Source organism: Canis lupus, chromosome 3 (genome assembly GCF_048164855.1).
Source record: "Canis lupus baileyi chromosome 3, mCanLup2.hap1, whole genome shotgun sequence".
NCBI lineage: Eukaryota > Metazoa > Chordata > Mammalia > Carnivora > Canidae > Canis > Canis lupus.
This window is the reverse complement of record NC_132840.1, coordinates 24183702-24728527: the sequence shown is the minus strand read 5'-3', so window position 1 is coordinate 24728527 and position 544826 is coordinate 24183702. Positions and strand designations below refer to the sequence as shown.

Genomic DNA, 544826 nt, shown 5'->3' with positions numbered 1-544826 from the left:
TTATCACAGTAACCCATCTTTTTAAGATTTATTTGAGAAAGTGACCCCGATGTGGGGCTTCATCCAGGACCCCAGGATTACGACCTGAGCCGAAGGCAGACACTTCACCAACTGAAAACCCCCTAGACATCCCCACGGAAACAAATCTTTTAAGTCCCACTTTATTTTTTTTTTAGATATTTTATTTATTCATGAGAGACACAGAGGTACAAACACAGGCAGAGGGAGAAGCAGGCTCCATGCAGGGAGCCCGACATGGGACTCCATCCCAGGACCCCAGGATCAGGCCGTGGGCTGAAGGTGGCACTAAACCGCTGAGCCACCCAGGCTGCTCCAAGTCCCACTTCTTTTTCTTTTCTTTCTTTTTTTTTTTTTTTTTTAATTTTTTATTTATCTACGATAGTCACAGAGAGAGAGAGAGGCAGAGACACAGGCAGAGGGAGAAGCAGGCTCCATGCACCGGGAGCCCGACGTGGGATTCAACCCCGGGTCTCCAGGATCACGCCCTGGGCCAAAGGCAGGCGCTAAACCGCTGCGCCACCCAGGGATCTCCCCCACTTCTTTTTCAAGCAACAAACTAACCTGCATTCATCTGCATGGAGTCGGCATCGCCAACCTTAGGCCCCCACAGCAAAGTCCTGAACTTGCCACCTGTGTGCTGGGAGAGGGGGGTGTGGATGGCTCGGGGACCCCCCTCCTCTCAACTGTGTGGTACAGAAGTTGGCCCTGCAGGCAGTAAGCCCACCGCTTACACCACAAAGCTTGAGCATGTCTACACCACATTGTTGCCATGAGGCCCCATTTTGGGGTCTGTCTACACTGGGGGTGCTGCGTATCATACAGCCTGCTGCACATGCACAGGACACAGATGCTCTCATCTATACTGCGGGTGTGGAGGTGCTGACCCCCACCCCCCACCCAAAAACACTCCTGAGTGAACTCTTTAAGAACAAAGGCATTCCATGGTTGTTCCCAGGGTCTCCTCTCTGGATTGCAAGGAGCCAGTGCACATATTTCTAGAACTGCATGTAGTCTGGAGACTCTGCCCCTGAGGCCCACAGCTGCAGGTGTTAGCAGCTATAGGTGTTAGCCGAGGAAGGTAGTAGGAAGGCAACTCTGTCCCAGGCTACAGTGTCCTGCCCTCGACTCCCTACTCCACGCCTCCACGTGGGCACTACCTGACTACTGCCCAGGCTCTGGGCTCTAGCACAGAGGGATGCTGACCTCGCAACTGTGAGAAGGCCTCTGCGGACACCTCCTGACCTGTGTCCTCCAGAGGCTCTCAGAACCTAATGAGCATCAAAACGAGGTGAACAGCCAGCCCCCAGGGGCCGTGGGCCACAGGCCTGCGCAGGCACACAGTCCTGCTGGGTGAGTACCTTGCCAAAGGTTGCCCCTGGTTTAGATGGAATAAAAGAAATCTAAGCCTTTTTCCAGCCCTGAGAAGAGACACAGAACAGCAGATTCTGCAACACAGAAGCAGCTGAGAGGCTTTGGTGAAATGCCATGAGCAGCTCTCCTCTTTTCCTGGGAAAGCAGCTGAGGATAGGCATTCCGGAGGTATGGAAGCCTGCAGGTAGGCCTGACCAGGTGACCCTGCAGTGTCCAGGGCCAGCGCAAGATGGCAGGACAGGGTCTCCAGGAAGGGGCCAGGTGCCCACAGAGCGGCTGGACACTTGAGGTCAGGTGACAACTGGTGACCTTGGCAGGAAGAAAGCCAGCACACAGGCTCCTGTGCCATGTAGGCGGCCAACAGCTTGCTTGAATCCTCCCCCAAATAGAGCAAGGAGGGACAGGGACCTGTTTTCTTCATCTTCAGGGACTTAATGACAGGCACACAAGACAACGCAAAGAACAGGCTAAGGTTCCCATTTTTTAGGAAACTGAAATAGGCCAGAGGGGGAGCTCTACATGTGATGAGGGATAGCAGGTGCTCAGGGCGTCCACATCACATGCCACAGCTGGGGCTTCAAGCTACTTGCTCTTCGGGTGGGGAGTAAACTGGCACTGACCCAACAAACGCACTCGGCACAGAACCAAGAGAAACCCACCCCTACAGGTACCACATAACTTAGAAACATAAACGCACCTGAATTATTTGCAATAGTAAAAAGAAAAAGGATAATAAATTGCTGTATATACAGCAATGCTTCTCAACCTTGGTACTACTTGTATTTGGCCAGTGAGTCGGTTTTGTATTTTCCTATACATTGCAGGTGTTCAGCAGCACGTGTGACCTCTACCTACTAGGGCCAGGAGCACTCCACCAAGCTGTGACAACCTACAGCTCTAAGCATTGCCAAATGTTCTGGGGGTTGGGAAAAATCACCCCCACTGAGAGCTGTTTACATAAAACAATGAAGATGAACAAAATCCAGCTACACACAGAGTTTGTATTATATGGCTCTGTTTATATAAAATGCAAAAAACAAAAGACTGCCACGTGAGTGGTCACTTTGTGACCACATGGATTCCAGGAGCTGCTAGTGATACTCTATTTCTTGACCTTTGTATTGACTATATGGGTTAGGCCTTATCATAACTTAATGGGTTGTAAAGATGTTTTGGCATCTTTTTGTTATATTTCACAACTTTAAAAAATGTAAACAGAAGACTTTTCTACATTTCCCTGTGGAAGCCAGGATGATATTCAAGGACATATTTTAGAAAATAGGATGCCAGATGCCAAGTTAAGACAATAATCTGAGCTCTCTCCCTCCCAATCCAAATCACTCAGAAAAGGTAGAGAACTACAAATTCAAAGTAGTCCTGTAAAGAGACTGTTTCTATCACAGATGAGAACCTCGGAGAAATGGAAAAGATAAGTAGGTGAGGGATCCCTGGGTGGCGCAGCGGTTTAGCGCCTGTCTTTGGCCCAGGGCGCGATCCTGGAGACCCGGGATCGAATCCCACGTCAGGCTCCCGGTGCATGGAACCTGCTTCTCCCTCTGCCTGTGTCTCTGCCTCTCTCTCTCTCTGTGTGACGATCATAAATAAATAAAAATTAAAAAAAAAAAGTTTAAAAAAAAAAAAAGATAAGTAGGTGAAATCATTTGCTGGAAAATGAAGCAGGACTTAGAGCATAGCAAAGTGTAAAGATCTTTAAAAATCTCCATAACAGCAATGAGAACATTGGAGGGTGGGGGGGAACCTTAAAAACTTCATTTTCAGAACTTTGGACATTAACCAAGGCTTGCTACAATCCAAGGAGTGATTTTTCCAGAAAAACGGCTGAATCTCTGTAGTAAGCTGTATGTTAAGTTTACATATTTCCATTCTTCTCTCTCTAGTTCCATGTTAGTCTTGAAAACCAGCAGCCATCAGAAGGGTCAGACTGAATGCGAGCCTCTTCAGGTGTCCTCCCATCTCTAGGGCACTATCACCATTTGACTTGTCTGGCAGCTCCCTGGAAAAGCCCCATTCCTAGGACTTGTTATTTGACCTGACTTGGAGTTCATTCAGTGGGTAAAGCCCTTTACCCCAAAGGGTTTGTCAAAAACAACCAATGACAACTGTTTAACACCACAGCTGCCTGAGGTGCTGTACCAGTAAGAGCAAACAACGGCCTGGCCACAAAACTTAAAAGGAAGATCTGGGGAATGAAATGTCCATGAGTACACTTTTAAATGCTCTGATATACTCCTAAGGATATCGATGGCCATGTGCATGTTCAGGTCTGTGTGCATGCTGAGAAAATAATCTAGAACATCTTATTTTCTCACTTAGCCTTGTGGAAACAGGAAATGAAGGCTAATGTAGAGCTGTGACCTGCCAGAGTACTGAAGAGCCTGTGGGCAAATGTGGAAGACTTATTGGATCAAGACTTTTAAGGAAATCTCTATTCAATCATTAGCTTAGCAGCAAGCTAACACACAAAGATGTCATGGCCCACACACAACAGAGAATTTAGACTTCATAGGATTAGTTCAGGAAAGTCACTAAACACAGCAGCAGCTGCAACCAACAAAAAAAATAAATAAATCTGGAAAATGGGGAACTGATTTCCAGAATCACCTTGTTATATTATTTAAAATGTTTACTTTTAAACAGAAAATTAGGAGACATGCAAAGAAACAAAGTGTGACCCACCAACAGGAAAAAATAAACAACAATAGATGTTGTCTTTGAGGAAACCCAGATGTTAAACCTAATACTTAAAGTCCACTTTGGGGCAGCCCTTGGTGGCTCAGTGGTTTAGCACCGCCTTCAGCCCAGGGTGTGATCCTGGAGACCCTGGATCGGGTCCCACGTCGGGCTCCCTGCATGGAGCCTGCTTCTCCCTCTGCCTGTGTCTCTGCCTCCAATCTCTCTCTCTCTCTCTCTCTCTCTCGTGAATAAATAAATAAAATCTTAAAAAAAAATAAAGTCCACTTTGATCAATTATTTTCAAAGAACTAGATGAAATTATGTCTGAAGAATTAATATGACAGTAAAAGAATGACAGCTCACCAAATAAAGGATATTACTAAATAGAGAAATTACTCTGAAGAGAAAATGGAAATTGTGCCATCAAAAGTGCAGTGGTGGAGATCCCTGGGTGGCGCAGCGGTTTGGTGCCTGCCTTTGGCCCAGGGCGCGATCCTGGAGACCCGGGATCGAATCCCACATCGGGCTCCCAGTGCATGGAGCCTGCTTCTCCCTCTGCCTGTGTCTCTGCCTCTCTCTCTCTCTCTGTGGCTATCATAAATAAATAAAAAATTTAAAAAAAAGTGCAGTGGTGGAATCTGAGTGGGCAGAAGCAGACCTGAAGATTGAGGAACAACAACAAAAAAATAATGAAAAATGGACAGAGTTTCAGAGACACGTTGGATGTGACCAAATGTACCAACATACACATAAAGTGAGTCACAGAAGGAAAGAGAGAAAGGGGAAGAAAGATGGACAATTTTATGTGTCAACTGGATGGGCCATGATACCCAGAAATTTAGTCAAGGGCTATTCCAAACATTTCTGTGAGGGTATTACTTAGATGAGATCAAAATTTAAATGACTAGAATCTGAGTAAAGCAGGTGACTCTCCATGATGTGGATGAGCCTCGTCCAATCAGCTGAAAGCCTCAAGAGAAAACGTCCCCAGTGAGGAGGTAACTCTGTTAGCCTTCAGACTCTGAATGCAGCTAATATCTTCCCTGGGTCTCCTACTGGCCTCCCCTGCAGATTCTGGACTTACCAGTTTCCACAATCATGGAAACCAGTTCCGTAAAAGCCATCTATGCATCCAGTTATCCTCTATTGGTTCTATTTTCTTGAAGAACCTTAATGCATTAGACAAAGAATTAAAATCCAACTTTTTATAAATTATGTTCAAATAACTAAAGGAAATTATGTCTAAAGAACTAAATATGACAGTAAGAGAATGCTACTCATCAAATAAAGAATACCAATAAAGGGGCAGCCAGGGTGGCTCCGCGGTTTAGCACCACCTTCAGCCCAGGGCCTGATCCTGGAGACCTGGGATCCAGTCCTGCATCGGGCTCCCTGCATGGAGCCTGCTTCTCCCTCTGCCTGTGTCTCTGCCTCTCTGTGTGTCTCTCATGAATAAATAAAGTCTTAAAAAAAAAAAAAAGAATACCAACAAAGATTTTTTTTTTAAGAGTGAACATTCTGCAGTTGAAAAAGCGAAACAATTGAATTTGAGTTGGGAAAAGAATCTGCAACCCTAAAGAAAGTGCAAGCAGAATAAAGTGAAAGAAATCCACACTTAGGGGATCCCTGGGTGGCTCAGCGATTTAGCGCCTGCCTTTGGCCCAGGGTGTGATCCTGGAGTCCCAGGATCGAGTCCTGCGTCGGGCTCCCTGCATGGGGACTGCTTCTCCCTCTGCCTGTGTCTCTGCCTCTCTCTCCCTCTCTCTGTGTATCTCATGAATAAATAAATAAAATCTTAAAAAAAAAAAAGAAATCCACACTTAGATGCATCATAATCTGTCAAAAGTGAAAGATCAAGAATCTTGCAAGGAGCAGAACCTCAGGCCAGCACATGGGAGGGACCCTCCGCGGGATCTAACAGGTGGCATGCGGGACCCCGGTGGGCAGCAGGACAACATGTTCAAACTGCTCACAGGAGAAGACTGTTTGCCGGGAAATCTGTAAGTGGTGAAGACGCCTTCCAGAAAATTGATAAATTAGGACATTTCCAGATGAACAAAAGCAGAATTTGTTGGTAACATATCTGCCCTTCCGAAACCATAAAAAGTATTCTTCAGGCTCAATTAACAAACACTAAGTAGTAACTTGAATCCACGTGAAGAAATAAAAACACTGCTTTTCATCAGTAACTATATAAACAGAAAACACAGCGTAAATGCATTTTTTAAATTTCTGACCCTTCTGTCTTACTTTAAAGACAACTACATAAAGCAGGAATTACAAACTGTGCCGACAGGCTTATGACATAGACGTAATTTATCTGTAATGTGTAGCACGACGGAAGGGGCAGCGAGGGAGGCTTCAGGGAACCAATGAAGCTTCCTCACTGTTCACCCAAACTCAGTTGTCTTAGTTCCTATGCTTACTGTAATCCCTGCATCAACCTTTTTTTTAGTAACTTAAAAATGTCGTCAAAGAAGCAGTAGTTTAAACGGGATACTAGAAAATACCTAAAACAAAGGCAAGCAGTACTGGCAGAGCCGAGAAACCCAACAGATTGATGACCTCGAAACAGCAAAAATGTCAGACATTTTATCAATAATTTAAGTGTAATCGGACTAGACCCGCCCATTAAAAGGGAGGGGCAGAATTCAGTTTTTTAAATGCTGATTCACTGTACGCTGCCTCTAGAGACGAAGCAAAACCCGGCAGCGTGCAAAGGAGGAGCAGACCACGCGCGGCCGGGACCGCAGACGCCAAGGCTCTCCCTCAGCTGAGGGCCGCGGGGACACGGGAGATGTGGCCCCACTGCACCGAGGCGACCCGCACAGCTCCCGCCGGCAGCCCCGCGCCAGGACCCACGCCTCCTGGCTTCCAGGAGGCGCCCACAGGCCAGGCCCGAAACGCGCCTCAGTAGATGTACAAAGGATGAAATCATACCAAGTGTGTCCTCTGACCACGATGCAGTGAACTCAGAAACCAGTAACAGGGAATCTGGAAAATTCAAACATATGGGGAAATTAAGCACCACACTCCTCAACAGTCAAAGAAGAAACTACAAGGGAAATGAGAAAATACTGTGAGGGGCGCCTGGGGGGCTCTGTGGGTAACGCCTGCCTTCAGCTCAGGTCCTGATCCCAGCGTCCACGGATGGAGCCCAGCATCGGAGCCTCTTCTCCCTCTGCCCCCACCCCCGCTTGTGCTCTCTCGCTCTCAATAAATATTTAAAAAAAGAAGAAGAAAGAAAATTGAGGTAATTCAATAGAAAAAAAAATTAAGATTTTAAAAAATTTATTTATTCATGAGAGACAGAGAGAGAGAGAGAGACAGAGACACAAGGAGAAGCAGGCTCCATGCAGGGAGCCCGATGTGGGACTCGATCCCAGAACTCCAGAATCATGCCCTGGGCTGAAGGCAGGTGCTAAACCACTGAGCCACCCAGGGATCCTCTCAACAGAAAAAAATTTGAGCTTAACCAAAGTGTGTGGGAGGGCTGCCCACTGAGACAGAGTGGTTTGCCGGCCCTGCAAAGCCCTGAGCTCAGGCACCTGGAGCACAGCAGGGGCCGCCGCCCAGGCTCCCAGTCTGCAGCTGATGTGTGGCTCACCCAGCAGACGAGGGTCCAGCTCCAGACCCTGCGGGGTAAACACCCCCACCTGCCTCTGCTCAGACCAACAGTTGGTGGAAACACCAGGATGGGGAAGCTCCCAGGTCTCAAGAACTGTGGGGCCAGCACAGGGCTCCCCACTTTCTTGTCTTCCAGGATCATCCAGCCTGAAGTTAACACAGCCGAAGCAGGAGAAAGGGGGAGAGAAGGAGGGAGAGGAAGGAGAAAACTATCACTGCCGGCAGGAGAAATGAAGGAGATTCCTCAGAGTGAAGGTGGAAACCCCTGGGTTTCTTCCCCCACCCCCCCATTCCCTCCCTCCCTGGGTCCAGGCAACTCTGGCACTGCCAGCAGTGGATGCAGGAGCTGGGGGCGGCTTGTGGTCAATATTCCCAGCAAGGCAAACTTCCTCTGCTCAGAATAGCAGTGAGACCAAGAGCATAGGGCCTTTTCCCCTGTTCTCCGCGACATGGGCCTGAATCTGGGCCCCACCAGCCAACTGGCCCATGGTAGAGCAGGGTAAGCAGAGGCCAGCTTCTGAGGGATCAGGAAGGGGGTGGAGTGGGGGAAGCGGAGAGATAAGGTACCAGGGCTCTGCACCACCCAGAGTCGAGGGATCTGATCCCGATCAGCACACCACAAACCCAGGGCACAGACCATGCCCACTCAGATTGCAGGCAGCCACTGGGGACATCAGAGGAGCACCATGAAGGCTTTGAAAGTTGCACTGACTTTGGAACAGAGCCCACAGAAGGCAGGTGCATCTGTCCAGGTGGACTGCCCGATAAAATCAAACTAACAACCTTCATAGTTTGGAAACAAGACCCAGAATCTCCTGAGTCCGTGGTACGATAAAAATGTCTTCAGCGTATGAAAACCAAAAAAATTTCAATTCACAAAGCAGAAGACAATCACAGATGCCAATGCCAACATGGCACAGATGTTGGAAATATCTGATATGTTAAAGTAGTTATTAGGCAAATACTCCCAAAAAGCAATCACTAGCATTCTTTATACAACCCTTAAAACAGAACTTGACATAGAAGAAATACAAAATTTAAAGAAAACCCAAGTTGAAATCTGAGAACTGAAAACACTTTACTGTATAGACTTAATAGCAGAAAGGGAAGAGTCAGTGATCTTGAAGAGAGATCCAGAGAACTTATTCAATCTTAATTACAAAGTGAAAAACACTTTTTTTTTTTTTAACAGATCTTAAGTGCCTGGGGGACACCGGCAAAAGATCTGACATTCAGGTCACTTGAGTCCCAGGAGAACAGAAAAAGCAGAGTGCTGAAAAAATCTGAGGAAAGAAAAGGCTGAAAAATGTCCCAAGTCAGACAGATATAAACCTACAATTCAAGAAGCAAAGTAAATCCTAAAGAGAATAAACCCAAACAAATCCTAATCAAACTACTGAAAAGTAAAGAAAAAGAAACAAACATCTGAAAATGGGATCACAAAACCAATCTCATTTCCAAAGCTTCACAGAGAATAAAATACTGAGGAATTGGGATCCCTGGGTGGCGCAGCGGTTTGGCGCCTGCCTTTGGCCCAGGGCGCGATCCTGGAGACCCGGGATCGAATCCCACGTCGGGCTCCCGGTGCATGGAGCCTGCTTCTCCCTCTGCCTGTGTCTCTGCCTCTCTCTCTCTCTGTGACTATCATAAATAAATAAAAATTTAAAAAAAATACTGAGGAATTAACCAAGAAGGTAAAAGACATACAGAGTGAAAACCACAAAATGTTGTGGAAAGAAATATGGAAGCATATCCCACATTCATGGATCAGGAGACTTAATATTGTTAAATGTCAGTACTGCCCAAAGTGATCTACAGAATCAATGCAATCTCTATCAAGATCCCAAAGACAATTTTTTTGCAGAAAAAGAAAAATTCTTGGGCAGCCTGGGTGGCTCAGCGGTTTAGCGCCACCTTCAGCCCTGGGCCTGATCCTGGAGACCCGGGATCTCCTCTCCTGTATGGAGCCTGCTTCTCCCTCTGCCTGTGTCTCTGCCTCTCTCTCCCTGTGTCTCTCATGAATAAATAAATAAAATCTTAAAAAAAAAAGATCCATCCCAAAATTCATATAAAAGCCCAAAAGACCCTGTAGAGCCAAACAATCTTCGAAAAGAACAAAGCAGGAGAACCCATACTTCCTGATTTCAAAACTTACTCCACAGGGCACCTGGCTGGCTCAGTTGAAAGAGCACGTAACTCCTGATCTAAGGTCATGAGTTCAGCCCCATGTTGAGTGTAGAGTTTACTTAAAGAAAAAAAAAAAGGTTAAAAAAAACCTTACTCCAAAAGTACAGTGATCAAAACAATGTGCTATGGCCATGAAGACAGACACATAGACCAGTGGGATAGAGAATCCAGGAAAATCCCCACACATGTGTGGTCAAATAATTTTGGCAAAGGATGCCAAGACCATTCAAGGGGAAAAGAACCGTCTTTTCAGCAAATGGTGCTGGAAGAGCTGGACGTCCATGTGGCAAATGGGGCTGGACCCCAACCTCACACCATATACACAAGTTACCTCAAAGTAGGTCAAAGACCAAAATGTAAGACCTAAAACTATAAAACTTTTGGAAGAAAACACGGCAAATGTTTCACAACACTGGATTCGGTAATGATTTCCAGATACGACACCAAAGGTACGGGCCCCCAAAATGACACACTGGACTCATGAATGTTTTCTTTTTTTTTTTTTTTAAGATTTATTTATTTATTCAGAGGGGGGGGGGCAGAGACACAGACAGAGGGAGAAGCAGGCTCCATTCAGGGAGCCCGACATGGGACTCGATCCCAGGTCTCCAGGATCATGCCCTGGGCTGCAGGCGGCGCTAAACTGCTGCGCCACCGGGGCTGCCCTCATGAATGTTTTCAAATGCTGTGCAGAAGAGACACCCCCGACCAGGTAAAAAAAGCAAACCACAAAATGGGAGAAAATATTTGCAAATCACGTATCTGTGAAGGGATATCCAGGGTGTACAGGGAACCCATAAAACTCAACAACAACAAAACACCAAATGTCACCATTCAAAAAAAAAAAAAGGGCAAAGGACTTGAATGCATGTTTCTCCAAAGAGAATGGAGAATTCCTGTTTAGTGGGGACAGAGTTCCAGCTTTACAAGATGAAAAGAGCTAGGGGGATAGGTAGTCGGGATGGGTGTGTTATGAAATGTATTCAATACCAAACTGAAAAGTCTTTAAGATGATAAATTTTAGGATATGTGTATTTTAACATAATTAAATGAGAAAAACTTACATGAAATGAAAACATTTATGTAATGTAAAAGTACAAATGATTCATCTCAAGCAAACCCATGTTATAAGATGTGTTAAAAGTTCTGTAGGTAGAATGAAAATGGTATTAGATAGAATTCTGCATCTACATAGAGAAATGATCTCTAGAACATAAACTACATGGTTAAGTAGATAACCTCTATTTCATGATCTCCTTAAAACATAGTTACCTGTTTAAAAAAATAAAAATGTGGGGCACCTGGGTCGTGATCCCAGGGCCCTGGGATCGAGTCCTGTATCAGGCTCCCCAGAGGGAGCCTGCTTCTCCCTCGGCCTGTGTCTCTGTCTCTCTCTCTCCCTCATGAATAATAAAATCTTTATTTTTTAAAAAGATTTTATTTATTTATTTATTCATGAGAGAGAGAGAGGCACAGACACAGGCAGAAGCAGACTCCATGCAAGGAGCCTGACATGGTACTTGATCCCGGGTCTCCAGGATCATTCCCTGGGCTGGAGGCGGTGCTAAACCGCTGAGCCACCCGGGCTGCCCTAAATAAAATCTTTTAAAAAATAAAAATAAAAATGCAGTAAGTGGATTATAGTACATATAAAATATAATGTCTAACAACGGCAGTAGAGAGAAAAGCAGGGGAGGAAGGGAAGCACACGCTGTAAGGTGCTCCTCTGTGAAATGGCATCCTGTCATTGAGGGGATGCTGTCCCACATTTTCATATATATGTTTTTAAGCATAGATTAATAACCCTAAAGTAAAGAACAGAAAAACAAAAGTTAAAGCTAACATGACAACAATAGAAATAAAACGAAATCATAAAAGTCCAAAAGCAGAAATAGAGGGAAAAAACAAAATAGAGATGGGACAAGTAGAAAGCAAATAGCAAGGTGACAGACTCAAACCCTAACTGTATAAAAAAAAAGTCACATGAAATGTCAATGTTCTGAACATCCCAGCTAAAGGCAGTGATGGTGACATAGGATTGAAAATCAAGACTCAACTATATGCTGCCTATAAGAAATAGAACACAGGGGATCCCTGGGTGGCTCAGCGGTTTAGCGCCCGCCTTTGGCCCAGGCGTGGTCTTGGAGTCCCAGGATTGAGTCCCGCATCCGGCTCCCGGAATGGAGCCTGCCTCTGCCTCTCTCTCTCTCTCTCTATGTCTATCATGAATAAAATTTTTAAAAAAAGAAATATAACACAAACATGTTAAAAGTAAAAAATGGGAAAAAATATACTATTCAAAAAAAAAAGCTAGAGATGCGGTATAGAGTTGACAGATCCATTTTCCAAAGTCAAAGGCATAAAGCTTTAAAATTCAAAATTTCCGGAACGCCTGGGTGGCTCAGTGGTTGAGCGTCTGCCTTTGGCTCAGGGTGTGATCCTCGGGTCCCGGGATCGAGTTCTGCATCAGGTTCCCTGCAAGGAGTCTGCTTCTCCCTCTGTCTCTGTCTCTGTCTCTCTCTGTGTGTCTCTCATGAATAAATAAATTTAACTAAAAAAATAAAATGCAAAATTTCCTTTCATGAACCCAACGTATATATACCACATTTCTCCTCTGAACAATCCACAAAATAAGGAGTACTTACAAAGGAAGGAAGCAGGCAAGGTAGAATGGCTGTCTTATCTTTTCAAGATCTTCTCTCTTTCTTTGAGAGAGAGAGAGAGAATGAACCCACAGGGGCGGAGGGCAGAGGAAAAATTCCCAGCAGACTCTGTGTGGAGCTTGAAGCAGGGCTCCATCCCATGGCCCTGAGATCAAGACCTGAGCCAGGGCAGCCCTGGTGGCTCAGCAGTTTAGCGTCACCTTCGGCCCAGGGTGTGATCCTGGAAACCCGGGATCAAGTCCCACATCGGGCTCCCTGCATGGAGCCTGCTTCTCCTTCTGCCTGTGCCCCTCTCTCTCTGCCCCTCTCTCTGCCCCCCTCTCTCTCTCTCTCTGTGTGTGTGTCTCATGAATAAATAAATAAAATCTTAAAAAAAAAAAAGACCTGAGCCAAAACCAAGAGTCCGACGTTTAGAAGACCGAGCCCCCCAGGCACCTCCAAGTGTCTACAGTGATATCAGACCAGATAGATTTAAGAAAGACTATTACTAAAGATAAGGGAAATCATTTCTTAATGAGAATATAACCATTATTGTTTCTACGCAGCAAAAACTGATAAAATTGGGATCCCTGGGTGGCGCAGCGGTTTGGCGCCTGCCTTTGGCCCAGGGCGCGATCCTGGAGACCCGGGATCGAATCCCACGTCGGGCTCCCGGTGCATGGAGCCTGCTTCTCCCTCTGCCTGTGTCTCTGCCTCTCTCTCTCTCTCTCACTGTGTGCCTATCATGAATAAATAAAAATTTAGAAAAAAAAACTGATAAAATTGCAAAGAAAAATAGATAAATCCATAATTTTAAAGATTTTTAACACTTCTCTCATTAACAGAGTAATAGAAAATCAGCAAGGACACAGTAAATGTGAACAATGCTATCGACCAAACCAACCAAATTAACACTACAGAACACTTCACACAACAGAAGCTCCATAGGCATCATCCTCAAGTACAGAAGGTATTTACAGGGGATCCCCGGGTGGCTCAGGAGTTTAGTGCCTGTCTTTGGCCCAGGGCTGGATCCTAGAGCCCCAGGATCGAGTCCCACATCGGGCTCCTGGCATGGAGCCTGTCTCTCCCTCTGCCTCTCTATCTATGTCTATCATAAATAAATAAAATATTTTTTAAAAAAAGAAGGTATTTACCAAGATATATGATACTTTGGTCATAAAAGAATCTCAGCAAATTCAGAGGATTCAAATCACACAATGTTATAATTTGTAACTGAATTAAATTATAAATCTGTAACAGAAAGATCCTTTAAAAATCTCTGAATATTTGGGAACTAAATAATATGTTTCTTCAAAAACCTTTGGATCAAGGAATGAATCAAATAGGAAATCTAAAGCCTGGTCTCTTGCTAAGGGGAATAAAATCAATAAATCACTAGCCAGACTATTTAGAAAAAAAGAGTAAAGATGCAAGTTGCCAATATCAGGAATAAGAGATGTGACATCACTAAAGGTTTTCCAGATATTAAAGGAATAATGAAGACATTTTAGTAACAATTTTTATATCAGTAAATTCAGCAACGTAGATGGACTGGACAGATATGTTGAGAGATGCAAATTAGCAAAGCTCATTAATGAATAAATACACAATCTATATTTACCCAAAGAAAATATAAACACTAATTTGAAGATATCTGCACCCGTATACTGCACCATTATTTACAACAGCCAAGACATGGAAGCAGCCCAAGTGTCCAGGAAATATCACTCAGCCATAAAAAGAATGAAATCTTACCCTTCGTAACAATGTGGATGGAGCTAAAATGTATTATGCTAAGTGAAATAAATCAGTCAGAGAAAGACAAATACAGGATTTCCTTCTGAATCTAAGAAAGAAAACAGATGAACAAACAACGAGAGTCAAAAAAAAAAAAGAGAGAGAGAGAGAGACTCTTCAGAGAACGAGCTGGTGACAGCCAGCAGGTGTGTGTGTGACATAAACGGAGTCAAGAGCACACCTGTCTCATCTGACTCTTAATTTCAGCTCAGGTCGTGATCTTGGGGTCCTGAGATCGAGTCCCACATCCCCTGAGCATGGAGCCTGCTTGGGACTCTCTTTTCCCCTCTGCCCCTCCCTGCAATTTGTAAACATGCGTGCTCTATATAAATAAATAGAATCTTAAAAAAAAAAAGAGCACACTTATCTCAGTGAGCACAAAGTAATGTATAGAACTGTTGAATCAATACGTTGTACATCTGAAACTAACATAACACTGTATGTTAGTTACACTTAATTTTTAAAAACACACAACCTGAATAGTTCTGTATCTATTAAAGATGGCAAGTGTGCAGTTTTAAATATTTCTATTAAAAAACCCTCCAGTTCCTTTACTGTTGAATTCCACCGAACACTTAAGAAATATATGAAACAACTTCGATGTAAAATCTTCCCAAAAAATTGAAAAGGGAAGAATATTTTCCAATTCACTCCAGGAAGCCAGCATTACCATATTTGGATATGGTATTGTTAAAATTCAATTTTAACAACCTGTTAAAAGGATAACACACCATTCCAAAATAGGCTTTATTCCAGGAATAGAGTTGGTTTAACAATCTAAGTCAATCCATGTAATTCACCATATTAACAGAGCGGAGAAAAAAGTGACAACCACATTAACAAAGTAAAAAAGACAATCTATACACACTCAGGAAAAAAAGCTTCTTACAAAATCCAACATCCCACTTCTTTTTAAGTTCATTTATTTAAATAACCTCTGCCCCCAATGTGGGGCTCGAACCCACAACCACGAGATCAAGAGTTGCATATCCACCCCTCTGAGCCAGCCACATCTACTTCTGATTTAAAAATAAACAAACCTGGGTGCACCTGGGTGGCTAAGTGGTTGAGCATCTGACTCTTGGTTTTGGGTCAGGTCATGATCTCTGGGTTGGGAGATCAGAGCCCACCCCGCTTAGTGGGGAGTCTGCTTTTCCCTTTCTCTCTCCCCCACCCAAAATGAATCTTTTTAAAAGAAGATTAAAAAATAAATTAAACTCTCAGCAAACTAGAATTAAAAAGGAATTTACTTACCCCCCAAAAACAGCATCTATGAAAAACCTAAAGCTAATACCATACTTAATAGTGAAAGGGTGAGTGTTTTGTCCCTAAGATCAGGATATTCATTCTCACCGCTTCCGTTCAGCACTATACTGGTCAATCCAGCCCTTACAATAAGGCAAGTAAAATAAATAGAGGTAACCAGATTATTAAGGAAGAAGCATAATGGTCGGTATTTCTAGGCAACATCTTTGCCTACTGAAAAACAATGCAATCTTTTAAAAAATGCTACTAGATACAAGACCAATATACAAATACCTAGTGTACACTACAGCAGCACGTACCACTGAACAAGCAAACTGGAATGAACATGAGCTACTACTTCACCTTGAGTAGAATGCCTGAAAGGAGGAGTCTACATATACACTGACCAAACCTAGTATCAGTAAGGGTTCTGGAAGAGCTGCCGTTCTGGTGTACCTATGGTGGAAATGTAAAATGCTACAACTACTTGGAAAACAATTTTCTTAAAAAAATACCCAGAAATGACATCACAAAATATGGTGGAGTAAACATTCCCAAACCCCATCACTCCATTGAAGCAACAGTGAAGCTAACCAAGACAGAATCAACCTTTTTTGGAACTCCAGAAACTAACTTAAACTTTTGTAACCACCAGAATGCTTAACAATGAAACAAGCCGCTAAATTTTGGTAAAACAGTGTATGGAGGGGCAGCCCGGGTGGCTCAGCGGTTTAACGCCACCTTCGGCTCAGAGCGTGATCCTGGAGACCCGGGATCGAGTCCCACGTCGGGCTCCCTGCGTGGAGCCTGCTTCTCCTTCTGCCTGTGTCTCTGCCTCTCCCTCTCTCTCTCTGTCTCTCTCTCTCTCTGTGTCTCTCATGAATAAATAAATACAATCTAAAAAAAAAAGTGTATGGAAGATATCACAGAAGATCCAACAGGAGGCTCCGGGAATCCTTCCCTCCTTCTAAGTACCTCCTGACTTGGCAGAAACTGTCTATTGTAGAAGTCCGGAGTCAGGAGAGTAAATTCACAGCAGATCTTGATGAAGAGGCTGGTGAATCTGGGTGAACTCAGCCTCTGTGCAGCAGCACCTACCGCCTCCCATCAGCGCCATGGGGGCAGCAGCCTGCACCCCTATGGGGGCTTGCTGGACAAGAGGGTGCACCAAGGACCCTTATCTCTGAATCCAGGGGTCCTGTGTTCAGATTGCTAGTCACTATTTTTGATCACTAAAGGGCCAGAAAAAAGGATAGCAGTCATGTTTTAACACTCCATGGGCTGAGGTGGCTTTCTGGAGATTTAAAGAGGTAGCATTTGTTTTCTATTGGTGGTAGTCTCCCCCCCACCCCCCCTTTTGGGGAGCCGGACGATGAAGGGGACCTTTGTCAGGTCACTGGCTGACTGCAGAGGTAATAGCAACTGTAGCGGCTACACAAAAACAAGGAATACATACACACTTGGCAGAAATCACAAATGAGTAAATCCAGCTTTCAAGATTTAACAGTCCTTAAGGACTCCTGGGAGGCTCCGTCGGTGAAGCATCGACTCTTGATTTTGGCTCAGGTCATGATCTCAGGGTCGTGGGATCAAGCCTCATGTCAGACTCCACAGTGGGCGTGGAGCTGCCTAAGACCTCTCTCCCTCTCCCTCTGCCCCTCCTTCCCCTATGCTCCCTCTTAAAAAAAAAAAAAAAAAGCAATCCTTCAAAAATAAGTAAATATGATTTCCAGAGTTCCACTTCTCAACAAACAAAATTATAAAACAGCAAGAAATAGGAAAATACATCTCATTAAGGGGAAATTTTGGGATGCTTGGGTGGCTCAGCAGTTGGGCATCTGCCTTTGGCTCCAGGCGTGATCCCAATTCCAGGATCGAATCCCCCATCAGGCTCCCTGAGGGGAGCCTGCTTCTCCCTCTGTGTCTCTGCCTCTCTCTCTCTCTCTATGTCTCTCATGAATAAATAAACAAATCTTTTTAAAAAGGGTGAAATTTTATCTATCTATCTATCTATCTATTTGAGATGGAAAGAGGGGTCAGCTAGAGGGAGACAGAATCCCAGCCAGGCTCCTCTGCCCAACTCGGGGCTCAATCCCACAACCCTGAGATCATGATCTGAGTTGAAATTAAGAGTCAGACACTTAAGTAACTGAGCCACCCAGGCACGTCTATTCTGTGTGGTCTTAACTCTTCTTTTCCTACAGTATCTCATAAGTAAATGTATGAAATCATTACAAATCTATGTTAAGACCACACAAGATACAGACATACACTGTACGATAATATAAAGGAGACACAGACGCATGTAGGACAAGTGCTTGTATACTTTGGAACCTCATGGATATTATTCATACTAGTGTGTTCTATGTCCAGCCTCGGTCATCATAAGATGTTAACTGCAATCCCTGAGGTAACCACAAACAAGTAACCAAAAACACAGAGAAATAGAAATAAGAAGGGAATTAAGAGAGTATATATTTTTAAAGATTTTGTTTATTTGAGTGAGCAAGCATGAGTGGTGAGGAAGGGCAGAGTGAGAGGGAGGAGCAGGTTTCCCGCTGAGCAGGGAGCCCCACAAGGAGCTCGATCCCAGGACCCCAGGATGATGACCTGAGCCCAAGGCAGACACTTCGCCGACTAGACCACCCAGGCACCTCAAGATAAAATATTTTAAAAGACAGACAGTAATGGAGGAGCTGAGGAACAAGAACAAACATCTGGGACTGAAAATAAGCAGCAGAAGTAAATCCAAAAGAGAACCAGGGTGCTTATACAAGCATCAGACAAAATAGAATATAATTTAAAAACTGTCACAAGAATCAAAGGAAGACATTTATATTAATCTTAAAAGGTCAGCCCATCAAGGAGATATAACAATTATAAATATATAAACACCAAACAGCAGAACCCCCAAAATAGATGAACCAAAACCCAACAGAACGGGAGAAGCAGGCAGTTCAACAACAGTGGCGGGGAATTCTGCTTCCCCGTTTCCATAATGGGTTGAGCAACTAGATAGAAATTCGTTAAGGACGTAAAGGGCTAGAATGCCATAAGCTAACCAGCTCTCACAGACATCTACAGAACATCTCACCCAACAGCAGCAGAATTCACATCTTCTCAAGTGCACGGGGAACATTCTCAAGGACAGACCACGTGTCAGGCCACACGACAAGCCCCCATAAGTTTAAGACTGAAATAATATAAATCTTCTCTGACCGCAATGAAATGAAGCTAGAAATAGTAACAGGAAGCAAAGTGGAAAATCCAAACACGCGCATGTGACAGAGGACACTTTTAAATAACCAGTGAGCCAAAAAAATAAATCACAAGATACATTTTTAAAATACTTGAAGACTGTAGAAAAACAGTTACAGGATGCAACAAATGCAGCGTGAGGGAAATTTATAGCTATAATTGCCTACTGCATAAAACAAATCAACAACCTCACTTTACACCTTAAGGAACAAGAAAAGAAGAGCCAACTAACTAACCCCAAAGCCAGTAGATGTGAAGAAATAAAGATTTGACGGCTGTGGGAATTAATAAAAGGAAACCCTAGTCTACAGTGGAGTCTGCCGGCAGGGGGCGCTCTCAACACCCAGCAGGACACTCGCGCCTTGCCTGTGGCTCCCACTTTACTACCCTAACTGGAGGAAGGAGGCTTCCCCCTCCTCCAGCAACAGCTCAGCCAATGAGAAGCCACGACACTTCTACCTCCCATTTTCCTCCAATGGACTGTCAGTTTACAACAGCTCCTCCAATCCTTTCCTCAAGGAAGAGCCTCCAATGCTCTGTTCCCAGATCTGGGGAAGGCTTTGCCCTAGCTTGCTTGTCTTGGATTGCAAGTCTCTCCTACTCCAGAATAAAGCCATCTTTGCTGGTAAAATAACGGGCAGTTTTACTTTTAAGGTTGAAAGAGGAGAGAAATGAAATAAAAAAAAAAATAGAGAATCAACAAAACAAGCTGGTTGGACAATTCTTTATATAGGCTACAAAAAAAAAGAAGATTCATATTACTAAAATTGGATATGAATAGAAACATTACTGGATTTTACAGAAATAAAAAATAAGACATTACTGTGAACAATTAAATGCAAACATACTAGAAATCCTACAAAATGGACAAAGTCCTAGAAACATACAATTACTGAAACTGACCCAAGAAGAAATAGAAAATCTAAACATACCCTATAATAAGAGATTGAGTCAGTAATAAACAATATCAACATCCCACAAAAGGAAAGCCCAGGACCAGATGTCTTTGTAGATAAATTCTACCAAATATTAAAGAACTAGCATCAATCCATCCCAAACTCTCCCACATGACAGGAAAGAACACCCTGTAATTCATTCTGTGAGGCCAGCATAATCCCAATAACAAAGTCAGACAAAGACATCACAAGAAAAAAAAAAAAAAAGATAAACTAGTATCTTAAAAATATAGATGCAAATATTCTCAAGAAAATATTAACAAATACAATCCAGCAACATATTAAAATGATTAGACATCATGATCATGTGGGATTTAACCCAGGAATACAAGGATGGTTCAATATACAAAAATTAACGTAATATGCCACATTACTAGAAGAAAGGAAAAAATTCAACATCATTTCATTTCATGATAAAAACACCGAAACTAAAAATGGAAAGAAAATATCTCAAAATAATAAAGGTCACTTTGGAAAAACCCAAAGCTAATATCATCCTCAGTAGTGAAAGAACGCTCTCCTAAAATCAGAAAAAGACAAGGATGCTCATTTTCACCACCTCTGTTCAATATTATACCAGAAGTGCTGGCTGGAGCAATAGGAAGAAAAAGAAATAAAAGTATCTTAATTGTAGGTAACACTTATATGTAGAAAATCCTTTAAAAATCCACAAACACAACATCAGTGCTAATAAAGAAATTCAGGGGCGCCTGGGTGGTCAGTTGGTTAAACATCTGACTCTTGATTTCTGCTCAGGTCATGATCTCAGGGTCCAGAGTTCAGGCCCCTTGTTGGGCTTCATGCTGGCATGAAGGGAGGAAAGGAAGGAAGGGAGGAAGGGAGGAAGAGAGGAAGGAAGGGAGGGAGGGAGGAAGGGAGAAATTCGGCACAATTGTAGCATATAACATCAGTATTCTAAAAATCACTTGTATTTCTACACACTAGCAGTGAACAATCTGAAAAGGAAACATAAAATAATTTCATGTACAATAGTATCAAAAAGAATAAAATACTTTAGAAATAAATATACTCAGGGAACTACAAGGCTTGTATGCCCAAAACCACAGAACACTTCTGAGAGAAATTAAAGATGACCTCAATAAATGGAAAGACAGGGATCCCTGGGTGGCGCAGTGGTTTGGCGCCTGCCTTTGGCCCAGGGCGCGATCCTGGAGACCTGGGATCGAATCCCACGTCGGGCTCCCGGTACATGGAGCCTGCTTCTCCCTCTGCCTGTGTCTCTCTCTCTCTCCCTCTGTCTCTCTCTGTGACTATCATAAAAAAATAAAAAAAATAAAATAAAATAAATGGAAAGACATTTGGTGTTCAAGGAAGAGGAGACTGAATATTGCTAAGATGGCAGTATTTCCAAATATCCCCAAAGCATTCTATAGATTCAATGCAAAACGCTACCAATATCCCATGACCTTTTGGACAAAAACAGAAAAAGTGATTGTAAAATTCATATGGAATTGCTAGTTTTCCCAAATAAAACAATCATGAAAAGAAACAGAGTTGGAGGACTCACACTGTACATATTACAAAGCTACAGTTATCAAGAGAGTGAGGCACTGGCATGAGGACAAACAAACAGACCTATGAATAGGATGGGGAGTCCAGACAATAACCATACAAGTGGTGTCTTCAAGGATGCCCACACAGTTCAGTAGGGAAAGAACAAGCGTTCCAACCAATGATGCTGGGCAAGCTAAGTGTCCACATGCAAAACAATGAGGCTGGACTCTCATCTAACACCACAGGCAGGGATGTCTGGGTGGCTCAGCAGTTGAGTGTCTACCTTCTGCTCAGGACATGATCCTGGGGTCCCAGGATCGAGTCCCACATCAGGCTCCCTGCATGGAGCCTGTTTCTCTCTGTCTCTGCCTGTGTCTCTGCCACCCCCCCCCCGTCTCTCATGAATAAATAAATATAATCTTTCAAAAAACACCATAGACAAAAATTAAATTGGATCAAAACTCTAAATCTAAGAACTGAAATTGTAAAATGCTTAGAAGACAGAAGCAAATATTCATAATCTTGATTTTAGTAATAGTTTCTTACATGACGCCAAAAGTATGAGCATGAAGAAAAAATTGAACTTCACTTTTTTTTTTTTTTTTGCATCAAAGGACGCAATAAGAAAGTAAAATGGCAACGTACAGGATTAAAGGAAATATTTAAATATTTGTAAATCCTATATCCGATAAAAATCCTAAATCTGATAAAACCGATAAATCCGATATATCCGATAAAACAGAATATGTATAGAATACTTTAAAAATCAGCAACAAAAAAGGCAAGCAACGCAGGTAAAAGTAGGTATGGGATCTGCAGCATCATTTCTCCAAAGAGGGATCCGGGGCCAGTAAGCACAGGAGATGGTCCATAGCAGCCGCCGCTGGGGAGCCGCAGATGGAGAACACAGGGGGACGCCTCACCCGAAACCCGGAGGGCTGTAGCCCCGCGATAGGCGGCGTCGAGAATGCAAATAACTCCTGGAGGAGTCACTCTGGCCGGCACACCTGCACCGACGGGCACACCTGCAGGGGGCGGGGCACACCAGAAGGCGGTGCCAGGAGCGCTGAAACGAGCGCACGCGGCAGCGACGGGTGCACCTGCACCAAGTGGAGCACACCTGCACCGGGCTGGGAGCACCTGCAGGGGTGACGCACGCGGCACTCCCTGCCCCCGACCAGGGCCGGAGTCCCAGCCCGAGGGCCCGCTCTGCAGGCGCCCCTGAGGGGCAGACGGGGACTTGTCCCCCGCGGCAACCAGAACACTGTGAGCTTCGCATCACCAGGAACGTCTGTAGAGCCAGGGACGCTCCGACACACGGAACGGTGCCCCGAAGGGTGTCTTCGCAAAACTCAGAAATGGGCCGGGGAACCCCGGCGTCCCGTGAACGTCACCTGTCCCCCAGCCACACCCAGACGCGAAGGTCAACGCCCCTTTCCTGGAGTCTGCATAGGAGAACCCCGCCGCCACCAGAGCCTCCCGAGCCAGCCCACACCTTCCCCACAGCACACTCCGCCCCCGCGACCCCCGGCCCTCGCCCGGCAGCACACCTGAGCGCCCAGCCGGCCGCGCCCCGGCCACGCCCCCCGCACGAGGACGCCCCCCCGGCCGCGACCCGGCCACGCCCCCCGCACGAGGACGCCCCGGCCACGCCCCCGCACGAGGGCCCCGCCCCTTCTGCCCCAAGCCCCGCCCCCGCCCCGGCCCCCGCACGGAGAAGCCCCGCCGGCCACGCCCCAGGGCCACTCCCGGCGTCCACCTGGCCGCGCTGGACGCCGCCTCCGCCACCCCCGCCACCCCCGCGGCCTGGACGAGGGCGCCGTGGGCCTCCTCCGGCCCGCCCCGCCCCTACCCTGCCTCCCAGGCCCCGCCCCCGCGCCCTTCCCACGCTGACCCAGGTCGGCCGAGCGCACGGACGCCCGTGGAGCGGGAGCCCCTGGTGTGCGCGCTCCGGCCGGGCCCGGCGTGTGCTGGCCGCCGCCTCGTGGCTGCCGTGCGTGGCCCTGGGGCTGGCGCTGGGCTCGGAGCCGCTGCTCACCGCGCCGCCCGCCCACCACTGCCGGCCGGACCTCGCGCTGCTGCCCCCCGCGCTGCGCGCCCTCCGCGGACCCGCGCTGCTGGCCGCCAGTGTCCCCCGCCTGGGCCCCTCGGGCGCCCTGAGCCCCTGCCTGCTGCTGCGCTACCCCAACGGGACCCGGCCCTGCACGCGCGGCTGGCACTACGCGCTGCCCGCCGCCGGCCTACTGCGGAGCCCCGTGACCCAGGTGCAACCCCGACGCGCGAGCGCGCCCCTCCCCCGCCCCCCTGTTTCTGTCCCCCTGCTCCCCTGCGCTGGGGCTGGGGGCTCTCTGCTGGGCTCGTGCTTGGGGGTCAGAGGATGTGGCAAAGGCCCAGGTAGGGCGGCCCCAGGCCTAAGGGCAGAGCCTACTGCCCGAGGACTGCCAGGGCGGGCAGGAAGAGGAGTTCCGCGGAAGGTATGAGCCGATAGGGCCACCACTTCAGTGCCGCCGACCTCTTGAGTAAGCTCTGGCTTTGGGCTATGTAGGTGTCGGGGTGGCTCCTGAGACAGGGCTTTGAGGCAAGGTAGCCAGTAGAGATCCATTTGGGAAAAGCAGACCTTCCACCTGAGGGGTAACCGAGGGGCACGCAGGGGTCTGGGCGGGAAGAGATGGGGAGGGGGCCGTTGGAACCTCGCAGGCCCCTCTCCCTCTCATTGTGCCCTTGGGCTGGACCTGCCGGCTCTGCCCCTTCCTGGCCTCTGCCCCACAGCCTGACTGACCCAGGGTGCACAGGGTTGCTGCATCCCTGCCCAGAGCCCTGAAACTGGTTGGGGTGCTTTTCCTCCATCCCATTGTCTCTGCACCTGCCCTCTTGTTGGAGGACTGATTGGTCAGCATGCCACCAGCTTTCACGAGCATTCGGTTTTTAACGTAAACATACTCTGACCTAGTAGCGTTTAAGACAATATGTTAGATTTGGGGAGAAGGCGCAGAAACCAGGAAGGGAGGATGGGGAAGTGCACAACTGAGATCAGGCGCCTCAGGAAAAGCAGGTGAGCACAGCCCTGCAGCTTCCTCTGGGAGTCATTCTTGAAGGAGTGAGGTGGGGGGCAAGGCCGGGAGGCCCTGGGCACAGCTTAGACCACTCAGGTGTCACCTGTGCGGAAGTGGGACCCTATGCAGAGAAATAGCAGACTTGGGTCTCCATGGGGTGTCCTGAGACCCCTGTCACCCCCTCTGGGGGCTCAGACCAGCACTTGTTCACATCGCAGCATCAGAAGAATATGCCATGTGACCTTGAGCAAGTCCTTCCCCCATGCCTCAGTTCCCCCGTCTCCAGAGAGGACTTGACCTATCCAGCCCTGGTAGCCTGACATTCTGGGAACTGCAGCAAGGGGAGGGTGGTCCTCCTCAGCCAACAGGTGACTGGCGTCCCCCACAGTGGAACCTCGTGTGTGAGGATGGCTGGAAGGTACCCCTGGAGCAGATGAGCCACCTCCTAGGCTGGCTGCTGGGCTGCGTCCTGCTGGGCACGGGCTGTGACTGGTGAGTCCTGCCCAGCCGCGCTCCTGTCAAGGCTCCAGGGTCTGGGTAGATCCCCGAGCTGTCCTGACCTCATCCGCACGTGTCCCCTGCTGCCCCAGGTTTGGACGTCGGCCTGTGTTCGTGGCCTCCCTGGTGCTGGCCACGGGCCTGGGGGTCAGTGAGGCCCTGGCTGCCAGCTTTCCTGCCCTGCTGGCTCTGAGGCTGCTGCACGGGGGGGCCTTGGCAGGCTTTTCCCTTGCCCTCTACGTGGCTCGTGAGTACCACAGGGTGCTTCTGGGGCCAGCTCCTCGGGCCAGGCCTCCTCCTCAGCACAGCTGCAGGGCCAGTCAGGTGGTGTGGGAGGCCCCTCTGGCACTCACTGAGGGCCCTTCTTGAGAGGGCGGGAGGGGCACTCTGTTCTGGGAGCTCTGCTGTCGACCGGGATTTCCGGTCACTGGAGGAGGCAGTACCTGGGGTTGGCCTCAGACACCATAGGTTAGGGACTAGTCCCCCACAGCCCTGGACAGGGCGGCTCTCCCGAGGGGCCTCGGTCTCAGGCTGTTTCTGCCCAGGCTTGGAGCTGTGTGACCCCCCCCAACCGCCTGGTATTCTCCGCGGCAGCTGGCCTCTTCTCGGTGCTGGGCACTCTGCTGCTGCCGGGCCTAGCCCTGCTCGCACAGGACTGGCGCCTTCTGCAGGGGCTGAGCGCCCTGGTAACAGGACTCTTGCTGCTCTTTTGGGGGTGAGTATGGTGGTAGGTAGTTCAGTAACACTTCCCCGTGCAACTTTGTACAGCACCGGCATGTGGGTATGGGGCAGGAGAGCCATGGCTTGTCCTCACCCCCTGGGTCCTGGGAGGGGGCACTGACCCCTGGCCCCTGCCGTCCTTGCACAGAGGACCCATGAGCATCTTCACCCCACACTTGCAGGTTCCCAGCCCTGTTCCCTGAGTCTCCCTGCTGGCTGCTGGCCACAGGACAGCCAGCCCGAGCCAGGAGGATCCTGTGGCATTTGGCAGAAGCTGGGGGTGAGGACCCCGAGGACAGCCCGGAGGAGGAGAGCTCCCTGGCTACAGGTAAGGCTCCAGCCAGGAGAGGGGAGACCTGGGTCCTGGAGGAGGGTCAGCCCCTCATATGAGCTCCCTCCTGTCCCCGGAGCCACAGAACTGGACATGCTGGGTGCAGGGAGCCCTCAGCCCCAGTACCACTCCATCCTGGAGCTCTGGCACACCTGTGTCGCCTGGAGAGATGGACTCATCCTGGGCTTCAGTTCGTGAGGACGGGAGGGCATGGGTGGGTGGGCTGACGGTGTCTGAGCCTTCCTTCCAGGGTGGGTCTTTGGTCTCTGGAGTCCCCTGTCCTGGTTGGGCCATCACTCTGCCCTCCCTCCCCCTCCCTCTCAGGCTGATCTGTGGGGGCATCAGAGCCAGCTTCCTGCACAGCCTGACCCCGAGGGAGCCCGCCTTCTACCAGCCCTACTTCCTGGGCGCTGGCCTGGAGGCTGTAGCCACCTTGTTGCTGCTGCTCATGGGGGACCGCTGGGGGCGACGCCCGGTCCTATTGCTGGGCACCCTGGTCATGGGCCTGGCATCCCTGCTGCTCCTTGCTGGGACCCAGTGTGAGTGTGGGGCCCTGCAGGCTGCGGAGGTCTGACTGGTGGGGGCGGGGGACGGGTCCTGGGATCGGCCCCTTCCTGGGCCCCCAAGAGAGGCACAGAGTGCTGGGATAAAACTGTGCTTCTTACCCCATTCATGTCCCCACTGTGAAGCTGGAGAAACTGACACCCAAAGAGTTAAAGTGCCCAGAGGCTCCTCCGGAAGGGGCTCCATATAAGGGTCTGGTTCAAGTCGGTGGCAGCTGAATGCCTGACCCCTGTCCCCCCAGCACAGGGTGCAGTGTAGGGCTGGGAGACTAGGCCCCTGGGCAGTGTGGGAGCCTTCTCCTTGTCCCCAGACTTGCCAGGCTGGACTGTGGTGTCCCTCTCTGTCCTGGGCCTCCTGGCCTCCCAGGCCATGTCTGCACTCAGTAGCCTCTTAGCGGCAGAGGTGCTCCCCACCGTCATCAGGTAAGCTGCTGGCTGCCGGGCCAGCCCCCTTCCCAGCTTGGCCCAGCACACCCAGGTGGCCTGGGGGACAGTAGTCACAGAGGGGAGCAGGGGAGCAGAGGAGCAGAGTTCCCAGGGAAAAGCAGGTTTCTGATTTCCAGGTGGGGGAGGAGAACTTTTTTCCACACACACTTTAAAGTTTGGTCTTCCTGGAGCCCCCAGCCTTGCCCCCCTGTCCCGGGGCATCCCTGGCAAGCCCCCCATGGCACCCTCTCCCATAGGGGGGCCGGGCTGGGCCTCGTGCTGGGGGCTGGCTTCCTGGGCCAGGCAGCTGCCCCCCTGGCCGACCTGCACGGCCGGCACGGCTTCTTCCTGCACCACGTAGTCTCTGCGTCCTTTGCCGTCCTCGCCCTGCTGTGCATCCTGCTGCTGCCTGAGAGCCAGGGCCACCCACTGCCTGCGTCACTGCAGGACGCTGACCGCCTGTCCCTGCTCCACGGGGGCCACCCCTGCCGGGCCCCCCTGGACCACCTGCCACTGCTGCCAGCCTCCCACCAGCTGGCAGGGACGCCACAGGACCAGGAGGGCTGACCGGGAGCCAGGGCCATGGAGGGGGCTCCCCCACCCCTGCTGGCTGCCGCTGCTCCTCAGGGAGCACCCACCACCCACTGTGGAGGATAAAAGCATCCATGGAACTTGGTATCCTCACTGCTGCTTCCCTCAGGCTGCACCCCCGGGGCCCACCCCCAGCCAGGGCATCCACAGCCTGGCCACCATCCCCAGCCCATGGGGTCGGGCCACCACTGCAGACAGTAGTGGAAGGAGCTGGGCTCTGCAGGTCACCACCACCCACACTGGAGAGAAGAGCAGGTTTTTAATGCTGGTGAGGAAGGGCCGATTCCTTTCACAGGAAGGTGAGGTCGGTGTGAGCGGGAGGCAGCAGAGAGCTGGGTCATCTGGTTCTCCCGTCTGCTCCTGCCCTCCAGGCTGTGAGGCCCTGCCTGGACTCCGTCCTCCCCCACAGAAGCGGGCTGCCTGGACGGGGCCCTCGGGCCGCCTCTGCCAAGTCAGCTGGGCCTCACGGCTGCCGCCCAGGAAATGACGGCTGCCCTGTGTGTCCAGGGCTGTGCCCTCAGCAAGTAGGGGAGGCGCAGATCTGCAGCAGAAAGGCCCCCTGCTTCCGTGGCCCTCAGTCCAGCCCTCATGGGGGCCCGTACAGGTCAGCCAGCCGGGCGAAGCGGGGACCCCAGTCCCAGAGGCAGCTGTAGTCTTGATCCTCATCCCCCAGGCTGGACAGGATGGAGCTCAGTGTTCCTGCCACAGAACCGTCCCCCTCATAGTCATAGATGAGAGCGGTGTCATAGGGTGGAACGCTGGGGTCACTGTCTGCCACCTCCAAGCCCTGTGGAGAGGCCCGGGGAGCTCAGACCCCTGCACACACCCCCTGGGTACCCTCCACCTCTCAGGTTATAACACAGGTCAAGCTCAGCCCCAGGCACGGATACGGACCCTAAAAATGGAGGGGCCCTCGGATAGGCAGAGGAGGGCTGAGGGCTGACCAGGAGGAGACCCTGCCCAGGGTGTGGATTTGAAGAGAAATTTTCCTCTGGGTGGCTCTCCTGCCTTAGGGCTGGGACACCAAGACCCCCAGCATTCCATCTGTGTGAGACTACCTGCTTTTTCCCGTTTCAAGATTTGGTCAATGGTTCTGTCCCCACCCTCTCTGCACTGTCCCTCACAGGGTCACACATGCTCCTGCGCTGACCTGCATCTGGGCTTGCCACAGTCCAGGCATCTCTCTCTGAACCACTGCACCCACTCTGCCAGCGAGTGTGGCAGGTGATATAGTGACAGGTGCCCATGTGTTCTCCTACAGCCCACCCAATTGGGTTTCATGTGTTCTGGGCATCTCGTGTTGAGTGCAGGAACTCCTCGATGCTGAGTCCTGACAAACCATGGGGTGCCTAGATTCGACAGGCAGCAGCACCCCCAGCCCCAGGGTACCTCAGCTCAACCAGGCCCAGCACAATCTGCTGCAGGGATAGGCAGCTTCCTCTTCTCCCAGGGCTTTGTGTCTGTGGTCTCCTCACCTCCCCAGCCTCACTCAGCCCTCAGATCCTCCCGAGCCCCACAGCAGCTCAGCCAGGGTCCCCAGCACTGGACCCGCTCTCCATCAATGGTGCATGTCCCGAGGGTCCAGTGAGGTGTGCACACAGGTGGTACCTACCACATGCACAACAAGGGCTACAGCATGTCCCCCTGCCGCCACCCCTCTCTGTGCACCCCAGGAGCACCTACATCATTGATGAAGTCAGCAATATTAGCAGGGCTGCTGGGCAGCACGCGGGCGGCCTGGGGGCACCCTCGGCTGAACGGGGCATCTCGGCGCACTGGTGGCCGGCACAGAGCTGCCAGCTCTGTCGGGTGGCGCAGCTGGTTGATGTCATAGGCATCCTGGAGACGAAGGAGGTGGCATTCAGCTCCAATCAGTCACCAGGTGGGTGGGGGGTGCCTGGCAGGGAGGACCTAGGAGGACCTGCAGGCCAGCGGGGGCCCTGCCCCTCCTCCTGGAGCACGGCCCACAGGCTGGGATCCTTGGGGACCCTCCCGACCACCTCCCCCCACACCCTCCCTTCACCTGGTCCTCCTCTCCGCCCCCTTGCTCATCGTAGTTGAGGATGTTGTCCCGCAGATCATCCTGCAGCCCATGCAGAAATCCCTTGTCGCCAGACTGCTGCCGGGACCTTGCAACGAGGGCCACTGGCAGGGCCAGCACTGAGGGGGGGAGGGGGTGGACAGGAGGAGGTGGGTGCTTGGCCATTGAGCTGAGGCTGGACTCGGGGCTGGGGGTGGGGCGGGGCGGCGAGGGGCGAGGCCAGAGCCCAGCAGGTGTCTGCACGCAGGCACTCACGGAGGAGCAGGATGACACTGGCCAGCACGATGACCAGGGCACCTAGGCTGATGCCCGCGCCCCCTGCCCGCCGGGCAGTGGCCCCTGGCAGACAGGCACCATCCTTGCCACAGCGGCACACCGTCACGTTCAGGGGCTGCTCACGCTGCTGGGGCGGCTGCCCTGAGTCTCGGAGCAACAGGCTGAGGCGGTGCAGACCCTCCCGGACCTGGTGTCGCAGCCGCAGCTGCGCGTGGCTCACTGCAGAGGGCGCTCGAGGTCAGCAGGGGGCTCTGGGGCCTCAGTCTCCCCATCTGCTCACTGAGAGTACAAATTCCCACCCTGCCAGAGAATGCCCTGCAGTGGGAACCAGCAGGACCACAGTGTTGAGTCGCTGCCCCCCCGCCCCATCTCAGGTCTGGGCCCTCAGGAGTGTGGTTGGGGGAACTCACCATTAATCTGGCTGAGGCTCCAGTTCTGGGTAAGCTCTGGGACTCGGGGACTCAGCTGAAAGTGGAAGGGGGCCCCGTGGGGGGGCAGGTCCTCATCTGTGGCCCCCAGGAGAAGGCCAGAGCCCTGACCTGGCTCGCTGCACACGCTACCAGATCGGAGGGACAGCTCAGGGGCATGGTCATTGACCTCCAGGATCTCAACGGACAGGGTCCCAGTGGCCGTCCGGGGTGGGGAGGCTGCGGGCAGGACAGGCCTGGTGGACTCCTTGCTCTGCGAGAGCAGACCGCCCACCCTAGATGTCCGCCCCTGGGAGCGCATAGCTCTCAGCCCTGGGCATTGACAGGGGTGCCCAGCCTGAGCCAGGGAGCCCGGGAGCCCGGGCACAGGCTTGGCCCTCACCATCGTCGCAAGCCAGGATAATGGCCCTGTACCAGCCATCCTTGAGGAAAGGTGATGCTGGGCTGAGCACTCGCTGGGTCTGGACCCGACCCGTGGCTCTGTCCACTTGCAGCCAGTCCTCTGGGTCGTAGTCCTTGGAGTAGCTATTGGCCAAGGAGGGGACAGAGTGGCCCTGAGCTTACACAGGACCCCTGAGGGTGTGGGCACACTTACACATGTGAGCATACCCATGGACACATATAGTACACTCACACACATTCCTCACACTTGCATATACAATGCACACACATACGTCCTCCACATGCATTTACACACACATCCCACACATATGCATGCACACCTGTGCACCTCTGACACTAGTGTCCCAACTGCCTTGAGCTGGTGTTTTCTGTCTCAATTGACAGATAAAGAGACTGAGGCCTGGGGCCAGGACCTCAGGACCCCATGGTCACTCAGTGCCACAGCACAACCTTTCAACACATGGACACCATGGAGACAGACACGGGTGCACAAGGGCAGGGCCAGGGGGTGAAATCCGAACTGTGAACAGCTAGCCCCATGGGATCATCAGCTCAGCAGGATGGGCAGAGCTGGGTACTCAGAGGCTAGCTAGGACAGATGGGTGTCATGAGCATGTGCCAGCTAGAGCCTAGCCCTGCTGTGTGGCACAAGTTCACCCCAACATGCACACATGCATGGACCCTCAGGGGTGCACACAGGCAGATGAGCCCTCTGCCCACTGGCCAGAGTACTGATGGGAACCCCCAACTGTGCTCCTGGATCTGGCTGGGAAATAGACAAATGGGCCTGTAGCTCCCTCCCTCCTACCCCTGGGGCCCCCAACCCCGAGGGTCCCCCACCTGAGCCTCTGCAGCTGCTCTGTGTCAGGGTCTTGGGCAGAGAAGGTGGCCACGGGGGTTCCGGGGAGCACCCCCTCTGGCAGGCTGGTCCGCAATGGGTTCTCCTGGAACACGGGAGCCTCGTTGACATCCTGCACCCGTACGCTGACCCTGGCCTGGCCCCGCTCAGCCCTGGGGGCAGCTGCCTGTAAGGGGGCCTCGTTCTGCACTGCCACTCTGAGGTCGTACTGCTCACAACTCTCGTAGTCCAGGGGCTGGAGAGGGAGAAGCAGAGGGGGAAGTCCTCAGGACTAGGACCCCCAGAGGCAGCCACGGGGCAAGGTGAGGCCCCCACAAGAGTACACTACCCCTGTGTCTCTTCTTTCCATTCTACTTTTCAGCTCTGGAAAATAAAAATGATTCAGGACCAAAAGGCACAAAAAATTATGTAAAAACGATAAATACTCATCATTCAAACTGAGTTTGTTAGGTATTGCATCATCAACTCTATGTGTCACTTGGTCAGGTGGTCCTCCCAGTGACTCGAGCAGCGCTTATCCGGGTGTTGTGGAGAAGGTGTTTGATAGTGGGGTTAAATTAGCCTCTATAATCAGCTGACTTTAAATAAAGATTATCCCAGCTGACCCCAGTGAGTCCCGTGCGTAGCCCAAAGTCACCGAGCAGACCTGAAACTTCCTGAGGACAGAGGACTTTGCAGACTGCTGGCCAGCCCTGCAATAAAGCTCTTCATGCTTCAGTATCTGAATATACCTGTGTCCCTGTGCATGTGCAGGTTCCTCCCCCAGGCTGACACAGGTGTGCTCTGTATCTACACACATCGCCACCCGAAGAGGCACAGCTCCACAAACAACACACAGGCTATGGGGGTGCCAGGGGTCCGTGTGGCCTGAGCCTAGAGCCCCAGCACTGCCGGCTCCCCCAGCATCCAGTTCTTTCCAAGGATGCCCCACACGGGGTCCCCCACTCACCTTCACCACTGACAGCACGCCCTCATTGGTCTTAGGGTCCGTGCGGATAGTGAACTGTCCATTGGGATCGCCCTCTAGGATGGTGAACCTGGCTGCCCAGTTGGGGGATCCTGGCAGGTCCCTGTCCTGCACCTCGAGCCGCCCCACGTCCACTCCGCTGACAGCTTCGGTGACCTCCATGAAGAACTGTGGGAGCCCAGACCTCATTACTGCCGGGGCTGTCGGGGGCAGGGAGACAGTCCCGCGAGGAGATGCCCTCCCTCGCCCTGTCTCACCCACTGGGAGCCTCCTGGCCTTGTCTCCTGGTGAGTCACAGCCCCCTCTGTGGGCTCAGCTGAATGCCAGGCACCCTGTGTACTGCCTTTGGGAGGGGAGGGCCGACTGCTCCCTCCCACATGGCAGGGGTGCAGGGAAGACTCCCTCTTGCTGCCCAAGGGCCACAGAGGGGTCCCCCGGGGCTGATCTCCCAGCTTCTCGTGCTGTTTATGTGCTCACGAGCAACTACTCTAACTTGGGCTCCTTCTGCAAAACTCCTAACCTCCCACCCCTCCACAAAGTCCCTTGTCCCTGCCAGGAATCTGAGGAAGGGCGGGCAGTCCCCAGCAGGGGCCAGCAGGGCTGTGCATGGTGGCAGCACCTCATCCTGGGTGAACCCGGGTGCATTATCATTGACATCCTCCAGAGTGATGATGGCCGAGGCCGTGGCAGTGAGGCCGTCTCCAGACATGTCCGCTACCTGCAGGGTCAGATTATACACGGCGACCACCTGGGGGCACAGCAACATGCAGTCAGGGAACCGGGGCACCTGAGGGCCTGGGGAGGGCAAGGAGACACCACCTTTGGGCGCAGCCCTCCCAGGCTCTCTGGGTCTAACGACACCACCACTAACCCCAGGCTCTGCTCCAGCCCAAAGTGGGTAAGAGGTCAGTGACGAGGGTGGACAGGATTCATGCAGCACTTCCTGCATGCTTATCCGGGTGCTGGACACTGAGGGGCACTGACAAGCTGGGTCCCTGCCCTGTGGAGCCATACCCAGTGGCAGAGAGGGAGGCAGACCAATGAAGACCACCCAATGCAGCAAGTGACCAGACAGAGCCATGGAGGGGGCCACAGGGAAACCAAGGAGGGATTCCCTGAGGTGCTGCAGCTGCACAAAAGCCTGGCAGTGAGGGGCAGCAGGGGTCCCGACAGAGGAAGACTGCAGAAGGGTGGCCATTACCGCAGAACATAACTGGTCACTATGGAGCCACTCACATAGCCCGACCCAAGGCCAAGAAGCCCAAAGGGGTTGGCATCACAGGGATGGCCCTTCAGTGCCTCCCTGGACCTCACCACACAGCCAGCCATGAGGCAGAGCGGTGCCAGGCTGGGTATGTGCCCAAAGCCATCATGTGTGTCTATAGCAAGGGGGGGTGCCCTTGACTTCGGAGGCCGGGCGGAGCCTGGGAAGAGGGTCCCAACTGGAGATGAGCTGCCCCCATTGGGGCCTAGGGGACTAACAAGGGCAGAGACAGGCCGATGTGACAGTGGCTGCCCTGGCCCCCAGCACGTGTGCCAGCGTATTGGCAGCCTAACCTCCCGGTCCAGGCCCACTTGCACGGTGCGTATGTCCCCTGTGTGCTCATCGATGCTAAACAGCTGGGGACTGCCCTGCTCCAAGATGGAGTACCGCAGCGCTGCGTTGTCTGTTTCCGGGTCATCAGCATCTGTGGCTTCAGCCCTGGTCACGTAGGTGCCTGGTGAGGACAGGGACAAGCAGGGATGGTGCACACGGGTGCCAGCCCCCTCAGATGTGTCTCACAGCTCCCCCATGCAGCCTGTACAGCCTTGAACCTTTTGCCTCATGCTATGTGGAGGAGGCAGGGGTGCCTGACAGATGTGTAATCGAGAGCTAACACCTGTGCCCCCAGACGTGGAGACAGCCTGGTGGGCTGGGAGCCCAATGTGGGGCTCAATCCTATGACCCTGAGATCATGACCTAAGCCGAAATCAAGAGCTGGATGCCTGACTGAGCTGCCCAGAGACCCCAGGAGACTTAATATTGTTAAATGTCAGCACCACCCAAAGTGATCTACAGAATCAATGTAATCTCTATCAAGATCCCAAGGACATTTCTTTTGCATAAGTAGAAAAATCATTCTAAAATTCACATAGAATCTCAAGGAAACCCAAATAAAACAATCTTGAGAAAGAACAAAACTAGAAGACTCATACTTTCTGATTTCAAACCTCACTCCAAATGTACAGTGATCAAAACAATGTGCTGTGGCTATGAAGACAGACACACAGACCAGTGGGATAGAGAATCTGGGGAAAAGCCCACACACGTGTGGTCAAATAATTTTTGGCAAAGGGTGCCAAGACCATTCAAGGGTGATAGGACCGTCTTTTCAATAAATGGTGCCGGAAGACGGGCAGCCCCAGTGGTACAGGAGTTTAGCGCCACCTGCAGCTTGTGATCCTGGAGACCCGGGATGGAGTCCCACATCAGGCTTCCTGTATGGAGCCTGCTTCTCCCTCTGCCTGTGTCTCTGCCCCTCTCTCTCTGTCTCTATGAATAAATAAAATCTTAAAAAAAAAAAAAAAAACAAATGGTGCTGGAAGAGCTGGATGTCCATGTGGCAAAGAATGAGGCTGGACCCCAACCTCACACCATATACACAAATTACCTCAAAGTAGGTCAAAGACCTAAATGCAAGACCTAAAACTGTAAAACTCTTGGAAGAAAACAGGGCAAATGTTTCACAACACTGGATTCGGTAATGGATTTTCGGATATGACACTCAAGGTATGGGCCCCCAAAATGACACACTGGCCTCATGAATGTTTTCAAATGCTGTGCAGCAGAGACACCCCTGACCAGGTAAAAAGGCAAACCAGAATGGGAGAAAATATCTGCAAATCATGTATCTGTGAAGGAATATCCAGGGTGTCCAGAGAACCCATAAAAACAACAAAAACACGACACAATTTTAAAATGGGCAAAGGCCCTAAAGAGACATTTCTCCAAATAAAATATACAAATGGCCAACAAGAACGTGAAGAGATGCTCCATATCAGTCATCCTGAGGGAAACGCAAACCAAAACAACAAGAAGACATCAGCTCACGGCTGTTACGATGACTACTATAAAAAAAATCCAGAAAATCAACATTGGCAAGGATGTGGAGAGGCCAGGACCCTGTGCATCACTGGTTGCATGTGAGATGGTGCAGCTGGCGTGGAGACAGTGCGGCCGTCACTCACAGAATCACCGTATGACCCAGCAGCTCCTCTCTGGGTGTATCTCACTCACATTCATAACATTATTCATGTGAAAGCAAAGTATCCGCCTACAAGGTAGGTTAAATGTGGTCCCTCCACATAATGGAATATCATTCAGCTTTAAGAAGGAAGGACATCCTCACATGTACTACCCCATGGACAGACCTGGAGGACACTCATGACCAGTGAAGTCAGACCAGTCACAGAAGGACAAATGCTCCACGATTCCATTGATGAGGTCCTGAGACAGATTTACAGAGGTGGAAAGTAGATGGGAGAAGCCAGGGGCTGGGGAAGGGGAGGGAGCGTTGGGATTTAATGGGACGGGGTTTCTATTTGGAAAGAAGGAGAGCTATGGGGATGGGTAGTGGGGACGGCTACACAACATTAGGAATGTATTTAATATCCCGAACTGTCTCCTTAAAGATGGTTGGGATGGTTTGTACGTATGTTAGCAAAACAAAATTTTGTTGAAAACAAAATATCAGCGTCCTAAATGCCTAATAGGTAAGTGCCCACTGCAGATGGAGGGGAATGCAATGGTGCGGGGGCTTCGGAGGTGGACAAGGAACATAGTCCCGACCTCATGATGGGAACGAGCGGGTGGTGCACAATATCATGCTTATTCTGAGCTTGTCATATTGGCAAGGGCACAGGGTAACCCAATAAACTGAAATCCAGGATGTGTCCAGTCCCTAAGGAGAGGCGGCCATAAAGAGGCTTCAGCTTTTGGTGGAGTGGAGCAGGCAGACAGCAGGTGGAATCGGGTCAGATGGTCTAAGGCTGAGTGTGGACAAGCCTGACAGCTCACGGTCCCAGGAGCCCCCACAGAGGGGCTATGCCTGTGCTCAGCTCTTCCCCACCAGCCCCGAAGCACTCACATACAGGCTGGGGCAGGAGGACCAGACCCCACAGATGCTCCGGGCGATGGTGGGGGCTGGGAGAGGAGGGTAGGGCGCTGCTCCAAGTTGGAGGGACAGAACCCTGATGCAGCCGCACTGAAAAGGCTCAGGTGCTTGGGAGGTCCTACACCCAGGAGCCCATGCTCCGACCACACGGCAGTGGCCACGCCAGGAGGGGGCATGGCTACTTGGTTACTCGGGTGGCAGTACCAACAGGCCCCAGGCGGCTGCACTAATGCAGCAGCAGAGGCCAGGCCAGCCCAGCTGCAGACTAGACCACTTCCAGCACCCGCCAGCCAGCACTCCCAGACGTTTACCACGTCCCTCCCTCTCTCCTGTGCTATCACACACAGAAGATGGGGAGGAAAGGAATCCATCCTCAACGATCCAGTGGCCAAGAAACCAGGTCTGCGGCCAGTCAGATGCTGGGGCCACCACCTATCAGCATGCTGAAAGAACGGGTCAGGGTGTGGGGGCCTCTCCTGAGATGGTGGATGACGCTCGGGAAAGATGGGGACTCAAGAAGGGAGACCTGAGAGGAGTATGAAGGCAGCGCTCTAACTGGTAGCACGTGTCCACAATAACTTCCTGACTGACGGTTACACCATGTCCAAGTTCTTAGGGCCCATTCTGAGAGCGTAGGGTGTGCAACCTGCACTCCAGAAAGGAAAGAGGCCGGAAGGAAGGAGAAAAAAGTTTAAAGCAAACATGATAAACCTCACATCTCTGTTGCAATTCTTTGCAGCTTTTTTGCAAGTCTCAAATAATGTCAAAATAAAAAGTAGTAGAGTGCCTGGGTGGCGCAGTCGGTGAAGCGCCCGACTCCTGGTTCCAGTTCAGGTGGCAATTTCGATCGAGGTCCCAGGATCCAGTCTGAGTGGGCTCAGCCCAGAGTCTTAGGACAGCCTCTTCCTCACCCTCTCCCTCTCCCTCTCCGCCTCGTGCTCGCACACACTCTCTCTTTAAAATAAGTCTTGGGCAGCCTGGGTGGCTCAGTGGTTTAGCGCTGCCTTCAGCCCAGGGTGTGATCCTGGAGCCCCGGGATCGAGTCCCACGTCGTCGGGCTCCCTGCATGGAGCCTGCTTCTCCCTCTGCCTGTGTCTCTGCCCCTCCCTCTCTCTCTCTGTCTCTCATGAATAAATAAATAAAATCTTTTTTAAAAAGTCTTTTAAAAAAAAGAAGTTAAAAAAATAAGATTGTCACTTTAAATCTCAAAACACGAAAAATGAGGTGAAATAAAAGATATCCAGGCAGCCAAGCAGGAGCCCACCTCCCCGAGTCCAAGCTCCAAGCCTCAGGTGTGCAGCTTGCCTGGGACTTGACCAGACGGGAGTAGGAAGGAAAGAGGGAGGAAACCACCAGGTAGAAGGAGGTCAGACCAGCAAGGCCATCCTGTGAAGACCCATGAAAGAGGGAAGGTTGTGTGTTCTTTGCAATCAAGATGTAGGACTGAGAAGCAAGGAGCGGGGTGACTGCTAAGGGGGTGCATTTCCCTTTGAAGGGACAAAGTGCCCTGGAACCCAACAGAGGGGCTGGCTAGAGCACCATGCATGCGCCAAATCCACGGAGCAGTTCCTTTCCTGTGGTGCTTTCACCTCCGTGCGAGCAGCAGCATCTGCGCCCCAGCTCTGCCATCCCCCCATCCTCTCACTGCGATTTGGAAGACACTGGGGTTTAAAATCCATAGTGAAACGGGAAGTGACTCGAGTTGACTCTTGTGCAAAGTCCCTTCTCCCGGAGTCTGTTTGCTTATTTTCAGAGTATTTGAAGGATTACAGAGAAGTCTTGAAGGGAACCCTGGACCCTCTGACCAACTCAGAGCCCCTCTGCTAAGGCCCCCCCGCCCCCCAGCCTGTGGGCGCTGGCAGTCCAGCTCTGCCTCACCTGGCACGGCACCTTCCAGCACCCGGCCCATGAATGCCTCCTGCCGGAAGACAGGCCGGTTGTCATTCTGATCCACAACCACGATCTCCAGGTCCGTGGGCTCCTCTAGGGTGGCTCCTCCGAGGTCCAGAGCAAAGGCCCTTAACTAGCCAAGCAGAGAGCAAGGGCTGGTGCTGTGCTCCCCAGATCCTGGTGGCTCCCCTGGGCTATGCACAGGGACAGTGCAGACTTGGTGTCCCGCTGGGAAAACCCACTTAAACCGGGAGAAACGGCATGTGGATGGCAGATGAGACCTCCCGGAATACAGCCTGCTTCCCACAGCGGGCGGCGGGCAGCCACCCGCCTCCCCTCTTGCCTCGGTGGGCAGCTCACAGCAGTGCCTTATGAGAGGGGAAAGGCACTCTCACTGGCGCTCCTGCTCCCTCCCTTCTGCTAATTGGTTTAGGCTCCTCTGGAAACTTAATACATGAAACTTAAAATTAAACCACTTCCCACCCTCTTGGAGAGCGGGTGCAGTGTCATTTCCAGGTAAAATCATGATCTCTGCTAACTCTGCGTAAGATTGTTCTGCAGGAAGATTTAGAGCACAGGAGAAGCAAAGTCTGAAGCCCCCTCCCCCAGGACTAGGTGGAAGCAGTTCCCGAGAGGCTGTTGGGGAGGGTGGATTACTCTCAGGGGAACTCACGGGAGTCCACTGCCCTCCGCAGCCTCTCCAGCAGCCTGGGTCTTAATCTCCCTCCCCACCAGCCTTGTTTCACACCTCACAGGCCTACAAGGGGCGGGTCCTCTGCCACCTTCCCCTGAGAATCCAGGGACAGCTGCCACTGAGAGTGGCCATCCGGTGGGATCCTCCACAACACCCCATTCCCACCCAATGCAGCCAGGCAGGTAGAACTGGTGGAGGCAGTGAAGACCTCACCATTGTCTGTAGGCTGCCCCATCTGGCCTCCTCTGGCAAGACCAAGCCCCATCTCCTTGTGGCCTCAGCTTGTTCACACTCATCTGTTAAATGGGTATGTAACTCTGAACACCTTTGGGCTGCAGGTCCTGTCCCAAATCCCCGTGCCTACCTCCCAAAGGACACGTGGCCCAATGCCCCAACCCTAGGATAGGAGCCTGGGAGAAGGAGGCTCCCAGCTTCCTGCACCCCTCCCTCCAGTGGGCCCCACCCTGAAGCGGTCTGTCTTCTCCCGATCCAGCATGGCGTTCAGGAACACCTTCCCGGTGAACTTGTCAATGGAGAACACGCCCTGGGGCTCCTCATCCACGCCGGGCCCCTGGATGCTGTAGATGACACTGCCCAGTGGCTGCTTGTCCGATTTGATCTGTGAGGGCAGGAAGCAGGCTAGGGGAGGTGCCCCCAAAGGCCAGGGCCCCTCTCCTCTTCCTGGCCTCCCCTCCCCCAGCTGGGGTGGGGGCAGCCAGACCCTCAGCCCAGACAGTGTGCCTGTTCTACAGCCCACACCTCCGGGAACCCAGTGGGGACAGCCCAGCCGCTGCTGTGCCTGTGAAGCCCCGCGGCCCCTCACCTGCACCAGGGGATACGGGAGGCGCTTGTGGTTCTCGGATACGCTGATGGGGGGGATGACCCAGGCTCTCCGCACACGGCCGGACACCACTGCCCGGTGCCAGGGGTATAGGGTACTGAGCCTCCTCCGCCCAGGGACCCCTAGTGAAGGGCCCAGGCTCTACAACAAAGGCAGAGACAGCTGTCAGTCACACAGCATGCAACCCCGTGTGCCAGGCCTCAGAGGAGCCAACCACCTGGACCTTGGCCCCATGGGCGCCCTGAGCTCACTCACAGTCATGGGAGCCCCCAATACCTTGGGTCTGTCTCCTGTCCCCTGCTGGGAGATGCCTCAGGCCCGTGAATGTTTGCTGATGGGCTGGGAGGAACGCAGCACCCCTCTCCTCAGGTGGCCCACGGGAGGCTACACCAGGGCTTGGGGAGCACACAGTGCTCAGGAGCAGAGGGAAGCAGAGTGACAAGCAAGGCAGCCACTGGGAACAGGAGCAGGGGAAAGGGAGCTCCTGGGTCCGGAGGCTGGGGGGGGGGCTCCCTTCCCCTTCCTCATCTGGACCTGGGTGGGTGGGGAAGGGGAAGTGACAAGCAGCCACAGAGACCCCCTCATGGCTTCCATTCCCAAGGGCTGGTCAAGGCAACCAGGCCAAGGTTTTTGTCTGCAGAGAGGGGACGGGCCACCTGTGCGGGAGGGTGTGGGGTTCACACTGTGAAGCTTCCAGGAGGCAGGCATTTCTGGAGGATCTACAGGGGTCCCCAGGGGCAGTCCCCACATGGCTTCCCCCACCCCCCACTGTTCCATGGGAATGAAGACTCAGCTCTGATGTCCAGGGGGTCAGCAACAGGCAGAGTTCTCAGGACGGCTTATGACACGGGGACTGGACAATAAAGCCAGGGACTACCCCCCCCCCCCGCTATTCTCTGACCCATGGAGCAATACTCTGGCTCCTGAACCCCAGAAACCTCAGGCCCCAGGCTTGCTCCTCCCTCCTCTCCACTCGCCCAGGGAACTGAGCTGCCCTGCTTGATGCAGTCTGCCCAAGTAGTGGTGCCTGGGGGGCATGCTGCAGCAGCTCTCTTCTCTACCCTGGGGGCAGGGTGGGGGGCTTGCAGACACTCCCTGGCCCTTCCCTGGGCCAGGCTGTGGGCTCAGAACCAGGGCCATTGAGGAGCATGACAGGAGGAGGGCACCTCCTTGAGACCCACTGCCTTATGAGGGTCCCTGTGGTGACGACAGATAGTACCACCCTCACAGCTCAGATGGAAGACCGAGGCCTGGAAAAAGCACCCAACCCACCCCTCAATTAAGGGCAGAGCTGGCAGCAGCCCCTCAAGCACATCCCCAGTTTCCTGGGATGGCCTTGGTTTAAACATGGGGTCTCTGTACCAGGATCCTCAACAGGGTGCTGGCAGGTCTGAGTGGGCTTGGGGTAGGGTCTGGGGGAGGGTGCTTGGTCACCTGCTGGACCCAGCTGGCTCTGGCTGCAGGAGAATGTGAGCAATGCTCCCTCCAAGGCTGCTCATGCCCACCCCCACAACACTGCATTTGCAGCTGCCCCCGCCCTGCCCCTCCCCAAGCCCAAGCACGGGCAGGCCAGCTGGCAGCAGGCAGAGGGGACACCACCCCAGACACCCGCCCTTGGTACTCTGATGGCCATAGAAGCTCTCTGGCCCCACACAGGGTCTCCAGGCCCCTGGGCCCTTCTGGAGGGGGGGCTCCCTCCTAGCTAAGGTGGAGAGGGTGGCTCCCAGGGCACCTCTGAGCGGGGCATGCTCCCTGGCTGCCCTTTCAATGTCCTGAGCTCACCCCCAGCCGCTTCCCTAAGCCACACAGTCCACAGAGCGATGAGCAGGGATGGGGTGGCCTAGTGGCCAGAGGCGGCAGCATCAGCGACTAGTGAAGGGGGTGCTTTGGGGTGGGATGGGCAGGGGCAGGGAGGAGGTGCCTGTGTGTGCCCCACTGCCTGCACTCTTCTCCCCAGCCTCCCAGCACCCAGTCGGCTTTGTGCTCCATGCCCAAGGCTGGTGTACTTTGTGGACACAACAGCAAGAACGTGCAAGTGACCACTGCTCTTTCCTTCTAGTCTCAGGCCATCTTCTCCCTCCTGGAATCCTCCTCTGCCTTCTCATCTGAAATCCCAGGGGCATTTACCTCACAGGGGCCTGGGATCCAGGTAGCTGTGAACTGAACTTGGTTTACAAAAAGGACAGAGGTCCTGGCCGGGCCCCCAGGCCATGCACAGCCTGACAGATGGCAGCGCTGGTCCCAAGCCTGCCTCGGGCAGTAGGGGCTTCTTGCCAAAATCATGGAGTACAAACCACTTCCAGGTCAGCATGGTGTTCCCACCAGATGGAGACCTGCTGGCCTTGGTCTTCATGCTATTGCTTCCTGAGTACCCTGAGGACAGCATGGAGCCTGTATCCTTTCTGGTCCCCTCCCCTGGCCCTCAGCCCTCAAGCCCCTAGGAATGGGAGGTGGCACTCATTTCAGTTCCCCAGAGCAGGGCTCAGAGAGGCCGAGCCATTCTACTCAAGCCCATACAGCCAGAGAGCACAGGAGCCGGGGCCACAGGGAACCAGCATCTGAACCTCTATTGCTCTTAAGGAAGCGCAGCCGCAGCGTGGAGGAGATGGGAATGCAGAGAACTGGGGCAGGTGGGCAGAGGACAGTCTGCAGACAGCCCTTGATCTCAGACCCTTGGGGGAACAGAAAGGGACACTCTCCCCCCTGTCCAGCCCACTATAGAGCCTCTGGCTGCCTCCCACCCTGGCCTCAGCCAATAGCCTTGGCTGACATTCCAGGATGCCCGCCAGTGTGGTGTGGGGCCAGTGTGGTCGTGGCAGAGCCTGGGAGTCCCGGGTCCCAGTCTGTCCACGGCCCAAGTTCAGGAGGTCAGCAGAAGCCACAGAGCCTTGGCAGTGGCCCCCCGCCCAGATCAGAGGCTGCGGTGGGTGGGGTGGTTGGGCTGGGCCGCAGCCCACTTCCGGCTGTCCAGGGTATTGCTCAGCTAGTCTCTGCCCTCCTACCATCCCCTTCCCAGAAGACGTGGCTGGCTGGGGGAGGCCTGGAGCCGCCTGGGGGATCATGGGACATCTGGTTCCAGGACAAAGCCAGCTCACACAGACCCCTGGGATATGGGCAACGAAATCCATCAAGGAAAACACCATGGAGTGGACCTGGGCTCACCTGTGCCGCCCACCCTTGCTGTACCTCAAGTTGGGCCAGAACCCATGGACATCATGGGCACACTTTCCCCAAACAATGCCCAATGACACCCCCATGCTCATCCTCGGCCTTCCTCTTAACCACGAACCCGAGAAGGTAGTGTGCAAGCCCTAGAAATGCTGGGGCCACCGTCCCCTCACTGGGGCCCGCCCCAGCCCCAACACCCAACCCCAATGGCTCCTGAGCAATAAAGATCCCACCCCCTCCGCAGGAACCTGTTCTGCTTGTGTGCGGCCAACACAGCTCTCTGCTTCTCTCCACCAGCCCCTGGCGGGTTCAGAAAAAGGAATTAGAAGGGACAGCCTAGTCTCCCACGAGCCAGGAAGAAGGTGGGATGCTCACCTGCCCTGGGTGGCCACCCCGGGTACAGAAGCTGCCGACTGGGGAGGCTGGGTATAAACCGAGGAGCTCCTGCTCTATCTCCTGGCACTGCCGGCCCCTGCGGCTCTTTAGCACCGCCGGGATGCAGACGGCAGCCCAAAGCCTGAGCTTGGGTGGACATTCATGTCTGTAGCCCCAGCTGCTGCTGTGTCATGACTGAAGGCGAGGAAGGGAACATTTTCTATCGCCCTGTCGGGGGTAGCTGGCAAATCTTACAAAATACAGCTGCAGAAAGGGGTTCGAGGGACACGTTCTTGGGTTAATTCTACACTGCGTGTGCAGAGGCCCATCCAACACAGCTTCCGGCTCTGGGTTTCTGGGGTTCTAGGAACCAGGTGGGAGGCCTGTAGCCCGGTGGAACACCGTGGGTGGGGTCTGCACTCCCCACCAGCTTCCCAGGCCGGAGCCCCTTCCCCCCAGGCTGGAATCCGGACCACCCCGTTCCTGGACGGCCTGGCAGGCATCAGGCATGCCAGGAACGGACCCAGCTGTTCCCCTGGTCCCCGGTGGCCCCAGCATCCCCCTGCAGCTGCTGTTCCCAAGGAGGGGGGTGTGGGGCGAAGCAACGGGGCAAGTGGAAGGAGCAGCTGTGTGGCCAGTCTGCTCCCCCCGCTGCAGGGGCTCAGCACAGTGGTCCAGGAGCCACTGCCCTCTGCTGCTTGGGTTACCATCACACTACCATGGGGACCGTGACCCCTCTCAGTACTGGCAGACGTGGCCTCAGCCTCCGTCTGCTGCTGATTTCCTGTTCTAGGTCCTGTCCCAATCGCCCTGAGGGGTCTCCACACTTGGCAGAGTTGGGGGGGGGTGGGGAACAGCTACTGCTTCATCTTCCTTCCAGGCTTGGATCCCCTCCCATAGGGCATGGGCTTGCCCTGAATCATCCCTGCTCCCCCATCCCTCTACCACTCTCAGGTGGGGTGGGGGCCCAGGGGGTAGGCCTGGCTGGCTGCAGGGACACTGTGGGCCTGGGGAGGGAGCCACCAGAGACCAGCCACCAGAGACCAGCTCTGAAAGGACACACTCAACTCATGGGTTGAGATTTTAAGGGGACACAGGCAAAGCCACCCGAAGCAACAGATCAATGCAGGGTCCTGGCCCTGGCCCCCAACCAGGGCAGAGACAGCTCTGCCATGCCCAGGCTGGCCTGCCTTGGGGGCTCACAGAGGTGGAGGAAGGGGTATCCAAGAGCAGCCATCAGCGGCCATGTGACTTGACTGGAGAGGACAAAAGTGTGAAAGCTGAGCCGGGTGGGGGAGGGGTGGGCAGGGTCCTGACACACACCTATTTCAGGGGTCTGGAGAAGCTCTCCTTGTACTGGCGCTAATCTGAGCCACACAGAGTGCAAGACCCCAGGGGCCAAGCCCCATTAGCCAATCCCCCCAATTCCATAAAGCCTGTGTATGTCCCTGTGTGTGTGGTCACTCTTTAATAGCCCCAAGGAAGGGAGAGGAATCTGGGAGGGGGCTCCTCTCTCCCTGCAGCAGAGCTCTCCTGGGACCTGGTGAAAGGTGAACACCCCAAACCCAAAGAGGCAGCTCTCCAGGAGCAGGATGGGGGTGGACTGCTGCTCCTACACTAAGTGGGGAGGGGGCATGAGAGGTGTGCAGCCTTCTGGAATGGTCCCCAATGTGTGTGGGGGGGCATAGGGCCCTGTGCGGGGGGAGGCCAGAAGACCCCTGTACGGTGTGGCCTCCAGTAGAGAGCTGGAGGAGTGCAGGCTGGGGCAGCCAGGCTGTGCTAAGCCAGCTGGACATGGGCAGCCCAGGCCCAGGCAGGCCACTGTGGGAGGGCAGGGGAGGCTGAAGGCAGGGGTGGAGGTGACTGGAGCTGTGGGCAGGGGTTCCAGCTGGCTTCCAGCCATAGCTTTTTGAGAGTCGGGGGCAGGGTGTCAAGAAGCCCCCAGAGTGGGCGCCGGGAAACTTGGTTCTCCTTGCCAGTGTCTGGCACTGTAGGAGCCATCACCTGGGGGCATGCACAGGCTCAGCCCTCACGCTCATTACCCGCCAAGCGTGGGAGAACTAAGCTCCTGTGTTCTGCACAGTGGCCCCTGGCCTATGACCCTGACTCAGCCCTGTCTCCGAAGGCACAGCCTAGTGCTTGGTCCAAAGGGCCACCTTGGCCCAGAGTGTAAGACATGCCCCCCCCCCCAGGGGGTGCCCATGGTGGGGAGGAGGGCAGCTGCCTGGGCTTCCTCCTACCCACCCACTCCCACATCAGAAGGACCAGGGAACCGGGCACAGGCCAGGATTGTGGGGGTGGCAGGCAGTAAGTGCCAGGGGCCTGGCTCCAGAGCACCCCCAAGGGACAGAGGGTTCCAGCGCTGCCGCTGCTGGCGGGCACAGGGTGGGGTGTCTCAGTTCTGCCAAGGCTGACCAGGGTCATATGCCAGCTCAACAGGGGTGTCCCTAGAGAAAGCGGTCTGCAGGCTCCTGGCGGGGGGTTGGGGGGTGCTCCTGTTGCTCCCCTCTCCCTGGCAGGGTGGACAGCCGCTCCTCGGGGAAAGGGTCGGCTGGTGGGCTCCCCATGCAGTCCAGGCGGGGCGGCCGCGGGACCCAAAGCGCCCTGCAAAGAGCTGCCCACCGGGCACCACCTATGGCTACTCCGCGCACGGGGCTCCCGGAGCGTCCCGCTGGAAGACACCGACCCGACGGGGCAGGGGGCAGGCGACCCGCGGCCAGACGCCTTACCTGGGCCAGCAGCCCGAGGGCGAGCAGGAGCGCGACGTCCATGGGCGAGCGGAGCAGAACCGAGTGTCCGGCGGGCGGCCTCCTGCTCGGACACAACCCGGGCTGAGTGACAGCACAAGTGTGCGGGCGGCGGGGGGTGGGGGGAGCAAGTGAGTGACAGCACGTGTGCTCCGGGGGCGGGGCCTGGGCTGAGCGGCAGCTCGGGGGCGCGTTGGGGGCGGGGCCTGGGCTGAGCGGCAGCTCGGGGGCGCGTTGGGGGCGGGGCCTGAGGCTGAGCGACAGCTCGGGGGCGCGTTGGGGGCGGGGCCTGGGCTGAGCGACAGCTCGGGGCGCGTTGGGGGCGGGGCCTGAGGCTGAGCGACAGCTCGGGGGCGCGTTGGGGGCGGGGCCTGGGCTGAGCGACAGCTCGGGGGCGCGTTGGGGGCGGGGCCTGGGCTGAGCGGCAGCTCGGGGACGCGTTGGGGGCGGGGCCTGAGGCTGAGCGACAGCTCGGGGGCGCGTTGGGGGCGGGGCCTGGGCTGAGCGACAGCTCGGGGGCGCGTTGGGGGCGGGCCCTGAGGCTGAGCGACAGCTCGGGGGCGCGTTGGGGGCGGGGCCTGAGGCTGAGCGACAGCTCGGGGGCGCGTTGGGGGCGGGGCCTGGGCTGAGCGACAGCACGGATACAGCGGGGCAGGCGGGGCGAAGGGCGGGGCCTGGGCCGAGCGGCAGCACGTGTGCGGGGGTGGAGCAGGGGCGAGGGGCGGGGCCCGTGGTTGAGTGACAGCACTGCGTGGGGGAGTAGGAGGCGGAGTCAAGGGCGGGGCCTGGGCCACGGAATGGGGGGTGCCAAGGGCGGGACCTGGGATGAGCGACAGCATGTGTGCCCCGAGGGCGGGGCGGACCTGGCCAGATACTGGAGGGCCGCGGGTAGAGGTCAGGCCGCTGTCCTGGGGTGCAGAGCTCCCCAGTGCAGCGGCGAGAAAAGGAGGCCTGCCAGAAAAGAGGGCGGTGGGCGGGGTGTGGGCTGCGGGCGGGCCGGAGTGCGTCCGGATTCATCTTGCTGCTCGGGATTCACCAGGCGCACTCCTGTCCCTGGGCCTTTGCACTGGCTCTTCGCGCTACCCGCAGTGCTCTTTCCCTGCTATCCCTCCTGCCGCCAAAGCCATGTTGCTGGCCACCTTGAGGGCTTTGTCTAACAGTCACCCTGGCCACCCTGTTAGACACTGCCCCCCACCCGGCAGAGCCCGTGGCATCTTCTGGCAGTGGGAGGGGGTAGCATGGAGGACGCCAGGCACAGACCGAGCCTGGAGTTAGTCGGCCTTCCTCCCCTGGTTTCCGGGGCGGCCTCCTGTTAGGTGGGCAGTTCTTGGGTTAGTGTCCTCCCACTCTCCTCTTGAAGCCCCTGAACTCCTGAGTGCCTGGGTCTGTAGCTCACAGACCCAGCTTGCAGTCATGCAGGGTGGAGAGCAAAGCACCAAGAAAGGACCCTGTGGGCCAACAGGCTTTCTTCTGACCAGGAGTGGAGTGTCGGGGAAGCAGGCCCCGGGCCTCTGCTCTCCGGTCCAGATTGTGGGGCGGTGGAACAGGTGCGGTACCATCTGTACCCTTGGCCTGCTTGGAAGGAGGCCAGACTGCCTGCAGGAGGCTCTGGCAGTGACGGTGTTCCTGGCACGTACTCCTCCAGGTGGGGAGGTGGCGGGAAGCTCCTTCTATCCCCAGCTCTGTGGCCCCAGGCCTGGGGAGTGGCCCCCAAGGGCCACCGTCCTGCCCTTGAGGTTAGGGACCCTAAACACCTGTAGGCCAGCCCCCTGAATGCTTTGAGTTTCTGCCCCCTGGGACTAGTGTAGGGGGAGGTGGAAGGGAGCAGGTGGCTGGCCTCTGTGCCCCCTGATTAACCTCAGCACACTAACCAGGGGTGAAGGACATGGCCCTGTGAGGCCCTCTCCTCTCTCTGCCCATCCTTCATCCATGCTGTTTTGGGGCATTTATTTGTCTCCCATCCAACAATCTCTGGTGGTGGGGGGCTTCCGAGGGGAGGGCAAGCTGGGTCTGATCATGGGTGAGCCCCAGATACAGGGGAGGGCTGCTGGGAAGAGGTGTGGTCCCCAGGCTGTGAAGAAGCCTTCCTGCAGGGGCAGGGAGGGGCTACCCTCCTCCTGGGTTCCAGTCCTAGCTCAGGGCTTTCTGTAGCACTCTCGGTTTCCCCAAGTGTCCAAGGGAGGGCATTGGGTTCCTCAAGCGTGGAGTTCTCATCCAGGGCTGGTCCGCTCTAGGCCAAAGGGAGACTGGCCCCTCCAGAGGAGCGTTCTCGTTTTCCCACGGGCTGGGGGTATCTGGGCCCCTGGAGTCTGTCTTCTGCACCCCAGCTGTGTGGCTCTGACCCTCAACTCTGGGTCGCTCTCCCCACCCCTGTAGCCTCTGGCAGACTCCACCCTCCGCCCCCCATGCAGCTCCACAGCTCACACTCCCCCAGGCCGATGTGGGGGTGCCTCCCCCGCCTCTGGCGGCCAACCCCATGCCTTTGGTTTTCTGTTCTGTGACCAGGAGTAGAACACTCTGTGGAGCCAATCTCTGACGCCTGACCTCATATCCCAGTTGCTAGGTGTGCTAGGGGTAGGACATTGATAGGCCAGGTGCACGGGGGCTGAGTGACTTGCCAGCGCCAGCTGGTATTCACTGAGCGTCTGCTTTGCTTCCTGCATGGGACCCCTGCCATGTCCACACCGCCTGCAGCCTGAACACAGCTCCTGGGGCTGCCTGGAGGGGAACCTGCCCAGTGGGGATGGACACGGAGGCCAGAGGTCTGTAGGGGACCTGATACCAGCTGTTGGCCTGGGCAGAGGGCAGCTTGCTCATGGACATCCCCTGGGATGCCTGTGGTCATCCATGTGGAGATGCCCAGGGGCAGCTGCATAGGATGACAGCACCCTTCTCACCCCTGCATGGCTGATCTCTAGGCAGGAGCCAGAAACAACTGGTGAAGCAGGTGTGGGGTGCCGGGGTGGTATGAGACGGCTCTTGGGGCACATGTACCAAGAACAGACAAGAACAGGGAGTCTGGCGGACGCTCAGGCCAACCCTTCAGTGATGGGCCTGACCTGGAGGTCAGGAAAGGGGCTCGGTGGAGGGCCCTTCAGTTCCCACACTCCAGGCTCTTGGGCTTTAGCGTGGAGAAAGTCCTGGGGGGCTGCTGTCCCAGGGGCGTCAGAAAGAACCAAATCCTAAGGTTGTGAAACAGCTTCAGGGGGGTGCTCTAGGGAGCCCGACAAATGCTGGCCGGTAGGTGTAGAGTATGGGGGGCCCCTGTGGCCTGGATGGGGCCTTGGGGTCCTGCGGGGGCTTTCCATCCCTTGGAGGGTTGCGGGTGTCGGAGGGGACAGATGGGGTGGGGGTGGGGTGCCTGGGGGCGGGCAGGCTGGGCTGGCCTGGGGACACATGATGTCATGCCCCGGCCCGGGCCGTGCTTGCCCTCTGGCGGCCACAGGATGCGGTGCCGGTGAGGCCATCAGGTTTGGCGGGGGCTTGTCTGTTCAGCCCAGTGAGGGTCCCCAAACACACACTGAGTAGCCATTCCCAAACTGTTTTAAAGTCTCAGATGCTCAAACATTGAGGCAGAGTGTCTCAGGCAGCAGACAGGAGACGGACTGGGTGGGGGCCTGGGGTGCCCCACTGGTTCTGCATCCTGGCCTCCCTCCAGAGCTGTGCCTGAGCCCCAAGCCCCCAGCTGCTGGGGCTGGGGTCCTGTCTTGCCCAGTGGCCACCTGCCCTGCAGCTGATACGGTCACCTGGGGTCCAACCAGGGAGGGGCTCCGGACCCACTGGGGCTGCATTCCTGGGTCCCCTAGGTGATAATTAACCCCAGGGGCCTGGGAGGGGGCCAGGTCATCTGGTGAGGGAGGCAGGGTGTCCTAGGAGCTCCTGCCAAACATGAGGGCACCAGCAGGGGGCAGTGTGGCTCTAGGGAAGCCTGGGCAGAGGGGGCAGGAGAGCCGGGCTGGTCCTCCCAATTCTGGCCCAGGTGTCCCAGCTCTGCACTTAGGGGCGGGGCGGGGGTGGGGGTGATGGTCAGCTCAGACGTACCTGTCCCATCCTCAGGCTTCTCTGGGAATGGAGCCCCACGGGGACGCTGCATCCCCTCACTCTTCCCAGGACAGAGGGACAGCGGCATAGACTCCTCGACTTCTTGCTCTCCCAGGAGGGATGAGGGGACGCTGGCCTTGGAGTCAGCACAGATTCCTGCCCATGTCCACCCCTGGCTGGGCCGGGAGCAGCTTGCCTGAGAGTTTGCCCTGGTGTTGGCAGCAGCCTGGATGCCCTGGGGGTGGCCCGGTCAGCAAGGGCTCTGGGTCACAGCCTCTGCCAAGGGGCACTCTTGTTGGCTGAGCTAGGTCACCCCCATCAGAGCCCCAAGATCCTGAGGTCAGCCTGGGAGTGCTCAGGAACCTGGAGTTTGCGGGAACACCTTGGTCATACTGATGGGGCACACGCAGGGCTAAGTGGAGGGCAGGCCAGAGAATAGGTCACCGGGCGCACGTGGTCGTGTTTTACAGGAATTTGTAAGCTGTCTGCAGAAGGTTGGTTTTGATGGAAGAACTCACTCCAGTAAAAACTCTCAGAAGACAGGCCGGGGGGACCCATGCACCCCAAGACCCTAGGACAGGTGTGTAGGTGCCCCCATCCTGCTCCTTCAGTTTCAGGGTGCTGAGGACCTAGGACAGGGATGGTGTGGGCAGCTGCCCGCTGAGCTGGGCAGGAAGGGGTGGAAGGCAGGAGCCAGAAACAACTGGTGAAGCAGGTGTGGGGTGCCGGGGTGATATGAGACGGCTCTTGGGGCACATGTACCACATGTGCAGTCCCGGCTGGCCTGGCTGGTGGTCTGTGCCCAGTGGGCGCTGGCAGCAAGCAGACACAGATGGAGCATCCTCAAGAAGGGGCAAGAGGGTGCACCCCTTTGGGGTCCTATGGAGCCTGAGATGAAGCCCCCTTTCTTCAGCACGGCCCCAGTGAGTCTGTGTCCTGGCTGTGACACAGGCCAGTTCTCCAGGTCCTGGAGTGCAGCTGGGTCACACTCCCACACCCTGGGTGCATGGCCCCGGGCTGGAGAGTGTCAGGCCTGGAAGAAGCTGGACCGATGGGCTCCAGGCAAAGGAGGCCACCTAGTGGCTGGTCCTTCCCAACCTGGGAGGAGGGGACGCCATGCCCAAGGCCCCCGTGCCCTCATCTGTCTCACCCTTCTTTCGATGTGGCCCAGAGAAGCTGCCAGCAAAGCTGTGCGTTGGCAGCACCTCATTCCGAGTGGGAGAGGGTTGGGGTGGGTAGTCCGCGCCGTCAGCACCTCTCCACCCCGCCCCCGCCCACTCGACTCAGCCAGCACTGCCACCACTGTCCTCAGATCAATATCAAGTGGACTGGTGACAAATGTGGGAGTAGAGAATCCCAAACAACTGTATAAATCACGTTAACGATCATTCTGACGAAATCCACTGCCGTAACAGGATCCCTGCAGTCTGCTGGCATATTTCACCGGTCATGCTGGGGCCGCTGGTGCTGGCGGCTCTTCCAGGCAGTGCAGCCTTTGTCAGCAGGGTGTTGCCGACAGGCGGGGTCGCTGTGGGACCTGCTGTGTGTCCCACCCTGTGACAGGCCCACGGCCCTTCTCCACACAGATGGACCCGGGGCAGGGGTGCCAGGTTGGTGCAAGAACTGGCACACGGCCCAGAAGCCACCCGGTGCACCCAGGATTGCAGGCTGCCAAGCAAGGTGCCCAGGCCACACTGGGCAACACCGGTGAACGGCCTCCTTGCCTCCTGGGAGAGAATCAGCATGGTTCAGACATTCTCCTTGGTCCGGCTGCTCCCTGCTTTCTCTTTTTTTTTTTTTTTAAATTTTATTTATTTATGATAGTCACAGAGAGAGAGAGAGAGAGGCAGAGACATAGGCAGAGGGAGAAGCAGGCTCCATGCACCGGGAGCCCGATGTGGGATTCGATCCCGGGTCTCCAGGATCGCGCCCTGGCCAAAGGCAGGCGCCAAACCGCTGCGCCACCCAGGGATCCCTCCCTGCTTTCTCCCAAATGTTGGGAGCATGTATGAATCTCTGTAGGGACCCCGCCCCCCACCTCCTCTCTGGTGGACGTCCAGGCCCAGTGCTGTCAGTTCACGCTGAGCGTGTGCACCACCCTGCTTCCTCCCCCTGTACCCTAATTCAGGCTGCTGAGCCGGAATCCCCAGAACATTCCAGACTCCTCCTCCCCAGCTCCCATACTCAGCATATCTGAGCTAGCTTGTACCTCCTGTCAGGCAGCTGCCCTCTCAAGTCCTTTGACCCCTTTGGATGCTGCTCTGATCCTGTCCCTGCCCAAGCCCTTGGGTTTCTGAACTGGGTACCTGGCACCTTCTTCGGGTACAGAGAGGCCCCAATTTCATTTCAGGGCACCACCTGTGCCCCATTGCCAGTGTCTTGCCCTCCTCAGCCAAGGATGCATGTGGCCAGCCAGCGTCCAGCACCTTGTCCCCCTGAGTGAGGCTTCATGGGGCAGCACCATACCATACCCAGTTAATCTGAAGTTTAACGAATAATAGCATCTGACAGACATACTGTGGCTCCAGGTGCATACGGGAGGGGACATCCACAGATTCAGGATTAGGCCTTGGCAGAAATGCCTGTCTGAGCCTCCTGTGTGGCTCTTCCCTTTGATGGCATAGTGTGGGTGGATGGCCTGTTGGCAGACACGTCTTCACCTGGAGGACAGATACTGGCCGGCCCCTGGCCAGTGGTTCTGTTCCTGCCTGGAATGCAGTCCCAGATGGTGGCCCACATCTGTGGCTGTTGAAAGAAGCAAGATTCAGAACTCTCTGGAGAGCCTGTCCCACTAGCTGCTCCAAGAGAAACCGAACTAAGGGGTATGGAGAGACCGAGGTTTCTGCTGGGCTCTGGGCATGTCAGCTAGGGTCCCAAAGGTCTGGCTGGGCTGCTTTGGCATGGAAGTGGGCTTGAGCAGGTGAGCTGAGTGGGTCAGGGCCAAGGCCAAGGGTACTCCATGTAGGTCTCTACCCAGAGAGGAGCATGCTCGTTGTCCAGAGAGCTCTCAGGCAACGGGGAGGACGTACAAACCAGCGCTGCCTATCTGAGCGAGGCTCACCCTCGCTGGTGGTGTTCATTGTGTACGTACACTGTTATGTCAAGGACAGAGAAAACCTTAACAGCACCAGGAAAAAAGGCCCGTGAACTTGGAAGACATGAAGGCCAAAGGAGGCAGGAGCAGACGTGCAGAGAGGTGGCTCCTTGTACCCAGGTAGCCCGTCGTTTAAAAGTGAGGACAAAACAGACTCAGATATGCGAAGGCTAAGCGAGTTGGCCACTCAAGAGATGCTTACAAAGACAACAACCACAGAGCATCCTTTACTACAAGGAAATCCACTGAGCCAAGAAATTGAGAAAATGTCACTAAGTTTATCCACTGACTGTAAAAACAAAGACTATTAATTTTTGTTTCTAAAACAAGACTGAAACTCTAGAGAAGCCTATCAGAATCGTACAGGCCAGGGTGGAAGTTCGCATCTGGCCGCAGTGTCCACATACTGTATAACCATCAACTTATTTGGAAAAAGAGCTGTAACTAAGAGTGTTATTGTGTGCATTTAAAAATATTAAGGGTACTCAACAGAAATTCAATATATATTTATTATTTTTTTAAAGTCATCTCCACACCCAACATGGGGCTTGGACTCACAACCCCGAGATCAAGAGTGGCACGCTCCACCGACTGAGCCAGCCAGGCACCCCAGAAATTTAATTTATAATGTCCAAATAAGCAAAGAAGAAAAAGTACGGAAGGTCATTAATAAAACAAAGAAGAAGGCAAAACAAACCAAAAATCTGTAAGGTGGTGGGCATAAAATACAAACTAAGATTGCAGAAATAAGTCCAAGTACACGAACCATCACAATAAATGGAGTAAATTCAGTAACTAAGCAATGGATTATCCACCGTAGTTACAGATGTGAGCTCTGCTGCTCACAGTAGACTCATCCCAAACTACACGTGAAGAAATGGCACCAGGATGCACGGTCTGAACACATGCGCCCCACAAGAGAAGAGCAAGATTTCTCAGAAAAAGAAAACTTAAGGAAAAAACATGAATAGAGATTGAAACGCTAACAATTCACCAAAAATATATAATAATCATAAACAGATGGGCCAAAGAACATAGTGTTGAGACACAGAAAGGAGAGATGCTCAAGCCCACCATGCAGAGATTTCAAAGGGACGCTTCCTGGGGGATGAGGGTGACTTCAAGGTGACCCCAAGGTGACCACAGTGTCACGTGTTCAATCAGTGGGCTCTGAAACAAACCTGGCTGCTTAGGGGACGCAAAAAGCGCCTTGGGTTTCTAGGACCTGCGGCCACAGGCCTGTGCACTCGGGATGACAGGCAAGCAGTAGGAACGTGGTGGGTGACAGGTGCTCCTGAGAAGCGTGGAATAAGAGATTAAATGAAAGTAGGTATGACCACAGTTTGGAACCAGAAGCGCCATATAGCAAAGCGTGATGGCAATCGAGCGGCACCTAAGCACTGGGATGTATTTACCAGAACAAGCCTGATGGCACCAGTCAGGGCCCAAGCTGCCAGGGGAAGGTGTCAGGAGGCAGGAGAGGAAGGTAATGGTGGAAGGTAATGCAAAAGAAACCAAGATGAGCAAACAGAAGGAAAAGCTAAACAGACAAACTCCAGCAATGTCAACCAAGGAGGTGCATGGTGAGGGACAGGGCAGGACTGGCACCATCAGAACAAGGTTTAAGTGTCAGAGAAGACAGTGGACATCACGCCAATCAATCTGAAAGCTGGACAGCGGGCATGTTCTCACAGAAGATGCAGGGAATCACCTGGATTCTTGAAGAAGTAACAACTGTGGACAAACCAGTAATCATTAAGGAGATGAAATCAGTGATAAAGACGCCCCCAACCCTGTGCCGGAAAAAACCGCAGGCCCAGCAGGTCTCAAGCCATTTTTACCACCCTTCAAAATCCTAAATCAAATGCAGGCCTAAGTCCTGCATGCAAAGCCCTGGGTAAGAAATGTGTTAGGATTCACAATTTTTTGGATGTTTGAAAGGCACACGTGCCACATCACACACTGCTCCATTTGGGTCTTGGGTGGCAGCAAGCAACCAGTGAGGTCCAGAAAGACCTGTCCATTTGGGCAGCTGCAAGGAAGCAACAACAAACCGATTGCTCCCAGGTCCGGAGGCTGGGAGTCCAAGGTACTCCAGCACATTCCGTGTCTGGTGAGAGCTTCTGGCTCACAGGGTGTCTCCACGAGGTGGGAGCGGCCAGGGTGCTCCTTGGGGTCTGCTTTAAGGGCATGAATCCCACCGTGAGGCTCCACCTCATGACCTCACCACCTCCCACGGCCCTGCCTTCTGATACCATCATGCTGGGAGGTCTGGTTCAACGTGTGAATTTGGGAGAGGCCACGGATGTTTAGATACAGCATCTGCCAAATCAGTTTACCACTAACATAAAAACAAACAAAATGGGCAGCCCCGGTGGCGCAGCGGTTTGGCGCCGCCTGCAGCCCAGGGCATGATCCTGGAGACCCTGGATCGAGTCCCACATCAGGCTCTCTGTATGATGCCTGCTTCTCCCTCTGCCTGTGTCTCTGCCTCTCTATCTCTCTCTCTCATGAATGAATAAAAAAATCTTTAAAAAAAACAAAAAACAAAATAAGCAACTTTGATTTTCAAAGCTTTTGGGTTTTGGAATTGTAGATAAGAAATCCTAGTGCTCAATACTCACATGACTCAGACACTGCCTTGGGCCCCTGCCCCCCTCCGCACACGTGTCCACACGGGGTCGTCCCAGGGACACTGCAGCACTTTGTGTCAGAACGCCGTCAGTAGGTCCATGGGAACAGCCGAAGATGGGAGGGATGGACCGTTTAACAGAGAAGAAAGCTCTCAATGAACTTTCATGCTTGTGCCCAGAGCTTCTCAGCTGTACGTGAGCTGATCTGTGCCAGGCACCCGCGGAGCTGGACAGTGGCTCTGGGGCACCCCCACCCTTCCTGGTTTTCATTTCACTGCATGTCTCAGCAGGGCCATGAGAGGAGGCGCGGGGAGGCAAAGGACGAGATGGGACTTGCTAGCGGGCAGGTGCTGATGGCCCACAGAAGGAACGCACAAAGAACCGGGCGATGCTCCGGGTGGAAACCCAATACACACACCGTTTCAGGGACTGATGAAATCATGGAGCAGGATTCAAGCAAAACCAAAGGAGGATCAGTGACCGACCGTCTCTGGAGACGGGCACAAGTACTACTAAGAGGACTATATGCACGCAGAGCCAGGCCGTGTCTGTGGACCAGAGGGCGCGGTTTTGTGAAGATGTCAAATGTCACCAAATTAACTTGTAAATTCCATCAGCTCCAATAAGGTTTTATTTATTTGAGAGAGAACGCAAGAGCGCACGCACACACACATGCACGCACGAGTGGGGGGCAGAGAGGCAGCAAATCTCTGGCAGACTCCTGCTGAGCTCGGAGCCTGATATGGACCCTGAGATCATGACCTGCACTGAAATCAAGAGTCGGATGCTTCACTGACGGAGCCACCCAGGCGCCCTTGCAATAAGGTTTTTTAAAAAAGCGACTTGAAGCTGCTCTTAAAATTCAGATGGAAGAGCAGAGGGTCAAGAACAGCCAAGACACTGTGCAGAAGGACATGGGAGCAGAGCCTTGTCCTAACGACAGAGTGGCATGGCACGCCTGGGCACAACACACCTGGGCATGAGGCCAGGCACCTGGGGGTAAGGCTGGGATACCTGGGTGTGCAGCACACCTGGGCATGAGGCCGGCACCCCTGGGCATGAGGCCGGGCACCTGGGTGTGAGGCTGGGCAGAAGCCACACACAGCTCAGGGGACAGGTGGAAACACCAGCCCCTCCACCCAGGAAACATCAGGGCCTTTCACACCACGCCTGAAGATAAATTCCCAAGGAACTAAGGGCTTACGCCAGCAAAGCAAAGCTTTATAGCTTTTATTTATTAATTATTATTATTATTAAGATTTTATTTATTCATGAGAGACAGAGACACAGGCAGAGGGAGAAGCAGGCTCCATGCAGGGAGCCCGACGTGGGACCCAATCCCGGGTCTCCAGGATCAGGCCCTGGGCTGGAGGCAGCACTAAACCACTGAGCCACCCAGGCTGCCCCACTTTATAGCTTTTAGACAAATATATGCGAAGATGTATTTAAGAACTTAGGGACAGGAAAGGACTTTTTAGACAAAAAAAAAAAAAACACAAATCATAAGATGAATGCATTTGAACACATGAAAATTTAAAAATTCTTCATATTAATTGATACCATTAAACAAAATAAAAGGCAAGCCACATAACCAATGCATAATCCAGAAAATTACCAACCAAATAGAAAATGGGCAGAGAACCTGAACAGGGAATTCACAGAACAAAACCTCAAATGGCTGGGAAATGTATCCAAAATATTCCTCCTCAGAACGAACTAGGGGAGAGCACACAGAGCTCCTGCTTCACACGCAATACCCAGCACTGCGGCAAAGATGATGTCTGTCCGTCCATGTTGCATGGAGGAGAGATATGGTGTCTCGTCTGCTGGAGGCAGTGTCCACGGCACAGCCTTTTCAGGAAGAGAGGCGTGCTGATGACGATGCCGTCCACGAAGGTGACACACGGGAGTGGGCGGGCCTGTGTGTGGCAACGTGGAGCTCAGGTGGGTGCACATGGCAGATCTGGGGCAGCTCTGAACCCACACGGCAGCTCCTGTGATGGGGACGCTGGGACTGCTATTGTCACTTCTTGAACAGGACAGGAGGCCAGTCCTGCATGAGGCCCAGACCCGCTGAGCTGGATGGACAGAGCATGGGCCCGTTCTGTGGGAGACTCACAATCTGGGGTGGGAGAAGCTGGGGTCCACGTGCCCCCTGCGGCTGGCTCCCAGCACATCTCGGAGCTACCCCGGATCCTGCTCTGGCCCTCATTGGCCGCCGGAGGCCCAGAGGCAGCCGACACCTCGCAGGGGACTTCAGGGTCCAGACCATGTCTATGTGTATGTGCTCAGGCGTGTACATCTGTCCATTCACACACATGCAGTGTGTACTTGCGTGTGTGCAGGAGGCAGTCCATCGGCTGCTGCAGCCTGACATCATCTTCTTTCTAAGCAGCGGCTCTTCCCCACTGAGGCAGGTGCCAACGGGAACATCACGGGGGCACCAGGGATGCGGCTGCTTGTTGTATTGCTGTTTTAGTGGTTCGACAGCGAGCTGGTGGGGGAGAGGGCTGGCAACCTGGAATGAAGCCGACCGATGGCTTAATGGCCTGTAGCCGCTACAGAGTAATTGAATGGCTGTGCGTCTGCGACCGACTGTTAGCGGACGACGTGCCCTGCAAGCCGATGACGAGAGACGCTGCCTGGGTGGGACTGGCTCCCGCTTGGAGGGCCGCAGAGGGCCAGGGCCACCACGTGGAGGGGCGTGCAGTCCTCACACAGGCAGGTCACACCCAGAAGTGGACATGCAAGCCCACAGATACAGTTCCCTGTATGTACACATTCACAGACGACCAGCCCCACACACGCTTGTGCTCAGCCCCTTACACGCACGTGTGCACATTGCACACACCCGCAGCAAACGCTATGCACCAGCACAAACATAGGGATGGAACCACCTGCCCCAGCTCTACCCCTCCCATGCAGCTTGGGCCCCCAGGCTCCCCACCATCCCGAGCCCTGTTCCTGCACACCCAGGTTCTGGGGCCCCTGAATGGAGGGTCTGGAAGATCCACCTGTTAGGGGTTGAGGGCCATGTAGGGGCTTCCACGCCCATGACCTGGGCCAGGCACAGGGAGGGACCCTCAGGAATGTGATTTCCACCAAATCCTCTGTCCCCAGGTGTGGGTGCCCTTGTCCTTGTCTTCCTGATGAAACAGGCTCTGAGAGACACGCAGGGTGGGTCCTTAGGCCCTGGCCACCCACCCCACTGCTTTCCAAACCGTGGAAATGTCCCCAATTCAGGAACTGGAGGAGGGAAAGGAAAGCAAGGTTGCTGGGAGGTATTGGCAAGGATTAAATTGGGGTCTCCTGCCCCGGCTGAGTGATGGCATCTGCAAGGATGAGCCAGCCCTCCACACGCCGCCTGGAGACCTCTGCCCCACACCCCTCTATTCCCATGCCAGACCCACTTCCATGTATCTCTCATGGTCACGGCGAAGGGTGTGAAGGGGGCCAAGTTCTCAGGATGCTGGCTGTGAGAGGAGAATGCAGAGGCTCCCGGACGGGGTTCTAGAGCACCTCTAGTGGCCCCTTTCTTCCTCTTAGAACGCCAGTGGAGAGGAGACGGGGTTGGGTGCGGACACAGGCTGGTCCTCTCAGGCCAGGGGTAGGAAGTCCAGCCGGGGCCTCATGTGTTAACATCTTGCTGTCACAGGGCCAGTTCCTCCTGGAATCTCCAGGGGAGAATCTTTCCCCATCTTTCCTGGCTTCTAGAAGCCTCTGTGGCCCCCACCTCTCATCGTCCAGGCCAGCACCAGCCAATCCAGTGTCACCTGGTCCCTCTGGCTCTGGCTCCCCAGGGACAGTCCTGCTGCTGCAGCTCCAGGGTGTGGCCAGGACTGAGGTGACCTTCTGGCCTGCAGAGACCGAGCCAAAACCCCTCTCCTTGGCACACGCTGTACCGGCCTCCTACCCCTGCTGCCAAAGCACATCCCAGACTGCTCCTGAGAACACTGCCTGGCCCTCCTGCCCCGACCACTGCCCGTGCCCTTTGTCACACGGCCCCACTCAGTTTGTTGTGTATCTGACCGCCCCCCTCAGCCACAGTGTGGTTTTCACCTGCTCTCCCTCTTCCTGGGACTCTGGACAGCCGCTCAGCACATGGCCACAGCTTGCCAGGCTGCATGACAGGCTGGGCACACCCCCTGGGAGTCCGTCTGCGAGCCTGGCTCCAGGAACACAGCCAGTCAGGTTTGCTGCACACAGTGGGGATCTGAGTGGGGCTGCTGCCCTCCTCTCGCTCCTACTCAGGGGGTGCAAACCCCCCAACCTCATGGCAGAGGGTCCCAGGTAGTTGTCCCACACTGTGGCCGTCCATCTACCAGTTTTACTAATGTCCAGGTCTTCCCCAGAGACATGTCCCCATGTATGTGGATGTGTCACAGATGTGGGTGTGATAATCTGATGCTGATCTATTTGGTGAGCCCAGAATTTACTTATTGGTCATGTTTTAAAGGAGTATACGCTGTGCCCTGCAGGCCACAGGCTGGGGTGGGGAACATGGGCCCAGAGGGCACACTAGGGTTGGGCGCAGGGATCCCAGTGTGTTGCTTGGGCTCTGGAGGTTCCAGAAGGGCCACCGAGCAGCCACGGCAATGCACACAGGACCACAATGATGAAGGTGACCCTGAGCAACTGACCAGAGAAGCAGAGTCCTCAAGTAGAAAGACGGGCCCCACTGCAGCTGCTGAGGACACAGGATGGGAGATGCAAGCCAAGTGTCCAGCGGCCCAGGGCAGGGGAGGCACAGACAGGCCCAGGAAGGGAAGGGGCAGCAGGGAGAAGTGGGCAGGGGACAGCACGGTCACCTGGGGGGCCAGGGCGAGGGCCCCAGTGGCGAGGTCACACACAGGCCATGGCTGCTTTAAGAACTGGAGCCACAGTTTCCAAATTTATTGTTTATAATATAGTGCTTGAATCTTCTTCAAGAACATTTTTATTTTTTATTGTTTTTAAAATTCATTTATTTATTCATGAGAGACGCAGAGAGAGGCAGAGACACAAGCAGAGGGAGAAGCAGGCTCCACGCAGGGAGCCTGACGTGGGACTCGATCCCGGGTCTCCAGGATCATGCCCTGGGCTGAAGGCGGCGCTAAACCGCTGAGCCACCTGGGCCGCCCAAGAACATTTTCATGTAGAAACTCAACAGAAAAGGAGTGGGAGTTTTTGAGCATAAGCTGGTTCCAGCAGTTCTTGGAGGACTTTACGATCTGGCTGCTCAGCCAGGGGCTGGGGCGTGTTGCAGGGCAGGGGTGCGTGTCTCCCACGTGGGGTTTGCTTCCATCCATCAGGCACTGCTCTGTTTTACACGGAGATGTTAACCTCCCGAAGCGGAGCAGAGCCTGTCTCCTACACCCTTCCCCAGGCAGGAATGTCAGGCTTAGTGCACCAGGACCTGACTCCTGGGGTCGCCCTGCCTCAGCTGGCCTGGAGTGCTGGCACCACCCCCTCCCTCAGGGGCGCCTGGCCCCTGCCCTGGGCTGCAGGGGCAGCGGGGGGCGGGGGGCGGGTGGCAAGTGGCTCTGCCCATGGATACACCTGGAGAGTCCAATCCCTTGTAGGGACTCACACCCCACCCCCACCCAAGAGACAGGGGCATCTGTCCTGACCCCGAGGGCTCAGCACTGAGGACTTCTGACTGGGATTGGAGTGCAGGATGGGGGTGTTGTCCAGCCAAGGCCGTGCCCTCAGGAAGCAGGCACACATGTTTGTGTGTGTGGGAGGCCATTCCAGCCAAGGGGGAACCTTCTGGAAGCCTCAGGACGCTTGGTCACATTGACACAGCAAGTGGGGCAGAGCACTTGGTGTTCTTAGACGCGCGCATTCCAAAGACAAGTCAACATCCTTCTGTGGTCTTGTCAGTTGAGGACGATTATTTTTTGAAAGTATTTCATACAGATCATAGCATAGACCAAATAATTACATAAACTTTTTCAGAAATCAAAATGTCCAGTAGTATGAGATACAGTGGAAACCAGTGAGACTCAGTGAAGACTTGCAGTGCTCGATTGGAGTGTCTCCAGTGGCATGTGGCTCCCTAGTCACCACAAGGGAAGACCTCGGACAGCCAGAAGCCTGGTCACGCAGTGTTGGATGTGATGCCAACGGCCGTCCCCCTGAGAAGAGCTGGATGGCAGGCAGGCAGCTGAGCTGGCCTTGGGTAGCCAGCCTGCTCAGTAGGTGGTGACCACTGTGTGTGCCCCGGCCTCAGGCAGGAGCGTGGGCTGATCACCGGAGCAAACCTGGCCCCTGGGAGGCTGGGAGGAGAGTTAGGCTGCATGGCGTAGGGGTGGGGGGTGGTCATGCCGGCGTCTATGGCCTTTCTATGGTCACCTCCCCCTGCCCAGGACCAGTGGCCCCCCCACTTGGTTTTGCTGCTCTTTTTAGACACATGTTCTGGGTACAGAACATTCTGGAAAAGCTCGACTGCAGCTGTGCTGTGAGTGCCACTCCCCAGCAGCCTTGGGCAGAGTACTGTGATCTTGCTTCTGTCTGGGTTAGGGGGCTCTAGGTAAAGGGGAATCCGGCTCACTGGCGCCTGGTCTCAGGTCACCCTGGTTGCTCGGATAGAACTGCCGGAGGAGATCTCTCTTGTTGATCTTCCCCATCTGGTTCCGCGGGATCTCATCCACCAGCAGGAGCTCCGAAGGCACAGCATATGGGGCCAGGAAGCCCCTGCAGAGACAAGTAGGGTCTGAGTGGCAGGCATACCATGGGACAGGCAGCCTGGCAAGGGGGGCAGATGTCCCATGGGGCCCCGAAGCCCAACCATACCCGTGCCTGCCCCAGGAGGGCATCTCTGCTGCAGAATGCTAACACGGAGAGGATGTGGGCAGAGGACGAGCCCTCCTTGGGGCCAGGCCTCCCAGAGCCGGGAAGAGCAGGCCCCACTCTCAGCTGGCTGTCATGACAGCAGGCCTTGGCCACATGGGTGGAGCAGGCAGGTGGGCAGGGCCAGTGGATGCCTGCAGACCCCTGGGTGCTGTGGCCTTGTGGACTGGTGCTATCCTTCCTGCAGAGCCTTGGGATGAGCAGTGGGAGGGACTGGCCTGTTGGTCTCAGCTGCCCTGCATCCTGTACTCTCAGGAGGGTCCCCCCATTACACGGTGCATTCTCCTGTGAGTGGCCACGTGGTGGGATCTTGTCACCTCCAGGCTCTACTCTGAGAAACTACTCCTTCGGCTGCTGGCACCGGTTCTCTCCTGAGACCCCGTCTCAGCCATCTACCCCTTGCCCTCCAACAGCTGCACATGGGGGCCACATGCCCCAAGGTAAGGAAAGCACAAGATGCTGCCAGGCAGTGGGGGTCTCAGCCACTGGGGAGGTATCATGGTGAGCTCATGATGTGTGGTAGCAGAGAACCCCCAAATCTCAGCCTTAGCAGCTGGGTGCTCGTGAATAACACATGATAATTGACTTTGTGGGCAGGGTCCAAGTGCTCACAGGTGCCAAGTATCACCAATACCCCAGTGATGCATGGTTACCTTGGGGTGGTTCGTGCTGAATGCACCAGCTGCAGGCCAGCGGGGAGTTTGGGGTGCAGGTGTGGGCTCATGCCTGAGAGGGTGCCTCCACCTATGGTCCTGGCAGCTGTCCACAAGGGCCCAGAGGACACATGCAGCTGGCTGGACTTTGCTGCAACAAGCTACCAGGACTGCCCGAGTGACTCTCGCAGCATGGCAGGCCGCACCCCTGCAGCCCCATCACAGAACATAGCCCTTCCCGCGCCCCAGCCCCACTGCCCAAACCTGGGTACTCCAGTTAGGGCGGCTCTCCCCACGCCTGCTTCTCTGTCTTCCCTGTTGGTGGCCCAGCATCCAGCTGGGGCCAGGGCCCAGAGAGGGAGGGCAGAGGCAGTTCTGGGTGCCACCCGAGGCACAGCGATCCCCATGATGGATGGCCAGGTGAGCAGGCTGTGGGGCATGGGTTCCCGTCAATCCACAGACAGAACTTGGGAATGAAGGCCACATTAAAGGTGTTTTCAGACAGAGACGCTGCCAAGTCCCCAGGCAGCTGCTGAGGCCCTTGGGCCTGGGGGCCAGGCTGGGACACACATGGCATTTCCTGGTGACTAAATCCTCTCCCAGAGACAACGCTTGAACAGAAACACAGCTGACCCTTGAACAACACTGGCTTGAGTTGCATGAATCCACTCATATGTGGATTTTTCAATAGAGAAGAGAACTGAAAATGTGTTTTGTCCCTCTTGTGATTTTCTTCCTCCTTCTGCAGCTTATGTGCCGTGAGGACACGGTACATGCTATACACAACACAACATACAACACACATGAGGGTCGACTGTTCTCAGCGGGGCTTCTGCTCAACAGTTGGCCTTTTGCAGCTGAGTCTGTTGGAGCATCAGTAGTAGTAGGGTGCAGAGCCAGAGCGGCAGAAGTGCTGCTGGTGCATGAAGGGGGGGAAGGACATCATGGGAGGGGGCGATAGAGCCGGGCCTTATGAACCCTAACGTAGCAGCCACTTTAGAAGAAAGGAATGAGAGTGGCCCCAGTGGCTTAGCGGTTTGGTGCCACCTTCAGCCTGGGGTGTGATCCTGGAGACCCGGGATCGAGTCCCGCGTTGGGCTCCCTGCATGGAGCCTGCTTCTCCCTCTGCCTGTCTCTGCCTCTCTCTCTCTCTTTGTGTCTCTCACGAATAGATAAATAAAGTCTTTAAAAAAAAAAAAAAAGGAACGAAAGCCATAAAAGCTAGGAAATGACGTGGAAGTGTTCTGAAGGGCACCTGTGGGCCTGGCATTTCTGAGGACAGCAGGCCTTCACCCCTGGGGACTGAGGGCTCTTCCTGGGAACATGGGCCACCCCTGGACATGTGCAAAGGGCCACAGCTTAGCAACGGGTTCAACAGGAAATGAGATGCGCATCAAGGCAGACTGGAGTTATTTGTGAACAGCAGGCTTCCCCAGGGACACATGCATGAGGACCACGGACATGTTCTCCAGGGAGAAGGTGTGGCAGGCGCAAAGCAGGGTGCCCACCACTCCTTCGTGGTCTCATCAGACATCACTTGTGGTTCAAGATCACAGAGCCTAGATTCCTTCCAGGTGTGGAAATCCCACATCCCTTTCTGACTTGGAATCTGGGGGGATGGAAGTGGTAGCAGGTGGTCCCAGACCCCGCTCCAGGCCATGCTCACCCTTGCAAGGGGATGTGCAGCCTGAACCCCCGACTCCAGCTTGGGGCACAGAACAGGGAAGAAGGGTCAGGCCCTTCCTGGAGGGTAGAGATGGAGCATGGAATCTCCACAAAGAAAAAAAACGGGAGCACAGAAGAAAATGTTATTTAAAGGAACCTCTAAAAAGACCCCTAAATGGCTGTGGACATGACCTAGAGAGAGAGTGCATCTTCCTCAAGAGCCCCATTGGGAGAGGTGGAGCCACATTGGACCTGCTCTCCACAGGCTAAGTGGCCTCCACGTCACCGCCTAGTGACTGCAGGGCTTGAGGACACAGAGGCCTGGATGCCGGCCTCACTGAGGGACAGTCCTGGAGATGGTGGATAGACTGTCTGCCCTGACCTCCCGGGGGGCGGCCCCCCCACCCCAAGCACACACAGTGGCCATGGCCACAAGCCAGACAGGTGTGCACGCACCGAAGGGGGTAAGTGTGAACATGGGGTATGGGGGCTTCTGGCTGGGGACAGCCATGGGTTACCCTGACACTGGACCTGACCCTCTCTGGTGGAGAGCTTGGCAGAGGGCGACTAGAAGCTTCTCCTTTGTTAAACAGCTCACTGTAAGCATGATTCTGTAAATCCAGGGGAAGTAAATCGCCCAGCTGTGCTGTCCCCTCATGAAACAAGGGCTCCTGCTGTTGTGAAATCATGTTGGACGAGCCAAAAATATCTCTAGCGCTGAGGAGCGGGAGGCAAGTTGGGAAGGAAGGGGGTGCAGGGAGAGGGCAGAGGAAGGAGAAACTTCTCAGGTTCGAAATAAAGACTGGGGGTATCATGACAAGCTTCCTTTCTGAACTCGGCGCTACTGCTCTTCTTGCTGCCTATCCCATTGGCCTTTGGTGGGACAGACTGCAGGGTGCTGCAGGCATAGGGGAGGGGGCCTGTGAGTGTCAGCATGCAGAGAAAGCCCCAGAGCCATGGCACATGGCACGAAGCTCTGGAGACGGTCTACAGTAAGGTGAAAGTGAGCCCATGGAATGCAGAGCTGTGGCCCCAGCACCCCAGGCTACATGCAAATCCTTGTCTTGTTCAGCACAGGTGGGTGGGTGATCTGCCCAGGAGAGGGTTGGGAGGGGACGTACCGCTCACTACAGCTCGCCAGCTACCATCACGGAGCTTCCCTGCAGCCTCAGGAATGTAACATGTCATCTGGCCTTCCTGGCTCCCCTGCCGTCCCTGCAAGACTTAGGACCCCGCTGCCCACCCCGCCCTCGACCCCAGGACAGTCCATCCCGTGCCTGCCCCTACCTTGCCCACTCTTTGAGCTCTCTGTGGGACAGCGAGTGTCCCTCTTGCAGGGTCACCACTGCGGTGACCCGTTGGCCCCATGTCATGTCTGGAACTCCAATCACAGCTACATCTGTGAACAGAAGAAATGCTATGTTGACTGCTGCCAGCTGGGGAGCATGGGGTCAACATGGGGGTCATGTAGGGGACACTGTGTTTTGGGTGGAGCCCAGAGTGGGGGCTGGCTTTCCCATCTCTGCCCTCCACCCCCCTGCACTGCCCTAGGGCAGGATCACTGGTAGGAGGGCTGGGGATGATAACAAATGGGTCCTGTCGGGGAGCCTCTGCCATCCCCATGGTCCTCACAGCCTGTGACCTGAGGTAGGAGCAGGTCTGGGCAGTGCCCACATTTCCCGGACCAGCAACCACCAGTGCATGGGGGCAGCACGAGGACCACCCCCCACCACAGCTCTCCTGAGCAAGCCAGGGCTCCTGAGCATATGGGCTGTGCAGACCAGTGCAACCTGCTCAGGCCTGGACGCTAGCCATGGCGCAGAGGCAGGGCGTATGGACGTGCCAGGGGTGGGGAGGTCCCTAACTGTGCCCCAAGGGTAAGTAACCTGGTCTGGCTCTATCTACAATGAAATACACATGGAAGCATGTTCAGAATGTTTCCAAGACAGCCGGGTCTGGACCCAGCTCGCCGTGGGAAGTCCCTGCCATGGGGCTGGGTGCCACGTACCGGTGATGCTGGGGTGTGTCAGCAGGAGCCGCTCCACCTCCAGGGCGCTGATCTTGTAGCCACCGCTCTTAATGATGTCTACGGATGTTCGGCCCCGGATCCAGTACATGCCGTCCTTAAACACGGCCGTGTCACCTGAGGAAAGGGGGTCTGGTCACAAAGAGGTGCACTCCAGGGCCCAGCAGTTTTCGAGGGGCACATGCATGCTGCATGCCTGTGTCAGGGAGCATAGGTCCCCTACCCCGGGACCCGCGGGGTGATGGGGGTGCATGTGGGGTGTTTCAGGACAAGGGGGCAAGCATGGAACTCAAGGACTGTGATCTCAGCCTGTGGCCTGACCCCAGACGGCCCTCTGCACACAGCAGTGTCTCAGAGCAGAGATCAGGGCTCAGAGGCAGGACAGCTAGCGCTGTCAGCACTCAGCAACACTGCTTCCTGCTCTTTCTCAGGCCTGAGCAGAGAGAACAAGAATTTCAGTCTCCTGCCATCCCATCGGGGTGGGGGTCCCAGTCACAGCAGGGTCCCAGTGGAGTCGGGCATCACTGCAGCCCGCTTTCACTCGTGGGGTCTCCTGGGCTGCAAGTAGTCACCCAGGTCTCTGAAGGAGGAGAACGCCCTCCTGCCCCTCCACACTGACTGTGTGGTTTCCTGCCATGCTTCCCTCACATGCCAGGCCCCCGGAGGTCCACCTGGTCCTCTCTCGGGCAGCACTGGGCCACGTGATGCTCACCAGGCATCCTAGCACAGGCAGGTGGCAGGGGGGGACAGTGAGTGCCAGACCAGAACAGGGAGGGTGCAGGGGAGGCGGGCTCAAGTATGTGTGTGGATGCATGTCCATACGTGTGGCATGTGTAAGTGCTCCCATGGGGCACACACATGTGAGCGTGTGCCTGTGGGGATGCCCCTACCCGGCCCTCTGGGAACAGCACTGGTGCCTCCCTACCTACGCTCACACACCCTGAGACCCATGCTGGGTCATTAGCTGGAATAAATCATCAATGTTTCATGACGAGTCACGCCTCCCACGCAGGAAGGCACCATCCATCATTTGCCGCTGCCTGACCTGCCGCGGCCTAGGGCATGATCCGGTCTACTGAACACGACAGATGCTGGTGCAGGGATGGGTGACTGGCTTACATATGGCGGCGCGGGAAGGCCAGGCTCCAAGAGCACAGGGCCAGGAGTGTGGTGGGTTCTCTCCCACTGACAGAGGCACTGCAAGTGTACCTTTGGAAACGGTGACTGGGTGGCGGCTGGCTGGTGGGAAGGGACGTGGGTGTGGCTGCGGGGATGACTGGGGTGGACACACCTGACCTGGGTCCTGCAAACCCACTGAGCCCCCTATTTCTGGGGTGCAGGCCCAGCTTTGGCTGGACAGCTGTGTGTTCCCCCAAGAGCTTCCTGACCCCCAGCTACCTATTCCCTAAATGTACCAATGGGTGTCTGAGAAGGTGCTGGCAGGCTGTGTAGGCTCCGTGTGGCCAGGTGGTGTCCTGCCATTCATGGCAAGAAGAAACACTAATGTGCCTCCAGGAAGCAGGTGGCACAATGACAACACCTACCCGCCTGGCATGCTCATGCTCGGTGGAGGCTGAGATACTCTGTGGTGAGCTCCCCATCCCTGTGCTCCCATGGGGAGCCCAAGGCCTCGCTCTGGTGCCACGTGACACACCTCAGGCCCCACCTCACCTTGGACACCAAGCAGCAGCTCTGCAGCTGTGTCCAGCCCTACCTCCAGGGAGATGTGGGCTGAGCCTGGTCAGGTGCACACAAGGGCCCTGTGTTCAGGCACTGGTACCTGGCATGTGCCAGCTCATGCCTGCTCCACACCACGGGCTGCACCTCCTCCAGAGGAGATCCTTCCATGCTTTCCCTGAGTGTCTGTCTCCTGCAGGGTTAGGTGTGGAGCTGGAAGCCTCGCCAGGGATGCAGATTCAAAGAATTATGCTGAGGAGAAAAGGCCGGTCTCCAGAGGTGGCACCTGTAGGGTCTGTGTCTCTTCCTTGAACAAGTGACAGGGCGGCTGGGGTGAGGGTAGTGGGGGTAGATGGCTGCGGTGAGGGGTGGGGGTAGATGGGAATAGACAGGCTGCACAGCAGACATGAGGGCAGTGAGCAGAGGACACACATGCATGTGCACACACGTGTGTAGGGCTGGCGGGCCTTGGAAAGCCCAGGGACAGGCCCTGCTGTCACGCTGGTGACGAGGATGTGGACATGGGGATGGGGAGAGGGTGTAAGGGGCCACCCTGCACGCCACCTGCATCTTCCCATGAATCTGTATCCATCTCAAATAGAGAGGGTTAAGAAACCACTATTTGCTTTGTGGAGAAGTTCCCAGCTGACCGTGGGGGACTCACCCCCAAGTTATGTCCCATGTCTGCAACTCGCTGTGATCAAGCAATCACTTATTAGGTAAAGAATTGGTATTAACTAAGCTCCCGACTGAGAGGCAAGCACAGGAAACTGCTCACTGTGATACTAATGAATGTGTCCAATGAAGTCATCTGTCCCTTAGGTATCAGCATCCCCCCTGCTGGGAAAGACCTGTTCTGCTCTCGGGGGTGGGGGCTGCCCAGGGTTGGGGCGGGTGCACAAGGGGGCTGCACAGGGGGTGTGCACTGGGTGGGCAGGGAAGCAGCTGAGAACTCAGCCATCTTTTCTGTGCCTGGCACCTGTTAGACACTGTTGGACTCCAGCACGGGCTATTCCTGGCATCACCCCAAGCTGGGGCTGGAGTGGGGGGACTTCCTCCCACCTGCCCTTCCTGCTCTCAGCCCCCAGGTGCCGGCCAGGTTCTGGAGGGAAGACAATCAGCTGAAAGGCTCCCACAATCACAGGACGTGGTGTCCAGAATGTGAGCACGAGGAAGGAAGTCAAGTCAGAGCACCCAAGGCACTCGACTTGTCGGATGTTAGGAATCTGGGATGGAGAAGATTCTCTGGGACTCCAAAGAGGGGGAAGGTCATACAGTGCCCAGCAGGAAGCGGCTGTAGCTGACAGCAAGCATGGTGAAGCTAGAAACCAATAAATATGATCTCTAACCCCCCTGAGCTCTATCTGGCCTGCCCTAGTGAAGACACTGTTAGACACCCCTCCCCACCAAAATGCACAGCTGACACTGCACCGCCAGGAGGCTCACTCCTGGAGAACGCAGCTCTCCCAACTACAGAGCAGCAGGGAAGGAGGAAGGGGGGCCTATGTAGGGCAGCAGGCCCCGGAGTCCTCCCCAAGCAGGAATGGTGGCACCAGGGCGCCTCACTCAGGGAGCGAGAGGACAAAAGGACCAGGGTCCCCATGAGGCTCAAGCGAGTGCTGCATCCACTGCCTCATGGCACAGACAGTGCTGCAGCCACTGAATGTGCTGCTTCCAGGGGGAGGACAGGTATAGAGATGGAATCAGCTCAGGTGCAAATGGCTACTGTTCTCACACTGGTAAAGCTAGTGGAGTCTTCAAGCCATCTGTGTATAACTGTGATAAAAACTGAAGACTTACAGACACTCATCCTCTGCCCAGGGGTCTGGACTGACTAGTGGCCCCAGAAGACAGCCCGCGTGCAGCAGGTGCTCAACATCCAACAGAGGAGACAGAAGACGGTCTCATGTCGCCACTGGGTCACTGTGTCATGGTTCACGAAAACATGTTCCAGGGGGTCTGGGACTTAACTTTATGAACGCAAAGCCTGGCAAGCGGCAGAAGAGACACAGGAGAGCACCCCTGCGAACCCTGGGAAACAAAGGATTCTTAAGCAAGATAAAAAAATAAGACACAACACATCCAAACTTTCCATGCACAGAAGGAGTCGCCAGCACAGGGCTTGGGCCAGTTGCAGACTGCACGGCTGGTCCACCCAGCATCCCAGAGGGGCCCTGTCATCTGGCATAGCCTTCATGGTGACCCTGCCTCCCTCTCAGTGAAACGCACAGGTCAGGGGCAGCCATCCCCTCCACGTACCCATACCCGCTAACATGTAGCACTTGGCCTAGCTCCTAACTGGGACTTACAGGTCAAGATTAAGATCTCCTTGTTGGAGAGGTAACCCAGAACTCCCAACAGTGGCAAGGCAGGAGATGACCAGAACAGATTGTGCCTGAGTGCCATTCTGATGCCTTCTCCATTGCAGAGGTGTGAAACGTGAGCAAAGCGTGTACCAAGTGTGTCCCTGAGAGCAGTGAAGCTCAGCGAGGGAGCACTGGAGACCAGAGATACAAGGATGGAAGGAGCCCTCCTGTAAGTGATGGTGGCCAGCAGCCATGCTTGGCTCACAGGAGCCCAGCGGCTGACAGATGCGCAGATGCCCACACCCAACACACAGGTCATCAGGTCATGTCATTGCTCTTCAGAGCACAAGGTCTAAAGGCCTCCTGAGACCCACTGTTGGACACATCTGAACACAGCTTCTAGCCTTGTGTTTTAGAAATAATGCCGCCGCAGATGCCTGTGCACCTGGCTCTGCCTGCTTCTCGTCACCCTTGATGAACATGTTCCCAGAAACACTCTGGACACAGTGTCACCTGTTGGAGGGAAAGCACCCGCCTCACGGCAGCGAGGCCCAGCTTTGTCAGAATTTCACATTTGGTGACAGGAGTCAATCACTGTTTCTGCATTTCTCTTGTTCACCACGAGGAAGTGAGACGGTATCTTGTATATTTTTAGGCCCAGAGCTCTGCTCTTCTGTGATGTGCCCATCACCTGCGCCTGTTCCCCCTAGGGCGGCCTGAGCTCTGTGAGCAGTGGTTTGGAGAGCAGCCCTACATGGGTGCCGAGGCCCGTGAGGGCTCCGCTGTCGCTCTGCTGGTGCTGTGATGTCTGTCTCCAGGAATAACGTCATGTCTGCCATGGAGGGAGGCAAGAACCCGCTGATGTTCTGGTGGATTTTCCCAGAACCCTGAACTATCTTTGACTGACACGCTGATGTGGAAGTGATGCGTGTTTACTAGGTCACTTAACACTAAACAGTGCATGGTGAAGTATTTTTACAGTAAGTCAGAGAGGCTGTTTGTTTCCTTATGCTCAGTTAGCAGTGTCTCCAACACAGATCTGCTTAGCAGGAAGCGTCAAAGGTAGTAGGAACTGTGACATCTGCTCAGCTCTGTCCCCATGTCCATCCTATGTCCTTACCTCTGTCCTGTGTCTTCATCTCCATCCCATGTCCTCATCTCCATCCCGTGTCACCTCCATGTCCTCATCCCTGTCCCATGTCCTCATCTCCATTCCATGCCCTCATCTCCATCCTATGTCATCTCCAAGCCTTTGTCCCTGTCCCATGTCCTCATCTCCATCCTGTGTCACCTCCATGTCCTCGTCCCCATCCCATGTCACCTCTGTGTCCTCTGCTTCATCATAAAGGCCTGAGGATGCCTGGCTCCTGGAATCAGCTGTCCCCCTACCCTGGGCTAGCACTGGTGCCATGTGCATGTCCAATAGCTTCTCTCTGGCTGTGGTGGTGCTCAAGTGAACAAAAGTTGGGAGGAGTCACCGTGGCTGTCAGCAGAGTTTCTCGGGGGAGACCTTGGGTCTCCTCTGTAGGGGGAGTCCACGATGCCTGAGGGCTTGCTGAGAGCCCCCTGCATATCTGGGGAAGGAGGTGGACATGGGCGACTGGGGGGCAGTAGGACTGGCTGGTGATCTCTCCCCTCATCCAGACATGGACTCAGCCCTTCCTCATGGCCCACCAGCAGTGGCTCTCTAGCTCCCGCCAGAATTCTGTGGCAGGAGGAGCTGGCCAGGGAAAGGGTTAAGTTTAATTTATCCTGATTTCTATTTAATATCATGCTCTCCCCGCAGGAGCCAGCAGCTGCGAGCTGATTGCACCCGCTCATTATGCAGCCTGTATCGCTAATGGCCTGTGACAAAGGCACACGGCTTCCAGGCCTCACCCCCGAGAGCCAATTAAACACACACACTCCCTTCCTGTTTGCAGCGCATTACAATGAAATTAAACTGAGTTTCAAAATCATTTTCTCCTAAAGACATCTCTTTATAATAATTAATGCATGCTATTCCTTTTCAACTCAAATATTCATCAGCAGCAGTGGCTGAACGTTTTAACGCTGACTGCCCCACATTTTGCATTGCCGCCGCCCGGCGCTCAGGGAGCTGCTACCCACAAAATCCACAGGGCTTGGGTTCCTGTGCTTTTAAAGAAAAATAAAAAACCCTGAAGCTTTTATCTGAATTTAAAAATAAAAGAAGATAGCCACAAAGCAAGTCAGGTTTCCACACTGGGACCACACAGAGGAGGGATATACACAGAAGCGAGGTTAGCTCAAACACCTCACGTGAAGGACAGTGATGGGGAGAGGTCTGCTGCTCTCAGGCTGGCTTGTGTGAATGCAATGCTCACAAAGAGAATCCAGGCAGTCTAAGTTACGGAACTAGGAGGCCCTGGAACAGGTGACCGGGGCTCCTGGGACTCGACCACTGAGCCCTCTGCTCACCTGTCAGGGCTCTCGACCAGGTTCTCACTGGTCTTGCTCTGAAGGCTGAGAGATGTCCCCTCTCCAAACCCTCATAACCACCCATGCTTGCTTCCTCTGCTCCTCAGGCAGGGACAGGGGAGGCTGGACACCTCCAACCCAGCTGCCTGGGTGTCCTTCTCCCTCATGAGGTTTGCAGGCATGAGGGAGAAGCATAGACAGCTGCAGGACTTACAGTGTGGACATGGGACTGGCTGGGACCAGCAAATCAGGACCCACGTGCTGCCTAACAGTGGGACAAGAAGGGGGCCCCCCGACACGTACCTCCTCAGGAAGACTCTGTCTGCCCCTTCATGCCAAGCCCTCACCCGACAGGTCCACATGGCACCCCGAGACTGCTGGGGTCTATGAGGGTCCCCACTCTACCACTTGGTGACCTCAGGTCTAACAGCAGCAGATCAGAGGACATGCCATCCCGCCCCACATAGAGCCATGCCGACCTGAGCCCAGGGAGGTGCCTGAGCGAATGCCAGGCATGAGCTGCACATGCTGTGTGGCCACCATCCTTCTCCTAGGGCACACGGTAGCCCCGTGGTTTCCGCTTTGCCCATTTTCTGCCTTTTTCTTCACCTCTGCTTCCCACAGAACAGGAGATGAGGCAGATTTGTGATTATGGGGCCATGTGTGGTGATGTGTGAAAACAGGCCTTTCTTTTTGGAAAACATTGTCTTAAGACTATTATGAAATGATGCATTGTCGCAGAGAAGTTTTAGACATACAGATGGGCAGAAAGAAGAGGAGGAACCACCTGGAACTCAGAACCCAACCACCTATAGGCCAGGGCTGGTGTTCTGGGATACCAGTGAATCTATATGTTGCAAACCTAATATTCACAGTGTCTGCTATAAAGTCCACATTTCAGGACCACTGTGGCCAAGTGAGGCATGCAGGGGGATCCCAGGAAGGCTCTGTGTCCTGCGGGGATGGTGCCAACTGCACACCAAGGCAGGGCCCAGGCATAGCATGGAGAATGTGAAATGACCCAAATGGAAAAGGAACCCCAGAACAACTTGGATCCTGGCAGGGGGAGAAGACTTCTAAAGCAGGGGCCTTGGGGTGAGGGAGGGGCAAGGAGGGTCTGACATCCAGGGGCTCCTGACCATGATGACAGAGTACACCCCCTATTTCTGTCCTGGACAGAAGATTCTGGGGTGTCCAGGCCTCCCTCCTACCTGTCTTGAACCAGCCATCCCAGGTGAAGGCTTGTCTCGTCTCTTCTGGTTTGTCCCAGTATTCTCGGAACACAGATGGTCCCCTGACCAAGAGCTCCCCTTCCTTTTCCTTGAACCCTGGGGTCACCTGTCAGCAAGGGAGAGAGCACACACCTCTCAAGATGGGGGCTTCATCTGCCTTTTTCGTGACCCCTCCCCCAGTTGATCATACTCGCTTCTGAAATTAGACACTTTGTTGGAAATGATTGAAAAATGCATCTTTCAACATTGGAACTCCATCAGACGACACGGTGCAGTGCTGGCCCACTAGGGTGGGGAGCTGTGTGTCACCACATTCATCCTAAAAAGCCCCGTGCTCTAGACTCGAAGACATGAGTCACTGACCCATGTCATAATCAGGGCCTGGCAGGGTTCAAGGTTCAAGCTGCCCGTCCTCTTCTAAAACTGTGCTCCCGACACTCCATGAAACTCTGTCTTCAGGGTGTTCCTGCACAAACCATGGCACACAGGAGCCTCAGGGAGGCATGGGCAGCCACCACACCCACCGGGGCTGCAGCAGCTGGGCTTCGGAGGCTCCCGTGGGGCCTTCTGGAGTCGGTCTCTTTCCTTGGTGAGGAGGAGGCGGAGCACAACTGAGAGGACGGCTCTGTGGGTAAGACCCAGGTACCCAGGACACAGTGGCACCCAGATTATGTGGTCCCGGGAAGGAGGGGATTCATCTCTCGTGGTGACCACAGTACAGGGCAGGAGGGAGGCTGGGTTTTATAAGAACCTGAGTAGGGCTTCAGTGAAATCAGAAAAACAATGTGTAGAGGCCTGTGCATGTCAGGCCCTGTGTGAAGCCATCACTGGACAGAGAAAAGGTGAGTGAAAGGGGCCAGGGATGCTCTGTTCTTACTCATCAACTCCTACCTGGAATGAACTCATTCTGGGGAAGAACCAGCCCCCTCTATTTTTTTAAAAAAATAAAAATCAGAGACCCTTTTTTTTTTTTTTTTTTTTTTTTTTAGAGACCCTTTTAAAGAGGCTGTAAAACCATCTCATTTGTCTGAGGCCTGGACACAATCCACATTTCCAAGGCCGATGCGGCAGGCAGGCAGCCAGAGCCTGTCCCGCATCAGCAGCTCTCCACTGACTCTGTAGCCCACTTCCTACTGACACAGGTGCCCCTGTCCTAAGGGGACTGGGCTCCACATTTGGGGCCCAGCCGGGCACCCGTCAACCAGCCTGCTTAGAGGAGGTCTGTGTTTGTTTTCCAGCCAAACCACACACTTCATTTGAACCCCACCCATCTTCCCACCTCTGCCCTTTATCTGATTCCACTGCTCAGGTCAGAGTGGTCACAGGACAGCAAACCTGTGGGGTAAAGGCCTTGAAACAAGTGTGCATGGCTGCCAACCCCCAAGAAGGCAGGCTGAAACCTGTGGGCTGAAGCCAATGGGATGAAATAAAACAACACAGAAGCCAGCCTCCTCCAACGGACAGAAATGAGATCCAGAGTCTTACAATGTAATATTGAAATTTCCTGGACACAAGATTACTCAGCATGTGAAGAGCCATCAAAATGTCAACTCTTAACAAAAAAAGGCCATCGGTGCAGGACACTGCAGGGCGGCACCGATGTTTAGGCATACCTGACAAAGAATTTAAACCATGTACTACAAATGTGCTCCAAAAGGAAGACCAAACACCCAAGAAGTAAATGAAAAATTGAAAGTCTCAGGAGAGAAATAAAAGTTATAAAGCAAAATCAAATGGAAATTTTAGAACTGAAAAATACAATGACAGAAGTAGGAAACATTCCCGGGATTGACTTCATAGCAGAAGGTCACAAAGCAGAGTCCTGAACTGGAAGATCGGTCAATAGGATTTGCCCTCCTAACTCGAGCAACAGGAAAACATGCTCACTCGTCCTCCTCACTACCATGCACACTAACATTGCTGCTGCCAGATTCCCAGCAGAGGAGATGCCAGGAGCAGCGAGAAACTGGATAAAATTTGGCTGAAAACTCTCAAGTATGGTGAAATACATAAACCTATAGATTCAAGAAGCTCCAGGAACACCCCCAAAAGGGCAAACCCAAAGAAACACAGGCTCAGACACATCATAATCCAATCACTGAAGACCAAGGATAAAGGAAAAGTCTGGCAGTGGCCAGAGAGGAGCCATGCTTCTGACGACGCCTGCCTTTTGGGCAGAAACCATACAGGCCAGAGAAGGGGGACCCACTCCCAAGCCTCAGCCCCAAATCCCAGATCCAGTGAAAGTAACGCTCCGGTTTGGAAGAAAAGACAAAGATGTTCTTAGATAAACTGAAAACAAGAGAACTTGTGGCCAGCAGATCTGATCTGAAAGAATTACCAGAAAATGTTCTTCAGACAGAAGGGAAATGATTCCAGGGGGAAATATGGAAACTCAGAAGTGATATAAAAGCAAACGAATCAGTAAATACCTGGGTGAACAAAACTGACCATTTTGTTCCTCATGAGTTCTTTAAAACCATCCTGAAGGCTGAAAGCAAACACTGTAGCACTGTCTGATGGAGTTTATAACATATGCAGATGTTACACACAATGCTAAATGGGGAAAAGGCAAAGTGACCATACGGTGGCGACAAAGACTCTTTGCCTGACCAGACTGCAGTCAGGCTCCTGAACCTTCTCCTAGGCCCATCTGTGCCCTTCCTGTGAAATCCAGTTCTAGCAAGAACTCTGCTCTATTCCTTTAGCAAGAGACCCCCATCCTGATACCTGGTCACCCTCAAATGTGCTACCACCCCCAAGTGACACCTGATCACCCTGGCATGCCCTCACCAGAGATCTGGGCAGGTAGTTTAGCCAGATTCACAACCTGCCCCCCCTCCCCGTGTTTCCCTCAGCAAGTCTATCCACAGACCCCAGTGGCTACACGTAGGACATTTCCCCTGGCCCACACTGCATTCAGAGCTAAGCCCAACTCTCGCCTGTACTGTAAAACCCCACGGCACTGGGCCCTCACTCACCCCAATGCTCCTGAATAAAGTCTGCCTCGCCATCTTTAACAAGCATTACTGAATGTTTTTCTCTTTGACTGGAGGAATTCCATGTTCTTCTGGGAGTGTTAAGTGCTGAGTCTAAGTAGGTTTCAAAAAGTGAAGTGTATTTATTGTAGTCCTTAGAACTACTAAAAAACTGTACAAAAGCATATGTTCAAAAACTCATCAGGTAAATTAAAATGGAATGCTAAAAATAAGTCCAAAGAGGGACGAGACACCAAGGGAACAACAGTGAGCAGATAACAAATGGCGGCAGGCATACGTTCAAGTGTTTCAATAATTAAGTCAAGTGTAAATGCTCTAAACACACCAATTAAAAGATTGCCAGACTGGATTGAAAAACCATACATGATTCGACCATCTACTCTCTTTAAGAAACTCACTTCTGGTACGGTTACACAGGCAGGTTAGAAGCAAGGGGATGGGACCCTACACACCATGAAACACCCTCCAAACAAACTACATTGACTCTGGAATATTAATGCCAGACCAAACAAACTTAACAGCAAAGATCATTACCAGCAGGTCTGCCTGACGACAGAATGGTTAAGTCACTGAGAAACCGTAACAATTAAAAATGTGTATTCACCAAGTAACAGACTTTCAAAATATATCAGCAAAAACCCAAAAGCAGAAACAGACAATTACAATGGAGGAGACACACCCCTCCTCTGTGACAGAACTGGTTACTTGGCATGGATGTGCGGCACAGAGCATCACCAACCACGTGCCCCGGACTGCCATTTGCATAGCATCCCAAACCAGCAGAATGCATGTTCACCAAGAAGGCCGCATTCCGGGGTGCACACATGCCTTCACAAAACAACTGGAATCGTACCCAGTATGCTCTCTGATTATAACAGAACAAAACTAAAAATGAGTAACAGGAAGATAACTCTCCAAACACTTGGAAAATAAAGACACTTCTAAAAAATCCATGAGTCAAATAAGTCTTAAGGAAAATAAAATCAGAAAATATTTTGAATTGAATGAAAATGAAAACATATCAAAATTCGCAGGGAGAGGGCAAGCCCCTGGGTGCTGCAAGGAGATCTGTGCTGGTAAATGCATGAATTGGAAAAAGGAAAAGTAAAGAGAAAACCCCAGGAATCAAAAAACAAGTTCTTTGAAGAAGGTTCAATAAAAGGATAATCTTGTAGCAAGAACAACAAAGGAAAAAGCAGAAGTCTCAAACTATCCATAAGAGGAATGAGAAGGGCATTACCTCAGATTATACAGACATGAAAAGATGAATAAGGGGACATTGTGAGAAATCCTACATGCATCAATTCAACAACTTAAAGGGACCAATTCCTCAAAAACCACAATCTACCAAAATTCACCCAAGATGCATTAGATGATCCGAATAGTCCTATAATCATTAAAGAAAATGAGTTAATAGTTGAAATCTTCCAAAAAAGAAGACTCTAGGCCCAGATAGTTTCACTGGTAAATTCTATCCAACATCTCAATAAGTATATGATACCAATTATATGTAGCTTCCTCCAGAGAGCAGGAGAGGAGGGCATAATCCCCAACTCATTTGATGATGCTAGCATTACCTTGACACCCAAACAAGACAAAAAAGCACAACAAAAGGAAACCTCGATGTAAACGTCCTCAGCAAAAGGCTAGCAGATCCAATCTAGCACAATATAAAATAAACAATACGCCACAAGTGAGTGTGGTTTGTCTTAGGAGCACAAGGCTGATTCAACACTAGGAAATCCACCAATGTGATCCACTATATTAGCAGCCTAGTGAGGAAAAAGCAGTTGATGTAAAAAAAAAAAAAAAAAAAAAAAAGCACTTGAAAATATTTTATCCAGGGGTGCCCAGGTGGCTCAGTGGGTTAAGCATCCAGCTCTTGGTTTTGGCTCAGGTTATGATCTCAGGGTCATGAATTCAAGCTCTGTGTCAGGCTCTGTGCTCAGTGAGGAGTCTGCTGGAGATTCTCTCTCTCCTTCTGCCCCTCCCCATCCTCTCAAAAAAAAAGTGAAAATATCTCATCCATTCATGCTAAGAACTCAGCATATCATAAGTAGGATGGAATCTACAAAAAGCCTTTAGCTAATGTGAGGCTTAATAATTAAAGACCAATCCTTCTCCATAAGATCAAAGACAAGGTAAGGGTGTCTCCCCCCTTTTTTTTTTTTTTTCCATTTGACATCACACTGGAAATCCTCCTCAGGGCATTTAAGGAAAGGAGAAGAAATGGAAACACACAGATTGCAAAGGAGGAAGTAAAACTGTTCCTACTTGCAGAAAACATGGTTGTTGATATTTTAAAAATCCCAGAAAACCTACAAAAATACCTTCTAAAACTAAAAAGTGAATTTAACAAGGTTACTAAAGGTTATGAAGCCAATACACTCAAATCAATGTATTTCTATATGCCTGCAATGAACAGTTCAAAAAACAGAAAACCCCACACCTACAATAACTGGAAAAGAAGGAAAGGAGGAGGACGGAGGAAAGGAGGAGAGAAGAGAGGAGGGATACCTGGTTATTTATCTAGTGGGGCATGAAACACACACACTAAAACAGACCTAAGTGAGTACAGAGGCATACCATGTTCATGGATTAGACTTGGCAGAGTGAAGATGTTAATTCTCCCTAAACTGATCTACAGATTTAATGCAATTTAGACAAAGATTTATTTATTTGAGAAAGTGAGAATGTGAATGAGGAGAGGGGCAAGTGGGAGGAGGAGAGAGAGAATCTGAAGGAGACTCCATGCTGAGCTAAGAGCCCGATGTGGGGCTCAATCTCATGACCTTGAGATCACAACCTGAGTCGAAACCAAGAGTTGGACTCTTAACTGAACCATCTGGGCACCCCAGATTTAATGCAGTTTTCATCAAGATCCCAAGAAGATTTTTGTATAGATATAAACAAGCTATTTTAAAAATTGCCATGGCAGGCAAAATAATTAGAATAGCTAGACAACTCTGAATGAGAAGAATAAAGTCGGTGACATAATGCCATCATTCTGAGACTCACCATAACACAGCAGTAGTTAAGACTGGTGTGAGCAGAGAAACAGATACACAGGTCAATAGAGAACATATAACCATGTACTCTATATAACATATAACCATTTGACTCTGCTCAAATACGTGGTACCCATCACAGGTTCAATACCATAAAGACAGAATTTGTATCAATCCTAATTTTTGCACAGATTTGTCAGGGAGTCTCAGTTGTAGGGAAAGCAAGTATCAAGTAACTAAGATATGTCATCATTTTCTTTATGCAAAAAAAAAAAAAAAAACATTTTTCCTTTCTTTAGGGAGAGAGAAAAGTGAAGCAGCAATATGAAGCTCTAAGTACACATTCATCCATCACACAGTAGCTTGTGTTACTGACTCAGACCCTACAAAAATAAAGACAGATTAATCTTGGTCATTGACATTGTAAATTTTAGAGACAAGGGTGTGAGGTGTTATCAAGAGTGAAGATAAACCAGGAGAAGAGAGGAACAGTCTGAGGAGAACAGTATCATAGAGAAATAATCTAAGATGATGCATAACAATAAACATTCACTTAGACTAAAACCCATGGCCTAGATCACCAGGTCCCCGCAGAGCTGGAGCTGTGCAGCTCACACCCCACCTGTGCTGGGAAGAGCATAGGGCGGGGCAGGGGCAGGCTGGATGGGGCACACAGATCTGGGAGCCCTGCAGTCACACACAACACTGCTTCACACACTGCAGCCAAAGCCTGGGCTGTTTCTACAGGGGGTTCCTGTGTTCTGGCATGTAGGGTACCACGTGCCCCAGGGCATGTGCATCAATGTACGAGTGCCACCCCATTTTACTGTGACCAGGACCATGGTAGAGAACCTCCAGCTCCCTCATCTGCAAGCAGCCTGAATGTCTTTTCCTCTATGAGCAGATGTTGCTGGAAAGCCGCCAGGTAGAACCCCTGACACCTGCCCAAGCTCACACTAAGGAATGGGGGAAATCGTGGTGGAGGAAGGTGCAGGAATGCAGGTGGGCAACTTATGGGCCACGGAGGCTGGTGAGGAGGGGCAGGACCCACAGCAGAGCTCTTGACCCTGAAGTCCCCTGGGTCCCTCCTTGGCCGTGGGCTTCTGGTGTCCTGATGAACGGCTGTCTCACTCAATGCTGCCCACTTGTCAGGCCTCGGGACATGGGCTGGACACACATGCAAGGATGAGGCCCATGGCAGGAAGGAGGTGTGGGTCCTTATCATCCCCTGCTCGAGCACACCTCTCAGGGTATCTGGGGGCAGGCTCTGGTTATTGGGGACAGAGAAACACAGGGCGGCTAAGAGCTTGCACACACATAGGTCTGGCACATGAGTGCCACTTGCCTGCCTTTTCCTTGCAAAGATCCCCCATTTGGGGCAGTGCCGCCTCCTACCTGGTCCTTGTAGGGAGATGGTACACCCACCTCACCCCAAGAGGCAAGGAACACATGGCTGATGACAGTCTGTTTGTCCAGGTGCGTGCTTCTGTGGGGATAGTATGGTCTCCACACCCCACCCATGGCAGGGCCAGAGGGTGTCCAAACCCTGTGGCACCCTGTCCCCAGGCCATGCCCCACTGTGTGTCGCGTGCAGCAGTTGGCGGCACGCAGCAGCAACAGATGGCAGCAACAGGCAGGGGCAGGAGAAGATGCAGGAGGGGAACCCAGGAGATGCTGGTGGCCGTCGGGAGGAAAGGTAACCAAGCAGGCTGCTGTCCAGAGTGACAGCTTGCATGCAGATAAACAACAAGATAATTAATTTTTAAGGGGAAAAAAAGGGAAGGAGGGCTCGCTGTCGCTGCCTGCTTCAGCCTGAGCTTGTGGTCATTGAAGCCCCAGCAAGAGAAGATACTTCTGTGTACAGGCTGGGGCTTCATTCAGCTTTGAAGTCATTTGTCTGCTGAGAGACCCGCTGCTGCTGGCTGGTGCTTGGCTCTCCTGACAGGGAACACTTTGAAGGTAAATAGACAGAGACACAGAGACAATGTGTGGCATGCTCACAGGGGTTAAAGGAGAAGCCAGCTGGGGGGCCACGGCATGTGAAAGAGGCACTATGGTAAACAAAGTCACTGGGTCCTCTGGGCAGGTGTGGCCTGACCACGGCCCAGCAGGGAGACAAGACAGCAGTCAGACAAATGGAGCCAGAGAACTGTCCAGGTCGGGGAGAGGAGGGAGCCTACTCTTCCAGCACCTAAAGTCCTGCCAGACAGAGCGGCAAGGCTCAGGAAGCACCAGCACAGGGCTGTGGATGGCAGGGAAGGCAGCCATGTCACCAACCAGCCACAGCCAGGGCAACCACACGATGGGGACACGGATAAGACATGATAGGTTCACTACATGAGAGTGCACAGGTATGTCCCACCACATGCCCTGTGAGCCCCCTTCCTGAGTTGTCAGGGCCTTTCTCAGACTCCGGTACTGCCCCACTGCCATGGCCACTGGGCGCCACAGGCATGAATGCCTCTCCCCCCTGCTCTGGGCCTGTGAGCAAACGTGAATTCTCCCTGCTGTCTGGAAAGTACCACTTGGCCTAGCCGCCCTTCTGCTCCCACCCTCCCCAGGGTCTCCTCTTTGTAGGGCAGAGACCCCAGAGCCCCCAGCCTGCAGGACACCATGCCCTGCACTGCCTCTGGGTGCCATCACGGCTGACACCCATCTCTGACCCTGCTGGCTCCATGGGACACTGCACCCAGCCCAGAGTGAGAGGGCAGGGCGTGCAGACAACAGGTGGGTTTGTGTGAGGGCACACACAAGGCTGGATGTTCCTCATACTCATTTTTGCAACTTTTCTGAAAGCTTGAGATTATTTCCAACTAAAACTTAAAAAACATTGAGAAGCTGTCTTCAGCTGTCCTGACTTCTGAAACATTAAACACATCAGTCCTCACCAGTTTGGAGTGTACTCAGAATTTACGTGTCATGGGAGGACTGGAAAGCTTTGTTTGGCAAATCCGTTTTCAGAGAGGGCATCTGCACTTCAAGCAACATGTTGCAAGTCCTTGTAAACACAGTAGATCCTGGCTTTGGAGGAATCATGCTTCCAGGCCATGTCCCCATGCATGGCTCACCTAGGTCCCTGATGAGATAACAGGTTAGCTCGTTTCCACTGTAATGCATCATGAAAATGACGCTTCCTTCAGGATGACCTGAGCCTCCCCAGGGTTCATGCACATGTCATAGTGCCAATGGGTTCCTGGGAAAGATGTGGGTTATAACTGGCCCTCATGGTGTGGGGAGCCAGACAGAAGCTGCACAAGGTCCTGGGGGGACAGTGACAACAGTCTGAGTCCCCACTTTGAAAGGACAGAGGGAGATGCAGAGTGAGGCATGGCCCTTTTGGGTAACATGCACAAGGCCTAAAGTCCCACAGTCTGGAGGTGGGGTCGGTAACTCAGGCCACAGCTGGGGGTTCCTGCGAGCAGGACCATGGGGGAGAGGGCAGCCTCCCAGGTCACAGCGCCCCACAGTGGGCCATGCATACTGAGGCCTGTGTGTGGGATGCACAGTGGCCTTGAGCATGCACATGGTCATCGAGGCAGCTCTGTTCTAGATGGTTATACTGATTTCTTGACCAAGCTGAGAATGTTCTAGAACATGCCATCAAGAGCACTGAATCCCCAGTCTTCACATTTAGAAGGTCGTAGGTGCGTGTGTGCTTGGCTCACACGTGGGGAAGTGGGACTCTGGCTCCCTCAGCCTCTCCCATCCCCATGACCCCCAGGCCCCGGCAGTGGTATTGGTCTGCCCAGGGCCACCCTTGGAACACATGTTTCCTTCTGATGGACAAGGGCCGGGCTGCCAGAGCTCTCTGTACATGGAGGCAAGTAAAGACAGTTGAGGAGCACTGGCAGGTGGGTGGGCTGGGCTGCCTGCCTTCCAGGTGAAGCAGTGGATTTTATTGTAATTTTAGGGGGAGATGGTCCCCAGGTATGTATGGAGGCCAAGTCATCAGGTGGATGGCACCTGGAGGATGCAGTAGTGGGTGATGCTGTCTGTGCTGCTGGCATGTGACTGACCTACACGCCCTGAAGGGCCAGGGTCCCTTAACCCACACCCAGCCATCCCTGACCCAGCAAACAGGCTGCATGTCCAGAGGGGGAGGCAGCCCATCATTGTAGGGAGGGCTGGACCACCGGATGCTGGCGCAGGTTATTGGAGCATGAGCAGGCTCACGAGGAGGCGAAGGGGCTGCAGGGCGCAGGCTGTGAGCCAGAAGAAGACCTCAAGGTCTTCTTGATCTTTCAGCTGAGGCTGAAGGTCCGGGCCAGCCATTATTGAGGTAAGAGCCCAGGCAGAGGGTGGTCAGGGAGTGATGGAATGTGCCTCAGGACCTCAAGGCTGTCCTGAAGAGGGCAGCATGGAACCTGCCCACACACACGGAGAGTAGGGTCTGGAGGCCAAGGGAACCGGGGGAGGAGCCACGGGCTGACCTCCACTCGGGCGACCTGGTGAGGGGTTTTCTTGGGTGGACATTTTCGTAAGATTACACCTAAAACCACCCAGTTCTACCCATTTGTTCGACCATCTCCTCAAGCATCTCCTTCAGACATGGACACTGAGACCCCAGGGGAGGCCAGTGTAGAGCGGGAGAGAAGCTGACACCCAGACCCACTACTGCTGACATCTCTTAAGTCTAGTCTGCGTGTCGGCTATAGACGAAGTTATCTCCTCTTAAACCAAACTTCCAGTTCCCACCAATCCTTGTCTATGATTCCCATTCACTTATGATCACCAGATCTGTCACTATTACTTGGTATGGCTGTGTGATGCGTGCACCGCCAGCAGAGCACAGAGCAGCCCACCTGCGTCTCCTTTTCATTTCCTTCTGCATGGAGCACATAGGGACAGCCCTCCTTCTTCGGGTTTTCTGAGACAATGCGCACCTCAACGCCTGGCAGCGGGGTCCCCACGGAACCTGCAGAAGAGAAAGGAGAGGGCTGCAGGGCCAGCAGAAGAGCCTGGGACAAGGATACAGGGCTCCACGTGGTGTGTGCAGGTGGCCGCTAAGACTCACAGCTGCCCACAGTCTGTGAGACTGGCTCTGGATGTTCATGGGGGAGACTCCTGGTGCCCAGGCTTGAGGCTGAGGCTGCTGCCACCTCCAGAAAGGCCCTGGTAATGGTGGACTGTCTCCAGGGGCCATTGGAAAGCACTGGTACACAGATGGCCCAAGAGGGACTGAGCTGGCAGGCAGAGGATTCCATTAGCATTCTGGTTCATTTATTAGGCACTCAGGGTTTGCTCAGTGTGTTCATCCCCACCAAAGCACCCAGTGTGGCAGCCTGTCCTGCCCTGAGGCAGCCACAGCAAGGCCCCGCAGCCATAATACAAAGGACCAATGTGGACAGAGGTCCCCACACCAAATGCTCGGTATCTGTGAAGACTCACATCAAGGCTTCAGGCTCTTTATTTTAATCATTAAAATCAGTGAGGATTTGTCACGGGACACATGCCCGGCAGGCTGACTCTAAAAGTCTACATACGATCAGGATTCTGGGATGCAAACTCCCAGGAGGGTCAGTTAAACAGGACCTTGGTTTGCTAGCATGGTGCCATACTATCCTTGTGGCCTGTCTTCTGTATCTGAGGTCCTCCCTACAGTGCCATCACAGAGGGCTGTTGGCTGTCTCATATCCTGGTGGCCTCATGCCTCACTCTGGTCAGGAGCCCGTGTCCCTGCCTGGTGGAAAGCACAAAACCAGCTCCCTCCTGTCCCTTTGTCTTCTTGTTTTGCTTCCAAAGATTTTTAAAAAGTTAAATCTAGAGGAGATACAATTAATCATCACAAAGCACACAACTCTGGCATTTTGCACATTCATGATGCTAGGCAACTGTCACAGCCATCTAGTTCCAGAACCTTCCATCACCCCGAAGGAAACCTGAGCTGTCAGCAGTCATGCTGATAGTCTGCCTATGTGGGTCTGCCCACTCCAGACAATCCCCACAGAGTCTCAGACATGGGATCCCCCTGGTCCTCTGGAGATGTATCTGTTCTCAGCATGTGGCCGCACAGGCACCAGGACACTTGAGATGCCAGCCAGGAAGAGAGGGAGTTTCATCCCCAGTGTGCAAATGAGACATGGGCCAGAGGCAAAAACTGGCCTGTGAACCTGCCCCTCACACCCCACTTCTGGCCTGGCTCAGCACACCCATGGCCATAGCAAAGACCAGATGCCACCGGACCAGTGGTCTAGACACGCCTTCCAGGTGACCTCGAGGTCCTTTCCCTTTCTAGAGTTGATAAATGGTCCCTTTCCTTGTGGATGCTTTTCAGCAACAAACTTAACTCCTCTGCCACAGATGCTGCTCCTCCCTAGGCCTCAGGCCTATGCTAACCGGGACGCAGCTCAGTGACGGCCGGTGCCAGAGCTCTGCCTGCTGGGAGACCACTTCCCACTCCTGGTACGTTATGGCCAAAGTGGGTGGACGGAGGCAGTGGAGGAAAGCTGATGTGGGACAGGGCCAGCCAGGAGGATGCTTAGACAGGCCGCCCTGCCCAGCCCTCCCCCACTGGCTGCCCAGTGCTGCTGCAGGCCCTGGAGTACTCACAACGCTCCCGTGTCCCCCGACAGGACAAGTTTATTGTGGCTGCACCAGGTCAGCAGCCTCCATGCTGAGGCTGAGTACGGTCATTTGCTGATTTACCACCTCCTAAGCAGGTCAGATACTTCTTCAGGTACCTGCCAGAGGTAATGGTCCCATGAATACTCAGCCAGCCGTCAGGAAGAATGATGACATCATCAGCTTCACTACAGGATCTTAAGCAGGACCCATAGCCTCACTCAGAAACAAAAACTGGCTCTTCCTCCCCTTTCCTTCTTTCCCTGGGACCACAGAGGAGGTGTGTTGACAGGGCAGTTGGCCTCTGGGCAGGGGAGGTGTATGGCCCCTGCTGTGTCTGACGACTTGCAGCAGCTGTTAGAGGTCAAGAGCTCAACCCAAACATTGTGCTGCCTCAGAGCTAGTTATAGTGCTGTGTCCCAGATGACCCACAACTGTCTGGCCCGGCTACATATGACAGGTTCCCACGACCCCCTCTCCTTAGGCTCAATAATTTGCTAGAACGACTCACAGAATGCAGCACTAGATTTACCACCACCATGAAGGATGGGACTTAGGAAAAGCAGATGGAAGACATGCCCAGGAAGGGGGTCCCTGAGCTCCCATGACCTCCAGGGCACCCCCTCCAGCACCTCCTCTGGTTTCTCTGGGGGTCCACAACTGAGGAAGCCACTGGGTACCAACTCAGGACACCCTCTTCCCTGCCCAGAGGGTCTACCCCACCTTCAGCGGCTTTCCCAGTCATCTCAGCACAGACTCCACTGTTGGGGACGGGGTTTCTGAGAATCACTAAGACCCCTTGGCGGCTCCAGCACCCAAGCAATTCCAAGAGTGGCAAAGACCAAATACAGATTTCTCTTAAGAAGGAGGTCCTCTAACCATCCTCCTCAACTCAAAAACGCCAGCCTCTTCACCCCACCCACCATTCTCTCCTTCTTTCAATCCACTGGTTTCTCCTTGGAATATTTTTCACAAAGGAAAAACCCTCTTCTCAGGCTCCTCCTGCCCCTCTCTGGTCTTCTCTCCATCTCGAGTGAACTAAGATCTGTAATGGAAGTGCTAACAGAATCTTAATTAATTACAGCATCATACACAACAGTGTGACTGAAATCTCCAGGCAGAGAGACAATGACTCTAGTTTCATGGCTGGAGGTACTGGAGGGTGAGGTCCAAGCAAAGAAGATGCTGCAGTCTGCGTGGGGCAGCCATGGAGCCCACGACTACCCTGCCCTAGCTGGCCGGGAAGACCAAGGTCCACCAGCAGTGCCCTCTCCCCCACACCCACGGGGACAGCCTCTCTCCTAATGTCCACACAGGGTCAGTGCTGGCCACAGTCAGGAGTGCATGTCGTTCTTCTGCATCTAAGACAGTTGTCGGCTTGTCCTAGATATCTGTGATTGGCCTGTGGCTCTGTCCAGCAACTAGGGAAGGAGGCAGCTCTGCAGCTGGTCCCCAGAGAACGGAAACAGGCTGATAAGGTCCTGGCGCTCCTGTCAGCGCTCCACGGAGCCAGCGGCAGGAGCCATTAGCGCCTCTGATCTCCACCTCCAATTAGAGCGTGATTAGGCCCAGCAGCGCCAGGCCATGAATTATTCATCTCCCTTCACAGTAACCACCAGGGACACAGAGAAGGAATAATCAGAAGATCGACCGGCAGCAAACGACCCTCCTTGTATGGCAGGTCTCTCTTTCAAGGCTCGCCTGGCCCATGTGCCCCCATCAGGTTCTGAGAGCCTTTAAAAACAAATCCTGGTCGTCACTGCAGTGACCCTGAGAGCAACACTCAGAGGCCATGTAGGCAGTGGGAAGGAAGAGGCTGCAAGCAGGTGTGACATGGGCCTGAGGCTGGTCGGCTGTGTCCCAAGTGCAACAGAAGCCCAGCCTGGGCATCGAAGCACACGGATAAGACCTGAAGGGGCCAAGGAAACCCCTCAACTGAGCTTCTCCAGAAATGACTCTACTTTTTTCCAAACCAAAGAAACAGTCTTGCACTTAACTGCCAGCAGCCTGCATTACAGAAATGGTCATGGGTATTTGATCCCGAGGTAGGGAGAGAGATGGTGGCTGTGCCCTCCTGTTCCTCACGATGGCCCCAAGGGCTGGGTGAGAGCTGCAGCAATCACCCAAGATTCAAGAACTTTCTGCCCAATAAGCCTTGAGGTCTAGAGCCTAGGTTCTGCCTTCCTCAGACAGGGCTGGAGAAGGCCAGGCTAGCCGGAGACCCTGCGTGACCTCTGTCCAGGGTGGCTGCTTGCCCCACTCACCTGGGGATTCTGCCTCCACCACCTGGGGTGAGCACCCAGCTCCCTGTGCCCTCCATCTTGTCCTGGCTCCTAGTCTTGGCTCTCAGCCTTATGTTTGCTTCTATAATAATTAGGGCCCAGAAGGGTCCCCACGCATCTCTGTGCCCTCTCTCTTCCCTGAAACTGTGCCATGCTGCTGTGCTCTTGGCAAAGCGGGTGTCCCAGTGTAATAGTATGTATGTCCACCCAGTCACACATCAGCTATGTGGCCCCGGACAGCTTGGGTACCTGCCTTAGTGTCCTCGTCTATCACCTGGGCAAGATCACCTCTGCATCAGGAGCTGCTATGGACACACTGTGGCAGCTTCTTGGGAAGACAGGTGCTCATTTACCTTCTGACCACCAACTCCACTCTGGGTACCGACTCATGAGAAATAGAGGCACATGTTCACAGAGAACCTGCACTCAGACCTTTACAGCAGCTCTACTGGCAACCATCCCAAACCAGACACGATCCAGTGTCCTTCGGCAGAGGAGCAGGCCAAGAACATTGGCCTGTCCACACTGTGGAATCCCACTCAGCAAGGGAAAGGAACTCGCATCCACATGGATGAATCTCAGACATGTCCCACTAAGCGACCCATTAGGCCTTGTTCCCATTGACTGACATTCCAGAAAAGGTGCTAGAAGAGAAACAGGTACCTGCTTGCCTGGCCTGGGGTGGGGAGGTGCTGAGTATGCCAGGGGAGGGACTGAGCTGCCAGACACTCCATGTCCCAAGAGTGTGGTTGGCTATGTGTTTTGCAAACCTCATAGGACTGCACACTGGAAGGGGAATTTTACTGTGTGTGCACGATAAATGGACGCACGGACAGAATCACAGAGTTGTTTTTCTCTTGCCTCCAATTGGGATCTCTCTTGTTTTGGACACCCTGGAGGAGGTGCCTCATGAAGACAGGGAGAGCACTGAGAACAGCACACCACACATTCACACCTTAGGCCTGTGCTCTGCTGGCGGATTCCCTGCTGAGGACCCAGGATGTGAAAATCTGAGTTAAAGTCAGAGCGGAACATCTTACAGAAGGCTGTATGGTAGGCCCAGGGCAGGAAGCCCTGTCGGCAGCCCACATCATCCAGATAGATGGAGGGCTCCCTCACCTGCTGTCCCTACGCCCTGCGTGACCCCGGGGGCCTGGATGGGAGGGAGGCTCTGGCCGATGGCCCCTTGGTCTACACGGAAGCAGTGCCTACCCCAGGAGGCACTCTGCTGAGCACATGGGTCCTGGTCATTCCCATTCTTCCCACTGGTCACCAGGGAAGGACACTGTATAAGGAACACCCTTCTCTCCTGTCCCCGACTGGCCACTTGGGAGAAATGTGAGTGCCCACAGGGGGATAGGCCACAGCCACCTGGCTAGCACCCCAAGGTAGTTCTCTGGCCCAGTAGGACTGGCCCACCTAGGAGCTCGGGGCAGAGAGGAGGACACAGCAGGCAGGTGCTGCTCATACCTGGCACGCGCACTGTGGTCAGAGGGTTGGACAGCGCCATGCCGATCTCCGTCATCCCGTACCGTTCCAGCAAAGTGTGGCCTGTGATGCTTTGCCACTTCTCTAGCACAGGCAGAGGCAGGGCAGCTGAGCCTGAAACCATCAACCTGCCAGCACAACAGAGGCAGCCTTAGCTTCTTGGGGGTGGCCCTCGCCAGGACAACAAAAACCTGTTGTGCACAGCGCTCTTCATTCAACTCCAGTATCCTCAAGTTCATGACAAACAAGGTATCGGGGGCCAAAGTTTACCTCTGTTCTTTTAAAATAATTTGTTGGGTGCATCTTACAGTATAAACAGGTCTTCAAAAGGAACAGGTAATCAAGGTAAAAAAAAGTTTTCAAGTCTTTGGAGGCATTCTTTGCACACGACTATGCACTGTCTATAAACAATCCTAAATCACAGCAATAATAAGAATTTGGTTTGTGTATAAACTGCTTCCAGGCCTGAGGAGCAGGAGGGGCAGATGAAAGGAGAGAGCCCACAGCTGAGTGATGCTGCAGTGGATGAGCTCGCGGGCGTGACACACACCACGCAGCGTCTGAGAGCTCCTACTTACATCACTCCAGCACCACATACACCCCACCACATTCAGAACTTCCAGTTCACGCTGGCCAGGCAGCTCGCTCTGAGCTGGTAAAAGGCTATGCTCGCCTCAGACAGCATTTCACGTCTCTCTGGTCCCATGAAAACTCACCACGCCAGCTCGGGTGGGCACTCTTAAGTGACTCAAGCTTGGGTGAAAATCGGGGAGAAGCATACTGGGTCTGCAGGTTTGTAAGGTAAAGCAGAACAAGCCTCACGCTACTGAAGGACCCGCAAGATCCAGCGCCTCTATCAGGAAGGGTACTTGTGAACAGATCTGGGAGGCACAGGACAGGGTGGGGGTGCTCCACAGGGGGTGGCTCAAGGGCCAGAGACTGAGGTGGAGGGAGATGAAGCGAGGTCAGACAGGTCAGAACGGGTGAGAGCGGGCCCTTGTCCTTCAGATTGGACCATAGGACAGAAGGACACAGAGAGACAGGTGTATCTGGACAGACTCAGAGAGAGAGAGAGAGAGAGAGAGATGGAATACGGACAGACATGCAGAAAACAGCTCGCTGTACACTTTAAAGGGAGTGGAATACACTGCTTTCTAAAACTTAGGACTGTTTTACTAAACATATGTGATGTTAGTTGATCTTTAAGGCTTTCTGGGCCAGAGAATGGACTATTTCCATTTACCTAATCCTCTCTTCACAAACCGCACGGACAAAATCCTGGACGTGAGGCTGGGTGAAATGTCTGTCATAATAATCCATCAGCTTGGCATAGATTGTAGGCACTGCCATAAATACGTTAATCCGTGGAGTTTCACAGCCCAAGAGCTTTTCCCAAACCTAGAAAGGAAAAAAACAGGAAAGAGCAAAACGTGAGAAAACATGCACACACTCCGACGCAGGCAGGCTCATCCAGCTCCAGCACATCTTAATGGAGACACCCTCTTCCTTCTCTTTAAAGATCCATAAGTGGCTCCCAATACAAGGCCTCTCACTTGGCTGATATAGCCTCTGGCTATTGCCGTGGGAGTCCCCTTTGCCAGGAGATACTGGTGTCAGGCCACAGGGTAACCATGACAAGAGCAGAGGCACAGCCCTGGCGTTGGATCTTGTCAGGAGAGATGGGGCACCTCATGCTCTTCCAAGGGGCACCTGTGAGCCTTGGGTCAGCATAAGGCCCGGCACCAGCAGCTGCTCAAAGATGGTGAACATATGACTGTCTGGTTATATTAGAAAAAGTCACATGAATTTTGTATTTCACTTGGTAACAGATGCTTTCTTTTCTTTTTCTTTCTTTTCTCTTCTTTTTTTCTTTTCTTTCTTCTTTTCTTTTCTTTTCTTTTCTTTTCTTTTCTTTTCTTTTCTTTTCTTTTCTTTCTGATTTTATTTATTTGACAGAGAGAGTAAGCAAGCACAGGCAGAGGGAGCAGCAGGAGATGTAGAAGTAGACTCCCCCACTGAGCAGGGAGCCCGATGCAAGACTTGATCCCAGGACCCCAGGATCATGACTGGAGCCGAAGGCAGATGCTTCACTGACTGAGCCACCCAGGCACCCTGCTTCCTGTTTTAATATAAAGATGTTCTATGTGCCTCACTGGTTAAAGAGCTTGGGTGTGACCCCCCAGTGTTCAAGAAAAGCTGACACAGCCCCCTCATTCTGTGGCTCTCTTCACCCCAGTGTTGCCGCGTAAGCCTCTGGCCAGGATGAGCACAGGAGGCTCACAGGACCCCAAACATATACAGACCTTGCCCTGTGACATTCGAGGGGCCAATCCCAAACACTCTGACCCCTACATGGACAGGCTGTGTGGAGGGTAGGTGTGTCTCTGACGGGAAATAGTATCATTCTTTTAAAGACAATGATTAGGGATCCCTGGGTGGCGCAGCGGTTTGGCGCCTGCCTTTGGCCCAGGGCGCGATCCTGGAGACCCGGGATCGAATCCCACGTCGGGCTCCCGGTGCATGGAGCCTGCTTCTCCCTCTGCCTGTGTCTCTCTGCCTCTCTCTCTCTCTGAGACTATCATGAATAAATAAATAAAATCTTAAAGACAATGATTAGTGCCCCTTATATTGCAAAGCATGTAGAGAAACAGGAATATGTGAGCCATAATTAGGGAAAAAAGTCAACAGAAGCAGACCCTCAGAAGATGCTGGAATTATCAGACAAGGAATTGTTTTTTTTTTTTTTAAGATTTTATTTATTTATTCATGAGACACAGAGAGAGAGAGAGAGAGAGAGAGAGAGAGAGAGGCAGAGACACGGGCAGAGGAAGAAGCAGGTTCCATGCAGGGAGCCCAGTGTGGGACTCGATCCCGGGACTCCAGGATCATGGCCCAAGCCAAAGGCAGACACCTAACTGCTGAGCCATCCAGGCATCCCCAGACAAGGAATTCAGATAATTACAGGCCTGTGAAATTTAGAAGGAAAGATGAACAAAACGAGGGAAAATCAAGGATTTCATTGGAGAAGTAGAAACATAAAACAGAACCATTATTAAACTCGGAGACAAGTCATCTGAAGCCACAAATTCACTGGACAGACTCAGGCATGGATGAGACCATGCAGAAGAAAGGATAGAAGCCGCAAGACATGGGCTCATGGAAAAGATCTGCACCAAAGCAAGGCAGGACAGACAGGAGACAGGGTAGTGGGAAAGACACGTCAGCGCAGCACACCTGGGGGCTTGGCAGAGACTCCCCATGTCCATGGGCAGGCAGCCTCAACATGGATGAGATGGCAAGTCTCCCCACCCAAGCCACAGTATCAACGTGCTCCCCCCAACAAACTCTGGTTCCAACAACCAACAAGCTGACTCTACCACTCTCATGGAACGGTAGAGACTCAAAAGAGCCAAAACAAGTGTGAAAAAGGAGAGAATAAGTGTGGAGGGCTCATTCTTCTCGACTCTTAAACTTGCTCTAATGCAAGAGTGACCAGTGCAGCGTGGTGCTGGTGGAAGATCAGACCTCCAGATGAATGACCAACCAGAGCCCACAAATAAACCAATACATGTGTGGCCAATTGTTTGTTTTAAAAACTTACTGATTGGGCAGCCCTGGTGGCGCAGTGGTTTAGCGCCGCCTACAGCCCAGGGTGTGATCCTGGAGATCTGGGATGGGGTCCCACATCCGGCTCCCTGCATGGAGCCTGCTTCTCCCTCTGCCTGTTTCTCTGCCTCTCTCTCTCTGTGTCTCTCATGAATAAATAAATAAAATCTTTAAAAAAAAAAAAAGCCTGGTTTCCTTTAAAAAAATAAAAATAAAAACTTACTGATTTATTGATTTATTCATTTGAGAGAGAGAGAGAGCACACCTGCATGCGCAAGCAAGTGCGGGGGAGGGGCAGAGGAGGAGGGAGAGGGAGAAGCAAACTCCCCCCCTGAGCACAGAGCCTGACAGAGGCTCGATCTCACAACCCTCAGATCATGACCTGAGCTGAAACCAAGAGTCAGATGCTCAACTGACCATACCACCCAGGTGCCCCATGGCCAACTGGTGTTTTTTTTTTTTTTTTTTAAGATTATTTATTTACTTATTCACGAGAGATACAGAGAGAAAGGCAAAGACACAGGCAGAGGGAGAAGCAGGCTCCATGCAGGCAGCCTGATGTGGGACTCGATCCTGGTATTCCAGGATCACGCCCTGAGCCAAAGGCAGACGCTCAACCATTGAGCCACCCAGGCGTCCCCCAACTGGTTTTTGACAAAGGAGCCCTCATTTCAAATGGGTAAAGAATAATTTTTTTAACAGTGTCAGATCAACTGAACACCACATACAAAAAGATGAATTTTAGACCTTTGTCACATACAAAAATTAATCCAAACTGAATCAGAGACCTAAATGCATAAGCTCAAACTATAAAACTTCTAGGAAAAAATCTTCATGATCTTGTTTGAGCAAAGATTTCTCAGATATGACACCAAAAGCATGATCTAGGAAATTAATTGATACAATGGACTTCATCAAACTAAAAACGTGTTTCAGAAGATACCATTAAGAAAATGAAGAGATAGGGCACCTGGGTGGCTCAGTGGTTGAGCGTCTACCTTCAACTCAGGTCATGATCCCAGGGTTCTGGGATGGAGACCCACACTGGGCTCCCCATAGGGAGCCTGCTTCTACCTCTGCCTATGTCTCTGCCTCTGTGCTTCTCATGAAAAAATAAATAAAATCTAAAAAAATAAAAAAATAAAAAATGAAGAGACAAGCCAGACTGGGAGAAAATATTTGCAAACCATCTGACAAAAGACATATCCAGAATATACAAATAATCACTAATCAATAAGATAAATAACGAGTATAAAAATGGGCAAAAGGTCTAAACAGTTCACCCAGGAAGATATAAGGATGCAAGCAAGACCATGAAAAAAATGCTCAACATCATTAGTCATTAAGGAAATGCAAACTGAGGGGGCACAGCTCAGTTGGTTAAGTGTCTGAGTCTTGATTTCAGCTCAGGTCATGATCTCAGGGTTGTGGGATTGAGCCCCATATTGGGCTCTGTACTCAGTGTTGAGTCTGTTGCAGATTCTCTCTCCCTCTGTCCCTCCTTGCTCATATTCTCTCTCTCAAATGATCTTAAAATTGAAAAGGAAATGCAAATGGAAACCATAGTAGATCTCACTTTATATGTACTAGAATAACTCTAACAATAACTTAAACAACAAGAAGGGCTGGCACTGATGTGGCAAGACTAGGGTCCTTGCACACTGCTAGTGAGAATGTAATCAAGAGCCAATGTGGGAAATAGTTGGGCAGTTTCCTGAAATACAAAACATAAACTTGCCCTACAATCCGATAATCTATTCCCGCATATCTCTATAAGGTACGTGAAAACATGACCACACAGGGATTTGGGTGCAAATGTTCACAGCAGCGTTATTCCTAATGGACAAAAACTGGAAGCAACCCAAAGCCCATTGGATGGTTCACAGGCGAAGAGAGCATGTGAAGCGACACAATGGGGTGCTCTTCAGAAACAAAAAGAGCAACCACTGGCCCACGTGCTACAACATGAGTGAGACTCAGAGATGTTTTGCACAAAGAAGGAAGCAGACATAAGACCCTGCAAGCCATAGGACTTGGTGTCATGCAGTGTCCAGGGAAGGAAACATGCAGAGACAGGCAGACAGGGCTGCATGGGAGTAGGGAGTGAGACAATGGCTGGGCAACTCTAGGTTTATGAAAAATCACTTAATCATGTACAATAGTGACTTTCACAGTATGAGAAATACATCTCGGCAGAGGTGTGAGAAAGATACAACATGAACACTTCAGGGAAACAAGCTTGGAGACTCATGAACCTGAAAGAGCATGGGGGAGGGCCACAAAAGGAAAGGCCTGGTAATCACCATAGAAGTTATAGACTCCTGACGACTTAAAGTAACAATGATGATGTGTCATGAAGACGAAGTCAGGAAGGAATAAAGAACAAGAGGTCGAAGGCACAGAAATCACGGGTGCATTAGAGAAAAACTGTGACACAAGAGTGAGCACAGTAATGGGAGGAAAACATAAACCACCTGTATCAGTGCTAATGGAGGCATCACCACAGATCCCAGGGACACAGAAGAGAAACTATGAACTACCATGAATTTCACAGTTTTGATGAAATGGACAATTTCCTTTAAAAACAAAAACTTACTAAAACTGACATAAGAAACAAAATAGGAAATATTAGAAGTCTTACATATGTTAAAGAAACTGAACCCTTAATTAAAAGCCCTTCTGGAGAGAGGTCTGGCCCACATGGCTTCCAGGGTGACCTCAGTACACACTCAAGGGAAGAGCAGTGTCAGCCTTACACCAACCTGCCCAGGGAGGAAAAGCCCTGAAAAGGGAAGCACTGCCTCAACACAGAAGCCCAGCAAGGAGGTCATGAGACGGCTACAGACCCGTATTCCTTCTAAACATAGATGCAAAAGCTTAAGCAAAATATCAGCAAATCAGATCTAGCAACACATAAAAGGACAATTCATCCCACCCTTAGGAAGTCTGCTCGCAGGGCTGCAAGGTTAGGAAGCTAGAAACACGACAGACTTTAATCAGTGTAAGTAACTGCATTAGCAGACTAAAGGGGGAAATAGATAATAAGTAAATAAAGGGGCAGATGCCATGTGATCATCACAGTAGATAAGGCCGTAAGTAATACTCTACCCCTCTAAGATAAGAGCTCTCAGCAGACAAGGAGGAGCTAGTCCATCCTTGAGCTCATATACAGCAACTATAAAACCAATAGCTAGCAATCAATTGTGCAATGTTAATGCTTTCTCCAAAAACTGTGAATAAGTCAATGATATCCACACCATGACCACTTCCAAATCAGAGTTACAAAAGTAAAAATTCTCTGTATCACAAGACACTTAAAAAAGACATTGGTTTGTGAAACCAAAACCAGACTGGAGAAGATTCACAATATGTTATTCTGACAAAGGCCTTTTATCCAGAATATATAAAGAACACCTACAGACCAATAACAAAAAGCTCAATTTGAAAATATTTTTGAATGACCAACAAGCACATGAGAAAGTACTCAAAAGAAATGCAAATTTTATAACAAAAATGATGTAGCAGGGCACATGCAGGAGGGTGGACGAAATGCAAAAAGCCTAGCAGGGGTGGAGCTCTGCCACCCTTGTCACTGCTGACAGAAGCAGAAAACAGAAACCACATTTTGGCAGTTTCTCATAAAGTCAAACTACATGACTCCACAACCCAGTAATCCTACCCCTGTGTATTTACCCCAAAGAAATGAAAATATACATCTGTAGAAAAACTTCAATGGAATGTTCCTGGCTGTTTTACTCATAAAGCCAAAATGGACACCACCCCAATGTCTACCAACAGGAAAATGGATGAGCAGCAGTGGGACCCCTGCTGATGAGGAGGCATTAACTGTTGTCAGGTGGATGTGGATAAATCTCAAAGATGTCATGGTGACAGCAATGAGATACAGGACTATGGTCACTGTGAGCCCAGCACGTGTAAGGTTCAGGAACAGATCAGTGGTGTCATGGTAATAAAATGCGATGAGGTGGCTGGAAGGAGGCACAACAGATCTCCCGGCAGGATGGGAACATTTTAGATCCCGAGCCCAGAGGGCCCACACACATTCACCACAACATAGTGAACTATGTATATTGAGATCCCACGGTGTGTGCACCACATCTCAACAAAAGGAAGCGGAAATGCACACATACTCGACACCCACTGAAATGGCTGGAAGTCACATGACTATCAATGTCAAGTGTTGGTGAGAACATGGAGCCACTCTCACCCATTGCTTGTGGGGGATTAAACATACAGCTGTCCTGGAGAACTCTTCCACAGTTTCACCAAAATTAAAGATGTGTCCGGCCTGGTGGGCGTCCAGCAGAGACCCAAGAGAGGTGTCCACAAAAAGATCCTTATGAGAATGTCCATTGCAGCTTTATTCATAATGTCCCTCAGACTGGAAACAACCCAACGTCCTTCAGGGGCAGCATGGACAAGCAAGAGGACAAAACATAGCAACACAAAAGACCAAGTGACAAGTGATGCAGTGTGAGAATACATCTCAGTACCATGCGATGAGCTAAAGAGCACAAAGGAGCATGCCCTGTAAAGCTCATGCCCACAAGAGCATGTGGAAGGCGTCCACAGTTCAGGAGTTGGGCCAGCATTAGCTCTGGTGGGTTTGGGGAGGGCACTGAGGCAGGAGGAGACCTTCTGGGGTGAAGAGAATGTCCACTGTCTTCATCCGGGTGTGGATGGCTGCACAGGTGTGTCACAGACATAAAGACAGATGCTGCACACCTAATGTACATACAATTTAGTTTACATACGTAAACTGTTATCAATGAAAGTAAATGCAGCCATGACAACATGCCCCTGCAGGCAGACATTCACCATCCTAAAGTCTCCCCACCATCACCACAGCAACACAGAAACCCAGAATCTCATCACCAATTCTCAGGAAATACAGGGGACAGGGAAACACGTTTAATGACGCTATCGGAATGCAATCTGCATAAAACAGACTTTGCCAAATCTACAGGACCCACAGCCTGATTTCTTAAACAAACTCAACATGCCAGGAAAACAGAGAGGAACCTGCAGGGGAAGCCACAGGTGGTGTCTGCACGAGGCAGGCATCATTTAGATCTAATCCCAACACAATGGAGACTGAGGTGGTCCTGGCAGTGAGGGTACTGCTGGTGACACGTGACAGCAGAGACTCTTGTTCTTTACTCCCTGTGATGACAGTGCTGTCACAACTCTAAGAAAAAGCATCCTTAGCTTTTAGAGATGCAGAAATCATCTGATAGCTGGCATTCCTTTCAAACTAACCTTGACACGGGAGAAGGTGTTTCCAGCTCAAACAAGAATGACCCTGAGTCAGGAGCAGCCGAGGCTGGGCAAAGGCACATGGGCATTCCTCTCTCTTGTAGATGTCTGAAACATTACCTACTTTAACAAGTTTTAAGATTATGATAAAAGGGTTTAGATTAAATTATCTCTCTAAAGACCTCTAAAACTGATAATGTACAATTCTTTACAGGCAATGAACTGAATACTTATTAGTCAGAAAATACTAAGAATAGATGTTCAACCAAACATTTGGCATGACTGAGGAAGTTCACTTAGGTGGACATGACCCCACTTTATTACTGAGCAGAGAAACGAGAAGTGAAGATAAAACATGGCAAGCTTCCTGCAATCCACACTTCCTCCTGCTGAGTAGAGAGGGGACAGACCTAATAGATCAAAACCAGGGGGTACCAAGCAGCAAGCCCAGCAAGGACAGGAAATCCATGTGGATGGGACAGCTGCCTGACAGGGTCCTCACAGCCCTGGCGTGGCCATGACCATGACCTGGGCCTGCAATTCCATCTCTGCCCCCCACCATGGCACTGATCCAACTACACCTAAGGTCCTTTCCAAGCTCTGGAATGCAGACTTGTTGGAAATCCCATGTGGAGCAGAAGCGTGGGTCTGTCAAAACAGTGCCGTCCTGGGCAGCACCCTCATGGTCACCTGTCACTGGGGAAGGTGCGGCTTTGGGAGGACTGAGGTCGAAATGAGTGTGGATGTCCTGATCTGGCTGAGGAGGAACTGCCTGATGCCACATAGCATTTAAATGCATGGCTGACCTGTTGCAGACCCCGTCACCTCCCGGCCTGATGAGTCCTGACAACACCCTGAACTTGGCCAGATCTTACCCTGCCCACCCAGGGCCTGCCTGTTACCAGCAATACGTGGACCAGAGTGCACATGACGGGACAGACTTCCACTGTACCACTTCCCAGGGAGGCACCGTGAGGGGGTTCATCCCTCACCTGCTGCCCTGGCATGAGAGGAGGGAGGGCAGGGCTCATGAGCTGTCCATCCATTCCGGGGTCCCATGGTCCTGGCCAGGCCTTCTCTACTGGCTGTACACGTGGTCCCCAGGCTTCCCACATGAGGCTAAAGGAAGGATGGAGCACATGGTCAGCCAAATGAAGGGTGCTGACCAGTCCTACAGACCTTCATGCTGGCATGTGACCCCAGCACACAGAGAACATCTACCAGATGCTGCCTCCTAAGGACGCCTGTCTTGGAATTTACCCAAGTCAGCAGAGGCAGTAGCTGCTGTCCTGAAGCATGACATTTATAGCAGCAGTGTCTCCTCCATGTTGTCCCAACTCATCCATAAACTAAAAACTGCACATTTGGGGAATTCCTTGCGGAAAACAAGCCTCCTCGGCCCTCCCTTTTATTCACAAAAGCATTTCTGAGGCAGAGAGACCACTGGGCCCTGCTCTGCCGTGAGATGTCACAGCACAGATCAGACAGCATTTCCCAAATCAGGCTGCACCCAGGAACCCCTGGGAGCTTTAAAATTTAACGAGTTGGGGCCCCAGACCCCCTGGCTGCAGCAGTGTGAGGGCCACTCACCCTTTCCCCACATGGCCTGCTGTGTGGCCAGGACTGGAAAGCTGGGGTTAGGTCCTGGCCCTGGAGGGCTGCTAGGCAGGTTGGGCACTCCAGGCAAGGCTGAATCAGCCTAAAGCAATGACCCCAAGGATCAAACCACTACTCATTCTTTTTTGTAATTCTTAACAACACAGAAGGAGGTTCTTATGAAGCTACTCTGGCCAAAAGTGGGCACTGAGGACACCCCACAACCAGAGAGCAGAGGCAGGAAAACAGCTGCTGTCGGGTCCTGCGGTTCCCGTGCACGCCCTGCCCCTGAGACCCCCATTTGAGGCCTACATGACTGTAGGCACCCTGACACACACACTGCCTGGAAGTACCTCCCACCCTCCACCTCTCACCAAGATGCCCGTTTTCCAGATCCCAGAATGAATCTGTTCTGGGGCCACTGGTCTCCCAGGGCAGCATGTTTAACCAAGGGAAACGGTGTCCTGGGCAGGGGGTGACCTGGCAGCCTGCATGGCTGAGCCCCTGGGAGCAGTGGTCTCAGTGCTCAGAGCCCTGACCTCACATGACTGGGGTTCTTGGGGCATCCTCCTACCTCATCTGTCTGGCACAGCCTCTGCCCAGCAGGCAGGTCCCTAGCTGGTCCCACGGCCCTGATTTAGTGCCTTTGGTGGAAATAGCACCCTCTATGACGTGCGGTGACCCTGGGGAGTCAGCCCCCAGGAATCCATACAGATGCAGGAGAGACTCAGCCTAATCAACAGCCATACTTTGTCCCTCAGGTGGTGACAGCAGGCTGTCAACCCACCCACCTTCCTGCCTGTCTTCACATCACTGCCATCTCACCAGACCACATCACAGGGCATGGAGAGCCACACTGGGCTCAGTGGGGTGACCTATAGAGCCCAGGACCCCAGGCCGTCTAATACCATTACAGAAACCTGGCCACAGCTCTAGATGAGTTCCTTAATAGAGGCCTAGACTAAGCCCAGTGTCTGAAAGTGCAGCACCTATGAAAACCATCCTGAGCCGAAATCCTGTAAAGCAAAGCAGTGACCACTGTTAATTTCTACAGACAAAATGTCTGGCATTTCCAGGCCCCAAAAATAATCTGAGGCTTTTCTGATACCTTAGAATACATCTTGCTAATGGATGCAAAAAATAAATAAAGGACAGACACTCACAGACAAACATGTACGTACAAGCCCAGAGCTCTACAGGAAGTGACGAGGCTTAAGCCCCTGACCCCTGCCCTGTTCCAGGAGACAGGAAGGTGGATACTGCTGAATGCTGGAGACCAGGGACTCTGGCTTCCCAGGGCCCCTTTGTGAGGAAAGTAGCAGGTGACCAAAATGCAAGCTCCGAGCTGCTGGGCAGAGAATCAGACAGACCCTCCAAGGGGCAGAGAGCCTTCAAACAGCTGGAGTAGGGATCCCTGGGTGGCGCAGCGGTTTGGCGCCTGCCTTTGGCCCAGGGCGCGATCCTGGAGACTCGGGATCGAGTCCCATGTCGGGCTCCCGTGCATGGAGCCTGCTTCTCCCTCTGCTTATGTCTCTGCCTCTCTCTCTCTCTCTCTGTGTGACTATCATAAATAAATAAAAATAAAAAACAAAAAACAAAAACAAAAACAGCTGGAGTGCTAGGTGAGCGCCGGCTGCAGCGTGTGCTCGGTCCCTGGTCCCTGCCTGCTGGGGGTGGTCTACCCTGCTGGGGACAGTCCACTCTGTGGGGATGGTCCACCCTGCTGGATGGCCCCTGCACAGCCACCAACTCATGCAGCCTGTGCACACTAGGGGCCCGGGCCTGTGGTTTCCTGTACTCTCTGCTTTGGCAATCTGGCCATTTTGTGATTTGAGAACTAGTATGGAGACCTGAACACAAAGGTGTTTTTCCACATCCTCCTTTTCAACCTTTCACCTGTGAATAAAAGTTCTATTCACCATGTAAGTTATAGTGAAAATCAACAAAAATCTCAGGTCTTTTTCAAAGCACTGTGCTTCACGGCCTCCCTGCAGAGTGGCTCCTCCCAGGACACGTGCGTGCAGACCTCAGCAAGGGCACTCTGTGCAGAGCCCAGCCTTGACCACGACAGAGGTGACATAGGCTCACAGAGTATCCAGCGGCAGGTCGGCATCTGACCCAGGTCTCTCCTCCCTGCACAGTGGCACCCTAATCACTGCATGCTGCTTAGCCCGGCTGGGGGGGGTGGGGTGGGGACAATGTGCTGGGGGGCATACCAGAAGAGCAAGAGAGCCCCCGGCTGGACCTCCTGCTCCAGGACAAAGGAAAGCTGGTGTGCTTGGCTGAGCAATGGACCCAATGCCCCACCTAGTCCACATGGACATGTCACCTCATGTGGCAAAAGGGACTCTCCAGATATGGTTTAAGGTAAGGCTTCTGAGAAAGGAGGGTCCCCTGGACATGCAGGTGGGTCTGCACAAAAGGGCGCTACCACAAAAGGGCGCAGTGGTGTCAGAGGCTGGAGGCAGCAAGGAAAGGCCTCTCCAGGCGCAAGCAGCCCTGCCCACACCCCAACTTTCATGCCACGAGACCATGGAATTGACTTTAGAACTGAGAGGATCAACGTGTGTTGTTTTAAGCTCTTCTAGTTTGGGATAATTTGTTCCAGCAGTAACAGGGGACTGGCACAGCTGGCAAAGTCTATACTGCAGAGTGGGGCATCTAGTCCAACTTACCAGCTGAGCATTGAACTCAGGGAGCATCACACAGGTGGCCCCCACCCAAAGGGGACAGAGCAGCTTGTTTACCACGCCGTGTACATGGTGCAGCGGGAGGACATGCAGGATCACATCGTGTTTACTCCACGCCCACTTGTGGACCAGCCCCGTCACCTGTGGGATGACAGCACAACCTCAGACAGGAGGGAAGGAAGGAAGCCAGCAGGCCGGTGAGGAAGAGGAGTGGGGAGGCTCACATTCTGGTGCCCTGCCCTTCTCAGCCTCTGAGGGTGACAGTGGTCATGTGACCATGGGCTTACTTTCAGACTCCCACATCCAAGAACACCGCTGGACATGGTCAGGGCTTAGATGGGAGGGGGGTGTCCCAAGTCCTCCACGTATCTTGCTGGCTCTACCGCCAGGCAGTCAGAGGTGCTCCAGCCCGCCCGTGGGATCCTAGGCCCTAGCAGAGTCCACACTTGAACCCAATCACCCACCCTGCACCGCCTGTCTGGTTCTGGTGCCTCCCTCATCCCAGCTGAATGGTCACAGAACCCAGAGTTGGGTTTCTACCATATGCTTAGCTATTACTGAGGAGCAGCGTGAAATGTGACCAGTGGAACCTTCTGCAAAGTACCAGTGAGGACGGCACCCCGCATGCCTCAGTGACTACTGTGGCAAACACATGTGACATACTTACCCCTTGCAGAGACCAATCAGCAGATGGTCTCTCTGGACAAGTGTGTCTTCTTTGTCTCCTGACAGAGCAGACCTATCAGTGGTGCCTTGCCTGCAGCCTGGACTCAGTTTACCCCAATGGAGGGGACCGAACTAGCCTGAGACCCAAGGGCACTGACCTCATACCTGATCTTTGTGGTTCTGAGACTCTATTTTACTGCTCCAAGCATACAAGAGTCTTGCTCGCACATACTCATATTTTTTGGAAGGAGGAAGGATATAAGTTATAGGTGAATAAGGCAGCTGGGGAGCTTGGCTGAGACACCGAGGCCACGGAACAAGATCCTTGAGTCCTGTGTGGGGGTTTCCCAGGTCAGGCCTATTTCGGTGCTGTCTCTGGAACCCTCACCATTGTGCACCGGCCACAGTGCCATCCACTTGCTGCATAGCCCTGAGGATGCCTTGGTGGGCCCATGGGTCCCAGGGCTGCGGTCACTTCTGGCAGCACACGTCAGGGAGGGTCGGCAGAACAGTGGCAGCTATGGCACCACAGAGGAAAGGAAAGGCAAGCAGACCACCACCCCGGAGGCCCCAGCATGAGGCGCGCGAGCACTCACCATGGCCCTGATGTTGTGGTGAGTGCTCAGGACTCCCTTGGGCCTCCCCGTGGTCCCACTGGTGTAGATGATCATGGCACCACGGTCCCTCCAGTTCTGCTCCCAAACCTTCCCCTCCCCAGGCTCCTCGGCCGCCGCACCATAAACTGTGGACGAGAGAGGCAGCAGTGGGACCCCCAGCTTCTTGACCACTGGGCGCAGGAGCTCCACGTACTCCTGGCCCGCAAGGACCACAGAGCTCCGGGAGTCCCGGATGAAATACTCCAGCTCGGCTGGGGGATGCTTCTTGTAGAGGGGGACAGCAATGCCTCCGCTCATCCATGAGGCCCACTGTGCAACCACATAGGAGACGTCGTTGGAGCACAGGAAAGAGACCCTCTCCTCCTGGAGGTCCCCGCCAGTGCACTCGCGGAGCCTGCACACCTCCTGGGACAGGCGGAGGCTGTGGTAGTAAAGGTCCTTGTATGTGTGGTGGCCATACTGGTCGACGAGAGCAATCCTGTCTCCAAAGGCCAGGGCGCGGGTAAACACAGGGGCGCTCTTGTCAGGACAGGCGGCTGGGGCCGTGTGCAGGGGGCTGCTTCCTCCGCGTCTCAAAGGAGTCGGCCAGCGGGAGGCCACAGCACAGCGCAGGCGCCAGAAGGACATGGCCAGGTGGCCCAGCGTCACACCTATAGACATCCACTTGGGTACCTGGAGTGGGGCCGAAGAGAGAGGAGCAGTGCAGGTTACTGCCACCAGACCTGTTCCACCGCAGAGCAGTGTGTGGGACACCTGGCCAGATGGAGTCTGCCTGGCTTCATCCACCAGGGGCCGTCCTGAAACAGGAGATGCAACACACAATGCGGCACCTTCAGGGTTTACTGTCCAATGTTCCAGGGCTTTATTTACTCTCATTAAAGAATTTGCAAAATATATGAGATTCTAAAACAACTAAATTTGGTAAAACCAAGGAAAGCAAATTCAATGCCCTTAAAGTAAATTCTGAATAAAATCTGAGCTGGGAAATCACGTGCAAAGAGGATAAGTCCCGAGGGCCGCCAAGCACCCATTCTCTGTCCACCAGCAGGCAAAGCCTGGAGCCTCTGGCACACAGAGCTCAGATTTGCGGCTCGCTTCTGCTCTGCATGCTTCCCACAGGGAGGGCATTTGGCAATGAGGTGGCCTGAAGAGTCTCAAATAAAGTGAACATATGTGTCCCAAGAGTGTCAGCTTGGGTTTAGGCTAAGACATGATTCCTCCCTCTCCCTCGGCTAACATGATGATAAAATAACAGCCCAGTGTGGCCAGAGAGATGGGAGAGCCTGCTGGGAGAGGCTGTGGCTAGCCAGCCACCTACTGGAATGTCCTGAGCGCCGAGAGAAGGGAGAGCCAGGCAGCTTCCTGTGGTCTGTCTGAAGCTCTGGCCTTTGAGGGCCATTCTGGCTCTGTGCCCATGTCCTACTCTGGGACATGGCTTCACAGGGACATGACACGAATGGGTGTACACTGTCCACATGGCTTCTGCAAGGATGGCAGTTTATAACCGAAGTTCAGCCCCATTCCAGAGGTCAGGAGCCTGCCAGCTACCCTGGACTCTGCCTCCTGTGTATCCAGAGCCAGGGTAGCCTGGGAGGTCAGCCACAGCCATTCACCCTGGCTTGAAATCCCCACCTGCACAGCTCCTTCAGGGGTTACCGTGCCTCTCTCCCTGGGCAAGTGCCCTGCCCCTTTCTGGGCCCCATGACCTGAAGCACATGAGTGGACACACTTGCTCCTCAGGCATGTCTCATGAGTACCACTCGACACTGACAGTGAGAAGGCACCTCTCAAACTACGAGTCTGGGCCTCATGACCTCACCTTCTACCACCCTCTTAGCAAACAAAGAGATCACCTTTGACCCCATGTCATGCACAAAAAATTCATAGCTGCTTAGCCTCCAGGTCAGGGACAGAGCTCAACCTGCACCATCCCTCCTGCAGCGAAGCACACATCAGCTCAGGACCACACACCCACCATTCCCGTGGGCAGAGGGCATTCCCGGGCCAGAGGGCACCTCTGAGTGCTACGGGCTAGTGGGATGCCTGGTGGCCCACAACACTGTCAAACAGAAGCCGTACATCTTGTGCTCCTCCTGCAGGCCCAGCAGAACAAAGACGCTAAGGAAGGACCCCAGCAGGGTCCCTAGGTGCCCCCGATGCCTCCCTCCTGCTCCGTCTCCCCTGCCTTCCACCCCCCACCCCAGGGACACACGGCGAGGCCCCTTTCCCATCAGCAGGCTCACTCCCTGACAGATCCACACTTCTCTCTCTCTCAGTAACTTGCTACAGGGGGAAACTAATGTGTTATTGTTTGTTATGTGCACCAAACAGTTTTGTTCTCTGTTCTTAATTTAAAAACAGATTACACACAACACTTCATAATTACCTAACAAAACAAACAAGCTCCACGGCAATAAGAATTGCCAGAACGGGGGGTTATGCTTTGAACGCGAGCCCCTCAGTGAGCTGGTTCTGGTGCCACTTATTTTTTAAAACTGGAGATGCTTCTGCTTCAGCATTAGTATTTTCTTCTACACACAAAAGACAAAAAACAAAATTTTCTGGATGGTGGATCTACAGGGTGTTTGTAACTATCTATAGCTCTGATTTCTCAAGCGATAGGAGCAAACAGCCAGCAGTGAATGGCATTCTTCTATTCATTAGAACTACTGGTTCCTAAACAGTTTGTGTCGACAGTGACATCAGCCCTGCTGCCTGGACACTGCGCACCCGCAGAGAAAGCCAATTTGGGAAGGAAGGGCCGCCAGGTGCCAGCACCTGAACTCACAGCGGGTAGTTCCAGGAATAGATTCCCAGAGGAGGCCCTCTCAATGCTCCCCCAGAGGTGCTCGCCTGGAAGTGCTTGCCAGGTGGTGCTCGCCAGGAGGTGCTTTGGGAGGGAGACCACAGTCTACCCTGAACAGATTGATGTTTTGGCTTGCCTAAGGCAGGGCCCAAATCCCCTGACCTTGAGGACTTTAGCTTTGTTCTGTTAATGAGCAAGTGATTTGGGGGTCACATATCTGAGAGACTCACAAGCCGCTCTGAAGGGATGGCCCCATCCTCCCACACATTCTGCGGGAGAATAAGCAGCGCAACCTCTCTGGAGGGGACTGTGGTGATATTTACCCAAATTAAAAGTTACTTTAGTTGTGAGGTACCCCCAGGTCCAGAATGCCCAGGAAGAAACCCCACCTTCCGACCACGGGGCCTCATTTGGTCACAGGGCTGACTCCCCATCTCCCCTAGCAGCACAGCCTAGAGCGACACAGCTACCAAGGACATGCAGTGAGGCCATGGGGCTTTCTGTCTCAATGGCCCAACTTCACAAAACTGGTCTCCGCACATGGGCCAGCCAGGGAGAAGCAGCGTCACTGTGCAGCATTGCAAGAGAACCTCAGCCAACAGCACAGAAACCTGCATTTTGGGAAACAGAGCGTCCCCTCCTCCCCCCGGGGACACTCTCAGATTGCCCCAGCTGCAGGTGTCCAGCCAGAGGCATGGCAGAGACCATTGTTACCTTAACTGTGACATTCCAGGGCAGACCACCAGCACACGCGGGCCTCTCGGAAGCCTTGCCCAACACGCAGCGCTGCACCTGTGGTCTCCCTCAACACACATCTGGGCGTCTGCCCCGTTCCTCCTGGTTTCTTCACGTGTGGAAGCCTTCACGTCCCCATGTAATAACAAGACTGTGGCACAGCCAGTGCAGGGACCGTCGGCACGCAAGGGGGACCAACGGCTGCAGCACTGTTAGCCTGGTGCTCGCCAGGGAGCCCCGCGACAAAGATCACTTCATAAATGATACTTGCATTCAAACGAAGGTGGCTGGTTTCAAAATGAATAAAATGGCACCTGATGGGCCGACGCCAGCCTGCCCCACGCCCCCCAGAGCCTGAACATAAAGTGGAGCCCAGCACTTTCTGTCGTCTGCTGCCTCAGTGGCCTGGGTGCGAGTGGACCGCATTCTCCTGGCGGCGGAAGGCATTCATTTCAACACCACGCCTGCGGGTTTCGGGGGCTGTTTTCAAGGTTATGTTTTTAAGTGACAGACTTAAAACATTCTCGCTGCATTCATGAACACTACATTCAAATCAAAACACTGAAAGGGAAAGACACATGCTTAAACCCATATCCGTATTAGGAAGTCAAAAGCCGTCTCAAAAATGCCATAACAAACCATGAGAGACACCTAACTCTGGGAAACGAACAAGGGGTGGTGGAAAGGGAGGTGGGTGGGGGATAGGGTGACTGGGTAACGGGCACTGAGGGGGGCACTTGGCGGGATGAGCACTGGGTGTTATGCTATATGTTGGCAAATCGAACTCCAATAAAAAATAAAAAGAAAAAAAAGAAGAAAAATTATCAAAAAAAAAAAAAAAAGCCATCTGGAGGGATAAGGCTTGTAATCCCAAGTCTGGCGTCCACTCCAACGACTGAGTCGGCCTCGACAAGGGTAGGTGCCGGGGCATGGGCCCTCTGGTCCGGGTGGTCACCTCCCGCCACTCCCCCCATGCTCCCACCTGGGCCCCTGGCGCAACATCTCCCCACATGAGGGCTCTAACTCCTCACCCCTTCTCTTCCCAGCAAAGTCTTCAGTCTGGATCACAGTCTCCCCGGCCTCCCAGAAGGGGGCTGCTCCCAGGGCCTTCCAAGCACCTGGCCCCCCGCGGTTACTGCCCATAACCAGAGCCCCTGGCCCACACACGGGGGCCAGCCCTCCAGGTGTGCAGGTGCACCCCCACACCCGGCTGGCCCTCCCCTGTCACACCCGGCCCTGGCCCCCAGGCATGCAGGTGCACCCCCACACCTGGCTGGCCCTCCCCTGTCACACCCGGTCCCTAGGTGTACAGGTGCACCCCCACACCCGGCTGGCCCTCCCCTGTCATGCCCGTCCCGCCCCGGCCCCCAGGTGTGCAGGTGCACCCCCACACCTGGCTGGCCCTCCTCCGTCATGCCCGCCCCGGCCCCCAGGTGTACAGGTGCACCCCCCCACCAGGCTGGCCCCCCCCCGTCATGCCCGCCCTGGCCCCCAGGTGTGCAGGTGCACCCCACACCCGGCTGGCCCTCCTCCGTCATGCCCGCCCCGGCCCCCAGGTGTGCAGGTGCACCCCACACCCGGCTGGTCCTCCCGTCATGCCCGCCTTGGCCCCCAGGTGTGCAAGTGCACCCCACACCCGGCTGGCCCCCCGTCACGCCTGCCCCGCCCTGGTCCCCAGGTGTACAGGTGCACCCCCACACCTGGCTGGCCCTCCTCTGTCACACCTGCCCCGGTCCCCAGGTGTGCAGGTGCACCCCACACCAGGCTGGCCCCGCCCCCCCGTCACGCCCGCCCCGGTCCCCAGGTGTGCAGGTGCACCCCCCACCAGGCTGCCCCCCCCCCGTCACGTCCGCCCCGGCCCCCAGGTGTGCAGGTGCACCCCACACCAGGCTGGCCCCCCCCCGTCACGCCCGCCCCGGTCCCCAGGTGTGCAGGTGCACCCCACACCAGGCTGCCCCCCCCCCCCGTCACGCCCGCCCCGGCCCCCAGGTGTGCAGGTGCACCCCACACCAGGCTGGCCCCCCCCCCGTCACGCCCGCCCCGGTCCCCAGGTGTGCAGGTGCACCCCACACCAGGCTGCCCCCCCCCGTCACGCCCGCCCCGGCCCCCAGGTGTGCAGGTGCACCCCACACCAGGCTGGCCCCCCCCTCCCGTCACGCCCGCCCCGGCCCCCAGGTGTGCAGGTGCACCCCACACCAGGCTGCCCCCCCCGTCACGCCCGCCCCGGCCCCCAGGTGTGCAGGTGCACCCCACACCAGGCTGGCCCCCCCCCCCCCCGTCACGCCCGCCCCGGTCCCCAGGTGTGCAGGTGCACCCCACACCAGGCTGCCCCCCCCCCCCCCCGTCACGCCCGCCCCGGCCCCCAGGTGTGCAGGTGCACCCCACACCAGGCTGGCCCCCCCCCCCGTCACGCCCGCCCCGGTCCCCAGGTGTGCAGGTGCACCCCACACCAGGCTGCCCCCCCCCGTCACGCCCGCCCCGGCCCCCAGGTGTGCAGGTGCACCCCACACCAGGCTGGCCCCCCCCTCCCGTCACGCCCGCCCCGGCCCCCAGGTGTGCAGGTGCACCCCACACCAGGCTGCCCCCCCCCGTCACGCCCGCCCCGGCCCCCAGGTGTGCAGGTGCACCCCACACCAGGCTGGCCCCCCCCCCCCCCCCCGTCACGCCCGCCCCGGTCCCCAGGTGTGCAGGTGCACCCCACACCAGGCTGCCCCCCCCCCCCCGTCACGCCCGCCCCGGCCCCCAGGTGTGCAGGTGCACCCCACACCAGGCTGGCCCCCCCCCCCCCCCCCGTCACGCCCGCCCCGGTCCCCAGGTGTGCAGGTGCACCCCACACCAGGCTGCCCCCCCCCCCCGTCACGCCCGCCCCGGCCCCCAGGTGTGCAGGTGCACCCCACACCAGGCTGGCCCCCCCCCCCCCGTCACGCCCGCCCCGGTCCCCAGGTGTGCAGGTGCACCCCACACCAGGCTGCCCCCCCCCCCCGTCACGCCCGCCCCGGCCCCCAGGTGTGCAGGTGCACCCCACACCAGGCTGGCCCCCCCCCCCCATCATGCCCGCCCCGGTCCCCAGGTGTGCAGGTGCACCCCACACCAGGCTGCCCCCCCCCCGTCACGCCCGCCCCGGCCCCCAGGTGTGCAGGTGCACCCCACACTGGGCGCAGGGTGGGGAGCGGGGAGCGGCCTGAGCGGCACAGGAGCGGCGGCCCGGGCCGGGGTCCCTGCACGCGACCCCGGCCACCTGCGGGGGTGGGGGTGGCGCGGGGCGGAGGGCGCCCTACCTGGCCGGAGGGACGCCCGCTCCTCCTCTCCCCGCGGCTCCTCGGGGCCGGAACCGGAACCGCGGCTGCGTCCCTCCCCAGCGGGTCCTCCGGGAGCGGCGGCGGCGGAGGCGGCAGTTCCGGCGGCGGTTCGGGCCCCCGGCTCCCCCGCCCCGCCCCGCCCCGCCCCGCCCCGCGCTCGTGCCCTGCGGCCGCGCAGCCTGCGGGCCCGGAGCCCGACCGTCCCGGACAGGCAGCCGGACCCGAGACCGGTGGGCCCGTGGCGCTGGAGAGAGCGGCCCCGGAGCGGAGGGGAAGCGACCGGCAGAGAAGCTGCAGGGCCGCGGCGGGCTTCTGCTGGGGCGGGGCGGGGGCGCCTGGGGCGGGGCGGGCGCCGGCCCACGGGAGGGGCAGCTTCGCTGTTCTGCAGGGAACGTGGGACTCTAGAATTCTTAGGCCGAGTCCTAGGCGCCCCCACCCTGAGACGCTACCAGCAGGCCGACCCCAGGAGGTGCCTGGTCATGGGGACCCCCCTGCCTCGACAGCAGAGGCCCCGGGGCCCCTTGCCCTTCGGGGGCACACACAGACCTTGAACCGGGAAGCGGGTCCTCAGCGGAGTCCGCTGGTGCCCTGGTCTCCAGCTTCCATCTGGGGGACTGTCCGCAGCAGCGGTCGGGGCTCCCCACCTCGCCTCTGTGCCCGGTCGGGCAGACTCACCCTTCCTTTCCCCGACACGTCCAGTCCTGCTTGGTTCTCCTTCGAACCCCTCTGGGGCCGGGCAGGCCTGACTTCACTCCCGGGCACTGAGGCGGCAATAGACGGGCCCAGGGGAATTCTGAGTCCCGTCCCCACTGCCCCCCGGGGAACCTCCACCTGACGGCATCCCCAGGAACATGGAAGCGGTGGACTGTCTGCTGCCTTGGCTCCTTTGGGAGGGGATGTGAATAATCCAGGGAAAGTCTGGGCATCCAAGAGGGACGGTCACATACGAAAGGATCAAGGGAAAGGGGGGTGACTCCCTCAAAGACCATGGGAGGACGCGTGGCCATGGCAGAGCAGACATCCTAGGAGGCTGTTCCCTGTAGCATTTACAGATCACAGCAGCACAAACCTGTATAAGGTGCTTACGCACCTTGGCCTACCCGTGTCTATGCTGACTCTTGGAGGGATGGGGTGCAGGAAGGGTGTAGGGGGAGGGCTGAGTGTCCACCATGGGAGCACTCAGTGACAGGGGTGGCTGTGGAGACCATGCAGGCAGATGGAGGTAAGTTGTGTCGCCTCTGTGGGCAGAAAGGGGACAGTGGTCCCTCAAACTCTGTGGAACTGTGATAAACAGACTACAAAATAATTCTTAAAGGGGGTGGGGACAAGGACTTCATGTAAACTTCATGACTCCTCAGACCTCGGGATCACCTGCCCAGCACAGCCACCATGGCTGTATTCTCACCTCTGGCTCCTACACACCAAAAGGACCCCCAAGGGTGGGCTCTCCAGCAGGCCCGCTGGGCAAGGACGTGGGTCACCATCCACACGGAAATTGTCATGGCCCCAGCCTCCTCTGACCAGCACAGGGCCTTCAGTGTCTCCATGGGCCCCTGGCCTCCTAGAGGTTCATGAGATGGGTGGGTGGGTGTTGCAGGCACTCGTGTATCCCCAGCTGTGTTGCAGACACAGGGATGTAGGCACTCCCGTGGCTCATGGGCTGCGGGGGTGGGGGTGACGGTGAGTAGGTGGGCAGGTTGTATGCCGTCTGTGGTTGTGGCCTCAACGTGGCCCCCCCGCCAGAGTTCACATATTGAAACTCTGCCTCTTATGTGAAGAAGTGGGGTCTTTGCGAGGCAATTAGGACAGACGAAGGCGTGAGGCAGAGCCCCATGATGAGTCCCAGAGAGCTTGCCTCCTGTATGCTTTCCGCTGTGTGAGGACACAAGCAGGCGACAGGCCCTGGCCAGGAAGCCGGCGCCCAACCGTTGGCCTTCTATCCCCCAGGACTTTGGCCGGACTGTGGGAAGTCAAAGTCTGTGGCACTTTGTCAGGGCTGCCCATGCTGGCTGAGGCTGACAGTAAGTGCTCCCTAGAATCAAGCCCGGCAAGGTGACCACGATGGCTTTCAAACATGGAGGAGACTCTGGGGCCCCTCTGAGCAGGTGCTTCCAAGCAGGGGTCCAGGTAGTGAGGCAAGGAGCTGTGTGACTGTCAGGCAAAGGGCTGCCTTGCACCTGTCCCCACACACGAACAGGGAAGTCCTGTCACCTGTCCCTGCTCACATGCCTACCGCTTGATGGAGCTGGGATTTCGAACACAGAACCCAGTCCTGTCCCTCTGCTGCACTCCTCCCACCTTCTCATGGCTGTGAGGCTGGGTGAGCCACCAGACATGTGTGTCCCTTGGCTTAAACTGAGACTCTACCCCACACAATGCCAGACCAACCACTTCCATAAGAAGTCCTCTCCATGAGGTGTGCCCTCAGAGATATTCATGGCCTGGCGAACACTGGGCTGCCATGAAAGGAGAAGAGGGAAGCCACACAGAACCCTAGAACTGCTTATGACCACCTATGTTCTAAAAAAAATAGCATAAAGTACTTTCTCAGGGCACCTGGAGGGCTCAGTCCGTGAAGCGTTTGCCTTCAGCTTAGGTCATGACCCTGGGGTCCTGGGGTTGAGCCCTATATCAGGCTCCCTGCTCAACGGGGCCTGCTTCTCCCTCTCCTCTGCCCTAACCCTGCTTGTGCTCACTCTCTAATACATAAAAAAAAAAAAAATTTAAAGTACTTTCTGGGGCACCCAAGTGGCTCAGTCAGTTAAGCATCTGACTCTTGATTTCAGCTCAGGTCATGGCCTCAAGGTCATGAAATCAAGCCCCATGGGGGGCACTGTGCTCAGTGCAGAATCCACTCGACATTCTCTCTCCTCCTCCTCCGCCCCTCGCCCCACTTGTACATGCGCTCTCTCAAATAAGTAAATAAATCTTTTTTAAAAATAAAGAAGTACTTTTAAAAATCCTAACATTCAAAAATTAGAACACAAAATTGCATGTGTGGTAGGGTTTCCCACTGCATGTGGGCAAAGCAGCATGAGAAGTGGAAGCAGGCGTGTTCTGAAGGGATGAGCTCCTGCATGGCCCCCCAGCACCACTCTGAGAGCCACACATGCTCCTCGAACCTGTGAATTGGTGGGGGAGCTGAATCCTACAGCTGGCAGGCCCATGTCAGCCAGGGGCAGGTGAGCTCCTCACCTCCCCTGGAGACCCCCAGAGTCTCCCAGAGGGAGACTCCTACCTGTTCCAAACCTACGTTGCCCGTGGATCTGACCCTGGGAAGTGGGGTGCCATTGGGAGGGAGTTGGGGTGCAGGGCTTCCATGGGGCTGTGTGGCCCTGGCCACCCAGACTGCTCCTGGTTCCAAGCAGAGCCCCAGAGCGTAAGGGGATGTGGCCTGATGCCCCTCATCCACAGAACAGTAGGGGCAGCCCCACCTCCGTTCCTGGCATCCTCCAGCTAGGAGGACAGCGGGGCCAGGATGCTCCCAGCTGTTCTCAGACACTAACCACTGTTGCTGGTCAGCAGCCCCTCCACAGAGGCCTTAGAGTGGGTGCTCAGGATGCTGAAATTAGAGGATTAGGGTGGCTCCTTCAGAAGGCAGATGGCGGGGCAAGTGGTACCCCAACAATGCGGGCAGAATCAGGTGCAGTCCAGCCTCACCCTGAGGCCCCCAGTCTACTCCCAACCCCTAGCACTCTCCAGAGGAAACCAGAGCATCCTGGGAATGTGCGGAGAGGCTGGGTAGGAATCATGGCCCCCTCCCCATAAGTTTGTTCACACCCCCAGCTTAATGATCCCAAACTGCTGGGGGCACCTGGGTCGCACTTTTTCACTTGATTAAAGCAAAGCACAGATCTGGCTGGCAGCAGCTTCCACAGACAGGGAAACTTGGTGATGTCTGAACACATTCCCTTCCTGCCATAGGCTGGCGCACTGTGGCATGGGGAGCGGGTATCGGGCCCTGGATGCACATATGGGGGTGGGCTAGCCTGCAGCGCCTGGGGGACCTGTTCTGATCCCATCCACACTGTCAGCCTCCCACCGCCTGTGCCCATGCACGTCGCCTCCCATGACTGGGCTGGCCTGTGTCAACACCAGGTTTGGAACGGCAGTGTGTGACTCCTGGGCGAGGTCATCCAAAGCATTAAGATTCCATCCTGCTCCTGGTTAGCTGCCCACTTGGGGGCCACTGGCAGCCACGTTGCAGGACACTGAGCACGTGAGGCCTCCTTCCCACAGCCACACGGGCAGTCCCGCTCAGGCCTCCAGATGAGCCAGTAGCCCCTGCCGACCTTCCAGAGCAACATCCAGGGAGGCCCTGCACCAGCCCGCCCCACTGAACCTCTCTTCTGGATTCCTGACCCCAGAAACTGTGTGAGACCATAAACACTTGTGAACTAGGTTCCAGGGTGATCTGAATACAGCAATAAAGGATGAACACCCTGGTCCAATCCGTTACAGCTGTGTGACATCTGACAGATTAACTTCTCTGGGTCTGTTCCTACCTGAGGTGAGGTGCCTACTTCAAAAGGATATTGTAACAGTTAAGGAATATTTTCCATGTAAAGCTCTCAGCACCGCCCACGATATGGCCAAGGCTGAACAAGTAGTTTCTCTCATCGTTACACAACGTCTACATAAACATGTGCTTCTTGGAGTAGGGCGGGAACAGGAGAACCTCCATTCAGACAGGTGGGTTCAAGGCAGGTGTTCTGGGAGCAACATCTGAACGGGTGCTGGAAGGACAAGCAGGACAAGACATGGGGAGGAGGAGGAGGAGGGCAGGCAGGGCCCGCTGGGAGCAGTCCTCGCTCAGTGGAAACTGGACCCAAGCAGATGGTGGAGGGCAGCTGGGGTTGCATTGGCACTGGCCGGAAAGAATCTGGAAGTTACATTGTGGGGGCAGAGGCTGGAAGGAACCGCACCATGTGGCACTTCGAGGCCAGGCCACGTCTGGTTCCTGGGGTGTGCCCGCGTGAGGAAGGTGCTCAGAAGACAAGGATGAGCAAATGGAGCCCTCCTGACTCTTACATCTGGTCACCCCAAAGCACGAGCTGCTGATTATTAAGGAGGGTGACTGGTATTGGTAGGAACTGCCATCAAGACCACTGCCACCAAGTCAGTGATTGACATCACAAAACCCAGGAAACCACCCTGGCAGATTCTGTTGATAACCACTGGACGAACATTAGCCAGTCTACCTTCCTTCCCTCTTTCCTCTGGATCCTGTGTTCATGTTCCCACCATCCCTGAGTCAAGTGCTTCAAGGAAGGGGGGTCCCGGATGCCCAGCCCTGGAGGGCAAATCATCACTGACCCAAGCCAGTCACAATGGGCTCATTCTCCTTGTGGAGACTCTGGTCATGAGATGAGAGGGCAAGCCTGGGAATGTTGTTCTCACCGGTGAAAGCCAGATGCATGGGAAGAAGCAGCCCCCACCCATCCATGGTGGATGCTGTGTCTGTGATGTCTGGAGCCACTACAGCCGTCTTGTAACCGTGAGAAGCACCATCTGGAGAGGGAGCTAACAGAAGAGGCAGACAGAGCCTGAGTCCTGGGCCATATGCAGAGCCAGTGCACTTATCAGGGACTGTCCTGCCTCTGGACCGGTGCTGAGGCGAGCTAAGTAGCTTTAGCCACTTTTTTTTTTTTTAATTTTTATTTATTTATGATAGTTACAGAGAAAGAGAGGCAGAGACACAGGCAGAGGGAGAAGCAGGCTCCATGCACCGGGAGCCCGATGTGGGATTCGATCCCGGGTCTCCAGAATCGCGCCCTGGGCCAAAGGCAGGCGCCAAACCGCTGCGCCACCCAGGGATCCCAGCTTTAGCCACTTTGAATTTGGTTTTCTGTTATTTACAGTTAAGTTCCCTGAAGGTGGCAGTGGGAGGAAGGACAGGCTCATCCTTCCTCAATGCACAGGGACCAGGGGGGAAGAAATGAGGAGAGGCCACACCGCGGGGGTTCAAACCCTACAACACAGCCCAGAGCTGCAAGTATGGACTGTGATCCCCACTCCCAGAAGCAGGGTTTGGAGGCTGGGGAGTCTCTCGGCTGTGGCAGGTGGACCTTTTGTTCAGATGGGGAAGCCCTCAGATCAAGTCCAGAGGCCAGGGACGGGCAGAAATTCATCCCCTCAGCGCCTGTGTGTGGCTCCTGGGCAGGCACTCCACGTGGGCACCGCTGTGGTGCCCGCCACGCATCCTGTGCTCTGCAAGATCACAACCACCTGCGTAAGAACATACCATTGTTTTGCCTTTTCCAGAGTTGGCCTTGCCCTGCAGCGCTGTGAGGGGCTGAGCCAGAGCCCGATGGAGGCCACAGCGCCAAGACCTTGGCAGCTCACACACACAGTCAAGGAGACCCAGCTTCCCCTGAGACGGTCCTTCATGAGGCAGCAACAATGACTGTTCATACTGAATCATCTTCTAGTATCTTCTGTGACAAAACAGGAAGTACACAGGGACCACTTCTCTAGCTCTGGCAGTTAACTCCCTGGTCAGGCTGCCTGCACTCAGGAACGTGCAGGTGGGCTATGTCTGCAAATGTGTTTCTGGAAGGGCTGGCCTTTGCGCCGGTACCTGTGCATGGGCCTTGTCCAGTCCCCCAAGGGCCTGAGTGGAACGAGGTGGAGGGAGGTGAATTTGCTGTCTGCGTGGGCTGTGACATGCACCTGCTCCTGCCCTCAGACGGCGAGTCTCTGGTTCTCTGCCTCTGCATGTGGCTGGATCAGAGCACCGCAGGCGCTCTAGCTCATGCACAACAGACCGAGGGACGTCCTGGCCTCCATGAAGGCTGAGGTGGTTCCAGCAACAGGTCTCCTGGTGCACACGTGCCTCCTGCTGCTTGTTTCCCGGAGAACCTGCATGATGCACCTGCACACTGTAGGAAGGTGGGTGTCGTGGGATGAGCACATGGGCCAGGGGGGCAGGAGGGGCCATGCGGTCATCCCCAGGCCCGCTGACAGGCCCTTCGAAGGGAAGGGAGGCGAGGCCAGGGGGCACTGGGAGGGGGCTCAGAAACAGACGCAGACATGGTGTGGGACAAGATGGGGGTGTCCGCAGAGCGAGCCACTGGCTGGATTCATGTTCACTGAGGTCTCCTACCTGCAGAGCCTGCTGGCCCCCTCCCCCCTGCTCTCTCACTAGGGCCATGCTGATGCCTCCCCATGGGCCTCTGCACCACACAGAGGGGTGAGCCAGGAGTCAGGGGACCACGGGACTGAGCTTACTGGAAACAGAGCTGGGGTGCACAGGGGCATTGTTCCTTATGTCTTTCCTCCTACTTTACTGGGCTTCTGAGGACAGGGCGCAAAGGAGTAGTCACCTCACCTGGATCATTCTTAGGTCCTGCTTCTTAACAGTAGATGTCCTAATTCCCCCATTTTTTTTTTCAGGAAGACTCACCCTGAGATCAGATCAGAGAGGGTATGTGAACTGTCAGGATGCACAGTACATGGCCTGTCGTCCAGCAAGACACAGAGCAGGACCAGCGGTGTGCAGCATAGGCCCCAGAGGAACAGAGGGGGCTGCTGTCAGTGAGGTGAGTGCTGCAGGGAGCTCTTGGACACGGACTGGGAGCAGCTGAGCCACACAAGACACCTGGATACCTGGACACCTGCATGGCCTTTTTCCTGCTGTCAAACGTGAGCTGAGAGCTCCAGAGGGGACAATAGCCCATGGTCTCACTCAAGATGCCACAGCTCTTGGGTTCAGGAGGGTCTCGGGCTGCCCAGAACAGAGCTGTGGGGCTGAAGGGTGGGGAGATGGTGTGGGCTTCAGAGTACGTTTACTGTCAGGAAACAAGAGGCCCAGGAGAGCTTCCCAGCAGTTCCAGAGCCCAGCTCTGCCCAGGCTCATACCCACCCCCGGGTTCAGCACGGTCCTGGGGCTGGAGGGGGACCGAACACAGTGCTGGCCCCTGGGGGAGCCCAGAGCCGCTCCTGGGCCGGGGGGTGCCTGACCTCACACCCTCCTTTCCAAGGCCTGGCCTTGGCTGCTGGTTGTCTCTCTATTCTCTGCTGGAATGATTGTGGAATTCAGGTCACTCTGGGCTCCACATCCCCTTTCCAGACCCACAGCAAGTCCATGTCAGCCATGTTCCCTCTAGGTTTACCTTGGGTGGTCTCGGGGGAGCAAAGTGGCCCTGGGCCCCATCCTAGCACCTGCCTAGCTCCTGGCCTCCCAGCAGGGAGGCTAACAGCGTGGGCTATTGTCAGAGGCTAGAAGAAGTTGTCAAAGGCTGGTGGGTGGAAGGGCCACCCCTCACTGGGCTACTGGCCATCAGCAAGGAGCCTGGGGCTTCCATAGTCTTCTCCACCCTTCTGGGGTCCCCACAAAGCCCCTTCCTGGGAACACTTCTCCCATGCTCATGATTTTCGTTTCAATACTCCTGGAACATATGTACACTGGCAGTAGGGGCATCTGATTTCATAAAACGAACACCTGAGCAGTCTCAGTCCTGAGCCCAGCCCATTCCAGAGTGGGCTCCATGCCAGCCAGTCCATGGCACAAATGCCCTGTGTTTGTACTCTCCCTGCTGCCCACTGGCCCCTCTGTGCCTCAGTCCTCCTTCCCCATGAGCAAGAGGTGGGACCAGACGGTCCTGTGCCCTCCCAGGGCCTTTCTGTGCAAGACTCTATCCCATCCCTCTGGAATCTCTGCGCCCTGATCCCTACACTGGGGAGGGAGTATAGGGGCCAGCTATCCCCTGGCATCCTTGGTTGCCATAGCCGCAAAGGAAGACCAGTCCTTGGCCCAACATAATGGCATCCACAGAGGCTGCATGCAGAGACAGCCGGGCCTTTGGTGGACTGGACAAGGCACAGGCAGGACAGTGACAACAGTGACATGGGTAGTATACTGAACCTTCACCCTGGGTCAGCAGGGGCCAAGGGACTCCATAGAATCATCCCATATGGACTTCTCAAGCTCACAGAAAGGCCACAATCTCCTGCCTTTAACAGTCAAGGAGAGTGGGGCAGGGACACTTGGAGTGGGCAGCAGGCTTGTGGGGGAGACTCACAGGCACCATTACATTAAACTAGTCAGGCATCTGATGCTCTGAGTCCCTGCTCTGCCACTGGCTGGCTGTGCAGCTTCAAGCAAGTTATTTATTCTCTCATGACTCACTGTCCTCATCTATAATTGGAGATAATCAGTGGCTAATTGTGAGAGTTAAATGAGTTAAGCTGTATAAACTGCTGCCAGCCGTGGATTAGTGCTGTATGCTAGATATCACCACTACCACCATCACCACCACCATCATCACTGTCACTGCTACCGTCACCATCATTACCATCACCACCACCATTATCACTGCCATCACCATCACCACCACTACCACCATCACCACCACCATCATCACTGTCACTACTACCATCACCATCATTACCATCACCACCATCATTATCCCTGCCATCACCATGACCACCATGACCACCATCATTGTATCAGCTGACTGTCAGCTTTCTTCCATACTAGTTGCATGGTCTCAGGTGAACTGCTGACCCTCTCAGTGCCTCAGCTTCCTCTCCTATAAGTTGAGGTAACAACATCTCAGCTCCCAGAGGATTAATCCTCCTCCCTGTGAGGATTAAAGTACTAACCTGTGCCCATGACATGACAGTGCACATTGGGTTGGTGCCCTCTCTTGCTAGGAACGGAAATAATCTGTCCTCATTTGATCTCAGGGACCTAGGAGGCACCTACTTTACAGATGGAAAAACTAAATTGGGGAGCACAGGTTCTGGCCAAGGCCTTAGGATCAGTAGGTGGTGGAGCTGGGAGAGCAACCTGGGATTTACTGGAGGTGGACTCTGTTCACATCCCTTCCCTGATCTTCTCCTGAATCATACCCTGTGAGCTTGCCAACAACGAGTGTGCTGGCAGGGCTGGTCTGGCTGGTGCCTGGGCATCAAGACTACTCCAGGCTTCTCAGGGCTTCTCCATGCAGCAGCCAGGGCAGAGAGCCTTTGCATGAGCTCAACATTGGCAGTGGGATCACCCAAACCCCACTCTGGGTCTCCCATGGAGCCTGGCACTCAGTAATCACCTGTGATTGGCTGGCACTTTGGGTGGTGTGGTGGCTGGCAATTCCTGTGTGGGTGGTATTCGGCAGAGCCAGCATGGGAAGAGGGGTAAGGGCCACAGCGCTTGGCCTCGGGCTCTGGGTGGGGAAGTAAGGGGCAGGGCTGCCACAGTGAGGCCCGTTTCCTCTGGCCAACACACTTGGCAAACAAGAACCTCAGCTGTGAGGCAGTGCTGGGCACATGCGTTCAGTGCCAGGCTGCCTGTCCCATGTTTGCCTGTTGCTTGGCCACACACAGCCCCACCAGGAACGATGGCACTGGAGACGCACACCAGGGTGATGGCTCTCCACAGTGGCTGCAGCTCTAGGGCCTGGTGCTGTTGCAGCATTACTGCCAATGTTTGGTTAGTCCCTGGGGATCCCCCCAGAGGCTGTCCCCTCCCTAACCCCTCATCTTATTTTAGCCACAAGGATCATGGGGACACCCTCCTCCCAAACAACAGACAAAATTCTGCCCCCAGGGCAGGTTTGGTCTCTGCTCCTGGTGTGTCTGTCTAGAACATGCTGCCCTGTAAGTATCTGCCAAAGCTGGTGGTGTGTGGGTGGGTGGGGTACCTATCTGCATCTGCAATGGAGGGAGGTCCTCCACAGCCAGGGCCCATCAAACCCAGCCGTAAGTGCAATTCTCTTGACCAGCACAATGATCACATTCTTAAATTTGATTCTTGGAACGCCTGGGTGGCTCAGTGGTTGAGCATCTGCCTTTGGCTCAGGGCGTGATCCCAGGTCTGGGGATGGAGTCCCATATTGGGCTCCCTGCGAGGAACCCGTTTCTCCCTCTGCCTATGTCTCTGCTTCTTTTTCTGTGTCTGTCATGAATAAATAAATAAAATCTTTTTAAAAAACTTTGCTTCTCTTTGGGTGAGCTGTGACCTCCCACCCCCCCACCCCCGCCCCGCCACTTCTCTCCTTCCCAGTCACTGCTCCTTGCCCGTGGCTGGCAGGTATCAACTGGCCACTCACACCTCCCCCACCAGACAATCCCGTAGCATGACAAGCTTCTCAAGATGCAGCGACACAGTCCCACAAACAGGACACGAGTGGTCACTCATACAGTTGTGTAAGTGCCACAGTGGAGAGCAGTGTGAGGGGCTCCCCAAGTCAGGGGTTGTGGCTGTGAGATGCAGGTTAATTCCTAGAGCAGTTCAGACCAGTGAGGCCATCCCCACAGGACCCTGACTTGGGGGACCGGCCCCAAGTCCATCCAGCCAAGCTCTTTGCAACGATGGGGTGACCCACAACCACTGGCCAGGTAGGGGCCTGCATTCTGAGTTGGCTACACAGCATCCCAGAAGCTCACATATGCTCTTGGGACCTCAGTTTCCCTTATGTTGAAATATAGGGTTGGATGAAATCCAAGGTTTACAGTTTTAACACATGTATCTCCTGGAACCATCCTTCTTCCCCAAGAAATTTTTTTTAAAGATTTTATTTATTTATTCATGAGAGACAGAGAGAGAGAGAGAGAGAGAGAGAGGCAGAGACACAGGCAGAGGGAGAAGCAGGCTCCACACAGGGAGCCCAACGTGTGACTCGATCCCGGGTCAGGCCCTGGGCTGAAGGTAGGTGCCAAACCGCTGAGCCACCCGGGCTGCCCCCAAAGAAATTTTTTTATGTGAAAGCCTAACATTGACTTACTCTAAACAATACTCCCCAAGAATATGTAAACTGGACGGACGGCCAGAGTTGCTGGGAGTAGGGGCAGAACTTGGGAGGTTTGCTGTGCCACCCCCTAGGCAGCCTCTAAGAGGCCCCTGGAACCCTGGTCCTCTCGGAAACCTAGTTTGAGAATGCCTGGATTGGGTGGCACAGCAGACCTTCCCAGCCTGGCCCGGGAATGAGCGGTGGCCCGAGTTCCTCCTGGGGGCTGCGGGCTGAACAGAGCAAGCACTGATTGCTCAGCAAGGCCCCTAGGGGTCTGTACTTGGTCAAGGCTCCTGTGAACATGCTCATTCCTCCCCCACCTCCCACCCAGAGAGTGTGGCTAGTTCTGGCTCTGAGCCTGCTTCCCCCTTTGAAGAAGAAAAGGACAAGGTGGACAGGGATGACGACAAGGTCTGGGGGCAGGTGTCTCTCCACATGGGCCCTCCTGCAGCTGCCCACGTAGGATCCTGGGACATGGAAGCCGTGTGCACAGGCACCCTGGTGTTCCGGCTACAGAGTCGCCTCCTCCGGAAACCGGTGGCTGGTGGCGTGTGGGTGGGACAGGGCTCTTTCTCACACCCCCGGGGGCCCAGCCCTTCAAAACCAACTGCTGAGGACACCAGAGTCTACCCAGGTGCCTGGGCAAGAGACTAGCATCCGAGCCACCCTGAAAAACCCACCTGGTGGCCCCTGCTGCCTGCACACCCAGCAATTTCACTTCCCAGTGCTGGGTGGGTGAGGGACAGATCATCCCTGCGCCCACGCACTGTATGCATCGGCTCAGGTGCAGATGCCGGATGGCATCACTGCCAGCCCATGCCGGCTGGGACCACCCCCCAGGCTACAGCCAGAGCAGACGGTTGCCTCCCAGGGCAAGGATGGGCTACAGAGCCACTACAGCAACATAAGGGACATGCTGGGGGAGGGGTTGGCCAGGGACTCCAAACCAGGACCTGGGTCTGGGACACTACCATCCACCTCCCCGGCACGTGGCAGGGTCAATGTGTGATTGCAAAGAAAGTGGCTCACATGATCATGCCTTCGAGTTCATAGAAATTTCTAGAAGCAGGGCAAAGCGACCTAGCCTGAGGCCGGGATGTGGCCCTAGCCATCTTCAGGGCAATTCCTGCAAACTCCTGCAGCCTCCAGGCCTTCCTGGGCTTTGGAAGGAGGGATGCATTGGCCAGAGGGAAAACCCTTCTGTGGGATGCAAGGCCTGGTCCTGGTCAGGTGTGGCCACGGATTTGCTGGGGGACCATGAACAAGCCTTCACCCTCTCTTCTAGGGGTGCTTCTGGCTCGGGACAATGCATGGAGGGCTGGCAGGGGTCTGGCTCTGAGGAGGCAGTCTCCAGGAGCAGTGGTGGGACCTCCTATATTCCCACAGGCTCAGGGACTCCCAGAGCTGAGCATCCACCCAGAGTCAAGGTGCCCACATCTTGGAACCCTAGCCCTGCTGAGGGGTGGGACTGAGCCTTGGGCCCCCACGGTCGGGGCATCTTGGATTTGCTCTACAGGCAAAACGGCGTGTCTCCACTGGCTTTGAATGGCCATCTGTTTTAGGATTAGCAGTTGGGATGCTCATACTAGAAGCATGGTGCTCAAGGTAGGAGGTTTTTTTGTGCTTTTTTTAAGGATTTTATTTATTTATTTGAGACACACACAGAGAGAGAGAGGCAGAGACACAGGCAGGGGAGAAGCAGGCTCCATGCAGGGAGCCCGACGTGGGACTCCATCCCGGGTCTCCAGAATCAGCCCCTGGGCGTGAAGGCCGGTGCTAAACCGCTGAGCCACCCAGGGATCCCAAGATAGGAGGTTTGCAAAGCTTTCAAGGTCACACGTACTAGGCACAGAGAAGACATTCATCTGATAAACATCTTCTTGGATCACCACGTGGCCTCCCCAAAGGGAGTTCACTTGTGGAGAAGAGAAGGGAGGACTTCCCTAGCCCTAAGCGTACAGGGCAGGAAGTAACGGGAAGGCGGTCGGGCTCCATCTCAGATGTGCCAGCTGTGGTAGGGACCTCTGTTCCCGGCCTGGGGATGGGGAGACCAAGGTTCAGAGAGAAACAGATGCAGCAGTGGTTAGCCGGTCATGAGCTCCAACTAGCACCAGTCCCGCTGACTCCACCTGCCCAGGGCCCAATTAGAGGCCCGAGGGGCCCTGCCTTTCTGTCGCTGGTTGTTTCCCACCCCACCCCCACCCCCACCCCCACAGGCTGCAGAGTGGACAGGGCTGAGCTGTGGTCACTTGCAGAGCTCAGGGCCGGGCACAGCCAGGAACAAGGCTCCTAGGGCTTCTGGCACAGCAGCAGAAGGGCCCGCACCCCAAGGGAGGCCTCATGCTGAGAAGATGGGGCACCCTGGGTCAGAGCCAGAGCTTCTAGGTGACCTCCCTTCCTGGTGGGCCATGGGTGCCCCCAGGTAACACATGACCCCAGGCTGCGGACAGCTGTCCGCTGTCTCGTGATCTAGGATAGGTGGGCCTGGGTGAGTCATGAGCTCAGCCTGCTTGAGGGTTAGCCCCCGCTTCCGGGGCCTCACTGGGTGTCTAACAGGGGAAAATCCCACAAGCCAAGCCTCCCCATGGCCAGTCTCCCTTCCTCTTTCCTCTGGCCTGGGCTTGCGCTGGCTGGACCACACCTGCGGCCACGATGCTGACACCTCCCCATTCTTAGCCTCTTCCCACTCTGTGGACACCTCAGCATCCTGAGGGCCAGAAGTCTCCTCCCTCAAGGGGGTACTTGGGGTGAGGATCTCTCAGAGACCCTGTACTCTTCATGGAGCAGAAGGGAAAACTGAGGCCCAGAGGCCATTGCCTTCAGTCTCATGGCCATAACGAACCATCTTAAGACGGTGCTGGGCCTTCAGGACCCATGAGGTGTGAGGAGCTGACCCTTTACACCAGGTGTCCTTTCTCTGTCCTTGGGTCAACACATAGCTGCTAGAGACACTATTACTCAAAGATGATGTCAGGCTCAGGAACCCCACATCCTCCAGGACAGGCCTGGCCCCCAGCCACATCCCTACTCAGAAACACTCGTCTCCACCCTGCACTGAGCACAGTCTTCTATGTGGCTTCAGATGACCTCAGAGCAGAAAGCTGCACTCCCTTTCCCAGGGCCTTGCCTCTCAGGGGATCTGCAGGCCAGCATGTCACAGCTTCTCTCCAGGGCATGGGAGTCCCTATAAATGTCCCAGGTCCTCATGCCTGGATGCTTTCCAGACCCTCCCTCTGCCTCCTGCCGAGCACATCCTCCCCGGACCCATAGCAGACCAGCTCCAGCCACAACATGCCCAGAGCTGCTCTGTTATGGTCACACAGACAGGGCACTTTCATCCTTCTGATCCCACCCATCTGCATCCACGGCACTCCCTGTCATGCCTTCCTTGGGGGCTGTCCTGGTGCCCTTCCTATCCCAATCACCCACTGGTCACAGGTCACCCAGGCTCTGTGCCTGCCGCTGGGTAGGAAACTGTGGGAGGGAGGGGTTGCAAAAGGCGATGTGTCCAGTATCTTGGTTGTGGTTTCTGAATGCATATGTTAAAACTTACACCCTACATCTAAAATATACATACTTAATCATATGTCAATTATGTCACAATAGGGACGCCTGGGTGGCTCAGTGGTTGAGCATCTGCCTTCGGCTCAGGGCCTGATCCTGGGGTTTCAGGATCCAGTCCCACATTGGGCTCACTGTGGGGGGCCTGCTTCTCCCTCTGCCTGTGTCTCTGCGTCTCTCTGTCTCTATTATGAATAAATAAGTCTTTAGAAAAAAATTATGTCACAATAAAGCTGTTTAAAAAAATGGTGTTAGCACCCAGGATAGCAGACATGCAGGAGTCACCCCAGAAATCCAAGAGAAGACAGAACATGGGCAGGCAGTGGGCCGGCCCTGTGCAGGTGGCAGACATCCCCCCCAAACAGCCAAGAATGGGCAGGACAGAGCAACAATCTATGATATGAAGGAGATGCTTCTCATCTAAGGATGAAACGACTCAACGAAAGAAGAAAACCCTTAGATGATTATCAGAGGAAAAAGCATTCTAGGTGTTGAGGGTAAAGAAATAAATCTATTAAACCTCTAGACAGAGAAAAAAATTAAATATTACATTAAATTTGTCACAACCTTAAAATAATATGTTCTAAAAATCATAAGGCAGTATTCAGAGTTTTGAGAGAGAATGATTTTGATCCAAGATTTTATATACAGCTGCGAAACTCAGATATTATGCCAAGGGCAAGCTGCAACCTAATAGGAGAGGAATCGGGGGAAATCTCATCAGAATCAGGACATGGTGCTACTGAAGACTAACTGAGAGCAAAAATTTAAACACAGAAGCAAATCCAAATGACCAGTATGATGTGGTTAAATAACAGGATATACCAATGCCATCAACAATTTTTCAAAGATTTTATTTTTAAGTCATCTCTACACCCAAATGTGGGGCTCAAACTTACAATCCTGAGATCAAGAGTCATACATTCCACTGACTGAGCCAGCTCAGCACCTACCTCTCAAGGCCATAGGTGATTTTACTTTTATTTTTAAAAAGACTTTATTTATTTATTTGGGAGAGAGAGAGAAAGAGAGCGTGTGTGCATGAGGGGGAAGCAGACTCCCTACCAAGCAGGGCACCCGACAGAGGACTCAAACCCAGGCCCCTGATCTCCTGACCTGAGCTGAAGGCAGATGCTTACCTGATGGAGCACCCCTCCTCCACTGGCACCCCGCCATAAAAGAATTTCAAAGAAAATGTAATATGCTAAAACAACACCAAGCAAGTCTTCCTTTTCCTAAGATCCCTCCACAATCCAGGAGGGTAGAGTCAGGCAAGGCGACCAAGCAGGAGCCCGCGGGGGTGGACGGGCTTCCCACAGTGGCTGACGCAGCTAGTTAGAGACAGGAAGGCAGGTTCACCCCTAAGTAAGGTGAGTACAAGGAGATGAAAAACAGGAAGAGCACCTGCGAAGGCCCAGTGGCAGGGACAGCAAACACGCAGGGCAAGCATGGGACACAAGAGGGACAGAGCACTCATCACTGCCGTTGTGACAATAACTACAAATACATCTGACTCCATTTTCAAAGACAAAGGCTCTCAGATTTGGCAAAAAGTCAACAGTGAACTGAAATATGTAAGAAATATGTAAAAGGAGCCAGTCAGAAAGGTTGACATTGAAGTTGGATGAGACAGGCCAGGAAATCGAAACCAAAGGAAATAGAGGTTTTGGGATTGGAAGTGGAATTCCACACACAAAGGTTCAGACGAGACGAAAGAGACCAGTTCTTCTGGGGAGGCCAGTCGTCCCTGGAGCCCTTCACAGCTCCAGCCTCACACCCCAGGTGAGTGTGGGGAGCAAGCCCAGCACCTGCGCACAGTCAGAGGCTTTCTGCCCAGCAGCCAGGTCAGCATGGATGCACGTGGAGACCCCGGGGGTCCTTGTCCCCGACGAGCTGCAGAGCAGCATCCCCCCAGTGCTACCCTCTGGCCTCCCTCCCACTGCCGTCTTCTCCGCAGCCCCTGACCACTCCCGGCCGGCGTTCCATTTCTGCGGGTCTGTCACCTCGAGAACGATGCACAAATGGGCTCACGACGCATGTCACCTTCTGGGACTGGCTCCCTCCGGTTCAGCACAGGCCCTTGGCAATCCGGGATGTGCACGAGGCACTGCTCCCCGCAGCACCGAGGCATGCCCCTGGTGTGGACGCAGTGCAACGGGGCTGACCATCCACCTGCTGCAGGGCAACTGGGTGCCCCCCTGGTGTTTCATGGAGCTGCCAGGAATATCCATGTACAGGTTCTAGCGTGAACACAGGTGTCCACTCCTCTGGGACATACACCCCGGGGAGCCTGTTCTGCCTCATGAGGCTGCCCCACAGTCAGGGAGGCTGTGCTCAGGGCACTTAGCAGCCGCGTCGGAGAGCCCGGCCCGTCTATGCTCTGGCCAGCCTGGGGTGAGGTGCCCCCCTCTGTTCTCGCCAGCCTGTTACATGAACAGTGATGTGTGATGGCAGCCCCATTTTTCATCTCCCTGAGGCAAATGGCCTTGGATGTCCTTTCTGGGGCTCCTGTGCTGTGACCTCTCCAGTGAGGTTTCTGCTCCTACCTTTCCTGTACTCTCCCTGGCCCATCTCTACAGCATGGGGCTACGGGGTTCTCCATATACCCCACATTCCAGCCCTCTGCCTCGTGCTTGCTTGGCAAATACTCCACCCAGCATGCAGCTGGTCTCCCCATCCTCTCAACAAGATAATCTGCAGAGAAAAGGCTTTTAATTTTGATGAGGTTCGGTTTATCAGTTTTTCCCATTTATGGATCGTGCTTCGCTGTCAATTCTGAGAACAAAAACTTTCACGTAGCCCTAAGAAATCTTGTGTGCTTTTTTCTAAAGCTGTTACAGTTTTACGTTTTGGATTTAAGACTGTGATCTGTTTTGAGTTCACTTTTTTTTATTCTAGTAAAACACACATAACACAAAATTTACCATTTTAAAGGGTACAATTCAGAGGCGCTAAGTACATTCACAACGTTGTGCAGCCATCACCACCATCCAGCTCTGGTATTTTCCTATCACCCCAAACGTACACCTGGTGCCCAGCCCCTGCCCCAGGCCCTGGCAGCCACACATCCAACTTGTCTCTACAGATTTGCAGATTCTAACTGTATTTAGAGTTAATGTTTGCATGTGGATGTCCACTTGCTCCAGCTCCAAGTGGTAAAAAGGCTGTTCCTTCATCCACTGAATTGTTTTCATATCTTTGTCAGAAGCCGTCCGGGCATGTCTTCGTGGGTCTTTTCTGTTCTATCCACCCGGGATCTGTCCCTATACCAGTATCATACAATCTTGACTCTGCAGTGGTGGTACAATTTTAGATGTACTTTCTTCTTTTTTTCAGGACGACCTAGGTCCTCTGCCTTTCTGTGTACATTTTAGAGTAATTTTGTCTATCTACATCTATAAAACACCTTGGAGTTTTAATATGAATCATGCTAAATCTACAGCTCAATATGAGATGGGATTGATATGTTTATTTGTTGGATCTTCCAATCTGTAAGCATGAAATGTCCCTCCATTTACTTGGTTCTTTCAGCAGCATTCTGGAAGATGCAGCTTATAGATCTTGCACATATTTTGTTAAGCTTACATTTAAGCATTTCATCTTTTGGAGTGATTATGAATACTATAGGATTTTATTTTTTATTTTTTGTTTAATTTTTTGAGGGAGAAAGAGGGTGAGCAGGGGCAGAGGCAGAGGGAGAGAGAATCTCAAACAGACTCCATGCCAAGTGCAGAGCTGGATGCAGGATTCGATCTCCGAGCCCTGAGATCACGATCCAAGCTGAAATCAAGAGTTGGACACTTAACTGACTGCGCCGTCCAGCTGCCCCAATACTGTGGGATTTTAAATTTCAGTTTCCACATACTTGTTTATAATATATATAATATTCACAATATGTATTATAAGTATACGTGTAACGTACAGGTGTGTACATGTGTGGGTGTATACATATAGACACATATGTAAATGTGACGGATTTTGTGTGTTGACCTTGCATCCTGAAATCTTGCTGAATCATTTATTAGTTCCAATTATATTTTGTAGAATTCTTGAGATTTTTTAACATAATCATGACATCTGTAAGTAAACGCAATTTTTGTTTTTGTATAAAAGATTTTATTTATTTGAGAGAGAGAGAGCCAAGCATGAGTAGAGAGAGGGAGGGGCAGAGGGAGAAGGAGAAGCAGGCTCCCCATGGGGAGCCTGATGTGGGGCTCAATCCCAGGACCCTGGGATCATGACCTGAGCCAAAGGCAGATGATTCACCAACTGAGCTGCCAGGCACCTGATTCCTTGATAAGCTCTGGAGCGGCTTCAGGGCATGTGGCCCCCTGGTTCGTCCTGGTGTTGATATTTCAATCTTCTTTCATTCTAATTTGGTCAGTCTTGCTAAAGGCTTATCAATTTCACAATAATGAACTTTCACATGAACAAGAACAGTACTGAAGTGTGTAAGGCAAACTGGGGTGAAAATATATGGAAAAACTGACAGATACAGTAGCAGTGGCCACACTTTAACACACTTCCCTCAGTTTTTGACTAATCAAATTAGCAAAAAAAAAAATAGATATAGAGGAACTGAGAAATATTATTAATTAAATTAATTAAGTAGGTCTAAATTTAAACTCTGTGACCTATACTCAGGAAACACATTCTTGCCAAGTTCCCTTGTAGCAAGTACTAAGACAAGTCACACTTTAGGTGACCAAGAAAGCCAGGGTGGCCAGGGTGGCCAGCTTGTCCTGGTCTGCCTGGCACCACAGGTACGTGTCCTGGGCAGTCCCCCCAGTCCCAGGACGGCCAGGACAGCTGGACGCCTCAGACGTCACCCAGGCAGGACTCATAAACTACAGTATGTCGAAGCTAATAATTATCAGTTGAGGGTTTGCTACAATTCCCAGCTGTAATTAATTAATTAATTAAAAAGATTTTATTTATTTATTCATGAGAGACACACAGAGAGGCAGAGGGAGAAGCAGGTTCCCTGTGGGGATCCTGATGTGAAATTTGATCCCAGGACTGCGAGCTGAAGGCAGATGCTCAACCACTGAGCCACCCAGGCAACCCCCTACTCCAGCTGGAATTTAAAATATAACTTGATTAAAGGAAACCAAAATTGTCAGTACAAAATATCAAAAAAATAACAGTGAAGTTTCTAGATGTTGACACAGTGGAGGCCATCAGTGACCACGGGGTAAAGGGTGTCCGGATCAAAGGTCAGAATAAAAACCCGTCGTGATGAGCCTTGGGTGTTTGTGAGTGCTGGGTCGCTGAGTCACGTGCCCAGAACTCCTAACACACTGTACGTTGACTAACTGGAATTTAAGTGAAAACTAAAAAAGAAAAGAAAAGAAAAAATAACCCAAAGAAAGTACACAAAAGGGATCCCTGGGTGGCGCAGCGGTTTGGTGCCTGCCTTTGGCCCAGGGCACGATCCTGGAGACCCGGGATTGAATCCCACATCGGGCTCCCGGTGCATGGAGCCTGCTTCTCCCTCTGCCTGTGTCTCTGCCTCTCTCTCTCTCTCTCTCTCTCTGTGACTATCATAAATAAATAAAAATTTAAAAATATATATATAAAAAAAGAAAGTACACAAAATAAGTAAATAAAGCAGAAACAATAAATTAGGAGGCAGAGAAAATAGTATTGACAGATGTAGCTGAGAGATATTTCTTTACTAAAAAAGCAAACAAACAACAAGGTAGTACAGCTTCTATGTAATCTAACCCAGAAGTATGAGGCTGGGGCGCGGAGCGATGAGGAACGTGTAACCACCTGGCACAGGAGACTAGACTACAGGCTGACAGAACTCACATGGTTCTACCCCGCATTACTCACTTTCTGAAAACATACAGGTTATCAGAACAGACCTAAGAAGGCAGAAAATCCAGACAATAATCACAACCAAGGAAGAAACTGAAAACATAATCCAGAAGTTACTCCCCAGAGGGCAGTCGGCTCAGAAGGCCTTGCCGGCAAGCGCTTGTCCGCAGACGAGGAAAGTCAATTCCCAACTGAGTTTACAAAGATCGCTTAACCCTGGTATCAAAACCAAGCGAAGACAGCCCAAAAGGACAGGGAGCCAGATGGCTCCCACAGTGGCCACGACAGTGCAGCTGGAAGGAAATGCCAGAGACCAGGCGGGCTGTGCACTGGCCCCCACCACCACGTGCGCAGTGGCCATTGCACAAGCTGGGGCACAAGAACGTGCAGGCAGGTACGCACAGCCAGGGGAGCCAGTGCCGCTCACCTTATTCTCAGGGACCTTACGCTTGTGGCCTGCCACCTGCCACCAGGGAGGACTTAACACAGCTGCTAAGCAGGGTCTTGGGGTGTTTTGGAGGCCGTGCTTGCCAGCGTGCTGCTGCAGAACAGCCCACATGTGGACGGCTGTCACCATCAGGCTCCTTGTCTCTAAGCAGCAGCATTCCAGCTGGTGGACAGTGTGGCCACAGGGGCACCTCACGGAGATGTTGGGAGAACTGGCTACAGGTAAGGCCCACCTGGTGGGGACCTGACACACCGCGAGTGTCCCACAGATGAACAGCCGTCGTTCATTTCATTCTGAGGGGATGTTCTGGAGACTTCTGCTCTTCAGTTCTCCATGGACTACACCCTCCAGGGAAGGGCACAGAGACATCACTACACCTGCCACAATCCCGGCTCCCACAGCCACACCTGGATTGCAGGTGTCACCTGGCTGGGCAGTGTGGCAGTTGCTATGGTGGCCACACACCTCAGGTCTCACCGCCTCAGGGGTCACATCATGGGCAGGAGGGGAAACGTGGCCAATGGCAGGGCCTGCTGGGTGATGGGGTGCACCCTTACCCACAGGGGTCTTACAGAGGGATACCCACCTCGCCCAGCGTGGTCAGCACGGATGGAGCCTGGGGCCAGGCACCCCCCTTCTCCCACCCTCGCCCCACACAGGCTCTGGCAGGCCCTGTGCTGGCCGCTAAGCCTGGTGGCCCATGAGCAAGGGGAAGATGGAGGTGGCCCCCCGTGCGGCCAGCTGGTGGCATCCACCACCCCCTCTCCACTGGAGGTCGGCCCGACACTACCACATGCCTTCCACGGTGGCCCTGGGTGGCCCGGCTGCCCGCCACACTGGCAGCTGCAGGAGGCCAGGCCCCAGCCATCCAGTGGGCAGTGGTGCTCCACCAGAAGCGCCCCTCTGGGAAGGGCCAGGGCCGGATGCGGCCGCCGGCGGGTGGCGGGCAGCGAGGGGCACCCAATCAGAAGGCTCCCGAGTGCGACTTGAGTCCCGCTGGCTGCGTGGGAGGGAGGCGGCGAGGAGAGGAAGGCTCTCGCGGCCGCCCGCCCGCTGCCGGGCTTTCTTGGCTGGGGCTGCTCCTGACAGAAGGGATGCGTGTCGCCAGGGCGGGGGGCTTGGCGTGCGTGCGTGTGCGTGTGCGAGAGAGTGCGTGTGTGTTTCAAATACAAAAAAAGCAGCAGTGGCGGCGTGGCTACGCTCAGCTGCGGGAGGCTGGCCGGCTCCGTCCGTGCCAGTTCCCTCCGCGCTGGCACCCGGCCGGAGAGGGCGAGGTGCGGGGCGGCTGTGCGGGGAGATGGACGCTTGCCACGCGGGGGCCAGGCTCGCAAACAAAACCCAGCGCCGCTTGCTGGCAGCCGGCGTGGGAAGGCGGCAGCCGCCGGGCGAAGGAGCGGTGGAGGAGCGGCCGGGCGCAGGCGACGCGGGCAGCGGCACAGGTAACGGGCGCGGCGGCTCGGCCTGGGCGGGGGTGCGAGGCGGGCGGCTTGCAGCGGCGGCTGCACCCAGGGGGCTCTGGGCTGTCCGGAGTCCAGGCCAGCATAAGGGGGACCCTTTCAAGCCCACTTCCCTGAGCACTGTCCAGGGCGCAGGAGACGGTCCTCCACCCTGGGGGCCTGTTGGTTCAGGTGCAGTGGCCAGGAGTCGTCGGGGCGGAGGGGGACTCTCCCTGCACACGGGAATAAGGCCCGGCAGGCTGGGCTGTGCAGCGCGAGGGCGCGAGGGGACAGCCCAGGTCCTCAGCCTGGCAGCGCTGCTGGCTCTGGCGCTCGGGCCCCTCCCTCTGGGGTCCTGGGTGCGCCACCTCCACCTGATGCCCCGCTGGCTCACAGGGCCAGCTCCACCCTGTCCCCAGGGTGTCCCCAAATGTCCTTGTATGTCTGCTATTTCTTCTCAAAGGTCAACCCAGGGACCCAGTGGGGGTTGGGAGGACAGGTTTGGGGACATGGCTGGAGGGGCTGAAAGGCCTCAAGACAAGCATCTCCACTTCCCTCCCTTTCAGCTGCCCAGAGCCCCACAGACTGGCTCGGCACCACGGTGTCTGTGCGCAGGCAGTGGGACTGCAGCCAAGCGTGCCCATCAGCAGGAGCTTGGACGGTGGTGCCAAGGAGCCCAGCTGCCAAGGGCACAGGGGCAAGCTGTCCAATGGGGAGCAGCCGTGCTTGAGCAGAAAGGGCCAGGGCAGCAGGAGGTAGAAGAGGGTGTGTGTGCAGTGGGCAGGTGTCTGGCCACCCCCTCTGGGCGGGTGGGAGGGAGCCAGGGTATCTTCCCCTTTTCTAAGCACATGTGCCAAAGTGACACATGCCTCAGGCTGGGGCACAGGAGCAGGTGGGACAGCACCAGGGGCTCTGCACTGGGTCCTGTCCTGTGTGATGCTCTGAGCTGCTGGTGTGGACACAGAATGAAGGTGCCACACAAGAAGGCCTGGGGCATGTGGCAGGCAAGGCAAAGGTGGAGATTGCTGACTCAGGAGCTAAGGCTGCGGGAGTGTGAAGAGCTGAGTGTGGAGCCTGGCTGGGGCCAGAGCAGCCTCACCCTGGGGGATAGCTAGGGGTCTGGGCTGAGATACAGGGACTGGGGGGTGGGGGGGGCACAGCTGGTGCAGGAGCCCGGGGGACAAGGTATCTGGCATCAGGGGAGATGGAATGCTTGAGGCAGGGCTCAGACCCCTGAAGAGGCCCATTCACGAAGATGCTCAGGCAGAGGGAAGGGGCTCTGATGGACACACCATCCACTTGGCTGGATGGGCAGTGGGGGTAAGGGGCTCCCAGAACCAGGGCTGGCTGTGTGAACCTCACCTCTCAGAGTACCGGGTGAGCAGCTTCTCTGGAGCTCCCAGGAGTAGGCTCCATGGCACTGGGCACTGGCGGGTATTGTCTGGGGTGTGCCACTTGGCGGGGGGTGGCCCATGGTCTCCATGCTTCAGTGTGGGTGGCCATGAGGTGGGCAGGCATCCCCCAGAGGACAGGCAGGTGTGGACCAAAAAAATCCTGTGGAGAGAGCTTTCCCAGGTCTTCTGGGACCACGCCCTGCGCTAGCACATGTTTGCCCAGGACTTTGGAGGCTGGATGTAGGGGGGTCATTCTGTCCCCAGACCCCAGGACTTTCTAATAATAGCCCTGACACTCCCACCAGCAGGGCAGGCACTGGCCTGGCCCAGGTGATCCCTGGTCTGAGTACCCAGCAGGGAATACCAGGAACCAAGGAGTTCCAGGTTGCTGTGACCGTCCCCTCTGCCCCTGGCCAATCACAGCCTGTTCTAGTGGCCATGGACCTGGGACAGGTGGAGCTGGTAGTGGGAGCTATGCTGTGGAGGCTACAGAGAAGGCTGGTCAGGATGTTCGCCCTCACACGGGCACATCTTTATCTCTGGAAACAGGGTGGGTGGCAGGGAGAACCAGAGGGACCACAGGGTGGCTGGACTCAAGTCACCCTCAGCAGCAGAGGCCAGTGCCTCTGCTCACTGCTCTTGGCCCCTCTGCTGCCAAATTTCACAGTCCTGCTTCCTGCATGGGCTCCCAGCTCCCGGGAGACTCCCGCCAGATGTTCCTCACGGACACCACATTGCATCTGTAATGAAATATTCATGGAGCCTTTCTGCCTCTTGACAGAAGAGCTTCTGTAGCTCCCCACAGCATGGAGGGTCAGCCCAGGCACCCAGCCTTGCAGACGGTCCCAGGAATAGCAGGCGCCTGCAAGCGTGCCCACCCAACCCCTGCTCTAAACGCTAGCCACCTCTCAGGAGCACCGGCTGCCCCTCATGGGACCGGCCATTCTGCTCTGTGGCTCCCTTCCATCATTTGCTCTCGTGTCCCAGGGCCCCTGCCCCCTGGCAATGAGGCCTGACCCATAGCCCACCGAAGGCCCTGCCACAGTGTGGCGGCAACCACAGGCAGTTCTTCCTGGCACTTCAGTTACCCGCTGTCCATCTGTCTGTCTTATTATCAACTGAAAATCTACTATCCGCTGGGTTCTAGACACAGAGACAGAGTCAAGGTTCATAATGTTGAGCAGAACAGACTCAACCCTGTGCTCTGGGCCAGACATCCTCCACATGCTGGTCATGCAGGGCAGCCCCCAGGCCCTTACAGGGCCCTTGGAGAACCACAACTACTATCTGCAGCCCCTGCGGGGCCAGCCTTGTGCCCTCACTGACCTCCTCACCAGGTCTCTGAAATGCAATGGACAGGACCCCAGTCACTGTGCCCCTTCCCAGCTGGAGCAGACCTGGCACTGGGGCCAGCTGGCTGAGCAGCCCCTGCAGGGGTCGCTTCCCCAGTCCCCCAGTCCCATGCAAGCTGTTCACACCAGTGGGAAGGTGCTCCACAGGCACACATCCTGGCCTGGAATGAAGTGGGCTGCTGCACCGGCTCCTGGACCCCAGCCCCCACCATAGCGTTCCATGAAACAAGACAGTTGTCTGGAGGCCGGGGTTCCAGGCCCAAGGTGCCTCTGGGTGGCTGCCCCTGATGGCTCCAAGGCTGGCTGTCTGCTCCCTCCCGTCTGGCCCGGGCCCTCAGCACCTCTGCTCCGGTGCTGCCCACACTTGGGCAGCCCCACCCTCCTCTCCCCAAATCTGACTAGGCTCTAGGCATTACAGTGTGCTTTACAGACCGGTGGTGGGTGTCCTCAGGGCTAGGATGCTGGTGGGGGCTTGGGGGCCCAGACCAGCTCCACATGGTTGGGAGGGGGGCAGAGAGGTGCTTGTTGCATGATCTGTCCCATTTCCACCTTCTCGTCTGTAAAAGCCACACCCCAGATCACAGAAGCATGGTGCTTGGTGTAGAGCCTGGCCTGCATCAACCCTGGAAATGCTAGCGGGTAGTGACTAGGCTTCACTCAGCCCAGGCTGGCAACTGCCACTGGCCACCCATGGTCTAGACAACCCCTCTGCTGCCTCTTCCCCAGGGCCACCCCAGCCCCAATGGAGCCTCCCCATCCGGCTGCCTTTATGTTCATCTGTGAGCAGGGAAAGGGGCTTAGGACCCTGGTTGGGATCCAGGTGTGCTGTGCAAGCCGCCCAAGCATTGCCCCACTCTGTACCCCACTCCTGCAGGTGCAGAACACATCCCTCCAACATAGGAGGCTCAGGGATGAGGGGACAGGTCAGCAGGCGGGTCTTGCCTAGAGGTGTCCTTGTGTCCCTGGTCTTAGGAGAAGTCAGCATATGGCAGGTTTTTAGCAAAATCCTCTGCCTTCTTGCCTTCTGCGCAGCCAGGGCCTCCCTGGTCCCAAGGGAGGGCTGCTCCTGAGATGCCCACAGGGTGCGGGGAAGCACTGTTGTGTGAGGGCTCTGCAGGCAGAGCTACGGAGGGGCTGTGCCTACCAGGGCCTGAATCCTGCCCCCCTTGGGCAATACCTGTCCCTCACACTTGCAGGGTCCCAACTTGGAGACACTGCCCAGGATCACCCGACCAAACTCCACTCTGTCCACCTGCAAGGAAGGCTCCAGCCTGGGAGGGGGTCCCCGACTCTCCATCAGGGCCTTACCCACCTGCCCTGGCCTCCGGATCGAATCTTTGTGGCTAACTGCTTGCTCAGACATTGAGAACAATCACCTGCAGTGACCAGGTAAAAACCTGGTAACGGTACCATGAACCCAGCCAAGCCTGAGCTCTGCCCAAGGAGGTCTAACTATTGGGGAGGCAGGCACAGGAACTCAGAGGTCAGATCGTCTCCCCAAGGCAGGGAGCTAGATGGTGCAGGAACAGACTGCCCAGGAATGTCAAACCTGGACCCCTGGTCATTGTCACCAGGATGGGCAGATGGGAACCAGGACCCTCCCCCAGGAGTGATGTGGCCCTCCAAGGTCATAGTCCATGAGTCCAGTGCTGGCGGAGGGCCTGGGGGTTCAGAAGAGCCAGAAGGGCCACATCCCCCTCTGCTCCCCAGCCGACTGCCTCTCTCCCCGCGCTGCCGGCGAGGTAATAAGCTATGCGTGTAGTGTAGGAATAAAACACATTCGGCAGAACAAATGGTGTTAATTTGTAGTGCGCTCCGCAGCCTGGCGTTACGGAGCGCCTGGAGGGCGGGGGCAGCAGCTGCGCCAGAATTAACAGCCGTGTGCAGAGAATTAGTGGGGCCATGCATCACCGTCAGAGGACAAAGCACCCCAAACCCGACTAGGGCAGCCTTGCATCTCCTGGGAGGGGGCTGCTGCCAGAAAGCAAGAGGAACAGCTTTCTGGCCCTTTTCCCCTCCCAGAGACCCCAGCCTAGAGTGTCCAATGCCCATCGCTAGGCCTGCCTGATGGTGCTGCTTGGGTCAGGTGTGGGGTCAGGTGTGCAAGGCCTGCCTCCCCTCCCCAGAAGCACAGGTCACACTTGGTGGGGTAGGTGGGCTCTGTCCTGTTGTCTACATTGCCTCATCCACTGGGCCCCCCACCCCTGGAGGCCTCCATGGACACCCTACCTCCCACCTCCTTCTCACCCCAGGCTTGTGCTCCTGGCCCCTCTTGAAGACCCTCCCCACGCCAGGCCTCATTAATCCGCTTGTCCACTTGCTCCCATTTATTACTCGCTATCGGCTGCTCAGAGCTGCGGGTCCCTATTGATCATAGCCACGTCGGCGGCTCTGAGATGCACCGCTTCTCCCAGGTGATTTGTCTTCCTCTGCCGCCCCTGTCCATCCAGCTGGCAAGTGCCTGCCCAAGGTGCTGAGGAGAGCTGTGATCACATCCTCCATCAATCCTGTCACTGCTGCTGGGGACCATGCTCTCTTGCTCACCTTCTTGATCCTTCTGGCTCTGGGAAGCTGGGCTGTTCTCCAGATGGGCAGGGAGGCTGGGGTGGCAGGGAACCAGGGACTTGTGTGCCCTGCTGGTCCTCACCAGCCCTCGCCGGCTTCCAGAGCCCCTGGCCCTATCTTCCCTCCCAGTTTTCTATGTAGCCCCTGCTTCCCTTTCCTCTTTGGGGAGCAGGATTGTTCTGGGCTTTCTACTAAGATCAGTGCTGCGCTCTGGGGCCTTCAGGGAATGTCCAAGTTCATGGCATGACCCAAGCCATCACCTGGACCTAGGAGCCACACTGTGCATGCCAGTGTCCTCCGAAGCCTGGTCCACACTTCTGCTTCCAGGTGAGGGAACACGGGGGGGGGGGGGGGAAGAGGGAGGGGTTCTGCTCTCCTCTCTGACCTCGGCTTGCTATGGGCTCAGGGCCGCCTGTCTGCCTGGCTCCACTGTAAGTCGTCAGGCTGGGTCACCACCTACCCATCAGCCCACTTCAGTGTCCTTACAGCCTCCTGGGAGAGGTAAGGGTTTCTAGTCACTGGAGTCCCTCACCGAGGGGCTCCTGCTACCCTGTGGCTCCTCATCAGCTCACCTTCCAGGCCACACATCTTAAGACCAGCACATGGCACTGTCCCACCAGGTCCCCTCCCAGACTCTGGGAAAACCAACCCCATACCCAACAAAAATAAACACAGCACCAGGAGAAGTGCCCCCAGGAGTGCAGGGAAGGGACAGGAGCCCCAGGGGCCCATGGAGCAAACCAAAGCTGGAGGGGCAGTGGGTCCCAGGGCTGCCCACAGGACGTGTGAGGAGGTGCAAGGATGAGTTGGGCCCCGCAGGAGGGGAAAGAACCAGCCCCCTGAGAAGGGGTCAGGGGGTCTGGCTCTGTCTACCACCTGCTGACACTGATCCCCCCTGGTGCCCAGGCAGCCTCTTGTCTCCCGCTGTTCAAATTCCCACTCTGCAGAAAAACATCTTTCTGGGATGAAATTAACCCACAACCACGATGAGTAGAACAGTTTGTGGCTGGAGGTGAGGCTCCCGCGTAAGCCCCGGCCCGCCCTGCAGGGAAGCCTCTGGGTGCAGCTCCAGGGCTTGTCCCCTGTCTCCCACCCAGCCTGACAGGACCCATGCTCTGCCCGGCTCTGACCGCTGGACAGCAGCCGTCACCCCCCTGCTCGCAGTCCTGACCGCGGGATCAGGGGGCTCCTGTCTGCAGGGTGGGATGTGGGCTGGCGGGTGGGGACAAGGGACAGCGTGCAGGGTCTCCCTTCTGCACTCCCCTTCCCCACCGCCTGCGACCAGGGGAGTGTGTGCAGAGAGTGTCCATCTCCGCACCTCTGCCTAAGCCTGGGTGGTCGCGGTCACTGCCAGGTCACATCTGCGGGCCACAGGAGGGCGGCTCCAGATGTAGCAGGAGGGCCGCACGCGCACACACATCAGTTTCCTCCGGCGCCCTCTTGGCGCCAGAAGCCGCCTGTTCGTTTGAATGTATAATTAGCCGGAGCATTCTACCTCGCTAATTTCGAGGCAGGGGAAGGGAGTGGAGGGGTGCAGGAATTTGCATATTAATTTAGCCGAGGGAGAGAAAATTGTTTACCACTTCCTTCTTGCAGAGGACTTAACTCTTTCCTGTTTGCTGTGTGGAGCCCGGGGGAGGCCCTGCGTGGGGCACAGCCAGCCCACCAAGGCCCTGGGCTCCCACACGTGCCCGGACAGGCTGGGCCCCATTCTCTGCTGGGCCCATACGGGGACCTCGGAGGCCCAGCAGTCCAGGGATTGGTGCTGCTGGGAGTCTGCTCACGACCCCCACCTACAATTGTCAGGAACTGGAGACACCTGGGCCCTTCAGCCATCCCTCATCTTCATCCATGTCCTTACTTACCCTACCGCCTCTACAGGACACCAAATCCCATCTTGGTACAGTGCTGGGGCCCGTGGTGGGTACAAGGGCTGCCCCCCACCCCCCGACCAGGGTGAGAGGCCAGCACTCACAGAAGGTGGTAGAGGACACACTGCAGAGAGTCCTCCAATTTCAGAGGGAAAATGAGCTTCCACTGGAGCAGTCAAGGCAGGCTCCTGGAAGAAGTGGCATTTGCCCTGGGTCCTGCAGGAGAAGGCTTTTCACAGACAGAGGAGGATGTTCCTCCAAGTGATGGAGCTTGTGATAGTACAGGCCTAAGGGGCAGGAGGCATATCAGAGACATCTGGTCAGATTCAGGGCTTGTGAGGTCTCAGAAAGATCCTGATGAGGGCACAGGGAGGCCAGTGCCCTGGACTTAGCCACTTTTCTCTGAGCCTCTCTCTAGTTGTGAGGAGGGCACTTAGGACTGCAGGATTTGGTGCAGGCTGAAGTGAGATGCTGAGGATGTCCACGGACTGCATCTTCAGGCCACACTGCCACATGCTATGGCTGAGAGTCCCACTCAGAGGACAGTAGCATGTCCACCTGGAAAAGTCTGGAGCATCAAAGTGACCAGGCAGCTCTGGTTCCCCCAGAGCCCATGTTTAATGGGTGAGACTTCTAGCTGAGGGCCTTATCTCCAGCACGGCAGAGACACCAGCACACAGCCGATCTCTGTCCCCCTGCCTAGAGGACCAGACGAGGCAGTGTGCAAAGCGCAGCCACGCTGGGCCCATGCCAGCAAACACCAGTGAGACCATCCCATTGTCATGCCCAGCAGCAGTAAGGGACACAGCTGCACTTGGGCAAAGCATGGCATTTCTTAGAGTCCACAGACTCCACCTGAACCACAGCTTTGGAATCAGGATGGGGGCCCCACATCAGGAAGCAGCCAGCTACTATGGGCACCCTGAGAGCCCATGGGGATCATGGGCATGGACCACCAGACATGGGAGGCCTGGCAGACGGCTGCTTGAACAGATAACACTGGCGTCTGCAGGGGAATCCAGGCCAGGCCACTTTCCCTCTTGGAGACTCAGTTTCTCAGCATCATGAGAGGCCTGTTCTCATCGTGAGTTTATCAGTCACAGAGCCCTGTCCCACAGCCCATGGGACTTGCAGGGGGCCACTCTGTGCCAGTCATTTGCCACCTGGAACAGATGGGCTCTAAGGTGCCCCCTCCCATGGCTAGTTGACATCCCACATGCACGCCATCAAGCCGCAGTGTTGCTGCCAGCATAGAAGAGACCTGGGCCACAGACCCAGGAACATCCTGCTCTCACCAAGTGTTCTCATGGCCACAAATCCCACTGCTGGCGAGTGCTGCACCCCCTGGGCTGCAAGCTGGACTGCTGGCCACCCACACCAATGGGAGACTGCCCAGCACACTGCCTCCTTCCCACCTCAGCAGCGCACCCTGACCAAGGACACAGGCCTTGGGGTCACACAGAGCTGGGTTCTGGAAGGCCCGAGCTCTGCTGTGGACTATGCCATGGCCTAGAGGGGACGCCTCCAATGGGGCCATGGACCACACCTGGCACACGGCACATGTGCAATGGAGTCAGTGCCAATGGGTATTAACACGCACACTCAACCACAGAAGCCTACAGTGACAAGAGCTTCAGAGCCGCGGACAGTGACTACAATCACAGGAGTATGTAGCTCCCAGCACAGGCGCCACAGGACACAGGGTGTGGCGAGGTTAGGGAGGGGAACCAGTCTACAAAAGCACAGGCCAGTGGCCAGCTGGGTGCCTGGGAGCCGCAAGGCGGAAGGATGGCAGTGGTATCAGAGACCCAAGACATCCAAAACCAGACCCTCTGGCTGTAGCAAGAGAAGGGCTGCCAGAGGAGGACCGCCCCGGAACACCCCAGAGCCAGTATGGCTGGGTCAGGGCCTAGACAAGTGGCTGGGCCCCTCACCACGGACCCCCCACTGCAGGGAGGATGGGGAGAACCCCTACATCACTCAGCCAAGCAGCCAGGTCGTGGCTGTGACACTGGAGGAACAGACACAGGGGCTGGAAAACCTGCCTAATGCCACGACCAGCACAGAGCAGCTCAGCTGTCAGGGGACAGCTGTGGGGACTCAGCCTGGCAGCAAGGGAGACAGACTTGCTGGCCTCCCACTGGGGCCGGAGAACATCACACCAGGGAATTGGGGGTACAATAAGAGGAAAGAAGCTGCACTGCTATACCCCTTTTTGCCTCTACCATTCCTCCTCCCAGGGAATTAGGAATAGGGGGCCATGTGGCTGTGGACCGGGAGAGGACTCTCTATGTCAGGACGAGGCCCGAGGACACCAGTTGTGCAGCCCACAGGGTAGTCCTAAGGCACCTGCTAAGAATGCAGATTCCTGGGCCCATCAGGCTCCCTCAGGGAGCCTGGGAGATGGAGCACCAACACACTCGGGACCTGAGCCATGGCAGGGCTGGGGATGTTGAAGGGGAGGGAGGGCCAGGGCCACGCTGCCTCGGCCCCCAAGGGACTGAGCTCAGTCAGTGGCCTCTGGGCAGTGGGGGTGCTCGGGCAGGGCAGAAACAGCCTCCCTGGACCCTTGCTGTCTCGGCTCGCCCCAGTGAGCCAGGATAGCTTCTTTGTTCGAATCTGCGGGCATCGCGGGCTGGGTCTGGCGGTAATCGCCTCCCTCCCGCAGCTGGCTGTCAGCTCACATCTGTGATCCAGCTTCATTTTCAGTGTCATTAAAAATCCCAGGTCTGACAGGTAGGGAAAATCTGACGTAAAAATAAGCACCCAGGGACCAACCACAGCTCAAGTGGGGGCCCAGCTTCCGTCCCAGGGGCAGGGTCCTCGGGGAGATGGGATGGGGAGCCCACCCTGTCCCCCCTAGTTCTGGGGTGTGCTAGGCTGAGCTGAACAGGTGCTGGCCTAGCCACCAGCAAGGCAGGACCAGAGAAGAGACACCAAAGCACAAGAGGAAGGGAAGTGCGGGAGTGGGGTGCGGGCCCCGCCGTGGGCTGCAGTGGCACATCTCACAGGATGCTGGATGCCTCGGTGAGGGGCCCCACACAGCCAGCCCCGCTGACAGAGGAGGGAGAGATGCCACGCATGACATACAGTGGGAACATGACACTTGTCTCTGGCCTCCAGCTGGAGACCCTGCCTGCTGCCCTGGGTGGGGGCATGTCGCACAGGCACTCAGGCAGGTCCCGGGGATGGAGGCCAGCCTGACTCCTTGAGAGGTCTCCATCGCTCAGACGTGCCACTTGCTCCTCCTGAACTTCCAGGACAAGTATAAATGGCAGTAAGTGGATGGACGCGCCTGGGGCAGGGCACGTGGAGCAACCCTGGGCCTGGCCGGTTTGGTATGACCTGCAGGTTGCCCAGGCTCTCCCACGGCTCTGCCTCCCAGGGGTGGCGCACCAGAAACCAACCCTCAGCACCCAGCACCCAGAGACCCTCCTCCAGCGGGTTGGGCATGGCAGGCCTCAGGGATTCCCCACCGCCGGGCCTGGCCTGGGCTGGGCTGCTGCAGGCCTGGCTGAGCCCAGCTGGCCCGGGCCCTGGCTGGAGCCTGAGGTGCGCTCAGGGCCTGGGGCTCTCCCTCAGGCACCAGCGCTCACGTGGCTGTTGACATCCAGAAAAGGCTCACAGGAGGCTCAGGAGGGACGAGTCAGGCCAGGGTGGCCTGCCCCCACTCGGGGATGGGGCAACTTCTCCACCCCCCAGAGCCATGCAGCACAAGCACGAGGGCCGGCGCGTGCAGGGTTAAGCGCTGATTATAGCTTTGTCTCTGCGTTGGGTGCATAATGTGCTCATTTGCATACTGCAGTGTGCGCTCAATTAAAATGAACTTTTAATTTCTTCTAAGTAAATTACTTCTTGCCAGTACGTGACGCGCACAAATGTCAGAATAATGGGAGAGCCTTAATGAGCTGGGGAGTGGAGCGGGGTGGGGGGCCTCTGGGAATAACCCCATGAACACGCATGACCACATGCTACACAGACACACACAGGGCTGGAGGCACAGACCCATGACCCACCCTGCACACTCCCCCGCCACACGCAGCCCCACTCTGTGTGCCTTCAAGCGTGGGCACACCCATTTACACACGAGATTCACAGGGACAGGGACCCAGCCTCCCTTCTTGCTGATTGTTTATGCTGCAAGGAAGTGAATGTGGATGAGTTGAAACAAAGAAACAGAATCCAGGGGTACAAAGAAGGCTGACCTTCCTCAGGGTGGTGGGGAGGGAGCCCTGGGGCCTCCGTGAGGGGGGCAGTTCTATGGCTGTTGCCCAAGTGAGAAACATCAGCCTCCTGCCTGGCTGTTTGGAACCTAGACCCTCATCTACACCACCCCACTTGTCCCAGCATCTCAGAGGGACCGTAGCAGCCCCCCCTCACCTCTACCAGCCTGGGACCTCTTCTACACCACCCTGCCTTGTCCCAGCATCTCAGAGGGACTGTGGCATCCCCCCTCACTCACCTCCTCCACCAGCCTTGGACCTCATCTACACCACCCCGCCTTGTCCCAGCGTCTCAGAGGGACCGTGGCTTCCCCCCCTCACCTCTACCAGCCTGGGACTTCATCTACACTACCCTGCCTCGTCCTAGCATCTCAGAGGGACCATGGCATCCTCCACCCCTACCCCCAGCCTGGGCAGCAGGAGAAACAGGTTGGAGGGGTAATGCACTCTGGCCTGCAACGCAGCACGGGGACTGGTCTGTCTGCCCCCAGAGACTGAAGAATGAGGAGAGGCCAGCCTCCTGCTGGCGGTGCAGGGAGACAGTGTCAGGGGCAGGAAGCTGACATGCTTTCACCCCAGCTGTGGCCCAGCCTGGGCCTGTTCCATCACTCAGAGAGGGCTGGAAGCCAGCCTGAGCTTACCCACAGGACCGGGGCAACCATGAGTGTCTCAGGAGAGTCTTGCACAAGTTCTGTCCCTGTCCAGAGGAGGCAGCTGGCACAGGGTACTGAGCCCACAGGGACACGGAGAAAGCACTGGCTCCAGCCCTCATGGGCCCAATGGCCCTACACAAAATCCTGACTCTTGGCCATCCAGCTGTCTCCTCTGAACCTGCCTGCACTGGGGGCTACCTGCCCAGGGCCTTGACCAGCCACACCGTGAAACCAGAGCCGCTGCTGGACACCTGCAGAACTGCCACCCAGATGCCCTGAGGGCAAGCACCCCACCAACCGCAATGCCTGAGTCTTGGAGAGCCAATCCTCTCCTCGTGTCCCAGGAGAAGAACATGACGTAGATAATGAATCTCAGCATGTCGATGTGGCTTCCTGAGAAGATGGAAAACAACCAGGAGACTGTGGGTACCTGCTCAAGGCTGCGGTGCCTCTCACAGTGTTTGAAGAGGCCTGTGGTCCTGCAGGGAGGGGCAGAGACATCACTGACAACTCGAGAGAAGTGCCTGCCCTTTAGTGGGTGGTCAGGGAGGGCTTCCTGGAGGAGGAAGGCCTGAGCTGGGTGCATAAGGATGAGGACTCCTCAGGGGAACAGGGGCCAGTAGAGAGCTTTCATCCAGCGTGTTGGAGGATGAGGAAGAAAGTGGTGAATAGGAGTTCCCAGCAGGCTGGAACAGCTCATAGTGGGCACAGGGCACAGGTGTCTGGGCTCGGGGGCACACATCAGAGCCCCTGGAAGGGACGTGGGGAAATCACCAAGCGAGAAAGGTGATGGGAAGGCTCAGCATCCACAGAAGGTGGAGGTGGAGGTCCTGGGGGTCCGAGGCTCAGGTCAGAGTCCCCAAGTTGGGCTGTGGGTGATTCCTCGGCACGCAGGGCACACTGAGAAGGCAGTGGGTACTGCATTCACCACAAGCTCGTCACTGTTCACAGGTGAAGGGAGGCCCCGTGGCAGCCAGTGGGAAGCCAGGGGCTTCCAGGGACACCTCCTTCTCGGACATATCCCAGGGCACCCAGGGAAGCCCTCAGTGAGCAGACAGTGAAATAGGCCAAGGGGTCACTGAGTCAGCCCAGTCTGGTAGGGGGCAGGATGAGGGGGCTGCCGGCTGAAGCCCCAGTGTGGTGGGAGAGGGCACCTCTGCTGCGTCCACCTGTCCCGGGGGGCCTTGCAAGGGGCAGCTGCCTGGTTCAGAAGTCCCAGCAACGCTGACACGCAGGAGAGTGAAGGTGAGGGACCAGAGCCAGGAGGTTCAGCGAGGAGCTGCCTAATGCCCCTGCCCTGCCCAGGAACTCCCCATGGCTCCCCAGTGCTGCCCAGACACTGCCTGGCCTGGGCACCCCCCCTCAGTATACCTCGTACCAGCCAGAGTGACAACATGCCATCACCAAACCTGTGCCGCCGCCTCCTGCCTTTGCTCACAGTCCGTGCACCTGGACTGCTCCCACCCCGGCTACAGACTGAACCCCTGAACCAGCTGAACTGCTGCTTCCCGGGAGCTTGCCCTGGCAGTGGGAGGGCGGGCTGCACACAGTGGGGGAGTGGGGATGCCCAGAGCCCAGCAGTGTGTACATCTACCCTAAGCAGAGGGCAGAGGTGCCCTCATGGGGGAGGGGCACACTCCTGCGGCCCCTGGAGTGGCTGTGCCTTTAAGAGGACGCATCCCACCCTCGGTCCCCTTCCTCTCTGTTTTTCATGCCAGTCTCTCCCCCTGGATAGGTTCTGACAATTACCACTTCCCTGGCAGCTGGGCTATGCGTGCATGTGTGTGTGTGCGTGTGTGTGTGCGTGTGCGTGTCTATCTGTGCACACGAGGTGACTGGAGCCCAGCGCTGAAATTTACATTGAACCACAAATTAATTTCATAATTTTTTCCTCTCTAATTATGCCAACATCTGCTGCAAAGCCAAGCTGTGCACATGCATTTTAATATCCTCCCCCTTCTCCCTCCTCATAGCATCACTGTCTGTCTCTGCACTGAACTTTTCAATAATTATCACCAAGAGAAGATCTCGACTTCATTTCTCCTGCCTTTCAAGATGGGGAGAGAGGGCAGGAGGGAAGAGGGGGGAGGAGTCTGCATCAGTGTCTCTGAGCAGGTGGGGTGGGGCCGGGTGGCTGACAGTGACTTCTTTGTTGCTGCAGGAGGAGAGGGGGTCTGAGGGGAGAGAGAAGAGACCAGGAGGAATCGAGGGGGACAGAGAATGGGGGGCTAGGAGGGGTGCGTAGTCACAGCCCCCTGGAGCCAGGGATGCGCTGAGGGGGACACAGACTCCTCTGGCCCCTCTCTTCCTGACAAGCCACCTGGCCTCTTTTCCCAAAAACCTAGCAGCAAAGAGTATAATCAAAACAGTAGGAAGCAGGGCCAGATGAGGTGGTGGGGACCCACCTGCTCTTACCAACTTTCCTGAGAGGGCTGACTACCCTCAGGTAGGGCACACTTGGCCCAGAACCTCCCCTGGGAGATGTCCTGCCCGGGTCCCCAACAGGAGAGCTGGCCTGGCCCACACATGTGGGCGCCCATGCCAGGCTGGCTAAGGCCCCTCTAGGCTTATATTCCAGGGTCCCTTGATGGACATCACTTATTCCCTTATTTCTCCCCATTCACTCCAGTCTCAAGGCTCTGTGAAGACAAGGAATTTTATCTCTAGCCCCAAAGCCTGTTCGATGAATTTGGTTAAATAATGAGTAGATGACTGACATAATTGAAGTGCATCAGCAAACTTCCCACATACAGAGAACAAAGGGGTTAGATCTCCTCTGGTCCGGTATGCTCACGGTTTATCGAAGCTACAATGTGTCAGGCACCATATAGGTTTTCACAGAGCACAGGACAGAGCCTGTGACCTTCGATTTGCTCAATGTCCAGAAGAAAATGCCATGAGAACATGATAAAGCTCAGCATGGGGACAGCTCCATCCCAAAGGGACAAGTGAAAAGGTTACTGATGACGCAACCTCTGAAATGGGTCCAGAGGACTGAGTTGGGCTTTGATGGGACTGGGGCTGTTCTTCAGAAGGGCACAAGAAAAGCAAGGCAGCAGGTGCAAAGTTAGAGTGGACACTGCTTTTGACTACGATACATAGACTGGGCATCGGACTTACTCTCCTGCTATAAACAACTACTAAGGTGGGTCAAACGTGTGCATGACGGACAACACCCCAGCTTCCTGAGCAGAGCCATTCTCAAACCTGCACAGGTAAGAAGAGCTCCAGCACAGCGCAGTGGTCCCAAGAGGTGGAGGAAACAGAGACTGAAGGTGGACTGCTGAGGTGTCTGTGAGCACAGAGGGGAGGATGCAGCACAAAGAAGGAAGCCCAGAAATCTGCACAGCCTTCCTCCGAAGCTGTGAACAGTAAGCCATACACATCCAGGATGGGATGTGACAAGACCTGGCTGAGAACCCCTAAGGGCTGTGAGCTGACAAGAATCAGGAGTTGGCACAGTGCTGGGAGACTCCAGTCTGCTGGAGAGGAGAGACCACACCAAACACCCCAGACAGAGTGTCTCAAAAGCAGAACCAGTCAACCCCTACTTGAGATCCTGCCCTCACATGGTCCAACCAAGCTTGGACATATTAATCCAAGTTGCCTGTAAACTAACTCTGCCACAACAACACTTAACACTCTTTGCAAAACCCAACATGTCTCAGATCATCAACAATCCAGGATTTACAAAGTCCAGCATACAATACAAAATTACTAGACATGCAAAATTATTGATAGGTATTTCTTTTACTAGGAAAACATAAAATAAAAACCAGTCATTAGAGCAGACCCAGAAATGACACAGATGTTGGAAATACAACAGAAATATTTAAAACAAAAGACATGAATGAAGAGATGGAGACTCTCAACAGAGTGGAAACTATAAGGAGAAAAATCTGATGGACAATGTAGAACTGAAAAATACAAATCTGAAATAAATTCATAGGATGAGTCTAAGAGCAGATTAGACTATAGAAGAAATGACTGAAGGTTTTCAAAATAAAAATGTTCCTTAGAAACAATCTAAATTTAAGAATAGAAAGGGGAAAGGGGAAGCCTTCAAAACAGCAATGATAACAATAAAGACCCTAATGACCCATGGGACAGTGCCAAGGAGTCTAATATACTAATATACTATATAGTATATACTAATATATTATCTAATGCAAGGACTGTGGGGCTAAAAAATACATTTGAAGAAATAATAACAGAGATTTTCCCAAATTTGATGAAAAACATCAACCCATAAATCAATAAAATCTAAGCAGCATAAACACTTAAAAAATACCTAAAAATATACTAAAATCAAAGATAAAAAAAAAAAAAGATAAAGAAGCCAGCTTAAAAGCAGCCAGAGAGAGGCGCCTGGGTGGCTCAGGTGGTTGAGCTCCAACTCTTGGTTTCAGCTCAGGTCATGATCCTGGGGTCATGATCTCGGGATTGCGAGATTGACTCCTGCATCAGGCTCTGTGCTGAGCATGGAATCTGCTTAGGTTTCTTTCTCTCTCTGTCTCCACCTCACTCAAATAAGTAAATATTTTTTTTTTAAAGCAGCCAGGGATCCCTGGGTGGCGCAGGGGTTTAGCGCCTGCCTTTGGCCCAGGGCGCGATCCTGAAGACCCAGGATCGAATCCCACGTCAGGCTCCCGGTGCATGGAGCCTGCTTCTCCCTCTGCCTGTGTCTCTGCCTCTCTCTCTCTCTCTGTGTGTGTGACTCATAAATAAATAAAAATTAAAAAAAAATATTAAAAAAGCAGCCAGAGGAAAATCACTGGCACATTATATACAAGAGATAAAGATACACAGTTGACCTCTCACGAGAGACACTACAAGCCACAATATCACAGAATGGCATCTTTAAAGTATTTAAATAAAGCTGTGAGCCTAAAAGTCTATATCATGACCAAAAAAAGTCCTTCAAAACATAAGTGGAATATAGGTATTTTCAATTCACTGGGAAGGCATAACAATCATAAATGAGTGTGCATAATAAGAGCTTCAAAATAGGTGCAGCAAAAACTAACAAATATAAATGGAGACAAAGAGAAATCCACAATCATAGTTGGAGTTTTTCATACTCTCTTCTCAGTAATTGATTGAATATGTAGAGAAAAAAATCTGTGAGGATATAAAGACTTAACACTATTAACCAACATGACCTAATTTTATAGTATATTCCACCCAACAAGAGTAGAATACACACTTTTTTACTCAGCTACACATGGCTTATTTACCAAAACACATCTGAATAAATATGAAAGAATTAAAATCATACAAAATAGATTGGACTGTAGCAAAGTTGGAAATTGACTGCATTATGGTATCTGTAAAATTCCCTCAATTATTTGGAAATTAAACAATAAATTTCTAAATAACCTATGAATATAACAAATCATGAAGAAAATAAAAAATATTTTGAGCTAAATAATAATGAAAACACGATACCAACATTTGCAGACTATCACCCAAATAGTGCTTAAAGTGAACATCGTAGCTTTAAGTGCTCATGATAGAAAATACATGATTTAAAGAAATTACCCAAGCTTTTACATGAAAAAGTGGGAAAAAAAGAGGAAATTAAGCTTGAGAAACTGGAAGTAAGCATACAATAAAAAGCAGAAATCAGTAAAATATAAATTAAACAATATAGAAAAACTTTAAAAACCCTAAAGCTAATTCTTTGAAAAGATTAATAAAAATTGATAAACTCCTAGTTAGATTACTCAGGAAAAAAGAGACACAGAAAACAAAATTTTGTTTTTATTCCGACATCAGGAATGAAAGCTAGCATAGCACATCACCAGGACCCCAGAGACATCAAACGGGAAACAAGAGAACACTATGGACCACTTTATGCCAATAATTTGACAATTAGCAGAAAAAAGCAAACTCCCTGAAAGACACAAATTACCAAAACTGACACAAGAAGAAACAGAAACTCTGAGAAGTCATATATCAGCTAACAAAAGGAATTCATAATTAAAACCTTGCCCACACAGAAAAAGGTGGCAGCTGTCTGGCTCCAGGCAGGGTGAAGCATGGAACCGGTTCCCGCACACAGCAATGTGCGGAGAATCACAAAGCTGCCTGTGCCTTCCCCTGTGTCTGCTGCAGGCACCATGAGCTGCCTAGCAATTTGTCCAACCATTTCCTCTCCTCCAACAACCTTACTTTACAGATAAGAAGAGCCTCACAGAGATTCTGTTTCTTGCCCAGGTCACACAGGCAGTGACAGAGCTCTCTCCCAGTGCCCATGGTGAAGAGGGTTCTTGGAACTGCCCAGAGCTTGCCTCCTGCATTTCCTTTTCCTTCCCACCCCTGAGCCTTTGAAACAAGGGACAAAAGCCCCCACGAGCTGGAGAATCAACCTACATCTTCAGAAGTGACATCTTGCAAACATCCCCTCTTGTTCCCTGGACTTAGTATCTTGTTAACTCTTTCTTAACATACACCTCTGGAGATCACAGACTTCTTTAATACATTAGTAAGAGCAATAAATAGAAATACATATACACACGTGTATATGGTGACCTATGATTTATCCCCAAGCCAAGCTGCTTGGAGAGTGAAGGGGATGGCCCAGTCAGGAAGACAGGCAGACCAGCACTGACCTGGGAACTGTAGTGGTCTACCTGAATGGGAGGTGTGACCACAATCCTTGCTGTCCAGAAGCTTCCTGGATTACAATAAGCATCCTACATACAGCATAGTCATGGTCTGCACAGTGCTCTCAGGCTTGCCCACTGTCCTGGGGGAGTGGAGAGAACCAGGTAGACACTGGTTCATTATTATTATTATTATTATTATTATTATTATTATTATTATTATCATTATTCCTGCTTCAGGCAGGTCGATTGATTTTCTGGAGGCCAGAGTGGGGATCCATTCCACACCTACCATGGCTTTCCCTTGAAAGTGCCGTCCTCTCCTATAATTTCCTGAAAAATCTGAACATACAAATATAAATCTATAGTTGACAAATCCTTCTGGCTTCCCTTTTTGCCTTAGGTGCCAGGAAGTTCAGAATAAAACTTACGGCTGATTTGGAGTTTAATAATCTATGAATCAGCCTGCCATTTCTATTTACACAGTTCTGTTGTTTCTTGCATTTCCCAAGCCCCCTTTGGAAGCAGATGGGGATCAAGTTATAAATAGCATCTTTAAAGGAACCAATCTGTGTGCACAGGTGGACCTCACAAAGCACCAGCCAGTCCTGCCCAACACTGAGTGTCCTGGAAAGTGCCTTCCTGGGGGGGTCCACACTGCTGGAGTGCCTCTCCTGAGTCAACTCCATCGTCTGCTTCCTTTGTGGAGAGCTGGTGGGTGCATCTGGTGTGGTGAACGGAGCACTGTTCGGAGCCAAGCAAGTCACCTGGCAGCTCCAGCCTTGCAGGGCTGAGACTCAGAACCCTCCTGGGACTGCCACCCTTCTGCAGAGCCCAGGCTCCATGAGCAAAAAAAAAGGTCTGTGGCACCAAGGCCATGAGCCTATTTTGGGACACTACATAATCTGCAGATCTTCCCAGTCCCAGTTCTGGGCCCCTTTTGCTGGGAATGCCTCTGCCCACACCCCCTCTGTGGAAAGTGAAGACAATGCCCACAGCAAATCCAGGACCCCTTCCTCCCCACTCCCAAAGCATACTGCATGTGGACCTCAATCACAGCCTACATGTCATTCTGCCTAGACCTCGGTGAGTTACGAACGTGCTCATGCCCTAGATGGAGCCTTCTGGAGCCCAGGCCTTCTTACTTGTGGAGTGAGGCTGCTTGTGGCCTGCCTCTCCCACAGGGAAGGACACGAATGCACCTGAAGACAGAGGCCACCATCCCAGTGGGAGGAATGGCAAGGGCTGGTCATGTAGTGCCTGGACTGGTCGGTGACAGCCAGGACCTGCAGGCTATTTTAGGGGGCTCCCCATCCCGCAGCTCACCTCTTCACACCCCACCCCTTGGATATTTACTATTTTGTTATTGTTGTTAATTCCTCACCAGGTGGAAACCCGCACTGTGGGGCTTAATTAAGCTCAGCCAGCTGTTGCCGAACATGGGGAGTGTGATGCATGGCAGAGCCAGCCTCAAGTAGTGGAGGAGGGAGGATGAGAGGTGAGGAGGAACGGGTGTCTTAGAGGCTGTGGGAGGCCAGGAGCCCCAGGCCCAGATGGAAGGGGGCCTGAGGTTGGGGGACAGGAAGCCAGGCTAACAGAGGGGACCTTTCAGGTAGGTCCAAAGGTGTGCGGCACTCTCCATCCCCTGCTGATGCAGACCCCAGCTCCTAAGAATTGAGAGCCTGTGGAGCAGAGGAAGACTTTGCAGGGGGGAGAGTCACCAAGGCTAGTGCTAAGAATGTGCTACCCAGGCCCTGAACAGCAGCCCCCAGGGAACACAAGGTGTGTGCATGTGTGGTGCACATGAACACATATACATGTATGTAGGGCATGTGTGGTGTGTGCATATGCGTGGTGGGTGTGATGTCTATATGTGTGTGATGTATATGTATGTGTGTGGTGTGCGTGCATGGTGTATGTATGCATATGTGTGGTGTGATACGTGTATAAGCATGTATATATGTGTGTGGTACATGTGCACGTACATATAAATACATGTGTGGCATGTGGATGAGCATGTGGATGTATGTGTGGCATCTATGTGTCTCCACGGTGAGTGTGTGTTTAAAACTCTGCATCCACAATGCCTTAGCTCTGGATCAGGATTAGACTGGGCAGCACACTCTACTCTTGTCTCAGAACACGCCTCGCAACTTCCACAGGACATTCACAGAAACTCCTAAAACCAGGATCAGCTGAGTGTGCAGGTACTGTGTCAAACAAAAGGGAACTGCTCTGTTTCCTGCAGGACACCTCAAGCCACTCGTGTGTGTGTTTCTCTGGGAAGTGCTGGGCTGGGAGAGGGGAGTGGGCTCAGGGTGCCGGGAAGGGCTACACAAGGCTGGGCACAGGCAGGCCCCGGTGCTGCACGCGGGCCCCGGCAAGGCAGGAGTGTCACCCCCCACCCTAGTCACCACCACATGTCAGACCATGCCCCGCAAACACATAAAGAACTCCTACCAATCAGGAAGTAAAACGAGCAAGTGATTTTGATCTTTCACAAAAGAAGATACCCAAAAGCCCATAGACATAGGAAAAGTTCAACCTTCGTTGAGACTCCACTCTTCACCCACCAGAGAGGCTGCAGTTAAAAGACCAATGAAGCAAGTCCTGGTGAGGATGTGGGGCAGCTCACCTGCTCACCAGTGACCTGTAAAATTGCTGGCATTGCCCGCTGACAGGGAACATAGACACACCCATGGATGGCCTTCTTCTCTCCCCATCCTGCGCGGTCAGTTCCTTGAGGTGGCTGATCTCTCACAGCCCAGGGGGCTGCAAGTCCAGGCCCAGGGTGCTGCCAATCTCGTGTCTGGGGAGGACCCACTTCCTAATTCACATACGGTACTCGCTTACTGTGTACTCACAGGGCAGGCAGGGCATGGGCACAACCCCTGGGGGCTCTGCCGTTAGGACTCTAATCCCATCATGAGGCTCCCACCCACCCCTCCTGATGCCATCACACTGGGTGCTTGGTCCAACTTAGGAACTTGGAGGACACAACGTTCCGTCTGCAGCCCCCCACCTGGCAGAGCATTAAGTTCCTCCACCTACTCTGCCTCCAAGTTTCAGTGCCCTCAACGTTTGGCTAGGTCGTGGCCTTTCCCACACAAGTTCAACCAGAGTTGCTGGGGGTGGGGGGCAGTGCCCTCCTTCCTACACCTGCCCTTACTTCAGCTGCTGTAACAAAGACCCAGGAAACCAGTTCAAGTCCCCATCTCCAACCAGGGGTGAAGTGGAAGAGTGGAGATAATCGTGTCTTCCCACCAACATGTTCTGGCTTTCTCAACACTTGCCTACAGAACCTCACTTGGCTCTTACCACACCCCAGCAAGACAAGCACAGGGTTTTAATTACCGCCTTAGACCACACGGTTAACAGCGGTAAGACCAAAAAAAAAAAACAAAAAAAAAAAAAAAAAAAAGGACCAAAAAAAAAAACAAAACAAAAAACAAAAAAAAAGCAGCAGTAAGACCAAGTAAAGCCTGTTGGAGCAGATGGCAGTTGCTTCTGGTGCTTTAGGCGGCACCCCACAAGCATACAGTGTAAGGAAACATTACCTATCCAAACATGGTTCAGAAATGGGCAGGATCCCACTGGGGCTGACTCAGCAGCTTCATAATGTCATCAGAGACCCAGATTCCTTCACATGGTCACCCAGCCACTGCCTCCCTGGGTCTGTCACAGTTCTGCACACCTTGCAGGGTGGGGCACTGACAACTCTGGGTCCCAACCATATTATCGAGGATGCCTGGTTAGCAAACAGCCTTGGCACAGGCAATCTTCCCTCCAAAGTCAAGAGCAAAGTTGTTCGTTTCCTGGAGGAAAAGTCAGGCAAGCTAGGTCACTAAGTCTAGCTCAGCACACCATTCCTCAGACTCCCTGCACGCACAGCATCCATCTGGATCACACCCATGGGACTCAGGCAGAAGGGAAGCCCCCAAAGCCAGAACACAAGCTTCTGCCTGCACCACGACCAAGAAAGCTCCCTGGCTCTGATCAGAAGTCTCATGTCCTCTGCCAGCATCCTCGAAAGCAGGGAAGCCTAACTTCTTAACCTCAGACATGCCACAGTCCAAGATGAGGCTGGTACCAAGATGACTCTGTGATCCCAAACCTCACACCCACACATGGGTAACTAGCATAGAGAACAGTGGTTTGTCTTCCTACAGATCTCCCATAAGAGCTAGAAAGATGGTCTCCTGAAGTCTCCCTCATCTTGGGTCACATGCTCATCTCTGAACCAACCGCTGAAGGGTAAGTTGAAAGAAGGGCAGGGGGTGGGCTGCTGTTAGGGTCCCCCGCCCAGAGGTGGGCAGAGCCATGGGCAAGGCAGCAGCTGACACCGCATCCTTGTCCTCCCGCCTCATTCTCAAAGCAGGTCTGTGCAGCAGGCATGGCCCCCATACCAGAGGAAGTGCTGACGCAGCTCAGGAAAGGTCAGAAAGCCGGCTGGCCGCAGAGCTGGGACCGAAACAGAGCTCAAGTGGCCCCCCACATCTGGTTCCTCCCTGCTGGAGACAAAAGGCCACAGTGTCTTCAACAGGCCAGCCACCACTGCCTTAGGGAGAGGAAAGGTCTGGCAGCAGGCATGAGGCCCGCCACCCAGGGGGCTCCTAGGAAGGTGTCTCAGCTACAGTCACATCCTCCTCCCGGCCCACTAGCTCATCTGATCTCTGCTGACCTCACCTGTCCTTCCCGTGCTCCCATGGGCAGCCCCTGGGATCCCTGGGCCAGTGGAGGAGCAGGCTGCAGCCCTCTCAGGCAGCCGCCACCCCCAGCCATGGCCTGCAACCCCCCCCCCAAGCCGTGGCTTGCTCACACACACACACCCCAAGCAGTGGCCTGCAGCCCCGCCTAGCCCTGAACAGCTCAGGTGTTCCAGCCGGGTGAGCGGAGGGATACTGGCTCCAGACCCCAGCCCCTCCTGGAGCCCACCTGAGACAGGAGGAGAGGCTGAAGAATCAGCCCCCACCCCCACCCCCTGGGACCTGACCTGCGGAAGCCAGTGCTCCTGGCACCCCCCAGGCTCCGGCCCGGCCTCACCCGCAGCCCCTTACCCCTCAGGCTCCTTGGCCACTGCCCCCACCACCGGATGCTGTAAGCTCCTCCCCACCTGGAGTGTTGGACACATGCTGCGCCCAATGGGCGTCCGGCCGCGAGCTCCGGGAGGCACCGTGGGCAAGGGAGCCGCCCCACGGGGCACCTGAAGGCGCTGCAGCAGGTGGAGGACGAAGGCTGGGGCCCGGTGATGCCTGCGCCCACCCTGGAGGCCGGCCTGTCCGCAAGGCTCTGCCCTTACAGTGAGCTACCGGGGAGTGGGGCGCGGAGGGAAGGGCTGGAAGAGGGCCCGGGAAGGCAGGAGGCCGGTGCCCCCTGCAGCTCCATCCCTGGAGGGGGGCTGCCTGGCAGGGAGAGGGGCCAGGCGCCCATGACCCCTGGCCCCGGGCCGCCCAGGGACACCCTCTCCACGGAGAAGCTGGGCATGGGGAGACCCAGGGTGCAGGCCCCCGTGCACCAGCCTTGGGGTGTGAGCTGCCTGCAGAGCGGTGCACAAAGGTCGGGCAGCCTTCTGGCACCTGGCAGGAGTACCGTGGAGGTCAGTGCCCCCACGCCCTGCCGCTCCCATCCTGGCCTCGGGCTGGACAGACAGGTGGTGAGCAGCAAAAGCCTGCTGAGCCCTGCACCTCAGTGACGATGCTCCCAGGGCTACCGCCATCCCCGCCTCCCCCTCGGGAGCGCCCCTCTTCCATCCCCCAGGACCTGGGGCTTTGGCCTCCAGCCTCCCCTCTGTCCTGAGTCCCAGAGCTTCCAGGGCCTGCAAAGAGTGAGGCTGCACAGATGGGCCCGAGCTGCAGTCTGTCCACCCAGTGTGCATGCCCTAGATGGATTGCCGGCCTCCTCATCACCCTAAAGGGAAGCCTAGCCCCTACCGAAGCCATGTGCCCGGTGCATGCCTGCCTGCCTGCCACCGGTGTGGAGACTGCCCTCCAGCCTGCGGTGGGCCAGGGCCACATGGCTAGCTCTCCAGGGTTTGCTGATGGGTGGGACTATGTTCCCCGCTGTGTGAGGCTCTCACTCCCTGGTGGCATTTAGAGGGCTAGATTCCAGATTGTGCAGCAACACCTCCCATCAGCTCAGTCCCTCCTCTGTTCTCTCTGAGGACAGGGAAACTACAACCATGTAGGTCCTCATGCTAAGGACAATGTTGACCAGTCCTGGTGCTCATCCTCCAGAAGACTGTGTTTTCCATACCACCTCACTGTTTAGGGGGCTGGCCAAGCTCCGGATGGTGGGCTGCAGGCCACTTCTAGGCCTGCCCCATAAAACCTGGAGCTAGAGATAATTGTGGCTTGTGATTTCACCAGGACCTGTCCACTTTCTCTGAAAATAGCTAGTTGGTGGGGCCTCCCCTGCATCCAGAACACGAGCCTCAGGAGAGTCCAGGATTGGCCATCAGCGTTCAGCCTCTGCAAGTGGAAAGAGGGTGGGAGGCAGGTGGAGAGAGCATATCTAAGATGCTTGCCCCATCCACCCTGTGACTGCTTCGTAGCCACATGCATCCTTCCCTTCAGCTTTGAAAAGGTAAATAACCACGCTAGTAACCCAGCCTGCTCCCACCTAGCCCAGTGTGGCTTCCCTGCCTGCAAGCTGGAAGACCCCCGCCCTCTCCCCACTGTGCAGGACTTCACTGAGCGTCCTGTGACTCACCCAGTCTGCCCCAGGAATTCACCCCTGATACGCTAGCTTGGGGCATGTGGTGTTTTTCCTGTCCAGACGTGTCAAAGGAAAAGCAGCAAGGCTTTCCACTGGGTTCTACCACAGGATATTCAGCACTGGTTGAATATTAAAATCCTCAGAATAAAATTATATATGGAATGACAGCTGCCCAGGTACCTCCTAAGATGGGCTCAGGATCTCTAGGGTGGAGCCATGCTTCTTTCTCTGGGTGATTGCAATGCCAGCAACAGTTGGAACTCACTGTCCTGCCATGTGCTGCCATTCAGGTGGGGACAGGATGGACGATGCAGACGTGCTCATGGGCTGGTGGCTCGCATATGCGCACACACATGGATATTATGTGACCACGCAGTCACGCAGGTGCTTGCCTCTGCACAGCTGTCCTGGAAGGATGTGGGGACACTGAGGCCCTGGAGGTGAGAAACAGAAGGGACGTTTTGATGGCTTTCTTTTTCCTTTTTTTTTTTTTTTTTGATGGCTTTCTTGTACTGCAGCTTGTAGGCTCTTAATCTCCATTTAACACTATTTTTTGTGTGTATAATAAAAAGAGTGCCTTCTCCAGACACTGCCCTCCCTCTAAGAAGGAGATTTCTGGCCATTGATGACTTTGGAGCATTATCTGGAGGCAGACAGGCACCCTAGAGGGGCTCTCTACCTGAGCCCCTGAAACCAGGTGCTCGTCATGCAAAGAGCAAGGTGCTGCTCCTTGACAGAGTGCAGATGACCCTGGCAGAGCTGGCCCCCACAAGGTCCATTCTGCTGATATGGTCCTGAGCAGCTCAGTCTCACAGACACGCACCTACACAGCGCTGGACCCTGGGGAGACAGCCTCAGGAGACTCTCAGCCCAGGACTCAGCCCTCACCTGGCAAATAGTTGTGGCCACATGTGATAGTGGATGAGTCAGGGGAGGAACCCCATTCCAGCAGGCTTGTTCCCATCTCCTTCACCGTACCCCACATTCTGGCCAGAGAACCTTCCACCAAGCTCCATCCCACTGCCCCAGGCTCCCTGTGCAGCATTGGGCCACACTTCCTCTCTAGGCCATAGATTATTTCTCAAGGAGGGCACTGGACCACAGCTTCTAGTTGCCAGAATCACCTGGGGCTTACCATAAATTCAGAGTCCAGAGGTCCACCATCCCAGATAGGATGGAACTGGCAAATCTGCCAGGCAAGCACCTGGGTGGCATGGATGGCAGCCCTAAGTGAATGAATTTCAGATGCTTTTTTTGGCATTTGGCAAGAGTAAGACTACTAGGCATCCCAAAGGATGAAGGGACAGGCTTGGGGGGAGCTTCAGGGGTAGGAAAGGATGGATGGGTCCAAGGCAAGCAGTGTCTGAGCCCTGAGGGTGTTGGGGGTGCCTGGCCTTCCTCATTCCACCTTAAACATCCGACTCATGAACACTGGGAAGGCTGCCAACACAGGATGGAGACAGCCTGAGCTTTCACATGGAGGCCCCCAGAACTCCCCCATGGTTCATTTTTAATTGGATTTAATTATTTTCTATTTAATTGCATTTTTAAAAGCTCTCCCTAGTGGCTTCTTGATCTGAGGATCTCTCCTCTTCTCTCTCTTCTCCGGGCTGGAGGCTTGGCCTGGGTAGGGATGAAGAGACAGAGCCGGGGTGGCTGTGGGGCCATAGTCCCGCTGAAGGTCCCTTGGGACCTGGGAAAAGGCTCCTGGCAGGGGCACTACAGATAGGAAGTGGATGGGAGGCCAGAGCTGAGGGTGCCCCGAGTGCCTCGCTGGGCCATGCAGATGGATGCCCAGTCCCACCACCTTCTGCACAGCTTTCTCCTCGTCCTCACTGTCTTCCTAACTCCCTGCAGGGTCAGGCTCCCCCATCACTCACCTGGCTTGCTCCTAACAGTCCTCTTCCCCTTCTCTGCCCTTCTGGAGCCTTTCCCCATCCCTGTCACCCTCAGAATCAGATCCAGAGTCTTCTCGCTCCTCAAGCCCACCCCCATCCTCTTGTTGCAACTGCACAGAGCCCCTGCACTTCCCATCCATGTGTCCTGCTCTTTCATCTGTCTGCACCCATGAAGATGCCTGCCTCTTGCCTCTGTTCTTCCTGAAGCCCTCCACAGCCAGGTGTTCAGTAAGCACACGTGAGCACTCCACAGACACTGCCCCAATGCTGGGATGCCCATCATCCATCAAATGTGACTGCAAAGGATTTGTGGGCTCCCTCCATGAAGAGGTGGAGTGGGTCCCACCCTCAAGCCCACATGGGCTTCTGACTTGGTTTAGCCAACAGGATGCGGCTGAAGTGATGTTTGAATCTGGAGTCTGGTGCAGCCACCACTTCACCCTCTTGGAACATCACCCTGAGAACACCAGGGAAGGAGGCTGGTCTAGCTCATGGAGGCCTTGGGGCATGTCCGGCTCCATCTCTCAGGCCTGTGAGTGAGGCCTCTGTGACCTGTCCAGTCCACAGACTCGTTGGTGTAAGCAGAAGCAGGTGTAAACCTAGGCCGAAACAGTCAATTTGAAGTCATGAGAAATAAATCACTATTGTTTCTGACCACTGAGATTCGGGGTGTTTGTTATTCACTGAAAGCCTGACACATGGCCACCATGGGCAGCCTCTGTCTCCTGTTCTTCAGTGGATGCCTGCCCTGCCCCAGATGCCAGCTTCCCCTCCCCCGGCCCCTCAGAACTGTGTACATGGTCCTAGGGGAGATCTGGTTCCCTCATCCTCCTTCAGCAGCTCCTATCACCCACCAGGGTGGAGCTAAAGCTAACCCACATCAAAGGCTGCACCTATCTTGCCCCTCCCCACCCCTCCTGCTACATCCCTGCCCCAACACTCAGTGCACTCAGTGGCCTGGGCCTGGGCACTGTGTTCTCCAGTCCTGCCAAGTGCCAGTTCACCACCCTGTCCCACTCTGCCCAAGACCCAAATGAATCCTTACCTCCCCAAGAAGACCTCCTAGGTCTAAACACCCTGTATCCTGCAGCTGAGCTGTTCTTGGAGGCCCCTTCACTCCTTCAGCTGGATTGCCACCCAGTTCTTCTTCAGAGCTGAACCTCCCAATCACTCCCTTGATCACAGCCCCTGGCAGAAGGATATGTTGAGCACTGCTTTATGCACTGTAAAAGAGATACATGGCAGGAGTCATTTAAATAAGAGATGGGGGGTGGGCAGCCCTGGTGGTTCAGTGGCTCAGCGCTGCCTTCAGTCCAGGGCATGATCCTGGAGTCCTGGGATCGAGTCCCACTTTGGGTTCCCAGCATGGAGCCTGCTTCTCCCTCTGCCTGTCTCTGCCTCTCTCTCTCTTTGTTTCTCTTATGAATAAATAAAATAAAATCATAAATAAATAAATAAATAAATAAATAAATAAATAAATAATAAGAGATGGGGAAAATGCACATAAACAGAGGGACTGTTTCCTTCTTGCACCCCAGGGGATTACTTATGTAGTCCCCAGGATGAGTGCACCCTTGCCTGGAACCTTACATTGGATCAGAAGCTCAAGGATAGGGTCTTGTTCATTGTTGTAGTTCCCATAGACTGGCACAGTGCCTGGTCATACAGCACAAACTCTGCGGACATGTGGTTGGGGAGGGAAAGGAGGGATGGGAGGATGGATGGATGGATAGATGGGTAGGTGAATGAATGAGAAAGTGGTGATGGTAGATGAGTGAGTGAGTGAATACTGTGTGTCCATGAGAACAAAGTAGAGGCTTATCTTCCTAGATTGGTAAGCTTTCTACACAAAATTCCGGCACCTAGTTTTAGACAGAGTGATCTTAGTCGTGTGTGTGCCTAAGACACAACAGAGATGAGCTAAAACCACAGTTGTGCAAATCTCTCTTCTTCTTGATGCAGGAACAGAAACTTAGTCCTCGTTCCCTACTTGGGTTTAGGACCTACACTGGACCACTCTGGGCCAACCCCTTTCCCCAGGGACAGCCTCTCTGTCTGATTCTTCCAGTGCCTTTTCTGGGCATTCCTGCCATGAATACTTCTGGGAATAGCTGAGCCATTCGATGGAGTTAAGCCCGGGGTGGGGGTTGGGCAATTAAAGGTCCAGTAAGCCGCTTAGTCTCAGGGAAATCGGGAATGTTGAGGGCAAGGTCTCAGTAGAAGCGGGGGGTCACTGCAGGAGTCTGTTTGCACTTTGTCTCCACCAGCCTTGCAGGAGGACTAGGCTACTGCAAGGATCACAGAACCAGTGAGGACACAAACCCCAGACATCCACCCTCCCTGTGTCTAGCTCACTTGAATACACTGTGATGTCTTGGACAGAATCCAAATTAGGAGAGAACGGCCAATTTCTGGTCTCATTCCTGCAGACAACTTGTTCCAAAACCTTGCACAAGCCACTGCAACTTTCTGGACCTCAGCTTCCCATAAAGTATCCATACCTGGCACCCCTCAACCCAAAATTTCCTAGTACTGTGACTACGGCAGACAAAACTGTTTTCTTTCTTTCTTTCTTTTTTTTAAAGGATTTTACTTATTTATTCATGAGAGAGAGAGAGAGAGAGAGAGAGAGAGGCAGAGACATAGGTAGAGACAGAAGCAGGCTGCATGCAGGGAGCCTGATGTGGGACTCAATCCCAGGACTCCAGGATTATGCCCTGGGCTGAAGTCAGACGCTCAACCGCTGAGCTGCCCAGGCGTCCCTGATCCCAGTTTTCTTTGCAGATAGTCTGAAACATGGCATCAGAACCTTTCTGGACACGGCATTCTGGACAGGGACCATGAGTACACTGGTGTGGGGGACGACCCGCGTTGGCCACACTGGATTTTCAAGGCACCACCTGGCTGTGAGGACCATGTGTGATATCCTACCGGCTGCGTCCGTCTTTCTCTCAACACATGGGCCTTACGCTCTGGACTGTTCCTTCATCTCTGCATTTCCCTGGCACACAGTGGGCCCCAGATGCTGGTGGAGAAAATGAACAAGTTACCGTTTATAATTCTAAGTCCTTTTGCCTCGGGCCTGGGGAGGACATTTGCTGGGGTTCATCCCAGCACGCATACCTGTGTGGGTCCTCGGCACACAGGCTCTGTCCTTACTGGCATCAGGAGAAACCAGCAGAAGGCTTCCCACATGAACAGATGAGCAAGAAGAAGCAAAGCTCCACTCACAATGGGCCCCGGAGGCAGGTGGCCTCCCCTCATGGAGCTGGGGCTGCCAGGATCAGCAGATGTAGGGGGCTCAGCAGATGGGGGATAGCCAGGCCTGGTGTCAGCCCTCCAAGGGGCATAGTCAGCCACACAGGTTGGCAGTTCCCACCCCAAGGACCAGTAGCCAAGATACAAGTCAGATGCCCAGGTGAGAGGCCTGCTCTGACCCTAGAGGAGCTGACCGCAAACCACAGGTGGCCTGCCAGGCCTTGGCTGTCACCTCCTCACAATGGCAGCTTTGTCACAAGTCAGCCTGCCAAGCCTGGCTGCATTTCCCCAAATACCCTGTGGGTTTTAGATGTAGTGGGCCCAGAGTGAGAGTCTCTCAGGGGATTTGGAGGGGAAGCTACCTCTTGTCCCTGATCTGTAGAGTCACCTGTGGCATGTGGCCAGGCCTGCCACTGAGCCACTATCCCCTACCCTTCTTCACCAACTCTGATCTGTTAGATGGGGCAGTGTAGCCCAGCACCTGCTGGACACCCTAGGTCATAGGCACAACCACTGGCCGCACTAGGGTATCTGTGGGGCTCTGGCTCAATTTGGGGAGCAGCTTGCCCTCTTTCCCCATTTCACATCACTAAGCCTTCTAACATCAGACAGCAGCCCCACAAAGCTGTTTAATCAGGTGCCAGACTGCCTGTGGTCAGATCGCTGCAATGCATCCACATGTATCTGGTGTAGACCACATATATCCCCCACACATATATCCATATATCACACATAAGCGCACACACACACACACACACACACATACACTCGGTGAGTCTGCTTCTCTGGCTCTGCTCTGGTGGACACTTGCACAAACCTGCTCAGGGACCCACAGCTGGAGCAGGTAGGAAGGAGAATGGTGGCAAATAACAGTGTGATAAATACCCTCCTGAGAAACCAGGACTGTTAAAAACTGCCTTGAAAACTAAAGTTCCTCTTCTCTCCTGGTGAAGTGTCAGTGGAAGTGCCCCCAGGTCCCATTATTACCCCCCAGCCTGTCTCCCTGTCACCTGGCTCTGACCGCTGGGAGGCGGTAGGCAGGGTACCTGGGTTCAGCACCACGGACAGAGGAGCCATGCAAGAGGGACCTCTGCCCCCAGATTTTACAGCCTCATGGGACCCCGTCACCACTGCCCAGGACTCTGTTCATTCATTTGTTCATCACCCAGTACAATGGGGCTGTGGCCACAGCAGCAACAGGCGTGTGACATGTGTGTGTCTGGCTTGCTGCAGGCACAGGTATTAGCTCACTCAGGCCTCATGATGTCCTATGAGCTCAGCACTATTGTGCCCACTTTGCAGATGAGAACACTGAGGTTTGGAGCAAGGAGTGCCCTGCCCAGGGTCCCACGGCTGGAACAAGGAGGAGCCAGGAGCCAAACCTACACAAATCCCTCCTCCCCCCGCCACTCCCTGCCTCCTCCATGCAAGGAAGAGAGGGAATGTTGACCAGTTTTGGATACCACTCCCCCACCACCTGACTTTATACTTGGGAACACTGGGGCTACCTATCCATCAGAATTACACATTTGTTGGGGAGCTGGGTCTGTCCCAGAACCACCGTGAACTATCTCAAGTACCCTGAACTAACCCACAGCTGGCCTGCATGCAAGAGCCAAATCCTGTGGTCAGGAAGAGGGAAAGGCAGGGGGATCAGCCAAGGGTCCTTGTGTCCTGTTGGATACCTGCTCTCCAGAAAATCTTCCTCCCATAATTTGCATGTATTTATAATTTTCATTAATGATTATTAATGATTGCTGATATTTGCACAGAGCTTTCCTGCTGACTAGGAGCTCTGGACTGGGTGACTTGACATTTGCTTATGGGTGAAGCCAGATGCAGAAGCAGCCTGGCCTTGAGGGAGGGAAGCTCATGGCATGGGTAGTCTGTGAGATGAAGAGCAGCCACAAGGACAGATGCTGTGAGAGACTGGCCACTGCTGGCCGGAAGGCCACTGCCCTAATGTGCAGCATCTGTCTGGCGCTTACAGAAGACTTTGGGAGGTTCTTCTAAACTCAAATGTGTACCTCGAGAATTAGAAGTAGGACTTTGGCTGCTCTTATGCCCCTTGTTCTTTGTCAGGTCTCCCCTGTGTTCTGTATGTCTCCCTCAATTGTGCTTGCCTGTGTTTGGCTCAGCCAGGAGGAGACAAGGCCTCACCCCATCTGTTTCTGGGCCAGAGGAGGCCAGGGGAGCAGGCACATGCTGCATGGGGGTCTGACAGCAGCACCCATCTCCTGAGTTCTGTGTCCTGCTTGCACCTCACAGCATCCTTGTTGGGAAGTCTCCAGCATTATGTCTATATTTACAGATGAGGAAATGGAGACTCAGAGAGGAGAGGGGACTCCTCTGAGTACATCCAACCGGGGGCATATGCACCTGGCCTGAAGCTCCAAAGTCCAAGGTCTGTTTGCTGAGCTGTGGGATGGAGAAGACAAGAGTGCCCACCTCACAGGATCACTGGGCACGTGAACGTGTGTAAAGCAAGAGAAGAGTGCAGGCTGGACTGTGAGTGGTACCAGCCATCTGTACACTCTTATATACATCCCCAAACCCAAATGCCATTTCACAAACAGCGTTTATCTTTTCCATCTGCAATGCCTCCTAATAGGTTTTTAAATATTTAAATATTGGTCTTAACCCAGAAAGGTAATCTCTCAGACAACGGTTCTAAAAAGTCCTGGTGCTGACAGGAAGAACCACACCTGGAAGAAGAGCACCCAGGGACCAGGGCCTGGAGCGAACCAGCCTCCCTCCAATGTCCTGTCTGTCTGGTGGGGGGACTTAGTATCTTCTTTTGGGAAAAGGGATGTTCCGTCTCCCCTTGGCCCATCCACAGGAACCTGGCTTAGATAAGACTTGACAGGAGAGTCCCGGAGATTGTAACATGGAGAGAAGCGTGAGCAAGGAAAGGGGTGATGGGGCAGGGCAGCAGTCACAGGGTGGGGAGCAGCCTTGGGGAAGCCTGCAGTTGCTCCAGTGTCTGCTTTCAGAGGTCTTTTGCTTAGGTCCCAGTTAGTAGGGCCATGCTGTCCATGCAAGCTGTCACTGGGATTGGGATGCAACCAGCATGTACTGGTGTGGAGGTATGAGAGCACTCTGCCCTTGCTTTTTCCATGCATGACACCTGGGAACCTGCCCATCTCATCGTCTCCTGGCTGCTCACCTAGGAGCCCAACTGGGAGCCCACCTGGGAGCATGCTTCTTTCTTTCTTTCTTTCTTTCTTTTTTTTTTTTTTTTTTAAGGGAGCATGCTTCTTGGGCAGTTTCTCTGTGCATGAGCCGTGTGTGTGGGTTCTGTGTGCCGGGGTGCAGTTAGTCTAACCCCAGGTCCCTTGACATCACCCCACCAATTGTCACCCCAGCACCTCGCTGAGGTGCCTCCATGACGGCCTCTCTCCTTCAGCAGTGAGTAGTGAGTATGTACTGGGCACCTATGTGCCAGGCACTGTTCTAAGCTCTGAGTTTCCAGCAGTGGGTAAAGTGGATGCAGACACCTGTTCCTATGCTGCGTGAGTGTGGTGGGGACGGGGACCACACGTGAAAGGGATTAAGGAGGTGAGGGTGTGGTTAAGAAAGGCCTCTCAGGGCGCCTGGGCAGCTCAGTTGGTTAAGTGTCTGACTCTTGGTTTCAGCTTAGGTCATGATCTCAGGGTTGTGAGATCAAGCCCCAGGAAGGGCTCTGTGCTCAGCAGGGAATCCGCATGAGAGTCTCTCTCTGCCTTTGCCTGCTATCCCCATCCTCAAAAGAAAGGCCTCTCTGTGGAGGTGACATCTGGCAAAGACTTGAAGGAGGCAAGGCAGGCAACAACTGGAGGAAAGGGCCCCTGGGAGGCAGCCCAACACATGCAAAGGCCCTGTGCAGAGCAAGCCTGGCATTAAAAAGAAACAAGCACACCAAAGATGAGGAAAGAAGTCTGGGACCTCTGGGGCCCTTGAGATTTTTCACTTAGAGGGTGGGAGCCATGAGGAGTCTGAGCGGGAGAGGGGTGTGGACAGCTTCCCTTCCCACCCCCGCCTCTCCACCCATGTCACATCCCTTACCGTGCCTTTCCCGTAATTGTAAATCTGTTTGTATGATTGTGTGTTCAGCTTTTGTGTCTGCCAGCAGGCTGTCGGCTCAGGAGGAAAAGGCTGCACCCCGTCCCTGACACACCCAGAAGAGTGAGCCCCCCCTCCCCCCCGCCCAGCCCCCCTGCCCTGCCCTGCTGTGGCCTGCGCACAGTGGAGCCCGGGTACCAATGTCCAGCCAGTTCCTCCCAGAGTCAATGTGGCCCCTAAAGCCCTGAACACCCCTGACTGGGGCTGTTGCCTGCCTGCTTCCCCAGCAGGTGCGACCTCTGCAGGCCCCTCCCTCCTGCAGGGGCGGGGGAGGTGGCCTGGACCTGTCCCCACCCCCGCCTGCATCTGAAAACTTCACTTCCAGAGGGAGACAATGGCCAGGGAGAGGGGCCGGCGGGAGCGAAAGTGATGAAGTGTCAAGCTCTTGACGGCTGCTCTAAACTCCGCGTTTTCCGCGGCATTTAAATGCCCGCGAGCAGATTAATAAGGTCTCGGCAGCACAGCGCAGTCTGCGCATCTTCTATCTGGAGCCCGTCGTGGGCCGAGTGAATATTGATGGCCAGGCCGGCTGGAGGCGGCCGCGTAGCTTTATCTCGCGGGCCCAGGCTGCTGGCCCTTATCAGGCCGGCCGGCTGTGCAGCTGCTTCTGTGGGGCGCCCGCCCCCCCACCCCCGCCGCCTGCTTTGTAATCAGAAGAGAAGTTGCTGTCTTGATATTTCCATTTTTATCTCTTTTATTGACTTCATTTTCATGTCTTTCAGGGAGCATTTTCTTTGGTTGCCTCCATCTTTCTGCCTCCCTTGTCCCTTGGCAGGGCTGGGGAGGAGGGGGTGGTGAGGTGAGGAAGGGGGTCAGGGGTTCCATCCCCCATGCCCCCTCGTGCACCCCATCTTCTCCCTAATCCCGCTCCCACCCCGTCCTTCCCCGAGGGTGGCGTACCCTGGGCTCAGGTCCTCCCAGTCTGGCCCTGATGAGCCTCCACTGGCACCCCTGGGGCCCCCGGGGGAGTGGGAGCCAGGCCCTCTCGGGAGAGGAACCCGTCACAGGTGGGGAACAGCCACGGCAAGCCTCCTTCTCCTGGGCCATCTCCACTGATCCGGGGGAGAAGTGATTATCTCCCCTTCCCAGGCGAGGAAACCCAGCTTCCAAGAGGTTATCAGCCGCTGTCACCTTGGTCTGTGCTGGTGACTCGTGACAGAGAGGGATTGCCAAGTGGCCCGGTCTTTGCAGATGCATCTGTGTCCGGGACGGAGCTCGCTCCAAGGAATGCACCAACAGTTGCCCGCCTCGCTGACTCCTTCCCTCCTCTGCAGGGCAGGGGAGGTCAGAGCTTCATTGCAGCAATTAGCCAGGGCAGTGTGTGTGACGCAGGAGGGCACCAGGGCCAAGCCCCACCCCCCCGGACCCCCACCCAATGCCTGGTTTAATGTCATTCATGCCTCTGAACTGGGTTGAATAGGGTGTCCCCCAAAACATGTCTGCATCCTGACTCCAAAACCTGTAAATGTGACCTTGTTTAAAAAGTGGGGTCTTTGCAGATGTGATCAAGTGCTGAGTCTCAAGACTCAAGATGACACCATCCTAAATTGGGGTGGCCTAAATCCAATGACTGAAGTCTCTATAAGAGATTCAGACACATGGGAGAGGCCACGTGAGGACAGGGGTGGAAGGGTGCAGCCCCAAACCCAAGGACACCTGCCTGGCCGCCGGGAACTGGATGAGGCAGGAAGGACCCTCCCCTGGAGCCTCCAAGAGGGTGTGTGTCCCTGCCTGGATCTCAGACTCCAGCCTCCAAGTCTGGGGTGGGCAGAGGGGAGGAGAGGTTCTGGTTGTCTAAGCCCCAGTCTGGGGCCATTAGTTTGGGCTGTTCTGGGCACTCACACCACCCCCACCTAGCTGACACCCCCTCCAGGTTCAGTGCAGATCCACAGCAGCGAGCCTGGCACCTGCTACCATACAGGTGCTCTGCAAACATTAGTTGCATGAGCAAATGAACCCAAGTGGAAGACTTGGGGTGTGTGGGTGTGCAGGAACCTGGGCGCAGAAGTCTTCCTGGGTGCTGGGCTCAGGACCCAAAGCAACTGGACAGCTGTACAACCCTTGAGCCCCATGCACCCCTATGTTCCCCAGCCCCTGTGGCTAGGGGGGCGCATGCTACCTGGAGCTGCATCTCCTCCCTGGAGATGCTGAGACAACGGCTTCAGGAGATCCGAGCAGCCTTGTGGGGACTCCACTGACAACCAAGTTCGCCTGAGTGGGGGAAAGTTACTCCAGCCACAAGCCTGGCCCCCCACCCTGACTAACATGGTGGTCTCCTCCGTGGGCCTAGGGACTCAGGAGGCCCATGTTTGCCGGATGCAACGCAAGCTAGTGCTCATCTACGGTGTGGTCAGCAGAGGCCATTGCAGGGGGGCTTGGGATTGATGTGGCTTTGGTTGTTCCAGAAAGAGGAAATCAGAGGATCTATGTGCCGTGGTGATATGCCCTGTGATCCCTGGGAGCCAGACTCCAGCTAGAGTCTGTCCAAACTGTGCTTACAGCTCCGCCAGCCTCAGAACAGCCCATCTTCCTTCCTGCCCCACCCCCACCCCGTGCCTAGGACCCACCCCCAGCCCAGGACGCACACCCCACCCAGAATGCTGAGCAGAAGCGGGCAGGGCAGGCTTCCCCTCCGTCCCAGCCAGGGGCCAGCCTCCAGCCCTGGTGAATCTCACGGGCCTTGGTCTGTTCTGTTCCAGAGAAATGTTAGTTAGCCTCCTGGGAGCCCCAGCCCAGCCCTGCCGTCCTAGTGTCCCCCTGAGCCCACACACCTACAGGGCTCTGGCCAGCCATGCTGCTCTTGCCCCTCACCTGGTTTCACCTAGGAACCTCCCTGGCTAACACCTTTGGTACTCTGCCCTCTCTGCCCCCAATCCCAGCAACCAAACCACACATCCAGATGTTTCCAACTTCCCTCCCGCCCTGGGCTGTGAGACACGGCCACACACCCCAACACCCCCAGCTGCAGTTTTGCCCTGGGGTCAACAAACCTGATGATTCCCCCTGCAAACACCCTTCGGCTCAGCCCTAGTGCTCTGTCTCCTGGGTCGGAGCCCAGACCAGATCCCCAAACCTGCTCACCTGGTCCACCACAGTCCTTCCACCTATGGAGACATGGGAGAAGACACATCTGCCGTTTCAGGCTGCAGCCTATGGGCCTCAGGACTCTTGTCCGGGGGGTGGGGGGCAACATGGCACCGACCCCGGGGCCGAACAGCCCTGTCAGCACAGCAGACTTGGACTCCCGGGCCCAGACCTGGCTGTGACGAGGAAGGCCTCGGGCCTCGGGCAAGGCAGGTGGCTCTCCTGGGAGCCCCATAGGGCAGGAAGTGGGTCCTGGGCCAGTTTGTACGAGCAAACCAGACATCTGGGAGGGAATGGGAGAAACGTCTCCCAGCAAGATTCCTTCCTTAGGACACAGAAAGCATTTGCTACACAAGAAAAAAATAATACGATTTCATCAAAATGAAAGCCTTGTGCTCATCAAAGTCACCATTAAGAAAACGGAAAGGCGAATCGCAGAGGAAATAAACAGTACATATATATGACAATCTGTATTGATAATTTATAAAGAATTCTTATAGATTCTTTTTTTCTTTTTTAAAGATTTTATTTATTTATTCATTAGAAACACAGAAAGACAGAGAGAGGCAGAGACACAGGCAGAAGCATGCAGGAAGCCTGATGTGGGACTCGATCCCAGATCTCCAGGATTAGGCCCTGGCCTGAAGGCGGCGCTAATCCGCTGAGCCACCTGGGCTGCCCCATTATAGATTCTTTTTTTTTTTTTTTTTAAGATTTTATTTATTTATTCTTGAGAGACAGAACGAGAGAGAGAGAGAGAGGCAGAGACACAGGCAGAGGGAGGAGCAGGCCCATGCAGGGAGCCCGATGTGGGACTTGATCCCAGGTCTCCAGGAGTACGCCCTCAGCCAAAGGCAGGCACTAAACCGCTGAGCCAACCCAGGCGTCCCAACCCATTATATATTCTTAATAAGAATACAAACACCCAATAAGATGTGGCCCAAATGTGTATAGACACTGGTGTAAAAGGTACTGATGGCCAACAAGCACATGAGAAGATGCTCAACATCACTGGTCGTCAGAGAAATGCCAGTTAAAACTCCCAACTGGCTGTCATTGCACATCAGCTAAAAAGATTACAATTTAAAACAGAAAACACAAAACCTGACCATATCCGATGTCAGCAAGGAAGGGGAACCAGTGGAACCCTCGACGTGCCAGTGGGAACATGAAACTAGGCCAACTACTTGAGAAACCAGTTTGGAAATTCCTTACAAAAGTAAATATACTGTGTATGTAACCAGCAGTTTTACTCACAGGGGAATTTCCAGAAGGGAAGCCATGTGCTCACAAAGGGTCTCGTACACCAGATTTCACAGCAGCCGTACTTGTCGTCATAAAATGTGCACACAGTAAAAAAAAAAAAAAAAAAAAAAAAAAAAAAAAAAAAAAAAAAAAATAAAATGTGCACACAACCCAGAGTGCGTTCATATGGGAAGGGTGTCTGCATCCTGAGATGTGGTGACTCACAACACACACACTTCCCAAGAACACCATGACAAGCCACGACACTGAGCACAGAAAGCATGTACCCCATGGTCCTGTTACTGCAACAGTCCAGTTGCCCCATTAGGAGAGAAATCAGGGGGTGATTGAACTGGGGTAGGGGAATTGATTTTAAGGAGGTACCAAGTGACGGGCATGTTCTATCTTGCCTGGAGAGAGGAGAGTATGGGCTCACACGGCGGCGCACTCTCATTGGCCTACATAGGTAAGACCCGTGCATTTACTATTTACTGTCTGGAGAGCTGATGTTAACAAGGGTCTGTGCAAAAACAAAACAAAACAAAAACAAAAACAAAAACAAAAAAAAACAAGGGTCTGTGCAGCGGGCGGGAAGCTGATGCTGTCTGGTGTGCTGGTCAGCTCTGTGACAGTAACCAACAACCCCGACCCTGGGGCTTCTAACCAAGTTTACTTCTTGCTCACAGTACTAGTTGGCAGGGACAGGCTGGCTGTGGCACTTCTCATCCTGGGACACAGAATGAGCCCCCCCTCAGGCACCAATGATGCTGCTCAACAGAGCAAACCTCAGTCGCCACACCTTGCACTGGGCCAAGATGCTACGTGGCCCCACCTGACACAGACAGAGCAGGGGTGAGGTGTCATTGTGCTGCACGAAAGGTTGGAGAGTGAATCACAGAGATGCATCACCTGCCCCTGGGGATGCACCCGAAGGCCACCTGGGAGGCCAGGTGAGGAGGTGATACCAGCGTGCAGGTGGAGGAAAGGTCCCCGAGCAAAGCTGAGAGGATGAAAGCCAATGAGGATCACCACACCCACTGAGCTTGACCTACCCCAGCCACATAAGGCCTTTGGCGTATTTTCACCCTTGAGATCCTTGCATGGCCCCACGGAATGAGCACTGTCTGGAGGAGGAGTGGGAAGCATGGACAGATCACAGGACCTGCCCAAAGGTGTGCCGGGGTTGGAAAGACCGGTGTGGGGCCAGGCGACCAGGCAGTGAGGCTCACGCCACACAGCTGGCTCTTGGGGCATGCACAGTAGAGGTGAGGCAGGGGCTCCCTGGGGGCGGTCTGCCAAGTTGCCAGCCTGCTTTCTCCTGGGGATGTGCCAGGATGCACCAGGCCTCTGCCAGCTGAGAGAACTGCCAGGCCAGACGGCTGTGTGCCAGGACGCTGGCAGCCAGGGGGACGGGGGCACCGCTTCCCACCTGTCTCCTCCCCCACATGGCACCTATTTTTAGAGCCAAATCTTCACAGTCAGGATGCAAGGTTTCAGAGCTGTGGGATGGGCTCGGGCTCAGGTACAGGAAGCCTTGGCAGGTGGGGAACCTACCTCTGCAGGGAGCCCAGCTTGGTCGAGAGGCCAGCAGGCTGGCAAGCATGCACTGCCAGGCCCCACGTCCCTTCTGCTCCCCACCACCTGCCTTCCCTGCTGCCCCATTCACTCCCTGAAGCCCTCTTCTGCCCCCAAAACTTTGGAAGGTCCAGGACTTGGTCTCTGGGTCTCTTCCCACTCATCTGCATCTGCTCCCTTGGCAGCTTCTGATACGTCTCCCCTCTGGCCACCAGCTCAGAGCTTTGCAGGGCAGATCCATCTCACATCCATCTCCAACCAAACTGGAAGATGCAGAGTGAGCTAACTCTAACCCTCACCCTCCACACACCTCCCATCTGTTGCTCTACCTTGACAGACTCCTGCCAGCCTTCCCCCTGCCCAGTACCACTAGGCCCAGGCCCCCACCAGCTCTCCCGGATGCTCCCCCACTGCTGCCTGGTCCCAGCTTCACCAGCCAGTGACCCCACTCAAGCCAGGGCCTCACCCTCACAAGGCCCCGGGGCCCTGCATGACCTCTGCCACCACCTCCCACCCCCCTGCTCCCTGCACTCCAGCCACACTGGCACCTCACCCTGTCCCTGGCTATGATTTCCTCTGTGAATGTGTCACCAACGGGCATAGCGCAGATTTCGTGGGCTCACTTTGCTTATCTTCTGTCTCCCCTCTTGAGGATTTGTGTCCATTTTGCTCATGTTGTATCTCCAGTGCCTAAAACAGCACCCGACACTTGGTAGGTGCTCAGTGAACATTTGTTGAGTGGGTTACTCACAGCGAGGCATGCCAAGAGGAGACAGATGCACAGAAAGACCATTTCTGCACTGTGCAAGGTGGTGAGGGAAGAAGCCTGAGAGGAGGAGGCCAGGCTCCGCGAGGGCACTGGGTGCCAAGGCGCTGGGTACGAGGGCACTGAGTGCCAGGGTGTTGGGTGTGAGGGCAGTGGGTATGAAGGTGCTGGGTCCAGGACACTGGGTGCCAGGACGCTGGGTGCCAGGATGCTGGGTGTCAGGGGGCTGGGTGCGAGGGCGTTGGGTTCAAGGGCAGCAGGTGCAAGGGTGCTGGGTTCAACACAGTGGAGCTGAGCCAGTGGGGTGTGGGGGCAGAGGCTCAGGGGCAGGCACTGGGGAGCAGCCACCCTCCTTCCAGTAAGTGATGCTCCTCTGCCCAGTTTCCAAAGCTGAGCCTCTTCTCAGACCTTCCAGCCACTGCAGGGGGTGGCGGCTGTGCCCAACAGGGCGGGAGCCCCTGGGAGCCCGACACTCCTGCCCCCAGGCTGCCCCCGCCCAGCAACCAGCAGAGGTGGAGAGGGGCGCCCGATCTGAGCGCCACTGGATGGGAAAAGGAAGGAGCTTACCTTACTCTTGTTGCTTCTGTGCTGCCTCCTGGTCTCCCGGTGAAGCCAAGCTCTGGCCCGAGGACGTCGTCCAGCGCTGCCTACGAGGCCGGCCCTGGGCTGCATGCTCTCCATCGTGGCTTGAAGGAGGCGGTGCCTCCTCCACCTTGGACGGTAGTTTCAGTGACTTCTGGGAGGGTGGTTTTGTGTATTTCTCACTGTTTTCCTGGTGCGGCTCTGGACAGGACACGATGTCCATCCACAGCGGGGAAGACTTCCCTCCAGCTCCTCTCAGGACTCTGGGTTTGTTTTCTGTTCTCTGCACTTGAATGTCCAGGGTCTGCATGGGGGGGTTTCAGGGTCATCGTCTCTATCCCTCTGGGTCTTCTTGGAGCTGCTCGGGTCTATGGTGTGTCTCTGCCACTAGCTGTGCAGAGGTCTCGGCTGCAATCCCTTCCAAAGCTTCTTCTGCTCTGTCCTCTGCTTTTCCTTCCATGTGTGCTGTGCCTTTGAGGCTGCTCTGGGCTCCCAGATGCTGTCTCCCTCGTGGTTGGAGCTGGGAACTGTCGACCTAGCTTCCCACGGGCTGGGTCTCCTCCACCCAGAGAGTCCTGCCAGGAGCCCGACAGCGCTCCCACCTCTGTCCTGGAGCGGATTGCTTACCTCTCTGTGTCCCCGTAAGAGTCCCACCCCTGTGCCCGCACCATCCGTCTGCTCTCTCCTGGAATCCACTGGCCCTACTGGATCCCTTGGCGTGTTCATCTTAGCTCCCACTTGAGAGCCTGGCATGTGTGTCACACCTGAGTCTGTGTGTTCTCGCCTCCTAGAATGCCTTGTCATTGTTTCATTGTTGGAAGTCAAACAGGCTAGACCAATGATGGTCCCAGAACTTTTGGTGGGAGTCTGATGGGAGCACCAGAAGATGGGGTGCTGGGAAGCATCCCTTTGCCCCAGAGGCTCACCAGGTGCCTCGGGGGCTCCAGGGCCTGGTTTCCATGGAGATGTGACAGCAGCCTCACCCATGAAGGGCCTGGCAACCAGGGGCTCAGTCCCCTGGGTGGCATGAGGCAGGATGGGGACAGCCTGGCAAGTCCTGGCCCGTGGCAGGCAGCGGCCCCACTGTGCACCCCAGAAGGCCATGGGGTCGGTCCCAGGTGGCAGAGAGGACATTCCCTCCCACGCTTCCCCCGGCCGGATCCCACTGGGTGCTGAGAGCATTTCCCAAGCTCCAGAAGGAGACTTGGATCCTCCTGCCACGTGTCGGCTGGAGCTGGCAACCTCCAGGAATAGCTGGGCCCATCAGGGGTCATGTGCACCTGATGGCCCAGATTAGGGACCTATTAGGGCACTGGCAGGTTGTATTCAATCGATGCTGCTTTTGACTCAGTCTCAAAACTGATATAGTTGGCCAAGTGCAGTGTGACCAGCTCCTTTAGGGTCTGTCCAGGCCGCTCGAGTGAGACCAACGCCACAGGCTGTGAAGCAGGTGGCCAGCAGAGTGGTGCCAGGGCCGCAGTGGGTCGGTCACACCTGCGCCCAGCTCATGCACGCAGGCCCGCCCACCAGGAGCCTGCACTCCCGGTTAGATCCAACCCTGTCCATATCGCGCTTTCGTCCCGGGAAGCCAGGGGTGAGGCCAGTGCAGGGGTGAGGTTCAGGATAGTTAACTGTTACGGGCTGAACCGAGCCCCTGTAAATCCACATTCAGGTCCTGACCTCCCGTACTGTGTAACTGATCTACTTGGAAATAGTGTCATTGCAGGTGCAATTCGTTAAAATGACATCGTCAGGGTGGGGTGCCAACCCAGGATGACTGGTGTCCTCACAAGAAGGGGACGTTTGGACACAGAGACCGACACACACAGGAAGAAGCCCAGTGGGATGGAGGCAGGGATGGGCGGTGAGTCTATCGTCCAAGGAACGTCGAGGACGCTGGCAAACCAGCAGGAGCTGGGGGGAGGCCCTGGATGGAAACAGCCCCACAGGCACCTTGGGCTCGTGCTTCTGGCCTCCAGACTGTAGCAGGACAGGTTTCTGTGGTTCCAGCTGCCCGGCATGTGGGACGTTGTTACAGCAGCCTCGGGACACTTGTACTCACCATCAGAGCAGCCTGGCCATCAGTGTGGGGCTGGAGCAGGTGCCCCCAGACCTGGTGGCACTCCTGTAAATCCTAGATGGAGGAGGTCTTGGGGGGCTGGCACAACAGCATCTGGGTCCAGAACTTTTCATCATCCCAAGAGGAAACCCCACACTCAGGACTACTCACTCCCCATTTCCCTAAAGCCCTCATTCCAGCCCCCAAAAACCATGAATTTGTTTCCTGTCTCTGGATTTGCCTGTTCTGCACGTTTCGCAGACATGGACTTACACATGTGGCTTTCTGTGACTGGCTTCTTTCCCTTGGCATATGCTTTATGACCAGAATTTTTATTTTTTTATTATTTTTTAAAGATTTTATTTATTCATGACAGAGAGAGGCAGAGGGAGAAGCAGGCTCTGTGCAGGGAGCCCGACGCGGGACTTGATCCCAGGTCTCCAGGATCACACCCTGGGCTGAAGGCAGCACTAAACTCCCCGGGGCTGCCCCATGACCAGCATTTTTAAATGAAATAGAATAAAATGGAAAATACGTGAGTTAGGAACTGCAAACCTCCCTCCCCCCATGTCCTTCCCCAGCACAGAGCCCGGGGAACTAACTCACCAAGGCCTGGAACACGCAGGCACCTGCCCATGATGGTGACAACCGGACGGCCCAGGGGACGGGGAGACCGAGGTGGGGGCATCTCATAAAGGCATGTCAGGCAGGAAGGAGCATGTGGACTTAGCGGGCACTCTCAACACGGGACACAGAAGGTGAGGGAAGGGAACAGAAGCTGCACCCCCTCCCAGCCGCGGAGCCGCAGAACAGCCCTGCTTTCAGGCAGGAGCCAAAGATGGCACAGTGTGAGAGGAGAGACGACCGGGCCTCGGGGGGCCTTGAGGGGCTGCGGGTGGGGGCGGTGCACAGGCAGCGCCAGGGGCTTGTTTCCCTGTAAAAAGGGTAAGAAACAATGAGATGCAGGAAAGCACCACTGTCCTGTCAGGGCGAGGACCCTGGCACAGAGTGTGTGTGTGCATACGTATACACTCGTGTGGGGATAACAGGCATGGTATTCTGGAAGCCATGAGAGCATGTAAACATGGGGCAGGATCTAAAGTGTGCTCCACGCTGTAGATCACCTTCCACAAGGCTTGAAAGCCACAGGTCAGAACACAAGGACACTGGTTGATCTGATTCCTGCCTGACAGATGAGGACCCAGCTCCCCGCCGCTCCTCGGAGTCTGTAGGGTGCCCGCCGCCCAGGGGCCCTGGTCCCACATCTCAACCCTCCGGCCGGAAGCCTCAGATGCCTAGGATGCCCGAACCCAGGAGGTGCCAGGCTTGAGGGAGCAGCGTTTGGGGACCCTGGCCTCAGGGAGGGAAAGAAGTGCCTCAGAGGACCCTGCTTCCAACCTGCCACAGCTCCCACGGCCACTACCGGGGGCCCAGGCGCACCTGCGTCCAGTGAAAACCCCGGGTGGGGGCCGAGGACAGCCACAAGGCCCCTCTGTGCCCTCCCCTGCCTGGACACCAGCCCTCTGCCCTCTGCTGCTTGCGACAGCTGGTCTCCCTCTGGGCGGGCCCCAATTCCCATCCAGCCATCCACACCCTGCGACGGGACCAGCGCTCGCTCAGCTGTCCCTGGAACCACATAGGTGGTAACCTTAGGGCTGAAAGGAGGACGGAGGAAGGAGGCAGGGCCGTGGCCTCTGAGGCCCCTCTCTGTTCACATCTGCCAGGCGGCCCTGTTGTCTCTTCCTCCGGGTACAGATTCAGCTCCTCCGTCCACCTTCACCACTGCCTCCTGCTCCGGCCCTGGCCTCGGACTCCCGAATCTCTGCTGGCTGCTCTTGCAGCTTCTGCCTCGTCCTCGAGGGAGGGGCAGATGAGGATGGAGGGAACATCAGCCTTTTTTTTCCCCTCTCTTGAAATAAGGCCAGAAAAAGTGTTCATTACATAACTTCTTCGTGTGAATCCCAACACAAGATAAAAATGGTGGTATTTATTCAGTCCCAACCTCGTCTGAGGGGAGGTCTGAAGTGCGTAGGGAGCAGACAATGTGGCCCCGGGGAAGAGTGTTCTGGGCAGAGGCAGCTGCAGACGCAAAGGCCCTGAGGTGGCCATGCCTGGCTCCCAGCTGCTGTACCGCTGAGAAAAGCTTGGCTGTCAAGGCTTACAGTGGGGTCTCAGGGCAAAGGGCCCGGGAGACCTGGGGTCCCCACCTCCCAGCTGGCAGGGAAGGCTCTTTGTGGGTCCTGCCCCATGATGCTCCCTAGTTGGTGGGGGGAGGAGTTAGCCCCTTCCGGAGGAAGAGTTGTTTTGGCCGCGAGGCTCCTGGGGCTGGGGGGGTGGTGCAAAAGCGGGGGAAGCGGGCAGCAGGTGCCGCTTCTAACAGCTTTGACTGGCTGGCAGTTGCCTCTGAAATCCAGAGCACATCTGTGTTCATCAGTTGGCCAACAGATGGGCCTGGTTTAATATTTTTGGATTCAGTTAGACTCGGGGCTGATGTGAACCCATACGGAGCACAGGTGTGAGCAAAACAGCATCCTGCAGCAGGCGGGTGGGAGGGGATTGTTACAGTGGAGTGGAGGCAGGGCATGGGGCCTGCCTGGGGCTGGAGACCCTCCAGGTGCCCCTGGGGAAGGATGCTCCCCTGTCCCTCGGGTTTGGCTGCAGATTTTGATAGAAGTTTCTTGCGAAGCTCTGGATGCCGTAATCTCGCAGTCTGTCCTGGGGGTGATAACAGGCTGGCCAGCAGGGCTGGGCCCTCAGAGATAATTTGGAAGGAGGTGGAGCAGGGCCTGGGCAGAGCCAGATGGCCAGTGTCGCGGCTCATTTTCCCACCAGCAACTGCTTTTGTTACTTAATCGCGTCACAGGCAGGAAAGCCCCCGCCCTGTGCCCAGTATCTCCAGGGCCACCTTCTCGGCTGGCCGGGGGAAGTTCCCAGGACCACGATAACGCTGCCGGATGTGGCCTGGACTTCGCAGCTCCAACCAGGATCCTGCAGACAGCGCCCCCACCCCCCAGCAACTGTTTGAGATGGGAGCCGGGAGCAGTGTGACCTCTGAGGTGCCTCGGGGGCCCGGCCAGGAGGGTGTCCTGTGGCTGCCGTCCAGCTGGTCAGCAGCAGCCCCAGCCAGGGCTCTTCCTGCACTCAGGGTTCTGCAGAGAACAGCCTGCTTATTCCAGCCGATGATGGCAAAGCGGAGGCCCCGGGCTGTATCTGTGAGTCAGGGCCACAGGCACCGTGGCCTGAGCATGCGGCCATGGCTTCACCAGACGCCAACCCTGTTGCTCCCTGAGACCCACCACGTTTTGTGGATGTCCGTGGTTCTCCAAGGCTGAGGCAGCCCGTCGTGTCAGGCCCCCACGACTAGATGATTGCTGCTAGGCATGAGAGTCCTACATGAGGGGCCCCGCTCCCCTGCCCCCGGTAAACACACACGCACATACGTATACACGCATGCGCATACGCATGCAGGGGGCACAGCAGGTCACACCTGCTTCCTGGGCTGAGCATTCACTCATTCAACAGATATTCATCAGCACCTGCTGCGTGTCGGCCACGGCTTCAGGTGCTGAGGATGCGGCAGAGAAGAGACAGGCAGGTGCCTGCCCTCTGCAAATATAAATAGCAATATTTGGTGAATGGATGGAAAGTTAAAGAAATTAAGATGCTTCATTTTAGAAGTAAGAATTGAGATTTCCAGTGCGAGCAATGAAGGCTAGCCTCTTCTGGGCTCCTGGCACGTGCTAGGCCACAGACACAAGTGTCCATGAATCTCCACAAGCCCCATGGCCACCCTGGCAGGAAGACACGGCTGACAGTCCCATGACCTTAGGAGGGGACACCGGTGTGGTGGTGCAGTGATGGGTGCAGCCGCCCTCTGGGAGGGGATGCCGACCCCCACGGCACACATCCCTAATCAGCAGCAGCCCGGTTGGGTGGGAGGGGTCAACTTGGGTGGAGGGAAATGCAGCTGCTGCTCCCACAGAGCCCCCCGGAGTGGAGAGTTTACACTTCCCGACCCCCGCCCAGGAAGGGAGGGGAGACAGCTCATCCCCTCCCAAAGGCAAGGACCATAAGGGATGTGCCCTTCTAGCTAGGAGGTTCCTAGGACCCTTCAGTCAATGAGCGGGAAGGGGAGACCCACCTGGAAGTTCTAGGAAAGATCCCACCCCAGGTTCCTTTTCTTCCTTCCTTGAATGTCATGGTCAGGAGCTGTGGGCGCCAGAGTCATGGCAGGCATGTTAGAAGCGTGAGACCAGCAGCCCGCACACGGGGGAGGGCAGAGCAAGGCTGGAAAGAGCCTAGGAGCCCGATGACATCACCAGCTGGCTGCTCCTCATCCCAGGGCACCTTCCTCCAGGTAGTCCCAGAACTGTCTGTGTTTGCTGGACCACTGCTGGCTGGCTGATCTGTTCCTTGCTGCTGACAGCGTCCCCACAGAAACACACAGCGTTGTGCCTGTGAGCCCCTGGGCTTGATGGTGACAGTCCTTGAGGGGAGACATTCTGCCAGTAGGTACTGACCTGCCCCCACCCCCCAGGGCTGCCAGGTGGGGGAAGGAGGCAGGAGTTCTGAGGTTTGCAGTGTAGCCAGGGGAGACATCTGAGCCCTCCTTCTTCCCTGAGAAGACAGTCCTGCATCAGGCCACCTGGTTTGTCCCTGGGGCTTCAGGCAACACCTGGCTCTTCCCCAGCCTGGGTGGGAGCCAAGAGTAAGATGGAGAGAAATAACAGTGCTGCTGAGGTGCTGGGGTCCCCAGGCATGTGCACCAGCCACCTGCCCTGCTGCCCCGTCAGTACCCGCTTGGCAGGCAGGGAGAGTCTTGGGAGAGAACCTGGCAGCCAGCGAGGGGCAGGGCTAGGCCAGGTCCGTCAGAGCCCAGACCCCACCCCCCCCCCAGGGGCTGCTAACCCCCAGCAGGTGGAGACACAGGCTGGCCCGCCACGAGGAAGGGAGGCAGCTGGAAGAGGAGCCATATGGCCCAGATTCCCAGCTTCCAGGCGCTGAGCAGGACCTCACCTCCCAGCTACTCTCGTGGCTGAAAATATTTACATCCAAATACGTCCTGATATGCCATATTTTTGCCTCAAGGCAGCCTGGGAGTCTGTCCTCACCACCTGGGAGGGAGTTGTGCCTGGTTAGGGAGGGTTTGCCTTCCAGGAACTGACAGCAATGCTGCAAGAAGCCCCTGACAAAGCAGCCCCACGGGCAGGTGGGTGGGCGTAACCCCCCCACCCCCCACCCCAGTCTGTGGGATCTGAGACAGGACCATGAGGCTGAGCCCCACCTGCTGGGCACTTGCGGCTCCAGGCCTTGCCTGTGCTGCCCTCTCTGCTCAGAGCTGCACCCCACAGGGAGGCATCGTCTCACCCCAGCTCAGGAGAAGCCCCCTCAGAGCCGGAGGCACACCTTACCGGGCATGCGGCCTGAGCCTATCCTGTTCCTCATTCTGCTGTCTTGCCATTCCTTGTTGTGTCAGACCTGGGAGGCAGGACTCGGCCCTGCTCACGGAGTTGCCCCTCGCAGAGGACAGCTCATCCCATTCAGCACAAGAACAAGTGACATGTGGAAGGAGAGTGCATGGGGGGGGGGGGTCAGGAGTGGAGTGGGTCGCCCAGGTCCCCATAGAAATGCTATGGGCTGGGACGTGTCCCCACAGAATTCCTATGTTGAAGCCCTGACCCCCAGGATCTCAGAATGTGACTATATTTGGAGATACGGTCTTTACAGTGGTGATTAAATTAAAATGAAGCTGTTGGGGCAGCCTGACCCCTCTGACTGGTGTCCCATGAGAAGAGGAGGTTTGGACGCATAGGGAAGCAGCAGGACTCGGGCACACGGTCCTGCTCGGGGTGTTTACATTGGCTTTATTCATGATTGCCAAAACCTGGGAGCAGCCCAAGGGTCCCCTGAGTAGGCGATGGGTAAATAAACTGCGGCCCACCCACACAATGGAAGAGTATTCGGCCCCTAAGAGAAGGAGCTGGCAAGCCACAGACAGGCACAGAGGAGCCCACAGGAGACGCTGCGCGCAGTGTGACCCCAACCACGTGACACCTGGAAAAGAAGTACCATGGGGCAGTCAGGAGGTCCAGGGACCAGGTCCAGGTGGAAGGCAGGGACCAGCAGGAGGGGCCCGGGGACAGTGAATATACTGGTTGGTGTAACGATGGACACACGTCTTTACACAGGTGTCCAACACCTAGCATGACCCTGAGCTGGACCATGGATTCTGGGTGGTGGCAGGTGAGGAGCTGCTGCGGGATGTGGATGTGAGGGAAGCTGCGTGTGGGCGGAGGGCACTTCCTCCCAGTGTCACTGTGAACCTAAAACCGCCCTAAAAAGTAGTCTATTTAAAACAAACAAACAAATGAAAATCCAGCCCCATGGAGCTGATCTCCTAGTGAAGGGACAGGTAATACACAAAATAAATACATAAACTGTTTATCGCATCAGAAAGTGACACCTGGCATTTGAGAAAAAGTGAGGAGGAGGAGGGGTCATGGGTGGCAGGACAGGAAAGGGTGGGGGATGCGCTGAGCTAGGTCTGTGTGGGAGGAGCTCTCCGGGTGGAGACAGTGGTCATGCCAAAGCCCTGGGGCACTGAGCCCGGCCTGTGCATGGACCCATAACTAGACCAGAGTGAGTAGGTGCAGTGTGGCAGCTGAGGAGGTTGGAGACCCCCCCTTAGATTCCTGGTCCCTCCCTTCTCCCTGCAGGAGCCCCTGCAGACCCCAGGGGACAGAGTTTATTGGGGCACCTGCAGCCTTCCTGTGGTTTCTGGGTGCCCCAGGACCCTCAGATTCCCTACCATGGATCTCAAGACCCTTTCCCCAAACTTCCTGGGGACTGGGTGAGCTTGGAGAAGCCGGAGAGGGGCTGGAGGGGGTTCCTGGACATGGGAAGGAGTCAGCTGGAAGGACAGTGAAGGCCAGAGCCAGCTTCCAGATAGCCAAACGACAAATCTGTCACATTCTGTGAAAATGTGGAGACAGGGAATAAGATTGGTCCTCCACACAGGGACCTCTCCCCTGTGATCTTCCAGTTTTCCCCTGAGAAGACCCTGTCCCACCCCAAGCGGAGCACCCAGGTGTGCTCTGAACTTCGTACCACCTGCCTCAGGGAGGGGGCCCCAGGGACCCCTGAGGGTATAAAGTGGGATGGGGGGTCTTGTTCTCAGACCTCCATCTTAGCAAGGAGGTCCCCAGAGTCTCAGGGAAGCCCCCATCCCTGCAGGGATGACTGACAATGTCAGAGTCCTGGTGCTGACCTCATATGACCCCCTGCACAGGCCTAGGCCACTTTGACCCTACAGGAGTGGCCGCCTCCCTCTACAGGTGCATCAGGCATGTCGAGGATAGATGTGCTCTGCTGGCCTCAACTCCTGTGTCCCAGAGTGGACAGGAAATGTGGCAAAATTGGAGCAAGGTTAAACAGGCCTGGTGACGTCCACAGAACCTCTGAGAAGTGGCCAGGTCACAGAAATAAAGAGATACATGAATAGATGCTTGTCACTGTGGTAGGGGACCTGTCCGTCAGGACTGCCTGAATTGCCACGTTCAGAACATAACTCAAGCTAGCTCAACCACAGCAAAGTTTTAGTGCTTGTAACACTGACATGCATGAAGGTTTCAGGCATGGCTGTATCCAGGGGCTCAACAATGTTATCTCATCTGGTGCTCGAGCTTCTGCTCTGCTGGTTTCTGCCTTCCAGGCACAACGTCCAGTGCAGCTTCAAAGTCAGCCCATCACAAACCTCAACCACATCTGTGGATCCATCCCAGGGAAGACTCCCACAGGCTGCCCTGGGTCATGGGCCATCTCCTTTGATGGTGGGAGTGGGTTGCATGACTGTATCTCCCTGGGGGAGGAATTCCCCAGAAGAATCAGAAATGGGTGGGAAGAGGGCCAGCCCCAGGTGTGTGATGCAGCTGGTCCCAAGGGACTGAGAATTTCTGACGTGTTACCAGGGGAGGCTGACGCTGCAGACTGGCACCACGCTGGGAGAAGCCCTCTCTTCTGCTCTATACCCTGGGATATTGAGGGTCTGGAATGAACAAGTGCAGAGCAGGGGGTGGTGATCTGGGGCCACGGGAACCTCAGGAGCAGAGGCACAGAGGTGGCCTGGGCCCAGCATCCCCAAGGCGGGGCAGCCAGGAGCCAGAGAAGTCACATGAGCCTGCACGTGAGCCTCGGCAGACTGCTGGCCGCGCCCCACAGTCCAGGGAGCTGCTGCCTGCCGAAAGGCTGCTGTAGGAATTTGAATTTTAGCAAGTGAAAGTTGGGGATTTGAGGCATCATGCAAGTGACAGCAGAGGTGGAGGGGGCCCTGCTCTGGTCACAGTGAACTAGGGCCTCATGGGCAACATGGTGAACCTCCAAACAATGAACCTCCAAACGGCAAGAGAAGCACACAGGAGGGGGCATAATTAGTCCAAAGTCACTGTTGCCAACACCCAGGGGGCATGAGGAGCATCCCCTGGATATGCTAGATGCAGGACACACTGCCTTCAGTGGGATGGGTGAGCTCCCTTCTGCTGTGAAGTTTTATTCCTTAAAATGAGAAGATCTGACATCTAAAATGTTGCAGTCTAAGTGAGGTTGGAGGGTGGTGCACATGTGCAGTATGGTCTCTAAACTAGTATGTGATGGAAAAAATGTTAATGTGAACTTAAATTTATTTATTTGTTTGTTTGTCTATTTGACAGAGAGAACAGAGCAGGGGAGGGTCAGAAGGAGAGGGAGGGGGCAATGGGTGGCTCAGTGGTTGGGCGTCTGCCTTTGACTCAGGGCTTGATCCCGGGTCCTGGGATCGAGTCCCACATCAGGCTTCCTACAGGGAGCCTGCTTCTCCCTCTGCCTGTGTCTTTGCCTCTCTGTGTGTCTCTCATGAATAAATAAATAAAATCTTAAAAAAAAAAATAAAAGAGGGAGAGGGAAAAGCAGGCTCCCCGCCAAGCAGGAAGCTTGATATGGGGCTCAATCCCAGGACCCCGAGACCATGACCTGAGCCAAAGGCAGATGCTTCACCAACTGAGCCACCCAGGCACCCTATGAACTTAAATTTTTTTAAAGCAGAGAAATTTTAAAATATACAAAGATTCTCTCCTGATGGACACAGGCCAATTTCTACTACAATCCAAGGAAAGATCATTTCCTTGTGATAGGACCACAGTGATGTGCACAGAGATGTGGTTGGGATCATGTGGCTTCTTCAAAACAACCAACATCTGCAACGTGGCACTTTGGGGAAGGTCAGGCCTGGATGCTTCTCATCCCCAGGATTCCGGGCCCCTGGAATGGCCTTGTTGCCTCTGGCCAGGCCTGAGGAGTAGCCCAGCAGCGAGGACCCTTCCCTCGGGATCCCCTGCGAAGCCTTACTCCAGTCTCGGGGCTGTCCCTATGAAGGCACGCAGAATGCCCCTCAGCTCGGAGGGCCTGGCCAGCGCGCGTACTCGTTTCCACCTGACCCCACCATCACATATCACTGACCAGTTTGTTTAGCTCGCGTTGATGCTCATCTTTGTAGTTCCCAGGCTTCGAGCTGTGTGAGTAGAATGTTCTGGAAGACTCTAGAAGGTCGGTGCACTGAAGCCAATCTCCCCTTTTAAGCTGTTGCCAACCACAAGGCTGGATGGAGAGGAGAAAGAAGGGCCAACAGGAAGGGTGGCGTCCATGCCCAGAAGAGGGGTTTTCTCCCAGGATTGGGGTAAGCTAAGCCTGGCCCTGTGGCCCCAAAGGCTCATTGAGAGCCTGCTGCTAAAGTCGGGGGCCGGATGATGCGGGCTGCTCTGCAGGCAGGGCGTTCAGCCCGGAGAGTCAGAAAGAAACCAGGACCCAGGACCGGGGCCAGGGAGCTGACTCAGCCCACCCCACCCTCCACCTGGGGCACCTCAAAGGGAAAGTGGCCTCAGGGAAGGGGCTTTCCCCATTTGCAGCATGGCTGCTCAAGGGAGCAGGGGGGCAGCACCCCAGGACCCCAAGGATGCCACTGTGCAGGCGGGTGGCAGCAGGCAAGGATCCATCCCCTAGGAGTGCCAGGTCCTGCAGTGGGGAGAGTCTCCCATGTGTGGCCAGCTTCCCCCTGCTCCAGCCTCTGTTCCCTATTCTGTGGAACGGGCAGCCTTGCATGGGCTTGATGCTGCAGGAAAGACTGGGGGCGGGCGAGGAGCAGAGAGGCCCAGGCCAAGGGGCAGTGGGGGCCTCATTGCAGCAGGACCCTCTACTCTGCCTCCTGTGGTCCTCTGGGCCTCCCCCAGATGCAGCCTGGATCCCAACCCCCAGCCCCCTCGCTGTGCCCCAGCAGGCAGCTTGGCGGCTCTGCTCAGAGCCTCATGGCAGGATGTGATCCTCTCCAGCCTCATCAAGGCAGCCGGGGCGGCGGCGGGGGGGGGGGGGGGGGGCGTTGGGGGGGGCAATGGGAATCTGCTGTCATTCTGTCGCATTAGCATTGCATCCTTCCCTAGATGCTGCCCTTGCTGGGGCTCAGCCCCGAAGCCCCTGTTTTGCTCACTGAGCACGTGGGAGAAGGCTTGCCCACTTGACACAGCAAGCCAGCCAGGTCGACTGTCCCTGCTCCACGCCCACTGCCAGCCTCGGGCAGCCCATGTCATCCTGGCACAGGCCACTGAGCCAGGCCTCCCCAACTCTGGGGACACCCTACACCTTCACCCAGGCTCCAAGGCCCACCCTGAGCAGCTGGGCCCAGAGCACCCCAGCCTTAGCACCCATGGTCTTCAGAGACAACCCCCCGGGGGCCCGGGCCCAGGGATCCACTTCCCTGGAACCAGCCAGAGAGCTGGGAATTGGGGGGTTGAGGAGAGCTGGCCATTCCCTCTGTTTCCCCTGGAGCAGGAGAAGATGGGATTAGTGGGACTGATACCAGGAAGGTCACAGATGAGGGCAGACACCGGCTTGTGTACTCACTCAACCACACAGGAGGCTTGGCTGGACCCAGCTGTCCTCCAGAGGAGTGAGTCCCATCCCGGGGCTGCTTTCCCATTGGTGCTGGGAGACAGGCCCGCAGTGCCCACAACCCACGGTGCTAATGTGGCATGGGGCATCCAGGGGCTGTGGGAGCACTGGAGGGTTCTCCCTGAGGGCTCCAAGGAACTTGTGGGAGATGAGGTGAGGCAAGGTTCTGTGGGTGGGGTTGGGGAAAGCCTGGGGGTGATAGAAGCGCCATGGGGGGAAATGCTCTCATGGGGGAAAGGGGCAGAGCATGGAGGACTCGTGGCTCACCTCTGAAGTCCGGCTGGATCATGGGGCCAAGGGCAGTGGCTGAAGGTTTAGGAGGAGGAGTGGGGTGACCACAGTGTGGTTGGGGCAGATCTTTCTACTGTTGTGTGGGAGGGCTGGGGGGAGGACCAGGCTGCTACAGACACCTGGGCCAAGGTTGACAGGAGCTGTAGGCAGTGGAGAGAAAGTCCCTCTCTCCCAGAGGGCTGTCCAGCATGGGGGCTTTGGCTCACCATGCAGGACCACCAGAGGGATCGACTAGGCTTGGTTTAGGAAGAGCTTTCTAGAGCTAACATCCCCTGCTGGGGGTGGGCATGACCAGACAGTGGGGGCGGGCACTCAAGCCTTCCCAGTGTGAGGGTCTCAGGAGGACCATTGGCAACCTTGACGGAGCAAGGGTCTCTATGCGAATTGTTTCATGGACTCCTCACCACACCCTGCGAGGTAGATACCATGGTCCTCTTATTTTCCAGTTGGGGAAACTGAGCCCCAGGAGCACCCAGCAAAGATGGGTAATGTGGGGGTGGCCCTCGAGATCCTTGACTCCAGAAGCCTCAGAGTAGCAGGTTCACTAAGGCGGGAGGGCCCTGGCTGAGGCAGTGCACGGGAGGGGTCTTCAAGATGAGCTAGAATAGCAGTTCTTTACTTAGAATTCAGGGGGGTCCGTGAACTTAATTAGGAAAATAATTGCGTCTGTAGTCCACTAGCCTCTAACCAAAACCTAGCATGTCCTTTAACCGTGAACGTAGGCGTGCCACATGCCCGGGACTTCAGCAGCAGCAGAGCCAGGTGCACCTGCTGTGTTTGTAGGCCATGGCCGCCTGTAGCGGGGATTTCAGGGGGTTCAGCCTGACATGTCCTATCACATTTCACAATGCAGTTAACGCTCATCACAACTTCAAACTCATGGTTGAATAAAGAAGCACATGTATTAGAAGGGTGTTTTGTTTTTTTTTTTAACATTTTGGCAACTATATTTGAATATAATTGGTTTCCTTTGTATTCTATGAGAGCATTTGAGTTCTTGAAAACATTTTGAGAAAAGGCCCATGGGTTTCACCACTAAAGGGGCCAGCCCCAGGAGGGCTGAGACTGGTGGTTTAGGATCAGCCTTCTCCTGGGCCGTTTCCAGGGCGGGCTCCAGCAGAGCTGCCCTCCCCGCCGCCAGGAGGTGTGCCGTAACTAACTGCAGCCGGAGATCCCTGGAGCCCTGCCCGTAAGTGCAGTTTCCACGTTTATGCCCAGCCAAGCACATGGTTCCTTCCCTGGGGCTCTGGGTTTACTCAGCGGCACCCTGAGCTGGGCGGTGGTGGGTGGGGCATTTACTCTCGGGCCAGCCTCATCTGTTCTGCCCTGAGTAAGCACATGGGGGCAGGATTTTTGCTGTCCCATCCCTGTTGTCTACTACCATTTGGCCACATCTCACCCAGGACCTGAAAGCAGAGGTTGACAGTCTTCTCAACTCTGGGCTAGAGAGTGCAGACCCATCTTGGTTGGAGCTGCTTACACCCCCATCTCACCTATTCTGGGGCTTCTATCCTCTTGTGACTTGTATCTCTTTTGGGGGCTTTGTGACTGCGGACCTCACTTTGTGGGCCTGGTCCCTCTTCTGTAAAGCAGGCTGGCATGAGATTTGTATAGAATCGTGTTTCCACTGATCCACCCATCCATCCACCCATCCACTCAAACATTCACTCATCCACTCACCCACCCACCCATCCATCCACTCATCCATCCACCTATCCATTCATCTACCCATCCACTCAAACATCCACTTATCCACCCGTCCATCCATCCATCCACCCATCCATCCATCCATCCATCCATCCATCCATCCATCATCCATCCATTCATCCACCCACCCACCTATCCATCCATCTACTCATCCATCTATCCATCCAACCACCTAACCATCCACCCATCCACCCACCCTCCATCCATTCACATATCCATCCATCCAACCACCTATCCATCCACCCATCCACCCATCCATCCACTCACCCATCTATCCACTCATCCATCCATTCATCTACCCACCCATCCATCCACGCATCTATCCATCTACCCATCCATCCATCCACTCATCCATCTATCCATTCAGCCATCTGTCATCCATCCATCATCTATTCATCCACCCATCCATCCACCCACCCAGCAGTCATGTAGGCTCCTATATGCTAGAAAAGGAGGCAGAAATAAGACACTCAGACTATCAGGCTTCCCTGTCCACCTCTATCCAGTCTCATCTCTCACAGTCTCCCATTGGCCTCCCTCTAGCTCTCTGGCCATCTGCAGATTCTGAAAGCCAGGGAGAAAGACCCCCTTGGCGCCCCTCTACATGGAATTCTCTCCCCCAACATACCCAGGGGGAGCTCCTAATTGACCCCTCAGACATAGCTTCCCAATCACCTCCCTGACTGTCCCATAGGCCACATCTATTGAGAGCTTATTGATTGAATGTTTGTCTCCCCTAGGTTCTCAGGACACAGGACAGCTGTGTAATGCCCACATGGCCCCATAGGTGTTTGTAACGGAGGGCAAGAGGAGGACAGGTCAGACAGTAGTGGTCTCTGGAGGGAACAGCACCGGGCCAGCATGGGCAGGCATGGCACCCTACCCCCTCCCTCCTGCACCCCCTCCTGCTGCAGCCACTTCCTCCTTGGCTCCTTATCTCCCAGCTCTGAAAGCCACAGCCAACGTCTGCTTCCCCACAAGCACCAACTGCCTGGTCAGGGAGGGGCAGGCAGGGAGTGGGCAGGTGCCCCCAAGGTGGTCACCAAGGGTCAGGGCCGTCCCCACTCCCCTCTCAGGGGCAACTCTCTACTCCTTCCAGCCAATCCCCCATGGGCCCTGCTGAGTAGAAAAGCAGGCCAGACAGGAGGCCTCTTCCCGAAAGTGGAAGTGTCCCATCTGTGGGGGGTGCTCCCTGCAGGTGTGAGCCTTGAACATCTGCCCGGCCTGGGGGTGGGGGCTGCCCCACCCGGGTGCTGACCTGCAGCCTCCACAAGCGTCTGTGCCCCCAAGTCTTTCTCCCTGGTGGCACTGAGGGGCCTCACCATGAACAGCCTAGAAAGCAGCTGCAAGGACAAGGCGCCAACACGCATGCTGACCGTGGGCCGGGCCATATGCACGGCTGTCCCCTGCAGACAGTCCAGGACCCAGGGGACCTGCCCACCCTGCTGCACACCAAGGAGAGGCAGCCAGCTTGGCCCTTGGACCATCAGTCCTGCTCTGAGAGCACAGGTGGGCAGGGAGGAGGGGCTATGAGGACCAAGTTGAGGCATAGGGACCAGCCTCTGGCTCACAGGACCCTCCCTTCCACCTGACCTCTGGGGGCAGGGGGCAGGCTGGGGAGGGCATGCACATTGAAGCCCCTTCCAGGAACAAGCAGGGTCTTATCCCTGTGCCAGCTTCAGAAGGACCCCCACAGAAGCCACCGTGACAAGGCGGTGGGGAGGGTCTCCCTCAGTGCTCTATCTCTTCTGCGCTCCTTCAAGTACTCACCACGTGCACACATCCCTGAGAAAGTCAATGCAATCAAATCAAAATAGCACAGAATCCTGTGTGCCAGCTCCGGGCCTGCAGGCCATGGCTCTAGCCTCCTTAAGGCCTCTGAGCCCACCGCTGTGGATGTGGGGCCCGCTGTCTCCCCAGAAGCCCCTTGCTCTCTTGCCTTCCATATGTGCCCTTCTCAGTATCTACGAGGTACTTGGCACTGCCTTTGCTGAGTGCCCAGTGGGGAGGGTGGTCCGGGACACAGAGGCTCTGACATGGTTTCTGGAATCCCTCAGGCAGGGGGATCAACTCCATTTCCCTCAGCAGATCCCAACCACACTGGTCACTCTTCTCCCAAGGCACCCATTGGGAAGTGGGGAAAGGTCTCCAAGGAGCCCCAAGCCAGGAGGCCAAGCACAGAGAGGAGTGTCTTTGCCGGGCCGACAGTGGTCCTTCTAGGGTGGGTGGGGGCCAGGAGGCCCCGGGCAGCCTAGGGGGATCCCAAGGGGGCCAGGGGTAGGTGCTGGTCAGGGCGCACCCCCAAGCCTGACTCCAGGGCAGGGCAATGCTCACAGAAGCGGCCCCAGAAAGGTGGGCTCTGGGGAGAGTCTACCTGAGGGCAGGGGAGGGTGGAGGGGGTGAAGCACCCCAGGCTGCAGGTAGGGCTGGGTGCGAGCTTCGGGGTGGGGGAGCATGTTGGGTCGGGGGCTCCGTCGGCCTGAACACTGTCCCCCAGCCCTGGTCGAGGAAACATGCCCGGCGATTCAGGCCATCCAGGCTGCAGGTGGGTGGGGTGTCACCAGGCCGCGGGAGGAGGAAGTTGTTGGAAAGTCAGACCGGAATGGCCGTGAGGGAAGGCCGGGCAGGGCCGGGCCCAGATGGTTCCTGCTGAGGAAGCGGTGGGCACAGCTGCAGGCTGCTTCCCCGGCCCCAGCCGTACTATCACGGTGACACAGCTGGCTGCCTCGCCTGCTGGCTGCGGGGAGACCTCCCCCACCGGCGCCTCCCCAGGCCCGCCCTGCATCACATGAGCCCCTGCGGCCGCCCGCCCCTTCCCCAGGCTGGCGGGCAGCGCGAGGAGGCCCGGAGCTGTCTGGGGCCGGAGGCCTCCGCTGTGAGAAGGCCAGGCTGGCTGTGGCCTCCCATCCGTTCCCCACGCGGTCGGGAAAGGCGCTCCAGCAGCTCTGGGGCGCTGGCCTCGTGTCGGCCCCAGAAGGCTGCCCACCACTCGCCCGGCACCAGGACTGTCTCCCAGACCCACCTCTGGACCCATGTCCCGGGCATCCCCCTTGCTGGACAGCAGGCTCCCGGCGTCCACCAGCGGCTCAGTGCCCCGGGGTCCCAGGAAGGGCGGCCCAGGTAAGGGGATGACAGGGGTGGGAGGGGCGGGGGGCAGCTGGAGCAGGTGGCTGGAGTGTGACATCTCCAAGCTGCTGCCTGCCCGGCTCTGTTGACAGCACGAGTCAGCCGTGTTGACTCACCTCAAACACCAACACAGCCTCCCCCAGGGCTCGGTCCCACACAGCTGGGACAGGTGGCCCCAGGATGACCTGGCAGGTGCCAGGCTGGGTGTGGCTGCCCCACCCCGAGGCAGATGCTGGAGGTGGGCCTGCTCAGTCCCACCTAGGAGGGAGTGGGCTGTCTTCCTGCGTGGGCAGGGTCCCAGGAGTCGGTGAGGAAGGTGGTGGGTGCCCAGAGCCCTCCTCCTAGGAGGACAGCAGGACTTAAGGTTTGATGAAGACACCGAGGCCACAGGGAAGGAGTGCTGGCCCAGGGTCCCAGGATCAAGTCATGGTCCGGGACTCAACCCCAGTACCCCTCGATGAGCAATCTCTGCCAAGACTCTTGCCCTTTGGAGCCGTGTCAGAGGGAGGTGGGGGGCAGGGAGGACCCAGGCTGTTCCCCTTCCCCATGGGCTGCTGACTCTGGAGGAGGCCGCCCTGACTCCCCCTGACCCCTGCAAAGTCCCTGCAAGCCTTGTAGGATGTCACCCCAAGACCTGGGAGGCCGGCATAGCTGCAAGCAGGCGGCCGCTCTCCCCAGCCCACACCCTGTGGCCATGTACAGAGGAGACTTTGGAACCTTCCAGAGCTCACACCCCCAAATCCCACTGATGCAGCCACATCCAGAGTCCAAGTGGACCCCTGACACTCATGTCCAGCAGGCCGACCCAGGGGTATCTGTCACCTGCTGCTGTCCAGGGGCCCCAGGGCCAGCCCCCGACACTGGCTCCATCAGTCACCTGATACATCCAGACTAGCACGCCAGGTGGGCACAGGGCCACCCTGACACACAATAATGGATGTGCCATTGACTTCTACTAAGTGTGGGTGATTCAGATACCTCCAGGGAGGTACCAGGTCGCTGGCCCGGGGCGCAGTCCCCCACCCCTCGGGCTGGCCAGAGGCTCTGGTCCCATCAAGTTCCTGGTGGGTACCACAGCCCCCTCCCTTCCTGGGGCAGCCCCCGCTGTCCTGGAACTAGCAGCCTGGTTCTGCTACCCACCACTGTGCCCTCGGGCCAACCCGTCCTCACCTGGGCCTCAGTTTCCTCGTGTGTCACATCCTGTCCTCTCACTCCCTGATGGAGTGTAGGAACGGCTTCTCAAAGACTGAGGAGGAAAGGGCAGATGGGGGGGCGTCGTGCAGGAGAGTTGCTGGTTGCTATTTTGTTTGGATGGGGTGGGGGGTTAGCCCATGGGAGGAATTTGAGGCCAGGAGGTGTCAGTGAACACGGCTGTGCTCACAAGGTCCCCATGGCGTCGGCTGGTCTTCAGGCACCCAGAGCAGATTGTCTGGGTGGACCTCTGGTGCAGAATCCCAGCCACCGATCGATTGGCCCTGGGTCGGCGCTTGCTTGGGGGGCTCACAGAGCAGTGGGTTTTGGGCTGGTGTGCCAGACTGGGGACTTCTGTGGGCACAAGAGTCCTGAGATGCTCTTACACCCTGTCTTCACGCTGGGAGCCATCCTGCCCCAAGGCTGCCCGAAGGAAGGCACCACGGAAGGAAGCAGGGGGTGGGGCCCAGCTGGGGGAGCCTTGGGAGGTCTGGGGTCTTGGGGGCCAGGACAGGCCTGTGGGAAGCACGGCTCTACCTTGCAGTTTCTGGGGCCCACAGGCACCCCGAGAGTCCATGAAAACCTTTGAGACCCCAAAACATGTAAAATGGCTCTGAACTATGAACAGGACAATGGAAAGTGACGTCTTTGAAGGGGGGTATGCAACCTTTCTGTCTGAGGGCAAGTGTCTCTGAACGCCACTCTGGCTGCCCTCCTGCCTGGTAGGATGTGGGCACTGGGGACAGGGCACACAACCTTGCCACTCTGGCCATCGGAGTGCCGCAGAGCACTGGGCAAGCCCTGAGCAGCCTCGTTGGGGACCTGGGGACTCACCAGCCCTGTTTGTGGCAGAGGTCCAGGATTGCTCAGGACCCCATGCCTGGTGGACCCGCTCGGGGAGGGAGTGGGGGCTTGACTGCAGAGTGAGAAGGAGTGGCTCCCTTCAGAGGAGTGATTACTTCACACGGATTGATTAGGCGCCTATTGTATGCATCAGGAGCTGTGCAGACACTTGTTCCCATTTTGCAGATGAGGACATTGACAATCAGGCTGCTGTGGCCCCCCGCAGGACAGGGGGAGGGGAGCCAGGATACCTGGGAAGGGGTCAGGACGGAAGTACTGGAAGCCCTCCAATGTAGCCTGAAGCAGAGGAGGCTGGAGGCAGACTACTATGATCACCCTAGGAGAGAAACTGAGTCAGGGCTCTTTGGTGCCACCAGAGAGGGACAAGGTGGGGTCCAGACTGCAGCTGACATGTGACCAGGGGGATAATGAGCATCCCATCCCTGGAAAAGTCCGAGTAAATGCAGACTAGGACGTTGGTAGGTGTGGGCGATATCCCACAGAAGGTCCCATCCTGACCCTGGAGGAGCCCAGCCTTGGGCCACCACAGTCACCAAGTGGCTTATCCACCCCAGGGCACTTCCAGCGCCATCCTCACCAGCCTCCTCTCGCTTTGCTGGACCCCAGGCTCTTCTCTGGCACGTTCTCCGCCAGGCAGGCCTTTCCCGCCATATCGACTTCCTGGGACCTCTGTGACAATTACCAGACACCAGGTGGCTTAGGAAAGAACTCTATTCCCTCCCAGTTCTGGGAGAGCCCAGGACAGGACAATCAAGGTGTGAGCCCCAGAGGGGGCTCCCGGGACTCCTGCTGTGGCCACGTCCCTCCAGTCTCTGCCCCTGTCTACACACATCTCCTCCTCTGTGTCCCTGTGTCCTCTCCCCTTCCTATAGGGACACTTACCATTGGATTTGGGCCCCCCCAATCCAGGTGAGCAGATCTCCAGCCGTCCCATGTGCATCAACGCATCAGGCTTGGGGGACAGTGCCCAGAGCCTATGGTCCTCTTCTGTCATGGCCATGGTCAGGGCATGGGCACGTGGCCACCAGCTGCCAGGGAGGCCCAGGACCTCCAAAGGGCAAGGCCATCCCTGCCCCGACGCCCCCACCCTCATCCACTCAGCCACAGCCCTGGGCCATGCTTGTAGGGACTGGCAAGACACTGGTATATTCACAGAGCGAAGGTCCAGGGCCTCTGGGGTTGGAGCGCATAAAGCCCCTGTCTGCCCACCACCCCGTGACTACCTGACCTGTGACATGGTCCGTGACCATCCACCCGCGTCTGTGTACAAAGTATTGTTAGTTAGCGAGTTTGTTGTTGGAGTTTGTGTGTGCCGTCGCCATGTGAGGGATGGCCCTCCCGTCCCTGCTCTGTTCCCACCTCCCACCTCCGCGTGCACTTCCCCTTCACTTAGGCCCCACCCAGACCCGAGGTGACAGACCTCACCCCTACCTCCTGCTCCCCTCTCAGACATGGTGCTGGGGGCTCCTAGGTCAGGATGGTGCCAAGCCCGCATGCCACAGAGAAGGATCCCAAGGTTCCCAGGGGCACACAGCAGGCAAGAGCAGAGGTGCAAGGAGCCCCTGCAGATGGAACCAGGAGGAGAAAAGCCTCCGAAGAGCCACTGCCAGATGAGCTGGTCCTGGCAGGAATCTAGCAGCACCCTGGCAGGGATGGGGAGCAGTAAAGGTCAAAGGTTAAACAGGTCTGGAGGCTGATCTCCTGCCTGAGGTGTGAAGGGGGGGAGGTGGGGTGCTGGGAGAGCCCAGGACAGGGACAGGAGTGGGGCTGTTGGAAGCCCCCAGCATCCCCCAAGGTCCCCAGATGGTCCCCCAGGGCACAGAGGTCCCCCAGGACAGACAGGAGCAGGGCACACAGCTCTGGACTAACAGGAGCTCTGGCCTCAGTCAAGAAGCTTGATTTCAGGTGCCAAACCCCCCAACCCCCGAGGCTCATGTCCTGACAAACAGGAAGTCCGACTCTGCTTCCCTGGGGAAAGCAGGGCTCCCTTCATCCTGCGGGAAATGTCGAGTGCTTTCCCCAGGGCCAGCACTTTCTGCTGGAACATGCCTGTCCCTTTCCCATGCCATCGCCACGCCATCAGCTTCCTGGGCCTGGCCCACGGGAGGATGCTCACCAGCCACCCCACCCATCCAACCCTGAATTTGAGCCCAAGAAGCTGGAGCTGCAGGGTGGGTGTGATCCAGGATGGCTTTCTGGAGGAAGCGGCCCCAGGAGCAGCTGCAGGAGGCAAAGAAGGCTTTCACTTCTCAAGGTATCTTGAGTGAAAAGAGACGCCCCCATGTTAACTTGGCTCAGCACCGGGCCACGTGGGGCTTTCTCACCCACTTTCACTTCCGTGACTATGGTTGAGCAGGGTAGGCGCAGCCAGAGGAGTGGCCCCGGGAGAGGCCAGAGCTGCCTACAGCTAAGCCAGGACTCTTCATCCAGTGCTCCTTCCCAGAGACAACTGCTCTGGATGAGGCCTCAGTAGCTGTTAGCCAAGGGAGGGGAGAGGATGGCGGGGGTAGCTCCTGGGGAGCAAGGAGCTCCCTGGGAGTTCCACCCACCCTCCGAGGGAGCGCCAGGCTGGCAGAGGTGCCCCTGGACTCCATGTCTTTCATATCACTTGTTACAGAGCCCGAGGTCAGGCTGCAGTGGGTACTGGTGAAACTCTTGTCATTAGAACACCGCATGCATGTCCCACTGGCACAGCTGCGGCAGGAAACTGCGCCTGGGGTGACCCTCAGATGGCTGCCCAGGATGGAGGTGGGCACCAGTGGGGATGCTTCTCGTGGCACTTTGCTGAGCTGCGTTGTCATTAGTCATTTTTTGGTCTTGTCTTCGGTCTTTGTCATGTGCAAGAGTGAGCCTATGAAAAATTCAGCTGGATCACATCGCACCTGCATGCCTGCCCTCTCTGCCTGGCTTCCCTCCCTCAGTCTTGTCCTTCCAGCCCCCGGGCCTTAGCACATGCCGTTCCCTCCTTGAGACCCTTTCCCTCAGGCATCTGCCCTGCTCCCTCCCAACCTCCACTTTTCCGCTGCATTTTCCCCCTTCCACTTATTCCAGCCAACAAACCAGGCATTTCCTGGGTCTCCTATTTATCTATCATCTGTCTCCCGATCGCACTGGTGTGCTGGCTCCGCGGTCTGCTCGCCGACCCCCGATGCCCATAGCAGTGCTGGCCCTCAGGGTGCTCAGCACCTGATGTGAGTGAATGCAGCCAGTACCCAGAGGAGAGTTGACCACCACACACACAACAGTGCCTGCTGATGCCACGGCAGGGACCATGTGGGACACCTGCATTGCTCTCCAGGTTCTGAATCTGTCGTGACGGCCACTGTCAGACAAAGAATGGAGGGTGACTTGCTGGAGTCACACAGCAGAAGTGTCAGGGCCCAGAGCTAGACCTGGGGGTTTCAGCCCCCAGGGGGAAGTGTTCAGAGATGCACCTGGAGGGCACCCATACTTGCAGTGGGGAGCCCTGTGGCCAGTTACTGGGGGGATCTGGCCCTCCTGGAGATGGTGGGATCTGGATAGGTCACTTGGCACCACCGAGTGACTCTGGGTGAGACTCTCCCCTTCCCCCTGCCATCATGGCCAGAGGGGGATCTGAACCAGAGGTCAGCCTGAGGCCTCGTCCACAGAGAGGGCTGCTTTGGCTGAGGCTGTGGAGGGCTTCTGAGGCCCACCTGAACCCCCTTCGGCTGTGTCTACCTCCAGCCCCCAACCCGGCTAGATGGATCCCTACAGGTGTGGAGACCCACTCAGAACCTAGAGTCAGACATGGGGCCAGGTAGGGCTAGCAACAGAGCCTCCTGAGAGCATGTCCGCATGGAACCCAGCTTCCTCCCAGGCAATGGGGACCAGGACGTGGTGACCTTGGCACGTCTTCCAGCTGGAGGGTGCCCCTGGGGGCTCTGCAGGTCCGATCCCTTGCAGCCTGAAGACAGTGCCAGACAGCAGGGACCAGAGCAGGGGAGCAACAGCTCCCTCTGTCCTGCCCTCTTGTCCTGGTGCCCACTGGCTGCAGGTCCCAGAGCCCTGGTCAGAGGCAGACTGACTCTCCCGAGCTGCAGAGCTGGTGGGTCAGGAGGAATCAGGTGCAGCACTCTGTTGTTGGAGGGAGGGCCTGGGCGGCACTGCTGGGGGCTCTGCAATCCTCCTGTGAGGGGAGGGTTGTGCGCCAGGAGGCCTGACACTTTCCCCAGAACGTGGTGCTCGGGGCATCGCCCTGACAACAGGGGCACGGGTGCTGGTCCCACTGTTCCTTGGGCTGCAGGAAAGGACAAGGTAGTTGAGGCAGGACCGGGAAATCCACTGCAGACTCCTCCCTGGGCTTGGGTGCACTTCCCCCCAGTTGCCCTTCAAGGCGTCATAAGCCTGATTGTAAGATGAGGACACAAATCAGAAAGGCCAGGAAACCTGCCCAAGGTCACACAGCACGACCTTGCAGGGCTGAGGGCCTCCCTGTCCGGCGAGTGCCCTCCCCAAGGTGGGCCCTCAGAAAATGGATCCCTGTTGCTTCCACCACTCCAGACATGAAAGCTTTGCTGGGCATCGCAGCCACTGACTGGACCGTTTCCGTACCTGCGGTGGGATCTGCTCGCTTCACCTGAGGGGGCCAAGGGCAGGTGCAGCTGACACCTGGACCACACACAGCCCATGATGCTGGTGGAGTGCCTGCCCGGCCCTGGGCCCCTCCAGCCAAGCCCCCTCTGCTGGCTGCCGCAGCAGCCCCAGGTTTATCATTGTCCACTGGCTTATCCCCAGTGGTTTTGAGCACCACTCCCTGCAGCTGAAGGCTCGGGAAGGGTGAGGCCCTCTGGTGTGGCTCTCGGAGGGGCGGGTGTGGTGAGGGGTCCCTTTCTGAGAGGAAGCAGTGTGGGCCACATGCCCATAGGGACTTGCACCTGGAGGGGATGCTGGACAAAGGTACAGCTGGGCCTGCAGGTCTGACACATGGGGCCAACGGTGGGGAGGCAGCCGCAGCACTGCCCTTGAAGCCAGGGCCATCTCCCATCCCTGGCCTGATGACGTGGCCTTGTGTGTGGCACCCTCGGCCAGGGTCCAGTCCTCGTGCTACTGGTGACCATCCCCCGGGCCCGCAGAGCCCCACAGACCTCCTGATGAGAGTCGGATGGTAGGGGGTAAGGCGGCCCAGGAAGGGACAGAGCTGTTCAGAGGAGGCTGAGCTGAGGATGCGGCCAGGGTTGTGGTCTGTGCTCTGCTCTGCATGGCCTCTCTGCCTCTGTCTCTCAGCCGTGAGGCAACATTGGACCAGATCATGGCCAAGCTGGGAGGGCTGGTGGCAACCCCGTAACCCCGCAGGCCTGTCTCCATCTGTGATGCAGGGACAACAGCCAGCTCCCAGAGAGGGATGATGAGGGACGGCTCCGGCACAGCGCCCACCTCTGGCCCCAGACCTCCAGACCCTCTAGGGCCCCACACTCACTGCCCCTAGGAGCTTGCCCGTGACCCCTGCAGGCCCTCCACTCACAGGCCACTCGGGGCAGCTGAGAGCGTCCAGTGGAGAAGGAACTGCAGAACTTACCCCGCCCTGTGGCTCCCAGAGCTTCCTCCTTCCCTCCCAAGTTGGGGTGCATTTTGAGTGTTGTGGAAAGCCCCAACCTCACAGACCCTATGAGGGGGAGCAGAGTGAGAGGAAGGCCAGTGGGAGGGCAGGAGGGACCTCTGCCCATGGTCCCCCTGGCCATGCTCTTTGCTGCCAGCTGCATCAGCCTCAGATCTCAGCCTGGGGGGGGGGGGGGCAGCTGGATTTAGCCTTGAACACCCTGTGCCAGATTTGGGGCTTCCTCAGAGATGGGCCCCTCAGCCCCAGGTCCGGGTGCAAGGCTCTCCTAACAGTCGGGCTCCCTTCCTAAGAGACAAGACCTCAAGACCCCAGCCCCATGTCACCACCTGGCCATGCAGCTCAGAGTCAGTCGCGGAGTCTCCTCACCACTGCATACTGCATGGCCACCTGCCACCAGGCCTGCCTTCAGGGGCCCCTTGTCTGTGCCACGCACTTCCCAGGGCCCTCCATGGAGGGCACCGTTGTGATGTCCCACAGGGTTAGGGGTAGTTCCCTGCTCCTCTACCACCACAACATTCTCTACATCAAGGATGGGACCTCAAGTCCTAAAAGCAGGTGACAGTCAGGTGATGAGCAATGCAAGTCAGAGCCCCTCCTGCCTTCATGCCCACCCCCCCGCACCGAGCATCATACTCCCAAGGGCTGGGAGGCCCGGAGGCCTCGAGGGGCTCTGCTCGGCCGTGGCTCCTCAGCCAGGCTTCCTTGTCTCGGCCAGAGGGGCTGTCCCCACCTGGGGGCTCTCCGGGCGGGGCTGCCACCCAGAGCTTCGGCCGAGGCTGCAGCTGGGGCGAGTGAGATAGGAGCAGCAGCTTCCTGTCGGAAACTGAAACTGCCAGGTGCTTCCCTTCCTCCTGGGGGCCGCCCAGAGACAGCTGGACCCACAGTCCTGAGGCCCAGTCCTCCGCCCGAGGCTGGGGAGAGCAGAGCCTCACCTCTCACCCTTCTGAGCCTCAGTGCATCCCAGTCCCACCTGAGCCACCCCAGGGAGGGATCTCAAAGTCTTTGTGCACAATACCTTAATAACCTTTAACTTGGATACCTGTGAAAATGATCAGATTTAGCAAGACACAGCATGAGAGCCGACTGCACTGGTTTCTCTCTCCGTTACTCTGACCGCCAGAATATGGAACATTCTTCATGGCCCCTGGCCCCGGGGAGGCTACTCCAAGGCCGTGGCCCCCAGGGAGAGCAGGGACCGATCTGATCCAGTCCCCACACCCGGGCCTCCAACACGCTCCTTGCTTGTCTCATCCCTCTGTCTCCTTGGCTCCTCTTTAGTGTAAACTATGAAATAATCGACACGCACTAAAAAAGCCCCGTCACCAAGAACAAGTGCGGCCAGCTTCACCTGGCAGCAGAGCCTGAGCTCCCCATCCCCCACCACTCCTCCTCCTCCGTAAACATGAATTATTGCAGAGCTGTGCCCGCCCTCCCACATCCCCCTCCTGAGGCTGCCCCGGCCACCAGCTGCCTCCAGCCAGGCTGCAGGGGCAGGACCCTGCTCAGCCACCCTGGGGCTGGACCAAGCTGCTGGATCCCTGCTGCTGCCCCACATCCTTCTTGGTAACATGGGGCAAGAACACACGGACAGTTAGTGCCTCCAGGGCCCGTGTTTATCTGTGTGTGTCCTGCCCAGATACACTGTGATTTTCCATATTTTAAATTGTTATATAAAAGTATCGTGTTCTATATATTCTTTTCCAATTTTCTCTGCACGATAATGTGACACGAGGGCAGGCGGCTGGCAGAGCTATCTCAGGCTGCAGGAGCCCAGGCAGGGCTTCAGGGTGGAGCTACGGGGAGACTCCCTCCCAAGCTCCAGCTGATAAAGGCCTTTCATACAGTCAATGTCCAGCCATGGCGTGGATGTTTCTAGAGGTTGTGGGTGGCTGCAGCTCCTGGGGGTTTCTGGTTTGTGGAAATGAGCACCAGCCAGAGAAGCGAGGCAGGAGGCAGAGCGCGGGGTCAGGTGCCTCAGCCAATCTAGTCCAATCCTTTCTAGACACAGGCCTAGCAGTTGCCCCAGATGAGGCTGTGGAGCACGTCCAGCTGCAAGCAGAGAGGCCAGGAAGGCTGCTCTCATGCTGGCACCTCCCACCTGCAGCCCCCCTTCTGCTCCTGCCAAAGACACAGGTGGGCCTGGGTACCCTAGGCCACAAGTCTCAGGACACCTTTGATGGGATGGTCAGCTGGCAGAAGCCCCCACATCGTGTAGGGGTTGGATGGTGTAACCTTGGGAGCACGAGTGCTCCAGGCCAGCTGGGAAAGCCTGCTCTGAGGGGTTGGGGTAAGGGGTGCCTTGGAGCCTCTGAGACACTGGCAGGAGAGGCTTACAGGGCTTCTGCACTGTCTGTTTGCAGCCAAGCCCCCGTGACATCCCCCCTATATCAGCCCACTGCACTGAAGAGGGGGCCATGGCTGGCTGAGAGAGTCAGAGACTAAATTGTGGTGTGGATACCCCATCGAGCCCACGATGAGGCTGCGGTGGGGGGACCACAGCGGCACAGCCTGCGGAGCCGGAAAGGCTGCCTGGGGCAGACCTGGCCACAGTGGGCAGGCCTGGGGCCGGGCACTGGAGCAGCTGAAAAAGGCTACCAGGAACTCTGAGGCAGGGGGCATCCTGATAGATGGTGGCGGTGATTGTCACAGTGGTTCTGGGTGCCAAGCTCCTAGGGAAGTGATTTCCACAGAGGAGGCGTGTTAGTATCTCCACTGAATTGGTGAGGCCCAGAGACAGCGCGGCATCCCTCAGTAATGAAGGGACCTGTCCTACACAGCACACCAGGGACTATTCTCGAACAAGAGTCCAGTGTCTCCGTGGTTTTGTCCTTCTTTTTGCCTGCACACCCCCTAAAGTTGCTTTGAAAAAACCAACTCCCCATGAAGGTCATATTTCTCAGAAATCGGAGGGACCCGGCTCCGTCGCACCCGACCCTTGGGCTGCTTATTTTTGGTGGATAACGGTGATCTCATGGCCACTAGAGAGATTTGCAAAGGTGATGGTTAGCTCCATCCCACAACCTGGCGACAGGGTTGTGAGAAGGGTAGGTCTTAACACCCACTCCCCAACCTCATGCAGACACGTGTGAGACATGCACTAGTGAGCAGCACACAGAGGGCACACTCCTTCTTTTTTTTTTAATTTATTTTTTATTGGTGTTCAATTTACTAACATACAGAATAACCCCCAGTGCCCGTCACCCATTCACTCCCACCCCCCGCCCTCCTCCCCTTCTACCACCCCTAGTTCGTTTCCCAGAGTTAGCAGTCTTTACGTTCTGTCTCCCTTTCTGATATTTCCCACACATTTCTTCTCTCTTCCCTTATATTCCCTTTCACTATTATTTATATTCCCCAAATGAATGAGAACATATAATGTTTGTCCTTCTCCGACTGACTTACTTCACTCAGCATAATACCCTCCAGTTCCATCCACGTTGAAGCAAATGGTGGGTATTTGTCATTTCTAATAGCTGAGTAATATTCCATTGTATGCATAGACCACATCTTCTTTATCCATTCATCTTTCGTTGGACACCGAGGCTCCTTCCACAGTTTGGCTATCGTGGCCATTGCTGCTATAAACATCGGGGTGCAGGTGTCCTGGCGTTTCATTGCATTTGTATCTTTGGGGTAAATCCCCAACAGTGCAATTGCTGGGTCGTAGGGCAGGTATATTTTTAACTGTTTGAGGAACCTCCACACAGTTTTCCAGAGTGGCTGCACCAGTTCACATTCCCACCAACAGTGTATGAGGGTTCCAGAGGGCACACTCCTGTCCCATGAGCTCTCTGCTCTGCAAGCCTACAGCCCGTTTGGTACAAAACATAACAAGGTGGTAGAGGCAAGACTGGGGCCTGGGGGCAGACATGGCACCAAGAACACAATTCTAAACCAATGACCGACACAAGACCCTTGACAATAGTGTCAGCGTGCCAGTTCCCAACATCTAAACATCGTTGTTTAAACAGTTCAAGGTCACAAATGTCCAGATTATGGTATATTTTATACTGAACACATGCTTGGAAACTATTTTCATGAAAACTTTGAAGCTGCAAGTTTTTCACATTTAATTAGTCACCACAAAACCAAATTGGCAGGACTGGTCTTCACTGGAGGCCATTCTACCCAGGCTACTGTCAGCTTCCAATTCAAATAAGTTATTAAATAACCCAACTGACTTACTTTGTAATTCCAATTCTGGGATGAATGGATGTATGGATGGATGGATGGATGGATGGATTAGTGGGTGGATGAAAGATGGATAGATGGATGGGTGAATAGATGGTGGGTGTATGGATGGATGGGTGATGAATGGATAAGTGGCGGATGGACTGATGGTGAATGCATGGATGATGGATGAACAGATGGGTTAGTGGGTAGATGGATGGATAGATGTATAGATGGGTGGATGGATGGGTGGATGGAGAGGTAGATGGATGGGTGGGTGGACAGATGGATATATGGTGAATGGATGAATGGATGGTGGAGGGATGAATGGATAGATGGATGGTGGAGGGGTGGGTAGACAGGTGGGTAGGTGGATGGGTAGATGGATGAACAAATGGTGGATGGATGGATGGTAGATGAATGGGTGGACGGATAGGTGGATGGGTGGATGGATGGATGGTGGATGGATGGATGGGTAGATGAGTAGGTAGGTGGATGAACAGATGCGTTGACAGGTAGAAGAGGAAGAAAGTAGGAAGGAAGGAAGGAAAACACAAAGTATACCTTTCAAAACTTTAAAAACACAACTCTTATATGAACATATAGAAGCATGTGTCAAAGATGTGTATCCCTCCTTGATGAGAAACCAGCAGGATGGCAAACGTGACTCAAGAGAGGACATGGGCAGTTTTAAATCCCATGAAACAGAATGCCACCTGAGATATGACAACAGAGTCAACAAAGCACAGCCTTTTCTACTGAACAAAAATAGTCTGCAACTTGTCAATTTCCTATAAATTAACACCTTAGAGTCTGGGACCCAATGGACATAAATAGAAAGACCACAAGGGCACAGCCCCCAAGGGCCACTGACCCCTGGCTTCTGGCTCAGCAGCAAGAGGAATGAGGCCAACCTGGTGTCTTCTCACCTGTCTGGGACAACTGTTTCGGGCAGAGGTAGGTGGGGAGGCAGGGAGCCTTGTTGAGTTTTATGCCCAGAGAAAAAGGCCTGTGATCAAACCCCCCGGCAGAGGACGTGTGAGGTGTGACTCTCCAGTCAGGAGAGGTGAGGTGATCCAGGACACGTACAGACTAGAACAGCGTGGCAATTGAGGGCCTCATGGATTCCTTAGGCTGTCTTGCCCACATACCTGGAGAATCTCATCATGTGCACGTGGGCTTTGAAGACCCTGCCTGCATACCTGTTGCAGGATCAGGGCCTGGGGGGCTGGAAGGTTCTCCATGTCTTTTCCCTGGAAGGTGGACCCGTCTTGCTTCTGAGGAGACCCCTGTAGGCCAGCAACCCACCACCCACAGCGTCCCCTCCGAAGAGACAGGAGATCAGTGAGATGAGGAGCCTCACAACCTCTGTGGCTAGACCAGGCTGCGACCCCGGCGTCAGGCTGAGCGGCGACCATCTGGGATCGGCAGGAGGTAATCTCACCAGGGTGTGAAGTCTGGCAGCCATCGCCCCCTGGGACAGTGCCCTCAAGAAGCATCAGAGAGAGTGGCTCCGGAAGGCGAGGCAGGGTGGACCCCAGAACTGTGAGGCTGGTAACGAGAAGCCGGGCACAAAAGCGTCCTGCCATGTGGTCTTGGTCCCAGGCCGTCAGAAGTGGGGACACCCACAGATGGGAAGTGGGTCCCTTCTGTGGGGACCAACATGTTCTGGAGTCCGACAGGGCCAGTGGCCGCGCGGTGGCATCAGGATCCTTGCCGCCACTGAATCGTTCACCTCCAAATGATGAAAGTGGGCAATTTTCCGTGCTGTGTCTTTTACCATGAGAAAAATAATTTTCTTAAGAAAAAAAGTAACGTCATCCAAAGGACGAGCACATATTCTGGGCCCTGAGGCTCCTGCTGACCTCTCCAGTGAGTGTTCTGTGGGCCGTGGCTGTGGCCTGGGAACCCTTATTTCCCTCTTGCCAGGGTCTCTGCCTAGGGCAGCCCAGCTGCCTTCGCCTGGGGGGATGATGAGGAGGGGCGTGCAGGCCTCCCCTCTCCCAGCCTCTGCAGACCACGTGGGAGCAGATGTGGGATGCGGGCAGTGTGCCCCAGAGTTCACCTTCAGAAAGAGCCAAAGCAAGCCACGTCTGTGCAGGCAGTGGGCAGAGGGTCAGTGCTGTGGCCCCCACTGTAGAGCCCTCGGGACATCCTCCCTTTGTAATGCCAGGCTCCCGTGCTGGGCGTGTGTTAAGCACACCCGGGGCCAGGGGAGACATGAGTGCGAAGGATCTCCACGGGACTCAGCGAGTGCCTCTCTTGGAAATGTGGCTCCCAAGAACCTGGACGTCCATCCAGTCCTTTCAAGTGAACCTCTGGCCCCACTGGCCGGCCTGGGCTGCAGGCCACTGCTGGGGACCTGGGTGTTTCTTTGAGTGCTTATCACGGGCACTGCCATGCCTCACCACGCCTCTGTGCTGCATGTGGACAAGGCCTCCGCATCTGTCACATCACGGCTCCTCTGACCGCTGCAGGCAGACACAAGCAACCTCAAAAGCCGCTTGCCTGCAAGTCCTGGTCAGCAGTCACACCCTGTCCCTGGGGGACAACTGACCCCTGCAATCAGCGGACAACTGATACTTGTGTCAAATGCGACGAAAATGTCCAAGTAGAACATCCCACCCCTTGCTCTCCCTCTCAGCACGTCTCTTGTCCTGGACCCTGAGTTGTGTGGCTCTTCCAGGTCTTTATTGGACATCCCATTACAGCAGGTTTAACAAAGTGCTGGGGACACCAGACCAAGATGAAAATGAGGGCAGCCCCAGAGCAAAGCGGACGTGGTCTGCACCTGCTCCCAGCACCCCCTCACAATGAGACCTCAAACAGCTCATGCAACCCCTCAGCTCCCATTACTCCATTCACGAGCAGAGCTGTGATTCTTGGAAAACTTCAGATAAACAGTTGAGTATAAGCACGTCCTAGACACTGGCTGGGACCCATTTATACTAAAAATTATTCATTGTTAATCTGAAATCCAGATTTAACTGAACATCCCATGTTTTTATTTCCTAAATCTGGCAACTTTGCCCATAAAGGATCTGAAGCCTGTGCCCAGTAGGATTATGCACAGCTGCAGGTAGCAGAAAACCTGACAGCAGTATAGTCCAGGCTGCTTGGCTTTGTCCACAATACGTGTGACATGGGCAGTGCAGCAGTGCCACCATCTGGGACGCAGGCTTTTCTGTTCTACCATCCTCTTCCTCGGGGCTTCCTGACTGCAAAGTGGCTGCGCCACCCCCAAGCATCACATCTGTCTTCTGAGTGGAAAGAAAGAGGAAGAGAGAAGGTACAGAGGACAAACCCTGAGCCGGCCCTTTTCTGAAGGAAAAGCAAGACTTCTGCAGAAGCCTCACTCTGCAGGCTACTGTTCCACCCTGATGGGGCTCTTGTCCTGGCCCCGAGCTCCTTCCCAGACCAGAACGGTTTGGCCTCCAATTTCATATCTTCTCTGCTGTCTTCTGCAGCCTCTGTGCCCATGGCCCCATCGACCTGGCACCGGCCTCGCAAGGTCAGTGGAGTGGGTGATGGCACAACCGTCCCACCGGCAGCCATCCTTATTGGCCATGGAGGATGAGGGAGGACACACTGGCCTTGGCCTCTGCTGAGACATCGCTGTAATACTGCCTGTGTCTTAAGGGCCTCCTGAGGGGAGGGTGGTGGAAGCAGTGACCTGGGGTCCTGGGCTTGTCTTTGGAGGGTCTTACTCCCTGGTTTCTACTGAGCAGCATCCGAGAACAACAGATCCAGCCTCCTGGGAACTTGTAAACAAGGAGCTGGCCTCTCCTCCTGGGGCCTGGGCACCAGCATTTCCCTTCGTCATATTTGCAAGCTTCCCTGGGACCCTCCTCCCCTGACTCACTCTCCTTCACCCAGTTTCCCTCCATCTTGCTCCCCACGTGGCCTCTCTGACAATCATGGATTCCTGCTAATTTACTTCTAGAACACTCTCTCCTGTGCCTGAACTTCATGGGAACAGTGCCCATGCCACCTCCCGCTTCTGTCCTCACCTCCCATCCAAGACCACCAGGCCCCGGTGATGCCGCTAAGCCCCCTCTCAGGCCCCGGGCACCCACACTCATCCTCCACCAGCCCACCATCATCTGCCAGGGGCTCTAACCCGTGTGCCCACAGTGGAGAGGTGTCCCCATTCACCAAAGCCAGTCAGTGGTCACAGTGGCTATCTGTGTGCCCGTCCAGTCACTTCGGTCAGAGCAGGGCTAAGTCGGTCCCACTGGTCAATGCCCCTGCACTGAGCACAGAGTGGGAGTGGCTTCAAGTGACCCAACCCTTTTATCCATGGAAAACCAGGTGGGCCTGCTCAGGTCAGTTGGATTATAACGCCACCAGGATGGCTTTCCACTCTGTGTACCCGAACCCCCCACTCCACGCATGGTGCCCAGCACAGCATAGGCCGCCCAGCTCGGGACGGTGAGCAGATGAGCACTGGCAGGGCTCAGAGGGGACCCACACGGTGGGCCTGCAGCCTGTGGTGGGGGCCGGTGGAGCTGTGAAGCTCACATAGCTTCCAAAAGAGCAGCAGCCCAGCCCTGGTCTCCCCATCTGGAGAACAGGGAGTCCTCCCTCCACGATCAGACGACATCTGTAAACCAAAGTGTTTCTGCGTGGGCATCCTTCCCTCCGCCAGCACTGCCACTGTCCCCTGCTCAGTTTCCCCCAACCCCCTCGAGATAAAACTTCTCCTTCCCTGCACGAGGAGTTCCCCATTCGTGGTGACCACACCACCCCCCACTTCTCCCAGAGTTTCAGGTTCTGAGAATTATTTTGGGTTTTCTTCTCCACGCTGCCTGCGCTGGGGCCTTCCGTCCCAACGGGTTCCCTGCACCCCAGGCCGTCCTGCAGGGGCCTCAAGGCTACACTGTGGCCTGCACCCCAGCCCCTCCCCAAGCCCCTCTCCTCAGGCAGGCGGTCGTGCTGAACTCAGAAGGTGTGTCTGCGTCTGCTATGGTTTTAAAACAGCTTTCTGGAGATCACTCACTGAGTGTGCAGTTTGCCCAGTGAACACATACAAGCCAGTGGTTTTCAGCCGAGCTGTGTGGCCAGCACTGCCGCTAACTTTAGAACATTTCCATCCCCCAGTAGACACGTGACACCCCTGGGCAGCCCACCATCCTCCTACCCCCGCCCGTCCACCTTGGCTCTGTGGGTTTGCTTCCTCTGGACATTGCACATAAGCAGCAGCACACGATACGCAGTCCCATGTCCAGCTTCTCACACCCAGCACCAGGTGTTCCAGGTTCACGGCGTCGTAGCATGAACGGGAACCGTGTTCCTTTTTCTGGCTGAATCGTATTCCACTGTTTGTACTGTGTCATCTTCTGAGTTAACTCTGCTCTACTGGGAGAGCAGGAGCACCTGGGTGGGAGCCTAGCCCATGGCCTACACGCTGTGTGTCTTAGGTGGACAGCCACCCCTCTCTGCGCCCTTGCTCATAAGCTGTCCAACGGGGCCAATGAGATTGGCCACACAGTCCCAGGGTGCAGATCTGATGGGGGACGCCAGGGGAGGGCCCTTCACAGGGAGGCAGTGTGACTGCCAGGCTGTTGTCCTTGACACGTGCCAGCCTCGACAGCTGTTGGAGGACACAGCCCAGGAAGGCCATGTTGTCAGCCCAGGGTGCCCCAGCTATGCAGGCAGAGGTGTTTTGGGAGCAGACAATGGTGGCTATTCTGACAGGGTGTCTCCAGGGAGCAGGCTGGGTTTCTGGACTTGTGAGCTTCCAGAATCTTCCCGAGCACTTGATGAGAGCAAGGAGTCCCAGGCTCCTTCCACACATCTGTCCTCAGGAGGTCTGGCCCCCAGCTGCCCCGGGGCATGGCCAGGGGGGCTGAAGTCCAAGGGTCCGCTCTGAAAGAACACTGCAGTGTGCGGGGTCACACACTGAGGCTGGGAGTCTTCCCGCCTCCTCCCCTTGACAATTATAGGGCCAGCTGCGCAGGTCTAGCCCCGAGACCCCCAGGGAGAAGCGAGGTCTGTGGTGCCCATGCGGCTGGGAGGTGGGTAAAGGCCTTCTGTCCGTCGAGGTCGGAGGCAAGAGCAGTCTGACCGCCCTCAGTCTCCTCGTGGTGCCTTTACTGGACTTTCCAATGTGACTCTGTGCTCAGTCTTTTTGTACAGATAGGAAGGCTCTGCACCCCCTGTCCCCAGAGTCCAGACCCCCACCTCCACCCCGCTTCCTGCCCTGAGCTGCTGTAGGCTCCTGGGACCTGAGTCCAGGTGGCAGGAGCGGCAATAACCCAGGCAGCTGTCCTCTCCAACCCTCTAGGCCACGTGGCTGATGCCCCAGGGTCCCCTCCCCAAGGTTCTGAGGGGCCAACCAGCCAGGGCAGAGGGGCTGGGTTGTGAGGTGAACCTCGGCTGTGGTGCCGTTTCAAACAAGGGCCCCACTGTGGTTGGTGACACTATAAGTGGGCATGTCTTGTGTGGAGCACATCATGCATAAGAGTCGGGAAGGAACAAGACCTAATGGCATCGGAGAAGAGAGGGTGGCTTGTCACGGGGACAGAGGTGAGCCAGAGTGTGTGGGACAGGCATCTATCCCGCCTCCTTGTCTCTGGGTCTGTGGTCAGTTCACCTGTGGGCTCAGCTCCACAGACCAGGACTGACGCCCCCGGCTCAGCAACACCGCAGAAGGGGGCTTCCTGTACGCAGCATTTCCCCCAGGAAGGTTCTGGTGTGTTGTCCGGGGGCGCTGCCTGGTCAGAGGCCCACCCTGTTGCCAGAGCACACTGCGCAATCTGGGTGGCCCCGACCAACACGTCTGCCCTCCTGGTGGCATTGACATGCTGTTAGGAAGCAGGTTGGGGTGTGCCTGTCTCCCCGCATGACACACAGTGAGACCGAGGCTCAGACGTGTTGTGGGTCCTGCTCTGAGGCCAGAGCCAGGAGGGGAGCCCATCCCTGTGAGGGAAACCCAGAGACTTCATGCTGTTAGGATTCATGGGACATAGTCACAGCAAACAATCCCGAATGTTAATTTTCCCGGGAGTAAATTACGACTTCAACAGGCAGAAATTACAGACCCTGGCCACAAAGACCAAAGAAATCTCACCCTGTCTGTGCCACTGCCCCCGATCCCCAGAGAAGCCCCCGCCGCCGGCCCCAGGAGCCCCCAGCCCGCCTGGTGCAGACCTGCCCAGCTCCTCCCATTGCACCCGCCTCACCAAATCTGAGGCCCCAAAGGTGAGAGACCTCAGGCTGCTCTAGAATTCTGGGTCTCCAGGAATGGGAGGACGCTGAGGGCTGCGGACTGGCTCCTCAGGCCTGTGTTCCCCGCATCCGTCCTCCAACGCTGGCAGGTACCCACGGAAGCAAGGGTACGGGAGTAAACCCCTTGGGAGTGGGCGGCCAAACCAGGGTCCTGCCTCTTACAGGACAGGGCAGGTGGAGCTGGACTGGGGACCCAAGCACTTGCTTCCAGGCCTTTGCACCAGCCTTCGTCTCACGGGGGCCCAGGCAGGGCAGGGAGGGGGCAGTGGGGGCTCTCTCCACCCCCACCGCTGGTCCTTCTGTTGGGGAGCACAGCTCTCCCCGCAGCTCCTGTCCCGGAGGCCTCAGAGCTGCTCGCTGGACCAGTCCCTACTGGCAGGCGGGAAGGCCAGGACAGGCAGGCTCCCACTTCTCACTGACCAGAAAAGACCCTCGGGGCTCGCGTTCCCCTCTGGACCCTGCGGCGACCCTCATCCTAGACCTGACAGCCGGCCCCAGTGGATGAGCAGAGAGGCCTGGGCGTGGTGCTGCCCCCTCAGTGGCTGTCTCCCCGGGTGTGAAATCAGGGGTCGGGGGCAGTGACATCTGTGCACCGTGCCGTTGAAGGTCACAGATGGAGGAAGCCAGGGTGCCCTCGGACAACTGTGGACAGACAGGGACGAGGAGAGCGAAGGTGGAACCCAGGGAGCCCTAGAAAGGTGAACCCAGCCCAGGCACCCCCACCTGCCCTGGTGCCTCATCCTCTGTTAGGGCTCCTGGGGGCACAGTGGTGTTTGAGAGGGAGAGTTAATGGGCAAACGGAGGACAGGTGGGTTTTCTTTGTGGGAGAGGACGGCCATTTATTTTGTCAGCTGCTCGCTCAGTAGCACGTACAGTAAAGCCATCCTGATAGATGCCTTACATCCTGTGTGCAGGGGCTGGAAACTGCATGCCCCACAGGGCCAAGGGTTCCCCCAGCGTCTGGGAGAGGCCACGAGCGCTGTAGTTGGGCTGTCATGGGAGTCTGGGCAGATGGCTCCCCCAGACTCTAGGAGGGCAGGACAGGGAGGTGGGGGGAGCTTACTGGCACAATGTTTCAGGTAGGGGCTGCTGGGTGTGCGCCTGCAGAGGGGAGTGGCAGGACCACATTCGTCTTGCAGAAAGCTGTCCCGGGGTCCAAGGGGAGGAGGCTCCCAGAATGATGATACTGGTCCCACCCCATTATCAGAACCAGAGATGCATGTGGGCTTGAAGACCCTCTAACCTGGGCCTGCGACCCTCTCAAGCTGGTCCCTGGGCCTGCCCACCCTGGCACTGCAGCGGGCTGGTCCATTCGCGTGGCTCACGGAGCTCAGCCCCCAGCCAAGCTGTCAGTGCAGAGGCCACAAACCCACCTCCCCTCAGGGACCGTGGGGGGAGGCTGTGTGTCAGCCAGGGTGCCACGGTTGCAAATGGCAGGAGTCCTGCTGGGGAGCTCAGACAGGAGAGGGCACGTGCTGGCTCAGGTGACAGGCCACAGGAAGGGATGGAGCACAGCGGCCACCAGACAGATGGGCCGGCCCGTGTGGCAGGCACAATGAGGGGAGTGGGGTCCCCGGGCAGGCCTCTGAGGTGCAGCCAAAGGACAGAGCCATGGGCCAGTGCAGAGGCCCCAGAGGGCCAGCAGGTGGCTTCCTGAGGGCACGTCTGACTCCCTCAGGGGGAAGTTTTCGAGGGAAACCCTTAAAGTGAGGGAGTTGACTGTCTCTTTTGTATTTTTCCTGTGGAATGTACCTATTCATATGCTCTGCCCATTTTTATTCTGTATGCAGGGCCACTAGTCCTTTGTCACTCTTGCTCTCTGCTCTCTAACCTCTTCCAGACTTCCCTTCCCTCCCGGCTGGTGCTCAACTATGAGTGCTCAGGTAGCTAAGTGTGTCCATCTATTTCTTCTGGGCTTCTGGGTTTCCTTCATTGTAACAAATACCACATGGACACCTGGTCTCCTCTCCTGATACTAGCCTTTTTGTGTCTCACATTTTATTCCGTAATACACATGGAATTTCTTTTTCAAAGTGAAGTGAGGAATATGTAAAATGTTCCCCCAGAATGGGAAGGCAGTTGGCCTGACACCAACTTCTGGGGAGTGAAGGCTTCCTGGGGATTTAAATGCCCCTCATCCCATGGACGTTGCCTGTGAGTGTACATAGTGGCCACACTTCTGGTAGCATGTGTCTACCGCTCACCTGATTCTCATCTGAAACTGAACAAAGACACTGTCCCCATGATGTGGACCAGGATGAGGCTCGGGGTGTTGGGGACTTGCTCTCAGTTAGGGCTGCAGAGGGACCCAGGGATGAGGCCGCATGCACCAGAAGCATCAGAAAATTAGAGAAGTGGAAAGTGGGGTCATACCAGCCTGGCAGCCCTGACACCTTCTGGGCTCCTTCCAGCACCTTCCCAGGAGCCCCAGCTCACTGACTGAGTCTGTCCTGCTCCCCTGACTTCCACTTGCTCCTTTGCTGAGGAAGGGGTGAGGGCGTAGTGTCTATGCAGCCACGGTGGTCAGCAGATGTTCCACTATTACACGCCGCTATCTCCATGAGGAACATCCTCATCTGAGTCTGGAAGCTGCTGAATTGACTTCAAGCTCTGGAAAACTATTGCCAGATCCCCCTCTACCTGCACCAGCCCTTGCTGGACATTTTCAATTTCAAAACTTGACCTTTTTTGTCAGTGAGACACCATACCTGATTGCTTACCCACGGGTCTTTCATCACCAGCGGGGCTGCCTGGTAATGTGGGGCCCACCGCAGATGAGCGCCAGTCGTGGAAAGCTTCCTCTGGGGCTTCCTCTGGAGAGGAGGGTGGGGAGTGACACAAGGACACCAAAGGCTGAAGACTGAGTGTCTGGTCCCTGCATCTGCTGCTAGGCCAGCGGGCAGCTCCAGGGATCCCTGAAGGGCGATCGTCTGGTGCCCAGGCTGCCCCCCACAGCAGCTCCGTAGCAGCACCTGGCCCCTCTGACAGCTGCCTCCTCTTTGGGCAGCTCTGTCTTGGTTCCTGCCTGTGATCTGGAAGGGAGACGGGCCACCCTTCTGTGGTATCCTTCCATGTGACCGTCAACCCTGGTGCGGACAGGCCAACAGACAAGAGGGCAAGGGGTGGCAGGGTGTACTGGCCAAATAACAGGGCATAAGTGAGCAGGGGAGGCTGGTCAGCACAGCAGAGACAGACAGGGGCTGGGGCACTGGGCAGAGACACCTCTCACCCCACTCACCCCCGCGCCACCGAAGCCCTTGGTTCCCCCTCTGGACCCCCACCCCATGAACCCTTGCCCCCACACGAGTCCTTGGACCAGCCCCCTGGGCCTCTCATCCCACACACCCCCACTCCACTTGAGTCTTTGGTCCTGCCCAGGCCCCCACTCCACCCACCCCCCGCCCCACATGAGTCCTTGCCCCCCACCGCCATCCCGGTTTCCTCATCTGCAGAAACTTGGAACATAAACTTCCACAGGGCTTATTCCAAGGTTTGGATGAGAGGGAGTTTGAAAAGCATCCATGGGAGAGGACAGGTGGGAGAGGGCAGGTGGCGCCGTCCCCAGGAGAGCTCCGTTCACTGAGGCCACCGCTGGAGGCTGCACTGGGCCCAGCCTGGGATTTTAGCTGCCTGGCTTTGCACACACGATAATTAGTGATTTCACTGGAGAGCTTGTCTTCTCTCAATGTGACTGTCACCCCGAGTCTATCTGGTGTTCCTAACTAAAGCTTCAACACAGATTAAAACAACAAATGACCGGGAATAAAACAATGGGAACAGCCAGAAGAATCTGCCAGGACTCAGGGACTCTGAGGTGCCCTAAGCTGGGCCGGGGGGTGGGGAGCCCCAGGGAGGAATCAGAGCCAGGCCTGGAAGGGTCTGTCCAGGCACAGCCTGTGCCAGCCTCGCCTGCACCTCGCCCACACCCCTCGCCTGCCCTCATCCCTCGTCCCCCTTATGCACATGTCCCCTGGCCCTGGGCCACCAGCCCCCACCACACCCATCTACGGCCCTCCTTGGCCGCTGCACAGGAGGACACAGGTGGGCGGTGAGAATCCCTGGCCTCTCAGCAGGATGGCTCTGAGGGGTCTCCTGCAGATCTCCCGGGGTGCCCAGAAGACAAAGCTTCCATGGCCCTGGGGGGATGGGCTGTTTCTCTGAGTTCCTTCCATTTCCTGCCCAGGACCTCCTGGCAGCGCCTCTCAGCCATCTGCCGGCCTCATCGGTATCCTCTTCTGGGGGAGCCAAGGAAGACCGTGCCAGCCACATGTGCAGCCCCTGCCCCTCGACCAGGCATTTCATCCCCAGAGCCTGTGTCCTATTCTCAGAATCCAGGTGAAGGGTTAGCTTGCCCACCTGCCCACCTGCCCCCTCGGCAGGGCTGGTCTGAGCACAGAGGGGAACCTGCAGGAACCTGTCTGTGAATGGCTCCTGACACGCCCTTGGGTCCCTCTTTCCCCAGCTGTGGCCTTACATCACCCAGAATCACCAAGGGGAAAAGGTTCCGGTGCTTGCATAATGCAGGATCCTGGGCTGGCCTGTCCTTCCAATCCCATCTCAGGGGAAGGAGCAGGGCAGCGCCCGGCTGAGCCATGTGGGAGCCTCACCCCAAAGGGAGAAAACGGTGGCAGGAATCCTGTCTTTATTTAAAGTTTCGGTATTTTGCTCACTGTGGATGTTTTCTGTCAGTGGTTGTAATATCGTTAAATATTGGGTTTAAATGTGATTTATCTCTAACACTGAGTTTTTTGGTGCCGTCTTAAATTTTCCGCCTGAGCATTTGCCACCCTAGGCCCAACCCCACTCATACAACTGCTTGAAGTGACCCATGAGCCACCATGGCCCTTAGAATACCAAGATGAAGACCTTCCAGAAAGGAAGGCAAATAATCAGCCCGCCTTTAGTTGCAAGAAACCGAAACTTTGGCTACAACCGGCCTGAATGATAAGGAAATGTATTGTTGAAATAGCAAGTGCAGAAGTAGGTGGGTTTCAGGGTTGGCTGAGCAGCCAGACAGTCCCTTCTGTTCATGCAGCACCACCCTCAAGGTGGTAGCCACGGGCAGTGGCAGGTCCAGGCCACCTGGAGACCCTATGGGCTGGGAGAGGAGACAGCAGTTTCTTACGCGGGAGCCAGAGTTTGGGATTACACATTCATGTCAGAGCCACTCACCTCTTTGGGTGTCATGTTTGAGCCTCTGCAGGTGTGCAGAGGACTGGCCAAGCAGGGTCCAGGGCTGGGCAGGGGCTGGGAGAGGCTGCAGCAGGGAGGGATGGATCCCGGCCCCCCGTGGAGGAGGTGCTTGTGAGTAAGGATAATGGTGGCAGGGGCAGTGGGCCGCAGGCCCAGGCAGGCAGGGTTCCCCATGAGGCCCCAAGAAGTCATTCCCAAGGTGGGCCCTGGGTACACAGAGGGAGGCGCCCTCGCTCCCTGAGCCCTGGCGCACTGTGCTCCCAGCCCAGCAAGGCGCGGCAGCCCTGATGCCAGGTGGATAGGATGACCCCACAGCCCATGCCTCTGCCTTGTTGGGGTGTCTCTGCCTGGGGCTCTGAGCAGGGCTTCCCCTGGCAGGATGGGCGGTTCCTGGGTGGGAGCTAGTCTTGGGTGAGGGGCCAGGGGAGGAAGCCAAGAGATGCTCCAGGGGGAGGGAAGCTCCCAAGCTAGAGCCCCAACTCTGTCTGCCTCATGCTTCACTCCCTGTGTGGAAAACGTAAAACCCCAGGACCTGGAGCCCAGCTGATGGGCTGGGGCTCAGAGTCAACCTGGTCCCCAGCTTCCTGTGAGTGGCCACTACCTCTCACTTCCCAAAAAAGGCCCACATGTCCCTGCCTGGGCCCGGCCTTGATAACCGACCTGTACCTTCTCGCTTCAGAAAACACATCTTTCTGCAGTCTGGCAGTTTTCAATCTTTGCATGCCACAAGACTGAAGAAGGCTGTGGCCTGGTCAGCTGAGTCACCCTGTGGCTCAGGCATCAACTGTGTGAAGGCCAGAGTGGCGTCTCGGGGCCACAGATCCCTTTGTCCCAATCTGTTTACTGATGTGACTGGGGTTTCTCAGGCTTTCACGGGAGAACTCAAGACAGGAATGGGATGAATGTCTAATCCTGCCTTCTCCTGACAATGAGCGGTATGCATGCACCAGCACACAAACCACTCAAAAACCCTGCCTCATCCCTCTTTTTTATAACCTGTGTTTCCAATCAGAATTTGTTTTTTTCATTTACTCATTCTCCAAATGTGTGATGAATTCATATGGTTTGTATTCGTGGCATATTGCTAATCATGATGATGACAATCCAATCCAGGAGACACACGATGTTTAACACAAGAAAATATTTAAATCTCGATATTCCATTTACCTAGTTCCGTATGATAGCAAAGTAAAAGATTTTTAGACTGAGGGCAGCCCCAGTGGCTCAGCGGTTTAGTGCCGCCTCCAGTCCTGGAGATCCGGGATCGAGTCCCATGTCGGGCTCCCTGCGTGGGGCCTGCTTCTCCCTCTGCCTGTGTCTCTGTGCCTCTCTCTCTGTCTCTCATGAATAAATAAATAAATAAAACCTTTAAAAAAAAAAAGATTTTTAGACCGAAATAATATTAGGAGAGAATTGTGTCAGGTGTGACAGGTACATATAAACCAAGGAAGCTGTGTGACCATCCAGGTGGTGCAGAAGGGGCTGCTGGTGGGATCCTACTGCGCACACCCTTCCTTACAAGCACATGATGTCTGAAGTATCTCTGACCTCTCTTTTCTCTGTCCACCTATTAGGGGTTTTCTTTTTTAAATGAATACTATTTATTTTTTATTTTTAGATTTTATTTATTTATTCATTAGAGACACAGAGAGAGAGGCAGAGACATAGACAGAGGGAGAAGCAGGTTCCCTGCAGGGATCCTGATGGGGGACTCAATCCCCAGACCCCAGGATTACAACCTGAACCAAAGGGAGGTGCTCCACCACTGAGCCAGCCACCCAGCCAGGTGCCCCAGATACAATTTATTTTTTAGAGCGGTTTCAGGTTTGCAGAAAAGAGCAGGAATCATGAGAGCTCCCAAATACTGTTCCCCACCCGAGGGCTCTCCTGTGATGAACATCTTGCACTGGGTGATGCCCTTGTTACAATTACTGAGCCAATATCGATACGCTCTTTGCAACCAAAGCCCGGAGTTTATCTTTGGCTCCCCTCTCGGTGAGGATCTTCTATGGGTTTGGACACAGGGACAATGCCATGTATCCCTAGACCCCTCAGTGCTCTGCACCTCGGCAACCACTGATCGTGTTACTGGCTCAATAGTCTGGCCTTTCCAGAGGTCAGATGGCCAGAATCACAGCACACGCAGCCTTCACAGGTGGCTTCTTTCACTTAGTGATGTGCATTTAAGGCCTTTCCATGGCGTGACAGCCCACTTCTGTTTAGCGCTAACACCCGTTGTTTGGACGAACCACAGTGTGTCTGTTCATCTGCTAAAGGACGATTTCATTTCTTCCAAGTTGTGACAATTTTGAACAAAGCTGCTATAAACATCCGTGTGCAGGCTTCTGTGTGGACGGAAGCCTCTAACACGTTTGGGGAAATACCGAGGAGCATGAATATTGGAACGTATGGTAAGAACATGTTTCATGTCGTAGGAAACTGCCAAGCTGCCCTCCTAAGGGTCTGCACCGTCCTGCCTGCCCCTGGTCAGTCCCAGGGGTGCCCCACGCCCTCGGCTCTGGCCAGTCCAGCGGTATCCCACTGGTGCTTGAATTGTGTTTCCCTAGTAACGTCTGATGTGCAGCATCCGTCCACATGCTTGTCATCTGTATTTCTCCTTTGGTGAGGTATCTGTTCGGGTATTTTGCCCATGTTTTCATTGGGCTGTTTGTTTCTTCTTCTTGAGTTTTAAGCTCTTTGCACATGTTGGATGCCAGTCCTTTATCATGTTTATGCAACTATTTTCTCCCAGTCCATGGCTTGTCTTCTCATCCTTTTGACAGTGCCTTTCACAGAGCAAACACCTTTCATTTTGATGAAGTCCCGCTTGTCAAATTTTTCCTTCATGGATCGGCTTTTGGTGTTGTGTTTAAAAGTTCTTTGTTTCAGCTAGGGAGCTGTGTGAGAATTCAGATGCTAAGGAAGAGTTTGTGTTCTTTAAATGGGTAAAGGTGGCTATCCAACTGACACAGTGTCTAGTCCATCTGCTGCACTTTTATTTTAAAAAATAAATTTAAAAGAGCATCTTTATTTTAAAAAATTTACAGTATGTCAGATTTTATACTCTTGGCAGCTATTTAAATTTCAGTTCGATTTTTAGATATAACAGAAGCACACTTAAGGTAGTCCAGGGTCACTCAGAATTATTTTTAAAGATTGGTGGGGTTTGCAGTGGCTGTTGGGCCGGACTCCCTGGTGGGACCCTAGCTCTGCCAAAGACATCCAAGAACCCCAGCTTACTAGGCCCCCGGTATCTCCTTCAGGTGACTGGTGCTGGCTCCTAGGTGGTGGTGAGGGCCACAAGGACCCGGCGGGTGAAGCTTGGGTACCTGGCCAGAGCTTTGTATGGCAGCTCCCCTTTGGTGTGAGAGTGAAGGGGTCTATTGCAGCAGAGTGAACACAGCTCAGGGGGGCCTTTGGCAAGTCCAGGTGACCTGGAACCACATAGCTTTGAAATGCAAAGGTCCACTTACACACAGATTTATGTTTGATAAATACAATATAGTTCTGTAAATGTATTTTCTCTTCCTTTTTATGTTCTCAATAACATTTTCTTTCCTCCAGCTGACTCTACTATAAGAGCATGGCAGACAATGCCATGTAGCATACAGAATATGTGTTCACCAACTGCTTATGTTATCAGTAAGGCTCTGGTCAGCAGTGCACTATTAGCGAAGCTTTTGGAAAGTCAAAAATTATTCGTGGATTTTCAACTGCATGGGGAGGGGGTTGGCGACCCTGACCCCCACATTGTTCAAGGGTCAACCGTACTTAGGAGTTGTATCTTTATCAAAGCCCTGAGCCAGAGGCTGTGGAGTTGAGTGAGGACTCGCACGTGGATGCTGTTCGGTGGGGGCAGCCGTCATAGAAGTGCTGGAAACAGCAGGTGGAGAGGATTGGACGTGCTAGGGTTGTTTTCCTAAGAGGCAGCAAGGACAAGGACTCAAAGAGAACACCTAACCACAAAGCAGAAAATTTGGGCACTGGCCCTAGCTTTGCTGCCATGAGCCCTTAGGCAGAGTACTGTCCCTCTCTGCGGGTGTGCGCCCGGAAATAAGATGCTAGTGGGGAGGTGGCTCCTCCTCTGTGAGCTGGACTCCTGCTCTTGCAGATGCTGGCATGTTGGAGGCTGCCCAGGGGCACCCTGACCCCCACCCCACTCTCCCTGCAACTCACCCTCCTGCTCGGCACCCGTTGGCCCAGCACTTTCAGTGGGGTGCCCTCTCTTGGCTGACTTGCCGGTGATCTGGGCTCCTGGGAGGTGAGTTTGGCCTTGCAGGCCAGATTGCACACACCTTTTGGGCAGGGATGGGATTTATTTTCTTAAATATCACCTCCCATTGTCCACAAGTTCTGCCTGAGCCATTTCCAATGTGAAAAACCAGTCCATGGAGGGAACATGAGACCAGGTGGTTGAGAGGCAGGGTGGGCGTTCAACTTCCAGCAGTGTGGGACTGTGTGGCCACAGACGAGTCAGGCAATCTGTCAGAGCCTCATTCCCTCTGCCTGTAGAGTGGGGGTCCAGTAGCACCTGCCTGGCAGATGGGTGGGAATTAACTGGGGAAACATGGAGATGGACCTCAGCCCAGGACCTGCCCCTGGCAAACCCCCTGAAGAGTCCACAGCTGTGTTCATGACTCACCATGGCCATGATGGGCCCTTGTCTGACCTGGCCGCATCCCTGGCAGAAGCCCTGCCTTTGAGGCTCCTTCCCTCCCTCCAGCCACAGTTGTCTCAGGCCAGGAGGAGGGTATCTTTGGGATAGACTCGAGGACTTGGAGCTTGGTCTCCAAGGACTGCAGCTTCATTCTCAGGGTTTGGGACCTCTTGAGTCTCCAATGCTTTCTAGCACCTGCTTCACTCAGTGATGCTGTGATCAGTAACTTAACACACATTTGTAGGGGGTCTAGTTGCAGAGCACCCAGGGCCCAGGCTGAGTCCACGTTCTGCTAGTGGTCTACGTGAGTGCTCTGTTGTTTGGGGCAGCTCTGGCCTCCCTGCCGGGGTGACGACTCCTCAACTCCCTGAAGCTGGCTGCTGGGCATCTGTTTGCTGCCCACCTGGGCCCCTTTTTCACATGTTCATATCTCTGAAATCTAGAGGCATTTTAGGATTATAATGGGGAGCTGTTCTGCTTTCTTAGTGACACATAGAGTGACGGTGCATCTTAAAATCAGTGCTATCTCAGGGTCCGTGAAGTAAAGGAGCCACTTTTGGTACATGCTGGTGCGTGAAGTCTGGGACTTTCAGGAGCATGCCTGATGCTTTTAGATCCACATTCTCCTATGAACTGGGTTCAGGACCCTCTGCTCTCCCCACGCTGGACGGAGTCCACATTTAAGCACATCCTGAAAACAAGGGGAGCATAGAGACCAGACGTTCACGTTGTAATTAAATCATTTACCACACCTCCTTCTTATTGCTACGAGGACAAAGCCCCAGGAGGCAGGGGCAGTCCTCCTCCTCCTCCTCCTCAGGCCCCCCCGTCCAGGTCTGCAGGGCTCCCTCAGCTAGCTCAGCTCAGGTGGGCAGTGGCCAGTCAAGGAGAGGTCAAGGGCTGCGGAGAAACAGGCCCATGGAGGAAACCCAAGGAGGAGAAAGACATTTTTTGGCACATCACTGAATTTTTATACTCGGAATCAGGGACCTTGGACCTTCACATGCAGATTTATGCCAAATAAGATGCAAATCAGGGTGCTGCTCTTCTAAGTTCTGGGGCCTCTGTCTGCTAAGACTGTGACCCCAGGACCCCAGCTTGTCTCTGAGAAATAAAGTATGTGTGGGCTCAGGAAGGAAGCAAAGAAAAAGGCACCGATTGACTACAATGTACTCTCCAGGTAAATGTATCAGATCTGCCACAAAGCGCTTTAAGGAAAGAGGTAAACGGGGGCGGGGGGCAGGGAGCTAGGGCGGGGGCTGCAGCCTGAGGAGAGAGGTGGGTGCAGACTGGCCAGGACTGCAGCTTGGGGCATCTCTTCAGACATTAAAAGAATGACATGCAAATAAATGCAAAGCACATGCAAATGTCCCAGGCCGCGCGGCCCGGGAGCTAGGGACCCGCGCCCCCCGCGTCTTCGGCGGGGCTCGTGCGGGGAGGGGGCCCGCGGGGCTCACGGGGGCTCACTGCCCGGAGCGCGGCGGGGGGAGGGCGCCCCCTGCCGGCCGAGCGCGGAGGCGGCCCCGGACCCCTTCCCGCCCCGCGCGACAGGCAGGAGGGGAGGTGCGGCGCCGGAGGAGGGGCGCCTGCCGCTCGCCTCCCGCCTGGACGCCAGACGCGCGTCTCCTAAAACTGCGAGGCCGGCGGCCGCCGACCGGGGCGAGGTGGGTGTGCGCGGCGGCGCGCTCGGCTCCAGGCCCCCGCCCGCCCAGGGCGCGGCCCGCGGAGCCGGCGAGGGTGGGCTCCCTGCAGACCGCCCGGCCTCCGCACCGCCACCCCGGGGCGCCCCGCGCTCCCGCCTCGGCCAGCACGCGCCCCGGCCAGGAGCGCGCCCCCCGGGCCCCCCAGCGCCCCGCAGCGCCCCCCAGCGCGCCCCGCGCCCCCGCACCCTCGCCCGCTCGCACTCGCACCCGTGCCGCCCGCCGAGTTCGCGGGGCGCGGGCACCCCCGTGGCCGGGCCCCTCTCCCGCCGGCCCCGCACCGAGCCCGGCCCCTCGCCCCCTCGCCCCCTCGCCCCCTCGCCCCCTCGCCCGCCGCGGGAGCCCCGGGGCGGAGCCGGGCGCGTCGGGCGCCGGGCGGGAGGCAGGTGGCGCAGCGGCGGCGGCGGGGGGCAGGCGGCGGGGGCGGAGCGCGCGGGGCGGGGGCCGCGGGGCCCCGGGAGACGCTCGGGCGAGCGCGCGGCAGCCGGAGTCGGAGGCGGCGGGACCCGCGCGGCCGCGGAGGCCGGAGACCGCCCGGGGCGGCGAGCGCGCTTTGTTCCCGCGCGGGCGGGCGGGCGGGCGGGCGGAGCGGCGGGAGCGCAGCCGGGCAGGACCCAGGCGGCCGCCCCCCGGCCCGGCCCGGCCCCGGCCCCGGCCCCGGCCCCGGCCCCGCCGCGCGCGTCGCCCCCGAGTTACGGAGGCGGGGACCGAGTTCCAAGGAGGAGCCGCTTCGGGAGCGCGGCCGCCTGCCCCCGCCGGACCTGCGGACCGTAAGTGCCCCGTGCGCCCCGCGCCCGCCGTCTGGGGCCTCGGCAGCCGCGCAGCGAGCCCGCGGCCCGCCGACCACTCCCCACTTTGGAAAGTTGGAGCCCGGGGCGGGGTGGGCCGGCCGCTCGGTGCCCACCCACTTTGGTCCCTCCCCCCCTCCCCCTGAGCGGAGCGCGACCTGCCGGGGGTGTGGTCAGCCCGAACGTGGGAACTGCACGCCAAAGGTGGGGCGGGAGTCCCGCAGGCTCCCGGTCTGCGCCTGGGCTCCTGACAAAAGGCCCCGGTCCAGGGGACAGGGGGCGGGAGGGGGCTCCGAGAGCGGCCCTGGGCGGGATGGGGGTGCAGAGCCCCCTCCGCGCCTCCGTTAGGCTCCAGCTCTGCCCCCCAGGCCGGGGGCCGCAGGTTAGCGGTCAGCGCGGTTAAGCCGTGTTGGGGTGAAGTCTGCCCAGAGACTGGACCAGGGGCTTCCGTGACCCTCATTGGGGTCCTAACAGCCCGCTGTGCCTGGGGCGCAGCCCCACGGCAGTGATCATGCTCACACCCGCTGGGAAGCGTCCATCTGCATGTTGGGCAGGCCTGGAGCCAGGCTGTGGGACGGCTCCGAGGGAGGTGTGAGCCGACGGGGAGGGACAGATGGCTGGAAATTCAGCCCTAGATGGGCTTACATGGAGCAGAAGGAGCGGGGCTGGTGGCAAGCCACAGTGGAGCTGCTGGGTTCTGCACACACGGCCGGCCCCAGGCTGGCCCTCCTTCCGGCCCCCGGGAGTGTGTGCAGGGCGCGGCAGCCACAGAGGAGTGGGCAGGCGCCTGTAACTGTGGACACACACCTCCCCCCGAAAAAAAAAAAACACACCCAAACCTGCCTTCCCCACCATTTGGACCTTGGCTGGCTGACCATAGGCATGTTCCAGAGACCAGGGAGAAAAATGCTTCCTCTGAGAATAGAGAGGAGCCGGCACTCCTGTGTGAGGGGTCTGCAGAGCCATCAGGCCCGGCCCGTGGCCAGGATGCTGCCTCATGTCCACCTCGCATGAGTTTCGTCTCCTGGCCCCAGAAATAGGTTCCCAGGGCCACCCGTCAGAGTACAAGGGGCCGGCGGTGGACGGCAGGGCAGGCTCTCAGTGCCCTCACCTTGCTCTTGCAAGTTGCCGGAGGTTTGAGAAACTTCCTGGGGTTGGAACCCCAAGGGGAGGGGTGGGCCTGGCTGAGGGAACCAGAGGTGGCTCCCGGCAAGGGCAGGTGCGGAGGGCCCTGGCCACAGTTCTCCCAGGGCATGATCGTAGAGAGCTGGCACCATGACACGCAGTTGCGACCCCCTCTGTCCTCCGGCTGGAGGTGGGAGGCCACAGGACTCCGCGGGCCAGGGGTGACAGAGGGTCCTGCTCGGCAGCTAGCGAGACCGCGCCCAGGGAACCCCGCCGTCGGACTGAGGGGCCCCACCACTCTCAGCACTGAAGGGGAAGGGGAAGCAGGAAGCCTTGAGCAGTAGGAACAGATGTGGTGCTCCGTGCTCCCCGACAGCAAGACAGACGCAGGGTGGGAGGAGGTCAGGGTAGGACCCATTTTCTGGTGGAATCTGACTTTCTCTAGAGGTGCCTTGATCTGTAGGCAACAAGGGAGAGGGGACGGTCATGAGGTGGTACCTGGCTGTTCACAAGCCCAGCAGGGCTGGCGAGCTGGGGGGTATTGCCTGGATGTGTCCCTGCAGGATGCTCCGGGGCTGCCCAGGGCCACCCCCACCCCCTTCGGACCCCAGAGCGCCTCCTCTGTCACCCGGTTATCCACGTAATTGAGTTACCACCTCCAGGAAGTCTCTCTGATTTGGCTCCACATATTTTCATTTCTGCATGACTGGAAGAAATTAATTTTCCTTCCTACGCGAGGATCTGGAGACACCGGCAGGCTGGGCTGCTAATCCACAAGCTCCAAGCCAGCACGGGAGGCCAGCTGCTCGAGCCACGGGTGGGGTCTGGGCGCGGCCTTTCCCTGCCACCTTCTGGAGCCGTCCCGGGGCCGTCGGCTGGCTTTCCCCCCCGCCCTGCTGCACCATCAGTGGGCTGTGTTTGGGGTTGTCTGATTCATCCTCAGCCTCCCACGGTGCCAGGGTGTGCAGGATGGTGGATGAATTCAGAGAATCCCACTTCCTTTTCTGAGTCATTGCATGTCTGTGTGCACACACACGTGTGTTCGGAATCCAAAACAGGGGAGAGGCTCTGCGACCCCTGTCCCCAAGAAATGGCAAAGAGCTGGCAGGTAGTAGGTGCTCACTTAGTGCCGCCTTCGAGGAAGGGACGGCGTTTCTGTGGGGCGGCTCCGTCCTGCCCAGTGCACACCTGCCACCTGCTGCACTGCTCTTACCTGTGAGGGTAACTGCTCCTCGCTGGCGGCAGCCCCGGAGCGCCTCACCAAGGGGCTACACTTGCTGAGTCCGTGTGACAACCCGCAGGGGTTATAGAACTCTGTTCCGCTCATCCCCAGAGAGGCGCAGGCCTGTCCAGCTCAGGGGGGAGCCCTGTCCGCCTGTGGGCCCCACTCCTTCCCTGCACGCGGTCTCCAGCAGATGGCAGCTCCCTGACTTTGTGCCCCCCACACCGTGAGCTGGCCTCCCTGGCCTGACTGCCCGCTGCCTGTGTTCCCCCTACATCTGCAGGGTTCTGACAAGTGGCAAATGCCTCTGATGTTAGACCCTCGCCTGGACACGGCCTCGGGTGCATGGGGCAAAGCGGTGATGGGCAGGGCCGTGCCTCCTGGGGCCAGAGGCTCCTCAGTGTCAGGGACGGGGATGGGGAACACCTCTACTCCATCTGAATCATGGAAGCCCAGGGGCAGCATGGGGACCTGGGGAAGGACACACACCTGGGGACCCTGGGGAAGGACAGAAGCTGGGAGGGGCACTGTCATCTGACATCTGTCAGAAGCCACTGGACATTGTGTGTCTGCTCGTCTAGGAGGGTATGCAAACACACCATTGTGTAACTCCTGTCACCTCCCAGCCTGGGGTGGGGTGGGGGTGTGCTGGACCCTGTGACTTGTAAATGCAAGAATGCAATCCTGCTGTGATTGCACGTAAGTGGGTAGAACTGGCCCTGGAAAGCGTCTGTCATCCACTGCCCACTCACCGGGCAGGTCATGGAGGAACAGCCGTGCCGTCCAGGGAGGAGTGTAATGGTAACCAAGTGGTAACAGCCGAAGCACACACTTCAGGCATGGAGGCTGTGCTGTGCTGTGCTTTCCCTTGAGTGACCTCATGACAGCCCTGATGGTCGGCAACCTCACTGCCCTATTTTCCAGGCAGGGACACCAAGGCCCAGAGAGGTTCACCGAGGCAGGCGGGCAGGTTCCACACTGTGCTGCTCCTTGATTGAAGGTGGACAGGCCCCTGGAGCTTTTCGGAGTTATGGGTTCGGTGTCGCTTCCCTTTCCCTCCACACAGTGGGGCTGCCCAGGATACAGAGTGGGGCCTGCAGGTGTGTGATCCTGACGTGTTCCTGGAGCCACTGAGTCTGAAGGGGCAGGAGGAGGCTGGAAGCTCGTGATTGGTGGGTGTCCACCCAGGATGCAGCCTTTGGAGCCGGGGCTCATTGGGGGCAGTCCACAGACTTGGCTGAGGCTCCTTTTCCAGACCATGTGACAGTGTTGGGAGACCGGGTGTCCAGCCGGACAAGGCAGGCACCAGGCTGTGTGCTTCAAGCAACCAGTTGCTAGATGGATTGTCTTTTGTCCTTGCAGCTCTGGGTCTCCCCAAGAGGACTGTTTGAGCTGCAAAGACACAGCTCCAAATGCCTTCCTGGGGTCATGACCCAGACTTCTGGGCAGCACAAGCAGGTCTGGTTCTCTCTCCACGGTTCCCCCAGGCCAGGACCCCATTTCCGTGGGGCGCGGGTGGGGCAGTGCAAAGGGCAGGGGCTGCAGGAGGTGGTCGGGCCCTCAAGTGCTTTTGAGGACTGCCCTTAGCCAAGAACATGAATGCAAGCAAGGGCTTCACTGTCTGGAAACAAATTCCTAGAGTAGAAACCGCCCTTATAGCATCAGTGGAAAGACCCAGGCAGAGGCCTGGCATGCGGGATGGAAACTCATGATGTAAAAGTGATAAATAATCGGTTCCCAGTTCCCACTTCTGAGCGCATAGCTCGACCTGGGGCGGGAGGCAGGCGGCTGAGCTGGAGCCTCAGACGTGCGAGAAGACGTTTCCCACTCGCGCTGTCTGCAGCAGTTTCCTGCAGCACGAAAACAGAAGTGAAGACTTCTGCTTTTTGTAATTCCTAGGACCTCACGGTGAGCCAGATGTCACCGGGAAGGAAAACAAAGATGCATTGGGCCGCAATCAGGAAGATGTGTTTTCCTGCTCTGCTGCTCCCCCACACGCTCTCAGCGGCCACGTCGAGTGCACACCCCGTTCCCAGGGTGCACACAGTGAGGCTGTGCACCGCCAGGACCCTGGGGTGCCTCTGAGCCCTGGAGCCTGGCGGCCGTTTGGGGAGGGTTCCAGGCACAGGCGCATTCGAGTCTGTTTACTGGGGCAGAGAAAAGTCTGGCATGGGCAGAGCAGAAGGAGACCGGGGCTGGCAGGGAGGGTGCTTTGTGAGCCCCCTGGCCCTGAATCCGACTCAGGGGAATCCCTGCTGTTTGGTCCTAACCTGGGAGTACCCAGGAAAGCCAGGGTGAGGCAGTGGGGAGGCCTGGGCAGCACGCTGGCCTCTCTAGGTTCCACTGCTTGGACTGGAATCCCAGCTCCCCTCCCAGTGGCTGCGTGACATCAGCAAATCTCTCACCCTCTCTGTGTCTCCAGTTTCAAATGCAAAATGTAGCCACGCATCCTCCTCCCTCTTCAAATTGTGCCAAGGTGTGTCTGACAGGTGGTCTGTCCCAAGTACTGGCTCATGGACGTGGCTGTCACGTTCACCCTCTGAGGGGTACCATTGCGGTCCTGGTGTTCGCTGGTGAGTGTGGGAATCAGGTGGCTCTGCAGAGGGAGAACCTTGTTTCTCTCCTCTCCCTGCATCTGTGTCCTGCAGCCCAGCACAGGCCCTATGCCTGTTGACCCTCTTCCCCACCTATGGGGACACGAGCCCTGTCCCTCCTTCCATTTCATGGCAGGGACACGGAAGCTGAGGTCATCGTGTTCCATGGCTGCCTGGTGGCAGAGGTGGGATTCCAACTCAGGAACCCAGGTCACCTGCCTCTGGAGCCTCTATGTTTCTGCCGCTCCAGGGTCCCCAGACAGCTGGGGGCGGGGACTCCCTCAGCAGGCCCCCACACCTTCCTTGGGCTGCCCCCTGCAGCCCGCCACAGCCTCACTTACCCAGCCTGGGCTGGAGAGTCTCGTAAGTGTGGGGACCCTTTCCCGCTGCCCTCCCCTGCGTCTGAGAAGTCCGGACAGCCCCTGGCCTCCCCTGGGCAGAGGCCACTGCTCCGCGTTGGAGTTTGGCTGTGACAGGGGTGGAAGGACAAGGAGGCTGTGCTGCTAGTAGAATGCATGTCCACGCGGGCGCAGCCACGGTCAGCAGGGTGGCCCTTCTGCTGCCTTAGAGAACATGTCCTGAGCATCTGGGGTTGTAGAGAAAGCGGCCGGGCCGTGGTCAGCAGGCAAGGGGCAGGATGGCTACGTGGTGTGGACCCCACTGACCACGCCCCCCCGAGCCCTGTGTCCTGTGGGTCGCACACCTGTGAGCTGCAGGGACCGCTGCAGATGCAGGAGCTCCTGCCTTTTACACAGGAAGTGCGCCCTCTTGTGGCAGCTCGGGGCGGGGGTGGGAGGTCTGGGCTGAGACCCTCTCCATCTGCTTGGTCGGATTGGGTACAGTGTCCCTGTCGCCAAGATGTGGCCTCTCTGTGGGCCTCACGGGAGTTTGGAGTTTCATTTGCTTATTCTGGGTGATGGAGTTAGAGTTAGAGCTGATTCTCTGGGCCCCTGAGGCCGCGTCCTAGAGGAGGTGTTCTGGGGCGGCTCCTTTCAGGAAGCCCTGGCTCCCACCAGGCGGCTCGGAGCTACGCCCGGCACCACGCACAAGGCCCATGGCCACGACAGGAGGTTTAGATTGTGGCTGTGTTAAAAAAGGAGAAAGAAAGCTGCCCAACTTCAGTAATATGTTTTATTTAACCTAATGTATCCAAAATATGTCTTTTCACTCTGCAGTGGGTTTTTTAAATTATTGAGAGCTTTTTGTTTTTTTAGAGACTTTGAGGTTCTGTATGTGTTTTGCACACTAGGCTTTTGGATTCTGACCAGCCACATTGGCCAGCTCGTGGCTGCCGTGTCAGACAGAAGAGGGCAGGGTGCCCAGGGAATTCCCAGTGACCAACAGATGAGGATCCCTGGGGTGGGGCTGGTGATGCAGGCGTCGGGCACTGTGAAGTGACGTTGGGGACAGCCCCATGGAAGCAGGCAACGGGGGGCGGGTGCTCCAGGCAGGGGGAGCCCAGGTGGTGAACCTGATGGCAGGACTGTGGCACAGTGGGCACAGAAAGGACTCTGGCTTTTGTCCCTGGAGGACAGAAGGGACTCTGGCTTTCGTGCCTGGCTCAAAGGGGTAGGGGCTGGTCAGAGTTGCACTTTGAGAAGGCCATCGAGGGCAGAACATGGGGAGACAGAGGGAGGCAATGTCCAGACACAGGGTGGGGGGGTTGCTGGTCAAGGTCAGACCACTAAGGGAAGTGTCCAGGGCGACCTTTAGTCCTGGTCAGTCTCCAGACAGTGTATGTGTCCAGGAGGAGCTGCACCTGCTACTCTGTGCCCTGCGCATCCCACCTGAGCTCCCAGCGTCAGCCCAGAGGCCCCCTCCTGGCCCCTCGTCAGCATGTCAGGGGGAACCATGGCAGCCTGGGGTGCTTCTTTCCTAGGAAGGCACAGTTCTCAACCACCTGTACCTTTCTCTTTGCCTGATGAGGAGGGGGCATCCCTGCACAGGTAGGGGGGTGTCCAGCCAGAAGCAGGGTAGCTCAGCCCGTGGACTGTGGCTGAACTCTCCCTCTGCCTAAGGAGTCCTCGTGCGTGAGTGGGCACACAAAAGTATGTGAATGAGAGTGTATAATGTGTGGGTGCAGGAGGTGTGAAAACCAGACCAGAAGGAAGCGTGACCTCTGACCTGGCTGTCCAGAGGGAGGCTGCCCTGGGGCACTCATGGGGAGCCCAGGGCCTGGCCTATGTGTCCAAAATAGTGACCACTGCAGCAGCGTGTGGCAGCATCCAGCAGCCAGCTGGCCTTTCCGGCCTGACTGCACTGCAGCTCCTGGGAACTGTGTATAAAGTGTCTCCAGACTCAGCTGGGGACCGACTCAAGTCTGAATAGGTCAGCCCCACTTAGGGCCCCACAAACCAGAGATCGAAGTCAGTATCCCCTGAGAGGACTAGCAGGGGACTCAGAGATGGGACTTTATCCCCAGGATACCTGTCACTACACACCTGCATGGACCATTTCAGGACACCTGTCACTATAGTATTACAGTGGACTACATAGACTGTGCCAGGACACTTGTCATTAGCATCCATATGGACTGTCCCAGGACACCTGTCATTACGTACCTAACATAGACCATTTCAGGATATCTGCTACTATATATCCAGTGGAGTGACCCAGGAGTCTGTCACTACCATCTGCATGGACTGTCCCAGGACACGTGTCACTATACATCTGCATGAACTGTCCCAGGACACCTGCCACTACCACCTAATGGACTGTCCTATGATGCCTGTCACTACCATCTACATGGACTTTCTCAGGACACCTGCCACTATACATCTACATGGACTGTCCCAGGAAGCCTGTCCCTACTATCTACGTGGACTCTCCTAGGAAGCCTGTCACTACACATCTAATGGATGTCTTGGGGCGCCTGTCACTACCACATGCATGGACTATCCCAGGACACCTGTCACTACCATCTACATGGATTGTTACAGGACATGTGTCACTATTATCTGCATGGATTATCCCAGGACACGTGTCACTGCATATCTAATGGACTGTCCCAGGACGCCTGTCACTACCATCTACATGGACTGTCCCAGGACACCTGTCACTACCATCTACATGGACTGTCCCAGGACATCTGTCACTACCATCTACATAGACTGTCCCAGGACACCGGTCACTGCATATCTAATGGACTGTCCCAGGATGCCTGTCACTACCATCTACATGGACTGCCCAATGATGCCTGCCACTATACATCTAATGGACTGTCCCAGAACACCTGCCATTACACATCTACATGGATTATCCCAGGACACATGTCACTATCATCTGCATGGACTGTCCCAGGACACCTGTCACTACCATCTACATGGACTGTCCCAGGACACCTGTCACTACCATCTACATGGACTGTCCCAGGACACCTGTCACTACCATCTACATGGACTGTCCCAGGACACCTGTCACTGCACATCTAATGGACTGTCCCAGGACACCTACCACTACCATCTATATGGATTGTCCCAGGATACCTGCCATTACCTATCTAAATGGACTGTCTCAGGACACCTGTTACTGCGCATCTAATGAACTGTCCCAGGACACTTGCCTCTACCATATACATGGACTGTCCCAGCACACCTGTCACTACTAACTATATGGACTGTCCCAGGACACCTGTCACTGCACGTCTGTATGGACTGTCCCACAACACCTGTCATTGCACATCTACATGGATTGTCCCAGGGCATTTGTCACTACCATCAAAAGCGACTGTCCCAGGACATTTGCCACTACCAACTATGTGGACTGTCCCAGGACACCTGTCACTGCACATCTGTATGGACTGTCCCATGACACCTGTCACTGCACATCTGTATGGACTGTCCCAGGACATCTGTCACTACCATCAATAGTGACTGTCCCAGGATACCTGTCACTGCACATCTAATGGACTGGTCCCAGGACGTCTGTCACTGCACATCTGTATGGACTGTCCCACAATACCTGTCACTGTAATACATCTACAAGGACTGTGCCAGGACATTTGTCATTAGCATCTATATGGACTATCCCAGGACACCTGTCACTGCACATCTGTATGGACTGTCCCATGACACCTGTCACCACACTGCCAACATGCTAGTCCCCAGTCAGTATATTTTGTGGCCTGGCCCCTCAGGCTCTTCTCTATCCATGGAAAACCTCCTTTTCCATATTTCAGCAATCCTGATAAATACCTGGGTGAGGGACCCAGCACAACATCTGGCACTATGGTCAGAGTTGGCACAGATTCTCTTTCCAAGTCAAGGTCATAGCTTGTACAGTGTCTGGGGGCTTTGAGGTTGAGGATGCAGGTCAGGGGGTGGCTGTGAAGTCCTGGAGTTGACCGGCACTGACGTGTGTTTGGAGGGCTTTTTAGCTGATTCTCAAAGGGGCTGAGGGTCGCTACCTGGATGCCTTCCCTTCTGGTAACCCCCACCTGACAAAGGCCTCCAGCCCATTAGACCCCCTGGTTTGTGAGGTCATTTGGGAAGACCTTTCATTAGGGTCCTTCCTGGCCACTGGGGTGTGCCTACATATATGGGGTGTAGAGAACATAGAGGTAGAGGCCTCCATGTGACCAGCTGACCCAGGCCTGGCTTCTACCCTCCTTTTCCCCAATACCCACAGCTCCAGGGGAGAGCCAGAGTTGGGGTCAGCGAGGTCCCACCCTACCTTCTTATTCATAGGGATGAGTACCCCAGGTCACCAAGGGCACAGAGCCTGGGAAGGGGGAGGCTGTGGTCCTTCCACATTCATGCCGCTGGCAGGTCAGGCCGTGGCCACTAAGGAAGGAAAGAAGGTCCACCTGGCCCCTGTCACACAGCCATGACCCTCATGCTGAGCTTGGGCTCCTGACCCTGAGCTACCAGCAGTGTAGACAGGCTGTGGGAAGGAGGAAGAGGGGAAGTCACATCCCCTCTAAGTTTTTTTTAATTGTGGCAAAATACACAGGGCATGAAACTGACCATCTTAACCATTTCTGAGTGTCAGTTCAGGAGCGTTAGGTACGTACATGTTGTTGTGCTGCCACCACAGCCTCCAGTTCCAGAACATTCTCATCTTTCCTAACTGGAGCTCCACCCATCCCCAGAGGCGCCCCCCCCCCCCAATCTATTTCTGTCTCTGGATCTGACTCTTCTGGGGACCTTGTGCAAGAGGGAATCTTCTGGTGTTTGTCTTTTGAGACAAGCTGACCTCACTCAGGATGTTGTCCTCCTGTCCATGCTGTGGCAGGGCTCAGAACAGCCCTCCTTTTGATGGCTGAGTAATACTCCACTGTGGGGATGGACCACATATTTTTACCCTCTTTCTGCCGATGGACGATCAAGGTGCTTCCAGCCTTTAGTTGTTGTCGTGCTGATGTGACCCTGGGGGGTCGTGGCCACCCCCTCCTTCTAGCCCTGACAACCACCAATCCGCTCCCATCCCAGCAGACTGGATCGTGCACCCTGTGGCCTCTGTGGCTGGCGGCTGTCACTCACCCACTGTGTTTGGGGTTTGTACCTGCTGTCCCCTCTGCCACACATCACCTCTCATGGAACAGACAATACCAACTGTCAGGTAGACATGCCCCGCGTGCCAGTCACTATCCGCGGACCTCCAGGCACTCTCTACCTCTCACTGCACTGCCATTGTGTGCTGTGAACATTAGTGTGATATTTGTGGGCGTGTTTTCAGTTCTCTTGGATGCACACTGTGGCCAGCTAGGGTTAACCCGTCCACTGGGCTTTGAGGGACGAATTGATACAAAGCGCCGCTTGCTGATGGGCCCAGGCTTCCCTGTGCTGTGTCACGAGATCCTGCTACAATCCAGAGATGGCAGCGCCTGGTGACCACACCATGGTGTGGTTCCTCACGCGGTCATTGCATCCCCAGCACCTGCAGCAAACAGCTCTGCCCCCAGCCTCCTTGGAAGGCAGCTCAGGGTCCCCTTAAAAGCCAGGCAGTTGCAGCCACTACACAGCCACACCCCCTGAATTGTTCCTTCTGCTCCCCCTTCCTCACTGTTTCCCAACCACACTGAGTGTGCACTCACCCAGGGCCTCTGCCCCACACCTGCATGGCTCTCACTTTCCCCTTCTGCAGGTCAGCCTCAGTTCTCTCCTGGGTGAGTGCCCCCCCCTGCCCTGTTCCCCACGGTGCCCTGCTCCCCCCACCCCTCCGTGGGCTCTGTTCTGCGGGGGGGGGGGCAGGATCCTGTACCCCTTCCTGCCGCCCCAGAGCCCAGACAAGCACCCAGTACAGTAGAGGCCCTGGAGACCTGGGGACCATCTGCCCTGTACCAGCCGTCCCCCTTGCTGACCCCAGGGTCATGGCTGGTCAGGACACCCTTGGTGGGCTGGGGAGGGGGCTGTTTGAACAGGGTGGCCTCTTGGCCCGCACACTGTCACCGCCATATCTGCCTCCACCGTTTCCTCAACCCCAGATCTCTGCTTTCCAGTTGGGACTAGGGCTGTGAGGCCGCAGAGGGAGGTGGCTAGGGGTCAGCCCCGGGCATGTGTCCTCACTGAACCCCCCCACGGTGCTAGTACTCAGGGCTCACTCATGCCATCCTTGCACTGGAGCAGCAAGCAGCTCAGAAGCAGGAGAAGGCACATCCCTGCCACCAGGTGATGGATGGATGGAGCAGGGGCTGGGAGCTCACACAGGAGCTCGCAGAGAAGTTATCCAACGCCGATTGGTGCAAACAGACTGTTCCAAACTCAGGGCAGCAGAACACCCACCTGTGTGCTCTGGGGCCCTTGGGTCAGGAGTCTGGACAGGGCCTGGGAAAGATGCTGTGTTTCTGCCTTGTGGCACCCAAGGCCTTGGCCAGTGGCCTTGGCAGTTGGGGCTCTCCACATAGAAGGCCTGGCCAGGGGGTTGTGCTAGGAGCACCTCCCTGGAGCCCCTCCATCTGATCACCCAGGACTGATGCACAAGGAGCCCATGTGGTGTGGGCAGAGGGGACTGGGGCTGGGGAGGATGGGGTAAAGGCAGCGGATGTCACTCCTGGCTCCCTGTGCTCCCAGCCTCCCCAGCTGAGACCCTCCCCCTGGGAGACCCCGAGAGAAGGTACTTCTCTTCTCAGCCTTCCATGGAGCCCAGGTCTTTGGGCAGCTGCTGTCCCCATGCAGGGCAGGAGGCAGGTGGGGAGGTCCCTGCAGAAGCACTGGCGGACCCTCAGCTCACCCAGCCCATGTGGAAACAGAGCAGAATGTGAACACCCAGGTCCTGGCCAGAGTGCACAGTTAACTCCTCCCCTTTTCTCCAAATCGGAAGACAGGGAGCTCTCCTATGCCACAGAAATCCTCCTCCCCCCTTCCTGCCCTGACCTCCCACCACAGGCTTGGCATGCTGGTTCCAGGGGCCCCCAGTCATGCATACCCAGGAAACTGACCACAGTGGTCACGGCTGCCTGGCAGCATGGAGCCAAGTGGTAGAGCTGGGATGCATCATCAGTCAGAGCGTCAGGGTCAGGTGGTGCTTGTTCGTTCTTTTGATGAGTAACGATTGAGCGCCTACTGTGTGTTGGGCACTGGTCCCGAGTCAGGCAGAGAGACACTGCCCTTGCAGGGCTGCTGGTTTCTGGAGAGAGACAGACAAGAAATGAAGGAGATGACAGATGTTCTCTCCTCCAGGGGTCCCAGGGAGGGCCTTGGGCTGGATGGAGATGCTGTCCAGGTCAGGCCAGGCTTCTCTGGTCAGGGGGCATTCAGCTGTGGCCAGCAAGGGGACTGACCTAGGACACAGCCACACAAAGGCCCTGTAGCAGGAGCATGCCCAGCACACGTGAGGACCAGCCCTGGGGGACCTGTGGGTGGGGCTGTGCGAGGGAGGGGGACAGGGAGAGCATGGGAGCCACCCTGGGGTCATGGAGAGCTTTGGCCATTCTGAGGTGGCATTGATATCGTAGCGTGAGAACAAGCATGTTTCCTGTGAGCATGCACATGCCTGAGCTGGCCTCGAGGTCCCATGGCCTCGGTGCCCACCCTCGTGGCCACGCCACAGCAGTCACCTTGCTCCCGAAGAAGATCCCCACAGGGAGCTGTACTTACCAGGCCTGCAGGCCTCCTGCCTCAGCTGCAGGGCCCAGCGGGACCTTCAGGTCAAACCAGAGCCCTCTGTGAGGCAGCTGTGGGGAGGCCCCACAGGGCACCCGGGACCAGGCCCACCAGTCCTACCTAAAGAAAGCCTTTGGCTGACCACAGGCCACCCGTCCTGTCGTGATGCACAGTGAGCCTCTGCCTCAAGACACTTCTCAGGGCTTGGCCCAGTGCCCGCGCGCAGCTGGAAGATGCACAGGGCAGGTGGCTTGTCCCTGAACTGATGTCCTGAGAGCCAGCAGACCTGCAGGGCTGGTGGAGGGAGGAGTCAGTCTGGCTCCATGTCAGAGGGGAGTCTGTGTGAGCCTGAATAACCCTGAGCCGAGTGGTCACTCATGCCCGTGGGTTGGGGCTTCAGGTCGGCTCTAGCTGAGCAGCCCTCACAGCAGCCTGCCAGCACAGTGATGATTCCCATTCCACAGAAGGGGTGGGGGTCCAATCGACACTGGGGACCGTCCCCCAGCCCCTGAGGGTGGGGCAGTGGGCCTTCTGGAGGCCGGGACCCTGGTCTAGTTAAGGGAAGTGGCCGTGGACATTGTCATGCTACCACAAGTGTGTGCTTCGGCCTGGCTGGCGGAGGGCTCACAGAGACAAGGTGCGGTGGCCCCAGGACTCCAAGCCAGCTCCGACTCCCACTGACGGATGTGCCGCCGGACAGTGCATGTGCCACGGGGGAGCTCCACGGGCCCCGCCCAGCGCATAGGCCTGAGGGGAGCCTCTGAGTCCCTAGTGCAGCCTCGAGTGTGTCCCCAGCTTCCCCAGGAGCCTGGTACCCCCGCAGCCGCAGAAGCCACCCCTGCAGAAAATCCCCCGAGGTCTGCTTTGACTCAGCAGGAACCTACTCCAGATCCCCTCAAGGTTCTGTGACACCATTTGGTGGAATGAGAGTCAAAACATCCAGAAGGTTCCCACTTGGGAGGGAGGTGGGGGCGGCTCCTGTCTCACCTCCCCCGCACAGCCGCCAGCTCGGCTGCAGCAGCACCAGCCCATCTGCCCGCCTGGCGCCTTCCCAAGGCTGCAGGAGGGCCCCGGGCCGGAAACAGACCCTGTGCCCACGGTGGACACGGCCTGACAGCCAGAGGACTGTGAACCCTGCTCCTGGCTCCTGCCCTCTTGGTGGCCCTTGGCAGTGGCCCGGCACTTCCACTGGGGTGCCAGTGAGGGCACGGACGCCGAACCCATGGTTTGGCCACAGTGAGTGTCCACCGACCGTGGCTTGCAGTTTTCCCAGACTGTCCCTCTGTAAGGAGCATGCACCCGCTGCCTGTGTGACTCGTGGGATATGGACAGTGCGATTCTGTGCTTGGGACAGGATTGTGTCATGGGGCCAGAGAAGCCCCTCCTTTAGGTTTGAGGAGGGCCAGCCTCCCCGAATGCATTCTTCCACACAGGCTAAGTCTCAGCCTGGAGATCCTGCAGTTAAACCCTGGGCATGACCATACGGCCTCTCAGGGGTCCCTGCACCTGTACCCCTACATCACCCCTTTGTCCTCAGACCCTGGTGTGGGCATGCTGCCAGAACCGAGGGTCTCTTCCTGAGGCCGTCTCCATGTGAAGCCACAACTAGTGGGTCTCTGGGCTCATCCCCACGAGGGGCTAAGGACACCGCGTCTGGACCACCTGCAAGGGACAGGCCTCAGAGATGGACCCTGCTTCCTGGCTGCCCCTCAGAGAGCCACGGGGCGTGGAGACAGGCTCAGGCTTCATGCAAGTGAGCAGGCCTCTGTGCTTGAAAGTGGGACTCCCCTTGTTGGGACCCAGTGGCCGCCCCACAAGCTAGAGGGAGCCCCCTGCCCCCACATGACTTCACCACTACCAGAGGCACTTTATTGCTCCCATTGCTTAGAAGGCCCCAGAGCAACAGCCCAGATCCTTAGGATGACTGGCGGGTATGAGAAGGAAATGCCTGTGGCAGGATATCTGAAGGAGACCTTCACCCCGGGCCGAAGTCTGAGGGTGCAAATACCCCAGACAGCATGCTGAGCGGGTCCTGAGAAATGGGGTCTCGGCCCTCAGTGGCTCAGGAAACCACAAGACAACACACAAGAAGTCAGCCTGGTGGCCTGCCTGGAAGGGGAGGCAGGCAGGAAGCAATAGACATGTAAGAGAGTCCAGCATCCTCAAGCCCATGCTGCGAAGCAGAGGCAGGCACCCTCTACTTCTCAGGAAATGCTGAAGCTGTGCCCAGCCAAGGGACGTGTGCACAGCCGAGGCCAGGAGGTGGGCACACCCTGGACTTCAGACCCACCCCCTCCCCAGCTGCTGCGAGTCCAGGGCGTGCTGTAAGGCTCCTGTAGGCCTCCCCACCATGTTGGTCAAGCTGCTGAGACCTGGGATTTTTGGAGGAATCAGGTGGGGGCTGTAACCCCAGCTCTGTCCTTCTTAGCTGTGTGCTTTGGGCAGTTACTTAACTTCTCTGTGCTCTAGAAAGAGAAACACGTTTTAAGTTTTCTTTATGTTTATTAAATAACAGAACAACCCCACAGGCTGTGGGAAGGATTTCACTTAGCACTGGCTGTTCCTTGTCCTCTCCCCGCGGCTGGACAGGATTCCAGGCAGTGGCTTGTCGCCAGTGTCTGAGGGCTGCAAGCTGGGACCCAGCTCTGGAAGGAATTTGCCTGGGGAGGGCATCGAGAAGGCTCTGGCCTGCCCATTTGTGTATTGCTGACCCCCCCAGAGATTGCCCCCAGTGCAGGCAGCTCCCTGAGTAGAAACCCACACATAATAGGGTAGGGAGAATGTTCTAGAACACTGAGCATCAGACTTCTCACCTGTGGCATGAGGGGTAGACTGGACCCTCATGTGCCAATACACAGAGCGCTGACCCACGCTGGCCATACCAATGTCCAGGGCAGACCTGACTAATCAATCCCTGTCCACGCTGATGCCCAGGGAGACATGGCTAATGGATCGCAGCCCTCCTCTCTTTGAGTTGACCAAGCTGACAGCCTCTTTCTCCTTCTCGTGAGCGGCCCTGGTGCCCAGCACCTGGCTGGACATGGCAGACAGGTGGAGACCTATGGGCCCCTCAGCCTGGATGGGCTCCGAGAGCCAGCCAGCTCTGACCACATCGCATCTACAAACCAGAAAATCTGGGGAAAGGGTGGGGCCAACGATCGACACCCACAGGCATCTATGGGGGTGGGGTGTACTGTCTGGGTGGAAGGGGACCCTGGGATGCCCCAGGAGGGAGAGAGCAGAGTGTGGCTGCTGGGACATAGGCCGCAGTGCAGTCCTAGGTCTAAATCCTCCCCACAAGTGCGAGCCACAGGACCTTGCATGTGCCCTCCTGAGTCTCTGCTATGTCATGTGTCTTCAGCGTGTGTCCCTGAGCACCTCCTGTACACACTGGGCTGAACAATGGTGCAGGTGGAAGTGGCTGGGTGGTTGCAAACTGCAGTGGAGGCTGTGGAGGAGGGTGGGTAGGAAGAGCCGGCAAGGGTCGGGGCGGTGCTCCCCAAGAGGCAGCTGAGCAAGCTCCAGGCGCCGGGCTCCGGTCCAGCAAGGCAGGCAGAAGACAAGTTGTCCTTAAGCAGCAGCTAGTTCCGTATCATTTCCTAGCAGTGCCTGCCTGCCGGGGGACTCCGATCCCCCAGACAGGCCTTCCTGGGGCAGATCCAGGCCTCCATCCCTCTGGCTGCCTCCCTCCTCCGCAACATGGGGCCGAGATGGGAGGAGGCGGCAGGAAGACCCCTCCTTCCTCTCCAGTGACGGGGCAGAGTCACGGGGCTGCAGAGGGCAGGAGGGCATGCAGGAGGGGACTCCACCTTCCTTGCTGTGGCCCAGGGGGCCCTGGGAAGAGGTGTCCACTCAGCAGCCCGAGATCGGGGAATCCCTGCTGGCGCCGTGCCAGCACCTCCCTGCCACCCTCATCCACCAGGAGCCAGACACATTCCGGATCCTTGCCAAGCTGGGGGAGGGACCGCACTCGGCTTCCCCTACTCCCAGCCGTCCTTTCTGCTGCCTGCGTGTAATTAACAGAGTAATTAAAAACAGGATGAGTTAATTGGTATTCATTTATGTGGCAGATGTTTTTAATTGAGGCAGGAAACAATTTACCTGTTTACATAAACAATGGCAAAGCCAGGCTTGTAAAACACATTTTTAAAAATATTTTCCTCCCCCTTCCTAAAAAGAATTGAAATCACTTGGCCTCCCCTGTGCCTCGGTGTGAGAGCTGAGCAGGCCCCGCCTCCCGGGAGGCCTGGCGGGGGAGGCACAGGAGGCCTGCCAAGAGGAAACATCTGTTTAAAAGGTTTGCTTCCAGAGGAGGCTGTTTTCTTTAAATTCAGAGAAAGGAGGTGTTGTTCCCAGGTCATAGGGACCCCAGTCCAGTGGCGCCTCCCTAGGTGGCCCTGGGGAGCAGGGGACCCCATCCGGGCACAAGGTGGGCAGGCAGGTGTGGCACCCTCTGGGTAGGGAGAGGAGGGCCTCTCTTTGCACCTGTGGTTTGGCTGCCGGGCGGTGCGTTGTGCCGTGCACCACGCTGAGTAACACGAAGTGAAAGCACAGATTCGGCTCCTGGTTACGTGGCCACCTTGCTCACAATGGCCATCATGCACACACAGCTCTAGAACCTTCCATAGTCACAGGAGCTCTCAGTGAAGAAGGGAATGCGTCATGGGCTCCACATGTGCTGGGGTGGGGGCGGGGAACAGCGGCCCAGGGCCTGACCTGCCCAGTCCTCCTGCTCTCAGGATCGGGGGCATGACAGATGAGCCAGTGCACATGGAGAGCTCCAAAGGAGCGCCTTCAAGGGAGCAAGTGTTCAGGGAGTTGCCTGTGGATAGGTTGGTCCTAAGTTGGCACTTACTGTATGCCTGTTGGCTATGGCAAACTTGGTGCTTGTTTTTGCTTGGATCCTCTGTTACCTCCCCGCGGAAGAGTTAATTATCCCCAGGGTGCAGGTGTCCAGGTGAGCAGGCCGAGGCCCTGCAGACTGAATGCAGCCTCCGGCTCGTCACTGGAAAAGATGTGAGACCCCAGCTGAGAAAACCTGGTGGTGGAACAGTAGGACTTGTGGGTGCCCAGGTTTGCATTCCACGTTTACACGAAAATATCTGGAGGAATCCACAAGGACTGTCCGCAGAGGCTGCTGGTTGGCCAGGAGGGGAGGAGAGAGGTGGGGAGGGGTGGGCATGGGTCCTTGCTGGTGGAGCATTGTGGGGGAAAAGGGTCTCCCTACCTGCCCACAACAGCCCATCTGACACCCGGTGCAGGTGTACCCAGGCACGAGGCTGACTCCTCTGCAAGTAGTGTGGACAGTGGGGTCTTGTGAGCAGGTGGGAAAGCCGGGCCTCAGGTTGGCCACAAACACACTGGAAACAGGACTTGCAAACAGACTCCCTGAGCCTGTCGGCCCCACCTGCATTGAGGGAGGCTGAGCTGTGCCTTCCAGGTGACCTAGGACTGGAATCTGTGGGACATTTTGACAGTTCCTACAGCAAGAAGATGGAATGTTCCAGAGTCTACCAAGAAGAAGGCCCTGGAAAGACAAAGTCCCAGAGCTCCCAGCTCAAGGTGCCCAAAGAGTATGACCAGCAACCACCCCAAGACAGGCAGGGGTTCCCTCCCTCCTGGAGGTGGTATGAGGCCACCCTGCCTCTAGGCCTCTCCTGCATGATGAGGGTTAAATCATAAAATCAACCACAGCTTGGAGATCTGAGGAGGTGAGCAGGGAACTCAAGCCCTGCTCCAGCGTTGTGTGACCTGGGGTGAGGACCTGACCCTTTCAGAGCATCTGGGAAGTGAAGGCAGTGAGGCCCCAGGCCCTGTGAGCTGTGATGCGTCCCCTGCAGGGCTGTGTCCTGCCTTCCCAAGTGCTCTGCCAGGGGAGGTATGAACTCTGCCAGCAGCCCCCAGGCTCCCATGAAGGCCAGAGGACCAGCCTGTGACATCAGGGGTAGGACGCCCTGTAGCCCTGGGGCTGCTGCCCCCGGGGTGGTGTGTCTTGAGGGCCCTGGATGTGCACATGCCTCTGGGTGGGGCTGAGAAGCCTCAGGTCTGCCCCCTCCTAGGTCCTGCACAAACAGGGGCTCCCTGCAGTGGGCATCAAGGCAACCCCGTGACAGCAGACTCTTAGCACTGCTCGGACGCAGCTGCTGGCAGGTCTTCCTTGCGCCAGGAGGGAGGGAACATCGGAGCCAACCTGGAGAATGGCTGGCCCGCTTGCCTCCTCACTCCCTGTCCCGACCTGGGCAGTTCTTTCTGACGCCTTTTCGAGGGTTTGCTTGCACGGTGTCTCCCGGGGCCCCTCGGGTGCTATCGGTGGGGAATTGTATCTGTGCCCCCCTCAGGGGAGAATATGGGGTTCAGAGAGGTCGCCGTGATCTGGGTGCCTCACCCCCGTCCGCATCTGTGTCTCTCATGTGCATGTGGCAGGTCCATGTAGGTCGTACATGAACGAGGGTGGCTGTTCTGTGGCTGGGGGCTAGATACAGTGCCAGGCCCTAATTACTATTTATCATTCATATGGGCAGCATTATTATTTTAAATTTTTGGCAGGTTTCCTCTGAAGACTTCAAGGTGATATGCAGCCAATTTGCACATTTTTTAAACAACGAAAATGCTTTGGGGATCAACTAAGCCTTCCAGGTGCCTCATGGCCCACAAAGGAGAATCCTCACTGCTTGGCTGGGTTTTCCAGACCCTCCGCAGACTGGCTAGACCTTCTGTTCCGCCTTCCCGCCCACTCCCCACGTGGACACAGGCGCAGCGCTTGGTGGCCGCTTGTGCAGCTGCCCTTCCTTCCGTCCCTGCGCCTTTCTCCAGGTGTGCAGATCCTATAGCCATCACCTCTGCCTAGAAGCTGCCCTGACACTGGACACCCCAGCCCTGGATGTCCCCAGGGCTGTTGGTGGCACTACCCACCTGATCCGTCACCTCCAGGGCAGCCTGGACCCATGAATTCCCTGGATTTCATCAATCCTTCCTCCTCAATAAGTAATCTATAGTAATGCTGCGTATTAACTTACGTGATGGGTTGTGATTATGTTCCTGTTCCTCATCATCACTGTCTCCTTCATGGTGGGAGGGGTAGTGCTGGTGGGTAGCAGGCAGTGGAAAAATAAATCGAGGGCACAGTTTAAAGGGGTGGTGGCTAGCACAGAAGGAAAGCTTGCCCCCCCTCTCCCCAGGGCACTTTCTGATTGCTTTTAGAGATCTTTTGAGTATATGTTAGATTACCCTTAAAATATGCCAGGTGTGCTTTGCAATTTTTCTTGGGGTCACATCCCACAGACTGCCTATACTGGCACCCTGCCAAGTGCTCTGTCTCAGCCCTTCCTGGGATAAAAACCTAGTACTGGACTCTCCTGTTCATATCTCAGGCTTCACTGACTTTCCCACTCCTGGGGTCCCCAGTCCCCTCCCCATTCTGTCCTAGCCAGGTGTGTGTGTCTGAGTGGAGCAGCTGTGGGGCACTCACTTAATGGGCACTTGTTTAATGGTCAGAACATTGCCCCCTCTCCCCCGCCCCAGAGCATGGATGAGGAGGCTGAAGCTCAGAGAGTGAGGAGGCTTGAAGGCCACCCAAGGGATGAGGCCCTGAGCCGAACTCCACCTGTCCAACCCCAGAGCTGGGCTCTTCCCACTACTGCACAGATCTGTGTGTGACTGTCCCACTATCTGTGAATGTCCTGGAAAGGGATCATCTCCATCACACTGAAGTCACAGCACCATCTCTACCCACCCATGCATGTACTCACCCATCCATCCACCCATCCATCTACTTGTCCACCCACCCATCCATCCATCAACCTGTCCATCTACCCATCCACCCATCCATCTACCTGTCCATCCACCTGCCCATCTACCCATCCATCCATCCATCCATTTACCTGTCTGCCCATCCATCCACCTCCCACTCACTCACTCTTTCTATATATACTCTTTTACTCCAGCAGCCATGCTACCACATTCATTGTCATAGTCCAGTCACATTCAGTATGCAGATGGGCCACTTCCCCTTGGTGGCAGCGTGCATGGGGGGATGGGAGGGGACTCCCAGAGCTTCAGGACTAGTGCTGGGCAAGGAGGGCACCCCTTCCTTCTCTGCCTCTCCCCCCTGCAGGCGGCCAGATGGCAGGGTGCCTCCCCCTCAGCTCTTAGGGAACCGCTCTTGGCGACACAGCCCCAGCAGCTGGGCGAGGAATGTGCTTCCTTTGTGCGCCAGCGGCAGGCAGGGCGAGCAGGCCCGGCATCTGGATCGTGTTTGCAGCCCTTTGGAGAGCATGGAAGGTTTTCATTCCAGCAGCTTTGAGCTCTCCACCCTCCCCTGCCTTTTAACCATTTGCTTAACGCTGGGATGCTGTGAAGACTGGGTTACAGACTGTCAGCGGAACTTGGGTCCGAGACAGTCTCACCTATTCCACTTGTTTGGGGCATCTGCAGTCGGTGGGAGCTGTGGGCTGTGTGGTGCAACCGAAATCCCAGACTCTTCTTGAGAACAGAGGCCAGGAACATGCTGGTTCTGAGCCGCTTTCCACCCAGGAGCCAGTTACTTCCGTGTCTGGTCATTTTTCTGTGCATGAGTTTGCTTTCAAGATAGAATTGCATGTGCTTATCACCTCTTGATCTGTGTGGATCGCTTTTCCATATCACTAGATAGTGTTCCAGGGCCCCATTTTTGCTAGCCAGTGGGCACGTAAGTACCACACATGGAAATCCACAGCTTGAACTCTCACAGCATGCCGGATAACAAACGTTGGCTGACCTGCCCCTGGTCCTGGGCCCCAGGCCCTGGGCCCCACTTGGTCACTCCTGACTCAGTATGAGTCTAGCACCACCTGGCCTGTTTCTGCACTTTGTAGAAGTGGAATTGCGTGGCATGTGCTGCTTGGGGTCTGGCGTCATCGGCTCAGCTGTACACATGTGAGGTTTGTCTGTGTTGGTGCACGTGGCTGTATGTGGTGGTTTTTTCCCTTGCTGTATCGGATCCCACAAGCCATTTCCCCCTTCAATTCTTGATGGATGTTTGGACGGCTTCCAATTTGGGCCTTTGACAAAATGGCGGATGAATATTCCTGCTCCTTGCTGCTGATGCACCCATGTGTGCACCCAGCAGAGAGATTGCTGTGTGGTGGGGTGTGTGATGCAAGCTGGTAGATGCTGAAAAACAGTTGCTAAAGCAGACATACCTATAGCATGATTCCTAAGGCTGCATAGTATTTTTGTGTCAACCGGAGAATATCCTTAGCCAGCCTTCAACTGGGGTCATCTTACTTGTCTCCTGTTTTCACTCTTATAAACAACACAGTGATGTACATTCTAATAGATAACTGTGTGCGTCTCTGACAGTTTCCTTAGAGCACAGGTAGGGGTGCCTGTCCAGGCAGAGAAGCTGCCACAGGAGGAGTGAGGAGCAGAGGCAGGAGTCTCAGACTCAACTGACATTTGCCATCTGTGTGATCTGATCGACTAACCCCTGAGGTCCCTTCCAGCTCCCGTGTGTTGTGGTTCTAAATACCCACGTGTATCAGCTAGTTATTATTGTGTAATAAACCACCCCAAAACCTCACTGCTAAAGTAACCACCATTATTTGGCTCAGAGTTCTGTAGGTGGGCAGTTCTGGTCCCACTGGGCTTGCTTTTGGGTCTGTGGTCAGCAGCTCTGCTGAATGTGGCTGGGCCTCTGGTGTGTTTGGAGACTCGGCTGGGCCCACTCTGCCCGCACATTCCCATCCTCCAGCAGGCTGGCTGAGCAGGAGAATAAGTGCAGCTGATGCTTCTCGTATCCAGGCTCAGAGTTGGCTGACATCGCTTCCACCGCATCCAGAGTGAGTCCCAGGGTCAGCCTGGAGGCAGGGCGGGGATATCTACTCCATGTTGAGTAGATGGGAAGAGCTGCTGTCACCCTGCAAGGGGTGTGGGCCAGGGAGGGTAAAGCATTGAGGCCCTTTTGTGAAGCGTCCACCTCACAGGTGGAGGGGGTCTCAGATACCACAACTGTGCTTCTTGCTGCGGGATGGGCTCCAAACAGCCCCCTGTCGTCAGATTCTTCCCATGGACATACAGGGAGCCGCAGGGTAAGACCCCTCCAGGCCCTGCCCAGGTGCTGTCCTGCCGCAGGGAGCTGAGCTTGCACACATGAAGAGGATGGGACCCAGGGCAGCAGGAGAGCAGGTGGGGATGCCAGCATTTTCTCACGGGCCAGTCGGCAAACCTTCAGAGGTCTGCTGCAGACCTGCCCAGTGTCTGGCATTGTGCTGGGCTCTGTCTGGGGATTAGCAGTGCACCGAAAGACAAGACCCGTGTCATCGGGGAGACAGACCATGAACATGAGAACCAGCACAGGTGGTGATTGCAGGTGCAGACAAGTGCTCCAAGGACAATAATGTAGGGTGAGGTAGCGGACAGCGCAGGGTGGGGCAGATCTGGCTTAAGTGTCAGGAAGGCTTCTTTGACAAGGGACATCTGAAACCAACCTGACTAATAAGAAGGAGACAGTCCTGGGAAGTTCTGGGGGAGCGTTCTATCAGGTGCAAAGGCCCTGCAGCACGACAGGCATGCTGGACAGGAGGGAGGAAGCAGGGTGGAGCCAGAGTGTGGGAGGCACCAGGGGAGGCCCCATCTGCCTGCCCCCCTCCATCAGGGCCTGGAATAAGAAGAGGACAGTTGTCTGTCTCCCCAGTTCTTGAGCCCAAGGTCATCTGTAGTGTAAATATGCTATGCTTTCCAGAGTGGCTGGCAGGCAACAGGCAGGCCAGGTGTGTCTGGGATGAGGCCCACTGTCACCCCTGTGTGATGGGTGATGGCTGTGTGACCTAGAGCAAGCGACATTGTCCCTCATGGCTTTCGCAGGAGGAGTTGAATGACAGAGGGTTTCAGAGCCTGGAGCGTAAACAGCTCTTGGCAGAAGGGAGGCAGCTTGAAATCAAGGCTGTGCAGGTGTGTGATGTTGCAGGACAGGCCCCTCCTCCGGGGCCCCGTGTGTCCATCTTCAGCAGGACACTGCTTGCCAAGCACAGGCCACATTCGTGGGTGCTGGGAGGTCTCTGTGGGTGCTGGCTCTGCCCTCCCTGCCTCCCAGGGCCCAGGTTAGAGAAGCCACAGATATTCCCACCAGGAGACAGGAGTAGGGGGCCAAGCAGGGCCCCACCCTGGGGCAGCAGGAGCCACAGCGGGCTAGCCACTGTGTGTGAAGCCCACCCCCACCCCAGAAGCGGGCGCTCCGGGCCCCATTTTACCAAGGGGTAAGCCAAGGCTCAGAGGTGTACTGGGTGGTTTTCCCGAGCTCACACTTGTTTGCAGAGCGGGATGAGAAACCCCGTGTACTGACTCCCAGCCCAGCTTTATTGCTGTGGGGACCTGTGACTTTGGCCACCAGCCCCACAAGCCGGGGTCAGGGGGTCACGGGGCCCCTGGAACAGGCAGTTGAGGAGCTCAGCACTGAGAAGGGAAGGGTGGTGGTGGAGGGTGGGGTTCACGGCCAGAGCCAAGGCCCAGAGGGTGGGCGGGAAGCCCTGGATGGATGCGGCGGGAGCACTCTCGGGGGTGGGCGGCCCAGCCGACCAACGGAGGGAAAGCAGTAATCCTTGTACTTTTATATTATTACGGGGCGGCGCAGGCTGTGATGAGAAACACATGTGGGAAGCGCCTGGGACTCATTAGGGCCGAAAACCTGTGTCGCTTTGCTGGGGATCAAAGACAAGCCTTCCCTCTGACATTGGCCTTAGGAGGGGACTCAGCCTCCTGGTCAGACCCACCCGTCTGGGCACCAAGGGTCACCCATGGTTCTGAGTCCACCCAGAATGCAGGCAGTCCCCCAAGCCCCTTTATCTCTTCCCCAGCCTGCTGACCCATGTCTGTTGTGGGTCGCAGACCCTCTGAATGCATCTCTTCTTAGGGACTTACGCCTCATTTTTCCTGTTTATCCCACACATGCCAGTGGGAGGCTGCAGAAGAGCCCCAGCCCCCAGCCACCCCAGGAAGTGTGCTCCCAGTCAGGGAGGCCTCTGAGAGCGCTCCAGGGCCAGGCTAGGCCCTCGTGGGGTGGATATGGGGAGGAGGGGTGCAGCGGGACAGGATTGCAGAGGCCTGGGGGCCCCTCCTCTCTGCACCCCACACCTGGGCACTTTGCCTGTGGATCTCCCTTGGCCCAGGCCCTGCACCCAGCTCAGTGGCCTCCAGGGGGGTGTCTCTGAGTCTGTGGTGGGGACCTTCTGTGTGGGGACCATCCCAGGCAGCCCTGCAGTCCCTGCCTCTCCCTCCCTGCAAATCTCTTTCTTTCGCAGATACAGAGCCCGGGGGGGGGGGGGGGGGGGCGCTGAGCACTCAGGAGGGTGCTCACACACCAAGCGTCGCTGCTCTGACCTTACAGAGGTCCACAGAGGACGCCACAGGCCTGGTGGCCATCCCCTGGCCAGCGTCCTGTGCTCAGATGTGGTGGATGGGCATCCCCGTCTGTCTCCAGGGCGCCCTTCGGTGGGTCCTGCCTTTGAGGGGTGCCTGCAGCACCCGTTGCCTCACCATATGCCTCCACATGGTTTCCCCATCATGTGCATCCCATCCCAGTGGTTTAGCTCCTGTGTGAGTCTGGTTTAGCTCCTCTCAGGGCCTGTCACAGTGTGGTCTTAAGGGGGCAGGAGGGTCCGAGCTCTGTAGCCTCATTGAGTCTTTTCAGTGAGCAGCAGTGAGCAGCGCTGCCCATCTGGACCAGAGGAGATGCCTGGGAAGGGGTGGTGGGGACTGGGAGGACGGGGCCGAGGCTATGCAGGCAGAGTGGACAGGACTGTGGGTCACCCCCCATGTCACCCAGCAGTTTGGGCCCAAAGGGGAAGGAAGAAGGGAGTAGAAGCCATGTTAGGCTGGACCCTGGAGGTCCCCAGGGGCATCTCCCTCCTGTGTGACTCAGTCTCCATGTCCTCGTGAGCAAAGCAAGATGACAGTGGCGTCTCCATCAAGGGCTGGTGTGTGGGGAGGTTCAGGATGCTGGAAGACCCAGCAACCCTGGACGGACGGAGGAGATGCTTCCAACAGGTGCATATGCCTCTGCCTCAGGGTTGGGCTGCCCCAGTGGGTGGCCAGGCAGGTCTGCAGGGGACAGCTCACTGCTCTTCCTTCTGGAGCTGTCCAGCCTGAGCAGGATGTTTCGTGTCAGGGCCCGGCAGCTGTGTGCTCCCCTCAGGCACCCACGGGCTATTCCTGACACCAGCCAGCTGCTGCCCTGCCCAGACCTTCCAGCGGGGAGGAGTCCTCTCCCATCTCTGGCCAACCACATTGGGGCAGGTGCGGCAGAGGTCAGGACTCACATCCACTGAAAGGGACCCCATAACCCTAGGGAGGCTGCTGTCAGTGAACAATGCCTCCTTGGTTGTAATTGAGCACCTCCTGTGTGCCCAGCAGTGTTTCAGGCACTCAGTCTCACCAAGAGAAAAAGTTGCCTCTGAGTAAATATGCAGAGGATGTGAGCAGACCATAATGAAATCTGGGGGAAGGAATCCCTGGCAGAGGGAACAGCCAGTGCAAAGGCCCTGAGGCAAGGTACAGCTGAGGAGACTTGCATAAGGGAGGGAGTGTGGGAGATGGGACAGGAGAAGGGATAGGTCAGGCACAGGGGACCCCAGGAGTGCTCTCAGGGTCCTGGCTCAGGATCAGGGAGCCATTTGGTACCAGTCTTAGGAAATGTCTTAGAAGGGCCGGCTTGCCCCTTGGGTTCCTAGGAGAGCCAAGTGCATGAGTTTACCTTGCCTGGAGTTTTATAATATTGGCCCACCGCCTGGCCACAGGCAAAAGCTGGGACATCAGGGACGGGCCCAGCTCCCACACTGCACCTTACCCTGTGTGGAGCCCTCAGCTCCCGGGAGACAGTGGAGACGGGCTCCCCATCTGGCCAGTGGTGGAACCCACTGTGATGCTGGTCTGGGCGAGATGACCTTGAAGGGGTGGTCCGTCCTCCTCCTGCTCGTCTGCACCCTCCCTGTAAGGAAGGTGCCCCATCCGTGTGAGGGACAGGAGCAGGTCAGGCTCCACCACGGATGTAGGTCTCCTCCTGGCCTGGCACCCCCAGAGCTGTGAGCTCGCCATGCACACTCAGCACTCAGTGCATTTCTCAGCACACAGATGCACACCCTGAGACTGGGGTGGCGTGCCCAAGGTCCTCCTACGTCCCACCCTGACAGAGGCGCAGGCCCTGCATGGCATTCCTGGAGCCCTGGCCCTGGCAGCCCAGCTCCCCTGCTCCTGAGGCTGGCCTTTCCATCGTCCCGGGAACCCGTGCCTGTGCATCACTCCAGGACAGGGGTCTGGCTGGGGCCACATCCATCCCGGGACAGCAGGCCCAGGAGCAGAGAGGGCCTTGCCCAGTCTCAATGACTAACAGAGTGGCCTCTGGGGCCAGATGGCCTGTGTTTAAGGCCACTTTCCTCATCTGCCCAGCTCATGGGCTTGTTGTGGGGTGGAGCTGAGGTGGTTCGTGTGAAGGGCTCAGGTCAAGGATTGGCAGGTGATCAGGACTCAGTCATGGCTCTGGCTCTGTTACCTATGGGCAGTACCTGCCTATGCCCATGCCAAGGGCCTGGGGCATCTAACCTTTTTACTTTCCTACGGCCTCTGTGAGGGTCATATGTGCTATAAGCAGAAATCAGACCCTAATGATCAAAGCAGCGGCTTGTTATTTCCAGCAGTATTGCAGACTTGAGACAAGCAGAAGGTTCTAGAACCCCAGGGCTGGAAGCTCTGGGCTTTGGCCAGTTCTCAGCCAGGCAGGGCGGGCTGGGAACCACAGGCAGACAGGGACAGTGATGGATGGGGTGGCTTGTTCCGGCACATTCCATGTTCTTTCCCACCGGCTCCGCCCGGCCTTGGAGAGCTGCTTCCTCTGTGGACGGATTAGGGACATTCAGCTGGGGACTGGCTACACTGTATGGGAAAGATGCAGGGTCTCCCATGGGCCTGTGGCCTGCAGACCAGGGTCTGGGAATGTTCTCAAGGGTGGGAGGCAAGGCTGGGTGTGGAGGACCTGGTGCCTCTGCTCACCCTTTGGCTCTTGTGCTTGCTAGGATGCCGAGATGTGATTGACCCCACCTGCCCAGCCCCACAGCAGGCCCCCAGCCCTCTGGGAGGTGGGGGTTGGAGGGCATACCAAAGGAAGCCTCTGCAAGGTGGTGTGCAGACAAGCAGAAGAGGGTGGGTGGGAGACATGCCCAGGTCATGTCCAGCATCCAGCCCCGTACTTAGTTGTGTGAGCGGGGCAGGTCGCTTGGCCTCTGTGCCTCAGTTTCCATCTGAAAGAAGAGAAGTGCACCATCGGCCTCCAAGGGTTGTGGGAAGGTCACACAAGCCAGTGGTCTGGGCCCTTCCTATAAGGAATGTTCTCTTCCACGTATGTCAGAGCCCCCTCTGAGCCAGGGCCCCGGGATGGGGGCCCAGCCCTTCCCTGCGGGTGTCCCTGCCTGCGTCAGCACCAGGCAGTTGCTCTGACCGGAATGCTGCTCCAGGCTCCAGGTTGGCTGCTGGGCTCCATGTCCCTGGTCCAGACTCCATGCTCCCTTGCTTCTACTCCTGTCGCTGGCCCCTCACCTCCCTAGGGCAGGGTTCTGTACTCACCCAGCGGCCCCTGATGGGCTGCTTGGGAAGAACCGGGGTGCCTTGCCCCTCTTTGCTGACAGGACTGGCGGGGAGGGCATGGGATGCTGGTGGCTGGCTCTCGTTCCTTTTTGGATGCTCCAGGGTCAGAAGGAGTTCCATGCAGATGGGAGATGGTCCTCACACGTGCCTGCCCCTGTTGGGACAGCCCAGGGCATCCACCCTGACTCAGAATGAGGAGCCTCTGATCCCATGTGGCATTCCCAGGGCAGCTCCAGCTCTGAATTTCCTCTGCCTGGCAGGCTCTGGGCTTCCGGCTCTGAGGCCTGAGCAAGTCACCTACCCTCCCTGAGCCGCTGCTTCACCATCTGAGTGAGCGCAGTATGAGTCTATAGTGTGCAACTCCTGTAAAGATCAGTCCTTGGGGTCTCTTTGCTTTTCCTGACCTGAGGGTAGATGAGCTGATGTGTGGGGAGCGGGTGTTAAGCCCTACCTAGGGGCAGTGGATACTCCTCTTATATGTTAAAATCGTGAGAAAATTTGACCAGATCTGCCTAATTGGAGCCCCCTAAGATGGAGCTTGTCCAGGGGAGCCCCTGCCGTCAGCTGGACAATCAATGAGACTCAGCCTCAGAGGACCCCAGAATCAGGAGTGCGGGAGACAGAGGCCGAGGTGGTGTTCAGTGGACAGGTCAGGCCGCGTCTACTGTTCCCAGGCCGGGTGACCCTGGCAGTCATGACATGTGGGGCCCTGGCTGCGTTGTGGGGGTTCTACCCAATGCTGTATGCAGAGCATGGGCATGAGGACACTGGGTGGGGATGCTTGACCTGAGAAGGGAGAGCGGGGAAGAGCAGCCTCATGGGGCCCACCGGGGTTTCCAGCCGGGGTCAGGACGCCGCCAGGGAGCTGAGCCAGCCCTCCCTGGCAGCCTTAACACAAAGCGGGACTGTCCCCCTCACTGGCTCCTGGCACCAAGCATCCAATGCAGGGCCTTCCCACTGCACCCCACACCCTGAGCTGAGGCCAGCTCCTGTGTATGCTGCCTCATGGGCGCAGGATCCCGCCAAGACAGCCCCCAACCAGTGAGAGCCATGGGAGTCTGAGCCTCGCTGCAAGTCTCGGGGGCCCAGGGAGCAGCCCTTGGCTTGGCACGGGGGTCTGGAGAGGGGGCAGGGTGGGGAGCCAGAGCCGGAAGAACAAGGCAGCCCCTGTCCCGCAGCTCCTTACTGTTTGCACACAGGCTGTGGCTGGTCAGGCGGAGCTGCTACAGGCTGGCCGGGGCTCCCCCACAGCCTGGGGTTCCGGGAGGGGGAGGAGATGATAGGTCACAGCAGCAGCAATAGCCCCCACCACCTGTTATGTGACTGTGCTGGGTGCCAGCCCCCTGCTAAGAGCATCTCTCCCTGTCTCCTTCCATCCGTCCTGCACCCCAAGGTGGTGGCCAGTTTGTGGGCCTGCTTTTGAGGCAGTGAGTTGTCCTGGGAGGGCGGCATCCAGCTCCCTCCAAGCCTGGGCCCTGGGTGGACCCACCCCCACTGTCCCTGCCCAGCGGCACCTCCACCTCAACCCTCCCCCTCCAACCCCTCTGCATGGAGAGACCTTCAGGTCTCCATCCACCCTGCATCCTGCCCTTGTGCCCATGTGTGCAAAGTCCAGCCTTCCGGAAGTCTCCACACACACACACCCCCCCCACAGGAACCTGACCGTGTGGAACGGGAAGCAAGGTCATCCCAGAGTCGGGTGATGATCCCGAGGGTGAAGGGCTGACGTGGGGGTGCATCTCTCCCCAGGAAGTGAGACCAGAGCTGAGCCACCGGGAGGCAGGAGCATTCTGGGTGGGGGGCTGCTCTAGGGGCCCAGGAGGGGTGAGAGGGGTGGCCTGGATCAGACAGGAAGGCCCATGTACAGTGGAAGCTGCTGAAGGGTGTCAGCAGAGCCTTCAGTGGCTCCTCCCTCTGTCTGCACAAAGTCAGCCCACATGCACCTGCCACCACTCAGGCTTCTCACCCAGACTCCCTGAACACTCTTGCCTCTGTGCTCTCTGCTCCGTCACCACACATGCTGTTCCTCGGCATCACTGTACCACCTCTGCTCCTCCCCGAGGGTGGGGTCTGTGCTGAGGTCCCAGCACACAAGTTGTTCTATAAACCTCCGCTGAATTTTACCGAGCACTTGTGCACAGATGGCCACCCCTCGATAGGGACATAAGGAGACTCAGAGAGGTGAAGGGACTGACCGTGGGTCACACAGCCAGAAAGCAGTAGAGCCGGAACTCACGGCTCAGGGGACTCCTGTGGTCCCGTACTGTGCACCTGGGCTTACATCCCCACCTTCACCCAGCAGCCTCAGTCTGAATCCCAGACCTGCCACCTGTTCTGGAAGAACAATGTGCACTGAGAACACGCAGGGTTCAAAACCCTGCAAACCCACACTGGCCGGCAGAGGCACACCTGCTTTTGCTGTGTGGCCTTGGCACCTCTGTGCCTATGAATCGGGGCTAGCAGGGCCCCCCTACCCCTGCCAGGGCTGCAGTGAGAATGAGGAGTCATGACTGTCATGTGCGCAGAGCAAGCCATGAGCACTTGCCATGGGCGCTTCCCTTTCTGCCAGGGGAGGTCGTGGGGCGTGGGCAGGGCGCTGCCTGTTCCCCGCTTAGGGCCTGGCGGGTGTCCCAGGGCTGAGTGTGTCCATGAGCCAGATTCTCAAAGGTGGTGGGGGCGCTGCACGACCTGGTGCTTAGATCCCTGGTGCCTGTGCTCGCCCTCAGTGGCCCTTCCCTGTCACACAAGCACCAGGGGAGGAGGTGTACGGGCTCGGCAGGCTCCCTCCGCCCTGTGCGGTAGGCTTGGTCCTTGGTGGTGCGGCAGAAACAAAGCCCCCAGTGTGGAAAGGCTTTGGAAAGTTGGAACTGGCGTGTGTTTGCAACACCCCCCACCCCAGGCCTGCCGTGGGACCCCGGTGGCCGGGTAAGACTCAGGGGTGGCCCACGGTGGCTGGCCACATTTGCCTTCTTTGGTTGTCACCAGGCACTGGCTGTCGGCCCCACAGCCAGGCACGGTGTTGATGGGCCCCCACAGCTGTAGCACACGTGTGCCCAGCCATCAGCTTCCTGACAGGCGGGCTGCAGGGGGGCAGGGCGCCCAGCGGGCCAGAGGCCAGTGGCTGCAGCTGAGTGGACAGCAGGTGCAGCGTGGCCTGGGTGGCTGCTAATTACCGGCTGCTTCCCTGTTCCAGGGGGCCCGGCAGGGAGGGGTCTTCTTCACTGTCAGCCCCCAGGCCCTGCGGTGCAGAGGGCTGTCAGAGCCCCACCAGGCACCATGGACGATGGGCATATCTGCTCTGTAAGGGGGTGAGAGGGGAGTGGCTGCAGTGGATCGGGCCCGAGGTAACAGTAAATGCCATCTGTCAGCGTTATTCATCACCACCCACAGAGGCCGGCTGCCCTGGACGCACATATGTGTCCATGTCTGTCCTGGTTCTGCGGGGCCCTGGGGGAGAGGCAGAAGACACATGACATGTAGCCACAGGGGACAGCTCACAGGTGTGCAGCCCCAGCCATGGCTCCGGCCCCTGGGGGAGGCCCCATCGACATTGGCAGGGTACCTCAGGGCAGTGGCTCTGTTGCAGGGAGAGGACACTCACCTTGACCTCCTTGAGCAGCTGGGCACCCCAAATCCCGCCTCTGTGATGTCTCGGCCCGCCTGGGCGCTGGCTGTCATAGAGAAGGAGGAGGAGGGCAGGGTTCGCCATCCTCCAGCTGTGAAAATGGCCAGCTGCTGGCTCAGGGTTTGCGTGGCTGGTCAGATTCACCCAGAGGCCTTTCCCTCTGGGCCCTGACCCTTAGCAGAGCACCAGGGACCACATGGGAATCTTGACAGTGTCTAGGGGCACACCACCCACTGGTCCATGGACCACATATGGAGTGGCCAGGCCTAGAGTAGCATGAAGCTGACTGCATCCTCTGCCTGGCTGGGCCAGCAGATGGTTAGGGATTTGCTATCCCAGAGGGTCTGCCTCCCACGCCTTTCTGGGAAGATCTCCCCCTAGGTGAGCCTGTTGACATCTGTGAGCTCCCAGGGTCCTGGGAACCATGGTTTCTCTAGGGGCAACCCCAACTACCTGCATTTATACCCTTACCAGTGCAAATGCTTGGGCCTTCCCCAGATCTCCTGCATCAGAAGTGGGGGTGAGGAGGCTGGCATCTCTGCACCCACTCTCCAGGGGATGCTGACAGAGGCAGTGTTTGCAAGCCACTGCCTGGGGGGGCATGTAGCCCCCTGTCCTACAGGGGGTAAACCCAAGCTCCCCCAGTGAGGACCCCAGCCCCATCTCTCTGACCCAGGACTCTCCCAGCTCCACCCTCCAGTGCACCTGAAATGGGCTGACCCACACCTGCCCTCTGATCCCAGGTGGGTGGGATGTCAGCCACCTGGGCACACAGCTGAGGTTTATCTGGGGGCACATGGGGCCCTGGATTGGGCCTGGCTGGGCGCAGAGCCAGGAGCCCCTGGGGCGCCAGCTGTGCAGGTCCACCCCCAGCCGGGGCCTTCTCTTCTTCTCAGCCTGCGTCACCAGGCCTATCTCTCTCTCCTCTCCCCTGGGGCTCCTGTGGCCACCCGCAGTGGACAGGACGGACAAGACAGCGACGATGCCCGACTCACCTGCAGAAGTGAAGACGCAGCCCCGCTCCACACCCCCCGGCATGCCGCCCCCACCACCTGCCGCATCGCAGGGGGCCACCCGACTCCCCTCCTTCACGCCACACACAAGTGAGTAACCCCAGGGCTGGGGCAGTGAGTGGGCAGGGCCAATGTCCCCCAGAGCTGTTTGAGGCTCAAGCTACTGTGAGTCAGGCCAGTGCTGGGGGCCCTCTGCCCTGAACCCATAAACGTTGGGCCCTTGAGACGGGTCTCGTCCTGGCTCAGAGCCTGAGTCTGGTGGTTCAAATCCTAAGTCTTCTACTTTTCGGCTCTGTGGTCTTGGGCAAGCAATTTAACCTCTCTGGACTTGGCGTCCCTCATCCATAAAGCAGGGTTCGCCATAGTCCCTGCCTCACGGAGCTGCTGTGAGGACAAGTAAGTTAATACAGTTTCTTACCCAGCAGCCAGCACATTGTGAGTGTTTTATCAGAGTTAGCTGTTATGCTTGCTGTTCAGAGGGGGACAGGGGGATCCCTGCCAGCACACAGCAGCTTACTTGAGGGCTGGACAGCCTGTCAGAGGCGGCCCTGGGCTCCAAGGAGCTCTGCACCGGGCTCCGATGCCCAGGGCTCTGCAGCCAGAGATGTGACGGTCCGACTGGACCTTCAGGCAGTGTCTCCCTGGCTGTGACTGATGCAGTTGAGTGTCTCAGCACACACGGCATCTCTGGGTGGACTTCCACAGTCCAGAAACACAACTGGAGACTGTTCTTTGAGTCAGAAAAATTGGTGACTCAGTGAGTCTGGGGTCCTGAGCATTTGGGAGGGAGATGCCAGGCTTGGGCCAGTGGAGGTCCAGTATTCCGTGCCCCCCAAGACTAGGGGCTTAGTGGTGTGTCCTAAGCATTTCTGGTGGGTGATGGAGAGCATCCACATGCCACCTTCTCCCTGCATATCCAGAGGCCAGAAAGCCCCACACCCAGGGGAGCCTTCCCCAGGTTTAAAACCCAAGCAAAGTGGGTGTGTCTAGGAAAGGAGCCTCATGTGCCTCAGTGTGGTGGTAAGACACCCTTCCACCCACCCAGAGCCCAGGTGAGACCACCAGGCCCAGCTCCCTTCATCCCTGCACATGAAGGGTACCGGTGCTGACATTCAAGGCAAGGCAGCCCAGGTTCACTGGGGCTTGGCTGTGACCCAGCCTACATCTGGAGGAAGGTGCTGGCTATACAGTCGGGCAACCCAAGTCCCAACCAGACTTGTAGGATGTTGGCTTTGAGCCGACCTCCTGACCTCTCCAAGCCATGGTCCAGCAAGTGGAACCATACCACCTGCTCCCACGTGCCCTATACACACAGGAGCTTCGTAGCCAAGACCCCACCCTGTGTAGAAGTTTCCAGCTTCTCTTCCTATGGGGCCGGTCTGAGCCAGGGTAAACATGTGTAATGGGGACCGAGATGAATGCCTGGCCCTGCCTCCTCCCCCAGGAGAGCAGGGGCTCTGTACTCTGGTGATCCTCGGTGCCCAGGCCGGGGTCGCATTAGCCACTGTTGGGGGTGGTGGTGGGCAGGGGCTGGCTGGGCTTCCTGTCACACAGCTACTGGCCAGTAGGGTCACCTCTGCCTGTTTTGTGAGGCCTTAGCCCTCCAGGGCTGAACCCTAGGCGGGCTCCATCCACCAGGCAGTTGTCTACCCAACCCCCTTTGGCCTCGGGGGGAGGCTTCTGCTGATTTAATGGCACTGCTAGCAGCTCCCAAGAAACGAGGCCATGGGCCCCACCTAAAATGCCAACCCCACCATCCAGTGCCTAGTTCCCAGGCAGGGAGGTCAGCAGGCTGTTTGGCTGGTCTGACCGAGGGCTAAGAGCCGGTTCCTGCCTGTGAAGGGCACGTCACCCTCGGCCTACTTTCTTTGTTGGTACAGGACCCACGTTCCTGAAATCACCAGGCCAGGAACCAGATGTTCCAGGTGGGGTATAGGGATGGGGCCTGTGTGCGGTACAGAGTCCCCCTCATGGCCTTCTTGCCCCACATGTGCCCCTGCTGCCCCATGCACTCCTATTTCTGGGGTGGAGGTCCTGGCTCTACGTAGAAATTGGTCACAAGAGACCAGTGGTTCTTTCTTCTCTAAGCTGGTACTTTCATGTCAGTGGGCTTCTGGGGTGTCCATCTGGGTCTCTTACTGCCCCCAAGGGGGCCTCAGAGTTGTCCCTGCACCTGAGGAATTCCCTGACCACGGTGGTTGACTGCGTCTGTCCCCTGGCTGCTGGGGTTGAAGCCTCTGTGCTCAGCTGTGGATTTCTGCCCAGAGCCTCCCCAGCTTCCCCAGGACCAGCCTGGGAGCCAAGCTGGCCAGAGACTGACCTTGAGGCACGACTTGAGGGCTGTGGTTTTCCTTGCCTGATGACCGCCCCTGGCACAAATTCATCCTGCAGCAAAGCTGCGTATGGCTGAGGTGGTGGTCAGGCCAGCTGAGGTGGCTCGGGATGTTGGGGCTGCTCTTCACAGAGACGCCCTCAAAGGCCCATCCTGCCCTTGATAACCCCCTGTGACAGGGGGCTCACTGTCTCCCTGCAGCGATCCAGCCCTCTTCCCACGGCCCCCACCTACTCACTCTAGCTCATCAGACAAATCGCATCTGTATCTGCTCAGTGCTTCTCCCTGTCACGGTGGCTCAGTCCTGGGCTCTGTTTCTAAACCACCATTGGCTTGTCTGTCAGTCAGCTTCAAGCCCTGTCGGCCTGGGTTCCAGGTCCCTTGAGGTTGGTGCCAAGGGGTTACCGGGCACCTTCCAGGAGGAAAGATCTTTAGGAACCCAGGTGTCCCACCCATGCTGACACAGATGCTGCATTGCTTGTCGAGCTCTGGAAGGTCCTCCCAGAAGTGGCCCTAAGAGCCCCCCATACAACCCCATGATTTTACAGCAGAGGGTCTGAGGCCCAAAGGAGGGGATGGACTGGCCCAAGGAGGTGAGTCCCAACCCCCAGAACTGCTGTCCAGAGGCAGAGGGGCGGGGCTTATGGGGGGCGCCCTTGGGGCAGCCCTGCCCACCCGCCTGGCTTTCCTGACAGCGTGTTTTTCTTATTTTGCTTACAGATGGAGAGGACGGACCCACGATGTCCCTGCCCCATGGCCGTTTTCATGGCTGCTTAAAATGGTCTATGGTCTGTCTTTGTAAGTAAAATAACAAAAACCGCGGCCTCCTAGGAGGTCCCTGCCCCAGCATCCTCTGCCCTGAGAAGGCCACTCAGTGCACCCCGTGGCCTGCACACCCTGATATTGCCTCTGCTGCATCTGTTAGTACTGCCCTCAGAGAGAAGAGGGCCAGGGGGCAGGGCCCTGAGTCACAGACCTGAGGTCACACTAGCCCTGCACCCATGAACTGTGTGGCATTGGGCAGGCGGGTGGCCTCTCTGAGCATCCTTTCTCCAACCACAGGACAGAGTAAATAAGGCAGACCCAGATCCGAGAGTTGGGAGGTCAAATTTCAGCAGAGGGTCTGTCACTTGGTGGGCTAGAGGGCAGGCCCCAGCCTGGCTCGGGCCCCCACTCCTACCCCTCTTGGCAGGGTGACTTGGGCACATACCACACCTGTGCCTCAGTTTCTCCACCTGTAAAATGGTAGTCACCCAGCACCTAGTGCCAAGGGCAGTGACCAGGAGCCGTGAGATGCTGCTGGTCCCCCATGAGGCCCAGAACACACTGGATGCTTGGTCGCCAGCAGACATGTCTGTCTCGAAGTCTCGGGCATCACAGCTGATGCCTATAACAGGAAGAGCTCAAGGCCACATTCATAGCTTGTTAGCTAGCGAGTATGGCCAGGTCAGTCCCAACACTGCACCAGTGGCTGCACGGCCTGGTGTGGCCCCGCAGAGCCCCCAGACCCCTAGATAGAGGTAATGCAATGGGTGTGCGTTATTTATGCCCCAAGATGCTTTGTCGCCCAGCTATCGTGTGACATGCCTGACCTGGCTGCGGTGCCCTGCAGGTCCCCCGAGCTACAGCACTGTCAGGACAGTGAGCTTCACATTGACTGGGTGAGGGGCTGGCAGGAGGGGCTGCTTGTCAGGTCTCATGTCCCAGCACGACCCCCGCCCAGGCCCTGGGGCTCAGGGAGCCACGGGGTGCTAGTGTGTGCCCCCAAACCTCGGCCGAGGACACGTGTGCGGTCTAACTTAGTAACACACCTGTTGTGGGAATGAAAGCACTTGTGGCTGGGAGTTATTTTCGGCGTCTCTTTAGCAAGTTGCTGAGACCGTCCAGCAGTCCTCGGGAGGGAACACGGGCAAGCGAGGGCAGGCAGGCCACCGGGAGGACCCAGGCACCGAGGGCAAGCTGGTAAGAGCGCTGCAGGGAGGTCAGGCCTGGGCTGGGGCGGCAGCCACCGGGTGGGGGCTCCGGGGGTCTACACAGCCGCAAGGCTTAGAAGTGTCTTGAAGGTCCAGACCCTGGGTGAAGGCCCAGCTCGGCCGCGAGCAGTGAGCCCCTGCTGTGGCGAGGTCTCCCATGGCAGCAGACCATCTCCTAGCCTGGTTACAGTGATGGCCAGTGGCTGTCATCACCCTTGACCAGGGCGTGTGTGTGTCAGTGTCCACTGGGGGGTCGCCTAGAGCTCCCCAGTGAGAGAGAAAAAGGCAGCACAGTGGGGTCTCCTGGTCTATCTGGGGGTCCTCTGGACACCTTGGCGAGGGTGAGGGACGGGGATGCTTAGAGTCCCCTCTTTGACGTTTGCTCTCCATCGCAGAGTGAGGGAAGCCCCCAAATGCAGTGACACTGCAGAGCTGGCGTGTCACTTCCAGGCCCTGGAAGGTGCTTACAAGACCATTCAGACCAGGGGGCAAATGGGCTCCGACTGTGGTGTGTCCTGCAAAGGGGGCAGAGTGCTGAGCCCGTCCCTGCAGAGGACACAGCACATTGTGATGGTGACAGCCCTGGCCTGCAATTGGTGGTTGCAGACTTCTGCTGAGTAGTGGCCAGTTATTGATGAGTGATCCCCCAACATGTAAAAGCAATCAGGGTCGAGCATTTCCAGCTCCTCCTGGTAGAAGGAGGAGAGCCCAGATTCTATTATCCAGGGAAGCGTGGAGCAGAAGGGGGCCAGGCACGAGCTTTGGGTCAGGCCAAGGGCCATTTGCAAGCAAAGTAACTGAGGCCAGGCCCCCATTCTCACCTAGCTGGGCCAGTCCAGGCAGGTGTGAGGGCTCAGGCAGGACATCCATTCCCAACCTGGGTGGCTTCACATGCCTGTGAGGGCAGAGCTGTGTCTGTCTGCTGCCGAGGGCCTGCTGTGTGCCAGGGTTAACCTGCAGGATGAAGGGAGCCTAGGGAAGTGTATGGAGTGTGTGTGACCATAGTACGCCTAGCCACCTGTGGATTGGGTGCCTGGCTCTTGGCCAGCAGTGCAGCTCAGTGAATCGGGGAAGAGTGTTTGCAGGTGTCGCTGGCAAGCAGGTCAGCACAGAGGAGCCAGTCATCGCAGCAGGAGGTGTGGGCAGTGTCTGGGGAAGGCAAAGCCAGAGAGCAGAGTCAGGGTTCACAGAGGGCATTCATTGGAAGGCTCTGGGGGCAGGGGTGGGCTGGTTCCAGAGCCCACGGGGCACAGTGAAGCCCCAGGGCTGGACCCAGCGGGAGCCATGTGCCCTGGGCCTGCAGGGGGTGGTGGGTGTGACAAGGCCCCAAGCTGGCCGAAGCTCAGGGAAGGGTGCTGGCATGTGGGCCTGCCCCCCACCGCCCCAGGCTGAGTGAGGCCACACGGGTCTGCAGATCGGGATGGGCAGGGCAGGCTTGGTCTGGAGTGGCAAAGTAGTACCCCCAGCATCCAAAGCAAGTTGAGTAAACAGCAGACATTTCTGGCTGTTCGGGAGGAGCCACTTCACAGAGCTGACTGTGGCAGCAACCCATTTCCATCCCCAGTAAAGGAGCTCCCACTCCCCATCTCCACACGCCACAGGCTGCCAGGTCTCAGCTGTGGATCTGTGGACAGGGCTGGAGCCTCGGAGAAGTTCCGTCCTAAGGGAGCAGAGTCCTGAGCTGCCTGCCCTCCCAGATTCCCCAGCATGACCTCTGTGCATAGACCCAGCTGGACAAGGTGGGAGGGGCAAGGCATGGGCCTCAGAGCCCAGCCAAGCGGGTGAGGTGTGTGTGAACATGTGTTTGCCAGTGTGCGTGTGCATACGTGTGCATACGTGCATGTGCATGTGGGTTTGAGGGTACATGGATATGTCTGCATGTGGGGTGCATGTGCACACATGTGTAAGCATGAATGTGTATGACGTGTGCCTGTGGGAGTGTGTGTAAGGATGCTGAGGCAGGGGGTAGCCACGGGGAATGGAAGGCGTGTGTCAGGGCACAGGGTTCAGACTCTCATGTAGGGAGCGTGTTCAGGTGCAGGAGGAGGGGCAGGCTGGTGAGCGTGCAAGGGGCTGAGCATGTGAACACGAGGAGCTGCCAGAGCAGGTGCCTAGCCAGCTGGCTGAGAAGGCAAGGTGTGAGTGGCCGCTGGGTGTCTCAGACAAGCCTCAGGACTCCCAGAAATGCCAGCCACCCTTCCTACATCTGGACCCCCTCCACTGTCACCAAGGGCCCTGGCAGCTCACGATCCCTGACTTCTCTGCAGACCTAGTCATTGAGGCTTGGGATCCTGAGGCCAGGGAAGTGGGATGCAAGCCGGGGACAGGAGGGCTTCCCTGACCTCTGGGTGCAGGCTCAGCCTTTCCCTCTTGTCACTTGAAGCTAAGTGGTAAGGTCTTGTCCTGCAACATTGCACGGTGTCCATCAGCCCAGGGACACTGACCCTACTGTTGGGGCCCCAGTGACCAACAGTGCTGCTCCTGTGACCCCTGCAGTGCTCATTTCTGTGGCCTTAGGTCCCCTGCCCATCCTCCACACGTAGCCCAGGGCTCATGTGCACTCACCCCCGTGCATATGGCAGCCCCAGACAGCAGCCCACCGGAGCCTCCCCTGCCGGGATCCAACCCCACTTGTCTCAGGGGTCCAGGTCCCTCTGCCGCACCCCAAGCCCTATCAGCCCAGGTGACAGAGCCCATGTAGGCAGTGGGGCATCACTTGGGACCATCATGGTAGAGGTGAGCGTCCTGGCTTTTCAGGAAGGATGGGCCACCTATCCGCAGATAAGGGGATGTAGGCCAGCAGATCCCTAATGGTGGAGAAGCCCCTCTGCCCATTCACACGGACGCCTGAGTAGCCTGACGGGAAGCAGGCCTCTGCCAGGCAGCGTGGGGGTCCAGTGTGGTGTCCCCCTGTCTGTAGAGGGCATGACCGTGCAGCCCAGAACAAGGCTGGAGGGGTGGTGCTAAGCGAGGGCTGCCCCTGGATCGAGGCCATGTTCCAGCCAGCCCCACCCACTGCCGACCTGGAGCCCCAGTCTACATGTCCGTGAAGGGTGTCTGGTGCCCCCATGGCACCGCTGCGGGCTCCAGCATGCACCCGCGCTCTCGGCTCTGGTCCTCAGCCTACCTCTCCTCCCACAGTGATGAACGGTAGCCACTCTCCGACAGCCGTCAACGGTGCCCCATCCATGCCCAGTGGCTTCAGCAATGGCCCAGCCACCTCGTCCACAGCCTCGCTGTCCACACAGCACCTGCCCCCTGCCTGTGGGGCACGGCAACTCAGCAAGCTCAAGCGATTTCTCACCACCCTGCAGCAGTTTGGCAGCGACATCTCCCCAGAGATCGGGGAGCGTGTGCGCACACTGGTGCTGGGGCTCGTGGTAAGTGGGGCCGTGCAGTGTGCTGAGGGGCGTGCTGCGACCCTAGGGCGGGGCAACTGGACTCAGGCCAACGTGAGGTGTATTTCCTCCCTCAGAACTCCACGCTGACCATTGAGGAGTTCCATTCTAAGCTCCAAGAGGCCACCAACTTCCCTCTGCGTCCATTCGTCATTCCCTTCCTGAAGGTAAGGACACATCCATCCCCTCTGGTAGCAGGGCCCACCACGAAGCCCCAGATCTGTGATTGGGCACCACCCTCAGCCCTCACGGGACCCTGGAGAGAACTGTGGGAGCAGTGCTGATCTGTTGCACGCCAGCTGCCAGACCAGATCCGTCAGCCCCAGACCCCATGCTCGCAGGGCACCCTGGGCACCCCTACATCATTGGTTAAACACGCTCATCCACTCTGCAGCTGTGATTTGAGCACCTACTATGTGCCTGGTACTGCAGCAAGAGGCATGGGGACATGGTGGTGAGCACAGCAGGCAGAGTCACTCCTGAAACCGAGGCTCCGGTGGGAGGGCACTTGGTCAACATATGATGGCTACAGACTGGTGGAGACGAGAGGGATTGGGTATGGGCTGAGGAGGGTGAGGGAGGGAAGCAGGTGGGTAGCAGGAACAGAGCCTCCCAAGCATCAGGGACATGGTGCACAAAGGCCCGAGGTAGGAGAGTGCCTGCTGTGCTTGAGGAGCAGGGAGGGCGTGTGGCTGCAGTACAGGGAGGGAGAGGGTCGGGACAGATGGAGGGACAGGTGGTGGGGGTCCTGTGGGTGGGCAGACAGAGCCATGCATGGGTGTCAGAGAGAACAGGGTCCTGTGGTCAAATGTGGAAGACAAATAGTGGACCCTCCATGCAGGAAGAGGTGGTGGCAGGCCCGTGGCAACGGCTGCGCCAGGGCTTGTGAGCAATGCAGGTTCCTGGGCCCCAGCCCAGAGCCCCCAGATCAGAATCTGTGTTTTGACAAATGCTGGGTGGTTTGTGTGTGTACAGAGATGAGACAAGCGTAGTTCCAGAACCCCTGGACCCGCTTCTGTGTTGTGGTACTTCTCCAGGCCTTGGCTCCACAAGGGAAATCACATGTCTCCCAGGGAGGGTAATGGTGAAACACTTCCCAAAGAGATGTGACCATGTGGCCCTTCTGGGCACAGCGCACCTGCGTGACTCGGCCTGGTTGGGGCTGCCTTCCGGGGGGTCCCAAGCTCCTGGGTTTGAGCCCTGCCACCAGGCTGCTGTCAGCCTGGGCCCAGCTAGCTCCCCCTCTGACTCAGCTTCTGCACACGTGCAACAGAAGTCATCCTCAGGCCACTGGGAGGGGTACGCGAGGTGACGTGTGAACAGGGCACATGCTCACTTCAGGTCGCGTGTCCCCACCTGAGCATTTAAAACCGCCACAGACGAGGCACGCTCTGCAAACTCTTCTGCAGCTGCCCCTGTGGGCACCTGCAACCGTGAGAGCAGGGGGCACATCCATCGGACTCCAAGCCCCTGGCCTCTGCTGGGTGTGCCCTGGGCCACCCGGCTGCCCTGCCTGTCCCTGACCTGGGGACCTTAGTCCGCCCTACATCCGTCCTCCATTCCCTCCTTCCTGCCCTCCCGCCCACACCCTGCTGTGCTCACACCCTGAGCTGGGACGACAGCCGCCAGCAGAGCCGGGGCTTGGGCCCATCTGGCAGTCATTCGCAATTCATCAGGAGCCCTGCCCTTCCCTCCCTCCTCCGTCCGCTGACTGCTGACTCCACGGTCCCCATCTTTGGGGACACAGCGAGCCTGCTCATTCTGTCAGGTCAAATATTTACAGCAGATGTCCCCGCCCGCTCAGCTGCCCATGTTTATCGGAGGAGCAGGGAACATCCGGCGTCCCCGGCTCTGGCCCCAGGCAGGCCTGCAGCCCCCCACCCACCGCACACCACAGCCCCTGTCTGCCCAGACGCAGCCCAATGTGGTGTCAGGCAGGACAGGCTGGGCCTAATGCGGCTGGTGAGACATCTCCCTGGCCTTGTTTCCCCTCTGCCTACAGTGTCCCCAAGGGCTCCTCGGGGGCGTTCATGCCTCAGTAGCTCTCATGGTGATCGGGGCCAGCTGGACTAAGGGGCCTGCCAGCCATGCTCTGTGCCTGTGACCCCACCGGGGCTCTGGGCCAGCAGACTGTCAAGGACAAGGAGTCCATCTCCTTGATATGGAGCTTCTGGGGTGCAGCCAGTTCTGTCTGCAGGCCTTGGTGATGAGGTGCCGGCCAGAGCCCTGGCCTGGAGGTCCTGCCCGGGGAGCCCCCCTCCCATGGCAGGAGCCCCGGCCACTTAAGAACACAGGCTGCAGGGGAGCACAGCGGGAGTGCCCCCGGCCTGGCCGCGGCTGGACCCTGGTCTCCCTCCAGTCTGTGACCTGGGCTGAGCAGACGGGTAGCACCGCCCACCATGTGCTGTGCCCATATGGGAACCCTTGGAACTGTGGCCAGCCTGGCTCAGACTCCAGCGTGGGGCTAGGGTCTCGGGCCTCTCTTGCGTCGCCAGGGATGCAGCGACCCCCCTCTCAGGGGCAAGAGACAGCTTCGCATGGCCCCACGCACAGAGGAGGGAGAAGTGAAGAAGTAAAGTGGCCAGCCCGGGATTACAGGCCAGAGCCAGGATGGGCTGACCATGGGCCCACAGCACACAGGCTTTGTGGGCATCAGGCAAGGAGCTCAACAAAGCAGCAGCAACACCATAAGTCCTCATTATGTGGGTCACCAGCTCAACTAGCCCCGTGATCATAATCGGGGTGCAAACACTGATTCCCCTGTGGCCTGAGTGCCCATCTGTGAAGGAGGTCATTCCGGGCCTTTCTGCAGTGTCCATGCTCGCAGGGCTCCTGTGATCAGCCCAGAGGAACCTGTGACACCAAGGCGCCTGTTAGCTGGGGGCGGTTCTTCTGGTCTGGGGTTCCCTCTCCTCCCCACCCCCACCAAGGGCCCCAGGGACCCCTGAACCCTCTTCCCAGCCTGACACCGTGCATGGCTACATGGTGCAGCTTTCCAGAAGCTGGGAGACGCTGCCCCACCCGGCCGGCCCTCCGCCCTCTGCCCTGGCTCCCAGCTGGCCCCGGCCGGCCGGGAATCCAGATGTTTCCACTGCCCTAACAGCAACCAGCCGGTGCCCGTTTGGTCCCCACCCTGCTGAGCCAGCCAAGGGGAGGCCATTCGGGAGGGGCGGCCAGCAAGGGAGAGGGAGGATGTTTGGCGTCTTCAGACCTCCCGGGACCTCCTTTCCCAGCTCTTGCTCGTAACGTGTTCGACAGATGGCGGGCTGGCGCCCGTTCAGCTATCCAAATAGAAAAACAGGCCTAGCAGCCGGCACTGCTTGACAAAAATGCATCGGCTGCTTGGTCAGGTCCGGGTGGATGCGCTAACAGAGGCGGGAGAGCAGAGGCAGGAGGCGGCAGCAGCTCTGAAACACCATGAGAAAGTTGGGGAACTGTATTTATTTACAAATACTCAGAACGGCTGGCTCTCCCAAGCTGCCTGCCGTGGGCCCCCGTCCAGCTTGTCCCCCTGCTGGGCCATGGGCCTCTGGGAAGACTGTGGGACAGCAGGATTTCCAGCCTGCACTTTGGGGTCCAGAACAGACTTGCCACATGCGGCTCCCAGCTCCCCCCTTTACAGTTAGCTGGCACGGTGCTCCCCACTCCTCCCTCTACAGTTAGCTGGCGCTGTGCTCCCCACTCCTCCCTCTACAGTTAGCTGGGGTGCTGCTCCCAGCTCCTCCCTCTACAGTTAGCTGGGGTGCTGCTCTAAGCTCCCCTCTCCACAGTTTGCTGGGGTGCTGCTCCCAGTTCCTCCCTTTACAGTTAGCTAGGAGGGTGCCTGCTTCCCCTCTCTCAGCCTCACTTCTCCTTCCCACACAGCAGGTAATTGGGTGTCTGCTCCCAGGGCTGATGGCATGGAGTCCTGGTTATGATCCCCTGCTTGCCTTCTCCAGATGCCACCAGTGCAGGAAGCTTGATGAAGTGGATAAACCCCAGTCTGGGGGGCCAGGATCTGAACTCAGGGTTCCATTGAACCTCAAGGCACTGCGTGCCCTGGGGGGTACAGTTCCACCCGCATTCCCCTTTTAGTGAAGGAGCACAAGGCCCAGAGAGGTCATGCAACTTGCCCAAGGTCACAAAACAAGGCTGGCCATTGGCCTCCCTGCCTCGCATCAGAGTGCACCTGTGTCTTGGGCCCTGCCCGCAGTGAGTGCAGGCCACCTCTCCCCTGCCACAGGCAAACCTGCCCTTGCTGCAGAGGGAACTCCTGCACTGCGCCCGCCTGGCCAAGCAGACCCCTGCCCAGTACCTGGCCCAGCACGAGCAGCTCCTGCTGGATGCCAACGCCTCCTCCCCCATCGACTCCTCGGAGCTCCTCCTGGAAGTCAACGAGAACGGCAAAAGGAGGACACCTGACAGGTAAGGGGGCTTCCTGTGGCTGCAGAGCAGGCAGCAGGGCTGGCTCCTGCCCTGCCTGGCTCTCCTGAGCTGCCTCTGGTAGCCCGGCTCGGCAGCTGCCTGGTACCAGGCCAACATGGTGCTGCATTCCGTGGCCTGCAGCTAGTGGGCTGAGACCGTGGGCCAAGCCCTCAAGGCCACCGCACAGGGCCGGGTGTGGTGTCCTGAGGACTCAGATGGCCCCCCCAGGAGAACAAGGGAGGGGTCGGGAGGGAGCCTCTGCAGCAGAAAGCTGCCTGGCTCTCATCTTTGGGCTGGATATGGACCCAAGTGTCCAGGCACCTGGGCTGGCCCTCGTGCCCAGCTCCTCACTCCCTCAACAGAGGCTCGGGCTTCCTTGACCACTGGCCCCAGGAGCCCAGACACCAGCAATGGGGTGGAGGCTGGCGCAAGCCCCAGAGGAGGAGGGACAGCGGGGTGCTGGCTGGGCCTCATGTCTCTTGTTGTGCATCTGTCTCTGTCCTCTGGCTCTTTCTCTTCCTCTGCCCTCACCTCTCTTCCTTATCCCTCCCGCCTGGCCTTCTGTCCATGGTTCATGGTCTGTGACCACCGCCCCCCCCCCCGACCTACCCTTTGGGTCAGGACCAAAGAGAACGGGTCAGACCGTGACCCACTGCACCCCGACCACCTCAGCAAACGGCCCTGTACCCTGAGCCCCGCGCAGCGCTACAGCCCCAGCAATGGGCTGCCCCACCCCACGCCACCGCCACACTACCGGCTGGAAGACATAGCCATGGCCCACCACCTCCGTGACACCTATCGCCACTCTGACCCCCGGGAGCTGCGGGAGCGCCATCGGCACCTTGGTGAGCAGTGCGCTGTGCGCCAGGGAGTGGGGTTGGGGGGGTCTCACACGTGTGCCTGCATGTGGCGGCAGTGAAGCACATCCTCATCCACACAGCCTCATCTGCTGAGCAACAGATGTGGGGAGAGGATGTGAGTGGGGTAGGGCCCTGGGGCCTTTGCCTTAGGAAGGGCCGGGTCAGGGGTCGGAGGGGGGCAGGCACTGTGGCTGCAGAGGTGCCTGTCCAGGGCCTGTGGGGCACTGGCTGCTGGCCACACGTATGCACACACACACGCACACACACACACAGGGTATGCAGCTGGGGCAGTGGGGGTGGTCAGGGCCAGCCAGGAGGAGACTCATGCCTAGCCAGAGTGGGGGTGCCTGTGAGGAGGCTCCCAGGTCCCATAGCTCCTGCCTCCAGGGCACTCCCATGCTCTGGGCCTGGGCACCCCAAGACTCATGAGCCCCAGTGAGCACCACTGACCGCACACTCCCCCTCTCACCATGGGATGGAAGGGAGCCCCACAACACCAGGCCTGTGAGTGCCTCACCGAGGGTGAGCTGTGCTGGGGAGGAAGAGGAGGAGCAGGCCGCCTGTCCTCTGACCTCCACCAGTTCCCCACATGTGTCCTTGAGGCTGCATCATGTGACCTCCGGGCCTCAGTGTCTCTCCAGTCAGCTGACCTGATGGGTCCTGCTCCTCAGGGTGGTGTGAGGCTAGTGTCCACACACGGCCTGGCCCAGAGGCAGGGCTGGTATCATTGGGAGCATTGTATCCTTTACCCTATCATGGGGGCAGCACACCCTGGTGCTTACGGCATGTATGTGACCCATCAACAAGCCCATGTCACACAGAAGAAGGCCCAGAAAGCCCAGTGCATGTGCCCAAACCCTCTGGCCACATCACCTTGACCTTCTGACCCACCTCTGTGTCAGAGACTGAGATGAGTAGGACTGGCCCACATAGGGGCCCCCGTGTCCTGGGAGGACAGCCTGCAAACAGCTGCCCCTGAGTGTCCCAGGCCACCCATGGGGGGCCCAGAGGCAGGGTCAGCAGAGGCCTCACCCTGTACAAGGCCATGTCCCGCCCCCACCCTACGGAAGCTTCCAGGGCCTGGGCCCAGGCAGCAGGTGACAGCGTCTGGCTCCCTGCAGCCGGGTCGGGCAGGTGCTAATTCCCTCCCGCTTCTGCTAATGCAAAAATAAACGCCAGCTGTCAGGCAGATCTCAGCCACTATTTTGGTTGGGGCGTTGGCACAGGCCCTGGTTCTGCGGGTGGCAGGGCGGTGGACAGCAGGCCGTGGCTGCTGCCTCTTACTCCTACAGTTTGAGGAGTGGAGCTAGGAGACCCTCATGGGTTGGAAGAGCCAAAATAGACCCTTGCCCAGGAAGCACCGGCCAGCTCTAGGTCACCCAGCATAGGCTTGGGGCACCACGGCCAGACATCCAACCAGTGTGGGGGCTGAGAGCACTTGATATGTGAGGACAGGCAGACATGGTTGGAACAGTGTGAATTCCTCAGTTCAGGGTTGTGTTGTTTCTCATTAGCAGGCCAGGGATGGGGGGGCACACCCCATTGTTTCAGTCTCGAGCTGCACCAGCCAGTAGCTAAAGGCACAGTTGAGGCATGGGCTGACCTTGGGTGACCTCGGGCAAACAGGTCCCCTTAGCCACTCTTGGTGGTCTCATCTGTAGGATAGGAGTGACAGTAGAGCCGCCCTTGGAGGTTGGCCCAGGGACTGAGCACAGAGCCCTGCTTGGCACCTGGGGCCCTCCCCTCCTGTGCACCTGCCGAAAGCCTTCCCTACCCCCCACGCCCAGACCCCAGACGGTAGGCAGGATAGGGAGTGATGAGTGAGGGGCCTGCGGTCTTGTGGGGAGCAAGGGTTGGGGTTTCTGGTTTCCCCAGACCCCAGGGACCACCCTGGGACCCAGCAGATGAGCCAGAACACAGCCTCTCGCCTAGCTGGACTTCGGCCCAGGAGACACAGCAGCCCTGCCCTGGGGACAGAATAAACAAGGAAGCGGCCAGGACTGTTTAACAAGGGGATCTGCCTGGGGCTGAATGAATTCTGAAGGGCTCAGGGCTGCTGGGGAGAGGGCTTGGGACCTGGGCTTTGAGGGTGTATAGGAGTCCCCCTGGCTGAGAGGAAGTAGTAGAGCATGGGCTGGAGCCAGGCAGCCACCAGTGAGCCCGAGGGCTTCTGAGGAGAGCTAAGGCCATCAAAGTGAGGCCCGAGGCAGGAAAACTGAGATATGGTGGATTTGGAGACAGGAAGGTAGGGGAGAGGTAGCCAAGTGTAGAACAAGGGATGGGGACCCATCTCTTCCTCCCAAACACTGAGTAGAGGCCAGGCCTGTTCTTGACCTCCTGGAAGGGCAGTGGGCAGTGTCTGTCCAGGGACCCCTCCTCACCTGCTCCCTCAGGCAGGCAAAGCCCAAGGACCTGGGGGCCCAGGGCGGGACCTGGAGGGCCTGGGGCCGGGCCTGGGGGTGAAACAGGAAAGGGCAGTGCCTGGAGCACCAGCAAGCCTGGGGTGAGGGGCGGGGCCTCTATGAGGGGTGGGACCTGGGGCAGGGCTTGGGTTAGAGGCGGGGCCTGGAGGCATGGGGGTGGCGTGGGCACAAAAATGAACTGTGCCTGGGGTGAGGGGCGGGGCCAGGGGGACACAGGAAAGGGCAGTGCCTGGAGCACGGGACAGGCCTGGGGTCAAGAGGGGCCTAGGGGGCAGGGGGGCCTGGGACATGGGGCCTGAGCGTGCACACACCCCTGCAGCGGTGCACGGGTCCCGGCAGGAGGAAGTGATCGACCACAGGCTCACGGAGCGGGAGTGGGCCGAGGAGTGGAAGCATCTCAACAACGTGAGTGTCCAGGCTGGGGCCATGGTGCTGCCACGACCCCGGGGGTGCGCCCAGACCGTGGGGCCCTGGGGCAGCCTGGGAGCAGGCTCCTGTGGGCCCCACTTTGCCATGCCCCTGCTGCCTCAGTGGCCTTCTGCTTGGACCCAGCCCCCAGAACCTTCCCAGCTCTGCCTGCAGAGCATCTTTCTCTGGGAGAAAGGTGGTTTGGTGGTGTGGGGACCCCTTCCAGCTGCTTCTGGTCATCCCTCCCCAGCTTCCCTTGTGGGAAGGGAGCCCAGGCAGGGTGGTCCCCACGGCAGTACTGGTCCATCCACTCTCCCCAGGGCTGAGCACAACCTGCAGAGTTGAGACGAGAGCCCTGGACTCAGTCTGCTCTCTACCCCCACCCCCATGCTCCAAGCAGGGGTCCCTTTCCAGGCAGGGGAGGCGATTTTCACACTGTTGCTCTGAGCCCACTGTGGCCAGCCACATGGACAGTGGGCTGGCCCAGGCCCAGAGTATAGGAAAAGCTCCCTGGGCGTCCCCCACGCGGAGCAGCCACACCAGGCCGCACATGCTCACAGCCACCACCTGCCCACCCACAGCTCCTGAACTGCATCATGGACATGGCTGAGAAGACACGGCGGTCACTCACGGTTCTGCGCCAGTGCCAGGAGGCCGACCGTGAGGAGCTCAACCACTGGATCCGGCGCTACAGTGACACGGAGGATGCCAAGAAGGGCCCCGTACCTGCCACTGCCCGGCCCCTGAACAGCTCCGTGGGTGCAGAGGGCTCTCAGCTAGGTACGTTCTGAGGGGCATCATGGGGGCAGAGGGGGCATTGCAGGGGTGCCAAAGACCAAGACCAACACCCCCATTATGGCACTACAGTAAAATACAACCGAAGAGTTTCCCTTGAAAAGGAGCTGCCTTTTTTGCTTTGCATAAATGTACAGCCTGACCCACTGGAAGCACAGACTTGGGATGCTGACTGTAGAAACCAGGAGAGGTCCAGGACAGGCCCAGGTCCCAGCAGGGTCCTAGGTGCTCCAGAGCATCCCTCTTCCTGATATTGCCTGGCCCCGCACCAGCAGCTGATAACAGGATTTCCACCTGTGGACACCTCAGGGGACCCCACCCCCAAGGACACACACTGTGTCCCCATTACCCCACTGGGTATGGCCCCTTTCTGTGCATGACGCTGGCACCCCTGTGTTTCAGACGCCCACCGGGATTTCATGCCTAGGACCCTCTCCGGCTACATGCCTGAGGAGATATGGAGGAAGGCTGGTGAGTGCAGTTGGCCTGGGGGTGGAGGGATGCCCTTCTTATCTGCAAGGAGCTTCCACCTGCATGGGGTGCTCTGCTGGCAAAGCTCACAGGGCTCTGCAGACCCTGCAGGAGGGTTGGAGTGCACTTAGTATTCAGGGTAGGACAGCTGCCACCTGACATCTACAGGTGAACCAGTGGTGTGTCATTCAGCAGAATAGAGCAGGTCCTTGGGTTCTGCACATACACGCATGTACCTGGACACAAGTGTGAGAAGTGCTAAGAGCTAGAGAGCCTGTGGCCTTCTAGGTGTGGCATGGAGCACCATGTGGGGAAGTGCTGTGGGGATGCTCATTGTGTCATGGGGACAGACTCTGGGGCAGGGGGCAGACGGAGGAGCCAGTAGGTAGCTTTTTTTTTTTTTTTTTTTTTTTTAGCTTTTTTCTTTTTAAGAATTTTATTTATTGGGGCAGCCTGGGTGGCTTAGCGGTTGAGCACTGCCTTTGGCCCAGGGCGTGATCCTGGAGACCCGGGATCGAGTCCCACGTCGGGCTCCCTGCATGAAGCCTGCTTCTCCCTCTGCCTGTGTCTCTGCCTCTCTCTCTCTGTGTGTCTCTCATGAATAAATAAATAAAATCTTTAAAAAAAAAGAATTTATTTATTCATGAGAGACACACACACAGAGAGAGGCAGAGACACAGGCAGAGGGAGAAGCAGGCTCCCTGCAGGGAGCCCCATGTGGGACTCGATCCCGGGACCCCAGGATCACTCCCTGGGCCAAAAGCAAGTGCTCAACCACTGAGCCACCCAGGCATCCCCAGTAGGTAGCTTGAGAAAGAAAGGGAGGGGGGCAGGTGCTCAGCTGAGGTGGTGCCAGTGGGGAGAAGCAGCAGGGCCCCAGAGATGCTCTGATTAGTGGGTGGAATCAACATGAAGTATAAGGAAGAGGAGGACCCTCTGAGGATCTTGAGAGCAGAGACAGTAGAGCATCCCAAGCCAGAGTCAGAGGCCAAGGGGCCATAGACAAGCAGCAGCTGCCTGGAGCAAGGTGGGCAAGGCCCAGGCCTGGACAGGAGGGTGGGGTTCTCATTTCTCTTGGCCTGTCTCCTCTGCTTCCATCTGGCCCATGATGGACCCTTGGCAAGAGCTGGATGGAGCTCTGGTGCTGACATGGGGGGCAAGCAGCTCTCGCTGGCACTGCCAGCAGCTCAGACACACCCAGTGTGCAAATGCTATCATATAAGTCTCCTTCATGGGAGCTTAATCTCCTCCCAGCCCCCTCACACACCAGTGCAAGAAGCGCACTGCCAGGTAAACTGAGGCAGGCCATAAAGGCTGTGGATGGTTGTCAGTGTTGGAGAACATCATGCCACCAGAACAGAACAGATGCTCTGGCCTTAGCCAGACAGCTTAGAGTACAACAGCAACACCAGGGACAGCATGCTCATCTTCAGACATGAGCAGGCCAGAGGTGGCAAGTGTGGGTGACAGAGGGCTTGGGAGCGATAAAATGCAGAGCCCTAGACGGGGCATCCCCTGGACTGCTTCGAGATTGGCCACAGGGGGCAGAAGACTATAGCTCTGGTCCTCTGCCCGTGGGTGCCACCAGCCCCAGTGCTGACACCAACAGCTTCAGCATCACTTGGAACTGTTAGGATTACAGATTTTTGGGCCTTCCCTGTGGAACCTGAGTCAGGGTGGGCTTGGCCACGCCGTCCAGGACAGTGCCACTGCACACTAAAGTATGGGAACACTCAGGCAGGGCCCGGGCTTGGGAGATGTCCCCAAAACTGTTCTTGCACTTGCATGACCGGTCACTGGTGCACAGGCCCCGCCCACAATGCCAGGAGGCCCAGCTGGGCCAGGCCATGGGACAATAGCCCGTGTGTCCTTTGCAGAAGAGGCGGTGAATGAGGTGAAGCGGCAGGCGATGTCTGAGCTGCAAAAAGCCGTGTCAGATGCCGAGCGAAAAGCCCACGAGCTCATCAGCACAGAACGTGCCAAGATGGAGCGGGCCTTGGCTGAAGCCCGGCGGCAGGCCTCAGAGGACGCTCTGACTGTCATCAACCAGCAGGAGGACTCCAGCGAGGTAGGGGCCCCCACCCACCCCCAACCCTGTCCCCAGCCTGCAGATCAGGCCCCAAACCCTCACTCTGTGGCCTCCCAGCATCCCACCCATGGGCAGCTGGCAAAGTGGGTCCTGATGCTGGGGTACGTGGCTGGCTCTAGACAGTGCCTGAGGAAGACATGACCATCGTTCAGAGCTAGGCTGGCATGCGCTGCAGCCCGTGTTCTCGCTAACCCGTGGGTGGCACAAGGCGTGAGGAGACCCCAGGTGGCATTTAAAGTGCCGCCTTGGCTCTGGCACACACGTGCACAGCAGGGCATGAGCGTTGTGGTCGTGCTGGTACCTGGGCATCTGGAGGCCAGGGATGTCCAGCCCAGCGAGGCAGCTGGTTCCTTTCCTCCTCATCCAAAGAGGACTCACATGTCAGAGGAGTCAGGGAGAGGGAGAGAGCTTTTCCGCAGGGCTCCTAGAAGTGTCCTTTGGAAAGGGTCACGTCTCCAAAACCCCTGGTTTGTGTGTGCCTGGCCCCCCCCGATGGTCCACTCGTGCGTCTGCACCAGCTGCTTCAGCAGACACAGCTCCAGAGAAGCGGGCAGGTCAGAGCAAGCAGACCTCACAGAGGCAGGTGCCAGGGCAGGTGCCAGAGCAGGACGAGTGAGCCAGGCAGAATCTGGGGGAGCTGTGTCACTGCAAGAAGGGAGCGGCCAGGATGGAGCACCCCTGGCAGAGTGAGGACCACAGGGAGGCCAGGGTGGCCGAGCAGAGTGAGCCAGGAGGCCCAGGAGGCTTTGGGGGCCGCCTAGACAAGGGGCCTTCCTCCCGGGGAGGGCGTGGGCTCCCTGTCCCTCAGCCTGGCTGCCAGCTCGGGTCTCCCCCTGTATCCCTGCTCACCCTGTGCTCCCATGGGTGGCCGATGTTACCACTCGTTCCACAGAAAGGGGGCAGAGGCCTGATGGCGGGGACAGAGGGTGCCTGCAGCAGGCCTGGCTGTGTCCCCCACGTGGGAGCCTGGCAGTCTTTATCAGGCTAGGGCCACCATGTTCTGAGGTTGGAGCCCAGGTGAGCCGGGAGGGCTTCCCGGAAGAGAGGAGGGGGCTGGGCCGTGGCTGCCTTCCCTCCTGGGGACCCCACAGTGCTGTCCGGTGTCTGTGGCCACAGAGAGCCGCCCACGAGCTGTGGCGAGTCAGGGCCATTCTCTGCTTGCTCCGTGACGCCGTGGCCGAGCAGAGCGGGTATGTCTGCGGCCAGGCCAGGCACCTGGGGGACGAGGCCCAGCATCTGCCCCGTGGCCCCCCGCACCCCCTGACCGTGTCCCCTTCCCCCAGAGCTGCTGGAACTGCGGGCGCAAGGCCAGTGAGACGTGCAGCGGCTGCAACGCGGCGCGCTACTGCGGCTCCTTCTGCCAGCACCGGGACTGGGAGAAGCACCACCATGTGTGTGGCCAGAGCCTGCAGGGCCCCGCGGCCGCCGTGGCCGACCCGGGGCCTGCACAGCCCGACGCCACGGCCAGCCTGGGCCCCTGCCTGCCCGCAGGAGCCGCCAGCCCCAGCGAGGCCAGCTCCGCGGGCCCGTCCCGCCCCGGCTCCCCCGGCCCACCTGGGCCCCTGGACGCCGCGCCCCGCTGACCCCCCACCGCCCCGGCCCATGGAGGCCACACCCTCTGGCCCCTCTGGCCCCCCCAGCCTGCCGGACGCTGCCCCGGCTCTGGGAGCCACTGCTGCTACTGCTTCTCTCCAAAAGTAAACAGAACCAACAAAAACTGCATCAACGCAACTTCCTCAGCTACCTGACGGTCTCACGCCGTGACCGCTCCAAGCGTCCTCAGAGCCCCCCACTGAGCTTTAGCCGAAGGAGCAGTGGCCTGAGCGTGACCGGCCTGTCCCTCCTCCGCCTGGCCCCTTCCCACTCACGCTCCCGTTTTTCTGTCTTTCTGACTCTCGTATACTTTCTCTTTACTGAAAAAATCTGTTTGGTGGCTTATATTCTCAGTGAAACATTTTGGGGGGTTTTGTGGAACAGACATACTCAGAAGTGGACAAGGAAAGGGGGGTTTTGTCCCCTTCCTGATGAAAAAGGGAAACGGAAATTCACATCTTAACTGCTGGAGGTCTGAGCCGCTGTGGCCCAGCGCCACCCCAGGGGCATGTGGCCAACGCAGTGAAGATGGTAAGAAAGACTTCAATTTCCAACTCAAGAAACATTTTCCAGATTTTTTTTCCTTTAGTGTCAAACTCTTTGGCTTTAAGTAGAAATCCAAAAAGTTTTTTTTTTTTTTTTTTAAAAAAAAAAAAGAAAGAAAGCATACCTGTAAACTACCTTGCCAGCTAGCCAGCCAAGGACGCCGGACACACCTCTGCTCCAAAGGAAATCCAAAAAGCAAACACAAGAAGTCAAAATCCAAAATGGTTTTGTCACTGCCAAAGTATCTCGTCCACGGTTTTCCTCCCTTCTTGGATCTGTTCAGGTGTTGTCCTGCTCTCTTGCTTTGATCTGTGTTTGGGGTGTGGGGACTTTGGGGTTGGGGGGGTTTCACTCAACGAGAAGGAACGTGTGTTTCTCTGCCATGACTGCTGGCGCAAGGGAGGGTGCCCTGCCCATGTGCGTGCGCATCCTGTGTCCCTGTGTGCAGGGGGCTGCCCCGTCTGTCCTCACACCTCCATGAACTGTCACCACGTCGCGTGTTTGCCACTTGTGACAAAGCGCTAATGTGTCCTGCCCGGGAGAGAATCTCTCTGGAACAAAACTGTGACAATCTTTCGGGTTGTTCTTGACTGCTTCTCAGAGCTCCAGGAGACAGCAGCCAGGCCATGTAGGTGCTATGGCTCTGTGCCTCCTCCTCTACCTCTCCTCCCACCCTCGGGGCCGCACGCTGCCCACCCCCCCCACCCCCCTGCATCTGTCCCCTCGCTCCTCCCTCCACCGGGTGCAGAAACAGCAGGAAAGCTTCCAGCAGAAGTGATCTGCCCTTACCAGCCTTGGTGGACGAACTCAGCCAGCTATGGCAGGGAGGCCCGCGGTTCCTGCCAGCTGCTCCTGGGGGACTCAGGCTCTCGGACCACCCCCCCACCCCCCAGCCCTGTACCCTCACCTCACCTGGAGGAAATGAAGGAGTAAGGAAGCCCTGGCGTGTGCCCTGTGGGAGGATCCACAGCAGACGCGGCCCCTCGCCCTAGCATTTCCCCACATTGCTGTGAGGGATTACCAGGGCAGCCGTGCAATACGGGGAGTGATCAGCTACTGAAACCGGGGCTCCTGGGGGCCCCGCTGAGAGGAAGAGGTCAATAGTATATGCTAATGTGAATGTACATAGTCCTTGCAGAGGTCCAAATAATGATATTCATGGTGATGATAATAAAGAAGGGATGTTTGCCAAATAAAAAAAGAGAGAAACCGCGAAAGTATATAAAGCTTAGGAAGTAGATTTTCAAAGAAATCTGAACTGTGGTCCCGCAGGGAGCAGTGGGTTTGTATGATTGCTGTAATTTTTCCAGAACTGTAGGAATTCCTTGTTGGGTCCTGAGAGGAAGGATTCTAACTGGCACTGCAGACTGGGCGCCGTTCCGAATCCTGCCTCGAGGTGGAACCCGATCCTGAAAGTCCAGACAGACCTATGTTATCCTCCAGAAACACCCACCAGCTCCAGTCCCAGGGCTGTGCTCCCCACAGAGGTTTGCTTTGTGGGTTTCAGAAAAGCAAGGACCAGTTTGGGATTTGGGCTCCCAACCGGACACTGGAAGCCCACCCGCCTGTCGTGTCTCTCAGGCTGCTCTTTGTCTCATGCTCTCAGTGAACCTGCAAAAACAGTTTGGAACGCGCATCTTAGAGGCGGGTGCCCTTGGACTGTCTCCTCCAAGGTTGTGCTGGTGAATGGCGGTGTCCAAAGGGTGCCTGTCCTGGGTATACCGCGGATCTGGGTGAGCAGGTCCAAGGCCCCGATGACTCGTGTCCCTGGCGTCAGGACCGGGCCGAGGCATGGAGGAGCCTTCAGCTGGAACCCGCTGCTGTGCCCTGCCAGCCTGTCTCCCTGCCATACCCCAGGCTAACAGTCCAGCCCAGGGCTGCCCCTCCCACCCTCGCTGTTAGAAACAGGTCACCCTCAGGGCAGCTACAAAAGGCCATTTTTTCCAGTGTGGTTCCCACATCCATGCCCAGGGGGCTGCAGCAGCCTGGCACAAAGAGCTGCCCACAGGCTGATGGATGGAGCCCCTGCCGGCAGGCAGAGAGCGTGGCAGGGTCGGGGTATGGCAGCCAGGTCGGGTGGAGGGCTTGCAGTGCTGAAGCAGAGAAGCAGAGGACTGAGCCAGCAGGAGGGGGATGTCCTGGGAAGTGCTGTGTCCACAAGTGCCCGGCAGCTCCTCTCACCCAGGGAAGCCTGAGGAGGGCGTGGGAGCTTGTCTGGGTTTGGGGAGCCGGTGTTCCTGTCCATCACCATGCTCAGGCCCCATTCGGCCAAAGACCTCACAGCAGAACCAATAGCCTTGGGGAAGGGCTGAGGGCGAGTTTCTGCGTCAGGAGATAGGCTGGTGGCATAAATGTGGAGTATACACCTGCTTTTCTCACACAGAGGGGATCCCCAGAAGGGGGGCCTAGCCTCCTGCTCTCTGCTACCTTCCAGAGCTTGTGAACCATTGGCCAGCAGTGCAGTGTGCAAGGCTCTCCCTCCCGCTGGCCACCACCAGGTTAGACACACAAGTGACCCAAATGCTCAGGGAAAGGCGGCTGCTCATAGAGCCTCCCTCCCTGTAAATCAAACCAAAAGGGCTCTTTTCCCATCCTTAGACCAAAGCTACTGCAGGAAGGCAGAGCTCCCTGGTCCAGAGCCAAGTCACGTATGGTGCACAGTCGGGGGAATAACGAGAAGGGTGCTGGCACCCTAGGCTCTCCCAACCCCCAGCGTGTGACCCCTCAACCTTTCCCACACCCTCCTCTATCTTCTTGCTTCCCATCCTGCCCTGGACCCAGGTAGCCTTTCCTTTAGGACAGGTCACCATCCCCAGGTTGTGTCTGCAGAGTGTTCTCTACAAAGACCACCGCCTCCTTCCACACGTGAACAGGCTGACACACCCCAAACGCCATCTGAATAGGGGGTCCTCATTCCCACAGCTCACTGGGACCAAAGGGAAGACGTGGGTGTTACCAGGGACAAAGAGGAAAGATGGAGATAGCCTTGGGGTCCAGGAGGGTCAGGCCAGGATGAGAGGAGCCAAGTGCTCTGACAAGAGACTGCCCCATGGGCTCCACAGGTGGGGCCACTCATCCAGGCCTCTAGAGGTTCAGCAGCAGGGGAGAGGCTGGGAAATACTGGTTTTGGTTTCATCTTAATGACATGGTACAAAGGGATCAGGACAGGCCCTGACTTTCTCCTTTTGCCAACTTTCCCAAATATATCTTCAAAATGACACCAAAGCCCCTTCACTGTCATCCACTCATCCTGCCTTCCACCTTAGTCTAGCCAGCATGTCTGGTTGTTATTCTGCATATCCCCCCCCACCCGCCGCCAACCTATAATTGTTTTTCCATTCTTTTATTTCATCAGCTCACCCTTCTGACCAATCCATCATCTGTCTGGCCATCCATCAATCCATCCATCCATTCACCCACCCATCCACATATCTACCCATCCATCCACCCATCCTTCCATCCATCCAACCACCCACTCGTCTATCTATGCACCGATCCATCTGTCCACCTATCCATCGGTCCATCCATCCATCCACCCATCCACCTATCCATCCATTTATCCACCCTCCCATCCATCCATCCATCCATCCATCCATCCACCCGTCTTCCACCCATCAACCTACCCACTCATCCACCCACCCACCCATCCATCCACCTATCCATCGACCCATCCCTCCACCCTCCCATCTATCCACAAATCTACCCATCCAACTGTGCATCCATCTGTTCATCCATATATCCACTCATCTATCCACCCACCCATCAATTCACTCATTCAGCCAAACACCCACCCATCTATCTGCCAACCATTATTCTATCCCAGCTATCACTTGATTCCACCCTCCCCCATTCAAACTTTCACCTAATCACCCGTCTCTCCACCATCTACCTCCAAACACAGCATGCGTGGATCTGTCCATCTGTTCTCCAGTCTCACACAGCCATGTTCAGTCTGTCCATCCTACCCGCCTCCCCATCCACTGAGCCCAGAGTAGCATCACCAAGTCCTCCAGTGTTCCAAAGCTACAATAGCATCTTGGGTCTTCCCATGACCTTAACTGCCCTGAAGGAATCTGCCTGTGGGCTTAGCCGGCCTCCTCCCATGCCTCAACCATTGGTCCAGGCCTGCTCCAGGAACAGATAAAGCTCTGCTGCAGGCATTGTGAGTCAATTGGACCGATGTCCTAGCAACAGCTTTGGCCAGTCTGGGTTCGCCTGGCAAGTGTGGTGGCCATGGGCCAGGAGTGCTCATTGGGAGATGGCCCACACACCTGCTCAGGGGCCCTGTGACCAGGGCCACCAGTCAGGGTGAGCACATTCCCTGGCAAGACCCCAACATTGTGGGTGTCCTGTCCTTGTCTCCAGGGGTCATTGCCCGGAGGAGGTGTCTTCAGGAAAGGATGGGGAGAAGGGAGAAAGAACCCAGTGCTCCTGGAACTCTTCTTCCCAGGGGGTTCACGACTTGCTCCCATCATCCATCCTGGGCTATCAGTCTCTGGAAATCAGCCCTTTAGAGCTCTGGATAGCTGTAGGAACAGCTATCCCGTGCAAGCTGAATTTGGTTGATGGCAGGAGCTGTTCTTTGGACACTAGAGGATTTCCCAGCACTTCCTAGCCTCAGGCTCCCTGCCACATGTTATCTTCCAAAATGGGGCTGGGAGCAAAGCCCCCAGATGATGGTCCTGCTAGCAGGACTGGAGGAGAAAGCAGAACACGAGCTAGATTGGGAGGGGAGGCACATCAGCTTTTCTCGTCCATCCACCTCTTGGGTAAGGCCCAGGGAGCCCAGCGCCTGCAACAGTGCGTATCTGGTCTCCACAGTTCTGGGAAACTCCATCTTGCAGGTTTCTATTGCTTTTGTTTCAATTCAGCTGGCTCCTGGAGTGCCGCCCCAGAGACCCCTTCTAGCAGTCATACAACATCTGGACTCAAATTAGAGCCTGTTTTTTAAATATTAGAATGGGGGCAGTGGTCACCCTTGTTGTCCAGCGGGATGAGGGAGCCCAGCCAGGCTGGCCTTCCAGGGAATAGGCCCAGGGCTCGGCCATGCATGGCCTCGTGGGGATTGGATGGATTTTTCCTCCTCTTCTCTTTTTATACCTCCCCAAAGGGAGCTGGAGCGAGTATTGGTTTGTTTTCCTGTGACGGGTTTTCCTTAGCACTGGGGCACCCATGGCATGCCGTCCCTGTTGCGTGTCCCCCTTTGACCTGGGTGCTGTAAGACGTCATGATTCAGGTCACGTCTATTATCTGTGTTGTGTAATAAAGCCAACGTTTGCCATCATGGGGCTGTGCCTCTCCTTGGTTCCACGTGACCGCAGCAAAGCCGCATCTCATGTGGTCATTCACCGTATATGTGGGGCTTTCTCGGGGCCATGCAAGAGAGACAAGGCCCTGCCCCATGGGAGGGCGGTGAACAAATGGGTGACCTGAGTTGGGGTGTGAGTGGAAATTTCACCCACAGCCTCCTATGTTCTTGGCAAGTAGGGTGGACTTTCAAAGGCTGTGTCTCCAAGGTGACCTGGATGACCCTGAGCCCCAGGTGACACCCATGGCTTCCAGGACGTCAAGGCCTACTGCCTGTGGCAGGGCCAGGTACCTCCCACAAGACCCTAAGGAAGGACACTCAGGGAAGGGACACCTTGATCCCTAGGAGCCAGGGTGTCGCAGCCGTGGTGTCCTGGCTCCCAGAGCAGGTCCTCGCCAGATTCAGATGCCCAGGACTTGGCGCCCCTGCTTTGCTGGCAGCCCCTGGGAGGAAGGGGTATTATTAATACTTGGGCCCAGGCTTGGAACATGATGTATTCTGAACGGCGTCATTGGAAAGGCCAGCATGGGGGCAGGTCTGTCCTCAAGCCAGGCGGCTGGCCTGGTGTGTCAGCACTCTCAGCAGAGAGCAGGGTGACAGCGTTTTTCCATTGCAGAGGCCTGAGCTCAGAGGGAGGCTGGCAGGGGGCCCGGCCTGAGTCCAGCCGGCTCTTGGCTTGGCCGCAGCCACCGTGGTGTTCTGCCTCCCACATGGAATGGAGGGAAGGGCCCAGGCCAGAGGCCCTCCCTGGGGCCTCAGACCCGCAGGAGGCAAAGGACCTGACCCCCTCGTGCCACAGGGACTATAGGCAGAGGCCGCACTGCCCTTCTCACCCAGCCCACATGGGGCCGAGGTCCTGTCCTCCGTGCAGACATGCTCGCTGCCCTTGAGGCACTGTGACCTGCCAGGGTAGACCGGGGGGAAGCCTGGTGCTGTGGCCCTAAGAGGAAGGAGGAGCAATGAGGAGGCTTCCTGGAAACAGCAGTAGCAATAGGGCCCCCTGGAGTCACGCCCATGTAAGTGCATGGGGCTGTGAGGACACGGGTGCAGAGTGGGTGTGGTGGGCAAGAAGCGTGGTGCCGGAGGAGCAGCAGCCTCGAGGGGCAAGTCTCCCAGTTCCAGGACCAGAGACTCCACCGGGAGGGGGGTAGGGAGCACAGCTTCCGAGGCCAGAGCAGCAGCCACAAATGCTCCCTTGTCCTGCCCCAGTGGGAAGAGAGACTGTCCCAGGCCCAGGGCTCAGCGGCCAGCTCCTTGTAAGATGCGGCTCATCGCCCATCCAAATCCCCAGGGAAGAGACCCCAACGGGCCCAGCGTGGACCTCCCCAGCTGTGGCCTAGAGGGGGGGCAGCATGCCCAGAGGACCTCTCCATAAACATGAAGCAACAGCCCCAAAGCTGAACCAGGCTGAGGCCAGCCAGAGCGGCTGCTCCCACTCCAATGGAGACAGATGGTAACAAGGCCACGCGGGGACACAGGCCCACAGCTGCCCTCCCGGGGCAGAGGTGAGGAGCAGACACTGGCATGGAAGCGGGGGACTTTGTAAGTGGCCTTCAGGCCTCCCGTGTCCATTATAGATCTGCACCTGACTCGACCTTTATGACCCGTAGTCAGAGCAGGGCCCCGGCTTCATAAGTGGTTCCCACCTACCATCTGGTCCAGAACGAGGGTACGAGAGGCAATTCCTGGGGAATCAATGAAGGGGTGTCAAGAAGAGGGATGGACCCTATCCTACCCAGACCACGGGCTCCTGTCTGTGGCACACACCCTTACCCCTCCAGGTCTTCACTCATGCTCCTCCCGCAGCCCACATCATCCTCTGCCCCTGCCCTGCCTGGCCAGTCCCTCTAGGGTAGCCCAAACGCCACCTCCTCCAGGAGGTCTGCCCTGATCCCAGGTGCCATATCTCCTGCCTCTGCACACTTGTTTCATTCACTTATGCCCATGTCATCCTATCCATGGCCTGCCATCCTATCCTACCTGTGACTCTGTGACTGGACACTGAGCAGGGGGCACTGTGAGCGAGGCACTCATGCAGGTGGAGGGCCGGCGGGATCTGCCTCAGCTCACTCCTCTCTCCTCAAGTGTCCTGGGGGTGTCTGCCTGGGTGAGGAAACAGGGCCAGGGCCTGGAAGTCAGCCCAGCGGGAAGCCTTTTAAGCGCTCTAGTGGGAGCAGCTGGACTGCAGAGGAGCTTAAAACCCCCGGGGGAGGGCAGGGGAAGGCAGGTGTCGGAGTGGAGGTGAGCGAGGCAGGTCCAGATCTGCTCATGTGGCCCTTCCTCAGCCATGCTCTCTCTTCCCACCCTTGACTGAGGCCTGGCTGCAGAGTTTCCACGGACCCTGAAGCCCAGGGCTGAGGGGCCTGGAGCCAAGTGGAGAAGACCCCTCTGGCACCAGGGGGCGGGGACAGGAAGGAGAAGAAGCCATGGAAAGCTGAGGAAGACCTGGAAGATGCAAGCTTCCCCCTGTCTCTGTTGGAGGGGAAGGACTTGGCTGAGCAACAGGTGCCTGAGCAGGTAACGCCCTCTTGAAGCCCAGAGGAGGCTGGCCAGGGACCTCAGACACTCGGGCACAGATTCAGAGGGGCCGGTGGCCACTGTCCCTGCGGTATGCCCACCCCTGCAGGCTGGGGAGGATGGCCAGAGTCCACGGGCCTTCCCTGCCCCTGCAGCAGGTCCCCATGGGGCCGGTGACACTGAGCACAGACAGGGTCAGGCCTGGTTCCCTCTCCCCTCCCTCGAAAGGTGCCTGGGGGCTGTCCTGCCTCTAGGCTCAATGTGGGGTCGTGCTGGCAGGAGCTGGAAGCCATCAGACTGAAGCTGTGGGCCATGGAGCAGGCCCACAGGCTGGAGACACCTGGGGCGCAGGGCCAGGCAGGGGAGGAGGAGGGTGCAGAGGGCGCAGGGGCCACACTGGCCAGGCTGCTGCTGAGCCCCGAGGCAGGCAGGAGCCGGCAGGCCAGGCCGACCCTTCCCTGGTGGGGAGGCCATGAGTCCCCAGGCACACAGCTCTGAGTCCCCTTGCTCTTCACTAGCCTGTCGGGAGACCTCTTGTCCTGAGCACCCCCCTCCCCCATAGGTAGCCCCTGCCCAAGGACCCCCACGGGGAAGGTGGAGTCGGACCACAGATCCATCTACGTGGGCAATTAAGTCAGGGAGGAGACCAAATGGGGACCTACCACCCCCTCTCAGCCTTGAGGATTAAAGAAAGGGACACAGCTTCAGGAGGGAGGAGCCAGACGGCAGGGGACCTGGCTGGGGGAGGGCTGCCCCAAGACAGACCAAGGGCCCCATGTCCTCCAGCACTGGACTTTCTCAGCATGAGCTGGGATTCGGGATTTCCACGTGGAATCTCCACTTGGCCACTCTGGAAACACGTTCTCTGGACAGAACAGACCTATGTAGAGGGGCGTCTGACACAGGAAGAATGCGGTCTCTGTCCCTAGCCCACACCCAGCAGGGGTGAGGGGGCCAGGCCTCCACAGGAGCCCCCCAACATCAGGGCCATATCTGTGGCAGGTGGATTACGGGAGCACAGCTGAGGAGCTGGAAGCCTACTTCAACCCCTGTGGGGAGGTGCACCGGGTCACCATCCTATGCGACAAGTTCTCCGGACACCCCCAAGGGGTCAGTGCCAGCCAGGCAGCAGGGTGGGGAGGCTGGGTGCCCTGGGGTGGCCCTCACCGGCCCTGCCCAACCACCCCAGCTACGCCTACATAGAGTTTGCGGCCAAGAGCTCAGCCCAGGCTGCAGTGGAGCTGGACCAGAGCATCTTCCGAGGCCGAGTCATCAAGGTGTGTGCTCTGACCACCTCCACATTAACCCATTCATCCCTGAGGAGCTGGGACACACAGGTGGAGGGAACCTGAGACTCTTCTCCACCCCCCACCAAGTGGAGGTGCACTGGGCACATCCTTGGGGCAGCGGGGGCAGGGTGGTGGTGCCTCAGGGCCCAGCGAGTTTCAACTGGATATGGCACTGGGGAGAGGCTCTCCTCCCCAGCTGGACCCCTGGGGCATGTTGGGTTGGCAGGGGCACGTCGCCTGACTATGCCTGTGGCTGGACAGTTCAGGTCTGAGTGAGAATTTTGAGAAGGTTGAGAACAGGTCAGGGGCCGACGCCCAGGAGCTTCGGGTTGTAATTACTGCTGCAAGGGCTGATGGGCACTGGGGCCTGTGCACACCTGCCTGTGAGCCTCCAGGAGGCAGTGTTAGCCCTGTGCGCCCAGGAGAACAGGTGTCTTAGACGGACTCAGCCTTCGGCTCCAGGTGCTGCCCAAAGGACCAACTTGCCAGGGATCAGCTCCACCGACCGTGGAGGCTTGCGAGGCCAGCCCCACGCCAGAGGACAACCATTGCCCCTCAGCAGCCTCCAGAGCGGGGCCCGCTTCAAACGACAGGGGCGGAGCCGGTGGGCGGGGCCTCGGGAGGGCGGGGCCGGGAAGGCGCCTTGGGGGCGGAGCAGGCATCCACTCAGGTGCGCGGCCCCGCGTCCAGACCCCCGGGCTCGGGCTCACGTTCCCCTCTCCCCCTCAACCCTGCAGGGGCCGTGGCAGGTTCTCTCCGTGGTATTCGCCGTATTGAAGGGAGGATGCGATCTCCAGAGTTGGGCCGGGTTGGAGCCACACGTCCCCCAAGAAGCGGGGCACCCTGGGGGCAGGGACGGGGTGAGGCGGGGCAGGAGGTCGGCCCGCACTCCTGTGCCACTCGGGGCTCTCCAAGTCTTTTAAAGAAAAGGAGAAATGTGTCTTAATGGTAAAGCATAAGTTAAATTTGAACCAATTTTACAAGCACACAACAGGCCTCCCCTTTATTCACCTCTATCTCGGGTGCAAGCCTGACAGTGAACGGCCCATCCCGGGTCTCAGACCCCAGCCCCAGGCCGGCCCCGGTTTTCAGCCAGTAGCCACCTTCCCACTCCACGAGGCGCTATAGCAAAACTGCGTTTGCCAACCAGGTCTGGTGGCCCTCCGGGGTATGGCTGCCCCCACAGTGAGTGACACACACACCAGTGAGGCACCATGGGAGAGCATGCACCTTGAGCGCCTAGCCCTTGACAGAAGTCCAGCAGGCAGTCCCTCTGAGGCAGACACCCCACACCCCACATCCTCGCTGGACCTGTAGTATGCTCTCCTTCCCAGCACAGAGCTGGTTTTCTCAGGCTTTAAATGGGGGGATGCTACCTAAGGATGTCAAAACTCCTGAACATAGAGCACATTTAAGGGTGGTCTAGCTGCACCTACAGAAAAACCCAAATGACGGCTTCAACAAGTCAGCAGTTTATTTTCCTCTACAAAGTGCTGACTGTAAGGAGTCCAGAGCTATGTCAGCAAAACTCATGTTTCTTCTGGCTTTCTCCTCCCCATCCTTGGGGGGATAAAGCTTTTCTTCATGCTCTCAAGAGGGCTGCCTTAGCTCTAGCCATCACATCCAAGACCCAGGCAGGAAGAAAGGAAAAGATGAAGGAAGGATACTCCAACTGCTAACTGAATCCCCCTTCAAAGTATCTTCCCCGCAAATTCCACTCAACACCATCCACTTACATGCCATAACTACCTACCATTCTGTGCTACCGGAGAGTGGGAAACATCTTCTGTCTAGTCAATTGTACCTAATAACACTGTGGCTTTGTCAGTAAGGAAGCAAGTCAGCAACTTGCAGGCACTACCACAGCCACTACTCAGGCAGGAGCATTCACTGCCAAAGGCTCAACCAGAAGTGTGCAGGTGGCATCAGAACCAGTGCCTGTGTGCAGGTGTTTCTCAGTCCTGCTCTAGGCAGTCTTCCAATTTGCCTGCTGTGGGAGATGGGGTGCTGGGACTTGTGTCAATACCCACTCCTGACTGATTTTCTCCTTCTACTTATGAATTTCAAAAACGAATCCCACGTTCCTTAGACAGGAAGGGAAGGGAAAGTGATGCAAAGGTACACAGCTTCCATCCTGGTTCCGCAGGGGGTCCCAGATGCCCTCCCCTTGTCAGGCTCAGAGGTGCCCGAGAAGGGAAAGAAGGGATTCGCAGCTGTGTTGCGGCACAGTACTCGAAGCCAGTGTGCTAAGGACACCACAGAGCAGACCGCGTGGTGGGGCTCAGACCTGCTGGTGGCCTCTCCCACTTCACTGGCCATGTTGCCAAATAACAAAAGCTACTCGAGCCTGGGCCACCCAATCCCAGAAGACAGTCACCTGGACTTAGCTGAGCAGGCCTCTGGGGAAGCAGAATGCAGAAATCTAATCCTATCAGCTCCCCCATGTAACCCCTCCATCCCAGCTTGCTCGGGGACCTGAAGAGGAAGCAGGTAAGCAGAGGGCCTCCTCACAACTGCTGTGCACTAACCAGTGACGGAGGTAGAAGGCTCTGGGGCTTGCTCACTCCATCCTCAGAAAGCAAGAGGCAATAAACACGCGGAGTCACAGCTCCCTGGCTCTGGGAGGTGTCCTCTGGAGGCCAGACCAAGACTGGAAACATGAAGGCCCCTCCCTGCAGGGGGAGGTGTGGGCTGTGCTGAGGGGCTGGGGGTATCGAGATCTGGCTCTGGCCTCAGGGAGGCCTGACACACCACCCTGCCAGGGCAGAGGCCAGAGTACAGAGTCCCTCTGTACCTCCCTCTGTGTTCCCCCCCACCCACTCCCCATCCTGCAGCGGTAGCCTCTTTAGGGCCCGGAGCTCTGTGGGCTCTCTCACCTACCCCCCTGCTCCTTCATGCCTTGTGGGGACAACAGCTCCCCGCTCTGTCCAGCCTCCAACCTGTGCACCATCCTGGAGCGTCCCACACTACACTCTCCTCATTCAGACCCTCTGCAGACACAGGGAAAAGACCAAATCCAATCTCAGAAGACCTTTAGTCTGCACGCACTGTGCCTGAGGCTTTGCCCCCAGCAGCACGTCTGTGACACTTGAGAATAGGCAAGTGATAATAAATATCTGTATCAACAATACGGTTATGTCAACAGCACTTCTCCTCCAGCACCGGCAGCACAGCTCATGCTCAGCACACCTGGATCATCATGGATGTCACCATGCTGTCGAAGGCCCTGCAGAGAGAAACCGAGCCATCGGAGAAGCAGCACTGCCGGCAGTGCCAGGCTCCGTAGCACCATCCACGTCCCGGGACTGGGACTTTCCACAGTCATGTACACTCATCATGAGGCCAGCGCCCTGCCACCCCGGCAGTGAGAATCTAACTCTCGTGCCTCCTCATGGCCTGTGTGAAGATCCCAGCTGGATCTCCAGCTGATCTCCAGAGAAGGGTAGAGAGGCTGTGGCTGGTGGCTGTCCCTGTCCTGCACAGCCTGGGAGACATAGGATTCACCATACCAGCACCTGCTTCTCTCATATGGTGCCCAGGATGAAATGAGACACAGCGTCATGACAGAGGAAAGGTGCCATGGGAAAGGCCTGGCTTGGGTCACTGCAGGGCCCCACATCGAGGAATATAGGGAATTCCCAGGAGATTTGGAACATGTGCTCATGAACACTTGTTATAAAGGATCTTTGTGAGATCCCAATATCACATCTGTATCTATCAGAGGAGAACTGTGTGGGTGGGATTTCCTGACCATCCAAGGATTTCCTGACCATCCAAGATCAATGTCAAAAACAAAGTGGACAGCAATAGGAGGACGTTTTCTCACAAAGGTTCTGCAACATGCCTGGGCCTTTGCTGGGTTCTGTGGAGGCCCTAGAGCTTACAGGGCATACCTGGGAAATCGAGAGAGCACAGTGTGTGTCCTCTGTCTGTTTCATATGTTGGACATCCACACAAGAATTCATTAGGAAAATGAGGTTCTGCTGCTTCAGTATTACTCCTTAGAGAAACAATGTCTGTCACCTGAACAGACCTTCCCTCCCTCACGTTCAGAACCATGGCTCTCAGCAAGGCAGGGTCCATACACAGCAGTCAACTCACCTAGAATGAATGCGGTCCCCAGGATTGTAGAAGGGGTTGCACATCACATCTGTGTAGGAATTGTGCAGCTTCCGGAACATCTGAGACAAGAGCCAGTGGTGTCAGTCCACGGGTACACACGCCTACTGCCCAATTTTTGACTTCTCAGCATTTGAAAACAATGTGAAAAAGAGAATACACACAGGCCCAGGCAGAGCCCACAGACCCCTTGTGCTTACACTGCGGATCTCGTTGTCTCGAAGCGCCGTGTTGGAGGAATCTACCACCATGACAAACTTCACCTTGGAGTTGGTCACGTAGCCATACCTGCAGAGCTGGTTAGGGAATGTGCTTTCAACACAGGGACTCTGTGACAGCACAAAAATGGCATCACCATGGAGGGGGTGTGAGTAGAGGGCCATCTGTGCATGCCCCCCACCCCAGCCCCAGGCTGGACCTGTCCCACAACACCAGGAGGACCTCACGGGCCACACCAGATGGATTGTACACTTCCTTGTTTTTGTTCACATGAGGATCAGAGGGCAGGCAGCTAAACCTTGTTCTGACTTAAGCTCTGGGGCCCACCTGCCCAGACCCTGGGGCACCCCAGCTTCCTGGCCCAGCAGTTCTAACTGCAAAACCAGAGTCCCAAGCATCAGGCAGTCGCTGCCTAAGACACCCAAGCCATGAAAGTCCACTTTATCTGGAAGAACAGTGGTTCCCAAGCAGGTGACATAACTACTCGTGGAGCTGTCTTCAAACTCCATGGGTTTCATGCCATTTGTCTCAAAAGACCGGTCAAGTTTTTACGGTGGCCTGTGGGGCTGGGCCTGGGACAGAACCAGAACGGCTGCCCTTGCTCAGAGGCAGTGGCCCTGCTGACAGAGTACGGAAAGCAATCCACACAAGGGACAGGTGCAGACTGCCACATGTCTCCAGGGAATTCATGCCCCCGCTTTCCTCAGTGTTCCCCCCACCCTCCTAATTAAAGGAAAAAAGGATGTGAAGTCTTAATTAGTCTCAAGCTGCCATAATTCCGTTAGCTGAAAGTTCTGTCTTTCCAGGTCACCTGATCCTACAGTACACCTAGAAGCTGGAGGTGGAATCTCCAGTATGAAAGCCCGCAGATAGAGACCACCCACTGGCAGGCCCCCACCTGGTGTGAAGGATACACCTTGTAGTCCTCTGTGGGGTACAGCAGGCCCAGGTACAGCTCCCTCTGGTCCACCAAGGCCTTCCCCATGGCAGAGATCTTCTCGTCCACCACATCCAGGGACGTGTGCACCATGTAGTGGAATTTCAGTTCATTCTCCGTGGGGATGCTGCGGATGTAAAGAGGATAATTCTGCAAGAAAGGATGCCGAATTGAAGCGCCAAGAACCCATCCTGGGTGCACAGGCCACGAGGATGAGGCTCCAGAGCACTCAGGCCGGAGGACTGGCCAAGAGCCAATTAGCCACAGGAACACACTCTCATTCTCTTAAACCCACTGCCTATCCTCCAGAGTGGAACATCTTCCACAAGGACCGCCTCCTGAGCCTCATGCTACACAAGACACAGAAGGACACGGTCGCTTCGGGCACAAGGAAACCGTGTGGACGGTGCTCGGCTGTCTTAGGAATCAGAAACAGTTTTCTGGGGGAAATGACATCTAGAGGGGCCAGCGCAAGAGGAGGCAGCGGGGAAGAGAGGGAGGGGGCTTCCCGGCGCAAAGGCCCAGGCGTCAGGGGAGCTAGGTAACTCCGAGGGGATGGGGCCCCTAAGTTACTCTGCCATTGCCCTAAGGCGAGGAGAAGCCACCGGAGATTGGGGCCGGCGCGGGCCACGTCCTGCTCAGGTGTCCGCACCGGGGCTGCCGGAGCGGGGAGGAGGGGGAGACGGACGCTGGCCGCCGGGCGGTCGTGCGCAGGGAGCCAGGACGTTGTGCGAGCGGCCAGCGAGGCTCGGGGCCCGCGGACCCCCGGGGACAGGCCAGCGGGGACCCGGGGCCGACGCTCCAGCAGCCGCATACACGGCCCCCCGCCGCCGCCTCCCTCCGCCCCGCCCCCGGCCACCTCGGCGCCGCGAGCCCCCCAAGCCGGTTCCGGCGGAGCCCGCAGGGCAGGGCGGGGGGCGGAGGCGGGAGCGAGGGGCGCCTGGGCAGGGGTCCCGCAGCCCCCCGCCCGCCCGCCCGCGGACGCACCTCCTTGGCGATCACCGCCACGCACACCGCCATCTTGAAGGCCCGGCCGGCCGCGTCACGTGACCCCGCCGCCAGTCACGTGGCCGCCCCGCCCCGCCCCGCCCCGCCAGGCCCCGCAGGAGCAGCCGCCGCGCGCCCGCCGGTTCCCGCCGCCTGCCGGGGCTTCGGGGCTCCGCGCGCGGTTGCTATGGCGCCGGTTGCCGCGGCGACCAGATGGCGGCTGCTGCTGGTGCTGAGCGCCGCGGGGCTCGGGGCTGCGGGCGCCCCCCAGCCTCCCAACATCCTGCTCCTGCTTATGGACGACGTGAGTGCAGCCGCCGGTCGGGGTCCCGGGGCGGGCCGAGGGGGGCGGGCGGGGGCCTAGCCGTGGGGTGGTGAGGGGCGTGGGGTCAGCCTGTGGGGAAGGCCGTGAGTGGGGGAGGGTCGTAGGTGGGGGCTGGAGTAGGGCCTCAGGGGAGGACTCGAGGGAGCCCGCCGGGTGACCGTAGAACCTGGCCCTGCCATCGGCACCTTCCTCAGGCCAACTAGGGTGGTCAGGTCAGCCGCCCAGGGAGTGACACCTGTCTGTTCTGTGTCTGGCACCCTGAAAGGACAGAGGGGTGGCCCAGACCAGTTCCCCAGCACCCTTGGTCACCTTGCCGTGCCCCCTCCGGCACTGCCCCCGGTAAGCGGGGCGGGAAGGGGTGCAGAGTGACCAGGACCCTGGCCCGCTTGCCCTGAAGTCATCGTTCTCTGCTTTTAGCCTCCAGGACTGCCTTGCCTGGGGCTGTTCCTGTCTGCCTGGTCAGGCTGCTCAGGCTGGCTAATTCTGGCCATAGATCAGAGTTTTTTTAGTCTGGGAAGAATCGAACTAGAAGGAGTGTTGGCTGCGGGGTGAGCGTGCAGCCCCAGGCGTGTGGTCACACTGGTCACACTGGTGGATCGGCCCTGCCAGGTCAACAGGATGCCTGGCGGGGGACTGAGCTGTTCATTTGTCTCCTTGTGACTTTGTCACCTGTGCTCTTTATCCACATGGTGAGGGGAACAGAGGACTAGCTGAGGACAATGCACATTGACAAGTGCTCGAAACAGGCAGAGTGATATTCCTCTACAGACTCAACTGCCTCGATGTTCATATTTTGCCTCGATGGTCACCGTGGGCAGAAGGCAATCTTAGCCCAATCCCCAGGAGCCTGTAAATCTACTTTAACATAAAAATTCCTTTAGAAATTTCCTTTATCTCTAAACCCCCAACATATGTGTTGGCAATCATCCTCCGAGGACATAGCCCACTGATATACATCTGAAGGGTCTTATGACTAAGGTTTTATTAGACAGTAATAAGTGACCTTTTCCCAACAATAGCTATCTCCCTCGAGGTCCTGGAAACCTTGCTTCCAAAATTCCTTAGACGGTACACTATCCTCAAACTCCTCCCAACTCCCAGGTATATAATCAGCCTCCCCTCACAGGCCCAGGGCAGCAGCTCTTCCTGCCCACGGGTCCTGTCCCCATGCTTTAATAAATTTTTTTTATTTATTTATGATAGTTACAGAGAGAGAGAGAGAGAGGCAGAGACACAGGCAGAGGGAGAAGCAGGCTCCATGCATTGGGAGCCCGATGTGGGATTCGATCCCAGGTCTCCAGGATCGCGCCCTGGGCCAAAGGCATGCGCCAAACCGCTGCGCCACCCCGGGATCCCCCCATGCTTTAATAAAACCACCATTTTACACCAAGGACATCTCAAGAATTCTTTCTTGGTCGTCGGCTCCAGACCTCACCCCACCAAACCTCACCTAGATTCCAGAACTTCTATCACACAGAAGCTGGGAGTGAAGTTAGTATAAGGTGTCAGGGTAAAGCAGAGCACAGAGGGCAGGCCTGGACACCTCTCAGGTCCTCTCACCTGTCTGGGTACATGCTCCTCAAACCCACGGAAGGACCCATGGTGATGACAGTGCTTGGGTGTGACTCGGCTGGTAGCTGAGCCCCTTGGGTATTTCAGGACAGGTCAGTAGAGAGGCTGGGGCATGGTTAGAGAGTTTCCAGCATGGCCCTGCCCTCCAGGGAAGGCCAAGGGGCTGGAATTTGAGTCCATCACCAATGGCCAGTGATTTAATCAGTCCTGTATCTGTCTTGAAACCTCCACGAAACCCAGATTGGTCAACTCACAGAGGTGCTGGGGATACTTCCCCCAGCCACACATCACCCTGGGCATCTGTTCAGTCTGCTGTTCCTGAGTCACGTCCTTTCTGACAAGTTGGTAATAGGAAATACGGCACATTCCTGGGTTCTGGGAGCCGTCACAGTAAATTGTGGAGCTCCATCAGAAGTACAGAGGCCGGGGGATCCCTGGGTGGCGCAGCGGTTTGGCGCCTGCCTTTGGCCCAGGGCGTGATCCTGGAGACCCGGGATCGAATCCCACGTCGGGCTCCCGGTGCATGGAGCCTGCTTCTCCCTCTGCCTGTGTCTCTGCCTCTCTCTCTCTCTCTGTGTGTGTGTGTGACTATCATAAATAAATAAATAAATATTTAAAAAAAAAAAAAAAAAAAGAAGTACAGAGGCCGGGTATGCCTGGGTGGGTCAGCAGTTGGGCATCTGCCTTTGGCTCAGGGCGTGATCCTGCGGTCCTGGGATTGAGTCCTGCATTGGGTTCTCTGTAGGGAGCCTGCTTCTCCCTCTGCCTGTGTCTCTTCTTTTCTGTCTGTATCTCTCATGAATAAATAAATAAAATCTTTTTAAAAATAAAAGGAAGAAGTACAGAGGTGGGATGGGGTGCCTGGGGAGCTCAGTCAGTTGAGCGTCTGACTCTTGATCTCAGTTCAGGTCTTCATCACAGGGTCATGAATTCAAACTCTGCACTGGGTTCCATTGGAAGAATTATAGAGTCACAGGACTTGGGGCTGGCGTCTGCAGAGAGCCAGTGTTTGGCACCGAAACCTGACCTCTGCGTTCTCATGCCAGCTCCTGGTGGATGGGGTGGTGGTGGACTGGATTGTGAGAAGATGAAGAAGCAGTTGGTGTGGACACCCCCACAGTGTCAGAGGTGTTTCCCCAAAAAGGCCAGTGAAGAGCCTCATGGGAGCCCTTGCACCCAGACCACAAGCCTCACATGGTTGCTAGCCAGTCTTGGCTGGTCAGCACAGAGGAGTGCTGCATGTGAGACACTCAGGTTTCAAAGACTTAGTTCAAGAAAATGTAAGATTTCTCACTTTGTAACTTCATCAGTAAAATAACAATTTCTTGTTATGTATGGGGTTCTCGGGTGATCCTGAAAGATCCAGAAATCTACCGTGGTTCCACTGGGTGGGGATGACACTGACCATACTTCTCTTTCATCTTACATGCTTGCTCATAGAGGGACTGCTTGTGAAGCAGGTGTGCCTCCTTAGGAGATCCCGTCCCCACAGCTGCCAGGGAAGCTTTGCATCACGTCCTGGACGCATATGCCTATGTCACTATGTGGGCTTCTCAAAGCCTTTCAGATCCCTGCTCTCCCCCCACAACACTCCCCCCCCATGACAGCAGAGAGCACAACCAGCTAGCTCCCAGCTTCCTTCCCAGTGTCGAGAGTGTTTCCCGTGGAAGTTGTGTTGAGATGATCATATTTTGGGTAGACTGGGTTAGAGTACATGAACTTTCCTACTATTTCTTTCTGCCTTTTGGTTGGGGCCCCTGGAAGATGCAGGTGTATACAGGTGACAGTACTTCTGTTGAAGGTGTTGGTTCAGGCCACGGGATCCTGAGGAGTGGTGCATGACCAGCATGGGGAGTGTCTTTCTCAAGGGAAGTTTTGTGGGGGGCCCCCACCCCCTCCCGGGCGCCCCACGTGAGGCAGCAAGAAACCGGAACAGCCAACGGGGAAGTTCCCCCTTGTGGTTATGGGGTTGATGACAGCTGAAATGCAAACCAGTCCACAGGACCTCTGTCCTGGTCCGCAGACACAGGTCAGTTAGGACTTTAGGGAGACAGACGATGAAAACACACTCAAAACACACTCGGGCAAAAATAGAAGCCCTGGCTCTCCTGAGTAAACAGGCCAGGGCCCAGCAGAGGCCCCCGCACCCACCCACACCCTCCAGGCTCAGACACAGGGTGACTCCCTTGATGGCGTGGTTGCCCCCCTGAGCCGGGCTCATGGGGGCAAGTCAGGGGCCTGCATGACAGGGCTTTCCCAGCTGGCACCCACTATCCCACCGTTCCTGGGTGTGTGCTCAGGACCACACAGGACCCCACACATGTGTGCTGAATAAGGTTCGCAGATACTCAGAACAGTCTCCTTGGTGGAGACTGCCTTTCTCCACAGCCAACGGGGCTGAGCAGAGGATAGAAGCCCACTTCCCAGAGCCTAGGCGCCGGGGCCCTTAGCAGTGCAGCACAAGTGGGGAATAGCACCCTCACAATGTTGGGGTGGGAGGAGTGGGAATTTGGGCTGCACAGAAGCGGCTCCTGCGGGGACCCCAGCCTAAGCTGCCAGAGCCAGTGCCTGTCCTTGGTGTTGTGGATGGTGTTGTAGATGGTGTTGTGGATCAGCACTGAGCCTGAGGCCTGTGATCACCCCTCACAGCCAGTGGCCCCTGCAGTGCTCAATAAGCCTCAAAGTTCTAGGGAAGAAAGGCAGAGCCCAGGAAGGGAAGTGAGTCCCCTGTGCCCACTGCCTGCACTGGGGGCTGCTGGGTCCGTGGGTGCACCCTGTGAGCCCTGTCCCAGAATATGCAACTTTGTGTGAGGCCTCAGCACACTCCTGATGTCCCTGTTCTGCCCCTGGGCTCAGCCGCTGTTCTCCTGTGGCCACATCTCTCCCGGGGGCTTATTCCATTCTAGCTCCTGTGGCTGCCAAACAGAAAAACCATTTCAGTGACTTCAGAATAAACCATGTTGAAAGGAATCCAGAAAAAAAAAAAAAAAAGAAAGAAAGGAATCCAGAACTGAAAGGCCAAAGGGACCTCTTGCTGGCTAATTTACCAGGACTCAGTGGGTCAGAAGAGCCGGCGGGGGCCTGCAGGGGCTGGTACTTCTCTGACAGCAGTGTGGGGACATGGCCACTATGTAGGTGGTTCGCTGGCTCAGATGAGCAGGTCCTGGTGTCCTGTGGGCCCTGCGCACTGTGCAGCCACACACAGTCCCCTGCAGGTTGTATCCAGCAGCCCCAGAAGAAGCTGCTTCCCACGATGTACCTCCTGACCCTCTGGACCTGCCTGCTGTGGCCCTTTGTGCAAACGGAACCCCACAGCGCCGGCTTCCTGGGCTTCCTGGTGTGTAGGTGCTTCACTGCTTCCCCAGTAGAGCCGCATTCCCGTGTGCTCCAGTGCACTCCCATGTGTGTGTGTGGGTCCTGAGGCATCACCACTCACCATCCATAGGAGTCTTTCCTCCCCAGCTCTGGAGCTATGTCTGAAGTCAGGGTGACAGCAGAGCTGGTTCCCCCTGAGGCTCAGGAGGTGGGTACTGCCTGCCACCTCCAGCCCCGCTGGCTCCTAGTGTGCTCTGGGTGCCCCCGACCACTCTGCCCTCCCACGGCTACCCTGCATCTGCGTCCTGGCCTCTCCGTGTTATCAGCGCACAGCAGTTGTTGGCTTTGGGGCTTGTCTTTATCCAGCGAGTCTTCGTTTAGCTGATGGCACGGCAGTTCCTTTTGTTTTTTCTTTATTTTTTTAAAAGATTTTATTTATTTATTCATGAGAAACAGAGGCAGAGGGAGAAACAGGCTCCATACAGGGAGCCCAGTGTGGACCCAACCCCAGGACCGCAGGATCAAGCCCTGAGCCAAAGGCAGGTGCCCAGCTGCTGAGACACCCAGGCATCCCTCCTTTTGTTTTCTTTTTTTTAAAGTAGGCTCCACCAGCTTAGAGCCCAACAGAGGACTTGAACCCACAACCCTGAGATCAAGACCTGAACTGAGATTAACAGTCAGACGTGTAACTGACTGAGCCAGCCAGATGCCCCTGCACCTGTGTTTCCAAATACAAGGCCCTGCACGGGTTCTGAGTGGATGCTCTGCCATACTGCGTGGGTAGATCACAACCTGCGTCTGCCGAGCAGTTGACGGACACTCGGTGCATTTCCTCTGGGCCGTCAGTCATGCCACCATGGACGCTCATGGAGTTCGTGCGTTGCTCATGGTGCTCGTTTCCTTTTCTCATGGGTAGAACAGGGAGTGGAACGGCCCAGTTGTGGAATAACGCTATGTGTAGCTCGGTGGGGAGTGTTACCGCGTGTTTTCAAATCTCAGTTTACCAATAGACATAAGAGGTCTTGCTTCTGTATATGGTCTGTGGGTTCGTATTCTGAGTTGCCAATTCTCCGGGAGCCTGAGGCAGTGGCATCCAGGGCTGAGGCCAAGCTGGCTAACAGTGCTCCACGTGCCCATGCCAAGTCCTGGGGTATTCTGGGACCTCTGCACTCATGGGGCTTTTCTCTCACATCTCCCCCAAGATGGAAGGACATTAGTTCCACCTCTCCGTGCTCTCTTCTGCAGATGGGGTGGGGCGATCTGGGGATATATGGAGAACCTTCTAGAGAGACCCCGAATTTGGACCGGATGGCTGCAGAAGGGATGCTTTTTCCAAGCTTCTACTCAGCCAACCCCCTGTGCTCGCCATGTAAGTTGGGGCTGGCCCGTGAGCATAAGGAGTGGGAACCAGGACTCGGCCTCCACCTGTCTTTCTTCTAAGCAGAGCACCCAGAAAGGCTGCCGGGCAGGAATGGGGGGCCCTAACCCTTTCCCACTGGGGCCCCAGCGCTTGGGAGCACCTGGGCTCCGTGTGTCACAAGCTGCCAGGGGCATGGAGCCCATAAAGGGCTTGGAGGTAGAAGTCATGTCTGTGGTGCCTCCTTTCCTAGAGAGGAATGGCTGTGGGTGGTTCAGGGCAAACGCCCCCTCCTCTAGGACAAACACTTCTGCTGGGGAGACGACTTCTGTGCACCCCACCCCAAAGAGAAGGAAGGCTGGGGCGGGGGCTGCGCATGGGAGCTGCTGTGCCAGATGCTCTGCCTGCCAGGCTCTCACTCTGGAGAAGCCAGCAGGAGTAGGAGCGTTGCAGAGCTGGCCAAGAGTCTAGCGTGGGACGTTTCTGTTTCCTCCATGCAGCACGGGCAGCTCTGCTCACTGGACGCCTACCCATCCGCAATGGCTTCTACACCACCAACAGGCACGCCAGAAATGGTACACAGTCCACACAGGCAGTGCCTGTGGCACGGGAGGCCAGGGAGGGAGGGGTGTCTGTCACCATTCTCACATGTGACCTTGCTTCTGCAGGCCAACTCAGTGAGGGCCAAGTCATTACCTGGGGTCAAAGGCTCTGTTTGGGTTGTAGCTTGTCATTTAGAACAGATCATAGGACTTCCATCAAAAACAGTGAATTGTAAGTGAATAGAGAGGATGGCAGGGTTAGTGCTGGACTCAGTACAGAACCCAATGTCCTCCCTGGATGCTGCTGTGACAAGGACAGCCTGGACGAGCAGCACTCGCTGCTCCTTCCCTGCTGCCATCCTGTCCCCAGGACGGTTCTGCTCCAGGAATTTCAGGTAGCCCTTGAAGAGAAGAGTAGGGAGCAGAGGGCCCCAGTCCGTGTGTGCGTGTGGCACATGTGCCACATTGCTCTTGCAGCCTACACACCGCAGGAGATCGTGGGTGGCATCCCAGACCAGGAGCACGTGCTGCCTGAGCTGCTGAAGGAGGCCGGCTATGTCAGCAAGATTGTGGGCAAATGGTGAGTCCCAATGTGCCCCCACGGGGATAGTGGCTCCACACTTGCAGACGGGGCTATGTGCTGGGAACACGAGTCTGCATTCCAGGCCCGTGGAGAGGTCTCAAGCGCTCCTTTAAGAGCTGCCATGGCCATGCTGTTGGAACTGCCTGTTGCCGGCCTGGGACATCTGTGGCAAACCCGCTGTCCTGTTCACCCAGCACCTAGCCCTGCTCTGCGCCCGCCCTGTGCTGCCTGCTGCCATGGTGTCACCAGTCTCCGTGATTGCACATCCGTCATGGAGGAGGGCACAGCTTGTCAGCACACACAGTGCTTGGGTGGGGAAGTGAAGAAGCAGCCAGGAGGTGAGGGACAGGCCCTCGGTGCAGGATCACCAGGACCCTGTGGTCTGTCGTGACCACAGAAGCTCACAGTGTGTGTATGCTGTGAATGCCGTCATGAGAGGTCCAACAGTGTCTCTCTTACTGCCCAAGGGATCTCCAGGGGTGCATCCCCAGAGGACAGATGTGAAGGACACACATTCTCCCCTCCCTTTTCCAAGTGTTGGGGCTCTTGGAAGAGCGCATGCCCGCCCTCAACAGGGAGCCTTTCCTGATGTCCCACACTCCTTGCCTGTCCTTCACTGCACCGTGGGCCCTCTACACCTTGCTGGCACCACTTTCTCAAGGTTGAGGGCTTTGGTTGTGCCGCTTGCATGACACACTCATCACCGCAATGGGAGAACCACAGAAACCAGAAGACTAATCGTCAGAAGATTTTCATGATCTAGGAGCTGCCTAATGAATGCTTTCTCACTCCTGAGTCTCCTCAGGAGCTGTCCTGCTGAGCAGTGCTTGGAGGAGAGGAGGTGGCCGCAGAGCAAAGCTGATGAGATGCTTGCTGCCTGCGCAGCCTGGGGAGATGCTGAGGCCCGGCACAAGGCCTGCCAGGGCATGTCTGGCTGCAGCCCACAGAAGGGAAGGGTCCTGTGATGCCTGGCATGTCAGCTCTGCCCTGTATCCGAAGGCTTTCTGGGTGGGGGTCCCATCACAGGGATGTGGACTTGCCTGACCTTCTTCCTCCCAGCCCAGCACTGCAGGTCCAGACCGCCTTGGTTGAGCAAGTTTTGGGGTGGGTGGAGGCTGGATCCGAGTGAGAGGCTGCTCTGGCTGCCCCAGGCCCACGGGACTGCAGCCTGCAGCCTGCTCCAGCTGACCTGCGCATACTGCTGGCCTTGCTGTGGTTTTAGGGTAAACATTTTGAATTGACAGCTTAACATAAGCAGAACTTGGGTCGGCTATTTCTGTTAAGCAGGCCCATTTGAGCTGGTGGATGTGGGTGTGTGGGAATGTTGCACACAGCCAGGGCAACCTCCTCCCAGTCAGTGCTGGAGTGGGGTGTAGAGAAATGACAGGGCATGGTAGCAGCAGGCCCAGAAGGACATCAGACACAAAGAGGAAGCACACAGCGCAGAGTTGGCAGTTAGGTTTCTGCAAAGAGAGAGGTCACCGCAGAGCTGACATCCTGCAGCTGGCAGAGAGGTCTGAGGTTGGCGCCAGCAGCATGGCAGTCAGGATGCAGAGTGTTTCAGAACCAGCCATGGGAGCTGAGGCCACAAGAGACACACCTTCTGGCCTCTCGTCCCGGTTCTGCCCCATGCAGCCTAGCTCTCCCCTGCCACACCAAGTCATACCTTCCTTGATCTAGTGGCCAAGCAGTGTATTGCCTTACAGTTCCTGGGGGTCTGTGTGAACCACTGGAGCCCCTCTGAACAGGGCCTCCCCAGGGGCAGCAGAGGATGGAATCTCTGCTCTGGGGACACTGCTTTCAAGCTTGTATCGCTATAAGAGGCATGTGTGAACCCACTTCCCTGGTGGGGTGGCCTTGCTCCCCAAGAGCCCATGGCCAGAGTGAAAAACATCTGTCTACCTACCCTGCATTCTCATCAGCAGATGGGTCTACGCTTAGGGACTGTTGGCCTCTCTGGTGGGCACCTCCTGTTTGCAGAACTGACCTTCGGTGCCCCCAGAGGGAGGGTCCTGAGAGGTAGGAATGCGGGGCAGGGTCCAGCAGAGGCTCTGCTTGGCTCCTGATGCCCACAGTACTGGTCTGGGGAGCTTTTCAGCCATTTGTCACCCTTCAGGCAGGGCCAGCACACTGGGTCATCGAGCAGCCCTGGCAAGTCCTGGCACTGTCCCAGTCTGTGATGAAGCTGGGCCCAGGCAGTCAGCTCTCCCAGGGCTTCCCAAGCCCTCTTTTGGGGCATGATTATAACTGGGAGAAGGGGGTTTTAAAGAGCTCATCCTGAGAGGGTGGTCATTACCTCTCTCGCACATTGCCTTTCTCACAAGCCCAGAGAAGGCTGAGCCTGCAGAACTGTCCTGACAAATGAAACAAGGAAGCAACCAGAGCATGAAGATGGAGCTGCGGTTGGAGTTCCGGTGGTTTCTGATGGGTGTGAGGTATCTCACCACGTGTCCACCCAGAGCCCCTCCCAGCATTCTGGAGGGATTCCTGAATGCTCCTCTGTGCCTGGTGCCCTCAGCTGTGGGCTGGGGTGGCCAGGCTCCCAGCTCTCTCCTGGAGGAAAAGGTCCTGGTGGCCTGGGGCTCAGCACATGTTGGTTACAGGAGACACTTGCTTCCTGAAATGTTCTGTGAAGGTGATGAGTTGTTCGTGCTCAGCACTTTGGGGTTCTCCCAAGCAGGGGTCCCTAAAGGGTTCTGGGTTCCTGTTTCTAGGCATCTGGGCCACAGGCCTCAGTTCCACCCCCTGAAGCATGGATTCGATGAATGGTTTGGATCCCCCAACTGTCACTTTGGACCTTATGACAACAGGGCCAGGCCCAACATCCCTGTGTACAGGGACTGGGAGATGGTCGGCAGGTAACGGGTCCCTTCCCTGCCCTCCCTGAAAACAGCAGAGCCTGGCCCCACTCCCTAGAGTTGCCTTAGGAGCCCTGGCCCCGCCCCCTGGCCCTGCCCTAAGCAGAGTCGCTGGCCTAGGAGGTTCTGGATCCCCTGCTTGCATGTGCCAGGTCCCAGCACACCAGCACTCTGCTTCGTAGGCTGGCTCTTCTTCCCGGGGCTCGTAGGACTCACGGCTCAGGATTGCTGCTTGAGCCGCACCTGCAGGGGTTTTTAACCTTGGAAAGGTTAGGACCACGATAAGAACCAAAGATCCTCCCCTGAACAAGGTGTCCACACAACACTGTTCAGCCTGAAGCTGCTCCAGCTCCCCGGCCGTTGGCCTGCCCCAGGCCACGCACTCTGTGGGCCGCGCGCTCTGTGGGCCACATGCTTGGGGCGATGGCGCTACCAAGAGCGCTCTGCTGTGGGAGGGAAGTGGCTCTGTGAGCACCTGCCTTCGGGGGCCTGCAGTGTGGCCCTGCAAGGTTGGGCCCTGGCCTGTCTGGAATTTCGATTGGCTCAATTCTCCTTTTCTCCTTCCTTTTTTACTGTTTGACATCTTTGGTGGAAATTCTCGTTGTGGGTTTTGGCCAGAAATCTGGGTCAGGCCCTTGCATTTTAGTAATAGTCTCACTGGGAGAGACTTTGCTCCTCGGAATTGCGGCTCAAGGGGTTCTAGCACAATCATCCCACCACACAGACACGGCCAGCTTAGAGCGTCTGTGCCCTGTGAGCTGCCACCAGCCCTGGTGACCCCAGACCCACCTCCCATCCTCTCTGCCTCCAGCCTCCCCTGTCCTCACATTGTTCCCGTTTGCCTCCCAGATGGGGGGGCTCCTGTGGCACCTTGTCCTCTACAACCCCATGACCTCAGGAACAAGGCCAGCTTCCAGTTCCATTTATGCATATGTTCAACATTTCCCTCTTCTGAGCAAGGTCCGTAGCTCTATGAAATCATGGAAAAGGAGGCTTTCTTGGTCTCCAGAATTCTGATTCTTGTCTGGGCCTATGTTATTTTCAGATATTATGAGGAATTTCCAATTAACCTGAAGACTGGGGAGGCCAACCTCACTCAGGTGTACTTGCAGGTAATGGGAGTCTGGGCTGGGCAGGCCCTGGCCGGGGAAGGCTGGCCTCCAGGGCAGTTGTAGGTGGGTCTTCTCTGCAGGAAGCCCTGGACTTCATTAAGAGGCAACAAGCAGCTCAGCGCCCCTTCTTTCTCTACTGGGCCATCGATGCCACTCATGCACCTGTTTACGCTTCCAGACCCTTCTTGGGCACCAGCCAACGAGGGCGGTGAGTCCTTGGTCATGGAGACATAGACCCCCACCCAGACGGTTCAGCTCCACTTGACTATGTCAGGGACAGTGCATTCTGTGTCATTACATCTCTAATTATCCATCACGGAAGAAGGCAGATGGTCCATGCTTCTCCGAAGCTGCCCACCAGCCCGAAGTTCACGGGAGGAGGGTGGTGGTGGTGCAGTTGACTGTGTCCTGGATTAACCTGAGGAACTGGTCTTTCCCTCCCCTCTGAATTCAGCTGGCCCGCTGTGTCATCTAGCCATAAAGCTCACTAATGTCCTTTCTCCTGTAGGTATGGGGATGCCGTCCGGGAGATTGACAACAGCGTTGGGAAAATCCTGAGCCTCCTCCAGGACCTGAGGATCTCTGAGAACACATTTGTTTTCTTCACATCGGACAATGGCGCGGCCCTCATTTCTGCTCCTAACCAAGGCCAGTGTTGCAGACACCCTTGCCTCCACCAATAAGGCTGCCCTCGGGGCCCTGAGTCTCTAATACTCCATCAGGGCTGCTCAGCCACCCTAGGTAGAGGGTGAAGGGGCTGATGTAGGACTCTGTCCAGTGGGGGAGATGCCCGCTCCCTTCTCGGGGGCCCTTGTCCAGTGGGAACAGACTTGGGAGTGGCCCTGACCTAGTTACACAGGAGACTGGCAGGGGCCACCTGCCAACACCCATGTTTCCTGGAGCACCATCTGCCCCTGGACGGCTGGAGCCATCTCCAAAAGCCCCCCACCCCAGAGTGCCAGCTCAGCTCAGCAAGGGGGCCTCCTTGGGGCTGTGACTGCTCAGGCTACTTAGCCAACTCTCAGGCTGTTCCATCTTGTTGAGCGCAGAGGCTGCACCCTGCCGTCCTATAGGAGTCCCTGCCCCTTCCACACCTATAGTGGCACGTCTCTGTCCCATTGTTCTTGAAAACACTGGGGCCTCAGCAGAGCTCTGAGTCACTCTGAGGGCTCTGGAAGGAAAGTCACAGGGAGCAAGAAACCCAGGGGGACAGACCTGGATAGGGAGGCTCTGGGGGCCCTACTGTCAGGGACAGTGCATTCTGTGCCATTACACAGAATGGGAGGGTCTCCTGCAGCCAGTTCTCTGGGGGGCAGATGGTCTCAAGCTGAGAAGGAATCATGTTGTTGACATACAGAACAGCAGGTCGGACGGAGTCTGGGCCTGGCTGGTCGGGGGCCCCAAGGGAGCCAGGTGGTGCCCTCCACGACTATGGAGGGGGCTCGTCCTCATACAGACTCTCCCCATGCAGCTGATGGTCCCAGAAATGAGGGTGGGACTGTCTGTCTGTCTCCCAGCAGAGGCCCGTGGCATGCTGGATGCCGCTGTCTCTGCTGTCCCTCCCCAACTTGGTACCCTGAGAGCCTCCCAGCCCTCACTGTGACCACCAGCCTCTTAGACCGGGGCCAGGCTTCAGTGTCCCATCCTCATGCCTAGAGTATGGAATGGTTCACATGTGTGTGTAAGAATCTGTGTACTCACCACATGGCTTGAGAAATAGAGGTAGAGAGGGTAGACCCTCGTCAGCATCTCTGAGTCCCCCCAAAAGGAGCCGCATCCTGTCCTCGCTATTCTCTGTGATCCACATGCATGTGTGTTCAGCTGCCTGTGCTGGTGTGTGGTCCTACATGACCTTCACTGCTCTTCCTCAGGGTCTGCCCACACTAACACGTGGTGGCAGGGTTCAGGTCCCTTGTAGGAGCAAGCCACAGGGGTTACTGCTAGAAAAACGCTACTCCGTTCCATTTTCTCCAATTTTTCATGAGGGCCTGGCGTTGAAGGAGCCTCAGGCCTCTGGTGCTGGCAGCGACAGGTCACCATTTGTCCCACAGGGATCTTCCTCTGGGCTCTGGGAGCGAGGCAGCCTGGCTAGGGCTGTCTGCCTTCTGACATGTCCTGGCACAGGGCGGGACCTCTCAGAATCTGTGCCCCACCCCCAATGGAACACCCCACCAGGGGACCCACGGGATGACACAATTGGACTCCCAACCACAAACGCACAGGGGTGCTTGAGGACCCCAGTGTGTAAGCCAGGCTGTTCCCGGAGATCAACTGTGGCTTTGGCCTATGGCAGTGCTTGTGCTCTCCGTTTCTGAGTGGGCGCTCTGCCTTAGGGACACAGTTACTGCCAGAGCATCTCCAGGCCTTTTGGCCTTAAGCTTGAGGTCTGAAATCTGTGGCTGGTCCTTCCAGCCACATGACCCCTGGGGGACCAGGCTGTGACAGATGGACACCTCCTGAAAGCAAGTGCCCAGCAGTGTGGGCACCGCCCCGGGGACTCGGGGTAGACATCTGATGGGCAACAACCCTGTCTCCCTAGGTGGTAGCAACGGCCCCTTTCTGTGCGGGAAGCAGACCACGTTTGAAGGTGGGATGAGGGAGCCTGCGATTGCATGGTGGCCCGGGCGAATCCCTGCAGGCCGGGTGAGTCAGATCGGCCACCCCCTGACATGAAGCTCCCAGTTCCTCCAAACCGGGAGATGGCTGGCAAACGGCAGATGGGGCAGGCATGGGGACGTCAGGCACAGTGTTAGCAGCTGCCCTCAGGTGACAGGGCTGCCTTGTCAGTGAACGTGGCAGTCCTGAGATAAACTAAGCTAAGCCCCTGAAGGACTTGTCAGAGTCTTAGTGTGCTGATGGGTATCATGAACACCTGGAGGGCACAGAGCGCACTGGGTTTCTAAAAACAGAGTTGACCACAGAATATACCTCCCAGGCTGCTGGTTCCCTAGGCACAGTCTCAGACAGAATGGCTTCCACCACGCCTGCAGTGCACAGGTGCAAGCCACAGGGCTGGGCAGCCTGGCCCTCTGGCTGGACCTGCTGTATGTGCTGCCGTCTCCACTGGCCAGCCTCTCCTGCACCTCAGAGCCCCTTGCTCTGTCCCTCCTGCTAAGAACCCACATGTGGGGTCTTCTCTCTCTGGGCATCTCAGTTGAGACTCCTGATAAATGTGGGTGTCAGGGCTGATGTCTGCAAACACTCCTCTCACTGGCTCTTAACTGATTTCTCTCCTCTGATGCGCTCCAAAGAGCACTGTTTCCGCTGGTGTCGGCTCAGCCCTCACAGCACCACCATGAGGGAAACATTCCCCTGTGGCTGCTGCAATGACTGCCACACTCAGTGGCTTACACAATACCCTCATCTGCTAGTCTGGAGGTCATAAGACCAGCACGGTCCTGGACTAGACTCCCAGCATCCCAGGGCTGGTTCCGCCTGGAGGCTCCAGGGGAGGATCTATTTCCCCGGCTTTCCCGCCTTCTAGAGGCACCCACAGCCCGCCCTCCATCATCTAGGCTGATAACATCCAGTCGAGTGGTCGCTCTGACTCTTTCCCCCCTGCCCCTGCCAGGTATCTAGGATCACCTCTTATTTTAAGATCAGCTGTTTGGCAGCCTTGATTCCCTCTTTGTCATGTAAGGAAACGTTCATGGGGTCTGGGGATGGGGATGTGGACCTCAGGGTGGCATTGATGTTGTTCTACCCACCACCACCATCACTACCTCTCATCGCCACCATTATCATCGTCATCACCATCATTACCACTATCATCATCATTATCACTATCATCCTGTCGCCGTTATCACTGTCATCACCATCATCATCCTCACCGTTATCATCACCACTGTTACTACCAGCACTGTCATCACTGTCACCATCATCCTCACCATCATCACTATCACTGTCATCCTCACCACTATTACCACCACGTTCACCATCATCATTGTTATCATCACCATCATCCCAACTGTCATTGTCACTATCACCATCATCGTTGTTATCACCATCCCACATGTTAGTGAACTGTGGCCCAAGGAAAGGAAGTCACTTGTCAGAAACTCTATCTAGCAGGTGGTAGAGCTGGGAGCAGCCCTCAGGTATGGAGCATGGAGCCCACCTCCTCCCTGGGCTCCCCCACAACTTCTCGCTCCAGGACAGTCTCCTTGGGGTCCTCCCGCAAGGGAAAGCTCCAGCCTTTGGGATCATCCTCCTCCACCCCTCTGGGCCCTGCTCCCTGGAGAGGAGAACATATCAAACAGATCCGTGCAGCCTTCCCTGTGCTTTGTCCCACAGCACTCGCTGAAACTGAAGCAAACAGGTTGTAAGGTCCGTGCCCTATAATGACCACAGGAGGACTCTATTTAAACACCCTGTCATTGTCCACTGGTTTCAGATACTCCGCACCCCCTCACACCTGGCAGGGAGACTTTGTTTCAGAGTAAAGTCTTGGAAGTGGTGGTAGCAACAGCAATGACTTCCTGCCATGAGCCCACAGCAGACAATTGCATTTTCTTGAAGACATTATGCACATTGAGAGTTCCTGTGTTTCAGAAAGAGTCTATGCTCCCAGCTGTTCTGTGCTGATAAGGAGGACACCAGATATTCCGTTCTACCCCACCATGCCATCCACACAGCAGTCTCTCCTCCCCATTTATTTATTCCAGGTAGCTAAAATATCTGGATTTCTTTCTTTCTTTCTTTCTTTCTTTCTTTCTTTCTTTCTTTCTTTCTTTCTTTCTTTCTTTCTTCCTTCCTTCCTTCCTTCCTTCCTTCCTTCCTTCCTTCCTTTTTCTTTCTTTCTTTCTTTCTTTCTTTCTTTCTTTCTTTCTTTCTTTCTTTCTTTCTTTCTCTTTTTTTCTTTTCTTTCTTCTTATTTCTCTCTCTCTCTCTCTTTCTCTCTCTCTTTTTGTCTCAAAGTGACAAGGGAGAAAAGCCATGGGAACGAAATAATGCCATTGGCCACCACCTCCTCCTCTCTGCAAAGGTTTAAATCAAACATTGGCTTTCCCATTCCCTCCACACTGGACTATAGAACCAGCAATGCGAGCAGCCATGGCTGGTGTGCTCAGTGTCTAAACAGACTTCCTCGTGTCTGGGGACTATCATGTGATACCCTGACAGAGGCAGGGGTCCTCCCAGGTGAGGGAAGCAGTGGTTGGATTCATCAACAACATGCACACAGGGGATGTCTGCCTGGCCAAACCTGCCAACAGACTCTCCAGCTCTTCCTCCTGGCCCGGCCCTCACCCCCCAGATCCAGGCTTGGGGAGAGTGGGCCACGGGTGCTGTGGGGTGGGATGGGATGAAAGCACTCAGTGGGCTCCAGAAGAGGCAGGGGAGCAGACGTGCGTCTATCAAGACCAGCAGGCAGTTCTTTGCCAAGAGTGCTCCTTTCCTTAGATTTGTCTTGCTGGTTGCATGGAGTTAGAGCATTCAGTTTGGGCCAAGGTCACCTAGAACATCAGTTGCCTGTCCAGTCTTTACCTATCCTCCTGTCAGCCTTGGCCAGCTGCCCCTTCTCATGCTGGAGGAGCTCCTCATGCTCTGGGCCTCACAGGCCTCTTTTTCCCACTGTGCTCTCACCTGATTTGGGAAATTCACAGTGGTTCAGTGTTAAAATAATGGTGACAGGTTCAGAGAGGGCAGGTCCACCAGGCTGGACCCCGCTGGCCTCTTCCTACACCATCTTCTCACTTCTGTCTGGTTCCGATTCATAGTCACCACAGAAACGAAGGCATGGGAACTAGGGATGGGACAGTTGGAATCCCCACTCAGCCCTAATGTCCCAAGAGTTGTGGCAGCTGCACACAAGCCAGCCGGACCTTTAAGGACCTGAGGGGCTCCAGGAGAGCCTGGAGCAAGTTGAAGCTGAAAAGGCAGGGTGCATGGAAAGGTGACAGGGCAAGGGTATGTACATGCACTGGAAGGGGTGTGATTGTGTGCCCCTTGCTGGGCAGCAGAAGGGCCTGTGCCTAAGGACCTGACCCCTGGCTGCCATCTAGTCAGGGCAGGGCATTTTGAGTGCACCTCCATTGTCATGCATTCAGGTGAGCCACCAGCTGGGCAGCATCATGGACCTCTTCACCACCAGCCTGTCCCTGGCAGGCCTGGCACCGCCCAGCGACAGGGTGATTGACGGCCTGGACCTGCTACCTGCCATGCTGGGGGGCCAGCTGACAGACAGGTAGGTTCCAGCTGGGCACTGGCCCCTGTACCACCTTTGGCCCTCCAGCACCAGGTGACAGCCAGACCTGGCTGACAAAGCAGGTTTCCTCCCCCAGCTGGCTTGGGGCAGAGGGAGGACATGAGGAGACACCCTGGGACTTTGTGGCTTGAGAGCATCCTGATGCATGAGCCCTGGTCCTCTGAGACCATTCGCAGCACCTAGGGCCTCTGGGCACATCCAGGTCTTGGTCTCAAGGTAGAAACACCTCCCTCCTGCCTGCAGCATCCTTCTGCCTCGGGCTGTTGGAAGGAGGACAGACCTGTCTGCCCAAGTGACCGGTGTCCAGACAGCTGGAGCCCGGCTCCATCCTGTGTCCATATTTGCTGGATTCTTCATGTCCCGACTCCACTGCTCCCCAGCTTGAGACAGCTGCTGTTTTGTTCAAACAAAATGAGTGTCATAGGCTTCTCTGAAGGATGTAAATTCTGAAATGTTGAGTTCTGTAGCCAGGAAAGGCACCCGTTGGCCTGGGAGCTACACAATTGCCTCAGCTGTAGGGCAGGGATGAGATTGCTTTGTTAGGTGTTTGTCGGCATTGCTTGTCTTTTCTGACTTGAAACCTGGCACAAGAGCTTGTTTCCTGGTGGGGAGGGGGTGTCAGAGATAGTGGTGTTCTTAGCAGGCTGTCTGCCCTGAGATGAGGCCAGGGCCGTTCTACAACTGCCACCAGCTTCGCCCCCAGGGGACCAACCATGGGGCTCACCCCTGGCAGCCTGGTGGACCCATTCACCTTTGTGCCAATGTGAGCTCAGCATGGTCATTTCTGTAAAATTTCAACATAACTGTGAGCCCACACGTTTCTTGTGTCACCTAACCCCATCCCTCCCTCCCTAACAGGCCGATATTCTATTACCGTGGAGACACACTGATGGCAGTCACCCTTGGCCAGTACAAGGCCCACTTCTGGACCTGGACCAATTCCTGGGAGGAGTTCAGACAGGTAAGGGGCTTGCGGCGCCGTGGACTGCACCCCCCACCATCCTGTCCAGAGCAGAGCAGCAGGTGGAGAGAACCAGAGGCCCCCACTAAGGGCTGGTGGCCACAGGAGTCTCACACTCACCACCTTTCTCACTCACCTGCCATAGGGAGAAGCTGGGAGTGACAGGGCATAGCTACAGGGACAGCTCCTTAGGACCCTGGACTCTCCCTACTGAGACATCCCGCAGGACAGGCTCTGACCCTACTCAGAGGCCTGGGGGACTCAGGTGAACCGATTTTCCTTCCTCTGGCCCCTCCTGTCCCAGTCCCACCTACTCTCACCTGGCCAGGTGCTCGCTGATCCCACCAAACAGCAGGTGCAGCATCTTCCTCCCAGCATCTGTCCTGGAGGCTGCGTGTGGCTTTCTCTGCTGCCCTGTCCTGCCCCTCCTGGGCCTCAGCCCCTGCCTCTTACAGGGCCTTCAGGGTGACACCCCCACCCCTCTGAGCATCCAGATCTCAGACACAAGTAAAGTTCATTAGTTGGAAAGAAGAGCAGTTTAGGTTAGCAAAGCATCTGAGCGCGAGGACGTGGTGTACCAGTCGGCATGCAGTCAGTTGCAGACTTAGAGGATCTGGTGCCCAAGCTGATGAGGCAAGTGGGCCTGGCTGTGGGCACACCCGTACCAATGCCCAGACCCGGTGCCTCGTGTGGATGAGGGGCCACTGCCCCAGGCACGCAGTCAGAGCCCAGTGCCCAGGACAGTACACTTCCTCCCCGTGCCCAGCACATGTCCCCAACTGGCCGTCAGGAGCAAGAGCTGGCAGCAGGTGAGCTTAGCTGGACTGTTGCTTCTCTTCTGCTTTCTGACACCTGGAGTGAACCCAGAGGAGTGTCCTGTGGGCCCCCAGACTCACTGTGGTAGCAGTACCCAAGCTCTCCCAGAACACAGTTAGCAAAAAGCATGGCTGAGCCCTGTCCTCTGGCTTTTTCTCTTAGCCTTGGGCTCCCTGAATATGAGCACCTGTCCCCTCCTCTCCCTGCGTCCAGGGCTCCCGCACCTGCTCTTCTTCCCCACCTTTGTTCAGGTACGTCAGCCAACCTGAGCACCTGGCAGCCCACCTCCTGTCAGACAGGGCTGCGTGCAGTTTGCCCTTCAGGTGCTCAGAGGTTGAGAGGTCATAGGAGGCCCTGAAAACCCAGACCCTGGCAGTACAGGGCTGGGGCAGCTGTATGGCCTCACTTCTCCCTCCCCACCGCCCCTCCTGTGACAACGCATGTCTCCCGGGCCATCTCCAGTCCCATTGTTGGCTGCTCGAGGGTCCTAGTGGACAGGAGCAGCTGGGGTTCCAGAAGCCGCTCAGGCCTCCCATGGCTCCCTGGTTCTCCAGGCTCTTGGGACTTCTTGGGGCCTGGTCCCATCAGCCCCGGCCCAAATGAGACCCGTCCCAGCTTCCCACCCAGGCTGAAACTGAGAAGAGCTGGGGGAGCCTCTTTCAGATAGGGTATCAGAAGAGTCTGGAAGGTTCTGCAGGTAGAGCAGCTCCCTGTGTGACCTTTTCTGACTTGACTGTGTGCTAGGGCCAGGAAGGGTCGGGAGAGGACACTTCAGCACACCCCGGCGGGGCCACTCTGCGGCTAGTGAGTGCTCCCTCCTCTTGTCCAGAGGCCAGGAGATGCGCTCCCGCCCCCCAGGGCTGTCTGTGGCAGCTCCCAGGTTGGTCTGCTCTGCACTGCTGCTGAGGTCTTGGGAGATAAAGCACAGGGTTCTTGTCTCTCCCATGTGTAGACATCAGGAGCGTCTGTCCCTGGGAGGCAATGGCCCCGACACAAGATGGCCGAGTGGGCTCACACAGGGGCTGCCCACACCACTGTGCCGATTGCCCTTCCCCCTCCAGGGGTCAGGGTGGCTGAGGGAATGTGTTAGTGGGGCAGGGCCCAAGAAGTAAGGGCAACAGCGTCCCTGTGGCCACCGACCACCCCCTCGAGCACTGAGCATCAGCAGGATTTAGGTCTACCTCTTCCCAGCCCTTCCAGAGGGCTCCCATGCTAGGGCCTGCTATGTTCAGAAGCTCCTGGGGCTGCCCGGCTAGGGCAGGCTCACCACCTGAAGGAGGGGCCTGGGGGTGTGTTTCAGCGGGGAATGGAGGTCTGTGATCCCTGGGGATCACCCACATGGACCCTATTAGCAGTGTACAAGCTGTACTCACGTCCCTGGGGCCCACCTACATCCTAGGTCAGGCTTTCCCACCCCACCCCAAGGCCAGCTGAGCAGGGGAGGGATCACTGTTCCTACAGGTGTGTGACCTTGCCACCGCAGGGACTGGCCGAGGCTATGGCAAGAGCCATGTGCAGTGTGGGGTGCAGCAGGAGCCAGGTACAGGTGTGCATGTCCGGATCACGTCCCACACATGTTAGCCTAAGAGCAGGGCTCCAAGGGCAAGGGCTGAGGAGGGTCAGGTGTGCCCTGCTCCCTGCTCCCCATTCTGCAGCTCTGCACAGGGCCCCAGCTTTGAGGGAATGGGGCCACATGGGGCAGGCGCAGCCTCCCTCACAGGACGGAAGGGGAATCCTGTGCTAATTAGCAGGGTCTTAATTAAATAGGGTTATTTGATTTGCATCCAAATGATGATTTGCATGCTCTCTCGAGACCTCGAGCTGCCAACGTTTTCATGCCAGGGATGATGATCTCTCCCATTGTTGAATCCATACGTATGCTGCAACACTTCTGCTCCCAGGAGGTCAGGGGTAACCCGCTGTGGAACCCACTTGGGCCTCCGTTATTCACTGCCCTCTGCATCTTCAATTCTCCGTATTTTTCCAGCCACTGACTTAGGAATCACAGCTCAGTGCAGATAAATGGAATGTCATGGGTTTCCAACCACCCTGCTTTCTTGAAAGGCAGAATGTTGACGGCTCTGCTGACCAGCTGCTTGTGGCACACACAGAGAGGGTCGGAGCAGGCTGCCGGTTGACTACACTGGTGCCTACAGAAAGCCTTCCAGGTGCTCATGGTGGAGAAATGAGTGGCACAAGCGTGTCACCCAGCTCACAGTTTTGGGGTTCATGGGCACAGGTCACGGCCACCTCTCTAGACCTGTCCTGTGTTGGCTGAAGCCTGGAGCCCAGCTGCCCAGGGCCCTAGGGTTACCAGTGCAGCAGGATCCCCTGGGGATCCTATCCTATCCGCCAGGTAGCCGGCATTTCTGGGGGGGGCGGGGCCATCCCAGCACCAGGACCACTCACGCACCCTGACTTCCCTTTTCATTATTTTTTAAGATTTTTTTTTAATTTTTATTTTATTTATGATAGGCACACAGTGAGAGAGAGAGAGGCAGAGACACAGGCAGAGGGAGAAGCAGGCTCCATGCACCGGGAGCCCAACGTGGGATTCGATCCCGGGTCTCCAGGATCGCGCCCTGGGCCAAAGGCAGGCGCCAAACCGCTGCGCCACCCAGGGATCCCTAAGATTTTTTTTATTGGAGTTCAGTTTGCTGTCATATAGCATAACACCCAGTGCTCATCTCACCAAGTGCCCCCCTCAGTTCCAATCACCCAGTCACCCCAACCCCCCACCCACTTCCCCTTCCACTACCCCTTGTTCATTTCCCAGAGTTAGGTGTCTCTCATGTTTTGTCACCCTCACCGATATTTTCACTCATTTTCTCTCCTTTCCCTTTATTCCCTTTCACTAATTTTTATATTCCCCAAATGAATGAGGCCATATGATGTTTGTCCTTCTCCCATTGACTTATTTCATTCAACATAATACCCTCTAGGTCCCTCCACGTCGAAGCAAATAGTGGGTATTTGTCATTTCTATTGGCTGAGTAATACTCCATTACATAGGTAGAACACATCTCCTTTATCCATTCATCTGTCGATGGGTACCGAGGCTCCTTCCACAGTGTAGCTATTGTGGACATTGCCGCTAAAATCATCGGGGTGCAGGTGTCCCGGCGTTTCACTGCATCTGTATCTTTGGGGTAAATGCCCAGCAGTGGAATTGCTGGGTCGCATGGCAGCTCTATTTTGAACTCTTTGAGGAACCTCCACACAGTTTTCCAGAGTGGCTGCACCAGTTCACATTCCCACCAACAGTGCAGGAGGGTTCCCCTTTCTCCACATCGTCTCCAACATTTGTTGTTTCCTGTCTTCTTAATGTTCCCCATTCTCACTGGTGTGAGGTGGTATCACATTGTGCTTTTGAGTTGTGTTTCCCTGATGGCCAGTGATGCGGAGCATTTTCTCATGTGCGTGTTGGCCATGTCTATGTCTTCCTCTGTGAGATTTCTGTTCATGTCTTTTGCCCATTTCATGATTGGATTGTTGGTTTCTTTGCTGTAGAGTTGAATAAGTTATTTAGAGATCTTGGACACTGGCCCTTTATCTGACGGGTCATTTACAAATATCTTCTCCCATTCTGTGGGTTGTCTTTTAGTTTTGTTGAGTGTTTCTTTTGCTGTGCGGAAGCTTCTCATCTTGATGAAGTCCCAGTGATTCATTTTTGCTTTTGTTTCTCTGGCCTTCATGGATGTATCTTGCAAGAAGTTGCTGTGGTGGTGGAAGGGGAGGAGGGCAGGGGGAGGGGGTGAATGGGTGACTTCCCTTTTCAGATGCAGCTCAGAAGCTGCCCCCACCAGGAACCCTGAGGGCAGGGGTGGCCTGGGGAGGAAGGGGGTAGTGGGAGCTCTGGCCACACGTCTGTCTCAGTCCTAGCCTGTTCCCCGGCACTTGGGCCTCCCGTTTCTTCCTGGCCTCCGAGGAGGCTGCAGGAGTCTGACCAGGTGGGGCAGCTTTGCCCTGGAAGTTAATTAAGGTCAAGCTGCCAATATGGGCTAAAATAGTTTATTTATTTTAAGTAATAATCTTTTTTTAAGATTTTTTTTTTTTTTTTGTAACCAATCTCTACACCCAAGGTGGGGCTCAAACTCACAACCCTGAGCTCAAGAGTTACATGCCCCACCAACAGAGCCCGCCGGGCGCTCCTAACATATTTTAAAGAGATTCACCTCTCCCCACCCAAAAAAGGGGGCCAGCGTGGTACAAGAATACAGGCCTGATGGCTCTGCAGCTCTGAGCCTGAGGCATTGGAAAGACACCGTCCTCCATCATGCTTGGCCCTCGCATGCTCACTCAAGCATCCTGGGATGCAGCACACAGCCATGAGATGGACTGGCCTGCCTTGCGGAGTTCATGGCCACTGCTTCCTGGGCTCCCAGGGTGTGGGCACACATGGCACTCACTGCCCTCCTGGCCTCTTGTTTCAGGGCATTGATTTCTGCCCTGGGCAGAACGTCTCAGGAGTCACCACCCACACGCAGGAGGAGCACACGAAGCTGCCCCTAATCTTCCACCTGGGACGAGACCCTGGGGAGAGGTTCCCCCTCAGGTGAGCCAGGGTGCCAGGAAAACCCTGGCTAGGCCCCATTAACTGCAGGCACACACTAGGGGGTTGGTATTCCCAGAGAGTCACATGCATGCCTTGAGCTTTGGAGACCCGTAAAAACACCAAGCAAAGCATGGGTCCTCCTGCCCCAACAGGTCTGCAGCGCCTGTCCTCTGGTGTCCGCCTCTGCCCTGGCCTGCCATCCATGTCTCCCACTCCACTGGTCTCTGTGACCCAGTCACATGACCCCCACCCCACGCTGCCTTCGGGGGTAGCTGCTGTGGGGGTTTGAGAGTCGGGGGTGTGGGGTAGACGAGAACCACTGTATGTGGCAGGAAGCCCCAGCCTGGAAAGACCCACCCTGGGGCTTCACCCTCCCGGTCTGGCCACCCAGAGTACTCAAGACACATCCTGGGACCTTTGTCCAGCTTAGATGCCCAGGACTGTGGGAAGGAAACAGATGTCCCCCACACCTGCATCCACTAACTCATCCATGGTCTTACTGGCAAGAGGGACTTTGTGGGGGTAATTAAGATGAAGGTGGAAATGAGGTTGTACTGGAGTAGGGTGGCCCCAAATTCAATGAGAGTATCCACAGGAGGCAGAAGACAGGCCACAGACACAGGGGAGAGGCCACAGGAAAACAGAGGCAGAAGTGGAGCCTCTGAGAGGGGGTGCATTTCTGCCTGGGTCTCAGACTCTGGCCTGCAGAACTGGGAGGGAAGAGATTCTGCTTGTCTAAGCCCCAGTCTGTGGCCATTTGTTACGGAGGCTCCAGGACACTCACGGGGGGAGGCTGGGAGCCCCTCGTGGTCTGGAACCCAGAGGCAGGTACAAGTGTGGTCAGGAATCAGGCTGAGCTGGGAGGAGGTTGGGAGGAGGCAGTCCAAGCCCTCCGCCTGCCCCTGGAAGTAGCTTCATGGCCAAGACCCAGCAGGACCACAGGAGCAGGTGGCAGGGCCATTTCTGGAGGTGCCATGTGCTGTCCCTCTGCCTCCCAGCTGCCTGACTGGCCCCAGGATCACCCAGAGCTTACACATGGCAGCCCTGGTGCCCGTGCTCCAGACAAGGAGACCCAGACCTAGGGTGGGACACGGTTCTGGAAAGAAGACCCAGCTCAGGAGGGTTCCCAGCTCAGGAGGGTTCCCACATGCACTTGCACCACGGCCCTGAGACTGCTGAACACAGCTTATGCCCTGTTCTTCCCAGTGCCTTTGGCTGCAGAATCGGGTGAAGACTCCACACAGGCCTCCACACAGGCCTCGAGACAGGCTTTGAAAAGCTTGCAGGTGGTGTGTGCTGTGAGCACAGCCTACAGGACACGGTGGAGGGTCTGCTGAGCGGGGCAGAGCTGGGAGAGGCACCGTTACAGGCCCAGAGACCAGAGTGAGCAAGACAGGACCAGCTGCTCCTGCTACACAAATCTGGGCCAGAAGGCCCGAGAAATTGGCAAGGCCCCAGGAGCCTGTAGAGATCTGGGTCTGCTCCAGGGTACCCTGACCCTGGCGGTGCCCCCGGCGGTGCCGGCCAAGGCTCAGGGCCTGAACAGCGAGGCAGGAGTCCTGGCCACTGTGCCTGCAGCCCCGTGCGTGGGGAGTGTTCCCGAGCTGCACACCTGCCCCTGGGCAGGACCCCCACTGTGCATAGAGTGGTGGGGGGCTACTGTCTGGCATCTCCATCAGGGAGGGGTCCCTCATCCCCAAGGCCCCTTCCCAACCTGCCTGGGCCTCCCTACCTCAGTGACCTAACACTCTTGCTTCTAGTTTTGCCAGCACTGAGTACCTGGATGTCCTTCAAAGGGTCACCCCCGTTGTCCAGCAGCACCAGAAGACCCTGGTCCCTGGACAGCCCCAACTCAATGTGTGTGACCGGGCAGTCATGGTAAGTGGTTGACGTGCCACGGGCTGCCGATGTGGGGAGGGTGTCCCCAGGGCTACATGAAGTCTGCACACCCCAGATCATCACCCATATTTTCAACATGGAGCAGTCTAGGGTTGCAGCAGGTTCTGGCAGCTGAGGCAACCCCTGGGCAGTGGGGCAGGAGTCCAGCAGACAGCACGCTTTCAGAGGCTGCTGGGGCTACAGGCTAGAGCCCCGCTTCCCTCCTGCTGCCCTGGTGCAGACCTGGTGTGGGGGTGGGGGAGGGGCTTGACTCCTCTGCGGGTGCTGGATAAGCCACACCCATGTGGGGTGCGCACACGTTTGATGGCCTGAAGGTCTCATCAGGGACACATGCACCCCAGAACCCACCGAGCACTCTCAGGATGGTTTAGCCTGGCTTCCCAGCCTAACAGCCCCTCCCCCAAGCACCCCATCCCCCAGACCTGCCCTGTAATTTTGAGAATAGCTAAGCACCTTTGAAGCTGCTTTGTGGAGTCCAGCCCGCTGGTGGGGGGAGGGGGGAGTCAAAGTGTTGCGTGGGGTGGACGGGGCGTGGAGGGGGTGTGCCAGGAAAATAGAGTCGGGCATTGGAAGCATTTTCCTGGTGCTAAGCATGATTAAAGGGCGGGCAAGGCTACCTCATTAGCCAGGGCCACCACACCTTGGAGCCTCGTGTCCTGAAGCTCCGTATGGAAGACATTGGGGGCAGAAGCCAGCAGGGGTTGTCTGGGTGCTGAACTCACAGCAGTGGCACAGGAAGAACCCTGGTTCAGGACCTCAGGTGCCTTGATCCCTGGAGCCTGAGAGCACTCCGCCCCTGGCCCAGGGAGGAGCCCCTGATGCCCACTCCAAGCCCTGCCTTTAATCTTCCTGTGAAAGCAAGCTATCCCCAAACCCAAGTTCCTCCTAGGTCAGCAAATGCACTGCAGGCCCAGGCTGGGTCTCTAGGTGGCCACGTCCTTTCCCGCCCTCCCTTGGGCACCGTGGGGACTGTCACAGCTGACTGACCCCTGGACCCGGAAGGAGTGCAGGACACCCCCCTCTCCATCCTGTAAGCAGCCTGGAACAGTGTGGACTGGCCTCTACACTTCAGAGTGAGCACTGCCACTGGAGCGCTGCATGATTTACATGGGTGTGAACGTGGTGGGTGCACGTGTGTGCAAAGCCCTTTGTCCTCACCATACCTGGAGGAAGGAAAGGTCCTGCCCTCTGCCCTCTACCCTCCTCGCACATGAACCCCTGCCAGCCCAGCCAGGATGAGGATTTGGTATGGTGTACTCTGGTCTCTGACAAGATCAGCCCTGCAGTCAGTCACAGCCCTTGAGCCCCAGCCAGCTGTCCTGCTGCACACCAGACACCCGGCTCTCCCTGCCCCCCCAGATGGGTAGATGGGCCTCAGAATCTGTATTGTGCACACACCCTGTCATTTTGCTCTGCCTCAAAGGTTGAGAACAGTTACCTTATCCAAAATTTGCCCTGCCCCCATGACTGGCCCCACCCTGCAGGAGCCATCATTGCCATGTGATGCCATCCACAGTAGGAGAGAGCTTCACCCGGGACTCTCCCTGCCTTTGATACCCTGATGCAGTAACAGCCTCTGGCCCCCTCTCAGGGGAGTGCCCCCAGGGTGATTCTGAGTCTCCCTGCCAAGGCACAGGGATGTGCATGAATCTGTCTCTGGTGCCAGGAGAAACAGGGCTATATAGAGTAAGTGTGCAGCCGAGGGGCTGTACCCCATAGAGCCACTGCAGAAGCCAGCCAGCTCTCCCCAGCTGACAACCAAAGAGCTTTCTATGGAGGATCTTGAGCAGGTTGTGAGCAACCTCCTGGGTCAGCCTGTCTTGAAAAGTGGCGCTACAGCAGGGGCAGGCAGCAGCCTGGCCGCAGCTCCTCCCCTGGGCCCTGAGGCCAAGGAGGACAGGGACAGGGCGGGAGTCTGCAAAGCCCAGAAGTGTTAGAATAACTTCATGTTCTCTCTTAATTGTCATTGCCAGAACTGGGCGCCCCCAGGCTGTGAAAAGTTAGGGAAGTGCCTGACGCCCCCAGAGTCCACCCCCAAGAAGTGCTCCTGGCCCCACTAGCAGTGGCCTGATCCGCTCAGGCCAGGCCTGGGCTCTGCCCCTGGGCCCACCAGATCCTGCAGGGAGAAGGACTCTGGCCCCAGGGCTCCCATGCTGGAAGAGCCCCAGCTGCCCTCTGCCCTGCCCATGCCAAATGGACCTCATCTGCACCCCTGCGGGACCTGCACGGCTACTGGTGCCCAAGACCTGGCCCCGGAGCTTCGGAACCCTCTTGCTGGCCTGCCGACCTCTTATGTGCTGGGTTCCATCCCAGGACCTAGAGGGCCCGCCTGTCCTGCATTGGCCCCTTGGCCCTATGCAGAGGCCCCCTGCACCCCACGATGGTGGGTTGTGACTGGGGAGGGGATCTTGGCCACAGCCAAGGAAGGCCTCCCCGGCCCCGGGGGAACGGAGGGCACCTTGGATTTCCCACTTTCCTAAGGATCCGGACCCCGGGACCCCGGGTGTAAGCGGTGCCTCAGCTGCCCTGCCAACCCTCTGCCCCTGGGCTCCAGCGGGTGTTTCCTGCTGACCCTCCGCGCCCCCACTCCGTACGGGGGGTGGGGATCTTCGTGTCTCCGCACTGATGCCGATGCCACAGCTGCGTCCTTGTAATACTGGGGAGATGACGAAGGAGGAAGTAGAATAAAGCATTCGAATAAAGTAACGAGCATTTTCGGTGGTTTTCTTTTAAGAGCTGCATTTCGCGGAAGTTGGCGTCGGGAGAGTGCGCCGGGGTGCGATCGCGGGGTCCCGCCCCGAGGCCCCGAGGAGGCGGGGCGTGGCGGCGGCCCTAGCACCCCTCCTCCCCGACTCTCCCTCGGGGCCCCGCCCGGCCCGCCTAGGCCACCCTCGGCGGGGACGCTTGTTCAGGGTACAGGGAAACCCTCGCGTCTCCACCACCCCGGCACCCGAGATTCGGTGAAATACGGTAGCCCCGCAAGCGGCCCGCCCCGCCCCCGCGGCCCCGCCCCCCGCGCAGGCGCAGAGCAGCCCGCCCGGCCCGCCCCGGCGAGCGCCCGGCGCAGCTTGCGGCCCGCGGTTCGCCGACGCGCGGTGGCTTGGCGATGGCGGACCCCGAGCTGCAGCTGGTGGCGCGGCGCATCCGCAGCTTCCCGGACTTCCCCATCCCGGGGGTGCTGTTCAGGTGCGGCTGGGCCAGCCACGTGGGCCGCGCGGACGGATGGGCGGGGCGGGGCGGGGGCGTGAGCGGGGCCCGGGCCCGACCCCTGGGCTCACACGGCCTAACCTAACCTCGCCTGCCAGGGACATCTCGCCGCTCCTGAAGGACCCCGACTCCTTCCGCGCCTCCATCCAGCTGCTGGCTAGCCACCTGAGGAAGACCCACGGCGGCAAGATCGACTACATCGTGGGCAAGTGGGCGGGCGCCTGAATCCCGGGGTCCCCCCTCCCGGCGACCTGGCCGCCCCCTGCCGCTGCGTGCCCCAGGACCCCCTCCCGGCGACCTGCCCGCCCCCCGCCTCCGCCGTGCCCCAGGACCCCCCCTCGCGACCTGGCCGCCCCCTGCCGCTGCGTGCCCCGGGCATACCCCCCTAGTCCCGCCCGCCCCCTGCCGCCGCAGGGGTGTCCCTCTCCCCTGAACAGAGCGCACACTGGAGGGGCGCCCAGCGTTTGCTTGGGGCCAGCTCTCAGGGGACAGGCTGGGCACTGCATCAGTGTTTAGCCGGTGACCCCCCCCCCCTCCCCGGACTGTAAGGAACACCTGCTGCACCTCCCCTCCAGCCTTGGTGGCACAGCCCAGGCCCAGGTCACCCCCTTCCCCCACCCCAAGTCCCAGGTCCTCAGCCCTGGACACGTGGAGACCGGGCTGACTCTCCCAGGGTGTGTCTGGCCAAGAGTCCACTAGGCCAAGAATGGTGGTGTACCCCTTCTGCAGTGTAGACTGAGCTGTGGGTCCTCCCCCAACATGGGGCTTCAGGGAGCACCCCGGCAGGTCTTGGCCTTGCATGAGCCCCATCCCCTGGCCCTCCCAGGTGGGGGCCCTGCACTTTTCCTTTCGGGCAGATGCATCTTTGAAGGATGCTTAAGGGGCATCTGGGTCTGTTCTATAGTTACTTGTTCCCCAGATACCTGAGGCAGCACTATGGGGAGAAGACAGGTAACAACCCAGCAGCCGCACAGCTCCTTGCACCCCCAAACAGGATACACTTCTTCTGTGGCCCCAGCTCCCAATCTGCCCATCAGCACCCAGCAGTCCCTGCACTTGGTACTGGGTCAATGTCCTCAAGAGGATGGATGCCACTGCCTTTCTGGCTGGAGCCAACAAACCTAGGAGCCTGCTGTCTTTGCAAAGGCTTCCTGTCCTTCCCTAGTATGGGCCCATGGGGCTCTTCATGCTGCTGGGCCACACTGCCCCTTGACACCCCAGCTCTTGCCAACAGGCCTGGACTCCCGAGGCTTCCTGTTTGGCCCCTCCCTGGCCCAGGAACTCGGCTTAGGCTGTGTGCTCATCCGAAAGCAAGGGAAGCTGCCCGGCCCCACCGTGTCGGCCTCGTACACGCTGGAATACGGCAAGGTGAGTGGGCTGAGAATGGCCATGGTTGTTGCTCAGTTTGCATCTGGGAGACCAGGCTGGCTCACACAGCCGAAGAACCAGGGCCCAGACTGGCCTCCGGTCTGTCCCCTCCGAGGCTCTGCACACCAGGGGCATTCCCGGAGATGTGCAGACCATGTTTCTGCTTCCTGTCCACAGGCTCAGCTGGAAATCCAGAGAGATGCCCTGGAGCCAGGGGAGAAGGTGGTTGTCGTGGATGATCTGTTGGCCACTGGAGGTGAGGGTCTCCCCCTAGCAAAGAGGACCTGGTACTATGGCTGCTAGGGTAGAAGAATGTGCCCCGCCACGGGAGTGGGAGCAGAAGTGGACTGGGGCCCACACTCTACAGTTTACCAGGGAGCACCAAGACCCTGCGTGGGCAGTTGGGAGCCTCGTTACCTACCCACCCCCTCCCCTAGCTGGATGGCCCCAGCTAGGCAGGGCCTCATTCTTGCCCCCTGCTGACCCTAGGAACCATGCGCGCAGCCTGTGAGCTGTTGGGCCAACTGCAGGCCAAGGTACTGGAGTGCGTGAGCCTGGTGGAGCTGACATCACTGAAGGGCAGGGAGAAGCTGGACCCTGTCCCCTTTTTCTCTCTCCTGCAGTATGAGTGATGGGCCCCAGCCTGGCAGATGGGAGTTCCAACTTGGTGGCTGGCTGCTGGGGGACACCGGCCATCTGCCTGCACTTTTGTAACGGTTTTGTACAGTTGCCTTGTTCCAGTGCCTGGGCCACCTTCAGGGCCCTTCCGGCAGGTTCTGGAAGTGCCAAGCCCCAGCAGCTCCACGTACAAACACAGAGAGGATGAATAAACTATTTTGCTACACTGGCTGCTCTTCCTCCAGGTGCCGGGGAGGAGTGGGATCTGGGCCGGGGGGCAAGGACGTGCAGGAATCCCACCTGGCAGGTTGGGCGGGCCTGTCTGTGGTACTGTCCTCAGCCAGCTGTCTTATGTCCTTAGAAGGAGCAGAGACTGGGTGCCGCCCAAACTGCTTTCTGGTTGCTGCTCTCACAAGTCCCACCCACCAGGGTGGCTCAGAAGCACCTTTTCTTAGGGTTCTAGACACTGGAAGTGTTGGTCAGTTTTGACAGGTCTAGTTCCTTCCAGAGGCTCCAGGAACACCACGTCCTTGGCTTCCAGAGCCTTCCCTCCATCCTCAGAGCCAGTGGCCTACCACCCTGGTCTCGCAGCCTGCCTGCCTCTTACAAGGATCTAGGGGGGCACCAAGCCCACGGGATCACCCTGGATTCCTACGTGGACGTCTAGGGGGTGTCAACTGCCTGGCCCAGTGACCACAAGGCCACCTCTCCCATACCCCACTTTTCTACACACCCAACAGCCAAGACAAAGTCCCCAACAGAAACCAGTTTAATGACGATACGCTGCTCTGGGGTAGGCCTACCATCCACACTGGCCAGAAAGCCTGGTGGGGAGTGCAGAAGGGAGGAAAGTGCATCGTGTTCCTAATGGGAGTAAAATGGACACAGCGGGTGGGCCAGGAGCCTGAGGCCAGTGTCCGCAAGGCTCACAGTGCTGCCTCTGCAAGGGCAAGGTGGGCCAGCCTCATGATGACACCTGCCAGGTCAGCAGCCTTGTCCAGCTTGATGTAGGTGTCTGTGCGGATGTGGTGGAGGCTAAGCCAGTCGGGTAGCAGCTCAGAAAGGAGCCGTATGTGCTTCTCCATCTCTCCTGCAGACAGGGGATATGTGAGGCTGGGGTGTGTACATAGCTAAGTGGTGCTAACCCCAGGGGACGGGTACCCAGCCCTGTCAGCAGGCCTTCCCGATGCCCAGTGTTTGTTCTAGCCCCTACCACGCTGGTCTGTATGAGTAGATGGGGAAGGGGACCCAGAACAGCCTCGCTGAAATGCTGAGCTCCCCCCAATGAGCCCCAGGCCAGCCCCCATCCCCAAGGGGGAGCCACCCCTGGCTTGGAGGGAATTGAATTCCCGTGGGGCTGCAGCGGGGACTGGCTGGGTCATAAGGGTAGAGGCTGGAGATGACCCCAAGAGCACTGTGCCCACCCAGTCCACAACACAGATGCTCCAAACACATCAGGGGGCAGGTGGCAAATCCACGGCGCCCACCCTCACCCAGGATTCAGGGATGCGGAGAGGGCCCAGCCCCAACCCCTGCACACACCGGGGTTCATGGCTGCAGGGTAGCTGCCCACCATCCTGCTGCAGGCCACCTCCATGGTGAGCGCAGGCTTACGCTCGGACACAAAGATGCTGCGCAGCACGCGGGCCAGCTCGGGCAGCCGCTGCAGCCGTTGCAGCCGCTGCTCCTGCTCTGGGTTTCGGGTCATCTGCGCCAGCTGCTTCTGTGCCTCCTTGCAGCGGATCTACAGGAGCCCGGGAACAGTCAGTGGAAAGCCACCCCCATGGCCCTCCTTCCAGGACCCCAAACACTCACCCTCTCTAGCAGGTCCTGGGACACCCCCTTCAGGGTCGCAGGTGGGGTGACCGGCAGGGCAGGGCTGGGGGCCCCAGGGCTGCTAGGCTTGGTCGTACGCAGAGCCAGGTCACTCAGGGCCTTTTCCATCTGGGGCAGGGCAAAGAAGAGAAATGAGAAGCCTTCTCCCATCCACGTAGACACTGGTCTGTGAGGAGAAGCCTTCTCCCATCCACATGGACACTGGTCTATGAAGAGAAGCCTTCCCCCGTCCCTGTGGACACTGGTCTGTCTAGCCCAAGCTCGCCCTGTGCATCAGGGCAAATAATCGCTGCCCCAGGGCAAAGCTAGCCAGCAGGGAGGGCACATCCCACCCCCACGAAGTGCGTGGCTAAGGATGGGGCTGGTCGGTGCCCACGTGGAGGCTGGACTGCCCTGCCCCTATGATCCCTGACACAGTCTCACCCTGGGTGACATGAGGCCGCGGGCACGAGCCAACACCTCTTGTGCGGTGGCCACCTTCTCCGTGGCAGGTGGCCGGGGCAGCTCAGCCGGCTCGATGTCAGGTACTTCGTCCACATTGAAGCGTGGGTGCCAGCGTGTCAGCCGCTCCTCAGGCACCACCATGGGAGGGTTCAGGGAGGCCAGGAAGGCCTGTGTGAAAAGGGAGTAGAGGGTACTGGGTGACCCTGGGCACATTCGCTGGGGCCCTGTCCCTGCCGGATGACTTCAGGTAACTTCCTGCCCCTCTCTGCTCTGGGTGCTCCGCAGGGCCAACGGCACCCACTGAACCCATCACAAACCTCCTGGAGCCTGAGGCTGCCCTGCCAAGCTCCTCACCCTCACCCAGCTGGGCACCCACCCTGTAGGAGGCAGCAGAGGAGGAGTTCAGCCTCTCGAGAAGGCCTGTGTCCTGCAAGTTAAGACTAAGAGCTACGGGAAGGGCTGGGGCACTGGAGGAGGGCACACTTCCTACGAGAACCGCCCACTCACCCTGTGATGCTCCCGTACGCGCTCCACCAGATTCTGGCTGAAAACCTGCCGGCGCTGCAGGAGGTGTGAGGCCGTGAGCTGGGGAGCCGCGCTGCCAGCCTCTGTGGGAAGGGTTCAGGCCTGAGCCCCCAGGCCGGGCCAACCCAGTCGCCCAGCCCCTAGACCACATGTCTCATCGACAGTCCCTGGCAGAGAAACAGGCTCAGAGCTGCGTGGACCTGGCCACAGCACACTCACCCTGGTCCAACACTGGCTCGATGGTAAGCTGGTAATCAGATCTCTTAATGCCATCCTTGAAGGTGGGGATGTTGCGCTCCTGGCGGAAGCGATAACAAGCAGGGTACACAGTTCTGATCTGGCCCACGTTGCGCTCCTCAAAGCGCCTATAGGAAAGGTGCTGGGGTCAGAGCGCACCGGGCAGGGCGAGGCCCCCACCCCCTGAGGGCCACTCACTTGCGCATCATGTCCTGGACACCCTGCTTGACTTTGGCAAAGGTCACGGTCTCAGAGCGGTTGTAGAGCATGCCCACGATGGTGTCCATGCTGCGGAACATCTCTGCCAGCACCTGGTACTTGTACGGCAGCACGAGGCCTGGGGGCCCCGGCTGCGCCAGGGCATGGAAGCGCTGGTAGGCAGGTGCCTTCTCTCCACTGCCAGGGAGGGAGCCAGGCCTCAAGAGAAGCACCAGACCCACACCCCTCCCACGCCAACGGCAGGCAGGCAGGGTGGCCAAGGAGACCCCAGAGCCAGGGCTTGGAAGCCTCTCCCATGCCACACCACAGAGCAGTTCTCAAAGCCCCCGCATGCCCCATCTACCAGTCAAGAGCATGACTGAGATGGAGGCAGAATGTGCAGCTTCAAACCTGGCTCTGCCAGGTCTTGTCTGGTCACCTAGAAAGTCCTGGGCCCCCCCAACCCTGGCTTCTTTATCTCCAAGAGGCACATGATGACCACAGGGAGGACAGCCTGTGGCCAGAACTGGCAGCATCTCACAGAAGCCAGGGCGCAGAGCTAGCAAGGGGCAGGGCGGGGATCTGAAAGCCTGTCGATGGATTCTATGGAAGGGGCAGTCCCCCCCCCAGCCCCCGCCCAGCCCTGTCCTGCCTTTGCTCCCACCAGCCTAGCCTTCCCTCCGCAGCCCAACCACCCACCCAGGACTCACCACGCCCCTGCTGGGTGCCCCTGGTCCTTGGGGACGCTGGATTCCCCAGCATCCTTCCTCTGGGCACCTGCCCTCAGCTTCTGGGCCCGAGCCCCAAGCTCCCGTGCCCGCTGCAGACACGACTTGAGCTCAGAAAGAGTGACTTTTGAGGAGGCCTGTGGACACAAGATGCTATCAGCTGGCCAGTCACACCCACACCACTCTACCTCCCCCGCCCTGGGTCCAGCCTCACCCTGCTCTCCTGGGCAGCCAGGCGATGCAGCCGACCTGCTGAGAGAGGGGCCTGCTCTGGGGAGCCAGGGACAGCCAGGGCAGCTGGGGCAGGTGGGGCAGCAGGGACATCTGAGGCGTCAGGGACAGCCGGGGCAGCCAGGGCAGCCAGGTCAGTTGGAGAGCCAGGGTCAGCAGAGCCACCCGGGGTGTCAGGGACAGCCGGGGCGGCCAGGGCAGCTGGGGCAGGTGGGGCAGCAGGGACATCTGAGGCGTCAGGGACAGCCGGGGCGGACAGGGCAGCCGGGTCAGATGGAGAGACAGGGTCAGCAGAGCCACCCGGGGTGTCAGGGACAGCCGGGGCGGCCAGGGCAGCTGGGTCAGATGGAGAGGCAGGGTCAGCAGAGTCATCCGGGACGTCAGGGACAGCCGGGGCGGCCAGGGCAGCCGGGTCAGAAGGGTCAGAAGAGTCCTCCGGGGCGTCAGGGACAGCCGGCGCCGGACGGGAGGCCTGGAGGGCAGGACCCCAGAGGTGAACGAGGGCTCCTACTTCCCCAGCTAGCCAGAAGGGGCGCTGCCGGCGCCAACGCGGTTCTGCCGCACTCCAGCCCGAGGCCCTGACCCCTGGTCGCCCACCCTGGCCGCCAGGCCGGACATCTAGCCGCCCCTCCGCCCGCACCTTGGCGCTCGGTTCTCAGGGCGGCCCCAGCAAGCCGGCGCCCTGCTGTCTGCGCAGACCCCCCCGCCTCGGTTTCCCCCTCACCGCGTCCGCCGGCAGCCGCAGCCTCCGGCGCGCGGGGGGCGCGGGGCGGTCGCGCGCAGGCTCGGCGGGCGGGCGGGGGCGCTTGCGGCTGCTGCCGGGGGTGCGGACCCGGGCGCGGAGCGCGGGCTCGGTGGGGCTCGGGGTGCGCCAAGCCGCCTTGGTGCGCGGCCGGGAGGCATGGGGCCCGGGGCGGCGGCGCGCGAAGAAGTCGGTGAGGCGGGGCTGTGCCATGGCGCTTGCAGGGACTGGAACCGCGACCCGGAGGGACGGAAGTCGTGCCGCGCTCCGCGCCGATTTTCCCGCCGCGCCTGGCCCCGCCCCCCGCGGGCGGAACCATCGGGCCGGGGGCTGGGGGGGCAGGAGATGGACGCGCCCGGGCGCATGCGCACTGACGCTCGCGCATGCGCCGTCGCGCGGCCCTTTCTACGAGTCTCGCGGCACGCGGGCTAGTTCCGCCCCCGCCCCCGCCGGACGCGGGTACGTCGCCGTCCGGGCCGCGCGGGTCCTCTCGGTGGGTAGAGGTGACCGCAGCAGCGGTTGGCGATGGAGGAAGCGGGCAGCTGAGCCCTTGCTTCGGAAACGTGCAAGATCGTGGCGCTGTGGTGGCAGCACAGATTGTAGGCACAGCCTCCCGAGACCCCCGGGAACGAAGCTCTGGCTCGCAGCTGCTCATCAGGGGGAGGCAGCTGTCCTCTCTCCCGTGCCTGGTTTCACAGTTAGAATGGAAACACCTGGTCTTGGAGAGTTAGAGCCGCTGGATCTAACCACAAGTGATTTCGGGATCTGCACCCAGCCCCTGCCCTCTGTAGACAAGCTGATGAGCGGGAGGCCTCCCCAGAGCCTCCAGAATGCTAGCACGTTCCCACCAGCGTCCCATCTGCCTTCCCACCTGCCCACCCACCCGCCTGGAGCCAGAGTGCAGGCTAGGCTCATGCCGCCCCCGGAGAGCTGTGTGAAGTGATGGGAGGCAGAGCCCACTTCGGAGAAGACTCCCTGCCTGCCTGGCCACCACATGGCTGTGTGCTCTGAGTGTGCCCTCCCGGCCACACACACGAAGGGGACACCTGGGAGGGAGATGGTCACGCAGTGCTGTGTCCTGGCCAGCTCCCCGGGGTGCTCTCCTGGCGACAGAAGCAGGCCGTAGGAGGCCCTGAGGTTAGCTGAACCCTGGAAGGACCCTTCACAGGGATCTTGTAGGATCTGAACGTGAATCTAAAATGTATGTCTCAGGAGCGCCTGGGCAGCTTGGGGTGAAGCATCTACCTTCAGCCTCAGGTCACGATCTCAGGGTCCTGGGGTCCAGCCCCACGTTGGGTTCCCTGGCCTCCCCCTGCCCCTCCCCCCTGCTTATCTGCGTTCTCTCTCTCTCTCTCTCTCTCTCTGTCAAATAAATAAAATCTTAAATAAAATGTGCCTGTCCCATATGGAATGAGGCAAAGTCTGGGGACTTAACAGTACTGCCTTCATTCACTCACCACAACCAGCCAATGGGAGAGGGCATGCCTTACCACAGGAACCTGGGGAAAACTCCAGGGCTCTGGCCAGTGTCCACACCATTGCACGGTGTCTGGCCATGCCACTCTTGGTTTTAATGTCACTCCCGGTGAGTAGGCCTTTTTGGGGTGACTTAAGCCTTGTGGGCAGCTCCTTCTTAGAAAATTGTCTACCCACCTACAATGATGGAGTTCATCAGCCACCTCTGCAAGGTGTTACCCCCACCTTCCAGTCACAGCTGATTGGATGGGAGATACACAGCTGAACCAATCAGATCCTCTCCTGGGACACAAGACTGGAGTTGGAATCACCCTTCTGTCACCTGTGGTTGTGGGAAGTGAGATGGAGTAGGACAGCCACCTTCTACCATGGATGTGGACACAGAGATAGTGAGCAAGGAACCCTGTGACCCCAGGACAGTCATCCAGACACAGCAGCTGACTCAGATAGTTTTTAGTGGTCTCTCGTTTGTTCTCACAGGAGCCCCCCAGCCTGTCATGATGGCCCAGGTTTATATGAAGCAGTCTCTAGCCACACACACACACACCCCCATACCTCTGCATCTTTGGCTTAAAGTGCCTCTCAGAGTTTCTATTTCTTCCAACCCGAGGAGGTTGGATATAGTATTATCATAATAATATAGTATTATTATACTATAATAAAAGTATAGAGCCTAGAATAAGGGAAGTGAAAGCCCTTCTCTGCTCTGTTCTGCCCCAGCTCCACCAGAAGTGTCATGTTAGGGGATGTGAAGAGGATGGAGCCCGGCTACAATGCCTTCAGGAGAACGAGAGACCAAATAACAAAGGAGCTAGAACCTTTGTTTGTGGATATTCACCCTGGAGAAGCCAGGAGATTGGGGACTGTGCTTTCATTCGTGTGGTCACCAGTATTTACTGAGTGTGTCCACTGGGAACCTGGCTGTCAAAGGCCTAGTGCAGGCAGGGCCACTGAGGGTCTGCTCTGGACCAGGTTGAGAACAAAACAGATGAGGCCCCTGCTCTCAAGGAGGTCACATTTTACTGGAGAGAGACAAATTAGTTTTATTAAAAAACAGTTTCAGATAAAGAATATGAGATGGAGTGACTGGGGGAGCCACTTTAGATCTGAGGGTTCAGGGAGGCCTCGTGGAGAAGATGACACTGAATGGCAAGAAGGAGCGGCCACGGGAATATCTGAGGGAGAACCGAGTAGAGAATACAATCCAGACCACCACCAGCATCATTGTCATTTTAACCACACTCTCAAAAAATGACTAGAGTTGCAGTCAGTTCTGAGTCTGAGTTACAGCCGTGTCACTAGAAGCCATCCCACCCCCTGGTCTGCTACCGTAGCACATGCCCCACAGGAATGATGGCATCTTAACCACTCTGTCCTAATCCCATTTGCACTAACAACTACCACCCAAGAGTGTGCAGCACCTGATCACTTTCAAAGCCGCTTCACAAAACAATAATAGATGGACTCTACTCAGGTGTGCCGCGTGCTGGCCCAGTTCCCCGTAATTGGAATGCCTTCTCTCTCTCACCCTCAGAGAAAACCTACAAGCCATGCTCCATTTGGGGATGAAGAAGCCAAGACTTGCAGGGCATAAAGCTAGCGCACCGGGGTGCCAGTTCTGCAAGCCCACCTCTGTCTCTGTCGGCCTCTCCTCCCCAAGAGACCTGACCAGAGCTGGAGATTTATGGTGGAATTCAGGTTTTAGGTGATTTCCTGGGTTCCCCAGAGAGCCTGTCACCTGGAGCTTTTCATGGTCTTAGCTTATAATGTGATGTGCACAGCGAAATCCAGAGGCAGCTTGACCTTCAGTGAAGACACTTGGGTCTCAGCAAGGATCAGCCTGCAGTGTGCTCACCGTCCAACAGACAAGATGGGACAAATGGGAGGGTGGAGAAGCTGCTGCTGCCCACGGGCTAAGTGACCTAGGAGGTCTCTTCTCCTCCTGAGCCTCACATCCTCATCCTATTCAAGGGGACCTCACAGAATATGCTCTCAGCAGAGCCCTGGGAAGGCAAATGTAGCAGCAAGCTCCGGTATGACAGTGACACTGCCAACAACACACCTGCTTTCAGAGTCTATCAGGGTGGGGACAGGGCACACTGTGTCTTGATCCACATGTGAGTGTCCAGAGCACCATCACCCGACACAAATGTGGTGGGAGCCACAGGGGTAGTTTTACTTTTCTTGTAGCTACGTTAAGAAAGAAAAATCAGGTAACAGTCCTTTTATTTTATTTTATTTTTTATTTATTCATGAGAGACACATAGAGAGAGGCAGAGACACAGGCAGAGGGAGTAGCAGGCTCCATGCAGGGAGCCCGACCTGGGACTCGATCCCAGGTCTCCAAGATCACACCCCGGGCTGAAGGCGGTGCTAAACCGTTGGGCCACCCGGGATGCCCGACAGTCCTTTTAAAGTATATTTTTATTTTACCCATTATGTCCCAAATGTTATCATTTGAACAAGTAATCGATATAAACTTTATCAAGGAGCTGTTTCACATCTTCACCACCATCCACGTCACAACATCACTAAGTCCTGGTATCAGTCATACTAAGTGCAGTTCGGACTTTACACCTTACATCTCACCTTGGAGCAAGCTCAATTTTCACGGAAATACTTTATCTTTCCCACAAGCGCAGGGCAGAGCCTAGGTCCTGGCGAGCTGGAGGCTGCAGGGCGGGAGTCCGCACGACCCGGCGGCCGGGCACAGGGCAGGGACCGCGCCCAAGGACACGCGACGTTAGACCTCAGGCCCCCAGCTCCACCAGGAGACCAGGCCCTGGCGCAGCCCCGCGCTGTCAATCACGCGGCGGCACGGGGCGGGGCGTAACTGCAGAAGGGGGCGGTGTCTGTGGCGGGCGTGGCCGGAAGGGGCGTGGCCGAGATGACGTGGTTGGTGGGCGTGGCTCCGGGTAGGTTAGGGGCGGGGCTCTGAGGCGGGGCGGGGCCGTAGGGAGCTCCGGCGGCGGGGGCGGGGCCGGGCGGGGCGGGGCGGGGCCACCGGGGGTGTGGCTCGAGGGTGGGCGTGGGCGGAGCCGAGGCCTGGCGCTCCGGCTTGAAGGAGCGGGGAGGGGTACCCCGCTCTGGCGCGGGCACGGGAGAGCCGCCGGGCCACTTGGGTCACCTCGGCCCGAGGATCCTGCAGGCTCCGCGCCTCCTGTCCTGAACCCTGCTGCCCTGTCCTCGGGGGAAGGTGGCCCTCGCGACGATAAGAGCCCACTCAGAATGCCCGGAGCGGAGCCGCACGCAGAACCTGTGGACAGTCACAGGCCTGCACCCCGGGGTCCTGCTCCGCGAGGACGAGGAGGAAGGCGGGGCCGACCCCTGGCGTCTGCCCTCCCGGCCCAGCTCGCCGCGGCCCCCCTCGCCCTGGCCCTGGCCTACCCTCCGTAGGGCTGTAAATGTCCTTCACCTGAGGACCTCGGGAGCCCCGCCACAGGCCACTCCCCATACAGGTGGGCTAGATGTGGGGTGGGGAGCTCACAGCCCTGCGGAGGGAAAGGCCCCTCGAGCACAGGGGCCAACCCGGCAGTGAGACAGGCCCACTTGGCAGCAGCCACTGCCCGCCCACTGGGTGCTGGACACTGCGGGGGACAGTGGCAGTGCCCACTGGGGTAAGTGAAAATTAGTCGTGGGAAACCCCACTAAGCTCTCCTGCCCTGCCACCGCCTGCCCATTGCAGACCTAGCGGGAAGAGGGACCTGGCCTTCTGTGGACTTGACCTTGCACATGGATCCTACTCTACTACTCTAGCCTGAGGAAGGGAAGCTTGCCTCATTCACCCCCATGCTGGCCCCCACCCCTCCTCCCCACCCCCACACTCCCCACCCCCGCGCCCACAACCACTCCCTCCACCAGTGGGAAACCACCACACTTCTGGCTCCTGGTCTACCCCACTGGACTTTTCGTTCATAACAGCATTCCTGACATACCCCTTTCCTCCTTAAAAAAAGTAAGCCTCTCCTCCGTACCCCACACTCACCTATGGTTTTGCCGTGGCCCCTTTGTCCCAGACTGCAGTTCTTCTTTATTCCCTAATACACCCAGGATTGGCTGGTAAAATAACTGACAGGGCCTATAACCGGGTCCTGTGAAGTTACCTTCCCCTGGGCCAGCCTCACCCAGCAGAGGCTGACTGCATGGGAGGCCCATTTCCCCTGGGACCTGAGTTCTCCAGGTGCCAGCAAGGAGCAGCTCCCTGGAAGCCAGGGCTGGGCCAGGGTTTCTGCTGCCCTCGGTGAGGGGCGTGTGCTGACAGGGGAGGGCATACAAGGTCATTTTGGCCTCAACACTATGGCCCTAGGGCCTTGGAAGCCTACACTGGCGGGGGGTGAGGGTGGGGGGGGCCAGACCAGGTCTTGTTGGGGGCAGAAGCCTGAGGGGTGGGAGCAGAGAGATTGAGGCCGTTACTTGGGCAGAAGCCTACGACGTTGGGGGCACCTAGGGGGCTCAGTCACTGGAGCATGAGACTCGTGATCTCAAGGTTGTGAGTTTAAGCCCCACAGTGGGCTTAAACAGAAATTATTTTAAAATAAAGTGGCTTAAATAGAGATTATTTAAAAATAAAATCTTAAACAAATCCTACAACTTTGGTTTATAAGGGGCAGGCTGAAGATCAAATCAGATGCCTGCTCGTCCACCAATCTGTGTGTGTGGCAATGGGCAAGCGGCCGCACTGAGCGGTGAGGGCGTCGCCACTACATGCCTGTAGTGAGCCTGCCTGGAGGAGCACACAAGGAGACAGACCCCATGGTCATGAGTAACAGAATGTGATGTACCCAAGTATGGGGCAGGGAAGGCCCGGACCCCAGGCTTCGGGCATTGATGGGAGGGACAGCATGACCGTGTGGCTGGGCAGGGGTGGCCAGCACACCGGCAGGGGTTTGGATTAGCACGGAGCAGTTTGAACTCCCCGCTGAGGCTGACAGGGAGGGAAGTGGAGAGCAGATACACGCTGACAGCAGAGCTGTTGGTTGCTGTGGAGGACAGGTGTGGGGCAGGCCTGGCGGGGGCTGTGGCAGCCCCAGTGCTGAGAGAGGGTGGGAGTGGGCAGGAAGGAAGGCTGAGTGCAGCCCAGCAGGACCACTGAGTGACCACACGAGGCCTTGGGTAGCTTGGGACAGGTTAGGGAAGGGGCAGGTCCTGGGGCCCATGGAGGCTTTCTGCCTGGACCTGTGAGGGGTTCAGTCAGCAAGGCAAGCCCTGACCACACAGCCCCACCCCGAGGTCTCTGGAAGGTGGGAGTGGGACCACGGTGGGGTCTGTCCCTGGTCAGATCAACTGCTATTGGGAATCACACATGTGCTCTTGGTGGGGGACTCCCTTCACCTGGATTGCCAGAGAGCAGAGCCCAGGGCAACACGTCTGTAGGACTCCGTGTGATGGGCACTGTAGGAGCATGTGAGAACGGGGCACCCGGCGGGGTGGAGGGGGCCGGCGGAGGACACCTCTCTCTGCTCAGAGCTAAAGGCTCAGTCACACATGACTGTCCCCCAAAGGCTGAGCAGATCATGTCTTAGGACTGTCCAGGGGAGAAGGGAGAAGAGTTTATCCACCGGCTCCCCTGGGTCAGCTACACTTCCCTTCTGGACATGGTCAGGGTCAGGGATCAGAGAATTCTGGGCAGAAGAGCAGGCAAGGGAGGGGCATGGAAGGGGCATGGGAGGGGTGCCACCGGGGTGGGGGTGGGAGCCTGTGTGATTCTGTGGCTGTTGCCACATCGAGTCTGTGGTTGGCACTGCACAATGGCATCTGATGAAGGTGCTGACCTTCCACCCACTCTGGAAAGCTCTGTGGCCCTTCTGTGTGCAGGTGGTGTGCTGGCCTTGGGGTACAGAGGCGAGCCTGGGGAACTCCCAGGTCACAGGTAGTTAAATCCCAGGGGTCAGGGCAGCTGGAGCAGAAAGGCAGTCGAGAGTGGCTGGCAGAGGAGAGGCGCTCCGAGGTGTCCCAGAGAATCGAGGAGAGGTTTGCCGTGTGGGGAGATGGCATTCCGCAGAGGTGTGGCAGAAAGCAAAGCATTTGGGGGAGCCCTGTGTGTTTTGCACAGGTGTATAGACAATGAAGCAATGCGGCAGGTGGCCTCAGCACTGAGACAGGGTGCTGAGAAACCCTATGGGTGACCCAAGACCCTGAGGAATAGAGTAATGTGGTCAGACCCCCTGTGCCTGCCTCCTGGGCCTGAATGCTCAGGACCTTCCGTCTGCCTTTCTCTGCTCCCAGCCAGCACCCCTGGGTGGAGGAGGACATCACTCTGCTTGCTCTTCTTTGGCTGCACTTTGCTCTCAAAAGCTGGGGCCCTGCTGCCCACTGTCTACTTGCTGCAGGCAAGGGGATGCTTTCCTCCATTCCCTGCACCTAAGCAAACTGGCGGTGACTTCCATCAGTGGGATCACTGCTAGTAGAGAAAACCAGTAACCGAAAGGCTGGCACAGGACCAGCAGGAATCTGATCAGCACTCGGGCTGCAGGGGGCTGGGGTTCATCAGTTAAACCTGCTTTGTGAAGTTTCCTGCAAACCAGGAAGGCACCCACTCCACCCTTGAGCTGACCCTACTGTCCCAAATCCAGAACTGCAGGCAGGGAAGGGGACAGCCGCATGTGCACACAGCTGGGCACTGCTCCTTCTGCTCCCACCCGGCTCTCAGGAGAGCCAGCGGGCCCCCATGTGAGGGTGGGTGAGTCAGCAGGGTTGGGAGGCCCAGGAGAACCAAGGACAGGCTGGACAACCAGGCCTTGCCCCAGGGCCAGGACCGCCTGCCGCTGACCCACAGTGCCCACCTGGGCCCGGTTTGGAGAGTGGGTTGCTGAGCCCGCCCTGTCCAGGCACCTGGGATTGCTGTCCCTGGCTTCCTTCATGGTATCGCTGGGGGCAAGTCTCAGAATTGCCCACAGTGAGCAGAGGGAAGCAGAGCATTTTTTTTTTAAAGATTTTATTTATTTATTCATGAGAGAGAGAGAGAAAGAGAGAGGCAGAGACACAGGCAGAGGGAGAAGCAGACGCCATACCAGGAGCCTGACGCGGGACTCGATCCTAAGACTCCAGGATCGCGGCCCGGGCCAAAGGCAGGCGCTAAACCCTGAGCCATCCAGGGATCCCTGAAGCAGAGCATTTAGAAGGGGCCAACCTGCCTGTGTCTTCTTGTCTTCTCTGCCTCCGCCTCAAGCTCAGGGTGACGGAGTGCATCCCTTGAAGGAATGAAGCCCCCACCTGGGGAGGCCCCTAGAGCTCGCAGCCAGCCCAGTCTCCCTGCTGTAAGGGCCTCCAGCCAGGTAAGCGCTGCAGACTCAGGCACTCCTCTTCCCCAGGGTCGGCTTGTTAATGTGTTAGAAACCCTCTAGTCTTGGTGGTTTTATTTAAAACCATGGGTGTGCTACTGATCCCTGGCCCAGATCCCAATCTCGAGATGGGGTGACAGCCTGTCTCTCTCACTCTTCATTTCTGTCCACGGTGTGCACGGGGCACTGGCTGGGGCCCACCCTGAGGACCGCCAGGTGGCGGCCAGGTGGCGCTACTCACTCTCACCAGACAAGGGATCACTCTAGCGTTTGACAGGTTTCCTCCTCTTTCATTCACAAGTTCTGAGGCCAAACAATTTTAACAGCCCGTCCTCCCCCTAAAAGCCTCTGGGTGGTGGAAATGACCGCTTTTCCCAGGGAGGACCATGCTCCCTGAGATCAGCCAACAGTCTCTGCCACTCTGCCAACCCCTCTTCTTTGCCCTGTCCCCCTGGCTGCCAGGGACAGGCCTCCTTCCCATGGGCAGGCACAGCTGGTCAGGCAGTGGATGCTGACGTGGGGTGGGCTGTGTAGGTGTGGCAGGGCCACTAGTCACTTCTTGCCCTGATGACCCTGTCGACCACAGAGGACACGGGACACCAGTGCCTCCCATCATCCCATCCAGCTGCAGGCGGTTTGACTGCTGAGATGGGGGTAAGGAAACTGCTGACAACCTCTCCAAGTTGGGTTCGTGTGGAAAACACCGATTACTCATCAGGTGACCTTCCCCAGCAGCAGGTGTGGGTTTCAGTTCCTGCCTGATTCCTGCTAGAAATCTGCGAAGAGCTCCTGGCCACGGGCACCTGTTGGCACATTTCTGCATCATGTGCTCCACCTTGGCCCGTGAGGCCAGGAGGTAGCTCCAGACCCAACTCACTGTTGCCACTGACTCTGGTCCGGCCACATCCTGAGCAAGGAGAAGGCTGAATGCTGGGCTTCCAGGCAGCAGGGCCACAGGGTTGCCAGGAGGGGTGCAGGGTCCAGGCCAGTCTGGGTGGGCAGGTGGGCAGGAGAGGCTCCGTGCTCCACGTGGACAAGTCCCCCGGAGAATCCGAGCCTCTGCAGAGCGGGCTGTGTGCTGGTTCCCTCGGGGTCAGTTCCTGTTCTCAGCTTCCAGCAAAGGGGAAACTGAGTGGGAATCTTCTGGGGGAAATAAAATAGCTCCCCAAAGCTCGTCAAATCTTTGGCCAGCAGTCCGGAAAAAACATTCAGAGGAAAGAATGTGGTTGCCTCCGGGGAGCCTCCCAGGTGGGAGGAAGACTCAGGGTGGGCTGCTCAGAGATCATCATAACCAAGAGCCTGTTTCTTCAGGTGGCTGTTTCTGGGGTAGAAATCCACAATATCAGACTTATCATTTTCACTCTCCTAAGTTTCCAAGTTGGCAGCACTAAGTACATTCACGTGGTTGCACAACCACCACCAGCATTTCCTGAACTTTGTCCATCCCAAACAGGAACGCTGGCCCCGTTAACTAATAACTCCCCATCCCCTCCTTCCCTGGGGAACTTCTTGTCAAGGTTCCATGTCCATGAATCGGTCTGTCCTGGGTGTTGGGGTAAACGCAGTCACACAGTATGTCGTCTGTGTCTGACCTCTTTGCTCGGCATTGTGTGTCCCCGGGTCATCCGCTGGTGTGGGCCAGCATTACACTGCTGTTTCTGGCTGGATAACATTCTGGGGGTGGGGGGTGGGATGTGCCACGTTTTATCTACTCATCTGTTCGTGGACACATGGTTTGTTTCCGCTTGAAATTCATGTTTGAGTGTGGGCAGTTAACAAGGACGGTGTTATTCTTGGGGAGAAGTGAAGCCCGACTGATCAAGTCCCCTGTGATGACGCAGAACCTGGCCCTTCCTCGATCCCTCGGGGGACTGACCGCTCCTGCTCTTTCAAGACTCAATTATTAATGTGATCAAGAGCAATGAACTTAGTAGGACTGTTAGGTTGTGGGGCAGTGGGACAGCAGGAAAGCTGGACTCAAAGCCTGGCCTGTTCTGTGACCCATGACTGCCCCTCTGGCCCACGTGTCCTTACCTGCACGCTCAGACACTCCCGCTCCCATGCCTGGCAGGGTGGCAGGTCAGCAAGTTCTTTTTCTGAGAATCTGTCCCCACTGTGCTTAATTTATTTTGTGAACAGTGATACTGTATGCATATAGCAAAAAAAAATCTAAATAGCGCAAAATACTATTTCAGTGACCAGTATGTTTCTTTCCCACCCTGAGAGCTTGGCTTCGCCCCTGTGCTCTCTCCCTCTTGTCTCTGTCCTGCCTCACACTCCAGGGATGCAGTGTAGACCTGGGCTCTATACCCTGCCTTTTTTCCACAGGGTAATATTGTATCCTAGAGATTGTTTCATGCTGATACGCAGAGAGCTGTTGCTCCCCTGCAGGACGCACTGTAATGATTTAGTGTCTCCTGCAGGTGGATTGTTAGATTTTGTCCAATCTTTTGCTACTTGCTACTCGCTATTCTTGGACACATGCCTTGTGTTCCTTAGGGAGCACATCTGCTGGGCAAGTTCTCAGACTTCCCCTTCTCTTTGCAGCCACTGTTTGGGAGCCTGGTAGGAGGGTAGGAGCACAGTGAGCCAGGTCCCCAAAGCTGTGTGGGGGCTTTGGGCCTGCCTGCTCTGGGACACCCTCTCCTTATCCTCATTCTCTGTGTCCTCCTGCTCCCACACCTCAGAGCCTGCTCTTGGGAAAGGGTCTAAAGCCTGGTGTCCAGGGCACCTGGGTGGCTCAGCGCTGGAGCGTCTGCCTTCATCTGGGGTCGTGATCCCGGGGTCCTGAATCGGGCTCTCACAGGGGAGTCCACTTCTCCCTCTGCCTATGTCTGCCTTTCTCTGTGTGTCTCTCATGAATAAATAAAATCTTAAAAAAAAAATAAAGCCCGATATCCTAAGCCTTAGAAGGACTTAGCATCAGGGAGTGGTTTTTAAACTTTTATTTGCATTTAAACCCTTTATACAAACAAGGTTATCTTATGCTCCCTGTATGGGAAAGAACTGGTCCTCCTGAAGCACTAGAGGGGGATGAGGACCCACTCTGGTCTTCTATCTATGCACACATTTTAAAATCACTGGTTTCAAGTATTCCTTAGACCCTCTAATGTCAGAGTGGAGATCCCTCAGAGATTTTTGACCTCAGTCCTCTTATTTTACTCTTTTGGGCAGAGCTCAGAGAAGGGCAGTGGTGAGCCAGGACTCACAGAGGTCCTGCTCCTGCCCCTCTGCTTTGGAGGGGTCTACTTTCTGAAACTCTGCACACTTCACTAGAAGGTGGTGTGCTGGGGCATGAGTCCTCTCTGAGAAGGTGAGGAGGGTGTTGGTGGTTGGGACTGTGGCTACTGAACCTACAGACTGTCCCTTCCAGGCCTGTAAAGGTGGACATCAGTGTCCTGAGTGTGGGGATGCCCACTCTCACCTGTCCCCACGGTTGCCCCAAGGGCAGGCCAGGCAGAGGAAAGGGCAAGGGGAGGCCTCACGGTAGCTTGTGTCTATTCTACAGGTTCCTCACTGCTGTTGCTCTGGGAGGGCCTTCCTCTCCATCTGCCCTCTGGTCTCCAGTCCATGGCCTGGTGGAGAATGCCCATGGAGGTAACTGAGGGCACAGACAGCAATTGTTCCTTCTCAGTCTACTCTGATGTGGTCTCTTCAATCTTCACAGCTCTGCTGCTTGGGGCCCCATCTCGTAGCTGGTCTGGGAGGCATGGGAGGAGGGATGCCTCCTGGGGCCACAGAGCCAGCAGCTGGTGGTACCCGTGTGGGCTAGCCTTTTGGTCATCTCTATTGATGTTAATGCTGCTCTGAGACCTTGGCTACAACCCCTGCCGAGGGATGACCCTAGGTGGCCAGATGCTGGCTTCCCGTGAGGGTGGCATCAGCTATCTCCACCAGAGGCTAGGACTGGCCAGCACTTGCAGGGGGTCCTGGGACTCCCAAACACTGGACCTCGTATCCCCAGCTTCCTTGGGGGTCTGACCTTGGGGCAGGACCCCAAGGCTACAAGTCTCATAGGGCCAGACATAATGCCAGCAGGAATTGAGGCAAGATGAAGCAGGTAGAAGAGGCAGAGAGAAAACCAGTCGGTATTGAGCAACAAACTTTTGAAAGTCTGCATTTCTTGCTTTTCAAAAGATGTATTTATTTGAGAGCGAGCAAGTGAGCGTCAGGGAGCTATTGGGAGGGAGAGGGAGACAGGGTCTTCAGCTGACTCCACAGCACAGATCCCCATGTGGGGCTGGATCTTGCCACCCTGAGATCCGGACCTGAGCTGAAACCAAGAGTCCATGCGCCACCGACTGGGCCATTCAGGTGTCCCAGCACGTCTGTCCTGGGTGGCGGCTGGCAACCGCAGGTGGGTGTGGAGTGGATCAGTGCTGGCCACAGGCTCTCTGGGCCCCAACCACAACCACCGCCCAGCTGATTCCCTTGTGCGGCCCAGTCTGGGACCTAGAAGCCAGGGTCCAGCGGCCTCCTGCGGGGTCTGCCGTTTGTCCCGTCCAGCTCACCTCCAGGGCAGCAGAGGCCCAGGTGAGATGGTCTGGGTGACATGCCCGGCGCACCCTGGTCAGACCCTGGCTTTTCCAGCCCAGGCAGGGCTCTGGCCGCTGTCCCTGCTCCTTAAAGCAAAGCCATCAGGGCAGACAGAGAGGGCGGAGGTGGCCCCGGTTCTGCGGCTGCGACCACCCCGCGGTCCCCAGGGGGCGCTGCTCGCTCGCGTCTACACCAGCAAAGCGAAAGTCGCTCCGGCCACGCGGGGCGCCGTGGCGCGTGGGGTGCTGCCCGGGGAGCGCGGGGCCGGACGGCCTCCCCTCCGCGCTTGGCCCGGGGCGCCTCTCGGCTGGGGGGCCTCTCGGGGCTCCGGGGCGCGCGGGGGGCGGGGGGCCGGGGGGGCCGGGGGGGCGCGGGGGGGCGCGGGCGCGCCGACCGTCGGGGCAGCTCGGGGGCGGGCACGCCGCGCGGGGCGGGGGGGCGGGAGGGCGGGGGCCGAGCTTATAAAGGCCTGCGGGCGGGCGGAGGGGCGGGAGCGCACCGCCCAGCCGCGGTCCGGCCCTGCTCGGCCTCCGCCAGCCGCCCAGAGCCGCGCGCTGCGCTCCGCCGCGGGGCAGGGCTGGCACCGGAGCAGGCTTGGGGGGCCCCGGGCGGCGGCGGAGGGCGAGGCGGAGGACGAGGACGAGGACGAGGACGCGCTCGGGGGTCCCGGCCGCGGCACGTGCGGCTCCCGCCCTGTGCGCCATGTCCCCTTAGCGCCGCGGCGGCACCGAGACCCCGGGCCCCCGGGCATGGAGCGGCACGTGCTCGGCGCCGTCCTCTACTGGCTGCTGCTGCCCTTGGCACTCCTGGCTGGTGAGTGGGCGCGGGCGGGGGTCGGGGCCCGGCGAGAGCTGCGGCCCCGCTCCCCACTTCGCGGCCGGACGCCCCAGCAGACTCCCCGGGACGCGCGGCCCGCATTCCAGGAGCATGAGAGCGCCGGGGAGGCGGGGAGGCCGGGGAGGCCGGGGAGGCCGGGAGGCCGGGAGGCCGGGAGGCCGGGGAGGCGGGGAGGCCGGGAGGCCGGGAGGCCGAGGCTCCGTCCCAGCGCCAGGCCTGGAGGGCGGCGGCGGGGTGGGGGGTGAGGTGGCAGCCGGGCGCCCTCGGGGGCCGGTCGGTCAGCGCGCGGACAGCAGCCGGTGCCTCCGCGGGGACGCGGGGGAGTCGGGGCGCCGAGGGGCTGCTCTGCTCGCGGGGAAGGGCTGCAGGGCTGAGGAGGGGGCACGAATCTTTTTCTCTCTTTCGTGTTTAAACAAAAAACAAAAAAAAAAAACAAAAAAAAAAAAACAAAAAAGCGCAAACTTGCATCATGACTTCCTGACCAATCTGGGAGAAGGCGGGCTTCCTGCCTGGAGCTGTTTAATCTGGAGCCTCCAGAGCAGAACTAACATCGGTCTGTGCCCTCAACTCGCCCGGCCCCACCCCCGCGGCCTGGGGCAGGCCTGTGCTTTGGGAAAGATACTTTAGGCTCCTCCCCGCCCTTCCCCTGCCCTGGTCGACTCTTCAGGGTCTGTCCGGGGCTGGAGGAGGAATCCCCTAAGGCTCTGATTTGGTATTAAAGCCGGGATCCTCAACCCTGGCCTCAGTGTCTCCTGCCTGCGGTGCTCATCAGTGTCCCCAGGACGCTGGGTGCTGCTGCGGCCTCCCCCTCTGCAGCCCTCCTGGCCTCTCTGTGCCCAGGGGAGAGCACCCCAGAACTCCTGAAATGCTTCACGTGGTCCTCAGCCCCTGCACGTGGGGTTGTCTGCACTAGCCCCACGGGTGTGAGCTGGAAAGCAGTCTGATTAAATTGGTTCAGGGAAACGTGGAATGCTTTGCCTTGTGGAAGTCTGTCTGTGACGTGGAAATCTGTCAGACCGAGGTGGGTGGGGGTGTTTTTATCCTGAAAGCCCTCCCAGGGCCTCTTGCGTCCCTCAAGATGGGCCTCTGCCAACCCCTGTTATAGGTAGCAGCGAGCTTCCCTGGGGACCAGGAATGTGCGGGAGCCAGAGAGGCCTGCATTTTGGCTCCCAAACAGACTCTGTTTTGATTTGTAACAGAGAAAGATGGTGAAAGAAGGAAATTTTCAGGACAGGAATCAATGGAAACCATTGAGGTCGGAGAGGAGAGTTTGAGTCAGCCCTGTGTGGACAGGGCAGCCTGGGATCAGCTCAGGGGAGCGTGCAGGGTCACCTGGACTGGACATCATACTGACTGGCTTTCCTCCTCTTGCCTCTAGAAAGCCAGATGTACAGACAAGAAGACTAGACCTAGCTGGAGGGGGCTCTGTGTGTGTGTGTGTGTGTGTGTGTGTAAACAGGTAAGCTTCTGGAAGGCCAGGTTTACTTCTGACTGCTGTGCTACGCACCTGTGGCTTCAGCCTGGTCTCGCGGGTGGGAAGGGAACCCGTTGTGGGGGGGTACTGTGGAGGCGAGGGCCCTTCCTGTAGGACGCACCTCCCTGCAGGTGGTGGAGTCTCCTGGTGCAGGAGGGCAGACTTTTCCTGTAACAAGCCAAATAGTAAATATTTTCACATCGTGAACTTTTCTGATATTCTTTCCGACCGTTAAAACATGTAAAAACTGTTCATAGCTTGCGGGCTGTACCAAAACAGGTGGTAGAGCCAGAGTGGGCCCAAGGGCCAGAGTTTGTTGGCTTGCTAGTGAGTCAGGGCTCCTGGGTCCTCGGGCTCCTGGCTGGTGGCTGTGTGGGTGACAGGGAGCGCTCTTGTTCTCTGGATGCTTCTGTTGGTGCAGGGCTCCCACCTGGGCCATCCTGTAGTCACCTGGGAGTTTTTCAGCTACTGATGATGAGTTCACTATATCCTTTTCTCAGTTTTCCTGTAAACCTAAAACTGCCCTCCAAATAAAGTCTGTTTTTGTTTTTGTTTTTGTTTGTTTTTAAAAAAAACCTGAGGCCCAGGTCATGCCTCACACTCGTTCTGTGCCCGGTTGTAGGGCTTGGGCTTTGGTGTTTTTCTTCGGCTCTGGGAGAGGCTGGTGTGGATCTGATGGAGAGCCGGGCGGTGACACCTGAGACTTGGGCTGGCTCTCCCGTCCTGGGCGTGGGCAGCTCCCAGGGGACCCTCCTGCTGTCCCGCTGATGGTCAGGCCCAGCTGCCCGGCTGGAGCCATTGGCTCTGCGGCTCTCTGTGGACCTCCTCATTCTGTGATAGGCTTGGGCTAGAAACGGCTAGCTCTGCAGTGTTTTGGAGGCAAGCGTGTGGATGCTGGAGGAGGCGTTTGGATATTAGTCATGGGTGCCCGGTGCGGGCCCAGGCGGCAGCCGTGGGGAGGGCTTGAGTCATCGGAGTGCCCCTCAATTACCCCAGGCCACTCCCCGAACAGCCCGACTGTACCTTGGCAGAGACTCTCCAGCAGGGATGCTGGCCTCAGATGATCACCCCCCCACCCCACCCCACCCCACCCCTGTCCCCATCATCCCTGAGCCCTGGGGGGAGAAGACCCAGAGCTGGAAACTTCTAGGGAGATGTCTGGGCAGCACAGTTTGTGATTCCCAGAGAATAGGCCATACCTCCCGACTCTTGACCTACCAGGGGTGGCCAGAAAATTCCCATCGTGGTCTGAGAGGAGGTGGGTACAGCTTGGTAACTGTCACCGACTACGGGAAACCCATGTGCTGTGGCAGTATGGCTTCTCCCTGTGGGACTCCCGCTGTGCCTGGGGTATCACCTGTGCCACACTGTCACTGAGAAGTGTTACCGTGTAGAATGGGCACTTCCTTCTCTTCATCATTACCATCTGATGCCCTTGTGATCAGACAGGAAGGCAGTGGGAGGATGGATTTGCCAACTGGGGGAAAGGGGAGAGGGGGTGTGGGGGCTGGCTCTGTGCTTCAGGCCAGCATGGAGCCTGGGATTGTCCCATCCCGGGGCCGTGCTCTTCAGGTGCACCCACACCCGGGTGGCCACGGAGCTGGAGATAGACACTGCCTCTCTGAGGCCCCTGGGAAGATGGAGTGAGTCAGTAGGCCTGAGGAGTCTGGTGGATAGGCTCCCAGGTGTGCGTGTACACTTGTGTGCCTGTTGAGGGAGGGGCAGGGCCCACCGAGGAGCTGATGACGGGCCACCTGTGGTCACCGCACTAGGAGCAGGACCTAGAGAGCCCCACGTTGGCCAGGAAGGGTCCTGCAGAGGAAGTGTCTTCTCTGGGGGTGGGAGGAGTCCCCGGGCTCAGATCCTGGCCCCAGGGCTGCTTCCTGGGCGGTGTCTCCTGTTCTGACAGAGCACTAAATTTGCTCCTGTGCTCAGAGATGAAGGGAAAGAGGGGCGAGCCTTCTCGCCTCCACCTTGATGGGCCCAGCAGCTCTGAGCACAGCCTCAGGGACAGCCTCCTGTGCTGGGGTCCTGACATGGGGCCAGCCCCCCAGAGGGCAGTGGATGCCCCTTCCTCTGCCACCAGTGTCTTCAGGGCCTACTGTGAGCCTCCTCTTACAGAATGCCATTCCTGACCACTCTGGTCCTCAGAAACCCCCTTCATCTTACAGTGCAACAAAATGTTGGTCTTTTCTGTGTTACCTATTTTAGAAACACGTAGACGTTATTTATGTAGATTCTTTTTAAGATTTTATTTATTTGTTAGAGAGAGTAAGCAAGCAGGGGGAGGGGCAGCGGGACAAGCTGATGCCCCACTGAGCACAGAGCCCACGCGGAAGGGCCCTATCCCAGGACCCCGAGATCCGAAATCCAACTGACTGAGCCACCCAGGTGCCCCACGTGGGTTCTTATTTTAATGTAGATCTTCTTCCTTCTGGTTCTCAAAGCACTTGTGTACTTCTTCGTGGTAAAGACTTCAAGCATTCCAGAAGCAATTAATAAGGCAGCACGCATCTGCCGTACAGTAGATCCATGGCGAGTGTCTGCCTCCTGCTTTTCCTGCGGGGCAGGGGTGGGGGTAGGGAGAGGCGGAGCAGGGTGGCTGTCTGCCTGTCCTGCTTAGCTTGAAGCCTTCTGGGGAGGTGGGCGGGGCAGGGCAGGACCACTGCTCTACACCTGAGCTCTGTCTGGATCCTGACCTTTGAACTTCTCCGAGTTTAGCTTGTTTTCTCCAGGAGGAACCCAGTGGGTGGGGAACTTAATTTACTCACCTGAGATCATGCAGGTAGGAAGTGATGAAGCTAGGGATGAAGCGTTTCTTGTCCTAGAGCAGGTGAGCCCACACCTGCTGGCATGATGTTACCTGTATGGGAACGTGGGGTGACAGGTCTCTGAGAGGCGTAGCTGACTTTGCTGGAGGGGTTTGTGTCCTGCTCTGAATGAACTTGTCAGGCCCTCACCACTCTCCCGGCGGCCTGTAAACGAGATAATAAAAGTTTGAAGGCGGCTTCCAGGTCTCTAATCTCTGTGGTGTCTAGGGCTCTGGATGGGAGCAGGAGGTGGCCAGCCCTCCCACACACAGTCCCGGTGGGCCAGGAGCCCCAGAGCGCTTTCCCAGATGTGCCGGCACTTCAGGCCTAAGTGCTGGTGGTCAGCAGCCAGGCCAGGTGTCTGGGGAGCTGAGTGGAAGGGGTCCCCAGGCCTGGGATCCCGGGCACACAGGGTTGCCCTGTCAGCCGCCGTCAGTTCCCAGGGAGGGGGAGGAGGTGTGTGCCCAGTGGGCCAAGGAATGGAGGGTCTCTGCAGCTTGTTCCTCCCACCCCCCCTGCCCCGGCCACCATACGCTCCACCCACCCACACAGATTCTGGAGTGTTTCCCGAATTCATTCAAGTGTTCTCTTATCCAGATCTCGTGGGACAGAGCCCTGGGCAGGAGCCAAGAGCCTGAGCTGTTTTGGTGCTAATGGTGGTGGATGTGGGCAAGGGCGCTGGGGCTCATTCCTCTCCCCTTCTCACAGGCCATGCCTCCTCTGCTGCAGAGGGTCATCTGGGATCCCACGGCTCCCGGTGCTTTGGTCTCTAAGTGCCTTGTTGGGTGTGTTCGCGAGGCACTGTGCAAGGGACGGGTGGGAGGAAAGCCATGCAGCGAAGCCACCATGCAGGAGTCCCCACATACCTCCCACAGCGCCGCGTCCCCCGTAGTGTCATGTAGAGCAAAGTCCAGGCTGGGCATGAGCCGGGCAGGCTGGGGGCACAGCGGAGCACCTGGCAAGGACAGAAGCTGGCGGCCAGGCTGGGGGCCCCTATCTGGATGGGGCACTAATCCCTCAAGGGTGACAGGTGGGGGCGGGAGGCGTGCAGGAAGGGGCTGGGTGGACAGTTGGGGTGGAGGCTTCCTGCTTTGATTTTCTGTTTACTTTTATTTTATTTTTTAAATCTTTTAAAGATTTTATTTATTTATTCATGAGACAGAGAGAGAGAGAGCGAGCCAGCAAGAGAGAGGCAGAGACACAGGCAGAGGGAGAAGCAGGCTCCATGCAGGGAGCCCGATGTGGGACTCGATCCAGGGTCTCCAGGATCAGGTCCTGGGCCGAAGGTGGCACTAAACTGCTGAGCCACCTGGGCTGCCCCTTCTGTTTACTTTTAATTACACGAGTAATATATGAGTACTTTCCATGAAACAGTGATGTTGTGCTCAGATATGTTGACGCGTCCTCCTTAATTCTCTGAACCTGTCGCCCGGTGCTCTGGAAGGAAGGCCCCAGGCTGTGTGCTCCTGTTCTAGCATAAACAGATGCGCCCTGGAGGCCTCAGTCTCCCCTGCCATTGTCAGTGAAGGGGTCTCTGAGTTACCGTGGCTCCTGGGTGTCTAGGGTCACGCTGCTGCTGTCCTCGAGTACGAGTGTCTCTTGGGAATGGAAGCCGAGAAGCTTCCCCTTTTGTCCGGGAGCAGATAGATGAGGCTGAGACGGAACGGCTCCCCTCAGCCCGAGGGGAAGCCACCACCCACTTGGGGACGTGAGAGCCACCCCGCGCGACCAGGCAGCTGTCCTGGCCGGGCCAGGCCCCGGGTGACGCCAGGGCACCCTCAGACCGACGTGGGTGTCCTCCTGCTTCCCTGCAGCGTCTCGCGGGGACTGTGCTCAGTGGGGTGGGTCGATGTTTCTGGTGTGTTTTAATAACATAATTATAGGGGGGTATTTTTAGGCTCCCCATAACGGGCCAGCTGTTTACCAGGCCCGATCTGCGCGCTGTTTTTCTCCATGAGTATATATAGTCAGGGCCACTTCTCCTTCCTCGCGTTCAGGCTAAAGGGAGCCCGGCTGCCTCAGCCACCTCCTGTGGTTTCCTTTGCCAGCGGAGGGGTGGCTGCAGTGGCCTCAGAGCCCGCCGCTAGGGAGGAGCCGCCCCACACGGGGGCCTGGAGGCCTGGGCGCTCTTCAGCCCGCCAGCCCGCCCCACGGCGCCCATGTGGGAGCTGGTCTGTCCCTCCCCCTTGCCGTGCTCGCTGTGGGGACAGGGCAAAGCAGGAGAGGACCCGGTCGGGGGGTCCCCAGGCAGGCAGCCTGCCCCCGGGGACAAGCTGTAGGGCCCGGCCCATCAGCCTGTTCTGCTCCTGTCCTCCTCACTCGTGTATCTGATTTCTCTTTATGCCTGAAACACCGCTGAGACACATCACCGTAACAACATTAAAGCCAGTTTTATTATTTTTTTGTTTAGGATTTATTTATGTATCAGAGAGAGAGAGCATGCTGGCGAGTGTGCAAGTGCTCCAGCTGGGGGAGGGACCGAGGGAAGAAGAGAGAATCTCAGGCAGTTTCCCTTCAGAGTGGTCCCAAGACCCTGAGGTCAGGATTTGAGCCCAAATCAAGAGTCAGACACTTAACCATCGGAGCCACCCAGGCACCCCTAAAGGGAGCTTTTAATGGGAAACAGCAGCCCATTTCGGTGCCCACTGAGCCACCCGCTGCTTGTCCTTTCCTACATGCGGTGGGCTGGCTCACAGCTCCTAGGGGGCACTCCAGAGGGCCAGGCTTTGTCCCAAGGCAGGTCTGTGTCCTGTGGCAGAGAGGAGGTGCTCTCATGCTGTCCCCCAGAGGAGCAGAGGACACCATGCTGAGGTGCTGGCTCCCCTGCGGGCTTGCACCTGTGCCATCTGCTGGACATTGCAGATGCCATCGGTCTGCGCTGGCATGCCACCTTTGCCAGTGCAAACGTCCCCAAGTGGCAGCTCCCCAGCCCCTCCCAACCTGCCAGCCCTCCATCTGCACCTGCCCCAGACCTTGCTCCGTGGCCTTGTCCCTGAGCTTATCCGGCCGCCCCTCCAGCTGACAGGTCGTTTGGGCACAAACCCCTGTGTCATGTCTCTGGCTCAGTGTCCCCCCCCCCCCCCCCCGATGCCCCCTGCAACTTCCACCTACCTTGCACGCTCCTGTGCCTAAGCGGGGCTCCTGTGGCAGCCAATCTGGGTGTGAAGTGTCTCCTGGGTCTCCTCGGTCTGTCTGCATCACACTCACACCAAGTGATGCTCATCACATGCGATATCTCTTGTGATGTGCCTCTAAAAGTTATCTGCTTAGAAACGTTGTTGCAGGTCTTTATTTTTGATTCATGGGCATTCTTTTTGGGTCTAGATTCTAAACTTTTTATCAGCTATGTGTACTGCAAATGTTTTCTTGCTTTTGGCTTGCCGATTCTAATCTTTTATTTTTATTTATTTATTTATTTTTTAAAAATTTTTATTTATTTATGATAGTCACACAGAGAGAGAGAGAGAGAGAGGCAGAGACACAGGCAGAGGGAGAAGCAGGCTCCATGCACCGGGAGCCCGACGTGGGATTCGATCCCAGGTCTCCAGGATCGCGCCCTGGGCCAAAGTCAGGCGCCAAACCGCTGCGCCACCCAGGGATCCCATAATCTTTTATTTTTTTAAAAAGGATTTTATTTATTTATTTATGAGAGATACAGAGAGAGGCAGAGACATAGGCAGAGGGAGAAGCAAGCTCCATGCAGGAGCCTGATGCGTGTCTCGATCCTGGAACTCCAGGATCACGTCCTGAGCCAAAGGCAAATGCTCCACCACTGAGCCACCTAGGTGTCTCTAATCTTTTTTTTTTTTTTTTTTAAAGATCTTGTTTATTTATTTGACAGAAAGTGAGCACAGCAGGGGAAGGGGCAGAGGGAGAGGGAGAAGCAGACTCACACCACCCCTCAGCAGGGAGCCCAATGTGGTCTTGATCCCAGGACCTAGAGATCATTACCTGAGTCAAAGGCAGATGCTCAACCACTGAGCCACCTGGGCCCCTCTCTAATCCTTTTCTTAAGTGTCTAATCAGGAGTAGGCAACCATAATTCCAAGTCCCGTTAGCTTGTCATGTACTGTGTTTATGGGGTCGCCTTCCCACCACCACACCCTCCTCTGCCCGGTGTGCTGTGACTGCAGCCTGGGTGCTGGCACTTGGCAGGCTTCTTGGTGTGTCCTGCCTGGCAGCCTTGAGCTCTGACTAGATCCTCCACTCCTTCTGGGGCACCTCCTGTTCATCCCCGGCCTCCTGCTCAGACCTCTCCCCCCAGGACCTCTGACCCACAGTCTTCCGGAGACTGCCTGCTGTCACCTGCTGTTGTCCTGGGGCTGGACATGGCTGGGACTCTGGTCAGCCCGGCCTCCCCTGGGCTGTCTGTTGGGTGAAGTGGGTTTCTTTCATCTGCTGGTGGGCCTCCTGCTCCATTGTCCCCCATTGTTCTGGGACACAGCGAACACCTGTGTGCACAGCATGTTTTCCTTCTCCCAACTGTCTCCCCTCAGGATAAGGTCCCTGGAGTCGCACCACTGACTCCAGGTCTGGGCAGCCCCAGGGCCTACAGACGTTGCATCTGGTGTGCCCCACTAGGTCCTCCAGTCCCCGACTCCGCCTCTGTGTTCATGATGTCCTTGAGCTCTCAGCACCCGCCTGGCAGATGAGCTGGCTGCAGGTCCTTGCCCAGGCCCACCCCAGTTCCCGCTTCCTTTCCTGCCTCCTGGACCAGCACGGTCGTGTGGGCCGTAGGAGGCGCATACGGAGAGGCTCTGGACGCCTGTCACGTGGACACTTTTCGAGGCTGCCCTCTGAAGCTCCAGGTGTCAGGGGTCACAGCCACCCCCTGATTCCTGAGCCCTGTGTGGTGACACTTCCTGTCCTGCCTCAGAAACTGTGTCCTGGACCTTATCACCAGGCACATCTTGGTAGCCCAGGGCGAGGTGGCTGGGATGGGCCCTAATCTCTGAAGGTCAGAAGCAGGGCCTCAGCAGTATGGGGGAACATGGGGGCACTCGCTGGTGTAGGTGGTGATCCAGGGACAGGGGCTCAGAGGCCCCATGGGGAGCCTCAGGGCCAGGCAGCCCCAGTCCTTTGGCAGTGGGTACTCTGCTTATTACTCTCACCTTGGCAAAGACTGTCCTGCTTCAAGGGGCGGGTGGACCTCCTGAGGATGACCCCAGCCACCACGGAAGCAACATGTGGGGGTGTCGTCTGGCTGGGAGGCTGTTCCACATGGGATCCTGGACCCTGGGGGGGAGAAGGGGAGCCCTGGGCCCTGTATCCCTATGTCCTGTGCCTGAGGCCCTCCTCTCCTCATGGAGGCAGCACCTGTCCATCCATCCTGTCCTCTGAGGGGGTCTGTACTCCACTCACTTGACCCCCTGCCCATCTTCTCCTGTGCTCTCTTGCCCCATGGTCCCCGCCCTCTGTTGTCAGAGGGCACGCTGTCCACTCAGTCAGGATCCCCAGACCCCTGTGTGAAAAGCAAGGGACAAGGTCAGGAGCTGAGTCCTGTGCCAGGGCCACAGGGGACACATCCCTTGGAATCTAGGAGACCCTGGGTCCCGAGGCAGAGAGAGGACTCCAGAGGAGGCCAGACACGCTAGGGGCTGGACAGGCTGTGCCATTTTCCAGAGCCTGATGGATGCTCTGGGCATCCCGAGGGGCCAGGAGCCACTGTGCCCATCTTGTGTCTTGGGGTGGGGAGGAGGCCCTGCGGTGGTGTTGAGATGAAGTGGCCCCTGTGGGGAGGCCGGTGCTGCCCAGGGTATAGGCCAGCAGCAGGTGGGTTCCAGCAGGGTGGCCTCAGTGGCTCCACCTTTGCCCAGGGTGACTTGAGGTTGTGGACAGAGAGGGGTCGTCCCCTCGAGAAGGTGGGGGGGCATGGTGACTGTTTGCCGGGAAGGAAGCCCAAGCACTGTGCTCTCTCTGGCCGGGGGGCTTCCAGGGCATGCAGTGTTGGCAGGCTGTCTGGCAGTTATTGCAACTGGGGGCAGTGTCCTCATCAAATTGTCCTCGGTGGTGGCACCTGCTGGCAGCAGGGTCACATGAGTGCACGCAGCTGTCCGGGCCACTGGGCAACAGGGCTTGTCCCCAGCTTCCTCGCTGGCCACCATGCTGGGGTCAGGGACATCCACATGTGATGATGTTGGCCGCGGAGACACGAGGTGCTGGACCCCAGGGCCTCGGCTGTAGCGGTTTGGTCTTACCAGTGGCCTTGCAGGGAGTGGCCCCACTCTATGTGCCCGGAGAATGGGGGGCCTGCTGGGGTAGCCTTGGGACCTCATGACCTCTGCCATGTCCTGAATGCCGTCCCTGGGGCTCTCGCAGCTGCAGCCGTGCTGGCACTCAGGCTCAAGTGTGGGTGTGTGCCCCTGTGTTCCGTGGCTGCCAGGTAGCGAGAGTCCCCAGACCTGGAGGTTTGCGAGGCCATGTGTGGGAGACGGTGGGACGGGAAAGCATGGGCAGAAGCTTCTGCACGCGGGTCCCCCAGACCCAGCTGCTGGGCGCCCTGGGATGAGTTACACCACCTCTTTGGAGCAGCTTTGGACAGCCGCGAGCTCCGCGCCTGCAGAAGTAGGACATACCTCCCAGTGTGTCGCAGGCGGGCCCTTCCATCCGGGGGCCTCTCTATGTCCCAGTCATAAGAAGAGCACCTGCCCTGCTTAGCCTCGTGGCCCTCCGAGTGACCCGCCAGGTGGCGTGGGCTAAGGGACCTTGTGAAGTTGATCTGAGAGGCAAGGAGGGTGCCGCCTCAGGCTGCGCTGATAAGGAATCTGAATCAGCTGGTCCCGAGGTGGGAGGGCTGCACCTGCGGCCACCGGCCACCACCGGCATGGCATGCCACAGAGCGCTCTAATTAGGGAGCTCCTCAAAGCACGTCTGTGCTCTCACCGGGGAGGAATCTAGGGCAGCACGGTGATGTCCCAAAGCCGAGGTGGTGGCTGGTGGGGGGAAGATGCTGAGCTGCAGGCCCCCATGGGTGGGGACAGTGGAACCTGCTGGATTGGGCTGAGTCATGGGCTGCTGGGCACTCCTGCAGGACAGCAGCAGATGCATGTCATGGCTGATGTTTGGGCTGCCAGAAGGAGGGTCCTTCCCAGCCCGGAATGCAGGTGACCCAGGGTGGAGGGGAGTGGTTGGGGCAGGCATGTCACTGTCCTCACCCGGAGCCCTTGCTTGTGGCTGGAGGGCGCCTGTGCTGGCAGCTACCTCTCCCATCCCCTTACAAGGGAGGCTTCCGGTGGCCCCTCCGCCACCCCCCCCCCCCCCCCCGCCCCCAGAAGGAGAATGCCTGTGAAGCTCCAGGGCAGAGAGCTTGGCCTCTGGAGACCACTCCCTGCTCTCAGGTTGGAGTTGGTGATGGAAGGAGCAGGACAGTGGCCCTCCAGCCGCCGCCCCAGGGCCACCCATTCTCATGCATCCTCTCAGGGACCAGCCAGAGATTCAGCTTGAAGAGGATGAAATTCCAAGTCCCGCCGCTGGAAGCTGGCTCTGGCCTCATGCCTGGTCAGAGAAGCATGTGTGTGGCTGGCATCAGGGGACCAGGAGATGGTTCAGTGGGGATGGGTGCCAGGCTGTCCCCATGGTGCCCGTGCAGGTCCCTGTCAGGCTCTCACAGGGCCCCACCAGACCCAGGCTGCGAGGACAGAATTGTGCCTTTTGGCCGGCAGAGTAGGTGGGGTGGGACCCCAGCCAGTGGACATCATGTGTGCTTGTGGGTGGGAATGGCCCTGGCCTTGGGGGCCTCTCGGTGGGAGGGACACCGTGGGGGAGGCATGAGGAGAGGTTTCTGCAGACCTGCAGGTGCCCAGGACGGAGAGAAGAGAGGGCAGGCCCCCACACTAGGCTTCTCCGGGCCTCAGTGGTTTCTCGCCGTCAGTGGCAGCAGCTAGAGGAGGTGCGCTTGAGCCATGTGACCCTTCTGTGTGTCAGTGGGGACCCGGGGGACACAGCAGCCTGGGGGTGGGCCTGGCCTCATGCCCTTGAGACCTTGTCCTTCCTGCCACTTGGAGCCTATGGGGTCTCAGGGCTCAGCCCTGACCTTTAGGAACAGGAGCGAGCAGGTGGCAGTAGGCCTGCTTGGGGCCAGGGCCTCACAGCTTTGCACAGGTAGCTTGAGTCTCCCAGACCTGGCGTCGCTGTCAGGCTCCAGCAAGCTTTGTGTTAACAGAGAAAAGCCTGCTGGTATAATAGCATGAGAGTCAGCCGATACTAGTACCATGCCCATGGCAGTACACTGGCGTCACACAGGCCAATTCCCGGGTGGGTGGGGTCAGCGTCCCCGCTGTACAGCGTGCAGACTCAGGGGTAGCTTCTGGCCAAGGCCTGATGCCGCCAGGCTGCCAGGTCAGGACCAGGTCCTCGAAGGTAGTGGCAACTCTGGTCCTTTCTGACCTGCCCATTGTGGGTGGCAGCCTCAAGGGAACAGCGGCCCCTGGACAACCATCCTGGAACAGGGTCCAGCTGAGATAGGGGGGTGGACATGAGCCAGCCAGTTCCTCACTGCCGGGAAGGGCCCTTTGTCCCCAAGCCTCCCCTGGGGTCGAGGCTCTGACCCTGGGAAGTGGAGCTGGCCGAGGGCAGCTGGCTCCACCAGCCAGACTGACTGAGCCCTCCTGCCTCCCAGGCCCCCTCTCCATGGCCTCCCAAGACCCCCTTGGGTGTCTGCTGCTTGCTGCACTGTTAGGAATTAGATTAGTTTCCATAAAAACAGGATGCAGTGGGCGAGCCGGCAGCGCGTCCCTCTTTTTCCAGGAACTGAACATATAGCGCTGGCCAGGCCAGCCCTGTCCCCACCCGCCATCTCCCCCAGGGCGTGAGGAGCTGCACTCTCTGCTCTCAAAGTGACTGCTTAATCAGTTCTGGGGACTGTGTTCCATCACCAGGAGCCAGCGCTGACCGTGGCCCTTGGCTTGGCGGGGCTGCCCACGATGGCATGGTGCTTCAGACCTTGGTCTGGAGAGCCTGTGGAACTGAGGAGGTCGGGGGGAGTTGGGCCAGGGGTGAGGGCACACCTGTCACCAGTGCGGTGGGGAGCTGGGTCCTGAGGCAGGCTGCCCACAGCTCAGTTGGGAGGGGCGGGTCCAGCCTGGTGTGTCACTCACTGGCGGAGTGATCTTGGGCTGTGACTTCCCTTATGTGAGCGGGCAGCAGCAGGGCCTCTCTCCACCGAGGGCTTGTGTTGGAAGGGCGGCCCTGCCTTGGCTGAGCTGCTGGCACACGTGGTGCTTGGCACTTGGTGGGGACCTGAGATGTGGGGGGTGGGGGCTTTCCAGGGAGGCCTGGGCTTCATGCCTCAGGAAGCAGAAGGGCAGGGCTGTGTGGGCCTCTGCACCCTCAGCCACCAGTAGGGCCTCTGGCTTCATTCTCTTGGGAACTCAGGGATGGCCCAGATGGGCTTGCAGGAGGCCTGGCCTCGCACCTCCTTTTGTTCTTTCCTGCCCCAGACAGACCACAGCTGCAGGCCTGAATGCCCTCTTGGAAGTGACCCTGGATGGATTCCGGAGCTCAGAAGTGGCTCTTTCTAGAAGGATATCCTGAAATCCTAGAGGAGGGAGTGGGATCGCAGGGAGGTGAGCTGAGTCAGCTTAGCATCGCGGACCCTGTAAAATCTCCGACGGCAGAGGACATGCAGGCGTGAGGCTTGGAAGCAGGTGTTTATTGCCTTCTGCGCTGCTCTGCGTCCAAACCTCAGAGTGGAGGACAGGGAAGTGAGTGTTGGGTGTGCTGTTCAGGGCACCTCACGTGAGCAGGGGACAGAGCCCCATGCCTCCCCGTGCCTCGATGCCCCCGGGGCTGCTCTCCTGTGTGGGGCCAGGCTGCTTGTTGGGAGCAGACCATGTTGATTTTTCCCTTGCTCATATCATGAGCTTGTTGAATTTCCAGAGAACACGCGGGGCCTCTGGCAGCCTGTCCTCCCAGGCCTGCAGCCACCTGGGTCTGGGCTGTAGAGCCAGCCTAGAAGCTCCGCACCGGTGGGGCAGTCAGAGCAGTGGGGCCAGAGGGACCAGGATGCGTAGGTCATCCTCCACTGGAAGCTGTATACATGCACACGCACACACATGGGGGAGCAAGGAAGGCGTCTGTGACAGGCCCGGGCTCCCGAGGCAGGCAGGGAATTCAGGCAAGGGTGGATGTTGCAATCCTGAGTCCACATTCCACAGGGCAGCCCCAGAGATTCCTTCTTTCCCAGGGGCCTCCTCTGCTCGGTTCATCCGGTTGGCTCATGGAGGGTCATCTGCTTTGCTTACAGTCAATGGATTTAAATGTGAAACAGCTTCCCCAGGTTGACGCAGAAGCCACCACACCCAGCCCGGCCCGTTACAAAGGCTGGTCCCCGGACGGTGCACTGTGCTGGTTGGCTCAGGACGTATCTCTCATCACACCCCCGGGCTCTCTGACAGGTCCCCTGACCTCCTGCCTGATCCAGAAAGCAGATTGCAGCTCAGGTTCGCCAAGGCCACCCCCAGCAACACTTGTCATCTGGTCCTCACACTGTCTCTGCAAGGGGCTTGCATGCTATTTGTGGGGTGCCTTCTGAGGGTAGGCTCTGTGCTGGGGTGGATGTTTGCTGGGGAGGAAGGGTCAAGGGGCCAATGCCCAACGACCCATTTCTCTAAGAGGGAGACAAAGGCAGACAGTGGGAAGGCGGAACCAGGGTTAGGGACTCCCATATAAAGACACAGGTGAGGACCGCCACCACCCTAAACACCCAGCGCCCCCAGCCCCCACATTCCCTCAGCCCTGCAGAGGGCCTTTGTCCCCTTACCCCACCTGGCCAGTGACTCCGCCTGGCCTGCCAGTGGGAGGTGCCTGGGTGGCATTCCTCCCTCTTGCTCGGAAGGGCCCCCAGAGAGCAGGGCCAACCGGGCTCTGCTCTGCGGCTGCCCGTTTGCACAAGCCAGACTGGAGAGGCTGAGACTCAGGGTGCTGTGGGCTGGCTGAGTCACAAGGGTGAGGTTCTGAGTCAGCACCCCAACCCCGAGTCCTGGACTTATGGCTGGGGAGATTGAGCACTTGGCCTGCTTGGGGCAGACCCCCATGTTTGGAAGGGTAGCCCTGGCCCTGAGGGTGGCCACCAGATTCACCACTTAACAGTGGCCCAGAAGCTCCTCCAAAGCCCCGCCTGCTGCAGTAGAGTGGACAATGTCTTCGTCCTGGAGATAGGGCGGTGGACACGAGCCAGCCAGTTCCTCACTGCCGGGACTTCAGGACGGCTGCCTGAGGCCAAAGGAGTGGGGGCTCCACATGGCAGGAACAGAAAGCTGTTGTCCTTGAAGAGGAGGCCCCAGGTCACACTGTCAGGTTGGATGCAGCATCAAGACACAGGTGTGAGGGGTCTGAGTGACTCGGTTAGATGTGTGACTCTTGATTTCAGCTCAGGTCATGATCTTGGGGTTGCAGGGATCGAGGCCCGCATGGGGCTCTGTGCTCAGTGAGGAGTCTGCCCCCCGCCCCATTGACACTCACACCTTCTCTCTAAAATAAATAAATACGTCTTTTTAAAAAACCAAATACAAAAGACAGACACAGCCAGTAGGTTGTGATGAACGGTCATGTCGCCTGCTCCTTCTGACTTGGAAAAAGCACATCAGGTCCTTTAGGTCTCTAGACAACCTTCTGGAGAGTGGATTCTGAGTCTAGGGCACATCCCTGTTCCTGGAGAGCTTGAGCATCTATGCTGCCACTGAATTCTCAGGTGATGCTGGTGGCCTGGCCTGGGAACCCACTTTAAGGACCACAGCCGAACAGAGTGGGTTCTTTTTTTTTTTTTTTTTTTTTTTTCAGAGTGGGTTCTTTCTTTCTTTCTTTCTTTCTTTCTTTTTTTTTTTTTTTTTTTTAATAGAGTGGGTTCTGCTACAGTTTGGCACTGCTGGATAGAGGGGTCATAGCAGATCCATTCTGTGGCGGAGACGCAGAGTGGCATACTGCCTTCCCCTGGGTTTCCTGAGAGCATTTCCACCCCAGGGCCTTTGCACTGGACCATCCTCTGCAGGATCTCCAGGCCCAGGTCCCATCTACCCCCAGGGGAAAGGCTTGTTCTCATCCTGCTTCTTTGTGCACTATTTAGTCGTCCATCGTTGCCCCCAAGAGACTGCACCGAGGCAGATCTCTGGCTCTCATGCCGGTCTTCAACACTCCTGGGCTTAGGCCTGAGCCTAACATGGGCAGGTCACATGTGTTTATCATCTGGGGTCTGCGGCAGGTGTGGACTCGTGCCAGCTCGCTACCCTGGCTGTTTACACTCACCCCAGAGCTGTCTGGTCACCTTGTTGGTCACCCTCTGGCCTGAGGTAGCCGACCTTGCCCTAGGACAGCTCCAGGTGGGGCTGTTGTCTAGGGCAGGGGAGTGGCCCCTGTGCTGTATGGTGGGTTCTGTCGCTGTGTGAGGGGTGGGTGGCCTGTGCTCACACCTGCAGGGGCAAGGTGCACAGCTGAGGTGGAGAGGCCTGTGTCTTGGCTCAGGAGAGTCCCCGTGTGCTGTGGCCTTGTGACAGCCATCATTTCAGGTACTGTTGGGGTGCCTCTTGGGGGACCTAGCTGTCCTATCAATTAGCCTGGAATTTTGGTCTGGGGGTAAGGCGGCCACGGCAGCTTGGTTTACCCAGAGCCTACTGCTGTCTCGATCTGCTCCAATCGGCTTGGCCCATGAGGTCTCTGGACAAGGGCCTGAGGGCTGGTCTGAGACCGGGGCATCAGGTGCATGTGCTAGGTCAGGAGGGGGCAGGCTTCACACCTTCTTCTTTGGTTTTATTTATTCACTTAATTTTAATTTTTGAGAGAGAGGGAGGGAGTGTGAGTAAGGGGAGGGGCAGAGGGTAAGGATCTTGAGCCCTAATGCAGGGCTCCATCCCACAGTCCTGAGGTCACTGTCTGAGCTGAAATTAAGTCAGATGCTTGACCGACTCAGCTGCCCAGACGCCCTCTTTTTCCATTTTGTTTTATTTTATTTTACTTTTTACAGACTTTATTTATTCATTCACGAGAGAGACATACAGAGGCAGAAACATAGGCAGAGGGAGAAGCATGCTCCCTTTGGGGAGCCTGATGTGGGACTTGATCCCAGGACCCCGGGATCATGCCCTGAGCCGAAGGCAGACGCTCAACCACTGAGCCACCCGGGTGTCCTTCTTCTGTTTTAAACTGGACTCTGGTTCCTGAAGCCAGAGACCGCCCCGCTGCCCCAAGCCGAGCTGACTGCTATACAGTCCATCTCCTAGATCCTCGGTCACCTGGGAGGACAGGGTCACACCTGCTACCCCCACTGTCTAGACGGGGGACAGAGGCTCACAGAGGAGTGGTGGCTTCTAGCCAGCCTGGCACCTCCCACCTTCAACTGCCCTCTTCCACAGACGTGGGGCCCTCATCCTAGGAGGATGTTGGCGCCTGCTGGCCATGGGGCACTGGGCAGACCTGTATCTGCCCTGTATCCAGGGCTGTATCCAGGGCTCTGCAGGGGGCGGGGGGGGGGTATGCCTGTCTGGAGCAGACTCTGTCCTATGACCTGACCTGTGGGATGTGAGGTGGCCATCCAGGGATGAGGCAGGCACAGCTGTCAGGGCCGGTTCTCCACACGGATGCCCGGGTCTGCTTGTCACAGTCTGGGGGTGCAGCTCTGCAGAGAACCCCTTTCCTTGTGGCTGGAGGAGGTCCTGCCTGACCCTGGAAGTCTCAGTGACAGGGACTCAGGAGAGCAGGGACCTGAGGAGCTGACGGGGGCCCTGGACAGGCCTGTCCCACGCGGCTCCAGGCCAGACGGCTTCAGGTGCCTCCCCCCGCCCTTCTGCCCCCCCCAACACGGTAGGGGGGTTCCTTTGTTGCTGTGAGTTCATCCCCTCCCTGTGGCCCCGAGCTCTGGGTGGCCTGAGGTGGGGGATGTAGACATGGGTGGGGGTGCCATGTGGGGCTTGGGCCATCCAGTCCCTCCCTGGGGGCTCCGCCCCCGCATGTTTACCTGTGGCCACAGCAGGATGGCCTGCCTGGGAGGGCCGTCCCCGTGGAATGCAGGCCCCACCCGAGCCTGAAGCCTCAGCCTCTATGCCTGAGCGCCTCTGCTGGCAGGTCATATGGGCTAGTGGCCGGGTGCTGACCCTGCTGGGGCACAGCCCACAACAAGCAACAGGCCCTGGTCCCCGTGTTTTCCAGGGAAGCTCCGCAGGTCCTGGTCCCAGGAGGGAGCCACCAGAGTCTGATGTGAGGGGCGGTTCTGCTGGCAGGGTGGGGGCCTTTGTGCAGTGCCAGGGGTCTCCACTTCCTAGCACTTGAGTGGGGGTGTGAGTGGCTGCCAGGGGAGAAGCATGAGGAATGCAGAGCCCTGTCGGTGCTCCGGGCCCCAACATGACCCACAGAGCAGGGGTGCCCACCGTGTGGACCATGTGGTGGCTCCACTTATGACACTTTGGGGTCAGAGGGTCTGCAGATGGTCACGCAGCTGGGCTTCCCACACCGCCCACCAGCCTGCTTCAGGGTGCCTGATCTGCACAGCAGGGGCCTCGTGGCATCAGTCAGGTCTCCGGATGCCTGGACACCCGTGGGTCCTGCCCTCACCTGTGCCGTCCTGCACTGTTGCTCTGCAGCTGCCCTCCTCACCTCTGAAGCCGCTTGGAAGGGCAGTCTGGTGAGGCTGGAAGGGCACCTGGGCTCCCCGACCCATGAGGACTGGGTGGGAGGCCTGTGCTGGGTGTCTCTGGGTACCCCGTCGCTGTCCCCAGCCCACAGTGGCCACTGGGTTCCCCCTCAGGCCTGGGAGTCACCGTAGCTTCATGGAGCTGGCCCGGGGAGGGGCCCTGCCCTGTGAAGTCGGGAGAGCCATAAAACCCAGTGTCCCGGCCCGTGCTAATTAAACCCTCGGCTGCAGCAGGGCCCTGGGCTCTTGGCCGGGTTCCGAGTAGGTAACACAGTGTCCTTGGCATCGGCTGCGGGGGCCCTTGTGGTGTCCTGGGCCACCCCACAGGGCCCTCGTGGTGCATCTGCCCTATCCTCTGCTGAGTTCAGGCCAGCTCCCGTCCCGGGACAGGGAAGGACCCTCGGAAGGCCTCCTGGGTCTTAGAGCTTTGTAAACTGGTCGCAGCTGGTGCTCTGTATCCCTGAGGCCAGCCTGCAGGCACCCCATTTTCTGGGCCTGAGTGGCGCTGTGGACGGTACTGGAGCCACCTGGGGACAGCAGAGTGGGCCCCTTACCGAGGTTGGCTTCCTGGGTGGAGGGTGGCAGGGGCATGGCGCCCTGGGGCGCAGGGAGTGTTTCATGGGGGCAAGGCGCAGGCGGTGGGATGTGTGAGTGGAGCATGCAGGTGCAGGTGCCGGGGGTTCCTGCAGGGCCCATGGGCCTTGCTTGGGCGGCCAGTGAGGTGGGGGAGTCCCTTGGGCTCCCTTCCCCCCCGCTGCCTTTGGCTCGTGCTCCATGGGTGCCAGCCTATACTTGCCTTCCATGACCACGGTCCTGTCCCCAGAGGGGAAAGGGGACTCTGGTCAGGCCAGCTCCCTCCCAGGCCGACCTCCCCATCTTCCTCTTTCAGAAAGGTGGGATAGATCCAAACCTCTGGTCCTTCTGGGTCAGGGCCTGGCTTCAGGGTTTATAGGGAAGCAGGGCAGGTGTGGCCACCCGAGTGCTGTAGGGGCCAGGAGGCCCTGTCTCGAGGGCAGCTCTAGGATAGGGTGAGGGACAGCCCAGCCCCTGTGCCACGTCTGCCCCCACCCCCCGCCCTCTGGCAGAAACTAGTAGGGAAGTGTTTACGGGTTTCTCCTGCAAGCCAAGTAAGGCAGAGTGAGCAGCTCCCGGGACCCACGGTGGGTGGGGGTGGGAGCCGTGGGGCTCAAATTGAGACCACCCCCCACTGCTGCAGCTGCCCTGGCTAGGCAGTGGTCACCTGGGACCCTGACCCACAGTCCCTGGGCCCCACCTGGCCTCCCCAGGGCTTTGCCAGGCTGGTGGCAGAAGGCAGGCCTGAGAGGTACCTGCCCGGGGCAGGAGAGGGTAAGTCTACTCTTGCCGCTGCCACGGTGCCTTGGGGACTTGGATGAGTCGTGCCCCCACCAGCCCGTGGCCGCTGTGGAGCAGGAATGCCTGAGCCACACGTCTGACCCCCTCTGTGCTGTGTCCCTCCCAGTCTTTCATCTCTGGGGCCTGTTCACTTGTTAACCACCCAGGACACATGATGAGAAAAGGACCCTCTGGGAACCCTGGGTCGCGCAGTGGTTTAGTGCCTGCCTTTGGCCCAGGGCGCGATCTTGGAGACCCAGGATCGAATCCCATGTCGGGCTCCCGGGGAATGGAGCCTGCTTCTCCCTCTGCCTATGTCTCTGCCTCTCTCTCTCTCTCTGTGTGACTATCATAAATAAAAAAAAAAATTTGGGGATCCCTGGGTGGCGCAGTGGTTTAGCGCCTGCCTTTGGCCCAGGGCGCGATCCTGGAGACCCGGGATCGAATCCCACATCGGGCTCCCGGTGCATGGAGCCTGCTTCTCCCTCTGCCTGTGTCTCTGCCTCTCTCTCTCTCTCTCTCTCTCTCTCTGTGACTATCATAAAATAAATAAAAATTAAAAAAAAAAAAAAAGGACCCTCTACTCAGGGGAACACCAACTGCCACTGGGTAAAGTCCCATCCGGGATCGTATGTGCATTGACACGCATGAATCCTGTTTCTGTTTTGGTTTACACAAGAGGAATCCTGTGCACAGGTGGCGGCGGCGATGTGGGTGTGGTGTTCGGGTGCCTGAGGGTAGGCCTGCGTTCATCCTCTCCTGCCTTGAGCTGGGCGCTGTTCTCTGGCAGGGGACCCGGAGGGTGCAGAGTTGGGGTCCCCCCACCAGTGGAGGAAACAGGCACACAGAGTCCCCTGCAGAGCCACCAGATTTCAGACTCCAGCCCCTTGGCTCCCCAGTTTCACAGGTTGGGAGCCCGAAGCCCAGAAGAGGGTGAAGACGTTTGCTGCTATGTTGTACACCTGCTTCCAGACCACTCAGCCTGCAGCCTCGGCCCATCTTGCTGTGACCGAGTGGCCCAGGCCCCGTCCTCAGGGCCTCACCCCGATCCTCAGGGCCTCACCCCTGCAGGAGGGTGGCAGGAAGAAGGGGAAGTGCCTTGCCCTCTGAGGTCCTGGCACCCCTGAGAGGGACCTGCTGGGAGGATGGGCAGCTCTGCCCAGGTCCTGGTGTGGCCCCGCCTACCCGTAGCTGCCCCCACAGACCTGCTAGCCCTGGAACAACCCTCTCTGCCCCATGTCCCTCCTGTAGGCTATCCTGTAGGGCATGGGTGGTGGCCCCCATCCAGGCCTCCTGGCCTCTCCTAGAGACACTGTCAGCTTCTTGTGCTGACACGGGCCCTGGCGTGACACCAGAGCTTCTGTCCCCCGGCAGCCAGAGGCCCCGTGAGCCCCCGAGGTCACTAAGTCCACGCTGACCTCTGCCTTTCCACACTGCTTCTGCTCGGCGTGCAGTGCCGGCCTGTGGGTCCCGCCAGCAGTGTTTGTTTCCTGGAGCCCCCCTGCAGGTGGTACTGAGATGCCCACCTCGGGGTCATCGAAGCCCCTGTTGGCATGTGAAGTGGTCACACCTCACCCCTACGGCCTTTCATGCTGTGGGTGCTTTGTTCACCCTGCTTTACAGACTGGGGAACAGGCTCAGAGTTGCACTCCCGCAGGAGGGAGGTGGTGGCAAAGGTCGAGACCCACCTGACACCCAGGCCAGCTGCAGGGGACCCGTCCCAGGAAACGTGTGCTGATGCAGGGTCCCTGGGGTCCCCCCATGGGGGGGGCCGTGGGGTCCTGCCCTGTGCATAGAATGTCCCAGCTGAGCACTGTGGTGTCCCCACCTTCCCTTCCTGACCTGGCTGCAGCTGAGCCCCCAGTTCTGTCACCTGAGGGATGTGGGGGCGAGGGGGGATCCAGGGGCTGCTTGCTGGAGGTGGCCGTGTGGGCTCCGGCCTGCTGTGGGAGGGTCTGTAAAGGGTTAAGCATGTGCTGGTGGGGGGGGGGCGCGTGAGGGGCCAGGCAGGAGGGAGCCCTTTCCTGCCCAGCCAGGCTCGCTCTCCCCCCACCCCCAACCTATTGTTCCTGGCTCGGGAAGAGGCATATTTCCCCCATGAGGTCACAGGCCAGCCTGGGCAGCCTGGGTGGGGAGGTGGGGGCTGCCTGGGCAGGGCAGGCCAGGTCCCCTCCAGCTGAGTTTCTTCCTTCTCTGCATTAGCCTGGGGCTCACCAAGACTTCCTCTGGCCTTGCCCCAGTCTGAGTTGTCTGCAAGGCCCAAGGACATGCCGCCTCTTCCAGGCAGCGTGCTCTGATACCCTGGGCCGCCTCTGCAGCCACAGGCGCACTGAGCCCGGCAGCCTCGATGGCTGGGTGGAGCACCCTTGGAGCCCTGCCTGTGGACCTGAGTCCGGCTGTACCCTGCAGAGGCCTTTCCTCTCTGGGACCCTCCCCATCCTCATCCGAACTGAGGGGGATCGTGAGCAGTGGCCTGGTTCCGCTCCTGCGGCCTGTTTGCCTCTGCTCCCTTGCTGGCCAGCCTCCTGCCCTGTCCCCAGTCCCTGACATTGGGGAGGGCGGCTGGCTGAGAATGGGACCTGAGCCCCTTCTGTTACCCAGCTGCCCTGCTGGAGCTGGGAGCCAGCGGGCCACCGTCCCTCACTCATGTCCCTGGGGCCGGTGTCCAGTGCTGTCCGAGCGCCACCCACCTGCCAGGTGCCAGCCTAATGGCAGAAGAGGAGTGAGGGGTGGCAGCCGGGCTGGCCCTTCACATGGACTGTCTCCACACGAGCTGGTGTGTTCCAGTGGCACTGGTGGCCTGCCCCCCGAGACATCCCAGGGTACCTCCGAAAGGTGGAGACACCGCCTCCTAGGGCACACACGGCCTCTCCCTCCCCTTCTTGCTGTGTCCCCATCCACCAAGCCCAGACCATGCCTTCCACCGGGCCAGTCACATGTGTTGGGAGCCCAAGTGAACAACAGAGAAGTGAAGGGGTGGGGGGCGGGGGGATCATCTGGCACCCCCACCCCCCCACCTGCCCAGCTGGCCCTCTGACCCTGCTCTTCCTGATTCTTCATCTCCAATTTCCTGCTTTGGGCAGATAAGCCTCTCAGAGATTCTTTCCTTCCTGCTCAGCCTGGGTGTGGGGAGAGGCCGGGGACTGTTCGGCTCCACAGGCAGCAGCAGACCGTGCTCTGGCCCCTGCCCCGTGGGCTCTGGTTCCTGACATCCCTTACTGAACGCGGGAGATGTTTGTTTATGCTTTTATTTTGGTAAAAGATACAGAACATGGGACTCCTGGCTGGCTCAGTCAGTAGGCCATGCAATTTGTTTATTTTTAAATTTTATTTTAAAGTCATCTCTATACCCAGTGTGGCACTTGAACTCAAGACCTTGAGATCAAGAGTCTCACACGCTTCCCATTGAGCCAGCTGATCACCCCAAGCACATGACTCTTGATCTCAGGGTTGTGAGTTCAGGCCCCATGTTGGGTGTAGAGATCACTTAAAAATGAAAAAAAAAACAAAAACAAAAACAAAAAAAAAAACAAGAAAAAGACACATAACATAAAATTGATCATTTTGACCATAAAAAGATTTTACTTATTTGAGAGAGAGTGAGCGTGCATGAGGGAGAAGCAGGCTCCCCATGGAACAGAGAGCCCAACATGGGGCTCGATCCCAGGACCCTGAGATCATGACCTGCCACAGGCAGATGCTTCACTGACGGAGCCCCCCAGGTGCCCCATCTTAATCACTTTCAAGCATGCAGTTCAGTGGCATTAAATGTGTTTTCAGTATTGTGCAACCAATCCCAGAACTTTCCGTCTTCCCAAACCGAAGCACTCCTGTCAGGCTTCCCCATCCCAGCCTCGGGGTCTGCTCATTAGCCAGGCCCAGGGATTGTGAAGGCACCATCCTGTTCTGCCCTCCAAGCTGTGCTTCTGCCTCCAGGAGCCTCCCTGGGGCTGCACAGCAGATGCCCTCCTGGCCCGCGGGGTTGTTCCCTCCTGGCCACCAGGTGCTCCCTGAGTATCAGGCAGCCCTGGCAGTTCGGAGCGTGAGTGCCTTGGGGCAGGGCCTGTGAACAGGGCCTCAGGAGAAGGTTGCCTGTGTAGGTGAGTGGAGGATGGGTGGACGGACCTGGCTGGTAGGAAGGGGGGTGCCCCCCTCTCTGGGGCTGGCGCTGTGGCGGGGCGAGGCAGATCCCAGGGGCTGGGAAGCGCGGCCCTGGGACACAGGAGCTTGAGAAGCCTTTGCCGTAAATGGTTTTCCCTCCTGCCTCTTGGGCCAGATCAGATGGACTTTTTTTTTTTAAGTGAAAATGCGCAATTGCTGCGAAACTTCATATTTCTGGTTGAGCCGGTTGCTGTGGCCAGTGTGTGTAATGGAAGGAGGAGGCACCCTTGCGTCAGGGGCGGCGCCCGGGCTGGGAGGGAAGGCTGCAGGGTGAGCTGGAGTGCCAGCCTGGGCCTCCTCGTGGGAATGATAGGAGGGGCCCAGTCAGGGTTGGTGGGAGGGCCCTGGAGCCTCCTGTCCCCGCCCTGGCTGCCCATCGGGTCTGAGAGTCAGGCTCACCCTCTGGACAGGTGGTTGTGTGAACCCCGATGTACAGATGCGGACACCGAGGCCTGGGGCATGCTGCCCACACAGGTCTTCCTGTTGTCCCCTCCTCTTAGCTTCCCTGCCACACCCAAGCTCCTGATCTGGGTGAGGGCCTCGGGCCCCAGGACAAAGCCAGGATGGAGGACAGGCCAAGGTGGGCACGGAACCCTGACCCTGCTGGTGACCTGTGGTGTGGGCTGGGGTATTGGTGGGGTTCAGGGGTCTCAGTGGCCTAGGTTCTGTGGGAGCAGAAGCCCCTCCGTTGTCCTGGCCTCCGGGGTGGGAGGATAAGAGTCCAGCAGAGGCCTGTCTAAACGGCAAGGGGGAGGGGGAACGCCTGGGTGGCTTAGTGGTTGAGCACCTGCCTTTGACTCTGGGCGTGATCCCAAGGTTCTGGGATCGAGTCCCACATCGGGCTCCCTGCAGGGAGCCTGCTTCTCCCTCTGCCAGTGTCTCTGCCTCTCTGTCTCTGTCTCTCTCTCTCTGTCTCTCATGAATAAATAAAATCTTAAAAAAAACCAGCAAGGGGCTGGGAGAACTGGACTTTCCTCCTGGCACAGAAGGGATGCCCTGTGGAGGGAGGAAGGTTACCCCTCTCCCATCTCCCCACTGGCCAGCGAGGGGCAGCTAGTGGTCGCTGGGACAATGCGGGCCTGGTGACCCCACAAGAGGACCCTGTGCTTGGAAGGCCGGGGCAGTGGCATCCCCGGGCTCCCTGGAGGCACTGCTATCCTAGCTCGCTCCTAGCCCTGGGATGGCAGTCCGGCCGCTGGCTTGTTTTTGGCATCACCCCCTGCCCCCATCCCTGGTCCAGGTTGGTTGGTTTGGGCTCTGTCCGCATGGCCACCACCTGAATGTCTGCCGCCTTGCTGGGTCACAGTTCACGCCTGGGAGTCTGAGGGGGGGAGGCAGTCCTGGGCAGCAGTGAGGACAGCGGGGTCCCTCTGCTTAGGGGGACGTCCAGGAGGGGGACAGATCCGTGGGAGGCACCGGTGCCCTTAGCCGTCTGTTCTGTCCTCTTGGGTCAGCCTGGGCCTGCTTGCTCCTGGGGGTGACGGAGGAGCAGGGGGCAGAGGAGGCCCTGGCGGGCGGCCGCTCAGGGCTGCACACACTGTCTCTCTGGCCCAGCCCCCTCTCTGGTACCCCAGGAAAGGCTGAGAGGGCCCCCCATCAGGACATCTCCCCCGGCACCCCCCAACCACCCCCGATTCCCCCATGAACCCCAGGCCCCCAGCCTCCCTGCTGCACCCGGTCCACGGGGTGCCCGCGTGCTGGGGGAGGCCATGGCCCCGGGTTGAGAGCGAGGCGGGAACAACGGGCGTGGCGTCCCCCTCCCCTGCTCTGCTCAGCAGCCAAGCGACTCCCCGCTGAGCGCCGAGCCTAGTGCAGGGGCTCCATCCCCGGACCCTGAGGTCACGACCTGAGCCGTCCAGGCGCCCCTGAAACCGTACATCGTAAGAAAGGAACACGTGGTCACTGGCCATGGGGGCCCCGCAGGGCGGACCCCACGTGGTGTGTGCCCGAGACACGGGCGGACGGGACGAGGCCCTGTGCGGGTGTGTGTGCTTGTGCGTGTGGAGAAGTCGCATTACGTGATGTTGGCCAGTGGGACGAGTTGCAGAAGGACGTGATGTGACTGTGTACGTGCTCTGAGTGACAGGTGACGGGGGCATTGTCTGCACAGAGTACAACAGTGTGTGAGTCCTGAGTGGTAGGTGACAGGTCACACGTTTAGAGGGCCTGCTCACGTGCAGGGAGGCAGGGAGCCTTGCGTGGTAACCAGCACAGCATCTAGGCAGGACACGTCTGGGGGCAGTGGCCAAGGTGATTTGGGGGACATTACCGGGGGACATTTGGAGGTGATATTTAGGGGTGATATTAGGTGTGGTATTGGGGGGCAGTGTTGAGGGGTGATGTCTGGGGGTGGTATTTGGGTGTGATGTTGGGGTGGTGTTTGGGGGGCAGTGTTGGGTGATGTCTGGGGTGGTTTGGGTGTGGTATTTGGGGTGATGTTGGGGTGGTGTTTGGGGGGCAGTGTTGGGTGATGTCTGGGGGTTTAGGGGTGGTATTTGGAGGTGATATTGGGGTAGTGTTGGGGGGCAGTGTTGAGTGATGTCTGGGGGTCTTTTTGGGGCAATGTTGGGGGGTGATGTCTGGGGTAGTATCTGGGGGTGGTGTGATATTTGAGGATTGATATCTGGGGGTGGTGTTTGGTGGTTGATGGGGTGCTGTTGGAGGTGAGATTGAAGGTGGTATTTGGGGGTGATTTAGGGGTGGTGTTTGGGGGACGGTGTTGGGGGTACTATTTGGGGGTGATGTTGGGGGTGATTTTGGGGTGGCATTTGGGGGGCAATGTTTGGGGGTGATGTTGGGGGTGGTATTTGGTGGTGATGTTGAGGTAGTATTTCGGGGTGATGTTGGGGGTGGTATTGGGGGTAATGCTGGGGTGGTGTTTGGGGGTGGTCTTGGGCAATGTCCAGGGGTGGTATTTGGGGGTGATGTTGGTGATGGTGTTTGGGGGTGGTGTTGGGAAGTAATGTCCGGGGTGGTATTTGGGGGTGATGTTGGTGATGGTGTTTGGGGGTGGTGTTGGGAAGTAATGTCCGGGGTGGTATTTGGGGGTGATGTTAGGGTGGTATTTGGGGGTGATGTGGGGTGTTTGGAGATGATGTGGGGTGGTGTTTGGGGGTGATGTGGGGTGGTGTTTGGGGGTGATGTTGGGGTGGTATTGGGGGTGATGTTGGGGTGGTATTTTGGGGTGATGGGGTGGTATTTCGGGGTGATGTTGGGGTGGTTTTGGGGGTGATGTTGGGGTGGTTTTGGGGGTGATGTGGGGTGTTTGGAGATGATGTGGGGTGGTGTTTGGGGGTGATGTTGGGGTGGTATTGGGGGTGATGTTGGGGTGGTATTTCGGGGTGATGGGGTGGTATTTCGGGGTGATGTTGGGGTGGTTTTGGGGGCGGTGTTGGGGGTGAGCCGGAGGCAGTGTCCGGGCACAGCCCCAGCCCCCCCACCCCCGTGGCCATGCTAACTGCCCTCTCCTCCCCTGCAGCCTGCCTGTTCCGCTATAACGCGCTGTCTCTGGTCTATCTGCTCTTCCTGCTGCTGCTGCCCTGGTTCCCGGGCCCCTGTCGGCGCGGCTTCCCAGGTAAGGGCTTGGGCACTGGCTCCTGCCTGGAGGGGCGCTGGGGGCCTCGGAGCTCCTGGTCCACACGCACACTCCGCAGGAGCCCGGGGGAGTTTAGCAGCTGGGGTGAAGGATGGGTAGTCCCAAGTTTCATTTTCCCTTGCCGACCCGGGCTGACTTCAGCACTTCCTCTCTGACTCCGTCATGGGGGCATCTGATAGATCTGCCCCTGGGCTTCCCCGGCACGCCCCTCTTCCTGCGGGCTCCCTCTCCCGTTCCCACCCCCTGCAAGGTGAGGCTCCTCCGTGTTTGCCTGTGCTCTGTGGGGCTTCACCTTGTAGTTGGGGTAGCTGGGAGCGCCAGGTCTCCGCGTGGATCCTGAGCTCCTGGAGGGTGGGCACTGTCTCGTTCTCCCATGCATGCCAGATGCACGTGTGGGGCAGCCCATGAGTGGCTGCATCTTGGGGGCTCTAGATGTGGGCTCAGGGCATGGAGCCACCAAGGGGGAGGCTGAGAGCAGAGAGGCCCATGCAGGTGGGGACAGGGCTGTGACGGACACCCTGCTCCCTGCCTTGTGGCTCAGGCAGGCCCGCTGTGAACAGTGCAGACCTGCAGCCGGGTGCTAGGGGGGCAGATGGGGTCCAGAGTTTCTGAAAGGACCCCCTCCCCCTGGGCTCCTGCCGCCCACTCACCCTATGCTTCAGCATCCATTTTCCCAGCTTTTCAGGAAACCTGTCCCCAAGGCTGCTCTGCCTGCCACAGGTGGGAAGGTCCCCTCAGTGTCAAAGGGGAAGAGGGGTTCCGAATCTCAAACAGGGGTCCCTGGAAGAAGGCAGCTGTCAGCAGCATGTGCCCCAGTGTTTGGCAGAGATGAGTGAAACAGTTGCCCAGCTGGGCCAAGGACCAGGCTGGCCGTGACAGCAGAGGGCCCATTAAGGGGGACCAGCCCGTAGGCACTGCTTTCCGAGGTTCTGGGTGCAGCTGGCTGGTTTGGGCCTTTGGTGGCATCTGCAGCTCACACCATCTCCCGCTTGGTCTGGAGGCCACAAGACTAGCACGGTCGTGGGCTAGACTCCCAGCGTCCCAGGGCTGCTTCCTCCTGGAGTCTCCAGGGGAGGATCTGTTTCCCCATCTTTCCTGGCTTCTAGAGGCACCCGCGCCCCGTCCCACCCCACATTATCCTTGATGGCACTGGCCAGTCCAGTGTCACTTGATCCCTCTGGCTCTGGCCCCCATTGGGCTCCCTCCTTGCTGGGGCACTGGGCTTGCAGTGCAGGTGGAATTCTGGGAGCAAAGGGCAGTGAGGGCTTCTGGGGTGGGGGGCAGCGTAGGGGGAGAGCTGGGAGCTGCTGGGGGCGCCAGGCCAGCTCAGGCCACAGGCCCGCCTGGCACAGGGCCCTCCCCTCCCACCTCTCCCCTGAGCCTTCATGGACAGTAGAGGGCCAGTTAGCCAGAGTGGGAGGGGCCAGGTGGGGATAACTTACGGGGCCCTGGGAGGACTTCCCTGCCTGACCTCTGTCCATCTGCCTACCCTCAGAGGCCCTTCGGGAATGGGGGCAGCTGTCTGGTTTTTCTGGGTGGGAAAGGGGAAAATGGGAGGCCTGCCGGTGCCTGGAGCCCAGCCTCAGTGTAGGATGCTTGCGGAGGCTTCTGGTGGAAGGTCTGATGCCGCCTGGGCCCCGAGGGTGGTGACCCCTGGCCTGGTCTCCATGTGGGCGTCAGCTGGGAATGCAGCTGCCTGAGCCCAAGGAGGAGGCGTAGGTCCCCTCTGGGCGACTCTAGCCCTGTCATCTGCAGAGCCCCTGGGGGCAGGGCAGGGGAGGAGCAGGGCGGGGCAGGGGTGCAGCAGAGGCTGCAGGCACATCTGCAGGGGTCTGTGCCAGCCACCTGCTCAACACTTAGAGACTTTAGACCCTGTCCCCGCCTTAGAACAACCCTCCTCCCTCACCCTCCTCCCCTCTGCCCCCCTGACCCCTCACCGTGCTGTCAGCAGGTTAGCTCTCCCCGCAGTGTCTGGTCACCGTAAGGATACCTGGTGTGTTGGAGGGGGGCTGTGAGCCCCCCCAGGTGTGACTGTGGTCATCCTCCAGACATAGGCATCCTGCGATCACAGGCCTGTGGGCAGAGCCCCCTTCCGAGGGCCCGTGGCTCAGGCTTGTGCTGTGCCCCCTGCCCTGTCCTGCCTACCCCATGCCTTTAGCTGCCTTGGTGGGACTACAGGCTTCTCAGAGCACTTCCCGGAACCCCATGCGCACCCCAGGAGCCAGGACCCTGTCAAGAGGATGGGGTCTGCCAACAGCCAGCTGAGGTGTCATGCCTGGGCTGCCCCAGACAGGCCTTCAGGGACAAGCCTTCCAGGAAGGCTGCTCGCTGGCTGGGCAGATGGGGAAGGGGCAGTGTGGGGAGACCCAGAGCTGGAAGTGTAGCAGTCCATGAGCTGAGGCTGGGAGGAGAGGTCCCTGCCGAGGGCACTGCCAGCGGTTTTGGGGGGCTCAAACCCAGGATTCCCGCTCTGGGTCAGGTGGTTCCTGCAGATGCACTCTGGGAAGAGCCAGCTGGGTCCTCTGCCCCTGAGGTCCACAGCCTGGCAGCCCACTTCCCATCTTCCTGCGAGCCTGCACCCACACTTCCAAGGTGTGCACAGGCCTCGAGGTCCCGAGGACAGGGCGCACCCAGCACCTGCCCCCTGCTCAGCGCCCCCTACCCTGCCTGCTCCAGCCTTGCGCTCCGACCTCCCACAGCCCTGCCCTCTGGGCCGCCTGTTCCTGCCGTGCATGTGACTCTCTAGGGTGTTGGCCTGCCTCCCTGAGATGGCACCTAAGCTCAGGTGTGGTGCTGGGGAGAGCACCCAGCTTTGGTGAGTGGGGTCAGCAGGATGAGTCAGGCCGGACCTCCTGCCCCTGCTGCTCACGCACAGATCCCCTTGAACCTCCCTGCCTCTCCCAAATGGTATTCATCCAGCCCCCACCTGGCAGGGAGTTAAAGCCACAAAGCCAGTGCTCCAGCACCTTTAGCTTGGTGGCGGCCTGTAGTCAGGCCACCCGAGAAGTGAGCTTGGTGGGGGAAGGCGTGATGTCTGACACTTTGCCAGGTGATGCCTGAGAGGTGCTGGACAGGAAGACAGTCAGATGTGAGCCAGCTGGGGCAACCCCTGCTGAGGGGTCTTGAGCCTGGCGCTTCCCCCTAGCCCACAGGTATGGGGAGCCTAGTGGCTGACACTTAGTAGTACTCTGAGGCTGACCCCAGGTGTCTGTGGCTCCAGAGCAGAGTGAGTGCGAGGGGGTGGGCAGGGGTGCCTCTGGTGAGTCTGCAGGGGCGGGGCTGCATAGGTGAGCAGGGCAGAGGGGAGTCAGCCTAGCTGAGGGGGGCTCTGTAGGCTCCTGGCCTGGAGGCTCTGTCCCCACAGGTAGCCTGGCTCCTCCCCCTATGGGAGGCCCTTGGCCACTCCCTGCTCTTGGCCTGGTGCTCCCAGCAGCATTGGCCCAGCCCAGGCTGAGGGCCAGACGTTCCGTTCATTTTCCATCTGTCCTTCCAGTGCTCCACTGGCCCCACCCTGCTCTCCCTTCACTTACCCCTGCCTCCGAGGGTCGAAGGCTGGGACGGACATATCAATGAGCATCCGTGAAGCTGTCCAAGTCCTGCCTGGGCTGCCCCTGGGCGTCCTATACCCCGTCTGGGCCCAGCATCCCAGTTGGGGCAGCTTTCCCGGCGGGTGCTCACACACGAGCAGGAGAAAGCGTGACACCTCTGACCCCATGCCCCAGGCATCGGGAGAGGCTGTGCTGCTCCTCGAGTCCTTGGTGGCAGGTCTGTGGGCTGCACTAAGACTCTGGGGCTCCTGCTGGAAGGCACTAGGGGAGGAAGCCAGGATTCACAGCTCAGACGGGGGGTGAGGGGCTCAGCTGGCAAGGAGTGCAAGCTGCCTACCCTCTCAGAGCAGAGGTGAGATGCAGACCCCTCCCTGCAGCCATAGCCTCCCTGCCAGGGGCAAGACACAGGGTCCTGCCTGTGCTTGGGGTTCCCTGGGCCTGGCTCCTGACTCAGTTTCCCCCTGCATAGGTGGTACTTGGGTGGGAGTCCCCCAGGATGGGTGAAACAAGGGCCCTATGCCAGCCTCACCCCTGCCCTCTCTGCCCACAGGCCACACTCGTCGCCTGCTCCGGGCCCTGCTGGTTTTCAGCCTCATCTTCCTGGCAGCTCACCTGACCTTCCAGATATGCCTGCACACTGTGCCCCACCTGTACCAGCTTCTGGAGCCCAGCTGTGAGTTTCCACGGGCCTGGGAGAGCTAGTGGCCTTCCCGAGCTAGCCAGGGGAGGTGGGGGTGCTGCAGCCCTAGGGAAGGCCACCCTGCCTCATCTAGGCTTTGCCTAATACTGGCCCAAGGGCCCATCCACAGTGTGTGTTCAGCCCACATGGCCTAGGTGACATGCAGGTGATGCTCGGGCCCAGGGTCAGGCCGGGCATGGCACAGCGCTAGTTCCCCACCCCAGAATCCAGCATTTGGGGTGGCTGGGACACCGGTGGCCTTCCATGCCCTGTGCACTCCGCTGCCCTGTGCCCTTCATTCTACGGACAGTGCTTCGGACAGTGCTACGGACAGTGTGAGCTGGTGCCCACAGGATTGACATCAGCACCCTAGGAGTCCAGATGAGGGAGCCCTGGGCCCAGTCCCTACACAGCCTAGGTTCTGACTGGCACTATTCCCCCAGCCTGCTCGGGTCCCTGTTTTTGTTCTATGATGGTTGTGTCCATACTACAGTTTAGAAACTGAGGCATGGAAAGAAGTCAGCCCCCACCAACCCCCGGGGCGGGCCCTGATGAGTGGCTGGTCTCAGCTCCTGGTTGCAAGTCCTTGTGCCAGGTGGAACGTATGGGCCAGTCCTCCTGACTCACCTTGGCTGGGCCTTGGTTTCCCTGGGAGTAAAGGCAGCATTCTGCAAGCATCCCCGAGACCGGCAATGTTCTGTGACCATGGGGCTCCCAAGGTCCTCTTGGGGGCAGGGAGTAGGGTTTTGGGTGCTTGCGGCCTGACCCGATCCCTCTGCCTCTCTCCACAGGTGGCCCCTGGGAGACCCTCTCTCGGCACATTGGGGTCACAAGGTGAGCACACTCCCCATCTCCCCACTTCTGGCACCCGGGGTCCCCTCATTCTGTAAGTGCGCCTCATGGAGCCTGCCCTGGACCAACCAAAGCCCCTTCCTGCCATTCACAGGCTGGACCTGAAGGACATCCCCACTGCTGTCCGGCTGGTGGCCCCCGACCTTGGTGTCCTGGTGGTCTGCGCTGTGTGCCTTGGCCTCTGCGGGCGCCTCACACAGGAAGCCCCACGGAGCCAGCGTGCCCAGGAGCTGGTGAGGGCCACAGGCAGGCAGGACATGTGTGTGCTGGCGGGAGGGGTGTTTCTGAGCTCTGCCCCAGCCCTGTCAGTAGGTGCTGGTCATTAGACATCAGAGGTGAGAGAAGTGGATGCGGAGCCACCCCGAGCGGGGTTGTGTGTGTGCCTGTAAGACCTGGTTCTTAGCAGCGCTGTATCTCGGGGGCCTGTGGGGGCCCCAAGATGTGCATGCGCCATCAGAACCTGCTCCCGGAGGAGATCTTCAAGGCCACAGGGTGGTAGGGAGTCAGCCATGCCCGTGCACAAGGATAAGCTGCTGGCTACCAGGGTCTACCCTCCAAGCCTACTCTCTACCTGTCCCTGTCCCCATCCCACAGGGCAAGGCTGACACCCCACTTTCAGAGGGGGAGACGGGAGCCTTGAGCTCATCAAGTTGCTTTTCTAGGCACCTGGGGGAGTTGAGCCAGGGCTGGGACCACCCTCCTGCCTGCCCTTGGGCGTATGGGTACCAGGGAGTCAGGGCTGCTCTGCTTTCCTTGTTAGCGGAGCCAGGGCTTCCCGGAATAGCTCTGCCGGGAAGGGGCTGGACTTGATCCTGAAATCTGGGGTAGGACAGGAGAGGGCTGGCTTCTCCATGCTGCCCGTCAGCCTCACAGCACAGGGCGGCACTGGAGCCACTGGAGGCTGGACTCTGGTCTGCCCTGCGACTCGGATAGGTCATGACCTTCGTCTCACTGTCCTCAGTGGCAAATGAGAGCCTGCACTGTTGTGCTGACCAGGGGTGGCTGGTGTGGATGACCCCAGGGCGAGAGGCAGGGCGGGTGGGCGGGACTTCACAGGCGCGCATTTTAAAGCCCAGAACTTCTTGCATGGACACACGATGCCAGCCAGTGGGACAGGGTGTGCGCTGTTGGACACACACGTCCTGGTCACATCACACACATGCACAGCGAGCTCTGAGGGGTCTAGCAGGCCGTGGAGTCGGGGGAAGGACAGAAGAAGCTCCTGTTGAGGCCCCTGTGGGGACCCGAGGGACCCGCTGAGCTGGGGCTGGAGCTGGGACTGGCTGGCTGGATGCCGCTGGCGGCCCCCAGCACCTGTCTTCCCACTTTGCAGCTGTCTCTGCTCTTCCCTTGGACACTGACTTTCCACAGGCGCCCAGACGCTTTCCCAGGGCCACGGCCAGCTGTGGGCGGGGGTGAGCTCAGGCCTGGCTGCTGTGCCTTCCAGTGAATGTTTCCCCCACGCCCTGGCTGGCCTACCCCCTCTTTCCCTCCTTGCCCACTCTGCTCTAGGACTCCTTTCTGTGGCCTCACCACCACCCAGGCTCTGTGAGGGCAGGATCTGTCTGGTCCCTACCCCGTGTGACAGAGGGGAAACAGAGAGGTTAGGGGACTTGCCCAGGGCTGCACAGCTGAGATGTGAGCAGGCCATCTGGCTCCTGTGCTCTTAGCCTGGACGCCAAGTGCCACCCTCTGGGAAGGGCACGGGCATGGTGCCTGTTTTACAGGCAGGAACACGGAGGTTGGGGGTGCTGGGCGCCTGAGAAACAACTTTGTCCTGGGAAACCTTGAATTAGGGCCAGGGAGGGAGGCTCTGACTTCGTGAGGCTGGGCAGGCCGCCTGCCCATTGTCCCATCCAGGTGCCCCACAGGCAGCAGAGGGAGCAAGGTGACCCTGGGTGGACTCGGGGTCCCCCCTGCACCCCGATCTTCTGTGTAAGAGGAGAGTGCCACTTTAACCCCGGTCCAAGGACCGTGGATGTAAAGGTGTTCCATAAACCGTCAAGTGCAGGGATGCCGTGTATGCCTGCGCTTTTTTCCTAAAAATGTGTATTCTGGGCTCTCAGAGCCACGGGCTTCCAGGTGTGTCCAGGAATCTGTGGGGCCCAGCCTGTCCTTGGGCCCTGGTCTAGGGAGGGAGATAAAGAGGAGGCATTGGTGGAGCTCTGGAATAGTTGAGGCCAGCCTGCTGGGCTTGTCATCATGGGTAGCGGGGCCTGGCAGGAGCATATCTTGGGGTTGGGGCAGGCGGCCTCCAGGTAGGCCTGTGGGACTTGAACTTGAGGGTAGTTGGTGGCAGACCTCTGGGGACACAGAGTGGCACGGTCCACGTCAGCCAGCAGCTCTGCCCTCCCTCCCTGAGCGGCCTGAGGGCCATGGACCTGACCTTTGCCCCTCCTCGTGACCTTGGCAGGACGATGATGATGATGGGGAAGTGGACACCGGCTCCCCTGTGGGGCTTCAGGGAGCCCCCGTGCAGGCCCCCACGCGGAGGTCACGGTTGGCCACCCGGTTCCAGATCACAGCCCACTGGCTGTTGGTGGCCGCGGGAAGGACCCTGGCTATTGTGCTGCTCGCATTGGCAGGTATGCTCGGGCAAGGAACAGGGACCCCAGCACCGACCACCACGTGGGAAAGGTCCCAGCAGCCTGCTGAGCTCCCCACTGGCCACTGAGACCATGGTCACCTGGCCCAGCCCAGTGTGACCTGCTGCCTCTGCCTGGTCCGCAGGCATCGCCCACCCCTCTGCCTTCTCCAGCGTCTACTTCCTAGTCTTCCTGGCCACCTGCACCTGGTGGGCATGCCACTTTCCCATCAGCCTCCTGGGCTTCAGCACGCTCTGCGTCACAGTGGGCTGCTTCGGTGCCGGCCATCTCCTCTGCATCTACTGCTACCAGACGCCCTTTGCCCAGACCGTGCTCCCTCCTGCTGGAATCTGGGCCAGGTGAGGCTCACCTGCATGGGCGCTGCCCCTTCCCCTTGCTGGGCCTGGCTACCTGGTCCTGGCTCCTCCCTGGCCAGTGGTCAGTGGCTCTCCTTCTTTGGGCAGGGTGTTTGGTCTCAAGGCCTTGGTGACCCACGGCAACTGCTCCAGCCCCAACGTGCTGGTCTTCAGTACCAGCCACGACTGGCCCATCTACGTGAGCCCCGGCATCTTGCTGCTTCTCTACTACACGGTGACCTCACTCCTGAAGCTCCGCACTCGCCAGCCGTTGGACCAGGTGGGCATCCAGGGCAGCGCCCTCTGCTGGCCTTCCGCCCCCAGGCACCTTGTTGGGGTGGGAGCTGAGCTCAGCTCTGGTCTCTGCAGAGGAAGGAAGTGGCCAGGAACGACGAGGAGCAGGAGGTAGAGCTGACCCAGGTGGACCAGTGGCTCCAGGACCAGGCCAGAGCTGCAGCCACCAAGGAGGAGGGGGCTGCCCAGGTGAGATGGGGACTGAGCTGTGGTGCTGGAGCGTCCCTGCCCAGTGGCTGGGCTCACGAGGTCTTGGCTTGCCTCTGCAGCACATGCTGCCCACAACCGTGGGGTCTGACTGGGAGACCGACAGCTGTACGGTGCATGACCTGACTGGCCACACCCCCGTCCGGCAGCGTCCAGGTGAGTGCCCTGTGCCCTGGAGCCCAGGGACACCACCTTCTGCAGGCGTGCTGGTGCTGCCCCCTGGTGGCCACGGCGTGGTCTTGCCCTGCCAACTGCTCCAGCTGTGCTGTCTTGGGACTGGCCATGGGATCAAGCTGCCCACCTGAGACCGGGCTGGAGGCTCTGGGTCTCCCACCCCCTCCTCTTCCTTGGCCTCCCAGTTCCCAGAAGACTGGACGGCTCCCCCTTGGGCTGGCCCCATGGCCCAGGGCTGCCAGCTGTCTTTAGGGTAGATGTGTGTCCACAGTGGCCCCACAGGGAGAGCGGGGCATTTTTCTCGGCACTTTCATCTTTCCCTTAAGGCTCAATTTCCATTTTGCATGAAGCAGGAGATGATGTCGCTGGCTCCCTGGGGACTGGCCTGTGCACAAAGCCTGGAAGGGTTCAGGGCCATCTTGTTCCACCTATCCCCTCACGGTCTTGGAAACCAAGGTGTTGAGTGGGACCAGGACCTGCCAGGGTGAACAATATTTTCTGCCTTTAGTGCCCAGTGCGAGCTGTCTGCTGGCATGCCCTTCACCCACCCCACTGGTCACTATCCCAATTTTAGGGCAAAGTTTGGTGTGGGTGAAGAGCTCCAGACTGTTGATGACCCCAACTCTGGTCTGGCTCCCTGGTAACCTCTGTCCCCCACCCTCCAGTGCACCCCAGGCTGGCTGAGCCTCAAGAGACATCTACCCTCCACAGTCTGGGTCATCTCATTATGGACCAGAGCTACGTGTGTGCCCTCATTGCCATGATGGTAAGGAGCAGCCAGCCTGGGCAGGCCCCTTCAGTGGGGGCCCTTCCTACGAGCTCCCATAGGACATTCTGGGAGGCAGATGGTGGCCCATGTTTCACAGAGCCTGGTGGCTTATTGCCAGAAAGGGAGCTGTGTCTTGCTGGACCGAGTGAGGCCGTGGCTGGTTCACTGCTGCACAGTGTGTGTGTGTATGTGTGTCTCTGTGTGTGTGTGTGTGTGTGTGTGTGTTTGCATATATGTAGTGGGTGGGTGCTTATGTGAGCATGCATCCTGTGCCACAGCATTCCAGTCCCAGGAGGTCCCAGGAGGTCCCAGGAGGCGTGTTTGCTCTGTGTCCCTGGGCAGGTGCGGGGAGCAGGGTGGGTGCAGGGCCAGGTGTAGGGCCAGGTGTGCCGTGCATCCCTGCCCACCAGCCCTCGCTGTCCAGGTATGGAGCATCACCTACCATAGTTGGCTGACCTTCGTGCTGCTGCTCTGGGCCTGCCTCATCTGGACGGTGCGCAGCCGCCACCAGATGGCCATGCTCTGCTCACCCTTCATCCTGCTCTACGGGCTGGCTCTGTGTGGCCTGCGCTATGTGTGGGCCATGGACCTGCGTCCCGAGCTGCCTACCACCCTGGGCCCCGTCAGCCTGCGTCAGCTGGGGCTGGAGCATACCCGCTACCCTTGCCTGGACCTTGGCGCCATGGTGAGTGTCCCATGTGTCACCGCCCCCAGGGTGCTGGTGAGTGTGTGCCAGGGCATGATGGTGCCATGTGTTCACTATCCAGCTCCTGAGTGGAATGGGATCTCTAGGAGGGCAGGGCCATGACTGGCTGTCACCACGGGGCACCATCCAGCCAGTCCAGAGCAATGGCTGCATGTGTGTGTTGAGTGAATGATAACCTTGTGTCACCAGGGGCGCTGTCCCTGAGTCCCTGACCTGGGTCCCACTAGTGTCTCAGGCTGGCCCTGTGTCTCCATGGATCTTTGTGTCTCTGTGGAAGCTGGTGTCCACCAGAGTGTCATTGTATCTGGCCATCGTTGCCACTGCCTGTCATGTTGTGGGATTGGCAGGGCTGCATCTCACCATGTGAGCTGTGTGTGTGCACGTATATGTGTGTGGCAGGGTTGCCCCGGCCCTGTGCAGAGGCTGGTGCCAGGGGCCGCCCACTGGGCCCGTGTCTTGGAGGGCTGGGCTGCCCAGCTCCTGGTGATGCCACCCCTACCCTGTCCCAGTTGCTCTACACCCTGACCTTCTGGCTGCTGCTGCGCCGGTTTGTCAAGGAGAAGCTGCTGAAGAAGGGGAAGGTACCTGCTGCCCTGACAGAGGTCACTGTGGCTGACACAGGTAAGGGCCGGGGCAGGCAGGGGACAACGCCCTCATGCTTGGCCCCAAAGCCATGTCTCCGCTGCCTCTCTGACTTGACCCACAGAGCCAACACGGGCACGGACGCTGCTGCAGAGCCTGGGGGAGCTGGTCACAGGCCTGTACGCCAAGTACTGGATCTACGTGTGTGCCGGCATGTTCATTGTGGTCAGCTTCGCCGGCCGCCTCGTCGTCTACAAGATCGTGTACATGCTCCTTTTCCTGCTCTGCCTCACCCTCTTCCAGGTACCAGGGCCGGGGGGTGACGGAGCCGGGGGATGATGGGGGGCTGCTGGTGCCGCCCCGGGCTGGGCCTCATGTGTGCTGTCCCGGCAGGTCTACTACAGCCTGTGGAGGAAGCTGCTCAAGGTGTTCTGGTGGCTGGTGGTGGCCTATACCATGCTGGTGCTCATCGCCGTCTACACTTTCCAGTTCCAGGACTTCCCCATGTACTGGCGCAACCTGACGGGCCTCACTGACGAACAGTGAGTCATGGGTGGGCAGGCAGGTGTGGGGGTGGTATGGGGTGCACACCATGGCCTGCTGGTCTGACGGCTGCCCCCCATGCCAGGCTGGGGGACCTGGGCCTGGAGCAGTTCAGCGTGTCGGAGCTTTTCTCCAGCATCCTGATCCCGGGCTTCTTCCTGTTGGCCTGCATCCTGCAGCTGCACTATTTCCACCGGCCGTTCATGCAGCTCACGGACCTGGAGCATGTGCCCCCGCCTGGTGCCTGCCCCCCACGGTGGGCCCACAGGTGTGTCCCCCCCCTGCAGCTGGCCCCTTCACTCAGTCTAGGCCTACAGGGTGCCGGGGTGCCTGCACAGTGCCCCTTCTCTGCACCAGTGCAGGGCACCCTAGCAGAGAAGGGAGGGATGGAGGCCAGTGGGTTTGGATGGAAGGACCAGGGCAGAGCAGAGGCCTCAGCTGCCCCCGTTAGACACCATGGGCTCAGCCTCCTGGGGTTTGGGGACAGAGCGGCAGCTGGGCTACACCCGACCTGGAGTTGGCTGGAATGGGAGGGGGCCATGGAGCCCACCCCAGGAGATGGGGTAGAAAGTGATGCCTTGGGGCCCACCGTAGGCAGGATGTGGTCAGTGGGACCCCGCTGCTGCAGGAGGAGGAGGACGGGCTGAGCACCGCCTGCCCCCACCAGGCCATGCAGGTCACAGAAGGTGAGTCAGATGGGCAGGTGTGGGGTCCCTCTGCCCCGACCTCTGTGAACCCCAGGCCCTGGGAGTCCTGGTCTCCTCTTCCTCACAAACCCCCCCTTGGCCACAGCCAACAAGTGGGGCCTGGTGGCGGAACGGCTGCTGGACCTGGCTTCCGGCTTCTCGGACGTCCTCACCCGTGTGCAGGTGCTGCTGCGGCGCCTTCTAGAGTTGCACATCCTCAAGCTGGTGGCCCTGTACACTGTGTGGGTGGCCCTGAAGGAGGTGAGGACAGGATAGACCTCCCTCGTGTGCTGCAGGGCTGCTCGGAGGCGGGTACTGGGGCGGCGGGGTCCCTGGGAGGTGCTATTGCGCCTGCCCCAGCCTGCCCACCACCCCCAGGTGTCCGTGATGAACCTGCTGCTGGTCGTGCTGTGGGCCTTCGCGCTGCCCTACCCCCGCTTCCGGCCCATGGCCTCTTGCCTGTCCACTGTGTGGACGTGCATCATCATCGTGTGCAAGATGCTGTACCAGCTCAAGGTCGTAAGCCCGCACGAGTACTCCAGCAACTGCACCGAGGTACGGCCATGTGGGGCCTCGCCCTGCCTGCCACACCTTGGGTCCATGGTGATGGCTCTGGAGACAGACGCAGGGAGACCCCCCTGTCTTCGCCCCCCAAGTCCCTGCCTGTGGCTACCTCGTCCCCTCCCCATTAAGGTTGGGTCCAAGGCTGATGGCCACATGTGTCCCTGGTGGGGGGTGGGCAGTCCCTCAGGTTGGTGTCCGGCCCCCTGGTCCCTGGGGTCAATGTCTAGCTCCCCGGTTCCCTGGATTGGTGCCTGCCCCCCTCGCCCTGCCCTGTGGGAACAGGTGCTGACTCTCCCCTTCCCCAGCCCCTCCCCAACAGCACCAACCTGCAGAAGATGGAGATCAAGCAGTCCTTGCTATACCGTGGGCCCGTTGACCCTGCCAACTGGTTTGGGGTGCGGAAGGGCTTCCCAAACCTAGGCTACATCCAGGTGAGTGAGGGCCATGGGGTTGCGGGGCCGGGGCAGGTGAGGCTGGCAGAGCATGACAGTGCCTGCCCCCTCAGAACCACCTGCAGGTCCTGTTGCTGCTGGTGTTCGAGGCCATCGTCTACCGGCGTCAGGAGCACCACCGTCGGCAGCACCAGCTGGCCCCACTGCCCGCCCAGGCCGTCTGTGCCGACGGCACCCGCCAGCGGCTGGACCAGGACCTGCTCAGCTGCCTCAAGTACTTTGTCAACTTCTTTTTCTACAAATTTGGGCTAGAGGTGAGGCTCTGCATCAGCCGTCGCCCCTTCCCTGGGCAGGACTGGGGGGTCCGTGTCACCTTCTGCGGGGCCTTGGCTGCACATCCACAATGTGCAGCAAAGGCCCTGCACTAGGGCACTAGGGCAAGGGGGGCACCAGGGCAGTGGGGGAACACTAGGCACCTCCTGGGCTTAGTTGGCAGGCCCTGGGAGAGACAGGAATGGGGGCGGCTGGGATCCTGGCTAGAGACGGGGTTGGAGTCTCCCCTGCACTCGGGACTCCTCTGAGCTATGGCTCTCCTATGTGGTGAACCCCCATCCCGCCTGTCTGTGCCTCTGAGAGGACAGTGAGGGCTGGGGTGAGCCTGGGCTGCTGCCCCCACTCTGCTCTGAACCTGCCCGCATGCTCGTGGCTTTCTGAGCCAGCTTGCCCAGAAGCAGGGCCCAGAGGTCCATGCCAGCAGCTCACTGTGCTTCCCCGTCCTCTGCTGCCTCCAGATATGCTTCCTGATGGCCGTGAACGTGATTGGGCAGCGCATGAACTTCATGGTCATCCTGCACGGCTGCTGGCTGGTGGCCATCCTCACACGGCGGCGTCGTGCAGCCATCGCCCGCCTCTGGCCCAACTACTGTCTCTTCCTGTCCCTGTTCTTGCTGTACCAGTACCTGCTGTGCCTGGGCATCCCCCCGGCCCTGTGCATTGGTGAGCGGCGGCAGGCACCGACGGAGCGGGGCGTGCCGGGCTGTGGCCGTGGGCAAGCACATGAGGATTCTGTAGCCCCAGCCCGACCCGAGTGTGTCCTGGGCTCCTCTCCATAGGCCCTGCAGCTGCAGCATCCCTGGCCGGTGGGAGGGGGATCGGTGCTGGCTCCCCTCTTATTCCTTTGCATTCGTTCATTTTTGTAGAAGATACTCTATTTCGAAAATCTTAATCAGAAAAGTTGAGGTAGAGTGCCAGGAACAGCCATGCCCTTGTCAGGGGCCATGTGAGAGGCTCCAAGGCCAGCACCCCCGAGGGTGGGTGCCTAGGGCTGGGGCCACATGCCACAGTCCATCCTGCACGGTTCTGAGACCTGGCCTTGTCCTCTGGGGGTGCCCCCGGGGGCTCTCTGCCCCTGGCTGTGCTCTGCTCTTGTCCCCTCTGGCTTGGGCTTGTGGGTTTGTAGAAAGCCCTGGATGTGGGTCTGCCAAGGCTATTGCTACTTCAGCAGGTGCAGCACATGGCTGTACAGTATACTTGGCGTGGCCCACAACTGGGGAGTGCAGGGGTGCGCCTGGCCCTACGGTGTCCCCAGCCGTTCCCCCATAGAGGAGCTGTGCTCAGCGTGCCATCCGTGTGTGTGGTGTCTGCCTCCACTGACTCCTGAGTGGGCCTCTGGCAGGACTCCTCAGACAGATGGACGTTCTGTGTCGGTGGTGAACTTAGTTGGCGGGTCTGTTGTCAGATGGGTGGGCCCCTCCCCCTCGGCGTGTTCCACCGCCGCGGTGTTGTTCCATCTGCATGTCTGAGAGTCTGGCCCACCGAGGCTTCACCTGTGAGGCCGTGGGTGAGTCAGAGGGGAGTGTTCGCACCCCAGATCTGATCCCTGCCCTACATAGCAACTGCCGATAGGACCATTTCTGGCTCTGCCTTTTCCTGAATGTTGAGCCCAGATCTTGAGCCAGACACGTTCGAGACTCTGTCCTTGCGTCCATCCTTCACGCCTGCGTGGTTTGCTCGTTTTTAACTTTTCATGTAGACTCACAGAATTGCAAAAGTAGAATCTTCCCAGATGCCCTCTGCCCAGCTCCCCTGATGTTGGCCTGTGATGCGGCCTCTTGCCGGGGCCTCGCTGCTGGCTTGCTCCTCCGCATTGGGTCAGCTCCCTGTGGGCCTTTTATTTATTTATTTTTTTTTATTTTTATTTATTTATTTATTTATTTTTAATTTTTATTTATTTATGATAGTCACAGAGAGAGAGAGAGAGAGGCAGAGACACAGGCAGAGGGAGAAGCAGGCTCCATGCACCGGGAGCCCGATGTGGGATTCGATCCCGGGTCTCCAGGATCGCGCCCTGGGCCAAAGGCAGGCGCTAAACCGCTGCGCCACTCAGGGATCCCCCTGTGGGCCTTTTAGAACCTTGCAACTTTTGAGGAGCCATGCGCTGTGACCTCGAGGAGTGCAGTCTGGTGTTAGACCAGGGGATGACACTCTTCAGGCGAGAAGGCCGCAGGCATGAAGTGTCCGGTTCTGCCTACGCAGGGCTGCTCTCTGTCACTGGGTACAGGGATAGCTGAGGGATCTCCCTGAGGCTCTGCTGTTCCTCCTGGACCCCTCAGGCTGATTCCAACCTCCGGAGGGTCCTGTGTGTGGGGATCATTCCCTTGGTTTCCTGCTGGTGGTTTCTGGGTTCTCTTAGGTGTCCTGGTGGGCACCATCTGACCGGAAGCACTGCCCTTTGTCCCGCAGATGTGTCCACATGCTTATTTGTATCTGTGTGGACTCTGGGTGCTTCTGCTTCAGGTTCCATTCCAGGCCCGCTGCTGTCTGGGCACACGCTCCCTGCCCCTGAGCACACCCTCACTACAGCCTCCCCCTTTGCGCTGCCCGGGCGTCCTCCCTTTCCCTGCAGGCTACAGGGTAGAAGCAATATCTGGGCCTGGGTTGCTTGCTGCCCTGGGTGCCTATCTTCAGGCAGAACCATTTTTCGAGGTTGCTTGGGTTGTCTCTGCCCCTCCCCGCAGTGAGAAAGTCTGTCACATGCGGGCCGTCCAGGTCAACCTGCAGTCTGGGCCCATCCTGGGTCCCCAGTGTCCAGGACACATTCATTCTCCAGGTTCTGATGAGCGTGTGGAGCTTCCCAGCTTGGTGTTGTGCAGGCCCTTTGGAGCCTGCAGCCCCCTTGGCCCGGGCAGCCACAGTCGTCTGTCCCTGACGTCACGGAACTACAGTTGTCCCCAGGGTGCCCAGGGGCTGCCGTGTCCCTTGGCACTTGGTGCTCTTTCCCTGTTGACGAGTGTCCTCTCTGGGCCCTGGGAGGTGTGGGGGCTTTCTGGAGGGACATTGTTGGGAGCGTCCGGGAATGGGGTTGTGTGTGGCTGTAGTTCTCACTTTTTTTTTTTAATTATTTTTTAATTATTTTTATTCATTTATGATAGTCACAGAGAGAGAGAGAGAGGCAGAGACATAGGCAGAGGGAGAAGCAGGCTCCATGCCCCGGGAGCCCGACTCGGGACTCCATCCCGGGTCTCCAGGATCGCGCCCTGGGCCAAAGGCAGGCGCTAAACCGTTGTGCCACCCAGGGATCCCTAGTTCTCACTTTTTTGAGGATTCACGCGCATGGTCCCATTTTACATTCCTACTGGCGATGGATGTGGGACCTGATTTTTCTGCGTTCTCACCACTGCCTTGTCTTTCTCTGTATCTTGTCTTGGCTGTTTTGGTAGGCACGTAATGGAGCCTCATTTGGGGCCCTCTGTGCTGTGTCCACCCCCGGCAGGCCTGCCCATCCATTCCTACCCTGGGGCCTGGGCCCGTTGATACCTGAAGAAGGTGCTAGAATCTCAGCTCTGAGTGCTCCCAAGAGTCCAAGCAAGAGATGCGGTGTTTCAGAGGCCCTGTGAACGCTCACGTTCATGCAAGAATGAGGCGTATAGACCTGGAGACTGCAGGCCTGCAGGTGGGGACAGCACAGCTGCAGTCCTAATGCATACTCTGCACCCACAGACTACCCGTGGCGCTGGAGCCAGGCCATCCCCATGAACTCAGCACTCATCAAGTGGCTGTACCTGCCCGACTTCTTCAGAACCCCCAATTCCACCAACCTCATCAGTGAGTGTCTGTGGCTGGGCGCCCCATGCACCCCCTTCCAACCTCACCAGAGGGCATGGAGGGTTCGCACGGGGAGGGGCACATTGTCTAGGCCTCGCTGGCTAGCACACCCTGTAGTTCCCCAGGGAGGCTTTGTCCCATGATGGTGTCCAGTCCTCCAGGGGCCTCCCCTGAGACAGCCATACAGACCTGCCTCTGCCCGCTAGTGTGTGCACAGGGGTGGACACCTGTAGGAACCCTTGCATGGACACAGGTGTGTATGCAGGGGTGCGGTGGGGTGGGTGCAGGTATGCCTAGTGATGTGTACATGGTGTGGTGAGACATGTACACACAGATGTCCATGTAAAACATCCCCAAAGACAGGCATGTCCCCCAGTGTCTGCTCACGTGTAGACCTCACATAACTCATATGGCTAGCCCCCACAGACACACAGTAGTGCTTCTCTCCCACCTTGCCCTGCTGTGCGTTGTGCCCCGTGTGGCCAGTGGTCTCCTCTGTGTCTGCAGGCGACTTCCTGCTCCTGCTCTGCGCCTCCCAGCAGTGGCAGGTGTTCTCGGCTGAGCGCACGGAGGAATGGCAGCACATGGCCGGCGTCAACACTGACCGCCTGGAGCTGCCATTGGGTGAGCCCAACGCCGTGCCCAACTTCATCTACTGCAGGTGGGTCCAGGCGTGGCCGGCCTGCAGAGCGTGCTCAGGGCTGGGGCTCACCAGGGCTGCATCAGCGGCTCCTCTGTGTGCCAGACAGGCAAGCCGGGGACAGGCCGGTGGCCAGGACAAGGGCCGGACGCTGCCCTGGCAGCAAGGGCTCGATCCATGGGTGCCACCCGGAGGGAGTGGGGTGGCCCGGCCCTTGCAGTAATGCCCCGTCTGGCAGGTCCTACCTCGACATGCTGAAGGTGGCTGTCTTCCGCTACCTCTTCTGGCTGGTGCTGGTAGTGGTATTTGTCACGGGAGCCACCCGCGTCAGCGTCTTCGGGCTGGGCTACCTGTTGGCCTGTTTCTATCTGCTGCTCTTCGGCACCAGCCTATTACAGAAGCACACACGCACCCGCCTCGTGCTGTGGGACTGCCTCATTCTCTACAACGTCACTGTCATCATCTCTAAGAACATGCTCTCGGTGAGCCCGGCACCCCCGCCTCACCCCCTGCCCCCCACTGCCCACCCCACTGGGCCCAGGCTGATCTTCTTCCTGCCCCAGCTCCTGTCCTGCGTTTTTGTGGAGCAAATGCAGAGCAACTTCTGCTGGGTTATCCAGCTTTTCAGCCTCGTGTGCACCGTCAAAGGCTACTATGATCGTGAGTGGGCCGGGGGTGCGCTATGGGCTGGGCTCGGGGACACTCACTGCTTCTGGGGCCCTATCCCCTGAGCCTGACCTGTGCCGGCATCCATCCTGCAGCCAAGGAGATGCTGAGCAGGGACCGGGATTGCCTGCTGCCCGTGGAAGAGGCCGGTGTGCTCTGGGACAGCATCTGCTTCCTGTTCCTTCTGCTGCAGCGGCGCGTCTTCCTCAGCCGCTACTTCCTGCATGTCAGCGCCGAGCTCCAGGCCACCGCCTTGCAGGCCTCCAGGTCAGCCCTGGGCCTCACACCCCCTGGGTCACGTGTCACTGTTCCATCACCGCATGTCACTCAGGGTACCTCCTCGGGCCCTGAAGCTCTGCCGCTGGCTGGCAGTTCAGCTCACTTTTGCCCTGACTCCGGCCTGTGGGTGCGTGGCCGCTGGACGGCCTCCCTCTCTCGCCCTCCTTGGGCTCCTATTCCCTGGGGACTGGCTGCCAACTGTGGACACCCCTGTATTTGCATGGTTTCACCCTCCATGAGACCAGAGGTGGCAGGAGGAGTCTTCTCCTCCTGAGCCCAGCACATGGCAAGGGCGGGTATTGATTTGAGGCTGAGCCCAGAGGTGTGGGGAGCCATGGAGCTGGAGCTAAGTGTCCCCAGGGTGACACTGCCTCCCTACAGGGGCTTCGCGCTGTACAATGCTGCCAACTTCAAAAGCATCGATCTCCACCGTAAGGCCGAGGAGAAGTCCCTGGCCCAGCTGAAAAGACAGTAGGTGCCATCTGGGGCGGGGGGCACCCCGAGCTCTCCTGATTACTCGGTGCTCAGAGCCACCCCCTCACCCCCACCCCCCAGGATGGAGCGCATCCGTGCCAAGCAAGAGAAGCACAGGCAGAGCCGAGCGGGCCGCAGCCGACCCCAGGACACCCCAGACCCCACCCAGGAGCCAGGTGAGCAGGCGGGGCTGGAAGGGCTCTGGTGACCTGGTGTGTCCGTGCCCGCTGGACTCTGCTCCTGTCCGTGCCACGTGCTGTTCCACAGGCCTTCCACCTACCTGTCCTGTGCCTTGTGGTCACTGTGTCCCTGCAGGCCATGTGGCCAGCCTGCCACTGTCTGTCTGCACTTGTGGCCTGTCCTCTCCTCCCCACAGCACCAGGAGGTCCCTCCATCAGCACACAGGTGGTCCCCATCGGGGGCTGCCCTCGCCCTCTCCATACCTCTCTGCTGGCTCATGTCCGCCCTGCCCCTCCACAGGGCCTGGCAGTCCAGGGGGCTCCTCCCTGCCACGGAGACAGTGGTGGCGGCCCTGGCTGGACCACGCCACAGGTACCACCCCAGCCTGGCCTGCTATGACCACCCTCTTGGGGCTGCTGTGCCCAGGCCTCTCCTTTCTTGGCTTCTGTCTGCCTTCTGAGCAAGGGATCCCGCCATGTGTCCACCTCTGGCTGTGCTCTCTGGCCTTTCCCCATCTCTGGCTGTGCTCCCTGCTTGATGGGCTCTCACCCCAGCCCTGCAGTAATAAGGGGCTGAGCCTCAACTTAACCAGGTCCCCACAGCAGGCTCTGTGCTCTCCTCCCGTTTGGACTCTCAGAAGTCTGTCTAGCGCTGATCCCCAGCCTGGCCCTTGTGTGCCTCTTGTCCTGCCTGGTCCTGCCTGGTCTCATGTCTCTGCTCTGGCCTCTCCTGCCAGCTGACCCCAGCCTGCACAGGCTGCTCTCTGCCTCCAGCCCCTGTGGCTATCCCTAGGGGGGAGGGGGGCACGTGGGCCTCTGCCTCTGGGTTGTGGGGGCCCCTGGGGGAGGATGGCCCTCAGCCCCACCCTGCCTGCAGTCATCCACTCTGGGGACTACTTCCTATTTGAGTCGGATAGTGAGGAGGAGGAGGAGGCCCTGCCCGAGGACCCCAGGCCGTCAGCACAGAGTGCCTTTCAGGTGAGGTGGGAGGGTCCCTTGCCTGCCTTCCACTGTCCATGGGCACCTGGGCCTACACAACCAACTGTGGGGAGGAGAGATCCTCTGGCCAGCCCGTCCAGGTCCATTCAAACCCGCAGAGTCTCCAGTCAGATGGGCTGTAGGAGGTACAGGTCATGGGCAGCTACATGCCCCTCTGTCCAGTCCCTCCCAAGGTCAACATGCTGACCATCCAGGTCTGAGTGGCTGCCAGCAGCCTGGCCTAGCGGAAGGGTCATGCATGTTTGCTGCAAAAAGGGGCCGGGAGCCTCCTGGCTGTCTCTGGGTCCTCAGTTCTCAGTGACAACCGTGCGCAGGCTGGCTCTGTGTCCTGCCTTCCCGCCATGGTCCCATAGGACCTGTTTCCTGCTCTGGAGCAGGGAGCCAGCAGAAGGTCCCCAGTGGTGGCCTGATCCCAGGCACCTCCTTGGAGCTCACAGGTGGGCTGAATAGGAACTGCTGTCCAGGGAGGCAGGGCATTAATCCAAGGACCTGGTCCACAGATGGCGTACCAGGCATGGGTGACCAATGCGCAGACAGTGCTGAGGCAGCAGCGGGAGGAGCAGGCGAGGCAGGACCAGACAGGGCAGTTGCCCACGGGTGAGTCTGGCTGCATGTGGGGTGGGGGCAGGGTGGGGCACGCGGGGTGCAGGGCGCAGGGCTGACCAGCACTCCTGTGCCCAGGAGGCGGCCCGGGACAGGAGGCAGAGCCAGCGGATGGCCCAGACGAGGTGGTGGCTGGTGCGTGTGCCCCAGAGCCTGGAGGTTAGGGGCGTGGGGGGGCCTCCCACTGGCAGCCTCTACAGCATCCCACCTCCTGCCTGCCCTGCAGGCCGCAGCCACGTGATGCAGCGAGTGCTGAGCACTGTGCAGTTTCTGTGGGTGCTGGGCCAAGCGCTGGTAGATGGGCTGACAGACTGGCTGCACACCTTCACACGGCACCACCGCGCCATGAGTGACGTGCTGCGCGCCGAGCGCTACCTGTACACACAGGCGCTGGTTGAGGTGAGTGTGCAACCCACCCCCCGTGTCCCCAGGGACCCCCCCCCAATTGGGAACCTGCTGCCCTGAGCCCCCTTGGTGCCCTTCAGGGCAGAGAGGTGCACCGGAGCTTGCTGGACCAGCTCTACACTGGTGAAGCCGAGGCGGCCCCCGCAGTCCCCTTGGGGGTCCGAGATGCACCAAGTACAGCATCAAGGTAGGTGTGAGCTGGCAGGGCTCAGGAGGCAGCCGGGAGGTACATGGCCTGCTCCGCCAGGTATCTTGACGCCCCTCCAGCCCAAGAGCCTGGAGAGCAGAGCACAGGCTGCTTCTGTGACCAGCCTTGCCTCCCCTAGTGGGCTGGGGGCTGAGGAGCCGCTGAGCACTGCGACAGAGGACACTGGCAGCCCCCTGAGCACCGGCTACCACACCCGCAGCAGCAGCAGCGAGGAGGTGGCCACTGAGCCTGGGGCTTCCCTACACGGCTCTCGGGAGCTTCCTGCTGGCACTCCTACCCGGATGCGCACAGCCAGTGAGCTGCTCCTCAGCAGGTCAGGGGTGAGGGCCAGGTGGTGGGTGGGCCACAGGCACCAGCCTCAGGGCCACCCCCAGCAGGAAGGGGTGGCACCACCTTGGAGTCAGGCCTGGTGGTGAAAGGGGCCTGGCCATGGCTCCCTGCAGGCACCTCCGCATCCAGGAGCTGGAGGAGGCCGAGCTGTTTGAAGCAGGGCAGGGCCGGGCACTGAGGCTGCTGCAGGCCGCATACCAGTGTGTGGCTGCCCACTCAGAACTGCTCTGCTACTTCATCATCATCCTCAACCACATGGTCACTGCCTCAGCCACATCCCTGGTGCTGCCTGTGCTCGTCTTCCTGTGGGCCATGCTGTCCATCCCCAGGCCCAGCAAGCGCTTCTGGATGACGGCCATCATCTTCACCGAGGTAGGCCACGGCTGGAGCGGGAGGGATCGGGGCCTGGCCCCCCCCATGCTGAGTTTCTTCCCCCACAGGTGTCTGTGGTCACCAAGTACCTGTTCCAGTTTGGCTTCTTCCCCTGGAACACACACACAGTGCTCCGGCGCTACGAGAACAAGCCGTACTTCCCACCGCGCATCCTGGGTGTGGAGAAGACAGACAGCTACATAAAGTATGACCTGGTGCAGCTCATGGCCCTCTTCTTCCACCGCTCCCAGCTGCTGGTGAGTCCCCTGGGCCGGCAGCCAGCGGGCAGGAAACTCCCAGTTCACACCTCACCCACTGGCTGCCTGGCTCCAAGAGGCAAGGCTGGAGGTCGTGGGTTCCAGGGTGAGCCTGGCCTGAGCACTGCCCGGTGTACCATGCCAGCCTCTTCAGCTCCCTCCCTCCTTCTGCAGTGCTATGGTCTCTGGGATCATGAGGAGGACCCGCTGTCCAAGGAGCATGACCGTGGAAGTGAGAAGAAAGGGACCGAGGAGGAACAGGCACCACTGGAACCCCAGACTGAGGAAGGCACAGGGCCCCAGGGCGAGCCAGTGGTGGCCGGGGCCCTCACCCAGGACCACATCCAGGCAGAAGCAGGGGATGGGCCCCCAGAGCCTCCTGTGGAGCTCAAGCCCCGAGACATAAAGCGTATCAGCCTGCGTTTCAGGAAGAGGCGGAGGGAGACCACAGAGCCTGTACAACCCACAGCCACTGGTATGACAGCCCTGTCCATCCATAGCCACCTCTTGCCCCCCTGGGTCCCCTGCAGAGCCGATGCCCCCAGCTGTGTTCCCAGGCATACCCTGTGTGTCCAGGTGACATGGCCCCAGCTGGCCCACTGCCAGTGACCCAGGGAGGTCGCCGTGCTCAGCCTGCTGGTCTGAAATGGGGCGATGCCAGCCCTTGGGGGTGTCTTGGGGTAATCAGGAGTCTGAACTGGCCCAGCACCCCCTGGGCTCTGGTCAGCAGCAGCTAATCCCTGCAGAAGGTGTGGTGGTGGCCTCCCGCAGAGAGAAGTGGAGTCGCCCCCGGGAAAGAATGACAGCCATGGGGCTCCGACTGCAGACCTTCTGCCTGGCCGTGTGAGTGACTGGCAGCTGCTCCTGGGCGAGGGCGAGTGGGAGGAGCTGTGGCAGGCCCTGAGCCCCCTGCACCCTGCCCTCACCCACAGGGCCCAGAGCATGTACCGGCCCCTGCGGCGCTTCTTCGATGACATCTTGCACACCAAGTACCGTGCAGCCACCGATGTCTACGCGCTCATGTTTCTGGCTGATGTGGTCGACTTCATCATCATCATCTTCGGCTTCTGGGCCTTTGGGGTGAGCACAGAGCCTGGTGGCCACCCCGCTGCCTATCTCCTACTGCCCCCTGACCCCTGCTCTCCCGGCACAGAAACACTCGGCAGCCACAGACATCACATCCTCGCTGTCGGACGACCAGGTGCCGGAGGCCTTCCTGGTCATGTTGCTCATCCAGTTCAGCACCATGGTCATTGACCGTGCCCTCTACCTCCGCAAGACCGTGCTGGGCAAGCTGGCCTTCCAGGTTGTCCTGGTGCTGGCCATCCACCTCTGGATGTTCTTTATTCTGCCCGCTGTCACCGAGAGGTGGGTTTCTGGCCACGCTGGGGCTGGGTCCCCAGGGACCTTGGGGTTCCAGCCTTGGGCAGGGTGCCCTGACCCGACCTTCCTGTCCCCTACAGGATGTTCAACCAGAACGCGGTGGCTCAGCTGTGGTACTTCGTGAAGTGCATCTACTTCTCCCTGTCTGCCTACCAGATCCGCTGTGGCTATCCGACCCGTATCCTTGGCAACTTCCTCACCAAGAAGTACAATCACCTGAACCTCTTCCTCTTCCAGGGGTGAGTGTGGGCTCACATGGGGCTCAAGGAGCCAAGCTGCCTCTACCAGGCCCTCCTGACGGGTGCTCCACCTCGGGCAGGTTCCGGCTTGTACCATTCCTGGTGGAGCTGCGGGCCGTGATGGACTGGGTATGGACAGACACCACGCTGTCCCTGTCCAGCTGGATGTGTGTGGAGGACATCTACGCCAACATCTTCATCATCAAGTGCAGCCGTGAGACTGAGAAGGTGCCTGGGCTCAGGGAGTGGAGCAAATGGGCTACATGAGAGCCATGCAGTGCTGGCAGTCCCGAGTATGTGGGTCAGCTTGGGAGAGGACAGGCAGCTGGCAGGGCAGGCCCAGGAGGCCTGGCCACTTGGGTCATGGGCATGAGGACTGGGACATGGGGGTACCGAATGTCAGCTGAGTTTTCTGCTGTGGGAGTGGCTTCAGTGGGACCCCCCCCACCCCCCGCCCCAGTCCATATGTACATTGCGGAGACTTGGAGTCACAGAGCTGGCAGCTGTCACCAGGCAGGTCTACAGCACGCTCATGCTCCTCAAAGACCCCCGCTGCCACCACTTTCATTGCCTTCGGCAGCCCCACCAACTCTGCACAGCTTTGCCTGTTCTGGACAGTTACTGTACACTCAGTCATACATCACGTGGCCCAGGTCTGGCGTCTGTAGTTTCAAGGCTTGTCTGTGTGGTCTATGTCAGAATTTGGGGTTTCATGGCTTGAGTAGCATTCCTTCCTGTGATTGTCCCCACCTTTCGTTTATCCAGCTATTCCAAATAGCAAGGGATGGCAGGTTGGTTCATCCTGTTTATTCCAACACCCACTGCTGTGCACACCCACAGCGGGGTGGAAGGGTCAGGGGGCAGCTCCTGGTTTGGCCTCTGCTGTCGCCAGCGACTGCCCCCCCCAACCCCCCCCCCCCCCCCAGTTACCACCAGCGCTTGGGACTCTGTGGTAGTCACTCCATGGGGTTTCTCCAGTGGTGAACGATGGTGACACTTTTCCTTGTGCTTGTCGGCCTTTTCTTTGCTCCTTTTGTCGTTGGGTTGCTTGTCCTCTTATTGTTGAGTTGTCAAGAATTCTTTCTGCATTCTGGACTCTATATGCCTACCAAATAGGATTTTCAGGTAGCTTCTCCCAATTCTCTGGACTATTTGTTGTTATTTTTTAAGACATTTATTTAGAGAGAGAAACATAGGGGATCCCTGGATGGCTCAGCGGTTTGGCGCCTGCCTTCGGCCCAGGGCGTGATCCTGGAGACCTGGGATCGAGTCCCACGTCGGGCTCCCTGCGTGGAGCCTGCTTCTCCCTCTGCCTGTGTCTCTGCATCCCTCTCTCTGTGTGTGTCTCATGAATAAATAAAATCTTTAAAAAAAAAATAGAGAAACAGAACACAAGCAGGGGGCAGGGGTAGAGGGAGAGAGTAGCAGACTCCTTGCTGAGCATGGAGCCTGATACAGGCTCAATCCCACGAGCCTGAGACCATGGCATGAAATGAAACCAAGTCAGAATTAACTATGAGCATCCTACCTTTTGAAGCATAGAAGTCTCATTTTTTATAACGTACAGGGTTTTTTCTTTCGTTGCTCATGCCTTCCAGTTAGATCTGAGAATCTTTCGTCAAATCCACAATAAGGAAGCTTTGCCCTAAGAGTTGTACTGAGGTCTTAGATAATATGGGTCCTGCTTTTTTTTGGCATGTGGACATCCCATTGTTCTACACTGTTGTTGAACAGACTATTCTGGTGCCACTCAGCATGCGGGTTTATTTCTGGGTTCTACTCCATGCCATCTCAAGTGCCATAGTTCTGCACTGCACTCTGATGCACTGAGGTTTGGCTTCCTGGGACCCTGGTGAGCCCCAGGAGCAACAGGGCAAGGGGAAGCAGGCAGCACTGAGCCCTTTACCCCTGTCCCACCCCCCAGAAATATCCCCAGCCGAAGGGGCAGAAGAAGAAGAAGATTGTCAAGTACGGCATGGGCGGTCTCATCATCCTGTTCCTCGTGGCTATCATCTGGTTCCCGTTGCTTTTCATGTCCCTGGTACGCTCTGTGGTTGGTGTCGTCAACCAGCCCATCGATGTTACTGTCACCCTTAAGCTGGGTGGCTATGAGGTGAGTCACCAGTTTGCTCCAGCAGGGGAAGAGGGGCTGCTGGCTGCAGACTCCACCCCACTCACCTTCCTGGGGTCCTACCTAGGCACTGGCCACCAGGGGTTTGAGAGGTCCTTTGTCCCATCATGGTCATACATCCTGCTATCCCCCACAGCCCCTCTTTACCATGAGTGCCCAGCAGCCGTCCATCGTGCCATTCACACAGCAGGCCTATGAGGAGCTGTCCAGACAGTTTGACCCTAACCCGGTGAGTGGGCCCCACCCTGCAGCTGCTGGGGGAATGGGGGCACTTAGGTGCACCTCGCTCAAGTGCCATCCTGGGTCCAGTTGGCCATGCAGTTCATCAGCCAGTACAGCCCCGAGGACATCGTCACGGCACAGATCGAGGGCAGTTCAGGGGCACTGTGGCGCATCAGCCCACCCAGCCGGGCCCAGATGAAGCGGGAGCTATACAATGGTACAGCTGACATCACCCTGCGCTTCACCTGGAACTTCCAGAGGTGCGTCCTGGGCTTGGGCAGGACCTGGGTGGCACATTGCCCTCAGTGGCTCATGCTGTGCCCTGGCCTATAGGGACCTGGCCAAGGGCGGCACCGTGGAGTACACCAATGAGAAGCACACCCTGGACTGGGCCCCAAATAGCACTGAGCGGCGGCAGCTGGCCAGCCTGCTTGAGGGCACCTCGGACCAGTCTGTGTGAGTTAGGGCCCCGGGGGAGGGAGGGGCTGAGAGGAAGGCTGGGCCTAAACGGTGGGCCTTGTCCCTTCAGGGTCATCCCCCACCTCTTTCCCAAGTACATCCGTGCCCCTAATGGGCCTGAAGCCAACCCAGTGAAGCAGCTGCAGCCCAGTGAGTGTGTTGGGGTTGGGGGGCGGTGGCCCTTAGCCCAGGGAGAGGGTGGTGGCCTCACCAACTCTGGCTCTGCCCCAGACGAGGAGGCCGACTACCTAGGTGTGCGCATCCAGCTGCGGAGGGAGCGCGTGGGCTCAGGGGCCGCTGGCTTCCTTGAGTGGTGGGTCATCGAGCTGCAGGATTGCCAGGCCGAGTGCAACCTGCTGCCCATGGTCATCTTCAGTGACAAGGTCAGCCCACCCAGCCTTGGCTTCCTGGCTGGCTACGGGTAAGTGAGCTGCAGCTGTGGGCAGGCGGGGCACAGCTCCAGCAGCATCCCCGACTCACCCCGCCCCTGCCCGGCAGGATCATGGGGCTCTATGTGTCCATCGTGCTGGTTATCGGCAAGTTTGTACGTGGCTTCTTCAGTGAGATCTCACACTCCATCATGTTTGAGGAGCTGCCGTGTGTGGACCGCATCCTCAAGCTCTGCCAGGACATCTTCCTGGTGCGGGAGACGCGGGAGCTGGAGCTGGAAGAGGAGCTTTATGCCAAGCTTATCTTCCTGTACCGCTCGCCTGAGACGATGATCAAGTGGACCCGTGAGAAGGAGTAGGAGCCGGGCTCCTGCGCATGTGCATGAAGGAGTTGCCCAGCCCAGCGCTGGGTGCAGACACCCCGTCCCAGGCCACCAGGCCCTGATGCTGCTGCCAGAAGGAAGCGGGGGCCCCTCCTTGGCCCGGCACAGGACCCCGGTCCCTTCCGGCACCCTGGGTCAGGGGGGCCAGCCTTCCCTTCGCCACGCGTACTGTAGGATTTTCTAATTAAAAATGTTTTTATTTATACAATCACATGCTGCTTGCCCATCCTTGCCCTCCTGCTTGGGGGTGGCCCCAGGCTCAGCTCCCAGTGGTGTGCACCTCCTCGTCACTGTTCTCAACCAGATACTCCTGGATATCCTGCGAGGGCCTGGGGGGAAGCCACACACTGGGAACCTGCCCTGCACGTGCAGACGCCCAGCAGGACCCACCTGCACTCCCCAAGCATGGGGGCTAGCTCATACCTTTGGCTGCGGAACTGGGCCTCAGCCAAGATGTAAGGTGGCAAAGAATCCAAAGATGGCTGTAACAGAGAACCACCATGGGCGAGGGGCCACGTGGCACCAAGCCCCTGGGAGTGGGCCTCCCCTGTCAGTACCCCAGGTGGGGAAAGGACTCACCACATCCTTCATATTCACACGGCAGCCATAGCATAGCTGCTCGATGACCTGGGAGTCCTCCCTGTGGGAGCAGAGCTGTACCTGAGCACCTGCTTGGGGCCCTAGGGAGTCCCACCTACCCTGGCCAGCAGCAGGGGGCTGGCTATGCAGCAGGATAGGAATGGACTCACCTTCTGCACAGCAGGGTACTCTGGCAGCACTTCTGGGCCCTGCCCACTTCTGCAGAACAGCAGGGCATGGGGGCTGCCCCAGCCTCAGCCAGTGGGGTGGGGGGCTGTGTCTGGGAGAAATCCTGGGTCTGAGCCCCAAAAGCAGTGGCACTGTCTGCAAGCAGAGATAGGCTGAGGGTCCTCCTGCAGCTGCGCCCCCAGCTCCCACTGGTCATAGCCCCTCCCCGTCCACACAGACCAGCAGTGTCGACATCCAGCGAGCACATACAGAGCAGGCAGCGGGGGCCAGCAGCACAGCCATCCCTGGGAGCCTTGACCAGCTTCTCACTGGTCCTGTGGGTGTGGGAGACCCGTCAGGATGGAGCTTCATTCCCCCCAGAGCACGCGCAGCAGGGGGCAGGCACAGCACACCGCTCCAGCCCCTCCCACACTTGCATATACCTGTACACAGTGCTGACTGTGGAGGGGAACTGAGCCTGCAGCCGGAGCAGGAAGCCCTCCATCAACCGGTGGATGCTGGCCTTTTCAGGGGCCTAGAGATAGTCAGATGAGGGCTGCAATGGCAGCACTCCGAGGCCTGGCCAAGGAGCCATCAGGAGGGGAGGCCAAGGCTTCACACCATCAGCCCCAAAGGTGCTGGGTCAGGGCTAGAGGGAGCCACAGCAGCCACTTCTGAACCGTCCCCGTCGCTGACCACAGCCGCTGTGACAACCTCCCTGCGAGCCCCCTTTTCGTTGAGGGTACCAGGCTACCTTTCTATGGTAGCAGGGGGAGCGCCCTACGCATGCTCCCAAAAGGCAGGGCACCCTGCTGTCAGCGCTCAGGCCACAAAGCTGCTGTGGACACCGCTTGGGCCACTGAGGTGTGCCGGCATGACCCCATGCTAGAAGGGGGCCACCTGCCCAGGTGCTACCACTCACTCACCTTTGTGTCAATGGCCGGTGTGAAGATGGAGGGAACTGCGAAGAGGCGGTTGTAGAAGGCGACCTCCTTCAGTGTGTGCTCACGCATGGGCCGCACCACCACCACGTCACCATGCCGCTCGTCAGAGAAGCCCTGCGGTAGGGGTACATCCCAAAGCTCGCCCTGCAGACAGCTCATAGCCCCTCCTTCCCTGGCAGCTGAGGGGGTCACAGGCTCCCACAAGGGAGACTCTGGGACTGGACTCACGACACCACCTTCAGGTGATGGGGGCCGGAGGGGCCCCTGAAAATCTTGGACCCACGTACCGTGTCCCAGGCGAGGAAGGCCCCTCTCCCCAGTGCCAAGCTGGTCATGAGCTTGATGGCCAAGCGAGTACAGCTGTCTCCTGTCATCACCTTGGAGTAGCCGTGGGTCCGGGCCACGTGGAGGAGCAGGTGGCCCCTGTAGAGCAGGGCACAGGGTCTCAGGGGGCCAGATGAAGCAGGGCCAAGCCCCCGGCATGAGGACAGGGGCTCACCGCAGGGTCTGCAGAAGCTCCTCTTTGGCTGTCAATGTCTTCACAGAGTCAAACAGTCGGGAGAGAGCTTCTATGTGGGCAGCTGGGGGTGGCCCAGCCAGGTCCTGGGGGTCCTGGGTGCCGGGCTGGCTCAGCTGCTCCTCCTGCTGTGTGGGGCTGGGGCTGCCCCCTACCGTATGCTGCTGCTGGAGGAAACTATCCACAGCTACCTTGTAGGTCCCCTCAGTCCCCACTGGCTCCTGGGCAGAGCAGCGCAGCACAGACGGCGGCAGGGTGAACACCTTCCAGGGCAGGGAGAGTGCATAAGGCCTGGCCCACTTAGTGCTGAGAGCAAACAGGCCAAGGGGGAGGCCCACGGCCAACACAGCAAGACACAGCAAATCGGCACAGGCCCCTCAGAGTACGCCCCAGCGGCCCGCCCCCAGAGACAGGCCCGCCCACCTCTTCCAAGGCAACAATGTGCCACGGGAAGCCAAAGCTCCGGAGGATCAGCTTTACTTCAGCCAGGGTTTTTGCTCTATTCTCCCAGCTCTGGCCACAAGCTGCTCCCTCTGAAAAATTAAGGCACAAAAGAGTCATGGCTACAGAAGAGCTGAAGACGGGACAAGGCCAATGCTGTGTGAGGCACTACCAAGCTTTTCTGTGGAAACTATAGGACGCTAACCTGTGCTAGAGGGAAGCGTTTGCAGAGTGGGAAGTGGGTTCTCTGCAGGGCACAGGGGAGGAGCAGGGAGAGGCATGACGGCCACAGTGGCCAAGACCCATCTGGGAGCCTATCTCAGGGAACAAGGGGCGGAGCAGGCCAGCATCTGGCGCCTGACCCTTTCCACCCATGCCTCCTGATCCATGGAGGCTACACAAACACTCCTGACTCTGATATAAGGCTAAAACAAGACAATGGTGTCTTTGCTGCCAGTCCCATGAGAGGTCTCCAAAACACGCCCCCACCAGGGCCTCCTTAAGGTCACAGCTGTCTCAGTAGGGCTCGTCCTGAGCAGCTGGGAATGGACCAGGGATGGCTACACATACCATCAACGTACACGACCCCTGGCACAAAACGCAGTCTTTTGGCAGAATCTCGACTCAGGCCCTGGAGAGAAAAGGACCAGGACCTCAGCCCCACAGTCAGAAGCCAATGCCTTTCCCAGCACAAACTGTTTTCCATCTGAACTAACGTCCTCCAGGAAGGGGTGGTGACCCCTCACCTAGTGCAGACAGACCATTCAAACAGGGTGCCGATCAAGGCCCATGGGGAGGCCACACAGCCTAACTTGGTCCAAGTGGCCTGCCTGGGCATCCTCACCGCCCCAGTGAGACCTGCTCCACAGCAGTTTGTCCTCCCACCTTTCCTAGCAATGTCCTGAGAGGCGCGGCCTGCCTGAGTACCTCTGACCCCTAAGGGTGCAAGAGGAAAACAGACTATAATCAAGGCACTGCCACTAGAAGAACGAGGGGCTCCAGGTGCCAGACAAAAGGCCAAGGGAGTGGGCATGTGCACCAGGCTAGGTTTAGGAGGCCACAAAATGAGAGCAGGAGAGCAACCACAGAAGCACCACCCTAAAGCCCCTGGTACAGACCACCCTTTTAAATCCATGCCACTCACTGTAAGTGCAGAGGGTCTGTGTATGTCCCGGCCCTGGGTCAAGGCCTCCGAGGCAGCCAGGGCCCTCAGGAGAAGCCCTAGCCGTCTTTGAGTGGGCTGCCCACTGCCTGGAGCACAGCTCTCCGTTGAGCACCCTGTTCCCTCCCCCTCCCCACCTGACTTCACTTCACCTGCCAAGCCCACTGCTCTTTTGGGTCTCCCCTTAAACTTCAGAGAAGCTGCCCAACTCCAGCCAGGCAGGCTCCTTTTGGGTTCCCCAAGGCACCTGCTTGTATTTCACGGTCCAGTCTTGTCCTGGACCCAGGACCAGGGGGGAGGCCCGTGAACTCAGCAACATCTCAAGCAAGGTTCCACCGTGCTGCCACACCTTCCCAGGGACTATGATTCTACACAGTCAGCGAACACTACTAAACCGGGCACAGCTGAGTAGTGCAGACACAGCTTCTGTTTTGTGTATCTCTTGTATACACATCTGAGAACCCTCCAGGCATCCTGGCTAGGGGTGGGCTGCTCTCGCTAGCTGCAGGCAAGAGCCCTTCAGTGCTGGGCCCCCAACCCTGGAGCTTAGCTGGGTGGTAGCCAGGGCCCCAGATGCTGTGGAGATGTACCTCAAGGACCTGCCAGACCATGGAGCTTGATGAAGGCCCCCCAGACCACGCCAGGAGCACCTAAGAGAGAAGGAAGGTTACTGGAGAGACTGCATCCTCCACATGAGCGTCCCTGAGAAGGGAGGCAGGGGCTGACAGCCAGGGCCCAGGGGGGACTCTGCAGAAGAGTCATCCCATACACTACCTTCTCTCCCGGAAAGATCAACCGATTCTTCCCAAGCACGGCTCTGAACTTGTGGACATAAAAGGCCCTGAAACAGTCCCTGCAACAGACAACCATAAGCTGTGGCCGCATAGCCCAGGCCGCCACCTCCACACCTGATGGGGACAAAGCCTGACACGCTGCTGGGTTATATTTTCCTTTTTTTACCAACTTCCATCTTTAAAAGCAGCATCTTGACAGAGGCTCTGCCCAGAAACTGGCAAGGGAAACCGGGGCTGTGGGGTTCCTGCCAACTGTGTCCGCCCCAGGACCAGCCCCATGCTGCACAGGGAGCCCCACCTTGGTCCCCAGCAATCCTTACCAGTGTGAACTGATGCCCCAGGGGCCCAGAGCCCAGATGTACCTCCAAACACTCAGGAAGGTGCAGTGGGAAGAATGGACGGACAAGAAAGTGCAGGGCAAGGCCAGCCTGACCCTCCCCTGAGCAGAGTTGAAGGCCCATTCCCAAACTCCCACAGGGAGAGGTACCACCTCTTGGGGTGAGGGGGGAAACACTGAACAGGCAGCAGGGGGTATCCTGTGTCCCAGAGCGCCACACTGGCCAACTGAGCTGATACCATCTCCAGAGATGCCTGAGAAGCTCATGCAAATGCAGAGTCCTGGCTTCTTCCTCAAACCCATAGAATCAGAACTTCTAGGGCGGACCCTAGGAATCTGCATTCCTGGTAACCTTCTATCTGGTTCGCAGGCTTGGCCACAGCTTAGAATTACTCCGGCCAAACAGACCAGACAGAATGTGCCAGAGTGAGGCCCAGGCACTTAATTTAAAAGCTCCCTGAACCAAGAGAAGAATGTGCCCTGAGAGCTGCCCCACACCTGGGGCTATGCCCCTAAGTCTACTATCTTTTCCCTACTAAAACACACCAGGGGTGCCTGGGGAGCTCAGTCAGTTCCGTGTCTGACTCTTGGTTTTGGCTCAGGGCATGATCTCAGGGTTGTGGGACAGGGCCCTGCAATGGCCTCTGCACTCAGTGAGGAATCTCCTTCAGAGTCTTTCCCCCTTCCCCTCTGCTCCAACCCCTGCTTGCTCTCTCAATTAAATACAAAAAGTCTTAGGGATGCCTGGATGGGTGGCTCAGCCGTTGAGCATCTGCCTTCGGCCCAGGGCGTGATCCTGGAGTCCCAGGATCGAGTCCCACATTGGGCTCCCTGCATGGACTCTGCTTCTCCCTCTGCCTCTGCCTCTGTGTCTTGAATGAATTAATTAAAAAAAAAAAAAAAAAAAAAAAAGATCCCTGGGTGGCGCAGAGGTTTGGCGCCTGCCTTTGGCCCAGGGCGCGATCCTGGGGACCCGGGATCGAGTCCCACGTCGCGCTCCCGGTGCATGGAGCCTGCTTCTCCCTCTGCCTGTGTCTCTGCCTCTCTCTTTCTCTCTCTCTCTCTGTGTGACTATCATAAATAAATTTAAAAAAAAAAGTAAAAAAAAAAAAAAAAAGCGAACATCACCAGAGCACCTGGCCCAGATCCCAGGATGCTCTAATCTGCCCCTAGATGTGTTCCAGCTGCGCCGAATGCTGGTCCTGCCTGTCCCTCACCCCACCCTCACTGCCAATATTCTCCGTAAGTGCCATCAGATACCCTCCTGCCGCTTGGCCCACAGGGGACCATAGGAGGATTACGGGGAACCCACGCATCAGAATCACTGAGCGAGGTCAGAAGTAAATGCTTCTGAACACAAGAGACAAAGGCACATAAACAGGGCAATCCTGGCTGCTGCGCCAGAGGGCTCGGCCTCCCACCCACGGCCAGGCCTCACCTGCAGAAGGCGTCTCCGGCTCGGATCACCACAACCGGTAGGCCATCCTTGCACTTCACGCATCTGAGCTCGCGGCTTTGGAGACAAGGGGGGCGGGGGACACACAGGTTGCAGCGCTCCCTCCCCGCGGGCTTCGGGGAGGTGGCACTACACTGTCACCCCGCCCTGGTGGACCGGGGCTCCTGCGGGCAGCTGGGCTCCGTCTCACCCAAACCCCCAGGGTGGCGGGAGGGGCGGGGGCTCGTGCGCTAAACCAGCTCAGCGAGCACCGGGGACCTCGGCGCAGGCTCCGCACGGCTGGCGCGGCGGGAGGGACGGCCCGCCGAGAGTGGATGGGAGCGGCGGGCGGGGGCGCCAGGGCAGCCCGTTCTTGGGGTGTGCGACCCCGGCCTCGGCCGTCTCCCGGCTTCCCGCAGCGCGGCGCCCGGGACGGACGGAGGAGCGCGGGCCGGGCCCCCGGGATGAGCTGTGCCGCCGGCCCAGAGCGCCGGGAAGGGCAGGGGCGGGTGCGGACGCCCAGGTCTCACCCAGGCCGCGGTGGCGGCGGTCCCTCTGGCACCGGGTCCCCGTAGTCCTCGCCAACCTGACACATGGCTGCGCTGGGTCGCCGCGTAGTCCGCAGCGGCGGCGGGGAGGCGCGCCCGGATCACGTCAGCCAGACGCAGCCGGCGCCGGGCCCAGACGGCGGGAGGCTAATGACGTCAGCGGCGCGGCGCCGCGGCCTGGCGAGGGGGCGGGGCGCTCCCTGATGACGTCAGTGCGGCGCCGTCGCGGCCGTGACGCGCGGACCTGGCCCGGCCGGGCCGGAACAGGGGCGGCGGCGGCGGCGGAGGCAGGCCCGGCCCGGGGATGGCGATGTTCCGCAGCCTGGTGGCTTCGGCTCAGCAGCGGCAGCCGGCGGGCGGGCCGGCGGGCGGCGACAGCGGCCTGGAGGCGCAGTACAGCTGCCCGATCTGCCTGGAGGTGTACCACCGGCCTGTGGCCATCGGCAGCTGCGGCCACACGTGAGTGCGCCGGCGCGGGGAGGCCGCGGGGCCGGGACGCCGCCGCGGGGGGGTGGGTCGGCGGCCGCCGGTGCAGCCCCGGGCCGGGCGCGCGGAGGACTGGGCGGGGCGCGTCCCTCCGCCTCGGCCCGGCCTCCTGCCCGCCTGCCCCGAGCCAGCCCCGCACGCGTCCCGGGGCCTCGGGGTCGGCCGACCGGCCACCTCCTGTTCGGAGGGCAGCGGGCGACCTCTGCGCGCGTCGCCTTCGGCTCGGCCTGGAGCCTGGAGCCTGGGCGGGGGGGGGGGGGGGGGGGGGGTGCCGTGTCAATCAATGCCCGTGGCTCCTGCTGTCAGCGGCCTCCCGCTCTCGCTGTCTGCTTGTCGTTTAGGGGACAAGGAGTTCCCTAAGTTAGGAGAGGGACTTGTTTGGAGTCTGGTGCCCTTTCTGATGAAGGTCTTGGGTCGCATCCATTATTGAGCAGCCAGAGGAGACGGGCTGGCCCTGAGGACCGGACACCAGGCACCCTGCTGGGGTGTCAGCTGCACCATGCCCTCCGGTGGGGCCCTGCCCGGGTGTTTCAGCAACAGAAACCCAAGGAGGTGGCTCTCCTCTCAGCCCAGAGCTGCACTCGGGTCTTCCGGGAGCTGCCAGCCTGGTTGGAAGGGAGCCGAGAACCTAGTGTCTCCCCTTCCACTCTCTCCTGGCGGAGTAACACAGCTCTTGGGTGAAATCAGCAGGGCAGGAAGAGATCTCAGGAAGGTCTGGCCTGATGAGGTGGGGCTTCCACTCCCAGGGGTTGGGCGGGGTGCACCCAGCAGGGAGCTGCCCCTAGAACATTTTGCAAACAGGGGCAGCTGACCTAGGAAACTCCCGATAGAAAGGGGAGCTGCTCATCACCTGGGGATGGTGTCAGCGTCCGGAAAGCCTTCCCTTCCCTCGTCCTCCCTGCTGGGTTAGGCAGCACAGGCATCCGGACACCAGGACGGCACTGCCAAGTGATCACAAAGGGCACTCACTGTGCCTCACTTTGTCGTGCGGGTGTGACACCTTGTCTGGGGCAGCCTCCAAACAGGACTCCCTTCTTGTAAGCACATGGTAGTGGGTGCTTTCAGGTGTGTTCTGCATTTCCAATCCATCACTGAGAGAACTGTGGGGTTTATCCTGGGCCCCATTTTAGGGAGTCTTTCTCGGTTTTCGGGTGGTGTCCCCTTGGCACAGACACCCAACCCTGGATCACAGCATTTGCAGTCTCCTGGTTTGCGTGTATCTGTGTTTTCTCAAGACATGTCTTTAGGACACAGCGCTGCGTCAAATTGTTGTGAACGCATCATGTCCTCTAAGTCCTTCCCACACTCGTGTTTTTTTTGGCAGAATCTCCTGTCTTTTCTGTTTCTGAGACTGGTCCTTCGAAAACCTCTTCCACAGCTTCCTCCTTAGAAGACTTCCCCTCTAGCTCCCTCGGCGGCCTTGTTTTCTGGGCTCTTCTGTCCCTGTCTCTTCCTCTTCCTCGTTTTCTTGTCTTTTGTACCAGCACAGAAGACTTACAGGCTCACACCTACCTGGTGGCGGTCCAGCCACATGTCCCGCATGGCCTCGAAAACAGAGTTTCTGGTAGTGAGAGCAGCCACGTGTGAGCAATATCAAACAGAAGAGGACAGGTCACCGTGGGGGGTTTTGGGTGAGGACGCCGTCCATGGGGCTCGTGGAAGAGCTCCCCAGGCGCCCCCAAGGGAGCCAGTTATTCCTCATACTCAGGGACATCCTGCACAGTAAGTCACCTCTGAACCAGAAGTTATTACCCTCTGCTGGGCCCTCCTCTGAGGGCCTGTGTTTGAGGCAGGCTCTGCCTTGGGCTCCCTCTGGGCTCTGCTCTCCTTTTGTCCTCTCTCATGAGGGCTGTCCCATTGGTCCTTCCATGTCAGCATCCCCACATGCAGTTAACTGAGCAGAGATCACAGAACAACAGGCATGCTCACACTTAGGGGTGAATGTGGGGAGCAATGAGGACAGATGGTTTCCGCATACTCTGCACATATAGCCTCGTGAGGTAGGTGCTTTTGTCGTTTCGGTTGTACAAGAGGCCAAATTCCCAAGTGTCGCGGCAAAGCCAGGGTGTGCGCTCAGGCAGTCAGGCGGCACTGGCCTCTTTGCCACTCCCCACCCCACGCAGCACTCCTGCAGCAGTGACCCTGGAGACCCTGGGGACCACCGAACCTTGACAGCCCTCTGCCCATCTGCACCCAGACCAAGGAGTGCGCCTCTCTGAGGCCCCAGGAATTCTGTTAGTCCCTGCTCAGCCGACTAGGAGCTCGGGCCTCTGTTCGGCACAGGAAGGCCTGAGCCCATGGGCAGGTCACCTAGATCTGTATGTGGGTGGACCAGGATGTGAGCTGTTCAGATCATCCTGGAAAGGCAGTGGATGTTGGGCGCTGCCACGCAGGACAACTCTGGGTCCCTGAGGCCCCGCACCAGCAGCCCATCAGGCACACCGCTGTGTGCAAGAGGCCAGCGCAGGACTGAGACACGGTGCTGGTGCCACTACAGCCTGTGTGGTGGCTGTCCAGCGGCTTCACCTGTGACTGTGGGCCTGGTGTAGAGGAGCAGACCCCTCTGCTGGCTCTGTCAGTGGGGGAGGTATTCGGCCCCAGCTTGGGCCCACGTCAGCAGAACCTCCTTGGAAGAGGCAAGCGCTGCTCAGAGCATCACGTCACCGTGTGGAGACCAGGCTGCCAGCTGATGGTGCTTCCAGAGGTCCACAGAGCTGGGGGGTGGGCAGGCGAATCCGGGTTCAGGCAGGGTTCCTTCTGCTGGCAGAGGGGTGCCCTTCACCCCTACCTGTTGTCAGAGATGTGGTCCTCGGGCCTGCCCTGGACCCTGCCTTCTGCTGACGAGGTGCCGAGGACTGATCCCCTGAGTGCTCCTGTGGCCTCTCCTTCTGCATGTGTGTTTTACAGCTTTGTTGAAATATAATTCCCTCGTTGGAAATACACATGTCAGTGGTTCCTGGAGTCTCCAGTGTTGAGCCACCATCTCTGTGGGTAGGCAAACCCCGTAGTCCCCACCCCAGCAGCCACTGATGCACCTTCTGTCCGTCGATGGGTCTGTCTGGATTTCCATGTCCGCGGAGTCACACAACACAGGTCCTGAGCATGGCGTTCCCAAGACTCACCCTCGTGGCAGCATCCATCAGTGGCTCACTCAACCCCGGGGATAGGCCACTTCTGTGTGTCCATTAGCCATAGGCAACGTGGCTTGTTTCCACCCCGTGGCTCTTGTGGTGGCACTGCCATGAGCACCCACTGTGACAGTCGCAGAGCTCTCCTTCAGTGACAGGCGAAGTGAGAGGCCTCCATCAGCCGTTAGGCTAATCAGACCCTTGCAATGGCAAGAGAGGCAGCCCTGGAACACTTGCCAGAGTGCTGTGGGGTGGGTATGCGGGTGCCTCCTTTACACATGTGCCAGGGTGCCCGGTGAGTTCTCACCAGGTGAGGTAAGTGACAGGCGGGCCATGCTCCTTGCCCTGGGGGAAAGAAGCTGCTGGGAAAGCTACATCCACTGATGGGCCTCAGGCCAAGCCAGGCCATCTCCTGTGCAAATGTTCGTGCACATGGTGACGAGCCAGGTGGGGCTTTACCGGAAGCCAACATGGAGGAGGAGGGCCCAGGCTTGGGCAGCAGGAGGGACTCTGGATCACCTCCAGCTGCTTTCTCCCGGGAAGGAGGTGAAGCTCTGAGAGAGCTTGCCTGGTGGCAGAGAGAATGCCAGCCACTTAGCTTGCTGAGCGGCCGTATGTGTGGGAACACCCTCACATGCCGTGGCCCCCACAGCCCCACCTGCTTGGTGCATGCAGATGATTATACAGTTGCAGCACCCTGATCACATGCAGTCTCGGAAGGGGCTCAGTTTGTCTTGGGTGTGGACTGCGTGCTCTCTCGTCTGGGGCTCTGGGACTCCGTTCCGGCTTCTGCACATTCCAGATCAGGATCATAGTTAATCATCTACTTCCTAAGAAGCTGGGCCAGGGGGGTCCTGGGACCAAGCTCCTTTTTGCTGCCCATTGGGTGCTCTCCAGCCTGGCATCCCCGTGGACTGGCTGTCCTCCTGCCTGAATGCCGCTCGTGCCTCTGCGGCACTGGGGGGCTTGCGGGGAGGAGGGCTCACTGCTGGGGCCCAAGCGTATCCGTATCCGCTGGCTGTCGTCATGATGTGGCATCTCCAGGGACAGCACCAAGAGCTCAAGGCTGCAGGGAGCCTCAGGTGCCTGAGTGTGTGCCTGGGGCCATTAGTGTCACTGCTAAGCAGTCAAGAGCCCAAGTAAGGCCCCTTCTGTCACCACGCTTTGGCTCCGGCATGGTCACAAGGCTGGTGACACTGCACCTGGACAGCCTTGGGCTCCTTGAACCCTGTGCTTTTCTCTCCCAACACTGTTATTGATCTTATTCTCCAGAGCCCCCTGGGCTGCCCTTGTGTCCCCAGAGCACCTGAGGTGGTGGCATCACCACATGGCTGTGAGACGGGTAGGCTGTCTCAGGTTGCCCACCATGGCTGGAGCTTTTGTTGGGCCTGGAGCCGCAGGGCCAGAACAGGACCTGGACAGCCATGGCCACCACTCCCCCGGCGTCCTGGATATGGCAGCAAGCCCCAGAAACCCTCATCTGGGAGGGCACCGGGATCATCTTTTAGCCAGGGGGCGGCTGTCCAGTCAGTGGGATTTAAGAACAGAAATGACGGTCTCCAGAAAGGTGCCATGGCCAGCAGAGGGGAGCTGCCCTGCGAGGCTCAAAGCAGCCAGCGGCCCTCAGACCCGTATCCCTGTCCCTGCAGGTTCTGCGGGGAGTGCCTCCAGCCGTGCCTACAGGTGCCGTCCCCCCTTTGCCCGCTCTGCCGCCTGCCTTTCGACCCCAAGAAGGTGGACAAGGCCGCTCATGTGGAGAAGCAGCTTTCGTCATACAAGGCGCCCTGTAGGGGCTGCAACAAGAAGGTACCCCACCCCATAGGCCCTCCTGGAGCCAGGGAGACTGCAGCTGGGGGCCTTTTCCCACTGTCCTGTCCCGCTGTCTTACTCTCCTGTCCCATTGTCCTGTTGTCCTATCCCACTGTCCTGCTGTCTTGTCTGGCAGAGAGGGGCCTGTGCTCTGCCCCTCCCCCACAGCACCACTCACATCAGGGCGCCTTCCCCCATCCTCCCCACAGCACCCTTAGCCCTGCCAACAGTGGGTAGGGCCCCAGGCAGAATGGGTGGGACCTCTCTGGTGCTGACCACCACCACCCATCCTGGCCTGTCTCTGCACCTATCCTGGCCTGTCTCTGCACCCCTCACCCTGGCCCAGCCCCAGGAGCTGTTCTTGACTTTGCCTTCTGACTACTGTCTCTCAGCTTAATACAGACATCACGATACGAGGTGACCCCTAGTTGCTCTGTCCTGAAGGTCAGGGTCTGGACAGACTGGGGCAACCCCATGTTCTGCAGTGAGGCACTTGGCTTCCTTCCTTGGCAGGCAGGCTTTCTCCCAGGAGGGAGCAAGCCAGGCCCCTCCTTGGCCTCCCACACACAGTGGCCCTGCTCTGCCACAATATGTTTGGGCTTATCCACACTCACAGGCCAGTGGGGCAGGCATGAGCAGAGCTGGGAGCCAGGCTGCCCTCAGGAGGCCCTTCTCCCATTACCCTGGACACCTGGGGACCATACCCAGCCCCACCTCTCTCCAGGGTCACTAGGCCCCTGAGTGAAGTCCCCATCTGCTTACATAGCACTGCTGGGCCATGACCTTTGGGGTCCTGGCCCCGTTGCTGGTCCCCAAATCCTCTGAGCCTCCCCCGCCTCTTCCTAGGTGACGCTGGCCAAGATGAGGGTGCACGTCTCCTCCTGCATGAAAGTCCAGGAGCAAATGGCCAACTGTCCCAAGTTTGTCCCTGTGGTTCCCACGTCCCAGCCCATCCCCAGGTAGGCTGGCTATGAGTGCTCGGGGCCCTTGTCCCTTGGAGGGGCAGCTCCTGGCCCATGTTGCTGTCCTAGAGGAGGTGAAAGAGGCTGTTGTGTCTCCTCAGCAGAGAGCCTCACTGCCTTGCAGGAAGGGGACCCCAGGGAGGGCCCAACAGGGTGGGCAGGCATCCTCAGAAAGGCCAGGGCCCAGCCAGGTGGGAGGAAGGGATGGGCCACAGAGTCTAGGGGGGAGCCAGAGTGGGCGGGGAGGCCAGGGTGGGCCATACCACAGGCAGGCGGTCCCCACTCATCTCCCACCACCGCCCCAGCGCCGTCCCCAACAGGTCCACCTTCACCTGCCCCTACTGTGGCGCCCGTAACCTGGACCAGCAGGAGCTGCTGAAGCACTGCGTGGACAACCATCGCAGTGACCCCAACCGCGTGGTGAGTGGCCACTAGGGTCAGGGGCCAGGGGATGGGAACACTGGCGGGCCCCAACCCCAGCGCTGCTTCAGCTGCGCCTTCTCTTTCAGGTGTGCCCCATCTGCTCCGCGATGCCCTGGGGGGACCCCAGCTATAAGAGCGCCAACTTCCTGCAGCACCTCCTGCACCGGCACAAGTTCTCCTACGACACTTTCGTGGTGGGTGTCCCACCCTGGCCGCCCCGCCAACACACACTCTGGCCGTGCCCACTCTGCCCGGCTGCCCAAGGACCCAGGGGCATTAGGGCTACGCAGAGCAGTCCCACTAGGGCCCCCCTTTGCTCTGCTTGGTCACCGCTGTACTGGGCCCACAGTGGTCTGGAGACAGAGCGGGCCTGCAGAGGCAACAGCTTCCTACCTGGGGCTTGGAGAGGAGCTGCAGGGGCCCTGTCTCCTTCTGCATGCCGTGGCCCAGAAACCATGCCCCACCCCCCAGCCTACAGACCCTCCCACACCTGGCCCCATCGCCCCGGTCCTCATTACCAGGGGCCGTGGACATACCTGTCTTCTCAGTTCATCTCAACTCCGGTGCACGTAGTCCAAGGTGAAGGAGTTCACTCCTCCCATCGGCCCACTGGGTGCTCAGTCCCCAGGCAGGTGTCTGCAATGTAGCATGCTGCGCGGGAGCCCCGTGGTGCCCTTGGGGAGGTGAAGAACATGGACAAGCCAGATGTGGATCACATGTGTGGGCAGCCTGTCCCCTAGGGCTGTCAAGGCAGCGACCCCATGGCACTGAATGTGCTGTTCCATCTGGGGGCCCTGGGAGGCAGCCAGTACATCCCCTCATCTTCACTGCCTATCTTCCAGGACTACAGCATCGATGAGGAGGCTGCTTTCCAGGCTGCCCTAGCCCTGTCTCTCTCTGAGAACTGAAGGCACCGCCCAGCCCTTGGACCTGAGCCCTCCCACCTCAGGGGACGGAGCCACCCTGAGGGACACGGCCATGCAGGCCCTCTGATGCCCAGCGCTTGCGTGGGAACCCACCTGTGGGACAAGTGGAGCCTCTGTCATTGCAGGACAGCCTGTCCCCAAGCCTGCCAGGGGCCTCGTTGGAGGGTGGCCATCAGTGCTCCTGGCCGAGCGTTGCTGGTTCCCTCGGTGCTTTGGGCTGAGTGGGCTGCCCTCGTGGGGCCGGCTCAGGGGGCCTGAGAGCAGTCGGCCATCTGTCTGTCTGTCTCAAAGCCATGCTGTCCTCCATGTCTGCAGAGAGACCCGTGCCGCCCCGCCACGTCCCGCAGGCCTGGCTGCCAAGCAGGAAGTGCGAGGGGAGTCCTGGCCGGTATCTGGCAGCGCTTCCACGTTGCGCACTCGGTACTGGCTTTTGTGATACCTAGAAATTCTGGCATTTTTCTATATTATCCAGTGTGATGATCTTTTCACATTTTATAGAGCAAAGACCGAGCAGTTACTCTTCACATTGCAATACCCGTGTTTGACTAGGAACAATAGTATTTTTATGGAACATTTACAAAATTATATTTTTTAAAAAAAAACAAAAACAGTCGTGGGGTCAGCATGGGAGAGGGAAAGAGAGGTGCAGACGCCAGAGCCAGAGCACACCCCGGGGCTTTGCTTGGGACCACTGCTCTGCTGAGTCCCCTGGGGCTGCTTTGTCAGGTTCCCCTTCCTCACCGCCAGGAAAAACCCCCAGGGCCCTTGGCCGCGTGCAGCGGCTGCTCCTCTGCTCCACGGCCCCCCCAGAAGCGCAGGCCTCCTCCCGCCAGGGTCCCAGCCCCAGCCCTGCTGTCCGTTCCCTGCGGACCACGAACCGTGTCGGTAGGCCACCCTGCGGGGGGATGGGTGAGGCTGAAAGACGCCGTCTTACTCTTTCAGTTCACGGCATAAATTAATTGCTCTTTTAAAAAAAAATTCCAATAAAACATTTCGAAGCGTCTATAGCAGCCGTGACCGCTAGGTTCATCTGGAAGGGTGAACAGCAGTGGGGAGTGAGGCACAGCCATGACCTCCTGCAGGTGTTTTTCTGTCTGCAGGCAGCTTGGCTCGGCCACATGGTGGGGGATGGTGCTGCCCGCCTCCGTAGGCTTTCCTTAGCCCGAGGCTCCCCAAGAACACATCCTCTCGCAAACCACATCTGATCCCTGGTGACAAATCTTGGCAAAGGTTTGCCAGGTGGTGTGGTTTTCATCCCCTCCTCATCATGAGATGGGGTCCCCCGGAAGCTAGCAGGCTGGACTCAGGCTTGTTCTGGGGCCCAGATGTGGCCATGGTGGCCTGCAGGGAGTGTGGGTGACCCCAGGGCGAAGCCCCGCGGCTAGCTCTTGCCACACTGCAGCTTCCTTGGGCATCCTCCCACTGTCCCAGCATGTGCCTTTGGCACCCAGCCTCACTCGAGGGCTAGAGGGCAGAAGGAGTCGCTTAAATGTGGGATGTCGATGCAGACATGGTGCTCTGGGCCACCAGAGCTGCTTCCCCAGGCAGGGCTGTGTGCTGTGTGCTTCCTCTAAGCAGGTGGGTCTCCAGAGCTTGAGGCCACAGCAGGGCCAGGCAAACAAGTCCCCACCAGCAGCCCCTTAGAAGGGTGGTGACGGCTGGCCACCCCTCAGAAAGGTCCTTCAGTAGGAGCATCCAGCCCCATCTGGTTGAGGACACCAGTTCCAGGGAACAGGTGTGGTGAGGATACTGTGGAGCTCTGGCCCCTCGCATAGCCACGGGGCAAGAGCCACAGGATAGTGTCCACACGTGGCCTCTCATCCCTACCACCTAGGCCCAGGCCGATGGGGCCACACAGAACACACCCCCGGCCCAGTGACTCGGTGCCCAGGACAGTCTCCCCAGGGGAGGGCATCAGTGGACCCTGACATGGCACGTGGTACGTAGGTGAGCTGGATCTCTGAATCCCACGGTGTCGGGGTGGGGACACTCCAGCTGAAAGCCACAGCACTAGCAGCCTCCATGGGTCTTCATGTGAATCCCGTGTGTCCAATGAGAATGAGGAGGCCCCTCCCGCCAGGCCACTCTACATCAGTGTGGCTGCCTCCAGGGTTTCCTGCCATGTGCATGTGTGCACCTACATTCATACTCATGTGCACGTGCACACACATCCCCACACATACCCATGTGCTTTAGGCCGGGACTTCCTGGAAGTCAGGGTTCCCTCCCAGCCTGATACACACAAGGGCTGATGGTGTGCTTATCTCATCTTCCCCACTGCCACAAGGCCAGACAGCCCTATGCTCTGGGGTGCCCCTGCTCAGAGTGCACCACAGCGTGGGTGGGGAGTCCACATGCACCCTGCGGCCTAGAAAGCATCTCTGGATCTGGGGGCCCTACAACCAGGAAGGGCCCTGGAAGGAAACCTGCAGGAAAGCAGGACGTGCAGATTGCAGAGGACCTGCCAGCCCCAGGTCCCTGAGAACTGGTTGCACTTCTTGCTCTTGTGTCTCGCAGGAGCCGATGGTCTGAGCTCCGGGTGCTGTTCGGCAGCAGGGCACCAATAGGCTGTCTTCAGCGGGGGCCGAGATGGGAGGAGCTGGGCAGCCGCCTTTCTTCTGGGCAGGATGATGGTTCCACTCGACTGCAAGGGGCAGGAGCTCCTGGGCCTGTCCCTCTGCTCACAGCTGTCCCCGGTGGCCTCCTGGATTTCTGGAAGGTGTTGTAGCCACCACCTGGTATGGGGGTGCTAAGTACCTTTCAGAGTTTGGCCCACTGCCCTGCCCTGGCCCCAGGGACCCCAGCTGGCTGCAGAGCACAGCAGCCAGCCAGCCGGCCCCGCAGAGGACACAAGGCACTTTGGACACAAAAAGCCCTGGCTGCTGACTCCTTCAGGCTGTGCCCTGCAGTCAGTGGCTTCCAGAAAGTCTGAACCTGGGACCCAGAAGGCTCACACCTGGCGGGTATCTGGCGGCTGAGTTTGGCACCTTTGATGGAAGCTGCAATGGAGGTTTGTGCTTCCAAGGAGAGGCTGCGCTTGCTGGCACCCCTGATGTCTGGTGCGAGAAGCACAGCACATGCAGAGGTGTGGAGGCCTGGGTGGGGGCAGGTCTGCGAGAAGGGGACTCCAGCCCCTCCCAGTGACTGAGAGCTGCCCGACAGGTGGCCCTTCCTGTCTCCAACAATCTGCTGGGAATGAGGAGTCCGCTCCAGCGTGCAAGGAAGAGGCAGTGGGGTCAGCGAGTAACCCCGTTGTGGACCCGACCAACTCCTCTCATTGAGGTCCTGGGCCTCCTTGCTGATGCCTGACACCTGTGTCACATGGGAACAGCTCCTGCAGCTGCACACACATGTGCACACACATGCATCACAAGCAGACGCAGCAGGACACAGCCTAATGTACATGCACCCCTGCTTGGCCCCCCACTGCTTTCTCCCCTTGCACCCTAGCCCCTAGGACCACCTCCCTCAGCACCCAACACCATGTTCCCTGGCATGTCCCCAGGTGTTTAGGACTCTCTTGCATGTCTTATAAGCTGTGTGGGGCAGGACAGTGTTCCCCTGGACCCCAGCTGAAGAACCAGCATCAGCTGTAACAGGCCTCTGGGGCTGACCAAGCACACATGACCATCAATCTGACCAGATGTGGGAGCTGGAGCATCTGGTCTCAGTTTCCACAAATCCATGACCTTGGACGGCTATGAGGGTGCCCCAAGTCAAGGTATCCCAGCCATGCCCACACCCCAATGAACACCCCCAGGCGCTGAAGCAGGTGTGAGGGGCCATCTGTCTGGGGTCCTGGGACTGCCGAGCCCCAGCTGTGAAGTCCATCTCTGAGCACTGTTCCAAGAGTCTCAGTCCCTGGGGCCTGTGCTTCATGGATATGTCCGCACTTTGAGCACAGAGGCTCACTCCCCTCCACCCTCAGGGATGTGCTTGCCAGCAGCTGCGCTGTTTGGGGGTTCTTGACGCTTCTCCATCTCATCCAGCAACCACTGCAAAGCCCACTGTGCAGGGGTGAGGGCTGGACTTCTCTTGGGGTGCAGTCTGACGGGGAACAGGGCCCTCCAAACTGGGTCATGAAACAGTTAAAAATGAGCACACAGTGGGGATGCAGATGTATATGGACCTACGTACACAGAGTCAAGCACTCCCCATCTTATTCTTTGTAAGGCATACAGAAAGACTAGAAGACATACACATAAAAAGAGAAAATATCTAGGTAGAACTGTAACAATCTGGCCTATCCTGATTGGAAACCACTACTCAGGCTGCTGCTAGCAGCACACGGGCGGGGCCCACAGCCTGGCTCTCGGCCAGCTGTCACCCCCAGGGTCTTAGGTGTCAAAGGAAGACTGCTGTGACTTCTTCTGGAAAGCACAGATTCTGGTTCCTGCAAGTCCTGCTCTCGTTGAAAGAGGGACAGTTCCAGGAGGGAACTGGTGGGAAGTGGGCAGCTGTGAGGCTTAATTGCCAGGTAAAGTGTCCATAATGAGGATAGAAGGACACAGAGTGAGAATGGATGGGGACAGCCACACCCCCTCTCCAGCACTGTACAGGTGTGGACAAGCAGATGCCAGCATTCTCCTCCGTGGGTCCTACATGGACACAGCCCTGTGGTCACAACCAGTGAGTCTGCATGACCCCACCTGTGCTCCCCAGGTGACCCCACGGAGGGCATGCAGACTCACTGCATGTTATGCAGTTGTTATGGCAGCCCCAGGAAAGGAATACACTGCCCTTACCCCAGAGCTGCTCCAAAGACCTTCAGGATCCCAGGGGCATTTCCAGGACGAGATCAGAACACTCAAGCTTCTCTAAATGGTGTGAGCATCTCTCTGGGGATGAGGGACGTCCTCTTGGCTGGTGGCCACACAGTGGGTGACCGGGTGGGGTGGGACAATGCAGGGGCAGGCTGGCCTAGGTGCCTGCAAGCCTCATCTACTTCTGGGAGGGGGAAGAAGGAAGAGGGTATAAATAGAAAGCTTGCGAGGCCACAGAACAGGTGAACAAGCAAAACACAGCCACGTGTCCTCTGAAATCCACATGCACAGCACACGGTGCCTTCTGTTCACGCACCACCTGGCCTTCCACGCTCCCACCAAGCAACAGACAGGGGAGCACAAGCCTCGTGTAAGGCTGGCAGTGTGGGCCTGGCTCCCAATTCCCCGCTTCCTAACTGCTCAGAGCCTCCGCTTCCTCGTCTGTAACACTGCAGGAACATAAGAGTTGACATGATCGTCCCCACCCACTGCTTCTCCAGAGGGCCTTCCACAGGCTCACTGCCACCGAGTCTACCTTGTCGCCACCCAAGCCCAAGGCTGGCAGAGAGCCCCAGGCAGGCACGTGGCACCAGCCTCAAAGGCAGCCCAGGAAGGCAGGCCAGCTGCACGGCCAGGGAACAGCCCCACGGCTGTCGGGGCAGGCTTGGTGCTGTGTCCACCGCCCAGAGCATGCCGCGACACCCTGGCAGCCCTGAAATGGCCATATCAAAAGGGACCAGACACTCCGATGTGGCTCATCCAGCTCTTCGTGGCACTGATGGAGGGACATGGCTGCCCAGGGTCACAGAGTAGGCTGTTGCAGAGTGCGTGGCTTCCCCCTCTTTGATTCAACTTCCCATAACTGCTGCTCAGAACTCCCGGGAACCTCAAAATTCCGGCCTGTGTCCTTCCTCCCCACCTAATGAGCCTCCTGGAGGCCCCCAGAGGGAAGGAACCCTCCCCAGCTCCGCCTCCCCCGCTCCGGGCCGGCTGACACCGTCACCGCTGTGGCCGGTCAGCCGGGTCAGCTGTGGGTTCAGGGTTCGTGTTCATCAATCCTACCGCGGCGGGTTTAAGCACGCCTCCACCGCCGCGTGGACGGGAGCCCGGCTCGGCGGGCACCCAGCCCTGACCTCCGCCCTTTCGTCCACGACGAGTGGGTGCGCCAGGCCCCAGGGGTCGGTGTGACTCGCGGCGCGCGCCAGACGGGTCCCGTGGGGAGGCCTCGGTGGCCACGCGCTCCCTCCCCCGCGGCCCGCGCACCTGTCCTGGGCGTGGCCCCGAAGCACCGCCCCCCGCCCCGCCCCGCCCCCGCCTCGCGCTGGTTGGCCCCGGAGCGCGCTATGCTAATGAGCCGGCCCTCGGGCCACCTGCCGGCCGCCCAGCCCGCGGGCACCGGCGGACGCGCAGGGGGACCCGCACCCGCCGGGGGGCCATGCCGCGCTCCTTCCTGGTGAAAACGCACTCCAGCCACAAGGTCCCCAAGCACCGGCGGCTGGAGACGCAGAGAGGTAGGGGCTGCCGGGCCCCTCGGGCTCCCGCCCCAGGTGCGAGGAAACCAGTTACCTTGCCCCGGAGCGGGGGCGGGAGCCGGGTGGCTGGGTGGCCCGAGGGTGCCTCGTCCACGTAGGGGCTGAGCAGGCGCGGGTTCTCCCCCCACTTAGATAAGTTTCGGGCCGTCCCCGTGCGCCCTGGGGAACCCATTCCAGCTGAGGGAGCCCCGGAGCCATCTTCCTTCCAGGGACCGGGTGGGGGCGCAGAGATGGAGGGGGCTTGGGGCTGGTGTCCAGGTGCCCCCCCAGAGCATCCAGAGGGGACCAGAGGGTGACCCACGCCTCTGGGTCCCAAGGCCCAGCTCCTGTAGCATTCTCCACACCCTCCAGAGCTTCCTCACCCCTCCTGTGATCACTTTGCGCTGGACCTCCCCTCACCCCGGCGGGGGTTCCCCAGGGCAGGCTGAGCTCAGGGGCCGCAGCCCCCAGGGTGGCTCGGTAGGGAGACCCAGGTCCAGGACCCAGGACTGTCCATGTGTTCCCATTCCCTGCTGGGTGTGGGGACACGGAAAGGTTCCAGGACCAGAGCCATTCCCATTCCCCCCAGCTCAGTAGCGTCTTGTGGTAAAGTGCCCCATGGAACTGCTGGGTGGCTCAGGGGAGAGGGGAGGAGGGACACTGGGGTGGCCCAGGAGTGGAGGGCACCTCACTGATTCATCCTGAGGCGCACTGCCGTCAGAGGGTGCTTCCTAGGACTGTGCTCCTGAACTCTGCATTTTGAGATCAATTTAATGAGTCACCACCAGCAATTTCATAAAATGAAATAGAACAGAAACCATCAGAGTGCGGGGCTCAGGTAAAGGAAAGTTTTGTTTGGGACATAGTTGTTCACATTTTAAACCTATTGATTAGAGTCCAGTCGTACAGTGCACCCCGCTTCACCCTTTGAACATACAGATGGGGAGGGGAGACAGCCAATGACAAGTGTCAGAGAGCAGCCCTGTGGCACTCAGCCCCCTCTCCCCCAGCTGTCACTCCCTCTGTGTGCGGACAGCTAGGACAGCTAGGTGACCACTGTGAGCCTCTTTTTGCCATGATGTTGTCTCAGGGGAGACCAAGGTGCTGGGTCTGGGGCCCCTCACTCTCATTTTGAATAAGTGCTTTTTCAGGCCTCCCCAGTGAGCATCTGAAACCAGAGGAGATGGAAAAGCCTCTTCTCCCAGGAATTTGAATCCCAGGACCAATAACAAGATCAAGCAGACCCAGAGGGAGGGGAGGCATTTAAAGAACTAGCAGAAGCCTGGGTGGTGCCACCAGCGAGGCTGTCTCACTCCCCTGCCCTCACCCTGGGGTTGGCTCGGGCGATCCTGGGGCCAGGGTGGTGGCTGCATCCCAGAGACTTAAGAAGGGTGACTTTTTTTCCCAGTGGAAAGGCCCCCTGGTGGGGCTTCTGCGGGGTCCTATGCTCTCCAGGCATCCCAGGGCTGTCTCTCCAGAACTTCCTTAGCCTTTGCCTCTTAGCTTGCCACTGCCCACTCCCTCTTTCTGGGAGGACACAAACTTGGTGTGCTATTTTATAATTAGGGGAGTAAGGGGTGAGGTCAGGACAGAATGGAGGGTGGGAATCTTCCCTAAAGGTCCCCATTTCTCTACATCCTCAACAACATTTGTAATTGGCTATTTTAATTCTAGCCATCCTAGGGGGCATGATGTAGTATCTCGTTGTGGCTTTAATTTGCATTTCCTTTTCTGCTAATGGTGGCAAGCATCTTTTCCTGTGGTTGTTAGCCCTTTGTGTGTGTCTCACTCTCTTTAAGTAATCGTTATATCCAACATGGAGCTTGAACTCGATTAAGAGTCACATGATCTACAAACCGAGCCAGCCAGGCACCCTGCCATTTGCACATCTTGTTTGGAGAAATGTTTATTCAGATCCTTTACCCACTTTAAAATTCTATTATTTGTCTTTTTATTGTTGAGTTGCAAGAGTTCTTTGTATATTGTGGATGCTAGTTACTTATCAGAAATGTGATTTGCAAATATTTTCTCCCAATCTGCTAGTTGTCTTTCTCTACCCAAATCCTTGGTTGGCATGGAGGTAGAAATGGGGCCAGAGGTTGATGTCAACACATCTGGAGTAAGAAATGGGTTGGTTGCTGTTTGGAGATTTGGGCTTGGGGGTAATACAGAATGTAACCACTACCTGCCAGCCTGTTTACTCTGGGAGCTCCAGCCACTCTCATGCGGTCAAGCACCGGCCTGCTGGCCTACATGTACGGGAGAGACAGCTGGGGGACACTCTGGCCCTGGAGGCCATGGTGGCACCACTGAGGACAGCGCTTCCCCAGGTGCATTGGCGGGAGGTTGTGTGTACCTACATCACCATGGTGAATGGCGATCGGGGGTGATTAGGTGTCTTACACATGGTGGCCTGCTGCCAGGTGTTTGTTCTGAATTAGCGCTGTAGGAGCTTAGTGCCGCTGCTCCGAGGTGGGATGGGGGTCAGAGAGGCCTGCCCTGCCAGAGGGGAGCCTCCTGGGGCCCCATGAGGGCTATTCTGGGATCCCATAAGGCGCTTCTCCCCCTTTGTTTTTAGAGCACTGGGGCCTCTCCTCTAGAGCCTGGGGTCACTTCCGAAGCAGACATTCCACCTGTTAGCACCCCCCACCCCCCCACCCCCCCACCTCCGCCTTCAGGCAGAACTGCTGACAACCTAGAAGACAGGCTTGTGATCGGGCCCAGAAGGGCAAGGTTGAGGACAGTGTGTTGGGGCTCACATTCACCCGCACATTCTCTCTCCACCCTCCCTTCTAGACATTGATGGTGCCTGCTCTGCGTGCAGGGGGCTGGTGGTGCCCCTCCTCCTCCCGGAGAAGGTGGCCTCTTCCACACCTGGTGACCCTCCCCAGCCCTGGGACCGCACCTCCGTCATCGCCCGCATCTCCCTGCCCCTTCCACGTCATGAAGAAGCTCGGGAGGCCCCTGGGCCAGACCCCCTGGAAGTCAGCCGGGTACATGTTTGCGCCAGCCGGGCCCCCAGCGCACCCCTCAAAGACAGCCTGAACCACCTCAACCTGCCGCCGCTGCTAGTCCTGCCTGCTCGGTGGCCTCCAACCCTGGGCCCCCCTGGGGACCCAGCTCCAGACAGAGTGCGGGGGGCTGAACGGGCACCCCGTGGCCCGGGCGGCTTCCAGTGCTTGCACTGCCGCAAGCCCTACCACACGCTGGCCGGGCTGGCCAGGCACCGGGAGCTGCAGTGCCATCTGCGGGCGCCCCGATGCTTCACCTGCAAGTACTGCGACAAGGAGTACAGCAGCCTGGGCGCCCTCAAGATGCACATCCGCACGCACACGCTGCCCTGCCCCTGCGCCATCTGCGGCAAGGCCTTCTCCCGGCCCTGGCTGCTCCAGGGCCACATCCGGACCCACACAGGTGGGTCACAGAAGGCATCTGCTGGGGGCCAGGGTGATGCCTGGGGGCTAGGAGAGAAGGGAGGGGCGATCTTACCAACAGAGGATGGACTCTCACACGAGGCTTCTGCTTCCCTGTGTCCCGGTTCCCATAGTCCCACAGACCGGACTCCCAGCCCTGGAGGCCAGAGTCTGCAGACAGGGTATGGGTGGGGTCGCACTCCCCCTGGGGGTTCCAGGGGGAGGGTTCTCCCCACCGCTCCCTGCTCTTGGGGACCCAGGGGCCCCTCCACTATGGCTGTATCCCTTCACCCCTGCCACTGTCTATGTGGCCTCTGCCTGTGTGCGTGTCCACCTTTCCCTCTGCTGTAAGGACACCAGTCCTACTGGACCAGGGGACACCTCCAGCACGATGACCCTGTGTTAACCTGACCACATCTGCAGATGCACTGTTCTCTGATAATGGGGTTATGACATAGACATATCATTTCTGAGATACATAGTACAGCCCACAACACCCGGCAGAGGACAGGATGCAGCGGGCTTTGGTGGGTCTGCTGTGTCACCTTCCCCAGCCTTCTGGAACTCTGGAGCAGCAGGAACAGGGGAGGGAGGAAGGCTGGTGCCTCTCAGGGTTCTACAGGGTGCTGGACTGGATGCCACTGCACACGGGCAGTGAGAGCAGATGAGTCCCCAGTGGCATTCTTATACTTGCTAGGGTTGCCTGGGGACCCAGCTCCCAACAGAAGGACTTTGTCCAAATCTCAGACGTGCCTGCGGGTGGCAAACTTGGGGGTCCCACAGACCAATTGAAGAGCACAGATGTTGGCAGGGGACTGGGGCCCAGAGCAAAGTCATCCCTGGTGAGAGGGTACCAGAGCACAGGAAGGGACAGAAGGGCAGCTGCTGGTGGATGAACAGACAGACACAGATGAGCCGAGGAAGGGGGGAGATGAGCACTCACACCTGAAGGAGGCCCAGGAGCCTAACCACTTGGTCTGTAGACCAGATATAGCTGCCCACTGCTCGACCCAGGGCAGGGGTTTGAACTGCACCACAGCCCAGGCTCAGCAGGAGAGGGACAGGCGGCCACAGACAGAAGCCCAGGAACCAGACTGGAGGCCGAAGCCCTTGGCTGCAACACAGCCTCCTGTGCCTGGATCCTCCCTGGCCCTGAGTCCCGGCTCTGGAACAAGGACTCTTCCGAGCCACATCCAGGTGGAAGCTGAAAGGAGGGTTTCTCAGGAGCCCTTCCCTGGGCTGAGGTTGGGTTTTCTGAGGCTCTTCCCCAAGGGTGTCAGTGAGCACCCCACCTCACACCATCAGGAGCTCAGTGTTCTCGGTCATGGAGTGTTGAGAGGCAGGGATGAGACATTTGGGGGCCTGTGGGTACTGCAGGCTGGTGCCTCTCACATGGGCAGTGAGAGCAGATGAGCCCCCAGAGGCCCCCTTACACTTGTTAGGGTCATCCTGGGGGCCCAGCTCCCAACAGAATGACTTTGTCCAAATCCCGGGTCGCCCTGATTGGAGATGCCCCACAGACCACAGGGATCTTAAGCCATTCCTAAAAGAAGCAGAGCTGCTTCTCCTGTGAGGGCTGGGGCTCATCCCCTCCAGCCCGCCTTCACAGCCAACTTTGGAGCCTGGCTGCCGCCACCACTGTCCTTCCATGGGCATGAACACCTGCTCCCAGGGCTTGTTAGGGGCAGATCTGGGCAAAGGGCCCAGGAGGGCTCTGGCAGAAACAGAAAGATCTAACAACCGTGCGAGCCCACCAAAGAACTATGCTAGATCTTCCTCTGAGAAAAGGCTTTAGATGCTGCAGTCCTGCGGGGTGTGACTTTCCACCTTGTTCCCAAGGGGCTCTGACCCTGACCATGCATATGGACCTGCTGGTCCTAGGGTTTCCTCCTGGAGCAGGTGCTGAGGCCCCATCCATCAGGTATCTCCTGGGGAGGAAAGGGGCTAAAGGAAAATAAATGCAATGGAATGGGCATTTGGAGGAGCCAGAGGGGCTTATTCATTTATTTTTTATTTATGTTAAAGATTTATTTATTTATTTATTTATTTATTTATTTATTTATTTATTTATTTATCTTGAGCCAGGGGAGGAGCAGAGGGAGAGGGAAACAGACAAGCAGACTCCTCGCTGAGCACGACGCCTGACACCGGGGTTCCTCTCACAACCCTGAGACCATTACCAGAGCCACCCAGGCACCCCAGGGCTTACTAATTTATAAACAGGGACCCATGAACCTGGGGCCAGGTCTGGTGACTAACCAGATGGACACTCACCTGGCTCTCCTCTTCCTCCCCCAGGTGAGAAGCCGTACACCTGCTCTCACTGCAGCAGGGCCTTCGCCGACCGCTCCAATCTCCGGGCCCACCTGCAAACACACTCTGACACCAGGAAGTACCAGTGCAAGCGCTGTGCCAAGACCTTCTCCCGCATGTCGCTCTTGGTGCGTCACCAGGAATCTGGCTGCTGCCCTGGCCCCTGACAAGGGCAGGCTCAGTGCAGGTCAGAGGGACAGGACTGCCCCCCGGGAGCTACTGGCCAACCCCACTCCTGGGAGCCTGGGCAGCTCAGCCCCACGGCTGCTCCACGGGGTTCCTTCTCTGTCACTGCTGCCGCCCACTTCCGTCCAGAACCAGAGAGGCCCAGCGGGCTGTGAGAGTGAGTATCAGAGGACTATGGTGGAACCGGGAATCGCCGTTCTGCTTCTGACTTACTCGGGTTTCTGGTTCTGTTCTCCCAAGAGTTAAAGAGTGGTGGGGGTGCTGGCCAGCATGGACAACTCCTGCTCTTCTGCTGGCCTTCGTGGGTGGAGCTACCTCATGGCCCACCTCCACCTGCTTCTGGTCTGGACTCCAGGCCTCCCGAGTCACATCAGGAATGCACACAGACACCCCCCATCCCCACGCCACTAGGCTGTCCCTGAGGGCAGTGGCTGGTGGATGTGGGCATGCTAGGACGGAGCTGGGGCCCTGCCACAACCACAGAGCCGTGAGGAAACCTCACCCCTGCCTGTTATGTCCTCCAAGGCTCTGAGTCTTGCCCACTCCCCTGGCTCTACAGAGGAGGCTGAGCTGGGTGGGAGTCATTCTCCACAGGCAGCAGATACCTGGGCCTCTGGCCACAAAGTAGGGGAGGCAATGGCAAGGGCGAGGAGCCGTGAGGTGTAGGGACGGAGAGCAGGGCTGGTGGGAGGCAGGCGGCGACAGACGAGCAGGTGAGCAGAGGCAGAAGGAAGGAAGAGACCGGAAGTGGGAACAGCATTAGCAGTGAGAGAGAGCAGCCACAGGGTGTGGACACGCTGGGGTGAGGGTGCGAAAGCAGAGCTGGGCAGGCCCGAGGAAGGTGCTGTGGGCTGCGTGTGTCTGTATCGGCGGGCGGCACAGAGGACCGTCTTGTCCTGGGTCTGCACAGGTCTCTGTGAGGCCGCTGCATCGCCGGGAGCTGCGTCCACAGATGCCCGTGGCACTTTCGCCTCTCCTCTGCCTGCCCTCCCCTGACACCACAGGTGTCCCCCAGCTGAGAGATGGGCAGACCTTGACACTGCCCAACACATGCCTCCCACACCGACTCAGATGCCAACAGGAGACCCCTCCCCAGCATCCCGCCCCCAAGAGGCGGCCTCTTCCCACCACCTGACCGCCCAGTCACCTGCTGAGCTGGTCCTTGTCTTGCCAGCGTGTCTCCCCGGCTCCAGCTGACCCCTGGAGGGCAGCCTGAGTCTAACGGGGACTGATTGAATTCTCGACACCCGGAGGGGACACCTGCTCCTCTCTGCAGGAGAGTTGGCTTGCTGCCAGCAGCTCCACTTCTGGCCCAGACTGAGGGACAGTCAGGCACCTTGGTCCTGGCCCTGAATGAGGCCACAGGGTGAGCGGCAGAGGCCCCGTCTCAGCCCCGGCCATGCAGGCCTGTTGAGGGGCATTCATAGGCCCGTGCCAGGCCACACAGCACCTGCGGATCCCGCCAGAGGCTTCTCACGGCTACAGGGCTCTGCTGGCTGGTTTGATGACGGCCGTTGTAGGGACCTTGGGGACATCCGAGAGGAAACTTGACCGCGATCATGGGCTTCTCTGGACCAATGGTGACCTTGATGACACTGGCCACCCAGAAGGGCCACAGCTCCAGCACGCACCAGACTGTGTCAGCAGGTGGAACGAAGATGCTCTGGGAGAGCCACGCTCACGTTCCCAGGCCTGCACTGCAGCCTTCCCTCCACAGGGATCAGCTATCCCTCCAGGGACAGACGGTGTGAGCAGGAGGCAGCGCTGAGATAGCAGTGTCCAGCAGCCTTGAGGCTGTTGTAACAAAGTCCCATGTGCCGGGAAGCTGGAACCACGGAAACCTGCTCTGCCAGAGTCTGGAGGCCAGAAGCGCGAGCCCGAGGTGCCTGAGGGGCTGGTTCCGTCCGGGGTCTAGCCCCAGCTCCCACTGCTTTGCCTTTGTCCTTGACATTCCTTGGCTGACAGACCCATCGCCCATCTCTGCCTCCACCTCACTTGACTTCTTCCTATGTGTGTCTGTCTCTGTGTCCAAATGTCCCTTTCTTGTGAGGATGCCAGTCATCCTGGGTTAGCACCCCACCCTGACAACCTCAACTTGACCATCTGCAAAGACCCTTGTTCCAATCAGGCCACATCCTGAGGCCCTGGGGGTCGGAATTTCAACACCGCCCACCCCCAACAGCTGATGTGAATACAGTGTTTGCCTAGAGATGCCTGGGGGGGGGGGGTTCCTGTGCTTGACCCCTGACCTCTCAGTCATCCCACAAAGGATGGACGGGCAGCTGATTTTAAGTGATGGATTTACTGGAAGCCCCTCCTGTGCCCGTTGCCTCCCGTCCATCGTCCCAAGCAGGGGCCCTGCCCTCACCAGATGATCCTCCCTCCCAGCAGTCTCTCATGTGCTGGGTTCCTCTGCAGAGCAGGTCAAGCCAGCAATCAGGCCTATGTCCGGCCATCTCACAGGAGAGCTTTTTTTTTTTTTTTCAAATAGTATCCAGATGCCTGAAGGAAGCTATATTGTAGATTGTGTTCTATTTCTGGGCCCCGATGTCTAAATGAGGCGATGCACCTGTTGGGTATGAAGGAGGGAATTTCGCGGCCCTAAAATAAAGTCGAATGCTTGCCCTTCTGGGCCGGCCCATGGAAAATGCTCTTATATTTATATCTGGACTGGCAGAGGGCAGGGTGGTGGAGGCTGGCTTGGCACAGGGGGTGAAGAGAGGCCCGAGCACCTGCCCAGGAACCAGCGGAGGATGAATGGGGGAGATGGTCCACCAGCAGCATGAGGGCTGTAGTCAGACCAGTGGGAGGCCACAGTGCCCTGGCTGCGCAGGTCTTGCCCCCTACCACCCTCGCCTTTCCTGGTTATGTTGCCTTGTCGTCAGAATTCACTGGGGACAGCCATTTACAATTTGGCTCTCTGAAACCTTCTCCCAGCACCTACAGAACAGGAATCAGGAAGGAGGTCAAAGCTTCATGCATTTCTGTCCTGAGAGAAGCGGGCATGACTGGATCTTTTCTCCAGTGGCTGCTACTTGGGTCCCTCCACCTATAGGCTTTCTTTTTCCTATCCAAATTTTACTGATCATGTTTCCCCTCTTCACCCTAAAGAAGGCCTTGCGGTCACCCCATTCCAAGGCAGGAGCAAGCAAGGAAGGGACCAGAGGTCCCGGAGCTAGGAGTGGCCTGGTGACCTGTAGCTGAAGCGAAGGCCTAAGAGATCAGCAAGGATTCTGGACAAGAGGGAAAGCATAACAAGATTTCCAAGGCTGGGGACCCCACATTTCAGCATGAGAGGTGCCCTGGGTGATGGCCTGAAGGCCACAGGCAGGGTCAGCACCAAACACTCAACCAGGAGAACCACTGTTCTCTGACTCAGATGCTAGCGCCCAGCCCCCACGAGCTCAGGTCCTGGAAACAGGTGCAAGAGGGACACCCGGTCTCTTGGTGGTCCCGTCGCTTGCCGCACCCCCCGTTCAAAGAAACCTCACTGCTGATGCTGCCGACACACTAAGATTATGCCTTCGCTTCCAAAAGCCTGGAAGATTCCATAAACATCATTTTGACTCGGAATATTCCAGGGGGTTCTCTGGGAGTTTGAAAATAGCCCACTAGTTACTATCTATATTCAGAGAGCCCACTCCTGGCCTGCACTCGGTGGCTAAGTATAGCTCCCTGGCAGAGTTCAATGGAACAGAAGTTTCCAGGCCTCTGTCACTTGCAGATGGCATGACATTCCAGGGACAGTCCTGCCAAGGCTCAGGGGGGCTCCAGGACGGCGGGAATAGGCTAGGGCATCCACAGTGGCTTCCCACCCCTGAGGGAGGGGGTGTCTGTGCCACTCGCTGGCAATTGGGGCTCCTGGTCTGGTCCCCAGGTGAGGTGCTTTGGTTCCAGTGGAGTCAAACCCACTATAAGGCCTTGGCTTCCACTTCTGTAAAAAAGGAATCATGCTAAACTCTATTTAGAATTCAAGAGAGCACCAAATACATACAGTAGTTAAGAAAAAAAAGACAATTAGGATGCCTTGGATAATACGGAACAGCTAACTTCACAGAAATCCTCCACCTTTGCCTCCTCTGAGGATCCACATGCACTTCCCGCCCATGATTCCCCTCCTGGCTGCCTGCCCAGCCCACTGCACTGTAGGGAGTGTCCTCAGGGCCCAGCAGGTGCTGGGCAGGGCTCCAGTACACTGCGGTGCCAGGGTGGGAGGGCTGGGGGGCAGGGACTCGGGGTCCGTTCCCATGACTGGGCGCATACATCTCTGGGGCTGCCTTCCCCTGTGACCTCCCTCACTGTCATGCCCCCTAGCCCCAGGCTGACCTGAGGGCCTCTGTCCCCCTCTCTCCCCACACCTCTGCCCCTTGGGGCTACTCTTCTGCTCCCCTGTAAAGATCCACTGGTCATCGGGGTTACCAGTCCTTAAGGAAGACGCAGAATCACTTGCTTATCTAGCTTAAGATACCCTCCTTTCCTTCCTCTGGGAGCAGGTCTGGGCTCAGGACACAAGTGATACACTGACCTCAGCAACGAGAGTCGGTAAGGAAGATGGTCCTGGAGCCACAGGAGCCTGAAATCTGTCCGGTCACCTTGGGATGCAAGCGTCCTAAATTGGCCAAAAAGAGGCTGGGATCGGGGACAGTCAGAGGCCCCATTCGGCTGCCAGTCCCATGTGAGCATCAGATGAGGTGCAGCCCACTGTCCCTGCAGCTCATTACTTGGTGGTGGCCATCTCTCTCCTCCTCCCATGGGACCCACCCCTGCTCTGCCAGCAGGGCCCATAAGAGGTCGCAGCCTCCCTCCACAGAAGGGGAGACCTCTCACTGCCAGGCGCACACATTGACAGCGCAGAAGCAGAAGGGGTTTCCCTTCTGGCAGCCCCGCACACTGCCTCAGGGCCCTGGCACTGCACCACCACCACCATGTACTCACGGAGAAGCAGGTGTAGCCTGAGAATGTCCTGAGTTGTTTAAATCTCAACGCTGTGTCCTGGTCCCTGGAGTGTTCTGAGTGAGGACATGGGAAGTGTGCAGAATCCCTCTGCTGCCGCTGAGGTGCGAAGGTCACAGAGCAGGAGATGTGGGCCCGGTCCCCTGCAGGCATATTCTCAGCAAAGAACCAAGGGAACCTACTGCATTATGGAGAATGAACAGTACTTCCTACTCGTGATAATATCTATGATTTTAAGCGAAAATGACAATTCTGGAAGCTATCTTTTGGCAGCTTTCCATGCTTAAAGACTTTTCTTTTTTTCTTTGTTTTTTTTTTTAAGGATTTTATTTATTTATTCATGAGAGACACACACAGAGAGAGAGAGAGAGAGAGAGAGAGAGAGAGAGGCAGAGACACAAGCAGAGGGAGGAGAAACAGGCTCCATGCAGGGAGCCCAACATGGGACTTGATCCTGGGTCTCCAGGATCAGGCCCTGGGCCGAAGGTGGCACCAAACCGCTGAGCCACCTGGGCCGCCCCTTAAAGACTTTTCTGATGAGAAAATGATTTTTTAAAATTATAAAATGAAACGTCAACATATGGAGGTTCTGGATAAATCAGCGAACTTATATTTTCCTAATGACTGATGCTGATGCTACAAAATCCTGCCTGGGCTGGAGACCCTGTGTACAAGACAGATTTCCGTGAAACAGAGCCCGGGATCTGTTCACCGACAGGTCAGATGCCACAGGCTGAGATGCAGCGTACCACCAGAGACGGGCCACAGGTACCTGAAGGCTGGGAGCGTGCTTCCATCTACACGTCTGTGGAGACAGGCTTTTCCTGAGCCACATACAGCAGAAGCAGACAGGCTGCTGGACCCAGGAAACCAGACACCCAGATTTGCAAAAATGCAAAACAATGCCACTCTCCTAAAACTTCGTTTTGGAAAATAGTTACCTTTCACACAAATACCTTTGCACACAATGGGTTTATGATTGATGATTTTTAAAAAGATTTTATTTATCTATTCATGAGAGACACCCACAGAGAGAGGCAGAGACACAGGCAGAGGGAGAAACAGGCTCTAGGCAGGGAGCCTGACATGGGACTCGATTCTGGGTCTCCAGGATCACGCTCTGGGCCGAAGGTGGCATTAAACTGCTGAGCCACCCAGACTGCCCTATGATTGATGATTTTAAATGAATGTGGTTGATAATCTTTAAAACAGCATCACCTTTAATTCCTGATATGGGTAGATGGCGATGCCCCCCATATGGGGAGAGAGTGCTCGGGTGCGGAGTCTAGAGTGTGAAAGCCTTCTGGAGACATAGCTGGGGAACCATGTACCTTACCCATATGTGGCCCCAGTGTGGGAGCAGGAGCCTCTGGGGGCTCACAGACACCATTCGGCCAGGTGCTGGCAGAGAAGCTTGCACCCGTCATGGCAGGAGGGGACCACTTGGCCTTGTGGGTGATGTGAAGGGGTTCTTTGGGGGTAACTCTAAGTGTGTTTTCTGCTTTTACCCACCAACTTTGGAAACGAATCCAAGGCCACATGACCCTTCATACGCGGGCAGTGAGAGACTCTCGTTTCACAGGAGCCGCCGCTGCCTGGGTCGCGCATTTTCTCACTTACACCAGGCTCTTCCTCTGTTCTCCTGCCACTGCCTCAGCTCAAGCCCTGTGGTTTTGGCCCGACTAGTGGGATGCTCTTCCTGGGCCCCAATCCCTTCTTCCATTTGCACCTACCGCCCTACACCCAGTGTCGCTCCAGCCTCCTCCAGCTCCCCGGCAGCCTCAAGTTCAAGACCACGATCCTTGGAATCATGTAGGAGGCCACCTTCTACCCTGAACCCCACTGCAGGGGAGCAGTCCTGTAAGTCCAGCAGTCCAGCCACGGGCCTGGCCTATGTCTGATGGTGACAGGTGCTCAGCAAACATCAAGGGAATGAAGGAAGGTGCCTGGCTGGCTCAGTCAGTAGAGCATCCAACTGTTAAACTTGGGGTGATGAAGTCAAGCCCCACATTGGATGTGAAGCCAAGTTAAAATTAAGGGAATGAAGGAACAGACAGGAACAAGGCAGAGGCTTAGTCTAGACGCGCCTTTATTATTTTTTTTTCTTTAGTCCATTTCTGGGGACAGTCAGGGCCTGTACCTTTAGCACAGACATGATAACCAGTATCAGGCTGGGGGTGGGGGGACAGGCGAGCAGCCCACTGTGCTGCCCCAGGTTGGGGGTGGTGGAGGACAGCACATGCGTGTGTGACCAAGCGGGTGGGCAGCCAATGGGGGTGATGGAGGCAACACTCACTCTTCACCATTAGCAGCCATGGCAGGGAGACGCTGGGGTGAGTGTGGAGCGGCAATGCTGGTGGCCCCAGCTGGCAAGGCTGCTGAGTCGCATGAATGCAGTAGGCAATGGTGCATTTGAGCTCACTCTGGAGAGCAGGCACCACAGAAGAAGCTGTGTCACTCATAGATTTAACCACACAAACACAGTTTCTTCTGGAAGGTGGCAGCACTTACCTGGGCGCTTCTGGGGCTGATCATAACCAGCACTCGCTGCAGGATGACACAACAGGACATCGCAGGGCCCTTCCAGGCCTTTCTCCTCCACCAGAGAGTTCGCGCAGTTGGCAGTGGTGGCTGGGATGTAAATCCACACACTCTGGCTTCAGAGTCTGTGATCTCAGCTACTGAACCATGTTGCCACGCTTGCTGAGACATTCTGGGCTTTCTTTTCTCTTGGAAATCAGAAACAGGGTGATCTGTGATCAGGATGGCAGAGGCTGTTCTTTCAAGGGCGGCAGATAGTCAGAGGGTGGCTGGGGCAGGAAGGGAAGCCGCCCCAGGGCTTCAAAACACTTCCCCAGCAGTTCTGGGACCCGAGTGTGAGAAGCAGGGCTCTCCTCACCTCAGCCCAGGGGAAGAGAAGGGGACCTGAGCAGAAAGGACAGGTGGCTGGAAAGTACAGCAGGATGCTCGGGATCTCACCGAGCTGACTGGGCTCTGAGAAGCAGGACAGAAAGGCAGGGAAGGAGGAGCTCAAAGCGAATGGCTGGGACCCAGCAAGTCCAAAGGCAGATTTGGGAAGATTTCTTGTTGCCACTAACAGCTGGGCTTGAGAACCACACAGGTAGCAGGTAGCCTGCCCAGCACAGCACCCGGCACCCAGCAGGTGCCTGACAAATACTCGACCCTCCACGTTCCATGACTCACAGCTTTGGTCCTTCTGCTTTACAATGAGACCATAAACCATTCCTGCTGGAACCATAAACCTTTCAGGGAAAGACCAGCAGCAAGAGGCTGGTAGGTACCTCCTAAGAGCAAGTGCATGTAGGGCCGAGTGGGAGGTGGTGAAAGCTGCATGGAGGCCCCCATCACCGTCTACAGTAAAGTGTACCCAAATCACCTGCAGAATGCCCTCTTCCGCTAGGAGAGTACCTGGGGACTACAATGTATCCTAACTGCCCTACACTAGGGCTGCCGTAACTAACCCCACAGGTGGGGCTTAGAGCTCAGATCACTCCTTCCCAGTCCTGGGAGCTGCAGGTCCCAGATGGAGGTGTTGGCAGGCTGGTCTGTGCTGAGGCCTCTCTACGTGGCCTGCACACTGGCATCTTGTCCTTATGTCCTCACGGGGCCTTCCATGCATGTGTGTGTCTGATTTCCTTAGCTCCCCCAGTCACTGGGATCAGGGTCCACCCTCCTGACCTCACTTTATCACCTCTTTAAAGACCTTCTCCCTAAACAGAATCACATCTTGAGGTCCTGGAAGTCAGGACATCAACAGGTGAATTTTCAGAGGACAACTCAGCCCCTAAGAGCTCCCTTTCAAAACCATGTAATGTTATTTTAACAGTGGAACACCGACATGACCCCCCAGGTGCCAGCTCTGCCCACTTTCTAGATGGGAATGCTTGGTGAGCCTGGGCAGGTAGAGAATATCAAACATGCCTCACTGAGCTGCGTTTAAGACAATAGTCTATCACAAGCATAAATAAGGTAATTCATGTAACGACTCAGTCTCCAATGCACGGGCTGGGGCAGTGGACAGAGATGGGCGGACAGCTGGAGGCTCTCAGGATCCGGGGGTGGGAGACCCAGGAGCACTGAACTCTGGTCCCTCTCTGGTCCCCAAGCAGGAGGGAAAGGCAGCAGGGTGAATATACGCCCAGAGGAACTAAAAGCAGGGACCTGAACAGGTATTGGTACACCTGTATTCACAGCGCATCACTCACAGTGGCCAAAAGGTGGAAGCAAACTAAGTGTCCGTCAGTAGATGAGTGGATAAACAATGCAGTCCATCCACACGGTGGAGGATCACTCAGCGCTAGGAGAGTTGTCGTGACACCTGCTACAGCATGGATGGCCCTGGTGGACACTCACGACAGGACAAATGCTGTAAAACCCCATTTATATGAGGCCCCTAAGAGAGTCAGATCCATAGAGGAAGATGGGGGCACTGGGGGTTTGGGACAGAATGGGGAGTTAGCATAATGGGGATAGAGCTCCAGCTGTGAAAGATGGAAAAGTCTGGGGATGGGTGATACTGGTGTTTGCATTACGGTGTGAATTGTTCTTAATGTCCCTGAGCTGATCAAAAAAATGGTTAAGGTGGCAAACTTTAGGCTACATACATATTATTTTTAAAAAAGATTGATCTATTTAGTTTGAGGGGAGAGAGACAGAGAGAGAGAGAGAGAGAGAGAGAGAGAGAACACATACGGCAGGAGGGGCAGGGACAGGGAGAGAGAATCTCAGGCAGACTTGGCACGGAGGACAAAGACCCACTTGGGGTTCAGTCCCAGGACCCTGAGATCACGACCTGAGCTGAAACCGAAACTCAAGACACTCAACTGGCTGAGCCTCCCCACCATGTGCCCCAAGGCAATGTGTATTTTAGAACAAATTTTTTTAATGCTATAAAACAAAAAGAGAAAATCTGAGGATCATGGGAGATACTTTAGGCTTACAGGAGTACACTTTGCTCTTCATTCTTGGTACTCAGCTTTGAAATTTCAAGCTTTACTCCCTATTTTCCACCATCTTCGAAATACTTTAAAGGACCAAGTAGAAAATCAGAATAATGTGACTTCCGATTTATCATCCCCTCTGTGACCTAACAGGTGTTAACCCTACCACTCAGAGTTGGAAAAAATATAGTTATTCACTGAAGAGGCCCTATGAGGAGTTACTTCATACGTGTGGGTGAGGCCTACAGTGAAGGTGCTAGCGGGGGATCTACGTACAGCCCACTCTTAGGGGGCTGGTTCGTTTAATGTTCTCTATTAAATACGGGAGGAAAAAAAAAATAAATAAATACGGGAGGCTTTGCCCCCAAGCACGTGGTCACACAGGGAACAGAGCATGATTTACATAGTCACGATTAACAACAGAGCAGTACCTAGGGAGGCTGGGGGAGGCAGGAATGTGGTTGGGATGGAAGGGAACCCCTTATTTCTACGCAGCGGTCAGCAACAGATGCTCCCCAGAACTGAAAGAATATGGGACATCGCTCTCTGCCCATGGACTCTGCCGAGTAAGCATCGCTGAGGTCTCCCCTCCCACTGCCATCATGTCTAAGAGTTTCCCAAGAGCCTGAGCAGCTGCGGAAGCTCTTCACCAGAGGTTTGAGCTTTGAAACAACCGATGGAAGTCTGAGGAGCCATTTTGAGCAATGGGGGACGCTTACGGACTGTGTGGTAATGAGAGACCCCAACACCAAACACTCCAGAGGCTTTGGGTTTGTCACGTATGCCACCGTGGAGGAGGTGGATGCAGCCATGAATGCAAGGCCACACAAGGTGGATCAAAGAGGTGTGGAACCAGGCAGCTCGGGGGGCTCAGCGGTTTAGCACTGCCTTCAGCCCAGGGCCTGATCCTGGAGTCCCGGGATCGAGTCCCACATCAAGCTCCCTGCGTGGAGCCTGCTTCTCCCTCTGCCTGTGTCTCTGCCTCTCTGTTTCTCATGAGTAAATAAATACAATCTTTTTTTTTAACGAGTTGTGGAACCAAAGAGGGCTGTCTCAAGAGAAGATTCTCAAAGACCTGGTGCCACTGAACTGTGAAAGATTTTTGTTGGTGACATTAAAGAAGACACCGAAGAACATCATCTAAGAGATTATTTTGAACAGTATGGGAAAAACTGAAGTGACTGAGATCATGACTGATTGAGGCAGTGGCAAGAGAGGTTTTGAACATTTGATGACCATGACTCTGTAGACAAGACTGTCATTCAAAAATACCACACTGTGAATGGCCACAACTGTGAAGTAAGGAAAGCCCTATCTAAACAAGAGATGGTTAGTGCTTCATCCAGCCAAAGAGGCTGAAGTCGTTCTGGAAACTTTGATGGTGGTTGTGGAGGTGGTTTTGGTGACAATGACAACTTTGGTCGTGGAGGGAACTTCAGTGGTCAAGGTGGCTTTGGTGGCAGTCAAGGTGGTGGTGGATACGGTAGCAGTGGGGATGGTTATAAAGGATTTGGCAATGACGGAAGCAACTTCGGAGGTTGCGGAAGCTATAATGATTTTAGCAATTAGAACAATCAATCCTCAAATTTTGGATCCATGAAAGGAGGAAATTTTGGAGGCAGAAGCTCTGGCCCCGATGGTGTTGGAGGCCAATACTTTGCCAAACCACAAAACCAAGGTGGCCATGGTGGTTTCAGCAGCAGCAGCAGCAGCTATAACAGTAGCAGAAGGTTTTAATTACTTCCAGGAAACAAAGCTTAGCAGGAGAGCCAGAGAAGTGACAGGGAATCTACAGGTTACAACAGATTTGTGAACTCAGCCAAGCAGTGGTGGCACAGCCTAGCTGCTGCTTCAAAGAAGACATGTTTTAGACAATACTCATGTGTATGGGCAAAAAAACTCAAGAACTGTTTTGTGACTAATTGTATAGCAGGTTATTTTAGCTTCTGTTCTGTGGAGAGTGTAAAACATCCCAACAAAGGGTTTTAATGTAGTTTTTTTTTTTTTTTTTTGCACCCATGCTGTTGGTTGCTAAATGTTAACAGTCTGATCATGACGCTTAATACATGTTTAAAAAAAAAAAAAGACATGAAAAAAATCAAGAAAGAAAGAATATGAGCAGGTAATTTAGAAATATGGAGGAAAAGATTTGAATAGTGGCCGCCTTTGGGAGTGCCTATTGGTTAAGGGTCTTTTTTTTTTTTTTTTAAACAAAGTCTGTTTTTTTTTTTAATTTTTAAAATTTTTAATTAATTAATTTATGACAGTCATAGAGAGAGAGAGAGAGAGAGGCAGAGAGAGAAGCAGGCTCCATGCCCCGGGAGCCCGATGTGGGACTCGATCCCAGGTCTCCAGGATCGCACCCTGGGCCAAAGGCAGGCACCAAACCGCTGCGCCACCCAGGGATCCCCTGGTTAAGGGTCTGACTCCTGCTTTCAGCTCAGGTCCTGATCTCAGGGTCATGGGATAGCACTCCATTTCTGGCTCCATGCTCTGCTCCATGCTCTGCTTAAGATCCTTTCTCCCTCTGCCTCTCCTGCTTGTACTCACTGTCTCTCTAAAATATAATAAATAAATAAATAATCAAAAAAAATATAATAAATCTAAAAAGAAGGGAGGGAGGGAAGGAAGAAGGAAGGGGTGCCTTTGATGAACCAAAACCTGGAGGTGGTGAGTATGGAAACGGCTTGGTAACTGAGTTTAAAATCATGTATATACAATATGGTCTTGGTCTTTTCAGGCTTCTGTAACAAAAGATACCACAGACAGGGGCAGGAGGAGGTTCATAAACCGCCACTGATCTCTTGCAGCCCCAAGGGGCTACAAGTCCAAGCCCAGGGTCTTGGCTGGTCCTGTGTCTGCGGAGGACCTGCTTCCTGATTCACAGACGGTGTCCCCTTACTATGTCCTCACAAGGGCAGATGGGGCATAGGCGCGCCCTCTTGGGGCTCTGCCCTCAGGGCTCTACTCCCATCATGAGGCTCCCACCCACCTCCTGACACCATCACACTGGGCGTGGTCCAACATAGGAACTTGGGGAGGCGGTTCGCTCTGTTGCCTTTTTTTTTTTTTTAAGATTTTATTTATTTATTTATTCATGAGAGACATACAGAGAGAGGCAGACATAGGCAAAGGGAGAAGCAGGGTCCTTGCAGGGAGCCTGACACAGAACTCGATCCTGGATCTTGGAAATCACACCCTGAGCCAGAGGTAGACCCTCAACCACTGAGCCACCCAGGCATCCGAACTCTGTTGTCTTAATAGATGTCCGTGCTGTCCTTTGCACCACAACCGCGGCAGAAACCGAGGCTCACAGGTGACCTGTCTTCAGAGAATATACCGTGACTGCAGCCCACAGCAATCTATCATCAGTCTTTCAGAACACGTTTTAGTGGCTTTGCACAAAACAGAAACACAATTGCAAGAAAAACCTGAAACAATAACCATCAGAAATGCAAATGTAAACAACGAGATACTATTTTTCACCATCAGACTGATGAGCTGTGCACTGAAGGCGTGCATACTTCTACACTTTGGTGGCCAGGCTTCAACAACTGATTCAACATCCTTCCAGGAACTTGCCAACAGCTATCAGAACTACCTGACATGGGCAGCCCCAGTGGCTCAGCGGTTTAGCGCTGCCTGCAGCCTGGGGTGTGATCCTGGAGACCTGGGATCGAGTCCCACGTCGGGTTCCCTGCATGGAGCCTGCTTCTCCCTCTGCCTGTGTCTCTGCCTCTTCTCTCTCTCTCTGTGTCTATGAATAAATAAACAAGTAAAAAAATCTTTAAAAGATAAAAAGATTTTAAAAATTTAAAAAACAAAAACAAACAAAAAACTACCTGACACATGCTACTTGGCCAGGTGATTCCCATTCCTGAAATTTCTCCTACACAAAAAGCAGCTTATCCTACTAAAAAATTGGTCACCACATAACTGTGCTCCAACAGGAGGTGAGTAGTAAAAATTAAGGCAGAGACACCAGAACCAGGGAGCACTTCTGTTCTGAATTAGGGTGATCTCCAAGAGGCACCTACACGGGGAAAAAAGGTCTTGCCATTTATCAAGCATAAACTGGTGATAGAAAGATACACAAAGCTCGGGCTAACTCCTAACACTTCCTGGAAGATAACTGGGTGGTGGTAGAACTCATTCTGAATGTCACAACTCCACTGAAATTGGAGCCATTTTAAAGGTAAAAGTGTTTACAACAGGAAGGGGAAACTGGGAGTCATGGTTTAATGGCGAGGACTTTCAGTGTCAGATAAAAGTTCTGTGGCTACATCCTGGTGATGGCTGTAAAATGGGAATGTACTTAATGCCACAGAACCACACCCCTGAAAATGATGAAAATACTAACTTTTGTTACAAATATCTTATAATAAAAAACTTAATGTGCATATAGATACGGCAACTCATCCTAGCACTGAAAAAAAAGATCCCTGGTTATCTGAGCTTAAAAAAAAGGGAGTGATGGGGGCACCTGGTGGCTTAGTTGGTTAAGTGTCCAACTCTTGGGAGACCTGGGTGGCTCGGAGGTTGGGCGTCTGCTTTCAGCTGTGGGCATGATGCCCAGACGGGGATCCAGTCCACACCGGGCTCCCCGCATGGGGCCGGCCTCTCCTCTGCCTGTGTCTCTGCCTTTCTCTCTGTGTCTCATGAATAAATAAATAAGTAAAAAATTTAAAAGCATCCAACTCTTGACTTCTGCTCGTCATGATCTCAGGGTGCTGGGATGGATCCCCCAGTTGGGCTCCACACTCAGCGGGAGTCGGCTGGAGATTCTCTCTCTGCCTCCCCCTCTTCCACCAAAATAAGTAAATATATCTTTAAAAAAACCGAGAGGAGGAATGAGGCTTGATAGAGTCTATCTATGAAGCAATTCATCCCTTAGCATCCCCCCAACCCAAAGGTGCTGCCCAGCACAGGTCAGGGCAGAGGTGCAGACCGCATACGGATGCCAGACCGCAGGGTACGAGGTACCCCAAATGGGGAGCCCGGGGGGGGGGGCGGGGAGGGCCGTGCGCACCGCGGGGACGGGGGAGCCCGGGGGGGGGGGTCGGGGAGGGCCGTGCGCACCGCGGGGACCGGGGAGCCCGGGGGGGGGGGCGGGGAGGGCCGTGCGCACCGCGGGGACGGGGGACCCCGGCGGCACCCTTGGCGCGGTCACCCTGTCTGTGGTCCGGAGCTGCTGAGGGGGTCTGAGCTCCTGGCCGCCTGGAGCCAGCACCGCAGGGCGGACCCTCGGGGTCGGGTCCCTACCGCCTCCGCCTGCGGAAACCCTCCGCTCCGCCGCAGCCCAAGCTTCCTCCAGGGAAGTCGGACTCCACGCGCCTGCGCAGACCCCCGCGCCTGCGCAGAGCCGGCGCCTGCGCAGACTCGGCGTCCGGGCTTATTCCCGCGCTTGCGCAGAGCGGGCGCGCGGCGTCCGCTCCACGGGGGCGGGCCCAGAGTCGGCAGTCCATCGTTCGATCCCTCTCATTGGCTGAGCTGTGGAGCGGAGGCCGGGCCCACCGCCAATTGGGCGGCGTGCGAACAGACTGTCCCTGAGAGCCAATCGTGGGCGAAAGAGGTGCGAGCCGGGCCGACGGGCGGCTGCCTGCGGCGGTAGCTCTTTCCTGGCCATGGCCTCCGAGAAGCCGCTGGTGGCCGTGACCTGCACGGCGCCGGTCAACATCGCGGTCATCAAGTACTGTGAGTGCGCGGCCCGGGTGCCAGGCACGAGCCGTGCGGACGTCCACCCGCGGGCCGGGACGGGGTGGGGGGGCAGCGTCCACGCGGGGTGTCCCCCTCTGGGGGCAGGATGGGGGGACAGTGTCCACCTCCCCGCTCCCCGGGGGCAGGATGGGGGTGGGGGGACAGTGTCCACACGGGAGATCCACCTCCCCGGAGGTGGGATGAGGGCGGGTGGACAGTGTTCATGCGGGATGGGGGTGGGGGGCAGGGTCCACCAGGATGCCCCCCCCTCGCCCCGGGGCTGGGCTCCCACAGTCTACCCCAGGCTCTCAGTACCGTCCACCTGGGCCTGCTGTCCATTTCTATCATGTTCTCATCTGAAGAGCGCTGTCAGTGGCATCACTGCACGTGCTGCCTTTGAGAATGCCTCTGGTCACTGTGACTGTGGTGCATAGTCCAGGCGGTTGCTTGTGTCATCACTGGCTCTTTTAGTGCTGAGTCCTGTGCCCTGGTGGGGACGTCCCACACTTTGCTTAGCAGCTGCCTTCTTCCTGGGTCCAGCCTACTGTGAATAAAGCCGCTGCAAAATTTTGTTGTGGGTGCATATGTGAATGCAAGTTGTCTCCTTGGGGGACAAATGTCTGGGCATGCCGCTGCTGGCTCCTAGGGTTCCTAGGGTAGTTGTATCTTAGTTTTTTAAAGAAACTTAAACCTCCCACACTACATTCCCACCAGCAGTGCTTGTGTGACCAGCTCTTTGGCCTGTGATGTTGTCACTAGGTTTTATTTTAGCCGTTCTGATCGGTGGGGTGTCATCTGATGGTGGGTTTACTTTGCAGCCTTCTACTGGACAGGATACTGAACACCTGGTCACACGCGCTCTGTGTGTCCTCTTTGGTGAAATGCCTCTTTGGGTCTTAGGTCTGTGTTCTCATTGGGTCATGTACTTTTTTACCGTGGAGCTTTGAGACTTCGCTCTGTGTTCTAGATTCTGATCATGTGTTGGATGAGTGGTTTGCAGAGATTTTCTACCACTCAATAGCTTGTCTTTTCATCCTCCTGGCAGGTCTTTTTTTTTTTTTTTTTTTAAGATTTTATTTATTTATTTGAGAGAGACAGAGCATGCGTGAGCAGAGGCAGCCTGCAGAGGACAAGCAGATCCCCTGCTGAGTGGGGAGCTGACCCCATCAGCCATGGGGCTCCATCCCCAGAACCTGAGATCATAACCTGAGCCAAAGGCAGACACTCTACGGATGGAACTCCTAACAGGGTTTAAAATTAAGGTGAAGTCCAGTGTGTTAGTTTTTCCATTTATGGGTCATGGCTTTTGGTGTCAAGTCAAAGACTCAGTTGCCTGGCCCTACAACCTGAAGATTTTCTCCCATGTATTTTTCTAAAGGTTTTATAGTTTTACGTTTTTTTTTTTTTTTTTAGAATTATTTATTTATTTATTTATTTATTTATTCATTCATTCATGAGAGACACAGAGAGAGAGAGAGAGAGAGGCAGAGACATAGGCAGAGGAAAAAGCAGGCTCCATGCAGGGAGCCCGACGTGGGACTCGATCCCAGGTCTCCAGGATCACACCCTGAGCCAATGGCAGGCACTAAACCGCTGAGCCACCCAGGGATCCCCGTAGTTTTACGTTTTAAATTTAAATCTCCATTTTATTTTTATTTTTTATTTTTTATTTTTTTAAATTTTTTTTTCATTTATTTATGATAGTCACACAGAGAGAGAGAGAGAGAGGCAGAGACATAGGCAGAGGGAGAAGCAGGCTCCATGCACCGGGAGCCTGACGTGGGATTCGATCCCGGGTCTCCAGGATCGCGCCCTGGGCCAAAGGCAGGCGCCAAACCGCTGCGCCACCCAGGGATCCCTAAATCTCCATTTTAAATTGTGTTCTGTATAAGGGATGAGCCCCGGGTTGAGGTCTGTGTTTTGGCCTAGGGATGTCCAGTTATTCTGGCAGTATTTTCTGAGAAGGCCGTCCTTTCTTCTGAATTGCTTCCACACTTTTGTCAAGAATCAGTTGGGGGGATCCCTGGGTGGCTCAGCAGTTTAGCACCTGCCTTCGGCCCAGGATGTGATCCTTGAGACCTGGGATCGAGTCCCACGTCGGGCTACCTGCATGGAGCCTGCTTCTCCCTCTGCCTGTGTCTCTGCCTCTCTCTCTCTGTCTCTCATGAATGAATAAATAAAATCTTTTTTTTTTTTTTAAAAGAAAGAATCAGTTGGGCATATTTGTGCAGGTCTGTTCTGGGCTGCCTTGGGTCCCCTGCCAGGCAGTAGTCCTCATTACCACCTGTAACAATCCATCATCCCAAGACCCCACACATGTGCTGCACGTTGTGCGTGCTTCATGGAGAGCTCTGCGATGTCTGACCTCCAGGAAGATTTCCTTTGTTGCTGGTATGCCAGGAGTCAGGGGGGTCTTGAGTGTCTCCAGGGAGTAAGAGCAGAGAGCTTGGAGGTGTTTTCAGTAACCAGGGCTCCTCCTGTTTGGGAGGCAAGAACCTTGCCATCAGGGTGCTCAGGGCCTGGAAAGCACTCCAAGGTAACTTGCTGAATGAAATGAAACAGGAAAAAACAGAATCAGTGAAACAGGGGAATGGACTGGCCTCCAACTCTGCTCTGGGATTGGGAGCCTAGTGAAGTAGGGAGCAATCCAGGAGGACTTCCTGAGGGTGAGGGCACAGCACGAAGAGGACTTATGTGATGCTGTAAGGGAGCAGGCTCCAGGCGGATGGGGGAGTGGTGAGAAGGAGTGAGGGTGACTGGGGAGCATTGGTGGGCAGGAGTGAGGGCAGCAGCGTGCTGGTTGCCAGGGCTGGGAAATGGACTGGCCTGGCCTTGGGTTATCTGTTCCAGGGGGGAAGCGAGATGAGGACCTGGTTCTGCCCATCAACTCCTCTCTGAGTGTCACTTTGCACCAGGACCAGGTTAGTGTGGATCTGTACTAAATGCCAAAGTAAATACTTACCAAACATGGTTGAACTTCTGTGTGGTGATTGGTAGTGGTGACTTCCTAGCCAGAGGGTCCCGCCCCCATGTCACATGCACTCCTAAGCTCCCCAGGCTCCTTTGGAGGGTGGAGGCCTTTCATCCTGGCCCCATGCCCATGACTCCACTGTGGGCGGTGAAAGTGCTGGTGACCAGGCCTGGCACTGAGCCGGCCATGTGGGTTGGAGCCTTCCTCACTGCCCAGCCTCCGCCTCCACGGCCCTGTCATCCGGGCAGGACATCCCTGCCCCTGAGTGGGAGGCCAGGAAGAGCTGTTGTATGAAGGCCTCCCTGGGGGACGGGGACCTGACCCTGACGTGGCCTGTGTTTCTTCTCCCAGTTGAAAACCACCACCACAGCAGCCGTTAGCAAGGACTTCACTGAGGACCGGATTTGGCTGAATGGCCGGGAGGAGGATGTGGAGCAGCCCCGCCTCCAGGCCTGCCTCAGGGAGAGTAAGTGGGGCCCTGAGGGATGTGAGCACCGCTGGGGCTGGCCACGAGGCTCCTGACTCCGCTGTCCCTCCTTCACTCTGGGTTGGGTCTGAGCGCACAGAAGCGCTGCTGCCACTCTAACCTCCCGCCCCACCCCTGCCCTTTGGGTCGGGGGCTGCCTGTGAGCACAGCCGGAGCTGGGCGTGGGGCTGGGCCTGGGGTCCAGGGCTTTTCCACAGAGGAAGGTCTGCATAAAGCCTGGGGCAGAGGCTGGGTTTCAGTGGGTGAAATGCCGGGAGCAGGTCAGGGCCACTCTGCCCAGTGGCCGTCTCCCATGTTCCTGCAGTACGCCGCCTGGCCCGGAAGCGGAGGAGCACCGGTGATGAGGACCCCCTGCCTCTCAGCCTCACCTACAAGGTTCATATCGCATCTGTGAACAACTTCCCCACGGCTGCAGGCCTGGCCTCTTCGGCGGCAGGGTATGCCTGCCTAGGTGGGTGAGGGCCCCCCTGGGTGCTGTGCTTTGACCAGCGGCACTTCACACACTCGCCATCTTCAGGGAACCCACAGCCACACGTCTGAACATTAAAATGTCCCGAGAGCACTGTGTGTAGGGTCCTCTAGGTTGTATGTGACAGAAAGTCATCTCGAACTTCCTTGAGCCTAAGAGGGCCAATTTCTTGGCTTATGTACCAGAATCCTGAGATGTAGCTAGCTTCAGGTGCAGCTGGCTCCAGGTGCTCCGACAGGCCCATTGACACCTGTCTACCTCCCTCCGAAGCCCTGCTCTGCTTCCTCTGGCTGGCTCAGTGTCCAGTAGGCCCTCCTGACCTGGGTAGGCAGTGGGCTCACAGTCTGTGCCTTGGCAGAAACCCCAGCGGTAATGCATCCTTGCTCAGCCACCTTGTGTGCCCATGCTTAAGCTACCCTTGATGACTGACAAGTACAGGGGACCCCCAGTGTTGGGTCCCCAGCTCCGTATCCTGTATCAGACCTTGGCCCTAGCCAGCCCTGCTCCCTCACACCCCTCTTGGCCAGCTGCCACGCTTACGCACACTCATCAGGCCTCTCTGCCCTGATCTCTGCTCCACATGGCTTTTCAAAGTCTTCATCCCCATCTCACCCATCTGAGCCCCTGCGCCCTTCCCCTTGTGCCTGCAGCATATACCCTGGCCCAGGTCTATGGGGTTGACAGTGACCTCTCAGAAGTGGCTCGCCGGGGCTCAGGAAGCGCCTGCCGGAGCTTGTACGGTGGTTTCGTGGAGTGGCAGATGGGGGAGCGGGCCGATGGGAAAGACAGCATCGCCCGGCAGGTGGCCCCCGAGTCACACTGGCCTGAACTCCGAGTCCTCATACTTGTGGTGAGTGAGGCTGGGAGGGGCAGCTCATCCTGGTCTGGGGGCTCCCTGCGTGATGGACATGCCTGGCCCAGCATTGAGTGGCTCCCCACCCTGCAGTGAGGAAGCTGCTGTTCCTAGGACTGCCCTGTCCACAGCCCAGGGGAGAGATGGGACGGGATGCACGTTTCAGGCTGGGGCCTACAGGGCAGGGTCCAGGCCATTTCTCTTCGTGCAGGTGAGCGCAGAGAAGAAGCTGATGGGCAGCACGGCAGGCATGCAGACTAGTGTGGAGACCAGCCCCTTGCTCAGGGTAAGGCTGGTGCTAGGACGGGTGAGCGGCTGCCCGGGGCATGTTCTTTAAAGCCAAGCTGGTCTGCTCTGCTCAGCCCCCCGGTGGGGCTGCTGGCCGCCCTGCACATCTTGGGCTCTGAACAGGGTAGCAGCCAGCACCTCACCAAAACATGCCTTGTAGTTCCGGGCTGAGTCGGTGGTGCCAGCGCGCATGGCAGAGATGACCCGCTGTATCCAAGAGCGGGACTTCCAGGGTTTTGGCCAGCTAACCATGAAGGACAGCAACCAGTTCCATGCCACCTGCCTAGACACCTTCCCGCCCATCTCCTACCTGAGTGACACCTCCAGGCGCATCGTCCACCTGGTGCACCGCTTCAACACCCATCACGGGCAGACCAAGGCAAGGCAGTGGGGGCGGGTGGAAGCTGATGCTGCTCTTGCCGGCTCCCTGAGCTTGCGGGGTGTCCCTTAGAGTTGCAGTGAAGCCAGGCTGGGTCCAGCACAAGCCTGCCCATGACAAGACTTCTCAGCATATGCTTTACCATGCGGCCTGCTGAGGGAGCATAGACTGTGTCTGAAGACACGGTCCCAAGTCAGTGGGCAAGGGTGCCGTGCTGCACCCCAGCCGTGCACAGTCCCGGGTCTCTGGGTCTCTGTGGCAGATGAGAGGTGGCGCCAAGCCACCCACTCCAGAGACTCACACTGACCACAGTGTGGGTTCCAGGTGGCATACACGTTTGACGCAGGCCCCAATGCCGTGGTCTTTACCCTGGAGGACACTGTGCCTGAGTTTGTGGCTGCTGTTCAGCACTGCTTCCCTCCTGAGTCAAACGGAGACAAGTGAGTTGGGGGTTGCCCACATTTGGGAGGGGTGGAGGGAGGAGCAGGTTTCCTGCTGAGATCCAGGACTATGGCAGCTGAGGCCGTGGTGCTGAGTGGGGGGCGTCCCATGGCAGGTTCTAGTCTCTACAGGGGCCACGGTGTGTCACCATGTGTGCCTTCCTGTGACCACCACGTGTCACAGCCCTGTGGCCATACATGCAGGTACATGCTGGGAGCAGTGCCTGTGGCCTCATAGTAACGCCTGCGCCTTTGGACTTGTCCCTTTGAGTGGTTTCAGTGCAGGGACACTTTCCAGCTAGGGGTGCAAGGGAGGATGTGGGTGCGGTGTGTGTCACCATAGTTGGGGCAATACCGGCTTCTAGTGGGTGGGGTGAGAGACTGACTTCCTCACCATGTGGACAGGCCTCATGACCAAGGACGCCCCCGAGGCATCTGGTGTCCTTGTGGGCGACTCTGAACCCATTGCTCCTGTCACCTCATGGGTGGTTTGTGGGTTTTTGTGTTCCAGGGAACACGTCCCTGGACTTGCACTTGGATTGAGGTGTTTGTTGTCTTTTTTTTTTTTTTTTTTAAGATTTTATTTATTTGGGAGAGCGAGAGTGCATACACATGTCCTCATGTGTGGGGGGAGGGCAGAGGGAGAGGGAGAAGCAGACTCTCTGTGGAGCTCGGAGCCTGACGGGGCTCTGTCCCAGGACCCCAGGATCATGACCTGAGCCGAAACCAAGATTTGGCTGCTCAGGCGCCCATGAGGTGTTTCCTTCTTAAGCTTTGCTCCCCCCAGGCCAAGTGGGAGCCGTGGGTGAGGCCTTCCCCTTCTGGTGTCCCCAGCCAGGCTCTCGCTCACTCATCCTTGAGCCTGGCTTTGTGTGTGAGATAAATACACACCGCCAACCATTTACCATTTCAACAACTTCAGGCGCACAACCAGTGGCTTTACCCGCTCTGTTGTGCAAGTAGCACTGCCATCTGGTTCCGGGGATTATGCATTTCCCCAAAAGACACCTGCCTCCTGACCCCCCAGCCATAGCCTCCCTGCCCCCGCAGCCGCCAGTCTGCTTCCTCTCTCGCATCTGGTGTCTGCATACCTCTCATCTGTGGCCTTGGCACCTTCCTGCCTGACTTTCCCCAGGTTTCTGAAGGGGCTGCCTGTGAGACCCACCCCACTCTCAGACGAGTTTAAAGCTGCGCTCAATGTGGATCCCATCCCGGGCAGCATCAAGTACATCATTGCCACCCAGGTGAGGCCTGGCAGCCAGCTCGCCCTGGCCCTGCAGCCTGGCTGGCCACAGGGGGGGTGCGTCCAGCCTTGTGGGCTCAGACCCAGCATGCTCGCAGCTGGGGAGCCAACTTGCTGAGAGTACGAGCAGAAGAAGCAGTGACACTACTTTTTTGGTTTTTAGAATGTTACAGAATGGCTTGTCCCATTCGTTCACTTAACCTCCAAGTGGAGGTTTAAGGACCCCCAGTGTTGTGGGGTGCTGTTCCCCATGTAGAGGGGGAGACTTAGAGGGACATATGGTACTGGGGATCCTGGGAACCCTCAGGACTCACCCCACTGGAGCAGGTCAGAACCCTTGCTTGAATGCCTGAGCCAGCATTTCACTGAGATCTGATTCTCATTCCCACCACCTGAGTGCCCAGGCGGTCTGCCTTCCATCTGGGATGTGCTGTCCACCCCAGGTCTGGGTGATGGAAGCCAAGTGACAGGGTGCCCATTGTGGGTCAGGGTGTTGGGGTGTCACCACGGGTTGTGAGCTTCTGAGCTGCACTTACCTGCCTCTCCCATTACTCTGACCCGACAGGTAGGACCTGGGCCTCAAATCCTGGATGACCCTCATGCTCATCTCCTGGGCCCGGATGGTCTGCCGAAGCCAGCTGCTTGACCACCTTCCTCCAGGGGAGCCCCAGCTGCTGCCGGGAGAAGGGCACTTCGCTGGGACTGGGGAGCTGGGTGTGGCGCTGGCTGGTCCATGCTTATTGGGGCTTGAGGGATAGGCACTGGGCGCCAGGCCAGGCCATGTGCTGTGGCCAAGCTGGGTCACTGGAGTGACCATTGGCACCACCCAGGCCATCAGGGGTATGCCACCCCACCAAGTGCCTCACCTCGCTGCAGCTTGCACCTGGTGCTTTGCGAAGAAGAGAGCCGATGTGAGGGCCAGGGACATGACACTGGGCTCTGAGCTGGACCGTGTGGAGCTGCCAGGTCCCCCTTCGAAGGGCTTTCTGGACTCACCCTCTGAGGTCCTGCCCACTGCCCCAAACAGCAACTCTGCAGGAGATGACTGGGAGTTAGCATCCATCCTCAGAGCTGGAGGACAGGTCACCTCTGCAGACCTCGGGGACCCTCCACAAAAGCTTCAAGCCTGAGATATCCCCTCATGGCTCCTCTGTCAGACTCAGGCCAACGTTTGTTTATAAAGAGAACACTGGTGTGTGTCCAGTGGGAGGTGGGTGCATTACACAGGAGCCCTGTGGGCTGCAGGGAATAAAGCCAACGTCACTGATGGAGCAGGTGTGATTTTCCTGGTTCCTGCACCAGTGCTCTGGGGTCCCTGTGCTGAGAGGCTGGGAGGGTCTGGGCAGAGCACCTGAAAAAGTTGTCAACTAGCTGTGACCCACATTTGGTGACTGACACAGTCACTAAAGCTCTGATGGGTGTGAGGATGTGGTTTGGGTCTGGCTTAGGTCCCTGTCCACCAAAGAAGGTGGGAATTGGGTTTGTTGGCAGGAGTGTGGGTTATAGATGTGATTCCTCATAGCCCAGAAGTTTCTGGACTGTGAAACCTCAGGAGTGCCACCCCTCTCTATTTCTGAACCGGCAGGGCAGGCCAGGCATCCAGGAGGAGGTGGACACAGGGGTAACTGTCTGCCCCTCCTCCACCAGGGTCAGGGGCTGGGGCCCTGGCTACTGCTGCTGAAGCACCTGACAGCTATGACCCTCATTGGGGGTAGGGGGAAGGACAAAGGGATGCACTCCTACATTCTGGATTTTCCCAGAAGTTTGGCACATCCTGTCCTTCGGAGTTGGTCTGGTGAGCAGAGGGTTGCTGCAGTGTGACCTGGGCCACACCTGCTCCAGTCCAGGGCCAGATGGGGCAGTGGAGGCTTGGCCTGCCAGTGTCCAAGGATGCCTTGGTTCACTGTGGGACATCCATTGCGTGGCCGCAGTGAAGGTTCTGGGCCTTTAAACCTGGGACCAGCCTGCCCATGCCTCCTTTGGGAGAAGTCCCTGTTCCCTGCTGTAGGCTGCAAGCTCTGAGCAGAACCCACACGTTTTGGGGTGCCTCCAGGTCACAGCGTGCTCGCCCTGTAGCCCAGCCCGCCGGCAACGGCTCTGATCTTGGGCAGCCCAGGTGATGCTTGGGGAGCGAAGCTGGCAGGTCAGGTGCCTGGCACACAGCCAGGGAGAAACTCGGTGGCCTCCGCCGCGGGTGCCCCGAGGGAGCTGGGAGGAGCCGGGAGGAGCGGGGAGGAGCCGGGAGGAGGAAGTGAGCTGGGGCGGGGGTCGGGGCGCTGGGCCTGCAGGGGACCCCGCCGGGGAGGGGAGGGAGGCCCAGGGTGGACAGGGCCCCAGGGCTGGGTCCCGGCTCTCGGGGGAGCCTCACCTGCCCGGCGGGGCGGGGCGGGGCGCTGGGGGCGGGGTGCGGGGTGCTGGGGGCGGGCGGCGGGGCGGGGCGGGGCGCTGGGGGCGGGCGGCGGGGCGGGGCGGGGCGCTGGGGGCGGGCGGCGGGATCGCGGGCGCAGTGTCGCAGGAGCCCGCCGAGCTGCGGTCGTCGCCGCCATGGGGCAGATCGAGTGGGCCATGTGGGCCAACGAGCAGGCGCTGGCGTCCGGCCTGAGTGAGTGCGCGCGGGGGCTCGGGCCGCGGGCCGCGGGGCGCGGGCTGGGAAGCGGGACCTGCCACTGCGGGCCGGGGCGGCCGGCGGGGGTCGGCGGGCTGCAGCCTGCCGGGCAGCGGGGGCGCTCGGCCTGCGGAGGGGCTTCGGAGCCCCTTCCCCCGCCCACGCCCCAGCCGTCCCCTCGGCCCATGACCCCCGCCCCGCCGCCGGACCGCCGCACCGAGAGAGGAAGTTGCAGCCAGGAGAAGAGGCGTTTCCTCCTTGGTGGTTTCCGGGGAGTCCCTGCCCCCCAGGGTTGGGTAAACCCGGCAAGGGGGCGCCCTGGTGGCCCTGCTGCCCTGGAGTGGGGGGCCGGGGCTCCCTCTCTTCCTGGGTGGCAGGGGCTCTCCGTCGGGGCCCAGGCCCCCCTGTTCCACAGAATGGCATCTGGGATTTCATAAGGTGGCTAGAGACCCCCTAGAGCGAGCCTGGTCAGCTCAGAGCCCCCAGCCACCCTGCCACCTGTGCTCAGGAGCTCTGCTTACGGAGCATGGGGTCTGCACCCGAGCTCTGTGCTCACAAGCAGGAACTTCTCCGGACTGAGTGGGGTAGAGCTGAGTCCACACCAGGGCCTGAGGCAAGAGGGGCCGGAGGCTCTGCCTCCTGACCAGGGACCTCCCACTCCCAGGAAGGGCCTATGAATGTGCTGAGGAGGGGGGCTCTCAGCCCAGCACCATTCCCCTGGGACCCTCCTCCCCCAGGCCTCCCTCCACCTGGGGAGGGAACTTGGGGAGGGAAGGCGGAGAGGTAGATGAAGTCTCCCCGGCCCTGCGCTGCGGGATCACATTTTAGAGTACAGGATCTAGCAGTGTGTTGTGTATCCAGGCAGGTCACGCCCTGCACTGGGCATCTCGAGTGGCAGAGAGCTCAGTGGGTGGGTCACGTGGTGCTCCCCTCTGTCCCCAGGCTGTCCACTCCAGGCCCTATTCGTAGAAGGCCCACTGTGTGCAGGCTGGCCGTCCTGGCCTGGGCTCCTGCTTGCGGTGCTGTGGCACCCAGGCTGCCCTCACGGCCGCTGTGCGTACGGTGCATTTGGGGTCTGGGCTCAGCCTTCTCCATCATCAAATAAGACAGTTTGTCAGAAGGTCCCCCAGGGCCCTGCTCTGGTTCCTCCCTTGCTGACTTTTCTTCTGGGTGTAAACTGCAGCCTCCAGGGGATGGCTCAGGCCTGATGAGAGCCTAGCCGCAGTCATGCTCCACAGGTTTTCCTATTGTGGGAAACCCCCTATGACCAGATTGTGTCACCTGCTACCGAAAGCCTTCCCATGGCTTTGCGGGACACATAACCAAAGCCCGACCGATTTTGGCCTCTCCTGCACCCGATCCTCCAGCCCCCTGCCTTCTCTGGGCCTCGTCCACAGGGTTCGTTTTTGTCCCTGTTCCCCTGAGCAGACCGCAGGGCCTTTGCTGAGGAGACATCTATCTGAAGCATCTGTGGCTGGCTGGCTTCTCCATTCATTTCTCGGCTCAAAAAGCCGCCTGCTTGGAGGAGTCTTTCTAGAGCATCAGGCGGAGCATAGCCCCGGACATTGCACCACATTCCCCAGTTTCAATGTTGATTTTTGTTCCCCCTGATGAGACCAGGAGCCCCCCAGGAGCGGGGGCCTCATCGTGTTCCTGCTGTGTCCTAGTAGGGCTCTGTCAGCGTTTGGTGGGTGGCAGACAGTCCTGCCTTCCTGGTGAGTTAGTGGGGTTTTCTTCTGCCCCCCACCCCGCCCCCACCCCCCTGCTGACCCCAGGCAGCAGAACTGCTGCTCAGGACAGGAAATCAGGCGCTCAAACACAAGGGTGTTGGCTGGATGCAGAATGCCGCCCTTCCCTCTTCCAGCCCACCCGGACCCTGACCGCCAACAAAATAAGTTAATATGTAGCAGAGCTCAGCACCAGGGATAGGAAATCTGCTGGCAGGAAAAGCAGAGTGAGACTTCAAGGAGATGTGTCTGGGTCAAAGGAAGGGGCGCCCAGGGCCTCGAGCTCTTACCTGGTGGGATGTGGGGGCCTAGTGTGGAAACAAGGGAGTTTGGCCTGCGTGGCTGGCCCACACCGGGGAGGGCCTCCTGCATGGGAAACAGTAGGAAGCAGGTCCCCCCACCCCGAGGACACTTGCCACCTGCAGCCAGGCCTGGACTTGAAGTCACGGACAAGACAAACCCTTGTGGAAACTCAGGCCTGTGCTGCATGTGGGGAAGGGCCAACTGTCTCCTACCCTGTGCCAGACCGAGAGAGGCCTGTGAGCTGGGCCCAGGCTGGAGAAACCCCAAAGCCCCCCCAGCAGAGGCAAACATGAACATTGTCTGCAAGGCTGCCGCAGGAAACCAGACTCCACCAGCTGCCAGCTCGTGCCCCCACCCAACCCCACCCCCCGGGGAGGGCCCTCTCACACCGCCACAGAGCCAGAGCTGCCCAGCCTCTTCAAGACCTGAGAATGTGAGCATGCCTTGATGCCTACGAGTGTCCCAAACTGCTCGGGGAGGGGGGGAGGAGCAGAGTTTTATAGCAAAAACAGGACAGCGCAAGATGTGAACTAACACAGAACGTCAAAGAAAAAAGTCATCAAAGGTTAATGAATTGAATGCTCTGTAAAGATGAGAGGATTTGTGGAATGGAAGGTGGGGCTCAGGGAACCTCACAGCACACAGCCCAGAGACAGAGAGGGGGTCATTAAAGAGCAGTTGAGGGGCACCTGGGGGGCTCCGTTGGTGAGGTGTCTGCCTTCGGCTCAGGTCGTGATGCCGGGGTCCTGGGATGGAGTCCCACGTCAGGCTCCCTGCTCATCGGAGAGCCTGCTTCTCCATCTGCTCCTTCCCCTGCTCATTCTCTCTCTCAAATAAATAAAATCTTAGAGAGAGGGCAGCCCGAGTGGCTTAGCGGTTTGGTGTCGCCTTTGGCCCAGGGCGTGATCCTGGAGACCCGGGATCGAGTCCCACATCGGGCTCCCGGTGCATGGAGCCTGCTTCTCCCTCTGCCTGTTTCTCTGCCTCTCTCTGTCTGTCTATCTCTCTCTCTGTCTCTTATGAATAAATTAATTTAAAAAGCTTTAAAAACAATCTTAGAGACGGGCAGCCCTGGTGGCTCAGCGGTTTGGTGCTGCCTTCAGCCCAGGGCGTGATCCTGGAGACCTGGGATCAAGTCTCACGTCGGGCTCCCTGCATGGAGCCTGCTTCTTCCTCTGCCTGTTTCTCTGCATCTCTCATGAATAAATAAATAAAATCTTTAAAAAAAAATCTTAGAGAAACTGAAGCTGAGCTGTATGCAAGGGTGCAGGGTGGGGGGAGAGACCCACCCCATGGGCAGCAGTAGGTGCAGAGGTGAGAATCAGGGCTCTGTAGGCAGAATGCTGGGAGACAATACAAAAGGGTCATGGGTAGGCAGCCCCGGTGGCGCAGCGGTTTGGCGCCGCCTGCAGCCTGGGGTGTGATCCTGGAGACCCGGGATCGAGTCCCACATCGGGCTCCCTGCGTGGAGCCTGTTTCTCCCTCTGCCTGTGTCTCTGCCTCTCTCTCTCTGTGTCTGTGAATAAATAAATAAAATCTTTAAGAAAAAAAAAAAAGGGTCAGGGGTAAGCATTTTCCAGAAATGGAGAAATCTCAGATTGAAAGAAAGCAGAGCCCATTGCAGAATAAAGGAAAACCAATCCCTTTTTGGACACATGGTAATGAAATTACAGACCATTAAAGGAAATCTTAAAATTTACCAGAGGGAAAAAGTGGTTTCGTAGCAGCCTGACTGCAGACTTCTCAGGAGCCGCTGCTGGGAGCCGAGGGAAGAGAATTTTAGGTGCCGAGAAAAAGGACGGATTCAGGACCCGGGGGGGACCTCAAAGGATGCTTGTTAGCAGGGGTGGGTGTGGGTGTGGGTGTGGGTGGGTGCTGAGTCCCGCAGACAGGACAGGCTGCGAGGAGGTGGAGGGGCTTTGAAAATGAGCACCGATGGTAAATAATTAATCATGGTGAGGTCAAGTCTACACATGATCCAGGAAGAGAAGCTTTAGATTTTTTTTTTTTAAGATTTTATTCATGCGAGACACAGAGAAAGATCAACATGTCCTGATTGTACCTCGAGTGATCGCTGTTCGTTCTGGGGATGCTCGCACAGCAGGGCGTGGACTTAGACCGCCTGAGCGGTGGACTTTAACATGGCTAAAACAGAACATTTTATGTTATGTATATTTTACCGCAATAAACTATAAAAAAAAAAAAAGATAATTTCTGGGGAGAAAAGATGCAGAGGTATGCCGCCTCCAGCAGCCAGCAGGAGGCAGGACCACGTGGGCTGGAGTGGCCCACAGCAGCCCCGGGAAGGGCATAGGGGTATCGGTGTCTGTCGGCTGGAGGCCAGGTGACCAGTGGGACATAGGAGCGCTGTGCAGCTGGGAGCCTCGCCCATCCACAGGAGCACACACAAAGGGACAGTGTCATCTTGAGATGCAGAAAGCAAGCACTCGAAACGGCCAGGGGTCGCAGAGCCCTGCAGAGTGGACGGCTGCGGTGAAGACCAGCCCCAGCGGCCCTCCTGGGGCTCTAAGGCTGGGTGTCCCCCAGCTGCTGCTGGGACCCAGACCTGGCTCCCCCCACGCACTGCTCTTTTCACCCCTTCCCCAACTTGCCTGTCACTTTCTAGGGGTTTCTCCTTCTGTGTCCCCTGCACAGATAAACATGTTGTCCCATGTGGTGGATGATGGCCTGGCCAAGGGAGGGGAGCCCACGGAGAGTGGCCAGAGCACCCTACAGCCCCCAGCCCTGCACCTGCGATGGGGGCACATTCCTCCTGCTAACCTGCTTCTCCTCTGCCCACAGTCCTCATCATGGGAGGCATCGTGGCCACCGCCGGCCAGTTCACCAAGTGGTACTTCGGCGCCTACTCCATGTATCCTGCCACCGCAGAGTCCAGGCTAGGGTCGGGGGCAGGACTTCTGGGCACAGGGTGGGGCTGCTGCTGTCCCTGGGGGCATAGCACTAAACAGTTTGCAGAGTGCTACCCCCATTTGTGGGCCCTTGAGACACTCCACAGCGCTGGGGAGGGCAGGATGGGGCTCGGTCACACAGTGGGACTGAGCAGGGCAGCAGCCTGCCCGAGGCCGGGCGTGGGTCCGCAGCAGGCCCATGAAGACTGGCCTGGGGAGAGGTGTCAGCAGCCCTGAGGCCTTGGGGATTCCTGGGATCCCCTCCAGGCCCCCTCTATCAGCCGTCCCCCAGGGTTGGCCTGGGATCCATCGGAACAGGCTCAGCCCCTCTGGCCCAGCTGTGACAGGCCCACCGAGGCAGGCGTGGGGGGGGATGGAGGGCTCATGCGGGCAGCACAGTGGCAGACTCTGCTGAGTGACCTCTGGGAAGCAACCTAACCCTCTGTCTTCTCATCCGCAAAGGGGGCTCACTGAGACCCCCGGGCTGTGTGGCGGCTCCTTAACGGCACCTGCAGCGGAGCAGGCGTGTTTGTGTGCCTGCTGGAGTATCCGCGCGGGAAGAGGAGGAAGGGATCCACCATGGAGAGATGGTGAGCCCCCAGCCCTGCTCCGGGCCACCCCACGGGAGCACCCTCCTTCCAGGGCCTGCCCAGCCACCGTGGCCCCCCACTCAGTCCTAAGGAGTGAGAAGCCAAGGTGCTCTAGGGAGGAGGGTGCTGTGTGGGATACAGTGTCTTCCCTCCCCTCTGCCTAGTGGACAGAAGTACATGACCAAAGTGGTGAAGGTGTTCGGGCCTCTCTCCAGGAACTACTACATCCGGGCCTTCCTGCACCTTGGGTGAGTCCCCTGTTCCCCAGAGACCAAGATGGCCCTGGTATAAACCCTCCCCATCATCTGGATCAAGTCAGGCCCGTCCCCGCCCAGATATGCTTCCAAACAGAAGCCCAGATCCTGGGGTCCTGAGACCTGCTCTGTCACCTGCTGCTCCCTGATGGCTCACTGCAACCCTAGAAGCTTAAATCAGGAATAGACCGGGCTCTCCCAGGCGGCTCTGCTCACTGCCTTGTGTGTGGATCTGCTGGTCACTGGCAGGGAGGCCACAACACTCACAGGCCTCTGTGGCTATTTGGGCTTCCCCCTGGTGTGGTGGGTGGGGCCCAGGTGCCAGCATCCCAAGAACAGCCTAAAGGGCCCAAGCTTAGAAGCCTAACCTTTGGCGGGTCTGGGCATCTCCTCCAGCCAGGGTCCTGGGGACCGCACACTAGTCTGCCTTGTCCCGAGATCCTGCAGCCTTTGATCCTGCAAACCCCCTGACCGCCCTGCCACCCCTCCCCAGGCTCTCAGTACCTGCTGGATTCCTGCTGGCCACCATCCTGGGGACAGCCTGCCTGGCCATCGCGAGCAGCATCTATCTGCTGGTAAGTGGTATCCTCTGTGGCCAGCGCTGCGGGCAGAGCCAAAGCCGGCAGCCGGTGTCCTTGCTCACGCCGTATCAGAGCCAGTGATGCTGTAGCCACTATCTCCACGTATGTAAAGTGTGGCAGCTCCCTTATCGGTGCCTCATCCCTGCAAGGGAGTGCTGAGGTCCCCACTCTACAGACCAAGAGATACAAAGTCAGGGAAGTGACCTGGCTGGACTAGGGTCACCCAGCTAGCCAAGGCCCAACTGGATTGGGACCCACTCATCATATTTGTCTCATCTAAGCCATCCTTCCTGACTTGGGTGCTGTCAGGGGCACTTCCTAGGGAGCTTGTAAACAGCACAGATGCCACCTAGAGGTTTCCCAAGGCTGCCCTGTTGGGTTTGCCTGGAGTTGGGACATAGCAAAGACCCCGTTGGAAGGACACCCCTAACCCAATCTTTACAGGAGGGCTGGCAGATACTGGGGAGGACGGCCTGGGTAGAAGCTCTGTGGGGCATGGGCCTTGCGCCCCATGCTTGCCGTCCTCCTGCGCTGCACATTCATCCTTTGCACATATTGTGAGGGAACGGGTGGTGTGTTGTCTGTGCTCTAAGCCGTCCTGCACCTTAGTGACCTGCCCGCCGGCCCCTCGGTGCTCCCCCAACGGGAGCCCACCCTGTTGCTGCTCTGTGTGTTTGGCTGCTTCCTGCGGCTGGTCACAGGGCGCAGGTAACCATCGCCCACATCCAGCCCCGGCACCCTCCCTGCATCAGGGGCACCCTACCTGGCTGCCGCGTGCTGCCCACCTAGGCTGGCAGGGCTGCTGGTTCCCACTGGCTGCCCGCTGCTGCATCCAGTCCCTACCCGTTTGTCCAGGGGGCCTTTGTCTTTACATTACTGACTTGCGGGAACCTCATGTACGTTTTAGTTGTGAATATTCTGTGAGTGAAGGTCAGACCCCGAATACTTTCTCTGCCTCTGTTAAGGGCCTGTGAGCTTGGTGTGAGATCCTCCCCTGGGCAGAGAATGCGAGCGGATCTGTTAGCGTTCTGGTTTGTGCCATGTCTCTGTGCACTCTCGGGTCTGCTGCATGGTCCTTTTTTCAGGGCAGGTGTCCTAGTTTTCAGGTGAGAAGGCAGGACTGCAGATGTTCATTTCATTCTTCTGCTTCATGAGTGACATGATGTCACACTTTTTCTATGTGTCAAGGACCGTGGGATACAAATAAAAGAGCACACATTCCCCCGCCCTCCTGGCTGTCCCCGTCCCCTCTCCCCCCCACTCCCCCGCTGCAGGTGCCTGGCCAGCCAGACTGTGCGTGTTGGATTCCCAGGCCTGGCCTCTTGCCCTAGACCCTGTGGGGAGGCCTGAGCACCTGGAGTGGGCTCCAGGTTGCCCACCCCCATGTGGGGTCCCTGCTGGAAAGTGAATCAGCTGAACTCTGAGGTCCTGGCTGTCACTCCGGACATAGTGGGCTCAGACATGGGTCCCACCCTGTTCCTGGCGGCTGAGTTGGGGGAGCACTATCCACCCAGCTCTGACCCAGCTCCTTCAAATCGTGCAGGCGGCTTACCACGGAGAGCAGTGGATCCCCATCGAGCCCCAGCCCAAGGAGCGTCCGCAGGTGGGTGGCACCATCAAGCAGCCGCCCAGCAACCCCCCACCGCGGCCGCCAGCCGAGGCCCGGAAGAAGCCCAGTGAAGAGGAGGAGGCGGCAGGTGCTGTGGGGGTTTCCGGTGGCCCCCAGGAAAACCCAGTCCCGGTGATTGATGAGGTTGTATGAGTAGCATCTCTACCTGTTCCTCATGGAGCCCGCAAAATAAACCAAAGAGAGCAGACTCCCTGAGTCCCCGTGTGCATCCCACTCCCAAGCCAGGCATCTCCTTCAGCACTTCTCAGCCTGTCTGCCCCCCGCTCCCCCTCTGCTGCTCCCCCCCTGCCCCCCACTGCCCGGCCCAACAGGCCTTGGCCAAAGCCGCCAGGCTCCCACAGCCCAGGACAGATGCCACCCATGCCACACCAGCCACTGCAGCCACAGGGATGGCCCTGCCCAGTCTGGGCCCTGCTTGGGCTGCTGCCTCTGCCTAGAAGACTGGTCCCCATCCTGGTGGCCTCTGGACCCCCTTGCCCTCTCCTCTCCGTCCCCAGCCTTCCTTCCGGTGGTTCTGTGGTATCTGTCACCTGCGGGGCTCTACTTTCGGACCAGCCGCATGATGGAAACTCAGTAACATGCTGACCAAAGCATCCTTCAGACCCCAGACAAAGGTCACTCGTCCCCACTTCCTGGGTGTTTGCTTGCACACAGTAAGCCTTAATCAGGGGTGAGCGAACATGGCTGGTCAGGCAGGGAGGTGCTGAAAGCTGCCTTTAGGTGGGCTGGGGAAACAATCTGCGAAGGGGGTTGGAGCCCAGCTGGAGCTGCCCAGGCCCACTGTATGGTTGCTGAGGCCACACACACGTGCCCACTTGGGCTCCGATCCATGACGCTCTGCAGACTGGGATGCCTGGCCCAGGGGCTGCCCCTGGTGTGCCAGGTCACTGGTGGCAGCAGAAGCCCCAGGTGGCCTGGCCTTCACATCTGCCTGGGTCTGTGGTGGGGCTGCGGGAAATTCAGATGCTTGGAGGGGATGGTGGGCTGCACAGGCGTGTCACTCCAGAGCCGACCCCCCTGGGGCTTTACCTCAGAGACCGCCCGTGGGGCAGAGGTGGGTGCCCTTGGTGAAGGAGGGCCTGCCAGCATTGCGGCCAGACTGTGAGCCCAGCCCCTCCCCAGGCACCGGGGCCAGCGGGCATGCCTCCCACCCTGGCTGCCCTGGGGGTGCACGCACAGACATTTCGGAAAGGACCCCGGGATCTGGGGCCAGTGGCTGCCCATGCAGGACCAGCTGGCAATCAAGGACCAGGCAGGGGTGAGGGGAGGAGGGGGCCTTCAGTCACTGCCCTCTGCTATCCGACGCTGTGCTCTGGAGGCGTTTGTCAATTTAACAACACATTCACGCACATTCTAAAATAAATAGTTGTTTTAGAAGTACAGGGGTACTTGTTCCCCAGGGGCAGGGAGCCGGGACCAGCCTGAGGCCAGTGAGGGTGTGAGGGGAGCCCAGGGGACCACAGACGTAGGGGGGACATTGGAACATCTTTTCTGTTATTTTGCAAGTTCTAGAAGAATAAAAAGATTCCTTCTGGCCCAACTGTTTGCCAGAAGGGTAAACGGAGACTGCAGATGGGTCTGAGCAGCACAGGTCACCTGCGGGCAGGTGGACCCTGCCCTCCAGCATTATTCCTCACACCTGAGGCCAGGAGCCTCAGTACCTGCCCAGGGACCCAGGGAGCAAATAAATAAACAATAAATACACATAAATAGGAGGGGCCCTCTTTGGCAAGACCCCCAATGTCCAGTCTGGGGGGCAACCACGCCCCCCAACACAGGTGAATGCAGCGTGGGGCCAGGTCACTACGTGGACCTGGGCAGGACACAGGTGCAACCGATGGGTACACGGATGAACTCGGCGTGGAAGGAGAAGGCCCCTGGCGTGGGCAGCCCCGTGGTGTCCCTGGAGCAGGGCCGGCGGCGGAGCACCAGCAGGCTCTGCAGCAGCGGCACCGAGTTGAGGGCAGCCGTCTCCCGGCCCGTCCTGGCGCTGATACAGCCCCTGCACAGACACTCGGCGAAGGCCAGCTTCTGCGGGTAGCGGCTCTCGTCCGTGTCCACACTGTGGGGACAGACCGCGTGAGGCCCCTGTCTGCAGCCCTGTCTGGCCCACGAGCCAAGGAAGTCAGGCAGTGGGGCCGGCAGCAGGGGTGAGGCTCATCGGGGGGCCCCCCCTGCCCTCCCAGAACGGCCCTTGCCCAACCCCCAGCCCAGCCCACCTGCCCCAGGGACCCTGGGAACAGAGCCACGCTGACATCCTGCGGATACCAGCAGCGAGGAGGAGCTCATGTGATGGGACCCCCCCTCCCCGCCTGTGGGTGACCCTTCGTCTAGCAGGTGAAGACGTGGGGGCTCAGGGGAGGAGCTGGCCCGATGCTGTGGAGCAGGTGCCCCAGTACCACGCACGGGGGCCCGCAGCCCTCACCGGTATCTCCAGGGGGAGATGGAGCGCTGGTGGATGTCAGCTTCCAGGACCTCCTCAGGCTGCAGCACTGGGCACTGCGCCCCAGCGGGGGGACCGTCCTGCTCCCTGCCTCGGCCCCCTGCCTCCAGGCTGGACACCAGGGCCACGGGCAAAGCCTGCTCCCACTTGGCAGCTCGAGCCAGCAGATGTGGCGGGGCTTGACCCCGGGGAAGCTCCTCGGCCGAGTAGCAGCGTGGGGTCCCGTGGGTGTGGAGGCCCCTCCAGAGCTGGGGGCCGTGGCGGGCCAGGCTGGCGGGCAGCCAGAACAGAAGCAAGAGGCGGGGGAGGAGCTGGTGGACAGGCATTGAGCGGTCAGGTCAGGGGGCACACGGGGAAGGGGGCAGCCCCTGCCCTCCCAGCTTGCCCTGGTTACTGTGCAAAGATGGGTTGTGCCCCTTCCTCTAAAGTTGGGGATACTGAGGCCCAGAGGGAGACTGGGTCCTCAGCCCACGCTCCCCAAAGCCCCAGGGCTCCTGGGTCCCCTTCCCAGATTTGGGGCTTCTTGGGCCCTGTGCCAACATCCTCTGCTGAGGGGCAGGAGGGCCACCTGGGGTGGGGGCAGGGGGCAGGGGGAGAGGCAGCGGCTCACCATCGCAGCGGCGGCGCTGGGCTGGCAGAGGCAGGTGCACCTGGAGGCTGTGGACCTGGAGGCTGCTGGCTCCTGGCGCCCTTTATACCTCCAGCCACACCTGGGGAAAATCCGGGACAGCTTCCTCCTCGGGAAGTGCACGGCTGCGCTTCCTCCTTCCCTCCCCGTGGGTCCCCACTGTCCCCTCCTTCCCACTCAGGGCCACCGTGCCCACCCCCACTCTTCCTGGCCCTCCCCCGCCCAGAGGGACCCTTGCCTGGGCTGAGCACCTGCGAATGGAGCGTGGACACTGGCAGCTTGTTTGGGCTGGGAGGTTTCTGCTGCGTGGAGCTGTGAGCTGGGGCAGCTAGGGCAGCTCCCATCCCCACCCAGCGTGGACTCGAGGGCCGGCTCCCCAGGTGTGGACATGAGGTTGGTCCCGGTTTTTATCTAAGATGGTCCAGGAGGAGCACCTGTGTCTGCCTCCTGCTGCACCGGGGGGCGGGGGGGGGGGTGTCCAGAGAGGCTCTGGAGGCAGAGGACCAGCCAGCGTCTTCAGATCTGGGTTGGGTTTCTAGATTTACTCAACAAAACCTCTCCTAGGAGCCAGAGATGGGGCGAGAATGCCTTGGAAACTTTCAAGTGGCTGCACCTCGAGAAGCTGGATTTGAGGAGCCCCTTCTCGGAGCTGTGGGGGCCATGGGGGGCCGGGGCCAGGCACCTTGGTTATCCTTAAAGGGACAGTTGGAGGCGAGACTGTGAAGCTTTGGGTGCCACTCCCTGGGTCCCCCGGCCACCCCTAAGACCCTGTGTGTCCGGGTGTCTCCTATCAGAGTCTAAAGTATCCCTCAGCTGAGGAGGGCCTGAGGGCAGGGGACTGGCCAGGAGAGGCACCATCCAGGGACATGAAGATATCCTGGAGCGGGGCTCTCCCGGGTGCGCCTCTGGGCAGGGACCCGCCCTCCTGGTCCTTACAGGAGTCTGCACCTGCAGGCAGGCTGTCCTGTGCCCCTCTCCCGGGGGCAGGGCAGGGCTAGGGGGAATGCTCCTTCCCAGAAGATGGGTGGATAGCTGCTTGAGTGCCCAGGGCTACTCCTTCCTATGATGCCCCTGTCCATGGTCATCAGCCCTCGCTTGCATACCTCTTGCAATGGGGAGCTCACCACCCCATGCATGAGTTTGGTAGGGCTGCTCTAACAAAGCACCACCCACCGAGGGCTTAGGACGCAGATGTGTTCATTGTTCTGGAGGCCAGAGTCTCCAATCAAATAGTTGGCAGGGTCAATTCCTTCTGGGGTCTCTGAGGGATCCTCCTGTTCCCACCTCTCCTAGCTTCTGGGGACTGCTGGCAATTCTCAGTCCCTTGTGGCCACACTGCCTCGTCTTCACGTGGCCTCTCCTGTGGGTCTGTGTCTTCTCAGGACACCCACCTCATTCAAAGTGATCTCATTTCAAGCTCTTTACCTCATGACATCTGCCAAGACCCTTCACTCGTCAGAGGGACCAGGTCTAGGACTTGAATGTATTTTGGGGGGTACATGGTTGGGCCCAGGACCCCCATGCAGTGCATTGTGGGGCATGCTGGCTCAGGCTAGCTCTTGAGAGGACCCTTCTGGGGCCTAGCTGACAGCTGCCTCCCTGCAGGGGTGCTGGGTCCTGGGGGAGCTCCAGTCCCTCCTGTGTCCACCCCGAGGCAGCGTGAGCCCCCAGAGGGCTGGGGTGGTGGTATGGTGGAGACTCCACCGCTGCAGCACAGAGCAGTGCTTGGCGCCCAGTGTTCCATGAACACAGTGGAACGAAGGGAAGGGGGATGAGCGGGCTGCCCAGGGAGGAAGATGGGGCCCTGGTCTGGAGGCTGAGGGAGGGACACCAGCTGTGCAGTGTGGTCTGGCCTTCCTTCAGGCGGGAGGCCGGGGTGTCTGGCCACACACACACACACACACACACACACAGAGGCATCATTTATGAAATGAAAAGGCTGTAAAATGGTCACTCCTGCCACGGCTGCCAGGGTTGTTCCCCTCCTGCGGGGGCCCAGCTGGACACACAGGGCAAGCACGGCCCCAGCCTTGCCCCTGCCCACACCAGCTCCCCACGGCGGTGGGGGTGGGTTTCTGAATTTTCTGGGGTTTATCAGAACAGCCCAGCGGGTGGGTGCCACGCTTGGCAGAGGGACTCTGGGACCAGGCTGCGCCACCACTCTGCTTCACGGCACCATGGGCGCGAGCCAGGCCCTGGGCGAGTCAGGGGACCAGGGGCAGGGCCCGGGGGTCGGGGTTCTGGCCGGCCAGCGCGGAGGCCGGAAGGTTGCAGGGCGGGGGCCCTGGCGGCACCTCATTCCTGCGGGTGGCTGAGGCAAGCACAGAAGTCCCGGGTTGGGCAAGACTGGAAAGGCACCCTCAGAGGAAGGCTGGAGGGAGTCCCTGAGGCGGTGTCCCCAGGGCCCCGCCCCCTAACCATGCCCCTCTCACCACAGGCCTCCTTCGGGCTGAAGCCCCAGCCCCTCCTGCTGTGTGAGGCTGCAGGCTGGCCCTAGAGGGCCAGTGACCACTGCTACTTGGGGGGGATCTGGCGGGGGCTGCTGGGGGGAGCCCCTGGGGGAAACTTCTGGGGGGTTGCTGGGGGAGGTGGGGAGGGAACTGCTGGGGGGGAGCTGGGGGGCTGCTGGGGGGCCTCTGGGGAAGCTGGGGCAGCCTCTGGGGGGAGCCCCTGAGGGGGGCGGGCAGCTGGCCTCATGGGGGCTGCGGGGGCCGGAGGAGGCTCAGGCGCAGTGGGAGGCAGTGCAGGTACTACCATGAATGACCAGAGAAACCCACAGAAAAGTAACTTTCACCAAATGAGCCACCGCATTAGCCTGATGCGTTCACTCATAATGGAGATTGTATCTCGCATTTGAGTTGACAAAAATTACAAATTAAAAAATATAACTTTTTTTTAATGCACTCAAAAGAGGAGGATGGAGGCTGTGGTGGCCACTGAGGCTTTGCCTGGGGAGGACAGGCTGGGGGGCATCAACAGGAGCAGGGTGGTCAGGGAAGGAGTGTGGGAGGGCCCAGGCATATGCTGCGCTGGGGGGCCCAAGGGGAACACAGGCCTGGCCAGGACTGTCAAGAGTTCCAGGAACAGGAAACCGGGAACCGGGAGTGCAAAGGCTCTGGGGTGGGGGCAATGGCAAGCAGGTGGGGGTAGGGTGGGTCGACATGTGTCACGTGGCAGGGCTGCCCTGGCTGTGGCAACTGTACCTGGGCACAGGAATAGAGGGCTGTCTAGCGGAGGGACAGGCCCTCAATTATCCCCACTATTTGCATGTTAACCTGCAGCCAGGATCTCAGCCAGTGAGTTCCCGAGGATCCATTACCTCACAGAGACCTTCCTTATTCCAGATGCCTGGCCCAGAATGTTCTTTTCAGCAGACTGGGTGGGGGCAGGGCTGGTTCTGACTATGGCCCTTGCCCCTTCCTGGACAGGCACCTCCTGAGTCTGGCCCAGAGGAGCCCTGAGTCCAGATGGCAAGTGCAAAGCTGCTAGCCTCAAGCAGCCTGGGGTTGAGGGGACCAGGGCTGTGGCTCCAGCCTCTGTATCAGAGGCCAGTGCCAGGTCAGCGGGTCAAGGAGAGCCGAGCACAGGCAGCTCTGTGGTGGGCTCCCCACTTTAGAGAGGCCGTCACTGCCCAGCTGGGCATAGAGCACCTAAGGACAGATTTGCCCCCCACACATCCTGGCTTCTGGCTTGGTGTCCTCGAAGGCCACCCACTTGGGAGCATGGGAGTTCCCTTTATACCTGGCCGACACGATGGCAAACCGGATAAGCCATGAGAAACTGCTGAAACACGTGATTAACTATGATGGAGGCATGACGTGAACGTGACACAGAGCACTGTCTACCCAGGAAGCCCGGCAGCACATTGGTCCCCCAGCCTGGGGGCAGAGGCCCAAGTGCACCCGTGAGCCAGATGGAGCTCAGCAGGTCACACAGGCAGGGGAGAAGCCCCCAGCCTGGGAGCAGCAGCATGGGCTCCGCGGGGTTTGCATGCCAGCACTTACGGACTGTTTTAAAGCAATCTGAAGGCAGAAAGGCCCTGGGTCTGCTGCCTGCAGACACTGTGGGGTGCTCTGAGGCCTTGCTGCTACTCTGCGAGCTCCATCCCCCAAGCAGGGGCTGCAGTAGCAGGGCAGCCCGCATGGCCCTCCCCATGGTGGACCCTACAGCACTGAGTGCCCAACACCTTTGGGGGGGCGGCAGGGTTGGGGGCAGAGCCCCTGTGCTAGATGCACCAAGGGTATCTCACTGGGGCCTCCCAGGGGCCACATGGGCATCGTGGTGGAGGTGGGGGCCCAGGCCCAAGGAATCATCACCACCAGCACAAGACGGCTGTTTATCAAAATACTTTATTTTAGGAGACCCCTCAAAAAAAGACCCTCCACATTAGACAGATGCCCAACAACACCCTCAGCCTTTTTTTTTTTTTGGTCTTTTCTGTATTTTTTTTTCCTTTTTAAATCAACTAAAACAATCTGATGCTTAAAATAAAAGACAGGAAATATTTCCCAATCGGACTTCAGTCAAGAATATATATCTATTTTTTTTTGACCCTGGGGTAGGGCAGGGGTGGGGAGGAGGCTGCTCAGGAGCATGTGGCACTCCCGGCCGGGAAGGAGCACGTGCGGAGGACAGGACTCGGGGCAGGCTGGCTGGCAGAGGGTAGGAAAGAGCACGGGCAGGCGGAACTGGACGCCTGGGACCCATCATTTACATAAAACAGGTGCCGTGTCCTGGCTCCTGCCGCCGGCCTGCCTGCCTGCCTGTCTGTCTGGCGGGACTTCTGCTCTGGGATGGGGCTGCTTCAGTCTGGTCTGGTCAGGAGAAGACCAGGATTCAGCATCATCTTCATCACATGTGGCTTCTTTTCCAGCTGAGAAACTTTTTTTTTCTTTTTTAATTTTTAAAAAGAATCACAGCCAAAATGAGACATTAACTTCAAAATCCAAGACGGCTGTGCTCACGCTAGTTATAAAAACACAAGAGTCTCTCACTGTGGCAGGGGCCGAGCCCACGGGGCCCCTACACTTTCCCGGGGATCTTGGCCCGCTTGCGCGCAATGGCGTCCTCCACGGCTTTGAGCTGCTTCAGGAGCTCCTCCCGCCGAGACAGCGTGCTGGCCTTCCCTGATTTGGTGCCGGTGGAGACGGTGCCGGCGGTGCCGGCATCAGGGGCTTTGCCAGGAACACTTGTGACCTTACTGGAGCTCTTGGACTGGGGTGACAACTGGCGCTTCCTGCAGTGGGGGGAGGGGGGCCGTCAGAGGGTCTGTTGGAGCCTCCCATTGGGTAAGGACCCAGGGCCCTGGTGCTTGGTGGTCTGGCCTGGCCGCAGGGAGGTGTGCTTTCCTCCCACCTCAGTGGTGGAGAGTGAAGAGTGAAGGGGGCCTCGCTGACCCACCCCTCCTGCTTCTGGTGCTTCTCTGTGGCCTCCCCCTGCGGTGGGGAGAAACCCCATGCTGCTGACTCAGGAGGAGCCCTAAGGGCCGGGGCGTGTGGGGGGCTATACCCATCTGGACCATGCCCTCGAGCAGTGGGATGGCAAGGGCGGGCCTCACAGCTGACCTCCTGTGACAAAGAAGTCTGCCCTGTTTCCAAGGCTGACTGGGAAGGCAGTAGAAGCTGGGAGCTCTAGAAAGCGTCATGCCTAGGCCCCTCATTCTGGGACCTGCTCCAGGGCAGGGAAGCTATGGGTGGCCCACCCTGAGGCAATGGCACCCATGTGGTCTGCCCAGGGGAAGGTGGTGGTGGTGGTGGGGGGGGGCGGGGCGGTGATGCACTCACCGGTCCGGTGGGGCCACAGGCACCTTAGAATTCTGGCCTCTCTGCCGCTCTGGTTTTGGGGAGCCAAGTCTCCCACCTGACTTCCGGTCCCGAGAACCTGGATGACACAGGATGAGGTAAGAACACAGGCCCCACCCACAGCGGGCTGGTGTGCACGGACAGGGTTGGGGCGGCCTGGCCGGGTGCCCAAGACACCATCCCGGTGTCACGGTGGCTCAGTACCACCTGCTTGCTCTCACAGGAAGAGGCAGAAGGCAGAGCCAGTCAGAAACAAGGGACAGGGTAGTGCTGGTCACGTCAGAGAGTGAAAAGCCCAAGAGCCCACAGAGGCCGAGGTGAGGGCAGGCCACCAAGCTGCCACTTATCAAACACTAAGACACTCATCGTTCATGCCTTTGAACTGAGAACAAACAGGCGGAACAAAGAAGTGAAACCAGGAAGTCGGGGTAGTTCACACCGCTGTCCAGTGAGCATGGGGGCCCGTGTGAGGGCGATGGGGGTGTCAGTGCCTAGGTGGGCATATCAGGGACCTGGGCTCGCTGGCACAGGCCAGGGGTGCCCCCTCCTGCTCCTGTCAGGCCTCTCTGCCCCCTTTTAGGGAGGAATGATGGCTGTGTGCTAGCGATTGACACCACCTGGCAAATGACTGGAGTTGGACTTTTGGTGTAGCCACGCTGAGCCCCTTGCTGCCCTCTGCATGCCCCCCAAGTCCACGCACCCTGTGCTATCACAGAGAGGAGGATGAACCACCTTCTGGCAGCCAGACAGTGGAAATATTAAAAAAACAATGACAGTCTTAACTTTTGTTCATTTGAAATGTGGTTATTTTTATAAAAAAAGTTACTTGTGTTAAAATACAGTAACTTTGTTACTATTATTCTCACATCAATAATTCTAACACCTTACCCCAGTAACTACACAAGTGGAAGTGCCCCAGGGCCCAGAGCTCTCCAGAGCCTGTGGGTTCCCAGCCCCTCCACCCTCCTGGTCCTGTGACCGCTGGAGACTCACCTCGGTCTGGGGATAAGTTAGCTCGCTTGGCCGGAGGGCTTTGCCGGTCTTTGTCTGATGGTTCATAGCGCTTCCTGCTCCCTTTATCAGCCGCCTGGAACCGAGGTGGGAGCACAGTGAGGATGGCGGGCTGAGCTGTTGGCCAAGGTGGTGACAGTCTCTGTCCCCCCACCCCCACCCTGGTCCTCCTCTGGGTGTTCTTGGAGCCCCATGGGAAGCAAGTCCCGGGCTTTCGGGCCTTCATTCTCTGCAGCAAAAGTGCCTGCAGAGACACTGTTCCCTGAGGCCATCAGCCCCATTTGAGACCCCAGGGGACGTCAGCTCACATAAGCCAGGTCACATGAAAGGCACCCTAGGAGAGCACCCACCACCCTGGGATGTTCTCATCTCGTAGAACATGCTATTGGGCTTGGTCACCTGACACCCATGGATCATATATTGGGGCAGCAGCACAAGCAGGTTGCTGACCAGCCTCAATCCCAGGAGTAAACTGGCCCCAGAGACCAGGGTGGCCCCAAGGAGCTGGGCTGCTAGAAGTGGCAGCAGCAGTGGCCACGGCCTCACCTTGTTCAACAGTGTCAGCTTGATCTCCTTATGGGCGACGAATGTGCCCTGCTGGGGCTGCCCTGGAGGCGCCTGCTGGGGGGCTGTGGGCTGCTGGGCTTTGCTGCCAGTGGAAGGCTTTGAGGACTTGGGGAGCTGTGCAGACGGGTCCCTTTTCCGTTTGTCCTCTTTAACCCCATCTTCTTTCTTCGACTTTCCTGCCAACAATAAATGCTAAGTCATAGTCGCCATCCTGGCACAGTGGTTTCCTGTGGGCCACTGGTGGAGGGACGTGCCATCAGTAGGCAACGAGTCTGTGGGACAGAGCTGGGAGGTCCCTGTGCTTTCTGTTTAAACAAGTGAGGCTGTGTGCACACCCTCTTTCCACGAAGGGCCTGCCCGCCTCTGCAGCCACAATGCCCAGGACATGAGGAGCCCCCTGTACCTTTCTCCTTCTTGGTCTGGGCTGGGGTGGGGGACCGCGAACTTGCTGAGGACACGGGGCTGGCCAGGTCTGCGTACATGTCGTCTGAGTCCACGCTGTGCACTGAGCTACTACTCGACGTGGCGCTGGACACCGAGGAGACGCTGCTCACGCTCAGGGACCTGGACACACACAAGCACATCTGCACCCACATGGCCCTGACTGGGAGATGGCGGGGGGCCAGTGTTCACAGGAGCTGGAGTGGGTGTCCACGTCCACCTTCCCGTCTCCAGTTCTGAGGAGCATGTACCACCAAACTGGAGATTTCAGGGGGTCCTCTGGGTGGTTTAAAGGTGCCCAAGGGTGAGGGGATGCCCCGTCGTGGAGTTGAGGGCCCTTGCACAAATGAGCAGCTGCCCTGTGTGCTGGGCAGGGTGTATATGATGCATCAGGCTGGTGACAACAGAGCTGGGTGCCCAGGTAATGAGGCCTGAGAAAGGGGAGGGTTTTGCCCTGCAATTGCACCAGATACCAGTGCAGAGGCCGCCCAGGCCCAGCACGTGGCTCTGGAAAGCACAGAGCCGGCAGCCAGCTCTTGCTGTGAGGACATGCCACACGGCAGGCCACTGAGTCCTGTCACTCTCAGAAAACACTCAAAGGATCAGGGGAGAAAGGAAGGGCCAGTTTTGTGTGAAGGTGGGTCTTTAAACCTCTTTTAGGAAGATCTGGGCAAATGTATAAACCACCTACTGCTGAGAAATCAACAAGAATGATGAATACAGGAATCTAAGGATGGATCTGACACCGATTTCTTTTCAAACAGCTCAAAAGCAGAATTCTTTCCTACTTATTCTCACGTTTTGCTACGGCCATCTGCCAGGCTCCCCAGCATGAGGCCTGTGGGGCACCTGTGCATGCTTGTGGCTGCCTGTGTGAGCCAGTCCCCGCTATGCCCGTGGTGGGTGCCTGGGCTGAGGGAGGAGGTTGTCAGGGTTTGGGGGACCAAGGCTGAGGAGGTGTTGACAATGACCTGGATCTGGAGCTAGAGCCGCTGTAGCTGCTGCCGCTGCCGCTGCCACTGACGGTCCGCCTGCAACACAGAGGAGCCCTGCCAGTGCCGCTGTTGCGGCGCCCCCAGAACCCAACTCCCAAGTATACAGGGCTCTGCTTGCTTGTAAGGGCTATTTTTCCTCAAGAGAAAGATGCCAACCCTCTCCCTGGCATTAAGGGGGGCCAGTGTTCTGCACAACCACATCTGCTTGTGCTCAGGAGGAAGCTAAGGCTCAGGTACGTGATGTGACTGGATAGCCATAAGGGGACAAGGACCAAACGCCAGTCCCCCCCAACCCCACCCCAATGCCTGTTCTCTCACCTCCTGGGGGGGCTCCTAGCTTGTCGCTCCCTCCTCCTGGCTTCCCGAGGGTCTCCTGGCTTGGCAGGCTCAGGGGCTGGAGCAGTGGTTTTGGGAACCTGTGCTGGGGCTGGAGGCGGGACTGGCTTCTTCACTGACTTCTCTCTGTGACGGGAAATAGAGAGAGGTCACACCTGGCCCCACAGATGGAGGACAGGTCCATATGAAGAGCCCTTGAGAACCACCTGCTTTCCTGACCCTGGCTGCTTCAACCCAGCCTTGTGGGAAGGATGGACCTCCCAGGGCACCAGAGCTGTTCATGTCGGGGACCCACACTGCATTATACAGAATGGCCCCAAAAGCTTTTCTGTGTTGTCAGTGGGAGGAGGATACCCTGCCGATCATTCCAGCAGCACTGAACACTCATGGTTCAGGGGGAATTATCGTGAAACAAAGTCTTGGGCAAAAGCAAGCTGCACAGCACAGTGTCGGGTGAGTTAAGATCTGTGCAGATGGAGACGCATGCACAAGCTTGCCTCCTGTGCAGTCTAGATGTGGGGTGGCCTCACATGTTTGCTAAGCCCACCAAATGGCACAATTTAGATGAACATGGTACCCCTGACATAAGTTACAACACAATACTGTTCACTTTTGAAGAGTGAGTGACTCCGGATTCCCTATGTGCTCACGAGGCCTGTTGGCAGACTCCATTCAGGATGAAAATCTGCCATGTGGAGCATTTTAGCACTGGCCACCCACTGAGTGCCCAGCTATCAGCTGCTAAGTGAGCAATAAATGCAAGGACAAGTGACAGAGCAGGGCCCGTCTGCTCACATGTGCCCTGCCCTCGCCATGCAAGCAGAAGGGTCAACTCCACTTCTGGTTGCCTTTCTGTGCTCTGCGGTGCTCTGGAAGGAAGCCCACTGTCATTCTGGGGTAGTGTGGGCAAGGTACGGCTGCAACCCGAGATACGGCATGTCAGGTGTTGTGATGTCTGTCTGGGAAGTTCCAGATGTTTCTAATACATGACACATCTGTTGACAAGGATCAATGTGACCCATTCCAGGAGTAGCAAATGTGAACGAGACCAGTCTAGGGGAGCCACCCCTTTCCACACATCCCAGACACAGTCCTAGAAGTGCACCAGGAACCATCTCCCTCCTGCTTGCTGGAGAAGAACTGTGGTGCTTGCTCCTGGCAGGTGAAGTGGTCTAACCCCAAGAAGCATGGCCATCACCATGGTGCACCAGGTGCAGGCATACCAATGTGGATGTGGGCCCAATGTCCAAATGGCATGAAGTGAGAGGTGGCCCCTGGATCCTGGTCCCCTGACCTCTCTGTCCATCTTCCAAGGGGTCTTCCTGGGGTTTCTTTACAGATGCAACAGGAGAGAGACAGAACAGGAGAGCCTGCCCCATGGGGCACTTACCCTGCTTTCCCGGGAGGCGGAACAGGCTCCCCCTTTGTTCTCACAGGTCTGTGTGGGGAAGGCGTTGGAGACGGGGAAGGGGATGAGGAGAAGGAGCGGGACCTAGGGAGGAAACGGGAGCATGAAAGGGGAATGCCATGGTACATGGGTCCACACCCAAGCACACCAGGGACACAGCCCACAGTGCTGCAAACCTCTACTTAGCTGCCTCATATACGTAAAATGGCTTCCAGGCAGTTCTTGGTCCCTTCCTAAGATACTGAGGGGAAAGAGTAACCAGGCGGATGGATCCTGCACAAGGCCACATGCTCTGCATTGCTGTGAAGCCCAGCAAGTACACAGTGGCACAAGTAGGACAGAGGCCAAGTGAGGGAGCACAGCACCAAGGCCCAGGTGGCAGGAAGGTGGGGGGTGGTGATCTGAGACCCGCCAGGCCCGGGAAGTGTTTGTGCTCAAGTAAATGGTGATGGGCTCTGGTTTCAGGTGTCAGCAGCACAGACAGAGCTCCAAGGCAGGGATGCGGACCAGGAAACTATGGAGGCCACCCCGGTCAGGCTGATGACCTATCAAAGGATCCAGCATAACATCCCACAGGAGGCAAGCCTCCAAAAGGCTCCTGGGTTGTTGGTTTAACTGTCGTGTACAACTCAACATTTTCAGCCAAGCAACAGACCAAAGAAATAAGGTAGGGCATGGAGGAAATGTGCGCTTCATCAGGGTGGGGCTGCCTGCCACAGGAGACAGGAAGGGACACCTCAGCTAAGTGCCCTCCTCCTTGCTGTCTTCGTGGCTGATGCCCATGTGTGGCCACCACACTGTCAGACCACCATCACCGGCCACGCAGGCCCACCCAGGAGCTGGTGGGGTGTGGGCTGGGGAGAGGTCTGCTGGGAGCAGACATTTTGAGCATGTCCTGGGCAGGGGGCAGCAGGGGTATAGAGGCGACCTGAGAGGGCAGGTCAAGTGGCCAAGAACCTGTCTCAGCTGACTCTGAGAAAATGGCTAAGATGACTCTGTCGTGGTGTGAGACTGTCTTAAAACTTATGAGGGAAATGCTCTGGAACACAGGGAGGGTCCTGAGTGTGGTTTCTTCAGAGCTGGGTGACCAAGATGCCTCCCAAGAAGGGCAGCCAGGTCCCCGCCCATCTCTCAGTGCCGTCTGGGCACCTGTAGTGGAGGCAGCGCCCTGTCCCCCTGGCACCATTATCATTTCCAAAATTTCTAAATTTCTCAGTGTGGCCTCAGGCTTCTTCCCCACAGCTTACTGGCCTTGTTTCCTAAACGAAGCCACACAGATCCTATGGCCACCGATGTTCTGATGGAGAGCCTTTCCATCTTCCACCTTACCTCCTACAGGCAGCATTCCCTGACTGCCCCATGCCTCGTAGCCTTCATCTGTATCCCTGGCCACAAGGTTGTGAGACTCCAGCACCCATGGCTGACCCTCTAGAACCCCTGAGAAAAAGGGTCGCATTTCTTTCTCACTGCTATTGGTGTGTACAAGATTCAACAATTACAGGAGGTCCCACATAATTGACTCCAATTGTTTTACACCCTCCCACTAAGAATGTGACCTTGACCATCAGATTCAGAAGCTCCAATGACCTCTTAATGCTGTTCTAATCGTCTCTAGAACTGTCTTCAAGGAAGAAAATCTGCCAGGAAGGGGCACCACCGTGGGACGGATCGATTTATTCCAAGAACATTCATCTGGTGACACGCTTCCCGAAGAAGTGTGCATGTCTGTGTGCGGGTGCAGTCCTGCTTAAGGACTGCAACCATGAAGTCTTTGGTCCAATCCTCGTCCTGGCCTTCCAGGGGAGCTGCACTGCCCCCTCTGTGTGTATGGAGACAATGCAGCTGCAGGGGTGCAGTGTGGAGCAGAAGCGCACTACATGGTTTTGGGGTACAGTGGAGGCGGCCCCCACACGGGCCATCCTCCACTCTCTACCTTCCTCTGGCCTTGGACCTCTGCTCTGCTAACTCAACCCCAAATGGGGTGAAGGGAAAGGAAAGGGAGCCAGGGGTCTCCCTGTCTCAGCACCTCCTGCAGGTGGGACATGTGGGTGCAGGGGAATAGCAGGAACAGAGGCCCTGAACAGTCCTGTCTGTTATGTGATTCAACGACTTTGTTCTACATGAACGGTAACGAAGAATTCTCTAAAACTTCAGAGTTTGTGTATTCTCAGTGGGAAAAGTACACATATTATTTGATCTTTCTAGAAACGTCTAATAGAACTTTCTGTGAAGAGGGAAAGGTCTACTATCTGAACACTCCAAGGTAGGGCTCATGCACATTTTAAAATTTTAACTGTATTAGAATGTGAATTACCACATGTGCTAGTGGCCCAGGGGACAGCGCAGGATGTGGCCGGACAGTGGCCTTATTCCTGATTTTGGCACACCCACAGACAGGCCTGTGTAAATGCTTCTGAGCCGCCCCCTGACATGTGCTCTGGGCACCCCGAGCCCCCAGTTCCTGCAGTCTGATATCTGGTAACTCACCATATATTCTTCCTTAGAAGTGACCATGAAAATGCACAGCTTAGACTGTTCTGAGAACAGCTGAGTACCTAGAAGGACACTGTCAGGCAGAGACATGCTGTTCTGCAGCCAACTGTAGGCTACCTGGGCTGCACAGAGGCACCCACACTCACCGCACCTGTCAGCCCTGAGCGTACCTGGACCGGCTGCCTGAGAATGAGCTGTGTCTGGAAGACCGGCTGGAGTAGGAGCTGTAGGAGGAGGAGCGGGAACGGGAGCGGGATGACCCCGAGCCAGAGTAAGATGATGACCGTGACGATGACCTAGAGTTTCCGAGAACAAAAGTGGGAGAGGGGCCAGCCTTCTTCTACCTCTAGCCTGCCCACTGGTGCCGACCTGCTTATCCTCAGGTGCAGACCCAGAGGACAGGGCTACACACTTGCTAAGCCACCATCACCCCACCCCCTGCCAATGCCTACTCCCCACCACCAATGTCCCCCTGGTACCGGCCTTGCAGCCACCCGCCTACCCCCACCTGCCCTTTGGACACCTCTGTGGGCAGGCTGCAGTCCACTCCCTTCTGGTGGAAATAATGTTTAGAAACCAAGATGTGGGTATGGCTATACTCATTACTGCTGGGGGACAGCTCCCAGGCAGGCCCTGGGTGGACAGAGCCAGGACAGGTGAGCCCACCAGTATAGACACGTGTATTTCTCTACCTGCCCATCTGTGTACGTAATGAAAGCCCTGGATTGACACTGACCTCCCCAGTCCCTGCCCAGCACAGTGGGCCCCTATCAGCCTCCTGCCACCCACCATCTCCCTGCCTGTTTGTTCAGACCTGGTGTATGCTCTGCAGCCTGAACTGACAGGTCAAGAACAGGGCTGACTCTATGATAAGGCTTATGCCATGCTTCTGGCCTTTTGCCTCATGGGGTCTCTCCCAGAGTGAATAGGAGAGCTTATTCCCTTGATGCTCCCTTGCCAGGTCTGTGCTCCATCCTGGATTGCCAACATGCTGGCTGATCTCAACTGTTTATTTTGGGGGTGTGAAGCCTTACTGAGGTTCTAAGCATCAGTTCTGTTTGCTGATGATGATCTAACACCTCAGTTAATAAATCTCTGCTGGACAAACAGATGCCCCTTGAATCCTACTGACTGCCCTCACCAGGACGGTGCAGCCCTCCGGTGGTGTTTATGAACCAGCCATTATGACTAGCTGGCCTCCTTACCTGGAGGAATTGGAGGCAGAAGCCGAAGAGGCTGATGTTTTCCGACGCCTTCGTGCCCGGCTAGGAGAGACGGACACCCCAAGTTTCTTCTTGGGAGACTTGGACCGGCGCCAAGGGTCCTTCCACTCATCTGCTCGCTTCACCTGTGGCCCTGCAGCGGCAGCCTCCTTCTTTGGTGGCTCAGTTTGACGGCTAAAATCACAAAGGTTATTAGCAACTTTGGGGCCACCTTCTATGACGGCAGTGCTGTTTGGTGAAGGAAACCGAGAGGCAGGATCGTGGCATAAACGCCTTCTTCAGGGGAAGCCTGACAAGTAAAGGGTCATCTACAGAGGCAGCAGAACTCACTCCACACATGGTCTCCATGCACACGCATCCTTCCTGGAGGGACATCCGTCTCTCTCCTTCAGGGTAACTGAACATGCCGGTACTTACTTTTATGGGTGTGATGACTTACTGAATTCCCCACCATACTGCAAACTCTGGGAAGGATGGGGTGGCCTTGTCCAACAGGCTCTTTCCAGAGCTGACACACAGTAAGTGCACAACAAATACTTAGTTTAAGGGTAATGAAGTTTTTATTGCCAACAGCTCTATGGTCATCTTCGACAAAGTGGGAAAGAACATCCAATGGGAAAAAAAAGTCTCTTCAACAAATGGTTTTGGGAAAATTGGACAGCCACATGTAGGAGAATGAAACGGACCATTTCCTTACACCATACACAAAAATAAACTCGAAATGGATGAAAGACCTAAATGTGAAGCAGGAGTCCATCAAAATCCTAGTGGGGAAAAAAAAAATCCCAGAGGAGAACACAGGCAGCAACTTCTTGCTAGACACACCTCCGAAGGCAAGGGAAACAAAGGCAAAAATGAACTACTAGGACTTCATCAAGATAAAAAGCTTCTGCACAACCAATAATCGACAAAACCAAAAGACAACTTACAGAATGGGAGATGATATTTGCAAATGTCTTATCAGATAGACGGCTAATATCCAAAGTCTATGAAGAACTTATCAAACTCAGCACCGAATAAACAAAAAAAAAATCCAATCAAGAAATGGGCAGAAGACAAGAACAGACATTTCTCCAAAGATAACATACACATGGACAACAAGCATATGAAAAAATGCTCCATATTACTCGGCATCAGGGAAACACAAATCAAAACCACGATGATATATCACTTCACACCAGTCAGAATGGCTAAAATTAACAAGTCAGAAAGCAACAGATGTTGGTGAGGATGCAGACAAAGGAGAACCCTCTTACACTGCTGGTAGGAATGCAAGCTGGTGCAGCCACTGTGGAAACCAATATGAAGGTTCCTCAGAAAGTTAAAAATAGAGCTACCTTACAGCCCAGTAATTGCACTGCTAGGGATTTACCCCAAAGATGTAGATGTAGTGATCCTAAGGGGCACCTGCACCCCAATGTTTATAGCAGCAGTGTCCACAATAGCCTAGATGTCCTGTGACAGATGAATGGATAAAGAAGATGTGGTCTATATATACAATGGAATATTACTCAGCCATCAGAAAGAATGAACTCTTGCCATTTGCAACTATGTGGAAATAAGTCAGAGAAAGACAAATACCGTATGATGTCACTCATCTAGAATTAAAAAAAAAAGTATTTATTTATATTAGAGAGGGAGAGTATGCGTGCACAAGCCAGGGGAGAGGCAGAGAGAGAGGGAGAAACAGACTCCCCTGCTCAGCAGGGAGCCTGATGCAGGGCTTGATCCCAGGACCCTGGGACGATGATCTGAGCCAAAGGCAGATGCTTAACTGATGGAGCCACCCAGGCACCCCTCATGTGGAATTTAAGAAATAAAACAGATGAACATAAGGGGGGGGGGAGGAGAGAGGGAAGCAAACCATAAGAGACTCTTAGAACAAACTGAGGGTTGATGGAGGAGAGGTACGTGGGGGATTGGATAGATGGGGGATGGGCACAAAGGAGGGCACCTGTTAGGGTGAGCACTGGGTGTTCTACAGAAGTGATGAATCACTGAATTCTACTCCTGAAACCAGTATTGCACTGTATATTAACTAACTAGAATTTAAATAAAAATTGAAAACTAAGAGTACTTTTGTTTTTATGTGCATGCGAAATCTGGTGAATCATTAAACCCAAGCCTTCAACAGTTCCTTTATTCTCTGAAGTTTGAAGAGACTGGTTTAATTCACCCAGAAAATACTGTGATCAAAGCCCCAGAGAGTGAGGAGATGGTGGCCCAGAGACTGTCAGAGGTGCTTCTACATGACAGGCATTAATGCAAGCATCAGGAATGAGGGCTAGTGGACCAGTGGGAGGGACTTACCAGGCTCGAGGAACAACTTCCCCCAAATCCCCATGGGGCTGCATCAGTGGTAACTACAGGTGGGCAGAATGATCACCTGGAAGTGAGCCAAGGCTGACATGGGAAAGGCACACTCTATGGTGGCCAGCAGACCACCAGCAGAACCCAGGAGCCCTCCTTAAAGGGGTAGGGAGGCAGCCAGACAGCTTAGTCCTGAAAGGGAGAGCACATCCACTTTTCCAGGACCTTAGGATGGAGACCATGGGAGCAGGGAGCTCAGCAGCCCTTGGGAGGAGACCCAGCAACAGTTACGGCGCCCAGTGCCCATAGATGCACCTCACAAACTAAAACCTTCTCACACTTAAAAAGGAGCCAAAGTGTAGGATCCTAGACAACTAGCAGTAGTTTAATAAAGAGGTATCTGCTGGTCCCATGATATGTATTTTTTATTTTATTTTTTGAAGATTTTATTTATTTATTCATGACAGACACAGAGAAAGAGAGAGGCAGAGACACAGGCAGAGGGAGAAGCAGGCTCCATGCAGGGAGCCCGACGCGGGACTTGATCCCAGGTCTCCAGGATCACACTCCGGACCAAAGGCAGCACTAAACCGCTGGGCCACCAGGACTGCCCTATATGTATTTTTAAAAATCAAACAGTTAAAAAGTTCATTTAAAAGTTTTAGGGATCCCTGGGTGGCGCAGCGGTTTAGCACCTGCCTTTGGCCCAGGGCGTGATCCTGGAGACCCGGGATCGAATCCCACGTCAGGCTCCCGGTGCATGGAGCCTGCTTCTCCCTCTGCCTGTGTCTCTGCCTCGCTCTCTCTCTCTATGACTCATAAATAAATAAAAATTTAAAAAAAAAAAAAAAATAAAAGTTTTAGAAAACAGAGAAAATAAAAACAAGGAAATAAAAATCCCATTATCTCGTTCTGCAGACACAGCCAACATTTGGCACCACTGCATTTCCTTTGCACCTGTATTCTCTTTGTCTCGATCAACAGTCACACACACACCCACTGCAGACACAATTGCAACCTGTCCAGTGGCTGCACCTCTTCTGTGGCGTCCGCCCCTGCAGATCTGCTCTTCCTAGACCACGTGATAATCTACCCCCTATGCTACAGCATCTCAACATTTCTACACTATTAGCCATTTCTAACTTTAAAGGAAACCACAACATTAAAATCACTCTTTACATAGACATCTTTAGGGACAGTGTTTTCTTTTCTTTTTTTTTTTTTTTGGGACAGTGTTTTCTAAGGGCAAACCCTTAAGAAGTGGAATCAGCAGGTCCAAGGAAACGAACCCTTTTTGCAGGTTCTTGGTAAGCTGTTGAGTATTCTCCCCAAAGAAAAACCCACCTGTGCTCTCTCGGCAGCCTCAGGGTGCCCACTTTGACTCACTGTTGACAATCCTGGGTTCTTGTGTCACCAGGGAAGCCACCAAGTCAAGCCCCAACCATGGCAATGGCACACATAGAAGAGGCTTCACAGCCTCTGGTGGTGGCTGTGGCTGGCGGGCTGCCCTGAGCTCTGGCACTCCCTATCAGTTGTGGCCACATTTCTAGGAAGCTTTTTATGTATGGAGGAATGCTGTACTGTCCTGTGTCTGTTCCCAGCCATGTGTTTTTCACTGGTGGTAGTGGCAGAGCCAACTGTTTCCCTCTCTTGCTGGCTTATAGGTCCTTCTGCACCCAGCCATATTCACTTCGGTTTTTCTTCTAGGTGATCCAGAGTTTCCTTCCTTTTTGTAAAACTCCACTCTTTGGTGTGCCAGGGATTTGTGGTTTCAGTGAGTGCTATGTCCCATAGAGCATGAAGGGACAGTTCCCACGACACTGACTGGCCAGCTCCTCTCTGAGGGGCTGTCCCTGCCCTGCAGGGGGTCTCACTCTGTGGGGGCTGCTCTCTCAGGACCTACCTGCTACTCCCCTTCCAGGATCATCCCTGCAGGAGGACTCACAATACAGTCAGAATTCTCAAACTTCTTGCTGTGTCCTGTGCTTGCTCCCCTGTGTGTGTGGAGGGAGCATCAGCAGCTGTGGCAAAACCTGCCCACCCTGCCCACTAGGCTTTCGGTGGGAATGGTTATTTACTCATGTCTTCCTTCATGGGTGTAGCAAATGAAAATCATTTTCTTCCTAAGAGGCCCTGCCTTTCCAGGGTAGATTTTTAGTTGCTGTGGATTCCCTACCACCAGCATCTTGGCTGCCATGAGGCTTCACTGTGGCCATCTACTTATATTCCATCATAATACATAAAAACTGTCACCTGTTGACATTTGCAGAACTAGCGAGTTCCAAGTCTGTTTCTTGTGAAGAATCCCACATCAGAAGTAACCAACATTTAAAAGTATCCTAAGGACACAGTAACTTGAAGTATAAAATCCCTGTTACATTGGCCCTAAACCCTAAGAATGACTGCCATCCAAGCTCCTAAGCGTGTCCTCCTGGAAAAATAATCCCAGGAGGTGAAACCTGTTTGTCAACTCCAGCCTGTCCCAGGCCATCCTGGAGCTGTCACCTTCCTAGATTCTGCATTGCTCTCATCCTAAAAATGCAACAGGAGAAGAGCTCAACCACCAGGTTTTCATTGGTCATCAGAAGTGCCTAGCTCCACTGGTCTGCAGTTCCTCTAACAGGGCCACAGAGTAGATGGACAGACTCCTGATGCAGCCATGACTGTACTACAGGGGGAGAAAGGCCAAAATGTCATCCCCATCACAGCACAGAAAAATCCACCGAGGCCGAGAGGAGGGGCCAAAGCAGGCTGCTCAGAGTCAGCATTTCCTCTGCAGGGAAGGAGGGGTGACAGTCTGGGCTTCACTCTGAGCTGCCCTTTCACCAGTGCCAGCACAGGGTTGGAGGGGTCATGAGTGCCCTGAACCCTGCCACCATGCCCCATGCCACCAGCCAGCATCACTGTCCCTCTGAAGGGCTGCTACCAGGCCTGGGAGTGACCCCATGATCCCATGGAACAGACTCCCCAAAGTGTGGCAAATGGGGTCCCTGATTTTAATTAATCTGTAGAGAGGCAACCATTTTTTGTTTTTAATTTTAAAATTTTAAAAGATTTTATTATTATTTTTTAAGGTTTTATTTATTTTTTCATGAGAAACACAGAAGAGAGAGAGAGAGGCAGAGACACAGGAGGAGGGAGAACCAGGCTCCATGTCGGGAGCCCGACGCGGGACTTGATCCCAGGACTCCAGGATCGCGCCCTGGGCCAAAGACAGGCGCCAAACCTCTGAGCCACTCAGGGATCCCCTAAAGATTTTATTTATTTATTCATGACAGACACAGAGAGAGAGAGAGAATGAGAGAGAGAGAGAGAGGCAGAGACATAGGCAGAGGGAGAAGCAGGCTCCATGCAGGACTCGATCCCAGGTCTCCAGGATCACACCCCGACTGAAGGCAGTGGCTAAACCGCTGGGCCATGGGGCTGCCCCATTTTTTTTTTTTTTAATTTAATTTCTTCCGTGACTCACCAGGACAAATGATCTGGCTTGTTATATGGAAATGATGTAGTTTCCTCTTAAAATGTATTTAAGCTTGGGAACTGGATACAGAAAACCATGTGGGTGGCACAAGAACCAAGTAGTTCAGGAGCACGCTGAGTGAGGGGACCCTTCTGCAAACCACCAGACTCAAATACTGCTGAGCTGGCGCACAGATTTGGTGACCCTAACCAGGGAGAAACAGTTTCAGACTTGGACACAAAACTGGAACCCTCAGGACACCTGGGTGGCTCAGCGGTTGAGTGTCTGCCTTCCGCTCAGGGTGTGATCCCGGTCTAGGATTCAGTCCCACATGGGGCTCCCTGCAGGGAGCCTGCTTCTCCCTCTGCCTGTGTCTCTGCCTCTCTCTGTGGGTCTCTCATGAATAAATAAATAAAATCTCAAAAAAAATAACAAAAACAAAACCCAAAACACTAGAACCTTCAATTTTAATGGCAGATGTTTCTGGGAAAAATGACTGAATGGACATAAACAACTCATGGGAAACCCTGCTGGGAAACGTGCCGAGGACACTGGGGAGCGCTGGTGGAGGCAGAATGAGTGCCTCCAGACTCCCAAGGTGGGGGAAACATGGGGCCTGGGATGACAGGAGCTGCACATCCACGCTCTTTCCTTTTTCACTGTTTTCTTTGTTCTTCACAAAGTTTTCCAAACTTTCCTACACCATCACATTTCATATTCATTACAGAAGAACCCCAAATGTCATTTAAAAATCTTTTTCCAAAAAAAAATTTTTTTTTTCCACTTTTGCAGAGATCTTCTGCTATGCTGACCAGGATACACTCTCAGGAATTTTTTTTTAATATTATTTATTTATTTATTCATAGAGATGCAGAGAGAGAGAGAGAGGCAGAGAGAGAAGCAGGCTCCACGCAGAGAGCCCGACGTGGGACTCGATCTAGGGTCTCCAGATCACGCCCTGGGCTGCAGGCGGCGCTAAACCGCTGCGCCACCGGGGCTGCCCCACTCTCAGGAATTTTATTAAAGCCTGGTGTTAGTCACACATTGTCATCCCTCATGGGACCTCGACACAGAAGGAGCTCCCTCACTCAGAGAGCAGCTCGTAAGTGGTGTACTGCCCCTGCTGCCCACCCTCGGCTGCTTCTCAGCGGCAGGGATGGGAGAAGCTGTTTTGTGCCAGGCGGTAAGGGAGCATGGCCAGCACAGCTGTGCTCTGAAACCCTGGGAGGTCACACCCCTGCCCCAGAGCCTATAACCTGGGGGCCGTAGGGCTGGTGTTAGGCTAGAGCCCAACCCACTCTCCTCAATGGCTCCACCTGTGCTTTCAGAGGAACACAGGGCCCTGGAGGCTGAAGCCCCTTTTGGAGAATGTGGACACTCCAGAGGAGAGCCCCAGGCCGACAAACCAACAAACGATGCACCCAAACAGTGCTGCTAGCTGTGGCCCCCGTGGGCGGGTCAGCCATATGAAGACACACGGGAGGATGAGCCAGAACCAGATAGTCGGCCAGGGACGGCCTGGTCAGGAGCTGGCAGGAGGGCCCTGGAATTTGCATAAACTCTTCTGACCAGAGAGGGGAAACAGGCCTCCTGTCCCTCTACCCAAGGAAGTGGCCTTCCCTAGCACAGCTACAGCACAGTCTTATCTTCCAGGCACTGACCCTTTGCTCAAGGCCTCGGGAGAAACTCCAGGGAGCAAAGGTCAGCACGCAGGCTGCTGAACACAAGCGTCAGAACAAAACACAACAAAGTGGCTCCAAGTCAACTAAGGACACACCTTGCATCTTAGACCAGCAGACAGAGGCCGGTAATGTAGGGCGGCCACCCTGAGGTGTCTGGAAACTCCGTGCAGAGTAGCTGCCAAGTTTGGGGTCAAAGATAAAACAAGATAAAAAACCATAAAGTGTTCTAAAATCAAAAGGGCATCTAATGAAGGTCCAGGAAAAGGGAATTAGGAATGACCGAACTTGTTCACACTCACGTCACACTCACGTTACAGCAACTTCCATGGGAGATCTTTGCCACTACTTTGTTCTGGGAGCCTCTGGGGGCCTTCCATGGAAGCCTGCATGGTGATCACCTCCCCTGACACTGGGTGGAAACCACGCATGAGGTCCACATGGCTGGGGACTACCATGCCCCTGCCCTGGACTTCTAGGTGGGCCCTTCCTTCCCAGCCCCCCAAAGCACCTGCTGGCTGCATCCCTTCTGCCCAGCACCACGCCCGAGGGGTGCACCTGCCAGGGAAGATACTCTGAGCCTGGCAAACATCCTTCCTTCCGGAATGCCCACCTTGCTTGGAAGTCCTGCATATTCCCTGTCTCAGGCTATTGTTAGTTTTTATGATCCACTCCAGCTAGCTACAACCCCTTCTGCAGCCTCCACCAGGCTGTCTGCCCCCTTAGGGACTGACACGCAGATAAGATATGAAGAACTTACATCTCCTGTTCTCGTTTCTCAGCTTGGCACCCCACAGGTCCTATAACACAGGCCAAAGCATGCCAAATCCATGAGACACACAGCAGCACTTGAAACTCTGACAATCCCAGGGGCCAAATTCCGGTCCTCACGGGATGACCCCGAGGACTTATACCTCCAGACACCAAGGGCTGGCTGCTGCTCCCAGGGGAGGGAGGATGGACAGGCTTTCCCTTGGGAGGGGGCACTCAGCGAGAGACACATCACTTCCATACTCCAATTTTGAAAACATCTTTGAACTTAATTGGAAACAACCTGAGAAATGTGACTGCCAGCAGAGGGGATGCACAAGTTCCCACCCACTTGCACTTTAATTTCCAGGTAAAGAGAAAGAAAAACAATCTATACTGTTTCCAGTGGTGGGCAAGTGGCATCCACTTACATTTCTTGATGGCTGCAAGGCCCCTGACATTGTCCGAGGCTCCTTAAAGCTCTTGCCCTTGCCGCCCCCACAAGAAACAAGGCTGCATCTGGGGGCGGACTGATGCTCCAGGAGGCTCAGCAGCAAGTTCTTCTACCTCACAACCTCATCTGTGTCCACCTGTCTCCCACTCTTGTCGACACCAGATGTCCATGCTTAGATCTGAATACACAAGAGAATGCTATTAGCTGCCTGTCTTCATGTGTTGGGCAACTTCTGGATCACTCAGTAGCTTAAAAAGTCAAGAAGCTAAAGCAGGATACGCTTTTCCTCAAAAATGCCCAGGCAACAGTGACTTTCTCAATGGTAAGCAGTGCAGCTGTGCCTGGGACAGATGAGAGGTCTGAACAGCGGACTAAGGTTTATTACATCTGCTCTAACACTAGATCAGTTACTGTTTTAAAGCCTAAGTGCCAGGGAACCAACTCTGAATACTCTCTGAATGTACAGCTCATCAGGAAGCACAAAACGTCACGAAGTTGGGAGCAGAGTGGGAGGTTGGGGCCATCTGCCATCACATGGACTCAGGACAATGCCCACCTGCTTCTGTGGGGCCAAACACGTCCTATGAGGCTCCTGACAGCTGTCCAGGTGTGGTCATTGAACATAATTGGGGGGGCAGCAAAGCTGTGTGATGCCACCACACTGGTCTAGTGTGTGATTAACCACAACTTGTTCAAATTCATGGACCCAGCCAAAGGCACCACATACGATATGGGAGGTGGTGGAAAACGACTGCTCCAAGACAAGGATAGGACACTGGTTAGTTTGGCGCCAGCAATGGGCAGGGCCAGAGGGGGAGCAGGTGCGCTCAGAGAATGGGAAGGGAGAGTCACCAAAAGCACAGGAAAACATAATGTGCAGTTTTTGCAAAGAAGACTGCAGACTAGAATGAGTGTCACCATTCTCTTTAGGGTGGCAGAAGGCCACGTGGCCTTGGAAGTGATGGTGAGCCTGAGCTCATGCAGCTACAAAGCAACCTCCCTTGCCTTGGCTATTCTCAGCTTTTTAAATTTTTTATTTTTATTTTATTTATTTATTTATTTATTTATTTATTTATTTATTTATTTATTTATTTATTTTTTAAAATTTATTTATGATAGTCACACAGAGAGAGAGAGAGAGAGAGGCAGAGACACAGGCAGAGGGAGAAGCAGGCTCCATGCACCGGGAGCCCGACGTGGGATTCGATCCCGGATCTCCAGGATCGCGCCCTGGGCCAAAGGCAGGCGCTAAACCGCTGCGCCACCCAGGGATCCCTATTCTCAGCTTCTGAGGGCGAGTCCAGAGCAGGGGGCCTTTATCAGGGGCTCACGGACTCCTCTGAAGGCGGCTATGGATGCCTGCCCACCCCGAGCCCACCTGGAGGCCTCTGGTGTGCCTCACACTGGATGGTGATTGGCTGCACACAGGCCTCTGGCACCCTGAGACAACAAGGAGACCGTAAGCTTCAGAGAGTGTGAAGCAGCGGGTGGAAAAGTGCTCCCTCGTGATGATGGAGAAAGCTCCTGGGAAATAAGGAGCCTGCCATTTCAGCATCAACAGGCACCAACGTCACACGGACATCTGAATGTTGAGCGAACAGCTTTCAAGACAATAGGCAGTCTGGACAATCCCTGCACGAAGATCCCAATTACAATTTTTATCTAGAATGAAATTAATTTCCGTATGCCAAAGAACATCCTAATTACCCATCTGAGCTCCACCCAGTGAAGCACACCCACTGGCTTGGCTACAAAGATCAGAACGAGGTTTCACAAAAGGGATTTCCCTCTATTTACATAGACAGATGCAGTCTACAGAATTGGTTACCAGGTTCTGCTCACATCTAAAAATAGTCCAGATACAGGAGTGGGCAAAGGATCTCCAAAGGCCTAGTTACAGAAGGTAAACCTAAAAGGAGAGACACATCTCTTCACACAGCGACACTGTATCCAGCCTATGAGCTCTAGAGGAAAGCTGGTAAGAACTCCCAGAGGGAGATTTTCCTCAGAAGGCAGCTCACCAAATATACATGTTAGAACGGACCAGCTCAGGCAAGGGGGAGAGCCACAGGAAAGAAGGCTGACAGGCACAGAGTAAGAAACAGGGAGCCCAGCCCTCAGCTGGCACATGGCATCAGTCCCCACCTGCGCCTCACCCTGCTGTGCCATGTGTCTGTCCCACCCTCTTCTGGGTAATGGGTGGTCTGGGTTTAAAGAACTCTTGCTGGTTGCAGACAAAACACACTGAGTTTATCACCACCCACTCCTATTTATGCCCCCGAATCTGCAGGAGCACATCTGACCCCACCACAGAGTCCCTTATGTACTAGCTAAGACAAAAGCTTCCCACTCAACTCTATGAATGCAGTCATATCTATTTTAGGCAAGAAAGGTTCTTTCTATCCATCTGCTGATGTAAAATTCCCAACCTGTCATAGGCTAAATAAGTAAACTCTTGCAGGGAAATTCAACCACCTCCTGAAGTGGTCACACCAGCTTTGGCTGGTAAAAGAAAAAGGAAATAGGAGGACTGTTGGAAATTCTGCTCTGGTGAAACCCTAGCCCTTCACACTGGCAGCAAGGCTGGCAGGGTTCCAGCCAGGATGATCAAAGATGGGGTTCAAGACTCCCTGGCAACAATGAGACAGGCTGAATCCAAACCAAGTGACAGGGTGAGCTCACCTCTGTCAACAGCAGAGGTGCTGTTGGGGGAGGCCCATGGGAGCATGAGTGAGGGTCTGGGGAAGAAGAGAAAGGGGGGGACATAAGCTTACCAGAAGGAAGCAAACCAGGCAGACACCAGTGGAGAGCAGGCTTGCCCGGTTAGGTGAGAAAGCTGCACCTCATTTTAGGAAGAGTCCCCTTAGTCAAGCCTCCTGAACCCGCCCTGCTGGCTCAGCTGTGTTCTCACTGACCCCATCCCTCACCTGAAGGTCCATGGTTGTGCAAATGTAGGGCGTGGAGGCTGTTCTTCACAGGGATCTGGTGCTTGGTGACCATGTCAATAAATGTCCCTGCCTTTAGAGCAGTCTTTTTGGATTCACATGGACGTTTCTCTGGAGGGGTCAGGCAGCACTGGGAACAGAAGTGAGTGCCAGTTGGGCGTCTATCCCATGAGTTAGCAACAAGCACAGACCACCTGTGCAGCTGGCCTCCTTCCAACAGGCTTTCTGTAAAAGCACACTTATGTGTATAAAAATGTCCCTGAGCTGGAAATACAGACACTTGACTTGGAGCTAGTTGGCTTCCTGGCAACAAGCAGGACATATGAATAGGAGTAGGGGAAGGCGGTCTGCAGCCAGAGTAAATATGAGTAAGTATGCTCATAACATCAAACCACCAGAGTGGACTGGCTGATGTGGTTCGGGAATCCACAGAGTTACAGGGCACAGTAACATACTAGATATCGTCTGCCCATCTTTCTTGTGTCTCTCCCTCTAAAACCAGGGATTTGGATATCATGAAAACAGCTGTTTTATGAATCTGGGAAACAGACTAAGTTCTGTTTGCAGAACTCAGCCTGCAATTTGATCAATCCTACATTTACTATGACAGGGTAAAAACAGGTAGCAGGCCGCTACCAAATCCAAAACTCATTTACAGCACCATTAAGTATATGAGGGCTCCAGCACTGTGCCAGGCCCTGAGGAGCCCTGACGCTGTGGTGCCCTGCAGGGGACTGCACCTTAGAAGGCATCAGGTGAAAACACATGAGTGAACAGTAATGTGACGTGAGGGAGTGATAAGAGCTATGAGGAACTATGAAGCAGGGTGAGTGGGAAGGCCTCTCTGAGCAGCAAGACCTGAACAAAGTCCTGCGGACACTGAGGACCAGTAGGGGCAGTGGATGCCAGGGAACAGGCTGGATGAAAAGCAAAGTGGGTGATGTGAGCAGACATCTGGGCCTCCTGCTCCAACAGTTCTCCCAGAACGGAGTCCACACTGGAAACAGCATGCATCTCTGGGAAAAGTGTTTCTATCAACAGGGGGCTTCATGGATTAACACAACAGGAAGGTCAAAATCAAGCCCTGCCATTCAAATAAAGTTATAAATTTTAAGATAGTAAAGCGTGACTGCTGTAACACAGATTCATCAAAACAGTCTTTTAAAGAATGAACTGTTTCAGTACATCTAGAACATTTCATTTATTCTGAATATTCTTTATTTTTTTTTGAATATTCTTTAAAAACATTACTTTGCCCAATGTTAGGAAAGTATGAAAAAATACAGCAAATTTAGTGTGGACAATTTACTGCAATCTGGAGGATGAGAACAGTCAAAACTGGTGCTCACACAGACTAAGTATCCTGCTGTCTACTGTCAGAAACACAGCTGCAGATGAGAGAGGAGCTGGTCTGATCATACAGGAAGCCTGGCTACATTCACCAAAGAACTGTAACTAGTACATGGATTCAGTACAGAGGATACAAAGTCCACAACAACAAAAAATCTGTTGCATTGTTATACCTTAACAACCTGAAAACAACAAAGGAAACAATCCCATTAACAACTCCATCAAAAATAATAAAATACTGGGTGTTTGGGTGGCTCAGTGGGTGAAGTGTCTGCCTTCAGCTCAGGGCATGATCCCGCATCTGACTCAGTGGTGAGCCTGCTTGTCCCTCTCCCTCTGCCCCTCCCCCATCCCTAACCATGCTCTTAGTTTCTTGCTCTCTTGCTCTCAAATAAATAAAAATCTCACCAATAAAAAAAAAAAAATAAATAAATAAAAAAAAATAAATAAAAATCTTAAAACAAAACCAAACCAAATACTTACAACTAAATTTAGCCAAGAGGGTGAAAGACTCGTATGCTGAAAATTATATGAAATTAATGAAAGAAACTGAAGACCACAGAGATAAATGGAAATACAACCTATGTTCACAGATTGAAAGAAATGATACTATAAAAATGTCCATAGTACCCAAAGCTATCTACAGATTCAGTGAAATCTCTATCAAAATTCCAATTTTCCATTGGAAAAAAAAATCATAAAATATATGTGGAACCACAAAAGATCCCAAACAGCTAAAGTAATCTTGAGCAAGAACAAAGCTGGAGGCACCATCCTTCCTGATTTCAAAGTATATCACAAAGTTTTATTAATCAACACTGTATAGTAATGGCATAAAAGCAAACATAGATCAGGGCACCTGGCTGGCTCAGTCAATAGAGCACAGGATTCTTGATCTCGGGGTCATGAGTTCAAGCCCCATGTTAGGTGTAGAGATTACTTAAAAACAAAAACCAACAGACACAGATCAATGGAACAGGGCTGAGAGCCCCGAAATAAATACACATATATGTGGTTATTTACAACAAAGGGGGCAAAAGATACAATGAGGAGAAGACAGTCTCTTCAATAAATGGTATTGGGAACACTGGATAGCCACATGTGAAAGAATGAAACTAGACCCCCATGTCACACTGTGCACAAAAATAACTCCAAGTGGATTAAAGACTCAAAATGATTGGAGACCCAAAACCATGAAATTCCTAGAAGAAAACACAGGAACAAAGCTCTGTGACACGGGTCTCAGTAAGGACAGTCTGATCAGAACACAGCACAGGACACAAAATCAAATAAATAAGTGGAATCATTGAACTCTATCTCTGAAACTAACAATACACTATTATGTTAATCAAATTTAAATAAATTAAGAAATATGTTTGGAAATTGACAAAATAAATAAATAAGTAGGACGACATCCAACTAAAAAGCTTCTGCACAGGGAAGGAAGGAAGGAAGGAAGGAAGGAAGGAAGGAAGGAAGGAAGGAAGAAAGAAAGAGAGATAACCTACAAGAATAAGGGACAACTGGGTGGCTCAGCAGTTAGGCGCCTGCCTTCGGCCCAGGGCGTTATCCTGGAGACCTGGGATCGAGTCCCACATCGGGCTCCCTGCATGAAGCCTGCTTCTCTCTCTCTCTGTCTCTCTCATGAATAAATAAAATCTTAAAAAAAAAAAAAAGAATAAAAGAATAAGTAAAGTATTTGCAAACCATCCACCTGATAAGTGGCTAACATACGAAATATGTAAGAAACTCATACAACTCAGTCAAAAACAACCTGACTTAAAAACACAGTTTCTTGGGATCCCTGGGTGGCGCAGCGGTTTGGCGCCTGCCTTGGCCCAGGGCGCGATCCTGGAGACCCGGGATCGAGTCCCACGTCGGGCCCCCGGTGCATGGAGCCTGCTTCTCCCTCTGCCTGTGTCTCTGCCCCCCTCTCTCTCTCTCTTTCCGTGACTATCATAAATAAATAAATAAATAATTAAAAAAAAAAACAAAAAAACACAGTTTCTTAACCTGATGTTTTCCAAAAGAGGACATCCAGATGGCCAACAGGTATGTGAAAAGATGCTCACCATGATTAATTATCAGGGGAATGTAGATCAAGCCCACTATGAGGTATCACGTCCCACTTCTTCAAATGCTTGTCATCAAAAGCACAACTGTCAACAAGTGTCAGTGAGGGTGGGGAAAAGGAACCCTCATGCACCATTGGTGGGAATGCAAACTGGTATAGTCACTGTGGAGAACAGCATGGAGGGTCCTCCAAACATTAAAAATAGAACTACTGCATGACCCAGAAACCACTTCCAGGTAAATATGCAAGGAAAATAAAAACAAAAAGAGAGGTCTATACTCACATTCACCTCAGCATTCCTATCAACAGGAACACCATGAAAACCACCTGTGTCCATGGATGGATGAATGGATAAAGAAAATGTGGGAGAGTCAAATATGGAGTATTTATTATTCAGCCATAATAGGAAGTAAGACATCCTGCCATCTGTGAGGACCTGGATGGACCCTGAGAAATTACATTAACTGAAGTAAGTCAGGCAAAAAATGACTCTCTATTCTTATTGTCCGATCTCACTTACATGCAGAATCTAAGAGCACTATACTCAAACACAGAGAGTAGAACAGTGGTTGCCATGTGTTGGGGCTGCTGGCAATGGGGAGATGCTGGTCAAACAGCACACGTTTCCAGCGACAAGATGAGTAAGTTATGGGGATCTAGTGTATGCCTGGGGGCTGCAGTGTAACTCTGTCCTGTGTACTTGAATGCTGCTGAGAGAATAGATGGTACATAGAGAAGGTGGTTATGTGAGGTGATGCTCACATAGAGATACATAGAGAAGGTAGTTATGTGGGGTGATGCTGGTGTTTACTTATTATGGAGATTATTCTGCAACATGGACCCATATCCAATCATCACACTGTATACTTTAGGTTTGTACAATGTTACACATTGACTGCATCTGGTAAAGATGGAAAAAATACAAAATAAGAGGCTTTCCCTCCAAAGAAAGAAAGAAAGAAAGAAAGAAAAAAATGGACATCATCAAAAAGCAAAACCAATAATGCAAAGTACAGGGTGAGCAAGTCAGGTATCTGACAAAAGGTTTGTACCTAGAATACATTAAGAACTTTTACAACTCAGTTATAAAGTGAATGAATAATAAAAGAAAGGCAAAGAATCTGAATAGATGTTTCTCTAATGAACATATACCAAGAAACACATGAAAAGAGGCTCAGGAAAATGAAACTAAAGCTACAATAATCTACCATTTCTTTTTTTTTTTTTTAAGATTTTATTTATTTATTCATGAGAGACATGAGAGAGAGAGAGAGAGGCAGAGACACAGGCAGAGGGAGAAGCAGGCTCCATGCAGGGAGCCCGACGTGGGACTCGATCCCGGGTCTCCAGGATCAGGCCCTGGGCTGAAGGTGGCCACCTGGCTGAGCTGAGCCACCCTGGCTGCCCAACCTACCATTTCATACCCACTAGGACAGCTGTAATAAAAAAAGACGGACAATAATAAATAATCTGGAGGAAACTGGAACTCTCATATTTCTGGTGGGAATGATGCAGCTGCCTAGGAAGATTCTAGAAATTTATCAAAAGGTTAAAGAGAGTTATTGCATGACCCAGCAATTCCATTTTTAATTTTTATTTTTTTTTAAAGATTTTATTTATTTATCTATTTATTTATTTATTCATTCATTCATTCATTCATTCATTCATTCGAGACAGAGCCAGAGAGAGGCACAGAGACACAGGCAGAGGGAGAAGCAGGCTCTATGCACGGAGCCCGATGTGGGATTCGATCCCGGAACTCCAGGATCACGCCCTGGGCTGAAGGCAGGCGATAAACCGCTGAGTCACCCAAGCATCCCTATTTATTTACTTTAAAATAGATTATTTCCTTTTAAAAATTTTATTTATTTATCTTAGAGAAGAAAGGAAAAGAGTGAGGAAGTGGTGGGAAGGGAAGAGGGAGAGAGAGACTCTCAAGCAGACTCCATGCTGAGTGTGCAGCCTTATGCGGGGCTTGATCAATGACCCTGAGATCATGACCTGAGCTGAAATGAGTCAGACGCTCAACTGACTGAGCCATCCAGGCATACCCTGTATGTATTTTAGACCAAAAGGGATGTCTGAAACCCTAGAACCTGCCCGGCCTCTTGGGTCGCTGTTGTACTGCCTGTCTTTAGTATCTACCCCAGTGGTCACACAGGCAACCCTCATGGCACAGTACAAAACCAGAACCAGCATCCAGAGACAGAGCTAACTGGAGGCCTGTCCTCTACCAGGAGACTCAAGATCTTGTATTCTAGCTGCCAGAGCGCCACACGGTGGTGCCCCTCTGCCAAAGCACAGGGAGTGGGAATTCAGACCTTTAATGACTTAGGATGATGACACAGCATTCCCACCATAATGTATGTTTACAGGATAGTTGGCACCTACTAAGGAAACCACATTGTTTCCCAGCAGTGATGGTAGGATTGTGGGTATGGGGCTGTAGGAAGCAGACAGGACCCGTGTTAGGCTAGTGAGCCCCTCCTCTCTGGGCCTGGGGGCACCATCCCAGAGCCCAGCGGGCGGATGGCCTACCTTGGTGGCTGCGGGGAACGGGGCTTCGGCTTCTCTTTTTCCTTCTCCCGCTCCTTCTCCCGGTCGCGGTCTCTATGCTGCCGGTCCTTGTCATCCCGTTTGGCTCGCTCTCTCTCCCACTCCTCTTTCCTCCGCTGTCGCTCTTTGTCTCGCTCACGCTCTCGCTCTCGCTCCCGCTCCCGCTGCCTGCGTTCCCGTTCTCGGTCCCGCTCACGCTCACGCTCACGTTCCCGCTGCCGGTTCTCTCGCTCCCGCTCACGCTCCCGCTCCTGAAACCAAACGTACATGATGGGTGGTGCCTGGTGCCAAGGCCACAGGCAAGGACCTCAAGTGCTCACTCTGTTTCTAAGCTTCTCCTTAAAACAGTGTCCATCAGTGCGCCAGACACCAGCTCAGGAACCAACCTAACAGTTCAGTGCCACCTGCCTCCCACCTCAGCCCTTCCTGCGTGGAGTGGAGATGACCCAACAAGGCCTCCCGAGGGCTTGGACAAAAAAGCACTCTACTGGGTGGAGTCTGGTAGAGACGGGGCGCCCTGAAGTGGTTGCTCTTACTTTCCTACACATGACTCGTGGACACCTTTCTGAACTAACGCTCTGCACTCATTCATTCATCTGTTCTTATATTCAAGGTTAAAGCAGGATAAAGCCCCAATCACAGCATGAAGACAGGTCTCAGGCTTTAGGTGGCCTGCAGGAAAATGAAGCATGCCCCTGCCCTTCCATCTTGGACATGGTTGGGGAGAAAGGTGGCAAAAAGGGGCTCCAACAAGGACTCAGATCTGACCTTCCAGGCTGCCCTGGTGGGCATGCAGAACCCATATCCCTGTGGCCAGGCCCCACTGGGGAACCTGTTCTATTGAGGAAATGGGCCAGGATGGTCAAACAGGATCCCACCATCTATGGGCTCCCAGGGTAGTCACCTCCCTCTGATCCCTAAAACTCAAAACTCCATCACATAATAGGACAAAAACTATCCCACTGTGCCCCATTTGACCTCTTCTTAGCAGCAGCTTTTCCTCATCATCCTGAAAACACTAGGGATTCAAAGGCTGAAACACATCTATTCATCGGGAAATACCAATACAGAATATTCTCCAGGAGAACAACAAACATACAGCTGGGGAAAGGCCCAGGTTATGAAAACGGATGAGTATAGCACAATTATAAATGGTATGACTGAAAGAGTAATAGATACATTCAGTTTGTTCTGGAGAGTGGAACACACATGCCTATGCAAACTTATATTACTATTAATAACCCCACTGGTAAACCTAATTAAAAAAAAAAAACATAGGAGGAACACAGATAAAAGAAGTCTCTGCTCACATCACCACCAATTTAATCTGTGGATCCGAACTGTTTTTCTATAGTCAATTTGGGCTTGAAATTGATACACTGTACCAACACTATTAAGACCATATAAAGTCCCATAAGTTAAAAAGGGGTTAATTTTAAGGAATCGCCCAGTGAGTTGAATGTACACACCCACATCCCACTTACCCGGTAATTATGGTACGGCTCTGTCTCTGTATACTGCACCCGGAAGTTCTCGTACTGCCCACCACGCCAGAAACGCTCGATTTCGTAGTCATAATATGGGTCTGCGTAAGGCTCTAGTCTGAAAACAGAGTGAGGAAAAAGTAAATTTTATCAGTTAGGAATATTAATGCAAAAACAGTACATAAAATGTTAGCAAACAGAATTTGAGACCATGTTAAGAAAGTATACACCATGACCAGTGGGATTTATTCCAAGAGCGCAAGGAGTCCGTATGAAGAGATTCCTGACTATATCACACATGAGACCTAAAACGAAAAATCAGAGAACTGCACCCATAGATGGTGGCAGCATCTGGGACAAGAGGACCAGCTCTTTGTGAAAGTACTGAAGGGGCTAGAGGTGGCACTTCTGTAATGCAACTACACACACGTACATGCTTTGGAACTAAACCAACCTCCTATCTAATGGTAACAGAGGGGCACTTGTGTAAGGCTGGGCCAAGGGGAGGAGGCCACAACCTTCATTACCACCCACCAGTGGGGCAGGGGCCTGGTGGCCACGACCAGGAGGCAGGAGACCCGGCAAGGAGGAAAGGGTCTATGCCTGGAAACAGACACAGTAAAGCCAATCCAAGCAGCCGGAAGAACCCAGTGAGGTAGACGGAAACCAAATAATCACCACTTGGGAGAGAGAGCAGAGAAATCCACATTTACAACAGCAAACAAGAAAAAAAATTACTGAGGAACAAAGTACATTTAACTGGAAATGAGCAGAACCTATTTGAGAAAAGCTTTATGATGCTCTTGAGAAGATATAAAGAAATGGAAAAACATTCCATGCTCATGGATTAGAAAAACACACACTGTTAAAATGTCTTTACTATGCCAAGCAATCTATACATTCAGTGCAATCCCTATCAAAATACCACCAGCATTTTTCACAGAGCTGGGACAAATAATTCAAAAATTGTATGGACGCAGAAAAGACCCCAAATAGCCAAAGGAATGTTGAAAAAGAAAACCAAAGCTAGGGGGACCTGGGTGGCTCAGTGGTTGAGTGTTTGCCTTTGGCTCAGGTCATGATCCTGGGGTCCTGGGACCGAGTCCCACATCGGGCTCCCTGCAAGGAGCCTGCTTCTGCCTCTGCCTATGTCTTTGCCTCTCTCTGTCTCTCATTAATAAATAAATAAAATCTTAAAAAAAAAAAAAAGGAAAGCCAAACCTGGAAGCATCACAATTTTTTATTTCAAGCTGTATTACAAAGCTGTATCATCAAGACAGCACAGTACTGGCACAAAGACAGACACATAGTCAATGGAAGAGAATAGAGACCCCAGAAACCGACCTTCAACTTTGTGGTCAATTCATCTTTGATAAAGCGGGAAAGAACATCCAGTGGAAAAAAGATCGTCTCTTCAACAAATGGTGCTGGGAAAATTGGACAGCCACATGCAGAAGAATGAAAACTGGACCACTTCCTTACACTATACACAAAAATAAACTCAAAATGGATGAAAGACCTAAATGTGAGACAGGAGTCCATCAAAATCCTAGAGGAGAACACAGGCAGCAACTTCTTGGTAAACACGTCTCCAAAGGCAAGGGAAACAGGCAAAAATGGGACTGCATCAAGATAAAAAGCTTCTGCACAACCAATAATTGACAAAACCAAAAGACAATCTACAGAATGGGAAATATTTGCAAATGTCTTATCAGATAGAGGACTAGTTTCCAAAATCTTTAAAGAACTTACAAACTCAATACTCAATAAACAAAAAAATCCAATCAAGAAATGGGCAGAAGACATGAACAGACATTTCTCCAAAGAAGACATACACACAGCCAACAAGCATATGAAAAAATGCTCTACATCACAAAACCACAATGCGATACCACCTCACACCAGTCAGAATGGCTAAAATTAACAAGTCAGAAAACTGGTGTTTTTGAGAGGTTGGTGAGGATGCAGAGAAATGGGAATCCTCTTATACTGCTGGTGAGAATGCAAGATGGTGTAGCCACTCTGGAAAACAGTATGGAGGTTCCTCAGAAAGTTAAAAAATAAGAGCTACTTTACAGCCCAGTAATTGTACTGCTAGGAATTTACCCCAAAGATATAGATGTAGTGATCCTAAGGGGCACCTGCACCCCAATGTTTATAGCAGCAATCTCCACAATAGTCAAACTGTGTAAAGAGCCCAGATGTCCAGTGATAGATGAATGGATGAAGAAGATGTGGCATATATACACAATGGACTACTACTCAGCCATCAGAATGAAATCTTGCCATTTGCAAATACATGGATGGAACTAAAGGATATTATGCTGAGTGAAATAGGTCAGTCAGAGAAAGACCAATACCATAAGATGTCACTTAAATGTGGAATTTAACAAAACAGATGAACATAGGGGAAGGGGAAAAAGAAGAAAAGGAGAGAGGGAAACAAGCCATAAGAGACTCTTAATAAAGAACAAACTGGGGGTTGATGGAGGGAGGTGGGTGGGGGATGGGCACGAAGGAGGGCACCTGTTAGGGTGAGCACTGGGTGTTGTATGGAAGTGATGAATCACGGAATTCTACTCCTGAAGCCAATACCGTACTGTATGTTACCTAAGTAAAATTAAAACAACAACAACAACAAAACACTGGAAAGACGCAAGAACACGTGTGAATAAATGAGACGATGTTCCCTGTGTTTGGCCAGGAGGACTACACATGGCAAGAAGTCAGTTATCTCTCCATTAATTTATAAATGTTGGGCAATCCCAGTACAAACACCAGTGCACCTCTGTATGTAGCTGGACGAGCTGGTACCCAGGCGTGAGACCAGCCAAGAAAGACATGCCCTGAGACAACAGGACACTGTAGGAGGTCTTTCTTGGGAAGAAACAAATGGCTCACAGGAATGTGACAGAAGTCCAGAGACAGACCCCAGATTGTAGGATAAAGGAGGGCCAAGGTAGGCTTGTAATCCACAGGGAAGGGACCATTGCTAACCACTGGGAAGAAGGTAAGGAGACCCAACTTACCCATGGACCCAGAGGACCTACCCGGGGGGTGCTTTGGACCCCAATGGAGAAAAGAGAAAATATAGACCCAGCAACCCCTGGGCATTTTTCCAGAGATGTCTTGGCTCCAGACCAACTCTTCCCTTTGAGTAAGCTGGTGAGGGAAACCAAGACACTTAACAACCTGCAGACATGCTGCTCTGGGTAGTCACAGAGGTCTCTGCCAGGATGAGTGTCTGGGTCAACTGATGGCCTCCAGCGGACTGCTTTCTCGGAGGCTTCTCCCCCAGCTCGTCCAGGACCCTGACAGACTTACCCAAGTCTGGCTGGCTCTGCTGAATGACACAGATACAGCTCTTTCTTTCTTTCTTTCTTTTTTTTTTTTTTTTTTTTTAGATTTATTTATTCATTCATTGAGAGAGAGTGAAGAGAGAGGCAGAGACACAGGTGGAGGGAGAAGCAGGCTCCATGCAGGGAGCCCGATGTGGGACTCGATCCCGGGTCTCCAGGATCACACCCCAGGCTGCAGGCGGCACTAAACTGCTGCACCACCGGGGCTGCCTGACACAGCTCTCTTTCATTCCAAGCTGCCAGACATCTTCCTAAGCCCCTAAGCCCCACACTACTCAGATAGTATTGAAGAAAGCAGTCAAGAACTGCAGAGGCCTACAGCAGTGCAGCCTTCTGCCAGAACGTAAGAGAGAATGAGGCCCCCAAGGTCCTGGGGAGCACCTTTCCAAGTGGGGTGAGGCTGTGTGTTCTCTCAAAGGAAGGTTGTATAGGTACAATCGTGTTTGGGGAACTGGGTAAGCAATGTATATGTGGCCACTCTCCCGTGGGACTGCTCAGACCGGGAGGGTACAGTGGGCAGGGCCCAGGTTCACGGAAGCACAGACAGCACAGCCGTGTGATGAGAACAGCAGTATGGGGAGGCACCCACATGCTCGAATGATGGATATGGGTAAGGGCTCCACCCTAGGCCCCAGGTTACTGAGAAGCAGCGTTGTTTACAGAGCTCCTGCCAAGGACCTCATTCCTCACCAACAATACCCAGGGGTCCTCTTGTCTGCCAGCTCCCACATTCCTGGGGGCTCAGTGCAGCATCCCTGATTCACATCCCACCCCAGCAGCCAGCACAGAAATGTCTCCTTCCTCCCTCCCTTCTTTCTTAGGCTCCACATCCACCATGGGACTTGAACACACGACCCCCAAAATCAAGAGTCCCGTGCTCCCCCAACTGAGCCTTGGATGCTCATATGTCATATGTCCCCCATATGACCTTGGATGCTCCAAGGTGACATTTCTTAATGTCTTATGTGCCTGAGGTCCCATGAGTTGGTTGACATCTGAATAAAGTACCTCAGGTAGTGGAAAGGAATTTTTAAAGTTATGATTGGGGTATAGAAAAGCACTATTTTTACCAAATGATCCTGCTGGACAAATTGTTTAATTCCAGATAACAGCATAAAGAAAACAGCCATTTTCCTGTCTCTTCAGCAACCTTGGAGCACTTCCTCACGAGCTCCTGAGCTCCTCTCCCTGGAGGTTCTATAACAAAGCACCCAGCTCTGCATTATCAGAGCCAGATCAGACCACCACATGACAGCGCTTCAGAGTTTTCTACCCTTACCCTCAGCGTCAGGCCAGGGAACCCAGGCCCCCACAGAATGGGTGTGCACGGTTCTCAGACCTCAGTGGGTGGGCAACAGAATCACCCAGAAGGCTTATTAGCATCCAGCCGGGCTCCACCTGACCTCGACACTCTTATGGGGGTGTTTCTGACAAGCACACCCCCTCGGCCCCCCAGCCACACCTGGAGCTCAACCCTCAGGCCCATTCCCACCTGCCCTCACCTGGCACACACAGGGACCTCGGTCACAGACCTACTGTGCAGCCAGCTGAGGAGCACCGGGCACAAAACTTGTTACAGGGTCCCTGTAGGGTCCCAGGAAAAGAGAACAAGGCTGGTCATTGAGTTTTAAGTCGATGGCCCTTAACCGTTGTTAAATTATAATTCTGCCTGGCACCTCAGCCGCCTCGTACCCTCTGTGCTAGATGTATCCCATTCTGCCAGCTGCTCCCTGTGAGGTGGGGATGGATAAGGGCTCTCTGGTTCCTGGCCCTTCCCCATGCTGACTGCTGGACTTCTGCACCCAGCTGGCCTGGAGGATAGCCGCGGATCTCCGTGGCAGCCAGGGCCGGGAAACGGAGTGTCAAGGGGAAATGCTGAGGTTCTAAACCCCTTCTTTCCATGCTCAGAATGACCATACTCAGGGAGCACTCTCTGCTCTGTGCTAGTCACAGTGCCCCATGCACACGCGCGGACTCTCCGGACTCTCACCCCCCTACCTCCAGCAAGGCAAGATCACCACCTGGATTTTTACATAAGCAAAATGTGAGGCCTCAGGGTGTGAAGGGAGCATATGACCTGGCAGCCAAAGTCCTGACTCCCATGCTCCTGTCTGGGGTCTAACACACCTCCACATCCAGAATTAGAAAACAACGAAGTGGAAACTACATCTTTAAATCTTTATCCTTCAGCCTCTGAGATGTCTCCTGCCATGATAGGTGTGGACCTTCCTGTTTGCATAAAGGATGGAGGTGTGACAGAAGGGACCTGAGACAGCCTGACATGCAAGCACCAGATGAGTCCTTCTCCGCACCATCCTCAGCCAGACCCCGGCAGGTTTCCTGGCAGTAAACGTGAATGCGCGAAATGTCGCTAAAAGCCTGAGATGCTGCTGAAGCCGGCTCTGACGACACACCGAATGCCATGCCATCCCTGTGACCTAGGCCCACGCTGCTGCTGCTGCCCAGGAGAAACTCGCCCGATTCTGCCCCTCAGAGAGGAGCACCACAAAGCCGGCCTTCCCCCCATGGGATAAGCACAGGCAGATGAGAACTTTACTTAACATTACACAATTTCTAAATTTGGACTTAGGTATTTCAACCATATGTACCTCTGTCACGAGTCTCTAAAAGACCAGTAATGAAACATCTAGGAGAAGGATCAACAAACACAGCTTTTATAATGGGAAGGGTCACACCTGCCCAGTTCCTGGACTCTGGTGGCAATGTCACAGTTTCCCTGGCTCCTGGGTGCCTGGAGGAGGGTGGGCAGAGGCCGACACACGGGGCTCCATGTGAGCTCCACGGGGCTCAGTTTCTCTGAGGCAGAGAAACTCTCAGAACTCAGAGAAACCCATAGGAAGGTGAGCCCTCCCCAGGCAGCAGCCCCGACAGAGCTGAGACACCTCCTTCACAGAGCAAAAAACCAAGGAAAGTTCAAAGGGATCTTGGGGGTGCCATTCTCAGCCCAGGACAGGGACACACGTGGCACCCAATGCCTGAGGGAACCTGTGTGCTGATGCTCTCCAGAGCCTAGGGCTCACATGGCTGGGGACAACTTCATACTCTCTCAAAAGGGAAGGAAGAGGCCGAACTGTTCCTTACACTGTGTCCCGGACATCTCTGGTGATCCGGTAATTCCAATCTCGGAAAACTTCATTTTCTTTATCAAACTCCCGTTCATCTTCGCCAATGGTCACCGTAAACCTTTTTTCTTCAAAATCAGGCTCCTGTTCTTTTCGAATGGTTGCTTTTTTTAAAACCTACCATCGTAAGGAGGAAGAAGTCAGTGCCAGTTACTGTTGGGAAAAGCAAAGGGAAGCCCATCCTGATCTGACCCACAGAGCCCAGGCCAGAGTGGCAGAAGCAGCCCACTTGAGCCCGTGGTAGGGGAGATGCGCCTATGCTCTAGGCCTGGAGCACTCCATTTCTACACCTGGCAGTCAGGACAGGCCGGCTCAGCAGTGCCTCGGAGCTTGCTTCCATTCCAGAAAGGGGTGACAGAGCTGGCCATCTCCTAGAAATAGTCCTAACACTGAGATGGGGAGTGGCAGAGAGTCACTGTGAGGTGGCCCAACACAGAGAGAATGGTGAATCTGCTCATGGCAGAAAAGCCACATGCAGTGGTTCCGGTCTCAGAAGAAAGGAGAGGTGGTGGGCTGTGTGCTGAGTGAGGGAGGAAAACCTCATTGGAGAGAAGTAGGGGCTCAGAAAGCAGGCCCAACAGCTGGGGCCATGGTATGACCAGAGCGAGTGGGGAGGGAGAGGGCGGCTCCTCCACTGGCAGGGATCTCCCTGCGCTACATCTATGAGGAGTGGCTCTGGGCAGCCAGGGGCTGCAGCAGAGCAGCAGCAGCTAGGGTGAATCTGCTGCCACCCAGGCCACAGGAAGGCAGTGGGCCTGTTTCGTGAGCTGGTGCATCGTGGAGACATCGACAGACATCAGTTTCCACTCTTAACTCTTCAGAGAAATCACAGAAATATACCCCTCACTTCAGAGACTTCACTGGGTTTTCAATCGTTGTCTCTGAATCAAAGAAATGCTACTTTTGCTCAAGGACTGCTGCTAGCATTTTCTTCTCGGGCCATCTGGTTACCTCCTTTGCGTGCCGGAGTCCTCGTTCCCAGGCACTCTCTGTCGGGGGCTCTGGAGGGGGTGGAGGCAAAATTTCATCAACTACTGGCCCACCCTATTAAAAAACGAGAAGGGAAAAGTTGAGAAAGCCAGCAAAACTTTAAAATCTATAAAGAAACAGGAACAAAAACCCCAGCTAGAGTATCTTTCGGCTGTACACCACCTGCTCTCCAAACCTTGATTTGGTCCCTAACCCACAACCCTGCCCAAATCTAGGATTACCTCCACATGGAGATTTGGAAGCATCTGGAAGGTAACTCAGTGACTGTGTGATGTCACAGAAGTGCCTTTTACACGGGGTGTATTAATGTGCTGTAAGCTGAAGCTTCAGAGAGCTTAGATGTCCCATTTGCTAGCAACTAAAGAAAACAGATGTTCACGCACCCATGGGTTGGCAGGCATCAGTGGGTGAGGTCCAAGAGGCGGGGCACCATTAGGCGGGAAAGGTTCGGCTTTGGTGATTAAGGAATAGTTGCCCTTGTCGTTGACTCCAGGGTGTATAAACCTACAGTTCATTCCCCATGTGCAGTTCCCTATGGAGACAAAAGCCAGGTCAGAAAAAGTAGAAGAGAACCAGAGTGCAGGAGGTCAGCTTCCTGTCCGCTTTGCCTGCAGCGGCAGCTTGGGGGCAGTGCCAGGCCTGGGAGGGGTCCCGCGTGTGCCCCCCAGCTCCTAACACAGCCCTCACCATCTCATAAGTGGTGTGAACCTGAGGACAGGCTCCAGCAGTGGCAGCAGAGTCAGAGCTCAGAGCAGGGCTATCCAGGCTCGCTCCTCAAGGCTGAGCCAGCACAGCAACCACCGCCCCCCACACCCGGGATCCCCACCTCCACACATGCACCAGGTCCTCCTGGCAGGCAGGCCTGGAAGGTCTCAGGCCAGAGCCTGGACTGAGGAACTTCCTGTGAGCGGGATTTCCTAAGGGCTCCTGAAAGGGGCAGGGGTCATGTGGTCAAGGAAACATGGCACCCCGTGTCCCTAAGTCACTCTGGGAAGAGTTCATCTGGCCCTACAAATAGAGACGTCCCAGAGCTTCCCAGTCACAGGTGGCCCCCTGCTCTGCGAGGCACTCTCTTGCTCAGGTGACCCTGCAACCCCACAAGGGCTCAGAGGTATGTGTGTGTAAGATCCTTATCTAGATTCAAAACACTGCATCTGGAACAGCAATGGCTGAGAGAATTCTGTGTCTGTCTCAAGATGTCTCTACCAGCCCTGCAAATTTGCATTTCTCCCACCAAAAGTCTCACAAACCATTTCAGGGTATTTCTGTGCTTAAAAAATGTGTGAAAGAGACAAGACACAGATGACTATAATACATTGGGTGTTCATACTTTACAAAAAAGCAATAAAAAAAAGTCCTCTTTTTGGGGGCACCTGGGTGGCTCTGTCGGTGAAGCATCTGCCTCAGGCTCAGGTCATGATCTCAGGGTCCTGGGATCGAGCCCCGAGTCAGGTCCTGGCAAGTGAGGAGCCTGCTTCTCCCTCTCCCTCCACCATTACTCTCTGCTCATACTCTCTGTCAAATAAATAAATAAAATTAAAAAAAAAAAAGGTCACCTTTTAGAATTACTCTGTAATAGAACACCAAGATTATTCAAGGAAACCACTTGACTTTTTCAGAGCAGAAGGTGAGAAGTCCAAGTTTTAATTTAATCATTAAATTACTTTTTAAAAATTTAATTTTAGGGGGGCTCTGCTGGTTCAGTTTGTAGAGTATGTGACTCTTGATCTCATGGGTCATGAATTCAAGCCTCATGTTAGGCACAGAGATTATTTTTTAAAAATTTAAAAATAAGTAAAAATAAAAATTTAATTTTTTGAACAGGTAATATCTACATCAGCTCAAAAATAAATATAGCATACAATATCTAACTAGTTTTAAAAACATTTTCAACAGGCTAACATGTAGTTAAATTTTAAACCATCTTTTAAAATACATATTCCCAGGTTGCCTGGGTGGCTCAGTGGTTGAGCGTCTGCCTTTGGCTTGGGTCACAATCCTGGGGTCCTGGGATCAAGTCTCACATCGGGGCTTCTCTGCAGGGAGCCTGCTTCTCCCTCTATGTTTCTGCTTCTCTGTGTCTCATGAATAAATAAAATCTTCAAAATATATATATTCCCTTCTAAATGTAATATTTCACTTGATCATTTCTATCAACAACACATATTTTTCCTTGTATAACATAAAAAAAAAGAATCATTTGGTATTTAGGAAAAAGCTAAATTTACCTTTTAGGCGCCATGAATAGTTAAATTTGTATTAAAACCAACCTAATAACATACTGATCTGAATTAAATGCAAAATAAAGTATGCTTAAAATCAATTCTCTGGAAAAGTAAAAATGACAATGAACTTTTAACATTAAGAGAGACTACACAAGTCAGAGGTTGGGAAATATACTAATAGGGGGTTCAAATCCCAGAGTCTTACAGAACTTTAAAGAATTAGCTCCTGTATGCAGTCCTGCACCTGAATAAAGGATTCCAAGCACTGTCGAGCCCTTCACTGTCTGTCACAGAACTCCACAGGTATCCTCACTGCTGTGGAGGTAAAAGACTTAACTTGTAGAGGTTTACTGCAGAAAATCTGCAAATACAAGAAAGCGTGAATAACATAAGCCCCAGGTTTCCATAACTTTTTAAATTATCTACCTGGGTGGTAGATAAATGGGTATTTGTTAATCTTTGTTCATTTTTGTATGTGAAATATTTTTTCGAGATTTATTTTAGAAAGAGAGTGAGCATGTACAGGCAGAAGAGCAGAGAGGGAAGAGGATGAAGAAAGAAACCCAAGTGGACTCCACACTGAGCAAGGAGCCTGGCATGGGACTCAATCTCACAACCCTGAGATCATGACGTGAGATGAAACCATGAGTCAGATGCCACCCAGGCACCCTTATATGTAAAGTATTTTCTTTTTTTTTTTTAAGATTTTATTTATTAGAGACACAGGGGGGGGGGCGGGGGGGGCGGGGCAGAGACACAGGCAGAGGGAGAAGCAGGCTTCATGCAGGGAGCCCGATGTGGGACAATCCCGGGTCTCCAGGATCAGGCCCTGGGCTGAAGGCGGCGCTAAGCTGCTGAGCCACCGGGGCTGCCCATGTAAAGTATTTTCAAAACGAAACCAAAAACTTCATCCATGAGCCCACTGACAAAAAAAGATCTTTTATTACTCCCACAGGCAGGGGGAGAAAAGAGGAACAGAATAAATCAGTCAGGAATGTGAGAGGTGAGAGCAGCAGACTGTTCCCCTCCCAGACTGGCAGGTGATGGGAGCCTGACCTTCCGCTCTGGGTGTGGAAAGATCCTTGCTGGACATGTCTTGATTCCTGGCCACCAAACACAAGGAAACAGTTGCTCCAGGCAGAAGGAGGGGAGGTCTAGAAGTACCTACCACCGGGACAGATGCCTGGCAAGAAGGGAGCAGCAGGAGCTACACATTCCCAGTAGCCAGCCTGCCTGCCTATCTATGTATTTTGAAAGATTTTATTTATTTATTTACTTATTCATGAGAGACACAGAATGAGAGAGAGAGAGAGAGAGAGAGAGAGAGAGAGAGAAGAGAGAGAGGCCGAGGGAGAAGCAGGCTCCCTGCAAGGAGCCCGATGCGGGACTTGATCCTGGACCCTGGGATCATGCCCTGAGCTGAAGGCAGATGCTCAACCAATGAGCCACCCAGGCGCCCCAGCCTCTTTATTTTTAAGTAATCTCTACACCTGATGTGGGACTTGGACTCACAACCCTGAGATCAAGATTTGACCACACCACACACTGAGACAATCATCTACTAGCCTTTTGAAAAATGAATTTTTATCCATGTAGAAAAAAGCCTGGAAGAAAACACCCTGAATTGTTGGGATGGTAGAAAGAGTTTTATCTTTTACTATCCTCTCTGTCACTAAATTACTTTCATAATTTAAAAAACCACTTTGTTTAGGAAAATGGAAGTAAAAATCTTGTTTTAAAACTGTATGGTCTATTTCTAAATGAAACTTCACAAATGCAAAATTTATGTGGACTATGCCTCTGTCCAGATGAATAAACAGGCTTATAATGATGTGAGGATTCTGTGTAGGGGCCTGGATGTTAGCCAGCAGGGAACAAGGAGAAATGAAAGTGTGGTCACAGCGGCACAACAGGGGACAAGTTTCTTCACGTTGGTATACACACAGCTTTGAAGGCAATGATAATGTTCTATTTCTTAACTGAATGATGGGCACAATAATTATTCTTTTTTTGTCATTATTTTTGCTTGTGCAAACACTGTTATTTTATATATATGAGATATTTATATGTGTGAAATAAAACTAACATATAAAGAAATATCCAAATACTCTAAGTATGCAATGATGTCTCCATGCTTCCAGTGTCCTTTACCAGAGACAGTTATCAATTTACTGGGGATGGATGGATGGATGGATCAGTGTATCTACCTCCACATTTTCCCTGCTTGTATTACACCACATTGTGTTGACTCCTGCTTTTATTTTCACTCAATAACAGATCTATAAAAAAGGAACCTCCTTGCTAAAACACCAACACACCCGCAATCAGTGAGACAGACACGACATATATAGAAAACCTACACAGGTCCTTCAGCTGAAATCAGAGAAACTAAATGGGGAGAAGACAAGACACCAAAGCCACATCCTTTATGGCAGTAATCCGCTGGTCACAATCACACACCTGACTGATCCAAGGACCCAATCTATTTCTTTTGCAGCACGAAACATCAGAAGAAGAAAGCAGCATGTCTGTGGGCATGCTCATGAGCACATATGTGTGGTGGGTCCAGAAACATGATCAGATTTTAAAATTTCTGATGGTTAGTCTGACTGGTTATGAGGATAGCGCAGTGCTGGCACCATTTAAAGGCTGCACTTGCTGTATCCACAATGTGTCCTGCTACTGTGTTATTTCTAACTAAGTAAGACAAGGTAGTCTTAGTTTAAATATTTCTTAGTCCCATTTCTTATTAGTCTGAATAACTCACAATAGAAAATACAGGGGTTGTAGAAATAAAGAAGTTTAAAGTGCTTCATGGCTTTAAGAAATTACCATTGAAAGAAAGGCAGAACATGTAAAATCTAACAATTAAGTATTAAGGACAAAAAAATATTAAGGACAAATGTAGGATCTAGGTGTATATTAATGGGCATAAAGTCCCACAAACCATCATGTGCAAGTTTTTATAATGAACATAAAGAACTCAGGTGTACTTTCCTTTCCCATTTCATAGATGAGTCACCTCTAGTGGAATCTGAAATACATTACTTTCTCTAAGGAATACCCTGTGGTAGCTGAAATAATTAAAATAACATCTGGCTTGCTTCTTTGTAAATAATGTAGACTTAAAACCAGCAGTTCTTTTACGTTTGGGTCTTAGGACCCCAAAGAGTCACAGATGGGTTCTATCTAATTGGTACCTGCTATGTATGGAAATTAAGACTGAAAATACTTGAAGACATAATATATGCCATGTGTAACTTACATTAACAATATATTAACATGTTTCATGCAAAATAATTTTAAAAAATACTCAAGTGATCAAGTAGCATTATTTTCCTTTTTGCAAACCTCTTAAAAATGGACATTAACACAGAAGACGTTTTCATCTGCTTCTGTATTCAGGCTGCCGTGATGGCTCACAGAGCTTGAAGTAGGTGAAGAAAACCCAGTGTCACACCGAGACACAGTTGGGCAAGGGAGGATACTGAGCAGCCTCCTCAGAGACTCACTCATGTCCCTGAGGCCCCCTGGACCTTGCCAAACAAAGGGTTCTCAGCCATTAGCTGCCAGGCAGGGCCTGTCATCCTTGCACTGAGCATTTCCGACTGCTTCACTGATGCCCATTGGCCCATCTCGAACCACAAGGGGATCTTCTATCCAGGTGTGATTCTGTGACACCATGCAACGGTCATTTGGAAAAGTCATTACACACTGCAGGTGGAGATTCAGGCCCTCCAAAATTCTTTTTTTTTTTTTTTTTCTCCAAAATTCTTTGACACGAGAGCCCAAAGCTCATCATTAGCAACACATACTGGCCACTGTTCTCCTGGAGGCGGCAGGTTCACTCTGTTTCTGAGGAGACTGTGTTCTGTGTCACCTTGGCAGTCTTTGCTCATGCTTGAGCCGCACGCACCCTTCTCATGCAGCAAAGAGACTGACAGAGGGGCTCTAGGAGCCTTTGCATCTTGTCATGCTGAATATGGAAAAGACCAGTACTAACGGTTTTTCCCAGGGCGATGGACGTGTTCTACAACTGGATTGTGGGGACGGCTACAGAACTTGGTAAATTTAATACAAATCACTGAACTGTATGCTTAAAATACAAATTTTAGGGCATGGATATTATTCCTTAATGGAATTGTTTTGTTTTGCTTTCTAAAGGCCTGTACTCAAATGTAAAATTTCACTATTCTTACTGCTTTCTTACAGGCATCATTAAATGAAATTGCCATTATTTAACTCTGAGTGCATGGGGGTCAATACCTGACTACTAGCAGGCTCAGTACCACAAAAGTAGCTTTGACCTCAGGGTCCCTTGAAACAATCTTAAGAAACCCTAAGAGTCTGCAAACCACATATGAAGATCTGCTGCTTTAAACATGAAAGAGAGGGATGCCAGGGTGACTCAGTGGTTAAGCATCCACCCCTGGCTCAGGTCATGACTCTGGCATCCTGGGAGGAGTCCCCGGCACTGGCTCCCCACAGGGGGCCTGCTTCTCCCTCTGCCTATGTCTCTGCCTCTCTTTGTGTCTCTCATGGAAAAATAAATAAAATCTTTAAAAAACAAAAGAATGCAGCCATTCAAAAACAGGCAATGAACATTTCTCCAATAAAGATAAAACTGTTCAAATGGTCAATGGGCACGTGAGAAGATGCTCACCATCAGTAATTATGAGAACGCGAATTGAAACCACAATGTGATGACACTCCTCATAGGATTTTTACTATCAAAAGATCAGAAAATACTAAGCGAGGAGGCCCTGGGTTCTTGTGCACTGCAGGCGGCTATATAACATGGTGCCACTGCCACAACAACAGTATGGAAGCTCCTCAAATTACAAACAGAATCATTGTATGATTCAGTAATTCCAGTTTGGAGTACACACCCCCAAAATTTGAAAGTAGTGTCTTGACACATTTGCACACCTATGTTCATAGCAGCATTAAACACAGTAGCAAAGGGATGGAAACAACCCGAGTGTCTGTTGTTGGATGGACGGATAAGCAAAAAGTGGTGTATACACAATACAATACTAACCTAGGAAAGAAAGAATTCTGACACCTGCTAAAACACAGATGAACTTCGAGGGCACAATGATGAGTGAAATAAGGCAGTCACAAAAAAATAAGAATCGTATTATTCCACTCACACTGGGTATCTAAGATAGTCAAATTCATGGGAAATAGAATGATGGTTGTGCCAGGGCCTTTGGGAGGGAGGAACGGGAAGTGACTGTTTAATGGCTACAGAGTTTCAGTTTTACAAGAGGGAACTGAGTTCTAGAGATGGATGGTGGTGATGGCAACAAAATGAATATTACTCAATGCCATGAACTACATAGTTGAAAATGGTTAAGGTTTGGAAGATGGTTAATGTAAATTTTACATTAAGTGTATTTTACCAAACTGTGTGTGTGTGTGTGTGTGTGTGTGTGTGTGTGTTAGAGAAAGAGAGAAAGAGAGGGAGGGAGGGAGGAAGGGGGAGGACAGAAAGGAGGAGGGACAAGGAAGTCCGGCCCACAGAGTGGGTGGGCACTACTGACAGCTGGCTCAATCAGAAACCCAAAGTAAAACATAGTTTAAAGAAAATGTTTGGGATCCCTGGGTGGCGCAGCGGTTTGGCGCCTGCCTTTGGCCCAGGGCGCGATCCTGGAGACCCGGGATCGAATCCCACATCGGGCTCCCGGTGCATGGAGCCTGCTTCTCCCTCTGCCTATGTCTCTGCCTCTCTCTCTCTCTCTGTGACTATCATGAATAAATAAATAAAATCTTTAAAAAAAAAAAAAAAAAAAAAGGAAATTTTTATGCTTTTGTAGATAGAACTTTATATCTTGATGATTCAACATAAATACACTAGAGGTAGAAATATACCATAAATAAAATACTGGTGTTTAAAAATATTTCCATTTAGATTTCTAAGTACATTTCATTATCAATGGTCACAAATATCAATGTATCCATTTGGGCAATTAATGATTAACCTGCAGAAATCTTTTAATAGAAATATAACTAAAAAACTTTCTTAGGAAGAATTTTCAAATTAAGATGTAATTCACGTATCATAAAATACCCCAATCTTAAGTATACAATTTAGTGGGTTTTAGCATGCATGCACGAAGGTGTACAACCATTGCCCTAGAAGGAAGCCCTATACTGCTTGGCCATCACCCCCACCACCTGCTCCCACTCCCTCCCACCCTCCATAGGCCCCATGGCCTAGACAATGACTAACCCAGTTCCTGCCTCTATGGACCCATTCTGGATAGTTCGCTTAGATAGAAATGCACAAGAGAGGAGCCCTCCGTGTCTGGCTTTACTGAGCAGAATGTCTTCAAGGTTTATTCATGCTGTGGGATCAGCACTTCATTTGCTTCATGGCTGTGTAACATCCCACTGTATGGACAGACTGCACTCTGTGTAATCATCTATGACCTGATGGACATTTGAGTTGTTTGTATTTGTTGGCTATCTTAAATACTGCTTTTATGAACATTTATGTACAAGTTTTTGTGGGGATGTAGGTTTTCATTTCTCGTAGATAGAGACCCAGAAGCAGAAGTGACTGGGTCACAGGAGAGTTCTACCCTCTTGGGTTCTTGGAGGCACCACACACTGTTCTACAGCAGCTGCACCCTCTTGCGCTCCCACCAGCAGGATGTGAAGGTTCCATTTCTCCACATCCTTGTTAAATACAACAAACTCCATTTTATTTTTAAAGTAACTTTTCTTGCTAATGAAGGGAACTTACACAGATTCATCTCAATTTAATACCAAGCTTATAAACTGCAGGTAAGCAAAAACATTTTCACCCAAAAACTCAAGACTAAGAAAAGCAGCAAGAGATATGTTCTAGAACACCCCAAGAATCAACCACTTCTTTTTGTACAGAGTATTACAATACTCTGTAGAATAAACAGTAGCGGTGGAAAAGGTAAATATATACTTAAAAGCAAAGTGTGAAACAAGTTATTGATTATGCCCAATCAAGTTTCAAAGAAGGCTGATTACCACTAGCTTCAGATTTCTATGCAGGAAGACCTCCTCTTTGGCTTTTATCTCTGAAACCCAAGCTGAGCATTTCATTGGACTCTGGAGGGACCTCCCTCCCACTGTGATGTGGCCCTAGGGACATCCATGGAGATGGCACCCAGTCCTTGCCCAAGGCATCTCCCGAGGATGCTGATCTGCAGTCCCAGCAACAAATTCACTTGTCTGTGTGCTTCTGTTAATAAATTCTGGAAATAACTTCAGGGCTGTGAGCCTGCAAAACCAGACAGGAACCTTTGTGGCACAGATGCACGGTACTGCCTCCTGTTGTGGGAGCCCTGGCTAGTCCTGACAGGCTGCCCAGGATTCTGAATCACACAGTTCGACAACACTGCACACATCCATCTATGTATACATGTATATATTGGTCTCCTCTTCTTTAATCAAGAAATTTCAGACATGGACTGACATCATTTATTCCCATGTAATCATGGAAAAGAGGCCTTCTGTTAAGTTAAAATTTCTGAAATACTTATTTCAAATATCAAAACCCTTTTTTTTTTTTTTTTTAAAGTAGGCTCCATGACCAGCACAGAGCCCAATGTGGGGCTTGAACTCATGACCCTTATGACCCTGAGATCAAGACCTGAGCCGAGATCAAGAGTCAGACGCTCAATTGACTGGGCCACCAGGCATCCTTCAAATACTAAAAGTTTTAAAGAACTGTTATTGACTTTCTAAAACATACCACACACTTATGTGCATTCTCAGGGTGACCACACTGCCCAAGACAGAACTGCCAGCTGCTCTCCTGAGGGCAGACTGCACATGACTGCACAGTGGAGTTCACCACATGCATGTCTAACTCCAAGGAGTTTCCACTTGGCAGAAACAACAGTCTGTGTGTCAATAGCACAGGCCAGGAGCATGCGGCCTGAGGAGGGAGCTGACCTGGGTCCTGAGTGCACTGGATCCTCGGTCCTGTCCACCCTCTGTACCGTGTCTTCCTGGGTATAGGGGCAGGGTCCTTCAGGGGCCACTCAAGGGCAGAGCCTGCCCTCTCAGGAAGATGGGACTCCACCGTGCCTACTCTCCCCACCTCCCCGTGCCATCCGCAAAGCTCTTGTGAGCCTCATCAAGTGCCTCTAAGAACTGAGGTTCATGACCTCTCTCTGCCCCTCAGAGCCTCCCCCTTCCTTCTGGCTTCACATCAGAATTCTGGATCCAGGAGAAAGAAGTCTGGCCTCCGGAGCAGAGAGTGAATATCGTATACTCTGTACCTTTAACCTGGCCTCTGAATGGTATGGAATGTGATATTGGTGGAAGAGGAGTGGATAATGCTGTCACAACATCTGGAAAAGAAGTACAGGAAGCTCTTGTGAAATTCAGACCGTACGTGCAGGCTGAGCCAGCGAGCGAGGGCACCCAGGGCCAGAGTGAGATTAGGACAAAGACAAACATCTTCCTACCTGTCCAAGGAAAATGTGGGACTACAAGGAACGTGCCCAAACTACAAGCATGCAGCAGAGAAACCCTCACAGACCAGGGTTCCTGCTGCCATTTCCAAGTTGGCCCTGCTGTGTGCCTCTGCCACTGGGTGCACACCACTCACCTTCTAGCAGGGGCGGGCCTTACTGCACTCAGAGCCCCTCCCTCCACTCTTTAGAAATCCATTTCAAATGAAGGATGTTACTTCAATATATTTAGCAAAAAAGTGGCAACTTTCCTTACAGAGATGGGAAACTGTCTGCACTGGTGCCTGGGGTAGCTGGCCTCATGCAGAGGCAACTATACTGCCTACATTCAAGCTTTGGCTCTCCTACAAACAGGCAGGCCTAGAACCACTAGCGTGACACTGGCTAGGCTGACTCCTCCAAGTCAGTCCCATGAGTCAAGGACCAGCGGAGGATCGATGCCACCACCACCATTTAGGTCACAGTCTGGCCCCCAAGAACAGCCTGCGTAGCTTCGGGGCTGAACCACCACCACAGTCCCGGGAAAAGCCAAGGCCACATGAGGCCCCTCAGACAATTACCTTTCATGAAGAATCGGCAGGTGGGACGTGGCCTCACCTTCCTGTCACTGGGATCCTTTACTTCACCCTCCTCCAGATCATCATCCTGAAACAGAGGACAACATGACTTAAGAGGGAATCACCTTAAGAAAGAAGAGGTGAGAGGGGTATCTGCCACCAGGCACAGCTTCACTAGACCAGAAAGGGTATTTCTACAAGACTGGTGTCTCAGCTGCTCAGCAACTCATGTACAATTTTCCCAAACTCAGGTTCCTCAGCCAACACAATGGGGCTATGTTAGAGTTCACCTCCAAGACCAAGGATTCACAACACATAACACCGAGTAAAAACACCCTGTGAACCAGGCAAGGCAGGTACAGAGTGGGGTTTCACTGTATTTCCCTTTATTAGCAATGTTGGGCAGAAAATGGTTACACTTCAGGTTTTTTAATACTTTCTATGTTTATTTTAAGATTTTCTTTATTTGAGAGAGAGTGAGCATGAGCAGGGGAGGTGGGGAAAGTAGAGGGAGAGGGAGAAGCAGACTCTCCACTGAGCAGTGAGCCCAATGTGGGGCTTGATCCCAGGACCCTGAGATCATGACCTAAGCCGAAGGCAGAGCCTTAACCGAGCTACCCAGATGCCCTGATACTCTATGTTTAAACAATATTTATAGAACAAAATATATATTTTTTAAAAAAGATTTATCTTCATTTGAGAGAGCACATGAGAGAGATCGTGCACATATGCACAAGAGTGCGGGGGGGGGGGGGGAATCCCTGGGTGGCGCAGCGGTTTAGCGCCTGCCTTTGGCCCAGGGCACGATCCTGGAGACCCGGGATCGAATCCCACGTCGGGCTCCTGGTGCATGGAGCCTGCTTCTCCCTCTGCCTATGTCTCTGCCTCTCTCTTTGTGACTATCATAAATAAATAAAAATTAAAAAAAAAAAAAAAAAAAGAGTGCAGGGGGAAGGGGCAGAAGGAGAGAGAGTCTCAAGCAGATTCCTTACTAAGCACAGAGCTTGATACGAGGCTCGATCCCACAACCCTGAGATTATGACCTGAGCTGAAACCAAGAGTTGGATGCTTAACTGACTGGCGCCCCAAAATATTTTATGTTCTTTAAACACAAATATCCTCTAATTTAGAAGTCTAGGGGTAGGGAGGAGGGAGGACGGACTCAGACCCAGGCCCTTCTTTCCTCAGTCCAGAGCTCACCACCTTCTCTGTTAAGTTTAACATAATGCAAGGCCTTTGATAACACCAGTCTGGGTGGGCCTCATCCTCAGGGATTCCAAAGAGCAGCTGTGACCTAGACTGCTGCTCTGTGCCCTATCCAGTGCCCATTACCGCAGGGCCTCAATCACCCTTGACTTTCAGAGACCCCACCCCCAGGGGTCACCTGTAGCCCAAGGAAGTGTGCAACTGCCCTGCTGACATCTCAGTGGGAAGGTCAAAGATGGAGCTCTTCACTGTGTCCAAGCCTATTGCAGTGTTACCGGAGTCAACCCAAGGGGTCACAAAAGGCAGGGTGTGGGGATCGCTGAAACATCTCCAACTCTCCTGCAGCATCATCCTCATCCAAAGTACTTCCCAGTCCTAGCTGGTCTGGGAGCCACTTCCAAACTGGTACTCTACTTTCTCTGGACTGCCCACATGCCCTCTGTGGTATGCAGACAGCTTTCTGACCCCAGCCTGTCTTCTTCATTTTCTGCCTTCGTGAACATGCAGCTCATCTCATTTTCAGATGGCAGGTGAGTCTCCTTCCTCAGGGACCCCGCCCCCTGCCAGCTCTCTTCAAGACAGGTCCCCACAGCACTGGCCAAGGCTACCAGGGTGCTGCCCGACCATACGGGAGCTCCACCAGGCAGGACTGTGTCACTGGTCCAAGCATAGCTTGTAGCAAATGGGCATTTGCTGAATGAAAAAATCCTAAAGTCAAACCCTGGGTTTATAATGACTTATTTTTAAAACTTAAGTATTTGTATCATTTCTGCTCCGAAAATATTTACGTATTACGAGCATTTTAGGGGGCACCTGGGCAGTGCAGTAAAGTGCCCAACTCTTGGTTTCAGCTCAGGTCATGATCTCAGGTTGTGGGATTGAGGCCACACATTGGGCTCTGCGTCAGCAGGGAGTCTGCTTGGGACTCCCTCTCCCTCTGCGCCCTCGTACTTACTCTCTTGTGTATTCTCTCAACGATAAATCTTTTAAAAATATATACATTTTGTTCTATAAATATTGTTTAAACATACAAAATATTAAAATCCTGAAGTGCAACCATTTTCTGCCCAGCATTGCTAATGAAGGTAAATACGGTGAAACCCCGCTCTGTACCTGCCTTGCCTAGTTCACAGGGTATTTTTATTCAGTGTTCCTCTGTCATGAACCCTTGGTCTTGGAGGTGAGCTCTGACATAGTCCCATCGTGCTTGTTGGCTGAGGAATCTGAGGTTGTGAAAACCAGACTCTCTTCCTCCCTCCCTCTGCCTCTCCCTACTGTGCACATCTGTGCGCATGCTCCCTAATAAATACATCAATCTTTTTTTAAAAAGCATTCCATATAATGAAAAGAACAAATGCCTGAAAGTTATAACCCTTAAGAAGCAACAGAATGATTTCTTTGAAAAAGATGAAATAATTTATTCAAGGACTTTTTAGGTCTCCAGAACGTATTCATTCTCTGGCAGTCTGTCCCCTTTGTGCACCAGCACCCCCCTTCTTCCTGACCGCAGGATGAGTTCCTTACATCTCCTCTGGTTGTTAGCATCTTCTTTTTATGATTGTTCTCACAGTGATGATTACCACACTAATATCTCTATACGATGTTTACAGAAGCTCAAATGAAGAGCAGATTCTTCATTCTCATTAGGAAAATAAAACTCTTCTGAAAGGTTACAACCCATTCAAATCCCTTGCTTCACTTGAAATGAAGGCACAGGAGCTGAGATGAGGAGAGCAGGACAGTGGCCTTTCAATAGTCAGGACTCAGAGGAAGTGTGCAGATCAAATTTAGAGAGGTATTTCTGCAAAGCTGTTACTTTTAATACTTGCCAGAGCAGAAAGGAGAACCACCCACCCATCTTAAGATTAGTGAAGTCATGTGAGCCATATAAAGGAGTTCTGTGCAATGGCTGAAAATGCTCAGTAAATACCTAGAAACACAAGATAATACAGTGTGTTTTACAGTGTCCACCCAGAGAACACTGAAGGGCATCTGCCCACTGGCCGCTGCCAGGTAGCCACACTTGCTAGGATGGAGACAGAGGGCTGTCCCTAGTGGTATGCTGGGTTTATGGTCTTTCCTTTAATTAAAAAACAAACAAGAACAATAACTCACTCAGCAGTATAATGTCCTGCATTTTCAACTAACCATTTAGTACACTGGCTTTTTGAGTGATGGAAAATTATTTTTTTTAAAATTTTTTATTTATTTATGATAGTCGCACAGAGAGAGAGAGAAAGAGAGGCAGAGACACAGGCAGAGGGAGAAGCAGGCTCCATGCACCGGGAGCCCGACGTGGGATTCGATCCCGGGTCTCCAGGATTGCGCCCTGGGCCAAAGGCAGGCGCCAAACCGCTGCGCCACCCAGGGATCCCCCAGTGATGGAAAATTAAAAAGAGTTCTTAAATTTGCAGTTTCATGCAAACACAAATCAAGAAAGGGGCTCTCTAAAGTCAAGTTCACACTGCTCAGTTGTTTGTGGCTGTCACGTTGAGAGTGTAATGCACGCAGATTCTTTCAGATCACCTGATCACGTGGCTGCAAGCAGAGACAAGAGAGAGTGGAGGACAAGGAGAGGACCCAGTGGTCTGGCCAGAAGCAAACTGGTGGGTGTAGGCATGGGACAGCACCCATGAAGCTCTCAGCGACCTTCACCCAGGGCAGGCTAACCCAGCCCCAGTCTGGAACTCAGGGGCAAGGCTCTCTGGGGCTAATAGGGTCTAAGGGAAACCAGGCTGCTGGCATGCCCCAATCAGCACATTCTCAGGGAAACACACACAGGGCACATTGGACTTTAATGGCTTTACAAAATATAACTGCAGGGAAGGCCTGGGCTTGAATCCTGACAGTGTGACCATGGACAAAAGCCTCTGAACCAGGAGTCCTTCAGGAGTCCTGAAGTAGAACAGGTGGTTGTGCTCAGGGTATCCGAGCAGTGCATCACATAAAACCAGCAGGAGGGTAGCCCGGGTGGCTCAGCAGTTGAGTGCTGCCTTTGGCCCAGGACCTGATCCTGGAGTCCCGGGATCGAGTCCCACGTTGGGCTCCCTACATGGAGCCTGCTTCTCCCTCTGCCTGTGTCTCTGGGGCCTCTCTCTCTCATGAATAAATAAATAAAACCTTAAAGAAAAAAAAAAAAAAACCCAAAACAACGCCAAGCAGGAGTGCTCAACAAGTTGTTGTGATTTTAATGGAAAAATACCTTGGAGGCAATGTGCCAAGATACGACGGTCTAAGCAATGGTAGTATGGCTTTACTTTCTGGTCTGTGAAGGTTATTTTCCTCTTAAAAAACAGAACAAAAAATAATAATAAAAATAAAAATTAAAAAAAAAATAAAAAACAGAACAAAAAAAAATGCCTGCATATTATTTATAGAAGACGTTGTTTCCAGCACAGCAGATCCTGCATTAAGGGTGGACCAGCAATTACCATGTGAAGCTGCCATGTGGGGAGCAGATGGGACACATGCACCAGAGCAAGAGGTCTAGATGCCACCCCAGCACTGTCACCAGGGCCAACCACAATCTCCGCAAACCTGGGGTTCTGCATCTGTAAAATGGGTTAACAGTACAGGTCTATAATCCCTTACCCAAAATTCTTGGGCCCAGATGTGTTTTGGAAATTCAGACACACTTTGGTTTTAGAAAGGTGACACAGCAGGGGTCGGAAACAGCATCCTGTAAAGGACACAGTCCTTTCTGTGGGGAGACATGTGACTAGCCCCACAGGGGTAAAATATGGGACAGCCTTGCATCACCTGGGGACAGGTCTAGCACCAGATGAGTGAGGAATGCTATCTACCATCAGAGTTCCTTGACTCCCCTGGCTCCCTCAGGTGGCTGTGCTGACCAACCAGGTTACAGGACATACAGGGTGGCAGTCCTTCAGGTGGTGGATCTGGCCCAGACTCTGCTCAAATGCAGTTACAGGCAGCCGCCTCCTAGGCTTCAGCAAGGCCACTAAGCATCTATGTGATGGGACATGGAGAAGAGTGCACTGCCTAAAAGGAGCAGGGCCCTGCAGAGTGAACACCCTAAGCCACCAGAAGGGGTGTACTGGAGGGAGACCTTTTTTACAAGATATCATGTATCCAGACATAAAAGTAACAGATAAATGTGAACAGAATATAAAATACCGCCCACAAAGAAAATGTTTCCAAGTATTTTTTATGTGGAGCTATCACTTCTGACCAGGAAGTGGCGTGGACCATCCATTCAGGATGTGGCTGTTGTCCTGCTGTCCCCGAGACTCTATCCTGCCAGTGTGAGAGTCAGTGAAGAAAGCAGCTTTGGAACAAGACACAATTTCCTAAAGGGACAGCACCAAATTCTGTTGACCAGTGACAGGGAAGACAAAAAACTAGACCCAACACATGAGCAAAGGGAAGGATGCACACACCAGAGACAGGAGGAGAGGGAAGATGGACTCAGTCGGGAAGGGAAAAATCAAAGACCCACAAACGTCATGTGAGACCCCTCAAACCTGGATGGAAGGAATGGCTCTGGCAAGACTTAGTGGGCACAGGAGAAAGGAAGACCGCCCCCCAGCAGAAGTTGATTTCAATTGGCTCCACCCGTTTTTCTGAGAGATACACAGGCAGAAACAAAGCCACAGGTGCATCCGGTGTGAAGCATGGCTTCCAGAGCAGGTGAGAGACTACAGATTAACTATGGCTCCCTAGGATGTGGATGTCAGGACCCTGGGCCCCCACCCACAAATAAGCCACGGTGCCATGAAGAGTTGGCCCATCCTGTGTACAAAACCCCATCCCTACCACAGGGGAGGCTGGGGGTGACCTCGCCTCATGTCAGGTCACCTGTCCCAGTGACCCAAAATCTAAAAGGGGGAAAAAAGGCAAGACAGTGTATCATGACAAAAGAGAAAAGCACTTGGCTTTTTTAGACCCTTCCACTCAGCTGTTCCGGCACTTCAGGGCCAGAAGGCTACAGGGAGGAGGCAGGCAGCAGGTGTGCAGGGGCGCCTTGGAACAGGGACCCTGCTGGGTACAGGGAGTCCCAGGGACAGCAGTGAATGCATATTTTTAAGGTGCAAGCCAAACTGCACATTTCCTCCTCATACAACATCCAGGAAGTTCACTTATGGTATGAGCGGGCTTGAAAGCAGTAGGGGAAAGAGCTCTCTGGGACATATATTTTCTTTGAGGCCAAAGGCCACTTTGCTGGGATTTACTAAAGGGGACCAAGCCAAAGGACTGGCGAAAGCAGGCTGCTCTGAGATCCAAGTGCATACCTGTGGTTCCCGCTCCATCAGAGACACGGACCTGTGGCAGGGAGCATGCAGTGCAGGAATGCTAACGGGGCACCTTGGGAAGGAAAGACCCGGGAATGTGTGCTTGGCAGGGACATGGGGCAACAGTGCAGCCGGGATCATTCAGGGAGCCGTGAAGGGCTGGCTGGGAACGGTGAACAGGAGAAAGCCAGCAGCAGCAGCTCCCATACATGCTGATGCACATCCCAATGTGCTCAGGGCTGGCACTGGTCACCTACACCCAGCACTTGTACTGACCTCTCTGTGTGGATGGCTCTCCAGGTAAACCTTCCTTCCACCCACTGCCACCATTTATCTCACAGGCCCAAGGAACCCTGGGCCACAGGATCCTGGTAATTAGGAGCCCTCTCCTTGTTTTCTTGGGACAGAACAAAGCCACAGTTTTTCTCTCTGACACTGAAACATCATACTCATAGGCAATCCAACCAACAACTTCATTTTCTGCCTAAAATTTCACCCAAATTGATAACTTGAGTTTCATAGCATCTCTTCCCTTTGGCAACTCTGTAACAGAGATACATCTTCCAAAACTGGAAGGTAAGTATAGCTAGAAAGCCTAAGGACACCTGCATAGTAATGTCCTGACAATGCCCTTTTAAATAAAATATCTAGTAAAGATATTTTAGCTAACTGAGCTAATGCTCAGTTGTGAGCATATAAAAGACCCAAAATTCTAAGCCTGTAATCACATTACCACCCCCAACAACAAAGTTCTGCTCTTGTGAATCAGGGTTAAATATGCAATGTTTAAAACCCTATAAAACCAGGCACAAAATTTAAAACAAAACAAAAACAAAAACCAGGCACAACCATGGCCCACAACCACAGTTTAAAACGCATTGAGCACATACACACCAGCAACCAAATAAGGAAGTGTGTGTGGTGCTTAGCATGAATCTATGGTTAAGTACTTAATAGCATCCTTTTCCCTCCTCCAACCCAAAACATTTGAGACCTATTCCACACACCTTTCACTGCCAGGGCTCCTGGATAAGCAGCATTTCCTTCCCTGGGGTAATCAAAAAGCCCTAGATTATTTCAACGGGCTCTGTCCCTCTCTCAACTCATTTGAGTATAAGCATTACTCAGCAGGACATGAGGGTTTCATCCCTCAAAACTCAACTTTTTAAGTGCCTGGGTGGCATAGTCAGTTTAACGTCCAACTCTTGGTTTCAGCTCGAGTCACGATCTTAGGGTCGTGAGATCGAGCCCCGTGTCAGGCTCTGAGCTCAGTAAGGAGTCTGCTTAGGACTGTTTCTCTCTCTCTCCCCTACCATGCATGCACACGTGTTCTCTCTCTCAAATACATAAATAAATCTTTTTAAAAAAAGATCATGATTACCAAAGAGGTAAGAATATGCAATGAGGAAAAGTCTCAACAAATGTGTTGAGAAAACCAGACAGCCACATGCAGAATGAAACTGGACCACTTTCTTGTACCATATACAAATTCATTTCCTTGCCTTTTGCAGCTTCTGGAGGCTGCCCGCATTCCTTGGTTTTTGACTCATTCTTCCATCTTTAAAGCCAGCAGCTATGGCAATATTTTTCTAGATACGTCTCCAGACGCAAGGGAAACAGAAGCAAAAATGAACTATTGGGACTTCATCAAAATGAAAAGCTTTTGCACAGCAAAAGAAACAGTCAAAAAAACTTGAAGGCAGCCCAAAGAATGGGAAACAATATTTGCAAATGACATATCCAGTAAAGGGTTAGTATCTAAAATACGTAAAGAACTTGTAAAATTCAACACCAAAAAAACAAATAATTCAATTAAAAAATGAGCGGAAGACATGAACAGACATTTCTCCAAAGAAGACAAACAGGGCAGACCCGGTGGCCCAGTGATTTAGTGCTGCCTTCGGCCCGGGGTGTGATCCTGGAGACCCGGGATCGAGTCCCACGTCAGGCTCCCTGCATGAAGTCTGGTTCTCCTTCTGCCTGTGTCTCTGCCTCTCTCTCTCTCTGTGTCTGTCATAAATAAGTAAATAAAATCTTAAAAAAAAAACAAAAAAACAAAAAACAAAGAAGACAAACAAATGGCCAACAGACAAATGAAAAGATGCTCAACATCAGGGATCCCTGGGTGGCGCAGCGGTTTGGCGCCTGCCTTTGGCCCAGGGCGCGATCCTGGAGACCCGGGATCGAATCCCACGTCGGGCTCCTGGTGCATGGAGCCTGCTTCTCCCTCTGCCTGTGTCTCTGCCTCTCTCTCTCTCTCTCTCTCTGTGACTATCATAAATAAATAAAAATTGAAAAAAAAATATTAAAAAAAAAAAAAAAAAAAGATGCTCAACATCACTCATCATCAGGGAAATACAAATCAAAACCAGAATGAGAAACCACCTCACACCTGTCAGAATGGCTAAAATCAACAATGCAAGAAACAGCAGGTGTTGTCAAGATGTGGAGAAAGGGAAACCCCCTTACAATGGTGGTGGGAATGCAAACTGGTGCGGTCCGTCACTGTGGAAAATAGTACAGAGGTTCCTCAAAAAGTTAAAAATAGAGCTACCCTACAGTCCACCAATTGCACTACTGGGCATTAACCCAAAAAATACAAAAATACTAATTCAAAGGAATACATGCACCCCTATGTATACTGCATTATTTACAGTAGTCAAAATTTGGAAACAGCCCAAGTGTCCATCAACAGATAAACAGATAACAAAGATATGGTATAGAAACACAATGCAATATTACTCATCTGTAAAAAAAAAAAAAAAGATGAGTAATTACTCATCTGTAAAATCTTGCCATTTGCAATAACATGGATGAAGCTAGAGAGTATAATGCTAGGTGAAATATATCAGTCATTAAAAGATAAATACCATATGATCTCACTCATATGTAGAATTTAAGAAATAAAGTCGGTAAAAAGAGAGAGGCAAACCTGGAAACACACTCGGAACTATAGAGACCACCCTGATAGTCACCAGAGGGGAGGTGGGTGGGGAGATGGGGGAAACAGGTGATGGGGATGAAGATGAAGGGGTGTACGTGTCTCAAGGAGCAAGTGGTGATGTATGGAAGTGCTAATCACTATACTATACACCTGAAACTAATACTATGCTGGAACTAAAATAAAAAAAAACTTAAATATTTGCATTATAAAACCCAACCAATCCATGTCCAAAAAAATATGTTACTGTTACCTTCTCTGTAACCTGAAAGTCAGATTACTTAAATAAATCATAACAAATTATGATGGCTTAATCAAAGGCTGAGATGTTTGGAGGCACAACCCCTATGATGCATTCCAAAAGCTCTTTTCAGGGACACCTCCAAAGATGCTTGGGCCAGCTGGGACCCTCGCCAAAGAATGGGTTCAGGTACAAAGATAAAAAAGCCTGGAAGAACAATCAAGACTCAAAGCAAGCTTCTGGAGTTCATGAGTCTCACAAACCCGACAGGAACTGAAAATCTACAATAGTTTTAGTTGAATATAATCTCAAGTATTATTTAAAGATAGCAAAAAGAAAGGGAGAAATGATCTCTCTAGGTTGCACAAACCTAGAGCTCAAGAAAACAAAATCGGGATTAGGCATTTTAATATACTCCACCAGCAGCAGTAGACAGAGGGTCCATGGAACTTCTGTCAGCCACCAGGTGGCAGACCCCAGTTGTCTGAATCTAGCCTATTCCCTTGGTTTTTGGCACTCCCAGAATAGTCCTGACTTCCCAGCCCTCATGTGCCCTACCCTTTGCCCCACCAGCCCAGGCACTCACGTCGAGCTCCCCATCATCAAGCTCCCCGTCATCATCCTCCTTGTTTTTCTCCTTGGCGGTCTCCAGGGGCTCCTTGTCTTCCACACTGTGAGCGCCTGTAGCCCCCTCTTCCCCAGGAGCTCCTTCTCCCTTCTCCTCATCATCCTCAGCACCAGCCTTCTCGGCCTCATCCTCCTGCCCAGCGGGGGCCGGCTCCTCGGGGACCTCCTCATCGTAGTCTAACTCATGCTCATCCAGGTCCCTGGTGACCGATGAGGCCTCGTCTCTCAGGTCGCTTGTGTGCTCCTCTTCCCCACCGTCCCCCTCTTCAACGTGTGGAGGGCTCGTGGGCTCCCTGCTCAGATCCTGAGCCTCGGACTCCTGGTCCTGGTCCTCCTCGTCAGAGTGACTCTCCTCCTCCTCCTGGCTCAGTCCTGGGGCTGCATTGTCTTCATCCTCCAAATCAGAAGCCCTCTCCCCAGCTCCGTCCAAATCCTGGTCAGACCCACTCTCCCTCAGAATGTCATCATCCGAGAGCCCCTGCTGCTCCTCTTCTTCGTCCTCTGGAGAGCGAGGGTCCCGTTCAGGGCTCTCGGCCACATCCATCGGTACCCACAGTTCTGCAAAATGAAGACAACACAGATGCACAGCAGTTAGCAAAACAGAAAACAAATCCTGGTCTGGTATTTTTGGACTCATGCTCCTTCCTGACCTGCAGGCGGGTCCAGGACCTGCACAGCTCCTCCAAACCCCAGACCCAACTCCACCGTCTCCTGCCACTGACTGTTTCACCAGGGAGGCCGGCAGGCTGGACCCACCCACAAGACCTCCACAAGGCTGCACTGTACTCCCTAAGCTGTGTGTTAAGTGCCTCACACATGCATCAATCTGGCAGAGACCTGGAGTACTTGTCATAAGCACAACCTGGTAGGTAAACAGAAAGTGAGCAATAAGATACGCATTGCAAGGGACAGCTTTTTGGATTCTTAAATTACTCTTAAAATCCAAGAAAAGTTGCATTATAGAATGAAGCAACAGAATTGAAGGCACCCTGCTATCTTTCTGGAGCCATCCTCAAGGGTCTAGAGCAGAAACCCTGACCTGCCTTGTCCCCAGGTCATGGGCTATCTCCTGTTCCTGAATGCACTTGTCCAAGGATGGCTCTGACTGCCCACCAGAATCACTCCAGATGGTCTTTAAAAATGCAGACCTTGGGCCTTATCACAGACCTGTATGTTGGGGCCACCAACAGAAGCTCAGAAGGCAGAATTCATTTGTACATGCTGCGATTATCTCACAGAAAAGTGGAAAACCACCACTGTAATATATATAGTTAGGTCATAGAAAAGAACTCTGGCAAAAATTTTATGTATTTGAGTAGTTTCGTGTGTAAAAAGACGGTCATTTTATAAGATTTTTTTTCTATTTTTACTAATTTAAACTTAATTATGAAGTGGACATTTTTTCATTTTCCAACCTCCATGCCCAAAGACAGGACATTGTTCCACTTGTTTTAAATGTAGATTGCATACAGTGGGACCGGAATGTATGTGCACGAAACCAACACCAAGCAGTCTATAAGCCAACGATTACCATTCACCACTGCAACCTGGGGCACTGCTGAATTAGTTTGAAATAACAGCAACAGTGAAAAGCTAAGGGTTTATTCTTAAACATTTTAATTTAAAATAACATATATCACAATTATGCAGCTTGGTATTTCAGCGAGATCTGTAAACACATATGATGACATACTTTAAACATATAAAATTATTTTATGTACTTATATAACCAAAAGCTAAACATGTCTCTCAAGTTCATACTTTTGAAAGGAAAACCTGTGTTTAAAGACACATATGCCCAGAGGTGGTATCTTAACCTGTAGTTAAAAACACTTTTTGGGGGGCAGTTAATGGACATTATTATAATTGAGTACCCATTAGGACAAATTACTTAAACTTCCCCACTTTACAAATCAACTAAATGGTGAGCAATAATAGACACTTGCAAACCAATCAATTCACTTGCAGGACAGTTTTGAAAAGGATTCACTTTTCAGTCTTCCTAACTGCACTATCCAGAGGGAGGACTACCCAGAGAGACTTTTCAAAGTCAGTCCTCAAGGGGCACCTGGGGGGTGCAGTCAGTTAAGTGTCCAACTCTTGGTTTCGGCTCAGGTCATGATCTCAAGCCCTGTGTTGGGCTCCATGCTCAGTGCAGAGTCTGCTTGAGATGCTCCCTCTCCCTTTGCCCTCCCCACACTCATGCATGCTTGTGCTCTCTCAAACAAACAAATAAATCTTAAAAAAAAAAAGCCCTCAAAGGGTAGACTGCTGAAAATGCAGTAGAGCCCTACTCCCCACAGGGCAGAGGCTGTCCCCATGCAGAGCATGATTACCACCTACAGTAAAGATAAACGCGGTGCCCAAAAACTAAGGACTTTTCACTCTCAGCTGTCCCAGACAGGACCAGACATGGAGGGTGGAGCACAGCAGCCACTCAGGGTCCTTTCCCCTTCCTTACTGGTTAGTTAAGATTTTTGTGTATGAGTCCTATGCCCATCTCTAGATAGTTTTTATTACATTGTATATAAGAAGACTTCTTCACAGGACAGCATCGACTTTCATCTCCCCAGCCACTGAATCTAGACCTATATCCTGTGGGCAAGCAGTCACATGGAACCTCAAGACATCCTACTTGAAACCTAACAAATTCTTTTTTTCTTTCTTTATTTTTTTAAAATTTTTATTTATTTATGATAGTCACCCAGAGATAGAGAGAGAGGTAGAGACATAGGCAGAGGGAGAAGCAGGCTCCATGCACCGGGAGCCCGACGTGGGACTCGATCCCGGGTCTCCAGGATCGCGCCCTGGGCCAAAGGCAGGCGCCAAACCACTGCGCCACCCAGGGATCCCCTCTTTTTTTCTTTAAAGAGGGAAGGGTGAGAGAGAAAAAAATCTTAAGCAGGTTCCACATCTAGTGTGGAGCCCAATGTGGGGCTCAATCTCACGATCTTGAGATCATGATTTGGGCTAAAATCAAGAGTTGGATGCTCAACCAATGAGCCACTCAGGCACCCCTGACAAATTCTGATGCTCACATTTATAGTCCAGGGACAAAATGTATAGTCCTGAAAACAAAATGACTTCTTAAACCAATCAACTGTTATCTAAAATTATACATTTCTCAAACTGGCTTAAAAATCATGCAACTGATAAGCTGCAGAAAATACCCCCAAGTCTGCCACTGGCCTCGCAACATACTATTCTAGCTCAGAGCCACAAATTCTCCCAACCTGGTAACAGCCCAGGTTTTTCTGGGGCTCAGATGCAAACTGGTTTGCACTTTGGTTTCATTGTTATGATTAGATCCAACCAAACTACTTTTATATTTTGGGAACTTAAAAATCAAATCCTAGAGTAAGAAATGGAAGACAGAGAGTACCTCAACTAATGCAAACAGTGGTCGATTTACCCCTGGTGTGCTCCATCTTTTTTTTTTTTTTTTTTTTTTAAGATTTTATTTATTTATTCATGAAAGACAGAGAGAGAGAGAGAGAGGCAGAGACATAAGCAGAGGGAGAAGCAGGCTCCAGGCGGGGAGCCCAATGTGGGACTCGATTCAGGGACCGCGGGATCACGTCCTGAGCCAAAGGCAGTCGCTCAACCCGCTGAGCCACCAGGGGTCCTTGGTGTGCTCCATCTTTATGAGACACACAGTGCAACAGTGGGGGCTCTGCATGAGAGTTGGACTCCAGCCCCTTTGCTGCCTAGCTTCAGGATCTCAGATCAACTGTATAAACTTGCCATACTGCAGTCTCATCATGTGAAATATAGGGACAACAGTATCTACTTGACAAGACTGTTGAAACCATTAGATGAGATAAATCTGATAACATGACTGGCACAGGTTCCACACATTTAAATTCAAGCTGAATTAGTGAAAAGATGAGTAAAGGCAATCCTCAATTTCTAAGAATCAGACTCCTATCACCCCTCTCAGATGCATTTCAAGTCTCTGGGTGCACTTAGGAGTAATTCATTCATGGTTTCACTTAACAAATAGTTCTCTACTCAATGCAAGACTCTATCATTGCAACGATGTCTGCAATGAAGCTGACAGCCACCACCATCTTCTAAGAGATGACCCCTCTGTGTTGGGCACCTGTCACAGATAAGGAAACCTAGGCCACATGGCCACTGAGCCTGGGACCGCGAGTCAGAGCTGCCTCTAGGGCGTGTTATCTACTACAGAGCTCCACACTATGCGTGAAACGGGCTGGTGCTACCTGCAGAGGAGCCAGCCCTGCTTTTTGCCATTGTTTCTACAAGAAAATGGGACCTGAGTTCCAAATTGATTTTATAAACTCTTTTTTGGAACAGAACCCACACATACTGGGACTTCTACTGAACCAGAAGATTCTGCCTGTTTTCTTTTTCTCCATTTTTAAGTTCTGTGCTAATCCATCTACATCTCTATCTAACCCCCTCTAGAAACAAACCTTCTTGTATATGTGGGAAACTTAACATATGATTTATATAGTCTATTAGTTAAAAGCGATGAACATATGGAGATCCAATTTGTCACATCAATCATTTATTTTAAACTTGTCTGAAATTTGAATCTCGGGCACATAAACTATACACAAATCCAAGAAAAGAAACCCCAAAGGTGCACACCTTTATACTGACGCCACAGGAAATGCTGACTGAAATCACAATCCTGAGAGGCTGGTGTACTATGGCAGGATAAGTAATTTTAAGAAGTACTTACTGAGTACATGTCCCGCCCCACAGTTTAAATTTTGGAAATCACTTCCACATTCCAAGGACACAAAGATAACTAACTTACTGACTTTCAAAGGCAGTTTTCAGAGCTGACCAGAAGGTAGCAGGGCTAAAGGTCCTGAGTGCACCTGCTTCCAGGGGGGCAGCCTAGTGTTCTAGGGTAGTGGTGCTGTGTCTTGAGGGGGGCATGGACTGTTTTGAGAATCTGATGAGGGAGGGAGATGGGATGGCTCCTCTTCCTAGAAAAACTTGAATATGGGCAATTTATTTTCCACTTCAGGGAGTTCAAAACCCCATTACCCAGCATCCCCAGATTGAGAAGTCTTGCCCTAAGTATATTATGTGTTATTCTAGTACATATACACACTTACCACGCTGTCCACAACTATTTGTCTGCAAAGTCTGTTGGCAGACCCCTCCCCTCCATGAAGTACGTGAGTTGAAGGGTTCAGACTCACCTCCATGTTCCCCAAGCTCAGCACACAGCTGGCCCTTAGTGGCAATGTTCCATCTAATTTACTGTCTGAATTGGGTCAAGTGTGAAAAGGGGGCGTGTTTAACAATTGCAATAGGCATGAGGGATCCCTGGGTGGCTCAGTGGTTTAGTGCCGCCTTTAGTCCAGGGCATGATCCTGGAGACCCGGGGTCGGGTCCCGCGTTGGGCTCCCTTCATGGAGCCTGCTTCTCCCTCTGCCTGTGTCTCTGCGTTTCTCTGTCTCTCATGAATAAATAAAATTCTTAAAAAAAAAAAAAGGCATGAAAAGAGCAGTCCTAGGCACAATGGGACATATAATCATCCCTAGAGGCCCTGACGATTTCCTCAGGAATCGTATCTTTCCTTTACCTATGGAACCCCTTGAGATTTTATAGTATGAGGCTGCACACAGGCAAACACCTTGCAGAGAAATATGTGCCAAAGAATCTACCTACTAAAAACAACTCGAGTCACAGCCTGCTGCACAGAAGAGAAGTGTCACTGGGGGTCAGAAGACGGTTTGCGTGCCAAGCCCTGGGCTGGGCAGGTTCATAGTCTCTCTGGGCATCTATGTCCTGTTCTGTGATGAATTCAGTCTGGCAACCACCTGAGTGCACACTTCAGGTCAGAAGCACAGCCTATCAAATGCAGACAATGACATGGAAGGTCTTCTCATCACATCTTCACCAACTCTGGACTCACAGTTTTTACACAGTTGCTCTTCTCACACAATCACCTTGTAAGAGGATTCCTGGCGAAGTTTACAACTACCTCTTCAGTGCTCTGACCCACAAGATGGTGAACTTGCCCAGAGAAATAAATGACAAACATTCATCACTGTGTTTCCACTGCAGGATGCATTTGGCTGATGACACCTGATAAACGCTTGTGGAATAGGTGACAAAAATCATGTTACTTGGAAAACTACCTGTTGCATACCAGGAAGAAATTGGAAATAAGTGCCCTGTTCTTAGAAGACTACACCAGAATTCACACATGCAGTGGGTACTGCCTGTCTCTCCACAGCCACTATGGAAGGCTGCACATGGATTCCAGGGGCAACGCTAAAGTGCAGAGCATTTTGGGAACTTCTCTTTTTGAGTGACCTTTAGAAACCTGCGAAGTTCTTTCCTGGCCTTCTGGCAGCAGCAGATTATTCCTCCTCCTAAGGTAGGTCCCTGAGAAATCGCAGGAAACCACTCAGGGCCTGGTCTGTTACATGACCAAGACTTGAGCTACCAAGTCAGGTTAGCTGGTTTTTTGGCTAAACATAGGGTATGACTATTGAACGAGACTGAATTCTCTCACATGACTTACGTATTTATTACGAAAACAGAAGTTCTAAGGCAGTTTTGGCAAAGGAACACTAATGAAACACAAACATAACCATTCAGGATAACAACTTTTAATAGAACAATTCCTTTCTGAATGCCTAAAATCTGGTACATCCGTTTAAAAATTGTGATTCCTACCTTCTCGGATTTACAACCTCTTAAAGGAAGGGCGTCAAAGTGGGTGACAGACACTACTCCCAAAGTGACTAGGAGTGACCACCAAAATCTCCTCAGGAGAGAAGCACTTACCATGAGATGATCTGTAGCTGTGAAAAAGTAAGACACATTCTTAAACAGGAGCAAGGTCACAGCTTACCTGCTGGCTCTCTGGAATGATTCCACACAGCTTTCTTACAACATCTGGACATTCCCCACCCAAAGCCAGAGAGGAGGTCCAGCCTTTGGGACACAGAGCTGGTTAGGCTCCACACATGTGCTCAGGCTGTAAAATTCTTGGGCGAAGACTCCACTCCACAGCAACAGGACGGAGGGGAGCCCCCAAAGAGCTCTGCCCCCAGAGACAGCACTACAGACGCCAACCACTCCCTTCTTCCATTTTCCCCAAACGGATTGGAGGAATGATGACCTACTCTTGCAAAAGAGCTTGCTGAACAGAACTCTCTTAAAGCGATCAGCCTTTCTACACGGCACATATGCTGTCATAAAGTATCCGAGAAAACAACTTTTAGCAGAAGCAAGGCTGGAGATGAAGTCTTAGGCTGTCGCAGCAGTAGAGCTACAGTCAGTTTAGCCAAAGAACTCCGCATCCTTCGGGCTCCTAACTAGAGGAGCAAGGAAGTTTAGCCTAGAGCGGCGCGCGCGCTGGGGCACGGCCAAGATAGCCAACCTGTGCACGCCGGAGCTCGGGGAGCAAGTTCCGGGAGCTCCAGAGAGCTCAAAGTTCCTGCAGAACCCATCCCGGGTCCAGGCTGCTCTCTCCCGGAGGGCGGACCCGCGTCCCTACCCCCCGCCCCCGCCCCCGCCGTGGGCGGCAAACATGTGCCACGCGAATGTCCCGGAAGAGAAATGACAGCTTCGGGGGAATCGACTCCGCCACGGGGCGCAGAGGCAGCCGCGGGGAGTGCGGGCTCCGAGTAGCTTCCAGGGCCCTCCGGGCCGGCGAGCCGCGGACCGAAACCGGGATCGCGCCTCTTTCCGAGACCCCTTCCCAGGACCGGAGAGCCACGCTCGGCCGGGGAGGCAGCCCGGAGCGCTCCCCGGAGGCGGCGGCGCCGGGGCTCCCGGGCCTCGGCTCCGCGCCGCCGCCACGCTCCCCGCCCGGCCGCCTCGGCCTCCTCCCCGCCGGCCCGGCCTCCCCGCCGCCGCCGCCGCCGCCACTTACCTCAGCGCGAGGGCGGGGAGGGGGCCACGGCTCCGCTGGCGTCGGGGCGGCGCGGGGAAGACGTCCCTCGGCCCTTCCGCTCCTCACAGGCTCCGGCTAGAGGCGCGACGCGGGCGGAACAAACGGGCTCCACTACCCGCGGGGGCCGGCCATTGTGCGACGTCATCAGGCCGCGACAGTCGTCCTGCTGGCCGGCGGGCTTCCCTCGCTCGCCCCGCCCTCCGCCCGCTTCCTTCCGGCCTCCGCGCGGCCGCCCCCGCGCGGCCCCGCCCCCGCGGCGCGCGCCCGCCCGAGCTCGCCACGGCGCAGGCGCCGCCGGAGACCCCGCCCTGGGGCGTGTCTCCGAGCCGCCGGCCGCCGGCGCCCTGGCCACGCCCACCGAGAGGGTCACGTGACGCCTCGCACCGCCCCGCGCGGTGGGTTCCCGCCGGGTGCTCGCGCTGCGGGCCTTGGCGAGTGCGTTCGTGCTCCCCCCGCCAGAGACCTCTAGCCCCAGAGGACGTGCGCACCCAGGCAAAGTTACTCGTCTTCCCATCCTGAGTTCAACCTCAAAGCCTGGACATTGTCAGCTATTTCCGTCGGACTCGGCCAACGCGATGCATTGAAAATGCATATTTTCAATGCAATAAATTCAATAAATTTCAATGCAATAAAATGCAAATGCATTAGATTTTATTTACTTATTCATGAGAGACCCGGAGGGGTGGGGGGGCAGAGACACAGGCAGAGGGAAAAGCAGGCTCCCTGTGGGGGTCTGATGTGGAGCTAGAGCCCAGGAAATGGGGATTAATGACCTGAGCCAAAGGCAGACGCTCAGCCACCGAGCCACCCAGGCGTCCTAAAAATCATCATTTTGAATGTCAAAGCTTACGGTCTTTAACCATTCCCGCTTTCTTAGAAATAATCAGGCCAACACAAAAATTGATCATTTTGTGGATACTGAGATTCAATGCCAGAGTTTGAGAATTTTCACTATTCCCGTGGGAATAAACAGCTGCTCATCTTGCTAGACGTGATCAGCTCCTGTGAGCACAAGGATGTCATGTGGCATTTGGAGTGTTTGGGCAGCTTCTCTGCTGCACTGCCCCTCAGGATGGAGCCACCTGCAGGGCATCAAACAGCACTTCTTTAGTTCAAGATTTTATTTTTAAGCTCTCTCTGCTCCCAGTGTGGGGCTTGAACTCACAACCCCAAGATCAAGAGTGGCATGCTCCACTTTCCATTTTAGAGAGTAAAGTTGTGGGCCAGGTTGAATGCTCCCCTGTCCCAGCCTTAAAATTCTCAATGGTTTGGGAACAAGGGGCCCACGTGTTCATTTTGGACTGGACCCTGCAAATTACGAAGCGGGTTCTGGGTGTGATGCAGGGTTTGGAAGCTGCTGAGCAGAGCAGCCCATCTTGCTCCTCCAGGAAGCCTGCGGTACATACAAGAACAGGTCATCCTTGGGGCAGCCTGCCAGCATTGGGCCAAATGGCAGTGTCTGGCACCCTGTGAGATTGCATACACTCATAGATGTCTGAACACATGAGCATGGGAGGAAATGGGGGCCTGCACAGAGCTCCCATAGGATCCAGCGCTGCCACTCTTTGGTAGGCAGCCCAAGAGAAATGAAACATGCACGCAGACACCTGTGCACAAACGTGTGCTGGTGGCAGCTCTAGTCACAGAAGCCCCAGAGGGAGCAGCCTACTTGTTCATCAACGGATGAGAGATAAATAACATATGGTCTACCCATACAATAGGATATTATTCAGTCATATGAAGGAATGAAGTCATCATAAGAAGAGAGCGCACAGAGTTCTCTCTCCCTTCCTCCTCCGCATACCGTGGGAGGGCACGAGAAGGTGGCGCCTGCTCCCCTGGAAGACGGCTTTCACCAGAACCTGACTACACCAGCATCCTGTTCCTGGACTTCCAGCCTCCAGAACTGTGACAAATACATTTCTGTTAAGCTGCCCAGTCTGTGGTATTTTGTTTTGGCAGCCTGAGCCGACGAATACATTCCATTTACATGAAACATCCAGAAGAGGCAAATTCATAATGTCAGAGAGTCGACTGAGTGGTCGCCAGGGGCTGCAGGATGTGGAACAGGGAGTGACCGCTCCTGGGAACAAAGTTTCTTTTTGGAGTAACGGAAACGTTCTGGAATTAGCTGTGATGGGCACGTACGAAAAACCACTAAATTGGGTGTTTGAAAAGGGTGAATTTTATGGCATATGAATTATACCCCAACAAAGCTATTATTTAAAAAAAGGAAAGATAAGTTGAGGCAGAGGGCGGGGTGGGGGGCGATGCAGGGTGAGAGCTGAGAGGCAGTGGGAGGAGGGAAGTCTCGAGGGTTGGGGAGGTAGGCAGAGGGCTCTGCGGGAGAGGGGGTGGGCCCCGACTCTGTCCACCGTCCACCTCCTAAAGGAATCCCAGCTACCTCCCCTTTCTCCATCTACCATCACCACCTGCCAGGATTCAGCCACGGCTCCAGCCCTCGCCTGCCTCCCTGCTTGTCGCTGTCCCCTGCTTCCCATCCTCTCCCAGACACCGAGAGCCACTGACTATAATCTTACCGCTCCAGCCTCTGCCCCCACATAAACTCTGAACCCTTGAACGCTTGGACATGTTGCACCTGCTCTCTGGACTACCCCCAGGCTGCCCCCAGGCTGCCCTGCCTCCCCTCTCCCCAGCTCTCGTGCCCCCTCCCCTGCAATGGCGTTGCACATGCCATTCCTGCTGCCTGGGATGCTGCTCCCACACTTCCCCAATGAACTTCGATTATTCTTCAGGCTTCACCAGGGATGGATCTTCTCCCAGAGGCTTGCCTGTCTCCACAGCTTAGCCATGAGCTCCTAGTCAGGCACTGAGCTCCTATCACAGTGTCTGCAGCAACTGGAGCGTGTGTGTGTTGGGGGGACAGCATTCAGAAAGACAAAATGCCTGGGACGGGATCAGAACCCAGTCTCTCTGGGTCTAAATATCACGGGCCTGGATTGCTGTGCTTTGAGCTGCAGGCCCCTGGTGTAAGCCCATGAGCCTCAGTTTCTCTGCTTTGTAGAGTGGGGCTATTCACTCATGCTGCCTCCTTCTCTGGAGGAAGGGAGGAGGCCACAAGGTGACAGGCATACCCGGTCATTGGGTCACAGAGCTCTCCATTCAGGGCAGGCCTCATGCTGGATGCAGCCGTGACATCCTTGGGAGGTGGCCCCCACCGAGATCTCCATTTCACAGTAGAGGAAATAGAAGCTGTGAAGGGCAGACTGGGACCTCACCCTGGAAGCCAGACCACCCACCCCAGGCGTTCTGCGTCTCCAGCTGAGGTGACTCTGGCTGTGACCGCTCTGACGCTAGCTGGCAGACTCCCCAAATGTTCAGAGTACTGACAGGCGTGGTGCCATGTGACCAGGGCCACTGGGTTGGTCAAAGCCAATGGGCCTGCATGAACACCACTTAGAGCATGAGAGAGCTGCCATCACACACCAAGTCATGACAGGAGTTTGCACAGGGATCGTGGGGCATGGGGTCTGAGTTTAACAAGGGTGGCTGTCTACACTGGTCCACAACCACTTTATTACAGAGAGTGATTCCCCTTTGGAAAATACCAGGCATATGAAAGAAGTGCTTTGTGACCCACAAGGCAACCCAAGACAGGCATCCTGGAAGTGGAGTCCCCAAGCGGCAGAGCAACACCATGGGACTGTGAGGCTCTGCCCTGAGCTGTTCTGGGGTCGGGAGCTCTGGCAGTGGAGCCGGCCATCTGCCTTGTCACAGGCCTGGGGATCCAGTGCCCTGTGGAGGGCAAGAACCACTGGCCTGGGACTGTCTTGCCTGTGGCCACGAGGAGACATGGACAAGGATAATCACTCTCAGTAATAACCAAAAGAACAAAGGGGAAAGAATGGAAGTGGTTCAAATGTTTATAGTGGGTTGCAATATTGTATAACATGTTAAACATTGTAATATATGAATGTCAAGTGTAGATATATTATATTTGTACAGATATAGATACAGATACAGACAAAGCTGTTTACTTTCCACCCCGGGAAGCTGCTTCCAAGAAGGGCATTGACAGCTCCAGGGACGTGACATGACGACAGGGACATGTTGGTGATTTTAAAACCTCATCTGAAGCTCCCACATCTGAGTCACCTTTGAGGTCCGTTGCTTTTCCTCTTGGTTTTCAGTGATCTGGTCCCCATTTATAGCATGCCTTGTACTTTTTATTTGACATTGGACATTGTGGATACTTTTTTGTGGGGTGCTGGGATGGCTTTATCTTCTCCCAAAGGGGGTGAGGCTTTATTTGCATGGGCAGGTGGTGTCAGCCCATTGCTGGGCCCAGTTAAATCTAGTTTCTAGGCTTCCTCCATACTCCCGGGAGTGGAGTGCCTGTGCTCTTAGAGGATGGTCAGCGCCATCCGCCCCAGCTCCGTGTCCTCAGGCTTGATCTTCAATCTGCTTCTCCTGCTGCCACACTGCTCCGTCACCTCTTTGTCTCCCCAGGGTCCCTTCTCTGCTAGTTCTCACAGTTTCCCCAGTTGGGTGAGCAGCACAGCACTTTGCCACCACCTGAGGATTCTGGGTTCCTTCCCTGTAGGCTTTCCTCTAAAGTTCCAGATGGTTTAGACACTGTCTCCTCAGCTCAACAAGGCCACGCTTGCTGCTGTCTATGCCCCACTGCTCTCCCCCACCCCTAGGGGGATGTGGAGCTCACTTTGTCGTTTCTCTTTGTTTAGAGGTCACGGCCTCACAAGCTGCCCGTATTGGCTGCCCTCCAAATGCGTGTATGCAGTTGTATCAGTACGTTGGGCTTTTACAGGTGATTTTAGCAGGTGGAGGGGCCAAGGTTGGGCGTCACCGTCACCGACGTTCTCATTTCTTTAAGGTGGCAATGCCTGCGCATGAACCTCTGCAATTTTCTCAAGCAGCCACCAGAGGGCACGCTAACCCAGGTGTTTTCTGCTCCTCGGAGCGGGATGTGGGACAGGGTGGGGGCTGGCGGGTGCTGCTCTAGCTGCTTGGATGCCTCAGCCCTTCTCATTCTCTAGGTGGCCCCTTGATGATGCCAGGAAGGCAGGGCAGGCCTCAGCTCCTGGATGTTCCCGTGCTGTCCATTCCCACCTGGCCAGGGGCATGCACATGCACACACATTTTCTTTCATCTTCGACCAGAAGTTCTTTCTCCAGCTTCATGAGTAAATTAATGGAAGTACACATTTCTTTTCAGCTTTTTTCTGTATTTGGAATTCACTCCTGGGAGACAGCTACAGATGTGGCTTGCAGGAAGGGCCCCCCCGATTCATGGGGGACCCCTGTCCCCTCTAGGCTTTGTCTCAGACTCCCAAAGGCTGCCCATCACTGACCCCACCTGGCCTCTCCCCTTTCGTTCCTGGATACATCCAGGGATGACCCTCAGCCCCAGCTGAGCAGTGGCTGCCTGCTCTCTCCTCTCTGGTGTGGATGAATGAGTGAATCAATGAACGAATGATTGCATGAATGAATGTCAGTTTAGTTCCCAATTTGCAGCCTTTACCTGGGGCCAGGACTTCTTCCCACAGTGACAGAGTGGGCACAGCATCCTTGTTCCACGCTGCAATGCAGTCAGTGGCTTACCCATCCCAGCTGTCAGTGAAGCCCTTTCTGGAGACAAGGGGACTGTGGTAGGCAGTCTCCAAGATGGCCCCGGGGAGCCCTGGCTACTGGGACTCATGCTCTGGACCAGGCCCTTGATCTGTGCTGGCCCATGATGGCTTGAGCTGGCAGGGGCGGGGAAAGTCACTGTGTGCCCTTGGGGCCCTGGGCTGCTGTAGGACATCCAGCTTCTCTGCTGGCATGGCCACATGGAGAGGCGAGGCCCCCTGACTGCACAGAGGGTGGGGCTTGCCACCCTTGTCAACCCCAGCCTGCCAGTCTCCCTGTGAGGCATTCCTTGCCTTCCTGAGACTCTGCTTTCTCTCCTGAAAAACAGTGGTGTTAACAGTTGCCAGGATGCAGGGATGGTTGAGATAGCCACATAAAATACTGTGGGCCATGCCTCGCACCTGGCACCTGGCATGCTCCTGACGGTGGTTGCAAGTAGAGATGAACACATTCTCGCCTATTCCTTATGGATGCCTTTCCTCTCACTCTGTTGTGAACTCCTTTCCATGACAGTCAGTACACCGGTTTTCACAGCCAGATGTTCTGTTGTGGGGACAGAGCATCTTACTGCTCTTACCACTCTGAATGGACATTTAAGTTGTCAGTAAGGGGTCTTATTATAAACAAAAGCTGTGTAACTGCTACATAACCCTAGGAGATCCACTGGGGTTTTCTTGAGAGGCTGTTGGCTGCAGGGCCCCTGGAGAACAGACAGTGTAGTGTTCTCTGTGAAGTGTGGTCTGTTTACTGATGAGCTAGTGGCTGGGAGAACCCACTCTGTGCCCAGGTTCTAGGCAGTGGTGCCGTCTCTTTCTGATCCCCCAAGACTAAGGCCAAGGGGGGTGGAATGGGGAGGAGCCCCAAGTGAGGCTGAGGTAGGTTCTCGCCCCAGCCCTGCTGCTTCTCCTCTGTTGAGGGCATCCTGCCCTTCAGGATGGGCCAAGGTGTGGTGCACACACAGCACAGCATGTGGGGTAGTGATTGTTTCCAGAATCATACTTGTTGCCACCGCCTATCGCATTTGCTGTTGTTAACTGCACAATCAGGCGAGCCACTTCCCTCTCTGTACCTGTTTTCACTTCCACGGGCCTTGGTGGTGATGGGCTTTTAGGCCCTTCTGTGTCACCTGATTCGGTTCTCTCCCGAGGTTACCATGCCTGAGGCTCCTGGAAGGCTGCAGATAAGGCAGTAGGTGGCTTCAGCACTAGTGAGGGAGGACAGCGCCCGGAGCTGTCTATGGGCTGAATTCACGGGTGGGGGTGCCCACTGGAAGTGGGCCCCAGACGTGGGGTCCGCAGGGCCATTGCCGCAGGGATGGTGGGACACAGATACATGCCCTGCACCTGGGAGCAGGGACCCTGCCGTATGATGGTGGCTGGCAGGATCACAGCCTTCCCAGGGGTGCAGAACTGGAGTGCCACGCTCAGGGGCAGGAGGGACTGAGCCTGAGTACAGGTGTCTTCTGCACCCGTCAACACTCTCCCCTGATCTCTGTAGTCTTGAGCTCAGCCAGGTGCTGGAAATCGCAGTTTTGGGAAAAAGCTGGTGAAAATGCCACTCAGCCTGAGCTTGCGTGCAGGGAAGTTCTCACTGTGTGGTCTGTGATTCCCCCATACTGGGAACCACCCAGAAGTCCATCAACAGTCCATTGTACATGGACACATCACAGTGGGTCCTACAGCAGAGTATCACACAGCCATAGGCACGGATAAGTGACAGTCACACTCAGCAACGATGAATCTCTCAAAGTGAGGCTGAGAATAAGCAGGACACAAATCATGATGTGTGGTTCTGGTTACAGAAAGCTCCCTGGCAGGCAAGATAAAGGCTAGCATTTGGGCCTGCAGGCCAGGGAAATGGTGACCATCTGCAGAGGGTGGGCAGGGACTAGGAGACCAGGCTCAGCTTATTCATTCAACCATTAACTAATGTTTGGTGTACCTTTCTGTATGTTTGTTATACTTCAAAGTGAAAAAATAAAAGAGAGAAAGTCACTAGGGGTCATCAGACTTTATGAGGTAGAAGGTGTTAAAGCACGTATGCAAGGGCACTGTTGCTGGTCATTCGTGGTCAGGAATTCACCACTAACTGGGTCCTTTCTTGGTTCTGAGGTGCTTGCCTGTGACTCCTCGAACTCATTGATCCTGGACCCCTGAGATCAAGAGTTGCATGCTCTACCAACAGAGCCAGCCAGGTGCTCCTGAAATCTGCATTTGAAATGCCTTGGAAGAGCCAGGCCCTGGCCTTGTGGGGGAAACAGTCTGGGACTTCTGCTTCCCGGGCCATTTCAGGGGCTCTTTTGTGGTCTCTACCTAAGGGCTAGCCAAGAGAAGGTGTGCCAACCATGACCCTTTGTGGGGCACACGGCAGCGAGGGTCTGGGGGCACCGCTGCTTCTCAGAGTCCTCAGACTCGGGCTGTAGTCCTTCCTCTCAGCCTGAGCCAGTGCTACCCCCGCCAGGCCTGTGTCCCCGCTGGCTCACACTGGTGCATAGGGAGGGCATCATTCCTTCCTCCCCACAGCACTGCAAAGGGTCCTCGGTGGGTGGACTCCTCGCCAGAGTCACCTGCAGATTGTAGACACTGGAGCGCTTCCCAGTGACTCCCAGCCTGGCCTCTCAGGGTAAGAGGGCCTGTCCATGCCCTCCCCATCTCCTCCCTGGATTTCTTTTTTTTTTTTTAAATTTTTAAAAATTTATTTATGATAGTCACACACACACACACACACAGAGAGAGAGAGAGAGAGAGAGAGAGAGAGAGAGGCAGAGGGAGAAGCAGGCTCCATGCACCGGGAGCCCGACGTGGGATTCGATC

General features: G+C 56.1%; 17 protein-coding genes and 7 long non-coding RNA genes across 62 annotated transcripts; 13 read left to right on the top strand and 11 right to left on the bottom strand.

The window, feature by feature from the left end:
* Window positions 1-23459: 23459 nt before the first annotated feature.
* SLC22A31 (solute carrier family 22 member 31) lies at window positions 23460-27578 on the top strand. Its single transcript, XM_072819601.1, is given in 10 exon segments — window positions 23460-23580; window positions 24758-24861; window positions 24960-25114; window positions 25413-25429; window positions 25431-25582; window positions 25770-25915; window positions 26004-26112; window positions 26243-26457; window positions 26793-26904; window positions 27165-27578. Coding segments are annotated over 9 exon segments (1275 nt in total). The 5' UTR covers window positions 23460-23580; window positions 24758-24802; the 3' UTR covers window positions 27475-27578.
* Window positions 27579-27738: 160 nt separating this feature from the next.
* On the bottom strand, window positions 27739-46452 carry CDH15 (cadherin 15). 2 transcript variants are annotated; one of them, XM_072819599.1, is made up of 14 exons: window positions 46323-46452; window positions 40033-40191; window positions 39673-39828; window positions 38504-38648; window positions 34029-34189; window positions 33091-33219; window positions 32454-32639; window positions 31486-31739; window positions 30626-30768; window positions 30226-30462; window positions 29795-30034; window positions 29522-29658; window positions 29182-29337; window positions 27739-28285 (listed from the first exon to the last, which is right to left on the bottom strand). In XM_072819599.1, exons 1-14 carry the CDS (start codon window positions 46362-46364, stop codon window positions 28085-28087), a joined length of 2346 nt encoding a protein of 781 aa, XP_072675700.1. In that variant the 5' UTR covers window positions 46365-46452; the 3' UTR covers window positions 27739-28084. The 2 variants fall into 2 exon arrangements, with proteins under 2 accessions (XP_072675700.1, XP_072675701.1); XM_072819600.1 differs by lacking the exon at window positions 40033-40191 and having other exon boundaries at window positions 46323-46451.
* Window positions 46453-61028: 14576 nt separating this feature from the next.
* On the bottom strand, window positions 61029-112668 carry ACSF3 (acyl-CoA synthetase family member 3). Of its 5 annotated transcripts, XM_072819595.1 has the most exons (11): window positions 109248-109886; window positions 108114-108258; window positions 105707-106399; window positions 104430-104585; window positions 92519-92673; window positions 91258-91403; window positions 85747-85859; window positions 74917-75043; window positions 67266-67400; window positions 66545-66656; window positions 61029-62783 (listed from the first exon to the last, which is right to left on the bottom strand). In XM_072819595.1, exons 3-11 carry the CDS (start codon window positions 106385-106387, stop codon window positions 62606-62608), a joined length of 1803 nt encoding a protein of 600 aa, XP_072675696.1. In that variant the 5' UTR covers window positions 106388-106399; window positions 108114-108258; window positions 109248-109886; the 3' UTR covers window positions 61029-62605. The 5 variants fall into 5 exon arrangements, with proteins under 5 accessions (XP_072675696.1, XP_072675695.1, XP_072675698.1 ...); XM_072819594.1 differs by lacking the exons at window positions 108114-108258; window positions 109248-109886 and adding an exon at window positions 112547-112668; XM_072819597.1 differs by lacking the exons at window positions 108114-108258; window positions 109248-109886 and adding an exon at window positions 112547-112648 and having other exon boundaries at window positions 105707-106524.
* Window positions 112669-149881: 37213 nt separating this feature from the next.
* On the top strand, window positions 149882-163499 carry LOC140630066 (uncharacterized). Its single transcript, XR_012027867.1, has 2 exons — window positions 149882-158487; window positions 158609-163499. It is a non-coding gene; the product is annotated as an uncharacterized lncRNA (long non-coding RNA).
* Window positions 159289-178195, bottom strand: LOC140630065 (uncharacterized). Its single transcript, XR_012027865.1, has 3 exons — window positions 177442-178195; window positions 161128-161381; window positions 159289-160700 (listed from the first exon to the last, which is right to left on the bottom strand). It is a non-coding gene; the product is annotated as an uncharacterized lncRNA (long non-coding RNA).
* On the top strand, window positions 176902-180399 carry LOC140630064 (uncharacterized). The gene is made up of 3 exons (XR_012027864.1): window positions 176902-176985; window positions 177487-177723; window positions 179172-180399. It is a non-coding gene; the product is annotated as an uncharacterized lncRNA (long non-coding RNA).
* Window positions 180400-195185: 14786 nt separating this feature from the next.
* CBFA2T3 (CBFA2/RUNX1 partner transcriptional co-repressor 3) lies at window positions 195186-286787 on the top strand. Of its 7 annotated transcripts, XM_072819575.1 has the most exons (13): window positions 244666-244796; window positions 246511-246777; window positions 260155-260301; window positions 263264-263341; window positions 267658-267896; window positions 267992-268081; window positions 272137-272318; window positions 272940-273163; window positions 275921-276006; window positions 276591-276789; window positions 277207-277275; window positions 279153-279343; window positions 280648-286787. In XM_072819575.1, the coding sequence occupies exons 2-13, from the start codon at window positions 246537-246539 to the stop codon at window positions 280945-280947; spliced, it is 2046 nt and encodes a 681-aa protein (XP_072675676.1). In that variant the 5' UTR covers window positions 244666-244796; window positions 246511-246536; the 3' UTR covers window positions 280948-286787. The 7 variants fall into 7 exon arrangements, with proteins under 7 accessions (XP_072675678.1, XP_072675681.1, XP_072675680.1 ...); XM_072819577.1 differs by lacking the exons at window positions 244666-244796; window positions 246511-246777 and adding an exon at window positions 195186-195604; XM_072819580.1 differs by lacking the exons at window positions 244666-244796; window positions 246511-246777 and adding an exon at window positions 226068-226157.
* Window positions 286788-288843: 2056 nt separating this feature from the next.
* On the top strand, window positions 288844-290956 carry PABPN1L (PABPN1 like, cytoplasmic). Its single transcript, XM_072813319.1, is given in 6 exon segments — window positions 288844-288918; window positions 289097-289137; window positions 289139-289328; window positions 289608-289755; window positions 289891-289949; window positions 290331-290956. Coding segments are annotated over 6 exon segments (714 nt in total). The 3' UTR covers window positions 290532-290956.
* A 2676-nt stretch (window positions 290957-293632) lies between these two features.
* Window positions 293633-297044, bottom strand: TRAPPC2L (trafficking protein particle complex subunit 2L). 7 transcript variants are annotated; one of them, XM_072819587.1, is made up of 5 exons: window positions 296880-297044; window positions 295854-296042; window positions 294937-295065; window positions 294719-294798; window positions 293633-293843 (listed from the first exon to the last, which is right to left on the bottom strand). In XM_072819587.1, exons 1-5 carry the CDS (start codon window positions 296910-296912, stop codon window positions 293798-293800), a joined length of 477 nt encoding a protein of 158 aa, XP_072675688.1. In that variant the 5' UTR covers window positions 296913-297044; the 3' UTR covers window positions 293633-293797. The 7 variants fall into 7 exon arrangements, with proteins under 7 accessions (XP_072675688.1, XP_072675689.1, XP_072675691.1 ...); XM_072819588.1 differs by having other exon boundaries at window positions 294937-295032; XM_072819590.1 differs by having other exon boundaries at window positions 294937-295024; window positions 295870-296042.
* On the top strand, window positions 297014-325685 carry GALNS (galactosamine (N-acetyl)-6-sulfatase). The gene is made up of 14 exons (XM_072819582.1): window positions 297014-297183; window positions 303337-303460; window positions 303949-304023; window positions 304468-304570; window positions 307288-307431; window positions 308477-308543; window positions 308624-308751; window positions 309052-309191; window positions 311083-311186; window positions 314591-314727; window positions 315607-315709; window positions 320959-321080; window positions 322841-322958; window positions 324953-325685. Exons 1-14 carry the CDS (start codon window positions 297067-297069, stop codon window positions 325037-325039), a joined length of 1569 nt encoding a protein of 522 aa, XP_072675683.1. The 5' UTR covers window positions 297014-297066; the 3' UTR covers window positions 325040-325685.
* On the top strand, window positions 297291-298594 carry LOC140630063 (uncharacterized). The gene is made up of 2 exons (XR_012027863.1): window positions 297291-297543; window positions 298408-298594. It is a non-coding gene; the product is annotated as an uncharacterized lncRNA (long non-coding RNA).
* Window positions 325686-326010: 325 nt separating the features above from the next.
* On the top strand, window positions 326011-328398 carry APRT (adenine phosphoribosyltransferase). Of its 3 annotated transcripts, XM_072819585.1 has the most exons (6): window positions 326017-326165; window positions 326285-326391; window positions 327421-327554; window positions 327732-327810; window positions 328044-328090; window positions 328178-328398. In XM_072819585.1, the coding sequence occupies exons 1-6, from the start codon at window positions 326086-326088 to the stop codon at window positions 328184-328186; spliced, it is 456 nt and encodes a 151-aa protein (XP_072675686.1). In that variant the 5' UTR covers window positions 326017-326085; the 3' UTR covers window positions 328187-328398. The 3 variants fall into 3 exon arrangements, with proteins under 3 accessions (XP_072675687.1, XP_072675685.1, XP_072675686.1); XM_072819586.1 differs by lacking the exon at window positions 328044-328090 and having other exon boundaries at window positions 326011-326165; XM_072819584.1 differs by having other exon boundaries at window positions 326011-326165; window positions 328044-328398.
* Window positions 328399-328923: 525 nt separating this feature from the next.
* CDT1 (chromatin licensing and DNA replication factor 1) lies at window positions 328924-333402 on the bottom strand. Of its 3 annotated transcripts, XM_072819574.1 has the most exons (11): window positions 333096-333400; window positions 332717-332843; window positions 332355-332581; window positions 332123-332277; window positions 331413-331610; window positions 331197-331342; window positions 330960-331060; window positions 330432-330620; window positions 329988-330116; window positions 329715-329916; window positions 328924-329262 (listed from the first exon to the last, which is right to left on the bottom strand). In XM_072819574.1, the coding sequence occupies exons 1-11, from the start codon at window positions 333324-333326 to the stop codon at window positions 329099-329101; spliced, it is 1869 nt and encodes a 622-aa protein (XP_072675675.1). In that variant the 5' UTR covers window positions 333327-333400; the 3' UTR covers window positions 328924-329098. The 3 variants fall into 3 exon arrangements, with proteins under 3 accessions (XP_072675675.1, XP_072675674.1, XP_072675673.1); XM_072819573.1 differs by having other exon boundaries at window positions 330468-330620; window positions 332355-332843; window positions 333096-333402; XM_072819572.1 differs by having other exon boundaries at window positions 332355-332843; window positions 333096-333401.
* A 13505-nt stretch (window positions 333403-346907) lies between these two features.
* Window positions 346908-403119, top strand: PIEZO1 (piezo type mechanosensitive ion channel component 1 (Er blood group)). Of its 4 annotated transcripts, none has more exons than XM_072819569.1 (51): window positions 346908-347218; window positions 375136-375231; window positions 379351-379473; window positions 380271-380313; window positions 380426-380564; window positions 382745-382916; window positions 383062-383275; window positions 383381-383552; window positions 383642-383755; window positions 383836-383929; window positions 384613-384713; window positions 385141-385401; window positions 385932-386043; window positions 386129-386307; window positions 386398-386546; window positions 386633-386815; window positions 387142-387233; window positions 387340-387494; window positions 387612-387788; window positions 388103-388228; window positions 388303-388503; window positions 388981-389185; window positions 392189-392293; window positions 392801-392954; window positions 393172-393415; window positions 393497-393593; window positions 393695-393866; window positions 394260-394349; window positions 394434-394528; window positions 394833-394904; window positions 395409-395509; window positions 396031-396127; window positions 396212-396268; window positions 396360-396532; window positions 396619-396725; window positions 396946-397059; window positions 397190-397448; window positions 397517-397705; window positions 397880-398180; window positions 398452-398548; window positions 398638-398785; window positions 398859-399073; window positions 399169-399327; window positions 399408-399555; window positions 401252-401440; window positions 401595-401687; window positions 401768-401940; window positions 402014-402136; window positions 402210-402289; window positions 402371-402560; window positions 402638-403119. In XM_072819569.1, the coding sequence occupies exons 1-51, from the start codon at window positions 347155-347157 to the stop codon at window positions 402885-402887; spliced, it is 7464 nt and encodes a 2487-aa protein (XP_072675670.1). In that variant the 5' UTR covers window positions 346908-347154; the 3' UTR covers window positions 402888-403119. The 4 variants fall into 4 exon arrangements, with proteins under 4 accessions (XP_072675670.1, XP_072675668.1, XP_072675667.1 ...); XM_072819567.1 differs by having other exon boundaries at window positions 396865-397059; window positions 398455-398548; XM_072819566.1 differs by having other exon boundaries at window positions 396865-397059.
* On the bottom strand, window positions 350952-351691 carry LOC140624583 (uncharacterized). Its single transcript, XR_012024056.1, has 2 exons — window positions 351488-351691; window positions 350952-351275 (listed from the first exon to the last, which is right to left on the bottom strand). It is a non-coding gene; the product is annotated as an uncharacterized lncRNA (long non-coding RNA).
* On the bottom strand, window positions 403088-409977 carry CTU2 (cytosolic thiouridylase subunit 2). Its single transcript, XM_072819570.1, has 15 exons — window positions 409819-409977; window positions 409292-409366; window positions 407497-407575; window positions 407313-407372; window positions 406131-406191; window positions 405543-405652; window positions 405102-405382; window positions 404890-405025; window positions 404585-404716; window positions 404102-404193; window positions 403899-403993; window positions 403661-403814; window positions 403491-403551; window positions 403335-403393; window positions 403088-403240 (listed from the first exon to the last, which is right to left on the bottom strand). The coding sequence occupies exons 1-15, from the start codon at window positions 409881-409883 to the stop codon at window positions 403171-403173; spliced, it is 1530 nt and encodes a 509-aa protein (XP_072675671.1). The 5' UTR covers window positions 409884-409977; the 3' UTR covers window positions 403088-403170.
* Window positions 409978-410084: 107 nt separating this feature from the next.
* RNF166 (ring finger protein 166) lies at window positions 410085-418573 on the top strand. The gene is made up of 6 exons (XM_072819571.1): window positions 410085-410295; window positions 415100-415256; window positions 416106-416218; window positions 416527-416641; window positions 416731-416838; window positions 417487-418573. The coding sequence occupies exons 1-6, from the start codon at window positions 410141-410143 to the stop codon at window positions 417550-417552; spliced, it is 714 nt and encodes a 237-aa protein (XP_072675672.1). The 5' UTR covers window positions 410085-410140; the 3' UTR covers window positions 417553-418573.
* Window positions 418574-423708: 5135 nt separating this feature from the next.
* Window positions 423709-433046, top strand: SNAI3 (snail family transcriptional repressor 3). The gene is made up of 3 exons (XM_072819565.1): window positions 423709-423844; window positions 426641-427258; window positions 429556-433046. The coding sequence occupies exons 1-3, from the start codon at window positions 423769-423771 to the stop codon at window positions 429735-429737; spliced, it is 876 nt and encodes a 291-aa protein (XP_072675666.1). The 5' UTR covers window positions 423709-423768; the 3' UTR covers window positions 429738-433046.
* Window positions 432395-445031, bottom strand: LOC140630051 (uncharacterized). 10 transcript variants are annotated; one of them, XR_012027861.1, is made up of 7 exons: window positions 444799-445031; window positions 443272-444319; window positions 437221-437438; window positions 435482-437132; window positions 434692-434890; window positions 434282-434365; window positions 432395-433690 (listed from the first exon to the last, which is right to left on the bottom strand). It is a non-coding gene; the product is annotated as an uncharacterized lncRNA (long non-coding RNA). The 10 variants fall into 10 exon arrangements; XR_012027852.1 differs by having other exon boundaries at window positions 435482-437438; XR_012027855.1 differs by having other exon boundaries at window positions 435482-442227; window positions 444154-444319.
* A 174-nt stretch (window positions 445032-445205) lies between these two features.
* On the top strand, window positions 445206-453768 carry MVD (mevalonate diphosphate decarboxylase). 2 transcript variants are annotated; one of them, XM_072819563.1, is made up of 11 exons: window positions 446186-446629; window positions 447599-447758; window positions 448218-448288; window positions 448690-448804; window positions 449130-449276; window positions 449945-450144; window positions 450359-450433; window positions 450596-450814; window positions 451139-451254; window positions 452390-452498; window positions 453063-453768. In XM_072819563.1, the coding sequence occupies exons 1-11, from the start codon at window positions 446600-446602 to the stop codon at window positions 453141-453143; spliced, it is 1323 nt and encodes a 440-aa protein (XP_072675664.1). In that variant the 5' UTR covers window positions 446186-446599; the 3' UTR covers window positions 453144-453768. The 2 variants fall into 2 exon arrangements, with proteins under 2 accessions (XP_072675665.1, XP_072675664.1); XM_072819564.1 differs by lacking the exons at window positions 446186-446629; window positions 447599-447758 and adding an exon at window positions 445206-445364.
* Window positions 453769-454935: 1167 nt separating this feature from the next.
* On the top strand, window positions 454936-463283 carry CYBA (cytochrome b-245 alpha chain). The gene is made up of 6 exons (XM_072819562.1): window positions 454936-455099; window positions 459935-460004; window positions 460557-460631; window positions 460796-460879; window positions 461379-461460; window positions 463010-463283. The coding sequence occupies exons 1-6, from the start codon at window positions 455042-455044 to the stop codon at window positions 463226-463228; spliced, it is 588 nt and encodes a 195-aa protein (XP_072675663.1). The 5' UTR covers window positions 454936-455041; the 3' UTR covers window positions 463229-463283.
* A 1485-nt stretch (window positions 463284-464768) lies between these two features.
* IL17C (interleukin 17C) lies at window positions 464769-465865 on the bottom strand. Its single transcript, XM_072813307.1, has 2 exons — window positions 465522-465865; window positions 464769-465158 (listed from the first exon to the last, which is right to left on the bottom strand). The coding sequence occupies exons 1-2, from the start codon at window positions 465863-465865 to the stop codon at window positions 464900-464902; spliced, it is 603 nt and encodes a 200-aa protein (XP_072669408.1). The 3' UTR covers window positions 464769-464899.
* Window positions 465866-470500: 4635 nt separating this feature from the next.
* ZC3H18 (zinc finger CCCH-type containing 18) lies at window positions 470501-536582 on the bottom strand. 5 transcript variants are annotated; one of them, XM_072819558.1, is made up of 20 exons: window positions 536387-536582; window positions 528470-529068; window positions 518247-518331; window positions 517492-517563; window positions 507837-507923; window positions 507380-507528; window positions 506958-507050; window positions 505966-506123; window positions 499505-499622; window positions 498003-498271; window positions 480425-480616; window positions 479390-479515; window positions 476709-476810; window positions 475301-475444; window positions 474959-475018; window positions 473950-474110; window positions 473526-473722; window positions 472962-473055; window positions 471951-472047; window positions 470501-471403 (listed from the first exon to the last, which is right to left on the bottom strand). In XM_072819558.1, exons 2-20 carry the CDS (start codon window positions 529052-529054, stop codon window positions 471190-471192), a joined length of 3003 nt encoding a protein of 1000 aa, XP_072675659.1. In that variant the 5' UTR covers window positions 529055-529068; window positions 536387-536582; the 3' UTR covers window positions 470501-471189. The 5 variants fall into 5 exon arrangements, with proteins under 5 accessions (XP_072675659.1, XP_072675658.1, XP_072675660.1 ...); XM_072819557.1 differs by lacking the exon at window positions 536387-536582 and adding an exon at window positions 535361-535851; XM_072819559.1 differs by lacking the exons at window positions 507837-507923; window positions 536387-536582 and adding an exon at window positions 535361-535845.
* LOC140630046 (uncharacterized) lies at window positions 531940-535352 on the bottom strand. The gene is made up of 2 exons (XR_012027849.1): window positions 534447-535352; window positions 531940-534348 (listed from the first exon to the last, which is right to left on the bottom strand). It is a non-coding gene; the product is annotated as an uncharacterized lncRNA (long non-coding RNA).
* Window positions 536583-544826: the final 8244 nt, after the last annotated feature.

Coding starts and splice junctions, on each gene's coding strand:
- CDH15 (XM_072819599.1), bottom strand. CDS start 46,364: ATGGACGTCGCGCTCCTGCTCGCCCTCGGGCTGCTGGCCCAG. Junction 40,192..46,322: donor CCCTCGGGCTGCTGGCCCAG/GTAAGGCGTCTG, acceptor CCTTTGTTGTAG/AGCCTGGGCCCTTCACTAGG. Junction 29,338..29,521: donor GGGGCGGAGAGGAGGACCAG/GTGAAGGGAGGG, acceptor CTTCGTCTCCAG/GATGCCTATGACATCAACCA.
- MVD (XM_072819563.1), top strand. CDS start 446,600: ATGGAACTCCTAACAGGGTTTAAAATTAAG. Junction 447,759..448,217: donor GAAGATTTCCTTTGTTGCTG/GTATGCCAGGAG, acceptor TATCTGTTCCAG/GGGGGAAGCGAGATGAGGAC. Junction 452,499..453,062: donor AGTACATCATTGCCACCCAG/GTGAGGCCTGGC, acceptor CTGACCCGACAG/GTAGGACCTGGGCCTCAAAT.
- GALNS (XM_072819582.1), top strand. CDS start 297,067: ATGGCGCCGGTTGCCGCGGCGACCAGATGGCGGCTGCTGCTGGTGCTG. Junction 304,571..307,287: donor AGCAAGATTGTGGGCAAATG/GTGAGTCCCAAT, acceptor TCCTGTTTCTAG/GCATCTGGGCCACAGGCCTC. Junction 307,432..308,476: donor GACTGGGAGATGGTCGGCAG/GTAACGGGTCCC, acceptor TGTTATTTTCAG/ATATTATGAGGAATTTCCAA.
- TRAPPC2L (XM_072819587.1), bottom strand. CDS start 296,912: ATGGCGGTGTGCGTGGCGGTGATCGCCAAGGAG. Junction 296,043..296,879: donor TGGCGGTGATCGCCAAGGAG/GTGCGTCCGCGG, acceptor CCTTTCTTGCAG/AATTATCCTCTTTACATCCG. Junction 295,066..295,853: donor AGGTGTATCCTTCACACCAG/GTGGGGGCCTGC, acceptor GTGCTGTCACAG/AGTCCCTGTGTTGAAAGCAC.
- CYBA (XM_072819562.1), top strand. CDS start 455,042: ATGGGGCAGATCGAGTGGGCCATGTGGGCCAACGAGCAGGCGCTGGCG. Junction 455,100..459,934: donor GGCGCTGGCGTCCGGCCTGA/GTGAGTGCGCGC, acceptor CTCTGCCCACAG/TCCTCATCATGGGAGGCATC. Junction 461,461..463,009: donor CGAGCAGCATCTATCTGCTG/GTAAGTGGTATC, acceptor CAAATCGTGCAG/GCGGCTTACCACGGAGAGCA.
- CTU2 (XM_072819570.1), bottom strand. CDS start 409,883: ATGTGTCAGGTTGGCGAGGACTACGGGGACCCGGTGCCAGAGGGACCG. Junction 404,717..404,889: donor CCTTCCTCGCCTGGGACACG/GTACGTGGGTCC, acceptor CCCCTACCGCAG/GGCTTCTCTGACGAGCGGCA. Junction 403,552..403,660: donor AGTACCCTGCTGTGCAGAAG/GTGAGTCCATTC, acceptor CTGCTCCCACAG/GGAGGACTCCCAGGTCATCG.
- IL17C (XM_072813307.1), bottom strand. CDS start 465,865: ATGCCTGTCCACCAGCTCCTCCCCCGCCTCTTGCTTCTGTTCTGGCTG. Junction 465,159..465,521: donor ATCTCCCCCTGGAGATACCG/GTGAGGGCTGCG, acceptor CTGTCCCCACAG/TGTGGACACGGACGAGAGCC.
- RNF166 (XM_072819571.1), top strand. CDS start 410,141: ATGGCGATGTTCCGCAGCCTGGTGGCTTCGGCTCAGCAGCGGCAGCCG. Junction 410,296..415,099: donor ATCGGCAGCTGCGGCCACAC/GTGAGTGCGCCG, acceptor CTGTCCCTGCAG/GTTCTGCGGGGAGTGCCTCC. Junction 415,257..416,105: donor GTAGGGGCTGCAACAAGAAG/GTACCCCACCCC, acceptor GCCTCTTCCTAG/GTGACGCTGGCCAAGATGAG.
- ZC3H18 (XM_072819557.1), bottom strand. CDS start 535,412: ATGTCCAGATGTTGTAAGAAAGCTGTGTGGAATCATTCCAGAGAGCCA. Junction 506,124..506,957: donor GACTCCGGCACGCAAAGGAG/GTAACCAGATGG, acceptor TTACGATGGTAG/GTTTTAAAAAAAGCAACCAT. Junction 475,445..476,708: donor CCGCCTCCCGGGAAAGCAGG/GTAAGTGCCCCA, acceptor TTCCCGTCACAG/AGAGAAGTCAGTGAAGAAGC.
- SNAI3 (XM_072819565.1), top strand. CDS start 423,769: ATGCCGCGCTCCTTCCTGGTGAAAACGCACTCCAGCCACAAGGTCCCC. Junction 423,845..426,640: donor GCGGCTGGAGACGCAGAGAG/GTAGGGGCTGCC, acceptor CCTCCCTTCTAG/ACATTGATGGTGCCTGCTCT. Junction 427,259..429,555: donor CCACATCCGGACCCACACAG/GTGGGTCACAGA, acceptor TTCCTCCCCCAG/GTGAGAAGCCGTACACCTGC.
- CBFA2T3 (XM_072819575.1), top strand. CDS start 246,537: ATGCAGCCAATTTGCACATTTTTTAAACAACGAAAATGCTTTGGGGAT. Junction 272,319..272,939: donor AAAAGGAGGACACCTGACAG/GTAAGGGGGCTT, acceptor CCTTTGGGTCAG/GACCAAAGAGAACGGGTCAG. Junction 276,790..277,206: donor TGCAGAGGGCTCTCAGCTAG/GTACGTTCTGAG, acceptor CCTGTGTTTCAG/ACGCCCACCGGGATTTCATG.
- CDT1 (XM_072819572.1), bottom strand. CDS start 333,326: ATGGCACAGCCCCGCCTCACCGACTTCTTCGCGCGCCGCCGCCCCGGG. Junction 330,117..330,431: donor GCGGCCTCATGTCACCCAGG/GTGAGACTGTGT, acceptor GCCCTGCCCCAG/ATGGAAAAGGCCCTGAGTGA. Junction 329,917..329,987: donor CCCAGGACCTGCTAGAGAGG/GTGAGTGTTTGG, acceptor GGGCTCCTGTAG/ATCCGCTGCAAGGAGGCACA.
- PIEZO1 (XM_072819566.1), top strand. CDS start 347,155: ATGGAGCGGCACGTGCTCGGCGCCGTCCTCTACTGGCTGCTGCTGCCC. Junction 383,276..383,380: donor CCTGCTGGAATCTGGGCCAG/GTGAGGCTCACC, acceptor TTCTTTGGGCAG/GGTGTTTGGTCTCAAGGCCT. Junction 396,533..396,618: donor ACACACAGGCGCTGGTTGAG/GTGAGTGTGCAA, acceptor GGTGCCCTTCAG/GGCAGAGAGGTGCACCGGAG.
- ACSF3 (XM_072819594.1), bottom strand. CDS start 106,387: ATGTCTATAGGTGTGACGCTGGGCCACCTGGCCATGTCCTTCTGGCGC. Junction 92,674..104,429: donor CTGAGTTCAATGCTCAGCTG/GTAAGTTGGACT, acceptor TTTCCTTTCTAG/GTTTGGGAAAAGCTCTTGGG. Junction 85,860..91,257: donor GACCACAGTGCGCGTGCCAG/GTATGAGCAGCA, acceptor TCTCTTCTGCAG/GTTCCGTGGGGACCCCGCTG.
- APRT (XM_072819584.1), top strand. CDS start 326,086: ATGGCGGACCCCGAGCTGCAGCTGGTGGCGCGGCGCATCCGCAGCTTC. Junction 326,166..326,284: donor ATCCCGGGGGTGCTGTTCAG/GTGCGGCTGGGC, acceptor CTCGCCTGCCAG/GGACATCTCGCCGCTCCTGA. Junction 327,811..328,043: donor TGATCTGTTGGCCACTGGAG/GTGAGGGTCTCC, acceptor TGCTGACCCTAG/GAACCATGCGCGCAGCCTGT.